This window comes from Euleptes europaea, chromosome 1 (genome assembly GCF_029931775.1).
Source record: "Euleptes europaea isolate rEulEur1 chromosome 1, rEulEur1.hap1, whole genome shotgun sequence".
In the NCBI taxonomy this organism is placed as follows: domain Eukaryota; kingdom Metazoa; phylum Chordata; class Lepidosauria; order Squamata; family Sphaerodactylidae; genus Euleptes; species Euleptes europaea.
In genome coordinates this window covers 156,137,543-156,714,258 of record NC_079312.1, presented here as the reverse complement: position 1 = coordinate 156,714,258, position 576,716 = coordinate 156,137,543, and the positions used below count along the sequence as shown (strand labels likewise).

At 44.8% G+C, this 576,716-nt stretch overlaps 4 protein-coding genes, 2 non-coding genes and 1 pseudogene across 6 annotated transcripts; 4 read left to right on the top strand and 3 right to left on the bottom strand.

Annotated features, from left to right (window-relative positions):
• Positions 1-184,803: 184,803 nt before the first annotated feature.
• Positions 184,804-184,875, bottom strand: TRNAT-CGU (transfer RNA threonine (anticodon CGU)). The gene has a single exon. It is a non-coding gene; the product is annotated as a tRNA-Thr (tRNA).
• Positions 184,876-184,994: 119 nt separating this feature from the next.
• TRNAT-CGU (transfer RNA threonine (anticodon CGU)) lies at positions 184,995-185,065 on the top strand. Its single transcript has one exon. It is a non-coding gene; the product is annotated as a tRNA-Thr (tRNA).
• An 18,711-nt stretch (positions 185,066-203,776) lies between these two features.
• LOC130477057 (BUD13 homolog) lies at positions 203,777-205,321 on the top strand (annotated as a pseudogene).
• An 8,950-nt stretch (positions 205,322-214,271) lies between these two features.
• On the bottom strand, positions 214,272-485,456 carry RAB11FIP4 (RAB11 family interacting protein 4). Its single transcript, XM_056858462.1, has 15 exons — positions 485,301-485,456; positions 384,075-384,162; positions 361,909-361,997; positions 241,593-241,816; positions 236,270-236,461; positions 234,840-234,974; positions 230,151-230,186; positions 228,559-228,658; positions 228,151-228,254; positions 226,555-226,695; positions 224,805-224,886; positions 222,781-222,918; positions 220,765-220,923; positions 218,340-218,483; positions 214,272-214,610 (listed from the first exon to the last, which is right to left on the bottom strand). The coding sequence occupies exons 1-15, from the start codon at positions 485,454-485,456 to the stop codon at positions 214,494-214,496; spliced, it is 1,905 nt and encodes a 634-aa protein (XP_056714440.1). The 3' UTR covers positions 214,272-214,493.
• A 20,083-nt stretch (positions 485,457-505,539) lies between these two features.
• SCPEP1 (serine carboxypeptidase 1) lies at positions 505,540-521,708 on the bottom strand. The gene is made up of 12 exons (XM_056861902.1): positions 521,564-521,708; positions 519,303-519,392; positions 518,420-518,575; positions 517,257-517,331; positions 515,746-515,818; positions 513,938-513,975; positions 513,570-513,698; positions 512,779-512,863; positions 511,213-511,326; positions 510,590-510,727; positions 506,052-506,215; positions 505,540-505,663 (listed from the first exon to the last, which is right to left on the bottom strand). Exons 1-12 carry the CDS (start codon positions 521,636-521,638, stop codon positions 505,598-505,600), a joined length of 1,203 nt encoding a protein of 400 aa, XP_056717880.1. The 5' UTR covers positions 521,639-521,708; the 3' UTR covers positions 505,540-505,597.
• Positions 521,709-531,443: 9,735 nt separating this feature from the next.
• COIL (coilin) lies at positions 531,444-542,725 on the top strand. Its single transcript, XM_056863985.1, has 7 exons — positions 531,444-531,703; positions 533,897-535,022; positions 535,827-535,913; positions 537,271-537,318; positions 539,307-539,376; positions 541,120-541,208; positions 542,612-542,725. The coding sequence occupies exons 1-7, from the start codon at positions 531,444-531,446 to the stop codon at positions 542,699-542,701; spliced, it is 1,770 nt and encodes a 589-aa protein (XP_056719963.1). The 3' UTR covers positions 542,702-542,725.
• Positions 542,726-555,685: 12,960 nt separating this feature from the next.
• On the top strand, positions 555,686-575,863 carry LOC130488588 (E3 ubiquitin/ISG15 ligase TRIM25-like). The gene is made up of 9 exons (XM_056862220.1): positions 555,686-556,300; positions 559,144-559,239; positions 561,317-561,550; positions 562,753-562,909; positions 563,513-563,605; positions 565,656-565,718; positions 572,699-572,725; positions 573,819-573,926; positions 575,334-575,863. The coding sequence occupies exons 1-9, from the start codon at positions 555,686-555,688 to the stop codon at positions 575,861-575,863; spliced, it is 1,923 nt and encodes a 640-aa protein (XP_056718198.1).
• The last annotated feature ends 853 nt before the right edge of the window (positions 575,864-576,716 follow it).

Sequence of the window (576,716 nt, the reverse complement as noted above, 5' to 3'; positions counted from 1 at the left end):
CAGGGGAACTGATCTCTATTGGCTGGAGATCAGTTATAATAGCAGGAGATCTCCAGCTAGTACTTGGAGGTTGGTAACCCTATGTACAGAGCAGTACAAGCAAGGCCTGAGCCTCTGCCTGAGCGAGCTGTTCCTTCTTTCCCAGGAATCTTGAGTGGACGGAGAGGTTGATTTTGTTTAAAAAGTGAGGCAGGTAAGGCATCCCTGACCCTTCCTCACAGAGAGGGGTAGGGATGTGTTGAATAGAGGCTAAGAGAAAGTGTTCCTTGGGTGCTTCTGGACATTTTTTCTGCACATTCTTTCTAGAATACTGGAAGCAAGGGGGAGCCACTAAGGACACTGCTAGACAAATAGTTTTGCACATTTTTAGTGTACTGAATCAGTGCATTAAATACCACTTAGTGGTGCTGGACTCAAAGATTCATCACTGTAGTATCAGCACTTAGGGTTGTCAGGTCTGGGTTGGGAAACACCTGGGGATTTTGGGAGTCTGAGGAAGGCAGGGTTTGGGGAGGGGAGGGACTTCAGTGAGGTACAATGCCAAAGAATCCACTGTCCAAAGCAGCCATTGCTCCAGGTGAACTGATCTCTGTCGCCTGGAGATCAGTTGTAATAGCAGGAGATCTCCAGCCACCACCAGGAGGTTGGCAACCCTACTGGTGACCTAGCAACCAAATTCACTGTAGGACCTCCAAATCCCCATACTAGCTAACTATCTCCTTTGGATGCACTTTATTCAGCTCCATGGACCCCAAGGCGACCAAGGCTTCCAGAATTTTGTCCCCCTAATCCCTGCCTCACCCTGACCTGGATGGCCCAGGCTAGCCTCTCATCAGATCTCAGATCTCATCAGATCTCATGGTCAGCCCTGGTTAGTATTTGGATGGGAGACCACCAAGGAATACCAGGGTTGCTGTGCAGAGGAAGGCACTGGCAAACCACCTCTGTTAATCTCTTGCCATGAAAACCCCAAAAAGGGGTCGCCGTAAGTCAGCTGCAACTTGACTGCACTTTACACACACACACACAGTCCCTGCCTCAGCAGCCCTGTGTGTCATCTGCATTGATCTCACAATCCAGGTGGGCTTGCTTCAGTCCCACAGGAATTTGCTCAGTTACAATACCAAGTGGAATTACAGGCATCACAGGCATCAGGAGCATGGATTCAGTGTATTGATTCCCTGTAACACCCTTTGTTTGGCAGCACATTTAGAATTGTCCCCCATTTTTTGAAAGACTGGGACTTCATGTGTTTGTGTTAAGTGCCGTCAAGTCGCTTCCAACTCATGGTGACCCTATGAATCAATGTCCTCCAAAATGTCCTATCTTTGACAGCCTTGCTCAGATCTTGCAAATTGAGGGCTGTGGCTTCCTTTATTGACTTCATAATAGATAATATTTTGCAGGTGATTATCCCCAAAGCAGGAAAGAGCTGTTTGTATCTAAGTTTTTTTTTATAGCCATGCAATCCAGTGGACAGTTTTGACACGGGACCTGGAGAAGTAGATTACCACCATTCATGAAATTAGGAATGGCTTTGGCCTAAAAACTTGCTCTGTAGTTCACTTGATTGTAAAATGGGAGTTGTGGTGTCCTAGTTCACAGAGGTGTTGTGGAGGGAAAACAATATAAAATGCAATATAAAAACCAATATAAAATACATTGTGGGCGAAGAACATGTTAAGGTGAAGGGGGCGGTGAATATTAAGCACACAGAGTAAGAACACGTTGTATGTGAGTACTCCCAACCCAATATATCCTTCACTTGTGTTAGAAACAATACACTCAGCAGACAACCTCAGAATAAAAATAAATGAAAAACAAATGCTAAAAGTGCTCTTAAAAAAAAAAACCCTATTAGTCTCCACCCTGCTAATCTAGGCCAGCTAGCTGAATCAGTACAATTCGCAGATCAGAAACAGTAGGAGTCAGTGCAACTGGCCAAATAGTACAAATCAGAAACAGTGGCCTGTAAACCACCATCCAAGAGGTACCTTTTCACTGTATTTGTAAACTAGGCCATCTTTCATGGTAAATTTTGATGCTCACTCAAACCTCTTTTGAAAAATGCGACTTTAAAAATACCTTTTCACTGTCCCGACGCAAAAGGAGAAGTTTCACTCCCCCCACTTGCCTGCTCCTTTGTTCCTGTTTGCATAATCTATTAGCATATGCATAGCTAACGCGTCTCTGTTGTTTTGCATGGTTCCTTGAGGGCGATTTTTCACGGAAAACACCAAAGTTTGTGTTAAAGGGGCTCTTAAGTAATGCAAAGCAGGTATGTGCCGGCTTCACAGTCAGTTCCAGAATGACAGTTCAGCCTGCAAAATTAAAAAAAAAATGCGGGGCCATTCAGCCTGGAAAGCGCTGCTAATTACCATGCAAAAATGGCCTATGAGTTACATCTCAGCCCGCTCTGTGACCCTGCAAGGGATCCCAAGGTGTTTATCCCAGGTGAGACCTGCAGCTGCTTGGAGCAGCAAGATCTTGGACCAGCCCCACCCTCTGGAGCTATGCACCTTGGAGAGTTTAGGAGTATCACGTCTTGTTCTCACGTCTTTGCAGAACAGCACCTTGTATTTTACACTCTGTGCATTTGTCATTCTTAACTCTTTATTTTTTAAAATTTATCCTGACACTCTTAGAAGGTTATAAGATGGTTTGCCCTGACCTGGGTAGCCCAGGCTAGCCTGATCTCATCAGATCTCAGAAGCTAAGCAGGGTCGGCCCTGGAAAGTATTTGGATGGGAGACCTCCAAGGAATACCAGGGGAGTAGTATGCAGAGGCAGGCAATGGCAAACCACCTCTGAACATCTCTTTCCTTGAAAACCTCACAGGGGTTGCCATAAGACAGATGTGACTTGATGGCAAAAAAAGTAAGTGTGCCTAGGATTGGCATACCAGTCACAATGCAGGATGTTACACTATGGGTCAAAATTAAGAAGTCCAGCAGTTCAGGCAAATTTTATAAGAACTGGGTAACGTAGAATGTATTATTATATCATAGAGTTAACAGTATTTTATGTAGCTTTTATGAAAACTAAGTATGAATATATGTATTAGTATGAATTATATATATATATTTCATTCAAGTCATGTACCAAAGCTGTTATTGTAGTTTAAACAGGATAAGAGCATACATTTTTCTATGTAGAAACACATTGCAGGTGGCCACATTGGTTCAAAGGAGATTTCTGAAAACAAAAGCTATGTAATGCCTTTTGTTATGACCAGCCAACATGATGGGAAGCTGTGTGTACAGCCTTTCCTGTTCTGCTACAGAACTCTTAATCCGGCTGGGTTTTGTAAAGGGGAGAGGAGGAAAAAAAGATGTTTCAGGCCATGATTTCAAGACCTGGTCTTGCAAGCATCCTGTGTGAGATGCTGAGCAGGAATGCAGATTTGAAATGGTACTGGTGTCAGGTTGCATCCTTGGCCTTCTGGAAAGAAGAAGCAAAAAAAAAAAAAAATTGAAAGCATCCCACTGAAAATCCAAAACTCAGCAGTTGATCAAGTATCTTTCCGATTCAAAAGGCTGCATACTGTTTTATGTCATTTGGATTGGTCTTGATAACAGGTACGCTGTGCCTTTTTCTTTGGGGGGTTTCTATAAGCGGAACTTCATGTGACTGGTTTGCATACTGCAAAAGGGCTGCAGGAAATGCATGGTAAATATCCCTGGGGACACATCCACATGGATTATTACAATGTTTGAATGCAGTACTTTACTTTAGTGGCGATCCTTGCTATTCCAGTGACACAGTTTCAAAACTGTTCACTCCTACAATCCTGTTGCAACATCTGGGGACAACTTCACCTGCCCCAGTTGCCAATATGAATCTGTTCTTGGGGACAATTGGGGCATATCAAGTGTGGCACTTTTGTAATGTGGGAACTTCGGCCAGGAGAAGAAAGTTGTTGTTGGTGGAAAGTGCTGCCAAGTTGGAGCTGATTTATGGTCATCCCATAGGGTTTTCAAGGCAAGAGGTGAACAGAAGTGGTTTGCCATTGCCGCCTGTCTCTGTATAGCAGCCTTGAACTTCCTTGGATCCTTCTTCGCTTCCAAGATCTAACAAGATCAGGCTAATCTGGGCCATCCAGATCAGGATAGAAGAAAATTAGGGGCTTGTAAATTTCTCCTATATACCCTATTAAAAATCTGTGGAATACTGCTTGGCAGATTTCACATGTAGATTTAAGTAACTGAGTGCAGCCAGACATTTATTTACCAGAGCAATCAATTCCCAATTATCTATTCTTATTAGAGGAAGAAACCCTGGTGATAAACTGTCAGGGAATGCCATTTTGAAAAGCAGGATAAATAATTCTAATTTGTAGCATGCTGGGCTAATTAATAGTGTTTTTTTTAAGTTGGATATTATGTAAATTGAAAGTAAAGTTGTTTTTTTGCAACTCATGCATGATGAAACAGTGTGGCGATTACATTTTTCACCATTAAAGTTTAATTCAACTTCCAAAATTGATGCCCCAGTCTCTAAATCAAAGTGAATGCCACTGAGCAATAGCTGCTTGGCTTTTAGGTCACATAATAATTCCAAATTATAGGCTGTGCTGGGAAATTGTCACTCTGGTCAGCCAGAGTATTGCAGAGCTTGCCCTGGAACTAACCAAGAAGAAGAGACAGAGGGTCGGCTAACCGAACCTGCATTTTTTCTGATATGTTACAAACTAATATGTCCAATGAATTTCTGCTAGCTGTCTGGAATTTGCTGTGGGTGGATCTTAGCAGCTTTCGCGCTGGCAAATCAGGGAAGAAGGGCCCCTTTTGACATTCAGGAAATGCTGTGCCTGGGATTGTCAGACCCATATGAAGAAAAGCCTAATCTAGCGGGGTGTAGTGGTTAAGAGCAGTGATTTGGAATGGTGGAGTCTGATCTGGAGAACCGGGTTTGATTCCCCACTCCTCCACATGAGTGGTGGACGCTAATCTGGTGAACTGGATTTGTTTCCCCACTCCTACACACGAAGCCAGCTGGGTGACCTTGGGCAAGTCACAGGGTGTCTGTTGTGGGGAGTCACAGGGTGTCTGTTGTGGGGAGGGGAAGGGAAGGTGTTTGTAAGCCGGTTTGACTCCTCCTCCTCCTCCTCCTTCTTCTTTTGGGATTTTAGTCCACCCTTCCTTCTGGAAGCTCAAGACGGCGATCATGGCCCTCTCCTCCTCCGTTTAAGAACATAAGAAAGGCCATGATGCTGGATCAGACCAAGGTCCATCAAGTCCAGCAGTCTGTTCACAGATTGACCAACCAGGTGCCTCTAGGAAGCCCACAAACAAGATGACTGCAGCAGCATGGTCCTGCCTGTGTTCCAAAGCACAGGCAGGAGAAATTGAAAATATTAGCCAGGTCTTTCTCAGGTGTGGTTATTATGAGGGCATTCGTCAGAAGTTGATTGATCCCCTTATTAATTCAATGGAGTTCGGCTAGGAGGAAGAGGTTATGAAATTTCTTTTATGGGAGGGGGGCTCTTTTTGCCTTTCTCAAGTAGCTAAATTCTGCTACACGGTAATTAAGATCAGTGTGAAAAAGATTAATAACATTAATAACAACTGCCTAATTTTAACTGATAAATTATTGTTTTTAATTTTTTAATCTTTGGATATTTCCTATTAAAAAGAGATTATTTTATTTACTTACAGGTTTGTAATTTGGTTAATGTGTTCTGGCTAATGCCATAAAAACAAATTCATTTATTCATTCATTCAAGCACCTAATAAAATAGGCATGCTCCTCTGATCCTGGAGAAAATAGGTATGCATCATGTAGGGTTGCCAACTGCCAGGTACTAGCTGGAGATCTCCTGCTATTACAACTGATATCCAGTTCACCTGGAGAAAATGGCCGCTTTGCCAATAGGACTCTGTGGCATTGAAGTCCCTCCCCTCCCCAAACCCCACCCTCCTCAGGCTCTGCCCCCAAAATCTCCTGCCGGTGGCAAAGAGGGACCTGGTAACCCTAGCATCATGATTAAAAAGGTAAAGGTCCCCTGTGCAAGCACCGGGTCATTCCTGACCCATGGGGCGACGTCACATCCCGACGTTTTCTAGGCAGACTTTGTTTTGCAGGGTGGTTTGCCAGTGCCCTCCCCAGTCATCTTCCCTTTACCCCCAGCGAGCTGGGTACTCATTTTACCGACCTCGGAAGGATGGGAGGCTGAGTCAACCTTGAGCCGGCTACCTGAAACCAACTTCCGCTGGGATCAAACAAAGGTCGTGAGCAGAGCTTCGACTGCAGTACTGCAGCTTTACCACTCTGCGCCACGGGGCTCCTAGCATGATTAGTATCCATTTTTACTAGTAGCCATGAATAGCCCTCTCCTACATGAACATGTCCACTCCCCTCTTAAAGCCTTCCAAGTTGGCAGCCATCCCCACATCCTGGGGCAGGGAGTTCCACAAATTAACTATGCGTCATGTGAAGAAATACTTCCTTTTACCTGTTTTGAATCTCTCACCCTCCAGCTTCAGCAGATGACCCCATGTTCTAGTATTATGAGAAAGGGAGAAAAGCTTCTCCCTGTCCACTGTCTCCATACCATGCATAATTTTATAGACCTCTATCATGTCTCCCCTTAACCGCCTTCTTTCCAAGCTAAACAGCCCTAAGCGTTTTAACCACTCCTCATAGGGCCATTGCTCTAGTCCCCTGATCTTTTTGGTTGCTCTTTTCTGCATCCTCTCAAGCTCTGCAATATCCTTTTTTAGGTGTGGTGACCAGAACTGTACACAGTATTCCAAGTGTGGTCTCACCATAGATTTGTACAAGGGCAATAAGATAGCAACAGTTTTATTTTCTGTTCCTTGTCTAATTATGGCCAGCGTGGAATTTGATCATCACAACAACTCTGTGAGGTAGGTTAGGCTGAGAGAGAATAACTGACATCCGGTTCCCCACCCTCCAAAATGAATAACTGTTATACTATATTGGTCTCTCAAGCACTTCAGGAATGTCTAAAGTGTCAAAATTGGCAAATGTCTCCAGATGTGCGAGCAGCAAAACAAGTTGCTTATATACTTGGAGAAAAAAAGCATGGGACAGAGCTTCCTATTTATTCTCCAGGAGAAGAGATTGCTTTCTCCTGACTTTTCCCAGAATTCTTTGGTCGGTTAAGGTATCATCCCCCAAAACTATCCACCAGCCATATGGAATAATAATGCTGGTCTATCTTGCAGAGCTTTTGTAAGGATTACAAGATAATGTATGTGAAGTACTTTGAACGCTAAAAGTGCTAGGTAAATACTAAATATATTTTTGTTTCCCCACAAATTCCTCACACATTTCATTGCTGAGTATTCTTTAAATTAATTTCAAGTTTTATTTTAGGATGAAATCCATTCACAATTTAGGGAATTCCCTGTAGAATACCCTGAAGAATCTTGGCTAGTTTTAGCAAAACCCTTTTAGCTTTCCTCAGGATTGCTTAGAGATGTTCTGTCTCCAAATTCACTTTGAATTCTGTTTCATCCTCCTGGACAGGCTTGGGAAAATACTAGAGATTTGGGGGCAGTAAGGGCGGAGTTTGGGGAGATTAGGGAGTTCAGTGGGAATGCAGTGCCATAGAGTCCACCATCAAAAACTGCCATTTTCGCCATGGAAACTGATCTCTGTAGCCTGGTGATCAGTTGTAATTTTGGGAAAACTGGCAGAACTGGTTCTCAGGCCAAGTAGGGTTGCCAACTGCCAGGTAGTAGCAGGAGAACTCCTGCTAATTCAACTGATCTCCAGCCGATAGAGATCAGATCACCTGGAGAAAAATGGCCGCTTTGGCAACTGGACGCTATGGCATTGAAGTCCCTCCCCAAACCCCGCCCTCCTCAGGCTTCGCCCCAAAAATCTCCCGCCGATGGCAAAGAGGGACCTGGCAACCCTAAGGCCAAGGTACAAGGAAGATGGCAGTGCAGTAGGGTGGCCAACCTCCAGGTAGTAGCTGGAGATCCCCTGCTATTACAAGTGATCTGCCGATAGAGATCAGTTCACCTGGAGAAAATGGCCACTCTGGTAATTGGACTCTATGGCATTGAAGTCTTTCCCCTCCCCAAACCCTGCCCTCCTCAGGCTCCACCCCAAAAACCTCCCACCGGTGGTGAAGAGGGACCTGGCAACCCTACAGTGCAGAGGTGTGACAGGTTCCCAGCCATCAGCAGCTATGGTTGCCAATCTGTGGAAGGATCATGGAGGTGAAGACAGGTATCATAGAATTATAGAGTTGGAAAGGACCACCAGGGTCATCTAGTCCAACCCCCTGCTCAATGAAGGAAGGTAGGTAGTAGGGCTGTCAATTCGGTTTGGCCCGAACTGAAAATCAGCCGAATTTCCCCTGATTCGGTGGTTTTTAGTTCGGGAGGAACCGAACTCAAAACTGGCGGGCAACCGGGGGGGCCAAATTCAGTGAGTTCGGGAGTTCGCGAATAAATTCGGCAAATTCGGCCGTCAGTAAGCAGCATAACCGTCAGTAAGCAGCATTCTCCTCCCCCGGCCAATCGGTGGCCAAGCTGGGTCTTCTTCTGGCCAATCAGTCAGGATTGAGTACTGGAGGAATCAGCTGATGTGCGGCCCGGCCAGGGAGAGAGAGAGAGAGAGAGCGAAATCCTCGTGTGTGTGGGGATGCTTGTGCACATTTGCTCCTTTCTGTGGCTGCAGGGGGCGTATTTTTTGGGGTACAGACACAAAACTTTCACTGGAGCTTCAGATGAAGCTTCTTAAGGTACCCCCCAAGTTTTGTAAACATTGGGTCAGGGGGTCCCGAGATATGGGCTCCCCCCTTTTTCTTTCCATGGCTGCAGGGGGCACATTTTTGGGGGTACAAATCCCAAACTTTGAGCGGAGTTTCAGACCAGTGTTCTTAAGATACCCCCCAAGTTTTGTAAATATTGGGTCAGGGGGTCTCGAGATATGGGCTCTCCCCCTTTTCCCTCCCCCCCCTTTTCCATTTATGTGGCTGCAGGGGGCGCTTTTTTGGGGATATAGCCCCCAAACTTTTAGCATAGCTTCAGTCAATTATTCTTAAGATACTACCCAAGTTTTGTAAAGATGGGTTCAGTGGGGGCAGAAATATCGCCTCCCCCCTTTTCTCTTTCCATGGCTGCAGGGGGCGCATTTTTGGGGGTGCAGATCCCAAACTTTGAGCAGAGTTTCAGACCAGTGTTCTTAAGATACCCCCCCAAGTTTTGTGAACATTGGGTCAGGGGGTCCCGAGATATGGGCTCCCCCCTTTTTCTTTCCATGGCTGCAGGGAGCGCATTTTTGGGGGTACAGATCCCAAACTTTGAGCGGAGTTTCAGACCAGTGTTCTTAAGATACCCCCCAAGTTTTGTAAACATTGGGTTAGGGGGTCTCGAGATATGGGCTCTCCCCCTTTTCCCTCCCCCCCTTTTCCATTTATGTGGCTGCAGGGGGCGCTTTTTTGGGGATATAGCCTCCAAACTTTTAGCATAGCTTCAGTCAATTATTCTTAAGATACTACCCAAGTTTTGTAAAGATGGGTTCAGTGGGGGCAGAAATATCGCCTCCCCCCTTTTCTCTTTCCATGGCTGCAGGGGGCGCATTTTTGGGGGTGCAGAGCGGAGTTTCAGACCAGTGTTCTTAAGATACCCCCCAAGTTTTGTGAACATTGGGTCAGGGGGTCCCGAGATATGGGCTTTCCCCTTTTTCCTATTGGGATGAATGGATCAGATCCTGTGCATCTTCTCCAGAGCAAAACGTTCCGTGCCTAATTGGAATCATCTTGGATTACAAGTCCTCTCTTCAGCCCCTCTTGATGGAACAGAAGACAGCCACAGTAAGACCCCTTTGGGGGCTTTAATCTATAATTTTTCTCCTGTGTATGTGTGTGTGTGTGTGGGGGAAAGCAGAGTCTGTGTGTGTGTGGGGAGGGAGCAGTTTCTGTGGGTGGGGGGGAAGCCAAAGGGGGCTTTCGTCGGTCCTGTCTGGGGTGTGTGTTCCCTCTCGAGTCTCTCGCTCCCTGGTTTGAGGGGGGAGGTTTCAGTTGTGTGTTGCAAAGGTGTTGTTTAACAAGGTTGTGTTTGCAGTTGTTTTGCTAATTTCTCAGCTGTTGTCGGGGCTGGGAGCTTTGTGCGTGGGCGGCAAGCTCTGCTGAGAGATGCACATTAAGGGTGGGGGGGACCCATTTCAGGGCCCATATCTCAGCCCCCCCTGACCCAATCTTTACAAAACTTGGGGAGTCTTTCAATAAACGTCCTTTGAAGCTCTGCCAAATGTTTCGGACCTCTAACCCCAAAAATGCCCCCCCCAGAGCCGCGGAAAGGCGCGATTGTGTTTTTAATGGCTTTATTCGGCCGAATTTTTTTCCGAACTTTGAATTCCAGCCGAATTGAACAGATCCGAAGTGGGGGAGTTCGGACTTCGGCACGTACCGAACCCACAAGGGCCAAATTCGGCCGAATCCGAACTGTACCGAATTTTTTTTTTGACAGCCCTAGTAGGTAGACAAAAATTATTTGTATGGCCAAAGGCCATTATAATATAACAACTCCCCAAGCAGTGATAAACAAAACAACAACCAAAGCAAAATCAAACTGAAACAACAATAAAAGCAAAATCAAACAGTGATGTTAACATTTCCAGGGCCAAAACAATATAAGTTGCAGCATGTGAAATGTTAAGCAAAAATTTCTCACAAAGGTGGGTAGGAACAGTGCTGAGTGATGCCATTCTGGCTGCATAACTGGAAGTGATGTCACTACATTGCGCAATGCTCTAGATTTTTTTTTAACTCTATAGTAAATACCATAGAGATTAGGGCAATTCCTAGAGTGTCACTCCTGGGTTTCTAGCCAGAAGTGATGTCTCCCAATCCCATTTGCCCTCCCACCCCCCACCGCCCGCTGCTCTACTGAACACCAGCAGAAAAGACGCAATGGGTGACAAATACTCTGTTTCATATGGAATTTCAGAGGCAAAAAGCCCTAGTTCCATCCATATCTGTGATAGGGAAAAACACGGTGACATGAGCAATCCCAGCAGGGGAACTGGGAACACCAACCAGGGGTTTCCTTGCTGGCACCAAGCATTTGGCAATCCTATCAACAGCACAGGAAGTGATAGGCATCACTTCCCAGGCATGTGCCACTGCTGGTCAGGAGAATTTGGCTTAGCTTTCTCCAGGAAGTGATGGATGTGTCTTGCTTGGGACAGTAAAGTTCCTTGAACTAGTCTTGCTGCTTGGTTAATAATAATAAGAAGAAGAAGAAGAAGAAGAAGCAACAACCTAAGTGCAGTAGACTTTGAAACATAAATTTATGTCCTTTCAAATCCCATTAGCCATGATAGCTGAATGGAACTGCCATGTTCAGAGGAAGTATACCTGAATACCAAATGCTGGAGGCAAAACATAGGTGAAGCGATTTCCTTCCATTCTTGTTTGGAAGCTTCTGAGAAGCATCTGGCTGGCCCTGTTGAAAACAAAATGCAGGAGTCAATGAATCTTTGGTCCAATTCTAAGCCAAGATATAACCAGATGTTCTCCTGAGAGACACATTATAACAAAACAAATCAGTAAATGACTCTGTAAGATAATGTGGGGGGGGGGGTGATTTGATTTACTAACAAGTCAAAGTTTATAGGACCAGGTTCACAATGCTGTTGATTACAGACTTGATCATCAGTCTTCATTTTTAAATTGATAATTGTCTTGTTGCTTTTCTCTGACCAGAGAGGGGAGTCAACTTCCCTGGAGTTTCCTGTGAGCCTCAATTATGTGCCTTGAATTCCAGCACGACTGTTTCCCTGGCTGCCGGGACTTATCTGTGTAGCTGCAAAGATTGTGCAATGGAGAGAAATCAGCTAGTTAAATTTCTTCAGGGACAGCTGAGCACATATCTGTGAGGGTCTCTGTCTTTGTGTCTCTGCTTTCCATCACCTGCTGTGTTATCAGTGAACTCGTAAAAGCAGTTCACACCTTCTGGTCTCAGGCGCCAGGCCTGATGGCCCATGTATCTTCCCCCCCCCGCTGTTCTTCCTGCCAGTACTCCCTCAGGCCGATGCGGCCTTGGAAGTGTGATAGCCGCACCAGACTTCCTGGGATCCGTCTGATGTTTTGTATTATGCCAAGCTTGTAACTTCCCATAACAATAAGTGTGAACCCCAGTGCCCCAGTGCCCTGGAGTCAATATATTCTGTAAACCCGTATAGCCCCTCACTTGCAACTTTCTACCTGTGCCTGTCTCATCTCCTGAAGGCTTCAATAAATTGATTGTTTCTGTATCAACGTCTGAGCAACTGATTTGGAGAAGCAAACTCAGAGAGGGGGATCTCTCACATTAAGTTGCAAGTCCTTGCCTCCCGGACTGCAGCTGTACCGCTTTGGACAGAATGTCAGCCGACGAGGACACCACCCCTAACCCCGATGCCCCCAAGGAACCGGACGAGCCGGAGAAGCCGGACCCTAAAGAGGAGGGAGCCAAGCCAAAGAAACCGAAGGGTCGCGCCCCCGACCAAGATCGGGACGGACGTCCCCGGGGGCTTACTTATTGGCTGGACTCTCCCAAGGGCTGGTCGCTCTCGCGGACCGCGGCGAAGGATCGCCGGTTGGCCTTCCCCAGCACGGGACTCGAAGGAGACCCGGCCCGCAAAGAGGCCCTCATGGAGGAAGAACGAAAGCAATGGCAGGAAGACCGCCGGGCTATGCAGGAGCAGATGGAGATCATGCAACGCGTAATGGGTGAGATGGCCACGACCCTAGATGCGCTGAAATTGCAACCTCCAGCCGGTGCTCCCCCAGACGGGGCCCCGGTAGTTCCGCCCGCAACCCCTGCCCCCCCGGCCCGTCGGGACCTGAAAGTCACGTATGACGGGTCGGGAGACCAGTTGACCTTTTTTATGGTCCAAGTAGACATTTTTATGCGGGAACAAGGCCGAACCTTCGTTTCTGAGGAGTCCCGGGTGCAGTACGTGGCTTCCTTACTGCAAGGGGAGGCGGCTGCCTGGATGGTGTTGCAGTATGAACTCCGCTCGCCGGTGCTGCGAACCCTGGACGAGTTCATGGTAGCACTCCGAAACCGTTTTGAGGACCCGACTCTAGGTGAGCGGGCTAAGGCCTCCCTGATGCAACTGCGCCAAGGGACTAAGTCGGTGGCGCAGTATGCAAGTGAGTTCCAGTCACTGGCTAGCCGAATTCTGGACTGGAGTGAGGCTACCTTGGTACAATGTTTCAGGGAGGGTCTCAACCCAGATCTCCAACATTGGGCCTTCATGCAAGGGAACCCCCCGGATGTGGAAGGTTGGGTTCGCCATGCTGCGGACATCGAGAATCGCAAACAACTCCTGAACTTGTCCAAGCAACGGATTGGGCGAGACCCCAGGCCCCGGGGTGACCGTGGCCGGGAACTCCGGCAAGGGGGTGGCGGGGTCCTCTCGGCCGCGGAACGCCGCAAGCGGTTCGAAGCCGGCGTCTGCCTGATCTGCGGGGGAAAGGGTCACTTTGCATCGCAATGCCCCTCTCGCTCAGGCCGTCCGACCCCTCCCCGCCAAACCCAGGCCGAGCCGACGAAACCGGCCGCCGACAGCCAGCCTCGCCGCAGAAGTGGACCACTGGGCCGGCGCTCCGGCGCACCCTCCGCTCTCCACGCGCGCCCCCAGGATGGGGCATCCGACTCTACGGTCCCATCGGGGTCCCGGATTACAAATACCGTCTTTGATTCGGACGGCTCCCCGGAAGCCACCACCCCGTCCCCCTCTTCCAGCGAGGAGGAAGAGTGGGAACAGCCGGCAAAAAACGCCGTCGGTCTGCTGTAGAGGGGGCTCCGCAGCAGACCGTCCCCATCGTTGTGCAAGGAGCTCCACCGATGGTAAGCGCTCAAGAAGACAATGTATTTGTGCGTGTTCATCTGTCCCTACCCAAAGGGGGTCCCCCATTAGAGGTCCCCGCGTTGGTCGACTCGGGGTGTGCCCGCACCATGATAAATGAGGAAACTGCCAAGAAGTTGGGTGTTCGGCGCAAGCGGCTTCCGGGACCCCTCCGTTTTTCCCAAATGGACGGGAGTGACTTTAAACGGGGCCCTGTGACCCACAGAACTGCAGCCGTGATTATGTCCGTGGGGGAACATTGGGAACGGTTGTATTTCACCATCGCCCCTATTGTAACCCCTGTGGTATTAGGGATGAACTGGTTAAGAGGGCACAATCCCTCCATTGATTGGGTTAAACGGGTGCTTTCCTTCCCCGAAAACCCCTGTGGGTTGCATGACAAGGAACGGGTACTCGGAACTCCAGCCGCCGCACTGGTAGGGTCCCCCGCCCCAATCTCTCCTCAATTACCCTCTGAGTACTCGCAATTTACTGATGTTTTTGATGTTAGAGAGTGCGACGAACTGCCTCCCCACAGAGAAACGGACTGTGCCATCGAGATTGTAGGGGAAGGCAAACTGTCTAAGGGAAAGGTTTACCCCATGAGCCCTAGTGAAAAGACAGTGTTGCGAGACTATCTGGATGTCAATCTGGCGAGGGGCTTCATACGCCCCTCCAAGGCTCCTTATTCAGCCCCAGCTTTCTTTGTAAAGAAGAAGACGGGAGATTTAAGACTGTGTATTGACTTTCGCAGACTGAACGCAGTCACCCAGTCTAATGCTTACCCCCTCCCTCTTATTCCTGACCTTCTAGCACAATTAAAGGAGGGCCGAATCTTCACCAAACTGGACTTGGTAGAGGCCTACCACCGCATTCGCATCAAAGAAGGAGACGAACCCAAAACGGCCTTTTCCAGTTGTTTTGGGATGTTTGAGTACCTGGTCATGCCGTTCGGACTTTCGGGGGCTCCGAGTGTCTTTATGCAATTAATTAATGAGGTTTTGCATGATTTGCTGTTTCGGGGGGTGGTGGTATTTCTCGATGACATCCTCATTTATTCTGAAACCATGGAAGACCATGTGCGCTTAGTGCGAGAGGTGCTCCAGCGGCTGCGGGAGCACAAACTGTATGCTAAGGTGTCCAAATGTGAATTCCACCAACCCTCCATTACATTTCTGGGGTATGTGATCTCCCACCAGGGGTTGGAAATGGACCCCGCCAAGGTCCAGGCAGTGCAGGACTGGGAACCCCCCACTACCCGCCGCCAACTTCAGCAGTTTTTGGGGTTTGCCAATTTTTACCGGAACTTCATTCCTAACTTTGCCCAAGTTGCGCTTCCCCTCACTGCCCTGTTGCGTACCAAGGACAAGGGGGCTAGCGCCGCGCTTCCCTCAGCCCGTTTGCAATGGTCCCCCCAGTGCCAGCGAGCTTTTGAACGTTTGAAGCTACTTTTTTCATCCGAACCCGTTTTGGCTCACCCAGATTGCACCAAGCCTTTTGTGGTGCAAGTGGATGCCTCGGATGTAGCCATGGGCGGGGCCCTATTGCAGAGGGATGAGGGGGGACGGTTGAGACCATGCGCCTACTTCTCCAAGAAGTTTTCCCAGTCTGAAATCAACTGGGCTATTTGGGAGAAGGAGGCAGCAGCGGTCAAACATGCCCTTACCATATGGCGACACTTCTTGGAAGGGGCCGAACTGCCATTCGAAGTGTGTACCGATCACAAGAATCTTGAGGCCCTCAAGGGGGCTAGAAAACTCAATGCCAAACAGGTTCGGTGGGCCCAATTTTTCGCTAAGTTCCGGTTCACTCTCAGACATGTCCCTGGCAAAGAAAATGCCCTAGCCGACGCTTTGTCACGACTTCCCCAGTATCGCAACGATTTCGATCGCCCAGTCGACTCCCTGTTCACTCCCGAGCAGCGAGGGGAAGTTCCTAGCTTAGCCGTCACCACCCGGTCCCAAGCCCGACCACCGGAGACCCCCCCTACACTCAAAGGCATTCCGGAAGCCTTCCAACAGCGACTCCGGGACGCCTCCTTGCAGGAGGAGGAGCATCATCTCCTCCCCACTGGCCTGGAACGTACCAACACTTGGTGGGTGCAAGGGGGGAAACTGTACGTCCCCTCCTCTCTTCGCAAGGAAGTATTGGGACTTGTACATGGTGCCAGGCTAGCGGGTCATTTTGGTTTCATAAAAACGCTTCACCTGGTTCGAAGACAATTCTGGTGGCCCGGTATGAGATCTGATGTAGAGTTGTATGTGCGCAGCTGCCCCACCTGCGCCACAGCCAAGAAACGGATGGGAAAACCCCCAGGGCTTCTCAAACCGCTTGAGAGCCCCTCCCGTCCCTGGGAAGTCATCGCCATGGATTTTATCACCGACCTACCTCCGAGTCGGGGAAAAACGGTTCTTTGGGTTATCACAGACCTCTTTTCCAAACAGGTTCACTTCGTTCCATGTGCAGGCCTTCCTTCAGCCCAGGGCTTAGCTAAACTGTTCATCACACACGTCCTCAGGCTACACTCGATCCCGAGGAAGGTCCTCTCCGACCGGGGGGTCCAGTTTGTTGCCAAATTCTGGCGGGCCTTCCTAAAGTTAATGGGAGTGGAAGAGCAGGGCCTTTCTTCCGCCTATCACCCCCAAACGGATGGTCAAACGGAACGAGTAAATGCGGTGGTAGAATGTTATTTGCGTTGCTATGTAAATTTCCACCAGGACGACTGGGTCGACCTGCTGCCATTTGCCGAATATGCGTATAACAATGCGCCTCATTCCTCTACCGGCTTTAGTCCCTTCCAAGTTATATACGGGACGGATTTCGGCCCTTTCGGTTCTGCCCCCGTCTCGCCAGAGCTCCAGTCTACCCCTGACCTTCAGGAGTGGATTCAGGTGGTTAAATCCACCTGGCCATGGTTGCTCAAAAATCTGGAAAGGGCAAAAAGCAAGTACAAGGAACAAGCAGACAAACACCGGTCTCCGGGATGGGAACTCAAGGTGGGGGAGCAAGTCTATCTGTCCACCAAAAACCTCCGCTCTCTTCGCCCCTGCAAAAAACTGAGCGACCGTTATGTGGGACCTTTCCCCATTACCAGAGTAATCAACGAGGTTACTGTGGAACTGGACCTCCCGAAAACCCTGAAAGGAGTCCATCCAGTCTTTCATATAAGCCTCCTCAAACCCTATGTGGCAGCCCCCCAGTTCCACCCCCCTCCCGCACACGAGATTCCTACCGTAGTAGGAGGGGACACCCATTTGGAAATATCCAAGGTTTTAGACTCCAAATGGAAGAAAGGGAAACTGTTTTACTTTGTTCGCTGGAAAAACCTTGGCTCCGCTCATGACGAATGGGTGGCCGCACCCCACATGGCGGCTCCTCGCTTCGTCCGGGAATTCCACCTCGCTTATCCCGATAAGCCTCGTCCTCTCGGGGACCCCGGGGGGGGGCCTTAAGGGGGGCAGAATGTGAGGGTCTCTGTCTTTGTGTCTCTGCTTTCCATCACCTGCTGTGTTATCAGTGAACTCGTAAAAGCAGTTCACACCTTCTGGTCTCAGGCGCCAGGCCTGATGGCCCATGTATCTTCCCCCCCCCCGCTGTTCTTCCTGCCAGTACTCCCTCAGGCCGATGCGGCCTTGGAAGTGTGATAGCCGCACCAGACTTCCTGGGATCCGTCTGATGTTTTGTATTATGCCAAGCTTGTAACTTCCCATAACAATAAGTGTGAACCCCAGTGCCCCAGTGCCCTGGAGTCAATATATTCTGTAAACCCGTATAGCCCCTCACTTGCAACTTTCTACCTGTGCCTGTCTCATCTCCTGAAGGCTTCAATAAATTGATTGTTTCTGTATCAACGTCTGAGCAACTGATTTGGAGAAGCAAACTCAGAGAGGGGGATCTCTCACAATATCGATTACAATGTTAGAAAGGCCATTTCCTTTAGCCGAATCTAGTTCTTTAACAAGCTTTGCCCTGAGCTGCAAATGATCATCCTGTACCCTGACAGGAAAGTGGTCTTCAGAGGGCTGCTTCACATTTATAGACTCTCTATCTGGACATAACTTGGAGGAAACTGGAGGAACTCTGGAGGAAACTGTCCAAATCCCAGGTGTTAATCGCCATGTTCAAAAACCCTGTGCCCACAGCACATGTAAATGGCCAATGGCTCACATTGCCCACATTGTTGTCGTCAATGATCATTTCTCAATAAGTGAGACATGCGTGTGTATGATTATGGCAAAAATGCTGTATGCATAAGATTCACACCCTTTCAGACTCGTGTTTAAGAACTTTAACTAGTGAGGCATACCCGAGTGGAGAGGGTTTTTTTGTTTCTTTTTAAACAGGGATGAAAAAGGTTTTTTGTTCACACATCCACATCTGAGGACTGGTTTAGACACAGTGCCATCTAGGATTGCACTATTAGGATACCTCACAGTGGAGGGTGAAGGTGGAGGGTGACAGATTCAAAACAGATAAAAGGAAGTATTTTTTCACACAACGCATAGTTAAATTGTGGAACTCCCTGCCCCAGGATGTGGTGATGGCTGCCAACTTGGAAGGTTTTAAGAGGGGAGTGGACTTATTCATGGAGGAAAGGGGTATTCATGGCTATTTGTTAAAATGGATACTAGTCATGCTGCATACCTATTCTCTCCAGGATCAGAGGAGCATGCCTATTAGGTGCTGTGGAACACAGGCAGGATAATGCTGCTGCAGTCGTCTTGTTTGTGGGCTTCCTAGAGGCACCTGGTTGGCCCCTGTGTGAACACACTGCTGGACTTGATGGGCCTTGGTCTGATACAGCAGGGCCTTTCTTATGTTCTTATGACAACCTGTGGGAAAGACTTCAGTCCTGCTAATGTGATGGAGAGAGATTGCCAGTCTGTGTTATGATAACCTTGTGTGCAGATACTATGTAGACTGGCAGCTAATATAAGGTAAGTGGTTTTAAAATGTTTGTGTTCCCTGTTGTAACATCGGCATGAGTTTTCCTGCAGCCACTTATGGGGGTTGCAGAATATATGAAGTAGTCTTCCATTGACCTTTCAATCAACCATTGTGAGAGGTGTTGTTCACCTTTTAAAGCTATTTTGATGACTAGCATGCCAAGAAGCTCAGCCCATTTGTTTTTCTTTGCCTTTGGGCACTTGAATGACAGTCGGGTTTCAATTCCACCATAGAGCTAGTCCTTTTCCATAAAGTAGCTCGAGTGACTCACTTCCTGTAAGTCTGTGGGAAGCGAATGCTGGACTGGCTCAGCAGAAAAACAATATACAGAGATGTGCTGACTCAGAGTGAGGCCTACCCAGATCCATTTCCCATGCTTTTTATTTAACAGTGTGCATGATTTCAACTGGTACGTTCTTCAAGAATATGACACACCTAGTTAAGAATTCATAAAAGCTGTGTTGTGCAATGAGACATTTGCAAGGAGAGTGAGAAGTGTGATTGCAGTTGGCAAGCAGGATTTCATCAAGGGCGTGGTGTTCCTTTCAGCCAAGAACATCTGAGCGATCATCTTCACATCCTGCAGAATTAAGCACATAGTCCCACTTCATGCACATTGTTTTTTCAAGTCAAGCCCAGAGACCACAGAAGTTGTAAAAAACCAAAAACAGTCATGCAGTCCAACCCAGTGTATATTTATTTGAAAATAAAGCCTGCTGGCCCTGACCTGGATGGCCCAGGATGGCCCAATTTCATCAGATCTTGGATGCTAAGCAGGGTCAGCCCTGGTTAGTACTTGGATGGGAGACCACAAAGGACTACCATGGTCGCTACACAGAGGCAGGCAATGGCAAACCACCTCTGCTAGTCTCTTGCCTTGAAACCCCTCCAGGGTTGCTATAAGTCTGCTTTGACTTGAAGCCACTACCAGGTCCCTCTGAATTCCATGGGACTTTACTTCCAATGATGTGTGCAGACGTTTGCCAGCTTGTGAGGTAAGCAGTTGGGAACCAGGGTGCTCTAGTGCAGGGGTGGGGAATGTCAGGCCTGGGGGGCGTGGAACCATTTGCTCTGGCCCTTTGTGAGTCCTGGCAGATCTCTAGCTCAGAAGGATTTAAGACTGGCGATCCGCCCCCTCCCGTGGACAGGAATAGCCTCTATTCAAGGTGGATGTGAGTTTGTTTTGCCGAGAAAAGGAACCTTCCCCCCCCCTTGCAGAAGAGTCGTTAGCTATGGAGCTGCTAGGGCTGCCCAGAAACTGTATTAACCCTTTCCCACCTGGGCTGTGGAGAAACATGTTTCCTCTGTACTACAAGAGGGCTGCAGGCGGAAGTGGCAGCAATGGAGGGGTTAAAGGGGGCAGGCCCAGAATGCACAGGAGAGGGGAGTTCTTAGCCAGTGTGCCCTCATTTCATCCCTGCAGGCGGAGGTAGCAGGAGCCGGTTGTAGAATCCGGCCCTGACCATGTGGAGCAGGAGCAACTCCGGCGTGTGGCTGGACGGCTACGCCCTGCTGGTGCAACAGACAATCCTGTGCCACCAGGTGGGTGAGTGCACCACCGGCTGGATGCCTGCCTGCTTGCCCACGCCAGGGGGGGTCATCTGGGGCAGCTGCCTGCTTGGGGCTTGATAGGCTGATTTTTAAGTTGATAATTTTGTATGGCCCATGAATGATGTTATAAATATCCAAATGGCCCTTGGCAGAAACAAGGTTCCGTGCCCCTGCTCTAGTGTGTCAGACTAGCACCAGCTTCAAAACCCCACAGTCATGAAGCTTATCGAGTGCTTTTGTGCCTGTCACATTCTCCTAACTGACCTCACAGGGCTGTTGTCAGGATAAAATGCAGGAAAGGCAATCGTGTATGCTACCTTGAGTTCCTTGGTCAAAAGGGTAGGATATAATTGTGATAGACAGATAATGCTGCTTTTTTCAGTACCAACGCTTCATTGATTCAGGAGTCTGAACCACATTATATTGCTGATACTAGGAGGATACATTTTGACCTGGGTCCTTCTGGAGAGTTTTGCAATTAATGATATAATTCCTGGTTTGCCACAGGATAATTCAAGAGTGTTCTGCTGTTCTTAAGACACAATAGACAACTGGAATCAAGAGCCCCAAGAGGGATATTTGTTTCATAGGCAATCACTTATTGGCACTTTTCCATATTTAACCTCCCCCTTACATCCCCCCCCATTATTCCTTGTAAGAAAGCCTTGAATGGCTGACAAGGTTAAATTAATTAGGGAAGAGTAAAGAACAATGATAGCCAGATCACAGTATTTTAAAAGATGGAGTATTTTGCAGCTGGAGCCCCTTTTTAATGGAGCGATGCAAGTTTCAAATATTCACTGGCAGTTCTAATGAAACCTCCAATTCCATTCACTTTAGCAGTGGGAAGTGTTAGGAACTCTAAGTTTAGGCCTGGTTAGGGTTGCCAACCTCCAGGAGATGGGTGGATATCTCCCGCTATTACAACTGATTTCCAGGCGATAGAGATCAGTTCTCCCGGAGACAAAGTTGCCAGGTCCCTTAGCTCCACCAGCAGGAACTTTTTTAGCTCCAACAGCAGGAAAAATGTGGCTGGGGCGCGCGATGCACCTACATCACTTCCGGGTTCACCCAGAAGCAACATGGACGCTCTAGCAATCTCCACCGAAACTCTATGGTTTTCTTAGGGCGCTTTCACTCATGCCGAATAATGCATTTTCAATCAACTTTCAATGCACTTGACAGCTGGATTTTACTGTGTGAAATGGCAAAATCCACTTGCAAATGATTGTTAAAGTGCATTGAAAGTGGACTGAAAGTGCATTATTCAGTATGTGCGAAAGTGCCCATAGAGTTTTGGTGCAGGTTGCTAGACTGTTCGCATCACTTCTGGTTAAACCAGGAAGTGACGTGGGTGTGGTGTGTGGGTGCGCATCCACGCATTGCCCACCGACCCTCAGCTGGTTGGTGGGCAGTGGGGTGGATTGGTGGGATTTTGCCCACCACCACTGGGCGCTTGGCAACCCTACCTGGAGAAAATGGCCTCTTTGGAAGATGGTTCTATAGCATTATACCCAACTGAAGTCCATTCCCTCCCCAAACCCCCCCTCCTCAGGCTCCACCCCCCCCCCAATTTCCAGGTATTTCCCAAGACGGAGCTGGCAACCTTAAGCCTGGTTCTTAATTTGCAAATTCTCTTTAATCCTGATGTCAGAGGAGGGATGATGGGAAGAAATATAGGATTTATGTTAATTTTCTCTGCCAAATTTGCCACAAGACAAGGCTGAAAGGCTAACCTTGCGTTTCAAGTCAGGTTGTTGAAGTGAATTCTTAGAGCCCTGGAAAACTGAGAACAGGCTTCCTTGTTGGGAAAAAATGTACCCTACTATGTGGAAGATTTAATATCTCCTTTACCTCCAGTATAAATTAGCTCTGGGCACCCCAGGTGCAGCCAAAGAAAATGTGATTTGGCACTGATGTGTTGGGAATGACATCTCTTTTTTGCTGGGGGTGAAGCACAATGGACAGATAAATCCATCACTTAGGATCTTGTTTATCAAGCCTTTGAGGAGAGCAAAAGTACATTTTGCCTTTGTTGGGGAATGTACAGATTTTTAGACTGTATCTGTGCAAGCTCTTTACTAGAAATAGGTTTGAGCTTCTTTAATGACTACAGGAACTGCAGTGATACCATCTAGGAATTCATTAGGATAATGTATGTGTAAAGTGCCATCAAGTTGCAGCTGATTTATGGCGACCCCAGCAATAGGGTTGCCAACTGGCTCCCCTCCCCAAACCCCGCCCTCCTCAGGCTCTGAGCCAAAAACCTCCTGCCGGTGGCGAAGAGGGACCTGGCAGTCCTACCCAGCAAGGGGCTTTCAAAGTAAGTGAGAAGCAGAGGTGGTTTGCCATTGCCTTCCTCTGCAGAGTATTTTTTGGAGGTCTCCCTTCCAAGTATTGACCCTGCTCAGCTTCCAAGATCTGGCGAGATAGGCCTATACCATGCCGCCTTCCCTTCCTCATTAGGATAGTAGACACTGGGAATTGGCCATGTGAACAATATAATTAAAGTAAAAAATTACTAAAAGGTAATTAATGACATCATGTTAAACACAATATAGTATTTTTACTGCTTCACATTAACTCATTAAGTGTAATCAGATTTAAAAAAAATACTTTCCCAAAAACATGTACGAAGTGTCAATAAATAAATTAATATACGTATTTATTTTTTATGAGATATAATTATCAGGCATGTAACAACACTGTCCTCCTCCCCACACACACATATGAAGGAAGGTGAGAAAAGGAAACACAACTGAGACTTTCTGAAAATGTGATTGAGCCCTTTTAGGATTGTATTTTATATCTTGCTTTTCCCTACCGAAAGGAGTCTCAAAACAGCTTACACATTCCATTCCCTCCGCCCCATAACAGGCACCTTGTGAGGTAGGTGAGGCTGAGAGAGTTCTAAGTAGGGTTGCCAGGTCCCTCTTCAGAACTGGCGAGAGGTTTTTGGGGTAGAGTCTGAGGAGGGCAGGGTCTGGGGAGGGGAGGGACTTCGATGCCATGGAGTCCAATTGCCAGAGTGGCCATTTTCTCCAGGTGAACTGATCTCTTATCGGCTGGAGAGCAGTTGTAATAGCAGGAGATCTCCAGCTAGTACCTGGAGGTTGGCTACCTGAAACCAACTTCCGTCAGGATTGAACTCAGGTCGTGAGCAGAGCTTGGACCGCAGTACTGCAGCTTACCACTCTGCACCACGGGGCTCTTTCTACAGTGACATGATGACAATTCCGGTTTTCCCTGAAAGTGACATCATGCTGCACACACACCCAGCACCCCAATGTCCCCACCCCCAAGCTCCCATTGGTTGCCAGGCTGTGCCTAGTTTTGGGTAATCTGTCAGTAGCCCTGTGTGGCTTCTTCATCCCAGAGTATTGGATGCTGGTCCTTTCTTACACTTTCCAAATGAGGAAGACCGGCATATCGTTTCAATGTTGTTTTTCAGGTGCCGTATTTCCCTTTTGAAAGTCTGATGGATTCCAAGCCCTCAGAATGAAATTCAAGAGCAATTTGACCTTTGCATTTCCTGTTTTTGGCTTGCTCAAGTATGGGCCCTGTCTGAAATTTACTGAAAGTAGTGAAAAATGCTCCCATTGGGCTTTGTAAGATTTGGGCCAGACCTTATATAATTTGAGAATGGATGTAAATTAAATTGAAGCATAGATTGTTTACATATGTATGTATGGTACTTATTTTGAAAACTTCTTGGAGCATAAATTCACATACACCATTGCAAAGTTTCCTCGGCCTCAGATCTTGTGCATGCAGTGTGCTGATTCAGAGATTTGGATGTGCTCCTATATCCCCAATGACCTCGTGTTTGTGTGGACACTATGCAGTTCAATGCAAGGAGCTTTTTTTTTTTTTTTTTAAACTGAAAGGGATTTTCATGCATTTTGGTCTTCCTCCAATGACATGACCTGATCCGAAAGAGGGAGCTCGAAAGAAGGAAAGGAGCACTTTCAATTAGAGTAATTCATTGGGCCTAAGCATATATCTATGCAAAACTTCAGTTCAGTTGTTTGTTGATGTGTTTGATATTGCTAGACATTCACTTCTGTAAAAGGATTGGATAGCTAAACCCTGAACAGTCTTGGGTACCTGTGCCAGATTTTTTTCCCTTTTCAGTCCATACTAAAAAATTTTTAATTTATGCGCATTTACACTTGAACCCCCTCCCCTGTTATATTGCCATTACAAACAACTGCCATGGTGTTTATGATCACATTATAACACCTTTATTTTCATATTTATACCAGCTTTATCCCTACGGTTGCCAGGTCACTTAGATTGGCGGGCAATTGCCCACCAATCCAGTGCCCAGCTTGACAGTGGGGATCGTGTGCATGTGTAGCCACTTTGATGCAACTGCATCACTTCTGGTTTACACCTGGAAGCGCCGCATCGCACTGGGCCTTTTATAGGGTATCCAACCTCCAGGTAATAGCAGAAGATCTCCTGCTATTACAACTGATCTCCAGCCGATAGAGATCAGTTCACCTGGAGAAAATGGCTGCTTTGGCCATTGGACTCTATGGCATTTAAGTCCCTCCCCTCCCAAACCCCGCCCTCCTCAGGCTCCGCCCCAAAAATCTCCTGTTGATAGTGAAGAGGGACCTGGGAACCCTAGCCTTTTACCACTCAAACTCCCAGTTTGAGTGATAAAAGGTCCATTGCAATGTGGCGCTTTTGGGTGTAAACCGGAAGTGACGCGATAGCGTCAACGCAGCTGCGTGCACGCGATACCTGCCTCAGCTCCGCCCCAAAAACCTCCTGCTGGAGCTGAGGGGGAACCTTGCAACCCTATTTATCCCCAGTGGGAATTCAAAGCAGCTTACAACCTTGCTCCTCCTTCCACTCTTTTATTCTCATAACCACCACCAAATGAGGTAGATTAGATCTGAAAGAGTGTAGTTGGCCAAAGTTCACCAGGTGAGCTTGCATGGGGTTTGAACTTGAGCCTTTCGGATCCTAGTTTAAACCTCTAATCCCTAAATCACACTGGCTGTTATACTAATCTGTTTCATAAAATCCATGCGCGACATGAGTCTGAACTGGGTTTCTTGAACCAGGCAGAATGAAATGCATTTATTCACATGAAGTATGTTGAAAACTTTTCATTCGGGGTCATCGTTTTTGCTGCTATCAAGTCACAGCTGATTTATGGCGACCCCATGGGGTTTTTAGGCAAGAGATGTTCAGAGGTGGTTTGCCATTGCCTGCCTCTGCATAGTGACCCTGGACTTCCTTGGTGGTCTCCCATCCAAATACTAACCAGGGCCAACCCTGGTTAGATTCCAAGATCTGATGGGATCGGGCTAGCCTGGGCTACCTGTGACTTATTTGCAATATAGTTTGCTTTATTTATTTGTTTTTTTGTTTTTTGGGGGGAAATTCTATCACTCCTTTCTACTTAAAAACCTCCATGGCAGCACATGCTTACACGGTATCACAGAAAGAAATGCACGAATAGCTGTGGTGTTGCCAAAGCAGCCATTTTCTCCAGGTGAACTGATCTCTGTGGGCTGGAGATCAGTTGTAATAGCAGGAGATCTTCTGCTATTACCTGGAGGTTGGCAAGCCTATTTGGGCCAGTGTTTTAGGCTGCCCGAGTCTACTCCAGGACCAGGTGTGGGCAGGAACAGGGGAAAGGGAAGTTGTACTCACTGTGGTCCCAGACAGGGAAAGAACTGGACTTATTCAGCTGAGCTCCTGGTTGAAACCATGCTGCCTCCTTATTTTGATGCCCAACTTTAAGAACACAACACTCCCCCCCCCAATTTTATCCCTACCACAACTTTGTCAGGTAGGCTAGGTTGAGAGAAACTGGGGCCTTGGACCTGGATCTCTGACACTGATTCTGTCCAGAGTGTTCTTGTAGAACAAAAGAGAAACATTCCTTCCTTTTTCCTTTCTTATAAAGTAGACGTACCCTGCCTCCCAATCCCCCCAGTCACATTTTTGCTGTTCGTCAGAAAAAGATATGCTGAAAGGGGTCCATCTTATTTAAACTCCTCACAACAAGTCATTCACTCCTGAAGTGGTTTTCTTTGGAACTCGAGGATGGTTTTAATACCCTTAACCTGGAAGCACTTCATTTGTCAATGAAGTGTGCACATATATGCACATAGAATAAAGAAGTGTCTTTGTAGAGTAAGAAACTGAGGACATTTTAGACAAGAGTCTGAGTGCTCCTGAAGGACTTGCTAATTCTATGTTGTCATCTGCCAGTAATTCATGCTATGTTCTTAGTCTGAGCCTGAAAAACACTGAGTCTTCCCTTTGAAATGAGCTGGGTGGCCAGTCCTTTGGCGTGAAGGGGAGGGCTCATGTGCTGTGCGCTTAATGGCCACACTCTCAGGGCTTTAGAAGATACCTGTCAACTAGGCACATTGACAAGGGCAGTGGGTGCTGTTCAGATTGAACTGCTTTCCTTCTTTTGAGCAGCCTGTGTGCTAAGGGAACTTCAACATGCTATTTATATAATTGCACAGAAGTTAAAAATAAAGGGCTATGACCCACCTCCCCATTCAAAGGGAATATATTGATGTTGGAGCAGAGATCTGTGGAAATACTGCTTTGTATGATGGCAGGTCAATTTTAAAAAAAAATCTTGACTTCCGGTGGTGTTGCTGGGGTGAGTGCTACGTTTGCCCAGGAGCTCCTGGGTGAAATCCAAGTTTGCGTTAATTTTGGGGAGTTTTATACACCCCAACCCGACCCTTGCAAGTGGGTTGGATAGCAGGAAATCCCTGCAGCCCTTTTTGCAGTTTGACCTCCTAAATACTCCGAGGGAGCTTTAATAAGTCCCCCGGAGTTTTGGATGCCGGTCCTGCCTGGGAACTTGAGGGAAAGAAATTGCCAGAACGCAACTTCGGCATAAGACTCTACCCTCCACCACCTTATAACCAACACAAGGACTACTTTAAGATAAGAACCTCACTTCTAGATGCCCAAGTGAGTACACAAGAATTCCTCGTTTTTTACTGGCATTACCGAATAACCGGGGGGGGGGGGGGTAAATGAAGATATTCCCAGTACCCTTACTCCTCCCTTAATTGAATCGGATAAGTTTGACTTACAAAATCCACCAAGATTGGAGACAGGAGCCTTATCAAGTTGATCAGCTTAAATCAAAACAAAGAGTTAGAAGGACGCGTATGAGATGGACTAAAATCTCTACCAATGAGAAATAACCTAGAGGGAAGGGGAGGGAGAATTACTCTCTGAGTTCCCGGTGAAAAAGGACTTCCTGCCACGTTTGCATAGCAAGGGATTTCTAGGACCGGAAGACCCTCTATACCACCCTCTCTATCATCTGATTCACAACAACAGGAAGCAAGCCGTAGGACCGGATACACGTCGCACTCGAGCAACATAGAAATAATTCCTGAAGGAAACAACCATCAAGAAGAGGCGGTAGAAGGTCCGCGGTGAAAGCAATTTCCGGAATACTTCCTGGTTTGATCCGACCTAGAGCGTCCGGCAGAACTCGCTGGTATTCCAAATCTTTAACAAGCTGTTTTACAGTGAAATCTGGACCTTTTTGATTCGGAAAAATTGCTAAGCTGATCATTGACTCATTCTTTATCAACTACAAGTCAGAGGGCCCTGTCTGATGACATGTATTTTACCAGCCTTATTTCAATGTAAATGTCTGGACCTCGCCCCCAATCTGGCTCGCTACATAGCCCTGCCTACACCAAACTAAAAGACATTGCCCAAACCTTAACTATGGAGAAGAAATTACAAGATATGTTAGCCAAACAAACAGAAGCAACAACTAAGCAATTCGAACAGATGTCAACACAGATGGCACAGCTGACTTCTATGATGACAAACCTTGGACAAGCATCTCAAGCTATCAACCAGAAATTGGATGTGGTTACAGAAGACCTCAAAGAGGTAAAGACTCAAATGAATACTATGAAGACGGATATGCAAACAATGGACATATCAATTAAGAAAGTGATGGAAGAACACAAGGATACAAAGAAAAAATTAGTAAGCCAAGAAAAACAGATTGAAACAATACAAACTAATCAGGCAGCAGCCAAAGACCAGATAGCCATGATGGAGATGAGAGTAAGAGAGACTAACCTTCGTCTGCGCAATCTACCAGACATGATGGGAGATAACAAAAAAACTGTAGTCCCAAATCTGGCTTACTTATTTCAAATAGAAGAACAAGTGTTGAGCCAAGCCATTAACAGAGTTTATAGAATACCACTACCTGCCAGATTGAAAAGATCTAAACCAAGAGATCTCATGATTGTTTTTTATGATATAAGGATCAAGGATAGGATCATGAAGATCCATTATGACAACCCGGTATATCATACACAGGTTGGGAGAAGGCTAATAAGATTAAATATTTGGGAATCTGGATCTCTGCAAAGAATAAAGAATTGATAACCAATAACTATCTTAAATTATGGGACAAAATAAAAACTGACATGATCATTTGGTCAAATAAAAAATTGTCACTTTTGGGACGTATATCAACAGTCCAAATGAATATTTTACCAAGGATGCTTTTCTTATTCCAAAATTTGCCTATAATATCACATGTTAAATACTTTGATACTTGGAGGAAAGACGTATTAAATTTCATCTGGCAAGGGAAAAAGCCGAGGATTGCTTATAAACATTTGGTGGACTCTAAAGTTAGAGGAGGTTTAGCACTACCTAACTTTCAACTTTATGCTGAAGCGGCCGCTTTAGTATGGCTAAAGGACTGGATGAACTTATCCAATTCGCGTTTGTTAGATCTTGAAGGTTTTAACAATATAAGTGGATGGCATGGCTATTTGTGGTATGGTAAAATTAAGATACAAGCATCATTTCATAACCATATAATCAGGTCCTCCTTATTTCATATTTGGATGAGATATAAACATATTCTTGAACCAGTAACACCGATGTGGATATCACCTCAAGAAATGTTGACATTACGCCCACTTAGATTGGACAAATTTATCACCTACCAAGAGTTAATTAACTGGGAAGGAAAGAAAAGCTCACTAAAAGACTTTCAGTTACTTAAAGACGATTTACAATGGCTTCAATATCATCAAATTAAATCAGTATTTACACAAGATATGAAGAATGGATTCTCTAAAGAAAAATCGCCTTTCCACAGGATGCTATTAGATAATAACACTCAACTGATTTCTAAAATGTATAATCTTCTTTTAACAATTTATTGTGAGCAGGAAATAATCAAACCAACAATGATTAATTGGGCTCAAACTGTGGGACATGATATTGCCCTAAACAAATGGGAAAGACTATGGGCGAAAGACCTGAAAGGAATAAATGTGCAGTCAATTCGAGAAAATATCTATAAAATGATGTATAGATGGCATTTAACGCCTAAGAAGATTGCAAAGATCTACAAAGTGACATCCCCTAAATGTTGGAAATGTAATAAAGAAGTTGGTTCTTTTTATCATATGTGGTGGACTTGTGACAAAGCTAAGGATTTTTGGGATCTGATTTATAATGAATTAAGACTAATAGTACAAAAAAATATACCCAAAACACCAGAAATGACGCTATTAAGTATGATACCTGATGATTTGTTAAAACAAAGGACTTTTTTGATTTATGCGACTACAGCTGCAAGACTGCTTTATGCAGCAAAATGGAAAGGGGCAGACACTCCTGGGAAAAAAGACTGGATTATGAAAATGTTTGAACTGGTGGAAATGGCAAAACTTACAGCTATTTTAAATCAAAAAGACAATGTTCAATTTATGGGGGAATGGGAGGCTTGGATGAAATATTGTGAATATGAATTAGGACTGGGGAAAATGGAAGAGTACCTTTTAATCTGATCTAGATGACATTGCTAACATAAAGAAATGTAATCAATTATATTGATAGTATAATGTGTTTGAAACTTAATTGAGATATAAGAATAATTAAGATCAGACCATATCACGATGGGATAGAATACTTTATTAAGAGGCGGACGGAGGTGATGGGGAAGTCAATAAATTTTCCTTTATTTTTTATTTTTATTTAGCACTTAAATAATTATAACAACATTACCTTTGATTTAGTTTTTGATATTATGTATATTGTTGTTTGTTAACATGGAAAATTTATATTATAAAAACCAATAAAAATTTCAAAAAATTTTTTAAAAAAAAAAATCTTGGTGAAACTTTACTTTTAATTTTTTTTAATGGGTCTCACATATACATTTTAATGTGGTCAATCCCCCTTTAGACATTTCAAGACTGTTACACAGGGACAGACTGGCCCTTTAACCTACTGGGAGAGTTTCCAGTGGCATGCAGTTCCGGAGGCCTGCTGGCAGCCAGGAGCAATCTGTGTTGTGTCCCAGTGGTGCTGGGGTTACTGAGGGGGGTGGGGGTTGCTTGGCTCGGCTCTGACCTGGCCAGCAATTACATTTTGCCATTGGCGGGGTCAACACTGAGCGCCCCCTGCCATACCCCCAGCACCACTGGACACACAACTCAGCTTGCTCCAGGGCCACTTCAGTGCCCACCCCGTCCGATGCCATTTGGTCACACAGAGTGAGTCAAGCAGCGATCTGCATTTCTGGGTGCCCTGATGGCTCTTGAAGGTATCATATGTTGAATGTGAAAATTCATTAGCTGGACAGTGAACAGTATTCATATCCATCACTTGTAATCCTTCCACCACCACTTTGTCCCTTAAATCTAAATTGAGATGGTAAGTGCTTCAAGAGATGGGCCATTATGTGCTGTTTCACAGAGCACCATGTGCCACTGATGCTGCTTTAAAAATCAATCCTCTGGAATTGTACCAGAGTGATTATATGACTGCTTTCCTACATAGTCAATTTTAACCGGTATTCAGTGTCCTTAGTTTCCACAGAATGCCTCACTTTGGCCATGTGATTCATCTCACTATCTCTCTTCTGAAGAGGCATTATTCACCAGTTCCATAAAGACACAGTTGAAAACGAAGGCTGTGCTCTTAACCACAGTTACTTGGAAGTTCTACCTCAATTTTGTATCCAATTTCACAACAAGCCTGTGGGGTTGTGAAGCTAAGAGACAGTATGGCAGTGGAAGACAGCAGGATTGCTCTGAGGCTAGACACTGAGGGCTGGTTCACATGGTACAAAGTCTATCTGGTGGACATATGGCCACCACTTTGGTCCAGATGTCTCCCTGGAATTCTGTGATGGGCTCTCAGTTCCCAGGTATGTGTGAGATCAATCTGGAGTGGAATCATGATTTGTGGAGAAGTGGCTTCAGCCTCTTCTCCCATGCTGTTTTTCCTATGGACCTATCCTCCATGAATCTGACTGATCCCCTTTTAGAATGATGGCCACAGGCATAGATAGCTTTAAAAGGGGATTAGACAGATAGGTCCATTAGAGGCTACTAGCTATAGTGTCTTTACCCTAGATCCAGCTGGGGTCCTATTGAATGTCTGCCCATTTTCCAAGGACATTTCCCCTCTCTGAATTTCTTGTTCAGAAGTTTCTCTCCCTAACCCTCAAGCTGCTGTTTATACCTCAGTAACAGAGCCCTGTGGTGCAGAGTGGTAAGCTGCAGTACTGCAGTCCAAGCTCTGCTCATGACCTGAGTTCAATCCCGACAGAAGTCAGTTTCAGGTAACCGGCTCAAGGTCGACTCAGCCTTCCATCCTTCCGAGGTCGGTAAAATGAGTACCCAGCTTGCTGGGGTACAGGGGAGATGACTGGGGAAGGCAATGGCAAACCACTCTGTAAACATAGTCTGCCTAGTAGGGTCAGGAATGACCCGGTGCTTGCACAGGGGACTACCTTTACCTTTAACATGAAAAAGCAATGTTGGGATGTTGTACAAGATTATGTTCAGGAAGCTATAACCAATGCTTCACCTCATTCAGTTTTTCCCTTTAAGTTGCTGTCATGCTCAGTCTCCAAACTGCTTTTGGAATCTGAGGGAGTTTAAAGAGTAATTGGTGGGAGTCTTGTGGGAGGTAGCAACTTCACAATAGGAAATGGGAAAACAGACGTGTGCGGGGAATGTGTCCCTATGCCCCTTAGGATCCCGGTCTTCAAATCCAGCATGCAGGGTATTTTATTAGTGCAGGGGTCCCCAACATGGCACCCATGGGTGTCATGGCGCCCACTGACACCTTTCCTGATGCCCACAAAGTGTTTTTAGAAAATGGACAGGGCTAGATGGGGCTTTTGCCTAGCAGAACGTTTCATGGGCCATCAAAGATCTGATTGGCCACACAGATTTTTTTAAAGTTGCTTCAGCTAGTAGTGCCTCCACAGACCAAGGATCTTTACTGCATGACAGTAGGGAGCTGCGAGTGTACAAGAAAATATTGTCAAACCATTTGTTCATTTTAAAAGACATTTTGTTAAACGGATATTTAGCCTGAAATTTTGAAGAATGACTATTGCAGTTCATGCATGACTTCATTCCCTGACATTTTGTGGTTGGCTCTGCCTTCTGAGGCAGCCATTTTGTAGTTGCGCTGCCACCCTGGGTCACAATTCCAAAAGTGCATGCGGGCTCAATAAGACTGGGGATAGGCTTGCAATTTGCCCATTGGGGGGGAGCAGGAGGACATCTCCCACACCAGCTCTGTTGTCCACCGGTGATACAGTGACTGGCAGGAGGAAAAGGAATTAACAATTGCTGTCAGGCGCTGATGTTATGTCACTTCTAGGGAAACCCAAGAGCCCTGTGGCACAGAGTGGTAAGCTGCAGTACTGCAGTCCAAGCTCTGCTCATGTCGTGAGTTTGATCCCAATGGAAATTGGTTTCAGGTTGCCGGCTCAAGGTTGGCTCAGCCTTCCAACCTTCCAAGGTCGGTAAAATGAGTACCCGGCTTGCTGGAGGTAAAGGGAAGATGACTGGGGAAGGCACTGGCAAACCACCCTGTAAACAAAGTCTGCCTAGTAAACGTCAGGATGTGACGTCACCCCATGGGTCAGTAATGACACAGTGCTTGCACAGGGGACCTTTACCTTTAGGGAAACCCTGGAAATGACATCATGGCACTTTAGGAATCCCCAGAAACTCTATGGCAAAAGATAATGCCATCTCCTGCCGAAGTGATGTAATGCTTTCTCCCAGTGAAATCACCCCATGTCCCTGCCCACTCCTCCACACCGATTCCCAACAGTAAGCAACCCTAGTTGGGGGACCTCTGTGTAAGTGAATAAATGCTGATATGTTTCGCACTGTGCTAATTGCAGTTCTACCCTGCCTCAGTTGGAGCCATTTAGCAAATGAATAACACACAATTTCCTGTTCTAAGAAGAATGCGAATGTATAAAACAGTAATTAAAATTGTGTGTTTGTGGTTGGGGAAAAATATGTAATTTCACTGCCTGGGAATTTACTACAATAACTGCTTCACTGTGGATCATGTTTAGTTTCTAAGGAAAATAATCATGTTTAGCCACTCTCTGACAAAGTGCTTATCTCCATCCACAGTGGAGTGGACCTATTGATTTTACATGAATAAGCAACGCTGGTTAATTTCAGCAAGAGAAGTTCCGGGTAGATTGCCCCTGCAGAATGCATCAGTTGATTCTTAGCCTGATCAGGGCCCAAACGGACATACAGTTGGAAAGATACATTATCACTTTAAAGCAATTAACTGCTGCTAGAGAACAGAACTCTTTAAAAATTCGAAAGTATTTATATTTCAAGAATTTGTCCTAGAGAGATGAAAAAGTCTCTGTGAATAAACCCTTTGACCAATATGGTTGCAATTGGGCAGAGTCTGACTTTTAATAGCTTTCTTATTGAGAGATGAAGAAGAATAAGAATAAGAGTTGGTTTTTATATGCCGACTTTCTCTACCACTTAAGGAAGAATCAAACCAGCTTACAATCACCTTCCCTTCCCCTCCCCACAACAGACACCCTGTGAGGTAGGTGAGGCTGAGAGAGTGTGACTAGCCCAAGGTCACCCAGCTGGCTTCGTGTGTAGGAGTGGGGAAACAAATCCAGTTCACTAGATTAGCCTCTGCCACTCATGTGGAGGATCGGGGAATCAAACCCGGTTCTCCAGATCAGAGTCCACCCCTCCAAACCATTGCTCTTAACCACTACACCACGCTGGAATAGATGGTCCAGCTTGGCACCAGTTGGAACAACTGGAGGGCTGGTATAGGAGGGCTGTGAAAATGTACTGTACTTAGAGCCAGCTTTGGGAATATCAGTGCGACCATGGTGCCGGGGGTGGGGGCAGCCTTCAGCCTGTCCCATTTTAGTAACCCAAAATAGCTCTGGGGAGTGTTATTTGCCCCATTGGGGCTACTTATGCACTGAATGCTTGCACTGCAGACCCCTTCAGGCAAATAATGCCCCCTGGGGCTATTTAGGATCAGGAAATAGTGCAGGGGTCCCAACCCAAACTGGATCCCTGCAATACTTAAGAACTGAGTTCCCATAGGGAACTTGCAGCTAGTATCCTACTGCAAGCCCCCACAACAATGACACATGTGCAGAAATGCATTTTTCTTTGGAGGTATGGACTGAACAAAACCTTCACCTTGATTTTTTTTAAAAGCATTTCTCTTTCTTGGCAGAAAACAGGCAAGAGGAGGGAAGTCAGTTGTTCTCCACCCTCACTCAGCAAGTCTTTAGAGATGCAAATGGTAGGCCTGGCCAGATACAATGGGATGGTCAAGGTCCCACCTCCACACACACACCCCATCTAGAAAGGTGACATCTAGTAGGGAACAGAATTTGGGAGAATGAAAACCCTAGAGTATTCTTTTTCTACAGACTTCAGGAAAAGCTTCTTTGGCCTGACCTCCTCTGGCCGGAAGGGGTGGGGAAACAGAGATGTTAAAACTCCTTGGTATGAGGAGGAGGGTCTCTTGTGCTGATTCCATCAAGACAGATGGAGCTCTTATCTAGAGTCAGCTGAAGGCAGCCATTGCTATGTAGGGTTGCCAACCTCCAGAGATCAGTTCCCCTGGAGAAAATGGCTGCTTTGGCAATTGGACTCTATGGGATTGAAGACCCTCCCTTCCCCAAACCCTGCTCTCCTCAGGCTCTGCCCCAAAAACTTCTCGCTGGTGGTGAAAAGGGACCTGGCAACCCTATTGCTATGAGCCAGGACTGCAGGCCTAAACAGAGGCTCCAAGGTAATATCAATGCTTTATAACCACTGTAACATTTAAGTTAAAGAGTGTGCAGATAGAGGGACAGAGGAATTATGTGTTTACACTTTTATTTTGGATCTCTTGCTCAATGTGTTGCTCAAACTGATCCCTTGCTCAATCTAGGAATATTCTTTCTAATAAACAATTAATAACTTTTAATTCTATGGCTGCTCACCTATTCACCCTTGCATGCCCTGCAGAAATTAAACACGTTTAGCAGGGCACAGGTGTCATCTGAGAGTGTATTCTACAGGGCAGGGGCCACAACTGAGAAGGCTTTTCCCCTAGTGAAAGCTAACCAAGTCATCCTGTGGCCAGGAACCTGCAAGATGCCCCTAGATGATTACCAAAGGGAGCGTGGCGGGGGGCGGGGGTTGTAACGGGAGAGGTGGTCCTGTAAGTATGAGGGACCCGGACCATTAAGGATTTTAAAAGTTAACATCAACACCTTGAATTGAATCCGGAGACTAATTGGTAGCCACTTGCCTATGTAGAGCGAATTACAGTAGTCCAATCTGGAGGAGACGGTTGCATAGATCAATGTGGCAAGGTCCAACCTGGACAAATGAGGCAGGCCTGGTGTTTGTGAAAAAACAGTGACCCTGTTACCATGGACACTTGTTTATCCAATGATAGTGCAGAATCCAACTACATCCCTTCCATAAACTGCTTCATCAGGCTGAGGCTTGTTGTCAGAGCACATGCAGAAGTCCTCTGGATTAATCCCTGGCACCTCCAATAAAAAGATCCCAGGAAAGTCATTTCTCTTCTGGAGAGAGCTGCTGCCAGTCACTGTAGACTGAGCCAGATGAGCCAATTGTCTCACTTGATAGAAGGCAGCTTCATATATGTTTGTGACGTAAGGCTTATGTTCTTTACTATGGAAGTTCTGGGCATGATCTAACATGACTTTTGTAGTTTGATGTTTATTTGTTAATTTATTTCTGAAACAATTGAAGGGATGAGATGGTTATGCTCAGCCTTTGCCAGATTTTTGTTCGGGCTCCAGCTGAATCATTTTCCTTAATTGTTAACGAGTCGAAAGTGAATGCCATTTTACTGTAGGGGTAACTGTGAAGCATAATATTTTCATTTTCCATGTGTATGTTTAGAGGGTGTAGGGAGGGGTGAGACTTCAATTACAAGGTTTTTATGTGTAATCAAAGCAGACAGTTGGGTAATTAAACCTATTAAAACTGATAGGGCACCAGGCCTAGATAAATTACATCCCAGCGCTCAGGCAGGACGGCCTCAGGCAATGATGTTGGGTGGGAAGGGAAAGCCTGTAACTTGATTCAAAGTGAAGCTAACGGAGCTAAGAGCCAAACTACTTGATCAGATATAAATATCACATAATACAGCCCTCCTAGGATTGTACCACTTCAGCATGTGGGTAAGTGGGTTGCACATTTGAATATTTCCATATGAAAACCACACCTTTTGGACAAAGGCTATGTTAAGAACCCTCCATCTGAAAAGGCTCTCTGGGTGCGGAAAATCAGACCCCGAAGTTGACACAGAAAGAATAATTTAGGAGAACTATAACATTCAATCAATATGTATATATGTGGCTGTCTGTAACATTTTAAAAAATTTATTCATGTAACCCTGGGTGTTGTGGGTTATACATTTTGTATGATTTTAATCTGAACATTGTTAAGGTCTGTGACTAAAACATTAATAAATTGAGATATGAGATATATAGTTCCTCTATTCCAGTGTCGGCAAACTCATTGGTCAAGAGAGCCAAATATCAACAGTACAACCATTGAGATTTCTTTTGAGAGCCAAATTTCTTAAACTTAAACTATATAGGTAGGTACACTGTTTATTAACTTAATAAACTTTAATTAAAGTTTTAAGTCTTAATTAAACAATAGGTACACTGAATAAAACTTGATATCATACTTAATAATGATCTTATTTATTGATAAAAATTAAATTGTAAGTAAGGTATCCATAAAATTAAATCATGACAATGACTGACAAACACTTAATGTGAACAATGGCCTTGCATCTCCTTGGAAAGTTTGGGTAAATCAGGTTTGTATGTTGTTGTTTTTAATTTTAGGCATGATTCCAGGTTCTCATCAATAAGACGACTTCTCAATTTACTCTTGATAAGGTTCATGCTTGAAAAAGATTGTTTGCATGAATATGTAGAACCGAAAAGGGAAAGAACAGCAAACGCTAGTAGAGGAAGGGAAGGGGGAGAAATGGAGAAAGGAAGGAAGGAACTGAGAAAGGAAAGAGAAGGAAGGAACTGGGGAAGAAAGGATGAAAGGGAGGAAGGATGGAAGGAAGAGTGGGGGAGGGACAGAAAGAAAGGAAGGAACTGGGAAAGGAAAGAGAAGGAAGGAACTGGGGAAGAAAGGATGGAAGGATGGAAGGAAGGAAGAGTGGGGGAGGGACAGAAAGAAAGGAAGGAACTGGGAAAGGAAAGAGAAGGAAGGAACTGGGGAAGAAAGGATGAAAGGGAGGAAGGATGGAAGGAAGGAAGAGTGGGGGGAGGGACAGAGAGAAAGAAAGAGGAAGGGGGAAAGGAAAGAGAAGAGAAGGAAGGAACTGGGGAAGAAAGGATGAAAGGGAGGAAGGAAGAGTGGGGGGAGGGACAGAGAGAAAGAAAGAGGAAGGAAGGGGGAAGGAAAGAGAAGGAAGGAACTGGGGAAGAAAGGATGAAAGCGAGGAAGGATGGAAGGAAGGAAGGAAGAGTGGGGAGGGACAGAGAGAAAGAAAGAGGAAGGAAGGGGGAAAGGAAAGAGAAGTAAGGAACTGAGGAAGAAAGGATGAAAGGGAGGAAGGATGGAAGGAAGGAAGGAAGAGTGGGGGAGGGACAGAAAGGAAGGAAGGAACTGGGGAAGAAAGGCAGCCTGGAGTTGGACTTTTGGGAGCTCCTGAGGGGGACGAGGAGGAGGAAGGCGGCAAGGAGGAGAGTTTACCCCTTCCAAGTGGGCCGGTGATTAAGGTGCGAAATCCGCCCCCCGCCCTGGAAGTTCCCCCGCAAGATCCAGGCCGGGCAAGACGCGGCCTGCGCGGGGGGCGGGAAGGCGATGCGCCGGACCGGCTCCAAACTCTCAGTCTGAGGCATGGGGAGGGCGAAGCGAGCTCGGTCCTGGCCCAGGAAGCATCGTCACCTTCCCCGCCTGGGGCCAGGTGGAGCCAACAGGAGGAGGAGGTGGGGGGGTGAGAGGTCGCTCCGCTCCGGTCGCCCATAGAGACAGAGGAGGGAAGGTGGCGGCGGCTGAAACGAGGACCGGACAGCCACGCCTCACTCCTCACAGCGGAGAGAAGGAAGGGAGGAGGGAGGGAGGGAGGAGCCCCCTCTCTGCCAAACCAAGGCGCGCAGCCGGGCGGGAAGAAAAGACGGGGGGGGTGGCAGCTGAGGGGCTCTTGTCGTTCTCCGGCCGCCACCGCCATGGTGGGAGGTGGGGACGGCGCTGGGGCGAGAAGGAGGAAGGGCCACTCCTTCCTCTCTCGGAGACCCTCCCGCTGCTTCGGCCGGCCTAGGGCGCTGCTTCCGCACATGGGAAGAGCCGCACTCAGGGGCCCAAAGAGCCACTTGTGGCTCGGGAGCCGCGCTTTTGCGACCCCTGCGCTATTCTATTTGCACTATGATGGCCAAACTAACCAATATGCTCAGAGGAAGAATGATCAATGAATTTCAAAAGAGTTGGATGTGCTACGCTGAATATGCAAATCTGAAGTTATAATCAAGACAACAGTAACAATATATGTTGGTGTACATAGCAGAGTAAATGATTCTCAGGGGAAAAATAGTAAAATTGTGTCAAGTCAATATAAATATAGCAGAAATCTCAGATAGATATTATAACTTTAAATATATAACTAATCTAGTTATTATTACCATAGTGTGCTTTTTTCCCCTTGTGTGTGTGTGTGTGTGTGTGTGTGTGTGTGTGTGTGTGTGTGTGTGTGTGTGTGTGTGTGTGGGTTACTATTGTTGTTAATAATTATAGCTAGCCCATCCATACAACCACTTGTGAGTGTGGAGTGTTTGGTGTGTGTGTTTTTCAGTAATCCTTGTAATGATTACAATAGTGATCACTCCCCTATTCATGACAATACAACTCTCCTATTCATGTCAATTGGGTTAATAATTTGTGATCTATATAAGTGTTCCACATCTGGATTTACTGCATGCCAAAATGGACTTAGGGAGAGGGCAAACTCATGTTTATTTAAAAAATGAAGAGACAAAGTTTTCATTGCACATGCACTGTTGGAGGATTCTGAAGACAAGCACAGGTGCACTGAGAAGGAACACAACTGGGAGTGTGGTAATACTAAGGTCAGCCTCAATACACATGGAGGGGGAGAGGAAAGATATAAAGGCCCATAATAATTGTACTCAACCAAACTTGGGAACTACGTTGTCATTTTATGCAGAGATTCACCCTTCTAAGTCCACTGACTAGGGATGCCAGCCTCCAGGTGGGACCTGGGTATCCCCTGGTATTACAGCTCATCTCCAGAGATCAGTTCCCAGGGAGAAAATGGATGCTGTGGATGGACTCTGTGGCATTGTGCCCCACTGAGGTCCCTGTCCTCCCCGAGCTCTATTCCCAAATCTCCAGGAATTTCCCAACCTGGATCTGGCAACCCTACCTCCCTTCCCCCGCAGGTGCCAGAGGGGACTTGGCAACCCTACCACTGATTCTGCATAGGAGTGCACTTGTGCGCTGACCTGACTAGGCTATTACAAGGGAAGGACCTGCAAGGACAGATGGGAGGAAGTGAAATTCCATTTCTCCCTTCCCACTCTTGCAGCCGGCTACAATTACCCCCTTGCCAATGGCTCTGATTCTACCATTCCAGGGAATGGTAGCTTAAATGCTACTGTTATTTTAAAGTTGTATAAATATTTTTATTTAATGTGCAGGGTTGCCAGGTCCCTCTTCGCCAACAGCGGGAGGTTTTGGGGGCGGAGCCTGAGGAGGGCAGGGTTTGGGGAGGGGAGGGACTTCAATGCTGTAGAGTCCAATCGCCAAAGCAGCCATTTTCTCCAGGGGAGCTGATCTCTATCGGTGTCAGGAGCAAGCCATGAGAATGGTATGCGGTAGTGCGATTGTGCTGCTCCCAGGTGCTGTTGTGCTGTTCTGTCCAAGGTCAATCTGTGCCTTGTGTTTAGTCTTCCTAAATTCCCATACTGTTGCCAAGTGCTCCTTCCTGCCTCTGGGAGGGGGGTTGCCTAGGTTAACAGTTATCTCCTGTTGCTTTTCCATATATGCTCTGCACCTTGCCTTTTCCCGTTACTAGTGTCCTTCTGAATATGGCTTCTGAAACCTGTCGATGATAACTAATAAAACTGATTTCGTGGATTTGCCGTCTGCTGGAATCTGTTTATGGTTTGCCGCAGGGCTAGAGCTCACAATTGGCTGGAGATCAGTTGTAATAGCAGGTGATCTCCAGCTAGTACCTGGAGGTTGGCAACCCTAAATAATGTGCCTTATTTTTACTGTGCATAATATTGTTGATGTATTTTTGTTGTGATCTGTCCTGAGCCCACTTGGTGGGGGAGGGCAGAATATAAAGAAAATATGATTATCTGCCTCAGCTTGGCTCTAGCTTCCTCCCTACCTGATCCTTAAGTGTCCAGCTGGCCTCAACCAGGGCCAGGGCTTTTTCGACACTGGCCCCTGTCTGATGGAATAGCCCCTCTAGGGAGACCAAGGCCCTGCAGGACCTTAGGGATTTCCACAGGGCCTGCAAGACAGAGCTATTACACCAGGCCTATAGTTGAGGCCAGTTATGGGTTTTTCCATCAAGGCTGGCTTCCCTACCCTGCACATCCTCCCCCATTTCCTGAATTGTTCACCTTTGGGGGTTGTGGAATACAGCAGGCTCTGCTGCACCGCTGCGGCCATATATCACGCTAGCTGCACCTTATTAGAATATACTATTGCTGGTGATTGTCCGGGCTGGGGTTTTAGCCATTGCTTTAACTGTTTTATTATGTTTTGTGATATAATTATATTATGTGAGTGGCCCTGAGCCCAGTCTTGGCTGGGGATGGAGATTATAAATTTAAAATAAAAATAAATGCTGGCTCCAACTCATCTCCCTTCCCCCATCAGCTCTCCCTCCTGATGGCCACTGCTGCCACCCAAATTCTGGGTTATTTTGAGGGAGTTATCCCAAAGTTAGTTTTTTAAAAGTAAGGTTTTCTTACTTTGATCTGAAATCAGAGCGGTAGCTGGGCCCTGTTGCGCAGGCTGACCTCTCCATACAGCGGCCAGTCCTTGGTTATTATATGATGATATAACCTGAAGAGTTTGCAGATTCTAAAGAAAAGGGAAAGGACAATGGCATAGACAAATGTGGAGGGCATGCCTCTTCATTCTGAACGTGTGCAGAGGGATCTATATATTGTGGGAACAGATACGGAAAACACCAAAAGAAAAATGATGGCCTGGAAGTGTGAGTAAGATGGGAAAGTGAGTGTTGGTTTGACAGATGGATAAATCTGGAAACCTGCAGCTAACCATTCACAAGCACTGTACATTTTTGTGAAAGAGCGTACGATTACAGACATTTTAAAAAAACTTTTGCTTAGCATACAAAAATCAAAATAAAATGCAATGTTTAAAGTTAAAATAAATAAACGGTTCCAGCACCTACCTGGAGCCTGGATTGCAGATCCGGGCAGGGGGGAAGTTCAAAAGGGCAACCGGGGGTTTAGGGTGTGGGTGCCTTGAGCAAGTGGCAGGCAGCAGACTATAAAGCACGAGGCAAGGAACCCCACAAATCTGGAGGGCTCAGCCAATCAGCTGAGCCCCGGTAATTCAAAAGGACCAATAGCTGAAGCCTTCTGCTGTTGGAGGGAAGGGGCAGAGGAGTTTGGAGACTGAGTGAAGTTTTCACTCAGGTCCACTCCCTGCAGATAAAAAGGGGACTGGAGCGTCGGAACCTTCAGAGCGCCGCTGGACGTCGCACCCACCCTCCACTCCCAAGGGTTTGTTTCCATTTATATACGTCACAACTCAGGCAGACAGACAGGCATTTGGGCTGGATATGTAAGGGAATTGGCAGCCTGCAAATACGCATTTGGAAGGATCCCCTTAATAGATCTGTAAAGGGCATTGTGTAGAATTAAAACCTATCCGGGTAATGGACAACACAATGCCACTTGTCAGAGCATCACCTAGCGGTTTTCACCCTGGTGTCTTAAACTCTGCCTGACATACGGGGACATCAGTGGGATCACTGATAGCAGGAGCCACATATCAAGCCACATTGGGGTTGGCTGATGTTAATATCCAGCCAATGACTTCACAGTTGGGGTTGTGGCCGATCTATATTCCAATTTCCTAAAATAATATACTACAGTTCAAATGTTGTGTTCTAAATTTTCTATGTTTATAAGTAAAGCTATTTCAAGTTAATTCCGGGTCTGTGTTCCTTTACAACTTCCCATACCATTACCCTGGATCTGCAATGATTCATTTACTTTATAACAAAAAAGAGCAGAACATATAAAATGCTTTTTTTGCAGGTCCTCACTTATTTCTATGGTTTCACCAACATTGAGAGTATTTTAGAAATGTAAAAAGAGGATCCTGCCACAAGGAGCACATAGTTTATGGGTCAAACTAGAAGTGACATCAGGACATCTTTGAGCCAATCTTCTGCAAGCTTGTTTTAAGGAGCCCAGATCAGGTTTGAAACTGTAGGGCAGATGAAAGAACCCTTTCCCTTCCCATACTCTTCCCCCCAATCTCAGTCAGGCATCTCAAGGTATTTGAACAGTAAGGGACACAGACACTATCTGGCTACAAGGCAAATAGCCTCTTTAACAGGCAGGGGGAGGCAGCTGAAATCTGTGGGATCCAGCTATTCCCATATGATTTCTTACTGGAACCTTACAAATGCCCACCTTGCAGGATGGCTGAATCCTCCTAGAACACACTCATTGCTGCCACAGACACTTTGTCAAAGTAGAATAATAGAATCATAGAGTTGGAAGGGACCACCAGGGTCATCTAGTCCAACCCCCTGCACAATGCAGGAAATTCACAACTACCTCTACCCCCAGTGATCCTCACTACATGCCCAGAAGATGGCCAAGATGCCCTCCCTCTCATCATCTGCTTAAGGTCATAGAAGCAGCATTGCTGACAGATGGCCATCTAACCTCTTCTCAAAAACGTCCAGGGAAGGCGAGCTTACCACCTCCCAAGGAAGCCTGTTCCACTGAGGAACAGCTCTAACTGTTAGAAAATTCTTCCTAATGTCTAGTGGACAAGTAACCACCTTGTCACTTTCACTCCTGTTGCAATGGAACGAATCCCAAATTTTGGCTGCCTGTTCAGTAAGATGTCCTTTCCTCCTTTGCGCTGTCATGAGGGTCAGGTGCTTAAAAGGGAAAACACAAGTAAACTCCACTGGCCTTGTGTGAACCTCAGCAGTTCTTTGGATCCTAGCCACTATTGCAAAACCACTTGGAGCACGTTGAAGAAATCACATGGGGCTGGAGAAATGCCGGCTCATAGCTGGTGCACATGGCGGCCTGTTTTCCTTCTTTTCGTACTGCGTTAACGGGAAGTTGGCAGACTGTGCCAAGAATGGGTATGTAAAATGGCACGTTTCCCTGGGCACTGAATGAGTTGGATTACTTCTATACTCCCAGAAGGGCACAACCACTTTGGGGATAAGGGGGAAATGGTCTCTCCAAGCAGGATGTGGTATTTCGGAAGAGAAGATAAAATACATCCCAGTATCAAGTCTCTACTGATCTCTGATAGTATTACTGTATATTTCTGATATAATAGTATTTTAAGAAAGCAGATTGGTACCCAAAGAAATGAAGAGAAGCAGCCAAGGGACAGATATTCGGCACCATCTCTGGGAAACACTGAGACTTCTGACTCTGTGGGCTCCAGGCTGTGGCCAGCAAGTATTTTTAGATCCCTATCAATCATAGGTGACTGCTCTTGCTCATGTCCAGGATGGTCATGGTGAAAACACGTGGATGTTTATGACCCTGGCTGACTTGGCATAGGATTTGTACTCTCATTGGGGGCCAAGTGCTGATGGTCCGTCTATAAAGAGTGAGATGTGAGTGTATAAACAGACTGCTGATTGTCAACTAGTGTATTTCTTGAGCTGTAGAAAAGGGCAAGAGTCCAGTAGCACCTTAAAGACTAACAAAAATATTTTCTGGTAGGGTATGAGCTTTCGTGAGCCACAGCTCACTTCTTCAGATACAGCTAGAATGTGAATCCATCTGTCTTTAAGTAGAGGAGAGTGAATTCAGACAAGCATTAGTATGTAAATGTTAACAGTATGTAAATGTGAATAGCAGGCGTGATGGGATTAGGTGTGGTATGCAGAAGAGTCTGTGATGTCCAGGGGAGAGATGGGTGTGGAGAAATCAGCATTGGTAATGAGCCATGAATGCAAGGTCTTTATTCAGCCCAGGTAAATGCATTGACTTTAGTTTGAATTTTCTTGAGATGGTTATTCTGGGTTTTTTGTTTCTCTAGAGACAGCCGTGCGAGGGTTTTACAAGCAATGGTTCTGCCTTTCCTTAACTTTTATTGAAAAATCATTTCAATATCACTATGTAACTGTACAAAGTTTCTATGTCATTGATCCTCTCAACCCCCTGTTATCTTGGTCATTATTTTTATTTATTTACTTGCTTACATAATTTACATCCCACCTTTCTCCCCAGTGAGGACCCAGTGTGGCTTACTTCATTCTCCTCTCCTCCATTTTGTCCTCACAACAACCCTTTGAGGTTGATCAGGCTGAAAGTATGTAACTGGCCCAAAATCAGCCAGAAAGGTTTCATGGCAGAATGTGGGGTTCAAACTAGGGTCTCCCAGATCCTAGTCTGACACTTTAACCACTACACAATGCTGGCTATTGTTTATAGCCGAAGTCAAGGCAGTGACTTATGGGATATCCCCTGAGTCTGTGACTGGTGGGAGCTATTATACCACTTACCCAATGAGCGATGGGGTTGCCCCAACATCAGGAAGTTGTACTGATGCAGTAACTCAGAACAGTTGCACTGTGGAAAGTCTTGTACAAGTCAGATGTGGGTGTGGAGGGGGTGCTGGGGCAATATTAATGCCTGATTCAGGCATGCAGGAGAATGAGGTGGCAAAGGCCTGTGTTGGTAAAATGGATTATACGCACGCACGCACGCACGCACACACACTAACAAGAATATTCTAAAGATTCTAAATATATATATATATATATATATATATAGAATCTTTAGAATATTCTTGGATATTCTTGGATATTGTATATTCTATATATATATAGTTATATATATTTATATAGTTATATATATATAGTTATACATATATAGTTATATATATATATAGTTATATATAGTTATATAGTTAGATAGATAGTTATAGTTATATATAGTTAGTTGTATAGTGATAGATAGATAGATAGATAGATAGATAGATAGATAGATAGATAGATAGATAGATAGATAGATAGATAGATAGATAGATAGATGGATGGATGGATGGATGGATGGATGGATGGATGGATGGATGGATGGATGGATAGATGGATGGATGGATGGATGGATGGATGGATGGATAGTTTATTTGCGGTCCTTGGCCAGATAAAACAAGATACATGGACAAAAATGGTCTTACCGACAAATTATGCTGTTCTTTTATTTACTGGGAATGCGTAACATAGGGGAGCATTCCAAAATGTAATTCTGCACAATTAGGGTCTTCGGCCATTGGCTGGCAACTAGTGTGAGAGGGAAGGGTCAGGGTTAATGTTGCCAGCTCCAGGTTGGAGATTTTTGGGGTGGAGTCTGTGGAGGACAGGTTTGGAGAGAGGAGGGACTTCAATATAGTATAAAGCCATAGAATTCACCTTCCAAAGTGGCCGTTTTCTCCAGGTGAACTGATCTCTGATCAACCGTAATTCCAAGAGATCTCCAGGCCTTACCTGGAGTTTGGCAAGCTCAGTTCAAGTCCCCCCCCCCTCGGCCGCCTTTCAGTGGATAAAAAAACACAGTTCCCTTTGGGCCTCATTTAATCTATCTGCACAGTGGGTCCCCCGCTGTAAGGAAAATATCTGAAAAATGCACCACAGGAGAAATCTGCTTCTTGTTTCTCTATGGTCCCCCTTTCTCCTCAATTTCGAGGCACATTCCCCATAGCCTTTTTTTTTTTCCTGGAGCCTCTACGCAGCTGCAAATCCTGTAGTACATTACCTCCCTTTGCAGCTCACTCGCATGCCAGTGCTAGCTGCGGAACTCCTGCTGACTTTTTGCTGACACACCAGAAATATATATGTTAGGAGACTTTCACTATTATTATCACATTATAGCTCTTTCTGGCTCTCTTGCAGAGTGGTAAACAATAGCTGTGTTTGTTGGAGGTCATGAATCCATAAATACACACCTCTGCGTGTGGTCTTTGCCAATAACTCTGAGTTTGCATTCTTAAAAAGGGGGGAGAAATAAAGTGAGTAAATGCAAAATCCAAGGAATACGATGACAATATTTAACACTCTGACCTGTTGATATCCTACTTACTTCCATCTCCAAGAGACGCTGATCAGAATTTTATCCTTGACTGTATTAGAAAGCTTTCATGGAACTCGTTTAGGATATTTCGAAGAACTGGGCCGAGTTTTATATAGTGTTTTGCCTCCATTGAAGATTTCATGTGGAAAAGCTTACACTGGAATGCAAAATCCACATGCGTTTTTCAGGAAAGGTCTTGAAGCTGGAGACTGAATTTGTGCCAACTCCCATTCCTGGATCTTCCCTGAAAAAATCCACACATGAAATACATTCCCCCCCCCCCTTCTGACACAGATTTTAATACTTTCCAAGTAGATTCTTCAACATACTTTCTTGTGTGGAGGGAAAATATTAAGCAACAAAAAAGGGGGTGGGGGAACTCTACCAGAAAAGTACAGGGAACCTCAAAGTTTGAGCTGGAAACTATAAAATCTATTACAAAATAAATGTATTTATTATATGGTGTACACAATAAGTTTGTGAAAAATACAGGGCCTGGAATACAGGTTACACATAAAAACATTAGTATAAACAAAGATCTCAAATCAAGTTGATGATACACTCATTATAAACGACTCATAATAAATAACCAATGTGGTCCTGTATTGATCATTTATAATAAGTGTATCATCAACTTTGTTGGAGATCTTTGTAACAGTTTATACTGATGTGTAGCCTGTATTCCAGGCCGTGTTTGTCACAAACTTATTGTGTACAACATATAATCAGGCCATCCTGCAAGCAAGCCAACTAGAGAGATGGTCTCATGATGCAGCTATCAAAAAGGCAGGAATAAGACTCTCGGAATTGCTTTCTGTGCATCAATTACATAACTTACAAGGCACCAAATCTAACCAGTCCCAAGGGACTTACACTTACTTGTCCTTGCAGGGTGCCAGCACAATAGATTACATCCTGGTATCATCTTCCCTTCTGTCCACTGTCTGTTATTTTGGAGTAGGTGATAGGTCACACAGCGATCACTGCCCACTCAGGGAGCAGATATACGGAAAGGTTTAAAGTTAGGCTAACATTCCAGGGCAGGGGTGGGGAACCTTTTTCCTGCCAAGGGCCATTCGCACATTTATAACATCTTTCGGGGGCCATACCAGGTGTAGATCTCCCGGTGGGGGGGGGGGGAGAGGCTAGGGTTGCCAGGTCTCCAGCCACCACCTGGAGGTTGGCAACCCCAGGGGAGGCCACCCAGAGAAGGCCTGCAGGGCGCCTCCACTCCCCCCTCCCAGGTGGGAGGGCAGCCAGCGGTGGGCCCCAGAAAACGAGGCGCCAGGGGGGCGCAGCCCACAGTCGATTGGCAAGGGGGGAAGGAAAACAGAGAAAGAGGAAAAGGGAGGGAGGGAGAAAGAGGGAGAAAGAAATGGAGAGAGGGGGAGAAAGAAAGAAAAGGACAGAGGGAAAGAAAAAAAAAGGACGGAGGGAGACAAAGAAAGAGACAGAAAAAGAGGAAGAGAGGGAGAAAAAGGAGAAAGAGTGACAGAAAAAGAGGAAGAGAGAAAAGCCTCCCACACACACACACACACCCGCGCATGCCGGCCTGCGCGACTGGGCCCCAGCCACCCCACCTCCCCCGCCCCCACACACACACCCGGCGGCACACGGAGCACCAAGCAACCGGGCCCCAGTCTTCGTGCACTCCCCCCCCCCAGAGTCCATAAAAGCCCTCCCCAAGCCCAATTGGTTCTGCATGCATGCTCTGCCGCCTCTCCCCCCCCCCCCCCCGTGCTCCTCAACAGCCGACAGGCAGCGAGAGGGGCTTACAATGTGCCGCAGCGTTCCTGCAAGCCGCAGCTGTAGGGGGCAGCCTTGGGGGAAGAGTCCCTCCCCCTCCCCTCTCGCCGACCAACAACCAACAGTCAGTGAGAGGAGGTCCAAAGGGCGCTACAAGGGCGCTGTAAGCCGTGGCCCCAGGAACACCCTCAGGGAGGGCCACCCTGCGCCCCGCCTCCGCGGCAGGGTTCCCGGAGCTCCCGAGGGCCACAAAAAATGTCCTCGGGGGCTGCATACGGCCCCCGGGCCTGAGGTTCCCCACCCCTGTTCCAGGGGCACACTCTTGATGGGATGCTTCAGGAAGAAAGGAGAATTAGATGGTCTTCACAACCTGAACCTTGTGTACCCCATATAATAAATATACTTATCTTGTTATAGATTTTATAGTTTCCAGCTCAACCTTTGAGGCTCCCTGAGGGAAAATATTATACATAGAAACTGGATCTTTAGGTGAAGACAGACAGAAAATTTAAGAGCTGTCATGGCAGGTCCTTTATGTGTTGTGCAAGCCCAGCTTTGCTGTAATACAACTGGTGTTGCATGCACACAGTACTGCAGGTCGGGTTGTTCTTTCCCTTGACTATCATGTAGGATGTCTGCTTTAAAAATAATAAAGCTGAAGCTGTACATTTATTTCATATTTTACCTGCTATTCCCCCCACGCCCCATCATGCCATTTTAGAAGGCTGCTGCAAAATGGCTCTGAGTATTTGGGAGGAGAAGGTATCAACTTTCTGTGATTCTTTCTGCTGTTTCTTTTCAGTAGTTCTGTAGTAGAACATTCTGTAGTTCAAACTGTTGGTGCTGCAAACGTCCAGAATTAGTTTTTTCTCTCCAAAACTTGACAGGAGAGAATAAGATCCCTTCATAATTAACGAGATAGTGAGAGTGCTTTCATGCCAGCCCTAGTGCTCTAAAAATGTGATGTCTGTCTTCAGCCTTTCTTTCTTATTTCCTTTCAAAGATACTCTGCCCAATCCAAATACCTGTACATTGATTCTAAAGGGCGATTCTAATGCTAGCTAGATTCTACATTGGTGTTAATGGCCATTTGCTAACGCAGCAGTAAAAATGGAACCTCTGGGTTCACAGGCAGCATACCTTTGGCTAGCAGATGCCAAGGACCACGAACCAAAGATGCTCCATCACACTTACAGCGCATTTCTGACTGGAATGCCTGCACTGGGCTTAGGAAGCAACGCAGTGGCGTTGCCTCCTAAGGAGGTTTCGAAACCTTCGCCCGGCGCAAAAAAACATTGCAACCCTATGAGGGTTGCACGGGAGATACAGCACCTAAAAAGTGGCATATCTCGAGGGGGGGGAAGGGGGTGTTCCCGAGCTGAAATGGCTCAGGAGGCCGCCTAACTGCAGCCCCACCCCCTGGCCAGCGCCGTAACACCATGGGAACGCCTTCCTGGATGCCGTTATGCCCCGGGAACACCTCCCGGGATGCCGTAACGCCCTGGGAATGCATCCCAGGTCGCTGCTGCGGCCTTTGCCGGTGTCCGGATGCTGGTGGCAGGCTCCGCCGGTGTTTGGGCCTGGTGCTGCTGCACCAGCGGCCGGAGACCAATGTCCAGCCCAGCACACCGGCGCTGGGGCCACAAATACCGGTGTGCGCCTCCAGACGCTGGCGCTGTGGGCCCTTGCACCAGCGTGGGTTTTTGCCAGCTTCCAAAGGCCTTTGGGCGTGGCTGCCGGCACAGCTCAGGAATGGGTGTTAGGGTTGCCAGGTCCCCCCTGGTTACTGGCAAGCAGGCTTTCCAGCTCCAGGTTTGGGAACTCCTGGAAAACTGGGGGTAGAACCTGGGGAGGACAGAGACCTTAGTGGGGTACAATGCTTTCCAAGCATCCATTTTCTTCAGGGGACCTGATCTCTGTAGTCTGGAGATGAGCTATAATTCTGGGGGATCCCCAGGTCCCACCTGGAGGCTGGCATCCCTAATCGCACTATGCCATATGGCTACATTGTTCTACTAACCCTATTCCTCTGGGGAGTATGCAAAGAAGGCAAGAAGGCAATAGTATCCTATGCCCCCAAGCATCTGGTCACCAAAGGCATATGAATGCCTGTCTAAATGGACTTTTGGTAGAGCCAGCAAGGCAATTCTTAAATTTTTAGAACTTACGGATGTGGTTGATGCTCCACATAATACAGGAAACAACATTTTTATTGTGAAATACAGTTTCTAGATATCAGTGTAATTAATTGGGTTGGCAAATGTTATCCTATTATTTTGAACATATGTGGTACTAATAATGTCCATCATCATTGGCTGAGCCCCATCTTCATGATCAGCAATTAGATTTTTCTAATAAAGGGAACTGCTTTGAGATGATAATGGAAGCTGTTGGACCAGGACTCCCATTCGTCCGTCCGTCCGCCCGTCCATCCATCCATTCACTTCATGTATAGTCTGCCCAAGGTGCATTAACCAGTTCAAAACAATGCAATAAAGGCAGTATGATGCAAACGACGAACAATACAGATAAGGACAATATTATATAAACAACAAGCACGGCAATGAAACCATATTGCAAGGTTAAGAACAACACACAGTACAGAATATACCATGAACCACGCCATGAACCGCCAAAAATTTCACAGACATTACTACAGCTCTGTCCCCTCTACAGAAATATGCCCTTTCAAATGTCTTGGGAGTCACCCCACTGACAGATGCTGGTCATTCACATCCTTCTGTTGCCACTAGGGCTGAAAAGGGAGGAGTCAGACGGTGCCTGGGAGGCTGGGCTGGATTTGGCCCTGGGTAAGGTTGCCAGCCCCGGGTTAGGAAATACCTGGAGTAGGGATGCCAGGTGCCTGGTGGTGGCGGGCAAACCCCCAGCAATCCATCCCCTTCCCGCTGACCAGCTGAGGGTCGGCAGGCAAACATGCATGCATGCATACACACTGCGGCACGTCACTTCCGGTTTACAACCGGAAGTGACGCATCACGAGGGGCTTTATACCACTCAAACTCCCAGCGCACGCATGTTGGCGCGGCTACGCACACAATCCTCTCAGCTCTGCCCCAAAAGCCTCCCGCCAGAGGAGAGGAGAGCCTGGCAGCCCTAACCTGGAGATTTTTGGGGTGGAGCCTGAGGAGGGCGAGCTTTGGGGAGGGGAGGGACTTCAATGCCATAGAATCCAATTGCCAAAGGGGCCGTTTTCTCCAGATGAACTGAACTCTATCAGCTGGAAATCAGTTGTCATAGCGGGAGATCTCCAGCCACCACCTGGAGGTTGGCAAGCCTAGCCCTGGGGCTGCCAGTGCTCACCTCTGTCATAGAGAAGCAGCATCCAAAGTCTTCCTATCTGGTGTTTCCTGCACTGAAAAGTGATTCTGAGGACATTTCTGGGAGATTGATGGCACTAAGAGTTACACCTTCAGCGGCCTTAGAAGGGTGTAACACTGTTCAGGATGGCACTGCAAATAATAATAATGCTAACATTTGAAATGCAAAACAGGCGCTGGAAGAGGTTTCGGCACCTCTTGTGGCAGAAGCTTTGTGGGTTTGCTCTTACACTGGGCCTATGGAGAAGGTTTAGTGGCGGCTGTAATATCTCACTTTTGGGCTTTTTTTAAAAAAAAAATTGGTTGCTGCTGCCCTCTCTGTTATTCTAATGCAATTTCTAGCATCTCATGTATTTTCACTGCTGGCTCTAATAACAACAACTCCGTCTTGAGAGCCAAGCTAAACAAACTGGGCTCGAGAAGTTCATAACCAAACACTTTTCTCCCGTCCCTGAACTAGAGGCTTCTTAACCCACTTAAGTTTTGCTTCAGTCGAAAAGGCTGCTGGCTTCTTAAGCGCAATCCAAACAGATTCGCAGAGGGCAGGGTTTCCACAGGCTGATGCCGGAATGGCTACGAATGAAAAAGAATTCTGTTTTGTTTGGTGTTGGTTTCTTAATGCTTGCTTGCCACTGCAGCTATTGTCAGGAGCCTAGGAGGAGATATGGCTGGAAAGAGCTGTTCCAAATGAGAACTGGGAGATGCGGGTTCAGAGCCCCAGCCAGCCATGGCGCTCATTGTGTGACCTTGGGCTGGTCCCTGTTTCTCAGCTTAACCTACCTTGCAAGGTCGTTGTGTGACTACAGTGGAGGAGGTGATGACCCTGCGCTGTTTGGAGGAAGGACAGAACAAAAAAAGTAAGCACAGTACAGAAGTCCAGCTTAATTTTACCATAATGCAAAGACAGTTATAAATTACCTTCTTGACTTCAAACTTATAACTTGAGTTTGGCTCTAGCAAATGGTCTTTTTTTCACTTTCTCATTCCTTTTGCATTACATTTGCTCAAAGTCTAGCAAACACAACATTCCCCCCACACCACACTACTTTTCTGTTCAGACCTTTCTAGATAACCTGAAATAGTCACTGTAGCTGCTGAAGTGGCATAAACCTTGGTCTCCTCTATCTCATCATTGTATAAGGGAAGAAGGCAAGGGAGATTTCTTACCGGGCTGCTGAAAGGAAAAGGTGAAATATCCCCTGGGATCCAGCTGCTCTTCCAAAGGGATCTATGCCATGCTCTTTCGTTGTGAGTAAACAAAGCTGTTCCTACTCTCCCCATGTCCGAGATCTCCAAGATTTGGCAAGATGGGAGCCCAAGAATATTGTCTTTTTGACTGCCTCCAGTCTTCCTCCAGGTCCTCCTAACTTGGAACCACTGGCCTCAGGGAAAGTTTGGTTTCAAGCCAGGTTGTGAAGGAATAAGCTTAGCTCTCCACCAGACGCCTGAACTCTGCCCGAGCTGGGCAAAGAGGAATTACAAAGATCTGGAACAGAGAATGGAGAAACACATGGCTTGGCCATCTCAGAATTTCCCTTCACAATTGGGGGGAGATACTGTATTTCCACATTGGTTAGGCAGGATCTTGCATTTTCCATAATTTATGTGTGTGTGTGTATGTGTAAACATGCTGCCTTCTTCCACCGTACGTAATATTCATCCCTCTATTCCATACTGGTGCTTACCATGCAGAAGCTTCTAAACACCACTGCATCTGTGAGATAATACAGTTCAGCATGTGCTGGGCTTAGGGTTTATCACCCTCCACACAGGCTGCCATATCAGCAACCCCATGGCTCTGGGCTGCAAGTAGAGACAAGAACAATCCCTATGAGAAAAACAGGAAATATCGCCAAGTCTGATGGTTCCAGTGAGACAGAGGTGTGCCCGAACAGGAGCTGTCTGGGTTGTTTTCAACAACTCATCTCCCTCATTTTCTGGGATGAAGCACTAATGCCTGAGCCAAATTTCAGCTGGTTAATAATCCTTACAGTTGAAATGCGGGTTTTTGGTGCAGCCATGTTCGATCACCTGCTGCTGTTCCTTGGCTGTTTCCATGTTGGATTGTATATGGTTTTATTTTAAACCAGCAAATAATTCTCTCCACCCACAGTATGAGAAGTGTTATGTGGCATAACTGAATAGGAAAACTTTGGACATAGTAAATCTTCATTAGGGTGGCAAGAAAAGGAAGCTGTATGTATAGCCATATATTCCAAATAACTATATGTATAAAGTGAAAGCTATAGTCATTTCAGATGGAGAATGGTTTACTTTTAGTACATGGAGCTGCTGAGTACATGGTTTCCAGCTTCATTTCATCACAGGAAGCAGATCCATTGAAATGAATGAAGGACCACTTGAGGCAGGGAAGTTCTAAGACCACAGAAATCACAGAGAGGATAGCCATGTGGGGAGAAGTAAATGGTTATTCATGAGGAACAATCTGGTATTATCCCTAACCCTTTTCCCTAACTCCATCTAAAATAACTGAAAACTAAAACTGCAGTTCTGAGGGTCAAAACAGACATTAGACACAAAACTGATGGTGTTGCATGCTAGTAAAGTCCGTCGCAAATAAAATGCTACGTCATTGTTCTGTGGGTCTCTTCACTCCTGTCTGCCAATGATAGAGGTGGTCAGGGAGACAAACAGTATTATTTTGATTAGACATTGTGAGGAAGGCAGAGGTTGAGTTCAGGAATCGTGCAAAACCATGGTTTAATTAAGCTAACTTTGGGCAAAAACGCATGGTCGCTTTAGCCTCCATTATTCCCTGTTTCAGCCAGAATCGAATGCATGCATTTCGCCGAACGTGCGTTCGATCCTGGCTAAATCAGGGAATAAAGGAGGCTAAAGAGACCATGCGTTGTCGCCCTAAAGCGACCATGCGTTTTTGCCCTATGTTAAGTGTCTGTCCAAATGCAGTCTGCACTATTAACTGTAGTTATTTAGGGTCCATAGGACCAGGATTTGAAACCATGGTTTGAAGTTGGTTTTATTAACTAGTTATTCTTAAGTATGATTTCACCTGCTGTCTGAATGCAGACATCCCGGCTCACTCTTTCATGACACCCTCTCAGATGACGATCAAATAACATGAGACATCCAGCAAACAATGCAATAGAACTAGGATCATAAAAATTAGAAACAATGCAAAAAAAAAGTATCAAATAAGGTATGTAAAAAATGCAAAATGCAAAAAAAAAAGGATTACAAAAGTAGAAACAAAGCAGTAAGGGATATATATATATATATATATATATATATATATATATATATATATATATATATATATATATATATATTTATTTATTTATTTATTTATCTCCCTCCTCCCTCAAAATCATCATAGCTGCCTTGTTATAAATATATTGAGATTGTCCACCTTTATCCTGTGATTACCACTGGGACTTTGTATGAAATAGATCTTACAGCCTTGCATTTGGAATTATGGTTGGGGGCTAATTGTTGCTGTTGAGCAAATGTATGTGTAGTTCTTACATTACTTCCCAAGAGCCTACAGAAGCTGGGCCAATGAAACATATCACCATACCAGCTTTGTGTCTTTATTCACTGGATCATCACTGGCAACAGGTGGGATGGCCAACTTGTTCAGCAGAGAAAGTAACTTCAGATGTACATCAGGAGTCTGCTGGGTTACAGCTGATGTCAGGTAGATGTTAGAGGTGGGTGCCCATTGCATCTCTGGTTCAGTCACAGCAGGGGCCTGATTACCTTTCAGTCAGGAAGCACACCCCAAAACAGCGACTTGCATAGAAATGCCAGGAGGTAAGCAGCTGAGGAGGCGAGCAGGCCGTTCTTACTCGTTCACAGTCTAAAAAGTAAAGTATGAGTGAAGGGAAGATGACTGGGGAAGGCACTGGCAAACCACCCCGTAAACAAAGTCTGCCTAGTAAACGTCGGGATGTGACATCACCCTATGGGTCAGGAATGACCCAGTGCTTGCACAGGGGACCTTTACCTTTATGAGTGAAGGGTGCCTCTGATTTCCATTCAAGAAAAAATATGCCTCAGCTGTCAGGATTTTGGGGAATGCAGGGTTAACCATAACTTGCAGGTTCTTTTATAAACTCCACCGTGTTGTTGCTTCTACATCTTTCTCCAGGACTGGATGTGCTCTTTAAGTATACCCAACTTCTACAAACATCCTGAGCTAGTCCTTGGCAGCTAGTGGCCACTGTAGGGCCAATGCCGGATGCAGCATTTGAACAAACCACAGGTGTGAGGAGTCAGTGTGACATTCTGCTTCCAGGTCTCCTTTTTTTAAAAAAGGGACTATATACTTCTGCCCTGACCTGGATGGGCCCAGGATAGGCTGATCTCATCAGATCTCAGAAGCTAAGCAGGGTCGGCCCTGGTTAGTATGTGGGCTGTCACTCAGATAAAGAAACGTTAATCAATTAATAGTATAAACTTTAATCATATAATTGATTGATTAAATCTCTTTATGGATGAAACAATACTGCTGAAGGGGAAGAAAAAGCAAACTTGTTTTACAAATGTGTGCACGTGTGTCACATAAACTTGTACCATCTTAGCATTCCTTTGGGTATTTGAAAGCATAGGGAAAATCATCTTCTGAGATGTTTCCCACCACTCAGTTTTTTGTTGCTTGCTGTAATAAAATAATAAACTTTTTTAAAAATTGCTGCCTGATTAATTGGGGATGCCTTTTTAAGCAATCTGAAATTGTGATTAAGTAACTTACAGTGTAGATCAGGGGTGGGGAAACTCAGGCCCGGGGGCCGTATGCGGCCCCCGAGGACATTTTTTGTGGCCCTCGGGAGCTCCGGGAACCCTGCCGCGGAGGTGGGGCGCAGGGTGGCCCTCTGCGAGGGTGTTCCTGGGGCCACGGCTTACAGCGCCCTTGTAGCGCCCTTTGGACCTCCTCTCACTGACTGTTGGTTGTTGGTCGGCGAGAGGGGAGGGGGAGGGATTCTTCTCCCAAGGCTGCCCCCTACAGCTGCCGCGTGCAGGAACGCTGCGGCACATTGTAAGCCCCTCTCGCTGCCTGTCGACTGTTGAGCAGCGGGGGGAGGGAGAGGCTGGCGGCTCCCGGCGGCAGAGAATGCATACAGAACCAATTGGGCTTGGGGAGGGCTTTTATGGACTCTGGGGGGGGAGTGCACGAAGACTGGGGCCCGGTTGCTTGGTGCTTCGTGCGCCGCCGGATGTGTGTGTGTGGGCGGGGGAGGTGGGGTGGCTGGGGCCCGGTCACGCAGGCCGGCATGCGCGGGTGTGTGTGGGGGAGGCTTTTTTCTCTTCCTCTTTTTCTGTCACTCTTTCTCCTTTCTCTCCCTCTCTTCCTCCCTCTTTTTCTATCTCTTTCTTTGTCATCTCCGTCCTTTTTTTTCTTTCCCTCTGTCCTTTTCTTTCTTTCTCCCCCTCTCTCCATTTCTTTCTCTCTTTCTCTCTCTTTCTCCCTCCCTCCTCCTCTTTCTCTGTTTTCCTTCCTCCCTTGCCAATCGACTGTGGGCCCCCCTGGCGCCTCGTTTTCTGGGGCCCACTGCTGGCTGCCCTCCCACCTGGGAGGGGGGAGTGGGGGGGCCCTGCAGGCCTTCTCTGGGTGGCCTCCCCTGGGGTTGCCAACCTCCAGGTGGTGGCTGGAGACCTGGCAACCCTAGCCTCTCCCCCCCCCACCGGGAGATCTACACCTGGTATGGCCCCCGAAAGATGTTATAAATGTGCGAATTGTCCTTGCCAGGTAAAAGGTTCCCCACCCCTGGTGTAGATCTATGCAGAGTTAGTCCAGTCTAAACCCACTGATTTCAATTTGTGCATGCTAAAAAGGGGTCGCCATAAGTCGGCTACGACTTGAAGGCACTTCACACACACACAAAACAGCTGGGGGGGGTGCTAAAGCGCCCTCTCCCTGCATACTCTGGCTGCAAATAGAAAAGAACCAGTGTGCATCTGGGAGGCACAAAACTCCCATTGTACATGTGATGCAAAGTGCTTGTGCTGTTCCCCAACAAACACAAGACTTTGTAATATGTAGATGGAGCCTAACTGTACTTAGGATGGCACACTGTGTGTGTATAGCGTATGGACAAAAGCTATTTGGTTCCAATTCTGTAGTGCATTTCTTGGTGTCTCTCCCCCCCCCCTTTCTGCACCTCTGTCTTTTATTTGCAGCCTTTGGTCTTTTATGCATGGTTTCAGTCGCGGTCACCCCTCTGACGACTTCAGGTCTTTGTGTTGATTATGCATGCCGTTTCTGACTGCCAGAGGTCGTCTCACTCTCCCCTTGCATTTCCCTGAGTTCTGCCCTCGTTTTCAAATTCAAGATAAAACAGGTCTCTGAAAATGCAGGCAAAATGTGGGGAAAGGCAGGGGAGAGCAAGGCGAACTCTAACGGCCGGAAACAGCATGCATAATCAACACAAAGACCTGAAGTCATCCAAGGGGTGACGGTGAGTGAAACAGCCATGCATAAAAGACCTTTAACTCTTAAAAGAAACTTTCATAAATAATGGAGTATTTGTGGAAGCTGGAGACTGTCCCACAGTCACACTCCAAAGTCCTGTGTCGTCCATCTACATTTCTGGTTTTGGATCCTCTCACTGCCTGTATGTAACCCCCAATGTGTGATTTTTCCTTTCTGGGACAACAACAACAGCAAGTATGAAAAAAGCAGATAAAAAAAAAATCAGTGTTATAGGAAGGTAGGACAAGTCCTATAGATAAGAGGATATGTTTATTGAGAAGGCATTTTGCACTGATTGTTTTGAGACAAGTTTAAAGACTAAAATTCACACTAACACAAATGGTTTGATCCCAGTAGACAGACATTGCTCTGAAGCACAGATTGTTCAGACAATTGCATTGCAGTCACTCTCAGGAGAAGGAGTAACATGTCTTTGTTAAAGTGTCAGCTAATTCAGTGTTTAACACTACTTACCACTGGGGAATGTATCTTTGTGGGGAAAATACCATGTTCAATCTGCTGAAAAGAGATGGAACAAACACCACTGGTGTTCTATAGCAGTTTTCAGCAGCTTTGTAAATATGTTTATGGTGTGCACATTAACAACATTCATTTCCAGCAAACCAACTGCCATGCATCTAAAAGTTTTAACTGCTAATTGATTTTTACAATGTGTTTTAAAGGGTGTCACTAACATACAGAGCTTATCCTGCAGTGTGAGAGATGAAAGAGATATTTAAAAATTCTGCTTTGTTTTCACCTGTTGCTATGGGGTTTCCCCCCCCCAGGGTTGCCAACTCCAGATTGGGAAATTCCTGGAGATTTGGGTGTAGAGCCTGGGGAGGGAGAGGTTTGGGGAGGGACCTCAGGAGGGCATAGAGTCCACCCTCCAAAGCAGCCATTTTCTTCAGGGAAACAGATCTCTGTTGTACGATGATCAGTGGTAATTCCTGGAGGTCTCCAGACGCCACCTGGAGGTTGGCAACTCCACATTTCCTTCATGCATTTCCTTTTTCTGGAGATCTCCCAGTATTACGATTGATCTCCAGACGGCAGAGATCAGTTCACCTGGAGCAATGGCTGCTTTGGAGGGTGGACTCTATGGCATTGCACGCTGCTGAGGTCCCTCCCCAAACCCCATCCTCTTCAGACTCCAACCCCAAAATCTCCAGGAATTTCCTAACTTGGAGTTGGCAACCCTATCTTCAGGAGCACAATACGTGCAATCTGATAACGTGAATTGGGGGACGTGGATTTTCCATATAGCTGGACCATCAGTTCTGGTTCATGTGAATACAAGCTGTCTCCACATCAAAAATCCACAGATTGCCCAATTCACACATTATAGGATTGCATATTATCGGGTGCATTGTAGGGTCCCGCATGCCGCTGAAACTAGCAACCAGCAGGCTCCCGCAACATGTGAACAAAACACTACCATGACTTTTTCAGAAGGCTACAATTGTAGGGGAGGAAGAAGTAACTGCAACTTATCATATCTATCCCTTTAAAACCAGGCTGGACATTAAATCCATAGACTGAACACTGGCTCTTTAACAGGTGGAGTGTGTTGTGTTTTGCTTCTTCTTCTTTCTTTTTTTGGACAAGGCTGAAAATAAACCTTAAGCAACGATATAAACAAACACTCCTAAAACCAAAACCTGGAAGACAAGGCTGCATTGTGCTTCCTGCAGCAATGACACTTGTCACTCACGCAGAGATTTCTCTTTTGGAAAAATGTGACTCCTGAGTGGGTGCCAAGGTCCGGAAGTGGTCTGCAAAGTGTTCTTCATGCAAGCCAGGTGTGCCGGAGGGCGCATTTCACTCACACACCCAAGAATTTCAATATTTTCAAGCATTTCAGAGAAGAAGGAGAGAGAAAATGCAGGTCGCTTTTCCTTTTTTGAACTTAACCCTTTTCTTCGTTCGCTTTGGTTAGGAGAATGTCTTTTCCTTCTCACCTTCCCCTTCCTGGCAGGCAATGGGAAACCAGCCAAATCCTGACACCGTCCGATGCAGCGCACAATACGGCAGCTGCCAATAAACACATTCTCCATTCTCAAAGCTCCACAGATACCTTCTCATGATGACAGACCAACGAGTGTGATTTTATTACCACATAAAATGTTGAAATCAGATGCACCTTTGAAAATAAAAAGTCATGGGCATGGTCCATCTTCTCACGCATGCCACTGTTTGTAAAGAAGGGAAGAGATCCCTGCAGGGCTTGATGGAGCCCTTTACCCTCCCTCCTATCTTCTTTAATCTCTCACTTGGGCATGTGCACTTAACAACATGTTCTTAAGCCTACAAACCTCAAGGGTCGTTTATGCATGGGTACTTTCACTCATGTTCGCCCCTGGTCTGTCTCAGTTGTTCCTTGGAGTTATGCATGAGCTTTCCGTCCATTAGAAATGGCCTCGCAGCCACCCCTCACAAATCCCAGGACTTCCTGTTCCTCTATTAACCCGATTCTTTGATCTCTCCTGAGATCATCCTGGGTGAACTAATCTTAAAAAAAAACCTCTGGCTCAACGCATTTGTATATGTGATGGTTCAGTGGAAGATCTCCCCCATTATGTTCTGGCCTGTCCTTTATATATTGAGCCCCAGAACAAGGTTTTGGCAAACATTCTTTCAGCATCACAATGATCATCTGATGCTGACAGATTAATCTATTTGTTATCAAATATGGACCCTTATATTTCCCAAAAAATGGCACTGTTTGACCTGGCAGCCAAGAAAACCAGGGCGAAGCAAATCACGAAAGGTGATAAAGCTGGATAGAGCTGAATGGGCGTATTTTAATTTATTAATTTTCATATTCTTTTAATGATTCTGGTTTTGTATATTTTAACTTGTTGTTATATTGTTTTAGATTGTAATGGCCAATGGCCTTATACAATAAACTTGATCTGAACTAATGCATAAGGCAAAGCGCAGGACACAAAAGCTTCGGGGAGTGACGTTTCTCTCACAGAAGCACTACAGTACAGTCAATTACAAAGCAGCGTGTCAAGGGGCGGGGATTCAAATGCGTCCTGCTTCCTTGGAGTTCTTTCTGAGCAGAAGAAAGGATTTAAAAAACGAGGCTTGTGTTTCTTCCCCTCTCCCACTCCCCGTTTCTTTTAGAGAACTCCGTTTTTTAAAATGCTTTTTTCCACGGCACTTGGGTTTCCGCTGGCGGGGACGGGACTTTTCTCTGACAGTAAGCACTACAGCCAGTGACAAAGCAGCATTTCAAGGGGCGGGGACTCCAGTGTTTCTTGATTTGAGCTTGGAGACTGCTGGTGCATAGATTCGCAACAGGGAAGTGTGGGTCCAGCGAGCAACGAACCTCAGGTAAAACTCCCATGCATAAACAACCAAGGTCGGGCTGGAGCTCTCCTGGAATTACAACATCTCCAGACTACGGAGATCAGTTTCCCTGCAGGAAATGGCAGCTTTAGAGGGTGGCTCTATGGCATCACATCCCCACTAAGCTCCCTCCCCAAGACTTGCCCTTCCCAGGCACTGTGTTCAAATCTCGAGTAATTTCCTAAGCCTGTGTTGGCAACCCCATGTGTTCTCCTTTAGCCAGGGTACCTGAACCTGGCCTCCCATATCTATATCCAGTGGTTTTGCTCTCTCTATGATTACACACTCAGACCTCCCATAGATGATAATGTACAAGACTCCCACAGTATGTAACCATTATGGCTTTGAATGGTGGTGCTCACGTTCTTAGTTGAAATCTAGGAGGAAAGGGGGAGGGAGGAAAAGCCTCCCTTAAGACCAGTAGGGACTTTAGCGCACATTCAGCTGTGCATATTGAAAATTGATCATACTTAACATTTTCAAAGGCAACATTACAATTTGGTCCAGTTTTTGTGACATACTGAACACCCAAATGCTTCCCTGTTGATGCTTTAAAGATCCACAGCATTCTAGGGTGTGTGTTTTAAAAAACAACAACAACAAGAACAACAGTAAATTAGTCAGTGTTCAAAGAAATTATTTTCTATTCCCCCCCCCCCCCCGAGAGTACATTTCAGTTCTGGAGCATTCACAATTGTGTACACCATTCATATGAACGCATAAAGAATTTAATGATGAAGGGATTAATTCTGGCAACTGAACTCTTAATTATATCACAGTCCTTGTCATGCTGGGGATATGTCAAGCATGATGCGTAAACAGCCAGCTTCTTCAATGGGTTGGGTGTCAGTCATCTTGGCCACTACAGACTGAGTTAAAATTAATGGCGCTGCTGTTGGCAAGTGAACAAGATCTCCATTCAGAGCTCTCCTATTATAAAATTTGAGGGCAGCATCATCTCCAAGTGACACAGGCCATGAACACTGCCAGCTGCATTTGACAGATGAGCCTTGCAAAATGGAGTCTTTGAGAGAGCTGCATCACTAACTTTTTCAATTTGAAAGGAAAACTGAAAGTGGCTTCTAACATGAGGCCTGTTATTCTCCATTTACCCCCCAAACCATTTCTTGATCTTACCAAAACTGAGTCAAAGGATACAGCTGCACTTGAAGTAGGGTTGCCGCTAGGGTTGCCAGGTCCCTCTTCGCCACCGGTGGGAGATTTTTGGGGTGGAGCCTGAGGAGGGCGGGGTTTGGGGAGGAGAGGGACTTAAGTGCCATAGAGTTCAATTGCCAAAGCAGCCATTTTTCTCCAAGTGATCTGACCTCTATTGGCTGGAGATCAGTTGAATTAGCAGGAGATCTCCTGCTACTACCTGGCAGTTGGCAACCCTAGTTGCCGCAGGTGGCCATGAAGTGCCTGGTTGTCTTATATAGTCCAATGATAGACAACAAGGAGGAGGTTAAAAGCAACAGTTCTTTATTTAGCTAAACACAGACCTGGGGTGAAATAACCAAAGATAAGATGCAGGGTTATTCACCGGAGAACAAAGGAAGCTCAGTATCATTTATGCATTCGGATGGGGCAGGCCCAATCTGCTGAGAAGTAGATTGATACACAAAAGCGATACACAAAAGCACCAATACACATTAGGTGTCCACTCCACATTAATTAGCATATTGCCCAAAGGCGTCTCTAAGCAAGTGCTAGGTCTTTTGATTTTAGTAACCAGAAACCACATTCCTAAGGATGAACGTAATTCAAAGACACTGTTTTCTCTACTGGTGAAAGGCCGTACCAGGCAAGCAATGTAATCTGTTGGCCTCTTATAGTTGTGGATTCCAACGTTCCCAAAGCTTCCATGTGTGTGCTTATGAATGCATAGTGTTCTATACCAGCCCTTATATCTGGGCATTACAGCCAGGGGGTGGGGGTGGGATTTGAGGATGGAGCCTGGGGAGGACAGGTACCTCAGTGGGGTAAAATGCTATACAGTCCACCCTCCAAAGCATCCATTTTCTCCAGGGAACTGATTTCTGTAGTCTGGAGATGAGGGGTAATTCTGGGGGATCCCCAGGTCCCATCTAGAGGCTGGCATCCCTAGTTGGAAGAAAGGTTTTCACTTCTGGTCTACATCCTCCCAACTATTGCACTGTAGTCATTCACAACTGAATTTCCTCATGTGGAACAAGAAAATCCTGTGAAGAATGATTGCTATAGCATAACATCAAATTATGCACCCTGTTTGAAATCTCTAGTTCCTACTTGGAAGGTATATTTATATGAGCATTCTGAAATAATTCAATTCCATTATTTTAAATTTTGGTTTTATGTTTTTTATGTAATCTATTTTATGTATTTTATTAATATTATAAGCTGCCTTGATCTCCATAAGAAAGAAAGGCAGCTAATAAATATTTCAAACAAATAAATAAATAAAATAAAACAATCAACAAAGTGTTTTTCCCCCTATGAAATTTGTGTGTGGAGACATTCAATCTGCCATCTTCCTTTTTTCTTTCTGCCCCAGTGAGGGGATTATCCAGAGAGGTTCTGACAATACTGACGGACAAAGGATTGACGCCTTGTTTCCCACAACCCTTTTGTTTCTCTTGGTAATCTAAGAGAAGGAGGAAAAATGGGCACCTAAGCTAAGGGCTCCACATGACCTTGACCCCAATATATATAGAGGTTGCCATTTTCTCATCTTTTCCCCCAAAAGACCAAAGGTCTTCCCAAAAGACTGAAGGTTCTGCTACCAGTTCCACCTGGCACCACTTTATCTACTCAGTTATGTCTGGCGTTGTACACAGAATGCAAACAAGAGGCCTGAAACATCATCGGTTTATATATCTTTAATTCTTCTCCCCCTACTCTCTTTGGAATATCCAGACTAATGAAGAGTTCTGGAGAATTTGAGAGCCTGCATGCTAGTTGTCTTAATAAACAATACATTATGGCTTCCGATGTTATGTTCTCTCCCCCTGCCCCAGGGTAATATGGTGTCTCATTAGGGATTGCTGGGTACCCAAGGTTGGGTAGAATAATATATAATATATATATGTCTGGATTAAAATTATTAAAAACGTTAAAATAGCACAATGGCATTTCCTGAGGTTGATGTCTCTAACCACATGCCAGATGCATTTTGGCCTATTTGGCCTTCATCAGTGGTCAATTAAAACCCATGTAACACCTGCACACATTTACAAAAATATATACATATAAAACAGTTTAAATCAAACCAGGCATGTATATAGGTTGTATACTATATTACCAATTACTCAAATATCTGGTAAAATTGACTCTAGTTGTAATACTGGTTTACATATGTCTCCCTTATATGATGTGTGCAGTTATCAACCTAGTAAAGCAATCATTAGGGATGCCATTCTCCAGGAGGGACCTGGGGATCCCCTGGTATTACAGCTCATCTCCAGAATACAGAGATCAGTTCCCCGGGAGAAAATGGATGATTTGAAGTGTGGACTCTAAGGCATTGTACCCCCACTGTAGTAAAATGGATAGTAAAGAGTTAACTAGAACCTGATTATGGGATGGACTTCATCCCCTGGACTGTTCTTTTTTCTTGTGTTCAGTTCTTTGTTAGTCTGATTTGTAGTTACAATAAAAGAAGTTGGGTTACATTCTGCAATTAATGTGAGTACATAGATTTACTTCATTATCACAGAGAGATCACAAAACCCACTGAGGTCCCTGTCCTCCCCAGGCTCCACCTCCAAATCTCCAGAAGTTTCCCAACCTGGATCTGGCAACCGTACCCCCACTCCCCTCTGATGGCCCAGGGGGACCTGGCAACCCTATGTCTCATTTACCTAAGATTTAGTGTCTCACCATTGATGGGTGACATGGTTCATGCTGCGGAGATGTGGGGATGTACAGCATGATATCACATCACAGGTAAGCGGAGCTACATGCTAGAGGGGAAAGGGGGTATTTGACACTGGAAACGAGTAGTTTGACCATCAGTTAATGTCAAGAAAGAAGACGTTTTTCACCTTGATCTAGGAAGGCTTGCTACAACAGAGGTTGAAAACCTTGTTCTTGGAACAATAAATGTCAAATACTGCTGCAACTAAAAGTATGGTTGCTATTTAGCTTCTGTCTTGTGCCAACAGAAAGGTAACCTGAGGCAAAGGGAGGGGAAGGCTCCCTTTACTTTTAATTATTATGTAGAAGAGGAAATTTCAAAAGGCTTCGCTTGTATGTGGAGGGAGGGAAGGGTGGGAAAGCAAAATGCAGTGGAACTCCTTCATCTACTCTGCAGCCATTATATAATTTCATTTTTTAAGAACTTTAATCGGCTTTGATAACTTGTGACGATGTGTCAGGCCTGCTTTCCACAGCTCTAAGCAGACTGTCAGACTGTGACTGTTTTAGTTTCGATTCCAACAGGTGCCTCTCGAGGTCAAACTTGCTAACTGCTGAATTCCTGTTCCAGTTCTATCTCCCGTGGGAATGGCTCCTCAGTAAAGGGAGGCACGCCTTGACCTGTTGTGACTAATACTTTCCCTTATAGGCCAACCCTGTGCTCCCAATTGCCATTCGTGCCAATGTACCTGTAAGCTCTGCATACCTGTATGTTTTTCCAATAAATCAGCTCTCTTTTGGACTCTGCCTGTGGATGCTGTTTCTGGTAACAAACATACAGGTATGCAGAGCTTACAGGTACATTGGCACAAATGGCAATTGAGAGCACAGGGTAGGCCTATAAGGGAAAGTATTAGTCACAACAGGTCAAGGCGCCCCCCCCTCTACTGAGGAGCCGTTCCCACGGGAGATAACACTGGAACAGGAATTCAGCAGTTAGCAAGTTTGACCTTGAGAGGCACCTGGTGGAATCGAAACTAAAACAGTCACAGTCTGACAGGCTGCTTAGAGCTGTGGAAAGCAGGCCTGACATCCGGCCCTCCTTTAGGCCCCCTCCCCACTGTTCTCCACCGGTCCATTTGGAGGGGCAGGCTTGTCAGGGTAGGCAGTATGGAACCGGCTGACCAAACGGGGTGCAGACACGTCACGTGCACGTACCCATTCATTGTGGGCGGGACCGAAATGTTTCCAACGGACTAGGTAGTGGAGAGACCCATGACGGACGCGAGAGTCCAAGATCTTTGCAACCTCAAAATGTTCCTCCCCCCCAACCATCACTGGTACATCAGGAAGTGGTTCAGGATGCCACTTGGGGGAAGGCACGTGTGGCTTCAGCAAACTGACATGAAAGACAGGATGGATTCTCCTGAGCGAATTTGGGAGTGAAAGTTCCACAGTGACTGGGTTGATGATACGAGCAATGGGGAATGGACCCACTACTTGGCACTGAGTTTGTTACACGGGCGGTTGGACCGTAGATTCTTGGTGGACAAATAAACCATGTCTCCCACTGTGTAGTCCTTGCCTGGTGAGCGATGCTTATCAGCTTGATCTTTGTATTTACGTTTAGCTCTCTCTAGATTATGCACCAGCCAAGGCCAGGTTGTCTGAATCGTGTGCACCCAGTCAGCAACACTTTCTCCCCCCTCCATCCTGGAGACATCGTTATGGCTTATGGGACCAAAGTCTTGCCCATAAACGGCCCCAAAGGGGCTAAATCCAGTTGACTGATGCACAGCATTATTGTACGCATATTCAGCAAAGGGTAACAATTCAGCCCAATCATCCTGATGATAGTTAACATTACAGCGCAAGTAGCATTCCAACACAGTATTCACTCGTTCGGTTTGGCCATCGGTTTGGGGATGGAAAGGACTTGAGAGACCTTGTTCCCCCCCCCCACTAATTTTAAGAAAGCTTTCCAAAATTTAGCCACATAGTTACTTCCGCGGTCGCTTATCACCTTGCGTGGAAAGGAATGTAGACGGAAGACATGTGATACAAAGAGGCGGGCCAGTTTCGGGGCGGATGGGATACCTGTGCAAGGGACGAGATGCACCTGTTTAGAGAACAGGTCTGTGATTACCCAAAGTACAGTTTTTCCCTCGCTGAGGGGGAGGTCAGTCAAAAAATCCATAGCAATCACCTCCCAAGGTCTAGTGGGGGTCTCTAACGGCTGCAACAATCCAGGAGGTTTCCCTTGGGCCCTTTTGACTGTAGCGCAGACTGGGCAACTGCGAATGAAGGAATCCACGTCAGTTTGCATGCCCGCCCACCAAAACTGCCTCCGTAACAAGTGCAATGTTTTTAGAAATCCAAAGTGTCCCGCGGTCTTGGCTCCATGGACCAGCTGTAGGACTTCTTTTCGGAGCTCTTTAGGCACAAACAGCTTAGAGTCTTTGTACCATAAGCCTCTACGTTCAGTTAGAGCGGAGGGGAGGGTCTGCTCAGAGAGTTCGGCTTGGCAAGCAGAATGAAGTGAGGCTAAAAAAGAGTCTGTGAGATCCAATTCATCTGGCGGTGTGGGCTCTGTGGTGGAGGAAGGGGATGTCCCTGAGGGGGGTTGGACGGCTGGATTGTCAGAGTGACTGGGTGCCAACGGAGCTGGCGAAGGAGGCGAGGAGGGTGGCGCGGTCGGGCTGACCGGTGTGGTTGGGCTTGAAGTGCCCCCCCTTGTGGGGGTTGCAGTGGGAGCCAGGCTTGCGCTCGGGTTTGGACTGTTAGAGTGGGCAGCAAACCCCTTTGAGCAGGAGTGAACAGGGACTCTGTGGGGCGTTCAACCTTGGTTGGATATTGGGGAAGTCTGGATAGAGCATCAGCCAGGACATTTTGTTTCCCCAGCACATGTTTCAATACGAAACAGAACTGAGCAAAGAAGTCCGCCCAGCGAACTTGTTTTGCGGACAGTTTCCGGGCCCCCGTGAGCGCCTCCAGGTTCTTGTGATCGCTCCACACTTCAAAAGGAACTTTAGACCCCTCTAAAAACTGTCTCCACACCGTAAGGGCATGGTGGATGGCAGCCGCTTCCTTTTCCCAGATTGGCTAGTTGAGCTGAGATTGTGCGAACTTCTTAGAGAAGTAAGTGCATGGATGCAGAAGACCATCCCTCCCCTGCTGTAAAAGTGCCCCCCCATTGCCACGTCTGAGGCGTCAACCTGAACTATAAACATTTGATCAGGATCGGGATGTTTTAACACTGGTTCAGAGGTAAACAGCCGTTTGAGAGTATCAAAGGCTGTTTGGCACTGAGGGGTCCAGTTGATTTTGGCTGAGGGCAACGTGGCAGCAGTGCCTTTCCCCTTAGTCTTAAGGAGATCCGTGATGGGGTGTGCGATTTGAGCGAAGTTGGGGACGAACCCCCTGTAGAAGTTAGCGAATCCAAGAAATTGCTGAACCTGCTTACGGGTGGAGGGTGGTTCCCAATCGGTTACCGACTGCATCTTGTCAGGATCCATGGTAGGTCCGTGGTGCAAAATTATATAGCCCAGGAAGGTTAACTGTTTTTGGTGAAATTCACATTTAGACACCTTAGCATAGAGCTGATTGTCTGAGGCGTTGCAATACTTCTCTCACCAAGGCAACGTCCATAGTTTTGGAGTAAATAAGAATATCATCCAAATAAACTACCACGCCCCTATACAACAAGTCATGTAGGATCTCATTAATGAATTGCATGAAGACCCCCGGGGCCCCTTTTAATCCAAAAGGCATCACTAAGAATTCATACATGCCAAAGCAACTGGAAAAGGCAGTGGGAGGCACATCGCTATCTCGAATCCTGATTCTGTAGTAGGCTTCTACCAAGTCATGTTTTGTAAAAATGCGTCCTTCCTTTAATTGTCCCAAGAGATCCAAGATCAGGGGCATGGGATAGGCATTGGATTGGGTGACTGTATTGAGTTTTCGAAAGTCGATGCATAAGCGCAAGTCACCCGTCTTTTTGCGCACAAAGAAGGCAGGGGCTGAAGAAGGGGCAGTAGATGGCCGGATGAAACCCCTCGCTAAATTCTTGTCCAAGAATTCACGTAACACGGTACGTTCGGTAGAGCTCATGGGGTAAATCTTACTTTTGGCCAGTTTTTCATTTCTCACCACTTCAATAGCACAGTCTGTCTGGGGGTGGGGGGCAGTACATCACATTCCTGTACATCAAAAACGTCCGAAAAGTCTTGATATTCAACAGGTAGAGGGAAGGACGAGGGGGGGTCTGAGACTAAAGCCGAGGCCAACAGAGGTGCAACAGCTACCTCGAGACAGTGTTGATCGCAATTAGGATTGGAGAATTTTATAGTTCCAACCCCCGAGTCAATACAATGGCTGTGCCCTTTGAGCCAGTTAATTCCCAATACCACGTCGTATCTGATAGGGGCTATGGTAAAGTCAATTTGTTCCCAGTGGTGGCCGACGCCCATTGCCAACCCGCGAGTGCGACGATCCACTGGACCCCCTTTAAAGTCGCTGCCATCCATCTGGGCGAACTGGATGGGAGCAGGCAGGGGCACTGACTTGGCTTTGAGCGCCTTGAAAGTGGTTTAGTTGATCAGGGAGCGGGCACACCCAGAGTCTATGAGTGCTTTAACTTGTAACTTGGGGGACCCTTTATGGCGCTGTAACACTACGTCCACGTACACCGTCTCTTCGACCTCACTCACCTTCACCGGAGCGTTGGGTTTTGCAGGAATAGCTACGAGGTTCCGTGGTGTCGCTCCACTCACCGCAGACCCTGCCCATTTTTTGACAGATCCAGAGGAGATTCGAGATTCAAAGCAGGGGCGTCCCAGTCCCTGTCTTCATCCGAAGACGGCGAGTTGTCCCCAAGTGGGGCACTTGTAATCCGGGACCCCGATGGGTTCGCTGGTGCAGGTTCGTGGGGCGCATCTCCGACGTGGAGAGCTGATGGCACGGTCCGTCCAGGAGCAGTGCTACGGTTGGCCGCGGTGCCTCTGCGCTGAGGTCACCCCCGATTCCGGGGTGGTCCTTCCTGCCGAGAAGGGACCAACCGGTCCGGCCGAAGCGGGCAGGCGGCTGCGAAATGGCCTATGGTTCTGCAAACGAGACAAGCTCCCCTCTGAAACCGAGACGTGCGGTCTTGCGAGGGTAGAGCCAGTCTCCGCGGTGTAGGCGCTGCGGCTTTGGTCAGGGGCTTTTGGTTGCCCCCCTCCCTGGCTTGGCGGCGGGCCAGCAAAATGAATTGGCGACGACTCTCCACTTCTTCGGCTAATAAAATCCATTCTTCAAGAGTGTCTGGGTGTCGTTGCATATAAGCCCAGTTTAATATCTCAGGATGTAAGGCTTCCCGGTAATAATGTATTCAGGTAGCCTCGGTTCAGTCTACTATTTTACTGGCGAGCCTTTGGAATTCATCTGCGAATTCCCGCACTGGCGTAGAGCCTTGTCGAAGTTGCAGGAGGGCTGCCTTGGCCTTTTCTCCCAGGAAAGGGTCCTCAAAGCGGCGCCGTAATGCTCACATGAACTCGTTGAGTGAGCGTATGGATCAAGCCCAAGTATCAAACTGGAGGACCATCCAGTCGGCGGCTTTTCCCGTCAATAGGGAGGCAGCGAAGCGTACCCGGCTATCTTCGGTGGGGAAGTGCTGTCCCTGTTCCCGCATATAACTGTCCACCTGATGTAGGAAACAGGGTAGGGCTTCAACTGAGCCATCGTAGGTCACTCTCAACCGAGGTTGTTTCCACTGTATGGGAAGGGGAACTGGCGGTTGCCCTGGAAGCGACAAAACTGGTGCTCCTGGAGCCGGTAAAACTGGCGCTTCGGGGCTGGCAAAACCGGTGCTCCAGGGGAATCTGCGGTCGTGGAGCCGGCAGAGTCGGGTGAGTCGGCACCGGTTGGACTGGGGTGGTTAGAGCTTGTTGTAAACGTTCATTTTCCAGAAGTAATTGTTCCATTTGGTCCTGCAGACGGGCCACACAATCATTCAAGTCCCAGTTTTGGCCCCGCAAGAGACGCATTTCGTCCCCAGCTCCCCCCGTGTGTCGGGACTGGCTGACCCGGAGATCAGTAGCCCAGTGGGGTTCCTCACCATACAGGTCTTCCTCATCTGAGAAGTCCGGTTCAGGGAAGCGACCTGCACGCCGACGTGAGCGCTGCGCATCGCAAGATGGACCAAAACTCGGGGGAAATGAGGGAATAAATCCAAATTCGGTGCTGTCTTTGGGATGCACGTCTGTGAGCGCATGGGCTCGAGCGGCTGCCAAACGTTGCTCCTCTTCTTGCGCAGCCCGCGCCTGAGCCGCCGCCGCATCCGCAGCCCACAACTGCTCCTTGGCTCGCTGTCGATCTGCGAGCACTTGGTTGGCCTCGAGCTTGCCGGCAATCGCCGTAGATCCAATAACGGTTGATCCAATAACAGTTGAACCCGAACTGCCAGAGCAGCAGCGTCTGCTCCAAACTCAGGGGTTAAAAGTTTCGTGAGGTCAGCCACCGTGGCTGTGGTCGAGGTCAGTCCCACAAACAGTAAGGCTGTTCGGGTCGCTACATCCCGTGCTTCCTTCAAGCACAAGTTGGGATCAGGAGCGGTTGGGACCGGAGTCTCCTCCGTCCGTGATCCCGCCATGGATCGGGGGCAGATCGGGGCCGCTGCCAGTTCCTGTTGCTTCTCACGTATAGTTAACCCCACTAGCAAACGGGTCAAAGTTGCTAAATCCTCTTGCGCCAGACGAACTTCCTCCACCAAGCCGTCCAGTATGCGGAGTTCGTGCTGGGTGGAGGGGGGAGAAAGTGTTGCTGACTGGGTGCACACGATTCAGACAACCTGGCCTTGGCTGGTGCGTAATCTAGAGCGAGCTAAACGTAAATACAAAGATCAAGCTGATAAGCATCGCTCACCAGGCAAGGACTACACAGTGGGAGACATGGTTTATTTGTCCACCAAGAATCTACGGTCCAACCGCCCGTGTAACAAACTCAGTGCCAAGTACGTGGGTCCATTCCCCATTGCTCGTATCATCAACCCAGTCACTGTGGAACTTTCACTCCCAAATTCGCTCAGGAGAATCCATTCTGTCTTTCATGTCAGTTTGCTGAAGCCACACGTGCCTTCCCCCAAGTGGCATCCTGAACCACTTCCTGATGTACCAGTGATGGTTGGGGGGGAGGAGCATTTTGAGGTTGCAAAGATCTTGGACTCTCGCGTCCGTCATGGGTCTCTCCACTACCTAGTCCGTTGGAAACATTTCGGTCCCGCCCACAATGAATGGGTACGTGCACGTGACGTGTCTGCACCCCGTTTGGTCCGCCGGTTCCATACTGCCTACCCTGACAAGCCTGCGCCTCCAAATGGACCGGTGGAGAACGGTGGGGAGGGGGCCTAAAGAAGGGCCAGATGTCAGGCCTGCTTTCCACAGCTCTAAGCAGCCTGTCAGACTGTGACTGTTTTAGTTTCGATTCCACCAGGTGCCTCTCAAGGTCAAACTTGCTAACTGCTGAATTCCTGTTCCAGTGTTATCTCCCCCCCCCTCAGTAGAGGGGGGGGCGCCTTGACCTGTTGTGACTAATACTTTCCCTTATAGGCCTACCCTGTGCTCCCAATTGCCATTCGTGCCAATGTACCTGTAAGCTAATCAGCTCTCTTTTGGACTCTTTGTCTGTGGATGCTGTTTCTGGGATTACCACGGGGACAAGTGCTTACACGATGGGGCAAATGAGTAATTATTAAAGTTGAAGGCGCCCCCCTGCCTGTATTGCATTTGTAGTCTTGTGTCAACAATGCAAAAGACACGCTGGCCTTCATAATCCTAACCTTGTTTGTTTTCATCACCCCCTTTCCTCTTCAACCTCCCCCTCTCCTCTCCACAACATTTGTGGAACCAGAGACGTACCAGTGAACTAGGATTGCCAACCTCCAGGTGGTGTCTGGAGATCTCCCAATATTACAACGGATCTCCAGGCGACATAGATCAGTTCACCTGGAGAAAATGGCCGCTTTGGCAACTGGAGTCTATGGCATTGATGTCCCTCCCCTCTCCAAACCCCACCCTCCTCAGGCTCCACCCCCCAAAATCTCCAGGTATTCCCCAACCCAGAGCTGGCAACCCTACAGTGAACATACATATGAAGTTGTTTCACACCACACTCTACGTTGTCTAACCTGGCTCCAGTTCTTCAAAGGATCAGGCACAGAATGTCCTTTCCCAGCAACTACTAACCAGGGCATGGTCTACTCAGCAGCAAAATGAAGTGGTAAAATTGTGAGGTGGTAAAATTGGCTGTTCCACTTCAGACTGCAGGTGAGGATGGTCACACTTTTAATGGTACCAATCTATATGCCAATAAAGGCTTGTGTTGTGTTAACGGTACCAAAGTTTTAAAAACTATCTGAAAATTAGGGAGAAAGGTTCTAACCTAACCTTTTTCATGCAATCCTAGTTTTCTACTTACAGAAAATTATAAGTCAAAGGATCCTTGGGGGGGGGGACCATAATTCTTCACCTGCATGGTCAAGTGGTATGGTCCATTCTATCACCACGACACTCTGCCACCTCATTCTGTTGCATGTCCAAACATGGCCTGGTCTACACCTATGTGCAAATTAGGTGGTAGAATTCTGAAATGGTAGAATGGGCGCTACCAATTCAAACTGCAAGTGGGAGAATTCACATTTCTAATCCTTGTCATGTAAAAATTCCTTCAAATTAAAAAAAACCTGTCAGGGAGAAAAAATTATAGCATAACCTTTCATTTGCTGTGTCAGTTCCCTGTTCATAGGGAATTATTAATGTCAGGGAGCTCTTTGGGGGTGGGGGGAGCAAACGCCTGCAGTGGTAGTCAGTCCTACCATATAACCCTAACACTCTGCCCTTCATAACTACTGCATTCTGCTTCACACCTAAACCACCCCTGAAATCCTCCAGCAGGCAACAACACCCGGGATTGTACTTGGGGCCCAACCTGAGTCCTGCTGCATAACTTCCACTGTGCCACAATCCTTCACAAATCTGACAATCATGGATGGAAGGCACGTGATGCTATTAGACCGCTTGCTATCTTTGCCTATAAATAGCTAAATGCAACAAATCCTCCGGTCCCAGTGAGTAATTCTCACATCCTCCCCTTGCCTTGCTGAGTCACAGTAGTTCTGTGCTGCATTACTTACATGGTCATTGGTCTCAAAGGAAATTTTAACACATCCAGCCCAACGTCTGGGATTGGCTGATGTTGAAAAGCTGTTCCACTGGCATTTCCCTTTCTCTGCAGCACATTTTGCCAACCCATAAAAAGGCTCTGCTAATCCAGACTTGAAAATAGGTTGAGGAAATAGCTGGTTGACATAAGTAGCAGCTAAAATGTAAAGGGGTGGGCTTTTGAGGGAGTGTCAGATAAAGAAGAGACCCTACACCGATACTTGGAATGCTCAGACCCCTGCTAAGGCAGCGTGTCAGCCGTTTGCTATCTTTTGCAGCTGTGTGCAGCTGTCGCCTGGAGATCAGCTGTAATAGCGGAAGATCTCCAGGTGCCACATGGAGGTTGGCAATGCTAGTCTCACACCTACTCTGGATTAAGTGAATCCATGCTGATTTTTCTCATTAAGTTGCTCTTTAAGGTGAAAGAGCAGGCCAAACTTTTTGTCATCAGCTGGTAAAGCTACAACTTGCCAGAAGAGTAAGAGAAACCATTTTAACAACAGAAAGATGTGGTAGAATGTTCAGTCTTTTAGACTTTTGGTGGACGCAGCCCAACTGCATGAATTCCTCCTTGCTTCAGGAATTCTTCCCCTTCTTCCTCAAGCTAACTCCAGCTTGAAACATGCTTATAAGGGGGACAACTTTATTGTGGTCATAATTCCAAAATGCACTGTTCGTTGTGGCTGCATAGCTCGGTCTGTTTACTCCAAAGCAATCCTACCAGGTCAATTGTACTGATTTAGAGGAAATGGGTGGCACTTGAGACCAGAAAATCCCAGTCAGTTGACACCATTTACACCGTTATGACTTATGGTGTGCCCTGAGAGAAAGAAAAACGTGTGTTACATATTCCTACTTTAGTTAAGTATAGAGTTCCCTGCCATGTCCTGGATGGCCCAGGCTAGCCTGATCTCATCAGATCTCAGAAGCTAAGTAGGGTCAACCCTGTTTAGTACCTGAATGGGATACAACCGAGGAATACTAGGGTTATTATGCAGAGGAAGGCAGTGGCAAACCACCTTGGTTAGTGTCTTGCTTTAAAAACCCTACTGGGTTGCCATAAGTGGGCTGTGACTTCACACACACACACAACCACACACAAACACACACACACACACGGAATTACCTTAGCAAAAGAAAATCAAATACTATCCTTAACATACTTTTGAAAATGCCCGGTTCCTTCTGCTCCCCTTTCCATGCCTGATTGCATCTTCCAGTTCTGAGTTGCTTACTTATGTTTTGGAGCAGCCAGATCTGTTTTGATTTTTAAATGATTTTAAAATGAAGTGATGAAACCCTGAATCAGTAAAGAGAGTGGGAGGAAGGAAGGATTAACCAACTGGGATTTCATCCATCTCCCAAGGAAAAAAACCACCAGTTTAAATTGCTAATAAAATTAAGTTCTCCTAAATAGCCCTATTTCCTCTGTCGTGTAACTTTTTTCTGTAAACCTTATAAAGAGTCCCATTGAAAGAATCAGCAGTCTCTGCTGTGGAATTTGGGTACTTCCTGTCATTGGATACATTAAAATCATGTGGCATCGTAAACATTTTTTCCCATTCTGTTGGATGAATTATGCCGAAATATCATCAAAGGGAATGATACAGCTCGGATGCCCTGCTGATCAAATCGAGGAATGGGTTTCCACGGCCTTGCTTGGGTTTCACCATCAGCAGTATCATTGTGCTCAAATTATACAGCAGGAGGTACATCATTCCAGTGACCATTTTTTGGTTAAATGCTTCAAGCCATCTACTTTGTTTCTTTAATTCCCAGTGGGTCGCCGTGTTAGTCTGTCTGCAGTAGTAGAAAAGGGCAAGAGTCTAGTAGCACCTTAAAGACTAACAAAAAAATTTTCTGGTAGGGTATGAGCTTTCGTGAGCCACAGCTCCCTGCTTCAGATACAGCTAGAATGTCTTTGTTTCTTTAAGTAATTCACTAGTAATTGAGAAAGTTATTATTTTTCAGCACCCACTCCTTTCCAGTAAGATAAAAGGACAACAGGCTTCTGAAGGTGCTGAGTGTTGCTTCACATGTTACATGTTGAAGAAACACACATTTGAAACAAACAAACCCTATAATTATGCATATGCCGAACAAATGCATAGCTGCAAATGCATGTGCTGTACAAGCCTACAAGATCTAGGACTGGCCAGGGCTCCCTGATGAGGTTACTTTTAGCAGAAGAAGAGTTGTTTTTTATATGCCGACTTTCTCTACCACTTAAGGAAGAATCAGACTGGCTTACAATCACCTTCCCTTCCCCTCCTCACAACAGACACCCTGTGAGGTAGGTGGGGGCTGAGAGAGCTCTAAGAGAGTTGTGCCTAACCCAAGGTCACCCAGCTGGCTTCATGTGTAGGAGTGGGGAAACCAAACCCAGTTCTCCAGATTAGTCCACCGCTCCAAACCATCACTCTTAAGCACTACACCACGATGGCTCTTGAGAAAGATTGCTACTTCTTCATGTTGTGCGAGTTGCCTGCACCTCTAACAAGAGTTGAGCCTGTGAGAGGGTGCTTGCGCAGCCAGTGTTATGGTTGCTGCATGGATTCCATGGCAGTGCCATTATGTTCCTTCACCTTTGAGATTCTTGAACAGGTCCCTGGTTTCTCATACCCCAGCATTCACAAGAGCATGACCCCACTCTTGGAAGACATTGTAAGAAGGCCTCAGATGTTGAGCATCCCAGATCATAAACTATTAAAAACATAAACATAAACTATTAAAAACAGACACTGAACACTGAGGCTGCCTAATACTGAATCAGACTATTGATCTGTCAAGGTCAGACTGACAGCAGCTCTCCAGTCAATATTGGCAGTGGCGTTCCAGTGTCTCAGACTGTCTTTCACATCTCTTGCTATTTGATCCTTTAACTAGAAATGGTGCCAGGGATTGAACTGAGGACCTTCTGTATGCAAAGCAGAAGGGAAAGGACCATGGCTCAGAGGTGGAGCATCTGCTTGGCATGCAGAAGGTCCCAGGTTCAATCCCCAGCATCTCCACTTAAAGGGACTAGGCAAGCAGGTGATGTGAAAGACCTTTGCCTGAGACCCTGGAGAGCCGCTGATGGTCTGAGTAGACAATACTGACTTGGATGGACCAAAGGTCTTATTCAGTATAAGGTAACTTCATGTGTGTTCATGTGCTCTACCACTGAGCCATGGCCCCTTCCCAAGGTAACTTGCCTCTACCTTTTGCTAGCAGAGAATGCTTGCTCAAACAAAAATGATTAAATCGGCAGCTATCTTAACAAATGCATATATACCCACATTTCACAGAATGTTCCAAACCCTGGGGCCGAGCCCTGCGTCTTTAATTTTGCACTTTGGTGAGCAAAGGTTTGTGCATCCCACAGACATGCTTATACAGAGTGCTCTGTTAATGCTGAAAACCCCAGTGTTGTAAATTATTCCTTATTATAGGGTAAAATTCTCATATAGCCATGGTAATGCGTTTTGACTGGTCTTGTGCAAATAATGGTTGAAGTATAACTAGCAAGTACCTGCTGAAATGCATTTGCTTTTTTCATGCACATTTTAAACATGTTGTTCTGAGGGAGTTGCTTTTAATTAAGTGTTTTATGGGTTTCTTACCTTTTATATTTATTTTGTAGTTCATGGCGACATTATCAAGCCAAGATATTACTGCTGCTACTGCTTTTAAAATTATTATTGTTGACATATTAATTATTTGTATAGCACCTTTATGCTTCAGTCTAGTGATTTTTGTAACAGGGGCACAAGTTGTAACATGCATGCAGGTTCAGGACCGAATCCAGCCCTACTTGTTTGACATGGCTGCCATCTTTGGTCCTTTATGCATGAGTACTTGGACTCACGTTCGCCCCTGGACTGACTTGGTTGTTCCTTGGAGTTTTGCATGAGTTTTCCATCCCTCAGCGATGACCTCTCGCCTAGTCCTCACAAATCCCAGGTCTTCCTGTTGCTGTTAAATCCCAATTTTTCACTCTCTCCTGAGATCAGCCCAGGTCCTCCTCTCCATGCATAAGCCAAAGCACGGGACAGGGGAGTCAGGGTTGTGTGACTTTAAAAAAACAAACAGCAATCACTACAGCCAATTACAAAGCAGCGTTTCAAGGGGTGGGGACTCAAAATCTTCCTGATTTTTTGTCTCTCAGATGGAGTTCTTTCTGTGAAGATTTGTCACCAAAAAAGGGTTTTAAAATGACGTTTGGGTTTCCCTCCCCCTCATGCCGTTCCTTTAAAAGAGCTCCTTTTTGTGAAATGCTTTTTAACATGGCACTTGGGTTTCTGCGGAGGGGCGGGGAGAGGGGAACTGGATGGTTTTCTCACAGTAAGCATTACAGCCATTACTGAGTAGCATTTTCAAGGGGTGGAGACTCACGTTTCTGGACTTGAGCAGGTGATTGTGCTGGTGCATAGCATTTTTAGCATTCGCAACAGAAACATCTGGGATGAGCAAGCATCAAGACCCAGGTAAAACTCCCATGCATAAACGACCTTTGTGCCTGGGGCTTCAGAAAAAGAAACAGGACCAGTAATTTCCGCCCAACCCACAGAAATTTCTGCAACACTCTCTCCAAACATTTTATCATCTCTGAATTATTAGCATCCAAAACATAACTTGAATAAGGACCACAGTGGGTTTTAAAAAAAAAATTAGAAGCTTTAAGTCCCTTATAATGAACACCTGATGAATAACTTCCTGAAGTTGCCATGAATGCTTTTGCAGTGCCATGCTAAGAAGAGTTACACCCTTCCAAGTCCACTGAAGCCAACAGGTTTAGAAGAGTGTAATACCAAGACCACGGTCACACAGCCCGGATAACCTACAAGAACCAATGAACTCTGACCGTGAAAGCCTTCGACAATATAATGTCTGATTCTTCATTACATCTGAAGAAGTGGGTGCCGGTCCACCAATGCTTTAATAAAACTCTTTAAAGTATCACAAAGCACCTTATTATTCTTTGAGCAGATGTTATTCTTTGCAAGGAGATTTGATAAAATATTTTGATTTGGGATGGACATTTTTGGATATTGTACCATTATTCTCTTTCTTCTCCTAGATTTTCCTATCTACCAAAGAAGATCCAATAAATGAATGATTACGACAGCATGATAGCCAAATGATATGTGTTTTGTGCTACTTTCTGCAGTAGCTCAGAAAGTCACCTGTACTAAGGTTTTATTAAAACGGGGCCAACTGCGATGAATTCATTGACTAATCTGTGAAAAGGCAAGTAATGAATCAACTATTTCTGTATTTATTTACTTCATTTTTAGTCCGTCTTTTTTTTTTTTTTTTTTACTGAGACTGATGGTAGATCACACAATTAAAAACAATGCAAATAAGGAGAATATAATAGAAACACCAAACAGTGCTATGAAACTGGATTTCAGAGTTAGGAACAGTACACACCAAACCGTATAGAAGTATACAAACAACTGCCTAAAATTTCACAGACGTTACTGATTCTTTATTCCCTTTACAGACACTCAAGAGTTCTTTTATCAGTTGACAGGCCCACACTAAGCATACCATTGGACAAGCAAACCCAATATGTGCACAATCATTATTGTTATCATCTCTTACTGCTTGTTATGCTTTAGCACAGGGGTGGGGAACCTTTTTTCTGCCAAGGGCCATTTGGATATTTATAACATCATTCGCGGGCCATACGAAATTATCAACTTAAAAATTTGCCTGCTATATTTGGTCAAACATTAGCTAAGAGGCATGACCGTTGACGGCTCTGAGTGTCTGCCACATAGTTTCTCCACGGCCCGGGTGGGAAAGGGTTAACACAGTTTCTTGGGCGGTCCTAGCAGCTCCATAGCTTACGACTCTTCTGCAAGGGGGGGGGGAAGGTTCCTTTTCTCAGCAAAACAAACTCACATCCGCCTTGAATAGAGGCTATTCCTGTTTCCAGGAGGGGGCAGATCGCCAGTCTTAGATCCTTCTGAGCTAGAGATCTGTCAGGACCCACGAAGGGCCAGACCAAATGATTTCGCGGGCCTTATACGGCCCCGGGCCTGACATTCCCCACCCCTGCTTTAGCACAACGAGAGGGCAGAAGCCCAGGGAAAACAGTTGCTCTAGAATATCCTACCAGAATTATCTGGCACCTTTACCTTAGATGATCTGGAAGAATAGAGAAGACTATACAGATATGTGCCCTGGTCCAGGAGATTATTATTGGAGAAGAAACCCTCTGCTGCATCTCCTGCAAAAGCCACTTTGTACATTTAAATGAAGCAACTGTTCAGTTTCCATGAGCAAAGGAATGCATATGGAGCGCATGACCTTCTGTGGAAATGAATGTGCAGATGAAGGCACGTGCAGAAGTGGGATGTATGTGCATACGAGCTGGAACAAAGTGATCAAGGCAAAGGAATGAATTAATCACAAGGCATGTGGTACGTGAGCTCGTGTACATTCAAATGTGCAGCTCAAAAATATACAGAACACACTACGGTCGTCTTCCAGAGGGGTAGCTGGATTAGTCGGCTGCTACCAACATGACAAATGTCTGACAGTACCTTAAAGACTAACAAAGCGGCCTCCAGCTTTCATGAGCCAGAACCTCTGTTTCCAGTTGCAAGATGGAGGGGGTGAGAGATATGTGCCAGACTTACCATTCACTGTAGGCAATCTCCAGTTGAGAAATAAATACCAAAGTCTGAGTTACAGGCCGTGAGAGAAACTCTAGACTCCAGAGTTTAAAGCAATGGATTTAGAAAAGATATAACAAGAATTCCTTCTAGTCTTAACAACAATGATTTATTGTCGAAAGGAAGCCGAGGAGAATCATTCCCAAGTTTTTTAAAAAAATATCCCAGCGCACAATCATTTCCTTCTGAAACAAACAGATCATCACCACCCTCATGATACTTTAGAACAAGGGGATAAAAATGGCATCATGAAGAGAAGGTGGGGGATCACAAAATGTTTTTAGCCATGGCAGGCCTTTCCTGTTTTGAGCACTAAAAATATTCCGATGTAATAGCTTTTTGGTCTGCAGCCCGCTCGATGGGTGAGGTAATGTTCTCTCCTCTGCGTTAAATACAACAATCCAACAGAGATAACGCTAATCACATCCACACACATTGCCAAGAAAAACAGGCAGCCCCTTCCTTCTCACCTCCGTACCAAGAGAAGACGTTTCCAGCCCGTCGGTGGGGAAACCGTTGGGTGAGAACGTTTGGTAAATAGGCTCAACCAAATCCTGATGCTGGGAGTTCCTCTGGTATGTTCCTAAAAGGCTGTGGATGACAGGCAGGCTCATAACAAGAGTCTGCAAGGCATAGGAGATCCCAAGCAGAAAGTAAGGTGGAATGTATATCCTTCACTTATTACTGTGCCCCAGAGACTTAAAGGGTATGACGTCTTCTATTCCTTTTCCGGCACTGCATCTCTCTCTCTGGCCCTCCTGTTCACTTGTTGATTTGCCCAATGTCAAATTTCAGACTGTAAGTTCCTTGGGGAGAATTCCTGAATAAGAACTTCTGAACATGGATGGTTATACCGACATAAGAAGAGCCCTGTGGGACCCAATCATTGGACTAACGGTCCATCCATCCCAGCAGCTGGTTTCTAACAGTGGCAAGGCATACACTTTGTACTGAGTTGGGTCACTGGTCTGTCAAGGTCAGTATTGTCTACTGTCTCTGGCTGTAGTTTCCTGGGGTCTCATGTACTGCATACCCCTTTGAAGTGAAGATGCCTTCTGCAAGCAATGGAGATATCCCACTGCTGAGACCCCTCCTATTGCCAAAGGACACTGAGAAGTCCACAAGCCAGGTAAGAAGGCAAAAGCTTTCCCCTTCTGTTTTTCCCGCCAGCAACTGCATCCAGGCATACTATCACTTGATGTGGAGACTGAAATCTGTGCACAGTTGTTAATTGCAATTAGTTAGTAGTAAATGCAATTGGTTTATAGAAGCTGAAGTCACATTTATCCCCCATGAATTTTGTACGTCTTCTTTTAAAGCATCTATACCAGGGGGTCTCGCATCTTGAGGCAATGAGCTCTATGAATTAATTTTACGCTGTGCGCAGAAACTGTAGTCCAGAGTATTTTCTGATGGCTGATCTGAATTTCCTGCCAGTCATTTTCACCGGATGACCACAAGTTATAGTATTGAGAAGCAGGGGGCATTCCCTATTATCCCCTTTCTCCATACCATTCATAATTTTACAAACTGCTTATCAAGTTCCCTCCCATAAGTCCTCCTTTTTTGAAATTAATAATTTAGGCTTGAATCCTGTGAATGCATTCCACATGCGCTTTGCTCCAGATGCAACACAGCTCATTTCCTTCGCCACTAAGACTTCTGTTTGCACAAGGATCCTTGAAGACCATTGATCATGCACAAGGGAACATACTGGTGGCATAGGAAGACCGCTGCACTTCCAACAGAACAAAGCATATGAGGCACAGGGTCCTAGGGTCCAAGCCATAATCTTTTCTTGGGAAAAGGTGTTTCAACCCTTATTTATTTTTTTATTCATTTTATTATTTACATTTCTATCCCATCCTCATTCCCAGCAAGCCGGGCTCAGGGTGGCTCACAGCACAATATAAAACATCAATTTAAAAACTATATTAAAACATACCTTAAAATCCATACCACTTATTTTAAAACAAGATGGCATTTAGGAAAGGTGATCCAACCTCTTGATTGTTGAATCATAGGGATTAACCATAGAGTTTTACCCAAATGCCAGAGCATCCTCAGTGATACGCTGACGTTACTTCCAGTCACACAGCAAATGACATCAGTATGATGGGACATTGGTAGGGTTGCCAACCTCCAGGTACTAACTGGAGATCTCCTGCTATTACAACTGATATCCAGCTGATAGAAATCAGTTAACCTGGAGAAAAATGACCATTTTGGCAATTGAACTCTATGGCATTGAAGTCCCTCCCCTCCCCAAACCCCACCCTCCTCAGGCTCCGCCCCAAAAACCTCTCACCAGTGGCAAAGAGGGACCTGGCAACCCTAGACACTGGCTGTTATCCCCCCCACACCATTTTCCTGTTATTTTTCTCCTGCTTCCCAGCACAGCTACAGCAGGAAGGGTCTCCCCCCAGCAGGAACTTGGGAAGGCTATTATAATGGCATTATGATACTAGTTTTGTTCCCATTTTCAAGCCCCTTCTAAATTAAGATGTTTGTTCCTTACTTATGTCTCCAAGACCCAAAGAAGCGGATTTCTCCCCTCCGCCATTATATCCTCACAACATAGGGTTGCCAGCCTCCTGGTAGTAACTGGAGATCTCCTGCTATTACAACTGATCTCCAGCTGATAGAGATCAGTTCGCCTGGAGAAAATGGCAGCTTTGGCCATTGGACTCTATGGCATTGAAGTCCCTCCCCTCCTCAAACCCCGCCCTCCTCAGTCTCCACCCCAGAAATCTGCCAGTGGTGAAGAGGGACATGGCAATCCTATCACAACAACACCCCTGTGAAGTAGGTTAGGCTGAAAGAGAGTGACTGGCCCAAGGTCATCCAGCAAGCTTCCACTGCAGAGTACAGTCTCCCTGACCACTGCACAATACCTGGCCACAGGTTGCTGTTTCCTCTGGAACATGGTACCACAGGCTCAAAGAGGAGGGCACACAATTGGGAGGTAAGTGAGCCAACTCTGCAAGAAGAGCTCATTGCTGGCATTCAACACAAGGGCCTTGTAAAACATGGAGCCATCACAGTGAACATGGCAGCACATTTCTCTTGCCTTAGGCTATTTAATACCATTGCTGTTTGCACAGAGAAAGCACAAATAATTACAGAGTTGTTGTGGGATCAAAACACCTCCTTCCTACAACAAGGGAGTTTGCAAAAGTTCCTGTCTCTCAGCCTACCCTACCTCACAGGGCTGTTATGAGAAAAAAGTGGGATCATCTCATGTATGTAACTCATGGAGGTACAGTGGGTTACAAGTGCAATGAACAAGCAAGCAAGCAAATAAATAAATCACATTTATTGAAAATAAAAGAACAATTATTTTAGGCTCTCTGTTATTCCAAACCATTTGGGACTTGGCAAATGCCAGAGATAATTCCTTGTCAGTTAGGGGTTCATATGAACCTTCTTCCTTAAATAATAGCTTCAGAGTTCCTGTTCTGGGTGCCTGGCCTTTAGAGGTTAGGCAGGTAGTGCTGATTCAGGATAGGGTCTTCTCTGTGATGGCACCCTATCTTTGGAATGCCCTCCCCAGAGAAACTCATCTGTCACATCTAATGTCAACTCGGAAGAAAATTAATCTTATTCACTCAGGCTTGTGGTTTTGAGGTCTAATTTGCTGCTATGTTGCTTTTTCGTTATAATATCCGGGGTGGGTTTTAATGTTGTTTTAATTGTGCTTTCTTGCAGTTGGAAGCCCTCTTAGAAGCCATTATGGAAGTATGCAAACAGATGCCGGGTTTTGCATATGTGTCTCTAGCAGGATGGGGAAGCACTGTAGGCAGGGTCCCCAGTCTGATGCAGCAGCAGTCAGGGCTACCTGTGTACAGCTTCTTCAGGTAACAAGCAACAGTGCCAATTGGCTGAGCAGTGAGAGCAGGCGGGGCTGCATTTAGCCCCTCTTGCATTCCCCCTCCCCCAAACCACTTTGTGGCTTATCTGACAGTAGGGTTACCAACCTCCAGGTACGAGCTGGAGATCTCCTGCTGTTACAGCTGGTCTCCAGCCAATAGAGATCAGTTCATCTGGATAAAATGGCAATTGAAGTCCCTCCCCTCCCCAAACCCCACCCTCCTCAGGCTCCACCCCCAAAACCTCCCACCGGTGGCGCAGAGGGACCTGGCAACCCTATCTGACAGGGCTATTTTTGCATGGGCACTGGGACTAGGGCCCATGGAAATAGGGTCCTTTTGGCTGAACTGCAGGTCTTCTGAAGTAGGCTGTCCAACAGCTTGTGCATGCCGTACAGCAGTGTTTACCAACCTGTGGATCTTGACCCAAAGGTGCTCCACAAAGCCTGCGATAACGGGTCCTGGGTGTTTCATGTTTCAATTATTTGTGCACGCTCTGTTTTTTGAAGGGGGTCACCATGCTAAGCACATTTGGACTTGTGGGTTACCATATCAAAAAGGTTGGGAACCACTGCCCCAGAAGGCCCAGGGAAAGACTGCAAAAAAGCTCTGTTGTAGGTGTTTTGTTTCAAAAACCCTTGACATCCTAGGATTTTTTAGCCAACAGCTTCATTTCTGGGGTTGCCAGCCACCAGGGGGTGGCTGGAGATCTCCTGGGATTACAACTGATCTTCCCATGACAGGGATCAGTTCACCTGGAAAAAAATGGCTGCTTTGGAAGGTGGACTCAATGGCATTATACTTCACTGAAGTCCCTCCCCTCCCCAAACCCCGCCCTCCTCAGGCTCCACCCCAAAAATCTCTTGGTATTTACCAACCCGGAGCTGGCAACCCTATTCACTTCTGATGCTCTTCCTAGTTCATATTGTGTTTGATTATTTATTTATTTATTTAGACTATTTCTATGCTGCCTCCTTGGAGTCCTGCTCTTTAGAGTCCTCTTTCTAGGACAGAACAAAACTTGGCAATGTGGAGGGAGGTAGCTTGGGATATTTTTTCTTTATTCAGAAGTAAAAATTAGCGACCCCTGAAGCCACCCACCTCTATTATCAGTCATTCGCAGGGTTGCCAACCTCCAGATACTAGCTGGAGATCTGATATTACAACTGATCTCCAGCCGATAGAGATCAGTTCCCCTGGAGAAAATGGCTGCTTTGGCAATTGGACTCTATAGCATTGAAGTCCCCTCTCCTCCCCAAACCCCTCCCTCCTCAGGCCTCGCCCCCAAAATCTCCATGTATTTCCCAACCTGGAGCTGGCATCCCTAGTTGTTCTCCAGGGATGGAATCACATCCATATTTGACTGCATTCCTTGATCTACGCATGGGCTCAGCCAAAGCTAGTAGGGTAATTCAGGAACTTGGAAGCGCTTGGTTAATATTGTTGCATCCATGTGCTCATTGGAACTCAGCGCAGAACCTGAAAACTGCATTCTTTCATGGGAGGGGAATTAAAGTCTAACATGCGTGAAGCAGCACATAGAAAAGACGACCCCATGCAGTATGGTCTCCATTGCATGTAGGTGAGTTGTCATAGTCTGCATCAGCTCCCAGATCGTTAATGAAGAAGTGCTTCATGGGAATTCAACCCTGTGGACCAATAAAAAAGTAGAAGTGATTAGATTCCATACGAAGTCTAAGAAAAGCATGCTTTTCAAGATTTGCTGGTACATTAAAATTACAGAACCAGGTCTGGAAATTAGATATTATGAATATCTTGTAAGCATGGTTGGGCAAAATACCATGAGCACCACCATGTGAATGTAGAAATGGCACCAGATACAGAATTCAGCTTTTTTTTAAAAAGAACTCAGGTTTCCAGCCCTTGAGGCTGAAGAGTTGTTGGAAATATTGGAACAGTGCTGATGAAACCTCAGAAGTCGGAGGGATGAGCTGAACATGAATTCCAGTGGGTAAAAGAGTGGCTTCAGAACTCTGAATAGCTCTTTACGCTTCCCCGTGACTAGTAGAAGCCAAATAAAATTACATAAAATCAATGCATATATGCAAATTGGTTTCACTTTTGTGTGACAAGCATAGGTGACAAATTCAGTTGTTCTTGGCACCTTTGCAGAATTTCCAGAGAGTTCTTATCCTCCCCCCCCCCAGGGCAGAGTATACACAGCTCAGGGGGAAACATCCTATTATAAAATCTCAAATCCTCAGCTTAGGGGTTATGAAAGCTAGGTGTAAACTGGACAATAGCTTTGTGACACACAAGGGCCTCTGAAACACAACCATGGATGAATGGAAGCAGGTCAGAGCTACTCTGTGGAGGATTCTCCTAATCAAATGGGGGCAGCCACCTTTCCTATGTGCATCAGAGCCTATAGGTATAGGATTATTAATTGCTTAACATTGTACTCGGCAAAGTGAGGTCATAAAGCCACCCACATCATACTCTTAAAGCATCTGTGAAAACCTCTATTAAAATCCAACAATGACAAGCAAAACAAGGCTGCAGGATCTGCAGAACTGTATGTATGGCAGGTCTTTAAAAAAACACCCAAGGGGTACAACTTCCTAAAAATACGATGCATGCTTCCCAAACTTTGAGAGAATGTTCCAGTCCTTTTCAGTGTCATGTGCTGATCAGTGGCTAGGAAAATAAGTTAAAGGATAAGACAGATCCATTATTTAAAGAGAAACTATTTCTTGGTTCTTTGCTCATAAAATGAGTATAGCTTCCTGTTGATTTTGCAATTAACATGACAGACATAAAGGTTATCAGTCTGAACACCAAGTCAATTGTTACTTTTCCAAGCATAGGCAGGCTGTTCAGCTTTTTTTTAAAGCACCCCATTTATTCTTTGCCATGAAATAAAATAATTGGAACATTTGAAAACAGTTGGCTCCGGGGATTTCGCTGGGTGACTACACAGGTGCTAGCCAATCAGCACCTGCACAGCAAATCTACAAGCTGATTCCACCCCCCCCCCCCACACACACACAAAAAGCTGGATCCCAGATAGGAAAGGTACTGAATATGGGGAGAACACTTCCAAAATGCTCCATAGTTACATCTGTCTTTACCTTAAAATGTTACAGGAACAACGGAAAGAAAAGGATTTGTGCAAAAGCCCAACAACAACAATAATTTTAAAAGGCAAGAATGCAGCCTGGGATGGATTGCAATTCTTCTTTAATAGTCGCCCCTTTGACTTTTGGGGGGCCACCCAGTGCAATTTTTAGTTTTCCTTAAAACAAATACTCACTTTTGAAAGCCTCCATCTGCCGGCAGTCACAGCTGAACATTGCAAGAACAATAAGGATTTTTAGGGGCATTATGACTGGGTTAGTAAAACACAGCTGCCCCTGAAAGTCCCTCATTTTTCTTGCTGCCTCTTGGTCCTCTCCAGCGTATCCCTAAGAAGCTAAAAGGGTTGAACAGTTTTGCTAAGATGGTGATGAGGATGCACATTTTGTATTAACAGTCACTTTCCCAGGCTGCCTTCAGGATTCAGCAACAAGATGCGACAGAAAACGCTGTCAGAGCTCAAGATGCCATTTATTTTGCCTTCCTTCTAGACCCGATTCAATGCATGTGCCACTGAGACGTGTCCCTTCGAGTGGGCAAAAGGATAGAAATGTCACTAGGCACATTTTTTACTTATAGCAGCCTTAACAAAAAGAACTGTGGCTTCCAAGAATACAACTGCTCTAAATTGAATGGAGAAACCTCTAGCTGAGAAAGTGGGCATGGTGGTTGCTTATTGATTAAATTAATTAGGACAGTTTGGGAACAGTTTTGAACTATGATTTAATTCAAAGGTGGTTTGGTTGTGAACTTCTCTTGACCCAAAGAACGCTAATCAAAGATATTTGCTAATAATTGGTCTGAATTGCTCTCTCACCCAACTCATGTATATAATTTTAATGTGTAACCTAGTTAATGCTGACTCATGAACTCTAAACCAGGATAAAAGGTAAAGAGAAAGTGAGCATTCTCTTTCTCTGGAACATAACAAATTACGAGGTCGTGGGCTGTTGTTTTTAACATCAGATGCATGATTAACTCACTAAATACTTTCAAACCCTCTCCCTGCTTAGCCAAGACCTTGTCCTAATAGCACATTTGACAGATCTTACATTTTACACAATTTACAGTTGCATTCACATGAATTAAAGTAAGCCGCATATTGGAAATATGCAGCTTGAGATATATTTTACTAATGATGTGGGATCTAAATATTTTAAATCTATGCATAGATGCAAATGTATACATTCTGAAATTTGGGGGTTGGGCTAGTTTACACTATGTATGGTATACCTATACGATGAGGTATCTGTCCATCACTTCTTTTTTCTTCCCTATCCTTCTTCCAAGGAGTTCTGGGAAGCACACCTGATTCTTTCTTTACATCACCCCAGTGAGTTGGGCTAGGTCAAAAAGGAGTAAGTGTCCAGAGTCATCCACTTATTTCATTTATACCCCAATGGGTATAAATTGTTCTCTCCATTTTATCCTCACAACAACCTTGCAAGGTAGGTTCGGCTGGTAGTATGTGACTAGACCAAAGTCACCCAGCACTCTTCCCTGGCAGAGTGGGGATTCAAACCTGTGTTTCTAGTCTGACACTCGAACTGCTACACCACACAGCAGCAAACTTCAGCAAAATGACAGGTTTGAGCCTGTCTAATTGCTACACCATGCTGACTCTAAAAAAGGAAGAAATTATCATAGTACTATCCAGAAGGACTTCTCATTGCTAAAGTGTTAAAAACCCCTCCCTCCCTGCTTAGCATCAGCAATAGCCGATCATTTTGGGTCACAATGCTGCAATTCCGGTTGTCTGCTCTTGAGGTGGGAAGCACTGTATGGGTGGTCTTCTCTGCAAAATGGCTCAGATGGGAGATTGCCCAGAGTTCTATGTAAGCAGCCCTGAGCTTCTTGGAAGAATAACAACAACAAAAAAGACAGTGTAACAACAATATGATTTATGGTTTTAAGAAGCAGTAAAAAAAAAAAAAGGTAACACTTTGGTATTTCAAGCCATGCGTTCATGGCAAAATAACCACTGGATCCATACTTCACAAGAGCAGATCTGCTTTTCCCGGGGCAGGAGGGGGGGGGGAGAACACGAATGGATGAAGTAGCCCTAAGAGACTGGCCTTTAGAAAGGCAACATTTCAGTCAGAGCAGCGGGAGATCCCTTCTGCAGGCAGCACTGACAGCTGCTCTGTGAATTAAAAAGAGAGAGAGAAGATCAATACCTATCTAATGAGTGTGAAGTGGTTTTTTAGGACAAAATGACATGATGGGCAGAGTTTATTTTCAGATGTTAAATAACTGGTTGAGTTTTTTATGTCTAGGGGAAGAATGCTTCTTGTTAAGAGCTACTGGCTTTAAAGTAGCTACAGTTAGCTCAGGACTCAGATCTTTCTGGGGCCTTTTGCAATTGAGTTGGGTGATTGTCAGTGAGGGCACCCAGTCGGACCCAGGATGAATGAGCTCCGTGATCATTCCCCCCCCCCTTTCCGATCCCATGGGAAAAGGGACGGAGACTGGGAACTGTAACACCTCCACTTCAAAGCCTTCCCGTTGTAAACCAGAGATCGACTTTCCTAGTGTCATTCATAACACCTTGTGGAAGCTTCAAAGAAACTTGATGTTTTTGCATTTCAAAGTCTACTTGTAATTAATCCTTTGTATGTTCTATATATGCAGTGTCTTGTCTTTGCATTGCCATTCTGTCGTTGGATTTTTCAAGGATACTGATCTCGTATGCTTCTCTGAAATAAACTTTAAACTCTCTGTAACGTCTGGAGTGAAGTTTATGCTACTGGAATGCTACGAGGTGCTGAAACCCTGACAGTGATGCAACGATGGGCATAGTTGTGACATGAATGTCCTCTCATTACTTTTTTCACTACTGCAGTTCTTGGCGTGAAGTGGTTTTTAATAGCCTCCCTCCAGCTCCCATCCCACTCAGTATAAAATGCAGATTGGCCCAGGGAGCTGCAGTGCTCAAAATAAAGGAGCAGTTTTGGATGCACACCTGATTGTGTAGTGCATGCTCGATGGCTACCTCTCCACAAGAAGGGAACAGCCCAATTCCTGATTTTTTGTTTTTTTAAAATAATTTTTTTATTTATTTTCATTATTATATTGTAACAATCCAACATGTCAACAACTGTATGATATCCTTTAACATTTTAAAAATTTGACCATTAATATCGTTGTTGATAGTGCTTAATAATAAAACTAACTATTGACCTCCCCGACATCCTCTTCCATCTACTAATAAATTGTTTGCTCTTTTGCATATCATTGCTAATCCCAGTATTATAATATACAACAGTTTTTTATCACTTCAGTCTTCATCAGAAAATCACCAAAAGATATAATAAAGAGTTATAAAAAAAGGATTAAATCAACGTATAACCTTTAAACATTTCCAGTTGAAATTCATTTTCACCGTAGTTCTTCCACGCCTCCCATTCCCCCCAAAACTGCACATTTTCTTTCTGATTTATCAGAGCTAAGTTTTGCCATTTCCGTCAATTCCAGCATTTTTTGTATCCAATCTTTTTTACTTGGTATTTCTGCCATCTTCTATTTAGCTGCATATATCAATCTTGCCGCAGTGGTGGCATATATCAGAAATGTTCTTTGAGTAAAGATATTGTCCGGTACCATACTCAATAACATCATCTCAGGTGTCTTAGATACATTACATTGCAAAATCAACCTTATTTCATTATATATCATGTCCCAAAAATGTTTAGTTTTTCACATGTCCACCACATATGATGAAATGAACCTATTTCTTTATTACATTTCCAGCATTTTGGAGACATTGAATTATAAGACATTGCCAGTTTTTTTGGTGTTAAATACCATCGATACATCATTTTATAAATGTTCTCTCTTAATGATTGTGAAAGTATGGATTTTATATCTTGTGACCAAAGTTTTTCCCATTTATGTAACATTATATTATGTCCCAACATCTGTGCCTAACTAGTCATAGGGGGCTTTATTCAATCTTGTTCACAATAAAGTTCTAACAAAAGTTTATACATCTTAGATATCAAGTGATCATTTGTATCCAATAAGAGTTTCTGGAAAGTTGATTTATTTTTAGAAAATCCTGTCTTCATATCTTGGAGAAAAACAGAATTTATTTGGTGATATTGAAAACAGGTTAATAGGTCTTTAACTTCATACGTTTTTAATAAACATCTTGTACCGTCCCACTTTAGAAGGTCATGATAAGTAAGGAATTGGGCTGGTCTTAATGGACGTAGTGTTAACATTTCTTGTGATGAAATCCAAAGCGGAGTTTTTACTTCCAATAAGTGTTTGTATCTGATCTATATTCTATAAAGAGATGACTTAATTTTATGTTGCTGAAATGATGTGTGGGTTTTAATTTTGTTGTACCATAAATATCCATGCCAACCACTTCTATTGTCAAAACCCTCCAAGTCCAGTAATCGAGTATTAGTTAAATTCATCCAGTCTCTCAACCATACTAAAGCAGCCGCTTCAGCATATATTTTAAAATTAGGAAGTGCAAAACCTCCCCTATCCTTAGAGTCCACCAAGTACTTATAAGCAATTCTTGGTTTTTTCCCTTGCCAGGTGAACTTTAGTATGTCTCTCTTCCGAGTATTGAAATATTTTACTTGGGATATTATAGGAAGATTTTGAAACAAAAATAGCAATCTCGGTAATATATTCATTTGTGTTGTAGAAATACAGCCAAGCAAAGAGAGATTCTTATTTGTCCGTATCAACATATCTTTCTTTACAGTTTCCCATAATTTGATGTAATTATTAGTTAACAGATCCATATTTTTTGCAGAGATCCACATTCCCAAGTATTTCACTGTAAGGTCTGGGTCCACCTGTCGAATCCCAAACAAGAGAACATCCAAACAGAGTTGTCTAAGAAGCCATTTATTTGGAAAGCATAAGGTGAAAGCAGCAACTTACAGGAAAGAGGGGCGAGGACTCAAGTGGGGAAACGAAGGGAAGGTTGAATACATATACATCAGAAAGGCACCGTTAGCAAGTAGGCTGACTCTGGTTCCCAGAGTCTCTGTAGAGATTACAGCTATCGGCCGGGGTGCAGACCGTCATAACATAAGCAAAGCTACTTGTCCTTGACTCCACATTCACTTTGTTTGTTTTTTCCCCACCCTGTTTTATCTATAAAGTTTTATTCTATTTCAGAAAGATTTTTAAATAATGTTTGCGTTTTTTCTTGGTTAATCTTAAATCCTGAAACAACTCCATAAAACTCCAATATTTCCTTCAACTTCTGTGCAGATTGATTGGGGTCATCTAAAATCAACAAGAGGTCATCAGCAAATGTTCTCAATTTAAATTCATGTTTGTTTATTTTCAAGCCATGTATGTCCCCTGATTCACGTATTTTACAGCACAAGGTTTCCAGGACCAAGATAAAAAGTAAAGGAGAAAGTGGACATCCCTGTCTAGTCCCTTTTTGTATACTACAAGTTTCTGACATTGATTCATTAACCAATATTTTTGCCTGTTGATTAGTATAAATAGCATCTATACCTCTTCTAAATTTTTCTCCAAAGTTCATTTCTTTCAAGACTTTTTTCATGAAGTCCCAAGATACCATATCAAAAGCTTTCTCAGCATCCAGGAAAACAAAAGCTGCTTTGTGTTGAATATTATGTTCATAGTACTCTAGAGCATCTAGTAGTACCCTAAGATTATCCTTTATTTGCCTTCCTGGAACAAAACCTGCTTGGTCTTCATGAACCAATTCTTTAATTAATTTCTTGATTCTTGACAACATGGAGGCATATATTTTGTAGTCTACATTTAACAATGAAATGGGCCTATAGTTGGTTACTCTTTCTGGGTCCCTTCCAGTCTTGTGAATTAACGAAATAAAGGCATGTGTCCATGTTTCAGGGCATAAGCTCGTGTCTAGTATTGTATGGCAAACCATTAAAAATGGATTCAGCAGTTGTAATTTAAATGTTCTATAAAATGATGCAGTAATTCCATCTGGTCCAGGGGTTTTATCTGTCTTTTGTTTAGAAAAAGCTTCTTCTAGTTCCTCTAAAGAAATTGGCTCATCAATTGATTCTCGCTGAGCAAGTGATAATTTTTTTATGTTTATGGAATGTAAAAAATTTTCCATCTTCTTGTTCGAAATATTGTCTTTTCGATATAATTTAGTATAGAAAGAAACAAATTCTTTCTGTATATCAGTTGTAGTGAAGACCGGTCCTTTTGAAGTTTGCAATTTAGCAATGATTCTTTTTTGAAAGGAGTCTCTCAGTTGACTTGCCAGAAATTTACCTGGTCGATTTGCGTGTTCAAAATGTCTTTGTTTTGCATATTTCAGATTTCTATTCATTTCTTCCGAGACCACCATATTTAACTGATGTTTGAGAGCATTTATTTTCCATAAAATAGTAGTTCTTTGATATTCTTGTAATTCTAAAGTCATTTCTTGTTCTAGTTTTTGTAAATCCCAAAGTATATTGCTGGTCAACTGTAGCTGCTGTTTCTTCCATGCTGTGTTTTTCTGGATCATGAATCCCCTTATTACTGCTTTAAATGCATCCCCTTATTACTGCTTTAAATGCATCCCAAATTGTTGGGATGTCCAAACATGCCCATTCATGTTTATTTCAAAGAAATCTTTAATTAAAGTTAATAGCTCCGCCTGTATTTTCTCATCTTTCAAAAGTTTGTCATTTAGTCTCCATCTGAATGCTTGTCTGTTGTTCCATTCGAAAGAAACCGGGTTATGATCTGAAAAAGTTCTTGGCACAATGTGTATTTTACGCAGTTGTGTAAAAACTGATTTACTTGCCCAAATCATATCTATTCTGGAGTGTGAGTCATGTCTTGCTGAATAAAAGGTATATTCTTTAGCCGTTGTGTTCATAATTCTCCAGATGTCTTGTATTTCCAGTTCCTCAGTCATTTGAAAAAATTTTTTTTGGAAGGCTTCCTTCTTTATCATCCTTAGCTCGAGTTTTCTTATCCATAGCTGGAGAAATAACTCCATTGAAATCTCCCATCAATAGGATCTGTTCTTGGGCATATTGAAGTAAAACATCATGTAATTGCTCGTAAAACTTGGCCTTTCCTTCATTTGGTGCATAGATCCCAGCTACTAATATTTTTGACCCATTATCTTTATTCTAATTATCACAATACAGCCTTCCTCATATTTGTAGACCAATTCAGGAGCCAGATTAGGTTGTGCATATATAACCACTCCCTTAGATTTATTTTGTACTGATGAAATGAACACTTCACCCAGCAATTTCCTTTCCAAATATTTTCTGTCTTTTTTTGAGATATGAGTTTCTTGTAGACAAATTAATGTATATTTTTGTTTTTGCAAGAATTTAAAAATCCTTTCTCTTTTTACTTTTTCATTCAGTCCATTAACATTCCATGAAATTGCCTTAGCCATGATAGTTGCTTTATTAAAATAAGATTTTAGGATGTAAATCCTCTAGTTGCTCCCTGGGATGGGAGATCTTCTTCATGTTCAAGTTCCTGCCCTTCAGAAGGAACCTCTGTTAGTTCTTTTCTGTATTTTCTCAAGAATTTTTCAACATCTGTTGGTGATGTAATAGTGGTCCTGATCCCTTTATAAGTAAAGGTTAATTCTTGTGGTAAAATCCAGCGATACGTTATTCCATTTCTCCTCAACATCGCAGTAAAATCCTTGAAGGTGCTTCTTTTTGACATCAAATGTGGGGGGTATCTTTAAGAATTATTAATCGAGTTTCCCCTACCGACATTGGGTTGTCATAATGAAGTTGCATTATAGCATCCTTCATTCTCATATCGTAGAAAGTGATCATGATGTCTCTAGGCTTAGATTTCTTCAGTCTTGCTGGTAAAGGGATCCTGTAAATTTTGTTAATTGCATGGTCCAAGTCCTTCTCATCTATGCTGGTTAGTTCAGCTAATGTCTTTATAATGGTTTCTTTAGTATCACCTAGTTCCTCAGGCAGGTTGCGTAGACGTAAATTAGTCTCTCTTACTTTCAGGTCCATCATAGCCAGCTGATCCTTTACAGAATCTTCCTGAGTATGCAATGTATCTATATGTCTTTCATGGCTTTCTACCTTCTTCCTGACATCTTTCTGATCGTCTGTTACTTATTTGAGTGATGCATCCATTGTCTTCATGTCAGCTTTAATTGTACTGTCTTGTGATTTCACATCTTTAAGCTCTTCTGTAACTGCATCCATTTTTTGGTTCATAGACTGAGCAAAAGTGTTCAGCATGGTAGTCATTTGTTCCATTTGTTTTGAAAACTGTTCTTGTTGTTTAGACAACTGTCATATTGCTTTACATTTATTTCATTTTGTTTGGCAAACAGTTCTTGGATTTTCTTATCCATATTTACATCCTGTGGGGGTTCTTTATGTTTAGATAATGCAGGAGATACACTATGCAAAGATCCAGCCCTTGGGCGGGATGTAGACATTTACAACTGGCTTTGTTTCAAACAGTTTTGGCTAATCAGAAAGCTCCAATTTATATAGTGTGGGTAGTATAGTTCATGTTACTATGCAATTTCGCTGGAGTATGCAAACTTAAATTCTCCAAATTAGGCTAAAATAAGCTTTTTTAAAACTGGAGTACTACAGAGTATTTCAGACGCTCTGGGTTGGCAGTCAAACAGGAAACAGGAAGTTTACCGGAAGTTATACAGTCGCGGACCGTCCGTCGCCTCCTCTCTGTGATCTTGGAATATAGGAACCTTTTAGCTGCAACACCAAGGAGGCGTACCTCCAGCCCTGCGAACCATCTGTCTTATCCGTCTCTCTGCTCTTGGTGTTTGATGATTGGTCGTCTCACCTCCCAGACAATGTTGTCCCAGAACTCTTCTGGTACTCCAAAGTAAATCTTTTCCTGTAGACGTGGCTAGCGGGCTTTCACAGACCGGAAAGGCATCGTGACCAAGGGGTAGGAGGGATTTGATTCTCCTTTCCCCTCAAACGTCACTCCTTTTAATTGGACGCTGCCACGTCATTCAAAAAGTCCAGTGTTTAGTCTACCCACAGATCCACTTGATAAGGGCTTTGTCGTCTTATCTGATATCTTTCATTACAAAGACGATTACTTATAAGATGGGGAGAAAAGCATGGATTTTTCAAGCAATTTTATCAATTGGTCCAAGCATCTAATCGAGGTAAGATCAAAAGAGTCCTTTTCACTTACTTAGATTTCGGAGGATGAGGTGTCTGTTCAATTGATACAGTTCATTTGTTGGTGATATGTAGAGGAGGTCCAAGCCTGGTGCCAAAGAAGCACTTTGGCCAGCGGGACAGCATCCCTCAGAGAATATGGGAGTCACACCGCTTTCTTCAGGCTGCAGGGGTATTCCTGCTCCCGGTCCACTGTTTAGGACCAGGTAGGAGTGCTTTTTGGCACTCCAATTTAAGCGTTTCTTGGATTTCCTCAGGAGAGAACTCCGAGGAACGTAGTGCTGGGACGAGCTCTCTACCGGAAGTCGACTGATTTGTATGTTAATTTGTTTTATAAATATGAACATTGAAATGTTCTCACGGTTTAAAGGCATTGCTGTACAGGAGTTTGTCCTGCCATCATCTTGGGACAAATCCATCCCTGATCCCGGATAGTCCACCCTGGCCTTTTATGCACGGGTTTCCGTGGCGATCACACCCACACACACCCCAACTACATTGGGGCTTTGTTTTCATTAGGTGCATCTTTTCCAACCTTTAGAAGTCCATCCAGGTCACAGCCAATTCTTATTTACATAACAGAATTATAATTCTTGCTGATTGATTTCCATTCTCTTGCTGATTGATTTCCATTCTCTGTTCCAATAATTCCTAACTCTGAAAAGGCCTTTAAAAAAAACCAAATACTTATACCTTGAACTGTTGTTTTCAATTAGTTCATCTTTTCTGGCCCTTAGCTGCCCTGAGCTCAGCCTTGGTTGGGAGAAAGGGCAAGATACAAGTTCAAAAATAAATAAACAAACAAATGTCTGTGATAGGAGTTTGAGGGGGCCGCAGTGCATCTCTTTGCACTTGCATTGAGGCCTTTTATGCATGGCTATTTCCCTCATGGTCACCCCTTGACAACGTCGGGTCTTTGTTGTGATTATGCATGGCTGTTTCCGACTGTCAGAGGTCACCTCGCTCTCCCCCTGCGCTTTCCCCGTGTTTTGCCCACATTTCCAAATTCATGATAAAACAGGCCCCTGAAAACCCGAGCAAAATGTGGGGAAACGCCAGGGGGAGAGCATGGTGACCTCTGATGGTTGGAAACAGCATGCATAATCACAACAAAGACCCAAAGTCGTTGGAGGGGTGACCACGAGGGAAACATTCATGCATAAAAGACCTGAGTCTCAGATGCCATTCTGGTGCATCAGTCTTCAGAACCACCCTGTGAGATAGCTTGTACACATAAAGACTTATACCCTGGACCACCCAGTGAGCTTTTATGGCTGAGGCTGGGATTCTTGGATCCAACTGCAACCCATTATATGTAGATCACATCAGTTACTATTGAAATGTTACAATCAACACAAGGCTGGTCCCATGATAACATAACCACTCCCAGGCAATATACTGGAAGGCTAATTCTAACTTGACCTTTTTAATACCTTAGGATGGTGTGCAGTGAGCTACACACATGCATTTAAGTTATTATTTAAGCCTCTGCTTTTCTCAGCAAAGTACACCAAAATAGCAATCCAATTCTTGTAAAACGGCAATTTAAGTATGTACTCATGTGAAGGACAGAAGGAAGTTTTTGTACTTAATCCCAGAGGAGTAGTACCCTTGTTAGTTTATTGCGGCGAAAACAAACAGGGGTCTTATGGCCCCTGAGAGACAAATATATTTGTATTCCAGTATAAGCTTTCCTGAACTAGAGCCCATTTCCTTAGATGGAATAAAATGGGCTGGATACTACCAGCTCTTTTGCTAGTGCAAAGGGTGCCTTTTAAGCTCACATAAGGCCATGCGGGGGTTTCTGAAACCCCCGCATGTGTGTGTGTTAAGTGCCGTCAAGTCACTTCCGACTCATGGCGACCCTATGAATGAAAGTCCTCCAAAATGTCCTATCTTTGACAGCTTTGCTCAGATCTTGCAAATTGAAGGCTGTGGCTTCCTTTATTGAGTCAATCCATCTCTTGTTGGGTCTTCCTCTTTTCCTACTGCCCTCAACTTTTCCTAGCATGACTGTCTTTTCCAGTGACTCTGAAACCTACATAAGTGAAAAACGTTTCACGGAACAGGGCTGCGTTAAAGAGGATCAAGCGAGATTACCCCTCTTGCTTTTTCAGGATCCTATCAGGATATCCGATCCTTTATGGTGCTGTAAGACTCCTTCTTGGGTTGTTGTTGTTGTTACACTACAAAATATCAAGCAAACAGCAACATCAGCTGCTTTCCTGCAACATATACTAACCAATGAGTAAATCAGCAACAGAGTAAATCGGTGTGTGTCTTTCTTTGTGCGTGACAGAGACTTCATGCAAGATCTGCTCAGAATTCATGCATATATTCCGAGAGGCACTGGAAAAGCAGGCATTCCAAAATCCATTAGTTATGGTATTTATCCTCTGGAAGAACATACTATCTTTCATGAATAGGGCCTTGTTTCAGATTTGTTCTTGCAGGGGGGAAGGATCGGGCTGATCATCATCTAAAAATTATACTGTACATCCCGAAGAAAACCTTAAATCAGCACCAAGTCTAAATAAGAGCATAACTTCAAGGCCAAGCTTGAGCTTCCTTCGGCCACACCTTGGGGAGCCACTAGAGAGAAAAGCAGTTGTGCCAGATGTGTAGCAAGAGGAATGGAACCCAGTGCCCAAGACTTCCGCTGAATCGTATTTGCAGGAGACGGATCTCTGCAGTATTTGCCAGGCAAAACCGATGTGCACTTTTTTGCTTCATGCACAGCAAAACAATAGCTCATAGTAGCAGAGTGGACAAAGCAAGATTATCAGCTGACCAGGAGAAAAAACTGCCTGGTGGACTTTTGAACTTCTGGCCTGAAGTATCTTGTGCAAAAACCAGAGTATGGCCTGACTGCAAGAATGTTTGAGTACAAGAAGGATCACTTTTAATTGGAAGCCATCCTTAAATGATAGTCCACGCATCCAAATGTGTGTGCCAGGTGGTTGAACTCTGTTCCACCGACTGAGGCCGACTGAGATGGTTGCCTCAGGAAGTGGGCTTTGGGGACTGGAGCCCTCCCATCCCACCGGCTTTTGCCAACTTCTCATGCTGCCTGCCAGTCTTCTCCACCCCTCTATGTAGAGTTGCCAGATCCCTCTTCGCCAATGGCAGGTTTTTGGGGCGGAGCCTGAGGAAGGCGTGGTTTGGGAAGGGGAGGGACTTCAGTGCCATAGAGTCCAATTGCCAAAGCAGCCATTTTCTCCAGGTGAACTGATCTCTATCAGCTGGACATCAGTTGTAATAGGAGATCTCCTATTAGTACCTGGAGGTTGGAAACCCTAACTCTATGGCATTTGGGGGGGTTAACCCCCCCATATATGTTATTGTTAATTTCAGATTTTCCTACAAACATGGGGAGTCCCCCAAGTTTGAAGAAAAATCTGTTTAGCGTCAATGTGACCCTGATCCTCATATTTAGGTATCTGCAGGGGGTCACATGTCACTTTTAGATCTATAGATGGCAGTGAATATACTCACAAGTATCATGATTAATCCAGAACTAGAAGAGATTGTCAACCTAGGCTCAATGGGGCTTGCTTCATTAACCAAATAAAAACAGATGCTGAACTGTAAACACCCTCCAAAACAACTGTTTTCTCCAAAGGAAGTCATCTCTGTAGTCTAGAGCAGTGTTCCCCAGCCCCCGGGCCGCGGACCGGTGCCGGTCCGTGGATCAATCGGCACCGGGCCGCCCGAGGAACTTCAAATCATTTCACTGTGGCGGGCGGCCGAGGCGCAGAGCATTGCGCCCTCCCAAGCCCGCCCATTGTGTGACAATAGCGAATGAATAGCGAATGAAAACCTCACGCCATTGGCCGAGGAGGCGCCATGGGAGGACTGAGGACTCGAGGTCGGAGACGCAGGGACTGAAGAGAAGCTGCCGTGAGGTAAGTGCACGGAGGGGGGGGACTCATCACTATCAAACGGAAAGAGGAGTAGCAGTGGTTTTATTAGAATGCCCTCTCATTCACCCAGGCCTATTGCACTTATTTAGGTCAACAACTCCTGGGTCGAATGTGTTTGTGCGGGTTCAGGCATAAGTGCACGGAGGGGGGGCGGGGGTGCTCTACTATTGAGGAGACTCAGCACTATGGCACGATGATCTCTGTATTGAAAGGGGGAATGCTGGGGCATCTCTGCATTGAAAGGGGCGCGATGATCTCTGTATTGAAAGGGGGAATGCTGGCATCTCTGCATTGAAAGGGGGGAACGCTGGCATCTCTGTATTGAAAGGGGCACGCTGGCATCTCTGTATTGAAAGGGGAACACTGGCATCTCTGTATTGAAAGGGGGCACAGTCATCTTTTGTGATTTATATAAATTAAATTAAATTAAAATTATTAAATCAAAACAAGCGGGCCACGGAAAAATTATCAAACATTTACCGGTCCGCGGCAATAAAAAGGTTGGGGAGCACTGGTCTAGAGAGCTGTTGTCTTTCTGGGAGATCTCCAGGCCCCACCTGGAGGTTGGCAACCATGCATTACTCCAGTATTAGCAGGACATCACATTTGATCACACGCTTTGAGTTTATCTCCATCTCCATATTTGTAAGATCTCAAGTTTTCTGTCTGGCTTTAAAAAATAACAAACTCCCCTTTTGACCTTTATGGTGCTGAAAAAAAGCTTTAAATATATAAATTCAGAAAGCAAGGAGTATGGCAAAGAAGCTCACAATTTGAAGGTTATTTTCTAATTTTATAGCAGGCTCCCTTGGTGAACCACTTGGTTGCCACAGCTGTTGATGTTGCTGAACATTTTCAATCAAGACATTGAGCACTTAGATTTTTTTAAAAAGTGTGTGTGTGATGGAAGGTGCTCAGAATTTTTAAAATAAAACCCTGCTATTTTGTGGTTTGTTTTTGCAGGATTTGGGGTTTTATCAACAGAATGTTTTAGCAGCTAAAAAAAAAAAGAATTCCTCTTGTAAATTTTGATTGTGGGATAAGTCAGCATTTTAAATGAGTTTGGATAGCAAAAAAATTTGCCATTAACTGGGAATTCTTGCTAATCAGTTTTCAGTAACTATAAACATTTTAAAGGTTGTGGTGGTTTTAAAGAGAATGTATTTTCTTGCCAAAGGGTTTTAGAATTAAATATAGCTGTCTTTTTAAAAATCCTTTGAAGCAAATCTAAACTTTAAATTATAATTGTTTCACTGAAGATATTCATTTATGTCCAGCAATGGCAAAGTTAGAAAGCCCAGTTTCAGGGAGAATACTTTAGAAATTTTGGGGGTTTGAGTTTATTAGACCCGGACATTTCCGGGGAAAAAACCCAAATGTCAAATACTTAATTCGTAGGGTTGCCAACTGCCAGGTAGTAGCAGGAGATCTCCTGCTAATTCAACGGATCTCCAGCCGATAGAGATCAGATCACCTGGAGAAAAATGGCCGCTTTGGCAATTGAACTCTATGGCATTGAAGCCACTCCCCTCCCCAAACCCCTCCCTCTTCAGGCTCTGCCCCCAAAATCTCCCACCGGTTGAGAAGAGGGGCCTGGCAACCCTATTAATTCGGCTTTTCCTAGATATTTTGAAACATGTGGATTAATAAACCTGAACCCGAAAAATACAGCGCAGAGATGAAGGCCGGGCTCAAAGCAAGCCCAGCCTTCAGTTCTGCATCCCACCGCAGTTGAACTCCATGTGGAGTTAAGCTGCAGCAGTGAAGGACTGAAGGTGGAGCTGGCTGGGAGGTCCTAGCCACCCCTGCCCCCAGTTTGCTTCAGCGCAGCAGCAGAGGCTCCACCTGGAGATCTGCTGCCTCACCAAAGCATACTGCAGGTAAGTAAGGGAGGGGCGGGGTGGAGGCTAAAAAAAGAAGGCAGTGGGGCCATAGCAGCCCTGAATAATGCTGAATAAATTCAGCATTATTCAGGGTCCGTTTCTTCAGCTGCCATTTATTGCCCCCATTTTTTTGCCAGTAACCCCCCACCCTGGAAAAATACCAAAAATACTAAAAAAATACCGAAAAGGTATTTTTTAGGGTTTTTTTAATTTGGCGTATCAGTATGCACACCCCTACACCTCACACCTGTGAATCCCTTTTGCTCTGAAAAATCAGACACCCCCACATCTAATTTTATACAATAGTGGTGAACCAGTGGTTAAACACACAGAACTCCTGCTGCCATCATGTTTGGTTTGATCCTTACAAAGCCCTGCCTTTAAAGTCCTGCGTATTCAACAGATTTGTTTATTAAATTTATTTATTTAAAAATTTCTTCATGGCTCAAGATGGCTCTATTTCAAAATCCTGCAGCCCCAGCAGAGATGTAAAAAGCTCTATAAAATGAATGGCCTTTGAAGAATTTGAACTCTACATTCAGCTGTGGCCCCTTTCTTTAAACACAGTCCCAAATAGGGTTGCCAGCTCTGGGTTGGGAAATACCTGGAGATTTTGGGGGTGGAGTCTGAGAAGGACAGGGTTTGGGGAGGGGAGAGACTTCACTGGGGTATAATGCCATAAACCCCACCTTCCAAAGTGGACACTTTCTCCAGATGAACTGATCTCTGTCACCTGGGGATCAGTTGTAACAGAGGGAGATCTCCAACCACCACCCTGGAGGCTGGCACCCCTAGACCCAAAGCACAAAATACACTTCAAAAGACTGCTGTGGGATCTGACCAAAGGTCCATCTAGCCCAGCCTCCTGTTTTTTCCGGGGCTAACCTACCGGAAAACCTTCAAGCAAGGCAGGGAGGCCAAAATCTCACCCAGCCTGGAGGTTGAGAGATAGAATAGAAATTTTTAAAATGAATAAGAGAGAAATAAATACAGGTCTAATCTAGCTAACCTCCATGAATTTGTCTACCATCTTGACTAGTGGTCATTCTTAAAAGGAGTCTTTCACAAGTTTATTACATGTTGTGTAAAAAAAGTACTGCCTTTTGTCTGCCCGGAATCTAGTGCCATCAACTTCATGGAACTCCCCTGAGTTCTACTACTATAAGAGAGGAAGAAACGGTTCTCACTGCCCGCTGTCTTCTCTGTTATGTCTCTTTCCTCACTTTAGGTTTCTTTTCGAAACAGCTGTAAAAAGTGTGAAAAGAAAGTGGATTGCCATATGGGATTTAATCTACTTTTTAAAAAAATCTTATCCTTTATTGTTTCTATTTTGTTCTAGATTAAGGATTTTGGGTTGTCAACAGGCAGGGGAAAAAATGTCCTGCCCCTTTAACAGAGGCTTAATGTGTACAAAAGAGCTGCTGAAGCTTTTTATGGCATGGGGGTGAATAACCTGGTATTTAACATCCTATTAAACCTGTTTAATGGACATGATATATTTTTTTCTCCAGGCAGTTGGCTGTGCCAGGATTTTATTCCTATGGGTATGGGTATTCGGCTTATTTTGGGTTTCCCGAAAAAAAATAGGTCCAATAAACTGAAACCCAAAAAATACCCAAAAGAAAACATGCACACCCCTAACTTTAGGTATCTAGATACTGAGGTGCCATTTAGCAATCAGAACTAATGCTTGCAACAAGGTCCTGTCTTCTTAACTTGTTTGAATGCTGCCTGCCAGATTTTCAACAACAGAAGTGAATCACAGGTATGAGTCATTTCCTCTGAATTCAGAAGTGAATGGATTAAAAAATGTGAAGTGGCGGTACTTAGACGGTTGCTGCCAAAGAACTGCTCAGATAGCTCTGTACGTAAAGAATTCAAGACATTGGGAGATCTGGAACCAGGTTGGCACAGCAGTTTTTAAAGGTAAACTGCAGGTACAGAAGGAGGGGATGCAATTTAGGGATAGAATGGGATGCAATTTAGGGATAGAATGGGATATATATTTTTCTGTTCCAGGATTCATGAACACTTGAAAAGGTTCATTCAACCAGTGAACTCCTAAGTGGAGGTTTTACAACCCTTTGTTTTCCACGTCATAACCCTGGTTCAAATAGAGGCTCCTCATGGCTGCAGTTTACTTTTCAAAATGCTGGGCAGATGCATTCATGACTCTAATTGTATTTCATCCAGTTTGGCCCCTTGTTACTTCAGATGCAGGGGGTACCACCCTGGAGTATTAAACAAAGTGCACACTCATCTATCCTAGTTTGCAACTTCTGGCTCTTTCTCTTCCAGACCTTAGTTCCTGTGTGTGACTGGGGTTGCCAAATCTGGGTTTAGAATGGAACCTGGGGAGGGCCGGGTTTGGGAAGGGGAGGGACCTCAGTATGGTGTAACGTCATAGACCTCACCCTCCAAAGCAGCTATACTTCTGGGAGATCTAGAGGTTGGTGGCCCTACACATGTGTTAGAGCCTCCTTCTCATTGCTTATGGGGGCTATCTTCCGCCTCCTAGGTGATATTACCCAGTTTGGATTCTTTGCCTCAGACAAAGGCCTGCAGAAGCCCAGAAAGGAGGGTGGTCAACCCCATGGTGAGGGTGCCCTACCTCTCATTTACCACTACTCAGAGCAGCTGTGGGAGAAAAAAATTAAGTGGGGCAGAGACATGGGGGGGGACAGCCATCAGCTGTTGTTCCAGTGAGTCACCACCCCTGAAAGTCTCCTGGGGGATGCCAGCCCTGTTCAAGCTGACGCCTTGGCCTAGGTATGGTGGACCACTGGCCGGCATCCCTGGGAGCTTTAGGGGCGGGGCAATGGTCAGAAATGACACGGTATGACACGAGTTGTCACATTTGCCCCAAAACCTGGACATGACACAAGTGCATTGGACAATGCTCTGACCATCCCCCAAAACTGAGTTTTCAGGAACAGCCAGAGCATTGACAGATGCACTTACATGACATCCGGGTTTTCAGATGAATGTGACGTCAAGCATCAAATCATGTCATTTCTGCCCCCAGACCTTTCTCCCGCTGGTATGGGGAGAAAGGTTTTCAGGGCAGGCCCACCAGCGGGAGTCCTCCCACCATCAGCGGGCAAATGGTAACCCTGTCCAGGGCCCTTCAATAGGCTCTGCCTAGTACAGTGCCTTAAATGAATCCTCAAATCTGTTAACATATTAGGAATACTTAGTCACAAAGCAAGAATTTGATTTTCCTTCTTCCCTTTGTGCCAGCAGCCTGGTGCCACTTGAAACCCCCTTTTGCACCCAGCACCATCTAATTGCCTAAGAGCCCCTTCCAGATGTTCACTTTTGGCACTCCAGGGCTGTGAAACAGGAGCTTGTACTACCTGGCGAGCCTTTCGGTTTGTTCCTTCAAAAATCTGAGGTTTGATCTGTGAAGTTGTACATGGAAATACATGCACTGCTCCATTCATACAACCAAATGGTAGCTGCATGCCTGGCTCATGATTGGTGCAACAGAATGTCTGAAAAAGGCTTTAGTCTGTAGCACATCCTACTTTCTACTGTACTGCAGACTTTGGGCTTTGCCACCATACAATGAAACAATATATTTTCTCTTTCCTCATTCCCCTTTTATTCTGTATTTATTGAGCATCCATCCAGATGTAGAGCTTTTGAGAACCCATAAGCTTGCACATTGTTTTGTGATGTGTACAATTTTGTGATGTTTTGGGTGGGCCTTATCAATGTGACTTCGTCCTTCTCTTAATCTGGCAGACAGACTTTCTAACACGCATCTCTATAGAATACTATATCCCTCCACATGTACATAAATTCATCTTCTACATAGGGTCGCCAACCTCCAGATATTAGCTGGAGATCTGCTATTACAACTGATCTCCAGCCGACAGAGATCAGTTCACCTGGAGAAAATGGCCACTTTGGCAATAGGACTCTATGGCATTGAGGTCCCTCCCTTCCCCAAACCACGCCCACCTCAGGCTCTTCCCCTAAAACAGTGGTTCTCAACCTTTTTCGAGTCACGACCCCCTTTTACAATTGCCAAGTAACCTGCGACCCTCGTCACATTTGCATAAATTTGCATAAATGACATTTTCAATAGGATAAAGAAAACACTTTTTTTTTTGGCAGTCCAGGGTATCCATATATATAATTACTTTAAATTTTAAAGTTTAAAACAAACAAGCAAACGGTACTACCACCTGTTGCGCAGCGGCTGTGACTGTGTGGCACGGCAACCTTTCCTGGCACGGAGGAAAGAGTGCCACTGAGCATGCACTGCGTTCCTTGTCCTCCCCTCTCTCCCCAAAAACTCTTCCAAGCAGGCCGGGGCTCTCGCGAGGAAACCCCCTCTCTTGTGACTGGGACACTGCTTGTGCACAGAACTGCAGTTATCCCTCAAAGCGGAGCTCCATGTAATCACCTCACGAGAGCGAAGGGCCAGGAAAGAGCCAAGGGCCGCTTATCCCGCTCGGACTTTTCGTGCCTTTTTCTCCCCTCCACCAGTCACCGCTCCTTCTGCGCCTCACCGAACCTGCACTCTCGAGGGGGAAATCCCGAACTGTGCATGCACCTCTACTCTCTCCCCCTTGGCCTTGCCAGAGCGGAACTGATGACTCAGGGCAGAAAAGCGAAGCCACACTACAGACATGCGCACTTGGATTCCAGGCTGACGCTCCCGCCCCACCCGAGCGCGGCTAAAAGTAAAAACAACGTGGCTGTAGCGGCCTCAAGGGGGACCGCCCACTTCTCCTCCAAGACCTGAACTGGCCGAGCCAGGGGAGCTTCCTCGGCCTCCCACACATCCTGCCGCATCATCCGCCCGGTGCAGGTGCGACCGCGCCCAGGACTGGCCCGCCCGCCTCTCAGCTGGGCAGCGGGGCTACAGCTGGTGTGCAGCGGCATGCCGCCGCGTCTCTGCAGCCCGGCTCCTTCTGGCTGTCGGTCAGCCAGTTCCTCACCTCTCTGCTTGGGGTCTTCCCTGCCCTCGCGGACGGATCAGGGTTACAGGGCGTCTGGGTTAGTCCTGGACAGCCTGGGATGGGGGCTGTCCCAGGACAGTGGCGGCGACCCCCCAGAAAACACTTCGTGACCCCCTTGGGGGTCCCGACCCCCAGGTTGAGAACCACTGCCCTAAAACCTTGCACTGGCAGCAAAGAGGGACCTGGCAACCCTACTTCTACATCATTTACATTCAGTTGCTACATTGTTTTTTTTGTCTCAGCTGGCTTTGGTGCCATGTGTCGTCTTTGCACCTACTGCACCATGACCTACTTAACTTCGTAACACCTCCTCTTTTCCACCTTAAGACAATTACAACCTGCAGACTCTTCATCACACCTAGTACCATTTTTTTCCTTCCCTTCTTTTTATGCCTATCATCCAGCTTGAAGAAGAGCTCTTTGAGTACTCAGAACATTTTAGTTGGCCCTAATAAAGTTATCAGACCTATGGCTGAGGGCAGCGACAGTATTTTCTAGATGTGGTCTCCTTTCCCCTCCCTCTTCCCTTTTCCTCCCCTTCCCTGTTCCCTACCTGCTCCTTATGCCCTTCCTCCCTTTGATTTGTTCCAATTTTGATTAGTAATCTGAGGACCATCTCCCTCCCTGTGGTATGAGATTAGTAGTGTTGTTGCCACAGAAATGTCTCTCCCTGCTGGGAACAACTTTGGTGTCTGAATTGTCTATTGAGTAAAAATTTCAGCTCTGTTTTTTATCATATTGTATTATGTATTTTATGGTATTGTATTTTAATTATGATGTCAGCTGCCCTGAGCCCAGCATTGCCAGGGGAGGAAGGGATATAAATAAAAGTTTTTAAAATTATTATTATATTATTGTCATGCAACTGTTGCTACGGAACAGCTAGACTGTTTTTTTTTTTCTTCAATTTTATACTAATGCCACTTAGCATATATATGGCCTACGCTACAATAAATTTGTTAAGATGCAACTAAGACACTCTCTTTTTGGCTGCAATAGGCTAATATCCAGTTATTATATATTAAGCCAGCACTGGGTAGTGCTTTGTATGTTGGACTAGGATCTGGGAGACCCAGCTTTAAATCCCCATGCTGCCATGGAAGCTTGCTAGGCACCCTTAGGCCAGTCACTCTCTCTCAGCCTAACCTGCCCCACAGGATTGTTGTGAGTATAAAATTGGCAAAAGGAGAATGCTGTAAGCTGTTTTGGGGAGAAAAGCAGGGTATAAATAGCCAAGACGCAACCCTGTGCGGTAGGTTAGTCAGAGAAAGTGTGATGGGCTCGAGGTTTCTCACTGAGATTAAGACCGATGGGAATTTGAACTCAGGTCTTCCAGAGTCTTGACTGCTAGTCTAACCACTACACTACACTGACTACCCCTGTGATACCAGCATACCTGTATTTTCATGGGCTCCTCTCCTTTGTAGCCTACAGCCATTTGTTTTCTGTTGTGTCCTGCTCTCTGGCTATTGTTTGTGTCCCTCCCCCTTGCCTGGGATTGTTGTATGTGTTCCTCTTCCTCTTGTTTATCTTTTTGCTTAGCCAACAATACCCTGCTGTGGATCCCTACATTTGTGTCACTTCTACTGGATTTGCACTGAAAGTAGTAAACAATTTCATTTATGCAGTTCTAACATATTTACAGGCAGCAGTTTAAATTAAAATGATCAAGGCAGCAAAAGATTTTTCCTTCCTGCTTTTGTTCCACTAAGATTAGATCTCCTTGTTTTATCATGGATTCCTTGACACTGTGTTTTCCATGTGCATAGAGCTTCATTTTTAATTTAATGTTGTCATAAGTGTCTCTGAAGTCAGAACCATTCTGTGTTGGAGAAGAGTAATCTTGAGTCTAGTTGCGAATGTGTTGCATGAAAATTACACTGCTGTAGCACAACCCATTGTAATGTGCAGCTGAGCTCTGTACAACAATGTGTACATTTCCGGATTCTAGTTTTATTTTTTGTTCACAGGCTCTTGTCATTTTGCCTGTGAGATTGTCATGAATCTTTCTGCTTCTGTTTGCTTTGGACCAGACCGGTGTTATTTTCCTGTGAGTGAACCCTGCAGAGTTTGCAACTGGCACAAATTCCACTCCTTGAACAGGTGGGCCGTTGTCCGTTTTCAATACATCTGGAATTCCAAATGTAGAGAATATTTTGTCCCCATAGGGGATGACTGATTTAGCAGATGTGGATTTCACAGTCTTCACTTCAGGGGATCAGGAGAACTCGTCCAAAGTCAGTCAGCAGGTCTTAATGGAAAAGTCCACAAGAGTCTAGGCATACTTCTTACCTTGCTGATTTGGCGACTACACTTAGTTTGAGCGGCTCCATGTTTTATGTGATATAGTAGCAAAGAAAGACAGGGATCCCTTGCCCAGATCTTCTGCAATGCTGCTATTTATTCTGTGGATTGCCAAACAATGAGCCTGGATTCCAGCTACACATGGCATTGGCATTCTTTCAGAAGCGTCTACTTGGACTACAAACATTTGTTCACAATCAGGGTGTTTTAAAAGAGGTTCGGAGGTAAACAAACGTTTAAGGCTGTCAAAAGCAGTCTGACATTGGGGGTTCCAATACAGGATACATCATTTCAAATACATAGTTACATCATTTGATACATCATTTCAAATACATAGTTGTACAGACTATTCAACCATGTATTTGAAATGATGTATCCTGTATTGGAACCCTATTACCTGAATTCTACGTAGTTGTGTCTTCATCCTTATGAGAGATGGAAATGAATTTTGAATGTTCATATGTGCATATATTGAAAACTCTAATTGAATGGAACTGAAGAAGAAAACAGAAACGATCGTCTTCCTAGCAACTTCTACATGAAGAAATCTTTCTTGCCTTTATTCCATAGTATTCTTGAACTTTTGTACCTTTTGTACTATAGAAATAGTATTTTTGAATAATTGTACCTTCTGGACTATTGAAATAGTTTTGTATATAGTGCTGTTAGTCCTTTATGTTGTTTATGTGTTGCACTCAATACACCTTGTCTTAGTTCTAGCATTGTCAGTAGTTATTGCCAGTTTTTCCTTCACTACCTGGCAGTTGGCAACCCTAATCCACAAGCAATGGTATTTCACTGTCTTCCATGTCAGTCATTGTTTGAAGTTGCTGCCTGGCCTGTTCTGTGTGTGTGCATCTGTTATTTTGGCATAATTTCCAAAACCTAATCTTCTTTGCTACTCAGTTTGTGGCTTCTTTGATACAACTGGAACTTTGGCTTCTTTGCAACCCTCCCTCTTTAGATTGCATACTTCAGCAAAATGGTTCTTTTGCTTTCATCAAAATGGCGGTCTTTGCCTTCTGTAGACCATGCCATTTTACTGGAAGGGACATTAATGCACGTGTGTGCTGTATGCATGTGAATCGCTCCCCTCCCCACCCCACTACAAGCAAGCTCCTGCCAGCATGTAGGGACCTGCCAACACTAGGGTACAGCCTGGGGAGGGTGGGGTTTGGGGAGGGGAGGAACCTCATCAGAGTATAATACCATACAGTGGCCCCTCCAAAGCAGCCATTTTCTCCAGGGGAACTGCTCTTGGACGTCTGGAGAGCAGTTGCAATAGCGGGAGATCTCCAGGCCCCATCTGGAGGGCTCTCAGTGTGCACAGTTGTAGCATCTGAAAAGTTATTCTGTGATATGGGATTTTAAATGTCTTTGTCAGTGTTGTTTTAGTCTAGTGTGGTATCTATTTGTCCATTCATCTCATTTTTTTATCATGCCTTTCCTTAAAGAAACCCAGAGTAGTGTACATAATTCTGCCCACCTCCATTTTACCTATTTGTCTGTTCTCAGTGGTCATCTGTTGTCTCTGTCCCTTGTTGCTTTCATTGCCTAAATTTTTATACTTTCAACTCAGCATTTATTTCAGAGTTTAAAAAAAACACAGTGAAGTATGTTAAGGTTGTTTGGATTAACTCATCTCTGTCTCCACATCTGGGAGTGTCAAATGGATCATAAAATCTTCTGCATAATTCAAGAGCCAAGCTCTCTTCCTGTTATTATCAGTAAAACCAGGGATCTGAAATAAGATTAGTAGTCTTCATGTCTATTCCTCTACTCACTTTGCATGTTGTACAGGAACAAGTTTTCAGCAGACATTTTAGATTTGGATAAGTGACATTTCCAGCCTATAGATCTTCTATTGCATAAAGTAAGGCAGTCTTATTCTTCATAGGCTTCATCAGGTGCCTGGATGGTATCGAACTTTGGGAAAGGGGATTATGGGAAAAACTAAAAAAGTATGGCATTGAATCTCGCCTCCTTTATCTAATACAACAGCTTTATAGCTGTCCAACTACCAGGGTCAGGTGTGGGGAGTTGGGCCAGTTATCTGGGGTACTTTCCCTAGACAAAGATGTTAAACAGGGATGTATTCTTGTACCCCTACTGTTTAATTTATATATTAATGATTTCAGACCTTGCCTTTTGAGGAATTATTTCCATCTTCCGTATCTATCCAGTTGCAAAATCCCAATTTTTTATATGCAGATGCTTCAGTGTTGATGTCTAGATCTGTTGTGGGGCTCCATAAATTGATTAAACATTTTGAGGACTACTGTAATCGTGAAGGTCTCTGTATTAATGTAGCAAAATCTAAGGTTCTGGTATTTAGTAAAAGGAAAAGAGGGGAAATATTCAGATGGCCTATAGCAGGCCAATTTATGAAACAGGTTACTCAATTTTAATATTTAGGAATCCATTTCAATGCATCCCTCACATGGAAATCACATTTAGACCTAGTGGGGAATACTGCCTTGAAAGTCAGGAGGACAATTGTAAAATACTTTTATACAGATGGAGGCAAATTTGTCCCCTCAGCCTTAAAGGTATATAATGCCAAGGTCTCAAATCAGTTTTTGTGTGGTGTGGAAATTTGGATTGATGCTGTCTCTGAGGATGGACTACATTCAGTATAACTTTTTCCAACGCTTACTGGCTACACCTAGATGTGTCTCGGGCACAGCACTGACAGCTGAATTGGGAGGTCTCCAGCTACCACCTGGAGGTCGGCAGCCCTACAAATGCCCCATGACGCCTCACATTCTTCATCTTGCCCAACCTAGATGTTGGCAGCCCTACAAATGCCCCATGACACCTCAAATTCTTCATCTTGCCCAAAACAGAATATTGCAAAATAGAACCCGTATATTTCTTCCTATCTCCCATGGGGCATAAGTTTCCCAGTGCAGAGGTAGTTGGACATATTACTGTAGGGTTAAGATGCATGGAAGTGAGATATGAAACTTGTATGAGGAAGGGAAGAACAGGAAGCATGAGTTACTGGTGCTCTTTCTTCTGCTGCATTTCAATGCACTCCGTCACTCTTCTACAGATGGGAGCACAGGAAAAGTGTGATAGACTGTAGCTAGAGCAAGATACTGCAACTAGAAGGTAGCAGATGCAGCTTGTAAAGTTCACTGGATTTCAGGGGCCTGGGCCACTAATGGGGGTCTGCTCTGCATAGAGACGTCAAGACTCCTGCTTTGGGGGGATACTTCCTGCTCGGCAGCCCTGGGCCCCTGCCACTGCTGCATGCAGTGGTGAGAGCAAAATGGTGTCATGCCAACAACACGCCAGGACTTCTGGCACGAATCCAGAAGTGACATAACCATTTAAGTGAATCTAGAGTGTTGCCCTGATATAGTGGCATCATTTCCAGGATAATGACAAAAGTGATACTGTAGTGTTGTCGCAATGCCAATTACATTCTGCCCACCCATCCAAACTCTCCTGTTGGGTGCCAGTGCTTGGCTGGCAACCTGCCTGTGCCTCTGCTTACAGTGTCCCGAATCGTTCCTAATCTTTCTGTTAATTTTAAATTCAAACAAATCATTACAAGTCACCCTTTACCTTTTTGTTAAAGCACACAAGTCCAATTGATTTCAATGCCATTTATTTCCAAGTAAGCATGCTTAGGATTGAAGCCTAGAATTCACTGAAACACAGAGAATAGAAGTGACAATTTCTTAAATCTTTAATAGTGGCCTGGTCTGCAGAAATTAGCAAAAACAATATCAATGTAAAAAAAACTTTTCATTTCTAGGGAACTCAAACATTTGCTCACTATTTTGTGATATTTGGTTGATCCTAACAAAAAGGCATTACACTACTGATTTTTTTTTGGAGGGGGGGATTTTCTATGGACCAATATGACTACCTAGAATCTTGGACATTAGGTGATCATGGTAAATGTTCTCCAAGTTATGCAGGATATCCTTATCCCCTATGCGTTTCAGAGAATGTTTAATCAAGTGGTAGGGAATGGCTGTGAGTCTTTCCCACAGAAACCGTATCTCCCTTTCCTAGTGGAGTGCCAATTCCATGGAAAAGATCCACATGAACATACATAATATAAAAAAAGCTATGCTGGATCAGGCCAAGGCCCATCAAGTCCAGCAGTCTGTTCACACAGTGGCCAACCAGGTGCCTCTAGGAAGCCCACAAACAAGACGACTGCAGCAGCACTTACGTTTACCATAAGAGTCCAGCATCCTGTCTCACACAGTGGACTTTCCCTGATGTTGCCTCCTGGCACTAGTATTCAGAGGCTTACTGCTTCTGAATGTGTGGAGGTTCTCTTTAGCTTTGTCTATGTGGTTGGTTCATGTAAATACAGCCCCAACCTCAGAGGATCACATTAATGATAAGTAACTCTCAGGTATCTGGGAGAATGGTTTAAAGAGCAGTAACCTCTCTGCTGTGAGAAGTTGGGCCCACTAATTTCTGCAGATCAAGTGGCTGGAAAAAGAAACAGAAAAGTCGAGTGGGGTGTTTATTCCTCTGATCTTCCAGCTATACTTTATAGAGAAAAGGACTGCCCCAATTACCACTGCCATGACCTTGCCTCCACTAGCGCAGCTGAGGTTTGTTCCATGATTGCCTTTCTTAGTGGTTTTTTACAGCCCTGGGATTAACTAGCCTCCCAACTGTGCTTCTGCAAGCCTCTGACATTTTGCAACTTAGGGGTGGTTGTCATAAGTGGTAGGACACTTTATTTTACTGCTTGATTAATTCCCTGAAAGTCTAGACAGTTCATTTAAATTTAGCACTGGGGCTGTCTGGGTCGTAAGTGGAATAAGCAAATACAAACTAATATTTCCAGAGCACTAGCAAATGCAAGTCAATATGAAATCATTAACGTGAGGAACACCACCAATGAGTTGTCAAAATGTCTGCTTGCAATAAAGGACAAACAATTTGGGCTTATGAGCCAAAAGAAGCTCCATTCATTAAGCTGCACAATAAAAGCCTCAAGATTAAAATGATATCTGACTGGATATTACACAAAAGGTGAATAGACTGAAAAATGTAGGAATCCGTTTTCCATTGTAGATAAGAATACACATGACAGCTTTTAAACTGTGTACATCTTTTAACTACAAGCTGGCAGTATTGTTTCCCTAAGCAGTAAATACCCGAGAAAGCTTCACTCCAAAGACAAAAATCAAGGAAAGAAGTAGGAATATAAGGACATAAAGGGTGATAGCCCTGAAGAAGATACATTTATTGAATTGGATTCCACGTAGGGTTGCCAGGTTCCCCTGACCACTGGTGGAGGATGTGGGGTAGAGTACCAGATCCAGGTTGGGAAACTCCTGAAGATTTGGGGATGGAGCCTGGGGAGGACAGGGGCTTCAGTGGGGTACAATGCCACAGAGCCCGCCCTCCAAAGCATCCCCAGGTCCCACCTGGAGGCTGGCAGCCATGGAACATTTCCACTCAAAAAAGACTTCTTACATAAGCAGAAACACAAGAAAGTTAACACAAGTAGTCCTTGAACTAAGTTAAGTTGACTGTATCCCGTCTTGCATTTCTACCTGTGCAAGACATAGCACAAGGTATATTTCGGGAACTCTCCCCTGCAGTAAAGACCCTCCAAGCTGCCTTGAGCTATGGGAAAGCAGTAGGGTTGCCAACCTCCAGGTACTAGCTGGAGATCTGCTATTACAACTGATCTCCAGCCGATACAGATCAATTCCCCCGGAGAAAATGGCCGCTTTGGCAATTGGACTCTATGACATTGAAATCACTCCCCTCCCCAAACCCCACCCTCCTCAGGCTCCACCTGTGAGCACTTGTCCTGTGGTAGTCCCACAAACAGCATCCAGAGACAAAGAGTCCAAAAGAGAGCTGATTTAATGGAAAACACACAGGTATTGCAGAGCTTACAGGTACATTGGCACGAATAGCAATTGAGAGCACGGGGTAGGCCTATAAGGGAAAGTATTAGTCACAACAGGTCAAGGCGGCCTCCCTTCTACTGAGGAGTCGTTCCCACGGGAAATAGCACTGGAACAGGAATGCAGCAGAGTCTTTGTACCATACGCCTCTACGTTCAGTTAGAGCGGACGGAAAGGTTTGCTTAGAGAGTTCGGCTTGGTACGCGGAACGAAGTGAGGTTAAAAAAGAGTCTGTGAGATCTGGCGGTATGGGCTCCGTGGTGGAAGGAGGGAATGTCCCTGGGGGGTGTTGGACGGCTGGACTGTCCGAGTGACTGGGTGCCGACGGAGCTGGCGAAGGAGGCGAGGGGGGTGGTGCGGTCGGGCTGACCAGTGTGGTTGGGCTTGAAGTGTCCCCCACTTGTGGGGGTTGCGGTGGGAGCCGGGTTTGAGCTCGGGTTTGGACTGCTAAAGTGGGCAGCAAACCCCTTTGGGCAGGAGTGAACAGGGACTCCGTGGGGCGTTCAACCTTGGTTGGATATTGGGGAAGTCTGGATAGAGCATCAGCCAGGACATTTTGCTTCTGCGGCACATGTTTCAATACGAAATGGAACTGAGCAAAGAAGTCTGCCCAGCGAACATGTTTCGCGGACAGTTTCCGGGACCCCGTGAGTGCTTCCAGGTTTTTGTGATCGCTCCACATTTCAAAAGGGACTTTAGACCCCTCCAAAAATTGTCTCCACACCATAAGGGCATGGTGGACGGCAGCCGCTTCCTTTTCCCAGATTGGCCAGTTGAGCTGAGATTGCGCAAAGTTTTTAGAGAAATAAGCGCATGGATGCAGAAGACCATCCCTTCCCCCCTGTAAAAGTGCCCCCCCATTGCCACGTCTGAGGCGTCAACCTGAACTATAAACATTTGATTGGGATCGGGATGCTTCAACACTGGTTCAGAGGTAAACTGTCGTTTGAGAGTATCAAAGGCGGTTTGGCACTGGGGGGTCCAGTCGATTTTGGCTGAGGGCAACGTGGTGGCGGTGCCCTTCCCCTTAGTCTTAAGGAGATCTGTGATGGGGAGTGCGATTTGAGCGAAGTTGGGAACGAACCCCCTGTAGAAGTTAGCAAACCCAAGAAATTGCTGAACCTGCTTGCGGGTGGAGGGTGGTTCCCAATCGACTGCACCTTTTCAGGATCCATGGTAAGTCCATGATGTGAAATTATATAGCCCAGGAAGGTTAATTGTTTTTGGTGAAATTCACATTTAGACACCTTAGCATAGAGCTGATTGTCTCTGAGGCGTTGCAATACTTCTCTCACCAAGGCAACGTGTTTGTCCATAGTTTTGGAGTAAATAAGAATATCATCCAAATAAACTACCATTAATGAATTGCATGAAGACCCCTGGGGCCCCTTTTAATCCAAAAGGCATCACTAAGAATTCATACATGCCAAAGCAACTGGAAAAGGCAGTGAGAGGCACGTCGCTCTCTCGAATCCTGATTCTGTAGTAGGCTTCTACCAAGTCAAGTTTTGAAAAAATGCGCCCTTTCTTTAATTGTCCCAAGAGATCCGAGATTAGAGGGATGGGATAGGCATTGGATTGGGTGACTGCATTGAGTTTCCGAAAGTCAATGCATAAGCGCAAGTCACCCATCTTTTTGCGCACAAAGAAGGCAGGGGCCGAAGAAGGGGCGGTAGACGGTTGAATGAAACCCCTTGCTAAATTCTTGTCCAAGAATTCATGTAACACGGTACATTCGGTAGCGCTCATGGGGTAAATCTTACTTTTGGGCAGTTTTTCATTTCCCACCACTTCAATAGCACAGTCTGTCTGGCGGTGGGGGGGCAGTACATCACATTCCTGTACATCAAAAACGTCCGAAAAGTCTCGATATTCAACAGGTAGAGGAAAGGACGAGGGGGGGTCTGAGGCTAAAGCCGAGGCCGACGGAGGTGCAACAGCTACCTCGAGACGGTGTTGATCGCAATTAGGATCGGAGAATTTTATAGTTCCAACCCCCCAGTCAATACAAGGGCTGTGCCCTTTGAGCCAGTTGATTCCCAATACCACGTCGTATCTGATAGGGGCTATGGTAAAGTCAATTTGTTCCCAGTGGTGGCCGATGCCCATTGCCAACCCGCTAGTGCGACGATCCACTGGGCCCCCTTTAAAATCACTGCCATCCATCAGGGCGAACTGGATGGGAGCAAGTAGGGGCACTGACTTGGCTTTGAGCGCCTTGAAAGTGGTTACGTTGATCAGGGAGCAGGCACACCCAGAGTCTATAAGTGCTTTAACTGGTAACTGGGAGCCCCCTTTATGGCGTTGTAACACTACGTCAACATATACAGTCTCTTCGACCTCACTCACCTTCACCCGAGCGTTGGGTTTTGCAGGAATAGCTGCGAGGGTCCGCGGTGTCACTCCACTCACCGCAGACCCTGCCCATTTTTTGACAGATCCAGAGGAGATTCAAGATTCAAAGCCGGGGGTTCCCAGCCTATGTCCTAATCCAAAGATGGCGAGTTGTCCCCCAGTGGGGCATTTATAATCCGGAACCCCGATGGGTTCATTGGTGCAGGGTCAAGGGGCGCTTCTCTGACGTGGAGAGCTGATGACGCGGTCCGTCCAGGAGCAGAGCTACGGTTGGCCGCGGTGCCTCTACACTGAGGTCGCCCTTGATTCCGGGGCGGTCCATCTTGCCGCGAAGGGACCGACCGGTCCGGTCGAAGCAGGCAGGCGGCAGCAAAGTGGCCCATGCTTCCGCAAACGAGACAGGCTCCTCTTTGGAACCGGGATTCATGGTCCTGCGCGGGCCGCGTTGGTCTCTGCGGGGTGGGGGCTGCAACTTTAGAAGGAGATTTTTGATGACTACTCCCCTCTCTGGTCCGATGTCGGACCAGAGATATAAATTGACGGCGGCCTTCCACTTCCTCTGCCAGTAAAATCCAATCTTCCAGGGTGTCGGGGTCCCGTTGCATGTACGCCCAGTTCAAAATGTCAGGGTGTAGAGCTTCTCGGAAGTAATGTATTCGGGTGGCTTCAGGCCAATCCACGATTTTACTGGCAAGTCGTTGGAACTCATCTGCGAATTCCCGAACAGGAGTAGAGCCTTGCCGGAGTTGCAGGAGTTTGGCTTTGGCCCTTTCTCCCAAGAAGGGATCCTCGAACCGCCTCCGCAGGGCAAACATGAAATTGTTGAGAGAGCGAATGGATCAGGCCCGAGTGTCAACTGGAGGACCATCCAATCAGCCGCTTTCCCTGTCAGCAGAGAGGCAACGAATCGAACACGACTGTCTTCAGTGGGGAAGAACTGTCATTGTTCCCTCATGTAACTGTCTACATGATGTAGGAAACATGGGTAGAGTTTCGATCGAGCCGTCGTAAGTGGTTTTCAACCGAGGTTGCTTCCATTGCACAGGCGGGAGAGCAGGCGGTTGCCCTGGAGGCGGCAGGAAAGGCGCTCCAGGAGCTGGCAACACAGGTGCCCCGGGAGCCGGTAAACCTGGAGCGCCTGGGGCCGGCACCACCGGCTGAGCTGGTTGGCCCGGTTGGGCTGGTGCTGGTTAGCCCGGCAGAACTGGCGCTGGTTGACCTGGCAGGGCTGGGGCTGGCTGGCCCGGCAGGGCTGGGGCTGGCTGGCCCGGCAGGGCTGGGGCTGGCTGGCCCGGCAGGGCTGGCGCGGGTTGAGCCGGGGTAGCTAGAGCTTGTTGCAAACGGTCGTTTTCACGAAACAATCGTTCCATTTGATCCTGTAGAAGGGCCACACGGTCATTTAAGTCCCGATTTTGGTCCTTCAAGAGGCGCAATTCATCCCCAGCTCCCCCCGTGCGTCGGGACTGACTGACCCGAAGATCAGAAGCCCAGTGAGATCTGTCACCGTACAGGTCTTCCTCGTCAGAGTAGTCCGATCCTGGCAGGCGTTCCGCAAGGCGCCGTGCGCGTTGTGTGGTGCGAGACGGGGCAAAGGCCGGGGAAAATGTGGACCCAAACGAGAATCCAATTCCTACAGTGTCTTTAGGACGTACGTCCGCAGCCGCTTGTGCACGTTCGGCGGCCACTCGTTGCTCCTTCTCCCATTCGGCCTGAGCCTTGGCCGCCGCCGCGTCCGCTGCTCGCAACTGTTCCTCAGCCTTCTTTTGATCGGCAACTGCCTGGGCAGTTTCGAGCTTCAAGGTGGCATTTGTGGTGATGATCGGGAGGGCTTCTTGCTCTAGAAGAGCAAGGAGTGGGGCAGAGTCCCCATCAAGCAGAGGTTGCACTTGCACGGCTAGTGCGGCCGCACCATCCCCGAACATCGGGGTCAACAGTTGTGTCAGATCGGCCACCGTGGTTGTGGTTGGGGGCAGTTCCACGAATAATAACGCCGTTTGGACAGCAACCTGTCGTGCCTCCGCTTGACACCTGGCAGGATCAGGTACTAGCGACAGCGGAGATCCCCCCACCGGTGTTCCCGCCATGACCCAAGGCGAGTCGGGGCAGATGGGGCCGCTGTCGAGGTCTGTTGAGTCTCTTGCAAAGTCAATCTCGCCAACAAGCGAGTTAAGGTTGCTAAGTCCTCCTGTGCGGCACGCACTTCGTCCAATAGTCCGTCCAGGACCAAAAGTTCGTGATAGGCGTCCCGATCCAAGTCCTCGGACGACCAAGGCTTCGCATCGGCAAGGGAGCGCCACTGAACCCGAATAAGTTCCACTAGGCGGTTGATTTCCGCATCAGTTCGTACAGCTTCGAGGAGCACATCGCGCAGCAGAGTAGGGTCATCAGGGCAGGCCAACGTTCCCAAAAACAGGGCCCAGTGGTCCAAGTCCTCCAGGATTCCACACAGGACACTCGAAGCTAAGATGCAGACGAACCCTCCAGTGCTCCAGCCACAGGCAATTCACTCGGAGAGCACGTCCCCTGCTCCAATCCGAGGCCCCGGCGAACCCTCCAGGGCTTCAGCCAGGCAGGGAAAAACAGAGAAGGGATTCGTGCCAAAATGTGAGCACTTGTCCCGTGGTAGTCCCACAAACAGCACCCAGAGACAAAGAGTCCAAAAGAGAGCTGATTTAATGGAAAACACACAGGTATTGCAGAGCTTACAGGTACATTGGCACGAAAGGCAATTGAAAGTATTAGTCACAACAGGTCAAGGCGGCCCCCCTTCTACTGAGGAGTCGTTCCCACGGGAGATAGCACTGGAACAGGAATGCAGCAGCTAGCAGTTTGGCCTTGAGAGGCACCTGGTAGAATAGAAACTAACACGGTCAGAGTCTGACAGGCTGCTTGGAGCTGTGAAAAGCAGGCCTGACATTACCCCGAAAACCTCCTGCCGGTGGCGAAGACCTGGCAACCCTGGAAAGGAGTGCTATAAATATTTTAATTAGTAAATAGCCTTTTCTCTTCTGATTTTTGTACACATCAACACTGATCTGAAATCACACAAAAAATATCAGAATGGTGGATCTTGACGCGGAAGCCAGTGGATTGGCAGTCTGTCCAGGATAACACCATCGGAAAGTCCTCTGCTACTTAGAAAAGTGTAGTTTATTTTACAGTGCAAAGATATAATACAGATACTTCTTACACACTCTCCGCTCATGCCATCCCACACAGAGCTTCAGTTTCACTCCATTATATACACCTGGTGGTCACAGCCACCAATCACAGCAGATGCTTAGTCATTCTGACTTGCTAATGCATTGCATCAGCCTACTGGTCATAACTGGATCAGGCCAGCTCCCTCTAGCTCTCCAGGGACTTTCCAGGCTGATTGCATCATTACTAGATCCATCTGATCTAACCTGCACCTGTCAAACTAATCTGACAGCCTTGTAATCTTTGCAGATCTAACCTGTTGGGCATCTTTAGATCTTGTACAGGGCCCAAACATTACTTCTCTGGGCCTAATACAACTTTATAATGCAAGTCTCTGCACATTCACATGATCCCATCTCATTCATACAACTTCATGAGTCACGTAAGAAACATTTTTCTATTGTTATGTTCACAGGCTTGCAGCCTTCCTGTTCTCCGGTAAAATGTACTGATTTATCTCTCCCCCTCCAAGTTGGGCCTGTTATTGGAAATATAATTGGGGAGGGGGTGTCCAGTTTTAGTCCCACCTGCCTTTATTTTTGGTTTTTCAGTCTATTTTGGAAATCCCACACAAAAATCCCTTCCTTATCTCCACAGCTTTATCCTATACAGCTGTTACTAGAAGATTGTAGGGGGAAATTCCACCAGAGAAATTTGTTACCTTGTTGTCTATGAAGCAATCTGAGTGCCATACAAGAAAATGCCAAGTATTCTTATAAGTCGAGAAAGCCCGGCATGTGACAGGGTGTAATAAACAGATCTTGTGTCAGTTGTCCTTATTTGTGTCAAGTCACATTTCAATTGCCAGAATTTATGGCTGGAACTTCTTTTAACTTTACACCTTCTCAGCACAGTTATTCCCTTACTCTAAGTGATTGTGCGTGGGGGTGGGAATATAAGGCACCAAAAGGAAAATCCTTGTGATAGCCCTATATGCTGGCCTTTGCTTTTGTTTTATTAATTTCTTTCATTGGAATTTATATGGATTTAATTTGTTTCTATTTCTTTAACTGAAAATTAAAAAGGTAAAGGTCCCCTGTGCAAGCACCAGGTCATTCCTGACCCATGGGGTGACGTCACATCCTGACGTTTTCTAGGCAGACTTTGTTTACAGGGTGGTTTGCCAGTGCCTTCCCCAGTCATCTTCCCTTTACCCCCAGCAAGCTGGGTCCACATTTTACCGACCTCAGAAGGATGAGTCAACCTTGAGCCAGCTACCTGAAACCGACTTCTGTTGGGATCGAACTCAGGTTGTGAGCAGATCTTGGACTGCAGTACTGCAGCTTACCACTCTGCCCCACGGAGCTCCTTGCAGAGCAAATAGCTCCAGTAAAATTAAGGCCATGAAGCTGGGGCTACCTCTCCTTTACTTCAGATCTGGGCTCTGAAAATTACATTATACAAAAACATGGCGCTGAGAATACAAATATCAAACCAAAGAATAAATAGTGGTGAGGGCCTATTTGCTAATCACGTTGCCAAAATAGCAGTCTTTAGATCCATAATACTAACAAAGAAAAACCTACTAGTAGTACTAAATACTAATACTAACAACAACAACTTTTTATGATATACACAAAGAAATGGGCTGGATAATAATAACATTCTTCCAGAAGGACTCTTGAGAAATGTGAGCTCTTGTATTTGTTGGACAAATACTCATCTAAATTGTAAGTTAAAATGTGCTTATTATAATTAGACCAGGACCACACATCTAACATGGAAGATTGTGGCACCAGGGTTGCCAGCTCCGGGTTGCAAAATTCCTGGAGATTTGGAGGTGGGGCCCGGGGAGGGCTGGGTTTGGGGAGAGGAGGAGAGACCTCAGTGTAGTATAATGCCATAGTCTACCCTGCAAAGCAGGCATTTTCTCCAGGAGAGCTGATTTCTATAGTCTGGAGATAGGGTTGCCAGGTCCCTCTTTGCCACCGGCGGGAGATTTTTAGGGCGGAGCCTGAGGAGGGCGGGGTTTGGGGAGGGGAGGGACTTCAATGCCATAGAGTTCAATTGCCAAAGCGGCCATTTTTCTCCAGGTGATCTGATCTCTATCGGCTGGAGATCAGTTGAATTAGCAGGAGATCTCCTGCTACTACCTGGCAGTTGGCAACCCTATCTGGAGATCAGCTGTAATTCCGCTGTAATTCTGGGAGATCGCCAGGCCCCACCTGGAGGCTGGAAACTCTGTGGTATTCCCAAAGGTTACGTGGTGCATAGGATACTGTGCATGGACATGATAGAAAGATAGCAGGCTTTTGGGACCCTGCAGGCCTATGATAGATTGCATACAAGTAACCTAGCATGCAGACCAGAGAGCTGGCAGCACTACCACATAGAGTTTGCCAGGTCCCTCTTTGCCAGCGGCGGGAAGTTTTCGGGGCGGAGCCTGAGGAAGGCAGGGTTTGGGGAGGGGAGGGGCTTCAATGCCACAGAGTCCAATGGCCAAAGTGGCCATTTTCTCCAGGGGAACTGATCTCTATCGGCTGGAGATTCAGCTGTAACAGGAAGAGATCTACAGCTAGTACCTGGAGGTTGGTAACCCTACTACCACATGGCATATAAAAGGGTGGCAAAGAATTGCGGCATCCCTGACTGGAATAATGGGCTGGATTGCCAGAGCAAAGCCCAGAGGGGTGTCTGTGCCTGTAGTTTTTCCATAGCTGATACAAGATTTAAGTCTGCAGCCACCCTTAAATCACCACTGAGTGCTCTTTACAGCTTCGCTAATGAAACGAATGCTTGGGCAAACGCTGCAAAGTAAACAAACTATCTTCTCAGTGAGAAATCCACATGATCCATTTGGTTGGGCCAATTTGGACCGGTAGCAACGGGAGGACAGCCACTTGTAACATCAACAAACCATGAGATTTCAATTAATTTCTGGCATGTACAACTCAATGTTTAATGGCCAACCCTGCCTGGTATGTGGATGGTGGTGGTGGTGGTGGTGGTGGTGGTGGTGGTGGTGGCGGCAAAGGGAGATTCGATTATAAGGATTAAAGAAGAAGATTGTGTTGGTCTGGAAAGACGCGTCCTCTGATACAAATGGCCGTTGTGAACAAAAATAATTAATTGATTGAGGTTCCTGCTCAACCTCCATTGCAATCACATGTTCTTTATTGCCAATGTTAATGAAAGGGCACAATTTATTCATGGAGGGAAAAATAAAGAGAGAAAAGAGGAGAGATCACGCTGCCAAAAAAAAAAAAAGATTGCTCACTCGAGCCGAACATATTTCCTCATTTCCACATTGCTAATATGATAAACAGCCTCTTTAAAGCAGAACAACCGTATGGCCACGTTCTCTCTGCATCGTGTTGTGCGTATTCCTGGGTCTGTTGTTTGTGCAAGACTGATCTGTACCATAAAAACGTCTACCAGCATGTCTCCTGTCAGGTTATCAGCATAGCTGACATTGCTGCAATTCTCATAAAGTCTTGGGTGAGACTGCACAGTCATCGTTCTTGGGGTCTCTGGGACATACGGAATTGGCAGTACTCACCATCCCACATAATTGGTTTTAGATATAGCACCCAATTGCACGGAAACAAAAAGCACTGCCGTTTTGCAGGAGCCTGTGCTAAGTTTCTAGTCTTCATTACTGCAAAGATATGCTGAGTAATGGGGTGGAAAAACAACAAGGGCAGGCTGTTTCTTCATGCCTTCCTTGACGGCTTCCCAGAAGCATCTGACTGGCAGTGGCCACCATGAAAAACAGGAATCTTAGCCAGATGGACCTTTGGTCTGATTAACCAGTTTCTTTCGATGTTCCTGTGTAACACCAAAAGACTGAAATATTGTATATACTTATTAAACTCGGTGGGACATACTTCTGAATAAACATGCTTTTAGTACATCTGCAAGTGCATTTTCAGCACAGCACTATGCTTCATCAGGTATAAAACACTTCTGGGTTGTTTCCTTATTGCTGTTTCAATGAAGAGCAAACTACTCTACAGGTTTTCCTCTAGTGTTTGACTCCATGTTGAGAAGCAAGCACTGGTTGTTCTCAGATTCCCCTTCAGTGCGTAAAGGGACACAGTAATTTAGATATCCAACTATTTCTGTCCAGGAGCATAGAGAAAAAGGACTCTGGGACTAATCTTATGTTGTCCTTTTATCACTGGATTTCAGGGGTGGAAATCCCAGTGCAAGGAAGCCTCAAGCTACTGCCAGCTAAATGCCCAGTTGGGCTACAGTGTGTGGTGGTTCTCCCAAAGACAAATTGCTTGGCTAAATATAAACGTGGCAATGGCAAGACATAAGAACATAACAAAAGCCCTGCTGGATCAGACCAAGGCCCATCAAGTCCAACAGTCTGTTCATGCAGTGGCCAACCAGGTGCCTCCAGGAAGCCCACAAACAAGACGACTGCAGCAGCACCATCCTGCTTGTGTTTCACAGCACCTAATATAATAGGCATGCTCCTCTGACACTGGCGAGAATAGGTATGCCTCATTACTAATATTCATTTTGACTAGTAGCCATGGATAGCCCTTTCCTCCATGAACATGTCCGTTCCCCTCTTAAAGCCTTCCAAGTTGGCAGCCATCATCACATCCTGAGTTCCACAATTTAACTATGCTTTGTGTGAAGAGGTACTTTCTTTTATCTGTTTTGAATCTCTCACCCTCCAGCTTCAGCAGATGACCCCGCGTCCTGGTATTATGAGAGAGGGAGAAAAGCTTCTCCTTGTCCATTCTTACCATACCAACCAGGTGTGCAAAACAAGTGTGCAAACATTTCTATAAGGTGCAGCAAGCTAAGACAGACTGGCAGGATACTATTAGTAGGATACTATTAGTAGGTTGCCCCACTGATCACGTCTTAACCCGTAAAGATTAGCACAGATGACATAGATGGGCACCCAACTTTCTGTTCTGCAGATTGGGAAGGGTAATGAGCAGGTGTCGTGTTCTGCCTTGTGGTCCAGTCAAGTGCCAGTTTATATGTTCAAATGCATCGAATGGAAGATCTTTTCCTAGACCACATCATTTCATGGTACAGGCATGGAATTCTATGTTTGAATACATCTCCATGTAAAACTTCTTGCATATATTAAAAAGGGTTTTTCAGGGAGAAGGATGGAGCCTTCTTTCTAATGTTCTGTTTTCCCATGCAAAAGGGGGCTTTTTTTGTGGAGGAACATCAGACATGCAACCTTCCCCCTATCAGCCTCTGAGTGGTTGAGTCAACTTGCATTTGCCTGATGTGAATTACTGTATTTCCTCAAATGTAAGACCAGATTTCCCCCAGATATGCTACCCCCCCTCCCCCAAAAAAGAGAGGAGAATCATCATTTGTATACAATTTATAGTTATGTCCAATAATAAAAATCTTCGGGAATCTAACTCTTTGAAGGGGGGATTGTCGAATCATAGAATTGGAAGGGGCCATACAGGCCATCTAGTTCAACCCCCTGCTCAATGCAGGATCAGCCTACAGCATCCCTGACAAGTGTTTGTCCAGCCGCTGATTGAAGACAGCCGGCGAAGGGGAGCTCACTATCTCCCTAGGTAGCTGATTCCACTGTTTAACTACTCTCAGGTCATTTTTTCACGGAGGTTTGGCACGGTTTGCCTTTGTTTTGCCCCACGGCAAATTTTTGATTTTTCATGAACGCTTCGATTTTTAACAGAAAAACCGCGTCAACTCCGCGTCTTCTGAAACCTGTGTTGGTCCGTTCTTTGTGGTTGCTACGCGGTTTTTTTGCTCCATGAAAAACGTTCCTGGGTTCGAAACAATTGTCCCCGCCCATGTCGGCTAATTTCTCCTCCCCTGTGAATGGCGATTGGCTGAGAGAGTTTTAAGCCCAGGGGACAGCCTCCCTCCAAGGCAGGACAGATCTCCCTCCTGCAAATCCAAGCCAAAACTCCCGTCACCCTTCTGAAGAGGGGCAGCCAGTCTGCTCTAGGTCTCCCTCCTGCCGGTGCGATCCTGTGTGTGTGTTGGGAGGGGGCATCCTGAGAGCGGCAAATCCAAGCCAAAACCCCCGTCACCCTTCTGAAGAAGGGCAGCCAGTCTGCTCTGGGTCTCCCTTCTGTATCTGGATGGAAGTTCCTGGCAATGGATGGCCAGAGCTCTACGGGGTGTGGGGGGGGCACAATGATGACCTTCTGTCAAAGTCTGGGAAAGGGGGGGCGTGAGCAAGTACGGGGGGGGGGGGGAAACGGGGAGCATGGTAAATAGAAAAGTTATATAAGGAAACCGGAGGGACTGGTGCTTTTTTTGGCAGGGGCTGTGTCCACAGAGGTGAACTGCACTGGGTAATCTGCTGGGCGGAGTGGGGGCGGAGTTGGGGGCGGGCATAAACCATGAGCTTTTCAGAAGGGGACAGACCAAACCGTTGCTTGCTTTGTTCCCATGAAAAACCAAAACTACTTCTGGATTGACGGGGATATGAAAACATGAATTTAAATCGCGCCCATGAAAAATAAATTTAAATCGCGCCCATGAAAAATAAATTTAAATCGCGCCCATGAAAAATAAATTTAAATCGCTTTTTTTTTTTGCTCCACGGCAAGAGAGCATCAAAATCTTCCATGAAAAGTGGGCCACAGTGTAAAAAAAAAAATTCCTAATAGCCAGACAGTACCTTTCTGCCTGTAATTTAAACCCATTATTGTGAGTTCTATCCTTTGCTGCCAACAGGAACAGCTCTCTGCCCTCCTGTAAGTGACAGCCCTCCAAATACTTAAAGAGAGCAATCATGTGCCTCCTCAACCTCCTCTTCTCCAGACAGAACATTCCCAAGTCCCTCAGCCTTTCCTCATAGGGTTTGGTCTCCAGGCCCCTGATCATCTTCGTCACTCTTTTCTGCACCCACTCCATTCTGTCTACATGTTTTTCGAAGTGAGGCCTCCAGAACTGCACACAGTACTCCATGTGGGGCCTGACCAATGCAGTTCACAGTGGGACTATGACATCTTGTGTTTTGGAAGTTATGCCTCTGTTGATACACCCCAAGATTGCATTAGCCTTTTTTGCTGCTGTATCACACTGGTTGCTCATGTTTAGCATACCCCAATATCTTGTTCACACACACTGCTACCCAGAAGTGTATCCCCCATCCAGTATGCGTGTTTTGCATTTTTGTTATCCAGTTGTAGAACTTTGCATTTGTCTTTGTTGAAGTGCATCTTCACATCCACCCACTTTTCCAGTGTGTTCGGATTTCATTCAATTCTATCTCTGTCTTCTGGGGTGTTTGCTGCTCCTCCCAATTTGGTGTCAACTGCAAATTGAATTAGTAGACCCTCCGCCTCCTCATTTAGATCATTCATAAAAAATATTGATAAGTATTGGGCCCAGAACTTAGCCCTGTGACACCCCACTGGACCCCTCCATTCAGATGAAATGCCATTGACAACTATTCTTTCAGTGCAGTTCTCTGACTAGTTCCCTATCCACCTATCCTAGAGGCCAGACCACAGTCCTCCACTTTACCCATCAGAACATCATGGGGAACCCTGTCAAACGCTTTACTGAAATCCAGGTAAACAACTAGGGTTGCCAACCTCCAGGTAGCGGCTGGAGATCTCCTGCTATTACAATTGATCTCCTGCCGATAGAGATCAGTTCACCTGGAGAAAATGGCTCCTTTGGCAATTGGACTCTATGGCATTGAAGTCCCTCCCTTCCCCAAACCCTGCCCTCCTCAGGCTCCGCCCCAAAAATCTCCTGCCAATGGCGAAGAGGGACCTGGCAACCCTATAAACAACATCAACTGCATTCCCACGATCCGGTAAGCTCATCACTCAATCAAAGAAGAAACAAGGTTGGTCTGGGGACAAATATGTGCTGACTTCCCTGAATCACCAAGTTGTCCTTCATATGCTCACAGATTGTTCCCTTTAAAATCTGCTCCAGTATCTTCCCTGGGCCAGAGGTCAGACTGACTGGCCTGTAGTTTCTTGGGTCATCCCTCCTCCCTTTTTTGAAAATTGGGACAACATTTGCCCTCCTCCAATGTTGTGGCACATCTACCATCCTCCAAAAGGTCTGGAAGATGATGGACGAAGGCTCTGCAAGCTCTCTAGAAAGTTGAGTACTCTTGGGTGCATACCATCTGGCCCGGGGGATGTATACTCATCCAATACAGCCAGGTGCTTCTCACCAATCTCTCTGTACATGTCAACTGGCAGCCCGAATGCTGTGCCTTGCCTGCTACCATCTCTACACAAGCCTGTTCTCTTCTTCAGGGGGGAAAAACTGAGGCAAAATAGGCATCGAGCCTTTCTGCTTTCTCTCTGTGCTATCTCAGAATCAGGGGTGGGCATTCAGCTAAAGCCGAACCAGGGGAAAAAAACCCAAAATACCTTTTTGGTATCTGGGGTGGGGGGTACTGGCAAAGAAATGGCGGCAATAAAAGGGAACTGAAAAAGTGGATCCTGAATAGTGCGGAACTGGGATTGTTGTTGTTTTTGTTCTGACAGATTCTATGAGGATTCCACCAGACCTGACTCATGCTTTTTTCATTTTTTAAAGAATAACATTTTGATCAGAGTGATTATACAGGAGGCCAAACATGTCAGTCAGCTGCAGTATGTCACCTATCAAAATCACAAGAATGATGTACAAACCAAGTCAGCTTCTTGCAAATAATATGGAAATTGGATCCTCCAGCTCATTTTCTATTCTCCAGGTTGCCCTGGTGGTTGAAATTGTTCCTTGACCGTGCACACTTTCAGAGAAGGCAACAGAACGGGCCAAGTCAGACTAGATGATGCTGGGAGATAAATGAGCGGTTGTCCTGCGGGCAGCAGGAGGGATGTACAACGTGAGATGCAGTGCTGTGCTAGCAACACCATTCTAAAGTAATATCCTTTCTGGCACGAATATGGCTAGCAGAACAACTCGGCTCTGTTCTACTGCTGCTGGGTTGGTCCTCAGCACTGCATGGGTAGAAGACTGCTTGGAAAACATACAGAAGTTGCTTGGAGCTCTCTGGAGAAAAAAAACGCCTGCCTGTGTTGCCCAAGAGGTGCTCGGACGATAAGGGGGGTGGGGGTAGGGTTGCCAGGTCCCTCTTCTCAACCGGCGGGAGATTTTGGGGGCAAAGCCTGAGGAGGGTGGGGTTTGGGGAGGGGAGGGACTTCAATGCCATAGAGTTCAATTGCCAAAGCAGCCATTTTTCTCCAGGTGATCTGATCTCTATTGGCTGGAGATCAGCTGAATTAGCAGGAGATCTCCTGCTACTACCTGGCAGTTGGCAACCCTAGTTGGGGGCCTTATACGGAGCGCTAATTTTTTTGTACATGTTCAAAACTCTGCAGAATTTCAGAATTCAGATTCAATTGTTTAAATTTAAAGCTCAGCAGACCAGCACACTCGTTTTGCAATTTGGCTTTGAGGGATTCCTTTGAAATATTCACCGCGTGCTCCTCAGGAGGAATGCTCAGAATCCTGCTGAATTCTACTCGATCGGGTTTATTCTCTGGAAAGTATTTTAGGAGTGTCCTGCATATTACTGACGTTAAGACAAATAATAATGTAGCTTCCATCTGCTTGCCAATGTCAGCATTTGTACATGTTGCTCTTTCTAGCCCTGCCCCCAAGCACAGAGGCATCTTTAACTGGGAGAATACACATTGCTTTTGATCGCAGAACATTCAGATGAGGATCATTTGCTTGAAAATGGGACCGTAACCCACCAACCCACCCGTCTTTTGCTCACCTTGCTTTACTTGATTCCGCAGACTGATTTTACTGACCCTTTTAACATTCTCGGCCGGGGGGGTGGGGTGGGGGGTGTCAAATGGTTGCCTTCAGGGGAAGGATGTGAATGCTGAGCTGTCGTCTCTAGGGTTGCCAGGTCTCTCTTTGCCAGCAGTGGGAGGTTTTGGGGGTGGAGCCTGAGGAGATCAGGGTTTGGGGAGAGACTTCAATGCCATGGAGTCCAATTGCCAAAGCGGGCGTTTTCTCCAGGTGAACTGATCTCTATCAGCTGGAGATCAGTTGTAATAACAGGAGATCCCCAGCTAGCACCTGGAGGTTGGCAACCCTAGTCGTCTCTGACACAGAAGTGGCATGGGGAGAGACTGCAGGGGAGGGCACACGAATAAGTGAAAGGAGGTGGGCTCAGGGCCAAACCAGACAGGATGGTATCCTCTTGGCTGCCCTGAGGCGCATGAGGCAAGTGATTTAAAAATGCTGCCAGGGCCCGATCTTGATTGGGCCTGCACAGTGTTGCCAGATTATACCTGGCAACTGGAGGGAAGGTTAAAGGGCAGGGGGGGACATGGGGGTCTGCAACATCAGCTATGCCGCTATTTCACTTCCAGGGAAAACCCAGAAGTGACATAGGGTAGCATTAGGAATCGCCAGAAACTCTAGGATAAAACAATGGTAAAACTATAGAGTAGCAGTCTCCAAGGTTTTTTGAGCCTGCAGGCACATTTGAAATCCTGACAGAGTGTTGTGGGTGCAGCAATAAAATGGCTGCCACAAAATGATTGCCTCCGCTTAACTTCAGCAGATCTTTGTGCTGTGCTGGTAGCTGCTGCCAAAGCAACACTGTAAAAAATCTACACAGTCAATCAAATCTCCAACAGTCAATCAGCAGCCATGCTGGGCAAAAACCCTACCTGGCCCCTACCTACTTTCTAAAAACACTCGGTGGGCACCAGAAAAAGTGCTGGCAGGCGCCATGGCACCCATCGGCACTACGTTAAGAACCCCTGCCATAGAGTTTCTGGCAATTCCTAGCTCTACCTTATATCTCCTCCAGGTTTTCCCCAGAAGTGATGCAGTGGTGCAGACTATGTCACCTTTTTCAATTTTCTCCCACGGCCACTTTGAGCAGCGGCAGGCAGCCCTAGCCCCACAGGATGGCACTCTCGCTTCCCCCTGCTTTTTCCAAGGGCTGAAACAGTTGCGGGGTGTGTGCAGGGCCATTTTGGCACTTGAAAATGCACAGGGAGGCACAACAAGAGTGCCGCACTCTGGGGCCTGATTGGGCCCTCGCTAGGGTTGCCAACCTCCAGGTGGCAACAAAAATCAGGCAGCACCCAGGCTCCTTTTTTCTATCTAAACACTTATATTAAACACACAATCATTTCCTATATATACCATATACAAAAGTGAAGGTGGAGTAGTTCAAACCAACATATATGCTCTATAACCCATACTCAACATATACATACAAGTAATACATTCATAAATTGCGTAAACATGCTGGAAATAACCGGCTAGTAACAACAGCCCTGAAGTAACAAGCGGGTGCAAAGTTCAACAGAACAAGTCACAGGTCTGCAACACGGATCCGTTCCAGAAAAGGACGGACACAGATTCTAGATATTCTCCTGCGTTTCAGGCTCCACCAGCAAAATCACGTATTTTCCAACCTGGAGCTGGCAACCCTAGCCCTCGCAGTATAATTAAATCACTTTAAAATGGCAGTGCTGGCCCATGGCTGCCCCGGTGATGCTGTCAAATCTAGTTTGGTCCTCAGACTGCATTCACACCCCACCTTGAAAAGCTGTGTGTTGCAGGACTGAGGTTGCAGTCCTATGCAGAGTAGCTCTCGTCATAACCCCTTGAAACCCATGGAGTCACTCTGCATAGGATTTTCCTGACAGTTAAGTACCTCTCATTTTAACGTTGGCTATTTTTACATGGTAATTAGCAGTGCGTTCCAGGCTGAATTGTCCCACTTTTTAAAAAAAAATTTGCACGCTGACCCTTCGTTCCGGAAGTGACTGCGAAGCCAATACCTGCTTCGCATTACTAAAGAGGCCATTTAACGTGACCTTTGGTGTTTGCCACAAAGAATCTCCCTCAAGGAACCATGCAAAACAACAGAGGCGAGTTAGCTATGCATATGCTAATGACTATGCAAACAGGAACAAAGGAGCAGGCGAGTGGGGGGAGTGGAACTTTTCCTTTTGCGTCGGAACTGTGAAAAGTCATTTTTAAAGTTGCATTTTTAAAAAGAGCTTTGAGCGAGCATCAAAATTGACCATGCAAAAATGGCCTTTGCTTCCTAAAACTGCTCCCTCTTCACGTTCAGCCGCACCTGATTTTGCCTGAAGCAATGCCAGTTAAGTCCACGTGACCGACAACAGCCACAGAAGCTCCTGTTTTACTGCAATGTTTGGCTTCTGTTTTATGTTAAATGGGAACATCCTGCATAACACACTAATAAATTTCACATGATAATGCTCCCAGCAAAACTTTCTGAAATGATACATACTTAACAAAACAAAAAAAATAGACAACATCGCAATACTAATACAAATACCCTCCAAAGAAGTCTTTAACAAGTTCTGAAAGTCATTTGCCATATTGTTGGGATTGCTGAGATTTTAATAAGGATGTAAATGAAACAGCTGCTCTAATAGATGTAAAAGTAAATAGAAAAGATCCTTTCTGTAGCGAAATCCCATCAGAGAAGCTTGTTAATGCAAATGGGAGGAGCTCAGCAGTAGACTATTGAAAATTATTTGATGCCTTAGTCCCATGAGCCATTGCATCACAAGAGGTGTATAACAGAGCATGCAAAGACAGTTGTGTCAGCACATCACACCACCACTTGCGGCACTGCATTGGTGAAATCAATGGCCTAATGTAGTGGCTTCCTACCACACCTGTGTGGGCAGCAACCACTTTTCCAACCTAGATCCCCTTTAGCCAAGACCAGGCAAGCAATCTTCAGCCCCTTGGGATGCATGCCAGCATTTACTCATTCGTTTGTTTGTTTATTTGTGGGGGTCATAGAATAATCGAATAGAATAATCGAATCATAGACCATACAGGCCATCTAGTCCAACCCCCTGCTCAATGCAGGACCAGCCTAAAGCATCCCTGACAAGTGTTTGTCCGGCCTTTGCTTAAAGACTGCCAGTGAGTGGGAGCTCACCACCTCCCTAGGTAGCTGATTTCACTGTTGAACAACTCTTACTGTAAAAAACTTTCACCTAATATCCAGCCGACAGCTCTCTGCCTGCAATTTAAACCCATTATTGCGGGCCCTATCCTCTGCTGCCAACAGGAACAGCTCCCTGCCCTCCTCTTAGTGACAGCCCTTCAAATACTTAGAGAGAGCAATCATGTCCCCACCCAACCTCCTCTTCTCCAGACTAAACATTTCCAAGTCCCTTAGCCTAGGGTTTTTACTCCTAAAATGACACTCAAAGGGTGGCTCATGACATGCAGTTAAAGCATTACAAAATTCTAGAACAGGTTCATTTTTTAATCTAAGGTCATTTATGCATGGGAGTTTTACCCAAGGTTTGTTGCTGGCTAGACCCACACTTTCCAGTTGGGAATCTCTGCACCATCAGTCTCCAAACTCAAATCAAGTCCCGCCTCTTTAAATGCTGCTTTGTAATTGGCTTATTTTGTAGTGCTCACTGTGAGAGAAGATTCCCCCCCAAACCCAATTGCCATATAAAAAAGCATTTTAAGAACAAAAAAACAAAAAATGGAGCAATCTGAAAAGGGGGGAGGGGATAAATCCAACCCTCGGCTTTAAAAAGCCTTTTTTTTTGCTCAGAAAGAGCTCTGAGAAAGCAGGAAGTAGTTGAATCCCTGCCTCTTTACACGCTGCTTGGTGATTGGCTGTGAGAGAAAGTCATCTTCTGTTTCCCCTGCTTTGCCTTCTGCACAGAGTTTTAAGCTGGGCTGAACTCAGGGGAGAGGGAAGAGTCGGGTTAACAGAGTGGGAAGACCCGGACATTGCGACAGCTGGCAGCGAGGTCATTTCTAATGGATGGAAAACTCGTGCAGAACTCCAAGGCACAACCGAGTCAGACAGGGGGCAAACATGAGTCCAAGTACCCATGCATAAATGACCAAAATGATCTAAAGCAGCAACTAGCATTAGAATACAAGCAATCATAAGAAAAAGCACAGGCCAAAAGGCGGCAGTCACAACAGCAGCAGTCAGCTATAGCATGTCCAAAGAATAAAAATATCAATGGCCCTCCAAATCATTTTCATAGCATCTCCAGAAGGCCAAAATGGAAAGAGGCTTGATGGACCTCTTGGGGCAGGGAATTACACTGTCTGAGGGCCATGACTGAAAAGGCTCTGTCCTGTGTACCTGCCAAGCTCATCTGTGTTAATGCAAAGCAGGGCATTAGATCACTTAGATCACTGAGGCCTCACTCGTTTTTGGAATTACACTGTCAGAAGCAATCACCTGGAGATAGGGGTTGCCAGCCTCCAGGTGGGGTCTGGAGATCTCCTGGAACTACAACTGAACTGGAATTACACCTGAACTGAACTGAGATTAATTCCCTTGGAGAAAATGGCTGCGGGTGGAATCTATGGCATTATTACCCTGCTGAGCTCCTTCCTCTCTCCAGGCTCAGTGCCTTAAAATCTCCAGGAATTTTCCAATCCAGAGTTGGAAACCCTACCCAGAGGGAAGCTCATATACATTTCCAGACTGTGGAAGCTCAGGAAAAGACCTCTGGAGACGGGGATCTTAGCATGTGCCATTATACAGGACAGAAAGGAGAAGCACAATGGTGGACAGAATTACATACAGCTCACCTAAATGAGGTCGCCATGAGTCGGAAACGACTTGACGGCACTTAACACACACACACCTAAATGCCATCCTAAAGACCCAGTAAGTGGACAGCATGGGGTGTTGTACTCTGCAGGTATGGTATAACAAACACATCTGGAATGCAAAAATCTTGTAACTTTTGTCACTGATTAACCTAATTCTCTATTTGCATTAATAACATCACATCATCCTTTCTCAACCAGGTATAATAATTTGTCTTTCTCTCCTTTGTGACCCATATTCAACGTGTCACAAAAACCTAGTTGGTGACTGGCTGTGTGTGTGTGTGTGTGTGAGAGAGAGAGAGAGAGAGAGAGAGAAGTGCCATCAAGTCTCTTCTGACTCATGGCGACCCTATGAATGAAAGTCCTCCAAAATGTCCTATCTTTGACAGCCTTGCTCAGATCTTGCAAATTGAAGGCTGTGGCTTCCTTTATTGAGTCAGTCCATCTCTTGTTGGGTCTTCCTCTTTTCCTGCTGCTATGTACTTGTAATGAATTTTAATACTCCTTTCCCCCATAAAGCAGGAGATGACAATATCTAAAAAGACACACAGTGAAAGAGAGCTAAACTCTCCCACACTTTACCAGCCCAAGAAGACTTGTGTCCGGTTCTTTTCTCCTGGCCAGGATTGTTCTATTTATTTATTTACCACATTTATACCCCACCTTTCTGCTCTTATCAGGGCCACCAAGGCAGCTAGCAAATAAAAGCATATCTAATAAAAGCATGGCAACCCTAACGAGATATTACCATTATTAACATTAGCTGGGTTGGGGTTCAGAAATGCAAGTATTTCTTCATGGAAACAGATGAGGACTTTTCACAAGGACCAAAAACAGATCACACCTTGACAAGAAATTATGAACTGGAAGACTTTAACTAAAAATCTCCCAGGGTTGTGGTGAGGGTTAAATGGAGAAGGAGGGCACCGTGGGCTCTTTGAGGAAAGGTGAGGTACAAATGTACCAAACAAACGAATAAGCTTCCCACCATGACTTCCCACCCCCTTCCGCATCCTGCACAAATCCCTCCTCCTTATCCTGAAAAATCTTCACTGTCTTGTCAGAAACTCCCCACACATTCAAAACCAGCATATTGGGAAGGGCCACCAGGCTTTTCTCTGACCTGCCAGTGTTGTTTGTGCCTGAAGACTTTTTTTTTAATTAATAAATGTAAGGCAGCTCTTAAACATTCGAATCCCCACTTGGCAGTCAGGCTCGGTGATACATTCCAGAAATAGTTTTACCACAAGATCAGATGTTTATGTCGACTGGCCTTAAGAATGCCTTTTTGCCTAGAATATGTTTCTGGAGAACTGGGCCAATGCGGAACTGAAAGCAAAAGGAGCCAGTTTGAAAGCAAAGGTCACACGAGATATAACAACTGATTGAAAGGGAACGGGTGACAAAATGGACTGCAATGACTGAATTTCCAGTCTCTTGCAAGTGACTGTTTAATAAATGCCCTGGCCATAATAAAAAGCTCGTCCCTAATCTTAAAACAATTCAGCTTGATTCTATTGCCCACAGTGTGCTCACAAATCTCCCTCATGAATCATAGCTGTGTCAGTCACTTCTGAGTGAGGGATATCTTGCTTTTTTTTTATCCCACCCTTCCTCCAAGGAGTTTCCTCCATCGTCTCCTCACAACTCTTTCCTGTGACACATAGAGTTGCCAACCTCCAGGTGGTGGTTGAAGATCTCCTGAAATGACAACTGACCTCCAGGCTAAAGTAGGGTTGCCATCCTCCAGGTATTAGCTGGAGATCTCCTTTTATTACAACTGCTCTCCAGCCAATAGAGATCAATTCACCTGGAGAAAATGGCCACTATGGTAATTGGACTCTATGGCATTTAAGTCCCTCCCATTTCCAAACCCCACCCTCCTCAGACTCCCCCCCCCCCCGCACAAATCTTCAGGTATTTCCCAACCCTGAGCTGGCAACCCTAACTGTGTATGATCCATGCTTTCTGCCAGATTGGACTAGGGTAATAGTACAAAATAGTATTCCCAACCACTTCGTTAGACCATAGTGCAATGCATTCAAAATGGCTTCCCCTCGCTCCACAGTCATCCTGCCTCCTTCATGAAGCTTCTTTATGTTAAGCTAGACCATTGGTCTATTAAGATCAGTTGTCTGCTCAGACTGGCAGCAGCTCTCTGTGGTCTCAGAGGTCTTTTGCATTACCTACTACCAGATCTTTTTAATGGGAGATGCCAAAGATTGAAGCTGGGACCCTCTGCATGACAAGCAGATGCTCTGTCACTGAGCTAGGGCCCACCCATGGAGTATTTGGACTGAAGTATCTGGATTCCATCCTTCTTAGGCTAAAGGCAAAAAGAACTCAAGGACACACACACATTTGGGTATTCAGATTTAATTATCCTGCAATAACTAGTACTGTTCTCAGATGTTGCTCTCATAATCCCTCACACAAAAGAAAAATCACACTGTGCACTGAAAAGGTGGGAGGGAAAAATATCCCCCTTACTTCTTTTTAAATGCCGTGATCATTCATACCAAAGAATGATTAACATGCTTGTTTGTTTTTTAAAAATATAACTAAAGATATATAAAGGGGTCGATACCCTTAATCTGTTGAAATCTAAATACTTCAGTTTAAATGGACACTAGACAATGTATTGGGGTCTCTCTTCCCTCAAATCTCAGTCCATCAGTGCTCTTTTTGAAGAAAATTCCTCGTAGTGTACAATATTATTCCAGATGTTCCAGCACAAGGCAGACCCATCACTATTTTGTAACAATGCAGAGGCCTTTGCAGCTTCTGGAATTTATTCCTTTAATTATTGCCCTGGCATACTTGCATTTAACCCTATACTTCACATTGAATTTAATATCGCCAGCTTCTGGTCTTGTAGTTTCTCTGAGTTTGAATTCTGGATTCAAAGAAAATCTGTTTCTGTTCCAGAGGTAGTTAAAATTAATGTTGAAATGTAGCACCTACACATTTTTTTCTTCACTGTGCAACTTTCATATTGGGCCCTCTTGAATTTTTACGACGCTTTTTCAAACTCTGCTGTTACTTAACTATGCAGCAGGAAGCAAACTAAATTGCCAGCGGAAGCAGACAACCCAACTTCACAGAGAGTCCACAGATTCAGTTGAAGTTTTTCTAACAGTACATTTATTATAACTCAACAGCCACATCTTTTCATTTTGTTAATATCTGTTGGATTCCTGGGGACTAATTCTCACTTTATTTTTTGTAGTTGGACATACCCTCAAACATTTCACTGATGAAAAGAGAGGCATTCTTGTGTCTTTATAACACTCCTGTTCTCACAATAAAGGACCTCTGTCCGAGTGCCCTGCCCTACTTCGCCGGACATTGCTGGAACCCATCTCGGTCTACCGCATGCTGTATTCATTTACTTGGCAGCCACCAGCCCTGTCCTGGCTTCTGAAGCCAGGTCTGGTAGTCAACTGACCAGAACCTCGGGGATTTATAAACCAGTGAACATGTTCTCCTGAACTGTAACTTTTACACCATACCCCGTTCTAAGTTTATTTAGCCCCTCATACTGAGAATGGGACCCGTCGGGGAAAGAGAAAAGATAGAAAAGCTCCTACAACGGGATAATCCCTCAATCACCTCTCAAGTAGCAAACATTTGTACGGCTGCAATGAAAATTCGTTGCCACAAAGTAGTCTCTTAGTCCAAATGGCAGATGTAACTGGGATGTTATTTTTTTATTATTATTATTTTAAGTGACTTAAGACTCGGACTGTAAACCTTTGTCAGTAAAACCATTTTAGTCCATGTATATTGTTTTATCTGGCCAGGGGCCGCAAATAAACTATCTATCTAACTGACCAGAACCGTTTCCTTTTTATGATATTTTAAACATTTGATTTTCAATTTGTAACCTATTTTTGGTGCTCTGGAAGCTGTAGTCTAAGGACATTTGCTAGGGAGACAATCTCACTTAATCCAGCGGGACTTACTGCTGTTTGAGCCAGCTCAGGACTGTGCTGCATGCCTTTTCAAATTTAATGGAACATTTATTTTATTTGTATCCCAGCAGAGCTGGGCTCAGGGCACCTAACAGTACAATAGTCTAAACTGGTTTAACCTAGTCTAAAGTAATATACAAAGTTAAAAACATATAATTAAAACCATAGAAACCTAGTTTAAACTAATATGCTATATATACACTATCAGTCTATACACACACATTCAACCTCCCCAAAGATTGGACTGTATTTCCGGTAGAAAAACTGCAATGTAAATCAAACGCATTCAGCAACATTTATTCTCTAGACAGGCATTTGTGTGTGCATGTAATGAAACTAGAAATGTTTTAAAAGCAACCTCAGAAAACAAAATAATGACAGAGATTTATAAGAGATAGGTAAGTCCCTGGTAAACAGGGATAATTGGAGGGTATGCAAGGGCATCCATATTTAAGTGCACCTATCCATCAAGTTTGAAATGCGCACATGTTCTAGACATGTGTGTCCCTTAAAAACTGGAAGGAAAGCTGCTTCCCTCTTCAGCACTGAAAAATTGCCTGCACAGGGAAAATGAACAGAAGGATGATAAATAGAAGAATAGAAGGATGCTAAATAGAACCGACTGAAGAGGGGCTGTGGCTCAGTGGTAGAGCATCTGCTTGGCATGCAGAAGGTCCCAGGTTCAATCCCTGGCATCTCCAGTTAAAGGGACTAGGTGATGTGAAAGATCTCTGCCTGAGACCCTGGAGAGCTGCTGCCGGTCTGAGTAGACAATACTAACTTTGATGGACCAAGGCAGCTTCATGTGAACATGTGAGAGAATCAGATCACACAGTGGGAAACATTTGAGGTGTCCTTCAAGATGACAACTGTAATATACGAAAACGTGGTGGTGCATTGAAGGCTTCCATCCACTGTCATTGGAGAATTGTGACTGGGCAATTCAAAGCGAGTCGCAAGCAAGAAAGGGGGGGGACTATAAAGTAATTAAAATAATCAAGAAGCAGAGGAAGGTGAGGCCAAATTTAAGGGAATTGGAATTAACTGGTTAATTCCGTTTCCTGCAGGCTTCTGGCTTGCCTGTAACGCTATCCAACTTCATGAAAACCGGCATCCAAAGTTCCTTGTTCTGCATTTGCTGGGACTCAGGCAGGGCTAGAGTCCCTTCTCTTCGCCTTGGGAGCCATTGGCAATACCAGTGGAGGGGGGTGCCTTGCCTTTGTGATTTGCAATAAGCCACAAGACACTGAGTTGAACTTGGCAAAGTGGGAGTCACAATCTTTGGAGGCACTTCAGCAAAAGCAAACAAAGCCGGCCTCAGAGTCCCCGAAAAACAAACACTCAACAAAGATGTTGGGAACATGTGCAGAAGAATATGCAAAGTTGTGTTTTATGCCGGGAATGTCTTTGTTGTGTCATTTGCATTATTCCGAGTTATTTATTGTAGTACTTTTATGCATGGTCTATTTCTGCAGGATCAGCTGCTCTCTAACTGCACAGTATTTACAGTCAAATTCTCAAAACACTATTCACAGGGGCTTCCCCCCCAAAAAAAGAAATTCCAGGAGTACTTTGTGATCAATTATGCATCCCTAGAAAAAATGCAGAGCTTCTGAACCACGCCTGAATCCCTCCCCCCTGAAATCGGTCATTTGTGACCATTGTAGTCTTACACTCTCATACAAAAAATAAAAGGTTTTCATGCCTATAAGAGAATGAGTATAGGGGGGGCAGCAAATCAGCCCAGCTCTGTTCCATCCTGCGGAGAACTGAAACTGACCACACCCATGTGAAATTGGCCAAATGAGCAGCCGCATAAGTTGTTTGTAATTATTTCAGTGTTCTCTTAACTGTTCGATCTGAAACTGACCCACACCCGCTGTGAAACTGACCAAATAAGCAGCCTCCTGGTATTCTCACTAGTGCTCTCGCAAATGGCTTTGAGAGGAGGGGTTGGATGAGGGGGACAGACATGTGGTAGACGTGAGAATGGGCATGGGGAGGAAAACCTAAAGTGACAAGTATGCACAGGACCAGCTTTCAATTTGGGATTGAGGCAGATTTTAAACTCGGGATAAAACAGCATCCTGAAGAACAAGGCAGCTTCTGAAGGTTGGAAAATACATGCATAATTAAAATGAAGCCCCAAAGTAGGCAGGGGGTGACCACAATGGGAACAACCCATGCATAAAAGGCTGTAAACTCTTTCAGGAAAGTGGGGTAAAAGTCTTCTAGATAGAAGTCAGCATAAGGACTAGATTCAGAAGTTTGCAATCTTCCTCTTTGCTCCTATAACTTTCCAGATCATGAACTGAGATCAAACATTAAACTCCATTGGGAGGGCTGGCATTCTAGACATGCTCAGACTCTCTTGTTTAGTTAATCTTTAGACCTGGAGAAAAACCAATTCCAATCATACAGGAGGTTCACAGTACAATCCTAAAACCATTTTTCTGAGAGCAAGGCCCGCTGAATTGTCCTGAGCAGGATTCTGAGTAGACCTGCTTAGGACTGCTCTCTCTCAAGCTGAGAGACTGTCATTTCTTTCTAAAATACATCCTAAGACCTAGTACTACTGAGCCTTGGGTACTCAAAAGTTAAACTGAACAGAATGCTCACTTGTATTACAACTGCCAAGATTCCGCTTTCTCTTCCACATCAACAACGACCTGCCATTCATGCATATATCGCCAGACAGGCTAAAAGGTGACTTCAGTGTTTTGTATGAGAGCAAGCGTGTTATAGCGGTTAAGAGTGACGGACTCTAAACTTGAGAACAGGGTTCGATTCCTCAGTCCTCCACAAGAAGCCTGCTGGGTGACCTTGGGCCAGTCACAGTTCTCTCAGAACTCTCTCAGCCCACACAGAGGCAGACAATGACAAACTGCCTACAAACATCTCTTGCCTTGAAAACCTACAGGGTTGCCATAAGTCAGCTGTGACTTGATGGCATTTTCCACCAAGAAGCCACTACGAAGGGGACTGATTTTGACTACTGCGAAGCCAGAATCAACAGTAATCAGGTAGGAAATGAAGAAATGCATTACTTGTGGGTTTTTTTCAGAATCGGTGTCATTGTGCATTTGTCTACCTTACTAACTCAAGTTATATTTTCTGAAAATATCTTTTTTCCAGTTGCTTCCTGAAAACAAAACAAACATCCAGTAAATGTCTTCAAGATTTTAATTTTATTTGCAAATTCTTGTTCTAGAATTTGTTATATCCCCATAGTTACTTGTGGAGAGATGAATCCTGTATTTGTACTCCTAATAAGAATGCCTGAGTCTCTATGTAACTTGTCATGTGACTGTAATAATATTCTCATACATGCACTTATATATTCAAACATAAAACGTTATTTTAAAGTCCATAAAATTATTCCTAATAAAATGATGGTAATTCTGAGATACTGAAGAGTTTTTATGTCTTTCTCCAATGTATTGATGGACATTCAGTTATCACTCTTCCCTCCTCCTTACTGCTCAAGTGAGCTCTTATTACGCTGATTGTTTTGTTTCAAGTCTTATCACAGATAAGATATGGCCCGCTTTTCTGCATCCAGTGACCAAGAGCTGACAAATATTTACCAGACCTTTGAGAAGGCTGGAAATGTCACCCTGCTGGTAGGTCTGTTGACAGCCGCTGTGGGCCCCCAGACAAAGGCTCCCTCTGCACCCCAACCCAACCCAACCCAATCCAAATGTCATATGAAAAGACTTGCTATTGGCATGAAGAGGCCAATACTTAATTCTGTACCTAGAGCAGGGGTGGGAAACGTCAGGCCCGGGGGCCGTATAAGGCCCGCGAAATCATTTGGTCTGGCCCTTCATGGGTCCTGGCAGATCTCTAGCTCAGAAGGATCTAAGACTGGCGATCCGCCCCCTCCTGCGGACAGGAATAGCCTCTATTCAAGGCAGATGTGAGTTTGTTTTGGCAAGAAAAGGAACCTTTTCCCCCCTTGCAGAAGAGTTGTTAGCTATGGAGCTGCTAGGACCACCCAAGAAACTGTGTTAACCCTTTCCCACCCGGGCCGTGGAGAAACGTATTCCCTCTGTACTACAAGAGGGCTGGGGGGCGGAAGTGGTGAATGGCCCGCGAATAATGTTACAAATATCCAAATGGCCCTTGGCGGAAAAAAGTTTTCCCACCCCTGACCTAGAGAGTTTCTCCATTCCACCACTCACATTTCATACCCCATTCTTCCTCCAAGAAAATCTGAGTGATGGATATGCCGCCCCCCCCCCCACCCATTTTGTCCTTATAACTGCCTATGAGGTTAGGCTGAGAGAGTGTGATTGGCCCAAGGTCGCAAACCCAAAAAAGTTCCACTGAATGTAGTGGCCCCTTGCCAAACCCCCAGGGTTACCAAGGCCCTCCAAATTATGTTTCCCCCCTCTAGGTGCCCCTCCCTTTCAGTCCAATAAACTCTTCAGTGCTTGAGTGTGGGGGAGACAAAAACTGACGGTGACAAAATTGTCTCCTCAGTAGCCATCTGATGTGGCAGCTGCTGCCAGTCCTGACCGCGGACAACGATAGTACACTCCTCTTGATCAGTGCCAAAAAGAGGCACCCAAGTTTGGAAAATTAAAGTTAAATTAAAATTTAAAAAGTAAAGTTCGTTGGTGAACAGTAAAGGCATACCTGTTTGGTAACTTCAGACAGAGCACATGCCTTTTTATGTACTTTTAGCAGAAAGTCATCAATGGCCAATGTTAGCAAGGGCAATGAATGAAAAACCACCTCAGCAATCCTAGCTTTGTTGGGCCATCCTTAAGCCAATCCTTAGGAGAATTTAGAATGGTCTAAGTCAGGGGTGTCAAACTCAATTGTTACAAGGGCAGGATATGACATAAATGTCACTTGATCGGGCCGGGCCCTGCCTCGCCAACCCAGATAAAGAATGGGGGAGGGCTGACTTTGCTGGCTCACAGGCCAGATAAGAGCTCTCAAGGAGCGGATGTGGCCCGCGAGCCTTATGTTTGAAATCCCTGGTCTAAGTGATGACAGGTAGTGGTGGGGTGCTGTACTAGAGGCAAAGGCATGTTAAATGCACTCCTCATTGGTTTGCTTACCACTAGGGTGGCCAGCCTCCAGGTACTAGCTGGAGATTTCCGGCTATTACAACTGATCTCCAGCAGATAGAGATCACTTCACCTGGAGAAAATGGCCGCTTTGGCAATTGGACTCTATGACATTGAAGTCCCTCCCTTCCCCAAACCCCACCCTCCTCAGGCTCTGCCCCAAAAACCTCCCGCTAGTGGTGAAGAGGGACCTGGCAACCCTACTTACTACACAGACATTTAGCTCACTTGTGAGTTTTCTTTCTGTGTAGATGTACACCCTTTTGGAGAGGCCGCTGCTCTTCCTCCCACTGAATCACCACAGCCACTCCTCATCCCAAAACATCACCAGATCAGGAGCTGCATTGATGGCCCCTAGGACAGAACACCTTTCCCTTCCCTTGTGCAAAAAGAAAGTCAGCAATCCTGAGCATTCCTGAGTACACATACACAGATCCAATGTGGTATAGCGGCTGGGGTCCACACTAGGGTCTGGGAGACCCAGGTTTCAATCTCCACTCTGCCATGGAAGCTTGCTGGGTGACCTTGGGCCAGTCACTCTCTCACGGCTTAACCTACCTCACAGGGTTGTTGTGAGGATAAAATCAAGGAGGAGAGAATGTTGTGAGCTGCTTTGGGTTCCTATTGGTGAGAAAAACAGGGTGTTAAAACAGCTAAATAACCAACTAGGAAAATTTACTGTGTTCAGTGGCTAAACACCTAACTAGAAAAGGTATTGCTGCGGTTATGGGAATAATTGATGATGGTCCCAATCCTATTAATGTCGGTCATGAAATATTGCTTTCGACAAGATATTGTAATGATTAACTTTATTTACCAGGATTAACTTTAGCCAGTGTGGTATAGTGATTAAGAGCGTTGGACTAGTATCTGGAAGACACAGGTTTGAATCTCCACTCATGGCATGGAAGCTCGCAGAGTGACCTTAGGTCAGTCTTCCAGCCAAACCCATCTCACAGGGTTGTGGTGAGGATAAAATGGAGGAGAGGAAAATGATGTAAGCCACTTTGGGTCCCCATTGAGGAGAAAGGCGAGGTTTAAATGAATTAAATAGATAAAATAGCTAAATTGGGGTTCAGAAATACATGTATTTCTTAATGGACTCCTGCTAAGGAAGACTTCAGCTCAGCACCTTTCATAATCAGAACCATTTCTGTACTATTTTCAGGCATATACTGACCCCCTAACTACTGTGAACAGATGGGTTGACACTGCTGCAGAATACTGTCCGTTGGTCCAGTCTTTGCTAAAGTTGCATCCACCCACTGTTTGGATACTGAACAATCATTCCAATCTTGGATACTGAACAATCATGTCCACACAAGGTAATCCAGTTGCGAATGATTGCTGTAGTGGGAACATTAGCACACTACCCAATGGCGTGAGGATGCAGCCTGATGGATGCTTCCTGATCTGTGTAGCAGAACAAATGCTCACAGAGAAGCAACAGAACACATGGTTTTCCTATATCAAGATTGTATCCCTGCAGGAAAAATGTCACATAAGGTTAGCCTCATTATTCACTCTGATCCCACTAGGAGTCATACGTGAACAGATTTATCAATCCTTGGCTGGATGAAGAACCGTGCATGCATCCTGGAACTGCAAGTGTTATTCCGTCCCCAATCCATCTACCAAGGCTGTGTGTGCCTGGTTCTGGCAGCCTGGCACAGCTTCAATTAGCTGTTGGTGAGAGGGAGGTCAGATGATAACCCCTTTTCCCACCTGAAAGGTAATTGAAGATGTGATACCTGGTGTCTGTGAGCTTACACACTTGGATCACAGTGATAAAAATCACAGCGCCATGAAAGTTGTTTCCTCAAATCATATCAGACCATTTTGACAAGGGATGCCCCAAGTTACAAGTGACTTGTGGAATTTCTCAGTAAATCATTCACCTGCAGATCATTACATTGGCTAGAGTTGGCTCCATTGGCTAGAATCTTGCATCCATCTGTCTTTTTTGTTGAGGGAGGGGTTATGAAATCTTAGCGATGTTATAGAATTAATCGTGGTTTCAGTTGGGTGGTGGAAAGCGCCATCAAGTTCAGCCGACGCGGTAACCTGTAGGTTTTCAAGGTAAGAGACATTCAAAGGTGGTTTGCCAGTGCCTGCCTGTGTGTAGCAACCATGAGCTTCCTCTGTGGTCTCCCATCCAAGGATTAACTTGGGCCAACCCTGCTTAGCTTCCAGAGTCTGATGAGATCAGGGCAGCCTGGGCCAGCCAGGTCAGGTGGTCTTGATTACTGTTGCTAAAACACGCACAGCAAAAGCTTAGAAGACTGGCAGTACCATCCTAGGCAAAGTTACACCGTTCTGACAGTGCATTCCTGAAAATCGGCGTGCGGGGATGGTGGGGAAGAGGCGCTGCTTCGCCACCTCCTGAAGCCGTTCCCCACACGCTGAAACACACAAAAAAGCCTTTTCGAGGCTTTTTGTATGTAATGGGGCCTTTTTGCCCCATAGAGAAAAGCCTTCTGCCAGCGTACCCGGGGCAAACAGGGAGAGGAAGCTGCCTAATGGCAGCTCCTCCCCCCGGCCCGCCCTGGGAATGCCTCCCAGGATGCCGGGATGTCTCCTGGGACGCCAGCGCAGCTTTCTACGCCAGTGGGACACCAGCAGAAGGCCCTGTTGGAGTCCCAGGGCAGCGCTGCCATGGCAGCGACCGCCAACCTCCGTCCAAGCCTTCCTGCCAGTGTTGGAACCATTAACGCCAGCATAAGTAGCCCGGATGCCGACGAGGAGCCCCTGGACGCTGGCACAGCACCTTCCTGGCCTCCTGAGGGCTTTCGCCCTCAGAAGTCAGGAATGCGCTGTAAGCCCATCAACCTCAATGGATTTAGAAGGGTATAACTCTGCTTAGGATGGTACTGTAAGACACCAGTTTTAATTAAGGACTGGTACAAGAAATTGTGGTCTGTGGCACTGCTGACCAAATAAACTTATGAAAAAAGGGAAGCAGATGAACCTCTATCAAACACATTTGTGAAAAATTGGTTTTTATTTATTGATCACCTGAATTTGCGTTTTTCTGAATTCTGTACTGTCTTACGTATATTCTTCGCTTATATAGTTTTTTTTATGAATCACATAAGTAACAAATACTGAAGGAAAAAGGGTGCTCGGCATTACAAAAATTTCTTCCATATTATTTTTAAAATAATTTTAAAATTTAAATAATTTTAAAATTTGTTGATTGTTCAGGTGAGAGCCATTAGCACATCCTGTTGTTGTGCAAGAAGCTTTCTCACTTTAGAAATAAAACAACTGAAACTCGCAAGAACGTCCAACAGATGTGGCTGGTTTTGGTGAATGGCCTTCAACACAAGGCCAGAACAAGCCGCTACTGTGGGCTAGCTGCATAAAGCCTCTGCAGTGGGGAGAATTGAAGAACCATGAGCTCAGCTACCCCTTGAGATTTGGTTCCTGATCTATCTGAAGGACTCCTGGGTGAGTCACAATGCATCCTTATCTCACCCCAAAGAATCCACTGATGTAGGAGGGAGATTGGGGCTGGCTGGAGATAGGAAAAACCCACAGCTTAATTCTGGAATCTGCTTGATGTGTGGTGTAATGGGCAAGGCGGAACAAAGCCCGCTGGGCCTTGGGGAGGGGGGATGGTGGAATAGGCTGGTTGGAGCCACTTAGCTTGCTCAAGAAGGACTAAGTCACAATGTAGGGTGGGGGAAATAGCTGTCCATGTATCACCTCTTGTCTAACCCCCCAGCATCGAATTCTACCAGCCACTCCTTCCAAGACGAACCATACTGACCATGCTCCACGGGCTGCCATGTGACCCAAATATCACCTTGTAATTGCCAGTATGGTCCTTGGCTAGACCTATCTTGTCAGATCTTGGCTGCTAAGCAGGGTCAGCCCTGGTTAAAGGTCCCAGGCTCAATCCCCGGCATCTCCAGTTAAAGGGACTAGGCAAGTAGGTGATGTGAAAGACCTCTGCCTGAGCCCCTGGAGAGCCGCTGCAGGTCTGAGTAGACAATACTGAGTTTAAAATATTGTCGAAGGCTTTCACGGTAAGAGTTCATTGGTTTTTGTAGGTTATCCGGGCTGTGTAACTGTGGTCTTGGTATTTTCTTTCCTGACGTTTCGCCCACAGCTGTGGCAGGCATCTTCAGAGGAGTAACACTGAAGGACAGTGTCTCTCAGTGTCAAGTGTGTCTCTCAGTGTCAAGTGTGTATATATTACTCTTCCTACACACTTGACACTGAGAGACACTGTCCTTCAGTGTTACTCCTCTGAAGATGCTTCCACAGCTGGGGGTGAAACGTCAGGAAAGAAAATACCAAGACCACGGTTACACAGCCCGGATAACCTACAAGAACCAATACTGACTTTGATGGACTGAAGGTCTGATCCATAGGGTTGCCAACCACCAGGTAGTATGTAGGAACAAGGCACCTCTATGCTAGTACCTAGGTTTGGACATTAGCATAGATGCGAAAAGATTAAACAAAGTGCAAAACTTTATAATGCTACACAATTACACAAACCACAACTGGTCATACAAACAGATACAACACGAATAACATCAACATGTGCACCACCAAAAAGCAGTCCAAAACCAACATATATAGTCCAAAAGGTATACAATCCTTCAAAAGGTAAGTATTCAGCAGTCCTTTGAAAGGTAAGTGTTCACAGTCAACAGTGGTCCCACAGAGGTTTCCACGAAGTGAAGATACAGACCAATGGGGAAACCTCCGGGGGACCACCAGGTAGTAGCAGGAGATCTCCTGCTATTTCAAATGATCTTCAGCTGATAGAGATCAATTCACCTGGAGAAAATGTCCGCTTTGCCAATTGGACTCTATGGCATTAAAGTCCCTCCCCTCCCCAAACTCCACCCTCCTCAGTCTCCACCCCAAAAACCTCCCGCCGGTTGTGAAGTGGGACCTGGCAACCCTACTGATCCAGTATAAGGCAACTTCATGGTTAGTGCTTGGGTGGGAGACCACGGAGGAAGTCCAGGGTTGCTATGCAGAGGCAGGTGCTGGAAAACCACTTCTGTTTAACTCTTGCCTTGAAAACCCTATGGGGTTGCCGTAACTCTCAGCTGCAACTCGATGGGACTTTCCACCACCAAATGCCAGTAGAAGTTAATGGAACATTAAAGAGGGAGATCATGAAGTTCGTATTTTCTTCATTTCCTTTATTTCTGCACTTTTTTTTAAAAAAGTGAAGGATGCCATCTTCAGAAGGTATCCTGCCCACACTCAAACTCTGTCCTTGCATAGATTTAAAAAAAAAAACCCTGCAATGCTATTCTTCATGCTTTGTGCTCCTTTAAAAATACACTGTTCTGCTCATAGATGAGGCGTTTTGAAAGTACTCAGAAGCAGGTGGCCTGAAATGCCAGCATTATACATAAAAAACCAGACTCCCAGACTTCAGTCACAAGGGCTAAGCTTCCGTGCATTTGAACACCTGCAGAGTGTCTATCCTGCACTGCGTCTTGGGTCAGGTATTTGAAAACTCTTCCACATGCACATGGCTGCGTGAAAGTAGCAACGCTGGGCCTGAAGCATCAGGCCCCACTTCCCTGGGGTAATTTGCACACGGTCCATAACATCTTTTCTAGTCAACACAAGTGACCCAATTGCAGTACCTGTGGATGAAGATGCATTGGATCAGGTTTTTGCCCTTGGGGCTGCCTTACTTCTAAGGAGTTACCTGAATGGATGCTGGATAACAACAGCTTGATAACGAAGAGACACGTGGTGATGCACCTTCTGGGGCCTTCAATATACTATTAAGGGCAGAAGACCAAGCCAGGCTGGGCTGTTTACCGTTCAGTTGGCACATCCCTACTGAATAAACCCTAACCAGCTTCCTTCACTTCGCTGCAATTTAAGAATTAGGGACAAAAGCAGCTGCCAGGTCAAAGGCTGCAACTTCCAGCATGCTTCAGCTCATGTACTACTGCTTTTAGAAATCAAGCCCTGGTGATAAATCCTGGAATTTTCAGCAGCACTGACCATCATGGATAGCCCCATATTTTTAGAACTGGCTTCTTCATAGGACCCTGTAGATCTAGGCCACAGTTCAGAGAGCTCCCCACCCTTGCAGTGCAGAAGAACTTAGGCAAAGCTAATGGGATTGTCGCCCTCGAATAGCACACCACGCTGCATCAAACTGCTTTTGAAATCCTGCCCTCACTTTTAAATATCCTGCCTATGGACAAATCTTGTGTGTCTCAAAAGCTGCATCCTAGACTTTAAGAAAATACTCTCACCTTTAAAAGAATCCTGTGTGATTCAAAAGCCTGCATCTTGTATGTCAAAACAAGGTGGTCCTAATAAAGCTACTGTCTCTTGAGGGCTCCCTGTTTGACAAGGAAAATGCAATTGCTGCATATAAACTAGTGTTGCATGGACATTTCTTGGAGCAAATATGTAAAGTTTGCGAGCAACATACCTTAGAGACACCCTTGTATACAAATCTAGGCACCACAACCCAATTCCTATTTACCACTTAAGTGTGATGGTGCTTTACTACCATGTTTATCTCATGCACCTGGGTATTTTTCTTTTGCTGTAATAAATATGTGAAGGTGCATGTTTCCGAACACTGGGGTCACGTAGAATTGCCAGCCTCCAGGTGGTGGCTGGAAATCTCCTGGAATTACAACTGGTCTCCAGGTTACAGAAATCAGTTCCCCTGGAGAAAATGACTGCTTTGGAGAGTGGACTGTATGGCATTATACACCACCGAGGTCCCTTCTCTCCTCAAACCCAACCTTCCTCAGGCTCCACCCCTAAAATCTCCAGGAATTTCCCATTCCAGAGCTGGCAACCCTTGATGCACATATACTGCGGATTCATGATCAGCTACTGCTCCCCACCATGTCTCCACTGTGTGTTGGGAGATTCCACATCTCCGTTGCACCTTTGGCTACCGAAAAACATTGGTTTAAAACCAGTTCAGCTACAGCGCACACTCTTGCTATATCGAGTGTGAAACTGGGCCCACTGCTGTGTGTTTACAGAATTCCCTTGGCACCCTCACCCCACAGCTATTTTACTGACTACTCAAAGCATTCTTGTTTGTCCAAACATTTGTAGGCCATAGAGATATATATTTATACATCACACCCTCCACCTATAATAGTATAGGCTATCTTTTAAATGTATTCCGCGCAGTGAACTTTCTGCTGGCAGCTACTTACATGTTGCAAGCAATGGAAGTACACCAAAGAAAACTACGTTCTATGTAAGGATATTAGTTATCCCGAGGAACCTGAGCAAAGACACATTGCATGGAGAATCCTAAGCAAGCTACACATGAAGCCCAGAGCATTCTCTGACAGGGGGTAGGAAAAGCAATGGCATATGAATTCACAACCAAACAGAAATTGTGTGGCTCTCCTAAAGTTTTTGACCCGAGTCAAAAACATCCACCAGTGTTCGGCAGGAATCTTTTGTGAAGCCGATTAAAGAAAAGGATGGCCAGGCTAGGAGTTCAAGAGGAGCTGACAGCTTGGAGCACAAATCTTTCTCTTGAGTGTGCGTGTCATATCTTTGGCATAACGAAAGAAGAGACACCCTTGCCTTGTGAGGAGCTGTGATTTAGGGAAACCAAAGAGAAACACTGAAGATGCAGAACACCCCCTTTGAAACAAGAAGCGGTTGGCAAAATATCGCCTTCTGTGTTCCATTTATACTTGCATATGACTTGGCCCTCGGAGAGTCTCCCCAACCTCATATTTCTTTAGGAGTCATAACACTGTAATTTAATTACAGATAAATGTCCCGTTCTAGGGGAGAAGTGAGCATGGAGTTTTTCGGCTCACTGTGGCTTCACTTCAAATGAAGGAACTGAGCCCAACACATATTCATTTGTACACAGATCACCTCCTTCCACTGAATTCAGCGCTGGCATGTGTGCACAGGAATTCAGAGCCACAGGCTCTGGACCGACACTCTGTCTTGCAATCTGATATACATTTTACGCTGGATTTCAGTGGAGATTTGTACACCAGTCACTGTTTGCTAGATGAAGCCCATATTTTGTAGAGCAACCAAAAATCAATATTTCGTTCCTATTTTTGAGCATTCAAACCCCTTTACAAATATTATCTCATTTCAGCCCTGTAAGGTAGGCCAGTCATCTCATCTCCACAACGCAGGCTGGGGCAAGGGGGCTACAGCCAAGTGGCTTGCCCAAGGCTGGCTAGCGAACTCATAGCACGGCCACTACAGGAGCTTACAGGGCTGCAAAGAAGTAGGGGGCTCTCAAAGAGACACATTTCCCCTTCTGTAACTACAGTAGGGCACAACCGGAGTCCTAATGAAATAAATGGGGGGAGGGAGCTGCTTATAGATTTAAACAGGATTTATAACAGACCCTTTGGAGCATTTGGATAGAAGGGCCACCAATTAATCTCTCCCCTTTCATTGGCTTCCTGCTTGCACATCTGTTTCACGTATGTGCTAAGTAACACAACTAATCAGAAAAAGAGAGAGCAAGGGAAACAAATTTTTAAAAGTTAAAAATTTCCCCCCAAAAAAGGCTATCCAAGTTTGTTTGTTTTTTAACAGCACAAGGATAGTAATTCTTCAAATAAGTACATGCAAGGAGAAGACCTGAGAACTATAAGAGGAAACTGTATTTCACTTATGTAGTAACGTACAATGTCTAGGCTGTAATAGGGTGCTTCGTTTAGAACTAGTTTGATTCATTATGCTGCAAAAACCAAAGGAATATATCATTTGGAATTTGGCTTCTGTTGAAATTAATTATATTTAGGATTTGGGGATAGGATATAAAAGTCTGTCCCACTTTTGGCAGGAATATGTGTAGGACTGGAATACTTAATAGTTTTCTGTGCCACTGCCTCCTCCAGGAATTGGGCAATAATATATTGCAGCCAGCAAAGCAATTTAAAAAAATTAGCAGCCCAGGCCTATGCTTGCTTATGCAGCGTTCCCACTGAGTTTAGTGTGTCGTCCTTGCATGCTGTGTACTTATTGCCTGGGAGCTGGCCCCACTTACTAGGGAGCCCGTCCCATTGAACAAAGTGGGAATTTCTAAGTAAACATGTACAGATCCGGCTATCAGATAACTCTGAACAAATTGGCACTGTTTGGGCATTATGCACATATATATTCCCCCTCCCCCCCAAAAAAAGCTTGAGATTTTTGCAATCAAAAAAGCAATGCTTACAATAGTATCATGTTTATAATTCCGTTAGTGGAGATTCTTTTAAAAACATTAGCAGAGAATCTAAGGTCTTTAGAAACAGTAACTGGCACATATCTGGTTGACTTGGCTTTTGAATCACTTGACATAAATTTGGTACAAGAATGTTACATTCCAGACTGTGGATCCAGAACTAACACCCTTATCCTAAACTGATGAAGCACTTGAAATAAATTCCTCCAGTTGCAATGGCTCCATCTCCTAAAGATGTGTACTTAGAATCACAACAGTGGACTGTTAATTCAATATGACAAGTTGATTAGGACAGCATGTCTGCTTGGCCTAAGCTCTGCTGTATATAAAAATGCAGGGACCTTTGGAGCATTAAAAAGTTCAATATCTCCAACTCTTTGCTGGCTTTAAAAGCCTTTGCAAGATAGTAAATATATACATCGACTGACACCTCCCTGTCAAAAGTAATCCCTTCGAAACTGTGTGGGACTAATAACAAAAATGATATTTATCTCAAGATAAATGATGAAGACATTTTTCAAAGAATAATGATTTCTTAATCGATGGCAGAGCATAAGGTGTTTGTGGAACATATCAAATCATGTCTAACTTGTGAATGGACCCAAATGTGATCAGCTGTGTAATCTGACAGCAAAATTCAAAGGAACAGCTCCATGGATCAGAGATATAAGGGTTTTATTCCATGGAGAGAGTTTTGTTAGGTTTCTTAGATCTAGATCCTGAGAACACTTTCCTACAAATAAGCCCCATGGAAAAAATGGGGACTTCTGAGTAGACCTCCTTAGGATTGCTCTCTTAAAAAGAAACCTTCTGCAAAATAATACTTCTGACTAAAAGTACTGGCTTTTGCTTTGGAAAACCTATGAGCAAAACTATAAGCTATAATGTGTTTGAGTGTTGGGAGCTCTGAAACAAGCACACTACAAAAGTCTGTATTCGTTATCGCAAACATAATTAATGGGATCTCTTAATGGGTTTTTTTTTCCTTAGAGCTTCACATTCTGAGAGAAAAGGTTTTTTTTAAAGGTTGTACTTTTTGGAAGTCAGTCTAATTGAACCAAAAGACTTATTTCTGAGCTTGGGTTGGATTGCACTATATGCAGGTATTATTTCTTCTCTTCTACATAATTTGTACTTCTACAATTCATTTTAAAGTGAAAGGCTTTCCAGATCACGTGCAGAAATGCATATAAGCCAAAGAATGACTGGCATAATGAATATGGAATTTTGGGGGGGGGGGGAGTTGCTTTCATAGCACTAAATATGATAAACGGCAACATTTTTAAAATTTACATTGTAATTACGTGGAGGCAGTCGTTTACTGTATTCATCCTGCAACGTACAGTCCGATGAACACACCCCTATGGAAATTCCAGAGCAGTCGCTGTCTTAGTCCACAGCAACAAAATGAAATGAGTCCAGAGGCACCTTAAAGACTAACAAAATTTATTAGAGCTCCAAGAGTCAAAGTACACTTCATCAGATGCATGAATTGTACCCCCGTTATACCAGTGGATTTATATTAACACCCCCTCCGCCTTTCTGTTGTTAATATAAATGCATTGGCCTAATGAATATACACTTCATACATCTGATGAAGTGCACTCCAATTCACAAAAGTTTATACTGGAATAAATGCTTTTAAATCCTAAAAAGAGTTACACCCATCTAAGTCCATTGACTTCAAGGGTGTTACTCTGTTTAGGATTGCACTGTAAAGTGCCAGTGGACTCCTGTGATATTTTACTGAGATGAAACAATGTGATGTTCAGTGTTATAGGTAAAACAAAGGCCTGATTTTGTTGGTAAAGGAGTGCAAATTTTATTTTTTAAAAATAAATAAATAAAAAGAATAATACATTTGTACAAAATACTGATCCCTATTTTTTTTCCCAGATTAAAGATGCTTTTAAAAAAGGCAGACATCGCGCTGGTATCATAAACATTAGACTACGGCCTTGAAACAGATCGCCTTTATGGTAGCATGACTTGCAGATTTGGAAGACGTGCTAAACAGACATGGGGAAAAGAGGGAGAAATCTGTTGTACCAGCAAAAGAAACTTTACATTTGACAGTGAATAAATATTGAGCTGACTGCATAAAAGAATGTTTTTAATGGTATGTATAAGGGCACTAATGAAACTGGTTTCTGTCTTAAGCTTTAAATTAAATATTTCATATATATATATATATGAATATAACATCAGAAAACTTGGCATATGTTGTTATATTTGTTATATTTTAGTTGTATTTTGATTGATTGTGCAGTGCCTGTGACTATAGCAATTTATTCAGTTCGGGTGAGATCCAGCTCAGATTAAATGCTGGTAGGTCCGAGGGATTTTTATGGGCTGAGCATGTGCATAAGTCTCCCACTGAAATCTGTTCAGCTTCAAACCCTGCCCCTGGTCTGTACAAACACCACATTCTTGGAAGCTGTAGCAGAAGACAAGGGGACCCCCTAGTTTTCAGACCTGTCACGTGCCAAGGGGGGGGGGAGCGGCTCAGTCACTCAAGGGATTCACCCTCTTCCCCCTCCTAGTAGCAGCTCTCTTTGATTGCCCACGCTCTCCGTTGGCATCTGCTGTGAACAGAGTCCCTTCCTTCCATGCAGGGTGGTGCCTGGCGGCATCGCAAAGTTAGCAGCCGGGGACTGGGACTTTGTAGGCCAGTTGAAGGCAGAAACTTCTCATCTCGCCCGCAAAGACCCAGCTCCAGACTCCCATATTATCAGCCGCCCGGTCGGATGGAGGATGCTTCCCAGGATTTGAAAGCAGTTATTTCTTTTAGGCCATTCATGCATGGGAGGCTTTGCCTTGGAGTCGCCCCTCTCTAGATGCACATTTCCCCCCTCCAAATACTCAGAAGTCTGCTTATTTTTGAGTTTTGAGAATTTGGAGGGAGAAAATGTGCATCTAGAGAGGGGCAACTCCAAGGCAAAACCTCCCATGCATAAATGGCCTTAATATATATACAGAAAGAATTAAGGCAACCCATTCCAGATTGGTCTTCTCTGGGGTTCTGAGAAATTGTTTAAAACTTCAACAGCGAATTGAGGCAAGTAACAAACGACCGGTTAATTATTATTTCCTTTGAAGCCCAGCGCATGTTGTGAAGGAGTTTCCCCCAGTTTAGGAAACATGCTTTTAAAAATGAGAGAGTGTCAATTTCAGGGAGGGGGCGTTTTCTTTTTCTTTTTCGGCTTCTGAAAGGATTGACGTCGGAGTCACTCTGCAGCAGGTTAAGCCTCCGGTAGAAGGGAGCGCCCTGACACAGGCGGCCCTGGATGGCCATTCCTGCACGGGAGGTTTCGCCTTGGATTTGCCCCCCTCTGGATGCGGATTTTTCCCATCCAGATTCTCAAAACTCTGCATGGGGCTTATTGTTGAGTTTTGAGGATGTGTGTGCATCTCAATGTGCATGCAGAGAGCGGCAAATCCAAGGCAAACCCTCCCGTGCAGAAATGGCCAGGTGTCTGCGCAGACCCGTATCGACTGGCCTCCCGAAGGTGTCCACAGGTCATCTCAAGCCCAGCGCGACAGTTTAAAGGGACTCGTCCGGAGACAACGAAGCTTCATGAAATAGACACGCGGGAGGTGAAACTGACCACAGCCTTTCAACGGAGCAAAAGAAAAGTTTTAACACCCCAGCACACACGCGTGCGTAGTCGATCTCCCCCCCCCCTTGGCGCCGGCCACTCCCCACTTCGCTTACCTTGTGTCAATGGAAAGAGCTGCTCCTGGGCTGCAATTGCTTGGCCTTTCTTGTCCCTTACCAGATCGTCTTGAAGTGGAGGGGGGAAATGGGGGGGGGAGAGGTAGGGAGGAGGCCCACCCCTCCGCAAAAAAAAGAAAAAGAAAACCAGAGCCCGATTCGTTAAAAGACATACTGCCGGATCTTCCAGGCTTGGGGGGTGGGGGTGGCGGAGGGACAGGGTCCGGTTCAAATGCGGGGGGCGGAATTCCCGTGGCGTCCAGAAAAGGGAGGGGGAGACCCCCCCCTCCTCGCCAGGAGACACCGGCGCGAGGATCCGTGCGGAGCGGCGCTTCTCCCCCCCCCCCCTCCGAGGTCACCGAGCCGCGTGTCCAAGTTGGAAGCGAAGTATCCCTGCAAAGTTTCCTCCGCGCGAAGGACGCGGCCCCACGTGGGAGGGGGCCCTGCCCGGGCCCAAGGCTGCAGCCGCCCCGGCCAGCGGCGAAGGCAGGAGCCGAAGGGGCTGCGTCCCTTCCCTGCCCTGCCCTGCGCTCGCCCGCCCGCCGCTTCTCCTGCCTGTTTAAGGCAGCGCCCAGGTCCCCACCCACTGAAGGGAGATGGTGCAATTTCGCTTGGCAGGCGAGCGAACAGGGGCAGAGCCCGCCGGCCCGCCAGGCGCCGCAGCTGCCTCCCCCAGCGCCGCTCCGAAGGGAAGCGCTGCGTCCAGGCGGAACCTACGGGGTCGGTGGCCTGGGGATGCCCTGCACCCCCCCCCCGGCCAAAATCCGGACCCCGCCGTCTTGGTTGCAGCATCTGCCCCCACCCCCGCGCCCTCCCCCCACACACACCCTTTCCCCCCTTCGCTGCCATTTGAGCATTCAGATCAGACTTATTTCCCCCCCCCCCTCTCTCGGTTGCAACCAAGGAGAGAGACCGACCTCTAGTGGTTAAAGGCCATTTATGCCCGGGAGGTTTGGCCTCGGATTTGCCGCTCTCTAGATGCACATTTTTTCCCCATCCAAATTCTCAAAACTCAAAAGTAAGCCCCCCGTGCACAGTTTTGAAAATTCAAATGGGGAAAATGTGCATCTAAGGAGCGGCAGATCCAGGGCAAAACCTCCTATGCATAAATGGCCAACAATGCAAAGTTCTATCATTTCTATAAAGAGATAGTCATGGTACCCCCCCTCCTCTCCCACTTAAAAACGAGGCTGGCACGATGGCTTCGTACTCAGCGGTGTTTGTTTCTTTAAGTGCTTTTTAAGCTTCTTGGCGTGCAAACATATATCTCGCCGGCCCTCTAATAAAGGACTCCAGATCCTGAATCTCCTATAAATAGGCGGGGTGGGGGAGAGGGGGACGGATGGAACTAAAATGTAAGGAGTCCTGATAGGAACACAGGACTTTTTGGATACAGCAAAATGCACGGAGTGAATCGGTTTACTCTACCCCACCAGGTGAGCTGTTCACACAACCAGTTTGTGTGTGTGTGTGTGTGTGTGTGTTAAGTGCTCTCAAGTTGCTTCCGACCCATGGCGACCCTATGAATCAAAGTCCTCCGAAATGTCCTGTCTTTGACAGCCATGCTCAGATCTGGCAAACTGAGGGCCGTGGCTTCCTTTATTGAGTCCATCCATATCTTGTTGGGTCTTCCTCTTTTCCTGCTGCCCTCAACTTTTCCTATCATGATGGTCTTCTCCAGGGACTCTTGTCTTCTCATAATGTGACCAAAGTATGATAGCCTCAGTTTAGTCGTTTTAACTTCTAGGGTCAGTTCAGGCTTGATTTGATCTATAACCAGTTTAGGAATCCCAAATTCCCCCTTTTACCCAACAGATGTGAACATTAAGGCTAACAATAAATGGTGGTGACAACTGCCATTTGCCCCCACCCCCCATAGGAACCTGAGCAAGTGAGGAAAGTTGAATGCATTGGTTGGAAACAGTAGGTTGCTTCTGTGCATTTAAAGTTTGCGTGTTGCTGTTTAAAGATTCAGGAGTCCAAACGCAAAGGTTACGGCCGAATACACAGAGCAAAAGCATGAAAGACAGGCAATGCCATCCTAAGCAAAGTTACACCCCATGTATCCACATTCACTTCAATAGCCTTAGAAGGCTGTGACTCCACTTAGGACTGCGCTGCCAGTACATTAACTCTTCTTCTTTTGAATGAGTGCCAACAAACTTTTTAAAATATTTAAATATTTATATCTTGTGGCTCAAGGCAGCTCACATCACAGTTATAACACTACCATTTAAAACCAGTAGAATAAAACCCCACATTCCCACGCCCCCCCAAAAAAAAGATGAAGAAGAAAAGTTGGTTTTTATATGCCGACTTCCTCTGCCGCTTAAAGAAGAATCAGACCGTTTACAATCACCTTCCCTTCCCCACAACAGACACCCTGTGAGGTAGGTGGGGCTGAGAGAGCTCTAACAGAGCTGTGACTATCTCAGGGTCACCCAGTTCGCTTCATGTGTAGGAGTGGGGAAATAAATCCAGTTCACCAGATTAGCCTCCACTGCTCATGTGGAGGAGTGGGGAATCAAACCCGGTTCTCCAGATTAAAGTCCACCACTCCAAAACCACTACACCACGCTGGCTGATGCTTGTGGTTTATACACCACTGAAAGCCCGGGCAAATAAAACAGCCTTGCTGAGCCTAAGAAAGGAGAGAGCTGGCAAGCCAAATGCAACTCTTTACCACTAATTTTTGAAAAGCAGGGCAGTGGGGCCTGTGAGCATCCCCAGGCTGTTAATCTGCTTGCTCTACTCCATCCAAGACTAGTCAAATCCAGTTCTTCTAAAAAACAGTTTGGAATGCATTTTTTAAAAACAAGTTAGTCCACTTTAACAAACTATTGTTTTTCGAATCCTATTGTCGGAAACTGAGGGAAGCATGTAACTCCTATGTACATCAGTGGACCAGACATTCAGGATTTGGGGGCAGCGCCAATCAGATTAAAGAACCCAGTTAAAATCTGTGCTTAACTGAACCGATTGATAAATGCTTTCACCCTTAATTAAAATGTCCATATAAACACATTACAGTTTGATTGCCGAGCCTTGCAGAGACAGTAGTGTTTTAAATGACCTGAGTATGCATGCGTTCATTTTGATTTGTAGTCCCAAAGTCTCATCCCAAGGGCTCAAAGTGGGTGACAAGTGTCAAACATAGATGGGAGAAAGCTAGAAAAGCCAGTCTGTCTGTATGGGGATGGTAAGACAGTCAGTTGCCCCTTTGCCACATATTAACCTTTTGCTCACATCAGCTGTTATGGGTGAGGGTAAAACCCACAGATATCAGTTGGCTTTTGGAGCATCTAAAAAAGAGATACTTAATCAGTGTCTCAGAAGCCCCCTGTGGCTCTTCTGGGCACTTCTGATTGCAGGTGAGCTTATGGATCCAGGCATGTGTCCATCCTCAGGCCAGGAGCTGATCTGTGGTGCAGCTTAGCCCAAATCTTGGTATCAGTGCTTGTGAATGTTAAGTAAAAATGTTAGTCACAAGTACCTCTGAGCATGGCAGATTTTTCAAGAGGGATATCATTCTCGGCACACAACAAACTATGAGCTGTTTGAAAAGTGTGGGTTGTGTCCCACCATACAACAGCAGAAGTATTGCTTGATTCAATTTCATTTGAACAAGAGTTACCATAAGATCAAGAGCTGATTTTTCATTTCCAATCAGTGTTGCTGTGTACAAAAATCAAAAGGTTATTTGATGCGGTCACTGAGGTCCAATTTGATTGAAGAAAATCATTAGCCCTGGGCATGTGTGCTTATGTGCTAAACTATACCTTGGGCTAGACAGGATATGCCCAATTTGACTTAGTGCAAGGGGTGCTGGCAATGGCTTTTCTGTTCCACTGTACAAGAGCCCCTGTCCACTGGGAACTGTTCCAGGGATCCAACTCAGCCCTTATTATTAAGATCCCGCCTGTCTGTTTTACTGCATGTATATTCCCCAGCAGAAGGAGACAATCTACATGCAATTTGCATGTTTTTCCTTGTATGCAAGTCATCATATCTAGGTATGAAATCCATCATGTTTAAATTCTATGTGAAGGGGTGTTTCATCAGAGTTTCTAAGGGTTGGCTCACACATGTACGTCATTCTTGTAGTGACTGTACCATCTACAGCATATGACCTGACACCCCCCATTCACTCATGCAGGACATCCCTGAATGATGAACACACATTTGTGTGAACTGGTTTTAAGATGTGTATTGGGGTTGTTGTTTGGCTAAAGAATGGCAAGGCTAGAGAGTGTGGTTCAACAGTCCCACCCCACCATGGTCTGCCCATGGCACCCTTTATATGTCATAGCTGTTATAAGATGGTTCCTTTCCTTTGTGTGTGTGTGTAAAGTGCCGTAAAGTCATGGCCAACTTACAGCAACCCCTGGTGGGGCTTTCAAGGCGAATGATGAAGCAGAGGTGGTTTGCCATTGCCTGCCTCTGCAGAGTCTTCCTCGGAGGTCTCCCTTCCAAGTACCGACCCAGCTTAGCTTCTGAGATCTGACGAGATCGGGCTACACTATACCACTTTACATCCTGGTTCCTTTCTTAGATCTGTTCAATTGCCCAGCATCTTTGGAACTGAGTGAACTAAACTCCTGACACATAGGGCTGTGGCAGGATAAAACTGATATGTGAGCTCCTTGAAGAAAATAGAAATTAGGAAATCCTTCTTACTCAACCATTGGTTTTTTAAAAATAAATTGATAAATAAAGTATATTTTAAAAGATTCACAGTGCAATCCTAAAGAAAGTCTGTGAACTGCTTAGAATAGCATCTAAGGCCCAGGCTAGCATGACATAGAGAGACCCCAGAATGATTCAGAGATGCTCCTGGTACAGCTCAGAGAGACATCAGTATAGCAGCCTATTAACGCAATGCTGCCTTGAGTGAGAGAGGGAGTGGGCTTTCCTTTGGGGGGTCAGGTTCCTCTGCCAAGTGAGCTGTGGAGGGGGCTGGGTGAGGGAGGTGGCAGCCATGCTTCCTTCCTTGTGTGTTCCAGGAGTGTGTGTTTGCAGAAGAGGATTCAAACCCGCATGTGGGATGCTACCAGGAGTGTGATAATCACAGGGCTCCTTCCTACTGGACATTCCACAGTCCGGCAAACAACAGAGGGAGGTGCTGCTTTTCCCTTGCCTTGTTCTTGGGGAGGGAGCAGGGTGTCATCAGGGAGATGTGCCAGGGTGAGTTGATCGGCTGCTTCTGTACATGGCTGGTATGAGGGCGCAGTCAGCGTGCCACACCACACTTGCTGAGAGGAGGTGGTGTTGCTGGATGGTGTCGCTAAGGATTCTGGTACGGTTGCGATCCTTTCAGTTCCTTGCTGTTGGATCTTCTTCGACTTTTTTATTTACTGTGAAGCAACGGGATACCAACCAGCCGTGCACTGTGCCTATGTTGGCGATGGGCCAGTTCCCTGGGCTTTGCAAGCTTAGGACCCAGTCCTGTAGGACCTGGTTACATTTTGGGGTACCATCCTCTTTTAAGTACCATTTCTTCAACTGCGAAAGATCTGAGCATTTTCCAAGGAGCAGGACTTAAGTAGCTTGATTTGACAGCCTAGCCCAGGTTGCAAAGCAGGGCTGTTAGAAAAAGATTAAGAGGAAGGTACTTTTAAAAAAGAAGAACGGCATTACCCGAAGGGCGTTTCTCCTGTTCAAGCCCTACTGAAACTACTATGATCTTCATACAGATACTTCCCTTCTCTTGCCCGACACCTGCTCATTTCCATGGGGTGTGTGCAGAAGATCTCTCCAAAGGGAAGGCGTGCACCAACATCAGGATAAACCTGTTTAGAAGGATCTATACCTGCTGGAAGCTCAGCAAGCCACTGGAAGCTTGCAGACGGGAAACGTGTGATGATAACTCCTTTCTGGCTTGTCGGTGTATGAGCAGGGAAAGGGGGAATGACAGGGGGGAGCCATGGAAAAGCTTATTGAACATTCAGTTCAGATGTGATCACAACTGCAGCAAGTTGTGACACATCCTAACTGTCACACCTCTAAAAATAAATGTAAAAAAATATCATTCCTGCCAATTTGGCAGCCAGAAGGTGACTCTATGAAGAATGGGTTTGACAGTCAGGGGCAGCAGGGAACAATGGCTTAATCTGCTACTGAAAATAGCAGTTTGACTGGCATCGATGAGAACACACCTAAGTCCAAGAATCTGCAATGGCAGCTCTCATTAGATTACCTCCAAAAACTGGTTTACCTTGTAGGACTGGAGGTGATTCCCTAAACTCACTTTCAAGTGTGGATTCCTTTGCATGAGCCAAGAGTAAACTCGCAGCTGAAAGGAGTCAACAGTGAGGAAAAGCAAGCCCGGATAATTCAGGGGCTCTTTCCTTGCCTGTGGGATCCACAGTGTATATTAAACCACAAAGGAACCGACAATAAAAGAGGCATGTGGTCAAATCATACTGGAAATCCCTATTGGTGTAAATACATCAAAGGCACTGATTTGGGGCAAACTTGACAAAAGGTGTGAACAATTCAAACGACACATCAATAATGACTGTTAATATAAAATTGCCCAATTGTTTTAATGGTGAGCAGCAACATGTGTAGTACAGAATTTGGCATTTGCAAAGCTAGAACACATGGCTAGTTCAGTCGTGGAATCAAGACCGGAATCTTCTTGTTCTTTGGACATCTTCCAGAAAAGACCGATAATTCACTGACACACACACACCCCATAATTATCCTTGTAAATTTCTCCCCACAATGGACCCAAGACAACAACTGTTCTTGCAACTCCCTTAACTCAGATACTCTTGTCTACCATCAGTTATGAGCAGCAGCCAGAGTCAACCTATGTAATCACCAGCCTCCTAAATCTGATCATAAGAAATCCATAAGGTAAATCCATACTACATGCTATATTTGGAATGTAGTATGAAGTCAGCTCTGGTGGAGCAATACCATCGTTTTGGTGATGGTGCCACCACTTAGCAGGCAGTGTTGCATCTGTGCTGCCAAAGACTCATCCACCACCAGACTCTAGTGCATATGGGAACACTGCAGGGTTTGTTGGTGCTTCATAAAGGGGTGGGGCAAGGTCCAGTCTGCTCCAGCTGTGTCTAATTCCAGAGGAACTTCAATTGCACTGGAGCTACATTCTGCAATCAGAGATATTTTAAAAAACCCTGACCTCTTTCCCATCCCTCCCTGGAAAACAGCCCCTGCCATACCTGCTTGAAGGTAATTCCGACTGATTGCTGCAATGTGTTCTGCATGCAGGCCCATGGCCATAAACTTTGTAATGAGGAAGCCTAAGGGGACACAGTGAAGGGTAGGGTTGCCAACCTCCAGGTACTAGCTGGAGATCTCCTATTACAATTGATCTCCAGCCAATAGAGATCAGTTCACCTGGAGAAAATGGCTGCTTTGGCAACTGGACTCTATGGCACTGAAGTCCCTCCCCTCCCTAAACCCCTCCCTCCACCCCAAAACCTCCTGCCGGTTGCAAAGGGGGACCTGGCAACCCTAGTGAAGGAGAATCAATGCACACCAGCCAGCGAGAATCTAAATCCAGGGAGTCTAATATCATATTGTAATTGGACACCAATTGAAAGGAACATATCAAAATGTTCATCAATCATCTGCGTCCCTTTGCTCCATTGGACAGAATATTGGAAGGCTGACTTAAGTGCTGATGCTTACTAAGCAAGTGGATAGAATTACAGATAATGCAAGGAACGGGCCTGGAATATCCCTCGGTTGGATAGGGCTCTATAGGCCCTCTTAGGGCTATGTGGGTACTACTTACAGCTAGTGCAAAATGCTGCTTCCTTCCCATCAGAACACCCCCCCTCCAGATTTTTCCCCTTATGATGATCATAAGGGGGATATCTGGAAGGGGGATTCTGATTCCTTTGCAACTGTTAGCAGAACTGCGGGCTGCTGTGCTGTCAAGATAACTGAACGGCCATTTATGCATAGCTGTTTCCTCACAGTCACCCTGCTGACTACTTTGGGACTTTGCTTTGAGTATGCATGCATTTTCCAACTGCCAGAGGTCACCTCACTCTGCCTGTGCGTTTCCATGCACTTTCCCAATGTTTTCTGGATGCTGGCTAAACACGAATCCAGAAAATGCAGGCAAAATGTGCATAAACATACAAGGAGAGTGAGGCAACCTCTGACAGCCAGAAAATTCAGGCATAATCAAAGCAAAGCCTTGAAGTAGTCGGCGAGGTGACTGCGAGGAAAGAGCCATGCATAAATGGCAAATGTCTCCCAAAGCGTTGAAGAGGTGAAGGGGTCGGCAAACTCATTAGTCAAAAGAGCCAAATATCAACAGTACAACGATTGAGATTTCTTTTGAGAGCCAAATTTCTTAAACTTAAACTATATAGGTAGGTACAGTTTATTAACTTAATAAACTTTAATTAAAGTTTTAAGTCTTAATTAAACTATAGGTACACTGAATAAAACTTGATATCATACTTAATATTTTATTTAACATACTTATTTATTGATAAAAATTAAATTGTAAGTCCCTGCCATTTCCCCCTCCCCATCCGGAGTCCTCGTCTGGAGGCCTGGTCTACCGCCATAAAAGCCTATTGGTAGACCTGGCCTCCGGCTGAGTCCCATTGGGAGGCCAGGTCTACCCATTGGCTTTCTTGGCAGTAGACCTGGCCTCCGGAGGCCCATAGAAGCCAATTGGTAGACCTGGCCTCTGAAGGGGGACTTTTCCCCCTCCTCAGAGTCCAGGTCTACCGCCAAGAAAGCCAGTGGGTAGACATGGCCTCCCAATGGGACTCAGCCAGAGGCCAGGTCTACCAAAGGAAGCCCGCCCCGCCCAACAGCTGATAGGCGGGGGGGGGAGCAGGAACCGCCGAGCCGCCAGCCCAGCAATCGCATGGCTAGAAGGAAGGGGAGGCTTTAGCCTCCCAACCATTGAGGGCAAGGGAAAGGGGGACACGGCCATTCTCCACGGCAGGGGGGGGGAGAGACAGCGCGCCCGCTCGCCTGCTCTCTCGTGCTCTCTCTCTCTCTCAGGCGCGCCAGCTCCGCAGCTGGCTGCCGGCGCGAGCAGGCGCGAGAGCAGGGGCTCCGAACCAAGTTTGGAGAGCCGCACTCAATGGGCCAAAGAGCCGCATGCAGCTCGGGAGCCGCAGTTTGCAGACCCCTGGACTATGCAATGGTGTCAATCAGAACTAAATTCCCTCTTGCTTACCACAAGGTGGCAGAGTCTAACAGAACTGGATCCCAGTAAAAGATTGCCACCCACCCCCACAACCAAATGGCTTCAGTCTGGAATATGAAGTTACAGCTCTCTCTTTCTAGGCTGTGCCCGTTCCTGGTAATCGCTTGCAAGAACTGACAGGCAAAACCAGATGCAGTTGCAATTGACATACTGACCATAGCTGACATAATTCCATGTCCAAGCAACAATTTGCATGCAAAAATAAAGTTCAGCAGCATGAGCAGCTGCTGGGGGGCCCTTTTTCGCACGGTAATCCCACATCCTGGAGATTAACTAATCCTGCTCATGTTGTTCACACCAAGACTCGCTCAGTTGGGGATTTGGAATCTTTTTCCTGTACCTATTAGCTCTAGCCTCAAAAATAAAGCCATGAGCGTTAATGTATTTTGGTAATTTGAAAGCGTGACATTGTTAACTGCATGAGCAATGAAAGTGGGGGGTTAACAAGGCTGTAATGAAAAACATGCTTCGGTTTAGGAGGTGAGTCTTGCAGGCGTTTGCCAAAAGATTTGCATAACAGCTTGGGGTGCCTGTTAACATGTCCGCAGGACTAGCGGCACGAAGACAAGAGAATCCAGAGCTCTCATTTGCAAGCCTGGCAAAAGCTGCCTTCCATTCGCCCTCATCCTTATGTGAAGCGGCATGACCCTGATTTCACAGACAGGGGAACCCGTGAGTGATTCATTTTAAATAAATAACCATTTACTTCATTTATGCCCCACCTTTTTTCTCATTGTGGATCCAAAGCAGCTGACACCGTTCTCCTCTCCATTTTATCCTCACAACGCTGTTGAGGGCCAATCTGCTGAGGTGCCTAACAGGGGCCAAGGTTGCCAAATAGTAGTAGTAGTAGTAGAAGAAGAAGAAGAGTTGGTTTTTATATGCCAACTTTTTCTACCACTTAAGGAAAAATCAAACCAGCTTACAACCACCTTCCCTTCCCCTCCCCACAACAGACACCCTGTGAGGTAGGTGGGGCTGAAAGAACTCTAAGAGAGTTGTGACTAGCCCAAGGTCACCTTGTGGAGGAGTGGGGAAACACATCCAGTTCACCGGACTAGCCTCCGCCACTCATGTGGAGGAGTGGGGAATCAAACCCGGTTGTCCAGATCAGAGACCAACGCTCCAAACCACCGCTCTTAACCGCTACATCACGATGGCTCTTTTGAGCTTAATCTGCCACATGGAGGAATCCCCCCATAAGCCTTTGGCTCAATGAGTGAAAGGGAAACAGACTAAGAGGTGGGTGAGGGCTTCCTCCTCTGGTTTCCTTCCTCCAATAACCCCAACCCTGCTGTTGAAGCTACTGGAGAAAGTCAGAGATAAATTTGGCCAAGTGAGAGACCAAAGGGATCTCCTGTTCCCTTTGCTTTTGTCTACCTTCCTTCAGTAACTCCACCCCTCTTGCCTGGAACAAATTCTCACATGGAAGGGCAGAAGGAGGTTTCCACTTCTGATCTCGTCTTTCTTCACCTCATCCCAACTCCAATCCCTGCTTCCATTCCACAGACATTTCAGGTGGAAGAGATGAAAGGAACCATTCATTGGATTGGCTAAGAGATCACGGGGAGTGGGGGTCCATTCATTCTGGAGACTTAAAAGTGAGACAACTGAGGGCACTGAAACAAAATCTGAGGAGCAAAATCAGGGACTACACTTCTAGCAGTGAAGAAAAGACACCCTAAAAATAGTTCTGGGTGTTGGCACAAGGGTTATTATTATTTATTAACTTCATTTATAGCTCACCTTTCTCCCTGAGACTCAAGGCAGATTACAAAGTAAGAAAACAGTTGAACAGCAAAGTACTCTTAACAAACCAAGCAGTACCATGGGGCTGGGAAAAGATGGGATAATGCAATCTGGGGCAGGAAGCTTGAGCTGGCGTAGAACTTCTGTTTAGCCACATTTTCACACACATATTCCCACCATCCTGCAAATAATGTTTAGTAATTTACACCCATTCAGTCTTTCAGCCCTTAATTCCTATACTTTTTCTTTGCTATCACAGGGGGCTAGAAACTTGCCTTATAAAAATAAATGCCCTCATTCTCAGCATGTCAATGGATTTGCTTCGCAAAACAGCAAATTACTAGAGTAACCAGAGACTGCTCTTTACAGGACATGCTGGCAAACCCTGTCCATCTTACTGACTCGACTGGCTGCTAGAAACAGAACCGCCATCATTTGTCTCCCTGCGCTCCCTGCTCCAACAGTGCCAAGAGCTGGAAGGAGTGAAATAAGCTATTGATTTCTCTTTTGCATCACATAAGGCCCAGTGAACTTCTGGAATGCAACCTTCTTGATTTTGCATAAATGTGGGGAGGAAACAAGATATACATTCACAGCGGCAGCATCCAGCTCAGTTTGCATTCCAAAGGCCATCACAAAGCTTCTATTATAAGGCGATCCTGAGCCAGCCACCCCACTTGCACATCTCCCCACTGTCTTCACTAAGCGGCCCCACTGGCATTCCCCAGTTCCCCACTGCTACACTTCAGCTGCATTCAAGCAAAGGAGAAGGGGTTCTTTGTGGTTGACCTTGCCACCAGAGCTCTTGCTGGAGTGAATATTAGTCATAAGAACATAAGAACATAAGAAAAGCCCTGCTGGATCAGACCAAGGCCCATCAAGTCCAGCAGTCTGTTCACACAGTGGCCAACCAGGTGCCTCTAGGAAGAAGTCAGTTTTAGCCTGAAGTCACCCCTGCCTGACAAGCGGAACCTGTGAAATTCCCTCTTCTGAACAACATTTCAAGGCACTAATGTCAGAATTTTCCTTTAACCAACTAAGCAGTTTGCACTTGATCTGATCTTTCTACTTAAGAGCCAGGAAATTAGATAAGGAATGTGAGCTTTTTATGTCCCACTGACAGGGTGGATTTGATTTAAATCACTAGTCGATAAGACTTGATTTAAATCATGGTCTTCTAACTAAAGACTCAGTATTGATGGTATAATCTTAATATTTACAACCAGATGAAGGTTTCATTTTGAGAATAACTGTTCAGATTAATTTTACAGTTATATCAAAAAATACTGATTTGGTTATACTATTAGAAATACACAGGTAGATAATTATGACATTATTGCGAGGGCAACTATCTCCAGTTTCATTTGGGCCACCAAGCCTTGCATTTCTTTGTTACAGTGTTTGCATTTTGCATTCATGCCTGCCTTACCCATAGGTAGAGGAACTTCATTAAAATATTCCCAAACTGGGTCTCTTTTACGGCCTGCTGCCATTATATATTTTCTCCTCCAAGAAGAGAATAATATGATAAACCTCAGGCTATACACACAAAGATCTCAGGACTTGTATTCTGCTCAAACTGTTTCAGTTTCATTTTTACTGCCTGCCTCTCCCTCCTCACGCTTACCTCCTTGTGCAGATCTATTCCACTCCAAAATATCTTCTATTAATTGAACAACTTGAAACTTACGAGGTAAGGGGTTGATTCTGCGTACATACATTTCCAAAGGAACAATGGGACTAAAGTCTTTTTTCTCAACTCTCTAAATTTTGTAACATTTTCACTGTGAAGAAGAGGCATGTTATCTCTGCAGACACAAATTCAAAGTTTTGAAAACTGCAAAACCAAGCATCTGTGATAATATCTTCTAGATGGAAAAACTGCCAAAAACAATCTTACAGAAACCTCTAGAAGAGCATGACATTGTGAATGGATTAATGGAATTCATTTACCAAAAATCTAAACATTGCATGAATATATAGTCTCGTGCTACATAATTAAAAACTAATCCTTATTTCATGATGAATAACCTTTGGACTATAATGTATCTTAAATAGAAACATTTAAGAAATATTTAAATAATATTGAAACTATCTTTAGATAGATTTTTCCTCAAAAAGCATTTTTTTTAAAAAAAAATCTGATTTAAACTTTAAAATTTGATCTAAATTTTAAAATCCAATTCTTTTGATTTAAAAATAATAATTGGCCTTTTATGCATGGCTGTTTCCCTCAGGGTCATCCCTTCAACGACATTGGGTCTTTGTTCTGATTATGCATGCATTTTCCGACCATCAGAGGTAGCCTCGCTCTCCCCGTGTTTGCCTGCGTTTTCAAATCCAAGGTAAAACATGTCTCTGAAAATGCGGGCAAAATGCAAGGAAACGCAGGGGGAGAGCGAGGCAACCTCTGAGGATTGAAAACGGCATGCCTAATCAACACGAAGTTGTGGAAGGGGTGACCATGAGGGAAACAACCATGCACAAAGGCCATTTTTATCCACCCTGTCCACTAATTAAAAGGGAAGATGCTCACAGATGAAAGTTTATGCACAATTGTTTGGGAATAAGGCCTGCTAGATTTAGCAGAGATCACTGCTACGTAAGCATGCATAGGATCAGATGGACTTTGATGGGAGAGATTTACAATGGGACTTTGGCGTGTTTAACTATGGCAGGAATGTGCAACCAAATCGAAACCACCTTCTCTCCCCCTGCTCGGCTCCCACAGCTGCTGCCGTCTGCATTGCGAATGGGTGAAGACAGGTGATGGGATCAGCGCAAGCTCAAATTGCTGGCAAACTTGAGGAAAGGCCATGCTAGTTGGGAGCGCTCACTTTCTAAACAGTAGAACTGTAGCTTTAAGTGAGTAAGTGGGGAAATTAATTAGTTAAATGCAAATCAAAAAATTGCCCCCATTATTTGGTGGGGCTAACAGTAAGCTACAACTCTGGGATTTTGGACTCCTGGAAGCACCTGTCATTCCCCCCCCCCTCCAGGCAGCTGGCAACCCTCTTTGAGGAAATAAACAACCAAAAAAGGGGGAAAGAACTCAACCAGAAAAGTTCAGGGAACCTAAAGGTTGAGCTGAAAACTAACAATTCTTATAAAATAATATATTTATTAGGTGTACACAATAAAATGTATAAAAACCCTGGGCCTAGAACGCAGGCTACACATAAAACCAGCAGTGTAAACAGTTACAAAAAACAATCAAAACAGTCGATGATATACAATATATAAATGACCAATAGACCATACACATTTCAGCCTCTTGGGCCTTCCTCAGTGGTCAAATTATACAAAACATCATTATTAAAAAAGCACATGCGGAAAAGCACTTTACAAGGTATGACATCATAAATGTATAAACCTTATATCCTGTAAAGTAATAACACCCATCATAGGTCTTTCAGCATGGTAGTTTGCTCACACATGTATCTGGTGCAAAAAAATTTATGTCTCCGGATGTGTTGTAGCATCAATTAAGTGACAAGCAGAAATATATTGTATATCATCATTTATATATTGTATATCATTAACGTGTTGATTATTTTTTTGTAACTGATTATACTGGTGGTTTTATACGTAGCCTGTATTCCAGGCCCAGTGTTTTAATCCATTTTATTGTGTACACCTAATAAATATATCCCTCCGTGTGGGACCCTATCATAGAAGATTTAGGTAAACTAAGGACACTTTCACACATGCTGAATAATGCACTTTCAATCCAGGTTCAATGCACTTTGCAGTTGGATTTTACTGTGTGAAATGGCAAAATCCCCTTGCAAACTATCATTCAAACGATCGGATTGAAAGTGCATTATTCAGCTTGTGTAAAAGCGCCCTAAATCAATAGAACTAACAAAGGCCCCAGGACTAAGGACTCTTGAAGGGTCTGCTTACCAGGGACTTCTGCATCGAATTGTTTTAGTTCTCTTCCTCTCCCCCCCCATCTGTATTTTCCTTCTTGTTGACATTTACATAAGGGGTTTGCCTTTCAGGTGAAGCTAAAGCAGAATGCAGGTAAAATCAATTTCATAAAGTCTTAAACCACCAGTGGCAGGCCTTGGTCTTTATATCTGCCTGATCTGGGCTTCGATATGCTAGCATAATAGGGAATAAAACAGAGCTGCACTTACCTGTAACTACTGTTCACTGAGGTCTTCTGTGCAGACACACATGGGACTGCACCTCCGCACAGGCCTGATTTTTCAGCTAATATAATTTTTAACCACCAGGGGGAGCTCTCCGAGCGACACTGCAACACTGCCCCTCCCGTAGCGTCACATGTCCATGGGAGGAGTTTCCCCTTGCCCCCCAGTTCCTGACTGCCGCCGCAAGCCCCTCTGCCGATGCTATCACCAGTAAGAGAGCCTACAGCGGGGTCGGAGGGAGGGATGTGTGTCTGCACAGAAGACCTCAGTGAACAGTAGTTACAGGTAAATGCCACTCTGTTTTCATCTTCGGTCTTCAGTGCAGCCCCACATGGGATTGTAGCAAGCTTACCATCAAAAGAAAGGTGGGAGGCAATCTTACTGGAACAGCGTCTGCAGCACTGCCTTTCCCACATCTGCATCTGCTCTCGTCTGTAGATCCACAGCGTAATGTTTAACAAATGTCTCTTCTGTTGCCCAGGTAGCTGCTTTGCAGATATCCCGTAGGGCAGTGTTCCCCAAACCCCGGGCCGCGGACCGGTGCCGGTCCGTGGATCAATCGGCACCGGGCCGCCCGAGGAACTTCAAATCATTTCACTGTGGCGGGCGGCCGAGGCGCAGAGCATTGCGCCCTCCCAAGCCCGCCCATTGTGTGACAATAGCGAATGAATAGCGAATGAAAACCTCACGCCATTGGCCGAGGAGGAGGCGCCACGGGAGGACTGAGGACTCGAGGTCGGAGACGCGGGGACTGAAGAGAAGCTGCCGTGAGGTAAGTGCACAGAGGGGGGGGACTCAGCACTATCAAACGGAAAGAGGAGCAGCAGTGGTTTTATTAGAATGCCCTCTCATTCACCCAGGCCTATTGCCCTTATTTAGGTCAACAACTCCTGGGTCGAATGTGTTTGTGCGGGTTCAGGCATAAGTGCACGGAGGGGAGGGGAGGGGGTTCTCTGCTATTAAGGAGACTCAGCACTATGGCGCGATGATCTCTGTATTGAAAGGGGGAATGCTGGGGCATCTCTGTATTGAAAGGGGGAACGCTGGCATCTCTGCATTGAAAGGGGGGAACGCTGGCATCTCTGTATTGAAAGGGGAACGCTGGCATCTCTGTATTGAAAGGGGCACGCTGGCATCTCTGTATTGAAAGGGGCACGCTGGCATCTCTGTATTGAAAGGGGGCACAGTCATCTTTTGTGATTTATATATATATTTCACAGTTATTTTGATACACTTGTCATATATTTAAAACACTGATCACATTTTTGCGTTGATAGTTTTTTGATTTACATTCAGATTTAGGTGACATCTGGAGCTGAGTGGTTGCAAGCAGCAGTGGAGTGAAGAGAAAGAGAAGGTATCACTCTTCTAGCTCTTCTATCTGTTCACCGGTACTCGTGTGTACTGACGTGTTATTGTGTCTGCTTTAACCCACAAATTAGCAAAAATGAGTATGAAACAGACATTGTTAGAAAGTTTCCTTGGGAAGAAAAAAAGGCCCAGTGAACAGACAGAAGAAGAGCCTTCAACATCAAAGAAACATGCAACTTTTAACAGACAATACCATGAGTCCTATTTGAAATATGGATTTATCGGGACAGGTAATTCCCACGCACCAAAACCGCTCTGCATAGTTTGCGGCGAGAAGCTCTCTAATGAGGCAATGAAACCTTCAAAACAGCTTCGCCACTTGACCGCCAAGCACCCTGGCATAAAAGACAAGCCCCTGGAGTATTTTGAAAGAAAAAAACGGGAGCACAAAGCACAGAAGATATTTATGAGGGCCACCACATCAATAAAGGAGAATGCACTGAGAGCATCATATTTGGTGGCTAACCGCATTGCTAAGGCTAAAAAGCCATTTACTATTGGTGAAGAATTGATCTTGCCCTCCACTAAAGACATTTGCCGTGAACTTCTAGGAGAGGCTGCTGTGGAAAAGATAGCACATGTGCCTTTGTCAGCTAGCACTGTGACTAGGCGCATTGAGGAAATAGCCGAAGACATTGAGGCACAATTGTTGGAGAGGATTAATACATCACCGTGGTATGCACTCCAGTTGACGAATCTACAGATATCGACAACAAGGCACTACTACTTATTTATGTGCGATATATATATCAGGAGGATGTGCATGAGGATTTGTTATGTGCACTATCTTTGCCAACCAACACCACAGGAGCAGAACTGTTCAAGTCACTGGATGGTTATATATCAGAAAAACTGAAATGGTCCTTTTGTGTCAGCATATGCACAGACGGAGCTGCTGCCATGACCGGACGACTGTCTGGTTTAACTGCTCGGATTAAGGAGGTTGCACCTGAGAGTGAATCTACGCATTGTCTCATTCACAGGGAAATGCTGGCAAGCCGAAAAATGTCACCGGAATTTAACAGCGTATTGATGGATGTCGTTAAAGTTATTAACCACATCAAAGCACACGCACTTAACTCGCGCCTGTTTGAGCAGCTTTGTGAGGAGATGGACGCAGAGTACAGATGCCTTCTCTTATACACAGAAATAAGATGGTTATCCAGAGGAAAATCGCTAACCAGAGTATTTGAATTAAGAGAGCCATTGCAAAGATTTCTCTCAGAAAAGAAGTCACCGCTGGCAGCACATTTCAGTGACAAGGTATGGGTCGCAAAACTGGCTTACCTGTGTGACATATTCAGCCTGCTCAATGAACTCAATCTGGGCCTTCAGGGGAAAATGACAACTGTTTTCAAGTTGTCAGACAAAGTAGCTGCATTTAAAGCCAAACTGGAGTTGTGGGGATGGCGCGTGAACAGAGGCATTTTGGACATGTTTCAGACATTAGCAGGGATTGTAGGCGAGACTGAGCTTGAACATTCATTCTGCCAGTTGGTGCACGATCACCTGTCTTTGCTTTTAAAAGAGTTTGAGCGCTACTTCCCAACCACAAAAGACCCACGAACTGGTAAGGAATGGATCCGTGACCCATTTGCCAACAAATCAGGCGAATCTAGCATGTCTATGCAAGAAGAAGAACAACTGCTGGAGATTGCAAATGACGGTGGCCTTAAAACTACGTTCGAGATAACAACTCTGCTGGTGTTCTGGATTAAAGTCATGGCGGAATACCCTGAGATTGCCACCACAGCACTTAAATCCCTATTGCCATTTCCGACAACCTATCAGTGTGAAGCGGGGTTTTCTGCAGTGACAGCAACCAAAACAAAACAACGGAATAAACTGGACATAAGCAACACACTTCGGGTGTCATTGTCTCCTATTACCCCCAGATGGAACCGTCTCGTTGCAAAGAAACAAGCTCAGGGTTCTCATTGATTTGGCATTCTAGTGAGTTAAATAAAATAAATCACTTTATATTCATTTTTTGGTGTAGCTGTATTTTATTTTGAAGGCATGTTTAAATACAATTAAATTAAAATTATTAAATCAAAACAAGCGGGCCACGGAAAAATTATCAAACATTTACCGGTCCGCGGCGATAAAAAGGTTGGGGAGCACTGCCGTAGGGGAACCTTCCGTTGGAACACTGCCGAGGATCCCAATGCCTGAGTGGAGTGTGCCCTGATGCCCAGCGGACAGGTTTTACCCGCCGACCTGTACGTCTCTAGCACCACTGATACCACCCACCTGGCTATAGTCTGTGCTGAAGCTGCTCTCCCTTTCTTTTGTCCCCCAAAACAAATAAAAAGTGCCTTGTCCCTTCTAAATTGTTTGGTTCTTTCTAGGTAGTACAAAATTGTTCTCTTAGCATCGAGAGTGCAACGCTTTCTCTGCTTCCGAGGTAGGGTGTGGAAAAAACACCAGAAGGGATATGTCTTGAGCCAAATGAAATCTAGAGATCACCTTTGGCAAAAATTCCCAACTAGGATGTATGGTGATCTTATCCTGGAAGATCTTCATGAAAGGAGGGCCAATCCTGAGGGCGGCTAATTCGCCCACCCTCCTGGTTCACGTAATCACCACCAAGAATGCCACCTTCATGGATAGGTGGCTCAGGGAACAAGATACCATGGGTTCAAAGGGTGCTGAAAGTAATTTAGAAAGTACTAGTGATAGTGACCACTGGGAACTATCTTCATTCTTGGGGGATACATATTAAGAAGACCCTTTAAAAAACGTTTCACCGATGCATGGGAGAATAGTCTTACCCTCTACTCCTACATGTAAAGCTGAAATTGCAGCTAGATGTACCTTTACTGATGATATTGCTAGACCTCCCTTGGCCAATGATAACAGGTAGTCTAACACTCTTTCTACTCCACAAGTGAACAGGGAAATCTTTTGTACCTGTGCCCATTCCTCAAATCTTTTCCATTTCCTCTCATAGGATTTTCTGGTTGAGGGCTTCCGCGACTGCAGTAACACCTGGTTTACTGCGGCTGATAGGCCTATTGCCTGAGGTCCACCAGCCAGGCTTTAAGATGGTGAGAGATCTCGTGATGGCCCACACCGTCCCAGTCCAAAAGGTCTGGGTTCTGTGGACGCTCCCATTTGTTTGGGCCTGCTAAACTCTGGAGTAGGGAGAACCAGACTTGACGGGGCCAAAAGGGGGCCACCACTATGATCCATGAATTATCTGCCACTATCTTTCCCAGCACCCTGGTGGTTAGGGGAAATGGAGGGAACGCATAAAATAGCCCCCCTTGCCAAACCATCTGAAACGCATTGCCTGAGGATCCTGGGTCGTGCCCCACTATGGAACAGAAATGGCTCGCTTTTCAGTTTGCCCTGGTGGCAAAAAGATCTATGTCCGGGAAACCCGTGATTGAATATTGGCTCCAGGTATTGTGGGTGAATTGACCACTCGTGATTTGTGTGAAAATAACGACTGAGGTGGTCTGCTAGTACGTTTTGAACCCCAGCTATGTGAATGGCCCTGATCTGCATGTGGTAAGATAGTGCCAATTTCCAAGTAGCTTGAGCTTCCCTGCACAGGGGTAGGGATCCCATTCCCCCTTGCTTGTTGATATAGAATACCACAGATGTATTGTCTGTTTCAATCAGCACTTGCTTGCCTCGAAGCATACCTGCAAAGGAAGTTAAGGCAAACCTCACTGCACGTAACTCCAATACATTAATGTGTAATTTTCTAGCACTGTTGTCCCACAGTGCCTATACAGACCTGTCACCCATGTGCGCTCCCCAACCACTCCACGAGGCATCAGTGGTTACCATGTGGTGTGGGGACCAAATCCCAAACTGGATACCCGAGAACAGATTCTCATCCACCATCCACCAGTCTAGAGACCGTACTACTGATCTAGGAATAGATAAATGGTAGTACTGTGGGAGTAACCTCAGGTTATACCTCCTAATAAACCAATTCTGTAGGTCTCTCATGAACAGCCTGGCCATGATCACCATGGCTGTTGTAGAGGCCATAAAACCCAGGAGGCGTTGCACCGTCCGGGTTGACTGTCATCTAGATCTCTTGATGGCACAGATCAGGCCTTTTAGAGCTGCTGCTCTGTCTCCCAGTAGGAAGGCTCCAGCCTGTCTTGAATCTAAAATTGCACCTACATACTGTATTCTCTGGAGGGGCTGGAGCCTCGACTTTTCCCAATTTATCAGGAGACCCAGGTTGGTGCAAGCTTGGACAACTAGGTCCAACTGACTATTCAGAGCATCCGCTGAGTTAGCCACTATTAACCAGTCATCTAAATAGGGAAAAATACAGCAACCTTGTGTCCTCAGGTGTGCCATTACCATGGCCATGCACTTGGTAAATACTCTTGGTGCTGTGGCCAATCCAAACAGCAGGACCGTATACTGGTATGGGTCCCTTCCGTATCTGAACCTCAGATATTTCCTAAGGTCGGGGTGGATGGCTATATGGAAGTATGGATCCTTGAGGTCAACCACCCAAAACTAAGAACCTTCAGTTAACATTTCAATAACCCCAGGAAGAGAGACCATTTTGAATTTGGAAATTCTTGAACATATATTTCGTTCTCTTAGATCCAAAATGGGTCTGTGTCCCCCTTATCTATCATAAACATTCTGGAGTTGGTTACGATGAAAACTTGGTTAGGATGAAAACTTTTCATCCCAACCCTGGTTAGGATGAAAACTTTCAACTTTTTCAACTGCCCCTTTCCCCAAAAGATCCCTTAATGGAACTGCTAACTCGGGAAGGGGGTTGTCTTGAACTGCATCAACATTAGAACAACGTGGGACATGTTTATATTCTAAACGATAACCAGAGGTTACAATTTGGAGTACCCAGGAATCAGAACAGATTCTGGTCCACTGGGGATAAAAATGGGCCAGCCGACACTCAAAGGGCTTCTCCTACAGTCAGAATCTCTGGTTGTGGCCCTGCTCCTTCTGGTCCTGCTGGGGTGGAAGAGTGGATCTGGGTCTACCACCTCCCTACCCCCTTGCTGATGACAGGAGGGGTAGAACTGCTGCTGGTGGTGAAAAAACCTCTGTTGAGGATACTGTTGGAATGAAGTCTGGGGACACTGAAACTTGTTTCCCCTAAAGTATGATGTAGAATAGCCTTGTTGCTTGTAGGGCTGCTTACCTCTGCCTTGCCCATACGGCAGAACCCCGTAGGATCTAGCCATCTTCCTCTCCTCAGTCATGTTCTTCAAGAACTCTGTCATTGAGGTCGCAAAGAGATCTCTCCCTCGAATGGTAGGTCCTCTACTTGGGCTCTCGTGTGTATTGGCAGGGCGATGGTGCGAAGCCAGGCATGCCGGCGGAGGGTCACCCCTGCGGTCAGTGCTCTGACTGACACTTCAGCAGCGTGTCTTCCCGCGGAGATTTCCTGTTTGGAGAGCATGGCTGCTTCTGCTTGAATCGTTTGAATTGATGACCTGAACTCCTCTGGTATACTTTGGAGATGTGAGGCCACTTTCTCTCATAAAAACAACTGGTAGCCTGCCATTATGGTCTGGTAATTGGCCACCTTAAAATTGAGGGCTGCAGCCGTGTAGATGCGACGACCCAGAGAATCTAAGCGTCTACTCTCTTTGTCTGCGGGGGTTGAATGGCCCTCTGCTTGGCCTGCATCTCAGGGGCCACAATAGATGGGGGGGGGGGTGAATAGAAAGAAAATCTGCTGCCCCAGGCTTGATACTGTAGAGGCCCTCTAATTTCCTAGTCGAGGGAGGACCCGATGCTGGTTTCTTGCAAATTATATCCTTGAGCTCAGAAGGCCCTTCCAGGACTGGGAAGGCTGCTACAGTGGGAGTATCAGAGTGTAATCTGCTCAGTATCTTGTCCCTTGGTTTGTCTTGGGACATGTACACATCTAAATCCAAGGCTTCCGCCATACGAAGCATCCGTTCAGTGTGAAGCTTAATGTCCTCACTAGGCAATCTGGAACTAGGTTCCCCTCCTATGTCGTCTGGGGATGCCCCTGAACCGGTCTCGGAATCGAGGGTGGATGGTCTGTCCATATCCGGTTCCAACTCCGTACACTCTGTCATCTGGGTAAGATTGGGTATGGGACGCTAAAATTGTCCTGAAGCTTTTTTCAAACTGACGGATCCGACAAAACTCAATCCAATCCTGGATTTGAACCGGGTCGAGGGGTTGAACCTGAGCCATCGGTTCCACCGTTGGTTCCAGCATTATGGGCATTCCTGTCTCATCAGAGAAGAGAATATCTAGAACCAGTTTAGAGAATGAGTGAGAGGGTCAACTGGATTGCAAAGAGGGGGTTCGAGAGGGCATTATTCCCACTGGAGGGTCCCCTGCTGACTTTCTCTTAATGGATTTCCCCCAGTGTTTACTCTTGTCTCAGTGTTTCTTTGGCACCGGCTCTGAGTCATCTCCCTGCTTCTCCTTATGTTTGGGAGTGGCCTTGGGAAGTTGCATGCTGGAGGTTGAAGGTTCCCCCGGACCGAGGCCGAAGTCGCCTTGGCTGATCCGGTCAATTGGACCGACGTGATCTCAAGGCCCCTGGGTTCTGATGGGGTTGAATGTGCAGAGGACAGTCTGGGGAGCGTCTCATTATGGATCGGGGGCATAATCGCTTTTTTCCAGAGGGCTGCCTTAAGGCGCACTGCCCTATCCCCCCGTGCTTTTGAGGTAAAGTTCGCACATACCTTGCAAGCCTGCACGTTGTGCGATTCCCCCAAACACATCAAGCACAACTGATGTTCGTCAGTTTGAGTCATCTTAGTCGAGCACTTCTCGCACTTCTTAAATAGGGCCTTGGTAGCCATAAAGTCGGGATCTTTGAATGACTCCCAACTCTCGTCAAAATCCAGATTCACTTGCGAGGGAATATAGGCTAGGTCAGTTTCTTGCCTCAGCCTTGCAATATCCAAACCTTTTGTTCGATCTTTTAGTTAAGCACGCGCTAGAAAAACAACCAGATGCGGCGGCGGCAAAAAAGGAACTGGGCGGCAGGGGGAGACTCCTCCCATGGACATGTGACACTACAGGAGGGGCAGCATCGCAGCATTGGGAGGAGAGCTCCCCCTGGTGATTAAAAATTATATTAGCTGAAAATCAGGCCGGTGGCAGGCCTGTGCAGAGGCGTAGTCCCATGTGGGGCTGCACTGAAGACCGAAGATGAACCAATATTTTGTGTTCCCAAATTTGATTTTAAAATATGTCGGCCCCCCCACCAAGCAGGATTCTTGTATGTTTAACAGACAGATGGAGAGAAACAACAAGTTGAATTTCACCACTGCCACATAGTACCAGTACTACACAGTCCTCTGCTTAATTTCTGTTTGCCATGCAGGTGTTCAAACCTCAGGAGCTCTGATCCACAAAAGCCAAGGAACTATGCGAAAAAGATCTTATTAATGATAGCCAATTTCACAAAGAGGGCAAGTCTTTGTACTTTCACCACCTCGCTCTACTTCCCTATGAACATAAGAAGTTGCCAGTCTCTCATGGTCAGTACCGTCTACTCCGATTGGCGGTGGCTCTTCAGGGTTATGCACAGCGCCTACGACTAACCGATCCTTTTAGCTACAGGTTTTGCATTGGATATGAGTAGAAGGCGGATGAGCAGAGGCGTGAAGGGAATCAAGTGTTACCAACACCTGCCATCTACTTGAACACAAACTGACCACTGCAGCTATCGGAGGTTTGATAGAAAGTTCAGTGGGATGTAGACTGTGGCCATTAAGCACAATGCAGCAAAAACCTGGAAATGAAGGAAGGAAGCAAACATACTGACACAGTCGCCAACTTTCCCATCCTTTGCTGTGCTTTTAAAACTACCTGGTGCCCAAACATGAACAGGCATTGGTGAGAGCCAGTGTAGGGCAGTGGTTAGAGTATCTGAGTGGGATGTGGATCACCCAAATTCAAATCCCCTCTCTGCTATGAAAGCTTGTGGGTGATCTTCCACTAGTTATTAGCTCCCAGCCTTAAAGGCATGTAATTTATTTAGCAAATCGTCCAGGGAATCTGGCTGAAAGGAGACTGCAGACTAAACCAGGGTGTATAGGCCTTATTATCTGTTTGCTATAGATAGTATGCTGATGTCACTGCATTATTTTCTATTGATGTAATACAATTTTATTTATTTATTACATTTCTACCCCGCTCTCCCCAATCCGAAGGTAGGGTTCAGAGTGGCTTACACAGTCTAAAACACAATAAAACAATAAGCCATTAAAATAGTTTAAAATACAATGTAAAATAGCCCGATAATGCCCAATAATAATTTTCTGCAATGTAGCTGCATTCTGCATCACCTCTAAGGCTCGTTCAGATTTCTGTAATCCTAGTGGATTCCATTGCTTATTAAATGTCTCATCCTATTGATTGCAGTGATTTACACTGTACAATTTGCTTTGAGTTTCACTGACAAAGGTGGACTATAAATACAACAAGCACAGAAAAATAAGTGCACGTTACATCTGCAAGCCCCTGTACTGTCTCAGCTCCCTTACCATTTCGTTCTTTTGCATAGGTAGATTAGTTCCAACAGCAGCATCTACAAGCAAGTATCTAGCCCCTCTCCCCCATTCATCACGAGCGGGAAAAAAAACCCGCTTCTGGTCCGGTTCTGTCGGTTGCCCCGAACCCCCAACCAGCCAGATAAAGGCCATGTATGCATGGGTTTTGTTTTTTTTTTTGCCTTGGAGTTGCTGCTCTGAAGTTGCACATTTCCCCCATCCGAATCCTCAAAATTCAAAAATAAGCCCCCCCCCCGCCCCGAGCTCTGGGAATTCAGATGGGGAAAATGCGCATCTAGTGAGCGGCAAATCCAAGGCAACAACCAACCCCCCCCCCCCGGTGTATAAATGGCCTTCCATACTGCCGCCCAAGTTCCGCATCTGCGCGAGCTGCAAGCGGGGCAATCCCACCCCGGATCCCACGGGATCGGGCTGCCCTTTCTTGGCCCTCCTCCCCCCCCCCGCTTCCTTGCAAGCAGCCCTTCGTCCGCCCCGCCCCCCCCCCCCCGCACAAGCGTGAAGCCAGAAACCGCAGCCAAGGGAGATGCGGTGTCTTTGGCCCGGGCAGCGATGCAAATCCCGACGCGGTGCAAATGCGGGCGGGTTCCAGGTGGGGACGGCCGCCGTCTCTCCTCCGTCCTGCGCTGCAAATGCCCACTCGGTGCAAACGCCCCGACCCTCTTCGGTGGGCCCTTTCCCCGTCCTGGGAGCCGCTCGGTGCAAAAGCCGTCCGGCTCCCCCCGCCGCCGCCGCCGCCTCCCGCGCCACGGAGCCGCTTCCCGGGGGCAGAGGCGAGCTGCAGCGCCCCGGGGGTCTGGCCCGGGGAACATCCCTCCGTGGGTGGATCCCCGCAGTACCGACAGCCCCAATTCCCCGGCAACCCCCAACGCGGACGAGCACCTCCTTGTGGAGGAGCCGGGTACGGGCAGCAGGCAGGCAGGCAGCCCCCTCCCCTCCCCTCCCTTAGGAGCCCTGTTTTGTAAGCCATCCGGCGAAGGCAGCGGAGCCTCCGCAAGAACCCCAAAAAAAGCGGCTGGCGGAAGGGACGAGTCCCCTTCCAGCCCCCTCCTCCGGGAAGCCGAGAGACGCCGAGGTCCAGTTTGAGGCACGGACGGGGTTCGAACCCGCGATCTTCGGTTTACGAGACCGACGCCTTACCACTTGGCCACCGCGCCTGACGGGCTAGCAGCAAGCCCGAGCAGCCAGTGGAAGGCGCCCGGAACCCGAGCAGCCAGTGGAAGGCGCCCGGAACCTGCCTTCCACTGGCTGCTCGGGCTTGCTACTAGCCCGTCAGGCGCGGTGGCCAAGTGGTAAGGCGTCGGTCTCGTAAACCGAAGATCGCGGGTTCGAACCCCGCCAGGCGCAGGCGCGCCCCGGACGGACGGACGGCCGCTCGCTCGCTCGTTCCCGGGCTGCTGCTCCGGCCCCGGCGGTTCCAAAGTGGGCGGCGCGCGCTAGCATGAAACGGGGGCGGGGGGGGGCCCCGGCTCGCTCCCTCCCTCCCTCCTTCCCGCCTGCCTCCCCGTGCAGAATCCAGCGCCTTCCCGGACCCGCTTCGGAAGGCACTGGGGACAAGCGGGAGGTGGGCAGCGACGCCCGCCTCTGCAGGGGAGGTTTTGCCTTGGGTTCGCCCCTCTCTGCAGGCACACCTCTCCCACCCGCATTCTCAAAACTCAGCAATAAGCCCCCCCTCCCCCCGTGCAGAGTTCTGAGGATTCAGATGGGGGAAGTGTGCCTCTAGGGAGGGGCAAATCCAAGGCAAAACCTCCCTGGCATGAATGGCCATCTGAATTCTCAAAACTCTGCATGGGGGTGGGTGGGTGGGGGGCTTCTTGTTGAGTTTTGAGAATCCGGCTGGGGGAAATGTGCCTCTAGGGAGCGGCAAAATCCAAGGCAAAACCTCCCATGATTCGAATCGAAGGCGAATGGAGGAGCGTTTCCGGACGGCGGCAGGAAGGAAAGCCGTGGCAAGAGCGGCCGTGTTGTCAACCCCACCGCCGGTTAGATGCGCCTTTTCCCCATCCAAATTCTTAAAACTCACAAATAAGCCCCAATGTAGAGTTTTGAGAATTCGGGTGGGGGGAAATATGCATCTATAGAGAGGCAAATTCAAGGGGAAACCTTCCATGCATAAATGGCCAACAAAAAGCCCCCCATGCAGTTTTGAGAATTTGGGTGGGGAAAAGGTGCATCTAAAGCAGGGGTGGGGAACCTTTTTTCTGCCAAGGGCCATTTGGATATTTATAACATCATTCGCGGGCCACACAAAATTATCAACTTAAAAATTAGCCTGCCGTATTTGGGCAAACATTTTGCCAAGAGGTACGACCGGAGACGGCTCCGAGTGTCTGCCATGTAGAGCGACTCGCTTTTGAGCTCTGCCGTCCCCAGCTGGGCCCAAGAGATTGAGGCAGGGCAGCATCCTTCTGAGCTAGAGATCTGCCAGGACCCATGAAGGGCCAGGCCAAATGATTTTGCGGGCCTTATACGGCCCCCGGGCCTGACGTTCCCCACCCCTGATCTAAAGAGTGGCAAATCCAAGGCCCTAGTTTACAATTTCCACCCTGCACTTTTGCACTCTCAAAGCTCAACGGCAGTTGGGTTTGTTTGGCCCTCCTCTACTCGGCATATTTGGGGGAAAGTTGAATTTTGTCCCGCAAACAGTCACCCTGTGTTAATATTTAACCTGGACTCTAATTATTGTAGTAGAGGCAACCCCCTCTTTTTTTTTTTTTTTTTGCTTATTTGCTCATCTTAGAGGATGAACGCCTCTGAGCATCTGCAGAGTGCCCTCTCCACTGAAATGAATTAATTCATGGGGTCAGAAAGGTCTGAGTACCTCTCTGTTGGGGATAGGAAACAACTTCGATTTTTAAGAGGGCCTCAGAGCGTGCAGGGCCTCTGCAAAATCTACTCTCTTTCAGAAAGCTGCTTTTAAAAAGTCTGTAGGAAGCGGTCAGAATGCCTTTGAATATGCCACAATAATACTTAGCAAACCCATAGCACTTTCAGCATTCAAGGGCATATATAATCTTTATGACTGCCCTGTAAGGTAGGCCTGTGTGGAGGTTGATGTTGTTGATGCACAGTCCCTCGCTTAGGGTCATGTGAACATGGAAACACTGAAAGCACCAGACACACATTCCCCCCCCTCCCACACACACACACATGAATGTCTTTCTTTTCTGGCAGTTGGCCTTAAAAAGCCGTGGTAGCAACTTTACTTTGCAATAGTTAAGCCTCTTTTACTTTGCAATAGTTAAGCCTCAGAAGAATATGTTGCAGGAGCAAAAAATAAACAAAAAGTAAGAGTAGCCTGGTGGTTCTCAAACTTTTTGAAGGTGGCCCCCTTCTAAACTAATTCTACTATTTGGGATCTCCTTGCAATTACCTATAATAAAATTCAGGAATCTCACATTTTATTTCTCTTGTTTACAAAGAACAGTACAGAGCAAGTGTCTTATTTCATAGGCACTTTTCACATTATGAAGGGGGGCAAAACCCAGACTTACTACCACACCTCCTAGAGCTTTCCCTGTTCCGCTGTCCCCTTCCTGGCCTTGCAGCAGGCTTGCTAGAGAGCCTGGACCCGGTTTGGCAAGCAACTGTGGTAGCACTTCAGAGGCTAAGCAGCAAAACTGGTTCACACAGACATTTCGCCATTTCAATAATCATTTGTTGCTGAGGAATGTTCTTTTATCATTTGTGGCCCTCATAAGTCCTTGGATGGGAGACCACCAAGGAAGATCGGGGTTGCTATGCCAAGGCAGGCAGTGGCGAATCGCCTCTGAACATCTCTTGCCTTGAAAACCCTTTGCGGTGGCCACACGTTGCTGCAAGTTGATGGCACTTTCCACCACCATTGTCTGCTTGGACTGGCAGTGGCATCGTAGGGTCTCAGGTTTTGTGCATCACCTACAAACAGATGTTAATTGGAGATGCCAGGCATTGACCCTGCAACAAGTACAGGATCTACAAGGGAGCCATGCATGTGATACTCTATTATTCCATGCACGTGATACTCATACCGTATGCTCTTTGCATAATCAACCCGGGATACAAACACATGCTTCATTTCCCTGGTGGCTTACTTTGCAGCTACTGCATCTTTTCAAAACAATGTTAACATTTGTTCTGTTTTTATGAGGGTATGTTATTAGTTGTCTAGTGACCTTCCATTTTCTGAATCATTCTGCTGTTGAAAGACTAGCTAAAATTACACCATCTGATATATCAGTGTGATCCAATAAAAATAAGGGAACCCACTTATTTTTAAACTGACCCTGGTTTTTGTTTTTAAGAACAAACTGGTACATTAAAAGAGTTAAGCATTCCAACCATCCCAGAAACAACATCATCTGCTATACTTCTGTGTATCAGGCTCTCTCTCTCTGTGTGTGTGTGTGTGTGTGTGTGTGCTGTCAGGTCACAGCTGATTTATGGCGACCCTGTAGGGTTTTCAAGGCAAGGCACGTTCAGAGGTGGTTTGCCACTGCCTTCCTCCACGTGGGATGAGAGAGTTCCGAGAGAACTGTGACTGGCCCAAGGTCACCCAGCAGGCTTCATGTGGACGAACGGGGAATTGAACTCTGTTCTCCACAAATTAGAGTCCACCGCTCTTAACTACGACTCTACGCTGGCTCTCAGAATCAGGCTTCTGTAAAGAAAAACTGGCAGCCATTTAGAGCCAGCCTTTTGTAGTGGTTAATTAGAGTGTCTGATTAGATTCTGGGACCCTAGGTTCAAATTCCTACTCTGCCATGGAAGCTTGCTGGGTGACCTGGCCATCTGTCAGCAATGCTGATTCTGTGACCTTAGGCAGATGATGAGAGGGAGGGCATCTTAGCCATCTTCTGGTCACTGGGGGTGTGGGGGGGGGGAGGTAGTTGTGAATTTCCTGCATTGTCCAGGGGGTTGGACTTGATGACCCTGGTGATCCCTTCTAACTCTATGATTCTATGACCTTGGGCTAATCGCTCTCTGTCTCAGCCTAACCTATGTCACCCTCACAGGGTTGTTATGTGGATAAAATGGCGGAGAGGAGAATGGTACAAGCAGCCTTGGGTCCCATCTGGGGAGGAAAGCGAGTTATCAATTAAACAAACAAATAAGTGTGCCTGCAAAACTTGTTTCTGATGACATCAGTATATGAACCAGGGTACAACCATTTGACTTCACATCTTGGGCAGGTCCTGATGGATGCTTTTACTACCATTTTCTGGTTTTGATACACCTTTTGCTGCTTTACACACAACCAATCAGACTATTGAAACAAATGGCTCATGGCTATTTAATGTACTGTTCTTATAGAGAAATATACCCTGAGACTGCAGAACCTTTTGGAAAGCCAGATAAATTGATTGATTTTCCCACTAGGAGCTTTCTGCTTACCAGGGACAATCCAGTGCTGTGCAAATCACATTTTGCTAGCATGAGCTAATCCATCTAACAGCTTCTCATACCAAATAAAGTATAAAGGCTTGGAGAGGGATTGTGGCTCAGAAACAGAGCCTCTGCTTTCCATGCGGAGGAGGGTCCTGGGTTAATTCCCCAGCATCTCAAGTTACAAGGTTCAGATAGGAGGTGATGAAACTGACCTGATCTAAGGATGTGGAGACCTGCTGTAAGTCAGGGTAGACCAGATCAACTTTGAAGGACCAGGCTTTGGCTCAATGTTAGGCAGCTTCCTGTGGGTTCATGAGTTATTGTCTTTTTTATTTATTTTTATTTTCTTTACGTTTTTTATACTCCACCTTTCTTACAGGGTCTCAAGGCAGATTACACAAAGTGAGTCAGTACAGTCAACAAAATGGGACATTCAATAACTAATGCATTAGGAGATGAGAAGTCTGGAACCGCCAGGAAGAAACAGAAGCATAAGTATTAACATGGCACATTAAGCAGTACAGAAATTACATAATAGGATCCTACTTACAATACACTGGATAGACCGCAAGTCCCAAGTAAGTTTGTGAAACCATTTTGTACTGTGCAGCCTATTACCTGCGCAGAAAACCCCTTCTGAATATTTCAGTTTTGCATAGTTTGAAAAAGGCCAGGAGAGTGGGAGCTTTCCTGACCTCCTCGGGCAGGCCATAACACAAGGCAGGAGCCACAATGGAGAAAACACGTGTACTGGTTGCTGGTTTTGCCCATTTGCAGGTTGGCAGCTGCAGAAAGCCCTGCTGACTAGAGTGGAGTGGTTGTGGCGGAGCATAGGGAGAGAGGCGGTCCCGTAAATCAGAGGGACCAAGACCCTGAAGGGCTTCATATGTGACAGCCAACACCTTAAACTGAGCGCGGTAACAAACGGCCAACTAATGGAAGGTCTGTCTGCAGAATGGGAGTAATATGCATGTTCCGTTTAGCTCCCACAAATAATCAAGCTGCGGCATTCTGGACCAGTTGGACTTTCTGAGTTGTTTTTGAGGGAAGATATTGTCACTCAACATGTTTGTTTGTTTATACACGCAGAGAGAGTTTGTGCTGCATATTTCCCCCCCCTCCCCCCGCCCATGGCTTGCTAAAATCGGAAAAGTTCTGATATTCGGGGCTCCCCTTTCCTTCTTTTTTTTTTATTGTTCCACTTCTTTCTTTGGTGTTTTAATATTCAATATAGATGTTAGAATGCCCCCTAGTGGACAAAAGTCTTAAATAGGCATTTGAAGCAGCTGTTCACTTTGAAACAGTGAAGTGCTGGGCCTTTATCCCTTTTGACCTGGATATTTCCAGGAAAGCATACATACGATTGCAGAGCTCTGGTTGAATTTACTAACATATATTTTAACAGCTGGTGTCCTGAAAGGCATTGTAGAAGACGGTGAGCAAACCATTGTGAAATCTCCCACCAACGGTACAACGCCACTGAACTCTGGGGCTGGATCAGGAGTGCCCAGCTGCCTTGGCTCTGTGCCTCAGCAACGTAGCCCAACGGCACTGGCTGCAAAGGTTCAGGGCTGCCGCTCATGTAGCTCCCCACCGTGAGCAGTCCAACGCAGGAGCCGGGCCCGTTTCACATCTCCCACCCGGAGCAGTACAGGATGACTGCAGTGGGAATTTGGGCTGGTTGAGGAGTCCAGGCTTTCCAGGACAGTCTAATCCTCCCCCTCCGTTCAGGATATTATAAGCTACTAAAGGACTCTGTTTCTGCGAGCAGAAAAGGCATTGACTCAGAAGGATGGGATTCCATTTAGGATTGCACCCTGAAGAGAGTTTTTCCTTCAAAACTAAATAGCCCCCCTGCCAGTATTATTTTACTTTACAACATACTAGTCTAGTGGGGGGGGGGGGCAGTGGATTAAGCCTGTTTTCCCTCTGCCCTCCTCCCTTCAAAAGACACTCAACTGATCACTGGCTCCTGGAGAGCAGCAAGTATGCTCCGTGCTAATAGAGTGGATTATGAGGGGTCTTTTTTTTTAAGCACAAATTAATATTTTCTGGACTGGGAGGGAAGGTGGCATAGTATAGGCCGATCTCAGAAGCTAAGCAGGGTGGGGGACCACCAAGGGAGAATCTGCAGAGGAAGGCAATGGCAAACCACCTCTGCTTTTCACTCACCTTGGAAGCCCCTAGCCAGGATCACCATAACTCGATTACGACTTCACAGCACTTACGTACCTCATGCTTTCAGAATGGCTGTGCAGTTACAGTCCTACATTTTCTCTGGCTGGCTATGGAGTTTAATAGCTTTATTGCCCCTTCGTTAGAGCAACTTGAAACCTGCTGCTTTGGAATCTACTCTGATCATAACAGGACCTTAACCCCATTTCCTGAAGCATATCCCCTCCCCTCAACCCTTAATTAAAAAAAATATCCAGCCAAAAGGAGAGTTTTGATAAACCCGAAGGCTTGCTCACTGTTATATTTCATGGGTTTGTTGTAATAAAAGGTATTGCATTGATTGTGAGGTCTGGGTTTTAAAAAAAAATTACTTCTGAACTGACAGGGATGTATCTTCCCATTTTCTGCTCCTGCTGATAGAAGACCGTTTTGTGTTATTAGGAGGACCCATCATTCAGATTTGTTATATGCGACTGTGTTATGATTTGCTTCTGAAGACAATTTGTGCTTCGTGTTGACCCAGGTAAGCCAGTACTTCACTATTTACATTGTAGTGATCAAATGCAAGAGGGTGAGGGTGATTGGTCAGTCAGAGAACTTCTGAATACGATGCAGAACAAGAAATGTGAGCAGGTGGAGATTTTCTAGCCTTTGCATGGAAACCTGGACCATTCAAAATGTTCTTCTCTGCATACCAGATACGGGAACCCTGTACACTGCCCAGATTTTTCTGGTTAGATACTGAAATACCCCAGACATTCTGCAGAGGAAGGGTTAATCACAGCAGTGGACATTGCTGAAAAAGAAAAGGCAAGAACCCTAATGGATGCTGTTTGAAGAAATTTGGGTTCTCGTTTCTTATATATCTCCCACCTTTCTTCCAGGAGGGAAATTTAAGTCTGTAGTGCAGTCAGGTAATTTTAGACTATGGACGTAGTCAGAGGATTCTGCCCCCTTCAGCATGGTCAGATAGTCTGAGAACTACAATTCCTAGAATGCAGTGGGGAGGGGAATAATAAAGATGAAGATGAGCTGGGCAGAACTCACTTTTCCTTACCTTTAGCCTGCAGTTGTCACTCCCCTATTAAATCAGGGTAGTTGGGGCCCTGGATTTTCATCTGAAGTCTAGCCCTCACGGCACCACTGTTATAGGGTGGCACAAACAGAATTACCATGAGGTCTCCATGGCATTGAACAGACCCTGAGTTGCTTATCTTATCATGTGCCCTCTGTGTGCTGCAGAACTTTGTCAACAAACGGTTCCATTCATTCACAGTTCAAATAGTGAATAGGGTAAACTAAATTGCAACTGAGAGCTTAATATTAATTTCAGTCCTTAGACAATGGTGCTGGGGCTATTTCAGAAACAGTTGCCAACTTTGGGTTGAGAAATTCCTGCAGGGTATCAAGCCAGGGATTCCACCCTCCAAAGCAGCCATTTTCTCCATCAAAACTGATCTCCATACTGTGGAGATGAGTTGCAATTCCGGGAGATCGCCAGGCTCCATCTGGAGGTTGGCAATCCTAATTTCAGGTTAGGAAACAGTGCAGAGGGGAAAGTTTAAGCCTGTTCCCTGTGACACAGACCCTATCAAAACTGGAACCCTGAACACTTAAGAAACAACAACCCTGCGTTGCTGGTTTCTTCTTTTCTGGTGTCTCCAGCATCTGTCCTTAAGTCCTGAGCTGCCACAGCTTTCCATCCCCACATAATGAACCCTAAGTGAACCACAACTTCTCCAGCAGAAGCAGCCATGCTAATCTATTTCAATGGGCTCAAGCACATTTAACCCTGCATTGTACTATGGCCTCAGTATCCTGCTTACTACAGCATGGAAAAGGCAGGTGGTGGAAGGACAGATGGGAAAACAGCAAGGTTGCCAACCTCCAGGTGGTTGAAGTAACATACAGCACTGGCTCATAAATAATAATATCGAACAACTAACAAGTTCTTTTCATGATGACAGTCACTTTTACTCAAAATTTAGTATACTAAAAAACAAGGATGAAATGAAAAGCCACTAAACCGGTTACATCACCGGAATAAATCAACAGAAAGAAACGAGTACATATATCCAGTACAATCAACTGAAAAGGAAAGTCCAATTCCTCTCGTTCTTGTAATCCACAACTCCTGATAAGATTCAAGGAGAATTCACGTGCTGATCAGTTCATCAAAGAAACATCTTCTAAGCTGATGTTCAGTGTAACAAAATAAATGGTAGTGGCAAGGTAATGCTGGACGTCCAAATCCGACGGTTTCAAAAAATCAGAAAAGTACCATAGAAAGTCAGTGACAAAACGACACTTCCGGATACGTGTTCGTTTCGCTCATAAGCTTCATCAGTTGTTATAATTTTATAGGGTCAAAGACCTCTGAAAAAATATATATAAATAGATAAACGTCTCACAGTCATTAGTGCTCATACAATCAGATTAAATTTATAACATAATATTAATACTACAATTCATTCCTCATATGCTTACCCTGCAGACCAGCAGACCAAGCGCGTGTCTCACCTCAGTTGAGGGCTGGTAAGTGCTCCTTACAGCCAAAACACTTAAATCCCAAACGGTGCACCTGCAGCTGAACTCTATTAGTGAGCCTCTCAAAGAAAGCTAGATAGCTCAAATTCATTGTTCAATCCAGCTGGGGAAAGTGTTTTAAAGAGATAGATGTACCTAGATTCCTGTTGATGTAGAATTTTAATCACATCATCCCGACAGTAATGTTTAGGTTTAAATTGCCATATGGCAAAAAACAGAATATCGTCCTCCGTATGTCCCTTCTCTAAATAGTGGTAGGTGAGGGGTGCCTCCAAAACCTTCGAGCGTATTCTCGTTCTGTGCTCACTGATCCGTATCCTAAGGGGGCGTATCGTTGAGCCAACGTACATTTTTAAACACGGGCAAATTATGGCTTAAATAAGATTTTTTGAGGAACAGTTTGTGAAGCTTTGCAATGTATATTTGAAGTTGGAGCTAGACGCGCTCACCTCTTTAATGGGTAGACAGAAACGACAGCATGCGCATGCTCCACGTTTGTAATGTCCCCGGATGTTAACTCCCTGGGTACTGGATACCCGATCAGTTTTAATTAAAAAATTGCGAAGGGACTTAGTTTTTTTAAGTCCAAAGGTGGGCATTTCAGAGCAACCAGGAACATTGAACAAAACATGCCAATGCCGGCGAACAATGCGCTGGATTTCATACGTCAAATGGTTAAACTCCAAAGAAGCACAAATACCCATCCGTTTCCGTTTCTCAACTGTAGAAGCCTGCGGATTTAAGACAGATTGCCTGTCCCTTTGTTGGACTTTGACTAATGCTGTGTCCAAGACAGACTGTTGATAACCCCTGAGGCGAAAATTATGGCATAGTTCCATGGCTGCCGCCTTGAAATCAGGGGCAAAGGTAGCATTCCTTTTTATCCTGAGAAGCTGACTAAATGGAAGATTCCGTTTTAAATGCAACGGATGATTGGAGGAAAAATGTAAACCCGCTCCCACATCAGTGGGTTTATGGAATGGTTTCACCGCAAGAATGTTCCGTGGGGTCCTAAAGACCACCACATCGAGGAAGGAAATCTCCCGCTCGTCCATGTGTCCTGTAAACTTCAAAAAGGGGCTCAGGGAGTTAAGACATTCAAGAACTAGGTCATAAGATGAATCAGAATCAATGATGCAGAATAAATCATCAATAAAACGAAAATATTTGATAACATGATTTTTAAACAACTGATGTCTGGTAAGTAATTTGGATTCAAAGGAGATCATAAAGGTGTTGGCCACCGAGGGGGCGCAGGCTGCGCCCATAGCCACTCCCTGCACCTGCAGGTAGAATTGATCTTTATACCTAAAAAAATTATTTTCAAAAATAATATCCAATAAATTTAATAAAAAATGTGTAGGAATAGTCTTATCCTCCCTTGACTCAAATAATTCCTCAATAATGCCACGAGCCTCTTCCAACGGAATATTAGTATATAAAGAAGCCACATCAAATGTGGCAAGAGCCGCATTCTCAGATATTGATACACCTTCCACCTTCTTAATGAAATCACATGTGTCCTTAATGTAGGAATCTGTCATTTTACTGAAAGGTTGCAGAAAATAATCAATGAATTTTGATAGGGGTTCAACAATGCTGCCAATAGCCGAAATAATAGGACGTCCAGGAGGGCAAACGAGGGACTTATGAATCTTAGGTAAGGAATAGAAGATAGGTACCCTCGGATATTTGACCATAAGATAATCCGCAGTGGGTTTTTGTATGCAATTTAATGCCAACCCCTCATAAACCACCGTTTTGACAATGTTCATGACTTTCAAAGTAGGATCAGATGGTAAAGGTTTATAAAAACGTGAATCACTCAGCTGTCTTAAGTTTTCAACTATTGTTTGTTCAGCATATGTAACAATTTATTAGTAACCTCCAGGTGGTGGCTGGAGATCTCCCACTATTACAACTGATCTCCAGGCGAAAGAAATCAGTTTCCCTGGAGAAAATGGTCACTTTGGCAATTAAGACTATGGCATTGAAGGCTCTCCCCTTCCCAAACCCCGCCCTCCTCAGACTCCATCCCCAGAATCGCCAGGTATTTCCCAACCAGGAGCTGGCAACCCTAGAAAATAGACAGAAGAAGTCACGACTATCTGTCTTTCACTTCGAGGGGGAATTAAAATGGAGGAGTAATCACTTGGCACCTAATTTAACTCTCCCTGGTAGCTGAGGAGGCTATCATGGAGTTGGCATAAATTAGAAGAGCCATTTGTGGTAACAAAGGAGTCCATTGTGTTGTGTGTCTGGTTGTGGTTAGCAGACAAGAGGAACTCTGAGCATCTGGCCAAAAAGCTTTAAAACAAAAGCATCACATGGTCTTTCCTTTCCCCTTAGGCTCTAAACTAGCTTTGCTATTATCCATCATGTTGGATTTAACTGTAAGGGTGACACACATTAGTTTTTTTTTTATCCCTTTGGAAGCCATCAATGGGAAAACATCCAACCTGGTTCCACGTGTTTTGTTTTGTTTTGTGTGTGGCAATTTTTTTTATCTTTGGCTTTGAATGATACTTCTTTTTAACTGTATATTCTGGATTTTGTATTTCTGTATCTTTGATTATCTCTGTATTACCGAGCTTAGTAAGTTTGTTTTGCTCATGACCTCTTGGTCCATGAGCATAAAGGACAGAAATAAAGGAAATAAAGAAAAAGACTCAGAAAAGGCACCTCTTGAGTTTGTCACCTGAACAATATCAAGTAAACACTGTCCCCAAACACATCACGCTTCTAGGTTCTTTTCTGTTTCAGGAAAGAAAAGTGTGATAGATGGGAGTTTTTAAAAATCTTTCACTGAGTTTCCATATTAAAAATACCTTTGCGAAATACTAACAAGAATTTGCAGATCCTAGCCTCTGTTTGCGAGTTCTGGATTACTACGGAATGTAAAAAGTGTTTCATAGTCCTTGAAAACTGGCTTTTCATTTCCCTGGTAACTTGTGGGAACATCTGAAAAATGTGAACAGGTCAGTTGACGAAGATGTCCGGCACACAACTATAAAATAAGAGAACCATTTAGCTGCTGTCTTAATTTCCTCTTCCTAACCTTTTAGTACTGTACATACAAACCTAATCATGGTCCAAAAGGTCAAGCTACTTTACAGGGAGGAAAACATTCTACAGGGATGCTGGATGGAGTAATTACCCTTATCTTTGCCAATGAGCATCAGAGCAATAACTCCACACAGACCTATTGTTGCTGTTCGTTCTAGCATATTAAGGGGAACTACTGATTGGTGGTTTCATTCGGCAGAAGGATTTATACTTTTCAATAATGCTTCAGGGTCAAGTCCAGTTTATTTCCTCTGGAAAATATAGAATCTGAACCAAGAAATCTTGCAGCTGAGGGCCTAACTATAGAATGCACTACTCCTGGATCCTGTCAAGCGTATGTATGCTTGGAATTACCATAGGGTTGCCAGGTCCCTCTTTGCCATTGGTGGGAGATTTTGGGGGCAGAGCCTGAGGAGGGTGGGGTTTGGGGAGGGGAGGGACTTCAATGCCATAGAGTCCAATTGGCAAAGCGGCCATTTTCTCCAGGTGAACTGATCTCTACCGGCTGGAGATCAGTTGTAAAAGCAGGAGATCTCCAGCTAGTACCTGGCAGTTGGCAACCCTAAATTACCAGCTGAAACTTAGATTCTCAGGTGCTTAGGGGATAATTAGGATTGGGACCACAGTGCACAGGGCTTCAGCCTTTCACCTGGCTCCCCCCTCCAACCTAAAACAGCACAGTGGAGCCCATATTTGCTCTGTTGAAAAACTGAGGAGTCAAAAATGGGCTACATGTAAATTTTCCTAATGGGACAAATAGCCACAATGGAAAGGGAAAAGCAAGGGGGAGGACTTAACCCCTCCTCTCCTTGTGCACTGTGGTCTTAATTATCCTCTATGCACTTGAGCATCTAAGTTTCAACTGGTAGCTCCAAGCATACATACACTTGACCGGACCCAGGGGCAGTGCATTCTATGCTTCTGCCCTCAGCTTTGCCTTGCTGACATTGGGATCTGGGGCATGGCCCTTCCATGACTGCACTCTTTTCTCCAGGGTCAGGGACAGAAAGTGGCGCTGGGGAGGAGGTGTCACGAAGGCACTCCTTGGTGTGTGGGATGCCACAGGGTGCAATCCTCTCCCCCATGTTGTTTAACATCTATATGCACCCTCTTGCCCAGCTTGTCAGGAGATTCGGGCTGGGTTGTCATCAGCATACCCAGCTTTACCTGTTGATGGACAGCCATCCGGACTCCGCCTCAGACACACTGGCCAGGTGCTTGGATGCTGCAACTGGATGGGTGAGGAAAAGCCAGTTGAAACTGAATCCATCGAAGACAGAGGTCCTTTGGCTCAGCTGGGGCAGCTCAGGGGTGGGGTGCCGGCTCCCGGCTCTTGATGGTGTACAGTTAACACGTCCACTGTCAAGACTCTGGGTGTGATCCTTGATGCCTCCTTATTGATGGAGATCAGGTCACAGCCATGGTCAAGGCAGCCTTTTTTTAATCTCTGCTGGGCCAGGCAGCTGGTCCCTTACCTCTCCTGACTTATGATCCATGCGATGGTCATCTCTAGGCTGGATTACCGTAACTCGCTCTACGTAGGGCTGCCCTTGGGACTGATCCAGAGACTCCAGCTAGTGCAGAACGCTGCAGTAAGGCTCCTTACAAGGACTCTGCTACAAAAGCATATAACTCCAGTGCTGAGACAACCGCCTCTCCTGGTATGCCTCCCAGAGAGCTTTACACTCAATGAACAACAATCTACTGGTTGTTCCACCAGGCCGGGGCCAGGGATTGACTCCCTAGTAGTATCAGGGCCTTGTGGGACCTTAATGAGTTCAACAGGGCCTGCAAAACCAAACTGCTCCATCAGGCTTATAACTGAGGGCAGCCGCTAGTTTTTTCTTATATTGTTGCTGGCCTCCCCATTCCCCCCCCCTTCTTTATGGTGGGTTACACTGCCTGGCCAGGTCTCCAATGGCTGCTATTCCCGACTAATGAATGCCATATTGTTTTTATTACTGAGGTGGTAGTTTTAATCTGTGTTTTATGGTTTTAAATGTTGTGACCTGCTCTGAGCCCGGCTTGCTGGGAATGAGGGTGGGCTATAAGCGTGAGAAAATAAAATAGTCCAACTCAGCCCCCGCTCTACACACTTGTTCAACTGGCCATTCCCAGTGCATACCTAATTGGTAGGATCCCAGGATGGACCCAGCACTGGGTCACTTAGCAATCAAGGAGCAGTGTTGGTAGACCCAGGCTCCTCCATTCTCTCACCTACGGGATTAGGATTGCCCTTTCTTGACAGGGAAATAAATGGTGGGGAAAACATCACCACCTAAATGTATATGCAGCTAAAAACACAAGCAAGGTCAGTTAAAAGTGTTAGCTGCAGCATTTGAGCTGAAAAGTGCGCTGCTGGTTTGTATACTGGTTGGTTAGCATAGTTTTATTATGTATATTTATTATTAATCCAGCATTTTATTAACCTCATATCCTGGAAATGTTTGTAATAGCCTATGGCTAAATGCAAATAAAGCTACTACTGTATTTTAAAAATCATGTTGCCCTAGAACACTTCAGTCCACATACTAAAGCTTGACAAATTTTCATCCACAAAAACCAAGCGAGAATTTTGGGTCTGAGTGATTAAATGTTTGATGAAACCCCTTTTGCTTACCTTTTTAATGCAACACTCACTTCCTGTTCAGTTGCTGCTTTCTCTGATGTTCGCCTTTGAAACCATTCAAAAAAGGAGAGGCAGTCCTAGCCTCTCAAGGATCACATGGGCCACATGTCGATGTCATGTCATGGTGCAACTACTCAGATTTGGCAATATGCTGACATCATAAAGTCAAATCAGAAAGGGGATGAACAAGCATCACCCTTGTTCTAAGATTGCTGATGATGCCACATAGCCAAATGTATCGCATGCTGTAACGATGTCAGGGCAAGTGCAGTGGTTCCTGTTCTCATTGTATCAGGTCATTATTTTCACCCAGAGTAAAAATATTCCTTCTGTATTCACTTGGCCCCACAGTACACCTTTTCCATTAACTACCACAGGGTTATAATAGCTGTTGCATTTTCTAAGCAATGCATGTTGCTTGTACATAGCATGTAAAGATGATGCAACATAATTTGTTAAACCCATTGCCCAAAGGTTTTCACTTAACGTACTGTTCTAATTCCAGAAGGAAACTATTGGAATTCTATTATCTTGTGAATTAAATTTCAAATGCTCATTGTGGAGCTTTTGTGGAATTTATCATTATTCCCTTGCAGCTGAAAATTTGCACTGTGAGCCTGGACTCACATAAAGGAAACCTGGAAAGATACAAAGCAGCAATTTCTGTTGCATTCAGAAAAAAAGGCATCTTGTTTGCCTATAGAGTTCCCCTTTTAAGTTGCTAAAAATTGAAGCCTCAATATTCACCATGTATTTGAAGAAAATGTGTGGTCTCTTGAGAAAGCTGGGGAAAATGTGCCCATTGGTTGACCTTAGATTATTTTCATGGCTCTCATTCTGGGGGGGGGAAAAACCTTCTGCGCATCCAAATAATAGCTATCCACTATTTCACTGTATTAAGTTGACCCAGTCTACTGAAAACCTCTGTAGATATGCCCAGCTAAGATGCAATACACAAATCAATAGAGCTTCTGAAGAAGAGATCCCAATGGAGGTGTGTGTGGGGGGGTCCTATTCTGCTGAATGTGAACACGACGAAGAGGAGGAAGAGTTGTTGGTTTTGATATGCCGACTTTCTCTACCACTTAAGGAAGAATTAAACTGGCTTACAATCACCTTCTCTTCTCCTCCTCACAAGACACCCTGTGAGGTAGGTGGGGCTGAGAGAGTGTGACTAGCCCAAGGTCACCCAGCTGGCTTCATGTGCAGGAGTGGGGAAACAAATCCAGTTCACCAGATTAGCCTCCGCCGCTCATTTGGAGGAGTGGGGAATCAAACCCAGTTGAGATGGGAATTATGGGGCATGGGGAGGGTTGTTGTTTTTTAAACCTCTTTCCCCATGCCGTTTCCGCATCCCCCATTGCCTTGTCTGATGTTTGTCCCATTAGGGAAACATATGGGTAATGTATAAAGAGGAAAGCCAACCTTTTTCTTTTTGCACAATGGAAGGGGATTTACCTTATGAAAACGGCATGAGGGAAAGGCTTAACCTCCTTCTGCTGGTGCTGCAGTCCCAATACCCCCCACCCACTGGTGGTCTGAACAGAAATTCAAAGGGGCATATCAGCTGAAGTGGCTGATAGCTCTAACTGATCAGCAAACAAGACCAAAGTGAGAAGATCTGGGTAATATTTTGCATGGCACTTTTGAAGAATAGCCTTTGATATGCATTCAGGTCACATCCAACCCCTCAGGCTTCCTGCGTTTCTCACCGCCAGCACAGATGGTAGCAATTGTAACATGCCCGGGCTATGCAGGCTGTGGACAAGACCCGTGAAGGTCATAGGGTTGTCAACCCCCAGATGAGGCCTGGAGAGCTCCTAGAATTACAACTGATCTTCAAACTACAGAGATCAGTTCCCCTGGAGATAATGGCAGCTTTGGAGCACGGACTCTGTAGCATCGTACCCCACTGACATCCTTCCCTATATTCCGCCCCCTCCAGGCTCCACCCCCAAATCGCCAGGAATTCCCAACCATAGTCATAGCAGACCCCTTTAATACTAAAAAAACACTAACTCTTTCTCTCCACTATTATTCCTGTCCCTGCAAAAGGGATGTGGGTGATGAAAGATCTACACCTAGCCTGACAACTGAGGTAGGTTAGGCTAAGAGTTAGAGGTTACCCAGAAATCTTTCATGACAGTGTGAGGATTTGAACCTGATCGCTCAGATCCTAGTTTGATGCACTAACCACTACCCTGAGCAGGCTTTATTTCAAACATCCTTCCAAATCAGGCCAGCATGACTCCCATATTGTAGATTGGAGTTGTGGCTGAAAGAATCAGCCAGGAACAGGAAGCTGATATGGGGCAGAGTCCACCAATTCCTTTGAATGGAAGCAGCACCTGATCCCTTCTTAAGGGGTATAACGTTCATTAGCGGGGCGGGTAAGCTTTCCATTTAATTCATTCCAGACTCTAAAAATAGACCAAACAGAAATAAATCATCATCAATAATGACAAGCAAACCAGAAAGGATTACAGCTTCTTTTTTTGTGTGTGCGAAAGAAACACTGCTTTTACAAAAAAAAAAAAAAAGACAGGGAGATTCACGCCTTCCATTCAACACAACAGTTCTGAAATAAGACAGCTCAACTAGTTACTTTGTCAATTGCTAAATACTCAGGACAAGAATTAGTGCTTCTAGGAGAAAAAAAGAAAAGAAAAAAAAGGAGGAAAAAAGGAGACAATTCTGTACAAAAATGAATTTTGTTTTTACATTCTATTGAGGCACGTGAAATACAAACCCAGTTCTATTTCATATGTACATATTTACAATTGATAGGGGTGAAAACAGAACCAAGGAGGAAGAACAAAAAACCCAATAAAATGGCTGTCAAAAATATATAAAATCTGTGACAAGTAGTTGATCAAATATGAAAAAGAATTCTGTACACTCATGTCAGGCAAGTCAAAAGGCACAATACTAGAACCTATAATCATGCAAAACAATTAAAAATAAACAATCCTTTCTCATAAGTACAATCTGTGCAATAAAGCAAAACGAATGGCTCCCACAATAAAGATTTACAGTAATTCTCAGTATAGATCAGTACTGAAACATACTGGAGTGCAATGTACGCCATGTTTAGCTGGGCGTTTATTCATATGGGTTGAAGCTGCTCTTTTCTGTCCTGCTAGCCTCAGGGGGAAGTGTTGATTACACATGTTGGGGTGACTAATGGATAAAGCCAAGATTGCACTGAACATGATATAGTTTCAGTCTGGAGACCATCTAGTCCAGGGATGGGGAACCTTTTTTCTGCCAAGGGCCACTTGCATATTTATAACATTGGTTGGGGGCCATACTGGGCGTAGATCTCCCGGCGGCGGCAGTGGGGAGAGGCTAGGGTTGCCAGGTCCTCTTCACCACTGGCGGGAGGTTTTTGGGGTGGAGCCTGAGGAGCGCAGGGTTTGGATAGGAAGACTGCATAGCCATAGAGCCCAATGGCCAAAGCGGCCCTTCTCTCCAGGGGAACTGATCTCTATTGGCTGGAGATCAGTTGTAATAGCAGAAGATCTCCAGCCACCACCTGGAGGTTGGCAACCCTATGAGAGGCTATGCAGAGAAGGTTTGGAGGGTGCCTCTGCTCCCCTCCCCCGGTCCTCCCCCTCCTCCCAGGTGGGAGGGCAGCCAGCGGCAGGCCTGGGCAACCGAGGCGCTGGGGGGGGGGGCGCAGCTTGCGGTTGATCTGCAGGAAAGGGAAGGGAAGAAAGAAAAAGCGAGAGCGAAAAACGGAGAAAGGAAGGAAAGAGGGAGGGGGAGGGAAAGAGGGAGGGGGAGGGAAAGAGGGAGAGAGAGAAAGAAAGAAAAGGACGGAGGAAGACGGCGGGTCCTTCTCTGGCGGAGGAGCCGCCTGGCCGGCCTGGGCCTGTGAGCGCCCCGAGGAGGAGGAGGAGGAGGGCGAAGTCGGCGGCGGAGAGGGGCCTGAGGAGCAGGCCGATGGCGGAGGCGGCCTAGACCCGCCTGAGGGGTGCGAGGAGGAAGGCGGCGAGGAGCTGCTGCTGGAGCCCGGAGGAGGGAATCAGGGGGAGCCTTGCGGCCTTCCTGCACGGGCCGCGCGGCCCGGCGGCTTCCTGCGCGCGCAACCCCGCGGCGACTTCCGCCGAAGAGTCCGCGGGCTGCCCCAAATGATGCCGCGGGCCTTAAACGGCCGGGCCGGAAGTTCCCCGCCCCTGGTTTAGTCCAACCCCCTGCTTAATTAAGGGTCGGCCTAGAGCGTCCCGGAAGCTGCTGCCGCCGCCACTTGCGCTTCCTGCCGGCCGGCGGAGATGGCGGCGGCTCCGGGCTTGTCCGAGGCCGAGTATCTGAGGCGGCGCTACTTGGAGCCGGCCGACGAGGCCGATGCGGGGCCCAGGAAGCTGCCGGGGGCCGGGATGCGTCTAGTGGATGATGATGTGAGCTGGAAAAGCATTTCTAATGTGCAAGGAAAGGAGGAAGAGGTGGGCGAAGGAGACTTGCCCGTGGTGGCTGAGTTTACTGATGAGCGGCCAGAAGAAGTAAAGGGGATGGAGGAATTCCGTACCGGCAATAAGGGGAAGCTCTCGGGAGATCACAGCGAAGAGCCACAAAGCTCTGATCTTTCTGGGGCTGCAAAGCTGCGAAGCCCAAGAGAGCAAAGCGTTTGCCAGAAGCATCCCCACCCAGAAGAGGCCGCCACAACTCGCCAGATCGGCTCCTTTCTGTGACGGGCAAAAGCAATCGCAGAGCTGCAAGCGGGGACCAAGAAGGCGGCTTTCCAGATCAGCCCTTAGCCCATCAGAGGCAAAAGGTGACCTCTGATTTATCCCCACCCAGGAGGAAAAGACAGGCCAGAGGCTCTTGTTCTCTGGCCACTAAAAAGACCCAGCGACACTATTCTGAATCCGAGCCGGATTCTGCTCCCCCAGGGATGAGCGCCGGGGCCTCCTCCGATTCTGATCTTTCTCCACCAGGGACCATTTGCAGAACACGGCTACAGGATTCTCCTTCGGATCTTTCTCCTCCCAGGAGGAATCTGTGCAAGTCCTCAGACTCCGATTTGTCTCCTCCCCGCAGAAGGCAAGATGTTGGGCAGAAGGGCCGCAGGTCACAAAGCCCACCTGGCCTCTCGCCACCGCTGCGGGCCAAAAACTCCAAAGGGAGGGGCGATGGTGACCACAATCCTCAGATGCTGTTGGGCGGCAAAGCAGGCTTGGTGTCGGCTGACCTACTAAGGAGGGAGCAAAAGGAGTTCAGGAAGCAGGACAGGAGCAGCAGACATCTGGAAGATGAGTCACGGCACGCAGCCACCGTTTTCCGGGACAAGTCAGGCTGTAAGAGGGACCTGAAGCAGGAGTGGCAGGAGCAGCAGAAGGCAGCTCATTGAGCAGTCTGAGCGGGATGAGCAGTATGCCAAGTGGAGCAAGGGGCTCGCCCAGAGCAGGCAGCAGCAGCAGAATGTGGAGGATGCCATGAAGGAAATGCAGAAGCCGCTGGCTCGGTACATCGATGACCAGGACTTGGACCAGATGCTGCGGGATCAGGAGCGAGAAGGGGACCCCATGGCCAACTTCATAAAGAAGAGAAAGAGTGAGGAGGGGAAAGACCAGAAAGAAAAGCCAAGGTACAATGGACCAGCCCCGCCCCTCAACCGATTTAACATCTGGCCTGGGTATCACTGGGACAGCGTTGACAGGTCGAACGGCTTTGAGCTGAAGCGCTTTGCCTGAATTGCCAGTAAGAAGGCAGTGCAGGAGTTGGCATATAAATGGAGTGTGGAAGACATGCGAATGGTCACTCTGAGACACGAGAGAGCCTCCTGCCGTCCTTGGCAGTGCTCCATCCTTAACAACTAGGATGAAGGGCATTCAACTCACAGGACCCTTTAGGGTGCTTTCAGATGGCAACAGAAGCAGCTGCGTCTGGGCAGCCAAAGCCGAGTGAGACTGTTGACATTCCTGCGCAAGAAGGAATACAGACCAGAGCTCTCTTTTGCGAGAAAGTCAAGGGAACAGCCACTGCCACCTGTGCTTGATTCCCAGAAAGGCCAATTCCTGTTGGGTTTGGGCTTTTAATTTCAGAGCCCTGAAAGTGCAGCAGCCAGGCGTCAGGCATGTGCCAATGCTCAGGCTCTTTTAAAAGTTTACTGTGTTTGGGAACAGAGGCAAGACAGAGGACTCCTGTTCAGCAGCGGGGCCTTCCTTCTGGGCCTCAACAGGGAAACCCTGGGCTGTGCTGCCATGGCTCATGGAACAAGCCGGAAAACACTGGCTAGTCTGTGGGCTTTGCAGCCAGGCCTTGTGTTTCCTGCCTTGCAGGACTAGGCTGAACTTGTGCAGTGTAGAGGCCAGAGTGGCCCTCGCTCTGCCCGGCTGTGCCTGGCCATATTGCTGAGCAGACTGGCTTCTCGTGGCGTTGGCATTAGGCAGTACTTTCTCTATCAGCTGAGGCAGCTGGCTAGGAGATTAATAGGTGGAGGTAAAAGACTTAGGACCCCCCCCCCCCATGCCACTGTTGATACTCTTTCCAAGCACAGAGAATTTTTGTACCAGGACTTTTCCTACAAAGTAAGATTCTTCAGGGCGGGGGCTGTTCACTGTTAATGTTTCTGAAACTCTTTGTAAACTGGATGTATAGTTTGTAAAAAAAAGAAAGAAAAGAAAACACCCAGCATTTATATTAAAAAAAATAACAGTTTCAGTCTGCAGAATGGAAAAATGTCACAGATCTTTCCTCCCCTCCTAGTGCTCCCTATTGTGATAAGATATGTGTAAGCACCGACTGCTTGAATAGGACTGTTCCATAGTGCACATGTGTTTATCCACCCGCCGATCACTCAAATCTTCACTAGCATGGAGAAGTTAGCAAGAACACTGGATGGATTTTCCAACATCTGAAGTGGCAAAACTTGAATGCCAACACACCTACAAAAGGGGTCTCTTCCCCCACAACACAAGTTGACCTCCAGTTTCCCATCAAAGCCAGAAAGGAAGTGTGGGGGGGATCAACATAACATTTTTTTAATTGTGTAATTTGAAATGCAACATTCACATTTAAAATTCACATATATCAAAATGTGTAGGTTTGTATATACATCTGAAATATATAGTAAAATAACGTTTTGTTCTAGCTCAAGCCTGTGTTGCTGTAGCTCAATGGCTAGGGGGATAAGCATGGGCTTGTTTTACCACACAAGTGCTTGATTAGCTGAGTGTCACTCCCTGAGTCTGGACAGCTTTAATAGTACATAAGGATGCTAACTCGATATCCTGGATTTCATCACATTCCAAAGTATTCTTAGCTTTGGAAATTTCTATCTAACACACCCTATTTGATCCATAACTTCAAGTCAACATCATGAATTTCCATCAAACTTCCAACAGGGTGAATGTGTCTCAGAACCAAGTAGAGACTCCTACAAGTTTTCCAATTGCTACTATAATATCAGTGGCAACGATTCACAGATGCTGTTCTTTTCACAGTTTGAGCTCCAGGGCTTTTAAGGTCAATGGTGTTGGGTTGGGGTGGGTGGGGCGGGAGAGTAACAAGTGGTTGAGAAATGCAAAAAGAGTATTTTCAAGCGGCTAGCAGGTTTAAATAAATAAGACATAAAGCCACCCATTCATATTAAAGCAAATGACCTACTCTGGCCAGCACTTATTAGTACAATACCTAGCCCATTCTATTTGGCACTGGGCATTAATGGTCCTGGCCCAAGCCAGGTAAGAAAGAGTCATGCAATGCTACATCGACAGATTTTCATCTCAGCAAACACACTAAGATTTTGGCAATGTAATGAAGAATTTTTACATTGGGGAGGGGGATTGGCAAGTTCTCTCCCTCCTTTCACTTTTTGTAACAGAAAAAGAGATGAGAAAGGCCTGAGGAGTCAAACTCAAGGCCAGCTCCTGGAATCCTATCTAAAGGCTCCTTGCAAGAAAACTGTCCATCCTCATCTGCAGTAACAGATCTCCTGATAAGGAATTAGAACAAACCTTAAGAGAGTACCCATCTAGTCTTGTTTCCTGAATCCAATCTGTCCATAATTAAACCAATTGTTGTCAATCTTACTCTTAAAAGGTTGCAAATGAAGAAGGTTCCATGATCCCCTTGGCCACCTCTTCTAATCTTACAATGGAAAATTCATGCTCAATCCTAATGTTTTGGGCTGAGGTTTGAGCCCATTATTTCTTACAGTGCCTGGAAAGGCACAGGACTCATAAGCTAAAGGCTATCCTTTATGTATTTCATAAGTATATATCTCATTTCAATCTTCCCCAGGATAAAACACATTCATCACCTTCTGTCTTTAAAAAAATGTTTCCAGATAAGTAAATCCCAAACTTTTTCAGCAAGTTCCCCCTCAAATGGGATTTTTTATTTTATTTTGAAGTTTAGGCTTCTATCCCTTTCTCCATGTTGTTTTAAACACTGCATGGCACCTACATGCTCATCTGATGACCTGGCAACAAGCCCTCTACTACCAGCTGGCCCAAAGCCACTGTATGGAAATTATTTTTCTTTGGGAAACCATTTCTAATTCAGTGGTCAAACTGCAGGTCCAAAGATAACCATAGGTTATTGGAATGTAAAAGCTGTGGCGCCAATAAAAAATGAATATGTCTACCGACTCCTTTATAGCTGCACAATGGCACTGTGATGGCTATCATAGAAGACAGGAAGAAGAAGAGGGATTGGTTTTTATATGCCGACTTTCTCTACCACTTAAGGGAGACTCAAACCGGCTTACAATCACCCTCCCTTCCCCACAACAGACACCCTGTGAGGTGGGTGAGGCTGAGAGACTGTGACTGGCCCAAGGTCACCCAGCTGGCTTCATGTGTAGGAGTGGGCAAACAAATCCAGTTCACCAGATTAGCCTCCGGCTGCTCATGTGGAGGAGTGGAGAATCAAACCCAGTTCTCCAGATCAGAATCCACCGCTCCAAACCACTGCTCTTAACCATTACACCACGCTGGCTCTTCAAGTAATGGAACTGGCCACTGGCAGAACTACCCACAACAGCATAATTTACATCAAAAGCTACAAAGACATTGGCACGTTACTCATAAAAGGCTCATTTAAAGACTGCATCTATTGTTCTTGGGTTTAAGATCTCAGTAAGTCATCATCCACTTCCTTGTAGTGAATAAAATACTGGTACCCTAACTAGAACCATCTTCGACACAGACAATCTGAACTATCTATTACAATGCTTCCAACATGTGGCTTTCCTAATGTCTCTTCAGAGCTACGTCCGTGTTCCTCAAGTCCGTACAAGTTACTCTCAAGTTTTACATCTCCCTCTCACTGCTCCATCTCCTGCCCCCAATAAAGGCAAACAGTTTCTCTCCTGCCCATCAACATCTCGCTCTGTCTTCTCAAATGTCAACATTCCCAGTTCTTTCAGCTTTTCAAATAAGATACACCATTAAAATATGCATCAAACCAAACTTTCAACCAAACTCTCCCACTGACACATGACAATCATCACTCATAGACCAAAATGTCTAATCATACAAAATGTTGGAATGCCCATCCCACCATTCCCTCAAAGACAGTTAGGTTATGGGTATTGATAGACTATATTAGTTACACAAAGGAGAGCCAAGGTGAGCGCATGCTACTGTTATTGATGCATGAACATTTGCTTAGTAAGGGAAGGTGGTTCAAGGACTGTGTAAAAGTCACTCCTCATTTGTTCAGTGGGATGGATAATGTGTGATGCATACTTTTCATTCTTCCCAAGAACATTGAAAGGTATTGAGTAGTGTTTCCAATCCATGCCTGAGATTTTGCAAACGTCCTTAACATGCACTAGAAGTGTTGACTTAATCAGTGTCAAATGCAATGGTAATTTTTGGACAACTTTGACAGTTCATAGTAGTAGATAGCATTAATGCATCATGGTTTGCATTTGTTACTCTTATCTTCGGTATTCATCCCACAGGCTTGCTGTTATTTTATTAACATTACTAAAACACATACATCATCTCCTTTTTGATGATGCAATGACTCTAGTCCAAGTGCTTCTTATTTCTCATCTAATGCATGTTAAATATTCTGACTGGTCTCCCATCTTTCTTATCCTCTTTCGGTCCTCAGTTCTGCCTGTTGCCTTATTTCTGTAGCTATTTGTTCTGATCATGTATCACCTTCCTGTTTTTCCTCTCTGTTTGCAACCTTACTTTCCATATTCATTTCTTACTGTTCAGGGTCTTTATGATCTTGCTCCTTTCTCTTTCTCCCCTTTGATTTATCTTCGTGTGCTCCTTCTTTGGGTTGGATCCAGACTAAATTTCCCACTCATGCCAGGCATTTCTGTCAGTGCAACAGAATATTCCTGACTCCCCACAATCCACTGCAGCCCACTTATCTCCCCAAAAAGCTGGTCCTGGGGGGCAGGGGGCCCTCAGGAACCGTTTGAGAGGGAAATCAGGGGACTGAAGCAGGAATAGGAAATTACTCTATTCTTTCCATTGGTAGAAAATTTAGTTTGAATCCAACCCTTCATGCTCTGTTCTTCAATTTAATCTTTTGGTCTGGCCTCCTGTTTTCTTGGTGCTGACTTGTTTTTGATGCTCTAGCATCTCCCTATGCCTAGAACTCTAAAATACCTCTTCCCTTTTCTCTTTCTTTTATACTTAAAAATATGCTGCAGTTTTTGATTCAGAACCTGAAATAAGAGTCCTATTTGATCAGACCAATGATCCACCTAGGTTGGCACTGTTTCCTACAGCGACCAGATGCTTCAGAAGGCCCACAGAGGTAAATAACCTCTGATCATGAAGGTTCCACTGTGCTATCATGGCTAACAGCAAATGATAGACTTAGGTTTTATGCGTTGGCTAATACCCTAAATCCAGGTTTTTGTAGCTTTTCTTTCTCTTTCCGACTCACCCACAGTTCTCTTTTAGACTATGAATCTGCAAGGCAGGAAATTATCTCTCTAAATTAGACAGTGCCTAACAATGTTAGCATTTTGACAATCAACTATAATAATGATAATATCTAGACCTTTTCCTGACCCCCATCCCCAATTAGTTCTGGGATCAATTCAACAATAAATACATACAAGCGGATGATGTGCCAAGTGGTAACATAGCTATCACCAGAACTAAAGATATAGAAAGTAGTTCTAACAGCTCTGGCTAAATATATATATAGAGTCATTTAGCGGTACAAGAAACAGGGATTCTGTGTCATCTTAAAAAAATTGTGAGAATTTAACCACTCCCCTATGCCTCAGATCAGGTTTGGAAAAGTGGTAAAGATACTGGTAGGATGCAACACAGGCTGGGTCTAAACAAACAACAGGAGGGATGGTAAAACTGTTACTGGACTGTACAATTTCAAAGCACTCACTAGTTGGTATGTTTGAATACTGCTTCACAGGGTGAGATTATTAAACATGCACTAAACTAGCAAGTCCATGACTGAAGGCTAAGCCAGAACCTCTTTGCCAACTATTCTTTGTTATGTACAACCATTTTAAAAAAAGAGCATCCAGTTATGCCTGCACATGTGCACACCACAGACACTTGCCAACATCTACCTGTAAGTGCTACATTCCAGAAACAGTTTTATCACTGTAGTACTGTTGCTGTAGAGCTCACCAGATGGTTTCCTGCACAACATAATAATTTACCACCTGATAAATGGCCATTTTATCTTTGATTAGGAAACGTTTATGGAACAGGTTTCTCCTGTACTGTAGCCGCATGCCCATGTTTGCAACACACTGCAGAATGGGGAAAAGCACCCAACGGCTACAAGCAGTGGAAGAGAAGGGCAAGTGGATAATGCGCAGGAGAAACCACTCCTTCAGAATATTTCTTTGAAATGGTCCACAGCTGGAAAACATACACTGGCTTAGGAGGTAGAACCCCACAAGCAGCAACATGCACATACACAACAAGTTTCTGTTTGTTTGAACTTCCACAACCACTAAGGCATCAACCACTATGTACAACCCTTGTACAATAGAACTAGCATGACAGCAAGCACCATCCTGAACTAAAATGTATCTAGAAGTAGCTTTTATGTAAAGAATTTTAACTGGTGATTTAAATCCATTGAAACCACCATCTTTTTTTAAAAAAAAACCTTATTCTGGCCAACTTGATAGACAAATTATGTACCTCTTTACTAGCTGCCCCACTGAGCATCTTTTCTTCTTTGCTCTTAAGCAACTCATGATGTTGTTTTCCAGCTCATTGCACTGGAAGGCTTTGCTAAGGGTGTGCTCAACTGCAGGAGCTGTACATTAATGAAGAAATAGTAAATAGGCTTGGGGTGTTGCATTAAGGAAGAAAAGGCTACTCCAGGGCTGATTTCCAGGAATACACCTGAAAGGTAGCTAAGGATGGTGGCCAGGAGCTGATCAAGGCACCAAAGCCCTAGTACATAATCTCTACAAATTGTCCAAAGGTTCAGCCTGGATCTTGAGCCTTCTATGAAGACAGACAACACAAGAAGTAAGAATAACCATAAGATTTCATATGTGCTCAGTAACAACTATGTACATATAGAATGTCTATAGCCAGATAGCACAATTCTAACTACTTATGTATTTTAAGAAAGGAAGCTTTCTCAGGGAGATTCACCTCTTTCCCAAATAAACAGAGGGTAGCATGCTTGTGACAAGACAGCCTAGAGCAGAAAAAGTGGGTTCATCTGAAAGTGAAGTTATAGATTACAGAATAATTCTACAAGGATTCTCACAGAACCATCTTTGCATGCTTAGAAATCAGGGGAAATGGGAACACGTCTGCAAAATGCATTTGCTGGAATGGTACTGTATCCAATATGTTGGTAGGTGTAAAAGATAGAACATTTTTTATGCCATTTTAGTAAGCTGAATAAGAGATCAAAAGGATTAATACCAACATATTTAATGTTTTGATTTATTTTTGGTAGCTACAGTTCCTAGCTTTAGGATTAATGATACAATTAACTTAGCGTGTGTTTAAAAACAAGGTATGTTTTAACTTGGAACTGTAGCCACGATCAGTTAGGTTGGAAAAAAATACAGTACTTGTTCACAGAGACCTTAAGATTTATGGCTGCATTACACATTATGCATTTTCTACATGTGAAACACTTTGGTGTAGAGAATAGCATGAACCCCACATGCAGATCATTTATCATGTTTAATGATCATACATCCACACACATATGTGCAAATAGTCATACAAAAGTTTCACGGCAGATTGCATGCTATTTCCTATACAAAAGTACTTTCCATGCAGGAAAATGAGGCATGCGTGGAATGGCCTTTACAAGGTCTTCCTTAATTGAAAAAAAGACAAAAATTGCTTTCCGCAGCCATCAACGCAGTAAGCCCCTTTCCCCTAAGAGTTTTCCTAGAGTGTGTCTGGGTAATGGGCGAAGGGAGCTCTCAGTGAATGGGGTTAAAAACAAAACAAAATGGGCCATGTTATAAGACAGCGGAAGGAAGGAGGAAAGAAAGGAGGAAAGAAAGGAGGAAAGAAAGAAAGAAAGAAAGAAAGAAAGAAAGAAAGAAAGAAAGAAAGAAAGAAAGAAAGAAAGAAAGAAAGAAAGAAAGAAAGAAAGAAAGAAAGCTGGTTCTCTTAGAAGGCACAGTCAACATCAGACTTCTCAGTAACTATCAATGACTACAAGTTGGCGCAGGTGAACACTCCAGATTTTTCTAAAGCAATCAGCTCCTGACCAACTATTCAATGGTACATGTGCCCTGTGAATCACATACCAAAATCCAAACCCTGAGCTCTTGTGAATACATTTTGCAATGTGTGAACACATATTTCCCTTACTTCCAGAGAGAGGAATTTTAATTCTGCTTGCAAAAGACACAGTGACCGACCACCTGAAAGCTTCTGACCACTTGGTAAGTCAAGGGACAGGTGCAGGAGTGCCCCTTTTACTTAATTAAAAATTGTGCCTTAAAAGGCTTTGTGCCTTAACGGCTTTGTCCCATACGCAAAAAGTCAGGGGAAATACTGACAGGCAGTGATGTAAAAAAGGCTTCATCGGCCAATTTGTGTTTGTTAAGAAGGCAGAAGAGAGCCTCTACAATGGAGACCTTTCTGCCCTGAGAGCACAGCCAAGTGCTCTACATCCACTCCACATTTCAAATGGAGTGCTGAAGCTTGTCAGCACAGTGGAAAGTCTCCCGTAGGCAAGGACAGCCTGCAACGGGTCGCCTGACACAATTGAGAGCCTGATCTCTGGAAGGACCTCTTTTGCGGCCAGGGAGAAACATGAAGCCAAGCATACGGAGAACAGATTTTTCAGCTGCAAGGCCCAGGAGAACATCCACTCATGCATACTTGCACACACAATATGTGTACCACAGACTGCCGACCATTCTAAAGGATAACCAGCTCTGTTTGGTATGAAAAGTACTTTCTGTTGAAGGGGAGGGGGTGTGGGAAGATGAAAAAAAGATTGGGGAAAAAACTCTGAAATAACTCTTTCCCCTTCTGTTGGAAAGAGCAGACAGTGCTTTCCTTCTTGTAAACTTCAGCAGCACAACTCCAGCAAACAACAACAACAACCCTAAAACACAATGTAGTGAGCACCAGAGAGTTAAACCTGGATATGTACCACATCTGAGGGACGAGGTGGGACCAAAAGAGAAAACTCAGCATTTTGATTTGGGATGAGGAAGAGGATTGGCACTTAAAAGTTTTCCATTGTCTTTTATCCTTGCAGCTAGAGGTAGTGTCATTTCTGTCCAGTATCTAAAGCAGTGCAAAATCCAGTTACGCAGTTATGTCAATTCAATCCTGTAACAGTATCGCCCCCCCCCCCTTGGTAGTGAAAGTGCATGAGAAACAGACCAAGCCAAATTAGGATTCACAGACCAAGTGGACCAAACCTCATATAAACACGCCCTGTGTATCCACAGAAATTATATAATATATATATGATATATATATATATATATTTATAGATTCATTTACAATAGTAGAGTGATGTTTGGATCCAGCGGCATTTTAAGAGGTACAAGTCTCTGCTTGTTGCCTTTCTGGTCCCAAGCCTTCAGTTTTTTATTTCCAAGATGGATGGGTTATGGTCCAGAATGGCTAGGATGATCTTGTCCATGTATTGGCGTAATCGGTAGTTTATCTCCTCCTGTTCTTTAAGGGCTTCCATGAGCTGAAAGAAGAAAAAGCAGCCATGACACATTTGTTGCAAGGTGACGTAACTGCTCCACAAACAGGTCCAGGTGGCAAAGGAGAGGTGCCTTTACCTCCCCTACTCCCAACTTGTCCACATAACTGAGGGTATCACTTTGGGCAGAGCCAGGGGCAGTGCCAGACCTCCTCTTCTAAACACTCTCCAAGCTCCCATCCCCCCACATTTGGAGTCCATTTACTTGATCCTGTTAAACTAATGGAAGCTCTTCAGGAAGCTGCTAGATGGTGCTACACCCCCGGCTTGAAGACATCCATCAGCTGGGGATGCGCTGCTTGGATTTCCTGCTCTGAGCTAGGGACTGTAATAGATGGCCTATAAGGCCCTACCAACTCTTGTGTCATGGGTGCCGCTAATGCCAATAAAGGCTTCGTATTCATCATGGGTGGTGGGTAGGTTGCATCTCAACCACATTGCTCTCTCAACTGCATCTGTGTCGTCAAGCAAAGATTGTAAAGAGAGACCCAAGAGATGGGGAATATTTCCTGCCTCCTAGTTATTAAAAATCACGCCAGCACCCATCTGTACCGCTCAGGCTTCAGTTCTATTTCTTGGTCATTCTGTGATGTAATGGAAAGTTGAGAATTGGCTATATTTAAAAAAACGAATAGGAGGAGAATTACTGTTAATCTAATCTAAAGGGTTAGATCCAGCAATCCATCACTGGAACATGCTGATTGTCATTCTAGATCATTCTAGATTTCCCCTTGCAATAGCAGTTACTTCCAACCCAGGGAAAGTTGATTCCTAGGTTCGCAAAAAATATTTTTCCACAGCTAATTACCTTAGTCTGAAATATATCCATGGCATAAATATATCCTTTAAACCTTGTTGAAAGTTTAATTCTGGGTGTAATCTGAAATGGAATTCTGCTTTTAAAACTAAGGGTACACTTGGATTATGCGTCACCACACATTTCAGTCAGGGCTGCGAACAGGATTTTTACAACATCTAGGTTCTGAAAGCTTAACCAATCATGCAAAATAAGCACATTTGCACATTAACTAGGAACAAGCGTTCTAATCTGGGTCAGAGTTTTTAATTCCAGAATAAAAAATGACAGCCAAGGCCACCTTTGCTGGGGTTGGGGTAGAAATACGCTGAATGAATGTTCTGTAATATGGTAAAGCCACAGTGATCACACAGGCTGCCTAAAGGTGTGGAGGCATCTTAAGTGTCAGCCACACTCTGCCTGACATAGTGGGATTATGAAATCTTTGAGCACTTGAAAGCCCAGCAGTGCTGAAGATGATAAACTTGGGGGAGTGGGAAGAGGATGCCTGCGAGAGTCCGGCATGACATCTGCATAAAGAAGCTCAACAGGATCAAGGAAGGAGCCAGGAGAGAAAGTCATTCCTAATGCAAGGATGTAGTCGCTTTCAAAGGAGGGCACAACTTCATAAAACTTGAAACACCACAAGGTACTGAAATCCAGTATTTATTAGTAAACTAAACAAATCTAAACCTACTCATTTGCCACCCACCTCTTTCCATGTCATATTGCATTGTACCTTTAGAGACTTTGGATGTTCATAAGCCTTAGAAACCTTCTGAATCTTCTGCTCTGGTTCCCTGTCCCCATGCAATAGCTCCTTTCTATAAGCTCCCTAAATATTAAATTACATTCTCACTTGAGTAACACAACTGAAACATAGTTCCTCTCAAAGCTTCTAATTTGTTTTTAGGCACAATACTTCTAAGAGATGCAGGCTCCCCCCAAAGCCTCTGCATGACACAAACATGCCGTAAAATAGCTCAGTGCTAGAGTATAGGGATGGGGATAGATTAAGCAGGGGCCCACCTGCCCATTTCCAGTGGGTCACTTTGCGCCTGCTAAAAGTCTTAAGATCAGTGCAGAGGTGGACGGGGGGGGGGGGGGCGCTAAAAGAGCCCTGGAAAGGGCCTTGCTCCCTCCCATATAGGGACAGGAAGAAAACTGGGTGGCAGCTCATGGGCTGCTGGGGCGGCTGGGTCACTCACTTGCTGTGACAGCCTCTCCCTTGGGTAGCCAGTTGGCTGGCTGGCCTCAGATGCAGCTCATAGGTGGTGGCAGCAGCCAGCTCACTCACTAGCCGCGATGGCTGCCCTGTGGGGTAGCTTGGACAGCCTTCACATGGGCTGGGGGCTGCCGACTCACTGCAGTGGTGCTTCTCACCCACTTGGCATGTGGCGAGGGCTCCTCTGTGGTCCGGAGGGAGGGGGTCCTGGTGGCCTTAATGGCCAATGCACCCTTGCTTCAGTGAATTGTGAGGTTCCTGATTAAAAAAAAATTAAGCAGGCCTCCTGAGGTCACCTCTCCCTCCACAAAACTTAGAAAAATCAATCCAGCACATTCGAGCACAGGAATGTATGAAAGCAAGAACAGAGGGAAGATTGGCTGCAGGGGCACGGCTTTGAACTACAGCCACAAGTAAGGCTGCGTTCAGTCTAACCAGGACTGGGGGGAAGCAGACAAGGGAAATCTGTGAACCCTGAACTTAATATGACCATTGGGCCATCTAGGACAGTACTGTCTGTGGCGACTGGCACCTCAGGCAGAGGGCTTTCCTAGCCTTGTGATTGGAACTCTTTTATAACTGGACAGGCCAAGGGTTTGAACTGGTGGCCCTAAGCCCCACCACCAAACAGTGATCTTCCTCCCAGTAAGAGGAGGAGGAAATGGTGGAGTGGCACTCCCTCAATATGCCCCGTGCTTTATGACTGTCTTTTTAAAGGGGTTGTCATCAGCCACAAGAACTGTGCTCGAGCATCAATATATGAATGTTGAATGAAGAGTGTGTAGAGCCCAAGGATATGACTTCTCAGGCCATGGATAGAGCAGGGGCCCAAGCCAACACCTTTCCTGGCATCCACAATTGTTTTTGAAAGTGGGTGGGGCTTTTGTAAAAGAAGAGTTTCTGATTGGCTGGGCAGATGTTTAAAAAATTGCTTCAGCAGCAGCTGCCACCACACCACAAGATGACTGAAAGTAAGCTGTTTGTATGCATGGAAATACTTTGAAACAATATATTCATTTTAAAAGGTATGCGGTTAAACACAGCTTTTGCCTGAGATATTGAAGAGTTACTATCAGAGTCATGCATAACCTGATTCCCTGACATCTTGAGACTGGCTCTGCCTCCAGTAGCAGCCATTTTGTGGTTGCCTCCACTTTCCCATCTCAGAATTCCAAAGGTGCCAGCAGACTCAAAAAGGTTTGGGACCCCTGATCTAGAGGCTTTCTCATTCAACACAAAGTGGGGATGGCTCCCAATCCACAGTTTTACCACGTGCACCTCTCCATCAGTTCCAAAGCGGATTACAGACTACACCATCTATTTTCCCTTCCCTCCACCCCACTGGAATGCAAGAAGCTTGGAGAAAAGAGGAAGCAGGACAACACGGTTCCCAAATATCCTAGGCTGGACATAAAGAGATGCAAAAAGAGATCATAGGAATTGCAGCCAACTCTGGTGTTTAGGAAGCCTTGCATTTTGGCCACAATGAATCAAGTGTTCAAATCTTAGATTCCCCCAAAGCAGCCTTGTCAGGGTTAAAACTGGATTTCACACAGATTTACACATTTTTACAGTTGTTCGATTGCTACAGGTTTTGCAGGCAGTCTACAAAGAAATGGTATTCTGTTTTTGCTTGGCTTTATTGCATGCTCCCAAGTCGTTAGCTGGAAGGGATGGCAGTTAAGTATCTCACCTCGTCTCTGGACGCGGAGTCAATTTCAGCAGCCAGTGACTGGGCTTTTGTCTGTGTTGAAAAGAGATTCTTGGCCTCATAAAGACTAAGACTAAGGATCTGCCCGTTAAGATCATCATTCTGGTCTCGAAGTTTCTGATTTTCCTGTTAAGAGGGGAAGGAGATGAGAAAGGAGATCATTTTACATTATAATAAACAGGGACCAATTCAGTCAACATTCTTGGGGTCTTTCAAGGTATCATCATCAATAGATTTTTTTTTTTTTTTTTTGCTAATCCTATACAGAGGCCTAGCCTGATTCTATGATAACTACACAAATATGTAGTCCTTATGCAACACATTGAAGTTACTCCTTCTGGGGAAAAAAGCCATTCCACACTCCATCCTTGACCACTTGCAGTCACTGCCACCTGCTGAGCAACTGACCATATAAAGAGTCCCCATATAAAAGAGTCTTGTCTGCCAACATTGTGAGAGGCACAGGAGCAGCAGCAGAGAAAGGAAGTAACTCTTTCCTTAACTAGAGTTTCTGCCACCACATGCCCAGGGGACGAAATTCTGCCCACTCCTTTTTCCTAGAAAGTGGAAAAAATGTGGTGCAGTGGATCTGTCGGTTGCACCTCTTCTTAACTTCGAAACTGAAGGGAAACGATAGGTAAAGGAAGCCATATCAATTTCATATCATCCCCTCATCAAAAGAAGTGGAGCCAGGGGTTGTTTTTACCATCGAGCTGCAGTGACCCTTGGTGGGGTTTTCAAGGCAAGAGATGATCAGAGGTGGTTTGCCATTGCCTGCTTCTGCATAGCAACCCGGACTTCCTCGGCGGTCTCCCATCCAAGTACTATACCAGGGCTGACCCAGCTTAGTTTCTGACGAGACTGGGCTAGTCTGGATTATCCAGGTCACAGTGAAGTCAGAATGAATACTATTATTATTTATAAAAAGTGAACTTGAAATAGTTTCCCCTCAACTTCCAAGGCTTTACTGCAGCTCCCAGGCAAAAATAAGATATGATCTACTAGCCCATTGTCATCTTCAGCACATCTATATAAAAGAACTTGCCCTAGTTTTTAGATCAGTTTCTCCATATCACAGAAATGTAGAAGGGCAAGAGAGAAAGGTGGGACTGCATATCACTGAGCCCACTGTTAGCCACGCCCCTAAAATCTGGTGCCAGCAATATTAAAAATACTGCCATGTTAGTTCACACCTGAAAAGTACTATGCCATGATTGTGCCAGAAACTCCTCAAATTACTACAAATGAGGACTTTTCAGAACTGAAAGAACACTTAGGCAAAAAGAATGCAAAAGCTAGGGAGAAATATTATCTGGATTCTCAGGAATAAATGAATGAGCAAACAGTAAAAGTATCAGAGAGAAAAAGGCTAGTCTGAAAGCCTCCTAAATTAATCAACTCAAAGCACCTCCTACTTCAATGAGGTGAGGAAAGCCAGGATTGGCTCTTTGTTTTGGGGAAACAGCAGGAAACACAATCAAGGGCACCATGTTAGGTATCTCTGGCTTAGGCCTTGACAACTGTTGAGTGGTACCATGGTTGCCAAGTAGTTAAGACATTTGAGTTCAGTCCCGAGGGTTATGGATCCACGCTTCATCTGTATACCACATGGGGTGATCACATCTAATCCACTAATTTACTGGCCTGCACCACCTGTCCTGGAGCTGAGAACATTACTAAGACCATGAAATGTGGGAACCTTTCTTGGAAGGTGCAAAGAGGAAGACTTTTCTTTTGCTGTCTATATCACACCACAGGATTTACGCCAGCATCCACCACTTTCAATAGCCAATTAGATACATTTTTTTCAGATTTGTCCCATTCACACTCAAAAGTACTAGTCAGCTATATAATATTGTTGTATCATGCGACTCTGAGGGTAATTCATGAGGTTGGCTTCCTGCTGTCACCTTAGGTTCAGGAGAACTAGAAGTTTCATGGTGTGAACCAGTAGCATATAATTTCCATGACTGAATGTAGCAATCATGTGTACCAATGTAAACATGATCTTCAAATTCAAACCTTATAGCCTGCATAAGATCTTGGGTATGTGTACCCAAGCCCCCAGCTGGTCATGTGGATGCCACAGTCAGCTGTGTGTCTGGCAACTATAACTTGTGCTGATAGCAAAAGTTACATAGTTGAAAGCACCAGATGTAGCCTATTGTCAAAGTGTATTCACCGCTCTTGTAACAGTGCTTATGTATGCCCATCTGGGCATTAAGTTCTCCAGCAGGCACTACTTGAAAGCCTTTTAGCATGTCAAACAAGATGAAAGCCCCCCCCCCCCACACACACACACACTGGAGCAGATCAAAACCTCTGGGGAAGTTACAGATCTCTTGACCTTCCCTACCACAGAGCTCTGTGACCATATCTTCCCATCCCAGTCCCAACCACACCTCACCTGCTTTAAGCGTTTAATTTCATGCTCCATTTCCACTTCTCTTGCCTTTGCATTGAATTCACTCAAGCTAGAGGAAGAGCTTCTCCCGCGACCAGGCCGCTCACACTCAAGTTTATATAACTGCAGGTGCTCCAACTCCTTTCGCAGATCTTCAATAAGCTGTACAAAACCAAAGGGGAAAAAATCAGGTCAAAGGGGGCTTGCCTATCACTCGCCCTCCCCACCAGCTCTCCTTGCTACTGTCCCCAAATTTAGCCTGGCAAGAGAATGGGGTGACAACAGCTGAGAGGACTGGCAGCAGTGGAGGACTCATGCAGAAAGCTGATGGGCTCTTGAGGAGCATGCCAGGAAGTAGGGCAAACGGAGTTCTCAGAGCTACTAGACGTGTAAACTTTGAACCAGCGGCCTTCACATCCAGATGGTCTCCCTGCTGCTAGTTCCCCTTGGCAAAGGTAAGTTGGCAAGGAGGAACTGGTGACCGGGATACTTAATGGAGCTGAACTGAACTCCCCCCCCCCCAAAGCTTCCAGAGTTCAGAATTTCAATCTAGAAACAGCTCAGAAGGAACCCGTGAGAAATTTGACCCCCTCATTGTGAGATTCTATTTATTTTATTAGACTATTATCTCGCCCTTTTCCCACCAAGGTGGGGCTCAGGGCTCACAACACACACACACCATCATCTAAAATATGCAGTATAGTAACATAAAACTCCTACAATGCCATACATTAAAATCCACATAAATATATATGAATTAAAAAGGTAAGGGTCCCCTGTGCAAGCACCGGGTCATTCCTGACCCACGGGGTGACGTCACATACCGACGTTTTCTACGCAGACTTTGTTTACAGGGTGGTTTGCCAGTGCCTTCCCCAGTCATCTACACTTTACCCCCAGCAAGCTGGGTACTCATTTTACCGACCTCAGAAGGATGGAAGGCTGAGTCAACCTTGAGCCGGCTACCTGAAACAACTTCCGTTGGGATCGAACTCAGGCTGTGAGCAGAGATTTTGACTGCAGTACTGCAGCTTACCACTCTGCGCCACGGGGCTCCTGATATATGAATTACAACTCTGTAAAAACTAATCTAAACCAATCAAAAGATGGGGCCATGTAATTAGTTTGATATACAAATAACAGCACTTAGGCCAGTAATCAAACAGGTGTCTAATAGTCACTATATTTTACATCATATATTTTTATATCATATATACAAAATATCTCTAGTCCTGAAGCTCCACTAAAACTAAATCATTAAAATGTGCTTCTCTATCACATAAACAATGTAAACATCAAGCAATGTCCAAAATACTTAATGTATACTTATATATTGGCATCAAAAGTAAGGTTGTCAGATGATGCAAATAATGCTGTTCCCAACTTAGATGAGTCCAATTCTGATAGAGCAAGCCTTGAAAAGTACAGTTCTCTTTGTAGCTTGAAAGTTGGTGATACCACACTATAATGAAGCAGTTAATTATACTGACTCTTCATCTTCTTCAAAAGACTGGACAGATATAAACATCATTCGTCTGTGCTGAAGTCTCCAACCCATAACAATAATTCAAGTGCAGAAGATTTTCAGTGGTCGAGGGATCGAACAGAAATCAGCAAGATATATCAGTGTTAAAAATAATGATGGAGCAGCTGGTACATTTTTAACAATTTTTACGGGAGACCAGACAAAAACAGATAGAAATAGATGGAAATAAGGGAAGGTTCAGGATTGGCCAGCTGTTGCATGGAAATCAACACTTTTTGCTGTTACTGGTCTCTTTGTTAAAATCCCCTGTACCCCTAGATTTCTAGGAACATAGTTTGAAAGCTACTGCTTTAGTATTTTAGTAATACAAAGTCAACTGCAGCCAGCTAGCAGATGTTCCAAGGTAATAACCCCTTTGAAGCAGGAGTTAATTTTGAGCTTTTAACCCGAGCATTTTCTTTTACTACTATGCAAAGTGTTAATTTCATGGGGAAACAAAAGAGGTGACCTGTGCCACAAGCATCATTACACACCTCCTGAGTTGCCTCCCTCTCCTTGTTGAATTCAAGCCTGTTCCTTCGGAGTTTGTCCATCATTCTTTTATACAAATCCATCTCGTCTTTGAGCCGAAGACTGGTGTCTTCTAATCTGTCAGACATTCGCTGCCTTTCCTGAGCACAATGATAAAGAGTATTACAAGCTGTCTTCAGTCCATGCCCTCCTGGAACTGTGCCACTTCATAGGGGCATGCTGGAGAACTGGCATATCTGAATGCTCCCCCAGAATTTAAAAAAATAAATAAATACCCAGCTCCTTGCACAGAGAAAACTAATGGAAAAGGCTGGCCTAGAGCCCTCCCCATAGGCATGCTACTTACACTGGATCATGGCAAGTTTGCAGCAGAGTGAGCACCGAAACATACTATTTCATTACGTGTGTGTGTGTGTGTGTGTGTGTGTGTGTGTGTGTGTGTGTGTAAAGTGCTGTCAAGTCACAGCCAACTTATGGCAACCCAGTAGGGTTTTCAAGGTAAGAGACTAACAGAGGTGGTTTGCCATCGCCTTTCTCTGCATAAAGACCCTGGTATTCCTTGGTGGTCTCCCATCCAAATACTAAGCAGAGCCGACCCTGCTTAGCTTCTGAGATCTGATGAGATGAGGCTAACCTGTGCTATCCAGGTGAGGGCATTCCATTATGTAGTGGAAACGAAACCATAAGCATGGTCATTTCCTGCAACATGCATAGAGATAAAATGCCCCCCCCCCCCCACCAAGCAACTGCTCATCTTAAGGACCCTGTGGGAATCAGTTGTGCTGGAGTACCGTTCCCTTCTTCCACCCTAAACCAGGATATTCTTGTGTGTGAAAGAGTCTGTTCATCCCAATAAAGCCTGCATAAGCAACAGCATCCTCATCAACTTCAGGATAGGTTTAGAGTGACCCCCCAGTACCAAAGAAGATAGGGTATTCTGCCCAAAGGGGAACACCTGTGAAGATGCATCAGAACAGGAACAGAGCCTGATTTTATGTATATTTACTCGACAAGTCCAGCAGAATTCATTTAAACTTGCTTTCACAGGGGGACTTGGATTACTCAAGTCCTGCGCAAAAGGCTGAAGTATCTGTGACCTAACTAATGTTCTGTGCCTCCAGAAGCAGTGTCTGAATAAACAGAACAGTGGTCACCTGTGATCCCTCCTCTCAGGCTTCCAGTCCATGTGCTGGCCCATGACAGCTAGCAGGGGATGCATAAGTGCCACTGGGTAAAGACACAACAGTAGCTCTAAGCCCGGTAGTACTTCCTTGAGGTACAGTCTTCCTTGGGGCCAAAGAGCCTTCAAGCTTCTCACTCTGGTCCCCTGATGACGACAACTCAGAGAATATTCTGTGTCAAAGCACAATATGTGAGCACTGTATGAAGCTCTGCCTGGTGCTGTAGTGGTTAAAAGCGGCAGACTCTAATCTGGAGAACCAGGTTTGATTCCCTGCTCTTCTACACGAAGTCAGCTGGGTGCCCTTGGGCTAGTCACAATTCTCTCAAGGTGCCTGATGTGGGGAAGGGAACGGAAAGCGATTATAAGCCACTTTGAGACTCCTTAAAAAGGCAGAGAGAAAGCGGGGTATAAAAACCAACTCTTCTTCCCCTTTGGGATTTTGTTTTCGGAGTGGTCGTGGTTCTGGCTCTGTCCCTCCTTTTCTTCAACCACATGACCATAGCCTGAGCAAGAGTTTTTTTTTACTCCCCACCCCGACTGAAGACTGTATGCTTTAAAAGCTCTTTCTTCCCCAACCTTTAAAAGTCTCATACGTCCAATAAAGGGTACTACCTCCCCTTTTCTCTGCTTCCTATTGTGTGGAATGCACACAGTCAAATTTAACACTAAGATTTTCAAATGGGACGTGCATTGCTTGCACCTGCATTTCAATCGCAATCATGCATATCTGAATGCTTGAAGTGATCTTCAAACCACTCAAACTCATCTGAACTGAGCAAGGCCCATTAATATCTAAGTGGGAAGGAAAGTGACATAGGGCAAGAATCCAGGGGTTCTGGTTACCTCGTCCAGCTTCTCAGTTTGTGATTTCAGTCGTAAGACTGTAGTGGTCAGTTCATAATTTTCTTCTTCAAGCTGTTGAACCCTGAAGTTGAAGGAGAATAGTGAAATGATTGTACAGTAAAAACTACAGTGGTACAGGCATTACAGGAAAATTAAGCATCATCTAGAGGGGAGACATTTTTCAAAGACATTTCATACATTGAATCAGGGTAGGGGTTTAAAAATCAGTTCCTTCCTTCAAGGCAGCAAGACCCTCAAGATCCAATTCTCATTATGAGTTTACTGAAACAGTTTGTGACCAGAGCAACTTTGCCCTTTGATGGTCCTTATCTATGACCAATTTAGTACTGCATTACTTTAAGACAAGAGCTCAAGGCTCTCTGTCACTCACTTGTTAGAACTGGAGCCATAACCAGGGCTGCGTATATTTTGCTATTCTAGAACACTGGAAAAGAAGGTGGTATTGCCAGTATGATGTCATGATGAGTGCCAGACTAGGTTCAAATCCCTACTAAACGATGAAGCTCAAGAGGTGACCTTGAGCCTGCCACGTTCTCTCTACCTAACCTTCCTTACAGGGCCATTTGTGAGAGTGAAAAACAGGAGGGGAGAAACTGCACACAACAACTCTGAGCTCCTTGGAGGAATGGTAGGATTTTTAAAATGAATGTACTGGATGCAGAGTTCAGCTTCCAGAGATCCTCAGTTTTCTTTGTTTCTTTTTCTTTCTTTTTTTAAAACAAAGCAAGTTTTTAGCCCTTCCAGTTACAAAGATATGCTTGGAAGGAGGTTGGCAATCTTGGTGAACTCTCACAGACTTGATCAAACAGAGCACTTCCACCCAGAGAATGACTTGCTTCCTCCCTTTCCCACAGAAGCCCCAAATGTTTCCCAAAGCAAGGTTTCAGGGGATTAGGGGACCCCTCCCCTACATATACAAGCAGCATTACACGACATTTTGAGAGGAGAGAGGTGAGAAAGTTATGTGCCATGGGTGGAAATCCTTCTGTCCATGGAAACACTCCAGTGGATTCAAGTCAATAGCCAGAAGTGATGATGGCAGAATAAGAGACGCAATGCTTTAGGCAGGGTTTTAGTGCACTGTGTAGCCCATTCCACAGTTAAAAAGTATGCAACAAATATACAAATTTGCTAAAGTTGCATAATTCAGAGACATTGCAGAATTCAACTTTTCTTGGCAAAGAGTCTGGCTTGCCCAGGTGTAGATTTTTTAAAATACAGAATTCCATGCAGCCCTGGCCACAATACCAGCTATGACAGACTTATTTCTATACTTACATTTTCACACATTCACATAGTTGCATTCCATGTAAACAATGAGGTGTATCCAATGAGCCATGGATGCAAGGATCACAGATCTTTCCCATCCCCCCCCCCCCCCCCGCACACACAGCAGGTTGTTTTTGGACTCATGGGACCCAGGTGGAATAGCAGCCACATGCACTGGGAGGCTGTAGTGGAGAATGAGATATAGCCAATGACCATTACCATGATAATGGCAGAAGTTTATGGAGCTATGGTAAGAAACAAAGCCAATGCTGTATTTGTATTGTAATTGCAAGGGACCACATGATACCTTCTGTACATAATCAAGGGCACAAGCATGTAGCTGGACTAATGCATGTGATATAGGCCTTAGCTACTTGTAGTAAATAAATTTTTAAAAAACTGTAGCATCTGAGACAGCAACATAGTGGCTGAAGAAAGCCAGTATCTGTTTAAACAATACCTTGTGTTGAGCAGCTCAATTTCAGTGCTCTTTTCCTTTTCATATTTGCTGTATACTTCTCTGTGCCTCTTTATCTCTTCTTCCAGAGTCTGTTCAGCAGACGCCTCTTGGTCTTTCAACAGTTCTTCTAATTCATGGACTCTAGCAAAGTGATTTCACGTTTACCCAACAGCTCAACATGTCTGCTTGCAAGTTACACACTTCTGCATTCCATTCCTTTTAGAATCTACTGGATTTGGCAACTGCCAATCAAAAGGTAATTAAAGTGGCTTGTTCCTGGACTATATGGCCTCTGAGACGCCATGTCCATTTGCAGAAATCTCAAGAAACATAGTTTATTGTAAATTCTGCAGTTAGTAACACATCCCTATGTCTTATTTATATCAAGAAAGGAAGTAAAACTGGATTCCGTGGCACGCAAGGTAGCTTGTTTCTCACTAAGCCCTCTGCACAATTTTAAGAGGTGCTCATATGACCCCCACCCAGTTCCACAAAGATAAAGGGATTTTTAAAAATCCTAATACATAATATAGATTGAATTTCTTGGAAGAAATTAGACTGCTCATAAAAAATAGTGGGCCCAGGTAGACTCTACTCCCACTTACAACTTCTCTTGACCACCTCCATTTAACATATGCACACTTTATAAACTCACAGCCCATTCCTCACCTTTTGGCGGCAGGGGACGGCGTGGCTGAGGTGCTGCCTCCAAACCCATTTCCTGGCCACCGAAAGGCTTTGAAAAGCCTTCCACCAGCTTTTAAAATTTTAAATGGGCCATTTTGCCCCACTGAGAACAGCGAGGCTGCACCTGCAAAAAAGTTCTTCCCGCAGGCGTGCCAGGCTGAAAAGGGACAGGAAGCTGCCTACTGGCAGCTCCGCCCCCCAACACGCCCCAGGAATGCCACCACGGGCCTTTGCACTGGTGGGATGTCAGTGAAAGGCTCAGCCAGTGTCCCTGGGCAGCGCTGACATGTCAGCACCAGGAGGACAGCGTCTGGGCCTCCCCGCCGGCAACCTCCAAAGGACTTTTGTCCTTGGAGATCAGGAATGGGCTGCCCTGCTAGTTCCGCTCTTGTCTAAACCCCAAAGGCTACATCTAGTGAGCTTTGGAGATCAAGCTTTCAAGCAGCCAGAGAAACTGTTGCCCCAACACAGCAAGTTCACACCTGGGGGAAACAAGGGTTGGCCTCCCACCCTGCCTCTGATTTCTTTCCCCCACTCTCCAATTCCTTTCTATTCTTTCAACTCTCATACCTGCATGGCCTTTAAGGCAGAGCTCTTTCTTTCTTGTGATAAAGCCCACCAGTGCTTAGACACATAGTTGCTGGGGAAACCTTTTGTTCCGTTAAATCAGCAGAGAGTTTAATGTATGCTAGGCTGTAAGTGTCATTCCAGAGGAACTAATTTTCAACACATCATTTTCTTCCTTCTCTCCAAAGCCACAGCTCAAACAACCGTTTGAGGACTGTTTTCTGGCTTCCAAAGCTGACAGTCAAGAACGGTATCAGGGGTGTCTTAGTTCTCTGAGGTTTCTCATTACACTCTGCCTGTGGAGATGACAGAAAGGCAACAGTAGGCAGCATGCTCAGTTACCTGTGAACTAGGTGTGTGTTCTCCTGTTTCAATTTGCTCTTCAGGTCACCATTCGTCATGCTATCATTTTCCAATTCTGTCACTTTTTTCTCTAAATAAGTCACCTGCAAAAAAAAAAAAAAAGAAGATGCAAGTTTCCTCTCTACAGGGGCTGTGAAATATTACGAACAGGGAAAAGGTCATAGGCACCAGCCCTGACCAGCTTATTAACCCCAAGATTGTGTAAAAAACTGCATTCTTTCTTAACCCCAAGCTTAAATTGCTCACTGAGCAGGTTCTGTCCAAGCATACAATCAGATTACACTGGAGACAGCCTCACCCAAACAAAGAGGTACAGAAGTATCTTTGGTGTATCAGCATATCCCCAGACCTTTTCTTCATTGTGATATAAGAATGGCCTGGCCTCACCTTTTCCGTGATATCATTATCGCACGAATCTATGCTATCTCTGAATAAGTCCTCTGTACTGCCGTTGCTGCTGCTGAAGTTACTGTTATGGAAGAGCTGTCTGTCAGGAAGACAAGAAGAAAGCTAGTTGACCCTTTGAAAGGCTTGTGAGTAAGGAACGCACATATGAAGCTGCCTTATACCAAATCAGATCATTGGTCTATCAATGTCAGTATTGTCAACTCTGACTAGCAGCAGCTCTCCAGGATCTCAGGTGGAGGTCTTTTACATATCCTACAGCCTGATCCTTTTAACTGCAGATGCCGGAGATTGAGCCTGAGGCCTTCTGCATGCAAAGCAGAGGCTCTTCCATTGAGCCACAGCCCCTCCCAAAGACTTCCTGTATGAATGAAAGAAGGGAGGCTTCCTGTATGAAGTGGGAGTGGGGCTTCCCTCACAGAAAAGTTACATGTAAAACTAAATTACAAATGCAAATATCACTATTTGCTGCATTAAGCTAGACTTTATTTTTGCTGCTCTTTAGTACTACATTTTAAGGGATAATAAAGCCATGACCACCAGCTCCCAAGCATGTATGGCTCTTCCCCCTCATTCTTTCACGAACAAGGAAGCTTCTGCACAACTGTGAATTTCCACAGATGTTGGAGCATCTCTCTACGTAATACTGAACAGAAAAAGTGGAACAGATGAGACTTTAGCCATGCTTCGTGGCAATATATCATTCATGCCTATCATGAAGGCGTGTGCTCCCAATATCTTCCTTCAGTGAGTTTTCTTTAATGAACATCTACCAGAGATCCTCCTTTCCATTATTTTGCACCCATCATTTGAGGAAAATACTACCAAAAAGGCAGGCTGAGGGCTGAAGCAGCAAAGCCAAAGTCTGTTCCGTTTTTGCTTTAGAAAAGAAAGGCAGAGATGGCAATGGAACAATCACCCTAACGCTCATGAGAAAGAATCCAAAGTCCAAGAAGACGAAGAGTTGGTTTTTATATGCTGACTTTCTCTACCACTTAAGGGAGACTCAAACCTGCTTACAACCACCTTCCCTTCCCCTCCCCACAACAGACACCCTGTGAGGTGGATGGGGCTGAGAGAGCTGTGACTAGCCCAAGGTCACCCAGCTGGCTTCGTGTGTAGGAGTGGGGAAACAAATCCAGTTCACCAGATTAGCCTCCACCGCTCATGTGGAGGAGTGGGGAATCAAACCTGGTTCTCCGGATCAGACTCCACCGCTCCAAACCACCGTTCTTAACCACTACACCAAGGGCACAAGTGCAGTCCTGGGTCCTAACTTGTCAGCTTTTACCTCAGCTGTGAACAAAAAGCAACAAAGGAAACAAGTGGGAATTTCTTTCCAAAAGGTGGAGCAAGTAATAAGCCCACTGGGTATGGTCCAGGTGCAGTGGGAATCATCCTGGAGCGACAGAGATTTCCTCAGCTAGATGGATTTCCTTCTGGCACCATTCAGATACCACTCAAGCCCCATTCAAATCCTTCTTTTGCATTCAATACATGTTTTGAAGGGCAGACAACTGTGTGAATGCACTGTTATTTAAGGCAGTCTCACATGCAGCAGTAATATTTCTTACCTTCCAAAAGCCGTGCTAGATATTTTTCTGTTTGGGCTAGAAAAAAAGAAAAGAAAATTATGCGATGAGACCTGCAGTTGCTTTTGTACAGCTGTGTAAATAGAACAGAACCTCAAAACCCATTCAGGAGCAGTAACAATGAACCTGTATTACTTAAAAAAGGAAGAGAGTGATTGCTGCTGCAACAATCAGCAAAAAGCAATACTGGAAAATGAAAGGGCATTTCCCTCCAAATAAGATAATGACAATCTTTATGGGAGATCTGTACTCTGGTGCTTATAACAAAACAAAATATAATCTTCCATATTTTTATTCTGTCCTTCCTCCTAAGAGTTAACACAGCATAATGGTAGTCATTTCTCCATTTTATCCCCACAACAACCTGTAAGGTCGGAGGTGGTGGTAGAGACACTGTCTGTGATTGACCCAAGGTTATCCAGAGAGTTTCCTAGAGCTGGGAAGGGTTCAGTCCTGGTCTCCCCGGTCCTAGTAAGACATGCTCACTATTACAGCACAGTGAATACCAATATTATTATTCTTACTATTATTAATGTGTAGATTTCTTGAGAAAGCGACATTGAAATGCTGACTATCAGACTGCTTTGTGTTTGTTCTGGTAATGTCTGGTAATGTGTAATCAAGTAGAAAGCAAATAAAAACAAAAATAGAAAACTACAAAAAATGTGAAAAGACTGTAAGGCGAATAACCACCAAAAGGCTCCAGAAAGCCTGGATCACAGTCTTGGAGCAGAGGGAATCAGAGATGGGAAAGCTAGGCCTTTTATGCATGGGTGGTTTTTGCTGTATATGTTGCTCTCTCAATGCACAGTATTTGAACTCAAATTCTCAACTAATTATGCACAGGGCTTTTTTACCAGGAAGAAATTCCTGGCATACTTGAGGTTACATTTAGGCATCACCAGAGAAAATGCAGAGCTTCAGAACTAATGGTGTAGGTGCTGTTCCCCTCCCACTTCAAATACTGCTTTGTGATTGGCTGCAGTTTATTTTTTTAATACATCACCAGCCTCTGCACCAGCCACACGGAGGGATTCTTTCATTTTAACTGAACCGAGTAGCCACAATTCACTGCAAACCCTCCCCCACTTCCTGACTTTTTCCAGCCACTTTCTATTTGAATTCCTCCCCTGCCCCTTTGACCAAGTGCTTCCCTTCTTGCCTGCATACATGTGCATCTATGTGTGCGTAGGTTCCCTGTGTGTCTCCATATCAGCTGGGCAAGCCATTTTCTCACACTTGTCCATCCGGCCAAGGTCTAAAACTGACACACTCTTGGTGAAACTGGCCAAACAAGTAGCCACATAGGTAGTTTGTGATTATTCCAGCATTCTCTTTAGTAGCAAACTTTTTGATCAGGCAGAGGTATGAAACTGACACACTCGCTGTGACTGACCAAATAAAGCAGGCACATAGTATTCCAGCTTGGAGGGGAGGAGTTGGATGGGAGGGAAAGACAAGTGGGAGGGGGAAGCGAGAATGGGCGTAGGGAGAAAACCCCTAATTGATAAATATGCACAGGACCAGCTTTCTATTTGGGATCGAGGTAGACATTAAACTCAGGCTAAAACAGCATCCAGAAAACACAGGAAAAATGTGAGGGGAGACAGAAGCGACTTCTAAAGGTCGTAAAATACATGCATAATGAAAACAAAGCCCTGAAGTACTCGGGGCTTGGCCATGAAAATAATCCATGCACAAAAGGCCATAGACTGAATTTTGTCTTTCTAATACCTTAGTCACAAGACTCCTTCATTTAAATGAATGGGATTTACTTCACTGAAACTGCAGCTATGATTGGGGTATGAAAGTAAGTATGATTGGGGCATGGGAGTATTTGCAATGGTTCAGTCACAGGTGGTTGGAACTGGAAAAAAGGCTGCAGAGAGAGACAGATAATGAGGATAAAGGGATTTAGAACAGTGATTCTTTTATGTGACCATAAAGCTTTTTGGGGGGAACAATCTACACATCTTGGAAAATTTCAGGCACCCCTTCCCTCCCCACTTGCAATGGCTTCTGATAGCAAGCAAAAAGAGTAGTTTTATTCTGCACTCCCACCTTCAGGATAAAAATCAGAGAGCCTAGATTTATTTATTTCTCCCCCCGCACAGGTCCTTCAAAAATCCATGGTACATAGCAAATAGGAATCAAACCCAAGAAACTGGTTATTTGCCAATAGGCACAAGGGTCTCATTGAATGTATGTCAGGAAATCTCTTATCATACATATATATATATATACATATCAGTGAAGTTGCCTTCACAGAAAGGTAGAAAGAACCATCTTGAGCATCAGAATAGAATTCAGAGGTGGGATTTATAAGGACAGCATGACTGAGGTGGGGATGGCCAGCGTGCCCAAGGAAGCAACAGCCCAGTTACAGATCTCTCACAAAAATAGAAATCACTGGTATTAGACCAAGTTTGGGATGCTGTGTGGCAGTGCCAGGAATCTGAGGAAGGTCACTGACTCCTGCCTGTTGGATCAGATCTGTGGGCTGTAAAAAGGAGTCATAAGTTTGTGCTTGACTGTAAAAAGCAGTGAGTGGTCCTTTTCCAGAGCCCAAAACATTCTCACCAAGAGACTGTACAGTCAGACCAATTCTATGCATTCTGGGAAGCAATTCCCAGTACATTCTGTGGAGTATGATCCAGGGTTGCAAGGCCATAGCCTGCAACCCCCGGGGAGCAATTGGGAATGGGGCTTGGCATGCCAGTGTTGTGCCTGCACACCTATGTCACAGCCGGTTTAAACTGGAAGTGACATAGGGGAATGCTCTAGCTAGCATAAAGATTTGCCATAGAGTTTTTGTGGAATGCTAGAGTACTTCCAGTTTAAACTGGAAGTGACATAGGCAAACCAGGCCTCCCCTCCCAATCCCTCCCACTGGTGCCCGAGGCACGGTGGGCATCAAAGGGAATTACTAGGAGTGACACCCCTAAGTTGACTCCTAACTATTTATATATAGAATTGCAACTTTACCACTGTCTATTCCGACTGGTGTGGGTCCCTAAGATCTCAGGCCACAGTCCTTTCCCATCTCAGCTATCAACAATGTTTTTATCAACAGGCACAAGGGCTGGAAGAGCCCTGTAGCGCAGAGTGGTAAGCTGCAGTACTACAGTCCAAGCTCTGCTCATGACCTGAGTTCGATCCCGACAGAAGTCGGTTTCAGGTAGCCCGCTCAAAGTTGACTCAGCCTTCCATCCTTCTGAGGTTGGTAAAATGAATACCCAGCTTGCTGGGGGTAAACAAAGTCTGCCTAGTAAACATCGGGATGTGATGTAACCCCATCGGTCAGGAATGACCCGGTGCTTGCGCAGGGGACCTTTACCTTTTTACAAGGGCTGGACCTGTAACTTCCAGCATGCCAACAATACGCTCTCTAAGAATGATTGGCTATGGCATACGCCTTTACAAATTTAAAAAACTGCCATTAAAAAAACAAACAAAAAAGAATGTGTTATGTACTTTTGTCCTGATGGTGGAACCTGAGCTCACAACTCTGTTTCACAAGAGCCTTAAAGCCACGGCTTTCTAATATGGGCCTCAAAACTACAGCATCTCCTACATTTGCATTTTGGGGGCGGTATTTGGGGTATTATCTCCATACGAAGAAAGCCCTGATGGTCTAGGGCTGCAGGAGAAGAACTAACAAATGGTGTCCTTCCCACTTAAAGACAAGAAAGTTAACCCTGTACTAAAATCCTCTGGCAGTGTGTTATGCATACAATAAGAATTTAAAGTCTCATACAAAAATGGCAAATGAATGGCATTTAGTTTTGTTTTTATATTAATGTCCCCTAATTTGTTTCAGGGCTCATTTTCTCAATGTCTCCCATGGACCATTTCTGCCCATACAAACCTGGCCTGGCTTGGACTTGGATCCACTGGATCTTTTCCATAGGTGGAAGAAATTCCACCCATGGAGCATGACTTTACTGCTGGGGCTCCAGAACTGGGTGGGGTGCTACAAAATGTCTGTATATGTATACTTGGGGGTGCAATTTTCATTGGATTAATCCTTAGTTACACTAACTAAACATTCAATTGGTTAAATTTAAACTGGTATGGTTGTCAGCAAAGGGAACGCTGGCTAATTTTTGAACCTTTCTGATTCACTTTTTAAACTTCTAATAAAGGCATTTTACGCTTCCTTCATAAATAGGGTTGCCAGGTAACTGCTGGTGGCGGGCAAACCCCTGGTAATGTGCCCCTCTGCCCGCCAACCAGCTGAGGGCTGGCAGGCAATCGTGCATGCGCGCGCTGACGCGGCACTTCCAGTTTACAACCGGAAGTGCCGCCTTGCGAGGAGCCTTAGACCACTCAAACTTAGTTTGAGTGGTCTAAGGCTACTTGAGAGGTGGCGCGCATGCACAAAAGATCTGCAAAGAAACCTCCCGCCGAAGGTGAGTGGGGACCTGGCAACCCTATTCATAAAGGCATCCACATTGAGGTTTCAGTAACATTCACACTAATTAAAATCGGTCGACTGATTGACGGAACCAAAAAGGGTTTAATCCAAATGCAGTGAGAATAGAAGTTACCTCTGGTCTTTTATTTTTTTTAGTAATGATGAATCAGGAGGCTGGATACTTCCCCTTTCCTGATGCCTGTAGCACAGGCCCCTCTTTTAAAAGGCACCACTGAGGCGTCAGTGTTTCTTACCTGTTTGCTTTCAGGTTTTTCAGCCTGGCCTCCAAGTCATTAAGCAGGTTGATTTTCTTGCAGCACTGAGTGCAATAGACATCCAGCAGCTCACTACTGTAGATGTGCCTCATTTTTCTTGGGGTTTGACCGGCACTGTGGGCAGAAAGGGAAGAGACTGTTACCACAAATGCCTGCTGTGTTTCAAAATCAGAGCTTGCCATTCTGAAATGGAGATTCCTGTGCTCCTTCTGTTTACAAGACTGGCAGCCAGGCTAGTCTCAGGATCACTGGGAATACATGGATCAATTAAGTAGACTAAGACATCATCTTCATTGCTTAGACTAAGAGCACTTTCACACAAGCTGAATAATGCACTTTCAATCCACTTTCAGTACACTTTAATGATAGTTTGCAAGTGCATTTTGCCAGTTCACTCAGTAAAATTCAGAGGCAAAGTGGATTGAAAGTGGATTGAAAGTGAAATATTCGTCATGCGTGACAGTGCCCTAAGGCTGGCGAGTCTCGATTTGGCTTTAGTACATATGACCTTTGTTCACTAAAGGGAGTGTCATCCTCTACAGTCAACTACAACATTTCCAGCAAGGCTATCTCCAGGATAATTGTGCTTTTAGAAGGAGAACCTTCCAACAATACATCTCCTGTTAGATCTCCTGTTCCCTTGATCATGAGGTGCCCTGAATGTCTGAGAGGCTAACACAGAGACAGTCTAGTCTACACACATTCCAATAAACTGGTGTACAAGATCACCCTTCCTCCATCACCATCCTATCTGTACATGATCAGAGGCTGGTGGAAGCTAAAATTAGGAAGAACAGCCCCTGGTTAGTAACTATGATTCCAGGGCACAGTTTTACATTTTGTGGAGGTTAAACAGAGCCAGGGCTAAATCTTGAGAGGGCAGGATGTCTTCTGTAGTCTTTATTAGGTTGGATCTCACTCATAGCACAGTCCTGAGCAGAGTTACACCTCTCTAAGTCCAGTGACTTCAGTGGACTTAGAAGGATGTAACTCTGTTTAGGATTGCACTGTTCAACTCCTCTAGTTTTAATGGAATGTGCTTATCACCATTTTATCCTGGAAGATGTGCTTATGGCAACAATAGCATCATCCTTAACTCTGGTATACAGGCATGCTATTTTTTAAAAACAGCAAACATGGAAAGGACATGCATTGTGTGCCAGTCTGGGGGGTTCTTTTTTAATGTTACAATTTGGACAACATGATGTGCCACATTCCCATAATTCATCTTATTGTTGGGAAAGGTGGCTGCAAAGCTTTTGCCAAAAGTGATGCAGGAAAAAAAAAGATGGATTTATACTAATGACAGAACAAGCCATTCCAAAACATATTGAAGTAAACTTTGTAAGCATTTTCCTCCTAGACTCCAAGAAAAAGAAAAGAACGTTAACATAATGCAAGTAAGGAACCTGGAAGAAACAGACGAGCCGAGATCTGAATAAGCGTTTGTTCTGCTTTCATCATCAGGGCAGGGGCTGCTGGGAGTGAAGTCCACATCATCTCCTTCTCCATAATCTTCAAACTGCTCTTCGTTACTAATCAAGGAAGCAGTGGAATAGGTTGAAACGTCAGATGCTGCAGAAGGGTTGAGAGGACTTAACCTACGGGAAAGGAGCATCACAACATTTACCAGGAAGTACTTCTAACAGGACCTCTGACACTTGAAGGCCAAAAAGTTGACTCCATCACCCCCGCTTTGATGAACCAAGGACAAGTAGAGATTTAAATAGCCAGCTGAATCGTTTGGCTCCAGCAATACACCACTATACCCCCTCCCCCGTTCATTGTCCACATCTGATTATTCCTCCTCCAGGGTGACCGAGTCTCTGTCTTTCCCTCTCTTAGTCTGTCTTGTCAGCTTGCTGATAGTGTGACTACACTGAGTGGGTCTACATACTTGGCGGTCATGTCAAGACGTAGTCTTCTTGCTTTAAAAAACACAAGACAGCAGGCAACACTGTTTCGATCCATTTCATTCTGATTTCAGGCCTGGCTATGGGACTGAAATGGCCGTGGTCACCTTGGTGAATGACCCGCGCTGGGAGATATATTTATTTATTTGTCATTTCAAATTTATAACCTGCCCTCATTCCCAGTCCAACTGGGTTTAGGGCGGATAACCACCTTTAAAACCACATCAAAATGTAAAATACAAATGTAAAATACAGCAATCATACTAACAATAAAAAAATGGCATTCCAGTAAAACAGTGGTAGCCACCATGGCACCAAATAAGCAGAGTACACCCCCACATATAAAGAGTAGGGGGAGGGATGGGAGGCCAGCAACGATGGACAAACTTGCGGCTGCCCTCAGTTGTAGGCCTGGTGAAATATTTCCATTTTACAGGCTCTGAGGAACTCCTTAAGGTCTCACAGGGCCCTGATGTCACACGGGAGACTATTCCACCAGGCCGGGGCCTGACTATTCCACCAGGCTGAAAAAGCCCTGGCCCCTTGTCGAGGACAGACACACATTCTTCAGGCCGGGGACCACCAGTAGATTGCTATTTGTGGAGCGTAAAGCTCTCTAGGGGGCATACTAGGAGAGGCAGTCCCATAGGTACAATAGTCCCAGACCATGTAAGGAGATCATCTGTGAGGGCGACCAGAGGTGTCTCCATCCCATGGCCAGGGTGGGAAGCCTGACTGGAATGGGTCCAAGGCCGATGTGTTATCCAGAAATCCCTAAAGCTGCTCAGTAACCACTCTCTCAACTACCTTACCCAGGTACGAAAGATCTTGCCACTGTTGTGCATGCCCTGTTAACATCTAAATTTGATTACTGCAATGTGCAGTAGACTGTTCAGAAGCTGCAGTTTGTATAAAATGCTGAGGCCAAAATGTTGACAGGAGTAGGTCGTAGGGACCATTACACTCCAGTCTTGTTCCAATTTGCTTCTGGGGCCAATTAAAGGTGCTGGTATTGACCTTGAAAGCTCTATATGGCTTGAAGCCAAGGACTACTTTTCTCCATATGAACCTACCTTACCACTCTGATCATCTTCGGAGGCCCTTATTCAGGTGCTTTCAGCATCTGAGGCTAGATGGGTGGCAATGTGAGAAAAGGACTTTTCAGTTGTGGCACCAAAACTTTGGCACTCGCTCACCAGGGAGATTCATCTGTCTCCCTCTATCCTTGTCTTCCACAAGTGGGTGAAGACTTTTTTGTTTAGTTTGGTGTACCTCCAGTAACTGGCATTGGCTCTCCTCTCTTGTTGTGTTATGTGTCTTTATACATTTTATAGTCACTTTATTTTAAATATGGTTTTTAGGCTGAAATGTTTTGATGCTTGCTGCCTTGGAGACCCTACTTGGGTGGATAGGCACTAAAGAAAAGTTATAAATAAATAGATAAATGGATAGCTAATTACAGTGAATAGGGTTACTTACAGTGCATTCCTAAAGAGAGTTACTCCAGTCTAAGCCCATTTCAATGGGCTTAGGCTGGAGTAACTCTCCTTAGGAATGCACTGTTAGTTTTTGTGAAAAACAGGATAAGGATCTAGGAGAAACAACTGAAGAGGAGACAGGGAAAGGAAAGAAATCAACACCTTGTGAAACACTGACAGAAAATTACTACAAGATTATAACATGGTGGTATTTAATATCATGGAGATTTTAAAAATACATATGCCATCATTAATCCATGTTGTTGGAGATGTGGTGGTACTAAAGCTGATCTAAAGCTGACAAAGATCCAATTTAAGAATTTAACTATGCAGCAGGAGACTGAGTTATTATTCATTTTGATAAATTGCAGCAAAGGTGCCGATAGCAAGAGGGGGTGCCAACAGTCAAAGAATGGAAATCATTTGAATGCATTGTTCTGCTTGAAGTTAAAGTACTGTTCAAGATTTATTGGGGGATAAGTGTCTTTAAAGTTCGAATAGGATGGGGAAATTTTTCCAGCACTGGAATAGAAAGGATGCTTTTTGCTTGGATATAATGATTGGGTGAACAGAGGCTCAGAGCAGTTAAGCAAAGGGAGCATATTTCACTGGAAAGACCTTAGGCATTTAACATACAGCTAATTTTTAAAAGATATATTTTGTATTTTGAGATAGCTTGCCAACAAATAATCAACCGATTAAATGTGTAGTACTTTGAGTTATTGTTTTGTTGTATGAATTAAGAAGTACGACTTATTGTGTTATTGTGAATTGCTAATAAAAGTAAAAATTAAAATATGACTTATAGTGTGCATATGAAATGTACAATAGGAATAACCACAGTAAATGTTCATAAAATGCACCCATTTTTTACTGATTTGTATTCATACATAATAATAGACTTTCTGAATATTCATCATTTCCTACAGAAATCTCTTAACCCCACCCCATCCCCATCAGAAACCTTTTAACCATTTACCACCTCATGGCCTGTGTCACTTTTACTAGCACTGGCTCCTGAGGCTCACACAAGCCAGGTTTTGCAAGCTCTGACACAAACAGACCCTGAAATGTATTATTTATCCCAATACAGTTTAAGCCAGTCCCGTTGAAACATGCAACCAAAACTGGGCAAGAAATAATTATTGTCAGAAGTCAGAAGTCTAGCTATCGAGCCAATCCCTCTCTGACTCTTCCTACACACTTGACACTGAGAGACACTGTCCTTCAGTGTTACTTCTCTGAAGATGCCGGCCACAGCTGCAGGCGAAACGTCAGGAAAGAAAATTCCAAGACCACGGTTACACAGCCCGGATAACCTACAAGAACCAATGAACTCTGACCATGAAAGCCTTCGACAATATCTAGCTATCGAGGTTGCGATAACTGGAGTAAAATCCAGAATGAAGGCTATTTATTGGTAAAGATATGTAAAATTCTGAAAATGTTGACGCCATGGGACAACGATGACTTTTCCCCTTTGTTTTGGAAAAATGGAATTTTTTTAGGAAAACTGAAATATGTCTTACTTTGCTATCAAATCTAAACTTATTTTACAATATTAAATGCATCATTTATAACTTTGTTAACATATACAACATTATTTGGCATATTTATGTAATTTGAAAATAGAAAATGGAGACATTTATAAAAGAAAAATTGCAAGTATAGCTAATACTTGAGAAAGAGTAGCAAACGGAAGCATCTTAAGCTACGATATCATATGTATCTTAATTTTTACCATTTGAAAGGTAAGGGGACAAATAAAAGTTGAAAATAGAAAATAAATTCAGTAATAAAAAAAGAATGTGTATTATTAGACAAATCTTTTTACACAGTTCCAATAGTGTCATCAGCATATTTGGATATTAAGTTAAACTTTGTAATATTGACAAGAATGAACTTTTGAGAAAGGCCTCAGACTTTTCATGCTGTATTTTTAAGTATGAAAAAAAATCTTGCCTCAAGAAGCATTTCACTCATTCTAAAACAGAAAATATTTCATAGTTTTTCTTCAGTGCTCCAAAAGTTCTCAAGTTTTCCATCAAAAAATTGAAAAATCTCCTTGAGAAAAAAACTGGTTTCCCCCCAGGCTTCCCATCTCTAGTAACAATTATATTTGCTCCACAGGCAATTGTGCAGGAATGGGTCAGGTTGCAACTCTATTCTAGCATCACTGTGGCTGCCATTAGGCCCCATGTAAAGAATGCCGGGAGAGCGAAGGAAGCATGGTATAGCCCAATCTCATCAGATTTGGAAGCTAAGCAGATTGGCGCTTGAAAGGGAGACCACCAAGGAAGGCTCTGTAGAGGAAGGCAATGGCAAACCACCTCTATTCATCATTTGCTTTGAAAGCCTCTTGCTGGGGTCGCTATAAGTTGGTTGTGACTTGATGGCACTTTACATACACACACAAATAGGGTTGCCGGGTCCACCCTGGCAACTGGTGGGGGAAGGGGGGGTCTCACCAGGCTTAAAATGAGGCCTAGGCACAATGATGTCACTTTTGGAAGTGACATCATCATGATGCTGACGGTGGGGGAGACGATCTAGTATTTGGGCAAAAACTCTATAGTAGAAGCCATTTTTATCATAGAGTTTTGCCTAAATACCAGAGTGTCTCCCTTGACTTAGTTGGGGCCTAGGCCTCATTTTAAGCCTCATTTCAAGCCTGCTGGCCACCTGGACAGCACTGGGGGGAGGGGGCCCAAAGCCGGGGATCCCCCACCCCCAGCGGGGGTCTGGCAACTCTACACACAAAGCCTGTTGGATGCAATCCACATCCGCCTCAGATACACAAAAGTTACACCAGGCCTGCTCAAATCATCATGTTGAACATTTCTGTTCCCTGTATCTTAAAGACATAAGGAAGGAAAAAGCTCTAACACATACACACACACACACACACACACACACACAGGTAACTCATCATTAGTCTGACATATGGAACTTGCAGAACTCCAAAGCAGCAGGACCTTTGGCAGCAGCAGTCGGAAAAACAAGGCTGCAAACAGCCTGATGTCAAGTTCCCTCTCTAGTTCCCCGTAACATTTAGCAACTGAAATCCATGACATGTCATTGTATCAGTGTTTCCAAGTTGGGAAATTCCAACCCTAACAGACCCCAATGATGTAGAGCAGAAGTGAGAAAACGGGTGCTGCAATGACATTAAAGGTTTTCATTAGTATACATTGTTTGGGATAGAAGGACTAAGTTGCTGTTTTGAGTTGTGGCGCTGCATTTTTGGGCACATCTGCCTGACCATTCAGTCTGGCATTTTGAAAATGAGAACAGGAAAAAGAAATCTCTAAAACAACCCTAATGTGGAGCTTTTTACTCACTTGTCTCCTGGCAGGAAGAGGCCACCCAATACACCATCCTTTTCCTCGCTCCTACATACATCTGAAGCCTCGGAGCTGTGGGCACTCCCAATGGCACTGTCCATATCAGACTCATGATGGACCTCCTGCTGGGCGAGGGTCATGTTGTCTTCATCAGGAAAGAGATCCGATTCACCGTACACGCCTTCGCTGTCCAAATAGCTACTGTCTTGGATTTCAGTACCCTGATGAAGAGAAATCAGAGAACATTTACAATTGGAGCAGCATAGGAGCCCTTCATGAGAGCCAGCTTGGTGCAGTGGTTAAGAGCGGTTGACTCTAATCTGGAGAACCTGGTTCAATTCCCCATTCCTCCCCATGAAGCCTGCTGGGGGACCTTGGGCCCGTCACAGCTCTCTCAGAACTCTCTCAGCCCACGTGGAGGCAGGCAATAGCAAACCACCTCTGAACATCTCTTATCTTGAAAATCATACAGGGTCGGCATAAGTCAGCTATGACTTGATGGCACACACACACACATAGGAGTCCTTTAAGGTGATGGGGGGGCATATATCTAAGGACACAATCACTTTCTTGTTTAAAATGGCAAAATAGGTTGTCTTTCAGTAGGTTTCGATGGACTGAATTGATCTGAGGAATGTTCTGATGCACAAAAACATACTTTGCTGAGCCCCATTTGGGATTTCAAGACTGGGGTTACAGTGGGATAAAAGCCGCTTTCTAATATTGGAAAGTATACACTAAGTGATGACTCCCATTCCAAGGAACTGAACCTACCTAGCATTGAATAGAAATACGGAGATGCTGGAGTTCCAAGTAAAGGAATATATAAACAGGAATGGAAGTCATGGGCCATCAGCATGTGTTCAATTGTGCCAAGCTGAACAGGTCAGTTCACAGTTTCACTTTCTACATGCCCTGGGAAGCACAAAGTCCCCTTTTGACCTAGGGATTTTTCTTTTGCAACTTCACTCTGATAAAACAAATGACTGTATTCCAAGTTTCAAAATGTACTTTTAAAACTACATGAAATGCAATTTCTTATCTATACCCCCCAGTACAGTAGGATTAACAAAATGAATAGTGGGAGTTTGGCATCAGAAATGCTAAAGAAAGCAAAACAGGATGGAGGGAGGGAGAGAGAGAGGGGAAGAAAAGAGAAAGAAAGAGAAATAATTTGTATTCTGGCATTAAGCTCTTATTTAAAGCTTTCCATCCTAATCTTAATGCTGTAGCATTCCATGTATTTAAGGGAAACTATTACGCAAACCTGCAATTGACTTCTCTTTCAGATGCACTAACTTGACAACTTTGAATGACAGGCTGCAGACTTTAAACTTAATGGAGCTCCGCACTATTGCTCCAGCCAGTAAAGTCCTAGCATCGGTGGAAGGGGGGGGGGGTCTTATAAGAATCTTACAAAGCAAACTGTTCCTCCTGTGCTATCAATAGATTATTAGATAAGCAAAAGTGTGTAAAGCCTGAGCTCCTGAGCAGAATTCTTTGTTCAGTTTTAGGCTCCTCTGCAAGTTCAGGATCAATTTTGCAATCATGGCAAGACCTAAGCTTCCATGCAGGCCAGATAAGATAAATAAGTGCAAGCTAGTAATAAATTGGGAGCCAACATGGTACAGTGGTTAAGAGTGGCGGACTCTGATCTGGAGAACTGAGTTCGATTCCTCACTCCTACACATGAAGCCTGCTGGGTGACCTTGGACCAGAACAGTTCTCTCAGAACTCTCTCAGCCCATGTGGAGGCAGGCAATGGCAAACCACCTCTGAATGTCTCTTGCCTTGAAAACCCTACAGGGTCACCATAAATCACGTGACCTGAGGGCACTTCACACATACACACACAGTGTAATAAATCAGCTGACAGCAAACACAATTTAGAAGCAAATTAGGCAGACATTTAGACCCACTTGTTAACCTTAAAATATTGCCAAATGAAGTATCTTGATGATGTTGTACTCACACACACAAAATATGTACGACATGCACAAATATAAGTTGTCAAAAACAGCCAATTTTATTTACTTTACCAGTAATTAAAGTAAAAGGGCAATGATGGGATGAAGACCAACATCTGACTGAAGAGTTCACAATGCATGGATTTTCAAGAACAGGTAAGCATACAAATATTTCAGGTTTATCAGGTTCAATAAAGTTAGCCCGGAAATAAAACATACAACGGAAGGCAAGCCCTTTTAATATGAGGTTGCAAACAGCCAACTAACTCAGCCTGGAGAGAAGAAGAACCGAGACCAAAACATGGCAGACAAGAGGAAGGATTTTCCTTGAATCAGGTTAGTTGATTCATTCCCCTCCTGCCTTTCTTTCAGGTACTGAAATTAAGCAGGTTAATTCTGCTGTAATAGGTACTCATATTACTCTACCATATGGAAACATATTCATGAGCATCTTAGAGCACTTTGCAAGTCATTCAGGATATTTTTATTATCTGGACCCATGGGAACTCCAGAGAGATTTCATCATGACTTCCACCCCACCATCAACCTGGACTAGTCCACACAACAGGTTCACTTTCTGGACATATCTGTGGAAGAACATAATGGATATATAAGCTTTATTTTGCATTGGAAATCTACACTTATCTCAACACACCTTGCTAACATCCAGAACAAACTACATGATCCAGTGTCTACAACCATGCCTTATAATACAACTGCATTTTTCCAGTTTCTTAGACAGGGAGCCACACTTTATTGTTTATACTGTGGCTTGTAATTATAAACCACCTTGAGCAGGACTCTGAAGAGCTAGTGTACAAACATTCTAAATAAATAAAATATTTATCCTAGCATTCTTGAAACATCACACCTCTTTTTGCTCCCACCCAAGTTACCTCACACGCATCCCATTCCATTAATTCCACTTTACCATCCCACCCCTCGTTTCCCCTCCCACCACCTCAGACAATCTACCTCCTACTTAGCACTCTGGATACTTACTCATCACCCTCTCCATCCTCCCACAGTACAATGCTTCACTGACATGGTTGCTCAGCTGACTTGAAATTCTGAAAGCTGTTTTTGATTGCCTTAGCAACCCTTTAGAAAGCCAAGGTATTTGCCTCACATATTATTACGAGGGACGTCTTAGAACCTGGTGTCCTCTCCCAAGCGTAGCCGTTCCACTCAGCACCTGAGGCTTCAGTGCGGCACTAAACCATAGACAGAGTCTTGTTGTCCAATGTGAGGAGGATGACTCGACATTCTGAACAGTTGCCCTGCCAACCCAAAATGGCATCCAAGTTCTCACAAGATGGTCTTCTAAGATTATGGAAGCAATCCCGGTTGCCTTGGCAACATACCATTTCTAGATTTTCTCCCTATTATTTTGAGGTAAAATTTCCTTCATACCATGGGAGTCCCCCTCCCCAATATGTAGAACCTTGCCTCCTCTTCAAACCAAGTCCCATTGCATTGCTTTTACAACTTCTACAGACTCAGGGTTTGTAATCTGATGGAAATGCTGAGAGATTTGAATGGAAAAGTAAAGGCACCTTAAATACTTTGAGACTGAAAAAAGAAAATGCAAAGAAAAAATAAGAAAAAGGATACAATTCAAAGAACTTGTCATCACAAACACTGGGTATTGCCTGGCTATTTCCTTTTCAAACAACAAAACTGCTTTTGACCCTCACCCACCCCAATTCTTGCTATTTCATAAAGATAGATAACAGGTTCAGACAAACTGTAGGGGCAAAACTAATCAAGAAAAAGACATCTTTGTATTCAACAGAAGGTTTCTGGAAGCAAGATGCATTCTTAAACATAAAGCAGAAACCACAGTGAACTACAGAAATTGTGTGCAGATTATGCCCAATCTTATTTATATACTTCATTTATACCCTACCTTTCTCCCCAATGGAAACCCAAAGTGGCTTGCATTATTCTCCTCTCCTTCATTTTATACTCGCATTAACTCAGACAGGTAAGTTAGGCTGAGAATGTGTGACTGGCCCAGGGTCAGCAAGCTCTCATGGCATAGTGGGGATTCAAACTTGAGCCTCCCAGATCCTAGTTCACTCAAGAAAAGCACTTCAAGACCCAGGAAATCCAAATGACCTGACCTCAGATACAACCAATGCCCTAGCCACCATGGCCTCTCTAATAAATGCTGTTGATGCAACCCTGCTGGACTTAAGATCAGTAAGCATGAAACTAGGCAAGATGCTGGAAGATCCATAAATTGCTGGAAGATCTACAAACAGAGCAGCAACAGTGGGGGTTATCGCACTTGTATTCCCAGCAATGTATTAAGAGTTTGAAAACTTTATAAAAAATACTGTTCCCACTTTCTATGTATTCCCACTAATGTATTAAGAGTTTGAAAACGTTATAAAAAATACTGTTCACACTTTGTTTGGCCCCTTTAGCTGTGAAGACGTTTTCCAACTATATAAGTTGTGGTATCCAAAAACCCTTTTAAAGCGATGTTTTTGATAACATTTTCAAACTCTTAATTTATAGCTGGGAATACAAAGTGCGGTAACCCCCAGTGGCAGGAGAGGGGGGATTCAGGTTGAGGCCAAGGCATCGGAAAAGAGTATTGAACTCTTCTAGACCATTTTCCAAACCATAAATCCCACTCAAAGACTACAATTTGCCCCAGCGGAGAAACATACAGGTTGCCTATATAGTGCCAGGTTTCCCACGATGGGACAAATACTAACCCAGGGAACCAATTAAGATGGCAGAAATGGCATTCAATGGATTAAAGCCCTCTCCTCTTTCTTCATGGCTCTGATTCATCTCTCCCCGCCCATGGATATCCATTCACAGATCACGCAGCATCTCATCTAGTTTGACCCCAAGCAATGAAAATGGGATGGTGGTATACAGGAACCCTGCCCATCTTAAAAGTACAAGGAGTGCTGTAAATGAAGCTGCAATATAAATGGACCAAGCTGGAAAGGAACAAAACTGCATCCTCCGACTGCTCTGGAAGAACTGAACTCTACAAACAGCAGATCGCATCGAAGGAACTAAGCTGCCTCGAGATCCTTGTAGAACAACATGAGGTGGATGGCTCAGCATTCAGAGTGGTTGCCTAGCCAACCAAAAATGGCATCCAAGTTCCCACAAGATGTGACGAACCCATTTCCTGCCTTCTTCAACAACTTATTAGTTGCCAGCTTCATAGGGTGTGATGTTACCATGCTCCCAGATTTCTGATTACTCACATGCTTCAACCCACCCCAACAGATCCAGCTGTTGTTGCATAGAAGGTGGGCCATGCTCAGCTTTAAAGGCTTGGTTGTCAGTTGCCAGCAACTGGCTCACTAGAGCTGAGCAGAACATTAGTATATGGCATGCTCAGTTACTCATCCAAATCAAATTCCCCAAGACTTCATTATTTAAATGCCCCCCGCCCACTAGTTACAAAAACAAACCTTAAATTTTTAAAGCAAAGAGGCACCGTCCAAACCCCATGAAGATTCTGTGCAAAGATGAGGCTACATAATGGCCCCAGACAATTCAGGAGGACTGCCAATTTTCATGTTAGCAGATCATGGCATCCTTTATAGAAAATTAAATGAAGGCACAAGAACTTAAGCAGAGCCTTGCTGGGTCAGGCCAGGAGTTCATCCAGACCAACATCCTGTCACACAGTGGCCAGCCAGCTGCCCTGGAGGACCAACAACAGGGTCAAAGAAGCCAAGGCCTTACTCTGATGGTGTCTCCCAGCACTGGTATTCAGAGGTTTATTGGCCCCACACGTTCTTCTACCAATATATTTTAGCAGGCTTGATATAAAACATTCCTTAGCAAAGCTTTCGCAGCAGGTATCTCATTGATACTTAAAAAACATGTGCACACACAAAGCAGGCAGTCAGTCCATGTGATAAAATCTTGTTTTGAGGCCCTGAGGTAGCAGTCTATTTATTTTGCTAATAACCATTTCAATCCAATACTCTAAAGTAGACCTGTCAGCAATTACATGCAGCAACCTCTCCAGCATGCCTATTAAAACTTCATAACCCCCATCCTCCTGGGAAGCTAATAAGATTTCAGATTCAAAGTGGATATTTTGAGGTCAAAGCATGGAACGTACTGTATGCCTAACCTCATTAGCGCTATTCCTATTTTGTAGCAATACAACTGAAGGCCATAACTGAAGGCCACAATCCAACAAAGTTAAGTCCACTTAAGCCCACTGGTTTCAACTGACTTTAGCATGATTGGAGCCTACACTTTAGTTATCATTCCAATCTACTAAACGAACCCCCCTGCTTTCAAGAAAAAAGAAATTTGCTCCCTGTAACCTGGCATGTGTCTCAGGCCGCAAACTCTAGCAGACACTAGCAAACACTCTCTATACCACGAGAGCAGAATGCCAAGAGGGAGGAGCTGCCCTTTGCTAGATGTTGCTGCTGCCATAGGAGGCGGTGTTGCAGCTGCCAGTTGAACAGACAGCAGGAGTTAAGAGGAGCAGATTCAGGATCAGGAGGTCCTTGAAAAGGGATGACTTTGGCCTGGCTCCTCAGTCCAAGTTATTCATTGTTCAGGCTTAGGCTGTTTGTCTACATATATATACACCGGAACTTACTGCCTACCTGCTTCCCAAATCTACCATCGCTTCTCCCACCCCACCTTTATCTACAGTTGATCAGTCTCTCAAATTAAGCTTTTTTAAAAAAACTGCCATGCGTGTAAAAATGCATTTTGTCACATCTAAGAGCCAAAACCAATATCATTTTCTTTATTTCAAAGCAAGCACATTGTATTTGGTCAGGAAAGCTACACTCCAGGAAGAGGGTTGGTTAACCCTTCCCTTTGTACCATTAAGTACTCACAGCCACACACCCCAGTAGTTCTTATAGCAGCTTGAGGGATTTAGATCAGGGAAACAGCATAGGTTAAATGGTTAAACTTTCTTCCTCTGACACTGCTTTCCTGATAAAATTAGTAAAACCACTAGGGCTGCCCACTTTTGAACTACTACCTCTAGCTGGCTTTTTAATATCAGTTCACTCTGCAAGCCATCATTAAATGATGTTATTTAACTTTATGCCATAAAAGGCTTCTGTTCTGGCCAATGCCATAAAATTAATTAATTCATTCATTCATTCATTCATAAAAAACTTCAGCTTCCCATTTCCACTAATTAAGACTCTATTATAAGCAAGTGGACTTTATTCTCCCAGGCCTGTTGGCAACCTTAAGTTCCACACAGGCTATGAAGAAAAAGATCACAGATCTACGGTAGAACATCCCCTTGGATCCTGAGAAACGCTGCTTGAAATCCCAAGGGCATAGTGATGTTAAAGATTTTTATACAGCTAAATTAGCCAGGGCACCAAATTCTAACGGATTATACAACAGCTCTTCCTAGATGGTATTTATAGCACTTTCTGTTGTTACTGTTTCTCAAGATTCTCTTAAGTGCAAGATCCTGTATATTCGTTTACAAATCATGAGGGGGCAACATTGCAACACAGAAGGGTAGGATATTGGCTATAAAAATGTGACCAGTGAACGGAGAGTTCTCTAGCTCTCCCCAAATGGAGGGGGGGGGCGATTGAGGTGCTGCACAGAGATGTGCTGGGACAGTAGACAAAGGTCTAAATACTTTTGAGCTCACCAGGGGAATAGAGTCTCTTGTTCCAGTTTTTAGTAGCCTCTTGAATTCGGAGGAAAATACTTTCACAACTAATCAGAGATGTTGGAGGAAGTGGAGGTAGGAATAGCTCCTGAAAATGCTCAGAAGTACTTTTTTTAAAAAAGCCAGATTTGCTTTGCACAAAAATCACTGAAAGCTAAGGTAGCAGGTTCATCATCAGTTCCAGGATAGCCAGCGTGTTGAGCTTCCTCCACTAATTTGAATAAAAGATAAAGACATTGCTGAGAGCCCAGAGACCATTCTTGCACAACCAGATAGGGTGGCAATCTGTGCTTGACTGAAGGGCACTTGGAGACTTTCTCAGGTAAAATGACAAGGGTGGGGCAAAGAAATGGCCCTGGCAGCAAGCAAGGGCCGAGTGGGAAACCAAAATGTAGGTCACAATTAATATATCTTGGAGGAATAGAAACAAGGTATGGGGAGAGGAAAATCAGACACTGTTACCTCTCAATACAATTTTGACAGTCAATGAACATTTTTTTAGGAAGGCATTTGTTAAGATTGGTTCTTGTAGGTTATCCGGGCTGTGTAACCGTGGTCTTGGAATTTTCTTTCCTGACGTTTCGCCAGCAACTGTGGCAGGCATCTTCAGAGTAGTAACACTGAAGGACAGTGTCTCTCAGTGTCAAGGGTGTAGAAAGAGTAATATATAGTCAGAAAGGGGTTGGGTTTGAGCTGAGTATTGTCCTGCAAAAGTATTGTCCTGTAAGTATCAAGATAATGTGCTAATGAGGGTATGGTATGTTAATATGGAACCATTGTATCCTGAAGTGATCTGTTAATGTGTGTAATCCAAAACTAATCTGTATGGCTATTGTTGAATGTTGTCTTTGTCTGGAGGTGTTTCAGGGCAGGAAGCCAAGCCTTATTCATTCTTAAACTCTCCTCTTTTCTGTTAAAGTTGTGCTGATGTTTGTGAATTTCAATGGCTTCTCTGTGCAATCTGACAAAATAGTTGGTAGAATTGTCCAGTCTTTCAGTGTCTTGGAATAAGACCCTGTGTCCTGTTTGTGTCAGTCCATGTTCAGCCACTGCTGATTTCTCAGGTTGGCCAAGTCTGCAGTATCTTTCATGTTCTTTTATCCTTGTTTGTATGCTGCGTTTTGTGGTCCCGATGTAAACTTCTCCACAGCTGCAAGGTATACGATATACTCCTGCAGAGGTGAGGGGGTCTCTTTTGTCTTTTGCTGATCGTAGCATTTGTTGTATTTTCTTGGTGGGTTTAAACACTGTTTGTAGGTTATGTTTTTTCAAAAGTTTCTCCATCCTATCAGTGACTCCTTTAATAAATGGCAAGAATACCTTTCCTATGGGAGACTGTTTTTCTTGAGTTTTCTGATTTTTGTTTGGTTCAATGGCCCTTCTGATTTCATTCTTGGAGTAGCCGTTTGCTAGCAGTGCGTGATTTAGATGGTTAGTTTCTTCCTTGAGAAACTGTGGTTCACAGATCCGTCTTGCACGGTCCATTAATGTTTTGATTATTCCTCTTTTCTGTCGGGGGTGGTGGTTGGAGTTTTTGTGTAAGTAGCGATCTGTGTGAGTTGGTTTCCGGTAGACCTTGTGACCTAACTGAAGGTTTGATTTACGGATGACAAGGGTATCAAGAAATGGGAGTTTACCCTCAATTTCCTTTTCCATGGTAAACTGAATGTTTGGATGGATATTATTAAGATGGTTTAGAAAGTCCATTAATTTTTCTTCACCATGGCTCCAAATGGTAAATGTATCATCTACGAACCTGAACCAGACTGTAGGTTTGTAAGGTGCTGATTCTAATGCTGTCTTTTCAAAATATTCCATGTAAAAGTTTGCTATTACTGGACTGAGTGGACTTCCCATAGCTACTCCATCAATCTGTTCATAAAATTCTTGATCCCATAGGAAATAACTTGTTGTCAAACAATGGTGAAATAAGGCTGTTATATCTTCTGGAAAAATCTGGTTAATCAATGAGATTGTGTCTTTAACTGGAACCTTGGTAAAGAGGGATACAACATCAAAACTGATTAATATATCCTTTGGATTGAGTCTTAACGGACTGATTTTGTTGATGAAGTGAGTTGAATCTTTGATGTAAGAAGTGGTTTTTCCAATGTGGTCCTGTAGGAGGGTGGTCAAATATTTAGCTAATTCGTATGTTGGGGAACCAATGGCACTCACGATGGGTCGGAGTGGAACGGAATCCTTATGAATTTTAGGTAGTCCATATAATCGTGGTGGTTGTGCTTCAGTCTTGCATAGTTTTCTGTGTGTGTCGGGATGAAGAGTGGAATTCTTGATCAGAATGCTAGTTTTCCTGGTAATTTTGCAAGTTGGATCTCGTTTTAGTTTTTTGTATGTGGCAGGGTCCAGAAGTTCCTCAATCTTCTTTTTGTATTCTTCTGTTTTCATGATCACTGTGGCATTGCCTTTGTCAGCTGGTAGAATAATGATTTCTGGATCTGCATTGAGGGTCTTGATGGCGTTTCTCTCCTTGCGTGTTATATTGCTGGTAGGGGGCTTTGCTTTTCGTAGAATTCTTGCTGTCTCTCCTCTTATTTCCTCAGCATCTTCTTCAGGTAGATTACGAATGGCAGATTCTACATTTGCAATGATGTCTTCCACTGGAATTTGGGTGGGAGTGACTGCAAAGTTTCCTCCCTTAGCTAAGATGGAAGTTTCTTCAGGTGAGAGTTGTCGGTCTGTCAGATTGAAGATAATCCGTTTGTTGTCAAGTTTTGGACTGTTCTGTCTTCTTTCCTGTAATTTGTTAAACTTTTGCTTCTGTCTGGAAGTATGGCTGGTTAACCCCTGTTCCATTTTTCTGTAGGTGAGATTATCAATCTTGTCCCAATCATGGCTTCTCATTTTGTGGCTAGTATTGATATGTAAGGAAAACAACTCCTTGTCTGTGGCAGCAAGTTCTCTGCGGGTAGTGTGAATTCTCTCTCGTAAGAGAGCCCGTTCTAGATGGTCATAAATGCGGTTAGCTCGTGAAGTTTTAAAGATTCTTTTACTTGTGAGAAAAGATGGAATGGTTCCAGTGTCTCTGCATCGTAGTAGAAAAGTTAAAGAACAAAGTAGATGTGCTTTCTTGTTCCGAAGTGTTTCCAATCTCCGGGTCTGTTGAAATATTTCCTCCCCGCAGAGGCGTTCAAAATATTGTCGAAGGCTTTCACGGTCAGAGTTCATTGGTTCTTGTAGGTTATCCGGGCTGTGTAACCGTGGTCTTGGAATTTTCTTTCCTGACGTTTCGCCAGCAACTGTGGCAGGCATCTTCAGAGTAGTAACACTGAAGGACAGTGTCTCTCAGTGTCAAGGGTGTAGAAAGAGTAATATATAGTCAGAAAGGGGTTGGGTTTGAGCTGAGTATTGTCCTGCAAAAGTATTGTCCTGTAAGTATCAAGATAATGTGCTAATGAGGGTATGGTATGTTAATATGGAACCATTGTATCCTGAAGTGATCTGTTAATGTGTGTAATCCAAAACTAATCTGTATGGCTATCTGTATGGTAAACATTCAGTTTACCATGGAAAAGGAAATTGAGGGTAAACTCCCATTTCTTGATACCCTTGTCATCCGTAAATCAAACCTTCAGTTAGGTCACAAGGTCTACCGGAAACCAACTCACACAGATCGCTACTTACACAAAAACTCCAACCACCACCCCCGACAGAAAAGAGGAATAATCAAAACATTAATGGACCGTGCAAGACGGATCTGTGAACCACAGTTTCTCAAGGAAGAAACTAACCATCTAAATCACGCACTGCTAGCAAACGGCTACTCCAAGAATGAAATCAGAAGGGCCATTGAACCAAACAAAAATCAGAAAACTCAAGAAAAACAGTCTCCCATAGGAAAGGTATTCTTGCCATTTATTAAAGGAGTCACTGATAGGATGGAGAAACTTTTGAAAAAACATAACCTACAAACAGTGTTTAAACCCACCAAGAAAATACAACAAATGCTACGATCAGCAAAAGACAAAAGAGACCCCCTCACCTCTGCAGGAGTATATCGTATACCTTGCAGCTGTGGAGAAGTTTACATCGGGACCACAAAACGCAGCATACAAACAAGGATAAAAGAACATGAAAGATACTGCAGACTTGGCCAACCTGAGAAATCAGCAGTGGCTGAACATGGACTGACACAAACAGGACACAGGGTCTTATTCCAAGACACTGAAAGACTGGACAATTCTACCAACTATTTTGTCAGATTGCACAGAGAAGCCATTGAAATTCACAAACATCAGCACAACTTTAACAGAAAAGAGGAGAGTTTAAGAATGAATAAGGCTTGGCTTCCTGCCCTGAAACACCTCCAGACAAAGACAACATTCAACAATAGCCATACAGATTAGTTTTGGATTACACACATTAACAGATCACTTCAGGATACAATGGTTCCATATTAACATACCATACCCTCATTAGCACATTATCTTGATACTTACAGGACAATACTTTTGCAGGACAATACTCAGCTCAAACCCAACCCCTTTCTGACTATATATTACTCTTTCTACACCCTTGACACTGAGAGACACTGTCCTTCTGTGTTACTACTCTGAAGATGCCTGCCACAGTTGCTGGCGAAACGTCAGGAAAGAAAATTCCAAGACCACGGTTACACAGCCCGGATAACCTACAAGAACCAATGAACTCTGACCGTGAAAGCCTTCGACAACATTTGTTAAGAGTTTGAATGGGCTTTTCGTCTTTCCTCCTATTGTGTTTTAGCTATTGTGTTTTAATTGAGGGTATTTTTAGGATAACTTTAGATTCTACTGTAAACTGCCTTGAGCGGCTAGAAGAATTGACTTTTTTTATATAAATAATTGAATATCGAAAAAGGATACAACAGAAGTAGGTAAGGTTTCAAAAAGAGATGCAGCTCCTGTTTAGAGAGGCTGAAGCCCAAGCAGAGACTGGCAGCCAACAACTAACACTGGTCAGCTGCAAGGATCCTGGTATTTATAACTGAGCCAATCTGGTAGGAGTCTATTAGAAGCTCATCTGTGCACTTGGATCTTGGAGATATCAGTCTCTTGCTCGGATTAGAAAAGCTCAGGCCCTTTATGCTTCAAATCTCATGCAAGCTAACAACGCTTTGTCTCATCCCCAGAAAAAGACATCTCAGATTCTAGTCCTACTATCTCCTTGTAGGGAAACGTCAACATAGGATAATTACTTATATATTGGCAGTTTGGTTGCTTGGTTTGTTTTACAACAGTATGCCAAAAGCATATCACGTGGACTTTTTTTTTTTAAAGGTTCTATATTTAAAAGTTGCATCTCTAACTCTTGAGCTGCAGCTTGCAAAAACTAAAACCCTAAAAAACCAAGAAAAATTAAAAGAGGAAGATAAAGTCAACCTAAAACATGGTATAAAAACAGTAGGTGCAGAATGTTTTTGAAAATAAATATACCTTAAATTGGTAACAAAAAGACAGACATGGAAGGTGCCGACAACAGCTACTTTGGTAAGAAGTTTCAAAAAGAAGACCCCCCCACAAATAAAGAAAAGCCCTGCTATGCCATGCCTTCATGGCTTCTATAGCTGTAAAAATTAAGTACAAAGCAGAATTTCATTTGAGAAGCTTCAAGTGCTAGGAAACATTATTGGATAAGGTAATCTTGGGCCCCACATATTTTTATTATTAATTTCATTTATACCCACCTTCTCTCCAATAGGGATCCATGTTGTTAAGGGAATAAAACTCAGGTCTGGCTAAGAACCGCCCATCAGTGCTGGTTGTATAAATTCCTTTTACATCTAAGCCAGAGTAACGTTAATGGGAGTAACGTTAATGGCATAAAATAAGTTTTGCAAGTATGATTTAAGTTAATTAAAATATGTGGTTGATAGGAGCAACAGTTGTGTGAAGATAGCCTCCAAATGAGAAAACATTAAAAGTATTTCTTGTTATGGGGTTTTGTAGCTAGTTTTGCTTTTCAGATGAAGGCTGCACTCCTGAGGGAAGGGTGAAGCTCCTTAGTAGCCGGCATGACCTTGCGCCGGTGTAAGTGTCCATTTAACCCGGGATAAGGGGCACGTATGCTGTCACGGGTGGCATCCACGCCGGCGCCAGGACACGATGCAGCAGCTCATGGTGTCTTGGGAGGCATTCCCGGGAGTGGAGCTGCCTTTAGGCAGCCTCCTAACCCCTTTCGCCCCAGGAATGCCCCCTTTTAGTGGTATAGCCCCATTGATTACAATGGGTTTTTGGGGGGGGGTAAGTTTTATTTTTCTTTAATTTTTGTATTGTAGCTGGGAATCCTCTGTGGCTGCAGAGTGGCTGTGCTGCTCCCGGCCGCCGTCTACCTACCCCCCCCCCTTTGGATTGCGCTTCCCATGTTAAACTTTCCCCTACCCACACTGAACCTTGTTAATCCATATGCAATGTAAGCAATTATAAATGATTACTTACACACACACACACTATTCTATTTTATTTTGGGAGAAGTTGGTTTGTTAAGGTCTGTGACCACAACATGAATAAATCTGAATCTACACACACACTCCTTCCTCCACCTGAAAAAAATGCCATTAGCAGGCGAGCAGCAATCTGAAATCACATGCTGGTCACCTGTCACCGCACAGCACTTGGAAAAAGCCACAGCTCTAGTTGCTTTCAATTTTGTTTACTGTTCTGATTTGGGGAGGGGGGAAATGGCAAGGGCATAATCTTTTGCTTATATAAAAGAAAAGACAGACTATGCCAGCCTTGCAAGCAGGAGTTCAGGAAGTGGTGCTGTTCTTTTCTGAGCCCCCACCTTGCACCAGTTCTTAAGTTGGACAGTTACCTGCAACTCCTCTCTGTAGAAGTCCTCTCTGCAAAGACACATGAAGCTGTGTAACTTCACACTACTGGAGCCATCTAACTCAATGTTGCCTACTCTAGTTAGTAGCTGACCTCCAGGGCATTAGGCCGAGATGCCTATCTAAGCCTTTAACCTGGGATACCAGCGACTGACCCTGGGACCTTGTAATACAATAAATGTGCTCAACTATAGAGCTGCCCCCAGGTGGGAGTTGGTGGACAGCCCCAAAGCACCAAAGGTTTGTGTATGCTAAGTGCCATCAAGTTGCTTCTGACTCATGTGGAAGTTCTCTTTTACCCCCTCTTGCGCCTGGATATATATATAGAACCAAGATTTAAGAACAGTCAAAAAAATCAGGGTGAAAAAGACAGCCCTGCAAATGTGTTTGCTGCACCCAAGAAATGATAGAATGTCTTTACACCCAACAACATGTAAGTTTTGTACGATCTTTACACCCAACAAGGTAAGTGAACAACACAAGATACTGTAACCACCCCCAGTGAGGAAGTTAACACTATTCAAGTCCAGGTGGGAGAGAAAAAAAAGTTATTTGGGAGCTACATGACTATAAAAGATGAAGTCCACATTCCAATTGAAAATAAACTCTGTGCTCCTTGCAGGCAGAAGGCAGAAAAAAAGGGGGAAGGAGAAGCACAGAAAAAAAGGGGGAAGGAGAAGCACAGAAAAAAAGGGGTGCCTTGTACTCCTGTTAGGAAGTTCAAATAGAAACCAGCTGGGGGGGGGGAGCCAAAACAAAACTGGCCAGGAACTGCTGGAATGTTTGCCCTTGCCCTACCCGTCACTTTAATAGGCAGTAATAGAAAGGCCAGACCTTTTAACATGCAGGGTCCTGTCGCACGGGCTGCTGCGTACTGAATAGCATTTGCTGTGCATTTATTTAAAATGTCCCCAAGGAGGCTCCAGCACAAAACTAAGTTGGAACCACTATGAAAACAGCGAACAGAGAGCAGGGTAAGTAGCTAGGCTTTTTCAGAATGGCACAATGGTAGTGTCACGGAAACATTATCATAATTTATTCATATTTTCATGAGCCAATAGGAGTACGTTCTAAGGAAGAGGGACAGTTAGGAAAGGACAGCTAGACTGGGTGAGGAAGAGTTGGGTAGCAACAGACTTAAGCGTTAAGGTTTTCATTAGATTTCTTCAGGCTGACGGGCTGTTGAGACAGGGGTGGGGTTACTGTGCTTTCAACTGGGGATAGCCAAGGGAAACTTGAGTCTTTGTAAGGGTTTGAAGTGCTTAAGTTTAAATGCTTAAGTTATAAATGTATATTGCTTTATAACAGACATGTACTTTTTGAGTGTCTCTCTCGGTGTGTGCGCATGCTTAACTCACCCCATGGTTACACTAGAAGTTTGCACATTTACAGAGCAAAGCCTACTTCTACTCTCATTAAAGTCCTCCTGACCACCCCAAGGAAGCGGAATTAACTGGAAGGCTACCCCAGCATGGGGTCAAAGTGAGGTATAGGTTTTCAGGGACCTTCTCCATTATGTCACAAACAGCAACACCAAAACAAGGGTGTGCAACATTGGAAAAAGGAATCAAAGTTATTAACATGGGGGGGGGGGGCGTTGGGAGAATATCCTAACGACAGTAGGGCTGTTCAAGTATTTCTCTGAATTCTTAAAATATTGGGGGGGGGAGAACAGCTTCTTTTAAGAACATAAGAAAAGCCCTGCTGGATCAGACCAAGGCCCATCAAGTCCAGCAATCTGCTCACACAGTGGCCAACCAGGTGCTTACACCTGGTTGTAACAAAACCAAAATGTTGCCATCTCTGCCACAAAATGTAGAAATACGAGAAACGTTCTGATCATTTTGCAGTGTAATATGGGGAACTGCTGCCGAATTGCATGGACTGGAATAGTAGATTGTATAGCCCTGATGTTCTCAACTTGGTGCCTCAGTGACCCCAGTGGAAGAGTTATGTTCTGTAAAATGGATGAGTGGACATCATTGGATGAGTGGACAGTTATGGCTTATCACATCCAAACAATGACGCACACTAAAATTACACTGCAATCCTATAACGAGTTAGTCCAGTCTAAACTAATTAGAATAAACAGACACAGACCACTGTGAGTTTGCATAGCACCGCCAGTATGTTAACAATTTTCAGTGCCTTGGGTACACTTTAAATTGTTGATGTTGAAATTAAATGTGCTAGATCACATCATACTCTATTTAGGACACTGGAAAATATTTTCCAATACCCACATCACTGGAGGTGGGTAGTGGCAACGATTCTCTTGGCATTCTGCATTATTCCATGTGGAACAAAAGCCTCCTGAATTCAATCCAATAGGTCTCTCTCGACTCCGTCCCCAAAGATCCATGTTATGATACAGCGACCACAGCATGCATCATCTAGCTCATTTCTAATTTATCATGCAGGAAATGCAGAAGAATCTATGCCAGCTCTTCCCTCCCTGCCTTTCCCTTGTGAAATGCAACAATGGAACAAGCTAATTTAAATGGGGCAGCTTCTGCTAGGTCTGGGAATCAAAGTGTAAGACTCTGTCTTAATACAAGTTGCCTTGTTTCTACCGTAACCTACACATTGACTAAGACAATCTAGATTCTAAAGTCTAAGTGAGAAAGGCGGGTTGCCAATAACCAGTAAAACCCCCCCCCACACACACACACACACACACACACACTTCTGGTCACTGAACTGTTGGTTATGGCAAGTAAAATCAAACCTAGTTAACATAGAACCTCGAGATGACATGATGTCACAGCTGGCAAAACAGTGCGAAATGCTTCTCAAATGCAACCTTCCAAAGTCCTGAGAGGCACATAATACATATAGTGTTTTTTCACTGTAGCTCTTTGTTAAACTAACACTGAAATGTGTGGATAATTTTCATAAGGCGTTAAATTCTCTAAAGGAGTTATGGAAAGTAGATGCTCTCCTGTTAACGGATATAAATTGTTGTATATGTGATGGAAGATGTTCATAATTTCTGCCTCTTTTCTATGGCAAGTGCTGATGCCTTATACTTTGGCATACAAAATTATTCAGTGAATATCTTATTAGCCTTATGAGAATCTGGGTCACAAAAACATAGCTGTTCTATTTTAAAAGCTCGACCCCCACCCAGTCTGTTACGACAAATTCAATGCAAAATTAAAATTGGCTGTTCAAAAATGACATTTTTGATTGGCCAAAGGACATTGATACAAGCCTTTCAATGTGGGTTTTGAGATCTGGATTAATAATACCTGACACTACCCTTAGAGAAAGAGCCTTGGTATACTTACTGTGAAGGCTTCTTCTGCTCTGAGGTAAGAAGGGCGTCTTGAGTCTGGGTTATTTTCCTTTGATAGCTGGGAAGGCAGGAACCAAAATCTTGTAGGCGTTCCTGTCTCTCGGGGGAAATGACCCCCTCCTATCGGAAAGCCTCAGTATTTGAAAAGCTTAAACTGTGCATATATAGAACCTGTAATGTTAACTAAGAACTAGTCCCCAACAGAAAAAAGAGGGGAAACTTGTAACAGGAATAACCACGTGAGGTTAACATGAAAACTTCACTCAAGACACCCTCCCTTTGTTCTTCATTCCCTTCTTGACTGTTTTTTTATATATATATATGTCTCTTGCAGGTACCAGGGAGGGGAAGACGCCCTTCTTACCTCAGAGCAGAAGAAGCCTTCACAGTAAGTATACCAAGGCTCTTTCTCGCTCTGAGGAAGGGCGTCTTCAATCTGGGACGTACCAGAGCTGTTGCTGAATAGGGTGGGAAACTAGGTATCCTGCACCACCTGAAGTACCCCTGGCCAAAGGCGGCCGTTTCCCTAGAGAACGAGTCAACCCTGTAGTGCCTAGTGAACGTAGATAGGGATGACTAAGTAGCAGCGTTGCATATTTGTTCCACCGAGACCATGCAGTTAAACGCCACAGTGGTGGCTGCACTCCTGACCGAATGCGCAGTGATGTTGGACGGAATACCTATTCCGGAGGCCTTATAGGTGAGGGAAATACAAGCCTTTATGGTACTGCTGATGGCCGCTCAGGTCACAGCTCTGCCCTTGTTAGGAGCTGTTAACATAATGAAGAGGGACTCGGATGGTCTGATATATTGGGTGCGCCTGATGTAAATCCGCAAGGCCCTTTTTACATCTAAGGAGTGCCACTCCTTCTCCTTTTGGTTGGAAGGATTAGGAAAAAAGGTAGGGAGAATTATCTCCTGCTCAAGGTGAAAAAGAGTGTGTACCTTTGGAATGAATGAGGAGTCGGTACGAAGGATCACCCGGTTCTTGCGGAAGACACATAGTTCTGGCCTGATGGAAAGTACCCCGAGTTCCGATACCCTTCTGGCTGAGGTGACCACTGTAAGAAACAAAGCTTTCATGCGGAGCTACTTAAGATCTACCATTCTGAGCGGCTCGAACGGTGACTTGGTCAAAGCTTGCAGGACGATGCGTAAGTTCCAGGAGGGAAACCTATGTACCACTGCTGGTGAAGTGGACTTGACTCCCTGAAGGAAGGCGCTGATATGAGGGTGTTTGGCCAGAGGGTGTCCGGAGTCCGGGTGGCAAATTGGCCCTTGGAGAAGGAGGTCATGCCTGGTAGGGAGTCACCAGGGAGGACGAATGGACATCTGCTGTAAGGCTGGGTACCACGGCTGTCGTGGCCAGTCCGGAGCCACCATTAGCACCGTGGCCTGGAGGCTCCGGATGCGCCTGAAAACTCTGGAGATGAGTGGTAGAGGCGGAAAAGTGTATAGAAGGCCATGGAGACAATAGGGCATATGTCCCCTCCGCTCTGGCTTGGCGGTACCTGGAGTAGAACCTCCGGAGTTGGGTGTTGGATGGAGTCACGAATAGGTCTACTAGAGGCATGCCAAACCTGCTGATGATCTGATCAAAGACCTCCAGATGCATGGACCACTCGGCCTCGTCGAGGTGTTGCCTGCTGAGCCCGTCGGCCTGAATGTTTTGAGTGCCCTGAATGTGCTCGGCTGATATTGAGGACAGGTGGATTTCTGCTCACTCGAGTATCCTAGAGGCCTGCTTGTGGAGTCTGGATGACCTGGAACCCCCCTGCTTGTTGACATGCGCCTTCACGGCAATGTTGTCTGTCCTGATGAGAAGGTGTGCTCTTGTTAGCTGCGGGCCGAAGTGTAGGAGGGCATTCAGGATAGCTATGATCTCCAGGAAGTTGATGCTCTTCCCCTGTTCATTGGGTCCCCATGAACCCTGCGCTGGCTGGTTCTGGAAAGTGGCCCCCCACCCCGAAAGACTGGCATCCGTGAACAACTGGATGGGTGTGTCGTGAATGTACTGCAGTCCCCGAGATAGGTTGGTTGGGATGGTCCACCATGTCAGTCCGGCTCGGGCAGAAGTCGAGAGCATCAGGGATTTGTTCCTTTTGCACGCAATACCCTTCTGGTATGATTGAAAGAACCATTGTAATGGCCTTGCGTGAAATTGAGCCCATGGAACCGACGGAATGCACGATATCATGTGCCCTTGGAGTCTGGCCAAAGTCATGAGACATGGTGCCGAGGTTGACGCTACCGTCTTGGCCAGTGTGTGTTGGAAGTTTAGACTACTCATAGCAAGTAATCTATGTGATAGCCAGGTGACAGCTGGCATCACATGACTGCTCAGTGACTTGGCAGTAAATCTGGGTCGAACTGGTCTGTGCAGGTTAAGTCCTGGCAACTAAGCAGCTTACTGGTGATTGGCTGCTGGACAGAGCCAGATGTGTATATATTCTGTACAGTACTTGTATAGGTGTGGAGCTGTGGAATGGAGATGCTAAGCGGAGCACTTTGTCACTGTAAATAAAAGAGCACTGGTTTATACGTGCTGAGTCTGCTGTTTTCACTCGCTATTGGGCTGGATAGAACTTTTAACACACACCAATAGTGTGGAGATGGACGACACCTTCTCCGTGGTGAATATGAGAGAGCTGGTTGTGGTGTCGATGACTACCCCTAGATGGGTCAGCCTCTGCGATGGGATCAGTTGACCCAATTGATCAAGAAGCCGTGTTCCTGTAGGATATTGATAACGATGTTTGTGTGAGCCAGACTGAGTTCTCGTGTTGGTGAGCATATGAGGATGTCGTCCGGGTACAGATGTACCTGGACGCCTTTGCTTGCAGGCCTCGACCATGAGGGTCACCAGGATCTTTGTGATCCTTGGCGCGTACATTAGGCCAAAAGGTAGAGGCCGAAACTAACAGTGCTCGTCCTGGCAGGTGAACCTGAGGAACTTCCGGTGACTGGGGTGGATTGGCACGTGAAGATAGGCCTCAGTAAGGTCCACCGAAGTCAGGAACGCTTTTGGTGTTAAGGCCTCTGAAATGGACTTCAGGGTCTCCATCCTGAATCTTTTGTAGATGACAAATTTGTTCACCCACTTGAGGTTCAGGGTGGCTCTCCAGTCTCCGTTTTTCTTTGGGACCGTGAAAAACACAGAGTACACCCCCGAGCAGCGCTCTGAGCACTCGACGGGTTCGATGGCTTGGATATTGATCAGGTGCTGGATGGCATTTTGTGTGCGAAGTAGTTTCTCTCTGCCAAGAGGCTGCGCCTTGGAGATGAACCTGGGAGGGGGAGGGCGGTGAAACTCGATCAGGTATCCCTGAGCAATGATGGTGGACACCCAGTGATCTGCGTGGGATGACTGCCACGCTGCCGCAAACCGGGTGAGGTGGCCCCCCACTGGTCCGAGAGCGGCGTCATTGTTTGGCCTGTTGTGAGCCGTATCCGGCTCTGTCCGAGGGCTGGATGAAGCAGGGAGACCTGGAAAAGCTGCCTCCCCTTTGAAAGGAACCCTTAAAGGAGTTCCAGGAGCCCCTTCTTTGATCACCTCGAAACCTGTGTAGGGTATGGGAGGAACGAAAGGGACGTGAGAAGGTTTTATGGTCTCGCTTGTAGCTTTTGGGTAGGGCCTTTTTCTTATCCCTCGTCTCAACCAAGATGGGGTCGAGTTGGTCGCCAAAGAGCATTGTACCCTGGTTCGGAAACCCCATGAGTTCCACTTTGGAATGGTGGTCGACCTGCCATGGCCATAGCCAAAGGGCTCTCTGTGTTGCAAGTTGAGTGGTGATGACTCTGGCGGAAAATGAAAGGCTGTCCAAGGAAGAGTCAGCCAAGAAGGTGACCGCTTTAAGGACCCTAGACACTCCCTCAAGAGCTTTTTTATTTCCCTCAGGAATAAGCTGCAGCAGCTTGCGTGCCCATACAATAGCTGCCCTGGACACTAGGGCAGAAGTGACAGAAGCACTGATAGATAGGGCGGAGGCTTCATGAGCCCGCTTGAGGGAGATCTCTGCTTTCCTGTCAAGTGGATCTCTGATGGAGCCCATACCATCTCTAGCCACTATGTAATTGGAGTGCAAAGCACATACCGGTGCTTCCACTACTGGGGGCTGGAGCAATTGGACCGAGGCAGGTGCCAATTCATAGAATTTTTTGACTATGGCTGGCACCTGTTTGCCAGCTAAAGGTTTTTCCCATTTAGAAGTAATGACAGAAGTAAAATAGTCTGGGACTGGGATAGCCCGGGAGGGATTAGTGTGTCTGTGGGAAAATTCCTTAGATCCTCTGAGCTTGTCAGCAGCTTGAGGATCTTGCGCCTCAGAGAGGTCCAAAGCCTCCAGGATCTTAGTTAAGAGGGAGGGGAAATCCTCCTGAGGAAAAAGCCTGACCTGCTTCTCCTCCGACTTGGGAGAGTCCTCCTCGGGGAAGAAATCAATGTCTTCCCCACCCTCATTCTCAGAAGAATCTGGGGAGGACTGAGATTGCATGAACACAGATCCCTGGGACTGACGAGAGGATTTGCTAAGGGTAGCATTCTCTCCCACGGTAACAGATCTTCTGTGATGTGAACTTGATCTTTCTAAAGGATCTTGGTAAGCGTCTGAGTCTCGAATGGAGGGGGAAGGAGCCGCCTGAGCCGCCTGTAATCCCTCTACAAAAACACTTCTAATCAGAATATTGTCGAAGGCTTTCACGGTCAGAGTTCATTGGTTCTTGTGGGTTATCCGGGCTGTGTAACCGTGGTCTTGGTATTTTATTTCCTGACGTTTCGCCAGCAGCTGTGGCAGGCATCTTCAGAGGAGTAACACTGAAGGACAGTGTCTCTCAGTGTCAAGTGTGTAGGAAGAGTAATATATAGTCAGAAAGGGGTTGGGTTGAGCTGAATCACTGTCTTGCAAAAAGCATCAAAGGTAATGTGCTAATCATTGTCCTGTAAGTATCAAGATAATGTGCTAATGAGGGTGTGGTATGTTAATATGGAACCATTGTATCCTGAAGTGATCTGTTAATGTGTGAAATCCAAAACTAATCTGCATGGCTATTGTTGACTGTAGTCTTTGTTAGTCTGGAGGTTTTCAGGACAGGAAGCCAAGCCTTATTCATTCTTCTAATCAGCTCTGTGAGCTTAGCTCTTAAAGACGCCATACCTCCTTGATCTGATTGCCCAGCGAGCGATTGTACATTACCATCCGAAGATATCTGCAGCTGCGACATCAAAGATCTGCTAGGAGCCTCGCTGCCACTTGGAGGGACGTGGCCAGCAGCCGCGGCGGTCAAAAAGGATTCCGTCGCCTCTTTTGGGTCGACGGAGCTCGCGGCAATCTCCGTGTTTTTGGGCGACCGGCTAGCAGCCGTGCCCAGCTTTACTCTTCACCACGGATGTGGTGGCGGGCATGGTCGGCGGTCGGCTAGCAGCCGCGCCTATCTCCTTCCTCGTCCCTGGTGTGGGACGCCTGGTCTTCTTTTCCCCTTTGTCCTTCGGATCCTGTGGTCTCTTCCTTTTAGAAGTTTTAGAGGGGGTGGAAGAGTCCTCGCGGCTTTGAGCCGCCATGATAAGGAGGCCTGGGTCTAAATCAGTGGACGAGATGTATTCGTCCTCGTTAGAGGCCGCCATTTTATTCTGGTGGGGAAAAACAATCCCCCAACCCGGGACACAAAACACAAAACTAATGAAGGAACAAGTAGGGAGAGAGCAAAAAAAGGGGGGGAAGGAGAAACTTAGATCGCCCCCCAACTCAACCTAGTCTAGGTCAATCTAAATATAAGTTGTCTAATTAGAGTAGCGGCAATCGCCGCAAGCCTGCTGCCCTGACAAAGGCAGGAAACAAAACTGAGGCTTTCCGATAGGAGGGGGTCATTTCCCCCGAGAGACAGGAAGGCCTACAAGATTTTAGTTCCTGCCTTCCCTAGCAATCAAAGGAAAATAGCCCAGACTGAAGACACCCTTCTTCCTCAGAGCGAGAAGGAAACCTTAACATTCCATAGAGAAAGACACTCGAAGGACCTCTATATTCTAACACCAACAAGCCTGTGCCTTTGTCCTCATTTCACTGAAAGCTCTTCTTCTAGGTTGCATTCATTCATTGAACAATAGCCTGTCCTGCAATGGCCCCTGAACTAAGATGCAATACCCAACTGATCATTAGCAGGTCTTTACTGAAATACAGAAAATACAACCCCTCATGTATCTCATATTCATACATTTACACGGATGCTCACTAGAATGCATTTGCCTCTCTATTCAGAAATGTCATTTCTAGAGACCCAGGGAAAGAAGCAGAAGCCCAAAGAACTCTAGGATAGAAGAAGAAGAGTTGGTTTTTATACCCTGCTTTTCTCTACCTTTAAGGAGTCTCAAACTGGCTTACAATCACGTTCCTCTCCCCACAACAGACACCCTGTGCAGTAGGTGGGGCTGAGAGAGCTCTAAGAGAGCTGTAACTAGCTCAAGGTCACCCAGCTGGTTTCATTTGGAAGAGTGAGGAATCAAACCGGTTTGCCAGATTAGAGTGCACCAAACCATGCTGACTTTCTTGCTGGGTACCTAACAGCTTCTTTCAAAGGGCATCCCCAGCACCCATTCATAAGGAATAGTCTTTCACCAGGGGCAGATTACCAGAAAACAGAGAACGGCCTTTGTAAATAGGGACACTGGAACACTTTATCTGTTAGAAACAGCCTTTTCAATCAGACTTAGATTGCAGTGCAATACACGCTTAATAAGTCCTTGTGAAAATTTCCAAATCAACTTGGATGGTATTGGGCTTCATATTCTCAAGATATAGCAAAGCAGCACAACAGCCATTCTCATCTTGAGGCAGAGAAATTAATGTGAAGACTGAATAACTTCATAAGGACTCTGTTTGAAAGCAGTGATTATGACAGTGAAATCAGACTTGTAAATTACAATGAGTATTTGGAACACCATTCAGATACAGCCTTACCGTAGGAACAAAGTTGAATCCTGCTTTAACCCTGCCCCCAACAGCCTGGCATATCTGCAGATCTGGAGATTAATCCTTACGCTTTCAGGAAAAAGGGAGCACATCTAAATTATATATTTATACCCTTCTTTTCTGCCCAATGGGGACACAGCATCTTTCTCTCCTCCTCCATTTTATCCTCCCAACAACAACCCTGTGAGGTGGGTTATTTTGGGAAATGGTGATTGGCCCAAAGTAATCCAACATACTACCATGGCAGAGTGAGGATTTAGACCTGGGTGGGCCAGATACTAGTCTGACACTCTTTACTATCCCCACCAGCACCCCCCCCCCATGCTGTTAACCTTTTTACGAAAAAGCATCATCAACAAAGAGCAGGCCTCTTCAAAATACCATATTTTCCCCTGTAAGGTCTCAGCTCCATCTAGCTCAGCCTGTGCATCCCCCAGCTGCCAAGTGCTAACAATGGGAGTGAGCACTGACACAAGCTTCCTTTGTTTGCCCTGGATTCTCTGACTGGTCTTGGTGCTTCATCTTTCAGTCTCAGCATCTCCCAGCAGGAAGCAGAACAAATATTTTCTAAACGGTACCTCAGGTGAGCACAGAGTTTTTGCAGTTGTTTTCCCCCATACCATACTGTGCTGGACTTCTCTTCTGATCCCTCAAGTTCTACCCACAAATCCAATACAAGGACACAAACTATTTTGCTAACTTATAGTTTTTAGAAAAAGGAAGTTAAGTGCAAACTTCAAGGGCAACATTGCAACTGTCAGAGGACATCTGCTTAAATGATGCTATCTGCACTTATTGTGCCTTTTTCTCACTGCACCTAGTTTTTAAAGTGTTCTTAAAATTTATATATATACGTTCCATCTTTTTAAAGTCTTTTATATTGTTTCAGCTGAGGTTTATTGCTGTATAATTTTTTTACTGGTCTGACTAACTGTATAAATAAATGTGACAACTGGCAGAGGAAGGAAGGGCAAACGCCAGAAATACATGTCCATACCCAACCACACTATTTAGTTTTCTTAGGAAGACAGCGTTGAGGTGATTAGCATGACAAACTAAGGATAGGGAGATTTGGGTTTGGATCCGAACCCCACCATGAAGCTAGGACCAATGCCACTGTCTCAGCCTAACCTCCATCACAAAGTTGTTGTGAAGATGAAGTGGAGGAGAGAGAATCGTGTAAGCTAGCCCATGTTCCTTGGAGAGAGGGCGGGGTAAAATATACTAGATAGAGACTTCCCCCTCCCATTGCAGACCCCCAGTTTGCTCCCTGACCACCTCTACCCCCCGATCAAAATTTCAAGTGGCTCAGTGGGCTACAACAGGATGGGGGGAATCAGAAGAAGTCACTGCTGACCCCTAAGAAAACTTAAGTGCCCTTAAGCCTTTGAAAGTGTGTAGTTGGAAACTGGCCACAGGCACTCTTGAAACCTGATTGTGTATGATCTCAGACACCAGGAAGGTAAGCACCCCTCTTTCTTCAACACCTAAACTGCATCCCCAGTTTATCTTCTGTGGATCAAAAAAAAAACAGCACCCACACTCGAACATGTGCTTCCACCTACGCTAAACCTGTTGATTCTTTCTCAGCAAGTGTGCAGCAAAAGTAACCTTAGTAACAGCACTGAAGTGTACAAGACAACCATCACCACGGCACAAAACCATCTTGCCACTAGGGCAAAATCTACCCAATCCTAAAAATATCTACAGTGCCAGAACAGGCCTGATCTTACCAGCAGACACGCTCAGATAGTATCAGTGCTTGCAACAGAGAGCAAAAATTGGTGACAGAATTAACTTCAACATAAAAAATATTCTCAGAAAAGTTGGGAGGTGGGACAGCCAGCAGTTTCAGGATGGTGTAGGGGTGAGATAGGTGAAGGGACTGTAGTGGTATAGATGGGACAAGACAGAGCAATTCTAACAGGAGTAAGAAGGGATAATCAGTTGGCACAATTGTGGCTTGGATGGGCAGGCCCAGTTAGGCTCAACCAAGAACATGATTCAGCCAGATATGCAAGGAACAGCCACCACATTCTGACATTTCAGGATTTTGTACACATAACTGTCTGCCAGTTGCTATCAGAACCACCAGCTCTGATGTCTGAGACACACAAAGTTATTCCTTTTGTACCAGCTCTCTGTTGATGGAACTCCACGGCCAGGATGTTGCAAGATGGAAGCAAGTAGAAGGCCCTGCGACTTTGATAGGTTGTTGACTGGGTTGCCAACAGCCTGGAGAAAAAGTGTCTTGTCCCTTTAACAGGTGCCATTACCGATCTCTATGCCCTGAAGAAGTTTCACCTGCCCATTTTGACACACTAATGGAATCCTAAGGAGAGTTATCCCAATCTAAGCTCACTGAAATGAATGGGTTTAGACCGGAGTAACTCTCCATAGGATTGCACGATAAGTCTCTATTAAAGCGATTGTACTTTTTTTCTACAGGTTGTTGGCAACCCTTGTAAGGAGTCTGGATGACCAGGGCTCCTTATATGAATTACACAAAGATGCCCAAGGATGCCCTGGTTAACACTAGAGTTAGCCATACTCAAACACCATCATATTAAGCACGCCATTAATTTCAGTTCAGTCAGTTCCAGGTTGATTTTTCTTAGTGTGATTAGGTGTTATTTGAAAGCTCCAACAGATATTATGTGCAGGTTAAGACAGCAGAACACCACCCTCCTCAGTCAGTTATAATTTTTCCCAGAACATGATAAACTATGATACCACCTTGCCTCTGTGACGTAGTAGGGCCAATGACCATCACCATGTAGAACAGAAATATTAAAAAAGAACATTCTGTGATGGCTTCAATATATCTGTAAGTCTGTCTGCATCCACTCTAGTGGTATTGTAAGAGCATTACATATTAGAGCACAGTATTCTTAAACGCAAAACAGGGAGATAACAAACATGCTTTAAATAAACAAATAAATAAGATCATACATGCAAGGTTTGTCAGGAATGGTGCCAGGCTCGTCTGGTGTAAAGCTGCCACAATACAGCTCTTTTTCTTGGAGGGCACAAGACAAAAGGTGTATTGTGCAACTACATTTTTTAAAGGATCATTTGAAACGAACCATGCTGAAGAGCCTCTTTCACACACACAAAGTTGGGGCTAGGTGAAACCAAGCAAGGGGAGACGTACAGGTTTTGCCTGGATTTAAAACTACTCTAAAGTATTTGCTTCAAAGGTTTGGCACAAGCCCTGAGGCAAAATGCTGCCTCTAACTAGCAATTTGCTGGAGCTTTTCTTTCGCCCCTAGAGATGCCTCAAGGTTGAAGAGCTGGCTACAGAGTTGCATCACATGTGCCTGTAGGAAGGAATATGGCAGATAACAAACCGTTGTTCGCGTACTGTAAGCGCTTTATTTGTGGTAGGGCCAAAAGGCTATTACAAAAGAATATAGCTATAGGAAGCCTGAATATGTGACAAGGGGGGGGGGGGAAGCCACGTGTGACAGACAGGAAGCCATCCTACCCCTGAAGGGGAAAACGGACACTCAGCTGAGCCCGTGGGAGTGCTCCTCCACCCTCCGATCACCTTTCACAAGGGGGAGGAAAGGCTGGAAGGAAGCACAGCAAGAGATAGGTCCGGTCTGCCTCATGGAGAGGGCGGTGGTAGCTTGGTTCTGCCCTCAGTAAAAGAACAGACAGAAGGGCAGCTGTGCCTGGTCGCGTGGCAGAGTAGTTGGGAGAGAACAGAGTACCTGATTGTTAGGTCAGTCTCTGGGGATGAGCAGACCTTGCACCATTTAGTCTGACTCTTGGGAAAGGGCAGGCGGTAAGAAGAAAGAAGAAGGAAGGAGGAGGAGAAGAGTTGGTTTTTTCATGCCGACTTTCTCTACCACTTAAGGAAGTATCAAACCAGCTTACAATCCCCGTCTCCTCCCCACAACAGACGCCCTGTGAGGTAGGTGGGGCTGAGAGAGCTTTAAGAGAGCTGTGACTATGTGGGATGTGTAAGATTTTAATTAATTTAATTCTAGCATATTAGAAAAATGTTATTTTTCTATTATATTTGTAAGCTGTGGTTATTTATATAAGTCAGTAGAAAATAGTCCTGTCTAACTTAAACTGAACAAAGCAGGTGATCTTTCGTATCTGGTACAGGATATCACCAAATAACAGATGAGATCATATACATGTGACCACAAAATGAGATCAGAGTTAGGGTGGATTTGAGAGGAGGAGATATTCAAATCCTCTTAGAACAAAGAACTCTGGAAAAGTATAAATATGAGAACTAGGCGGAGTCTGTTAGGAGACTTTCACTTTTGAACCCGAAAAGGGCTGAAATGTCTTCCTCTTTGGCCTGGCAAAATAAAAAAAGCTTTTTTCTCCCTTTGCTTCTTAAACCTGGCGTCGTCTCTACTAGACCAAGGTCACCCAGCAGGCTTCGTGTGTGGGAGTGGGGAAACAAATCCAGTTCACCCAATTAGCCTCCGCCACTCATGTGGAGGAGTGGGGAATCAAACCCGGTTTTCCAGGTTAGACCCCACCACTCCAAACCACCGCTCTTAACCACTACACCGCGCTGGTAACCTATGTAGTCGAAACCTATGTAGGTGAAAGGATCCAACCCAGCGGCTAGTCGGTGAATGCCTATTTGTACCTGAAAGCATTAAAGAGAATTCAAACCACACTCTGAAGCCATAACTAGCTTAATTTTTTTGTGCCTCAGCCAGGTTTCTCTTGGACAATCTTGAAACCTTGAGCTGCTGATCTGTTCTTCAAAACCAACCTGTAAATAAACCTTGTTATGTTACAAATCTCTGTGTTCACTTGCTTGCCATAAAACTTATCTCATGGCAGTGAACCCAAAGCCTTTACACTTGCTGCCCTGTGAGAAAAAAGGTTTACAGTTTGAAAGAAACCTGGCTCCCCAAAATCATACAAAGCTGCTTGGGTCCCTTCAGCTGGTTGAAATGGCCTGTCACAGCATGTCACAGAGACTGAGTGGTGTAATGGACAGAGTATTAGGCTTTGTACCGGGGAGACTGGGGTTCCAAACTTCACTTAGCCACACAAAAATTATAAAAACTCATTGGGTGGTCTTGGACAAGCCATTGTCTCTCAGCCTAACACATCTGACAGGGCAACCGAAAAGACTATGTAGATACCACCATGGTTACCAACTTTTAAACTGATCCCTTTAAGCAGTTCCTCTAGTATCAGGTTGACCTACAAGCAACAATCAGGTGATGTTGTTTAACTTCATGCGGTGAAAAAGCTTCAACTGCTCAGTTCCACTCATTAAATTTCTGTTAAAGGGATAGGACATTTTTTTCCTGACCTGTTGGCAATTTCAGACACCACTGAAGGGGATGCCCCTTTGAGGTTCCTGGAGTAAAAGGAGTATACAACTGTGGGTATAGACAGAAATTCATAGTTCAATCCAATCACTACTGGGGTAAAACCCACTGCCCTGCAACAATACTGGAGATATTTAAACTTCCCCATGGCAAATTCCCATGTCTGTACCCTCCGGGTACTTGGTAAACTGAGCCTTACCTCACTCATTACATCCTTAAAATTCCAAGCACTTGCGTAGGTACAGCTAACAAGAAGTATTTTGCCGGACAACATGTGACCAATGCGACCGATCAGACTATACTAATCACATGGAGAGTTAAATTGCTGCAATGTAGTTAGAGCCCATTCCTGAAGGGGGGCAAAGCTCCTTAGGAGCCAGCATGACCCCACACTGGCATAGGTGCCACTTCATCACAGAATAAGGTGGCACCTATGCTGACGCGGGGGCAAACACGCCAGCATCCAGGCGCCGCCGTCCCCTGCCGCCAGCGCAGCCACACCAGCAGGGCTTTTCTGGAAGGGAAAGCCCGCGCTGGCACAGGGGACCATTCCCGGGGGTGGAGCTGCCTTTAGGCAACTTCCACAGCTCTTTTGCCCTGGAAACACCTCCCTGAGTGGCAACGGGGGTGCGCCACCTTTTCCGGTGGTGCAGCATCACTGCTCTCTATAGGGCATTTCCCCCTTATATTAATTTTAGACATTTCTAAAAGGCTTCTTTTTGCCTCCGTGGTGGCTGAGAAGCCTCGGAGGAGGTGGTGAGGCTGTGTCACTCGTGGCCGCCACAGATTCACCACCCCCCTTCAGGAATGGGCTCTTAGTAGTTTCTATCCTAAGGGCAGAAAATGCAGGATAATGTTTTTGCTAGTTTCCATAGCAGTTTCTATTCTAGGGGCAGAGACACTGACGGGATAACATTTTTGCTAGTTTCCGCTGAAAGGGGCTATTACACTGGGTGGCTACTTCACACAAAACACAAACATTTGCTAGTTTCCACTGAAAGAGGATATATTACTTTGGGTGGCTACTTCACACAAACACATCTTTTTTTTGTACTGTCAAGTCACAGCTGACTTATGGCGACCTGTAGGGTTTTCAAGGTGGTTTGCCATTGCTTGCCTCCGCATCATGCCCCAGTATTCTGTGGAGGTCTCCCATCCAAATACTTACCAGGGCCAACCCTGCTTAGCTTCTGAGATCTGATAAGATCAGGCTAGCCTGGAGCTTTCTAAGTCAGGGCAGATGTATCATATCTGGTACAAAATAAAGGATGGCCAACATTCCTAATGCTTGCAATTAGACAATTGGCAAAACATTATTGCCAGATTGCATCTACTGAGAATTTAACACTTACTCTTTATTAGTTCTGTTCCATAATATGAACACAGGATCAACCCCTCCAGTTCTAGACACTGCAATTTAATTCCTTGGTGTTAGGATTTTGAACACGAGCTGGTTCATACAAAGATCACTCAAGTACTAAATAATTCATGACTTGCAGCCTGATATAAATATATAATCCAATGCAAAGCACAGAATTTGGGGTAATGCAAGAAGATATGAAAGTCCTGTATGGAGTTTGAACTGTGCCAGCTCTTTCATACAAGCTGCATTTAAATACTGTATGCATGAATTAATCCCAAGACTGTATCATATACTGCAACTGTACCTATTTACACCATTCTTTTCTCCCTCTGTATATTGGCACCTAATGACTAGTGAAGGTGAAACTAATCTTGGAGTTAAGCCTGCTAACTATTTGTGTCACATGAGAACTGGGGTTTACATTTTATTTTACAGAAGTTTGCAGTTTTGAAATTGCATCTAATTAACAAAAAATGCTAATAGAGGGACTAGTCAACATGCAGAGTAGTAGCCATGTTCATCTGTTGCAGTAAAGATAAAAGAATCATGTGGCACCTTAAAGCTTGCCAAATTTACTGTGCCAAAAGCCTTTGTGGGGTTGAAGGGACCATTCTAGCAACCATTTCATAATCCTGTCTACAGAAACAACGTATGCTCAGTCATGCGACCAATCCCCATATTCATTTACTGGCAAAGAAGAACACCTATTTTGGAAGAAACATCTTTGGGGGAAAATACATCCTTGCAGACTTTACAGACGCCTGATTAAAAATTATTTTCCTTTCTAAATTTACCCAAACAGTTTTATTGGTTTTAAAACCACTGAACTACTTATCTTTAGGAAGGTACTAAATCTCTGGAACAGACCCCTCTCCCCCAATTTTCCATAAAGGATTATCATATAAATATTTATTTCTAAGATTCAAAAGAGCCTTAAAATGCAACACAATTAGACTACTCGCAAGTCCTCAAGGCATGGAGTCTATCACCCAATTTGCACCTCATTCACATACCGTACTTAAAGTTCATGCTTGCAGGCGTTTTTCACATCATACCACAAAAATATATGAAAATATATAAGAAAAAATGGCTTCAAACCGGGGTAGGGGGGACCCATCCCAATTGCAAGGAAGTGCTAATTTGAACAAACCTAAAAATACAAAAAAAAAGAGGATTTCCGCTAAATAGAAAACAGTACACTGACTCATACAGAAATTGCTTCCCCTAACCTCTGAAACACCAGATATATAACCTGACTGACCGTTCCAGCAGTAATATTAAAGATGGACTTTGTTCCAACTGATAGTGTTTTACGATTATTAGAACACCTTCATGGCAAAGCTGTCAAAGCAGTCCAGGCTTTTAACTTTAGAGGACACTTTTGGGCCTGAGGATGTGTTTTGGAATTACAGACTGACAGTCACTGCCCGATTTAGGTGGTGATCATCTGCAAATCTGGCCCAGGAGCTGCATCACAGAGGTGTGTGTGTGTGTGTGTTAAGTGCCGTCAAGTCGCTTCCGACTCATGGCGATCCTATGAATGAAAGTCCTCCAAAATGTCCTTTCTTTGGGGGTTACCGCATTATGTATTCCCAGCGATGTATTAAGAGTTTGGAAATGTTGTAAAAAACATCACTTTAAAAGGGTTTTTGGATACCACGACTTATAAATGGTTGGAAGATGTCTTCACAGCTAAAGGGGCCAAACAAAGTGCGAACAGTATTTTTTATAACGTTTTCAAACTCTTAATACATCGCTGGGAATACATAGAAAGTGTGAACAGTATTTTTTATAACATTTTCAAACTCTTAATACATCGCTGGGAATACAAGTACGGTAACAGCCTTTGACAGCCTTGCTCAGATCTTGCAAATTGAGGGCTGTGGCTTCCTTTATTGAGTCCATCCATCTCTTGTTGGGTCTTCCTCTTTTCCTGCTGCCCTCAACTTTTCCTAGCATGACTGTCTTTTCCAGTTACTCTTGTCGTCTCATGATGTGACCAAAATACGATAGCCTCAGTTTAGTCATTTTAGCTTCTAGGGTCAGCTCAGGCTTGATTTAATCTATAACCCACTGATTTGTTTTTTTGGCAGTCCACGGTATCCGAACACTCTCCTCCAACACCACAATTCAAAGGAATCTATTGTCTTCCTATCAGCTTTGTTCAATGTCCAGCTTTCACATCCATACATAGTACCGTAATAGGGAATACGACAGAGGTAGCCTCAATGTAATCCTTACATTGGCCTATGCATTACAGAAAGTCTCCAAAATATCCACAAATTCACAAGAAATCTGCCTGTGCAATTTTTAAAAATTAACAACCAGAACTTGAGCCTTGTTCTATTTTAACTAGAAAGTTGGCACCAGCACCAAACAATAACTGACAGCCACTACATGATATACTTGCTGGATCTTTCTGAAAACTACAAGCTCCAGTACCCTTTCAGCAGCCTTCCCCCAGTTTGTCATAAGAAACAAAATTGTTAGGACATGGATAGATATTACTGTATGATGATTCCTTATGTTCCCCACTTAACATTTCTAACAACAAATGGGCAGGACTTTGGAGATTACCCCACACAGTTATAGCAACCTGCATGGCAAGCTGTTCATGACAGAGACGGTTTCCCGTTGGTTTCTGGGCTTAATTCAAGGTCTCTTTACCTTTAAAGAAATATACACAGTTTGTAATATCACCCTCTGTGGATTTTGGGGTCAACAAGGGAAAGCTTCCTGCTGGAAGCCACAGTATCAAATATTCAGTTAGCAGGTACTCTAGACAGAGTTTGTTTCTGCTGTTGTGGTCTGGAAGGTGGAACTGGGCATCATCTTTCCAGGTCTTCCTCCAGGAGTTTGATATCTTTTAATGTTGCTCACCCAAGGTTTAAAAGTTAATTTTTTATCCAGGTGAATCATTTTATGTTTCTTGCCACAGCTAACCACCCTAAAGACTCCTATAAGACTGCTCATATAAATTAACTAAAACAACTACAAATACAGTAATCACAGTTTCCTTATAAATTTTCCATACTTTATGATAGCTAAGAAATAAAAGAAAGACAGCTAGCAATACTAGGGTAGGCTGTGCCCCACACATTGAACAACTATGTGTTTTGGCACATGAATTTCAAGTGCACCTCAGAGGAAGTTCAGGAAATGAAACTATAAAAAGTCTGTGTTGTAGATACGTTTTAGCACTCTTCCTTCTTTCTGTTCCCTTTGCCTACCACATTGGGGCCCAAGACTCTCATGACATTTTTTGGTATGGGCAGATGAACCTAAGGTTGGAGAGCTTCCCATGTCTTAGGGTGGTTTCCCATGTAACTTCTCTAGTGTAATAATAATCACCACAAAGAAGTTCTGCCACATGAATTTCATGTGGTATCTTTTTAAAAATGTGCTGTCCTGCGATATGCGATGGTGTCTGGTACATCAGGGAGAACACTAATTTTTAAAAAGAGTCTTATTTGATGCAATAATGTTAATAATAGATGCTGTTACGACAAATGGGAACGTTCCCCATGCTAACCACGTCTCCAGCTCTTCCCTCACAGGAGCTGCTGAACAAAACAAGGGGAAGGGAGAAAAGTGGAATCTGCAGACTTATTCATTGTATACATACTAAAGCACTTTAGTGTGTGCGCGCAGGTTTTCAGAGATAACTTGTCAGAAATCTTTGCATATGTGCAGAGCCAACTAAAGTTCAAGCACTTAAGAGTTAAAATGTCTACCTGACAAAGGGAGCTCAGACCCTGAAAATCTTGTTGGTTTCTAAGGTGCCCCTAGACTCAAATCTAGCTGTTCTCCCTGACATAAAACACTGAAACTTCTCAAGCTATCACATTATGCTAAAATTCAGCACTGATAATACAATAATACAATCAGGGCCCACAAATTTTGGCATTACCCCCAAGCAGCCAACCCTACCCCTTCTCCCCTGATTTGGAAGAAGGATGCCAAGTTTCAGAGGTACTAGGAAGAACCAAGAAACCTTGCTGCTTCCAAGTCCTTCCAAAAGCCAGTAAGCAGTTGGGGAGCTGACCTTACATTTTTCATTGCACACTTGGTACAAATGCAGTTGCCATGTTAAAAACACATGCTTGCGGCAGCACTCGCAGAGGGACTTTTGCCACATTACCAACTACAAACAGGCAGAAAATTGGAATATCTAAGCAAACTTGGTTGTATACACGCAGTCAAAAAGTCAAACCATTTCCAAAATGTTTCAGCACGCTGCAAAATGACTTTCCATGGCTTATAACCGCAAAATGAATGCACAAAGAGGATTTGTTTTGGTTTATTTGTGTATACATGAAGTGTGTGTGTGTAAAGTGCTGTCAAGTCGCAGCCGACTTATGGCGACCCCTTTTTGGGTTTTCATGGCAAGAGACTAACAGAGGTGGTTTGCCAGTGCCTTCCTCTGCACAGCAACCCTGGTATTCCCTTGGTGGTCTCCCATCCAAATACTAACCAGGGCTGACCCTGCTTAGCTTCTGAGATCTGACGAGATCAGGCTAGCCTGGGCCATCCAGGTCAGGGCATACATGAAGTATTCAGCGATAAAAGCCATATTCTTTAATCTACACTGGAAAATTAGTGCACATAACATCAAGTTTGATTACTGGCTCCTGTAAGAGGAAAGAGTTTCATTTTTTAAAAAATCAATACAAATTCAGCACGTACACTTCAGCTCATGCAATGGAGATCACCGGTGATCTCTTCTGGCCAGACTAGACAGGAGGAAGCAGCCCTGTCTGTTTAATACTGCATCAACTCCTGTCTGTTTAATACTGCATCAACTCCTGTCTGTTTAATACTGCATCAACTCCCTGGCTGCTTATGAGGAGTGTAGGGAAGGACAAACAGTGGTCAGTGCCTGGACAGGAAAAAAGTTTGAATAATACACAAATTGGCAGTGAATCATGACAAATGATCTATGTCAACATTCCTGGGGCCTGCACTGTTACACAGAAAACTGACAGGAGGAAAGAGAAGTCAGTTCCACCAATCAAGCCAGCAGCTGATTGCAGTATGAATGAACTGGTACTTTAACATTACAGCACATTCCAGTTGCTGTTTGAAGAAGCAAAGTTTTATTTTGGCCTAGCACCAGCCTTTAAAACAAACAGAAGTATTTAAACCAGAAGAGATTACGGCTGGTCAGGAAATAAGATCCTTCTCTGAGCCTTGACAAACAGCAAGTTAAGAACTGGAAGTTATATTTTGAATATGTAGCAAAATAGTTAATATGTAGAAAGCAAACATGTGAAAAGTTGTTATCGATGCATAAGAATACAAGATATCTTTATGATAAACCAGAAGTATAGATACATTTTAATTATTTTAAAATAGTACGCTGATTATATATTGATACATACAGCTATAGTTATAAGGTATCCTATTGAGTAATAAGAATTATAAGGCATTATTAATATTTAGAAATACTGATTGACAGGCTCAGAATTGAGTATTAATATACAAATGCAAAATTATATTAAATAAGTTCAGTAATACATAGACTGTACGAAGACTTTAGAATAAATGTTTAAATTTGTGAGTAATCAAAGAACCATCTGTATGTGTAGAATTAAAGAATAACGTTAAATCATATAGTATGAATTAGCTCTGTCTCTATTTGGTATCTGAGGAGTATCTTGTAAGAAGTATTGTAAGAGGAGTGTAAGTTGTATGTGCGGCGTATTTGTAATTGTGTTGTATTTGTTTGTTTTTTAAATAAAATAAAATAAAATAAAATATATTTTTAAAAAGTGATAGCTCAATCAATTCCTTGTGTATGCAAGGGTCACAAGGATTCAAAATGCATGGAGATAAGCTCTATGCAACCCCAAACCATAAATATTCTTTTTACCAACTTATATTGCATTTACGACCTCTTGTAGATGCCTTGTTGCCTATACTTATGAAGCACGTATGGGGGTGGACAGCAGCATATCTCTAAACATTTGGGAACATATGCTGCACATATGCCAATAATTTGTTGTGGGCTACTGCTTCATTGCTTATGTCTGCTACTAAGATCCCATCCAGATTTCTGGTTTACCATGTGTGACATTAATGCAGAGGGTCTCTGACTTTGATACTACCCCAGGGTCACCTTCCTCCTTTTCCCTGGGATAGCCTATAGGACTTCAATGGGGATAGAGTAGACTTTACTCTGTAAACTGGCAAACTTCTGGCCTAATTTTAATTTTTTATTTTATTTTATTTGATGTCTACCCCGCACCTTTCCCGGCAAAGGGTCAGGGCAGCTTCCAACAACCAATACATACAATATAAAACAATGCATACATTTAAAATCATAGTTCCTGAGCTAAATATGATAAAATTTATGATTTAAAATTTACAGATTAATTGGCGCCCCATGCTACGTAGCCACCTCATATGGGTGGACTATCTTCTGTCTAAGGATGGTAGCAGGTAAATGGGGGACAACCAACCTATGCAAGCTCACAGGCCCAAAAAGGTACACAGGAAAGTGAGAAAAGGAAAGATAAGGAGGGGGAAGGGGAAAGGAAAAGGGAAGTGGAAGTGGAAGGGATGAAGACGGGGGAAGGACCGAACTAAGGGAAGACAGGGGTGTGTGTGTGGGGGGGAAGGCCAGCAGATCTACATAACTGTTGCTGACCTCAACCATACGGCTGGCAGACCAACTATAAGCATGGACCAAGTTAAGCCTATATACACAACTGCTCAAAAAGTAAAGGGTTTGTAGACAAAGCAGTTATAACTTAAACATTTAAACTTGAGATGTGGTCTAAAACAATTGCAAGGTCCAATAAATATCCTTAACCCTAATCCTGCAACAACTAATCTCTTCCCCTCAGTCTAACTGGTTTTTTCCAACTGTTATTTTCTAACAAACTCCAACCCTATTGGTTCACAATGCTGTGAATAAATTACAATAATACTTGCATGACACCATTTTTTTTTGTCGTCAAGTCACAGCTGATGTACGGCGACCCCTTAGGGTTTTCAAGGTAACAGACATTTTGGAGGTGGTTTGCCATTGCTTGCCTCCATGTCACAACCCTGGTATTTCTTCGAGGTCTCCCATCTAAATACTGATCAGGGCCGACCCTGTTTAAGCTTCTGAGATCTGACGAGATGAGGCTAGCCTGGGGCTATCCAGATTAGGGCACAGCACACCATAGTTAAGCATTAAATTGGAATACAAAACCACTAACTGGGACTGGCTGCAAACCATATTATAAACCTGCATTTCAAGTGGGCTTTGCAAGCCATGGCTTCCTTTCACCATGGTTCAGCATTACATTTGAACCAAGAGAACCATGGTGATGGCAGTTTCATCACTTCTCCATTCTCTTTTCTTGCAAGACGACAAACGGATCTCACTGTTGCCTCCCTATATATAAGCCACAAGACTCAAATGACTCTGCATCAAAAGGGGCTAGACACTTACTTTAAAAAAAAAAAGCTGGGAAATCAGAGAACATGATACACAGATTGGTAAAATTATATTAAATTGTCAGATTTTTTCAAAAATAAAAGCGCTGGTAGTGTGGGAGGAGGCTGCTGGGGAACTGGGTCAGGAAACTACAGGGAAATTTGTCCTGTGGAAGCCCATTACCGTGGCATCCGCACCACGGGGGTGGGGGGTGGGGAGAGGAAGAAGAATTGGTTTTAATATGCCGACTTTCTCTACCTTTTAAGGAGTCTCAAACTGGCTTACAATCTCCTTCCCTTCCTCTCCCCACAACAGTTACTGTGAAGTAGGTGAGGCTGAGAGAATTCGACTAGCCCAAGGTCAAGCCCAAGGTCACCCAGCTGGCTTCATGCGTAGGAGTGGGGAAACCAACCTGGTTCACCAGACTAGAGTGCGCTGCTTATATGAGGAATTATTTTTTATATGCCAACTTCCTCTACCGCTTAAGGGAGACTCAAACCGGCTTACAATCACCTTCCCTTCCCCTCCCCACAACAGACACCTTGTGAGGTAGGTGAGGCTGAGAGAATTCGGACTAGCCCAAGGTCACCCAGCTGGCTTCGTGTGTAGGAGTGGGGAATCAAACCTGGTTCTCCAGATTAGAGTCCACTGCTCGTAACCACTACACCACTCTGGCTACACAAGTCTGTCCCCATGTGGAAAACACCTAGTTTGCTTAAAGTTACCTTGGGAGTTTGTGGCAGAAGCAAGAGTTCAACAGAAGACTATACAAATCACAGCTCGTTCTCTTTAACTAGTACACCAGCTCTGTACATGAATAGACTGATCTCTTCCATGTTCACATACGAAACATGGGATTTGACTTTCACCATCAAAAGAAGTATGTCGGTGAGGGGAGCAGACCCCATCAGACATGCATGGAACCAAACACTTTCTTACATCCCAGAGATCACAGGAAGATGTCGGAGAGGCCGAAGGATTTAACTCCCTTCACCGAATGCCCCTTTCAATATTAACATCAGATTTCTACCCCTTGTTTTATTCATGAATGGAATATACTTCCAATTAAAAAAACATAGTGGTTGCTGTTACCGTATATACTCATGCATAAGCCGAGTTTTTCAGCCCAAAAAAAAAGCTGAAAAAGCCGGCCTCGGCTTATACACGGGTCAATACGGTAGAAGGGGGAAGGAGGGAGGAGGGAGGGGGGAACTTACCGCCGCCGCCGAGCCCCCGCCATTTTCTCCCGCCAGGAGGGGTCTTGGGCAGCCTCTCTGCAGCCACAGAGAGACTGCCCTGGCCCCCCTGGCCCCCGCCGCCATTTTCTCCCGCCAGGAGGGGCCCTGGGCAGCCTCTCTGCAGTCGCAGGGAAGCTGCCCTGGCCCCCCCGGCCCCCGCCGCCATTTTCCCCTGCCGGGAGGGGCCCTGGGCAGCCTCTCTGCAGCCGCAGGAAGGCTGCCCCGGCCCTCCCCGGCCCCCGCCGCATTTTCCCTGCCGGGAGGGGCCATGGGAGGCCCATGCCCGTCGCGCCGCTACCGCCCACGCGCCTGGGTGCCTTCCTCCGGCCGGCAGCGGCCTGGAGGGGCCTCCTGCCGGCCCAGGAAGGACGCGCCGCCGCCGCTTCGCCGCCTCTCCAGGTAAGTAGTGGGTTCAGGGGCTTTTCCCCCTCCCCCCCTTGGATGGCACTGGGGTCGGGGTGGGTCGGGAGGGCCTGGGAGGCGGCGGGAGGGCGACCTGGGGCAGGGGCCCTGCGCTCTAAAATGGCGGCCATTTTAGAGTACAGCATTGCGGGTAAAGGAAATTTCTTATTGCCCCTCGGCTTATACGCGGGTCAATAAGAAATTCCCTTTTCTGGCCTCTAATTTGGGGGGTCGGCTTCTACTCGGATCAGCTTATACCCGAGTATATACGGTACATTTCATTTGACTCTTACTTTTTTCCAGAGAAACTGCACTGTTCATAATCTTTTGTGATAAATCTTGAAATAGCTATCATGCAAATATACAAATATCCAAGGACCACAAAAAGATTTGCTGCAACTACAAAACTATGTGAAACTCAAGTTGACCTCATAGGTCTGACCTAGTGTTAACAATTAACTTGACTGAATAAACAAGTTACTAGTTTATGTAATGGCTCTTGAAACTTTTTGCAGAATCTGAGCATTCTTTGAAATGGGCAACTAACACTGAATACAGGGCTACTTGTGCTCGACAAGGGCTACTTGTTCATGCACATATGAACATGACAGAACAAATGTATAACCTGACCCTAAGAGCACTTGATAAGTTGCACATTAATAGAACTGTGGAATGCAAAAGTAACAAGTACAGAACAGGAGGACAGCAACTTTGTATAATTAAAGAGCCAAAATATGTCTAAGTTCAGAGGAAAAGATCAACCAAGTGCCAATCTAAGAAAGCCCACTGACATACCTGAAAATATACAACATTACTGATGACTGACATGTCGATTAATAACCCATAAAGTTTCTGCAGCCCAAACACTAGGAATTGTGATCCCTTCATTAGGAATTAGTACACACGAGGTGTCACAATAAATAGTCAATGTACACAGCAGCACCCTGCATGGTCGTTTTAGAGAACTGCCACAAATCTGAGCATGGCTTGCACTTGGACCTCTGGCAACTCCCCACCTTTATCCTTTCCCTTTCTGTAAAGCATCTCAGTGAAACCCTTGAGTCCCATAAAAATCTTTGCCTGCCATTCCCTTTACATACTGGTTATTCTAGCATCCCGCTATACCTTATCTTACATATTTTCTTTTCTTTTTAAAGAGCCATATTATTATTACTTAAATGAAACTACTCATTCGACCCAATGGCCTTGAGCATTATCACACTAATAAAGTTAAAAACAATGCTAATAGCCCGTTCCTGACTCATTTATTCATATTATTATAAATTTCTCTAATTTTTGTTGGGGGGGGGGACTTTGCAAGTGGCCCTGTATTCAGTGCCTGCTAGGAACACTCTCAGTTTCTCTCCAATAGGTACATTTGCCCTCCCTTGAAAAAGCGGCAAAACCCACAATTCTTTTATATCCGAGTGAAGCACACATTCGGAAAGGCAATACTCCAATGTATCAATTCACTCCAATTGACACAAACATAATTTATTTGAGTAAGGAAGCTTCTTACAGTGACCAGCCATTACCTGAGCAGGTATCGCGCTTAATGTGGCTAACACAAATGCTCTTCTAGATCATGGAACAGTTCAATATTTTAAATATTCAGGAGAGGCCCTTGGATATGACAAACCTCAATAAAAGGGGGAACAAAATCCATGTGCTCTATCACAAGAGCTCAGGAAATCCAGTTTGTACAAACGACTCAAAAAAGAACCATATTTCGTTCTGTACTGAGCCACAGATTGCATACTCCTGCTCTAGGGGTAGCTAGCACTTTCATGTCTCACTGGGATTTCTAAAAGCATCTGGTTGGCCAGTGGTAGAAATGCAATGCTGAGCTATCTAGACCTCAGTCCGACCAAGAAGATGGCAGTGCAATCCTATGCAGAGTTACTCCAACCTAAGCCCACTGAATCAAGAGCCAATGTGGTGTAGTAGTTAGAATGTTGGTCTAGAATCTGGAAGACCAGGGTTCAAAATCCCAGAGGGGCTGTGGCTCAGTGGTAGAGCATCTGCTTGGCATGTAGAAGGTCCCAAATTCAATCCCTGGCATCTCCAGTTAAAGCAACCAGGCAAGTAAGGTGATGTGAAAGACTTCTACCTGAGACCTTGGAGAGATAATTCTGGTCTGAGTAGACAATACTGACTTTGATGGACCAAGGGTCTGATTCAGAAGGCAGCTTCATGTGTTCATGTGACTTCCATGAACTCAAGTGGGCTGCTAGCATACTCTCTGGCTAACCTACTTCTGAGTATGAAACTCTCAAAGCATGTCAGTTGACATGACCCACAGCAGACACAAGAGCTGTGTCATGGGTGACCAATATAGTTACCATCAAACTATGATCAGAGAGAGAGCAAACTGGAATTGTTTTCTTCAGACCACAAATATGAACAGCAGCAAAAGCAAGTCACTTATGCCTATTGACCTTCCCAAAAGGAAAGCCTTCCACAATCCTTCAGTATAACCAGGTTAGCTCTACCTTTGCAAGAAAAGAAAAACAAAATTCATAGCCTCTCATGAAATTGGATATTTCTATCAAAAGGTGGGGAAAAGAGTAATGCCGGGAGGAAACAAAGCTTTCATTCTACTTCTAGGTCTGCAATGTTCATTTGCATTAGTAGCTCAACAAGAAGGTGAGCCACAGACCAAGGTGAGGTTCCCACTGCAATCCTATAGTTTCTTCAATCTAAGCACACTGAGATCAACAAGCCTAGACTGAACTCACTTTGTATAGGACTGCATTATCAAGTCTTACAACTACCAATTCAGGAGGAGCCCAAGAACATGAGAGCACAAGTGAAAAGGCTTTGTTCAGCTACACCGGTGAATTTTAAACCTTTTACTTTCAATAAACCCATTTTGCATCATCTGGTTTGCTGAGGATCTCTGGCACAATGCAGAGAAACCTGGAGACATGGAAGGCGAGTACTCTAAGGGTGAACCTGTGCTTCAAATGCTGGCCAGTTTTGTTGGGTCTCACCATATGAAAAGAGAGTGATTCTCTGTACACACCCCACAGCCTCAACTCCAACTGCTCACTGCCCACCGCCTGCAGTTGTTCCAGGTGACTCTAGTCATGTCTGATTCAGATCTAGGCATCTAGCTAGCTTTCCTACATCAGATCATTAATCTCCTGACAAGAGGTATTTTTTTATTTGTTTGGGGTATAGTGCACAAGTAAAAGTATTACTAGAGAATCTTGCCTCCATTTTATCAAAACACAATTATTTATCCTTTTAACACCAAACTCTCTTAAGAAAATATGCTAATATGCTAATCATTCATTGATTCTATAGAGAGAATTCAAGGAGAGCAATTATTTGAGCCTATTATTTCTTACCAAAAGTAAGCAGGTTACAGGCAAGGAGGATCTACAAAGAAGATGCCCTAGATCAATTCAGTTTCCAATACTGATAGGTTTTCAAAATCTTCTGCCAACAATAGCTAATATTCCCACCAGACAGGGCACACATTCTTGGCTAACTGTCTGATAATGTCAAACACTATAGCACATTATCTATATTCATATATTTTCTTAAAATATATAAAAGCTGTGTTAGTGCATTCTTGCTAACTTTAGTCATAACAACGAATATAAAAAATAAGAATTACAGGTTTTTCATATATATTATCTGTAAGATCCCAGCCAATACACCACTACCGTATTTTTCGCTCCATAACACGCACTTTTTTCCTCCTCAAAAGTGAGGGGAAATGTCTGTGGTGTTATGGAGCGAATGTGCGCATAGAGCCGGCTGGGCGTGCTGGAACGACGCGAGCCAGCTCTGTGTGCCCCTTTCCAGCGCGCCCAGCCGGCTCTGTGCGCCCTGGCGCTGGCTGGGCACGCTGGAACAGTGAGCCGGCTTTCCCCGCCCCGATGGCCAGCTGGGGGGGGGCATGTTATGGTCAGGTGCGTGCTATGGAGCGAAAAATACAGTCTATCTTGAACTGTGTGTGTGTGTTAAGTGCTGTCAAGTCACTTCTGACTCATGGTGACCCTATTAATTAATGACCCTAATAATTAATTAATCTAGTCCTATTCTTAACAGTCTTACTCAGGTCTTGCAGCCTGAGGGCTGTGGCTTCCTTTATAGAGTCAATCCATCTCATGCTGGGTCTTCCTCTTTTCCTGCAGCCTTCAACTTTTCCTAGCATGATTGTCTTTTCCAGTGAGTCTTGTCTTTTCAGAATGTGACCAAAGTACAATGGCTTCAGTTTAGTCATTTTAACTTCTAGGGACAGTTCAGACTTGGTTTGATGTAAAACCCACTTATTTGTCTTTTTGGTGGTCCACAGTATCCACACTTGCCTCCACCACCACATTTCAATCTACTTTCTTCCTGTCAGCTTTCTTCGCTGTATTATCACCATTCTCAACCACTTCTCACACCTGGGCCCCAAAATATTTTATTTATTGGTATTAATTATACTATTTCTAATCTACTAGAGGCCATATTGGTCTGTTAATTATTTATTTACTCCTCTCCAAGCCTGTTCTGGGTCTCTAGACTCCCTATTTGAAATGTTTAGCTGAGACACCAGGTCAGCAGTGCTTCTAGCCCACAGAGGCATCCTCCCCTATATTCTTGTCCATAACCTAGCCACTGTTCTGTGTAATCTATTTACTACTGATCTTTCTATTGAGAAACCCTAGAAGCTTCCAAGGAAGCTCTCTAAACACAAGGAATTCCTTTAAACACAGGTGTACATCAAGCAAATCTACGCCATGCCAGCGTTACCACTAGGAAAGCAAAGCTAACTTTTAAAAAGACAGCCATTTCCCCAGAGGATTGCTGTATTTCCTGACTGCCAGCTGCTCAGTTCTGAGTGCCAGTAAAATCTGCAGCGTAACAGAGATCTACTGACCATACCTAGCAAACAGAACCACCCACTAGCCCAATTCATTACAACAGGCCTTTCTATGGACCAGTTTTCCCATCACCTAGGAGTACTCTCAATGTCAGAGAACCAGCATGGTGTAGTGGTTAAGAGCAGTGGACTCTATAATCTGGAGAACCCGGTTTGATTCCCCACTCCTCCACATGAGCGGCAGACTCCAATCTGGTGAACCGGCTTGGTTTCCCCACTCCTCCACATGAAGCCAGCTGGCTGACCTTGGTCTAGTCACAGTTCTCTCTGAACTCTCTCTGCCACACCTACCTCAGATGGTGTCTGTTGCGGGAAGGGAAGGTGATTGTAAGCCACTTTGAGATTCCTTAAAGGTAGAGAAAAGCAGGGTATAAAAACCAACACTTCTTGTGTTTGTGTGTGTGTAGAATGCCGTCAAATCGCAGCCGACTCATGGCGACCCCATAGGGTTTTCAAGGCAAGAGACATTCAGAGGTTGATTGCCATTGCCTGCCTCTGCATGGGCTGAGAAAGAGTTCTGAGAGAACTGTGACTGGCCCAAGGTCACCCAGCAGTCTTCATGTGGAGGAGTGGGGAATCGAACCTGGTTCTCCAGATTAGAGTCCATCGCTCTTAACCACTACACCACGCTGACCTTCTCAGTGTGAAATAGGTCATCATTTTTAGATTAGCCCCAAGCAAACACTACTGGGTAAGACTCTCAAAGTCTCTATTACCAGGGGAAACCTCAACTGGCTGCATGTAGTTCCAGAGAAATTTCAGATACCAGCCCTGCTTTCTCACAAATACTTATGCAACTGTAAAAACACAGGCCTACTTGTCCAGCCATGTGTAACTAGTATATTTCTATTTTCAATAGTACAACGGATGCCTGTGAATGAGCATATCAAGTCCACAGTTCCACGGCTTGTATGGTCTGCTTCAGTGGAGCCTATTTGCCAGCCGGATACCATCCACTGACCTGCAATGTTCCCAAACCACGGAAGTCAAAGATTTCTCTATTAAAAGGGCCACAACCCCTTTTAATGGGCTATGAAGTCATCTAAACCTTACAAAAGGCTGACGGGATATCATGACTAGACAGTGCAGGTTGGAGACCCAGGTTCACAACTCTGCCAGGCCAGGAAGCCTCACCCAGCGATGTCGAAGAACTTTATATGCTGCACTACCAATTAAATGGATCTCAAGATGGCTAGATCATAGCCACTTGGTTTAACTCACCCCACACAGGTGTTGTGAGAAAGAGAGGCAGGCATTTAGAAAAATATTTTGTTTAAACTATATAACCGACTAGTCATGAAACTTAACTGTGGATTAATATTTAGAAAATTTTCTATACTGCCTCTCGAGAGAACTTGCTTGAAGTGGCTTATATAGTAAAAAACAAACAACCACTATAAAAATCTTTTAATAATTAAAGAGCCAGCCAGTACATAAAGACAGCATAAAACAGTCCAAGCAAAGTCTCATAGAGCAGTTCTCAGGTTAGGATGCTGCCGCTATCTCTGGAAACAGCTACAGTTTCTTCTCAAAGGGTAAACATTAATCATTTGACTTTTGAGATAAACTACCACTTCTATCACTGAGTGGGCAGCAGAGTATTACCAACAATCTCAGCAAATGCAAAGCGTGACAGTGGTTTTGATTTCTCAGAAGAAAAAAATCCCCTATCCCCCTGGCTTCCCTCAAGCCATGGTGCCCTAGTGCTTCATCCTTGGTTCCATCTGATATGGCACAAAAATGCCTATAAACCGCATGTAGATTCCACCAAATCGGGTAGAAAGAATTCTATGTGGTTGAGAGCACTTTCTCCAGTTTTAAGAACAATCAAGTTACACCCCGCTTTAAATTTCTTCCCCAGGTCAACTTTCAAGCCACAACCTACTGAGGCACTTAGTATTTTAGGCTGGTTTCACACTTCGGGCTTCCTGTTTTCTTTCTCCTGAAATGAAGGAGAATGGAGAACATGATGTGGCAGCCTGCTGGCTCCTCACCCAGCGTTGCCTGGACCCCTTCTCGAAGACTCCTTACAAAAGAACTCACACACTGCAAGAACAAACCTGGGAAGGTCACGGATCAGGCGCCTTTCTTGCGTCCCTGTCGCCCACCCACGCTGTCTCTTCATCCCAGTCTTACAAACTAAGATCTGTTCGAGTTTGTGCGCTAATACTGCAGTAGGTTGAAAGCGGCAGCAGCCTATTCCCCCCACCCCGGTTATCTGAGCAGAAAAAAACCTGATCGGTCCTAACAAAGAGAGTTATGCCATTTATGTATGGGAGGTTTTGCCTCGGATTTGCCACTCTCTAGATGCACATTTTCCCCATCCAAATTCTCAAAACTCAAAAATAAGCCCCCATGCAGAGTTTTGAGAAATCGGATTGGGAAGATGTGCATCTAGAGAGCAGCAAATCCGAGGCAAAACCTCCCATGCATAAATGGCCTTAGAATTTTGCTTTGTTAGCATCAAAAACACCGCAGAGATCTCGAGATAAAAAAGAGGGGGGGGGATAGAGAGTGCTATCATTCCATCAGTCGCCCACTCCTCCCCCAGTGAAGAAGTGGAACGAGCGGAGAAGGGGGGGGCAATAATTAGCCTGTTCACGGGAAGAATGAATGAGAAACCGAAGAGGCAGGTAGTTTAAAGCCACCGCTCCTGCGACAGCGGGAACCGGCCAGCCCAAGCACGACCGTGGTTTCCAAAAGAGGGCAACCGCTCAGCCGGGCGAGGAGAGTTTTCAACCCCACACAGATCCGGAGTTTTCAGCCCCCAAACTTCCACATGACCTAGGTTTTACTCTGCTACTAGGAAAGACCCGCTGACCGCCTCCCATTTCTTCCTTCTAGGATCCTTCCTCTTCCCCATTCATTGCATCCTTCTTTCTTGGACTCCGCCATCGCTTCCCTACCTGACTCAGCAGTGAAACGATGTCTCGATCCCCCCTCCTCAACAGCCTGGAAGAAAAGGAGCCTCCGCCGTGGCTCCAGAGACCAAGAAAAGCCTCCCTCACCCCGAGCTCACCGGCAAACCCTCCTCCCTACCTTGGGCAACAGTTGGCAATCGCGCGAAAGCCACGCCCCCTCAGTCTGTTGCTAAGCTCCGAGGGTTGCTTCCATTGTAACCGTTCTGTGACTTCACAATGGCGGGGTGTGCGAAGATTCCAAAAGGGGGCGGAGCCAAGAGGCGAGAGGTAATAACTTCTAAGGCCACTTGTGCATGGGAGGTTTTGCCTTGGATTTGCCGACCTCTAGATGCACATTTTCCCCGTCTGAATTCTCTAAACTCTGCATGGGGGCTTATTTTGGAGTTTTGAGAATTCGGATGGGGAAAATGTGCATCATTCTAGAGAGTGGCAAATCCAAGGCAAAACCTCCCGTGCACAAGTGGCCTGAAGCGGTCAAGGCAGCCGGGTTGCTGTTTTTTTTAACCCAGAGGCGAAGGGGAGAAGCTACAGGAAAACTCCCGGGGTGGGATTTTTACACATGGCTCTTTGTTAAAGGGCAGCGCGAAGCTGTGTCTCCTGCAGTGCAGTCGGGACCTAAACAGGTTCACTCATACATTGAATGCTCCCAGTTCAATAGAAGTTGCTGCAGAGTAAATGAATGTATGATTAAAGCCTTCGCCTGTAATCCTGAACACTTTTTTTTAACCTCAAGTCACAGCTGATTTATGGCAACCTCCTAGGGTTTTCGAGGCAAGAGAGGGAACAAAGGTGGTTTGCTATTGCCTGACTCTGCATGGCAACCCCAGACTTCCTTGGTGGTCTCCCATCCAAATACTATAACCAGGGCTTCTGAGGTCTGGTGAGATTGGACTAGCCTGGGCAAAACACACAGGCAGAACAATCCTCATGGGGGGTGGGGGGTGGCCTTAGGAGGTGGCGTGATCCCTGGGCAGGCGTTAGTGCCACTTGCACTGGCTAAACTAGTGCTAATGCCGGCGCGGGGCCACTGATGCTGGTGAACTGCACAGCAGTGCCACGCATGGGCACCAGTACAGTCTCCATGGCAGTGCTTCCCAGCGCAAGGGCTCGCATTGGCACCAAAAGGGGTGTCTCTTGGAGGTGGGGCTGACTTTAGTCAACTCCCTTTCGCCCCAGGAATGCCCCTTTTTTCTGGCACGAACTTGCACCTGCAAAAAGGGAGGCGCAGCCCCATGGAACTGTATGCAGTTTCACGGGGTTTTCAGTAAAATAACATTTTTGGCTTGCTGCATCCGGCAGCAAACCGATCAGGAGGAGGCCCACCTGCACCATTCCCGAGCATGCCTCTACTACTCCCCCTTAGGATTGCACTGTTACTTGGGAGTGAAACCCATTGGCTGAATAAGATTGACTTCTGCATAAACATATTTAGGATGGCCCTGTTACATCTTGACTGCATCTGGGAATTACAGGTAATGCCATTCATGGGTTTGAGTTAATCTGCAGTCAAATGACCTGGATGGCCCGGCTAGCCTGATCTCATCAAATCTCAGAAGCTAAGCAGGATTGACTCTGGCAGGTATTTGGATGGAAGACCTCTACAGAATACCAGGGGCATGACATGGAGAGACAGGCAATGGCAAACCACATCTGAACATATCTTGCCTTGAAAGCCCTATGGGGTCACCATAAGTCAGATGTGACTTGACGTGACTCTGAAGTGAGTTGTGACTCACGAAAGCTCATACCCTGCCAGAAATTTTGTTAGTCTTTGTTATTACAGGACTTGAATCTAGCTATTCTACTGCGTACCAACACAATTATCCTCTGAAACCACAACAAATCTGTTAGCTACAACATGACTCCCCCTCCCGAATTATGCAGTGTATACTGCATAAACATCTCTAAAGACTAGGTGAGTTTTGGTGTAGTGGAAGAGATCCACCATAAACAGCTGCCAACTGCTAAATTTATGTATTGCAAGACTGAATGCATTTTTTTTTAGCTGTCTTGCTCTTTTCTACTATCCATGATTGGAAGCAACGTTGCACCAGAGACAGCAAGAAATTTCTTTTTTGGTTAGCATCTTCTAGATAGAAGAAGGGGTAGTAGCAGTAATAGTTGGTTTTTATACCCTGATTTTCTCTACCTTTCAGGAGTCTCAAACCGGCTTACAATCACCATCCCTTCCTCTCCCCACAACAGTCACCTTGTGAAGTAGGTGAGGCTGTGAGAGTTCGGAGAGAGCTGTGACTAGCCCAAGGTCAACCAGCAGGCTTCATGTAGAAAAGTGGGGAAACCAACCCAGTTCACCAGATTAGAGTCCGCCACTCGTGTGGAGGAGTGGGGAATCAAACCCAGTTCTCCAGATTATAGAGTCCACCGTTCTTAACCACTGCACCATGCTGGCTCTCTAGGGGGACAAAGGGCTGTGTGTGTAGGAAAGGTCCTGGAATGTTTTTCAGAGTTGTTCATTGAAACAGAAGACCAGCATCAAACAAAACCTGTACTTCCAGTATTCAGTTGAAAACTGCCGTTGTCTATTTATGGGTGCAGAGCAGCATCTCTCCCTCTCTCTTTGCTGATACCCTTTGTATTGCAAAACAGGGTGCAGATCACTTCTGTTTATACGGGGAATAATCAAGATGACTGCATTAGAATGCAGTCAACCTATTAGCATTCCTTGAACTAAGCTACTGATTCCTTCTAACCCGTCAGTGTATTTCTGACAACTGCTCTGGAAGCTAAGTGACAATGGGCAGCAGCCACTGGGTGATCTTGAAAGCCGGTTCTGTCCCCTTCCCCTGAGGCAGATTGTCCCTGACCCCATTGGAAGAAATAGAGAGAGTTCAGTTTTCATGTTAGCCAGGTGGGCACAAGAAGGGATCACCCTTTAAACGGACCCTCTGGAGTATCTTCCTGGACCCCTAGCCCACAGTTGATAAATATTGTCCTAGATGGATGCCTCGTATTAAGGCCAACCCTGAATGATATGTGATATGAAAAAAAAAATTGTACGTGTGCTACAAATTCATGCAGAAAAGGAGCTTGGGATATGTAAGTGAATGCAGTACTAGTCCTGAATCTTGATGGAGTTTTATTCTTCATGCTCCTTCCTTCCTTCCTTCCTTCCTTCCTTCCTTCCTTCCTTCCTTCCTTCCTTCCTTCCTTCCTTCCTTCCTTCCTTCCTTCCTACCTACCTACCTACCTACCTACCTACCGAATCATTCTGTTTGAAGCTGAGAGAAGCCCAGAGGAAAAGGAGCCTTCTGCCATAGCTCCAAAATTGCTTCCCTCTGATCTAAGCAATTCTTCCGCGCTGTCTGTGTTTCCCAAGCTGTCCCCTTACTATCCCTGATAAGTACAATTCCTCTTATAGGCAACATCAGTTTCTTGAACTGCGACTTGACATCTTAAATTAGAAGAACTGCCCTTCACCACAGTGATCCTTCTTTTGCCTTGGTGAACAGTTATCTGATTAAAAAACAAAACTAGAATAACACGGAAGAGGAGGGGGCCCATCAGAATTTGACATGCCTGGACTTGTGAGAATAGGATGAAAGGAAATATCCCATCACGAATACACAGCAAAGCAATCTTCTCTTTCTCGTACTTTGACGCATTCTCTGTAGGAGACAAAGAAAAGCAGATACCCTGGGAGAAGTGGAACTGCTCTAAGAAGAGGTGGGCATCTCATTTGAAACTGCACATTGGGAAGTAACTGAAGCCAAAAAAAAGAGAGAGAGAGAGGAAAATTTACAGCCATGATTCCATGCACGCTTATGTGAAATAAGTTCCACTGAAGTAATGCTACTTTCTTCCAGGGACATGGTTAGAACTTACAAGTTGTGAAGGCAAGGCTGAACTGGGATAGAAGGAAGGGCACTGAATTTTCAAAACAGATTAACTGGTAGACACCCAAATACTGGGAGAGCTGCTAGATTATTATGCTTCTGCTTTCAGAGGTTGCTGTCAGTAACTTCCTTTTCTTAGTAACGTCCGGCTTTCTATTGTGCAAACTAGTACTTAGTTATTGTGCAAACATACGTTGATGAGTTGTGCGCAAAAACAAAGAAATGGGAATGAGGCTATGAAAAATAAACTAATTTTTGAAAAGCATTTGTTTCCCCACTGCAGTCATCTTGTGGTGATGAGCGGGTTTGAAAAGCAGTTCTCCACTGGTTTTACTTGCTCATGGAGCAAACTGCCCTGAGCCTGGTTTCGGCCAGGGAGGGTGGGTTAGAAATATAATAAATAAATAAATAAAATAAGTGTCACAAACATTGGCAGATGCTGAGCTGTAGCAGACAGATATAGTGTACTTTATTCAGAAGTTGTCAGTCTCAGACGTGGAACACTCGAGTCAGCTTTTGAAAAACTGTGACCATACACAATTTGAAGACATCAGTGCTGAAAAGGATTGTAGTTTGTTTTTACATTGTACAACCTTTATTATTTTTACCAATATTATTTTTACCAATAGGGTCGTGAAATTGTTAAGCGGGGAGAACCCTCAGGTTACAACTCAGGTTGCCAAATTTTGTGCTGTCTCTATGAAGCTTCTGCTAGAATGATGTTATTGGTACTTATTGCACTTTTTTCTACTCCACTTTTATGTAAAGTGTTCGTAAAAATTATATAAATACGTCTCTCTTTTTTTTAGCGCTTTTTTATATTGTTCATACGAGGTTTACTGTTGTATAGTTTTTACTGGTCTGATTGACCATACCAATAAATAAATAAAAATAAAATACCAATACGCATTTGAAAACACTGTTATTCCCTGCTTTTTCTTTAGCAGCAGAAGGATGCCCACACCTGCACATGCAACGACCATAGTGTTGCACTGAGTTTCCATCTTTATTTCCTTTCTTACTTCTGGTTGGATAGCAGAAAGGAAGCTGCATGAGCAACCACATTTGTGCTGCACACTTTCCAAGGTGTCGTGCTATTAGTAGCTGATCATGTTGACTCCTGAATGGCATGCTGGTGTTCAGGCCAGAAGGCAAATAGGCAGCCACTGGAAGATCAGACCGGAGGCCAAATATCCCACTCGCGGTAGCTGCCTACCTCGATGCCACATTGTTGAGAATGAGAGATGTAGAAAATGGGCAGGGAGGCAAAAGGAGAGGAAAAAATGAGTGGGATGGAAGGAGAGCCAGCGTGGTGTAATGGTTAAGACCGGTAGTTTGGAGCGGTGAATTCTGATCTGGAGAACCAGGCCCGTTGACGCACTAGCAAATAACACCGCAACAGAAACGCACTCACCACAGCAGATTCCAAAACGATTTAAAAATTCTGTACCCACCTATTGCCCTTTCCCGGATTTTTTCTCAAAAAGCGCCCCCGCCATCACAGCAGAGCCCTCGTCCCGAGAAATGCGCATGCGCGGCACACTCCGCGCGGATATTAGGAAAAAAATGTGATTGGCCAGTTTTCGGCTTGAGGGATTGTGGGATGGCAGCGAGGGGAGAAATAAAGTGGATTTTCAGATCGCACTCCAGGCTTCGGGTGGGAAAAATGGCTTTTTAAATTTACATCGCCGTATATGCGATTTCTGTTAGCGCGGAGAAATCGTGCGCTGAGGCCGCTTCCAACATCCTTCGCGTGACATGAGGTGCGGACATGCAGGGAAAACGCGCGTGAGAAGGCGGCGCAAATGGTGAGTGCGGACACGGCCCAGGTTTGATTCCCCACTCCTCCACATGAGCGGTGGAGGCTAATCAGGTTGGTTTCCCCTCTTCTCCACATGAAGCCAGCTGGGTGACCTTGGGCTAGTCACAGCTCTGATAGAGCTCTCTCAGCCCCACCTACCTCACAGGGTGTCTGTTGTGAGGAGGGGAAGGGAAGGTGATTGTAAGCCGGTTTGAGCCTCCCTTAAGTGGTAGAGAAAGTCGGCATATAAAAACCAACTCTTCTTCTTCTAAAAAGGAGAGCTTTCTCCACAGCAATGCCTATGGCACTTGTGGTGTTTGCCAAGTTTGTTTCCAGAAGCTACTGCATGACTGGAAGAATATGAGAGTTAGGTCAGGGAAACCCAGACCCAATTTGTGAAAAAGATGTCATGTCTAGCAATTTTTAAATTGGTAAACAGCAGCTATGGGAGTGGGAGAGGTGGATCAGGGCTGTGGAACAGAGAGGTAACCTTTTCCCCATGGCCATTTATGCAGGGCTGTTTCCCTGCAATCACCCCAGCCAACTGCTTTGGGGCATTCTTTTGATTTTGCATGCCTTCCCCAAATGCCAGAGGTTGCCTCACTCTCCCAGTGCATTTCCACTCATTTTGCCTGCGTTTTCCAGATTCTGACTAAAACAGCATTCAGAAAACATGGGCAAAATGTGTGGAAACGTGCAGGGAGAGTGAGGCAACATCTGACAGTCGGGAAAGGCATGCATAATCAAAAGGAAGCCCTTAAGCAGTTGGTGGGGTGACCGCGAGGGAAACAGCCCTGCATAAATAGCCCATGTGTGTGTAAAGTGCTGTCAAGTTGCAGCTGACTTATGGCAATGCAGTAAGGGTTTTAAGGCAAGAGACTAACAAAGGTGGTTTGCCATTGCCTTCCTCTGCACAGCGACCCTGGTGTTCCTTGGTAGTCTCCAGTCCATGTACTAAACATGGCTGACCCTGCTTAGCTTCTGAGATTTGACGAGATTGGACTAGCCTGGGCCATCCAGTTCAGGGCCCTTTTCTCCATACAATTTTTCAAATGCCTCCACTCTACTACCGTTTTCACTTTTTGGGAAAACAAACAGTGTCACTCTAATGTCAGAAATAGGAAACTGGGGAAAGGGTTAAATCCCACTGCTCAGGCACCGAACTGGGAACCCCACACAACTATTTACCAATAAATAAACACTTGGGAATCTCTCATGATTCTAATCCAGAAAAATGAGGTTTAAATGAAAAAAGAGACTATTAAAGATTAGATTCTCTGGATGCTGATATGAGCCCCAAGGTCACACACAAAAAAAGTCATCATGGATCTGAATGTTGTTCAAGCTTGAATTACTGAGCAATTTAGGCCTGGCCTAAAAACATGCCACAGAATGAGGTGGTGCAATTCTGATGTGGTAGAATGGGCTGAACATCTTCAAGATTGCAGGAGGGAAGATTTATGTTTTAAATGCTTTCCCAAATAAAAGCTTCCAACAAATAACTGTCCTAGAACTCCAGGACAAAAGGTTCTAGCCTAGACGTTTTCATGCTGTACAAGTTTTCCTCTTATGGGGGAATATTAATTTTGGGAAAGTTTGAAAAACGTAATCCCTCCCTTGCAGTCTGCAGTGGTGCAGTCCATCCTGCAGCCTCATTACCACTTCACTCAGTGGCTTGTGTTGACTAGGCCATGATTCAAACAACCTGGTTCCATTTCCTCCCACTTGATGATTGGACAAAACTGAACATTTCCTGTGCAGTAGTGTTAAACAGCAAATTCATCAGAACGCTGTGTCTTTCAGGGCTTGTAAGCTACGACTGTGGGAGAAATTTCATTTATGAAACTAAATGACTCATAAATAAGGCAATCCGCAAGGTGCATTTTTCAGAACTCCCCCCGAGGCTTAACTGTGAAATGGCTTCATTCATTCTCGAACATCCAGCATTACGCTAAGACCTGCCAGTCTTAAAATACTTTAGACATTTTCAAGTGATTACAAGGATAAAGCTCAATTTCCCAATAACTTGCACTATATGCAAAAATATACAAGTAATAAATGATGAATAAGACACAGCTGCACTGAAAACATGTTTTATTATTGAGAGGGGCTCAGGAGCTATATATTAATGTTTAATACATGGACCGAATGCACTGGTACTGGGACAGCCTCATTTATTACAAGGCAATAATTAAGAATTTATAGATGCCTTGTTGATAGAATTTAGCAAAGTTACTGCAAAAATGTGACTCCCAATCAGTCACACCCTGCAGAGTGATGGTGTTATGTGAATTTGATTAGGTCATGATCATCCCAAGTTGTAGTTCCCGTTGGCTTCTAATAATGCTCACCCTGTCCCCTCCCCTTCATCTTCATTAAGTACTATTATGAAATTTTTCACAATGACAGAAACACAAGTAAACATCTCTCCTACTCCCATGAAGAGATTGTATGGTGTGTAGTGGACAGAGCACTGCATTTAGCTCAGAAGTCCACCATATAAATCATAAGCGCATGCAGTGACCTTCCCCTGCATCGTTTTCCTAATGGGAAACAGACCCATGGGGGTGTTATTTAACCCACTGAGGGGGTGCGTGTGCACTGAATACTACAAGGAGTTCAGAACACATCAGGGATTCTTGTAGCTGTCCCACAGCACCAAGAATGTGTCTGAAAGAATATACGTCCTAGCTCTGGCTTGGTAAATGCCTGGAGATTTGGGGGTGTTTCTTGGGGAGGGCAGGTTTGGGGAGGAGAAGGAGCTCAGTGACACCATACAGGGCTGTTTTGGGTATCAGGGCCACACTAGATGTGATGGCGTCCACAGGAAGGACCCATGGATGCCGCCGCCATTTTAAATTGATCTCCAAATGCCGCAAGGGCCCAAGCCTGATCAGGCCCATGATGGGGCAGGCTGAGGAGCTCTTGTCCCCCTCTCCCCCCCCCCACGCACACCTTCTCAAGTGCTGAAACAGTCTCAAAGAAGTGTGTATGTGTGGCCACTTCAGCCCTTGAAAAGGCCTAAGGGGGGGGGGGAACCAAAAGCACCTTAGCCAGCTGCACTGCAGGCCCTGCGGCATTTTAAAATTGTTTTAAAATGGCATTGTTGTCCACAGGCCAGACTTATAGTTGCCATCACGTCAAGTTTGGCCCATAGTGCACCCTCTGAAGCTCCTGTAGTCTTTACAGAGATATCAACTTTGAAGAGCTGGGAAAAAGGAAACAAATTTGAGAGTCCTTGACCTTGGGGCCAAGCCTGAAACACCCAGTCCTCTCAAAAGTCTGGTAATAACGTGAACCAAGTAGAATTTCCAAGCGCGTAAATGCCTCGTCTGTTCACATTTTGTTTCACAGAAAATCTGTGCGCATGCACGGGGGGAGGGCTGTTTATTTTCACATGGCTTTAATGTCAAGCATTTTTGTATGGCGCAGTGAGTCATAACCGGTGTTTAGGAACACACACAAACACAAATGCTATAGTCTTCTCACAGCATGTGAAATAGGTATAATCAGTATAGAGCAGCAAAATGCTTGACGCCCAAAAATATTTTCTTGCACTGCTATGATAGTGACTCTAGTGCACTGGTTCCCAACTGGGGGTCCACGAGAACTAAATTAAGGTCCGCGAAACAAAGTTATAAACCCATAATAAATTAATATTTTCAATTAAAAGTTCTCTATTATAAATATATATATATGTTCAAATATTATTCTAAGTTTAATGTTTAACTAACAGTTACGATTAAAGTTTATTTTCAAATTCTCGGAATTTTTATTTTGCACCTTGGGGTCCCTGCACCGAACAAAAAAGTCCTAGTGGTCCCTGGTCAAAAAAAGGTTGGGAACCACTGCTCTAGTGCATCCCATTTTCTTTGTAACCATTATTCAAAACATGTGGCGTGTCAGTTATGGTTGCCAGGTCTCTGGCTTCAAGACTGGATTATAGGGCTCATTCTCCACCCCCCTTTTTTTGCCTTCAAGTGGCAGCTGACTTATGGCGACCCCTAGTGGGGTTTTCAAAGCAAGAGACGTTCAGAGGTGGTTTGCCATTGCCTGCCTCCACATCTTGACCCTGGTATTCCTTGGAGGTCTCCCATCCAAATACTTGCCTGGGCCAACCCTGCTTAGCTTCCAAGATCTGGTCTTACCTGGTCAGGACCAGTTTTCATACAGATCAAAACCTCAGGGCTGTTTGGTAGCTCACAGAATTGTAGGCTTCTTTTAACACTTCTGCTTGTGCCTGCAAGTGGAGATTGAAGATGGGGAGCAAGAAAATGGCTCTAATACCATTTTAATACTCTAATACTTTAATACTCTCTAATACTAAGAAAGAGAGAGAGAGAGAGAGAGAGAGTCCATCTTCTTAGAACCACTCACTAAGGCTGAGATTTAGCTTTGGGAGCAATCTAAGGGCAAAACAAAAAGTTACACGTAGTCCTGTCATTTCCCCCTTGCTGTTTTGTTTACAGAATATAGCTGCTGGGCCTTTGATTTTAAGTGGGACACCATCTGGAGTGAGAGGTCAAGGAGGTATTAACCCTGTCACTTCACCCTGCTTTGGAGCCAAAAATTGCCACTTTCAAGCTGTTTTTACCTCGGCTTGGAAAGATTTACAGGTTTTCAGTTGGAAAAGGAGATGAGGTCAAATGCCTGCTGACCCTCAGCATGGTCTTCCCCTTAAAATTGTACATATAATATGCAGTTTCTCAGTAAGACTATGCTTTAACTTACAAGCTCTGCCCCATCTCTGGAGGTATGTTGGTGTGCAACTAGGGTTGCCAATCTCCAGGTGGGGTCTGGAGATTTCCCGGAATTATAACTGATCTCCAGACAACAGATTTCAGTTCCCCTGGAGAAAATGGCTGCTTTGGAGGGTAGTCCCTATGACATTATATCCCCCTGAGGCCTCCCCCTCCCCAAACTCTACCCTCCCCAGTCTCCACCCCAAATCTCCAGGAATTTCCCAAGCTGGGATTGGCTGTCCTAGGTGCACCAGCAGCCCTTGCAACTGGAGATATTATGAAGTCTTCAGTTTGAACAGACTTGCTATAAATGCCAGGCACATATGTGGTAAATAGTATCCATTGCTGGGCTCTGAGGATCCATATTATCAAGATTACTATTTATGTTGTTTCAGAAATAAAACAGAACAAGGGTGTATGTGTATGAGGGGAGATAGCTCCATGCAGAGCATTTGCTTTGCAAGCAGAATGTCCTAGGCTGTTCCCAGTATTTCCATTTTAAAGCAGATCAGGTAACGATCAGCTGATGTGAAAGAGGTCTTCAGCTCCCAGCTGGAGGTTGGTCTCCTCCCAGTGTTATTTGGAAGCAAAACAATGTACTCCTTTGGCATGCAAAGTTAACAAGTGGGCCCATTCATAACAATAGTCATTCAGAATGTACATGAGAACATAAGAAAGGCCCTGCTGGATCAGACCGAGGCCCATCAAGTCCAGCAGTCTGTTCATACAGTGGCCAACCAGGTGCCTCTAGGAAGCCACAAACAAGACGACTGCAGCAGCATCCTGCCTGTGTTCTACCACGCCCAAAATAATAGGCAGGCTCCTCTGATACTAGAGAGAATAGTTATGCAGCATGACTAGTATCCATTCTAACTAATAGCCATGAATACCCCTCTCCTCCATGAATATGTAGAACTGCTGAGTTGGCTAGAGTCACAAGAATCCTTGAAGGAGCATCACATGTGGATTCACTGAAATGACTGGGGTGTGTGTGTGCCCTGTCCTCCCTAAACAGCATCTAATTTAGGAGGGGGGTTCTATCTTTTGCTACTCACAATGAGAGTGGATCCTACTCCTATCCAACCACTCCATTGACCAAGCTTTGAAACCACCCTCCAGCTTAAGGAGCCTTCCTCCAATTTAAGTTGCTCCTCCTATGGAAAAAACCACTTAAGCTAAAGGAAGGCTTCCTTTGTGGAAGGCTGGATCCCTGTCACAATCTCCTGCAGAGTACAAGGAAACTTTATCAGGTATCACAACAATACAAACGTTTCTCCTCCTCTGTACTTGACTGTCCCCTTTGTGAGTTGCCACAGAGAGTTGCCACATTGGCTGTTGCAGCACGGGAAGAAGGGTTTTGTGAAAGAGCTCAAGCAGGCATCCTGTCCTCAGAAAGAAGAGTAGAGCTGTTCATCTCTGGCCACGCTTGCCATTTAATAGCAGCAAAGCCCTGGGCAGCTTGAAAACATCAACACAACACCATACAAGTAGGGTTGTCTGGTCCAGGTTGGGAAATACCTGGACATTTTTGGGGTGGAGCCTGAGGAGGGTGGGGTTTGGGGAGGGGAGGGACTTTAACTGGGTATAATGCCATAGAATCCACCTTCCAAAGTGGCCATTTTCACCAGGTGAACTGATATCTGTCGGCTGGAGATCAGTTGTAATCCCAGGAGATCTGGATTTGCAGTATCAAAAGGTCTCAGGTTCTCTCTGGGTCAAACAGCAGCTTTCAATTTTCAACAACCAAAGTTTTTCATGCGTACACTGAACATCACTGGCTGTTTGTGCATGGGGGCTGCGGAAACACACACTCCTGCCCTGGCAGCAGCAGCAGCAAGTAGTGTGGGAGCAGGCAGAAATGGCATCCACACACTCTGTCCCTGTTCTATATAGACATTTTGGCGCCCCTCCCACAACCCAGCTATCCCCCCTTTCCCCCTCCCAACTGAGTTAATCTGTAAAGCTACAGGAAGACTCAGCTGGGACAAGAGAAAAGCTTTTTAAAAGGCCAATGTGGGGTTTACTGCCACCATTTTGAAGGCAGAGCTTAGCTTTCTGGGCCCTCTCCATATTGGCTGTGGATAGGCCACGTGTATACTCTGCTTGTCGCCACCCCACAGTTCCTCCTCTGAATTGGATCAAAGGAGGATTTCCTTTGATCTGATTTAAAGGGGAAAGCCTCAGGCATGACATCACATGGAAGCTCCCATTCAGACTGAGGTCTTCCTGAATTTGTTCACCTCTCACAATCTCTGGGTGTTTGTCCCTAATAAGCACAGATTAAAAAACCCCAGAAACCTGGAGTTTATAAAGCCCTCCATTTTTTCTAGTGTTCTGTTTTTATTAGCACACTAAAAGTTTGTATGGATCGAAAGTGCTAACATCACTTCAACCTAGACAAACACCACCTTGAGTGACCCTTGAGACTCATCTCTTGAAATGGATACCTGTCAGTTTTAACAAAGAGGCAGGTACAAAAAAAAACAAAAACAAAAAACGTGCCATGTGCTCTCAAGCCAGAGCAATCAATAACAACAGCAATTGGCTTTATTTGCTAGGAGCTGCCAACCTCTAGACAACAAGACTTCACTCAAGGGGCTCCCGTCAACAGTTGCCCTTCAGATAGCACAAAGAACTCACAATGCTCAAAGCTCAGGTGCGTATATCTGGCCACCAGGCTCCCACCCTCAAATCGATTTCACTACAGAAGTAGGTTCTCCAGATCTCCTTTTGCTTCCATGTCTGTTACTTAAGCAAGTTAAACAAAATTCAAGACCAATAGCATCTTAAAAACGAACAAAGCTCGCTTTGTCAATATCTGATGGAATGATGGTTGACTTGCGAAAGCTGGACAATTTTGTTGGTCTCCAAAGTGCTATTTGCCCTGACCTGGATATCCCAAGCTAACCTGATCTCATCAGATCTCAGAAGCTAAGCAGGGTTGACCCTGGCAAATAGGAGATGGGCGACCTCCAAAGAATACCAGGGTCGTGACACGGAGACAGACAATGACAAACCACATCTGAATGTCTCTTGCCTTGAAAACCCCACCAGGGGTCACCATAAGTCATGATGATGAGAGGGAGGGCATCTTGGCCATCTTCTGGTCACTAGGGGTGTGGAGGGGGGAGGTAGTTGTGAATTTCCTGCATTGTGCAGGGGGTTGGACTTGATGGCCCTGGTGGTCCCTTCCAACTCTATGATTCTATGATTCTAAGTCAGATGCGACTTGATGGCAAAAAAAGAGAGGTGCTATTGGACTCCCAATTTTGTTCTGCAACTACAGACTAACATAGCTACCCACTTGAAACTATCTTAAATAAGTTAAGGGGGAGTATGTGATCAGTTATTTGTAAATATATCTGAAAGAATTAGTAGTTTAAATGTTAATAAAAAACATTTTAAGAATAAGAATGGTTTTACTATGCAGCACAAAAACATTATGGAATTTCCTCTTCAGAATTTTTCAAGAAAGAGTGGACAGGGATGGTTTGGATAAAGGGCATATCTTTATCTTAATCTACTGAGTCTAAAGAGATGATAATAAAAGAACTGAGTGTACAGTGATGGAGCTGCCAGTATACACACACACACACACTTCTCCCCCTCCTGTTTTCTTGTAGAATAGAATTTTCAGGTTTTTGAAGCCCTGCTTTTCAAAGGTTGTTTGATCAGGCACAATAGTGGGAGAGATGAAAAAACTGAGTGCTTATGCCATGGGCAACTACGGGGAAGGGCTCAGCTTCTATGCCCTCTTGCTGGTCCTCCAGAGTAACTGGCTGACCACTGTTTGAGACAGGATGCTGGAGTAGATGGAATAAGAACTGTCTCCAGTTTGAGCCACTTCCATTTCTGATGAAGCCCCTAAGAAATGATCACAAGGGATTGGTTGTAGGGTATAAAAATACCCTTTATTAGTTATTTGATTCTCGAAGAGAACCAGAGAAGGCATCATGCATGGTGACAAGCTCAGGGCTGTGTGGGTGTTTTGTTTTTGTGTTTTTTTGTTGTTTTTGTGTGTGTGAGAGAGAGAGGGGGGGGGCAACCTAAAGCTCAGAAGGTCATCTTAATGTTCCAGTGGCTTCTTTGCCTCTCTCTTTCTCAACGTGTATATGGAATGAGTCATGCCACAACTTAGCCTATGAAAACCAAGACTTCCATGATGCTTTTTTAAGGTGCCCTTTGAACTGCGCCACCCTAGGCAGCTACCAATGGTTGAATCAGTGCCGGCATCCTAAAATTATCCCTGACCTCTAATTATGAATGAAAGGGCGGGAATACACAGTGTGTATTTTCTTATTCTAGATCGTGTGGATAAAAGGGGGAAAGCTCAGAACTTCTGTGTGTTTTGGTTATTCATTTTCTCTGAATATTGCTGGGTTGATGAAGATATTATATATAAAGATTTATGCATGGCCTGTTGTGAAATGCAAAATTGTCACCCGCATATTCCAGCTACTCACTGGTCCCTCCAGGACACTGAATAACGTCCTTCAATATACCATTCTATTCTCTTTTACTTAACTGTACATAGTATTTATGGGTTACATGTAATTCAAGTCTGTTAAATTATTCTGTACATTAGAATCTTATTTCTTTTGGACATTCCCTCAGAGAAGCAATAAAATATACAATAAATTCTATAGAAGGCTAGGATGAAGATTGGAAGCTAAATAGAAAATACATTATCTTTTGGGGAGGTGGATTAAATTATCTTTACAAATGATCCATCTCAAGGTACAAGAACTGTAAAGTTTCAACCACTTGGGAGCATGTGTGATCAATGATATTATTTGATATCTACATTATTTAGGCAATAAATTAAGGCAGAACATATTGATGCAATTTTTCATGACTGGCAGGGGGATGACACTTCTGTTTTATCATTCTAACTTTTATATTCATATGTTCCTTACTTAATTTTAAGACTGATGCAGAGGGCTGGGAGTTTAAGCAGCACTTTTTGTTGTTTGAAATTGGAGAATTATATTTGCATAGTACAACTACCTCTTGAAAGAATAAATGAAGGTATATGAGAAAGATGTAGTAGAGTTTTCCAGGGTAGGAACATATGAAAGGAGTGTGTAAAAGTGAGGTAGGAAATTTAGAAGTAAATAAAATATAGGCCACTTCCACATCAAGACATTTTACCTTGTGTTTTCCATATTTTATTCTCAGCATGCAAGGCCTTACGGACCTTAGGGTCTCCATAATATGAAGGTGAGCCACAGCTGTTACTTCATTAGACAGAATTAAAAGGGCAGCTGAGATACCGTGATGTGATAAGACCACCCTGAGGAGCCCATCACAGAAGGCTGATTTTTGCAAAATGATCCTCCTTTTGCACAAAATAGAGGGTTGGATCCTGACTAGTAGTAGAAGAAGAGTTAGTTTTTACACCCCACTTTTTTCTTCCTTTAAGGAGTCTTCAAGCAGTTTACAATCGCCTTCCCTCCTCCTCCCCACAACAGCCACCTTGTGAGATAGGTGGGGCTGAAAGAGATCTGAGAGAACTGTGACTAGCCCAAGGTCACACAGCAGGCTTCATGTGGCGGCGTGGGGAATCAAACCCGGTTCTCTAGCGTTCCCACTGCCACAAGGACTTCACTCATGGAATACAATCTCACCCCCAGGAAGTTCCAAAGTCCTGTTCCTGGGGCACAGGGGACCACCAGTAACAGGATTTCAGGGGGAATTTCAAGATCCCACAGGATGGGGGAGGCAGAAAAATTGCACTCCATGAGCAGAAGTCCTTGGAAATGCTAGTCCAGGGGTCCCCAACTCAGTGCCTGTGAGTGCCATGACACCTGCCAACACTTTTCCTGGAGCCCGTTAAGTGCTTTTGGAAAGCCATATGCGGCTTTGGCCCAGCAAGGCTTCTGTGTGGCCATTGGAGAATTGATTGCTTGTGCAGTTTTTTAAAAACATTGCTTTGGCAGCAGCTGCCACCACAGCACAAGGATCTTCAGTGTGTGAGCGGGTATGGCTGGAAAAGTTATTAATTGGTGAAAATTCCATGATCTCGAAACAAGCGGCCAAATTTTGTGCTTGTGTGGTAAAAGCCCAAAGCAAGAAAGGGGTTGGCTTAATTAGTATTTTATCTGTATTTTATATGTTTTGTTAGCAATTCTTGAAATGCAAAGTTTTAGGTTTTTGGAAATGTAGCATAGAAATGCAATATTATATTTTTCTGGCCTATAACTGAAACAAATTATTATAATATTATTATTATATTTTGTGGCTGGCTTCGCCTCCTGCAATAGCCATTTTGTGGATGCACTCACCATGCTGTGTCAGAATTCCAGAGGTGCCCGCAGGTTCAAAAAGCTTCAGGACCCCTGTAGTCAGAAACCAAGCCACAGTATGAATTTTCCTTTAACATTCTTGGAAGAAGGGACTCCATCACTTCTTCGTTGCTTGCCACTTTGAAGAACTTTAAAACGACATGTGCCTAATTTGACATGGATACCCTTCTGTCTTTATAAGAGGCAGTTTTGTTTGTTTGTTTTTAACTGGGGTATCAATAACCAAATGTAGGTGATCTGCACCTAAATTTTTCAGGTCTAGTTCCTGTGCTGTTTACTGTGTAATTTTGCATTAGCATGGTGGTATAAATTCAGAAAGGAATGGTTACCTTCCCCATTTTAACTGCATGGAAGCTCATAAATGGTACAAGCCACTTTCTCAGGCTGCAAGCAGAAAGTATCATCCACTGGAGTGACCCAAAAGAAGCACCAGCACCTGATACTAATGCAATGCAAACTGATATTTAAACATAGAGTTGCCAACCTCCTGGTACTAGCTGAAGGTCTCCGGCTATTACAACTGATCCCCAGCCAACAGAGATCAGCTCCCATGGAGAAAATGGCTGTTTTGACAATTGAACTCTATGGCATTGAAGTCCCTCCCCTCCCCAAACCTCGCCCTCCTCAGGCTCTGCCCCGAAAACCTCCTGCCAATGGTGAAAAGGGACTTGGCAACCCTATATTAAACCTCACAGATGTATTCTTTAATCCACCGCTTTTGACACAGCTTATTGAACCTGCTGTAACACTAAAACTCACCTCCAAGATTGAGCCATTTTGAATTTTTACACTTTTGCTATTTATCTTTGAAACATACCAGCACTCAGCTTGTGAGTGATAATTATCCATCAAGTTGCCTGCTGGCATCCCTTAACGTGCAGCGAGTCAATTTCTTATAACTATAGTGTGGTGATATAGGGACAACTCAGTACTTCCCATGACATGTCACCTGGCCATACTTTCATCTCCCTTTTGTTTCCATAGAAGGGAAGATTTGACAAAGCATTCTGGGATTCTAAGCAAGCTACAGATGCAAGGTGAGAAAGGGAGAGAGAAACCAAATTAGGAGGAAGGGATATTATCTGCGACTGGAGTATTACCTCGCCCCAACACAAAAGGAGAAGAGATGAAAGGAACTTCTCTTTGTTAGAAGCTAATAGGAAAGAGGGCAGTGCCTCTAGTGAACTCCTGTAAAAGAAAAACTTACTGTAGTGAAGAGTTCTGTAGCAATCTCCTGTTTCCTACCTGGAGAACAATGGAGGGGATAGAACATCAACTTTCTGGTCTGTTTTAGCCCTGCCTCCTCACTTGACCCCAAATAGGTAGTTATATTAAGGTCTGTGTACACATGTATCTTTAAAGGAGCTAGTAAAGGGGAGGAGGCATGGGAGCAAAGAATACTTGGTGGGGGGGAAGGGGCTGCAGGCCATCTAGCCCAGAGATCCCCAAATCTGGAGCTGCTCATCTGTAGGCAGATAAGCTGAAGGGTGGTAAACTGAAGACAGGGAGGGGAAGGGTCTGTCTTCTTCATCAGTGCACCCCCAGCCTCTTCTTTCTGTGTAAAAAGGACTACATCATGTTTTAACATACATGACTCTGCTGCCATCCTATCGGAGTTGACCCTTCAGATAACCACCTGAAAGTGACTCCATGATCGACTTTCATTCAGAGAGACTGATATAGTCCAGGGTTTTCAAAACTGTCAATCAAATTAAATGTTACATTGCCCCCTTTGTTCTAAAGAACATTTACTTTTGGAAATACAGCTGCTGGGCTTGCTTTTTCAAGGAGAGGTGAACACATTTACTGCACATTTCTTACAGGGGGAGCCATCCCAAGTGTTCCCCCCCCCCATATTTTTATAATCATAGCTATCTGTGCCCTGATATAGGAGAGCTTTTATTCTTGCCAGGTTGAATTCTATACCATCTCAAATAATGCATGGTCACTAGATGAAGGTGCCCTACTTGGAGAGGTTATGCTTATGTGCATCTGGGAAAACAGATACTCTGGAACATTATTTATTGGAATGCCATTTCTTCTCAGATTTGAGAGATCTGTGGATTATTCCATCCCTGTGTGGGATATTAGGGCGTATCAGAAGGAGAAAAATTAGGGAGACTTTTGGCTGAGGTGGATTTGGAGGTTACTCTGGCTGTTGTGATTTTTTTTCGTAAGTCATAGCTAATAGAAAATAATTGTAAGTTGTTTTAGGCTTGTTTATGCAGATTATAATGCGGCACTACTCAAAATTTATAGGTTAAATGAGTAGTATTCTTTAAGTAAGTATAATCATAGCTACTAATCAGTTGAATTAATCAGCTGCCATCACAATGGCATAAAGACAGTCCATAGGATTGGTCCATCAACTAACATGCACTTGGTTTGTTGTTGGTTTAATAGTTTTAATACAATATGTTTTAACCTATGTATTTATACTAGTGTATTTGTCGTTGGAAGCCACACTGAGCCCAGCAATATTATCATCATCATCTTTATTATCTTCAATAACAATAATAAGCTAAACAGTTTTACATTAATATTATTAAAGACCCCCTCCCCAAATAAGAATTTTTATCTATGTCATATTTCTACTGTGACATTCAACCTAGAAATATTTTTCAAGTGGTGAAAACAATGAGTTTACCAATATTATTTAACTGAGGTTACTGATCCGAGACAAATGCACTGCCATTTATATTTGTTTTGCAGCATGTAATTTATCATATTATGTGCAATTGCGATTAAACTGCAAAAACGTTAAGCAGTCCCCCCCACTTAAGGTTTCCTACAGCACAACTCCTATCTCCATCTGTTGCCATTATTTTTGAAAAGTGTCAAGCCCAAGCAGGGCTGTGATTATTAATCAACACTGTAGGCAATCTCCCTGTAATCCAAGGGAAATTGAAGAAACTGATTTGCCAAAGGCTCTGTGATATTCACTACACAGCCTGCAGCAAACACCATGCTGATGGAGAGTGCTGTTGAACTGATGTAAATATGGAACCGCTACTGTAATTATGTCGTAGTCTAAGGGACTATTCACATGAACCATTGGTCTGGAAAGCATGGCAGTTCTTATCCTATTGATGGTCCTTGAGCTAATCTACATTGATGTAACAGATGGAAGGACCTAACTCATGCAATTTACTGCTACTGTGACAGAGAAGATGTGAAAGGCTTAACTTAACACAACAGATTTTTTTTCTTATTACAAGCAGTCCTAATTGTCCTTTGGTGCATGCTCACACAGAAGAATGGAAAAGGTGAGCTAATGGTACATGAATACAGATGGATGCAGTTTCCCTGAATCTAGCAGCTATCCTATGTTGATTCCTATACTTTTGGTAAGTAAAGTGAGTGATAATACCACATGAACACATGACACTGTGTGTGTAAAATGCTGTCTCGTTGCAGCCGACTTATGGCGACCTCAGCAAGGGGCTTTCAAGACAAGTGAAAAACAGAGGTGGTTTGCCATTGCCTCCTCTGCAGAGTCTTCATTGAGCTGTTTGGGAAAGAGTGTAGGGAGGGGGTCTAGATTCCATTTTTTTAACAAGAAAAGCTGTTGCCATGTTCGGCTAGAATTGAAGCCACTGTATTTTCATATAGTATTTTTAAGGGGAATCACAGACACTGTGTCTTGATTTGGTAGAGATCGAATCGACTCCTCCCCCGACCGATCTCCCAGTTTTATTAAGTAACAAAGACAATGAGTACCAAAATCAATGATTAATCAAGATAATGAGACATTCCATTCTTACACCAGAGGTTCAAGAAAACATCCTGTCTGGTAAACAGGAGGATTAGGATTAGCTTGGCAAGCAATAATCATTTACAGTATTACCTGAGCTACATGATCAGTATTCAAGAGGGGACTGAACAGTCCAAAGACTGAGACCCAGAGTTTGTCGTGAAACAATGCCTTTAGGATGACCTGGGTGTGCCCATCTGCCATCACATTGTCACGAGACCCTCTACAGTATTTTGAATCCTCTATCCTTAATTCAGACCTATCATCTGAGCTGATCTCAGTTTTGCAATAGCCCTTTGTTTTTCATTCTTCCAAAACATCAGTGGAGTTCAATTCTACACATCAGCTGCCATAAACCCAAATTGCTTTTGAGATGAGCCAACTGTCTGCATTTAATTGGCAAGGAGTGTGATTTAATGTCTTTGCATTTTATTGGTCTCTCTAGGCTCCTAATGCCCTAAGTATCACTGTAGAGTGCTTTTGTTCTTTTACATTGATAAAATTAGGGCAGCTCTCAAGTTAGCGGAAATAGAAGCTACAAAATTTTTCCAAAACTTGACAAGACTGATTTTTAAAGATCAGGATGAGACACTGTAATAGACATACAGAGTATCATATGAACAACTTGGGGAGGGGATTCTTTTGAGTTTTCTCTTAATAGTCTTGATTCTGGAGCCCTCCCTAGGCTAGATGATAGTTTCAGAGGGTAGCCATGCTGGTCTGCAATCAAACAGATGTGCATCCAGTAGCACCTTAGAGACCAACAAGAGTTTCAGGGTGTAAGCATTTGAGAGTCACAGCTCGTTTTGTCAGATACAAGTCTGTACCTTCTTAATGTCCCTGGCCCTCTCTGGTTATTTTAGTACCGAAACTGGATAATACAGTCAGGTTTTGAGTTGACTACAGGCGGTTAAACAAGATAACAGTACCTGATGCATATCCAATGCTGAGGGTAAATGAGTTGGTGGAAACTACAGGAGCTGCCCCACTACATCTCTACCCTAGACTTGTCCAAAGGGTATCGGCAGGTGGCTATGGACCCTACGGACCAACCCAAAACAGCATTTGTAAACAAGGAGGGACTCTTTGAGTTCACAGTCCTATCTTTTGGGCTTAGGAACGCCCCTGCCTCTTTCCAGCATCTTATTGACAAAATGTTGGCTGGGTTGAAAGACTTTGCCCTGGCATATATTGATGATATTGCCATTTTCAGTCAGACGTGGACTGAGCACCTCCAACATCTGGCAATGGTCTTCCAGCGGATTAAAGAGGCTAGTTTGACAGTGAAAGCGTCTACATGTCAGACAGCAATGGGGCAAGTGAAATACCTTGGGCTTGTACTTGGAGGTGGTGTCATCAAACCAGATTGGAGCAAGGTACAGGTAATACAAGAATGGCCTAGACCCACAACAAAAAAGAAAGTCAGAGCCTTCCTTGGGGTTGTATGGTATTATAGAAGGTTCATAACTGAGTACAGTACTATTGCTGCTCCATCGTGTGAATGCACCAAAAAGTCCTATCCGGACACAGTAGTCTGGACCCTAGAGTGTCAGACGGCATTTGAACACTTTAAAGCCTCTCTGACAATAGAACCAGTACTGAGGGCACCTGACTTTATGCAACCCTTTACCCTATTCACCAATGCTTCCAATATAGGAATTGGGGCAATGCTGAGTCAGAGGGGGAGGATGGTCAGTTACACCCCATCTTTTACCTTAGCCGAAAGCTGGTGGAAAGGGAACAATGGTTTACAGGGAAGAAAGTTTACACTATGTTAAATAGCGCAAACAGTAAACTAATATGGAGGAGTCTGCAACTCCAGGAATACAACTTTGATATTGTGTATATCAGAGGTAAGAAGAATGTGGTAGCTGATGCCCTCTCCAGAAAGATAACTTTCCCTTTAGCAACGATCTCAAAGGGTGGGACATGTGACGAACAAAGTTAATCTTTGAGGAAAAACTCAGAGAAACAAACTAGCAGGTGGTTTGAGGGTGGGCTCCATGGAATTATATCCTGTTGAGGTGCTTCCCTTTCCCTTCCCAAGCTTTCTGAAGAAGTGAGCTGCGGGTCACGAAAGCTCTTTACCCTGCCAGAAATTATGTGAGTCCTTAAGGTGCTACTGGACTCTTGCTCATTTCTACTGCCAAAGGGAGGTGATTGCCTCCATAGTGCAGTACAGCCTGACCTTCTCTTCACCCCATTCCTTGCAAGACAATAGGCTCCATGGGCCCGCAGCCAGGAGCTGTTTCTGGGCTCAGAAGCTTGCAGTCACTAGAATGATGGCTGAATCCTTTGTAGGATTACAAAAACCATCAACTCCTTCCCCAATCTGCATAGCCACAGTCATAACAATTAGCACTAGGCTAATTTCACTTTACATAACAACGGCTGCCAGGGTTACCAAGAAATGCATGTACTACCCATGCAAAAAAAAAACAAACCCAAAAGTTACTTACAGTTCAGTCTTACCCAAAGTTATTCCAGTTTAAATCCGGTGATTTCATGTGAGACTGAGTTTTTCAACAGTCTTACTAATAAGTACCAAGAGCCATTCACAGCGCAGTCCTAAAGAGTAGTACACTTCTAAGCCCATTGCTTTCAATGGATTTAGAAGGGGACAACTCTGCCTAGGATTGTACTATTACAGTTCATTCCTGAGCCTGGGGGCCAAACGGGCTTAGGAGGCAAACAGCCCCCTACATCGGCGTCCATGCCACTTGCGCCATGCAAAGTGGCACGGATGCCGGCGTAGTGCCACTTGCGGTGGTGCCCCAAGACTGACACGGCAGCATGGCCCATGGATGCCAGCTTGGCCTTCCGCTGGCGTCCTGCTGGTGCAAGTGTTCAGAATGTATGAATGTATTATTTTAATGTCTGGAGCTTTTATGTGTGGTTAATATCTACATAATTTGGTCACTGTACTTGTTTAGATTTATGCTTTTAACTTATACATTTTGAGCCCATACATTTATAAAGTCTTAACCTTTTTGTCTCAGATCACAGACCTCTTGGATTAGGACTGAGGGAAAAGGGCAAACCCACCTCCCTGTCCTTCACCGTACCATTGTTAATGTGGGCAGAGGCTGCCCCAGAAAAGCACATTAATTAGCCAATTGACGGATCTTTTTAGCAGGTCTCTGGGGTAGGATATATGCCAAATAAATCACTGGTGATTTTTTTTAAAAACATTGACAATAATTCCAGTTTAGCATTCAAAAAATAATGTTTGTTGAAAAGAAGTACACAAAAATTACTGAGGTCAATGGTACTCCAGCACCCTAAACAGGTGCTATGCTATTAGGGTTGAATTGAAAGTCCCTTTTATTGTGATAGTGACATAATAACAGGCTTCCTCAGGAGGTGGTAAGCTCTCCTTCCCTGGAGGTTTTTAAGAAGAGGTTAGATGGCCATCTGTCAGCAATGCTGATTCTATAACCTTAAGCAGATGATGACAGGGAACGCAGCTTGGTCATCTTCTGGGCATGTAGTGGGGGTCACCGGGGGTGTGGGGGGAGGGTAGTTGTAAATTTCCTGCATTGTGCAGGGGGTTGGACTAGATGACCCTGGTGGTACCTTCCAACTCTATGATTCTAATATTAAAAACACAGTGTTTACAATTATTATTAGAACACCACATATATTATAATAATAAGTATGTAAGTAGCAGCCCCGTGGCGCAGAGTGGTAAACTGCAGTACTGCAGTCCAAGCTCTGCTCAAGACCTGAGTTCAATCCCAACAGAAGTTGGTTTCAGGTAGCTGGCTCAAGGTTGACTCAGCCTTCCATCCTTCTGAGGTTGGTCAAATGAGTACCCAGCTTGCTGGGCATAAAGGGAAGATGACTTGGGAAGGCACTGGCAAACCATCCCATAAACAGAAGTCTGCCTAGTAAACGTCGGGATGTGATGTCACCCCAGGACAGGAATGCTTGCACAGGGGACCTTTACCTTTAAGTATTCAAGCCTCATATTCCCAAACAAGCAGCATGTTCCAGAGACTAACTAGATTATAGAGGTTTTACGGTGGACTGTATTCTTATGACCCCTTCAGCTCTAAGCTAACAAGCTGCAAAGGACATTAGAAGATGGAATCACAGAGGCATGGAATCTGCCTCCCCTCAACGAATTGACAAGTTATTTCTGCATTGCTGGCCCTGTAAGAGGCAAGTGAACAAGACACAGCATGAATTATACACATTGCCTACCTGGATAATGTTAATATATGTTAAACTATTCCTTCCTTAAGCAGGCAAACGTGACTGACTTGTTGACATGAGGCAAAGGAGGAGCTGATCTTCATTACTGCACTTTAAAGACCAGATTTAATGAGCAGTATTGATTGGGGGAAAGCACTTAATGACAGCAAATGTTCAATAACAAAGGAAAGAAAGAATCAAAGTGCCAGAATCTCTTTCAAAAATGTTCAAAAGTGTTTCAATTTGGAACTGCAATTATCTCTGTTGGAGGAATGTTGAACTGGTTGGGGGGTTTTCAAGAGAAAGATGACATTTCTAATGCTCTGTCCCTTCTTGCTTTCATCAGAAATTAAGTGCCATTTTTTGACTATCTGGGAATTTACTGTTTGGGTCCTCCCTCTTTGCCTCCACAGCTTAGTGAACATTTGAAAGGATTTTTCAAATTTGTGGTTTGCCTTCTTCAGAAGCTGAGCAGGCTCCTTTCAGAACAGATATGCAGAGAAGCAGAATCTAACAGTGCAAACCTAAGAACACTTTCCTGGGAACACGTTATTTCCCCAGTCAATAAAATGGGACCTGCCTCTGAATAGACCTGCTTCGGACTGCTTCCTCAGACACTGACCTATAGGATTATGTCAGCCTCAGGACAGTGCTTTAGGTTACTAGTTCTATTCATGTACACATACACATACCTTTATTGGCATAATTACAATGCTTTAGACATACTAGTTCTATTCCTTGTGGGTTAACTGAGTCTTGTCTCTGGTTCCCATAGGGTGTTGATACTTCCACTGCAGGCCCCATTTTGTTGCCTGCCTATCATGGGACCTCTCTGAGGATGCCAGATGCGAACAAGAGACAGACACAGGGAGCAACCCTGAGCAGGTCTACTCAGAGGTAGGTCCCATTTTATTCAATAGGGTCCCATTTTATAAGTTGAGGCTAGCAATTCTATAATTTGATGATGCAAAAATATATTAGTTTATCTGCCACACTTAAGAGTGCGGTCCTAAGCAGAGTTATACCCTTCTAAATCTAATGACATCACCAGAGGGTATAATTTGGTCTTTCCCCCCCTCCAGCCTGGTAACCAAGACCAAGACCAGCTCGTCTCTGCTAGTCACACAAGGTCCAGAAAACAAGTCCTGCATGGCAGAACTCCAAACTCCCCTTTCTAGCTCCCCATGTCTCATGAGAAACATGAGCATCTTCTCCTGCCATCTAACTCTGGGGACACTGCACACACAACCCCTCATGGATGGGTTCTGGCTTTAGACCTGCCATAAGAGAATACATCTAGTTGAATGGAAAAGCTTCCACTAAGTATCATTTACATTGCTTGTGTTCTGCTTATTACCTAATTTGCAAGATTTGTGTCTAAGTGATTTATTAATTTTAGTAAAATACAGTGATCTTTGTCTTTTTTTTTGCATTGCCCTTGTGCCTCTTTTTCTTTCTCACTTTCTTCCTGCTTAGATGTGTTCAGTAGAGATCAAATCTAGTTGAATTTGAAGTTGCCATCTTTCTCTATGTCCCCTTCAGAATTCCACCCAGATACCACCCCCCAAGATTGTACCTGTGCATACATAAACTAAGATCCCTGGAACCAGGACCTACGAACTGTGTATGTGTGAACACTTGTGCATATAAACTCTGGTCTACTGGCCATTAACAATATATAAACACACCATGTCTAGTCATCACGACTAGAAGAAGAAGAAGAGTTGGTTTTTATATGCCGATTTTCTCTTATCTTTAAAGGAGAATCAAACCAGCTTACAACCTTCCCTTCCCCTCCCCACAACAGACACCTTGTGAGGTAAATGGGGCTGATAGAGCTCTAAGAGTTCCTTGTCCATCTACATCCTTTTTTGGGAATCATCAACATTTGTCAACTCATTGTTTAGTCACAACAGTCGCCTCCAAACCACCTGCAGGTAGCTGTTTTAGCCTAGCAAGTCTGACTCAGAAGACAGTTTCTTTTGTAAATATATTTACCACCTAGCCACTCCATAGCCATCAGAAAACTCTTAGCTGCACTCTGATTTACCTACATTTACCCAAAAGGAAGACTTTTTCCCCTGGTGTGCCATAAAGGAAAAGAGAGAGCCATCATACCTTTACATGCACATTACAAGTGTGTTCAACAATAAAAAAGCTTTTGTGCATAATATTTTAGGGGAGTTGTTTTACATTCAGGGATGTCTTAATTTGGGTAGATACAATACAATTTCTTAAGGCGATCTTGCAGTAAAAGCTATCACAGTCTGCATATTTTAATTCACAGGCCTTGTTTCCTAGTTTATATGAATGCATGTATGAATGGGACCCAAATGTTCACAACAGATTGTGTTAAGCTACCCATAAACAGTGAGCCATCTATAGCAATTCACAGGTGCCACATCGAGGTCCTGGCACCAAATGGCTTTTCAATTTGAGCTTAAATTTGGCTGCACTGCAAATAGTTCCAAGCAAAAGAACCAACTGCAGATTATGGGACTGAGAACAGAGGAAAAACTAAAGGTATATGGAGTAAAAGAGACTTCAGGTGTCTGCTTGGGAGCCCCAGCAAGAAAAAGAGAAGGTAAGTGCTTCTGTGAAGCCAAATTTAGCCTAAGGACACCTATTGGGTTGGCTCTAGACTAAATTTTCTGTTCACCCAAGGCCCTTGTGTCAGTGGAACTGAATGTTCCTGCCTCCTGTTGCAGTCCACTGATCTCCCCCAAATGCTGCTTCTGTGGGACAGGGGACCCTCAGGAACAGCACCAGAGGCCAACCAGGGCTCTGCAGCAGGAAGAGGGAATTGGAAAGAACCCCACCCCTTTTGTTAGTGGAAAATTTCATCTGGATCCAACCCAATTGTCTAGCACGAGAAACTCTGCTTGTTGTATAATAGGCATAGCTCAACATTTTGCGTATTGTCTGCTGAACAGTTCCTTTGCAAGTCTTCCCCAAAGCATAATAAGCTTCACTTCTTCTCTTTGCTGCTGCCAATTAATGCTCTACTGTCTCCATTCTCAGACTTGTAGCAACTCCATACATGAGTTTGGTTGACCCCAAGCGCTCTGATTCAGCTCATCTGATGTATCAGCATTGACTACATTTCTATTCAGCACACACAGTCGTCCTCTTCTCCATTTTATCCTCACAGTCACTTTGTGAGGGAAGTTACACTGAGAGAGAGTGACAGCCCCAAGGTCACCCAGGCACAGAGGAGATTTGAACACAGGTCTTCCCAGTCCTATACAAATGTTTTGATCGCTACATCTCTCTGGTTCAGGTCCACAAACAATTGTTTGTCTTAACAAACATGAAAGCCATGCTGGATCAGACCAAAGGGCCATCAAATCCAGCATTCTATTCACACAGTGGCCAACCTCTAGGAAGCCCTCACGCAGGATGACTGCAACACCACCACCCCATGCTCCCCAACAGTTGATAAAGAGGCATATTGCCTCTGGTACTGGAGGGGATAAGAGCCCCGTGGTGCAGAGTGGTAAACTGCAGTACTGCAGTCAAAAGCTCTGCTCACAACCTGAGTTTGATCCCGACGGGAGTCGGTTTCAGGTAGCCGGCTCAAGGTTGACTCAGCCTTCCATCCTTCCGAGGTTGGTAAAATGAGGACCCGGCTTGCTGGGGGTAAAGGGAAGATGACTGGGGAAGGCACTGGCAAACCACCCCGCAAACAAAGTCTGCCTAGGAAACGTCAGGATGTGATGTTACCCCATGGGTCAGGAATGACCCGGTGCTTGCATAGGGGACTACCTTTACTGGAGAGGATAGGTATCATCATGACTAGAAGAAGAAGAAGAGTTGGTTTTTATATGCTGATTTTCTCTTACCTTTAAAGGAGAATCAAACCAGCTTACAATCACCTTCCCTTCCCCTCCCCACAACAGACACCCTGTGAGGTAGGTGGGGCTGAGAGAGCTCTAACAGAGCTGTGACTAGCCCAAAGTCACGCAGCTGGCTTCATGTGGAAGAGTAGGGAAACAAATGTAGTTCACCAGATTAGCCTCCGCTGCTCATGTGGAGGAGTGGGGAATCAAACCTGGCTCTCCAGATCAAAGTCCACTGCTCCAAACTGCCACTCTTAACCACTACACCACGCTGGCTCTCTAGTAACCACTGATTGCCTCATCCTCGGCTCACCTCTTAAAGGCTTCCAAGTTGGCAGCCATCATCACTGTGGCAGTGAGTTCCACAATTTAACCAATTTGATCATTCTAATTATTGATATGCAGAAAAAAGAAAGCAAGATAAGAAAAAATTATTTTAAGGACCTGCCCCAATTACTTAATGCAATTCAATAAATTATTTATTTACTTCATTTATACTTTGCTTTGTCCCCAAAAGGAGCCGAAAATGATTTACATTGTTGTCCTCTCCTTCATTTTATCCTCACAACCCTGTGAGGTAGGTGAGGCTGAGAGTTTGTGACTGGCACAAGGTCACCCAGCAAGTTTCCATGGCAAATCAATACCTATAGTGTTGATCATAGGGATGCAAACATGCTTTACAGTAAATGTAGTATTTCCTCTCCTGCAGCCATCCCACTTTATATATACACACACATAGGGTGAAAACGCATGGTCGCTTTATCCTCCTTTAATCCCTGTTTTAACCAGGATCGAACACACATTAAGCGAAACGCATGCGTCTGATCCTGGTTGAATCCTGGCTGAAACAGGGATTAAAGGAGGATAAAGTTACCATGCGTTTTCACCTACACACACACACACACACACATATATGAGTGTATATATAATACATATATATATGTATAAATGTGTGTGTGTGTATATATATGTGTGCGTGTGTGTGTGTGTATAAAGCTTGACATATAACTAATTGGCTCTTGAAAGTTCCTGAAAGGTTATAATTGGGTAGCCAGTGTTCCGTTATAATTCAGCTGGCAGAACAAAATTGCAGAGAACCAGTTATGCAAGCATTTGTGCGTACCCATTTACAACTTGACATGGATTTGGGAACTTAAATCCATCAAAGTCAATCTGAGAAAAGGTTCTTTGACGCATTTTGAATCTCAGAACTCTGCATGGTTTGAAAACACTGCATTTTCAGAGTCAGTTAGCTGTATTTCAAGCATTATATATACCAGTGGTGGTCTAGTAAGACGGCTACAGAAATAGGAGAGGCAATTGTTAGGGTTGCCAGGTCCCTCTTCGCAACTGGTGGGAGATTTTGGGGGCGGAGCCTGAGGAGGGTGGGATTTGGGGAGGGGAGGGACTTCAGTGCGATAGAGTCCAATTGCCACAGTGGCCATTTTCTCCAGGTGAACTGATCTCTATCGGCTGGAGATCAGTTGTAATAGCAGGAGATCTCCAGCTAGTACCTAGAGGTTGGCAACCCTAGCAACTGTTCCTCCTTTTTCATCCTCAACTGCATCACATTTTGGATCCTTCTAGCCAACACAAGAACCAGCATGGTGTTCTTGGGGTTATAGTGTCACACTAGGATCTGGGAGACCCAGGTTCAAATCCCCATTCTGCTATGGAAGCTTGTTGGGTGACCTTAGGCCAGTCACACATTTTCTGCCTTAATCTAATTGTTGTGAGAATAAAAATGCAGGAGGGAATGATGTAAGCCACTTTGGGTCCTCAATGGGCAGAAAGGTAAAGCATAAATGATGAAAATACTAAATAATAAAAATAACATTTTGCACTTCTGAGTGGTTGTTCCCATGATAGTGATTTATGATGATGAATCCTGACCAATACAGTGCATTGTGCAATATCCCCAGATAATTTACACAGCCACATGAATGGGGCCAAGCATTGCAGATGAATATGTTCTGATTGTACTCATAAGTGGTTTTAGGGATTTAACTGTTTTGTCAGCAGTCAGTGCATGCACACATGTGAACTAAAAAGCCTTAATCATTGTGTTGTATTAACACATTTGCACATTTGCATTAACAATCATAATAACAAAGAAAAATCTCCCAAACCCTTGCCTCAATCCACAAATTATGGTAGACAGGTCTGGGAGGGGCACATTATGTCCCATGACATGACAACATTTGGAGACAGGACATTGGTTCTGGAATATGGTGAGGCTGGGGCCAGGTGATGTTCAGGTAATGCTGGGAGGAAACCATTCTTCCCTAAACTCTGACCCTGGATGGAAGGTCAAAATGTGCAACAGCAACCCTTAGCAGTTATGCAACACTTCAATATTGCTCATGAAAAAATTGTGAAAAAAACAATCAAAAAGAAAAAAGGAATATGATAAGTAACGCATAGGAAAGCCATGAGTTAGGAAGAATGTCATCTAGATATAGGGTTTCCAACCTCCAGGTGGGTCCTGTAGATCTCCCACTATTACTACTGATCTCCAAACAACAGAGATCAGTTCCTCTCACAAAAATGGCTGCTTTGGGATTAGACTCTGTGGCATTGCACCCTGCTGAGGTCCCTCCCTCCCCAACCCCCATCCTCCCCATGCTCCGCCCCCAGAATCGCCAGGTATTTCCCCAGCCAGATCTGGCAACCCTATCTAGATAGTAACAAATATACTTGGGAGAAACAGCTATGAGCCAGACAGCACTTTAGTCCACGCGTTGCAGTGCGGTCCCGAGATGTGCCTTAAAAGTCTCCCACCGGAGGAGAGGTAGGACCTGGCAACCCTTGGTTCTTGTGAGAATTAAGTGGAGAAGGGAGGCAATGATGTGAAAAGCTGCTTTGAATTCCTAATCAGGAAGGAAAGCAGGGTATCAACATCTGAAAAAAAAATGAGATAAGAACATAAAGTGGGCTTCACCCAACAGATGTAGTATGTGCACCATCCCCAATACCACTCTTCAAGAGGCAAGGACAGAAGAAATAGAGCAGACGCATGTATTATGACTGTAGGCCTATAGCTACATAAAACAGAGTGTATTCTATCTACATCCATGATGAATATTTTTTTAAGCAGAATGATGGAGAAAGTTGAATAACAACACATGAACACATGAAGCTGCCTTATACTGAATCAGACCCCTTGGTCCATCAAAGTCAGTATTGTCTACTCAGACCGGCAGCGGCTCTCCAGGGTCTCAGGCAGGGGTCTTTCACATCACCTATCTGCCTAGTCCCTTTAACTGGAGATGTTGGGGATTGAAACTGGGACCTTCTGCATGCCAAGCAGATGCTGTACCACTGAGCCACAGCCCTTCCCAGTACACCCTTATGCAGTTATTTCAGTCTAAGACCACTGAAATCAACTGTTTTAAACAGGAGTAGCTCTGCACAGGATCACACAATAATTCACATCAACAGTGCTATACTTTTGGGGTAAGAATGGATGATTGTGCATAGAACAATGGATCCTAATACTGAATAGGACTCATATGGGCAAGTGGTCCTGTAGTAAACCTGTACTTGGAAGAGTATACTCTACATGAAAATAAACATCCCACTTCACAGCAATCATGCAAATGTGCATATAGTCCTGATTCTCTATAAGGTGTAGAAATTGTTTAAAATTCCTGGGAGTCGTTTTGCATTTGAAATTCTCAGCAAGGGACAATGACATGGAAGACGGTGAAACTGGAGATACTGGGGATAAAAGAGTGCTAGATATAAAAGGAACTGCACCCATAGGACAAAGAAACTGAAGGTACGATGCAGCTATCCCTTTAGTTTCCTCAACAGATATTATCCCTAAGCCACAAGGACTAGAAATGTTTTTAAAAATCTATGCCAGAAAAGCAAGATTTCCTAATTAAATTTCTGACGCCATATTCCATGCAAGTACATGGTCACAATTCAACACTACATATGACTCTCTTGTATGAAGCCATCAGAGAGGAGGAATAGGTGGGTAAACAACACCCTGGCTTTATTGCAAAATACTGGATAAATGCTCATCTCTTTCTCGAAACATCAGCCCAGAAAGCATTATATAAAGATCCCAGGCTGCTGGCACCAAGGATATTGCATCAGTCTATGATGATCTACGGAAAACTACCGTACCGGCTCCATGCATGAAGCATCTGACGTGCATGAATCACCTTTGGCAGCCAACAGCCCAATGAAACAAACTGAACTCTCATAGGGAGTAGTAGAAACACATCTCTGAGTTTGTAAAAGAACAGCAAAATTTCAGCTGAACAGCAGAGATTATTGGAAATATTTATGACAAGAAGATCCTGGGGGGTCAATTGTTAGCAGCTTTCCTCTTCCTTTACAAACCTCTGATTGATTTAAGTGCCCTTAACCTGGGAGACAAGCAGGAACCACCCCAGCTGTGATCCAGATGTTGGAAGCTGGATAGCATTGATGTTGTGACTTGCCATTGGAGGGATGAAATGAGTTCCATAATAACAAGCAAAAGCAGAGGGAAGAAGAGTTGGTTTTCATACCCTGCTTTTCTCTACGCCATAGAGTCTCAAAGTGCCTTACAATCACATCCCCTTCCCCTGCCCAAAACAGGCACCTTGTGAGGTAGGACTGAGAGAGTGTGGAGAGAACTGTGACTGGCCGAAGGTCACCTAGCTGGTTTCATGCTAGAGTGGGGAATCAAACCCAGTTCTCCATATTAGAGTCCACCGACCTCCACTCTTTACCACTACACCATGCTGGCTGGAATGGAAAAGGAAGTTTGAACAGCCTGATTTAAATCACAGTGGGTTGCCGTGTTAGTCTGTTTGCAGTAGTCAAAAAGGGCAAGAGTCCAGGAGCACCTTAAAGACTAACAAAAATATTTTCTGGTAGGGTATGAGCTTTCATGAGCCACAGCTCACTTCTTCATTCTAGCTGTATCTAGAATTAGAATTAGAATGAAAATTTGAATGATTTAAACGATAATTTGAATATTATAAGGGGGTAGAAATATGTAATTTCTTGCTGAGGTTTTCCCCCTCCCCTTTCTTTTTTCCTGTATCCCTATGTAATATTATAAACCAATAAAATATTTTGGGGGAAAAAGGTGCTACTGGACTCTTGCCGTTTTTGACAGCCTGATTTAAGGTGGTGTGAAGGAAAGGGAGGATGGCAGCAGATAGGAAGAGGTGTCAGGAAGGATGCAATAAAGAAGTCTTAATTTGTGGGTTACAGGTTATACATTGAACATCTAGTTCCAGGGCTGAGTTGACCTAAAACAGTACGTATAGTATATAGTGCCCTCAACCAAACAAATTTTATTGATTAGATTAGAATCAATAAAATCATTCCTGTCCTAAATTCTTATTTCTTCTAATTCTTCTCAAGCCGTCTGCAATGGATGAATGCGAGACCTCCAAACTTTCAGATTATGGCTCGATGTAAGTAAGACCTGATCATAAATATAAAGAGTGCTTGAAAACACTACCAGGATTGTTGTATGGTTTATTCAAATAATGTATGTGACATTTTTGGAACACTCTACAGCACTGTACAATGCAACACAGAGAAGTGTGCTTCCTGAGAAGCATGGGTGGAATCCTACGGATTTGTTCCACTAACAGTGGCACCTTCCTCTGCTGCAAGAGACTCTAGAGCCGGCACCTTGTGACAGAATATGCAAGTCTGTTCATATTAGCTATGACAGGTGGCTTTAGATTCAGGGGATCTGTCAAGCTAAGCTGATGTAATAACCTGGAAAGCCCTTAGAAGGCCTGAGACTGAGTTATGAGTTGCACCTGTAGGGTGACTCAGCCTGAAGGTAATGAGTTGCACCTGGAGGGTGACTCAGCCTGTAACACTAATTGCTGCCTGGAGATGGCATCTGTATATAAGTATTTGACTTCATGAGTCTATGTCGGGAGATAGTGGTAGAAGAGTTTGTGTATAGCACTGTGAATAAACAACTGCATTTTCTACAAGCTCTACTGGTAATGGTGGTTATTCCTGGGCGTTGGCACAATCCGCCAGCTCCCGCAACAGTTAGTGGAACAAATCCATAGGATCTAACCCAAAGATCCACTGGGTTGGATCATATGGGAAATTTCTGCTAGTGAGGGAGGGAGCATTTCCCCCTCCCCTTGCAGACATCTAACTTCTACCTCATGATGTTCTAGGGCTGGGGGGGGGGTTCCTTCCCTCAGGAGCAACATTTGGGGGATCATTTTGGGCTACACTAGGGGAGGGGTCAGGAAATCCTGTTCCACAGATGGCAAGCCCTGCCATCAGTGATTTACCATGGGATTCAAGCCTTTTTCTTCTAAGGAATCCAAGTCCGCAGGATTTTGCCATCCTATGACATGTTAATTATCCTTACCCTTATCAATCACGCACCAGTTACACAGCACACCATTACTCTGTGAAGTGGATACCTCGAGAATACATTTTCCAATGTGACCCTTGTTAAGCAAAATAGGTCATAGAGGCTGGGTTGGGATGGCTAATGAGGACTGTATGCAGAGATGTGACGAGAAGGCTGCCCACAGTTTCAAAGGTGCATAATAGCGTGTCCCCATCTGACTCCTCGTGCTGTAGACATGATGGCTACTCGGAGCTTTTCCATTAGAAGGAACGTGGATGTTGGCCAGAGATGAAATTGACGGAGCAGAACAGGCATCAAAATTTTGCAGAATGTCACCAGCTCCTCCAAAGGGAGAAAAAAAAAACCCAAACACGCAGAACCTTTCTTTGCTGTATTTCATTTCGCACAGCACAAATTGCTTTTTCCACTGAAAATGAAGTAAAAGTATGAAAAAAATACACTGTTGGGTGTGGACATGGACTACTCAGGGAAGTTTCACACTTTCTGTACCAAATGTAACATCTGTGCATGCAATGCTGCTACGCCAACCTTTCGCACAGTTAAAATACAGGGAAGTTCCATATGGTTTTAAGGGCATGCATACAGTTTAAATATGCTTTTACTGTGGGAAACAGTAGGGTGAATACAGCAACTTGGAATTTTCTCTGCTCAGGTTATAAGCAAGTAACTGGCCATTTATGCATGGCTGTTTCCTTGCAGTAACCCCACCAATGAAAAAAGGCATCAGAGCTAGAAAGGCCACAAGGACAGCTGATGTGTTCTAGACCTGGATGCTCAAGTTTTAAGAAGTGTGTCAAGCACCCAAGGAAAAAAATTGCAGAGACCTCAAAGAGCAGCAGCGGATGAGGAAATATGAAGGATCTCTTCCTTGAGGAAGTAAATCCTACTCAGGGGTATGCTAGGGTTCCCAACACTAGATTGGGAAATGCCAGGAAATTTGGGTAATGGTTCTTGAGGAGGTCAGAATTTGGGAAAGATATGGTGCAACTTGCAGATGCCACTCTATGTTGCCTAGAAATCCCCAGAGCGTGACTATGTAGAGGTCATTTTTTCTCCTGTTCCTCAGTTCTTCTATGGTTGGGAAATTGGGACTGAGGGTGGGTAATTACCCATCCTGGGCAGGTAAACTGGAAGCCTAGGGTATGCCCACACTGGCCTCAGATGAATTGGATACACAGGGTTAGTCAAATTGCTTGGTGTATAACTATGCCCACTTAAATTCCATTGACTTCAATCAACTCTTAAGCATTTATAACCAACACCAGTCTTGCTTGGATCCTGCATCCTGCTTCTGTCTGTGCCTCTCTTCGTCCAGTGTGGAGGCCATTCTCGGCTGTACTGCCCTCTTCTCTGGCTCCTGGTGATTTTGGCTCATTGAAAAATGCTGATCCAACAAGAATGGAAGCTCCTAGCACCAGATGAATGAACAAACGGTGCCACGGCATGCCACCTCCACAATGGAAAAGGGTACAATAAAATGGAAGCAAGGCTTGGGGTCCAAGCCAGTTTTGTATTATGCAAGCACCAATTCTGCTGGAAAATTATAGATACAGAACAAGCTCGACATTGCAGAATTAAATGTGATGATGCAAAACCAGAAGCCATAGCCAAGACTAACCCAGTGGCCTCCCACCACTCAAACTGCATGAGGATAATATAATCACTTTATAAAGAAGAGAAATGTTAACTCTCAACACCAAGAAGCAATGCTGCAGTTTCCTTCTTGGGAATGTTCCCCCATCCCCCATTCCCCTTCCTCTGACAGATTCCCTGACTTCATTAGAATCACTGGCTGTTGCCATCCTAAGCATAATTACTTATAAAAGGACTGTGCTCTAGATTTGCAATGTTCCACCTGGGCCAACTGACTTGGTAGATTACCCTTTTGTATTTGTGTTTTTTAAAATAAATTATGAGGAAAAAGTTTAAAAAATGAAAAAGAGGAAGAGAAATTCCAGGGCTAAAAGAAGTCAGACTCTCTGGTCTAAACACCTCCCCCCCCAAAGTGCAAGGTCCATCTGTGATTCCTCTGTGGCGACAGAAAAAAAACAAACTATGTGAGGCTTAGAAGCACTTCTGAGAGCCAGCATGGTATTGTGGTTAAGAGCTGTGGTTTGGAGCGGTGGACTCTGATCTGGAGAACCATGTTTGATTTTTGCTCTCCTCCATGTGAACGGCGGATGCTAATCTGGTGAACTGGATTTGTTTCCCACTCCTACACATGAAGCCAGCTGGGTGACCATGGGCTAGTCACACTCTCTCAGCCCTACCTACCTCACAGGGTGTCTGTTGTGGGGAAAGGAAGGTGATTGTAAGATGGTTTGATTCTCCTTTAAGTGGTAGAGAAAGTCGGCAGATATAAACCAACTCTTTTTCTTCCTCCTCCTCCTCCTCCTTTTATTTCAAGGGAGAGCCTTAGATTACATTAAGCCTTATGCAAAAATAGAGTAGGCTTCCATCCAGCTTCTCTTTCAAATTAGTATGGTAGATTAGCATACGCAACTGGCCCAGTAAGGGATGGGGTCCCCCTTGTCCGAGGCGACAAGCCCAAGTCGTCTTAGTAGCACACTGAAAGTCGGGCCAACAAGCTCCGCAGCAGTGGGGATGACTGATTTGGAATTGACATCCAATAATGTTGCCAGTGGTTGCAAGCGCACAGAGACTGTTCTTAAGAGACATTGGCGGCGGTCCCAAACTGATTTACTTCAATAAGGCTACCTCAGAGCAAATGGTTGCCTGCTGTCACTCAGGTTCCACACTATGTGCAATGGGCTGCCGGGGGAACACAGACTATTTTCTTCATCGTTTTGACCCAAAGAAGATTTATCTCAAACTGCTCAGCTGACATCAAATTAAAAGACAAAACAAAACAAGCAGTAAAGGCAGCTTTGCTTTTCCCCTTTGAAAGCCCATGCTCTGCCCAGATCAGCAGATTGATCACTTTCTTCCCTGCGTACAGAGGCCCGATAGCTCGCCACATTGGTTGTTTTCTCCTAATTAAAACAGCACTGCCAAGTAATTAGCTGGGTTTGTCAATGGCCCCTTTGCTGCACAGACATTGCTGAATGTAGGGTATTAGAAGAACATAAAGGCCAATGAATGATCCTCTCCTTCTCCCCCTCCCCTGCGGCAGCTGCAGTAAGATTAGCAGCAGCCACCCTCCAACTGAGATAGGGAAGAAAAGGCTGGGAACTGCCACCAAGTTTGGCAGCTCGACATGGAGGATGGGGCGGAGGCATGACTCAAATCTTGATCAGCTGGAACTGAAGGAAGAATGAAGAGTTAAGAGGAAGACAAGACAGAAGAAATAAAGATGGCTTTGTGGGAGCTGGACAATCTCCTTTGCTGGAGATTTTAAGTACACTTGCTCACCAGGAGAGCAAGGTGGGAAGGAGGTGAACTTTGACTTCCACCCCTGCTCTCTGACTGAGGACTGGAGCTGTCTTCAAACATACAAGAATAGTAGGATGGAGCTCAGTTCTTGGCTGATGTTTTTTGGAACAGTCAAAAACCACCTCCCCCTTTCAACGACTGAAAGTCCAGATGCCACAACCTCACAATCTGGTTTTCGCTAAGGCAGGGGTCCTCAACCTTGTTGAGCTTGTGGTGGGCTTGTCTGGATTCTGAGAAAGGGTAGGGGGTGCCACCACAATTAGCATGCCACAGATGGAAGGATCAAACAAAATGGCTGCCATGGAGAGCAATTACAAAATACTGGAAGAAAGCCAACCATCATCCTATCATGGGAGTAGCTATTGTCCTTGCAAGGCATTCCCTGCCTACCCAAAGGTGATGCTTCCTGGGGACTTCTGAAGCACTTCCTGTGTCATCGCTATATCATGATATTTCTGGTCCTGCAAAATTCAGGAGGATATTTTTCCCCCCCAAGGAGGTCTGGTCTGTTTAGGGCAGCAATGTCAACTGGTAAATTTCATTGCAAATAGGGATTTCGGTCTAAGTCTCTTGGTCCTAGTTTAGCACTCTAACGATTACACTACACTTCCAAGCGTTAACTCACAAGTGTTTCCAATCTGAAAACTGCTTCCTATGAGAGAAGATTAAATTGGTCCTGTATCAGAGTGCCTCAGCGGGGCAATATATGCAGGCATTAACCAAGAGTTCTTGACAGGTAGGGAGAAATCACGGGGAAGCCTCTTAGAATTATTTCTCAACAACATCTCACAAATGGGTTTTGTAACACAGGCAGCCCCAACGGAATGTAGCTATAGCTAGAATCAATATTTTATGAAAAGACAGTTGATTTACTTGTCTGACATAACAATCATTGAAATCCAAGGGAACATTTTTGAAAATGTTAATTTGCCGAGTGGGAACCCAGGCACCAAAGGAAAGTCTGCAATGACTGCTGCGTGCAAAAAAATTTGAGGTAAAGTTTTGGTGGGTACACAAGCCTTGCTGATTATTTAAGTTCCATCCGTCTTATTTTGGAGTTAATATTTCTATGATGATTCACAATCCATATGGCACTTTTAATCAGCAAGGTGGTTATTTATCTCATTCAGCCTTGTGAGATATCCTCTTTTCACAGGTGGAGAAGCTAAAACTGATAGTAATTTACTTAAAGGCACATTATGGTAATATTGGAGGTAGGATTTGAATTCAGCCCTTCCTGATCTAATTCCCGTGGCTCTGGATAACTGATAATATAATCTTATGCTGAATTAGTTTTAGATTGGAGTAATTTTGCATAAGGTTCTACTGTGAGACTCTCATCTCCTCTTTAAGATTTTCTGCTACAAGTTTCTTAAATGGTTTTCCTGTACATCATCATCATTCCTTTATTGGCATAAAAACATAATACACAAAGGGTACAAAAGGAATGGAGATATTAAAACGTGCCCTTTATGGCATAGTTAAAAGACAGTTAAACCGAATAGCACTGTTTGTTGATACTGCCATCTAATTAACAGTTTGGCGGGCTTTTAAAACAAACAAACTGTGCCACTGTCTCCAATATATGGGGCGAACGATTGTTCAATAAATAGAAAACGTTAAAAGAATCTGAGACTTTCTGTCTATTAACCAACAGGGGGCTTAAAAGTTCGTTGCGACATTCTGTGTAGAAACTACAATAAAATAAGACATGAGCAACCGTTTCAATACAATTGTTGCCACAAGGGCAAAGCCTGTCAGGTAGAGGAATTTTCTGAAATCTGCCTTCTAGTAGCGCAGATGGCAAAACATTAAATCTGGCCAGAGAAATGGTTCTACGTTGAGAAGGGTCACACAGGTGAGATAAGTATGGGGAGGGCTGATAAACCTCAAAAGGTACCCCTACATTTGATGGGGAGCATGCTTTATTAGCAGCGCCGTTTAAGTCTTGAAGTCCTATATCTATGCATTTTATCCTTTGAAAAGCTTCTGCCTCAGTAAGCATAAGCAGAAAGTCAAGGTTAAAGCCAATAGATTTCATTTTGCTCTCAATATGTTGAAGCCACATAGAAGCACGTGACTCCATGAGCACATAGTAGATAAGGGAAGAGGGTTCTGCCTTAAAATGGAGGCGTAACCAGAATTTTACAGTCATGAGCCACTTTTCAAAAATTCTCCTCCCCTCCCCTTGTCATAAGGCTAATCGTTTGTCATAACAATGGAGAAGGCCTTTGATATCAAATGGGCCAGCTGCTCTGAGACCACTGACAAAGCCTTGGCTCACAGGGGCAGATTAGCTGTTATAGCCACTGGGTGGTGGTGGATGGCAGATATGAGGGGATACAGTGGGGAAATGGTGCTGCTGTGCAGGGCATCTTCTGCTTCTAGGAACTTCTTGATGTTTTGGAGAGCCATTGCCAGTCAGAGAATTTGGCCAATAAATAGTCTGATTTAGAACAGGCTTCAAGTCAATTGTAGAACATACTGAATTTTGTATTCTTTAACTGACGTAGCTTCCGTTGGTGTCTTATTTTCTACACATCTGTTCTTAGTGCTTGTGATGAAGTACCGTACATCAGGATTCTTAATCCTTCTTCCTCCTCCCCTTTCTTTTACACATTCACACAAAAAGATTCCCTCTGGGCTGATTTCTTTCATCTTTGAAGACGGACTAATTGGCCACTTAAAATGGACAAAGGACATCATGTGCATAAGGAAAAGTAGGTCATTGGCTCTCAGTTCAAGCACTCCTTGATTAATATGTGTGATGTCATCTCTCTGTTAAAGTGCAGTGGGATGAAATTCAGTCGAATGCACTGAGCCTGTGGGTCAAAGAGCAACATAAATGTCTCCGGCAACACGGCTGAAGAGAAACAATCACTAAATATTATGGGCAGTTCAAATCACAAAAACTCACGGACAATGTAATCCTGTTCAATAAGCAAGTTTTGACATGTCAAAAAATTCTGATGGCAGCTTGTTACTTGAGATCTGAATACTGCAAAATCATTTGGTCTCCAAATATATGCCATGTTTCAGTATTCAGAAGTACCATTGTTTTTACGCTACTCTCCTATCTAATCATGGGTAACGGCAGTCATAAGTAGTTGCTGACCACATATTTATTAAACCAAGCATTCCTCCATAGCTGAAGGATAATCGTTTGGACATAACAGCCACACATCACTGAGTGGCAGGATGGATGACCTCATGGCTAGTGGCTTCTTTTCATTAGGAAATAACCTAACAGTGCAATCCTAAAAACAGAATTACACGCTTTTAAGCCCATTGAAGTCGATGGGCTTAGAAGGGTATAACTGTTTAAAACTGCATCATAATTTGACTAATGATGGTTCTATTAGTTGACATAAAAGCTGCAGAGAACGGCAAACCAAGTTATGTGAATAGGGCAATGGCTTTTTTAAACATACAGGGGTGGATTCAACCATCCTCCAAGAAGCCTACCTCCAGCCTAAGGAGCCTTCCTCCAGCTGAAGTGGCTCTTCCTCCAATGGAACAGCCACTTAATTTGGAGGAAATCTCCATAGATTGGAGGAAGGCTTCAAACTTTGAGCCGAAAGGAAAGGTGGGTTATAAATATTTTAAATAAATAAACTTTGCTCGATGGAGTGGTAGAATAGGGGTAAAATCTACCCCCCTGTCTGAGAATTTCGCTTCAGACAGTGGATTTTTCAGATTTCTGCTTCCTGGGAAGACTTGCACCTCCCATCAATTTAAGCAAGGTCCAAAACGGCCAGCAGGCTGGGGGCGGGACCTACCCAAACAGCATCCTGTGACATCAAAACATCACTTTTGGCTGAATAACCAGAGGTGAGGTGGGAGGGGAGAAACAGACATTTATGCACTTAGAAAAGTATATATGATAGGGGAATTTGTGATTGTACTTGCTGATTCCATTCCCTTGTCTCACCTACCGCATGTTTGAAGTTCACACAAAATGGGGTGGATATTGTGTTGTCCCTTGAACAGGTACCACCTTAAATTTATGGACGCAACACGGTGGAAAGACCAGCAGGCCATGATCTCAATTCTCTGTACACACAGAACATCTGCATAGGGAGGCTATGCTTACAGAGCTATGGGATATTTGTTCCGTAAGTTTTATAAAGAAATCTAGTCAAACGAACAGAACATGTGCTTCAGTGGCTTTATGCAACACTTGCCCAAACACATTCCCTCCCTCAGTGAGTGACAAAAGAACAACTATCCACCAGAGCAGCCTTTCACCACCTGTAATCCTGCAAGCAAGCAAACAAACACCCATGCAGTAATACTATCTCCATGCAGAGAATTCCCTTTGGATCTGTCTGTGGGCCCAGAAACATCACATCTAGGCATGTCTTTTGGCTTTTGACAACACACTTTTTTTTTTGCAGTCCCAGACAGACAGAAAAAACAGGAAGGCATACCCTGCTGGGAGACACATGGCTGCATTCAGCTATATGTCCAAAGTTGTGCCGGCTACTATATATTCATGTGATGCCAAAATTAATCTTGCTGGGTGATGGAAACTTTGCCCAAAAAGATGCATGCCCTCCCTAGTGCTCACAAGTACACTTATTTCCTCCAGGATCTCTCTGTTTGACATTAACCTGCACTAGGCAAAGAATGTTTCCCCTGCCTCATTTTATTCCACGCCTGATTTCCATATCTCGGTCTAAACCGAGGTCACATGGGCCATATAAATCATTTAATTGTTAATTGAAATTTCATGGTGTGATCTCACAGCGGCACCTCAGATGCTGCCCTATTTTTTCTTCTCCACTTTTTCATGATATCCTCGGTCTACTCAGATTGGAAAGTCTTCTCCGTCTTACTTGCTGGAAACCTTCCATTGTGCAAACCCAGAAATTGTACAGAGCTGTACTTTTCTCTAGATTTCTTAAAATGGAAGGAGATAATTGTCACATTTCTAGCTTTGTTCTCCCATGTAAATGTCATGGAACTGCATGGTTTTTCTATTCAGCGTTTTCAATCACATTTCACACTAACCTTGCTGTTAACACCTGACTTTATATTGTTTTTTTAAATGTCTTCTCTTTCTCCTCCATCCCCCAACCCTTCCTCAAAAAGGGGTAATGGATCACTCTCCATCTTAAAATGTATTTTACTCAGAAGTAAATGCAGTGGGACTCTCATAGTAACTGTATTTAGGATTTCTCCCTTTCTTTAACTTTTAGAAAAAGAGGAGACACACAACAGAGGTTTATAAAATTATGCATGGTGTAGAGAAAGTGGATATAGAACACTCCCCGCCCCTTTGCCATAATACTAGAACTTGGCACGCCCAGTGAAGTTGATGGCAATAGGTACACGGCTGAAAAAAGGAACACCACTTCGCTCAACAAATAATTAAATTGTGAAATTCACGGCCAATGGATGTAGTAATGGCAACAAGCACAGATGCTTGAAAAGACACATTCACGGAAGAGAGGTCCATCAATGGCTACTAGCCCTGGTGACTGAAGGGAGCCTCCATAGTTAAAGGCAGCAATCTGCAGTACTGTGAGGGTCTCTGTCTATGTGTCTCTGCTTCCCATCACCTGCTTATCGCTGAACTCGTAAAAGCAGTTCACACTTTCTGGTCTCAGGCGCCAGGCCTGATTGCCCAAGTATCTCCCCCCCTGCTGTTCTTCCTGTCAGTACTCCCTCAGGCCGATGCGGCCTTGGAAGTGTGATAGCTTCACCAGACTTCCTGGGACTCGTCTGATGTTTTGTATTATGCCAAGCTTGTAACTTCCCATAACAATAAGTGTGAACCCCAGTGCCCCAGGGCCCTGGTGTCAATATATTCTGTAAACCCGATTAGCCCCTCACTTGCAACTTGCTATCTGTGCCTGTCTCATCTCCTGATGTCTTCAATAAATCCTTTGTTTCTTTATCAACGTCTGAACATTTGATTTGGAGAAGTAAACTCAGAGAGAGGGGATCTCTCACATTAAGTTGCAAGTCTTTGCCTCTCGGACTGCTGCTGTACCTTTTGGGACAGAATGCCAGGCGACGAGGAAAACACCCCCACTACCCCTGACGCACCGGACGAGCCGGTGGTACCGGAGAAACCGGACCCCAAGGAGGAGGGTGCCAAGCCAAAGAAGCCTAGGGATCCCATTCCCGACCAAGGCCGGGACGGACGTCCCCGAGGACTTTTTAACAACTGGCTGGACTCCCCCAAGGGTTGGTCTCTCTCACGAACCGCGGCGAAGGATCGCCGTCTGGCCTTCCCCAGCACGGGACTCGAAGGGGACCCGGCGCGCAAGGAGGCCCTGATGGAGGAGGAACGCAGGCAGTGGCAGGAGGATCGCCAAGCCATGCAGGAGCAGATGGAGACCATGCAACGGGTGATGGGTGAGATGGCGGCGGCCCTGGACGCGCTGAAAGTGCAACCGCCCGCCGGTAACCCCCCGGACGGAGCACCGGCAGCCCCTCCTGCGCCTCCTAGCCTCCCGTCCCGTCGGGACCTGAAAGTCACGTACGACGGTTCCGGGGACCAGTTGACCTTTTTCATGGTCCAAGTGGACATTTTTATGCGGGAACAGGGCCGGACCTTCACTTCTGAGGAGTCCCGAGTGCAGTACGTGGCGTCCTTACTGCAAGGGGAGGCGGCCGCCTGGATGGTGTTACAGTATGAGCTTCGCTCACCGGTGCTGCGAACTCTCGACGAGTTTATGGTAGCGCTCCGCAACCGCTTTGAGGACCCGACTCTAGGTGAGCGGGCTAAAGCCTCCCTGATGCAACTGCGCCAAGGGACCAAGTCAGTGGCGCAGTATGCAAGTGAGTTCCAGTCAATGGCCAGCCGAATCCTAGACTGGAGTGAGGCCACTTTGGTACAGTGTTTCAGAGAGGGTCTCAACCCAGACCTCCAACATTGGGCCTTCATGCAAGGGAACCCCCCGGACGTGGAAGGTTGGGTTCGTCACGCTGCCGACATAGAGAATCGCAAACAACTCCTGACCTTGTCCAAACAGCGCGTTGGACGAGACCCGAGGCCCCGAAGCGACCGGGGCCGAGACTTCCGACCGGGGGGCAGCGGGGGCCTCTCGGCCGCTGAACGCCGCAAGCGGTTTGAGACCGGTGTCTGCCTGACCTGCGGAGGTAAGGGACACTTTGCATCGCAATGCCCCTCTCGGGCAGACCGCCCCAACCCCCCGCGCCAAGCCCCGACCGGACCGCAGAAGGCGGCTGCCGAAGACCAGTCCCGCCGCAGGAGCGGACTACCAGGCCGACGCTCCGGCGCACCCTCCGCTCTCCAAGCGCGCCCCCAGGACGGGGCCTCCACCTCTACTGGCCCGACGGGGTCTCGGATTACAAATACCACTTTTGATTCGGACGGGTCCCCGACAGCCACCACTCCTTCTCCCTCTTCCAGCGAGGAGGAGGAGTGGGAACAACCGGCAAAAAACGCCGTCGGTCTGCTGTAAAGGGGGCTCCGCAGCAGACCGCCCCTGTCGTTGTGCAAGGAGCTCCACCGATGGTAAGCGCCCAAGAGGACAATGTGTATGTGCGTGTTCACCTGTCCCTGCCAAAAGGGGGTCCCAGTTTAGAATTCCCCGCCTTAGTTGACTCGGGGTGTGCCCGCACCATGATTAGCGAGGAAACTGCCAAGAAGCTGGGGGTCCGGCGCAAACGGCTTCCGGGACCTCTTCGCTTTTCCCAAATGGACGGGAGTGACTTTAAAAGGGGGCCAGTTACCCACAGAACGGCAGCCGTGATCATGGCCGTGGGAGAACATTGGGAACGCTTGTATTTTACCATTGCCCCTATTGTAACCCCAGTGGTGTTAGGGATGAACTGGCTACGGGGACATAACCCCTCCATCGACTGGGTTAAACGGGTGCTCTCGTTTCCTGACAGCCCCTGTGGGTTACACGATAAGGAACGGGTGGCCCGGACTTCGGCCGCCGCGATTGTAGGGTTCCCCCCCCCAGCCACCGTTCCTCCTCAACTGCCCACCGAATACTCGCAGTTTGTGGACGTCTTTGATGTTAGAGAATGTGACGAGTTACCCCCCCACAGAGAAACGGACTGTGCCATTGAAATAGTGGGGGAAGGCAAACTGTCTAAGGGGAAGGTCTACCCCATGAGCCCTAGTGAAAAGGCGGTGTTACGGGACTATCTGGATGCCAACTTGGCGAGAGGTTTCATACGCCCCTCCAAGGCTCCTTATTCGGCCCCGGCCTTCTTTGTGAAGAAAAAGACGGGAGATTTAAGACTGTGTATTGACTTTCGTAGGCTGAACGCCGTTACCCAGTCTAACGCTTACCCTCTCCCTCTTATTCCCGACCTTCTAGCACAATTAAAGGAGGGCCGAATCTTCACCAAACTGGACTTAGTGGAAGCATACCACCGCATTCGTATTAAAGAAGGGGACGAGTCCAAAACAGCCTTTTCCAGCTGCTTTGGAATGTTTGAGTACCTTGTCATGCCGTTCGGACTTTCGGGGGCTCCCAGTGTGTTTATGCAATTAATTAATGAGGTTTTGCATGATTTGCTGTTTCGGGGGGTGGTGGTATTTCTCGATGACATTCTCATTTACTCCGAAACCATGGAAGAACATGTGCGCCTTGTGCGAGCAGTGCTCCAGCGGCTGCGGGAGCACAAATTATATGCTAAGGTGTCCAAGTGTGAATTCCACCAACCCTCCATTACTTTTCTTGGGTATGTGATTTCCCATCAAGGGTTAGAAATGGACCCCGCAAAGGTCCAGGCGGTGCGGGATTGGGAACCCCCCACTACTCGCCGCCAGCTCCAGCAGTTTTTGGGGTTCGCCAACTTTTATCGGAACTTCATTCCTAACTTTGCCCAGGTTGCGCTTCCCCTCACTGCCTTGTTGCGTACGAAAGACAAGGGGGCTAGCGCCTCGTTGCCCTCGGCCCGTCTGCAATGGTCCCCCCAGTGCCAGCAAGCTTTCGATTGTTTAAAACTGCTTTTTTCATCCGAACCCGTTTTGGCTCACCCAGATTGCACCAAGCCTTTCGTGGTGCAAGTAGATGCCTCGGATGTGGCCATGGGCGGGGCCCTTTTGCAGAGGGATGAAGGGGGGCAGTTGAGGCCGTGCGCCTACTTCTCCAAAAAGTTTTCCCAGTCCGAAATCAACTGGGCCATTTGGGAGAAGGAGGCGGCGGTGGTCAAGCATGCCCTCACCATATGGAGACACTTTTTGGAAGGTGCCGAACTACCGTTTGAAGTATGTACCGACCACAAGAATCTCGAAGCTCTCAAGGGGGCTAGAAAGCTCAACGCCAAACAAATTCGGTGGGCCCAATTTTTTGCTAAATTCCGGTTCACTCTCAAGCATGTCCCTGGGAAGGAAAATGCTCTGGCCGACGCTTTGTCACGACTTCCCCAGTATCGCAACGATTTCGATCGCCCTGTTGATTCCCTGTTCACCCCCGAGCAGCGTGGGGAGGTCCCAAGCTTAGCCGTCACTACCCGGTCCCAAGCCCATCGACCGGAGGCCCCCCCTACGCTCAAGGGTGTTCCGGAAGCCTTCCAACAGCGACTCCGGGACGCCTCCTTACAGGAGGAGGAGCATCATCTTCTCCCCCCTGGCCTGGAACGAACCAACGCTTGGTGGGTGCAGGGGGGAAAACTCTATGTCCCATCTTCCCTTCGCAAAGAGGTTTTGGGACTTGTACATGGTGCCAGGTTGGCGGGTCATTTTGGTTTCATAAAAACGCTCCACCTGGTACGGAGGCAATTCTGGTGGCCCGGTATGAGAGCTGACGTGGAGCTGTATGTGCGCAGCTGCCCCACTTGCGCCACAGCCAAGAAACGGATGGGAAAACCCCCAGGGCTCCTCAAACCGCTCGAGAACCCCTCCCGTCCCTGGGAAGTCATAGCCATGGATTTTATCACCGACCTACCTCCCAGCCGGGGAAAAACGGTTCTTTGGGTAATCACGGACCTTTTTTCCAAACAGGTCCATTTCGTTCCATGTGCGGGCCTTCCCTCAGCCCAGGGCTTGGCTAAACTATTTGTCACGCATGTCCTCCGGCTACACTCGATCCCGAGGAAGGTCCTCTCCGACCGGGGGGTCCAGTTTGTTGCCAAATTCTGGCGAGCCTTCCTAAAACTCATGGGGGTGGAGGAGCAGGGCCTGTCTTCCGCCTATCACCCCCAAACGGATGGTCAAACAGAACGAGTAAACGCGGTGGTAGAATGTTATTTGCGTTGCTATGTGAATTTCCACCAGGACAACTGGGTCGACCTGTTGCCATTCGCCGAATATGCGTACAATAATGCGCCTCATTCCTCTACTGGCTTTAGTCCCTTCCAAGTGATATACGGGACGGAATTCGGTCCTTTCGGTTCCGCCCCCGTCACGCCAGAACTCCAAGCCACCCCTGATCTTCAGGAGTGGGTTCAGGTAGTTAAATCCACCTGGCCGTGGCTGCTCAAGAATCTTGAGAAGGCAAAAGGCAAGTACAAGGAACAGGCAGACAAACACCGGTCTCCGGGGTGGGAACTTAAGGTGGGGGAGCAAGTCTATCTGTCCACCAAAAACCTCCGCTCTCTTCGCCCCTGCAAAAAACTGAGCGACCGTTATGTAGGACCTTTCCCCATTACCAGAGTGATCAACGAGGTTACGGTGGAACTGAAACTCCCGAAGACCCTCAGGGGGGTCCATCCCGTCTTTCATATAAGTCTCCTCAAACCTTATGTAGCGGCACCTCAGTTCCACCCCCCTCCCGAACCTGAAATTCCTACTGTGGTAGGAGGGGATACCCATCTGGAAATCTCCAAGGTTTTAGACTCCAAATGGAAGAAAGGAAAACTGTTTTACTTTGTTCGTTGGAAAACCCTTGGGTCCGCTCATGATGAATGGGTGGCCGCACCCCACATGGCGGCCCCTCGCCTAGTCCGAGACTTCCACCTCGCTTATCCCGATAAGCCTCGTCCTCTCGAGGACCCCGGAGGGGGGCCTTAAGGGGGGCAGAATGTGAGGGTCTCTGTCTATGTGTCTCTGCTTCCCATCACCTGCTTATCGCTGAACTCGTAAAAGCAGTTCACACTTTCTGGTCTCAGGCGCCAGGCCTGATTGCCCAAGTATCTCCCCCCCTGCTGTTCTTCCTGTCAGTACTCCCTCAGGCCGATGCGGCCTTGGAAGTGTGATAGCTTCACCAGACTTCCTGGGACTCGTCTGATGTTTTGTATTATGCCAAGCTTGTAACTTCCCATAACAATAAGTGTGAACCCCAGTGCCCCAGGGCCCTGGTGTCAATATATTCTGTAAACCCGATTAGCCCCTCACTTGCAACTTGCTATCTGTGCCTGTCTCATCTCCTGATGTCTTCAATAAATCCTTTGTTTCTTTATCAACGTCTGAACATTTGATTTGGAGAAGTAAACTCAGAGAGAGGGGATCTCTCACAAGTACGGTGCTAGGAGACAACATCTGAGGGAGGCCCTGGCCTCTGTGCCCTGTTTCTTTGGCCCTCTAAGGCTACTGGTTGGCCATTGTGTGAAACAGGTTGCTGAACTAGATAGGCCACTGGTCTGATCCAGCAGGGCTCTTCTTCTGCACCTTTGCTCAAAAGAGCAAGCCTACTAGAAGGAACAGATATGTATGGGGAGGAAGACAGCCAGTGTGGTGTAGTGGTTAAAGTTTTGGATTAGGATCTGGGAAACCCAGATTCAAATCCCCATCCTGGATGGAAAATGGAAGAGGAGCTTGTTCAGGATTGCCTCAATGTACATATGGTTCCTCTTTGAGTTTCATGGGGTGGAGGAAGGAGATGTGGCAAACTGGGAAGCCACTGAGATGGAGACTATATTTCTATTTATCTATCAAGAAAAGAGAAAATAAGCATTGAGAGCAGGATACATTTGTCTTTGTAATGTGTTCTTTGCAAAAACTTGAAGCATTACTAGATAGAATGGCACAACTTAAAAATGGTTTCAGGCCCTTCGGTTTATGAAAATATTCTTGGACACGTGTCCAATACATATTGAAATCTCAAAAGACCAAAGGGATGGAAGGGATAGTTCATGCCCTGCATAGATCTTACATCCCAATAACTAACAAAAGCAGAATAAATGATACAAATTGTCTTAATCTGCATAGATCAGGGGTGTCAAGCATAAGGTCCGGGGGATGGATCCAGCCTCTTGAGAGCTCTTATCTGGGCCACGAGCCAGCTGAGGCAGCCAACCCTCCGCCCGCTCCCGATCTGGGCTGGCGAGCCTGCTACAGGCTCCCCAGCTGGGGCACCCCCCCATTCCTGAGGTGTCAATTATCAAACACTATTTAATAATAGAAAATACTGTCAGAGTGTTATTGTTTTAAGCATGTTCGTAAAGTAGAAATAAATATCATTAAATATCATTAATTGGCTTTGCCTGTGTCTTCTATAAAGTTTGTATCTCCGGTACTTAGTATTACATTTTATGGTACACATGGCCCAGCCTGACCAAGTGACATTTATGTCATATCCGGTCCTTGTAACAAATGAGTTTGACACCCCCGCATAGATTATACAGGTGTCAGAATTCAACCGTTCTTGCAAAACTGTGAATCCATGCCAGGAAAGCAGGCACAGGGCTTCAGATCTGAAGCAAATCTCTACTCAGGAAGATGTCTGATTCAAAGTAGGCGATTATTAAGAAAATCAAAGGGGGAAAACCCAGTATGGATAACATTTCCATAAACACCCCCCCCCAAATACTGATATTTGCAAGACTTACATCTGGCTTTATACCTCCCCATTTTCATTTGTGCTGATTACCTTTTTTATTAAAAATAAAGAAAAGAGATTTCAAAGCAATAAAAAGTGTGCAGAAAGAACTATTAATTGGGATACCAGTAGCACTTCCCAGGAATGCTACAAAAACAACACAGTGCTACTTTCTGTAGTTGAAAGCTATCTGTGCTTTCACTCAATTTCATCCCCCTTCTAAAACACACAGCACTTTGGATTGCTCCTAATTTGGTGCATCTATGAAGAAGTGGTCTATGATGTCATTGCATTTGCAAACATACACCCTTCCTACTTCGTTGGAATTAAAGGGAATCTAAAATAACTTCAAAGAAGTATGGTCAGAAGTAATGGTTCGTGAAAGAGCTTCATATCAATTCCACTCCAAGAAGAACAAAGTATTTTTTTATTCTTACTCAACCTCCAAGTGAATTTTCCTCCATTCATACTATCATAAAATCTATATAGTATTGAGCCTTGATAGAACACACAAAATCCTAACAAGTGTTCAGTTTTCCATCTATACAACATTTGTAATAGTTGAAAATATGTTAAACCTTTTCTGAAGACCCAGTTTCAATCATACTGGAACTTGATGGGAAGAATTATATTGTGGTACGGTAGAGATAGTACCTGGATGGGAGACCTCCAAGGAAGTCCCAGATTGGTATGCAGAGGCAGGCAAGGGGAAACCACCTCTTTGTCTCTTGCCTTGAAATCCCTATGGTGTTGCCATAAGTGGGCTGTGATGACAGCCCTTTCCATCAAGCTAGGGGAAGAATAGTTACTTGGATCTATGTTACAACAGGAGAGAAAACCCAAAGAAATGAAAATTTAGTACCATTGGTACAGGATAAGGCACTCTGAAAAAATGGTTGATATCTGGGGAATTAGTACTGCAGTCAAAAGCTATGCTCACAACCTGAGTTTGATCCCCATGGGAGTCAGTTTCAGGTAGCCGGCTCAAGGTTGACTCAGCCTTCCATCCTCCTGAGGTCAGTAAAATGATTACCCAGCTTGCTGGGGGTAAAGGGAAGATACTGGCAAAAGGGAAAACACTGGCAAACCAGCCCACAAACATAGTCTGCCTAGTAAACGTCGGGATATGACGTCACCCCATGGGTCAGGAATGACCCGGTGCTCGCACAGGGGACCTTTACCTTTAGTACATTGTTACTGAACATCTGAAGCTGCCTTATGGTCAAACCATTGATCTGGTACTCTGGAATCTATGGCAGGGAAAAGTCTTTCCTAACACTTATGGCTGAGATCCTTTTGAGGGAGATGCTGGAAATTGAACCTGGGATCTTCTGTATGCTCTGCCACTGAGCCAGGGCCCCTTCCTGATGATTATGACAATTATTTCCATTTAGAAAGCACAAGTGGGGAGCATCACACCTACCCTAAGTTTCAGATTCCACAGGACTGCACCCATTGTTCACAGATTTTCAGCTATATCTCCAGAACCATGGATATTTAAACAAAATTAATGCTGAAGCTCTGAAGAATCTGTTTCATTATATCAGATTCTGAACATGAACCACAGAACAGAAATAAGTTATTGCATTTGCAAACATACACCACAAAGTTCAATCCGCATGGTCGGAGAAGCAAGAAAAGAATATTAATAAAGAAAAAAAAATATGCTAGTAAAATAAGCTAAACCCCACTTCAGAATCTTAAACAAAGCCAGCATCTACTTCACTGGAAGTAGACGCAATTTTATCAAACAAAAGAATGATTTGAGGAAGAAATTATCCAAGCCTTTGTTACAAGTCACATGAATTATTTTCTTTAAATTAGTATTGAATTTAAACGGAAAGGTTTTTTTTAAATTCAAGTGCTTTATGTACTATAATATACATACTATAAAGAAAAAGACATGGGTTCTTAATGCATAGCTGTAGACATTAAACATATAATTCAGCTGACTGTCAGGTGAACACAGGCAATTTCCATTTAAATTTGTCTGGGCTAGGTGGCACATTACTCTTTTGCCATGCTGGATAATTGTCCACTGGAGATGCTCAGGGAAAACAGTGAAGATGAATTGCCAAAAGCACCATATTTAGTAGAGACAACAGCAGAGTCAGGAAAGGAAATTTGTGGTCTGTCTGTTGGGATTGCAATATCTGATGGAACTGTTTCATCGTTTTAAACAGGATTATACCCATAAACCATAGACAGAATATGAATTTATCACACAGATTACTAGAATAATCACATCTGACATCAAAGAGAATGCTCTAAAGCCACAATTTCCAAAGTATGGAGAAGTTTTCTCTCTAGGGAAATGTGGAATTTCTGGAGGCGGCCCAGTTTCTCTGACTCTACCCAAGCAGTAAGGATTCACTGCCAGTTCCTTGCTTCTCAGTAATAGGAATCAACTGTCCATTTCTCCTTCCCCCAATATTATTTTGATGTAAAATCAGGTTATGGGCACTGTTAAATTTACTTCCTCCCTTTTTCTCCCTAGAGTGTTTGTCATGCCTTTGGCCATTCCAGGTCTGCTGTGTAGCACAACCTAGGGTTGCCAGGTCACCCTGGCCACTGGTGGGGGATGAGGGGATGGGTTGCCAGATCCAGGTTGGGAAACTAATGGAGATTTGGGGGTGGAGACTGGAGATGAGAGGGAGCTCAGTAGGGTACAATGCCCCAGAGTCCACCCTCCAAAGTATCCATTTTATCCAGGGGAACTGATCTCTCTAGTCTGGAGATGAGCTGTAATTCCAGGGGGTCCCCATATCCCACCTGGAGGCTGGCATGCCTACAATCCAATTTGTACAAACCTGAGAAGGAGGAAAATTCATGGTGTTCCCCTCCCATAAGTCAAAATTCCTGGTGGTGGCAGCTATAAGTCTCATCCCTGCAGCCTGAAGAGATAGCAAGGGGAGGTTAAAGGGCAGGGTTGCCGGGCAACTAGCCATGGCCTGGCAACCGGTAGATCTGGGGATGCAGTTACTTACCACGGGGGGGGGGAGGGAGGATCGGTTTTGCCCAAAAGCGTTGCACTAAAAGTCACGTCATCATGAGATGGTGGCAATCACTGCCCCCACCTTTAGCTAGCCTGTTTCCACCTGCCAACCAGCTAAGCATCAGCAGACAGCAGCCAAACTTGCTGGGAGTTTGCCCACCATTAGTGGTCATCTGGCAAGCTTATTAAAGGGTAACAGGAGAGGCCCTACCCCTCAACCACAACAATCTCTCCAAGAGATGGTGCTGTGTGCTAGGCTACATCCTGGGGTTGCCAATTCCACTCAACTAATGGTGCAGCTACATCGAATGTTGCCTGCTTTTTGGCCAGAGTGGCTGCTCTTAAGAAAAAAGAACTCAACGCCTACCTCTGGCAATTTTTAGTCAGTTCGCTCCGCCCCCAGTTTATTTTAGTTAGGATTTTTACTTATTGGGCTGACGCCTAATTTTTAGCATTGTTAACTTAACTGTATTATCCTTATCATGTTTACTATGTATTATGCTTCCTATCCTCCCTCGTCTTCTCCTCCCTTCCTTTCCTCCTCCCTTGGTCAAAGGCTGCAGTCATAGACCTAATAATAAATTAATTCCAGTGTGGGAACTTCCTGGAGATTTGGGGACAGAGCCCGGGGAGGGTGGAAGCTGCCATTTCCCCCATGGGAACTGATATCCGTAGTCTAGAGATCAGTTGTAATTCTGTAAAACCTCTGTGCCTCACCTGGAGGCTGGCAAACCTCAAAGCAAGTTATTACATACCCTCATCCTTTTTACTTATGCTGAACTCTTCCTGTTAAGTGTAGCACATTGTTCAATATTTCTTTATCCATTACTTACCTGCAAATGATGGTAACAAAAAATCACACAAAGGAAACACACCATTGACAACAGCGTTGGAAATTTGGTAGAACCAAAACACAAACTATAGTTAAAAGAAATTAAAATGCCCATCCCTACATCTCCCTGTCTCAAAGTCTGAGAAGCCCTGCCCTAGGGATCAACCCAATTCAGTTATCCCTTAATGGAAAGCAATTTAGCTTGGGTTCTCTCCCCGCCCCCAGGAACTTTATCCCAAGACCCCCCCAAATGGTGCTCCCATGTAGAGCAGGACACTTTTTTGAGATTTATTTATATAAACAAACCAATAAACGTCAGACAAAAAATCCCATGGCCCACCTGCTCCTATTTCGCTGCCCATAACAGGGGAAATGGACTTCAGCTAAAGTTACACAACCTCTTCAGGTCTCTCTGAACGTCACACCAAATATTAATTTATTACCCTCATTTCTATTCTGCACTCTCAACTTCTGTTCTCAAAACAGTTAAAATACAAACACTTTAAAAATTATACAAAATATTAATACGTAGCAAGTTAGGGTGGTTCCAAGTTTACCTGAATATAAACATGGGTTTACATAAATACAAATTACATAAAATTTAATAAAACTTAACTTAAAAAAACTGAGTGCTAACAGCCATCACAACTGTTAGTCATCCCAGTACTTTGGCGATTGACTGATTGATTTACAGTGCCATCCTAAGTGGAGTTACACCATTCTTAGTCCACTGAACTCAATTGAACTCAAAGGACTCAGGATAGCATACGTCATTCTCCCCGTCTCCATTTGATCCTAATAATAACCCAGTGAGGTGGGTTAGGCTGAGATTAGCCCAGGGTCACCCTAAGCTACAAGGCAGAGTGGGGATTTGAATCTGGTTCTCCCAGGTCCTAGTCCAACACTGATTATTATACCGTGATAGCTGGCTGGTGGTCATTGGCCAGAACAGAGGAAGGTGGTAGCATGTTTATTTTGGACTGACCAATCAGATAAAGAACTTTTAGCATGTTTTCCCTTTTCTTCCCACATGAGAGTCAGTGTGGTGTAGTGGCCAGAGTGTGAGACTAGGACTAGGAAGACCCAGGTTCAAATCCTCTCTCTGCTGTGGAAGCTTGCTGTATCACCTGGGGCCAGTCACATACTCTCAGCCTCACTTACCTCCCAGTGTGAGTGGTTGTGAGGATAAAATGGAGGAGAAGAGAATTATGTAAGCCACTTCAGGTCCCCATTAGGGAGAAAGATGGGGCATAATTGAAGTAAATAAATAAATAAATAAGAGGATTACAGTGCAATTCTAAAGCTGTTACATTCTTTTAAGCCCATGGGCATCAATGGATTTAAAAGAGTGTAACTCTACTTAGCATTCCACGACCCACCCCAAATTCAGGGAATGGCTTGAATGTATTCCTGTTTTGGCCAGAGCCTCACAGCATTCCCCAGCCTGTGGCCATAGCCTTAACTTTGCATGAGATTATGACTCCCATTTTAGAGAATAAGGTGAACATACAGGATAAGGCACTTCCATTAAAACTGGAAGGGATGGAATTCATTTCTCCCAATATCAGACCCAACCACACTTGCATATTTCCCACAGATCTCACTGGGTTGTTCAGATCTATCTTTGGATGCTCTGATGGTAACTACATCAGACCTAATATCAAACAGACTGCAAGTGCTTTGTAGGAACTGCAAGCATCAAAGGGGCCTTTTTCATCTTTCACCACCATGCAAAAGCCAAGTCCAGATGTGCCCCATGGGATGTTTGAATGAGCATCCACAAAACATGAAAAGAAACTACTGGTTGATGAGACATCTGGGGCACTCCCTCCCACTGCCAACAACATGTATAAAATGTATAAAACGTTATTTTTCTAGGTCTCTGTGACTGATAAAGCAATATTCTGAATTTTAAAAACTCACACATGAAAAAAGATTTCACAGAATTAGTCTTTTCTATTGCATATATTTACTTATACAACTGCCCTTCTCCGTTACAGAAATATTTTATTTGACACCTTGCAATTTTTTGTCAAGGACAAACATGGCAGCATTGACATTGCTAATAAGTGCTTGTTTTTAAAAGAGCCAGAAAGCATGAGGTTCATTTGGACCTTACATACATGTCAATTAGCCCAGGACTGAGTTTTGACAGCATTAAGACCCTTGGGGCAGTGACGACGTGACCCTATAGGTAGGGTTGCCAGCTCTGGGTTGGGAAATACCTGGAGATTTTGGGGGTGGAGTCTGGCGAGGGCAGGGTATGGGGAGGAACCTCAGTGTGGTATAATGCCATACAGTCCACCCTCCAAGGCAGCCATTTTCTCCAGGGGAACTGATCTCTATCAACTGGAGATTAGTTGTAACACTGGGTTATCTCCTGGCCCCATCAAGAGGCTGGCAACCCTACCCATGGTAACTGCAGTTTTGGGTCAGCCAAGCCAATATCCAGACACTGTGGGATGCTGAGCAGCCCCTGAATCAATCACAATCACAGTTTTGAGAATTAAAGGCAAGCCAGGATGAGCTAAGTGCTCACCTGGCAACTGAGGTTGAATTCCATATGACCTTTGAGGTTATAAAACAAAGTCAGCCTAATCTTACTGAAACCCACAATTACCACAGGTTCAAAGGCCAAGATCAGCTATCTTCGGGGAGACAGTAAGCACTGTAATAGTGGTGCTGGCTACATTTTTGTTGGGTTCCTTGGACATAGAGCTTCCAAGGGCTCCTCTGTCACACCTCCCATCCTTTCTCCAATCTTGGCCACATTTCATCTGCAATCAAGGCTCCATTTTCTGCCCATCTCCTTTTGCAGCTATGCTACAGTATGTGGAATGTAATTTGTAGGCTCCTCAAAAGTTGCCACGCCTAAAAAGGATCATGAAAGATTCAGGCCTCTACTCCCTTTAACGGTGCTCCCTCTGATCTTGCAGGAGTTTCCAGGTTGTCTCCCATTTCGTGACTGGAGGGATACCTGGAGGAGGCAGAAGAGCTCATTTATCTTGTGATCACTTCCTACATTGTCAACCAGGTACATCTTCTATTGGGAGCTGGGCAACCACTCCAGTCTCTCCATTAGACTATACAACCAAAAACTGACTTCAAGGACCTATTCCCCCAAGGATTAGATTAGGCCTCTTAACCCCTTTCACAGGAATTTAGTGGCTAAAGATTCTAATGTGGGAGAGTAAACAATTCAATTAAGAAACAATTATAGGAATAATCCCACCAAAATTAAGCCCTTTTAACTCCCAGGGAAGGAGGAAAGGCAGCATGGTATAGCTTGATCTCATCAGATCTCGGAAACTAAGCAGGGTAGGTACTTGGAAGGGAGACCTTCAAGGAAGACTCTGCCAAGGAAGGCAATGGCAAACCACCTCTGCTTCTCACTTGCCTTGAAAGCCCCCCCCCCCCATTGCTGGGGTTGCCATAAGTCAGCTGCAATGTGACAGCACTTTACACAAACACAGAACTCTCAGGGATAAAGAGTTACACCCTTCTGCATTGATTGACTCCAGTGAATTTACAAGGGTATAACTCGTTTTAGGACGGCACTGTAAGGTGCTTAATTTTCTCCTACACAAAGCAATATGTTTCCAATCAGTGACCCCAATCAAAGGCAAATGAAAGTATGCTTTTAAGCCACGATCCAACACAAACCGAAGTGCATTCAAATTTACCAAAATCACTAAACATGTTTATAATCTGTGTTGGACTAAATATGCATTGATCTCTGAACTGGATTATGGCCAACACGTGCATCAGTCCTGCTCTGGCTATCATCATGAAGGATATTACATATTCGAATTTACAGTAGGCTCATGTTATCTTTCCACAGCATATCAGTGCCATACAAGTTCTATGATTGGGGTATAGATGAAAGTGTACCAATTAAACTCTGTATTGACCTTATTTGGGGAGTAAGGGCTGAAATTTAGTACTGGTATACAGTATTGCCAACCCTTCACCTTTCACAATTTCTGGAAAGCAAATGGAGTTGATGTCGTAAACAGATCAAACGGCTTAACTACATTAGGTGCTTTCCAAAAGAAGATACTTCAGAACACTAGAAAGGATGCCACAGATCGTTCAGTTCAACTTTGTGTCCTAAGCAGGATATCCTCTCCCATGCCTAAGAAATTTTGGCCTTGGGTCTAACTTTGAATTTTAAACCTTCACGCAAGGGAGACTCTGTGCAGTCTCCCTTGGCAACATATTCTATTGCTGAACAGTATATTGGTACGCTGGAAGGGAAATCAAGTATAATTGCAATTAAAAATATATGCCGAGTTAATTGCTTATGAGGATGCTTTGTGGATAAAGGAAGGAAGTGGGGAGCTTTTGTCTTTATATGTGATACATAAATGCCACACATCTGGAAGTATAACCAAATCCAAAGCAGAACACCCAATTAAAAAGGGGAGAAGGAAAAAAAAGTAAAACACATGAATTACATATTGTAATGCCTGAAATCATTATATACTATGGGAAATGTATTGGAAATGTATGCTTTTGTGTTCAGTCTGCATACTTGCTCTTATGGAAATGCTAGGCCTAAAGTATAAGAGCTGGTTTGAAACACTATGCATTCATGTGCACACACACACGAGGGTTTTGGGAAGGTGGCACCCGGGAGTCATGAGTCAGTAAATCAGGCGCTCTGTGTCTGGTACAGCCTTCCACCAATACACGGCCCAGAATTACCTACTGCTTAAGGAATGTTAAGTGCCGGTTCCCCGCCCCAGATCATGTAGCCACCTAAATGCCCGCCTCAACCCCCACTGATAGGCCTATGCTAATCCAAAGGTGTCCATCATTGGATCTTTGTATGTCTATGCTCTGTATTACGTATATTGTAACACCCCTGACCAAAGGTTATAAATGTTGTGGCAATCCTTTGTTCTGTGTGTGAACTGTCCTGCTTGCTTTGGGGGCAATCACACCCGACTGCATTTATTTTGGCCACAATAAACAGATCGTTAATCTTCCAACCTCCAACTGTATTATTTATCATTGGCTACTAAGTAATACGGGAGCACTTCAATATCACGTTTTTAATCCAATCAGAAGAACTCAGGGTGGAATTGATGGGGAAATCCTTATAATACCACTGCAAAATGAATAAACACCTCCCAGCAGGAAATAGGAACTCATTCCATGAGACATCCTTTCCTGCATGTAGCAAGAGTAGGGTTGCCAGGTCCCTCTTCGCAACTGGTGGGAGATTTTTGGGGCGGAGCCTCAGAAGGGCGGGATTTGGGGAGGAACTTCAGTGCCATAGAGTCCAATTGCCAAAGCAGCCATTTTCTTCAGGTGAACTTATCTCTGTTGGCTGGAGATCAGTTTTAATAGTACCTGGAGGTTGGCAACCCTAAGCAAGAGTGTTAACGTAGAACTTTAAAAAATCAATTTCCTCCAACATCTTTAACAGCCTTTAATGCAGATTATCTCTCACACATCATCCATCCTTTAGTCTTTCTTCTCTACCTAGTACACTTTCCATAAGTAGATTTTTGTACCAATTAGAAGCAAAGGCACAAATAGACATCAATTGAGTTTCATTCAAAACAAAAGACTCTAGATGGCTTCTGCATCAAACTAAATACAAACAGTTGATAGCAGTGAAATTTGGGGGTTCAATTAGACCAGGGTGGGGAACGTCAGGCCCGGGGGGTGTTTAAGGCCCGCAAAATCATTTGGTCTGGCCCTTTGTGGGTCCTGGCAGATCTCTATCTCAGAAGGATCTACGACTGGTGATCCGCCCCCTCCCGTGGACAGGGATAGCCTCTATTCAAGGCGGATGTCAGTTTGTTTTGTCAGAAAAGGAACCTTTTTCCCCCCTTGCAGAAGAGTCGTTAGCTATGGAGCTGCTAGGACCCAAGAAACTGTATTAACCCTTTCCCACCCAGGCTGTGGAGAAACGTATTCCCTCTGTACTAGAAGAGGGCTGGGGGCGAAGTGGCGACATTGGAGGGGTTAAAGGAGGCAGGGCCAGAATGTGTGGGGGAGTTCTTAGCCATTGCATCCTCATTTCACCCCTGCAGGCGGAGGTAGCAGGAGCCGGCTGTAGTATCCGGCCCCGACCATGTGCAACAGGAGCAACTCTGGCGTGTGGCTGGACAGCTACACCCGGCTGGTGCAACAGACCACCCTGTGCCACCAGGTGGGCGAGTGCGCCACCGGTTGGATGCCTGACTGCTTGCCGGGGAGGTCATCTGGGGCAGCTGCCTGCTTGGGGCTTGGTCGGCTAATTTTTAAGTTGATAATTTTTTATGGCCCGCGAATGATGTTATAAATATCCAAATGTCCCTTGGCAGAAAAAAGGTTCCCCACCCCTGAATTAGACAAAGCTAGCCACTAACAGCCTGCAGATGGAATGTGGCAATTCAAATTTATGCCTAGATACCATAGCTTCATTGTACATTGCCACACAACCCATATGTAACCAGCCAATACAACTGTGTTGGTCATAAGGGTCAGCTGTGCTGCAGAGCATCAGCAATATGGAGTTAATCTATAGATCTGATGGTGTTTATTTACTTAGAAACTTTATATGCCGCCTCTCCAGAGACCTGCTTAAGGCAGTTCACAAAGTAAAATAAAATAAAAACATAAAAGAGTGCAAAAACTAACAACTATTAAGACAGGAGGAGTAAAAACAGCATGGAACAACATTCAACAGCCTAAAATGATATTCACAAAACAGCTGTCGGGTTAAAAGGAGACCATAAAACCAAGCACAATATGAAAAACCCCTGAATACATATGTATGAAATATGAGATACATCAATCCAAAAATGAACTCTCAATATATGTATGCAAGTAACAAGACTAAAAAATACCTGCCTTTAATTATGGCACACAGTCAAGAAAAAAAAACATATTGTGACAATCTTCTTCGTCTGTGTCAAATTAGACATGCAGACATATTAAGTACAGAGCCAAGTTAGGCCTGCACATTATAAAAAAAGTAATAAAAATCCTTTCATGAAGTAGTTGTTAAGCATAAATTGAATCATAAAGTCAGACCTGCTCTCCTGCTTGGTCTCCAGTTCAATGGGATTATGGAACAAGTATGAAGTCAGGCCTGGATTAGATATAGGAGGTTTGAAGGCACTTTTGTTGTTGTTGTTGCTTGATTAATATCCTTCGTTGGAATTATATACAGAAAGCTCTGAGGTTGAGTTTTTTAAAAATTAATAATTTATTTGAATAGTATAGTACATAAAGCATGAATTCAGCATATGTTATACAGGTATACAACAAACTACGCTTGTAAATTCTGCTACAGGTACTAAGTACTATGTTAACCAATGTGTGTGTGTGTTAACTGCCATCAAGTTGCTTCCGACTCATGGCAAACCTATGCATTAACATCCTCCAAAACATCCTATCATTAACAGCCTTGCTCAGGTCTTGCATACTGAGGTCTGTGGCTTCCTTTAACATCTATAAATTTTATATCAATAAACTGAAACTAAATAAAACCATTTATGCTCTTTGAGGTATTCCTTAAATTGTAACTATAACATTTAGAATCACCTTCTGTTTATTAAGTATATAATCAAACTGAAAGTTTAACAAATCACGATATCATTTCTCATGCAACATAAACATATAATTAGGATTTTCCATTCCCCTTATTTGGGATTAGGTTTATTACTTTATTGTGTGCAAGCCTGACTTGGCTCTGCATTTTACTATGTAATGGCTGTAATGTCTGATTCCTGTGGGTCTGTGTTTCTAATTTTGATATGTATTCAAGTTTTTAAATTGTGTTTGGAGACATATCTATTTTTGCTTTTCTGCACTCTAAGCCCCTAAACTGCTCGGTGCATGGAAAGAGAGCCACCATCCTCTATGTCTTGGTCTGGGTGTCAGCAGAAGATGGCAAATGAGGCTGTCCAGAAAGACTAAAAATAAATAAATAGGAGGACTAAAAAAAATAGGAGGAAGGAAGAGCGAAAGAAGAGCATGACTTGAGATCCCAGTGGGGACCCCACTAATTGCTCCTGAAAATATTTTCTAAACAGCAGATCAGCCGCTGGGTTAGGCTACACCTCAGAAGCCATCCCAATTTATTTGTCATATTTCACCCAACAACAACAAAAATATTCTGCTGTTCGTGCTGTGTGTTTAATCACTTGGCAGGCATGTGGAAAATGCCCTAGACTGGGCTAGCACCATTTAATTTCTACCTCGCAAAGGAGACAGCTTGGCAGTTAAGACAGAGAAAGCCAGAGCCAGAAAACAAGCAGGAGGCGACAAATAAACAGCCAGCAGCAATCAGCACCTGTTCTGCATGACAATCCTAATGAACAGCGTGCTCCCCTATTTTATAAACCAGTGCAGCCTTCTTTGGCATGCCCAAAGTTCAGATCAGTCTAGGCATGGATACGAGATACACACAGATTATAAAAGGCTCTCCGGATAAAGGGTAACATGGTATACACGTGGTGAACCTACATGAGCTCCTACACAGACATGGAGCCCCTGGGGTTATAGGCTTCCACATTAATGTTATTCGAGGGAGGGGAGTTGCATAGACTTAGGCTGCTTCTACACAGGGAATTTTCCCCACGTGGGCTGAGGGGAATAAAGTGCTGAGATAATTCCATGTCCAATAGGGGCTCCCCTCTTTGCATGAGAAAAAAACAAATCAAAGCCTCATTTTCTCTGACACTACAGAGTGGCTGCAGGTGGAATGTCTGTTTTCAACATGGTACAGGACATTTTCCCTGTAATTTAGCATTAGCATCCTGTAATTTAGCATAGCATTACAGCATGGCTCAGTATGGGAAGGGAAAGAAAAGGGAGTTCCTAGCCTGCCAGGGTGGGGGGACCCTCCAAAATCACCACCACATTTGTGCAGGGGCAATAGAAAATAGGGGGGGGGGAATAGGGGCAGCAGCAGTAACAAAGCAAGAATGGTTTGATGCTCCATTCAGAACCTCGTTTTGGTACTTTCTTACCCCTCTTGCTACTGCTGAAGATGCAGGGATGCACTGTATAGATCTGCTTCCTCCACTGCAATGAACAAGGACATCCTTGTTGCAGCGGGAGCCCCACACTTGTATCAGAGTTCCAAATTTACGATAAACTGATGGATTGGAGTGAATGGCTTTAGAAAGTATCCATGGTTCAGCCTGGCTTTACACATGCTAGATTAGACTGCACTTGTTCAGACTGTAGTTTCAAAAATTGCACAAGAAGGGGGGGGAACCCTGCTTGCAAACATAAAATTAGCAATGCAAAGATTCTAGCCTAGTTCTCTGCCTGCTGTGATGATTTGCTAGTTGCAAGGATTTCTTTTTTTAAAGACTGGGGATCATTTTAAAAAATTGTGATTACCATAGTTTTTTTTTTAAAATGGGGGAAACGCTCAGGGTGCTGGTGTTGACCTTTAAAGCCTCACATGGCTTGAAGCCAGCATACTTTAAAGACTACCTACTCCCATATGAACCTAGCTGACCACTCTGGTCATCTTCAGAGGCCCTGGTTTAAGTGCCACCTCCATCTGTGGCTAGATGAGGGACATCTGGGAAAAGGCAATCTTGATTGTGGCACCAAAACTTTGGAATTCCCTCCCCAGGGAGATTTGTCTATCTCCCTCTATAAGTGTCTTCTGCTAGTAGGTGATGACTTTTTTTGTTTGGTTTGGTATTCCCTCACTTAGCCCTGCTCCCTCTTTGTGTGTCCGCAGGACTATGTGTCTGTATGTTTTATTTAACTGTTTTAAATATTTTGTCTATTTTTTTTGCATTTTAAATTCTGTTTTAATGTTTGAAATATTTGTTGCCTTGCAGACCCTGAGTTGAATGGAAAGGCAGCACAGAAATGTTTTTCAATAAATAAAATAAAATAAATTACGGGGAATAATGAGGTAAAAAAGGTAAAGGTCCCCTGTGCAAGCACCGGGTCATTCCTGACCCATGGGGTGACGTCACATCCCAACGTTTACTAGGCAGACTTTGTTTTACAGGGTGGTTTGCCAGTACCTTCCCCAGACATCTTCCCTTTACCCCAGCGAGCTGGGTACTCATTTTACCAACCTCGGAAGGATGGAAGGCTGAGTCAACCTTGAGCCAGCTACCTGAAACCAACTTCTGTTGGGATCGAACTCAGGTCATGAGCAGAGCTTAGACTGCAGGACTGCAGCTTACCACTCTGCGCCATGGGGCTCAATAATAATAATAATAATAATAATCTTGGTAAGAGGGAGAGCCCATTTAAAAAATGAGATAAAATTGCTGAAGTAGGCCCAAGTAGTTGTGATAAGCTGGCAGGCAAGGTGGGTGGGTGAAGACACCAGGCACCAAAGGACAATCTCCATCCTTTGCTAACCTGCTGTTCCAAATGAAGAACCACAGGCTTTATCTGCCAGCAGCAGGAGGGGGCTGTTTCTTCCTTGCTCTCTGGCTCTAGAGGTTCTGCTCCCAGAGGATTCTGCTCATGCTATGAGCAACTAGGAGTCAGGAACTGTGGCCCAGCTCCCCAGGGCTCTGGTTCAGGCAAGGCCCATATGGTAGTGGGGAGACAGGTCAGATCCCCTACATTACAAACATCTGATCATTCTGTTCCAAACAGAGTATTCTGGAAGAGTCCTCAGATTATTTTGGGGAAAGCCTGAGAACTGTTTTCAATGACAATGTTTCTCCAGCTTTCAAAAATGGTTCTTATTGTTGGGGGAGGGGGGCAGGATTCTACAGCAGATATAGCAAGTTTGGAACAGGAGAACATGGAAGATGTCCAAGAGGGATGAAGTCTCTGAATCACCAACCTTCTCTGGCCAAGAAAGTAGATTGTAGGGAGACCTGACAAGATAGTCTCTTTGCATCAGGACAGGTGACAGGATGCTCCTCCAAAGGTTAAGCATGCTCACTGATGTGGAACTGAGGAGAGCTGTTTTTGCTACCACCTCCATCTCTCCTTCTCTGCCTTTGCATTGTTTTGTCTTTCCTTCAACCTCATGGAACTCAGGCCTGACAATGTGTCAGAACAATCATTCAAGCTCTGCACTTATAGTGCAGGGTGCAAACTGCCATGGGATTTCTTGTACGGATGACAGGAGCATTAGGTAGTTTTAATGGGGAGTCCTTTGTGGAAGCAAATTTACCACTGCTTAGCATACACATAGCCAAGGATTGGGCTCAGGGAGAACACATTCTTCTAGTTTACAGCTGAAAACTGATTTGCATTGTACTGAATGGCTGACCTTCATTTCAGTATGAATTAACCTCATGGACTTCAGATAGGATTGCTAACTCTGGCTTGGGAAATTCATGGAGATTTAGGGGTGGTACCTGTTGGACAGCAGAGTTTGAGGAGGGAAGAGAGCTCAGCGAAGATGGGATACCATGGTCTGCTCTCTGAAGCTGTCATTTCCTCCAGGAAAACTGTTCTCTGTCGTTTGGTGTTCAGTTGTGCTTTTGGGAGAACTCCAGGCCCCACCTTCAGCTTGGTAACATTATTTTAGAGTTGGGCTGTGTGCACCACTGATTGGCTGGTCCTTGTTTCAATCAAGAAGCCACCTCTCCATTTCTATTGGAACCAATTCAGCATTTTAATAAGCAGTGAAAAGGGGGTTTAAAGGGGGAAATAAAATGCTGAACAAACAGTAGAGCAGATAAGTACAGTAGATACTTGGATAACAGAAAGAAGGCAGCCTGCTTGAAGAATAAGGGTGTGCATTTGATCCATAGGCTGTGTGTTCATCAGTTGAGGAGCGAAGCTGAGGGAAAGCAGAGCTCAGCCCACAGGGATAAATTCCACCCTCACTCCTCTTTGAAGGTACATAGGTATTTACTCTTAGTTTTGCTCTTTAACAATACATTAGAATCAACAATATACTAGCTCCCATTACAAGGCACACCCATTATTTCTATAAACCCTGAATCCTCAAGGATGCCCAAATTAACACACTACCTCTCTTTTGTTCTTTGGTGTGTGTGGGTGGTGGTGTAGAATCATAATCCTGATATTGACAGATTTAGCAGCTGCTCATCAAAACAGAGGCATCAAAAAGTAAGGGAGCATGAGGTGCCTCTTTTTGTCTCACACTGACCTCCTGTGGCCATTTCTCAGTATCACATTCATAAACCTAGGGAGACTTTCCGATCAACAGAGGGACTATTCACAAAAGAGAGAAAAGCTTGTAGAACTGGGTCTCAAAGCTCATGATGAGCTGGCTGTGTACCATATGCAGGATTCAACTGTTGGCACATTGCAAAGTGCCATTGGCTAGGAGCCGTGGCTCAGTGGTAGAGCACCTGCTTTGCATGCAGAAAGTCCCAGGTCCAATCCCTGGCATCGCCAGAAAGACCTCTCCCTGAAACCCTAGAAAGCCACTGCCAGCCAGAGAAGTAGGGTTGCCAACCTCCAGGTGGGACCAGGAGATATCCTAGAATTTCAACTAATCTTCAGATGCCAGAGATCCATTCTCCCTGGAGAAAATGGCTGCTTTGGAGGGTGGACTCTAGCATTATGCCCTGTTGAGGTCCCTCCTCCCCAGAGTCCACCCCTAAATCTCGAGTAATTTCCCAACCCAAAGTTGGCACCCTTCAGAGTAGGCAGTACCAGCCTTGAGAGATGAATGGTCTGACTCAGTATAATATGTGTTCATTGACAGCAAAGTGCCAAAATCTGAATCCTGCATGCAATGCATGAGCTGCAGAGTAACATGTTGAAGTTTTTCAGTCAATGTATGGAGAGGCTGTGAGTACAGGGCTATTGAACCTAATCACAAACCTAAAATGATAGCTGCAGAATTATAATACATGCAGCATAATACATGCAAGCATTAGGATATAATATATAATACATGCAAGCATTAGGATAAAGTGCTAGAGGTACTCATGAAGCTGCCATATACCGAATCAAACCAATGGTCCAGCAACATCAGTATTGTCTACTCAGTCTGGCAGTGGCTCTCTAGGGTCTCAGGTGGAGATCTTTCACATTACCTACAACCTGGTCCTTTTAATTGGAGAAACTAAGGACTGAATCTAGGACCTTCTGCATGCCAATCAGATGTTCCGCCACTGAGCTACAAACCCCTTGATGCAGTAGAGGTAGAGCACAGAAATGTACCTGAGAGACCCAGCAGCCAATCAGAGCTGTGCTCTGGATCAGCCAACATGAGCTGTGTACTGGACGTTAAGATCTGATAGAGGAAGGTTAAGCTAGCCGTAAGAAGTTAGATAGTGAAGACTAAGTCAAGAATAGGGTTGCCACTTACCTCCCAGTGATGCTGCCTGTCCCCTGCCCTCACTCACTGGAGCAGTGGGGGAGGGAAGCTGCATGTGGAAGTCGCTTCCTATTTCAAGACAGGAAGTGACATCATGATACTCTAGGAATTTCAAAACCTCTAGGGTAAAACAGGAGATTTTGAATATCCTAGAGTACCATGATGTCAGTTCCTGTTTCAAAATAGGAAGTTGCTTCCAAGAAGTCTCTGCCCCTCCATGCTCTCAGGTTTTGCCAGCAAAAAACTGGCATGCCTAGTCATGAGTTAGGTTTTGAGGTCAAGAGAGAAGAGTTAGTCTAATAAGAATGTGAATTAAAAATCTGATGAGATGTCACATCTTTGGTTTTCTTGCCTGAGTGTACTGATGTATTACAGTAGGTCAGCAGGGGTTTGCTGGGCCTCGTTTGTAAATTAGATGAAGCACAGTGCTGTGTTAATATGTTATAAATCTGACTGTTTTCTTGAATCGTGTATTGTGTAAAGCAACATTCCACAATTCCTGGTTAATATTTACCTCAGTTGTGTATTCCCCTTTGCCTTATGATGCATTTAATAAGGGGTTACATCAAGTTGCTGCAAGTTGCCCCACCATTATCCAAGGGTTAATTATCCTCCTATGAATTCTCTATTTTGTACTTGAGTACTTTTCAATTCTGAGCCATGAGCCAGGTACTAAGTTTGTTCTGACCGCAGTGCTTTCTCCGACTCAAGATGGTTTTTGCAACTGATAATCAGCTAAAATTTAGGGGTTTTCTGAAGGGTCCAAAATACAACATATCTCCATGCTATAATCTTATAACTTATTCAAAGAACTATGACTGTATGTGCAGAGCCTCTTCTAACAACTAGAATCAGTTCACACACTGTGACTACCATGAAATTGACATGTGGTCATGCACCTTTGTCCTAGGGCATGCATATTTCTAAAGTATGTTGGAAGATGAAGCAAATATGCATGCATACTATTGCATACACAGAGATTTCCGCGAGTGAAGGGTTACAATATTTAGCTGATTTGACCATAGCAAATGTATGTACCAACATATAAATGTACTTCCAGATCACATGATACTTCTTCAACACAACTCTGGGTGCATACCTGCCAAAGGTCAGGCCAATGTATGCCTAATATGACTGAGTGGAGGCCATCCAACTGTATGAACTGGCTCTTATTTCTACCAGATTCACATCACTTGACTGTAGAATTGGTTTCAGAATTAAACCTCTCAACAGTGTCCACGATGGAGGTGATAAGAGGCAGTGACTGTTAACCTCTAAGCGAGGTGGGTACTAGCCATTTGACCATGCAGTCTAGCCCTCCTTTTACCAAAAAAGCTGCAGAAGATTTTTCAAGGGGAGGAAAAAACCTGTTGAAAAGGTCAGCAGGAATAGACAATACAATGGTAGCCAATTTATGGCTGCCAGCCTACATGTGGAGCCTGAAGATCTCCCAGAATTACAACTGGTCTCTAGACTAGACAGATCAATTCACCAGGAAAAACTGACTGCTTTGAAGTGTGGACTCTATCGCACTATATCTACTGAGGTCCCTTCCCAGGCTTCATCCCCAAATCTCCTGGAATTTCCTAACCTGGGGTTGGCAACACTCCACATGTTTGACATCTTTTGTTCATCTTTTTTGCCACCACTAGATAGAGCTGGAGCAACACTGAAATACAGTCATCAGCAGGCACACAGATAGGAGAGTGCATTCATTCCAGTGCTAAGGCTAGCCAAATGTGAAGCTGAATGGCAAGCAGTCTATTTTGAGTAAAGCTCCAAAATTATTGCCTCGTAAAATGCCTCAGTACTGCCACTATTAAGCTACAAATATTTTAATAGGCCTCCCAAATCAGTATCTACATTCCTGAAGCATTATCACCAGGAAGAAGCAGCAGGACAGTCAGAGAGAACCAGCAAAGCTCAGATGGAGAAAAGATATTGCATAATATAACCCCTGAAGGACCACCTTTCCTGATATGAACCCATGCTGCAAATGTCCCACTCACAACAGGGTCTCCTAGCAGTTCCCTGCCTCCATTCTCGAGGTCAGGATCTTGATGGCTCAGGCCTTTTCTCTTGCTGCCCACTGCTTGTGAAACTGCCTCCCAGAAGAGACAAGGCAACCCTACCATCGGGGCTTTTCAGCACGACAGAACTATTTAAAAGAGCTAATGAGGCAAGCATGAACAGGCTCTGGCTTATTTGTTTTAACTGTCTGGTCTAATCATTTTAACGTTTTAACGTTTTTATTCTTTATTATTATTTTTGTATTGGTGGGTGTTACCCACTTTGGATCCTGTGTGAGGAAAAAGGTAGGGTATATAAATACTGTAAACAAACAAACAAATTGACATAGCATAACCTTACCCCCTAGTAAGCTCAACCTCACTTCCAAGAGGGTTTTGCCATTCAGACCACAGAGGACAGAGAGAGGGTGATACTAAAAACAGCAGCAGGAGGGGTGATTGCAGCAGCTCCCACAGGACTGGGGAGAAGATGCTGAAGAACATCGACATTTGTGCTTAGACGTTTGCTACTACTGATGTTGAGCCAGAAATTATGGCAGTTCGACATCACCTAGGATAAGGAAACCCCACCCACAGAGAGACAGAAAGCATTCAGCTGCAGAGCATACAGTTTGCAGCTACATCTCCACAGCCACTGCTGCAGACCCAGTAAGTTCCCAGTGTCAATGGTAGAGCTGGCCAGAGGACTTTATCCATCACTGTCCTCACAGCACCACCAACAGCCACCACCGCAGGGAGTTCTGAGAACTGGGAGGGCTGATGCCATTTGCCCAAACTAACAAGCGCCGAAGGCAAGAAAACCTGAAGGTCTAGAGTGCATTCCCTGAGGAACATCTGCTCCCCCTCCCCAGTTCCTAACATTTGAAGTTGATGAGGAGCAGAACCAAGAGCTGCAGCACTTGGAAATCAGCCTGGCTTCATTCGAAACAATTGGCAGCACTTATTCCACAGAAAGATTGCTTGAAGAAGGGGCTCACCTCTCTTTGCCTCAGAAATTCTCTCAGAGCAGCAAAGTATCAAGACCCAGACAATATCATCCCCAACACCCATTTACTTCAAACGGTTCAGTGAATACACTGTCCATATATGAACTGATTTTACTATTGGAAATTACTTTGAGAACCATTATGATTGAAAAGCAGTGTATGAATAAAGCGAATAAATAAAAGAAGACTTCACCCAAGTCCCAGGGAGTGTCTAGCCCTGATTAGTTACCTCAGTGGTACGATCAAGAGGCTTCACATGGTTGCTCTATGTATGTATGGAGCTCACTCTCTGGATGGTAGCTATTATAGAAAGTCTCCATAGGAACTGTCACAACTTTAAAACATCTTTTTTGCCTCACTATCTCCTCTGTCACAATATGTAACTCTAGTACCAACTCTTCCAAAAAGTAAGATACACAATAACATCCCCATTTTAAAAAGGCTGCAATGAATAACTCCATTTATAACCAGGAAATAATATGATGAACAGAGGGAGTTCAGCAACAACAAGTAACTATCCTGATTTCAAGTATGGAGCAGCATCTGTCTCTCTGACGCACAAGTAGGAAAATGGAGAGAAGAAAACGTCTTCCAAACCAAGGGAGTTTCAGCACAGAGCCTCTGGTCATAATTTTAAAGTGCATTCATAGCCCATACAACAATTGTAAAAATTTCACCTTGACATTTCTGGGCTCCACTGCTGTGCAACCACTCAAAAGTGGGACTCCCCTCCCACCTTATTTGTAGCTATATATGAATATAACATTTATCGCCTGTAGATCCAGATTACACCAAACATTCCTGGTCTTTGAAATGCCCTCATCTGGCTCTGTCAGAACTTCTGCCTGCTTCTCATGGCTGCTGTATGCTTTCTCTGTAAACTGCAGCCATGTGCCACTATGAGCAATAAAAGGCCTCATGCAACACGGGGAAAGTCACTGTAATACTCGACTCCCACAGAACAGCACAAAGAAGAGAGTAAAGCATCAGCTCTTGTTACCTGGTAGTAGTAATCCACATACTCTGTCTCATAGTGCCGAGGCCCGAGGCTTTCAACAGATAACGCATCCTTCAGTAACTCTTCACAGCCTGAAAACAGGAAGAAGGAACAGATGTTCAGAAGAGCCTCAGAAGAATAATTTAGACTGAAATGCTTGTGCAGGTCACAGCAAAAGGCAAAGACATACTTGGGATAGTGTCCTTATTTTCAGTATCAACATCCGCATTGAGCCTACGAACACAAAACTGTGCACATCACACCCCTAAAGCCCCCTCTGTATAACCATGAGATGGTGGTGGCTACAAGCATGGATGGCTTTGAAAGGGAATGAGGTAGATTCAAGGAGGATACCTATGAAACACACCTTTACCCCCGATGGGGAGCAACAGTGTCTTACATTGTTCTCCTCTTCTCCGTTTTATCCTCACAACAACCCTGTGAGGATGGTTAGGCTCAGACTGGCTCAAAGTCCCATAATAAGCCTCCATGACAGAGTGGAGATTCAAACCTGAGTCTCCCAGATCATAGTCTGGTACTCAAACCACTACACCACACTGACTCTATGATGAAACTCAACATCCAGAGGCAGAATACATCACCTGTGTTCAGAAGGAACATAAGGGGAAGGCCTTAGATTCCATGCCCTGTTTGCTGACCCTCCAGAGCAACTAGTTGGCCACTGTGGGAAACAGACTGCTGGACTAGATGGACCACTGATCTGATCTAGCAGGTCTCTTCTTATGCGCTTACGTTAATTGGGAACCCTGGTAAAGCTCTCTCCATGCTGTGGGGAACTCTGCTTTGCCAGGGTTCCCAGTTCTGTGGAGACATCTGTATATACTTGTGCTTGATGCAGTCATTCAATTGACTGTGTGGAGGAAGTGAGGGCAGTAGAAGCAATCTCATCACCCCTTACACATGTTCATCTAGTCATTGCTTGCTTCAGATATTGTATTCTTTTTCAGTGCAGTGGTGGTGCATTGTTTAAGCTCAGTCCATTGAGTGCCTATGTGGCTTACTGGACACAGAGAGGTAAATGTCATTTCACGTACAACACTACAAATAACACTATTGTTCTTAACTGATATGTTTTTTTAACTTCTATTGTATAGACATTCAAATGTATTTATTCTGTTTAAGAGAAAAGGACATGCTTTAAAATCAAAGAAACCATGACAAGGTGTTCTTTGAAACTCTAAAAACATTGGGAACCACTGGATTAAGTGTTGTGGAAGATAATTATTACATTTCAGTTGGACCTGTTATTGGTCTCCCTCTTCTTGGACTTAAATTAAATTCCCAGCATTTATCTGGAGGCAGAGGTGTTGCATCTTTGTGAGAATGTATTTAGCAGCACTTAATAATGGAGTGTGTAGGTGAAGGAGGCTAAACAATGTCCCTCGCTCAACTTTATTCATTTGCAACATTTGTATGCTGCTTTTCTCTCCAAAGTGGCTTGTGGGAAAATATTGAGATACAATCGCCCAAATAAAACAGCAAAACAACAAAACTAACATCTCACTGCTCTCTAGTGCTTTATTTATTTTACTTTCAGTCCAGTTCTAATTACAGAGGTAAGCTGGGTTGGAAGAAAAATCTTAAAAGCAAAGGAGCTCAATAAGGTTAAGTCAGGCGAGGGGTATTTTACAGCACCTTTTGTGTACATGCTTCATTTTTGTTTAAAAAAAATAGACTTTCCAATTTAGATATGAACAAATATGTGTGGATCCCCTAAACAGTGCAGCTACCTGTAGTTTGTCTCTTAGAAGATGAGGTTTAAAAAGAAATAATCAATGCCTTGGGTTTAATTCCAAGCATCCAAGCTATATATAGCCATTTAATAAAGCTGCCCAATTTCTTTTTTTAAAATTATTTTTTATTATTCTTTCATAAATGTGAAAAAACAAAACATAACATAAATTCCCAATTCCTGACTTCCCCCACAACAAAAACCAATTACTCCACAGTGAAGTGCAGCAAGGGCAATAAGAGGCCAGGTTATTTTAAAACTGGCTGATGACTCTCTTGCTGTCTCAAATGTGAGATTCTTCACAGTGAAACTGATGAAACTGGGAAGGCTGCAATTATCTTGTGGTACTTCTCTTTTTAGCTTATCTCAAAGGGATGGGATATATTTTTGGCTTCAGCACCCTACCCTGCTATTCCCAGCTGCAAGGCAGGTAAAGCCAGAGAAGCAAACCATACCAAGTTATGAAGATTATTCACTCTGAGTGTTGGGAAGGGGGAGAGTAGCTACCTTAGGGGAAGAATGATAGGCAAAGTGTGCGGGCTGCATAGGCAGAAGAAAATCCCTTGATTAACGACAGAAGTTTTGACAGAGTAATAACACTGGATGTAGGGAGCCTGGAAATGTGGTATTAGCCCCTCGTTGCTGTTCATGGGCAAAAGGTAATGGCTAAGAGGGAACCAAGGAAGCAGATGTCAGATGCATTGTGATCCATTACCATCCAGGCAATGACAGGGACACCTCTCCTAATGCAAAATACTGGTTGCAAGGAAGGAAGAGAGGAAGCCTCCTGATAAAGGCATTAATTATTTTAACAGCTTCACACAAGCAAAGAATATATAAATGGCGAGGGGCTGGGAACTGAGATCCACTGCCAAAGTTTTCTAATGTGCAAAAATATCTAGGCAGAGGCAGCTTTGGAGGTTGTGGTTTGGTGGGATTACCACTTCCCTCCAACAAGGGAACATTCCCTTTACCACATAAAATATTGATCAAGCAATCAATGCTTCATCTCCAACAGATTAGTGATGTGTTATTTTTTTAAGAAAAAGGAGAGGTAAGAAAATGGAATGTATTTTGTAAATCACACCATCTGACCTAGGAACCCCCCCCCCCCGCCAATTGGTAGGGTTGCCAGCTCCAGGTTGGGAAATACCTGGAGATTTTGGGGGTAGATCATAAGGAAGGCAGGGTTTAGGGAAGGGAGGGGCTTCAATGGGGTATAATGCCATAGCATCCACCTGCCAAAGTGGCCATTTTCTCCAGGTAAACTGATCTCTGTCGCCTGCAGATCAGTTGTCACAGCGAGAGATCTCCAGCTACTACCTGGTTTCACAACAATATGAGCACGAGGGCTCGCAATATAAATTCACTAGAAATAGTTTACTACAGCGTAAAAATAAGATACAACAATACATCCAATACCTCAAAAACAATAGTGAAAGGTAAAGAACAAAAAATAAAGTCCTTTATTTCAGTTGGGTTAAATTCACCTCACAACATGAGATATACAATGTTCTTCAATAACACAAAGTACTTCAAGATGACACCTCTAGTTTGGTGGTCGTTTCGCATAAGCAAAGCTTCTTCAGTTGTTCTTCGTTTAAGTATAGGGCTCAAACGCCTCGCTAGGGCACAAACGCCTCTGTAGAGATACATAAAAGGCACTCAAAACTATCACATTTAATACATTAATATAATTATTGTAATTAGTAGGGTATGCTTACCACAATCAAAAACAAAGATCACAATGGATTTCTTGCTATGATAACCTGTGCTTCATAGGGCCAATGGCCTCTGAAAATGTTATAAGAGTGCACTTAATATCAAAATTAAATAAGGACATCATAAAGGAATCTGTGAGCTAACATGAAAACATCTTACCACAATTCCAAATGGGATGGACCCTGCCGGGTTCTCTTGCCCTCAAAAGAGGTTGAAAAATCGAACTTCCGGCAAGATGGCTGATCTGATCGCAACTTCTCTCAAGAGCTCTTGAGAGAACCAGGAGGCGCTTTGGATACGAGTCACTTTCAGTGACTTGACCTCGTTCCTAAAAGGTGGAACGTGGAGCAGGCAATTCCTGCTGCCGACCAGTGCGGTTTGACTCCCAAACTCTCCCCCGGGAACGAAACCCGGGGGGGGGTTGGATGCTGTCCCGCTCGGCTGAGGGAGGACCATCGTTGTGAGCGCCTCTAATGGAATCGGGACCAGATCTCCTCTACCTAATACCAGCTATTGAAATATTTTAATCATCAGAAACCCCAACATCCGAGACCTGTAAGTGCCAAGAACTTCTTTTGTTTGCTTTTTTTTTAAAAAAAAGAGAGACGGAGGAGTTTCTTTAAACTAGCTGTACACCCGCACCCCCCCTTCCCAAGACCATGATATAACTTGGTAATAAACAAGAAAAATCACCAACCGGACTGAGGATTATAAATCTTTCTTGCGGGTAGACATAACAACTAAGGAACTGAGTGACATTGCACGCAGCAACTGAAGACTCTGAGTCAGAAGGGGGAGGGAAGTTTTATTTCCGATTTGAAATACTTCCGCTTTTGAGCCTTCCTGCCACGTTTCATTGTGAGAACGAGGAGACTCAGTGAGAAATACCAGATGTCCCTACAGACCCAACTAGAAGACTCTTGAAACTCGATGGTGGGTGTTACATCAATACTGCCCGCCTATGCAACTAATTCTACAGGGAACCATGGATTACAAAAGAGTAGAGGAACTTTTGATGCAGCAAACTGAAACACTTAACAAGCAAATTCAACATCAAACACAGCATATGACTCAACTACTCGACCAGAAACTTGACAATATTATGAATGAGATTAAGTCAATTAAAGAACAAGTGAAGGTATTAAAAATAGACATGAATAAGATGGAACTTACTATAACAAAAGTGGAGGAGGAACAAAAGGAAATTTACAAGGAAACCAAAGATAACGAGAAACAAATTGGAAACCTACAAATACAAGGTGAGATTCTGAAGGACCAGATGGCACTTTTGGATATGAAATCGAGATAATCAAATCTACAAATACGCAATCTCACGGAAAAATATGGGGATACCAGAGAGACTATGATAAAGTCACTTGCTGACATTTTCCATTTAAGTGATCAAAAATTAAACTATGCAATAGATAAAATATACAGAGCTCCCCTGTCACCAAAAATACAGAAATCAACACCCAGAGAGATTGTGATTGCCTTTTTTGATCTCAAAATGAGAATCATGCAAATCCAGTATGATAGTCCTCTTTTGGTAGATGGATTACCATTAATAATGCTAAAAGATATACCTCGCCACTTGGTTGCAAAGAGAAATGCTTACAAAGACTTCACAACGATACTGAGGAAAAATGGAATAAAGTATGCCTGGTTAATACCACAAGGACTTACGTTCATCTATAAACAGAGAAGATGTGCGGTCAATTCACCAGTTGAGGCTGAAAGATTTTTATTCAGCCACAAAGAACTGACAGATCCAACTCAAGGCAGAGACCAAGAAGAAATGCGACGGGATGAAGACTCAACTGGGCAAGATGTAGCAACTGGACACCATCGACTTCAAGAGATTATACCAAGAAAGCAAGAAAAGAACAACAGAAACCCCCGACAGAAGAAGTCTTTTAAAAAGAAGGGATGAAGGGTTGGAGGGTATTAAAATAATGGGAATAAGGGGAGGTGTAGGGAAATAATTATTTTTTTTTAAATTTACATGATAATGTTAAGTATGTGTAGTTCTAGTTTTTGGAATAATTTATACCCTATTAGCATTTTTAATTATTTTCAATGTTACTTAATCATATCAGATAGGGTTACAAAGTTATGGTGTATGCATGGATATAAGAAAGAAATAGATAAATAAAAATAAATATATAATGTTTTAGAAGGATAGACAAAGAGTAACACAAAGAAGTGACCGGATTAAGAATGGGTTAGAGGAAGTTGGGGGGGGGGGGAGTTCAAATTGTTATATGTATTTTACTATGAGGATATCCATTCAGCATTGTACTGTTATTGTTTATATATGGAAAAATAAGCTAGATGATATAGCGAATGGGATTATTGTATCAACTTTATGGAAAAAGCAATAAAAAAATTTATTAAAAAAAAAGAGGTTGAAAAATCAAATGTCTCCCCAAAAAAGTTATACAGGTCATGATGATAGAAACAGCTGATGTGTGTTGATGAAGAAGAGTGGCTTAAAGGAAACACACCAGATCAAATTCATTATTCAGCCCAGCAGGGGTCATGGTTTTAAATAAAAAAATCATTTTCATTTCTTGTCTGTGCAGGATTTTGTTTATATCGTCTCTATGGTAAGGCTTCTGTTTGTGTTTCCATAGGACAAAACAACGTATCTTCAGAATGTCCCTTTTCTATGAAGTGTCCCGTGAGAGGGGCGTCCATGGTGCGCGTGCGTATGCGCGTTCTGTGTTCCCCGATGCGAAGTTTTAATTGTCTGGAGGTGGACCCAATATACCAGAGCGAGCACGGGCACAAAACTTCATACACAATATTTTTAGAAAGACAACTGCTAAAAATTTTTAGCTGATATTTGAATTTGAAAGCAGTGGAGCTAATTTCCTTAACAGGCAGGCTAAACCTACAAACTGCGCATGCGCCACTGCTGTGATGCCCAATAGTATTAACCCGATGTTTGCTTCCTAAAGAATCAGTCTTAACTAAAAAGTTTTTTAAGGATTGTGATTTTCTGAGTCCAAATAAAGGTGGTAATTGGCAACCAGGAACATCTCGTAAAATGTGCCAATGGCGAAGCACTATCTTTTTAATTTCACTAGTTAGATGATTGTATTGTAGAGAAGAAAAGATTCTAGGAGTTTGTTGCAGCAAATTCTGTCCCATTCAGACATTCTATGGTTGCTTCTGGCATGGCCATCTAGTGATGAAAACTCTAATACTGAGGAGCAGAAAGAGGTGTGCCAGAGACTCTCAGAGCATGCAAGGTGTCCTCTTAGAACATCTCAGGATATCCTGGGTCTCTCTAAGAAGCCATCTTGCATTTTCTAATCAGGATTCACTTGGCCAAACAGGTAGCATTTTAGTCTGCTGGCATAACATGTGAGGCTCTAGTCTAGAGACTGACTTACATTCCCTGAAGGCAGCCAGTGCAATCCAAGGGGAATGATTTCATTATTCACAGGCTGTAAGGGTTTGGAGCATATGAAGGGGCTTCCTAGAGTGGCCAGCCTTGCACGTTCTGCACCAGACAGATACATGCCTGGACTGAATAATGGACCTTTCCCCTGCTTCCCAATCCATTCTGGAGTTTTTGAGGTCAATGCAACGAGTCCCAATAAATAAGGTTATGAATGAATGAATGAATGAATGAATGAATGAATGTTTGACAGCAATGAGTCCTGATCATCCCTATTGGGCTGCTGTTGTTCTCCTCTGGGGGGGTCTGATGGAGGCATGGCAGGATGAGGGCAAAGGAGAGAAAGAACCCTACCCACCCTCAGATTGCTCCCTTAAAGCAATCTGAGTGGAGTATCTACAAATTAGGAAAATTTGTAGACCTCTGCCTGAGACCCTAGAGAGCCGCTGCCGGTCTGAGTGGACAATACTGACTTTGATGAACCAAGGGTCTGATTCAGTAGAAGGCAGCTTCATGTGTTCATGTGAAAATGGAACAGGGGAAGATAAGTCCTTCTTCTCTTCGCACCATGGACCAAATCTATATTCAGAGGAGCCTGCACAGCCGGTTTTTAGTCTTGCAACACATCTGGAGTTCCAACCGCATGCAGTTGGGGTCTTAGACATTCAGTTAAATAATAGTTTTCCAACTGGTCAAATCATTAAAGAAAAGTCACAGTGGACCCGCAGCGGACTACTGATAATTACAGAATTTATTTCACTATTGGCTACCTAAAAAAAAAAAATAGAAAGAAAGAAAGAAAGAAAGAAAGAAAGAAAGAAAGAAAGAAAGAAAGAAAGAAAGAAAGAAAGAAAGAAAGAAAGAAAGAAGAAAGCCAGCTTGCCTGAGTGTTAGCCACTAAGACATGGTGGGTTCCCCCCACCCCCCGGTAAGCAACAGCTCTTTGTTTTTACACATCAATAGTCAAATTTTAATTTTTTTCCCAGGGTTCCTCTGTGGCCTTGTTGCAGGGGCAATTTAATTTTCTTTAGATGTTAATAACAAAAGCTCATTAGGCATCACGCTGTCTCATGTCATTGTGCCTCAGGAGAGTCTTTAACACAGAAATATGCAACTCACGGTGCCAAGCTCACAGCAAGAGACAGACAGGGTTTGTTGTTAAATGCAAGCGATCAGGGCAATGGCGAACAAGTGAGTAGCATGCAATCATGTACACAAACTGGAGTAAAGAAGGGAATGTGTCGTGCAATTCATCACAGCCACGTATCTCCAGCCACAGCACACTAAACACAACCTAGTGGCAGCAACAAAGCAGTTGCTTTATCCAAAGTAAAGAATACTGGGTGCATCCAGATCACCAGTTTATGATGTGGGAAACGTGGGGCGGTTTGCTCACTTCTTCATTGTATTTATTAACTTCCGTGAACCTGAATGTGGTACCTTGGGCACCATGGTCCCCACTGACATGTTTTCTGGTGCCCACTTCATTCTTCCCCGAAACAAAATGCCAATCCTGGTTTTTCCTCTGCCTTATTGTGATAGGAATTGGTTCAGAAGGAACATGGCTCAGTTGTGCAGTGTCTGCTTCACATGCAGAAGGTTCCAGGTTCAATCGTTGCCGTCTCCAGTTAACAGGATCAGGATGTCACTGATGTGAAAAACCTCAGCCTGAGACTCTGCAAAGCCACTGCCAGTTACAGTAGACAACACCGACCTTAATAGACCAATGGTCAGCCATTTTATATGGTAGATATAAGAGAATTCCTCAGGGACAGGTGTTGTCCATGCATGGTTGGGGTACCTGAACACCTAATTCATGTGTTACTGCACTGTTTTACTTGAGGCCCAGGAATGTTTATATCAGACCTTTGTTGTCGAGCGCTCAGAATTTCTCAGACCAGCAGTTGGTGGTGTATCTTTTATCAGACAGAAATTCTTTTATTATTCAACAAGTAGCCAGATATCTGCTAGCTCTATCAAGGATATGTGAACTGCTTGTACACGCTCCTAGATAATTAACAATGTTATTTTAATGCCTCTATAGACTATTTGGTTTTTGTAATCTTGTTTTATAACTATGTCGTGGTAAATGCCTAATAAAGGTGATGATGATGATGATGATGACCAATGGTCTGGTTCTGTATAAGCCTGCTTTGTGTGTTCATGTGTGTTCAATAACCCAGGAGACATCACCTTTGTATCTGCAGTGAGCACCCATTTGGGGCAGCTTAGCTTGCAACTTCTCAACATTTTTGACTGGCCCCAGACCCCATGGTAGCCATTTTGTGGTTTGCCACACCATCTTGGCTGCCGTTTTACGATGGCACCCACTACCTGGTTTCAGACTTTAAAAGTGTCCACAAACTCAACAACGTTGGGACTCCTGATTTATAAACACACACTCATTCTCTCTCTCTCTCTCTCTCTCTCTCTCTCTCACACACACACACACACACACACACACACACTTTGTGGATTTGTCCAAGGCAAAATAAAACCACAGAATACAATAAAACTGTATAAAAAAGCAAAGTGGCACCAAATAGCATAGAAAAGCATTATAGCAATTCTAACGATTTCGTTTAACCACACTGATATCCTCTGATTCATCTATTATAGAACACAAGGAAGCATACACAGAGTTTCCATTAAGTCTTCCATCCAGGCATGGACCAGACCCAGATGTGCTTAACACAATCAAAGATGGCTGAATCACATTCCCTCAAACTGTACCAAGTTAAACTAAAATGAGCAAAAGCTAAAACCAGCAGCAAAAGTGCAAAAAAATTTAAAACTCGTATGCTAAATATAATTTAAGACGAATGTGTGCCAAGGAGCCGTAAATCAGAAGAGAGTGGCGTGTTTGGTAACATTCTGCAGTTGCTGTTGCTCCACCCCTAGTTACTGACTTGTCCTGTTGCTATGGAATGAAGATGTTAGTTCTACTGAGCCTTCCATGCACTGCTACAGCATATTGTTACTACCGTTTGGTCCTTGCTTTACTGATATAGGTGGCCAGTTAGGAGATTAAATCAAGTCCCTGTTGCATATAATGTAAATTCTCTAAATAGGCTCTTTTCTCAAACGGATTTTCATGTTTTTCCTCCCTAATGTTGCCTCCTTTGTGCATATGTGTGCATCTCTGTGAAAGGGGAAAAAAACATGGGGGAAATTTCCCAAAACAAAGATTGTGTGTATAATCACCAGCTGATTCCCTCATCACATAGCACACCAATACACATAACTTAAGAGTGCACACACCAACTCAAAAACGAAAAACAAAAAATACCTCACAAAAATTGCCACTTAAACTTTTTTGCAAAATCTGTAAACTATAGATAGATACTCTGGAAAAAAAGCTAGGAAACTACAGCTTAAAAGGAACAGAATCCCCACTCACTGTTACCACTACAGATGCAGAAGACCACCCACCCACATGGGAACTAACCCTCACATGTTGGTAAAGAGCTCAGTCTTTACCACACATGAGAATGAGTCACAGAAAAAAATTATACCATATTTCAAATTAAACCATATTTTTACTATTACAGATGAACACTGGTAAAAAAACCCACAACCCTACCATGTGGCAAGCTGGTTACCCATGTTGGCTCCGTGTGTGGGGGAAAGCCTCACAAAGAAGAATAAATCCTCACAACCATCATCACATAGGATTATACAACAATGTTATTGTTATAGACTGATTAAATTGTTGGCACTTCAGAGTTTTTGTTTGTTTGTATGTTTGTTTGGTAAATGCTAGCATGGAGGGGTAAAGCTGGCATGCCCTGACCTGGATGGCCCAGTCTCATCCGATCTCAGAAGCTAAGCAGGGTTAGTCCCAGTTAGTACTTGGTGAGAGACCACCAAGGAAGCCCGTTGCTATGCAGAGGCAGGCAATGGCAAACCATTTCTGCATGTCTCTTGCCTTGAAAACCTCATGGGGTCACTATACGTTGGCTACAACTTGTTTCCACCACCAAAAGCTAGCATGTGTGACGAACAAGGGTTTAAGCTTCAGCCGAAGCTGAGAGACCAGGAGTGGGCGGAACCAAAAAGCTGACACTCTGAGCTCTGAGAGACAGAAAAGATTCAGAGCTTGGTAACTGGCGTGAGAGGAAGCTGTGAACAACGCTGTGAACCTAAAGGTTCGGTGTAGCCAAAGCTAGTGGAACACACAACCGATGGAGTGACAGGATTGAGACTGGGTGGAAAAGGGCCCTTTCTCAGGTCATAAAGGGGAATTAGTCTTTGGGACAGAGCTGTTCCAGTTGCAGGGTGGTGTAGAGGATTACTGCCACTGGTGTGGCATAGTTCAGTGAGAACTGGAAGAGGGATTCTGATAAATCTCCACACTTCTGTATGTTCTCTGGGAATAGAGATTGAAAGTTCCTTCCTGATAGCCAGGCTGGGGACAGAGTCTGTGAAACTAGGGCTGTTGATTCGGTTCGGCCCAAACTGAAAAACAGCCGAATTTCTCTCAATTCGGCAGTTTTTCGGTTCGGACGAACCGAACTCAAAAAGGGGGGGACCGGGGAGCCGAATTGGCCGAGTTCGGGGTGTTCCCGAATAAATTTGGCCGATTCGGGCCCTTTCCCCCACCCCATGCGCCTTCAGGGAGCTTCCCTGGAGACGCGCAGGGTGCCCTTTAAAGGGCACCCCACGCCTCTCCAGGAAAGCCCCCTGAAGGGGGGCGGGGTGCCCTTTAAACAGATTTGCTCCTCCCGGCCGGGAGGTGCAGATCCGTTTAAAGGGCACCCCGCGCCTCTCCAGGAAAGCCCCCTGGAGGCGCGCGGCGAGTCCCCGCCCCCCAGCTCTGCCGGGACTCATGGCAAGGCTGGAAGGGGGGGTCTGGAAGGGTCTGGGGGTCTGGGGGGGTCTGGTCTTGCCAGGCCCCCGCCAGCCCTGCCTGGAGTCCCGGCAGGGCTGGGGGGGAGGCTTTAAATAGATCTGTGCCTCCCGGCCGGGAGGCACGGATGTATTTAAAGCCCCGCCCCCCAGCCCTGCCGGGACGCCCGGCAAGGCTGGAAGGGGGGGTCTGGAAGGGTCTGGGGGGGTCTGGTCTTGCCAGCCCCCCGCCAGCCCTGCCGGGAGTCCCGGCAGGGCTGGGGGGGAGGCTTTAAATAGATCTGTGCCTCCCGGCCGGGAGGCACACATCTATTTAAAGCCCCCCCCAGCCCTGCCGGGACTCCCGGCAAGGTTGGAAGGGGGGATCTGGAGAGGTCTGGGGGGTCTGGGGGATCAGGTCTTGCCAGCCCCCCGCCAGCCCTGCCGGGAGTCCCAGCAGGGCTGGGGGGGGGAGGCTTTAAATAGATCTGTGCCTTCCGGCCGGGAGGCACAGATCTATTTAAAGGGTCCGTCGCGCACCTCCAGGGAAGCTCCCTGGAGGCGCGCGGCGGGTCTTCAAACATATGTGTGCCTCCCAGCCGGGAGGCACAGATCTATTTAAAGCCCCCCCCCCAGCCCTGCCGGGACCCCCGGCAGGGCTGGAAGGGGGGGTTTAGGGGGGTTGGGGGGTCTGGTCTTGCCAGCCTTTCGCCAGCCCTGCCGCTGGGTTTTTTTAAAAATAGATCTGCGCCTCCCAGCCGGGAGGCGCAGATCTGTTTGAAGACCCGCCGCGTGCCTCCAGGGAGCTTCCCTGGAGGCGCGCGGCGGGCCCTTTAAATAGATCTGCGCCTCATAGCTGGGAGGCGCAGATCTGTTTAAAGGGCCCCCCGCGGGCCTTCAGGGAATTCCCCTGAAGGTGCGCGGGGGGGCCGAATTTTTCCCCGAACTCCTGATCCCCCCGAATTTCCGGGGATCCGAAGTGGGGGAGTTCGGACTTCGGCACGGCCCGAATAAAAACGGGCCAAATTCAGCCAAATCCAAACTATACCGAATTTTTTTTTTCAACAGCCCTATGTGAAACTGAATCTGTGTGATTTCTGAGGAACCAAACTAAGCTTGTAACCTAAGAACGGAAGAAACTTAACTTGAGAAACATCTACGCTAAAGACATCTTGTGTAACATCTACTCTAAATCTAAACTACGCTCTCTCTCTCTGAAGTGAATCTTGTATATTGTATCTTGTACATTGTATCTTGTACAATATGGTTTTGTGCTTTCCCTCCAATTCAGCCTTGCCTCAAAATCCATCTTGTGAATACCATTTAATAAATTTCCCTGTTTACTTTGTTAATTTTAAGAAACTTCTTGTGTCCTGCTTTCTCTCTGAGGTAAAATCTGGTGGGGACTGGAGAAGGAGAAAAATAATCTCCACATAACACCCTTTGGCAAAATAACAAGAAGTGAGGCAATCCCTCTTTCTCTCCCTCAGCACCAAATACTGATTACTGGGAGCTGGGAGATAATAAAAAGGAGAGGGGTCGCCATAGAATGGTACAGAAGTTAAGACTATCAGGCTTGGAATAAGGAGACCTGGCTTCTAATCTCCAGTTAGCCAGTCCTTTTCTCTCAGCCTAACTTACCTCCCCAACTGGCTGTGAGGATAAAACGGAGGCAGAGAGAACCATGAATTATTCCGTGGAGAAGTGCTGAGATGAAAATGTGGTGCATTCAAGGCACTCTGGACAGGATCCTGGCTTGATGCTCTTAAGGCTGCACCCTGCAACCCCAGCCCAGTTTGCATATCATTAAATGTCTTGATACAACAGGAGACAGGAAAGTCACAGCTTCCCCCACCTATTCTGTCTGGCCATGTCGCCCTCCCCTCTCTCCCTTTGTGTGCGTGCGTACACCTGTCGTCCTGCTCACAGCAACCATTTATTTACTATGTTTATACCCCACATTTCTCCCCAATGGGGACCCAAAGCAGACTACATCGTTCTCCTCTCCTCCATTTGGAGGGAGGAGCGCAAATGACAAAACCAGGAACCGAACCGGCAGAAGCCACAGCTGCCGCATCTCCATACTGCGCCAGGGGACTGAAAGGCATCTGTCCAGTGTTCAGATTTCCAGAGTAATGACTCTAGATTAGCCTCATCCCATCCTATTAGTTTAGCAGGATCTGCCAAAAAAATGCTATTTTTAGGGCACCTCTGTCTTTGCAGCTCTTTGTGGCGAATTTGCTCGAGCCAGTTTTCATTCCCTTATTGTTGTTTGTGTGTTATGCCCTTTCTCCAAGGAATCCAGGATGGTGTACATGGTGTTCCTGCACAGTCTCCCATCCAGGTACTGTTATTGCTTTAGAGAGAGAACAACATCCAGGGCCTGCCAACCACTGGCGGAGGCAGAGAAGCTGCTGTTTACCCATGACCATCAAGTCCTTGGCTGCTTTTATTTTACAGGCACTCTAGGAGGTTCACACGGAGAGCCTAATATGAATGGGTGAATGTATTAAACCCAGGCTGCCTCAGACACACATACGTATGTTTTCCTAATACAGACATACGCTTGGCAGCCAGCCTAGAAAATACCAATGTGTGAAATTAATGCATCACCATTAGACAAGGTAGAAGGATGTTGACTTTACCTTACTCTGTCAGGAGAAACACAAAAGCATAGTGATACTAATATCAGCTCGGGACGGGGGGGAGGGAATTTACTTGTTCATGCATGCAGAAATGCCAGTGTGGATTCTTCAAGATGTGCATTAACATGTCTTCAAGGCTTCTCTGTGACCTTAAGAAAATCCAGGCAGAGACTCTATGGATGGTTTCTGGCCAGGGGTTGCTTTCAGATGCTTTTGGCATTGAGCGGTCCGATGACTGCTGCAATTTCACTCTCCAGCAAACAGCTGAAGTGAAAGCCAATTATGCAGCTGATTGAAACTATTTTGTTTAGGTGTTTAATTGTATAAGACCTTGCTGTGTCAAATCGAGGGTGAGAAAAGAAATAGAGGCCACCTCCATTATTAATTTGTTATTAGGGCAGGCAGAATAGTTCAAACACAAGCGGTTTTGGGCTTGCTATTTATTTATTTATTAAAATTTGTAGCCTGCCCTCATTCCCGGCCAGGCCAGGCTCATGGCAGGTAACAACCTCTAAAATACATAACAACCTCTAAAATACATAAAACCATAAAACATCAATAAACAGCAATAGATAGGGTTGCCAACTGCCAGGTAGTAGAAGGAGATCTCCTGCTAATTCAACTGATCTCCAGCCGATAGAGATCAGATCACCTGGAGAAAAATGGCCGCTTTGGCCATTGAACTCTATGGCATTGAAGTCCCTCCCTTTCCCAAACCCCGCCCTCCTCAGGCTCCGCCCCCAAAATCTCTCGCTGGTTGAGAAGAGGGACCTGGCAACCCTAGCAATAGACATTGATAAAACATCATATAAAAAACCCCAGATGCCACCATATAACTGGATTTCAGCAGGTCAACCCCCACAGATGCCAAGAATGGGGGGGAAGGATGGGGAGGCCAGCAACAATGGATAAACCCGTGGCTGCCCTCAATTATAGGCCTGGCAGAATAGTTCTGTTTTACAGGCCCTGCAGAACTCCTTAAAATCCCACAGGGCCCTGATGTCACTAGGAAGACTATTCCACCAGGCCAGGACCAGGGCGGGAAAAGCCCTGGCCCTTGTTGAGGACAGCCACACGCTATTCAGGCTGGGGACCACCAGCGTATTACTACAAGTAGAGTGTAGGACTCTTTGGGGGGGGCATACCAGGAGAGGCAGTCCCGTAGGTGCGATGTAGGTATTTGCCTGCCATGTCCTTTGTTCAATGTCACTCATATGATATTTGCTAAAAGATACGGTGCAAATGAAACAAACACACTCATCAAAGAACCAGGATTGGCTGCTGTTCCCCATCAAGGGTAAACCTGGGTTTGCTCCCATTTATTATATGGAATGGTCTTTAAAATATGATATTCAGGTTGGACTGCTGAGATTTCAGTCAGCAAACTGCCCACCAAAGGAATCAGACTTCTGTAACTGAAGGCTCATCCATATGATTGGCCTGTGGTTGTGGGAAAACACACACTGAACTTAACCCAACCAAACTGAATGGCAAATAACTGGTCATACACAGGGTCCATTAGGAACTTCCAGTATTTTGAAGATAGGTGGGATTTGGGTGCTGTTCCTATCAAAAACAGTTAAAAATTACAAGCCTTTCTGTTCCATGTTATCTGTCTGAATCAGTCAAACAAGAAACGTGTTTTGTAACTGTTACACTTTCTCAGGCCCCAGCTTTCCAGTAACTTTATCACTGTAATACTGAGAAGGCTGGAGAAAAGGAAAACAAGGAAACAACCAAGTCAATGCATAACACTGAAATAAACCTGTTTCTTAATTGTTCTAATCAAACCTACCATGTAGTATCCTCAAGCCTATAATCCCCCTCATAATAGGCCAAGTGAATGCTGAGTGGCACCCTGTGTATAGGTAGGGTTGCCAGCCTCCAGGTACTAGATGGAGATCTCCTGCTATTACAACTGATCTGCTGATAGAGATCAGTTCACCTGGAGAAAATGGCCGCTTTGGCAATTGGGCTCTATGGCATTGAAGTCCCTCCCCTCCCCAAACCCCACCCTCCTCAGGCTCCATCCCAAAAACCTCCCACCAGTGGCGAAGAAGGACCTGGGATCCCTACATACAGGCATTGCCCTCATTGAGGATTAAAAGACTAAGCAATCCCAAAAGCCTCAGTCAGGCTGCTGGGTCAGCCACCTTGGTGTCAAATCCTAGATATTTGCATGGTCCCTTTAAAAATCAGGTTTTTTTGTCACACAAAACAGGCCTTTCTTACAGAAAAATGGGGTGTTCCTCCATCACAATTAAAACCACCCAAGGTGGTATCCAAGTTCCAAAGAATTCTTCCTCAGACTGGAAGACTTAAAAAAAATAGGGAAAGAAAGATTTCGCTCTTTTCCAGGGTCAGGGAGGAAGACGTACTTGTATTCATTCTGTAACATGTGTAAAACAGAAATGTTTATGAGGGCATTTTTATATTGGAATATGGCTGTGGCATACTGGAATGATTCAGAAGGACACTTTTATAAAGGCAGTTGGTTTGCAGCCAGTTGCACTGTTGAGTGTATGTGCTACCTTTCTCTTAATGTTTTTCCTTTTGCTTTTGTGATCCATTTTCTGCATTATTTAAGGTATGTCATGTCTTAGACTGTTTTTTGTTTAACAGTGTCTTCTAATTTTGTAAATCTAGTTTTATTGCACTGTTTATTGGATTGCAGTTTTTATATGTTGTAATCTACATTTTGCAATTCTCCTTGAGAAATAATACATACATAAATAAAAGGTTTATCTGAATGATAATCCAGTTGTGATTTGTGCCGGAGCTGAGACCACTAATCAAGTACAGTTTGACTAGGGGTACCACTTCAAAAAAAACAGAAGAAGAAGAAAGAAGGAGGAGGAGGAGGCGAAGGAGAATCCTTTTGAGCCTCTCCTCTCTCATGTTGTTTCTGTGCTTAGGAAAGCTCCTCAAGCTAAAGTTCAAAGCAGCAGGCTGCTGTTCAAAGACCACTGGATTGGGCAACACATCTATAAAAGTTCCAACCGAAAGTCCCAAAACATTTGTTTCCCCTGCTACGCACAAAAAAATTATTTCCCTAGGAAGTTCAACTCTTGGTCACTTTAATTTAATGATTAAGAAATATGGAAAAGTTTTAAACCTTAAATTTAATTTAATGAGGTTCCAACTGCCAACAAGAATCCAATTACTTATATATAATATATAGACACACATAACAAACAATTTATTACAGACTTTCATGCCACCATTGGATGCTGATTACTGCGCATATGGCCAGCACAGAACATAACGGCTTCATATTTTTCATTTCTTTCCATCTCAATAGATTGCTTTTTGCTTGATGCCTGATGCTATTTTCTTGATGCCTGGCAATATAATATGTGTTGGGGAGGGGTATGAGAAATAGCATTTTTAATACTAGAAGTTGGCCATACTGTTTCCCCCCAACTTTAATAAGGTTATCAGCTTGAAAGACAAATGCATCTAATAGCTGAAGACCAACATTTCATTAAAAATAGATATGGCAAATCCAGTATAATTTATCTGGGATTAAGCTCCAATACTGCAGTTCTGCAGTCCAAGTTCGTTTCACGACCTGAGTTCGATCCCCAACGGAAGTCGGTTTCAGGTAGCTGGCTCAAGGTTGACTCAGCCTTCCATCCTTCCGAGGTCGATGAAATGAGTACCCAGCTTTCTGGGGGTAAAGGGAAGATGACTGGGGAAGGCACTGGCAAACCACCCCGTAAACCAAGTCTGCCTAGGAAACGTCGGGATGTGATGTCACCCCATGGGTCAGGAATGACCCGGTGCTTGCACAGGGGACCTTTACCTTTAAGCTCCAGTAATGGGTGCATATTGCCCAAGGATCAACATAGGCAGTGTTCCAGTGCCACCACTCTTCTTCTACCCATCACTATGTCTGGCTTGTTTTAAAAAAACCTTGTCACACTTTTGCCACATGCAAAATATTGGCAGCCTGTGTTATGCAATGAACTACATCGTGTTCATGAGGTTTTACACAATTTGTGAGACCTTGTTGAGGTTTCTGGAAACATGATGCAGAATTCACCCATGTTTAGTTCCTAAAAAAGAACAGTAGCAGGATTCAGTTGTTCTGGGGAAATTGTTCTCCATTGTATGGTGAATGAGCTGTGAGTTCTCAGCAGTAATGCCAAGGCAGTCTGCACATGCTCAGTGGTGCATTCTTCTTTTTGTTGCAGTTTCCCATGTTCCACATTTTTGTGCATGTATAAAAACAGTTTTCAAGATAGAACCTGTTTTAAAGCCTGTTAATCAAGGAGAGAATCTGCTTCATGGCTGTAAATCCAGTTCAACCACATTCAGAAAGAGTATAAGGAAATAGTATTTGACAACCATTCTGATTAAGTATTCAATAATTATTTGAAATTGTTTCTAATTTGCTACTAAGTGGAATTATTTGGGCATCACAACATTTTACATTTTATCATAAGAATATGGTACTCATCATCAGCCTTTATTGCTCATTGACAGAGTCTTAAGTATTTACATTGTACAAGGGAGACAGTTTTACCATAAGAATAAGGGCATTCTATAAATGTCAGAAAGAGTACAACATGGGTCAAAGAGCTAGTTTCTGGATACTGTTGAAACTCAGGTGTTTTCCACACATGGAAAGGCTTTCCTGTTGCTGCAGCAACAGCTGATATAGTGCATCAGAAACAGAGCTTCCACATGGCAGGTCTCCCCACATTTCCCCAAGCCCTCTGCAGCACCAGAGGGCTTTTTCAGGATCTTTTTAAAACAGCAACTGAGTGGCTGGGCCTGGACAGCGTGGCCTGAAGAAGGGAAGGAGCGGACCAGAATGAAGACTGTGCTTCTCAGGTCCGCTCCAGTCCCCACCTCCCAGACAGACCTAGGCCACCAGTCATTGGCTGGCTCACCGGGAAGGCTGTGGGGCCATCGCCCCAAATGCTCCCTGCCACTGTGGCAAGGCATCCACCCACCACCATGGCCAAAGGTAGAGCAGCCTTTCCCTGCCTAGCCCTCAACCTGCAGCAACAAAGTGGCCCCAATTGAGTCTGTGGCTGTCATTTGACATACTGTTATAACATCATAACTATCTACCATGTTCTCTGAATTCCCAGCATTTATTTTAAAACAAAACTAAGTCTCTAGTCCCTTTTGTTGCAGAGATATGTCTGTCCCTTTATATCTTTACAACAAAAGGGGCTAAAGACTTACTTCTTTAAAAATATAAAAGCTGGGAATTCAGAGAGCCTGATAGGCAGATACGTTGGTGGCCGATTTTTTTTAAAAAGCCCTTCAGTGGTAATGGGGAAATAGTGGCCACAGGGGAACGGGGCAGGGAAAATAGTGATGAAGTGGATGGGACAAGGAATATCTGGACTTTTACATCTACATGGGTGACACTCCCCCCACCCCTTCGCTGCAATATTTCCCCAAACATCACAGCAAACCAGGTTTGGGAAACACTGCAGGAAAGACAGGGAAAACCCAAGAGGTACACAGAAACATCACGATACTGAGGGGAAGTGGGGAAAATCCCCCACTTCCCAAGAGTGTCCAAGTCAGGGAAAGACCTTCTAGTCTTACTAAAATGAATGAGATACCTTGCAGAATGAAGTATTGCTTATTGGGAAATGCTAGCCCAAAATATTTTATTTTAGTTCTACACAGTTGTCTTCCACAGAATGAAAGATACAGGAAAATATGGACAGCTAATTAATGGAGACAATAGAATACATGAAAGCTTGGAGCTATTATAAAAAGACAAGTTGATTCAAACAGTATCACGGAACCTTTTCTTAGAACTCTCACATTGTTCTGTAGAATACTTAGCACAGCATACAATAAACTGTCGAGTAGAATTAGTTTTAGTTCTGCTTTCCTAGATCCAAGCTACAGTTTTCCATTGGAAAATACCATTCACTGTTAGTTTGTTCTCTTCACGCTGTGGTTCCTTCTACAGTTAGAAGAAGAAGAGGTGGTTTTTATATGCCGACTTTCTCTACCACTTAAGGAAGGATCAAACCGGCTTACAATCACCTTCCCTTCCCCTCCCCACAACAGACACCCTGTGAGGTAGGGGAGGCTGAGAGAGCTCTAACAGAGCTGTAACTTGCCCAAGGTCACCCAGCTGGCTTCATGTGGAGGAGTGGGGAAACCAATCCAGTTCACCAGATTAGCCTCCGCCACTCATGTGGAGGAGCGGGGAATGAAACCCGGTTCTCCAGATCAGATTCCACCCCTCCAAACCACCGCTCTTAACCACTACATCACACTGGCTTTAGTGAATGTATTTTGTTAATGCAGCCCCATGGTTTTTTGTAGATTGTAGGTTTAGCACTTGTAAATAGTTTGTGGCTGTACATTTTTTTAAAAGTTCTGTGGAAGAGGGAATTTCAGCAGGTGCAACTTTTCTCACTCCTGAAGGAATCTGTCAAACTTTCCTCTTCTATGCGTGTGCATTAGGCTACTCTAGGCCTTATGCATGCACATTTCATGATCATGAAAACGGTCAGGCATAAAAGGGTTAAAAATTGATGAGGATACAGATTCTTGGGCAGGAAAAGCTTAAAGATATAATGAACATAGATACTGAGATGCTTGTTCACATAAGCACAACTTGTGAAGGAGTATGTCAAAAGCAAGGCAGATGCTCAAATGGATTTTTGGCTTAGGGTTCAGAAACAATGGAGGTGCACTATTCAACCCACATTTTGTGAGGAATTATATATACACATATTTTGCAGCAGCTGCTGTACATACCACACACTGCTGGAGCTAAATAATGGCATGATCCACTAAATGGAAAGCATCTACCACATTCTCTACACAGGTCTAGTGTTCATAGTTCTCCATCTAATCCTCACAACAACTCTGTGAATCAGGTTGGGTTGAGAAAGGGTGTGACTGTTCCATAGTCACCCACTGAAGCTTCAGTGCTAACTGGGGAGCTGAGTCCAGGTCTCCCAGAAACTAGTCTGACACTACCATATTGGCTCTCAGGCCCACAGGTAGCCTCTCCCTTGGAAATCAATCAGTCACAAAGTTGCTTTTAACATTGGTGGTGGGGAATGCTGTTAAGTAACAGCCAACTTATGGCAACTCCACAGGGTTTTCAAGGCAAGAGATGAACAGAGAGAGTTTCCCTCTGCCTCCCTATGTGTAGCAACCCTGGACTTCCTTGGTGGTCTCCCATCCAAGTATTAACCAGGGCTGACCTTGCTTAGCTTTTGAGATCTGACGAGATCGGATTAGCCTAATGTTTAAGAGGCCAAGAATATTACACAATTTAACACTAAGGGTAGATCCGCAGGGGTGCTTCCTGATCTGGCCCCAGATTAGAAGTACCAGCAACAGTGCCCCCCTCCCCCATGAAGACTCCAAGTTTCATAGAGCTTCAGTGTCTCTTTTTCAAATGTGGGCTGCACCACCCACACTAATCCCCTGCCTCCGGCTATTGTGAAGAGCAGACTACAAAGGGTGGACTATTCTTAGCCTGCTATGGTCATTTGGGGTCTGAATGACCATACCCAGTACAGACCAAGTCATTCAGGAAGCATTACTCCAGGGCTTCCCAAAAATTTTAAACATCAAAGAAGCGTACTTATTCTGGAATAAAACTGGAGCCATACTTCTCTTTACACATACTCTCTCTTGTATATACATTTTTTCTCAGTTGGCCCTCAGAACAATGAGCAGGGATTTGCCTGCCAACCTCCCTCTCATGACCACGAGGGAAAATATTGGAAGTTTCATGTCAACTGCTATGAGCTTCCTAAAGGAAGAAATTATAACACAAATTAAAATTGCAATAACAAATAAAAATGCTTACCTTTAATAGCAAACACTCCATGACAGAAATCCTTGAAACTGATCTTGCCCAGATCATTTGGATCCAAGTATTTGGCAAATTTTTCCACCTTAAAAAAGAAAATTTAAAATATTAGCAGGCTGAAACATCTTTTCCCCATGAAAACCTGCCATTTTTTCCATCAAGAATTTAAACATTACAGAAATGGGTAATCTGGGCCATATGGCATAACAGATCTTAAATATGCTTTAACCTCTATCTCATTTTCACTGGAGAACAGTTTAAAAGGGAAGATGGAGCAGAAATTCAAATGGTTTAATCCAACAAGTATTCAGCGGATATCGAGGATAACATCATGAGGGCTGAGAGCTGTACCAATGCTATAGCTGACATGAACAGGGTATGAGATTTGCAAGAGGTCTTCCCCAAGAAGTACGGTAGCAGATTATTTTTGTAGCCCTTCAGCCACTACAGTTGACCTTCAGTTTGATCCACCCTGATCCTGAGCCTTTAAACTTTCCTGGGTCTTTTTGGTAACCTGTTTGTGGTCTGTATAAATTGCAAAGGTGTTGCTTCTGGGTAGCATTCTATGTAAAAGGAGTGGCAGCTGAGATATAAAACAATATTAGAAGCTGTAAACGTTTCCTGCCTAGATTGCTATTTTTTATTTATCAAGTGTCTGGAGATAATCATTTGCAGTGCAAAGGTACAGATGAGCTATTGATTTTTAAGTTATGTTCCCCACTCTCAACACAACAGCTCTCATACGTGCCTGAGGCCTGTTCCACACATTATGGACTAAGATTACACATGGAATTTTATATGCAGTGCACATCAACATGTGTGGTTTGATATGTCTGTTCCACCAGGCATACGTGCAGCAGGGAATCACAATGGCCAGTATGTATACAGTACAATACATACGTGTCACAGCTGCAGATGTGATAAGGTAATGCTGCAGGTAAATGTCTTTATAATTGGTGCTCACTCTTAATCTGCAAGTGGCTTTAGTATATATATGGAAAGGGGGGGAAGAGATAGAATAGCATGGTAGAAACTGGAGTTAGTCTGAATATGAAGAGTAGGGGACCTTCCCACATTACATTTGTGCCATAGGAAACACTCAAGTAACATGAAAAGCCCTAGACCACGTAACAGGAACCCTGCTGAGGTTCTTCCCAACACCAGAATGGCCTCAGGTGCCCAGTGAGGTAAGGTTATCTGTGGAAGGAGCTGAAGTACAGTATCTTTCCATGTGGTCTGAGCCATGACCCAACAAGCACTGGAAGGAGAATGTGCTCTACTGGCTCCTATGTATTTGGGTGTGTACCATCAAGTCACTGCTGATTTATGGCAACCCCATAGGGTTTTCAAGGCAAGAGACATTCAGAGGTGGTTTGCCATTGCCTGCCTCCACATGGGCTGAGAGAGTTCTGAAAGAACTGTGACTGGCCCAAGGTCACCCAGAAGGCTTCATGTAGAGGTGTGGGGAATCGAACCTGGTTCTCCAGAGTCTGCCGCTCTTAACCACTACACCACACTGGCTCCTACAGTGCAAATCTAACAGTGAGGAGAGACCCTAGCAGTGCAATCTTCCTAATCTTCTAAACTCATTGACTTCAATGACTTGGAAGGGTATAACAGTTTAGGTTTGTATGATAACTGACCTAAAAGGAGAATTTCAGCAATACAGACCTTTATATTGCTATTGCAGAGAACCACAGCCTTCATACAGAGGTTCTCTTTTGTGTGGAAATCCCTCTCTGCAGTAAGTATGTCATATTAGAGCAGGGTTGTCATTAAAAAGATTTGCAAGTTTTAATTCTGGACAGTGGGGCAGTGCATGTTCGTAAAGGTCCACTGTATACATTATGGGTCAGATACACTGGTTGATTTCCACAAAAAGATTGTTGCTAAGTTCCTCCTTCCAGTGCAAATTCATCCCTCATGGTGTTCCTAGGGGTCCCCTGCCCCCCAGGAGCAGCATTTATGGGACAGCTTTGAGCTGCAGCAAGGTGAAGGAGGCGAGAAAGTCCTATTCTGCGGATGGAAATCCACTTCACTGGATCCAGTTCTATGCATTGGGGTATTTTATTCTGCTCTTCAGTGATAGGGAAAAAGCAAGGAAAAATTGACTAGGCTGGAATGGAAGCAGGTTTCTGAATGTAAAAATGAGTGCATAAGCATTTCCACACAGAGAAAGGCAAGAAACCAAGCTGAAAATGCAGGCAGACTGAATCCTGACATGACCTAGATTCCCTGTTTTCTGGTTTCTTAAATGCAGCCACACACACACAATTCCTAAATGTGCCTCAGATAAAGTTGTGGGGGTGCCTTTGCATTTTTATTTGCATGCAACTTGGATTCGTAAAAAAAAAAAAAGACTGTTCTCGTTGATGTTGAAATATGGAAAATATGATACTGAGCACAAAGGAAGACTATCTAATTATAAGGTTTTTTAATAAAATGGAATTGCCTTGCTAGATCACAAGAATGGCCCATCTCCAGCTGTAGCTGGAAAGGAGGGATGTCACGACAGTTTAAAGAATTATGAAGATGGGAGGGGCTGTGGCTCAGTGGCAGAGCATCTGCTTGGCATACAGAAAATCCCAGGTTCAGTCCCCAGCATCTCCAAGTAACAGTACCAGGTAGTAGGTTGAAAGATGTCTGCCTAAGATCTGGGAGAGCCACTGCCAATCTGAGTAGACAATAACTGACCTTAACAGACCAATGGACTGATTCAGTATAAGGCAGATTCATGTGTTCATGTGGTATCACTTCATATTTCGACTTGACCTCTCTATTGGTACATTGATGAATAATTTCTTTTTCTTTGGCAAATACCTACCTCTCGAACAAAGTACATTTATGATGCCATAAGCTAAATTTATTGGGGGTGGGGGTGGGACAGCACAATGCTCAGAGGAAAGATGGGACTACAAAATTAGGTTCCACTTTCACATTTTAGAAGCTATTCTTTAGTAACTGTAATGAACACACACAGCTATATTTAAAATTGACAAAAATGTTAGGCTCTGGTTACTTCAAAATAAGATTGGGGGCAAGGATGAGAGGCAGTCTAAGAAAGTTGTAGTGCCATCTTAAACAGAATTAATCCCTTCTAAATCAATCAGCTTCAATGTAACTCAGTTTATGACAGATGTAATTCAATTTAGCGTATAACCTAGGGTGTAACTCAGTTTAGGATGTCATAGTTTGTCCCGTAGCACAAGTGGCCTTATGGTCCTGGTTATGAATCACTGCTCTACTCCAAGGCCAAGACATCACTATCACTTCAGGACCATGGATAGCAAATTGCCCAAGTTTTTAACCTTTAATCCACTACCACCCACCAAGTACACATCATCATCAGTGAATGTTCTCCAAGCCACAAATACAAAATCTGGACACATAAAAACAGCACCCGAGACAAGGCAACTTTATATAGGTATGTTTACGATGTACGACACATTGGTATCAGGCATGCATTCCATGAGACACTTGTACCTAATGGCTATCAGCCAACTCCTTAATGTTACATCTGATTCCTATTTGCTTTGTGTATCTTTTTAAAAGGGCCTGGGGGAAAATATAGGATCTGGGATTGTATCCTAAAGGCGGGGTGAGACAACTGTTCTCTTCCGGCTGTCAGAAACCACTCCAAGTAGGGGTATGTGTAGAAGAAGAAAAGTTGGTTTTTATATGCCAGCTTTCCCTACCACTTAAGGAAGAATCAAAACGGCTTACAATCACCTTCCCTTCACCTCCCCACAACACACACCCTGTGAGGTAGGTGAGGCTCAGAGAGCTCTAAGAGAGCTGTGACTAGCCCAAAGTCACCCAGCTGGCTTCATGTGTAGGAGTGGGGAAACCAACCAGGTTACCAGATTAGCATCCGCTGCTCATGTGGGGTGGGGAATCAAACGTGACACATTGAGCACATTTTCCCACTGTGGGGGTATATGACAACAACGCCTGCTAATTGAGAGTTCTTATGTCACGCACAATGCGGTGTGCCGCGCCCGACTGTGAAAAGCGATTTAGTGGCACGCAGTAAGAGGAAAAGTCTGTACATTTTCCTGTTCTCCCTGTTGGGACACCTGCCATTAAAACTCAAGCCATCAAGGCTTCCGCTACAAATCCACAGAATACCCCATCATCAATGATTAGGACTTAAAAGGAGAAGAAAGTGTTTTGGGGGAAATTAACATTCATAAAGGAACATTTGCAACTACACTACGGGGCTGATTGAGGAAGCAGGTGGAGGAGATCATGGGAGCTGGGAAACACCCACGTGAAGTGGAGGAAGTATCGCAGCCACCTGTAAGTAAGCAGTCTAAAATAACTGACTACTTTGCTTCTGGCAGTCCCACAATATTTAACATTCCGGTTAGCAACCGTTTTACTATCCTGGATGACAACAACCTTGCTAGAGAGTTGGGAGATAAGGAAGAAACGCTAATTAATTTTGATCAAGACGCTAGTGAGGATGATACTGGTACTGTTCTGAATAAGCTCGCTGAGCTGACAGAACAAACAGTGCAGCATATTTTTGATTCTCTAAAAGGAATAAACTCTCACCTCGAAAAATTAACCCAAGCAGTCTTAACCCTAATGAATACGGAGCAGGAGAACTTGACTCCACTGAGAGTTTCTCCACATTCCTTGCACGGTGGGCTTTCTCTGTTGGACCTCCCGGATTCAAACGACAAGAGTATGAGATGTGCAAGATAATCAAACAAAAGCATGGCTCAGAATCTGTGTTTACAGCCTAACAAAGTTTGCTTGACGGTGTGCAGTTATAGAGGATGTATGCCAGCATGGAATTATAAACACTTGGCAATTAATCATCTGAGGAATTTACTTCCGAGAAATATTTGCCCAATTGACCTTATCTCAACGGAACCCCTTAACAGTGCACATCAGACACAGAGAATTATACTAACCTTTAGTAGCCAAAGAATCCCCTCACTGTTGCTTACACAGAGACGCAGATTGGAACGCAAAGGAGTTTTCCCAGTACAAGTTTTTAACAACACTGTAATATCCTCCCTGTTTCCAACTGATTTTACAAAGAACTGTCCTGATAAAAAGCCTACTGGGGAATTTTCAGAGGTCGCAATTCGCAATGATCTCATTGATCTGACTGATGAACCTAGCACCTCTGAGCCGCAGCATAGCACCTCAGGCTGCCATTTGTTTGAAAACTCATTGGAGGAGGATCTCTTTAAAGTTTTCCCAACTCTCATTACTGAGGAACAACTAGCAATTACAAACAGGTTGGAGGATCTTCGGAACAAACTGCTGGCTGTTAGTCATCGAAAACAGGCACTATCGCACTCCTTGGTCTCTTGCCAAATGCCCATACTTACTCCACCTACAAATGAAATCACAGCTTCAAATCCTCTTTCTGCTGAGACTCACCCCTTGGACTCCTGCCAAGTGTCTACACCTACTTCTGCTGTAAATGTAACCACTGCATTAAAGACCCTCCCTGCTGAGATTCACTCCAATCAAGAAGGCATTCTTACTTCCCAGCATCCAAAGCACGTGCAAGGAGCTCCATGCATTATGCCTGGAGAACCAGAGGTTGACAAACAATCCACACTCATTAATGGCTGTGTCCATCTGGATACCTTGGGACAATTGGAAATGATAACCCCAGACTGAATAGAAAAGACACCTTTCCACTGCTCTAATTCTAAAAGCCAAGTATATTCACTGTTATCTTGGAATGTCATGGGATGGCTTAGTAAGACAAGGGATGGTAATACACTGAATTACATATCCAAATTTGATATAATACTTATGCAAGTGACATGGTGCCAGGAGGCCCCTTGGTTGAATGGATATAAAGTCTTTGCTCTAGCAGCTGAGGACGCCACTCGTGGCAGAGCAAGGGGAGGGCTTGTAATTATGATTGCTACAGCATTAAAGGTCAAGGTCACAGAGCTTCCCACCTTTGCTCACTTGGCTATGGCTGTGGTCATGGAATATGGGCAAATTACCTGCTTAATTATTAATGTGTATCTGCCCCCACCAAAGACCAAAATGCAAACAGAAAAGAATTTACTAGGATTAGAGTCATATATCTGCCAGCTTACGTCAGCTTACCTCTGCCTTTGTTATTGTAGGTAGTGACTTTAACTCTAGGCTAGGTTTGGATGATATTAGTTTGTTCACTAGTTACAAATTTTATCCTGCAGATGATGGTAATTCAGTTTTACCATACCCCAGACAATCAAAGGATTGTAAAGCCAATTATGCTGGGTTTCTTATGGCCCAGATTGCACGGCACACTAATCTAGTCATATTAAATGGGTCTTACCCAAATGATCACCCTGCAGAATTCACTTTTTGGTCAGGTCAGAGGATGAGTGTTATTGATTACATTATGGTTTCTGAAAATTTTGTTCAATATGTGGAGTCATTTGAGGTGTCCTGTTATAATGATAGTGACCATTTACCCCTCAATATGACTTTTGAGATTCCTACTTTTAACCCACGCATTGAAATGCAATACAATGAGGTACTAGAAACACAGGCAACTACTGCTTGGGTTAGGTGGAGCCCACGTCTAGATAAGATCATGTCTGAATTTTTTGGTTCTGGTGCCCTAGATGAAATTTTACAGGGGTTCTTAGCAGCAGAAAATATGGATAGTTGTCTGGGGCAATATGAACAAATGCTTAGAACCATTCAATTAACCATGTGTGGCACTAACACCAATCTTAAGAGAGTTTCATCTGAATACTCCAAATCTTGGTTTGATAGCGAATGTAGGAGTCTTAAAAGAGCTCTCAGTGCATCCTATGTTAGTTATAGGTGTAACCCAGATGCAGTCTCGTCGGAAGATCTGAAAAACTTAAAATCACAGTATAAACTACTCATTAAACATAAGAAGAGGACGGTTACAGTTTTGGCCTGGGAGCAGATTAGACAGGCAGCTAACCTTAAAAATTCTACCTTATTTTGGCGATTGGTCTCAGGTTGTCCAAGAAGGGCCCCTTTGTCATATGATTATTTTATTTTGCCAGATAGGTGGGAAAACTATTTTAAGGCCCTTTATGCTAATAATGAGTGGAATGATCATCATACTGAGGGTATTCGAAACCTTCCAAGCTGGCCAGCAGTGGAGTCCTCAGAGGTGAGGAACCTTATTGAATCCCTAAAGCTGGGGAAGGCACCGGGCATTGATCTGATCCCCTTAGACCTATTGAAAAGGAACATGGAATGGTGGGTCCCGGTATTGACATCTCTATTTACTGCAATTGACAGAACTGGCAGAATACCAAGCGACTGGGGGGTAGCAATTATTGTCCCCATTTATAAAAAGGGTAATAGGGACGATCCCTCCAACTATAGACCAATTAGCTTGCTCAGTACTATAAGCAAACTCTACGCTAGGTACCTTCAATGGAAATACAGGGATTGGTTGGAACAAGAGAATTACTTGGTACAAGAACAGATGGGCTTCAGAGAAGGCTGCTGTACTGTAGATCACTTGGACCATCTTATTGCCAAATATTCTGCTAAGTCTGTCACCTCCTTGTATGCAGCTTTCATCGATTTAAAATCAGCTTTTGACTCAATCCCTAGAGCTATTCTTTGGGGGAAACTAGAGGCTTCAACAATAGACAGGCGTCTTCTGTTTTTAATTCGAGTTTTATATGAAAAGACCACAATACGGGTAAGATGTAACCCCCAAGGACATCTCACTGATCCTATTGAAACAGGGAAGGGGGTCAAACAGGGCTGCATATTGGCACCACTTCTGTTTAACTTTTACATCAATGATCTGGTATCATGCCTAAATAAGTCAGAGTTGCATCCCCCAAAACTGGTGGGTAGACACATCCCACTGTTATTGTATGCGGATGACGCCGTTCTTCTTTCCAGAACACCTATTGGGCTTAGAAGGGCCTTGCGCTCAATTGCACTCTATTGTGCTGACAACCAACTTGAGGTTAACTACTCCAAGACAAAGGTGATGGTTTTTGCAAAAAAGCCAAAACTCCACTCTTGGTGGTTGAACGGGGTCAAAATAGAGCAAGTGCACTGCTATCAATACTTGGGGGTGGTCTTTCAGGCATCAGGTTCAAAAACGTCTCACATAACTTATGCTGCCTCAAATGCCCAAAAAAGTGCTGCAGCTATACAAAAGTTTTTCTGGACGAAAGGGGGACGCTCAGTTATGGCAGCTGTTAAGCTATTTAAGGCGCCACTTATGACCATGGCAAATTACTCCAAGATGGAGAAGATTCAATCTAAATTTTTGAGAGCTGTTTTACAAGTCCCCTCCAGTGTCTCTAATCCTGCAGTCCGAATAGAGACTGGGGAGGTTACGATTGAAGCAAGGATATGGATAGCCGCAATTTCTTATTGGCTTAAAATAGCACTCTGTCCTAAAGGACTCGTTAATCTGATCCTGTACGACACTTTTACCTCTCCCTGGTTGAGGAGTTTGAAGAAAAAATTAGGCTTCTATGGTCTCTCTCAAGAACTACTTTTATCTATGGAGTATTTGCAGGCCAGGGTCTTGATAAGGCAAAGAATACGAGACGTAGAAAGACAGCATGATCTGAATAGACTTAAAAATGTCTGTTACAATCGAAATACCCTTACTAATGTGACCCTGATGCCATATCTTGTTCATCTGGAAAATCCTGATTATAGGAGGGCCTTTACCTTGTTGCGCTGCAATGCTTTCCCTTCAGCTATAATGGAAGGTAGATACAAGAAGATCCCCTATGGTGAAAGTGTATGCCCTTGTTCTGATGGGAGCATAGAGACCCTTGAACATGTCATTTATGACTGCAAAATTTATAATAATATAAGAGAAGAAATTTCCCTTGTAATAGCTGACCACTCAGGAAGCACTAGAGCGACTTGTCTTTCTAACTTGCTCTCAGTTAAAGACACCGAGCTAACTTTTAAAATGGCCAAATTTGGATGGCGAATTATGAAGGCTAGACGAGCATCGGTCGAACCCAACGAATGAGTTTTAACTGTGTTCTAGTTATGCTTATGTTTTTAATAGTTCCCCTACGAATGTTTGATTATATATGTATTGATGTATATAGCTACTATTTTTATTATGTAAAGGTTTTTTTATTGTTGGTCTGGGACCATATTAAACATTTCGATTTGGTTCTCTGGATTAGAGTCCACCGCTCCAAATCACTGCTCTTAACCATTACACCATGTGTGTGTGTGTTAAGTGCCATCGAGTCGCTTCCGACTTATGGCAACCCTATGAATTAATGACCTCCAAAGCATCCTATCATTAACAACTTTGCTCAGGTCTTGCAAACTGAGGGTCGTGGCTTCCATTATTGAGTCAATCCATTTCATGTTGGGTCTTCCTCTTTTACACAGGGTGATGGGTCTGATTAACATTTCCAAATGCCCCCTTTGCCCCCACCCCAAAACTGCAATGCCCCCTAGATTTTTAGATCACAAGTGGCCTTATGGTCCTAGTTATGAATCACCGCTCTACTCCAAGGCCAAGCCATCACTATCCACTCCTCCCACCATGAGCCCCCATTTCTGCTCATCTTATGCAAAGTTCCCAGTTCTACCACAAACTGCCCCCTACATAGATGGAAGTCTCTCTGGGCTTCAGATCTATGTTCTCACTGCCAAGCCTATACATGCATTCAATAATATTTTGATTGGTCTTCATAAAAGTTACTACATGGCTTTTTGTTGTGGTTTTTTTTTTACTCCAGGGCAACTGTGTGAAGCAGGATGCTTGACGAGATGAACCACTGGTCTGATCCAGCAAGGCTCTTCTTAGGTTCTTAACTGAGAAATTAATGTTCCTTTGAATCAAGGGAAAGCTCTTACTAGGCAGGTGTAGAAAACTCTGTAGTTATCTTGTTGAAACTGTGGTTATGCTGCCAAACATCTTTCTCCTAAGGACCAGTAGAATAGTTATGTCCACAGAAGCTGTGGGCAGGGGAAACACCATTAAATCGTTAGTGGGCCTGGCACAAAAGCAACAGTTTTCTGGAACAAGCTAAAACAAAAGAAATACTATTTTTTAAAATCTGAAAGAATAAATGGAAATAAAGGTTCTGGTTTCTAGTGTTCAGTCCACTTATTTCAGAGTTACATAGACAGTTCTGCTATAACAAAAGCAGTAAATCTCCAATGTGCAGGAGACAGCAGTAAATTGAGTAGGGAAACAGCACATCGCTCCCAGTTCCATGCTCAAGTTAGTTTTATTCATGCCTGGAGGGAAGCCCAAGCTGGTTGACTGATCTCTCTTCCTCTGCAGATCTTCATTTTCATCTGCTCCCATCTGTGATGCTATTTTACATCAGCCTGCGCACACATCATCAGCAAACATAAAACAGAATGGGCCAGCTCTGTGGATTGCACTGCCACCGTCACCGAGAGGCAGGGGATGTGCACAGACTAAATCCCCCAGCAGGTGTGAACAGCAGGGATCAAGACTTGCTCGCAAGGCTGCCATTTGGTTAGTCCTCATACTGCTGCCTGTTGCTGCTGCCTGTTGTTGGAGAGAGCATCAAGCAAACATGCCCTGAGGGAAAGTTTCATTTGAGAGTCGTTTTGAATTAAAAAAAGAAAACAGCTTCTCCTACCTGATGGGGAGGTGAGAGTTGGCACCAGCAGGAAAGAGCTATTCTCGCACCTGCTTCGAAGAAGATGCCTTCTGATTCACCACCCTATTTGCATAAAACGAGAAGGTGCTACCTACACACAGGGATAACAGTGAGTAGATAAATTGACTTGTCTTGCATTCATTCTAAACATTTCAAGTTGCCCTATACTTTCAGACTGTTGGTCATGTAGCTGCCCTAAACTCAAGGAGGAAGAGCAGGATGAATGGAACATTGATATTACATTACGATTTAAGAACTTTTCCCCCTCCTGAGACTTCTATCAGTTTAGCAGAGATGGGGGATGGGATTAGACTAAATTTACAGCTGATGCCCCAAAACTGATTTGCCATAGTCAAGATCCCTGTATATATGTTCCATCAAGTTGCAACCAACATATGGCGATCCCAGCAAAGGGCTTTGAAGGCAAGTGAGAAACAGAGGAAGGTTGACAGTGCCTTCCTCTGCAGAGTTTTCCTTGGTGGTCTCTCATCCAGGTAATGGCCCTGCTTACCTTCCAAGATCTGATGAGATTTGGCTATACCATGCCACCTTCCCTCCCCAAGACCCCTCTACATACAACATATTAGCATACAGGGCCAATGTGTATAGAGGAAGAATGGGAGCAAGCATTCTGCCCCTACGCACAACCAAGTTTGCTGGCTTTCCCCAATCTTATTATCCGAAGCTGTACTCATTGTGCTCGTTCCGGTTTCTTTTTGGTCACAAGGATGGAGTACAAATGTGCAAGCCCAGGGCCCACGTTCAAATGCATGTAGGATATTAGTTGATGCCGGGCTAAATAAATTGTTCTGGATCTACATAACACCAATCTGTTGTGTGTTCGGTGCTCCGATATGAGTTGCTTTGGCAACATATAAAAAGTTCTGGCAACAAGGTCACTTCCCTTGGAGAGCCAGCGTGGGGTAGTGGTTAAGAGCAGTGGAGTCTGATCTGGAGAACTTGGTTTGATTCCCCACTCCTCCACATGAGCGGCGGAGGCTAATCTGGTGAAATGGATTTGTTTCCCCACTCCTGCACACGAAGCCAGCTGGGTGACCTTGGGCAAGTTACAGCTTTGTTAGAGCTCTCTCAGCCCCACCTGCCTCACGGGGTGTCTGTTGTGGGGAGGGGAAGGGAAGGTGATTGTAAGCCGGTTTGAGTCTCCTTTAAGTGGTAGAGAAAGTCGGCATATAAAAAACAATTCTTCTTCTTCTCCTCATGCCTGCGTCAATGGCCCTGATTAAGTTGCAGGAAGCAGCCATGCAAGCAGAGTGGCTCAGGTGATTGGTGCTTTTACATGATACCAGCACAACATTGGGGGAAAGGGGGCTGGTGTCAGCACCTCCACCCCACTGATAAATGGATTGCAACTGACAGGCCCAGTCAAGGAAGATGCCAGTTGAATCCCAGTTAGTAGCTTGGAACCAGTTACCACACAGCCCTACTATCTATTCTATGCCACTTCTGTTAATGATAATTTCTCTCTGCTCTGGAAGAGAATCACAGCTCCCTTCCCCTTCCCGCTTGGTAGAGCAGGCCAACAGAAATTAATCAGCCTTGCTGTGATAGCAAAAGGCTATCGAGGCAACCACTATTATTTACAGTCCTGTAAAAGGTTAAGGGCTTGTTGCTTGGCTAATCAGCATGCATGACATGGAACTCCTTTTGTTCCCAAAGACATAATCTACTTGAACACACTGGAATGCTATAAAATAAAAAAGCAGCTGCCAGCCAGTGATCAGACTTACTCAAGGCAGAAGGAAAAGGAATGGGTAAAGCAGAATCATCACATATATTTAAGTGCTGAAAGATTTCCCTATCTTTCCTTGCATTTGGGGGGGGGGGTCCTCAGGAAGAGGCTACAGCTCTGAGGCAGAGACAATGCTTTGCACACAAAATGTGTGTGTGAACTGCTGTCAAGTCACAGCTGACTTATAGCAACCCAGTAGGGTTTTCAAGGCAAGAGACTTAACAGAGGTGGTTTGCTATTGCCTGCCTCTGCATAACAACCCCAGGATTCCTTGGTGGCCTCTCATCCAAGTACTAACCAGGCCAACCCTGCTTAGCAGCTGAGATGTGATGAGATCAGGCTAGCCTGGGCCATCCTGGTCAGGGCTGCACACAGAATATCCCAGGTTAAATCCCTGGCATCAGACAAGGATAATGAGCACCCTTTATACAAAACTGTAAAGAGACAGAAAACATGGAGGGGGAAAGTAAGTGGCAATGCCACGCAGAGCTTGGCTTTTGACTTGCACTGATTCACTTGAAAGTATGTAAAGGTCCTAGGCATGTACAGGTTTGTGTGTGTAGGGTTTCCCCCTTTCAATCTGATTCTTCTCCAAAGATAGTTTCAAAGGGTAGCAATGTTGTGGGATGTGTAAGATTTTAATTAATTTAATTCTAGTATATTAGAAAAATGTTATTTTTCTATTATATTTGTAAGCTGTGGTTATTTATATAAGTCAGTAGAAAATAGTCCTGTCTAACTTAAACTGAACAAAGCAGGTGATTTTTCGTATCTGGAACAGGATATCACCAAATAACAGATGAGATCATATGCATGTGACCACAAAGATGAGATCAGAGTTAGGGTGGATTTGAGAGGAGGAGATATTCAAATCCTCTTAGAACAAAGAACTCTGGAGAAGTATAAATATGAGGACTTGGCGGAGTCTGTTAGGAGACTTTCACTTTTGAACCCAAAAAGGGCTGAAATGTCTTCCTCTTTTGCCTGGCAAAATAAAAAAAGCTTTTTTCTCCCCTTGCTTCTTAAACCTGGCGTCGTCTCTACTTTGTGATAATAAATCTGGTCACAGAGGAGAGTGTATTTACATCCAACAATGTTGGTCTGCAGTAGAACAGCTAGATATTAGTGCAGTAGCACATAGTAACCAACAAGATTTTCAGAGTATGAGCTTTCAAAAGTCAAAGCTCTAGGAATCTGATGACGGGAGCTTTGAGTCTTGAAAGCTCATACCCTTGTTGGTCTCTAAGGTGCTGGTGGACTTGTGTCTAGCTGTTCTTCTCCGAAGGGCCATCTATTTCCCCACATGCCCATAAGACAATACTGTAATGCAGGAAGAGACATGGCTCAGTGGTGAAGCATCTGCTTTGCATGCAGAAGTCCCAAGTTCATTACCTAGCATCTCCAATTAAAAGGACAGAGTGATGTGAAAGACCTCAACCGGAGACCCTGGAGCCAATCAGAGAAGACCAAACTAACCTTTACCCACCAATAGCCTGACTCAGTCTTTATGTATTCACGAAAGTCCCTGCCAGAGCAACATACATCACCTAGGCTGTTGAGTTAGGAAGCAGATGCACAGCATAATGGCATCAGCAAATGGTAGTTTTGGATGGGCTAGACTGAAACTGAGGACATCGCAATATATCTAAAAGACATGTGGTCATTTGGGGCACAGAAGTTCATAGGCTACTGATGAGGATTTGTGGGAAATGGAATTCATGGCACTGACATTCTTGTTAGGGATGAGTTTCTATTCCATTTCACTTAAGTGGCTCTTACCTGCAATCTATGGTGCCTGGCTTCCAGTTTGAAAGTACCTAAAACTAAATTTCAGAATAAGTTCATCCACAATTATTCAAATACTGTACAAAATCATCACATCAGGATTTCCCCCCCCCCGCACATGAGTGGGTTCCCATTAGGGAGAAAAGCAAGGTTTAAATGAAGTAAATACATAAATAAAGTGTGGTTGCTGCCTTCAGGCGTTTTGTGCCAAGTACAGGTTTAAACCCAGGTCTCCCCAGCCTTTTTCTGATATTATAACCCTATACACTGCAGTGGCTTTCGGAGTGATGCAGAATCACTCATCAGAGGAGGAGGACATGCACAGAAAGGAAAATTCATTAAGATCTGCAGCTGTGCCTGGAAACAAAAACAATATGTTTGAGTTACTCTCAGTTCAATTCCACCCCCCTCTCCAGCTGAGCCTACACTTTGCTTCTTTGCATCATTCTGCATATTGCTGCAATCTTCAGACTAACCTTAAAGGTATATTTATGAGACTCAACTGTGTGGCCAGGTCTTAAAATAGCCTTTTCCCCATTAAAGCAGAGAGTGGTGGATTTTGTTAACAAGCACAACTAGGGCAGGGGCTCCCATTGATTTTGTGTAGATACAAAGCATGGGAGGAGGCGGTTGCCCAATTCAAAGCCAGTGTTGAAAATCCTTCACTGCCTTGCGGGACCAGTTAAAGAAAAAGATTACATCAAAGAGCATTGGGGAGTCAGAGGTGGTATTCCCCTTGTTGCCTGGAGATCCAGGAGATTAAAACCACGATTTTAGAAAGCAAATGAAAGGAAACATACAGCAAGGGCACCTATGTGAATGGCTACAGGAAGGGTTTAGTATTTAACATTTGCATAATGCATTCCTGGTTCAGAAGACTTCAAACATATTACATTCTTGCAGTCCTTAAAACAGCCTTTTGAAAAAGCCCTGTTTTATTTCTGTTTATTTAACCATTTATACCTTGCCTTTCTCCCCAACGGGAACCCAATCAGAAAGAAATAGAAAGATAAAAAGTAATACTTTTATATTTAACAAGTAAATTGTGGAACTCGCTGCCAGGGCACATAAATGGTGGCCATGACTCCAAGCATAAATGGCTTGAAAAGGGGGTTAGACAAATTCATGGAGAAGAGGTCCATCACTGGCTACTAGCCATAGTGACTAAAGGGAAATTCCATATTCAGAAGCAGTAAACAACTGAATACCTGTGCTAGGAGGCAGCATCAGGAGGTGATCTTGGCCTCTATGTCCTATTTGTGATCCTACTAGTTGGCTGCTGTGAGAAACAGGATGCTGGACTAGATGGACCACTGGTGTGATTCAGTGATTCACTGGTGGCTCTTTTTATGTTCTTATGGCTTTATGAAGAGCTAAAGGATAGGAGGAAATACAGAGCTTAGCTCCACCAATTTTGAAGGTAGAGGTCAACTAAACTCCTCCACCCACAGCTACCCCACACCTCCTCCTTTGAGTGAGATCAAAGGAGGTTTTTCCTTTGATCTGGCTCACAGGAAGCCCAAGTATTATGCTGGGAAAGAACAGGATGTTGTGTGATCACGTCACAAAACAGTGGAGACATTCTGCTGTCCACACAGGGAAAAATCCCCATGTGGAAGTTGCCTTGGTAAAGTCCCAACTGTCTTCCCATTGTGACTGGGGGGTGGGGGGGGCTAACTGTTCTCCTTTTGTGTCAGTTTTAAAAAAATCATGACTGAGTCACTATCCCATTCTGTAGGCATCTATAAGCCATGTCATATATTAAGGGCTTAACATTTAGCAGACCTGAGAAAGTCACACAAATTTTGCTTCTAAAGGTCAAAGTTTCCCATGGGCACTTCTGAGACTATTTTAAGACAGGATTGCACACATCTGGTTTGTTTGCATACAGCTGAATTTTTCTTTGTGGCATGAAATCCAATATACCAAACTCTCCTGAATGCAATATAAAAAGGCTCACACATGATTTATAACAGACACTGAACAACAATGCCTTCTTACATTTAACTCAAGTGTAGAGATTGCAGAATATAGTAAGCTTATATTCTAATTGTCAGACCAGCCAAATCTTTGGATACTTAAATCCGGTGACTGGAATTGTGATCCGGCAAGACAAATTTTTCTAAAATAAAAAAAAACTACATGGGTTTAAAAAACAACCCGAAAATAATAAAAGGAGGGCTTTAAAAAAAAAACAGAAAGAAAGAAAGAAAGAAAGAAAGAAAGAAAGAAAGAAAGAAAGAAAGAAAGAAAGAAAGAAAGAAAGAAAGAAAGAAAGAATCATACACTAAGTCTCAGTCCCTTTTAGAATAGACCAAAAGTGTCTGGTCACTACAGAGAGCACTGTTGACTCCAGTCAAGCTGCTCTATTAAGTTTTTAATTAGAAGACTGGAGCAGTTTTCATGGCATTCTCTACAGAGGCTGTGCGACACACAAAGCCAAGAAAGGTTACTGCTGGTTGACACAGGCTTTCCATTTTTAACAGGTGTGCACCTTGTGGAAACTGAACAGCTGGAGATTTTCTTGGCCCTGAAGTGCAGTCAAACAGAAGCCAGCCAGCCTGATGTGACAGAAATGTTAGTCTTTCCCTGGGGAGAAAGCTGGCAATCCTCACCCCAAATATTCTCACCTTTGAATTTTTCACCAGCGGCTCTCTGATCAGAGAGTCCACTAATTCCAAAGGTGGCCGGCTGTGTTAGTTTGCTGCAACAAACAAAGAGAAGAGCCTTGCAGTATTGTAAAGACCAGCATACTTTTGGGGGCAGAAGCTGCCATGGCCTAGAGCCCACTTCAGTTGATGCACCTGCTGGAATGGGCTCTTATCCACAAAAGCTTGTGCCGCTATAAATCTGTTGGTCTTTAAGATGCCAAAAGATCCTAGTTTTCATTGTCAGTATAAGAGCTGGTAACTTTGGATTTTAAGCTTAAGTATTATCTTTCTCTTAGTGGCTTAGCAATAGGCCTTGGCCACAAAATAGCTCAGGGGCCCCCAAACATTTTGAGCCTGTGGGCACATTTGGAATTCTGACACCACATGATGGGCACAGAAACAAAATGGCTGCCACAAAATGGTTGCTTCAGGAGGCGGAGCCAGACACAAAATGATTGCCGCAGCTTAACATAAGTAACACAGCGCAGATCTTTGTGCTTTGGTGGCAGCTGCTGCTAAAGCAACATTTTAAAGCACCTGCACAGCCAATCAAATCTCCAATAGTCAATCAGAAGCCCTGCTGGTCAAATGTCCATCCTGGCCCAGCTCACTTCCTAAAAACACTTGGCCGGCACCAGAAAAGGTATCACTGGGCACCATGGCGTCCCCTGGGGACCCCTGATCTAGCTCATGCTTAAACCTGTTGTGCTGGATTATGGCCACAAGAAAGCTATTTGCATGCAGCACTTGCCTCCTTATTACAGACCTTTCAAGAATTCTGCTTAATGGGTAGGGTTGCCAGGTCCCTCTTCTCCTCCGGTGGGAGGGTTTTGTGTTTAAGCGCGCGCGCCAACACACGTGCGGCACTTCCAGTTTAGAACTGGAAGTGCCGCCTAGCAAAGGGCCTTTACCTCTTAGTTTGAGTGGTAAAGCGGCCCTTTACCACTCAAACTAAGAGGTAAAGGCCCCTCGTGAGGCGGAACGTCTGGTTCTAAACCGGAAGTGCGACGTGCGTGTACGTTTGCCCACCAACCCTCAGGTGGTTGGCGGGCAGAGGGGGCAATTGCCAGGGGTTTGCCCGCCACCAGTGGGCACCTGGCAACCCTATTAATAGGATTCAGGCTTGGATTTTGAACAGAAATAATTTTAGAACAGGAGGAGAGCTCTGTAGCATCTCTGAACATCCATTTACTAAGTATTTGTCAATAATTAGGAAGCTAGTGTAGCAAAATGGTTAGACTGTTTCCAACAATAAGTCAATTTCATCTTCTTGACTTGGAGCGCAATTTCCTCCTTGACTCAGAGCGCAATCCTAACAGGGGAGTTCTTACCCCGGCCCCAGGGACAGCCACGCTACCTCCTGAGGGGCTTTCTACCAAGCGCAGCAAGTTGAAAGTGCCTCTTCCAAAAAACTTCCAAAAAGTGCCTTTTTGCAGGCGTAACTCGGCCCCTACAAAAGGGGTTGTAACGGATAAGGGGTTAACCAGCAGCAAGAGCTGACAGACCAAGAGTGGGCAGAGGCAGAGAGCTGACACTCTGAGCTCAGAGGGACAGAAAGCATTCAGAGCTGGGTGAAGGGACGGAGAAGAAGCGAGATTGTGCTCTGTGAATCTGAGGGGTTCTGTTAAAGCCGAAGCTATTGACACACACAACCTGTGGCAGTGACAGGAGTGAGAACTGGGTTCTCAAGTCACAAGGGGAATTAGTCTCTGAGGTAGAGCTATTCTAGTAGCAGGAAGGTGTGGAGGATTACAGCCACTAAGGTGGGGTGGTCAGAGAGAGCTAGGCTGGGGACAGAGTTTTGAGAGTCTGCGTCTGAATAATAGTTCTGAGGGATAGAACTAAGCTACTGTATATACTCAGGTATAAGCCGACCCGAGTATAAGCCGACCCCCCACATTTGAGGCCAGAAAAGGGAATTTCTTATTGACCCGCGTATAAGCCGAGGGTCAATAAGAAATTCCCTTTACTGGTAATGCTGCGCTCTAAAATGGCGGCCGCCATTTTAGAGCGCAGGGATGGTCTTGCCCCTGCCCCAGGTCGCCCTCCCACCGGCCTCCCGGGCCCTCCCAACCCACCCCGACCCCAGTGCCATCCAAGGGGGGGAGGGGGAAGAGCCCCTGAACCCCCTACTCACCGGGAGAGGCGCTCTAAAACGGCGGCCGCCATTTTAGAGCGGAAGGAAGAGGCCCAGAGAAGGCCCGCTGGAGGCCTGCGGATCAGTTGTAGAGTGGGAGGACCAGCCCTGGTGAGGTGGGCGAGGTGGGGGGGAAGAAACTGCCGCTGCCGCCACACAGCAGAAGGCGCGGTGTGGTGGGGGTGGGCTGGGGGGAATTAGCTGGCCGGGGGGAGAGCCCTGGGGGGTGGGGGGAGCGCGCTGGGGGGGGGTGGGGGGAACCAGCTGGTCGGCTGGAGCGCGCTGGAGCGTGCTGGGGGGGTGGGGTGGGGAATCAGCTGGAGCGCGCTGGGGGGGTGGGGGGGAATCAGCTGGAGCGCGCTGGGGGGGTGGGGAATCAGCTGGAGCGCGCTGGGGGGGTGGGGGGGTAATCAGCTGGAGCGCGCTGGGGGGGTGGGGGGAATCAGCTGGAGCGCGCTGGGGGGTGGGGTGGGGAATCAGCTGGAGCGCGCTGGGGGGGGTGGGGGGGAATCAGCTGGAGCGCGCTGGGGGTGGGGAATCAGCTGGAGCGCGCTGGGGGGGAATCAGCTGGAGCGCGCTGGGGGTGGGGAATCAGCTGGAGCGCGCTGGGGGGTGGGGTGGGGAATCAGCTGGAGCGCGCTGGGGGGGAATCAGCTGGAGCGCGCTGGGGGTGGGGAATCAGCTGGAGCGCGCTGGGGGGTGGGGTGGGGAATCAGCTGGAGCGCGCTGGGGGGGGGTGGGGGGGAATCAGCTGGAGCGTGCTGGGGGTGGGGAATCAGCTGGAGCGCGCTGGGGGGTGGGGTGGGGAATCAGCTGGAGCGCGCTGGGGGGGTGGGGAATCAGCTGGAGCACGCTGGGGGGGTTGGGGGGGAATCAGCTGGAGCGCGCTGGGGGGTGGGGGGGAATCAGCTGGAGCGCGCTGGGGGTGGGGAATCAGCTGGAGCGCGCTGGGGGGTGGGGTGGGGAATCAGCTGGAGCGCGCTGGGGGGGTGGGGAATCAGCTGGAGCACGCTGGGGGTGGGGAATCAGCTGGAGCGCGCTGGGGGGTGGGGTGGGGAATCAGCTGGAGCGCGCTGGGGGGGGTGGGGGGGAATCAGCTGGAGCGCGCTGGGGGTGGGGAATCAGCTGGAGCGCGCTGGGGGGTGGGGTGGGGAATCAGCTGGAGCGCGCTGGGGGGGTGGGGAATCAGCTGGAGCACGCTGGGGGGGTTGGGGGGGAATCAGCTGGAGCGCGCTGGGGGGGGAATCACCTGGAGCGCTGGAGCGCTCTGGGGGGGTGGGGGGGAACGCGCTGGGGGGTGGGGGGAATCAGCTGTCCGGGGGGAGCGCGCTGGGGGTCAGTGGGGGGGAATCAGCTGGCCGGCAGGAGCGCGATTCAGGCGGCTCCGAAGGAGAAACCGCCCAATTACCGTATTGACCCGTGTATAAGCCGAATTGGGATTTTTCAGCCTTTTTTGGGGGCTGAAAAACTCGGCTTATACACGAGTATATACGGTAAGCTTGAAACGGAATCTGAGTAAGCTTGAAACTGAGAACTGAAGGAACTTGAGTGAAGAAAACATCTAAGCTATTTCTCTGAAGTAATCTTGTGTATATAAATCTGACTTGAGTTTTCCCTCCAAATTTCTGCCTTTTCTTGAAAACCAATCTCTGTGAGTTCTGTTTAATAAACTTCCCCATTTTGTCTGTTTAAGCTGAAAAGCCTCTTGTCTCCTATTTCTCACTGAGGTAAATACGGGTGTGGGACTGGAGAAGAAGGAAAATAATCTCCTCACAAATATACTCAGGCCAATGCTTTTTCCCTCAGCATATACGGCCGGGCTGAGTGAGTGGGATATTGAAGTGGTTGAAAGGGGGGTGCGTCATAGGTGTGTTCCCAGGCAGAAATGACGTTAATTAATGCTTGTTCCCTTTCCTCTTTTTAAAACTAAAAATTTCCGTTTATTTATAAGATGCTTATAAATTAAATCTGATAAGAAAGCTTTTAATGAAGAAATCTTGTTCCCGCTATGCATGTGTATTCGGGGTGAGGAGCAGAACTTGAGGTACCTCTGGGGGCGGTAAGGAGTTGAGAGATACCTTCTAGACTAATTAATCTATGATCCTGAATGGTGAAATACACAAAATGGTTACATAACCCAGAAGGCTATATTTGGATACAAAAACAAGCTTCTCCTTATATCCATTAGTGGCCCTTTTCATTAGGCTACACTGCAATTCCTATTCTAGTCTGATAAGCTTGTCAAGAACCTTGGGCTCCTCTGACTACAGTTTGATAAACCTCTGGTTGGACCAAGGGTTATTTAGTCTTCTTGAAGCTCAAGCCCGACAGCCAGTCAAAGATAAAGGCCCTCTATTCTGTTCTTCCATTAGAGCTGAGATCTCATAAAATGCACCAACGAATTATAGACCAAAATGTTATTTTCAAGTAAGCACAGTCGAAGTCATTAAGAGAGCGTCTGGATTGATGGGTCCTGTAAGCACTACCTTAATTCATGCACCCAACGCATGGAGACTGCAGCTGATGGGCTGAACACCCTCATATGGAAACAGCTTCTACCTGCAGCACAGCAGGCATGAGATCAGTGGCTAGTACCCGTCTAATGCAAGTAAGTTCCAGTTGTGCAGTCAGCTGGCAGACTCATCTTCCTCCTAACAACTGGAGATTGACTGGCCACCCACTTTCTTCTTCCAGGGGGAATCCCGGCAGAGAACTAAATACCATGGAAACCAAAAAGAGAGCTAAAAATAAATTCTGAACCATCTGCTGGGGCAACACCTCTCAGTGAAGATAGCAGGTGACTATTGCGACTTTTTAGAAAAATCGCTGATTCATCACTGATTTACCCGAAAGTAGGTTTAACACATTTCCTTTGTGCTAACAGGGGGGTGGGGGAGAGACAGAAACAGCAAGATAGGTTTTGAGAGGGCAAGATCTGCTTTGCACACACAAATTGCTTTTCTGCATTTGGCAGAAAGCTCATTTGCTAGTTCAGCAGCAGCAAATTCCAGTTCCAACCACCCACCAGTGGGATCGTAGGTACAAGCAAGGGAGGAAGCCATTTAGACAGCATTTCTTGCCCCTCCCCCATGTTTCAAACCGAATTGAATTATTTCTCAGGATCACCTGTATCTCTGCCCAAATGACAAGTTCTATACACAGAGCATCTGGTGTTAAAAATACATTAAATGGCCCTCCATGCGAAGCACCACATACTGCTGCTGTCTCTCAGCCAAACCTACCTCTCAACACTGAAGGAAATTATGTTTATTTTAAAGGTAAGGTAAAGGTGCCCTGTGCAAGCACCAGGTCATTCCTGACCCATGGGGTGATGTCACATCCCGACGTTTACTAGGCAGACTTTGTTTGTGGGGTGGTTTGCCAGTGCCCTCCCCAGTCATCTTCCCTTTACCCTCAGCAAGCTGGGTCCTCATTTTACCGACCTTGGAAGGATGGAAGGCTGAGTCAACCTTGAGCCGGCTACCTGAAACCAACTTCCGTCGGGATCGAACTCAGGTCGTGATCAGAGCTTGGCTTGCAGTACTGCAGCTTACCACTCTGCACCACGGGGCTCTGTGTTTGTTTTACTTCATTTATACCCAGCCTTTCTTCCTTGATGAAGACCCAAAGCATCTTAAGTAATTCTTTTCTCCTCCATTTTATTCTCATAACAACCAAGTGAGAGGGAGGGAGGTTAGGCTGAGAGGATGTGACTGGCCCAGGTTCACCCAGCAAGCTTCCACGGCAAAGTAGGGATTCAAACCTGGGTCTATCAAATCCTAGTCCAGCACTCTAACCACTACACCATACTAGCTAAACTGGGAGTGCCCTCCTATATGCTGTCTTGTAGCCTTTGGAAGGACAGAGTACAAATGAGACAGATAAAAAAGCAGATAGAAGAAGAAGATTGGTTCTTGTAGGTTATCCGGGCTGTGTGACCGTGGTCTTGGTATTTTATTTCCTGACGTTTTGCCAGCAGCTGTGGCAGGCATCTTCAGACGAGTAACACTGAAGGACAGTGTCTCTCAGTGTCAAATGTGTAGGAAGAGTAATATATAGTCAGAAAGGGGTTGGGTTTGAGCTGAATCATTGTCCTGCAAAAAGTATCAAAGGTAATGTGCTAATCATTGTCCTGTAAGTATCAAGATAATGTGCTAATGAGGGTGTGGTATGTTAATATGGAACCATTGTATCCTGAAGTGATCTGTTAATGTGTGAAATCCAAAGCTAATCTGCATGGCTATTGTGGACTGTAGCCTTTGTTAGTCTGGAGGTTTTCAGGACAGGAAGCCAAGCCTTATTCATTCTTAAACTCTCTTCTTTTCTGTTAAAGTTGTGCTGATGTTTATGAATTTCAATGGCTTCTCTGTGCAATCTGACAAAATAGTTGGTAGAATTGTCCAGTCTTTCAGTGTCTTGGAATAAGACCCTGTGTCCTGTTTGTGTCAGTCCATGTTCAGCCACTGCTGATTTCTCAGGTTGGCCAAGTCTGTAATATCTTTCATGTTCTTTTATCCTTGTTTGTATGCTGCATTTTGTGGTCCTGATGTAAACTTGTCCACAACTGCAAGGTATACGATATACTCCTGCAGAGGTGAGGGGGTCTCTTTTGTCTTTTGCTGATTGTAGCATCTGTTGTATTTTCTTGGTGGGTTTAAACACTGTTTGTAGGTTATGTTTTTTCAAAAGTTTTTCCAAGAAGTTTCTCCAAGAAGAAGAGTTGGTTTTTAGATGTCGACTTTCGCTACCACTTAAGGAAGTATCAAACTAGCTTCGCTTCCCCACAACAGACACCCTGTGAGGTAGGTGGGGCTGAGAGAGCTCTAAAAGAGCTCTAAAAGAGCTGTGACTAGCCCAAGCTGACTTCATGTGTAGGAGTGGGGAAACCAACCCAGTTCACCAGATTAGCATCAGCTGCTCATGTGCAGGGGTGGGGAATCAAACCTGGTTCTCCAGATTAGAGTCCACTGCTCCAAACTACCACTTTTAACCACTACTCCACGCTGGCTCTCCAGATAGTGTTGGGCAGTCATATAAATCTCTGTGCTTTGCACATACAGAGGTATCCAATATTGTGTGCAAACCAGCCCATCTCCTGGGAAGAGAGGAAGATCTCTATTACTAGGGTTGCCAACCTCCAGGTCCTAGCTGGAGATCTCCTGCTATAACAACCGGTCTCCAGCCAATGGAGATCACCTGGAGAAAATGGCCGCTTTGGCAATTGGACACTATGGCATTGAAGACCCTCCCCTCCCCAAACCATGCCCACCCCAGGCTCCGCCCCAAAAACCTCCTGCTGGTGGCAAAGAGGGACCTGGCAACCCAACTAAAGGCATTTCTTTAGTTATTACCCAACTAAAGGCATTTCCCATATGGTCCCCCCCAAAGAAAAAATATCAGTGAGTTTACCAGTTTATGCAAAACTGTCCACAAATTAGTTTGCAGATTAAACTCAATCCCCACGCCCAACTGCAGACAGAACAAAATTATTCATGGGGGTGAATCTGTGAAAGCATGGAGCTATTGTGCAGGTGAACACAGGTGTCTTTGGCTCCTTGGCCACATTTTATATTTTAGTGCCCACCTGAACCACCCGCTTTTTACACGGGGCCTTATAAATTCCAACTACACTCCTCTTTGGGGGTTTATCAGAGTTGCTTCACTGCCACCCCCCTTATAATTCCTGTTATTACGAGGTTGCTTAGGAAGGTGGACTCCGGATACAAGTGATGACACTCTAGATCCAGAGTCATCCCAGCCCCATCCAATGTGTGTGTAAAGTGCCATCAAGTCGCAGCAACTCAGTAAGGTTTTCAAGGCATGAGACCAACAGAGGAGGTTTGCCATTGCCTTCCTCTGCATAGCGACCCTGATATTCCTTGGTGGTCTCTCATCCAAGTTCTAGCCAAGCACCACATTGTATTGGAAACCGACGGATCGGCAAACGTATCTACATGCGTCCAGCCACCACCCCAACCATATCAGACAATCCATTGTCTATAGCCAAGCCCTATGCTATAGTCGCATCTGCTCCAATCCTTCAGACAGAGATACACACTTGAGAGACCTACAGCAAACATTTTTGCAACTACAATATCCTGCTGATATGGTGAGAAAGATGATTGAGAAGGCCAGAATGATACCCAGGCACAACATACTACAAGATAAGCCCAGAGAGAATGACAACAGAACACCTCTGGTTGTCACTTATAGCTCCCAACCAAAACCAGTCCAACGTGTTATTAAGGACCTACAACCAATGCTGGATTGTGACACTTCCCTCGCTGAAGCACTGGGGGGGTGTCCCTTTCTTGCTTACAGACAGCCGGCTAACCTAAAACATCTTCTCACCCATGATGATAAACTACTTAACAGGAACATGGACTCTGGCACCAAGGCCTGCAACAAACCAAGGTGCCAACTTTGCCCTCATATAGATTCTAGGAACATCATCTCTGGACCCACCAATGTCAGCCATACTATCTCAGGTTCATACTCCTGCTCATCTTCTAATGTGATTTATGCCATCACATGCCAGCAATGCCCTTCCACAATCTACATTGGACAAACAGGTCAGTCTCTTAGACAAAGATTAAATGGACATAAGTCTGACATCAGAAACCACAATATTCAAAAACCAGTGGGAGAACATTTCAACCTTCCAGGACATTCTGTTGCAGATTTAAGAGTAGCAGTTCTCTTACAAAGGAATTTCAAAGGGAGATTAGAAAGAGAAACTGCTGAATTACAGTTGATATTCAAACTAAAGTCAATGCATTTACCTGGGCTGAATAAAGACCTTGCATTCATGGCTCATTACCAATGCTGATTTCTCCACATCCATCTCTCCCCTGGACATCACAGGCTCTTCTGCATACCACACCTGATCCCATCACGCCTGCTATTCACATTTACATACTGTTAACATTTACATACTAATGCTTGTCTGAATTCACTCTCCTCTACTTAAAGACAGATGGATTCACATTCTAGCTGTATCTGAAGAAGTGAGCTGTGGCTCACGAAAGCTCATACCCTACCAGAAAATATTTTTGTTAGTCTTTAAGGTGCTACTAGACTCTTGCCCTTTTCTACTACTGCATACAGACTACGGTAACATGGCTACCCACTGAGAAAAAAAAATGTAATTATTACTTTTCTTTTCTAGCTCCGCATTGGTGAAAGCTGCTAATCCTGTTGTCCCAAAACAAGATTAAAAATTAGCATCCACCTACATAACTACATATAAAACATGATGGGCAGCGTCTCCCCCAGCCAGGGAATTTTGGATTTTCTCCCTGGGGAGGAAAAACCTTCCTTTTTCCAAGCACACAGGCAGAGGCACAATTTTGCTTTGGAAATCCTAGTCAATCAGGCCTCGGGTCTGGAGTTGCATGTCTCTGTCTGACAAATAGAGCAGCAGCAGACAAACTTTGAACCTGGCCAGCGAGCCACAATTTGTTGCTGAACACAAATGGAAAAGTAAACAGGAAAAGGAATGGCTACCTATCAAAGAGACAAGGAGCTTTCTTAAGAATTGCCACTCAGCTGGATATTCATCAGATGGTTAACTCACCAGGGGGTAGGAAGGATATTGAATTTGAAGAGATAACAAGTGTGAGATAATGCACAAAGCACAGCTGCTCCTGCCTGAGATGCAACTAATTAGCATGCTTTCTTGGCAAGCTTGGAGCCCGTTTTAATTTAAAGATAATTGGTGCATCAAACATGTGTCCAAAAAGAGGGAGTGTTTCCACATCACACTATGGATACAGACCGAGATCACGTTTTATCACCACCACCAAAAACAAAAGCAAGGTCTCAAATTGAAAACTGGGTGCATTGTGGGTATCCAAACTGAGAAACACCTTAGCTCATACAATAAATAAATGAAACATATATGCATACAGTAAATACACCATGCACTGGTTAAGGCGTTTCTTATTTTGCATTCCCAAAACACAATTTGAGACCGCTACTATTCTTGAACCTTGTTTCTTGTGGTGACAGAGGTTTGCCCTCCTTCTTTCTTACCACTGGCACCCCCATCTCAAGCCATATTTTCCAGTTGGTAACGTTGGCAAGTGTTGTGACTTCCAGAAGCCTGCCAGTCCTCAGCCAAAATGTTAGTGTGGTGCTGTGGTTGGAGCACTGAACCAGGACCTGGGGGTCCCTGCTTTAGATCCTTACTCTGCCATGAAACTGATAAGGTCGCCCTGGGCCATTCTCTCTCCCTCTCTCTTAGCCTAAACCTACCTCACAGGGCTGTTGTGAGGACAAAAAGGAAGGAGGGGAGAAAAGCATGTATGCAGCCCTGAGCATCTTGAGAAAAGGATGGGGTTTAAAAAGTACTAAATAAATAAACAAAATGTGGAATAATTTTATGCTCATCAACACTTCAAGATGAATCAGCCATTGATCATGAGGACTAGGCACTTTGAATATGACAGATCATGCATACTTCTTGTCACCTGAAGTCACACACACACACATATCTTGCTTTCCACAAAAAAAGATACCAAGAGGAACAAAACAAAGAAATCCTTTCTTGCAAAGAAAAAAAATCTGATCCTCAGACAAATCCTTAGAAAGACTGTGTGTGTGTGTGTGTGTGTGTGTGTGTGTGTGTGTGCGCGTGATAACAGTTTCTTCCATAGCAGCCATCACACAGAAGCACATTATTAAATGAGCAATCTTCCACTTAGCTGAAGAGGGAGAAGCTTGATTAGCCTTTCCAAGCCTGCAGCGTGGTGATTTTATCTTTCCTCCCAAGGGCATACAAAAGGAAGAAGACAGTAAACATCACCAGTTTTGACATGGATAATTACAAGACAGGAAAAGTATCTGACACCTGAGTGACAGCTGTTGACAACAGTGACTTTGAGAAAAAGGAAGGAAGAGTGTGCTGTGTTAGCCTGGCTTGAGACCCTGTTCTTCCTCACCCTGAATCACTCCACTCCGCCTTATTGGTGCCCCTGAACAACCTCTGTTTCACACAGAAACACATGAAGTTGCATGATACTGAATTAGACTGATGGTCTATCAAGGTCAATATTGTCAGTTCTGACTGGTCTTGACTCTCCAGGGTCTAGGGCAGAGGCCTTCCCATTCCTGTACCTACTGCTACATTCATTCTGCTTCCAGATTAAAATCTCTGCACGTGAAACATGATGGGCAGCATCTTCCCCAGCCAGGGGAGTTTTGCAGCATTTCAGAGACTAATCCAGTTGATTCTTTTGATGTTTTTTGCTGCGTAGGCATAATGTAATTCTATGTGCTAGAAACCAACAGGCTTAGACTGGAAGAAAAGGGCATAGGCTGCATTCTAAGTAAGCCCCCACTCTGGAATGTACCAAGAGTCTTAAACAGCTAAACAGTCCAGGTCTAAAGATGAAGTAAAATATGGTAAAATTCTGGTAACGGGAGGATCTGAGAGAGCCAGGTTCAAATCCACACTCTTGACAGGAAGCTTGCTGGATGACCTTGGAACAGTCATACTCTCTCAGCCTAAGCTACCTCATAAAGGGCTGTTGAGAGATAAAAAAGGAGGAAGGGAAATGGTTTTTGCTATTCCAAGGTTCTTGGAAGAAGGGCAGGATAAAAATTAAATAAAGTGTGAGGAAGTCACATTTGAATATTGCCCCTTTAGGGCTGCAGGCCTGGAGAAAATGTGTGGTGTAGTGGTTAGACTGTCAGACTAGGGTCTGGGTGGGAGACCTAGATTCAAATCCTGACTCTGTCATGGAAACTTATTGGGGGACCTTGGGCCAATCACATGCTCTCAGCTTTACTTACCTCATATGGTTGCTGTGAGGACAGAATAGAGGAGAGGAGAACTATGTATGCCATTTTGGGTCCCCTTTGGAGAGAAATGTGGGGTATAAATGAAGTAAATCAATAATAAATGAATAAAAGTTAATCAAGGCTTACTATGATACCATTTACCAGGTGATATTATTTATTTCCATGAAAAGCTTCAGGTGCCAATTTCCACACAGTAGAGGACAGAACCTTTTTCTCCAGGACTGCTGGCAACTACATCTTCCATGTACAAACTCTCAGCCAAATAATTAATTAGTCCACCAGGTGGGGAGATTTTTTTTAAATCTTAGCCTTTCACATGTTATGAAACTTGGGAAAATACCCCCCCTGCAGTCAGACATGGTACAGCCCATTCCACCAGCCCAGCAGTCTGACCCCTCAGCATCAAATAATTTTGTTGCATATCTAGATCAAGAAAGAGATTAAACTGGTAGATCTACCAATTGTAGACCTACCAAAAACAAATTCACTTCATTTGGCATATCTGTTGTTGTTAATCCAGCAGAAAACAAGATAATCACAGCATCACTTACATCCCCAGTGTTAAATTGTCTCCCAAGAACCAGTGCTAATAATTTATACCCATCACTTTTCCTACTGGTAATTCACGCAAGCATTGAGGCAGCGGAGGCTAGAGGTGCCTTTGCCGCCCATGGACCTTCCATCTTATGAGGCATGGCAGGAAGCATCTGGGATCTCCTCAGCTGTGAGAGTGTAAATTGATCACGAGGCGAATGATCCCTAGATTAGGGTTATAACTCCCATAAAACATGTTCGTGTTGGAGGCAGGTGTAAGGGAGTGGAACGGAGATTTGTACTAGCTTCACAGTTCTTGATGGCAAAGTACCTTCAAGAGGCCTGTGTAATGTGCTACAACTCACCTCACTGTTTTTGAAGGGAAATCATTAAGACACTGGTAGGTAACTGATAATTCTAAAAGGCAGTGGGTGCCCCAGAAGCAAAGTCCCAGCTAAATGGTTGTTATCCCTTCAGATGGTTATAATAAAGTCAGGCACAGTGTAATAACAATGTGTAAGGGCTACTCCTCATCCCTTGTAACCAAGGCACTGTCACTGTTTGAAGTCAAACCAGTAGGGAAGGAAACCATTCAAGACTGATCCCTGGACTGGCAGCCATCTTGTGGGGGAAAGTGGACTGTCCCTAGTCAACTGAGAGGTGAAGTGGCTGCTGTAATCAAGCCAGGAAGAAATAGAAATCAGCCAAGTCAAGACAGTGAAGTTTGGCTTAGCTGCTAGTAAGGCATCCAGAAAGACCACTAAGGTCACCAACGTAGGTTTTATTTTTTTATTTTTATTTTAAACTGGCTTTTCTTCTATTCCTTCAAGAACAGCCCAACTCAAATAAGTTCAGCAAATGAAGCTTTTCTCATCCATTTATTTAGGTGCCAAGAAACATTCCACATGCTAGCTTTTCCACAGATCAAGCAGGTTGGTAGCTAACATAACCCCTGGGTGTAGAGGCCTCCAGTGCAGTTCTACACATCAGTCTAAACCAATTTCATGAAACTAGATTTGTGTAATTCTGCCTAGGATTGTGATTTAGTCAGATGGTATTGCTTTACTCTGTTCTGGTTAGATCTCACCTAGAGTACTGTGTTCAGTTTTGGGTACCACAATTCAAGAAGACAAGCTGGAACGTGTCTAGAGAAGGGAAATGAAGATGGTGAGGGGCTTGGAGACCAAGTCCTATGAGGAAAGATTGAAGGAGCTCACTATGTTTAGTCTGGAGAGGAGACGACTGAGAGGTGATATGATAACCATCTTCAAGTACTTGAAGGGCTGTCATATAGAGGATGGTGTGTTGTTTTCTGTTGCCCCAGAAGGTTGGACCAGAACCAATGGGTTGAAATTAAATCACAAAAGTTTGCAGCTAACCAGTTAGAGCGATTCCTCAATGGAACAGGCTTCCTCAAGAGGTGGTGGGCTCTCCTTCTTTGGAGGTTTTTAAACAGAGGCTAGATGGCCATCTGTCAGGGCAGGAAGGGCTGCATTAAGTGTTTGGTTCTTGTGGCCCTTTCTTACACGCCTAAGGTAACGCTGATCGCCAGTTTGGGGTCAAGAAGCAATTTTCCTCCAGGTCAGTTTGGAAAAAAACTCCCCAGGATCCCTGGCCAATCTTCTGGGCATGGAATAGGGGCCACTGGGGGTGGGGGGGTGGGAGGTAGTTGTTAATTTCCTGCATTGTGCAGGGGGTTGGACTAGATGACGTTGGTGGTCCCTTCCATCTCTATGATTCTATGATTCTAACTATTGATTGAGAGGGTCAGGAATAGGCATCCCAGTGGGCTGAAAGGCAGAGCTAGTCCGAGATCCTCTGGTCTAAGAAGCTAATATCAAAGTCTCCATTTGCAGTTGTGCCAGTCAAGTCAACAACTGCAATTACTTCCCACATCTTGCATGAGCTTCCCTGGATTTCGGACACAGGTTGAATCCACATGCTCTTGGATACTGCACTCTTGGGATACTTCGGCCATTTATGCATGGTAGCTTTAACCTCCTTTATTCCCTGTTTCAGCCAGTATCAAAGTAACCTGGGTTGGGAGAAACTGTATGCATTGGCTGGAATGATCAGGGACAAAGCTGTGCGCTAATGGAGGTATGAATACAGAAAAGCATCTCCCAAGTTCCCACCCCTTTAAATGCTGCTCTGTAATTGGCTTACCTCACGAGAGAAGATCTCCTTCCCCCCAGACCCAACTGCTGCATAAAAAAGCATTTTAAGAACAAAAAAACAAAAAACTAAGCAATCTGAAAGGGGGGGGAGAAATCCAAGCCTCGTTTTAAAACAGACTTTTTTTTGCTCAGAAAGAGCTCCGAGGTAGCAGGAAGCACTTGAATCCCTGCCTCTTTACACACTGCTTCGTGATTGGCTGTGAGAGAAGCCAATCTTCTGTGCTTCCCCTGTTTGGCTATCTGCATGCTTCCTTGAAGAGGGTGGGGTGAAGCTCAACCCGAGAAAGTTGTACGGTCGCTCAGTGATTCCAGAATGAGCCAGGATCCACGGTTTAATTCGGGCAAGAAGAGGAATGGGAAAAGCCGGGTTCGTTTTGCGTTGAAGCGTTGAGCTTCCAAGGAATGAGGTAATGTGCATACCCAAAAATGTGATCCTGGCTGAAACAGGGAATAAAGGAGGCTTAAGCGACCATGCATAAAACACCATCTCCTCCAAGGGCAAAAACGCACGGTCACTTACTGCAGTTTCTGCGCAGTTTCCTCCCTGTTTATTCCCAATTTCACCCAGGATCAAATCCTCGCAAACGAACGGCGCTTGATTTGCTGCTGGCTGAGCGATATGTCGACTCAAAACGAACCCAGTTTTGCAATCAAGGAGCCAAACCTTTATCCCTGGCTCGTCTTAATTGCTTAATTTCCTTGAGGTAGAGGATCTGGAGATAGAATGGCTCTCATTGGTTGAGCTGCCCAGATCTTGAAAAGGCAGGGCAGATAGACCTATCCAGTGATGGCAGTAGAGTCTGAATCGACCAATCACCAGGGGGAGGGGGCGTTGCTGATCTTGAAAAGGCAGGGCATATAGACCTATCCAGTGATGGCAGTAGAGTCTGAATCAACCAATCACCAGGGGGAGGGGGCGTTGCTGAACGACCAGGAAGCATGTCTCTCTCACATTTTCTGTTTTCACGGAGGGATCAGCACATAGTTTCAGCACAGATCAACAAAGGTAATGTGTACAGATTCTCCCCCAGCCCGGGTTCATTTAATCCTGGCTGGAACGGGGAGGAAACTGGGCAGAAACTGGAGTAAATGGCCGTGCGTTTTTGCCCCAAGTCTCCTGTCTGGACAAGAAAATCCAGGAGGTTAATTGTTACAATATCCAGCACTGTGTGGATACAGCCAGTCAGGGCCTGATACAGCAGGCAAAAACTTCTTCTCATACTGCAGAATAAGCTAGGCACACCTCGGGCATCAATAAACTTCTCATGAATCCAAGACTCGAATTTAAATGGCACCCACAGATTATTCCCAGGGTGTGTGTACTCTGCACTGAATAAAATAAAATTCTGCATTCTGGCAATGCAAATGCTCTGCTAAGACTCAGTCATGCAAACTGAACAATTTATTTTGCATCATTTATTCCAGTTTTGCAAGACGTAGTGGGCAGCGTAGAGCTATGTGGGTCAGTGAACCCCTAGCCCCCAACCAAAGACAATCTTACACAGCAGTCTCTGGCTTCTGAACTTCTGACGGGCATTGTCCACATGCTTTCCTGCATATTACCATGGCTTTGGTGTTGCTCTTTGAAAGAGGAGATTCTGTGTTTATGGGGCCAGGGCAAATGTAGGGTTTCCAATCTCCCAGGGGTGGGGGGGAAGGTGCTGGAGATCTCCTGCTATTACAACTGATCTCCACACAACAGAGATCAGTTCCCCTGGAGAAAATGGCTACTGCTTTGGAGGATGGACTGTATGCCATTGTACCCTGCTGAGGTCCCTCTCCTCCCCAAACGCTGCCCTCTCCAGGCTCCACTCCCCAAATCTCCAGGTATTTCCCTACCCAGAGCAGGCAACCCTAGACAGATGTGCTGTTGGGGGCCCTGCTACTACAAGGGCCCACACATGAGTGTAGAAAGCTGGGGGAATCTGATGTCATGCAATCCTGGACCAAGAATTTGGATGTGCAGTGAGTTCAGTGGAAAAAAACCAAGTTTGTCTTTACATTACTAATGAACCATCCCTCATTCTGCATACAGAGTTACAAGGGGGTGCAGCAGCACCTTTCTTTAAAAACATTCCTTCCCCCTAGCATAGTTTAGAGGCCAACTATTCACTGTTTCCTATGAAAAATGCCAACTTGCTAGCAGCATGTAATCTACCGCCGTGTGTTTACACGCTCACTTGGGAAAGCAGATGTCGTGGAGGTCTTGTCACACTGCAGAGAGTGTTGGCAAGATTAACATAGTTCTCCCAATTCGTGCACCTGGGTCCCAATAAATCAAACAATTCAGAACAAAAAAGAAACTATAACATTCTTGTCCAAAGTGCAGGTTTGCGAACAATTTTAATGTACTCTTCACACATAGGGCTGCTAACTTTAATTTTTTTTACTGACTTTGCTCCCTCTTCTTTAACTGCAGTCTTGCAGGCAGACATTTATCGGATAGAGCTACACACAGAAAGTGTACATGTGGAGAACACAAAGAAGGCGGAGCACAGTGTTGCTGCTTATTTGTTTTTCCTTAAATTAGGACGGGCCGTGGCTCAGTCACAGAGCGCCTGGTGCGCATTCAGAAGATCCCAGGTTCAATCCATGGCATTATTATTATCATTACCAAGTATTATTATTTTAATTTATACTCCACCTTTCTCATTGGGACACAAGGAGGATTACAAATAGGATGAAATAAAATCTTTTCAATCAGTAAACACATTACATAATATGATCCCATCAATCAATCAATCAATCAGTAAGCAGATTACAAGATACGATAACATTTGACTCTAGCAGCAAAGATTCCTAGTAAAACAAAATAATGCAGCCAGGCTGGGATTGCAGAAGATGGTGAAGAAAAGTAGAACAGCGCAAGCAAACGTACCTGCTTAAGGCAAGAAGACAGAGTAGGAAAAACTACTTCTCCCACCCCACTGCTGGTTGTGATGGTGTCCGTGTCAGATAGCAGTACCCCAAGAGGCCAGCTTGAGTCACTTGATAATGAAGCGGCCTCAGCAGTTCAGTGTACAGCTCAGCTTAAATCCAGAGGTGGTTTGCAAGTGAAGGGAATATGATGCTCAGGGCCAAAGTCACCACACACAGTGATTTGACCGGACACTTGTTGGCCTTTTATAACATGTCTGGGTGCTGAGAGAGACCTGACTAAAAATACCAACCAAGTATCCATTCCTATGGCACTTATGACCAGTCTTTTATAAATCTGAAAAAGCAGAATTTACAAACCCACACAGACAAAGCATCTTTATTATTTGTCAGAATGGCCCAGAGGTTCTAAAATGCTAAATGTCACATCTTCTAATGGTAACAAGAGAAAGAATTCACCTGAACAAGAAAACATTTACTTTATGGGAAGGGGAAGTGGGTGGGTAATAAAAGGGGGACGAATACTGTTATCAACAGTGTAATACTGCTATGATTGCTTGGATTGTTTTAATGAAGAGATATAGGATGGGGTTTTTTTGTTCATTTGTTTGCTTTTTGCAAGGGATGAGAGAAGGAAACTGTATGACTTGCTAACAAGAAGGTGAGAGCTTTTGGACTACAAATTGGCAAACAAAGTCAGATTTTACTACTGGACAACTGAATCAGCTAGCTGCTTCTGAGTATGGAAAAACTCCAGCTCTGGAAATAATTTTATTCTCAGTGGTGGTGGTGGTGGAAAGTGCTGTCAAGTCACAGCTGACTTATGGTGACCCCTTGGGTTTTCAAGGCAAGGGATGTTTGGAGGTGGTTTCTTCAGACCCTACTCTAAAAATGGAGAGCGAAATAAGAGCTTAAAGATACAACTCAGATTTTCTCACACCCAGTGGATCAGCTATAATTTCCTGAAACAGATCATTACCTTATGAAAATGCAACAGCAGATCCTAGTAAGTTAAAAAGGAAGCCCCACACAGTTTTTTTATCCTGATGTTAAGCTGAGCATCCCAACCACTCAATCCGCCAACGTTTGCCAGAGCTGACTCTCAACTTGTTAATGATTAAAGAGACTGCAGTAGCACTCAGAATTCATAATGCAAAGCAAACACTGAGTTACATAATGCCATAAAGCGTCTTTGCCTACCACAGAAGAAAGTGGGTGCGTATAATGAATTTTAAAAGATGCCATTTGTGAGTTTCAAAACTAGAATTCATTTCTGCATGGCCTCAGATTCATCTTCAGACAGATGCCATGCAGAATTTGTCACGTGCACAAGATCTGTGACAGATTTATTTTTGAAGCAAAGGACGGCTGTGCTGCTACGGATGTCAACCATGTTTGGTTATAATCAGCACAATTTTGACAGATGCCTGGACAATTTCTTCTCCGAAATGATATCAACATAATGTGAAAAGCCACAGCAGGGCCACAATGGGGGCAATATATGAATCTGAACCACCTTGGGGAGACAACTGGAATATTATCTGATGCTCTATGCATGTGCACATTGAATGACAGAAGAGTTAGTGTGGTGTAGCACAACAGTTCTCAAACAGGGGTCAGTGAGGTACTCTGGGGGGCATGGAACAGATGTTGAGGGAAGAGCCTCTAGCTCTCCTGCCACAGTAGACTACACCAGCATGGCATAGTGGTTAAGAGCAGAGGACTCTAATCCGGAGAACTAGGTTTGATTCCCCACTCCTGCACATGAAGCCTGCTGGGTGACCTTGGCCTACTCACAGTTCTCTCAGAACTCTCTCAGCCCTACCTACCTCACAAGGTGTCTGCTGTGGGGAGAGGAAGGGAAGGAGATTGTAAGCCGGTTTGAGACTCTTTAAAGGTAGAGAAAAGCAGGGTATAAAAACCAACTCTTCTTCTTCTTTTACAATACCTTTATTCTCTCAACCAAACGAGTGGAGGAGGAATAGACACCTCTTTTTAGCATACCATGCCCTGGAGCTGTTTGCCCAGCCTTGTATACTAAGAAAAAGCCAGTCCTCCAGAAGGGGAACCACAAAATGCCTCCTTGAGCTGGGCAAACAGATGCTTACAGTTCTGCTCCCACTCCTCTCTCCCGGCTGGATGAATGAGTGGCTCCTCCCCTCAGTCTGGAGTCCAGAATTTCTGGAACATGCCTAACTCTGACCTTACACAGCATGGGCCCGCACCTCACCCCTTCAGATGCCAGCCCAATACTGGACTTTGGTAAGCCAAAGACGGTGCAGCTGTCAAGAAGACTGAAGTTTCAGAAATGTAAATAATGCTGCAGGACACCCCCTCCCAGGTTTCAAAACACCTGACTTGGCAGTAAGAAGACCCACTGAACCCAATGAGACTGAATTACACCTACAATTGGGTGCAACCTACTATATTAAGCTTTATAGATATTTTGCTCTTCCTTCCACCTCTCAAAGGGTCTTTAACCTAAGTTTCCTTCCACTTGAAAGTCCCACCTAGAATCATAGAGTTGGAAGGGACCACCAGGGTCATCTAGTCCACCCCCCTGCACAATTCAGGAAATTCACAACTACCTCCCCCCCACACCCCCAGTGACCCCTACTCCATGCCGAGAAGATGGCAACAAAAACTATTAGTCAGCCTCTTCCTGCTGTCCTGCCATCCAACAACCATACCCATCACTACCTACCAAAGCTCTAAGGCAGCATTTAAGAGAGGGATAATTCCCAGCTGGTACAAATATCTGTGGCTGGAGAAGACTGGGAAGAGTAAGTTACAGGGTAAAATAGACTCTAGCCAGCGTTTAGCTTCTGTCTAAAGAGCCATTCTCCTGTGTAGATAACTTCAGAAAGTTAAAGCTCATGGCTTGGGTAGGGAGGTAACTGGAAGGGGGAACAGGTGAATAGAGGGATGAACACACACAGGGAGACACATGCATGCATGCATGTACGTGCACACAGAAACTCATATACAGGCATTATGGAAGTATACCACTGAATGGCCATTGAATGTTTTCAGGCATTCCACATGGATGCTTGCGAAAATGCAACTACCTTTGGGTGGAGCACCAAGGGAGGTTGCCCGTCACTAGTCTTTGTGGTACTCAGCTTTTCTTGTCATTGAATTAAACTAGAAGGCAATCTAGGTTCTATTTAATTGCTTTAATATGCAGTAACCACAGCCAGGTTAAAAGCCAAAACAACAGGAATTAATTGAAGTGGAGGAATAGCAAGGGAGGTTCAGGAAAAGAAACCTGTTGAGGAGTCTGTCAGTTTCTATGGCTGGCCCAGGCAAAACCTCCACATTCAGAAACAGTTAACCCCAGTGCTAAGATGCAACATCAGGGGAAGGCCTTGCCCTGTATGCCTTATTTGTTGTGCCCAATGGTTGGCCACTGTGTGAAACAAGATGCTGGACTAGATATGCAACTGGTCTGAACCAGGGGCCCCTTTCTATCTTCTCTTCCCAAATAGATCACTTGACTGTCAAGTCTGAAGCACATCAGTACAACTCCCAGTAACCAATTATAGAAAATGCAGGCCATAAAAACAGACAACTAGTTAACGGTTGAGAGAAACCTGAGAGAGAGACCTGCCTTTTTTCTTTCCAGTAATCAAAGGGTTTGGCCCTCTCTGTTATATTATTTTCTCACCAGTGGCATTAACATATGGGAATAACAAAAAGGTAGAGACAATTTTGCTCTTTCACATAATTATTATCCATCGCCTCATCTGAAAGACATTTCTATGAGAGTCCCTGCTGTTGGTGACACCATTATCCTGCTCCTCTTTGACAGGGACACATTAAAGAGGCAGGGCTTCTTTTGATTACAATCAAACATTGGAATCCCTGTTCTCATTGTAGCAAAAATCACATCTGAAGCTTTTTAGTACAATTCTTTGCAAGTTGTTACTGATTTAATTAATGCACAAATTTTTATGTTTCTTTTCCTATGGAGTTAAACACACAAGGCCAAAATGCATTTGAAGCCCAAATGTGGGAAGATAACGTCTTTTGTGGAGATTCAGGGAAAGAGGGCTATGAGTTGCTAAGTTTGACACACAGGTGTCAAAAACAGTTCCTGGGAAGCAGATGGCAAAGGTGGAGTAAGGCTAAGGCAGCCTATAGCTACCAAGAGTAATTCTACTGGCAGTGCATACAGTTATATCTAAGAAATCAGGAGTCACAGGGCATATTTCCCCACTATAATATCTGACTTCCTCTTCCTTTCAGAATGCCACAGACACACATACTAATCAGTTAATCAAACACTGAATCAGTTGGCTGCCTCCCCCACCCCCATTTTTTCAAGAACAGCATATATATGCATGCAAGTTTTTAAAAGTTGAAAAAATGCTCTGAAAAGGGAGGGAGTAGTTTTGTGACATCGCAAGGAGCCAGCCAATCAATACCACACAGAGCTTGCTTTGGCAGAAAACAAGGAGAATGGGTTTTCTCTGTAATTTAATTGGTCCTTAAAACAACACTGTATATGTAACCCTTTTAGCCTCAAAGGTGCCAGATTAATGGTCACAGAATTGTGGAAGCCCCATTCAAAAACCAGAACATTACTTAAACAAGTGGCTTTTATTGAAAGATGGGGAAACAATGGATTCAGAATTGGGAGTTCTAAGAAAGGGGTAAATAATAAATTATGTCACACAATCCCAAACCTAGGGTAAAAAGAAAAGAAAGTCTCTTTAGTCTCTGGGCCCTGACTCACAAATTGATTCTGGAGCTCACAGATAAAGACCTTAGGCCACCAGTGAAATACTCATCATAGAAGAATGCTTCCTGACACCAACATAATCTGTTAACATAATGGTGGTACAAAGTGGTCTCAAGTTGCAGCCAACTTATGGCAACCCTGAAGAATTTTCAAGGCAAGAGACAAACAGACATTGTTTGCCACTGTCTGCCTCTGCATAGCAACCCTGGACTTCCTAGATGGCCTCCCATCCAAGTACTAACCAGGGCTGATCCTGCTTAGCATCCAAGATCTGATGAGATCAGGCAAGCCAGGGCCATCCAGGTAAGGGCAGTTAATATAATAGAGGCTGCATAGTTTCAACCCATACTGGCAAGGCACTACTCTTATAATAGAGGACGTAAGCAGTTCCATCCCTAGTGCAAGATCATTAGTGGTTTCCATACCCACCATTCTTCAGCTTGGTTCCTCATTAGAGGTTCATGCTAACCAAATAACTAGTTTAACCTTGGCTTGATGCAACAAAGTTTCACAAGCACTAAGCAAGGTTAGATGTGGCACATTTCCTCTCAAACTTCATGATCTACAAAATCCCACCTTTTTCAGAGGAAGCTTAAAAGTAAAGGGCACAAGGACACCGAGTGAGAGTAAATGGTGCGTACTCTAACTTCAGAAAAATCTGCAAAGGAGCATAGACTATAATTCTCACTCAGAGTTGTCTAATAGTAGCCTAAGAGCCCAATAAGAAGAAACATGACATTCTCAGACCTGTTCTGTCACTAATGTGAGAAAATGAAAACAAAATCAAACAAGATTAATCTGTAATTCATACAGCTTTAATTAGACAAGCAGTGATTCTCAGAGGATTTGTGACTCACCAGAGAAGCTTATGCAGAAGCTCTGGAAATCCCTGAGCCTGGGATCATAAGCCCAGACAACAAAGTATAGTGGGAAAGGCATGAACTAATTAACTCCCAAGAATCTGAATTTCCATTTTAAAAAGCAAGTTTCTAGCTGTCATAGTTCCTGAGAAACCCCTGAAAATGAAGACAGGTGTTTTTGCTGGAGGACTGGGTAAAGATTCTCAGTATGTTAAAGCCATACAGATGTTTGAGATCATGAAGTGGAGGCAGGCAATGGCAAATCACCTCTGAATGTCTCTTGCCTTGAAAACCCTACGGGGGTTGCCATAAGTCAGCTGTGACTTAACGGCAAAAAAACCTCAAACAATCTAAAACATTGCTAAGGCCCTGATATAAAAACAGGACAGAGGAGATGGGGAAATGAAGCAGAGCCAACAGAGTGAGAAGAAGAAAGAGTGGTGAAAACAGTGGTGGGGAAACGGGGTGTGAGGAAAAGGTAGGGGTGAGGTAAAAAGGAGCAAGAAAGGTGGGGACTGGACCCAGGACAGGTAAATGGAAGAACCCCAGATGGGAAAAGGGGCAGATGAGCAGAACGGTTGAGTGGGAGAAAAGAGCAAGCAGGTAGGAAGGCACGAAGTGATAGAGCTAGATGGGAGGAATGAGATTTCCCCTCCCCTGTGGGTCTTCTCAGTCCCCCTCTTCTAATTCTTTAATTTTGAGGCTGTTTGGGTTCTGGGGAATTAATACACTATGGAATGAAGAGAAGATGAAAGAAAAAGGAGGCTTTTCCTGCCAACAATGAAAAGCACCTTTGGTTCATTAACTTGTAAGACATCATACGTCCTCCAGTATCTCAAAAAAGGCTCCTTCACTGAGTTTTGGAAATAGGCAACTTTAAGTTCAATGAACCAAATTGTATGTCTTTAAATCAGATGTCAGACCTAATTACCACAGCTCTCTGCCTTGCATAATTGCAGGGTTTGCAGTATTCTTCACTATATCCGTTCAAAGGCTATAGACAGTCAAGCTTCTCTTTCGGAGCTCAAAAACATATATCCAATTTAGCACAACTTCGGCAGCGTAAGCCCCAAGGTGGCTGTAGCATGACCACATCTTCACGCTCTTGAGTTGCATTAAGTTATGTCAACTCTGCAACCTAGAGCTCCATGATGGGAAAGTTATGTTTTTTAAAAATGTTGTTGGAAGATTCTTGATTTGGAGATTGCAGCCATTAAGCAGCCTTGCTTTCTGCTGGCAGTTGGTGTCTGCATCAGCGTCTGCCCAAGCCCGCACCCACCCCCGTGCCTGTTTCCAAGAAGCACTGAGGAGATGGCTTGTGTTGTCTGGTGCCGGGTGACCCATTTAACAGAGATTTCACATGCCTCCACAGGAATTACAGTTTTTCTTTATGCAAAGCTCTGATGTGCTAGGTAGAAAATATTCATCACACGTAAAGGGGATAACGGCTCTTTAAAAAAAAAAAATCTGTAAGAACCGCAATCACATGTAGTTGAGAATACTAGGAGTTGGGATAACCGCTTATAACTGTGATTCTCAATGTGAGTCAGGCATCTCACAGGGAAAAAAGCAGCTTTTCCTAAAGGGAGCCCTCCCCTGTCACCTCCCCGATTCCTTTTTGGTGCATTTGAATTGATTCAACAAGTGAAGGCTGCATCCTCGCAAGCAGCAAGCGAAGTGATAAGCTGTGCCTGACCTGTAATACTACAGATGCAGCATCAGAGATGCCCTTAGGGAATAGACCATTGGCCCATCCCGTTTCACACAGAAGCCAACCAGACGCCCTGCAAAGGCTAGAAGCAGGGAACAGAGGCCAAAGACTCCCCATCATGGCCACTGAGCAACTGGCATTCAGAGGTATCCTGTCTTTGAACACAGACATCCCATTTGGCCACCAAGGGCTCTAGCTATTGTTGGACCTCTCCTCCATGAGTTTGTCTCATCCCCTTTTAAAGCCATCTAAGCTGGTGGCCACAGACCACATCCTGTAGTGCAATTTCCACAAGTTAATTATTGTGTGAAGAAGTACCCTTTTTTGGTCTGCCTTTAATCTACTGCCCATCCAATTCTAGTATTATTAGCCTCCAAGTAGAAGCTCACATGATCTTTAGAGCCCTTCCGTACACAAATAGTCCTAAACACAGAAAAACTAGGTGTAAGAGAGAAGGCTAAGCAGAAACGCTTTTTCCCGGCATGCTGCTTTTCTGTACATGGAACTTTTTTTTTTTGTAAGGAGAATCATTCTGTCATGTTAACTTCCACCCGTGATACCAAGCAGTATAGTCCAGTCACAGCTGTAGCACAACTGTTAACAATTAAGCCAAAAACATCTATCCATTGCTCCATCCCTGTATAACAATGGCATAGTTGACTATATGGTACCCCGCATTTGATTTTGGTGATGCTGGCCCAGGTGCCATGTATCTACTCCCTATTTCCCTATCAATTTTATGTTATGAAAGATTTGCCTATGGGCAACCCCATGGGATGATTAACATAATAATTGGGGAAGGCATACTGTGATCCTTCTCGCTTGACAAAGTCACAACTCAAAGTGGTTTTCATCAGTCTACTCAGGGTATGATTGGTGGAAGAGGTGATGCAATGAACCAGCACCTAAAGGCTTCACTTCCCGAGCAGACATCTGGTTAATGCATTAATATCAAGTGAAATACCATGTGCAGTGTCTGTTCAAAAACATGAACAGTAAATATGGCATGTACACTGAAAAGAAACACGGTGAAATGAGCTACCCTCTTCCAGCCCCAAGGGAACAGTATGCCAGTGTGGGTGAGTGAGGAAAGGGGTTACAAAGGAGAGAGGAAAACAATGGAGAGGTAAGGAGGGGGTAAATTAGAATGGGATAGTCTGGTGGCCAGGGAGCTTTGTTCTTATTTTCCTCTAGGGAATGCAAGGAGCTCACGGGGGGGGGGGGGACGACACACCAAATCACACATGGAATCACACCAGATCTAGAGTGATGTGCTGTGTGCAGAAGCACAGCATTTTCTTTCTCAGAGGAGAACTGGAAGGGCATTGCACATGCAGAGCTCAGGATTGCGCAGAAAAGTCTGACCTCATGTGGTTAATTCCATCCTCTCAGTGCCCAACTTTTTAGAATAAATAACACTGAAGATCAAACATCCTAGGGAATTTTATTCTCTACTCAGGAAGACCTTATCCCTCCTGTTCAACACACATGAAGCTTTGCCTTACAGAGTCAGATCACTGGTCTATCAAGGTTGGCATTTTCTGCTGCTACTGGAAGCAGCTCTCCAGAGTTTCAGGTCTTCACCTTTTACTTGATCCTTTCAACTAGCAATACTGGGGATTGAACCTAATAGTTTCTGCGTGTAAAGCAGATGAACTACAACTCCACCATGGACCCCTGTTACAAAACAAACAAACACCCAAACAGAACAATACATTTTACTTATGAATTTACTTAATTCATACTCCTCCTTTCTCCCCGTTGGGGACACAATGCAGCGTATATTGTTCTCCTCTCAACAACCCTGTGAGGTAGGCTAGGCTGAGATGGTGTGGCTGGCCCAAGGTCACCCAGCATGCTTCCATGGCAGAGTGGGGATTTCAACCTAGGTTTCCTAGATCTTAGCCCAACACTCTAACCACTAGAGAGCCAGCGTGGTGCAGTGGTTAAGAGCAGTGGTTTGGAGCAGTGGAGTCTGATCTGGAGAACCGTGTTTGATTCCCTGATCCTCCACATGAGTGGTGGAGGCTAATCTGGTGAACTGGATTTGTTTCCCTGCTCCTACACACAAAGCCAGCTGGGTGACCTTGGGCAAGTCACAGCTCTCTCAGCCCTACCTACTTCACAGGGTGTCTGTTGTGGGGAGGGGAAGGGAAGGTGACTGTAAGCCAGTTTGAGTCTCCCTTAAGTGGTAGAGAAAGTCGGCATATAAAAACCAACTCTTTGTCTTCTTCTATACCACACTGGTTCTTTGTGGGACTGTTTGCACCCTGTTCATTGTTTTTTTTTGTTGTTGTTTTTTTTAAGGCAAACAGCTATGAAGTACCAACTTAAGGAAGTGCTCCTTGGACATCAACTTTTATGCAGAAGGGATCTCTCTAACAAAGTGGAGAAAACAGCAGCGTTTTCCAACCATGTCAGCGGTAATTTGTTGTAAGCTTTATTGTATCAGCTCAGTCAAGCAGTGCTTCCATTGGAACTGTTAAATTAATCATTCATGTTTATTTCCATTCCAAATGACTGCCACAGCCAAGTTCTCCTCTGTCCTGACAGAAACTCATTTGCTGCCCAATTACTACATTAAGGGTGATGGAAAATACTAGGCCAGCTAGGCTAAATCAGGTACCAGCAGTCACCTCCTTGTGACAAACGGTTTCAAGTATCAGGAAATTGGAGGCCAAATAAATGAAATGTAGGGCCTTGAGAACTGGAGCAAATCTCCAAAATTCAGATGTCCTTTTCAGACATTGAGACAAAGAAAAACTAGCCCCAGACATTCAGTGGCTTGGGAATACATGTCAGCAACTGAAGGCCATGAGTACTTCTTTGGGAAAACAGGCAAATCTTGGTACTTCTATCCATACCTGCTGGACCATCTTGATAGCCCTCTGGAAGCAGAACTGAGACTCTCTCTCCAGATCTTTTCCCTCCCCTTTCAGTCCTTGATACTGCAGGGCCAGGAGACCCTGCTGGTGTGTAACGCTAACAGCTGAACAACAGGTTGGGATTAGACTCTCATTTTTTACAAAACACCTACAAAGCATGGGCAGAGACCTACATCCATGCAGCTGCTACTGTCCCCTATCCCTGACAAGAGAGGGATTTGGGGAGCTAGTCCCTGGTCACTGCAGCATCAATGGAACTGAAAATCTCAGTTCTGCTTCCACAGGGCTATCAAGATGGTCCAGCAGGTGTGGATAGAAGTACCAAGATTTTCCTGTTTTCCCAAAGAAGTACTCATGGCCTTCAGTTGCTGACATGTATTCCCAAGCCACTATAAGAGTCCCTATTGTACCCTCCAGCATTAGAAAGATAAGTGTCCTTATGTAGGAGTGATTTGGAGGATGGGAACACCAACTATCATACTTGTTCCCTGATGCAACATCGTTAGTTGTGGCCCTACGCAGGCAGAGGGATCTTTTTTTTTTGCTCAAGCCGATATGCTGCTGTATGCTGCTGTATGCTGATCTCTCCAGAGCTTTCTGTTCTGTTAAGAAAGTCACGATTGGGAAGTACCAGCTGTGGCTTTGTGATGCAAAGAGCAAAACGACAGGATAAAGAACGGGCAGGAGGAAACAGCAGAACCTCACAAGCATGAAGCAAAATCCCAGTACCAGGCATTGACAACTGGTAGAGGGTCTCTATGCTGGGCTGGGGTCAGCATGCCCCCAGGTGGGGCAGCTGCCAAGGGCCCAGTGTTTCTGGCAGGACCCGCTGCCACAGAGCCCTTCAACCACATGCTGCCAGGGAAGGATGGCACTCGTGGAGGACACAGTGGTGGTGTTCCTATCTGCACACACCACCCAGCACCATCAGGGAAAAGACATACGAGTCAGTAGGAAGGCTCACAAACAGGCTGGGGAAGGAAGGCATGCGGGGGTCCTGGCGAGGGTCAGAGGAAGAGGAGGAGCCCTGGGCACTCTGCCTGGGCCCCTCAAGACCTGGAACCAGCCCTGTCTCTCTATGCTCATTGTTCCAAAGCATAATAAAGAAGGTTCATCTTCCAATAAAACGATCTGGATCTGACTGACTTTTTAAAATATGTTAATTTGGTTTTTTTGTTTTTTAAAAAAAAGCAATCCTCCATACCCTCTTCAAAACAGAGAGGGCTGGGGTTGATTCGTTTTCAGTATGTAGCAATGCAGATATGTGGAGCAATTAATTCATTCAGTACCATTTCCAGATCCATATTCTCCACCTGACCTTCCAAGATAGCATTAGCAGGATCATCTTAGGGTCATGTTGGATCATGTATCATGTAATTTCTCTCTTTTTTAATTTAAAGTAAGCTTTTACCCCATATGGATGCAAAGATATTAAAAGGGGGTGGGGGTGGGAAAACACTCTCAAAAGTCAGAGGGAAGCGCAGTAAGATTTCCAGCACCTTGCATAGCTCATTACCTCCACCAAATGACTAGGAAAAGGTCACATTGTACAAATTTAGCAAATACAAGAAAGCAGTATGATTTGCATCATTTACTTTGGTCACAGATTCCACCTTCTCCCGGAACGCAATTTGAGTGCACCTTTAAAGCACAACTACCTTGGTTATTCTTCCCCTTTCCACTCAGTTTGGTGCTGATCCACACAAGCCTAAAACACACCCCAGCTGCAATTTGCCTCTCTTTGTGCAACACATCCACAAGTCCCTTGTGGTGTTTCACCCAGCCCAGTCAGAGAGCAATGATTCCCCGACCCGGTGCCCGGGCACAGCAGTGGGCTGCAAGAAGAGCTGGATACTTAAGCTCTTCCCACCCTTTGGAAGACTCTTTTTTTCTTACATTAGCAATTAGTGGGTATCCACTACCTGGGAGTCCAACTGGGACACAAATCTGACCAGAAGAAAAGCTAAGCCACAGAGTTATCCTCAGCCTCAGTTTTTGCCTCATCCCTTCAGGATGTGGACACCACCATGCTAAAGCACCAAGCTAAAGCAGAATCCTAAAAAAAAAAAAAAAAAACTTTCTACACTTATTGCTTTAATAAATATGGGTAAATCTATGCATATATAAAGGATTTGTCCTTTTGGATTAACAGGAAACAAACAGCTGCGCCTTCTTCACAATGGCTCCCTCCAGATATTATGAGCCACCATTTGACCCTTCAGTGTCCCATGGATCATTTCCTTCACCTTGAAGGAATGTTACAAGCACTTGTAGAAACTCAGGCAGTGGATGATTGAGACGTTTACCCTACACAGCTGTCAAAATCCCATCTCAGAGCCTCTTTTCACTCTTGCCTTCTCCGTAAATAACTCAGTGTCCCTCTTCCGTGCATTAAAAAATAACTACACTAGGGAAGTGAGGTACCTAGAGCTACTTTGGTCCTCCATGGGCCCAGGCTGTTGACCTTGCCTTGCATGCTATTGGACCTCGTACAAACTAGAAACTGGGCCTGCACAGCAGAACCAGACAACCTGGCCTAAATTCCAGGTGGAATATTATTCAGCACCATCCCTGTTATGTAAGCAGTTCTATGAAGTCAGAATCTTTACCAGACTTAGGTTTTGGTAGGTGGATTGGCACCTACTGGGTCCATCTTTGTAAGGGAATGCCTTCTTAGTTTAAAACATTTATATCCTGCCTTATCTCTTCAGACTCAAGATGGCTAACAGTGCAGCATCAGGTTGGAAGGAGACAACAACCATAACAGTGCAATTAATGAGATTTAAACAATTCACAGATTGAAGACACACAGAATTTAAAAAGGGAGGGCTCCAATGGTCATTTGTAGATCTATAAGAGGGGTACACTACCGCATGAGCCACAGAAGGCACTAGACAGAACAGCAGAAAATCCACTAACAAATCTCCCCGCTGCTTTTTAAACTTTAAGTACCAGACACACAGGGCCTTAGCCTGGACCAAGGAGACAGCACAAGGGAGAAAGGGGAAAAGTCCCTCCTCCATTCATCACCTTTGGCGTCCCAGTTGCCTCCCACCCTGGAAGGAAAACACAAAGGCATGTATGGTATCTGAATTCTCCCCATCCCTACAGGGTGAATAGCAATAGGGTACAGGGAGATTCAGAACATGAAAACAGTGGTGGGGGGAGCTTTCTTTGGCACAAGAAGTAGGTGAAAGCTTTTTGACCTCCACTTATGAGATATGGCAGGTACCATGGGACTCACTTCAACAAAAAGGCAAGCTAGGTGAGGTTGCAGTGAAGAGGGGAATTGGGAGAGATCAGCCCTGCTCCTTTTTGTGCTAGTAAAATATATGGTAGGATCCAACCCTATATTTATGAAGTTTACATACAGGTTATGATGACACAGGGTAAAAATCAAGGTATCATAAATGAAACAGGATAAAACTACTGCTCAGTTTCAATTGCCTCCCTCTGGAAGCTGATACGTTTTCCTTTAAATGGGGCAGGATAATAAGCTTTCCTGGCAGTACGAAATCTAACAATGCTGACAAAAGGCTACATTACATGAATGCTTGATCTGTGGCCCTATTGTAAATACTCCCATGTTAGCAAATGGGCTTGCCAATCTCCAGGACTGGTCATGGCAACCCAAACAGATCAGTGCAACCGCTGTTCCAAGGCACTCACCTAGCCCCAAAGCCACGGGGAGGGCTCCCGCGCCCCGCCAGTGAAACTGACATGCATACGCAAGACAGGCAGATGAAGACCGAGGCAAGGTCAACCTCTCCAGTGAGCCAGAGGGACTCCATTTCCTGTGCATCTTTGTTCCAGCAGAAGCCATATCAGGGAAGATGCCCAGGCATGTAGCCTGCACCAACACACACACACACCCTTGCATCATCGGATGCTGGTTAAGCAAAGCCATTCAGAGACATTGAGATAACGATCCCCGGACGTTAGCAAGATCGCGCCTATTGTTTTAGATCGTTAAAGCCAATCAGCGAGACTCCTGGTTTCTCCTGGGGTTGCACAAGTCACTGTGTTTAGAATAGGTTTCCAAATCACCCTCTCCCCACTCAGGTAGCCGACCATTAGTTCTTTTGTCACCTTTTGTCACACTGGGAACCACCTGGATAATCCAATCACCTTCCCCCCCACCCCAGAAAACAGTATAACTGAGCAGCTGAAAGTCCAGACGATCCTTTAGGCCTTCCCCTCCATACTGCCTGGCACTCTGCCAGAGAGGGCATTCATGCTTGAACACACCGGGGGTTCCCCCTGTCCCCTTTTTATCCCCCATAACCTACGGAACTCAGAATGGACAACCCCTCTACAAGAAAGGTGAAGTATACCCCCTCATCTGCCTGCCATATGGCAAAAGTCTCTTCCTACCACCTTTTATTCCTAGGCTCTTTTGAATGTATGTTTGTGTTGCACCATTGAATGCTAGAACTACATAAACTCTTTTAATTTGGCCTCTGTCATTATTCTAAGGTCACAGAAATGGGTGCTGGTATACATAGGTTGAATCCTGCTTTAGCTAATTTCCCCATTTAAAGAGCATTTCGGGTAACACCCAACTGCTCCAACACTAACAATATGGTACTACTATACATCACTGTAAAGCCATATGAAACACCCAGTTCAGTTAATTTATCTATTTATTTATAACAATATTTCTAGTCTCATCAAGGCTCCAGGTGGATTACATAAAACAGAACTACATAGCTGTCTTCTTTTATTTTCGAGTTTGCAAAGTGGTTCAGTCTTAATTTATTGTGTCTGCTTTCTTACAGATAATAAACCAAGGTTGAGAACTAGTCACTTGCCTAAGTTTGTGGCAAAAATGAAATGGAACCTGACCTCCTATACTGAAGTTCAGCTTACAGTTTTCATCTACAGTTATTATTGACCCATTTCTTCCCTGTACATGTTCCCCAAGTGAATTCTTCTCCATTGTAGAGATCATCTAAATGTCATATGGCTTAATTAGGCAAAACAGACAATGAGCTATTTGATGTGCAAACAATGAAACCAACAATGTTTTCCAACAGGCAACTCACAAGTCTGCTAATAAGCATGCAAACATATTAACTGAACTGTTTGCATAAACATAACAACAACAGAAAGATAAAAATAATCTATCTTCAAAATGCCATATGGATTTTACTGGGAATTATTACCAATCATTATAATTGTTACCACCAACCCTCTTGGGACTGGAAAACAGGCTTGAAACAAAAAATGGAGGTCCATTGCATCTATCTGATATAAACTGCTAGAAGCCTAATAAATAACCATGTTGCCTACCGATATCTGTAAGCTGTCACTTTTTATTAAGAAGTATTTATTAATAATAATGGCTATAAATATGGTTGCCACCTTTTTTCCAGTGGGACTCCTGTGCCTTTGATTTTTGGCAGGTAGAAGCAAAGGAGGAGACACTTTTCCTATTGTTTCATCTCCATGGTGGAAGATGCTTCAATTACTAACTTTCTGCCTGCCAAGCCACTGTTAAAATTATAATAGCCCCGTTAAGAAAGAAAAATGGCTATCTTAACAAGATTTTTTAAAAAACTTTTCTCACACGTGCTAGCCAAGTGTTGTTTCCTTTGATTATTATAATGAGAGAATTCAAGATTGGCTGAACATACATCATGAATCTAATTTGTTTGACTGTTTCTGATGTGAGATCCTGTGATTTTAAGTTATGTCGCAGCGGAAAAGCTGCACCTGCAAGCTGAAACTCTGCACATCTGTTAAAGCAACAACAGCCCCAACTGCGTGCTTTGGACTGGCTACTTTTGGGATATTGTGGCAGACACACAAAACAATAGCCACAAAAGGACATTATGACTTGATGTGTGAGGGTTCAAAGTCCCTTGTTTAAAAACATCCCTTGATATAGACTATTGCTGGCTGGGTCTTAAAGACTGTCCACAAACTATGCAAAGAAACCAAACCAAGCTACCTGCTTGGTTTGCTGCTAAACTCAGCAAATCTCTTGATACAGCAATCCAGGGTAAAAAAATAGTACTTAAGCCTCAGGGTGCACTCTACTCACTCCTATTTAATGTGACCAAAAATACCAAAGAACATATCATTTAGCAGCTGGTTATTGGACATCATCTTTTCTGCCTGTGCTGTGAAAAAGGCAAATTCCATGCTGGCCATAATTAGTTGAGGAATAGAGAATAAACCTGCTGCTATCTTACTGCCCTTGTACAAATCTATGGTGAGACCACACTTGGAATACCGTGTACAGTTCTGGTCACCACACCTTAAAAAGGATATTGCAGGGCTTGAGAAGGTGTAGAAAAGAGCAACGAAAATTATCAGGGGACTAGAGCAACTGCCCTATGAGGAACAGTTAAACCGCTTAGGGCTGTTTAGCTTGGAAAGAAGGTGGTTAAGGGGTGACATGATAGAGGTCTATAAAATTATGCATGGTGTGGAGAGTGGACAGAGAGAAGCTTTTCTCTCTCTCTCTCATAATACTAGAATGCAGGATCATCTGCTGAAGCGGGAGGGTGAGAGATTCAAAACCGATAAAAGGAAGTATTTTTTCACACAAAGCATAGTTAAACTGTGGAACTCCCTGCCCCAGGATGTGGTGATGGCTGCCAACTTGGAAGGCTTTAAGAGGGAAGTGGACATGTTCATGGAGGTGAGGGCTATTCATGGATACTAGTAAAAATGGATACTAGTCATGATGCATACCCAGGATCAATTGAGAATGCTTATTATATTAGGTTGCTTTGGAACACAGGCAGGATGCTGCTGCTGCAGTCATCTTGTTTGTGGGTTTCCTAGAGGCACCTGGTTGGCCGCTTTGCAAATGGACTGCTGGACTTAATGGACCTTGTTCTGATCCAGCATGGCCCTTCTTATGTTCTTATGACTTCCTTTCATTTCATTACAAATATGGTCTTCCGCCATTCCACCAGGAAGGATTTGTGCCAAGATTATTTAAAACCAAAGCACTCACTGACTAAGGCTGGAGGCCAAGGATAGTTTTTCCAGAGAACTGAAAATGACTTGACAGGCATCTTAGGGCGAAAACGCATGGTTGCTTTAGCCTCCTTTATTCCCTGTTTCAGCCAGGATTTAGCCAGGATCAAACGCACGTTCGGCGAAAACGCATGCGTTCGATCCTGGCTGAATCCTGGCTGAAACAGGGAATAAAGGAGGCTAAAGAGACCATGCGTTTTCGCCCATAGTCCATGACACATACGGAAATCCCACCAAGGTCTCCTTCACAGGGTTTCCCAGTAGTGCATTAAACACCTGAGACTCAAGGCAGATTACAAAATATGTAGAACAATTCATTCCAACAGCAAAGTTCTGTATTAAGCAACGAAATGAAGTGGAGCTAGGACTGAGAGGCAGGGCCTCTCCAGGGCATCGGCAGGCAGAGAACAGGCCTTCCCAGCATTTGTTCTCTGAGGTCCTTAAAGGGGCAGTGCTGGGGACTAAACCTGCAACCTTTTGCATGCTAACCATGTGGTCTCCCATGGAGTCACAGCCCCTATCTCCATCAGTTCAGTAAACTCTCTCTTAGTATGTTGAAAGCTGGCATCATCCAGCTGCAAAGGAAAAGAGGTCCCCAGTTCCAATCTTGCTTGCATCCATCGTTAATTCCCTAGTTCAGGGGTCGGCAAACTCATTACTCAAAAGAGCCAAATATCAACAGTACAATGATTGAGATTTCTTTTGAGAGCCAAATTTCTTAAACTTAAACTATATAGGTAGGTACACTGTTTATTAACTTAATAAACTTTAATTAAAGTTTTAAGTCTTAATTAAACTATAGGTACACTGAATAAAACTTGATATCATACTTAATAATGATCTTATTTATTGATAAAAATTAAATTGTAAGTCCCTGCCATTTCCCCCTCCCCGTCCGGAGACCTCGTCTGGAGGCCTGGTCTACCGCCATAAAAGCCTATTGGTAGACCTGGCCTCCGGCTGAGTCCCATTGGGAGGCCAGGTCTACCCATTGGCTTTCTTGGCAGTAGACCTGGCCTCCGGAGGCCCATAGAAGCCAATTGGTGGACCTGGCCTCTGAAGGGGGACTTTTCCCCCTCCTCGGAGTCCAGGTCTACCGCTAAGAAAGCCAGTGGGTAGACATGGCCTCTGAGGAGGGAAAAAAGTAAGTAAGGTATCCATAAAATTAAATCATGACAATGACTGACAAACACTTAATGTGAACAATGTGAGCAAACTTCTAGATTACCAGACACAGTAAACTCATGAGAACATAAGAAAGGCTGTGCTGGATCAAACCAAGGCCCTTCAAGTCCAGCAGTCTGTTCCCACAGTGGCCAACCAGGTGCCTCCAGGTAGCCCACAAATAAGACCACTGCAGCATCATTGTCCTGCCTGCGTTCCATAGCACCTGATATAATAGGCCTGCTCCTCTGATCCTAGAGAGAATAGGCATGCATCATGACTAGTATCCATTTTGATTAGTAGCCATGTATAGCCCTCTCCTCCGTGAACAGGTCCACTCCCCTCTTAAAGCCCTCCAAGTTGGCAGCCATCACCACCTCCTGGGGCAGGGTGTCCCACCATTTAACCACGCGTTGTGTGAAGAAATACTTCCTTTTATCAGTTTTGAATCTCCCACCCTCCAGCTTCAGCAGACGACCCCGAGTTGTAGCATTACGTGTGTCCCGGGTCGAGGGCCCCACCCCGCGCCCTGGGGCTTTCCCGCCACCCTCCACTTACCAAACAAGCCCCTGCGCTGGCTCCAAAGTGTGCCTCTTCCCGGCTTACAGGGACCCGCAGGCTCAGAAGACGACGGGGGAACTGAGTCGGCGCCGCAGAAGATGATGTGCCGCAGCCCAGCGCCGCTGCCGGGGACGCGCCGCCAAAGGAAGCCCGCCCCGCCCAACAGCTGATAGGCGGGCGGGCCCGGGCCAGGAACCGCCCAGCCGCCCGCCCAGCAATCGTGTGGCTAGAGGGGAGGCTTTAGCCTCCCAACCATTGAGGGCAAGGGAAAGGGGGACCCGGTCATTCTTTACGGCGGGGGGGGGGGGAGACAGCGTGCCCGCTCGCCTGCTCTCTTGCGCTTGCGCCAGCTCTGCAGCCCAGCTGCCGGTGCGAGTGGGCGCGAGAGCAGGGGCTCCGAACCAAGTTCGGAGAGCTGCACTCAAGGGGCCAAAGAACCACGTACGGCTCTCGAGCCACAGTTTGCTGACCCCTACCCTAGTTGGCTTAAGACCTCAGTCTCTAATTTACAATATGGAAATAATACTGCTCACTTATCTTGCTGGGTTGTTGTACATATTATAAGAGAATGTACAGAGTGCTTAGTAGACTCTAAAGCACTATACCTTGCTGGGTTGCAAGCCCTAATAGAACCAGGTTATTGTTATTGTTGTTTGCCCTGCCTTTTGTAAGGACCTGCTGCTACTACATATGAACATAGAACAAGGGTGCTATGCCTCTTGTCTCTCTTGAATGCGTGCTAACAGGAGTAGCAGCAGGACATCCAGGCGGGGTCACTCAGTGATTGAGAGGATCCATCTATGGTCAAACCCATGGATTATTCTTCATGGGTGTTAGCTGAATTGCTCCGTCAATATGGGGAAATTAGCTGAGCAATCGGTAACTGTGTATTTATATAGCGGGGTCGCACTCAGCTATACCAGAATCCGTTTAATGAGACCTTGAATAAAGACAGACACAGGATTCCGAATTAAATAGTGTTTATGTCTTTCTCATTCAAATCAATGATGCACACACACATACAGAGAAGCCTAAGAATATTCAAAGAGAGTAGTACAAGCACAGATGCCAACGTGGCAGGAGGTCGTTGGTGGGGGTATATTTACCTTCCAGACAAGGTGTTGTCCAAGCTCCTGCAGACTAAGACAGATTGAAAGTTAAAGTCGAGATGGGGGCAGGGGTTCCCGTAGACTTGACCAGCAAGGCGGGAGGGAGCGAGGTAAGGCTGCGCAAAACCAAACCAACAGAGTAACGGCAAAGGTGCCAGGAAAGACCTAAGGTGACATAATGGGCTGGGGGCACCCCAGATATACTGTTTTTCTGGGGGAGGGGGAGAGGGGTTTCACCCCTCCTACGTTCCCAGGTGACAAAAGGTGACAAAAGGATTAAGCTGTGGCTACCGGGGTGGGGTAGTGAGAATTTGGAAATCTATTCTGATTCCGATGACTTTTGCAACCCGTGAGGAACTGGAAATTCTCTGCTGACCAAATTAGAATTTTGGAACAAAGGGTGCGATCTATGCAAACGTCCTGGGATCGCTGCTGCATAGCAGGAGGAACGACTCATCTTGATATCAGGATCGCTGTTGACGGCCCATTAAGTAGTGGATATTGCAAGAGGAGGGGGGTGTTTGACACTGACTACGTGACTGTCTGCTTTCTACGACATGGCTGCGACTGGAACAGAGGTTGTACAGGAACATGACTTCTCTCAGGTTCACCAGAGGCTGCCCCTGCATCTGCTTCCTAGCTGCTAGCTGCACGGCGCTCACAGGAGCGGCCGAGTCCGTTACAACGGAGCGCGCAGCGACCATCCCATATCGTTTGGGGCGGGCGCACAGCCAGCACAGTAGTCGAGTGCCTGCATAGCGGGCTGCAAGGTCCAGTCCGGGAGGTTTGGGCAGGCCCGTATGCTATCATGGGGGTATGGCTCCCAGTGCTTTGCTGCCTACAGTCCTTCCTCAATGCTGGTGAGATCTGGCTCTGGGGCCAGCCCAAGATTTTTTGGCACCCCTCAAAATCTGGGAAACAGGCTATTGACTAAGATTGCCTATGGTTGAGCTGGCCCTCTCTGGCTCCTCTCACTTCCTGAGATGCAAGTGTGACAATTTCCTGTCATGGGCTTGCAGCTCAACAGTTCCCACGCTGCTGCCACCTGGGAGTTAGAGGGTGAACCTTAGCTCTGAAAAAAGGAGAACACCACTGCTCTGCCACATTCAGATAACTGTGATTACCAAACAAGCAAAGTAAAGGAAGACTACCAAAGGAAAGGGAAGTGAAAGTACTACTCCTTCCCAAGCTTTCTTGAATGTCACTGATGGAGACTGAAGTGAAAGAAACAACAGCATATGCGGCTAGATGAATATGGTAACAATAAAAAAAATCCAAGCAATGGCTACAGTGAACAATAACTTATAACATGTGCTCAAACATACAAAAAATACCATGTAAAAATGATAGTATATAAGTACCACAAAAACTCTACCTCATGGGCAGATGGAAAAACAAAATAAAGACCAATTGCAGGTCAACAGTGTATTTAATGATAAATTATACAGACATGTTTTCAATGCCACACTTAGTAGAATACACTCCAGTATAGGTACAGGTACAGATTTATTGTATATAGCCAAAGGCCATTACAATCAAGTAGACACAATCAAATCAGGTTTAACAAGAAAACAGTTAAAATCAAGTACAAAAATAAATTTAAATCAAATACAAATATTGTTCGGTTTAACTGCAATGCTGGCTCGAATTTTCCTGGCTGCGAGGACAAAAAGAGACATATTGTAAATAACAGTAGGTTAGTATCAGACAGGAGAAAAGAAAGCTTCTCCTGGTCACTAAAACAGCTAATCTTGGATAAAAAGGAGACAAGAAATTTAGATCTGGGTGCATGGTACAAAGAACAATGCAACACGTAATGGGGGAGGTCCTCGAGTTCTGAGAATCCGCAAATACATAAGCAAGAGGCCATCGGGATTTGGGCATAGCGTCCGGCTAACATGGCTGTTGGCATGGTCTGAAATCTTTTTGACGTAAAAGTGGCTCTGAGCTTGAATGCAGAAATATTGGATAGATAGGGGGCTCTTTGCCCTGACCTGGATGGCCCAGGCTAGCCTGATCTCGTCAGATCTCAGAAGCTAAGCAGGGTCAGCCCTGGTTAGTATTTGGATGGGAGACCACCAAGGAATACCAGGGTTGCTGGGCAGAGGAAGGCACCGGCAAACCACCTCTATTAGTCTCTTGCCATGAAAACCCCAAAAAGGAGTCACCATAAGTCGGCTGCGACTTGACGGCACTTTACACACACAGGGGGCTCTTTCATGGCTCCTATTAAACTGTTTAAACCAGGGCGAAAATTTAGTATAGTTGAACAGTCAAATACTGGTAATGTAGATATCAAAGTCCACATAGTGAGAATAAATACTATAGAGATACTAAATGTAGAAAAAGCCACAACAAGGTAGAGCATGGTTAATATTCAATAGTAGAAAGCAACATCACTATATTGTCGAAGGCTTTCACGGTCAGAGTTCATTGGTTCTTGTAGGTTATCCGGGCTGTGTAACCGTGGTCTTGGAATTTTCTTTCCTGACGTTTCGCCAGCAACTGTGGCAGGCATCTTCAGAGTAGTAACACTGAAGGACAGTGTCTCTCAGTGTCAAGGGTGTAGAAAGAGTAATATATAGTCAGAAAGGGGTTGGGTTTGAGCTGAGTATTGTCCTGCAAAAGTATTGTCCTGTAAGTATCAAGATAATGTGCTAATGAGGATATGGTATGTTAATATGGAACCATTGTATCCTGAACAGTTCTACCAACTGGACAGTTCTACCAACTATTTTGTCAGATTGCACAGAGAAGCCATTGAAATTCACAAACATCAGCACAACTTTAACAGAAAAGAGGAGAGTTTAAGAATGAATAAGGCTTGGCTTCCTGCCCTGAAAAACCTCCAGACAAAGACAACATTCAACAATAGCCATACAGATTAGTTTTGGATTACACACATTAACAGATCACTTCAGGATACAATGGTTCCATATTAACATACCATATCCTCATTAGCACATTATCTTGATACTTACAGGACAATACTTTTGCAGGACAATACTCAGCTCAAACCCAACCCCTTTCTGACTATATATTACTCTTTCTACACCCTTGACACTGAGAGACACTGTCCTTCAGTGTTACTACTCTGAAGATGCCTGCCACAGTTGCTGGCGAAACGTCAGGAAAGAAAATTCCAAGACCACGGTTACACAGCCCGGATAACCTACAAGAACCAACAACATCACTATAGTCACGTAAATGTGTGTGTGTTAAATGCCGTCAAGTCGCTTCCGACTCATGGCGACCCTATGAATGAAAGTCCTCCAAAATGTCCTATCTTTGACAGCCTTGCTCAGATCTTGCAAATTGAAGGCTGTGGCTTCCTTTATTGAGTCAGTCCATCTCTTGTTGGGTCTTCCTCTTTTCCTATCATGACGGTCTTTTCCAGTGACTCTTGTCGTCTCATGACGTGACCAAAATACGATAGCCTCAGTTTAGTCATTTTAGCTTCTAGGGTCAGTTCAGGCCTGATTTGATCTATAACCCACTGATTTGTTTTTTTGGCAGTCCACGGAATCCGTAACACTCTCCTCCAACACCACATTTCAAAGGAATCTATTTTCTTCCTATCAGCTTTCTTCACTGTCCAGCTTTCACACCCATACATAGTAACAGGGAATATGATGGCATGAATTAATCTAGTCTTGGTGGCCAGAGTCACATCCTTACACTTCAAAATCTTTTCTAGCTCCTTCATGGCTGCCCTTCCCAGTCTCAATCTCCTTCTAATTTCTTGGCTGCAGTCTCCCTTTTGGTTGATGGTGGAGTCAAGGAATAGAAAGTCTTGAACAATTTCAATTTCCTCATTGTCAACCTTAAAGTTGTGTAATTCTCCTGTAGTCATTACTTTTGTTTTCTTGATGTTCAGCTGTAGTCCTGCTTTGGCACTTTCTCTTTTAACTTTCAGCAGTAGTTGTTTCAAATCTTCACTATTTTCTGCCAGTAATGTAGTGTCATCAGCATATCTCAAATTATTAATGTTCCTCCCTCCAATTTTTACTCCACCTTCATCTAAATCTAATCCAGCTTTCCTAATTATATGTTCTGCATATAGATTGAAGAGATAGGGAGATAAAATACATCCTTGTCTGACACCTTTGCCAATTGGAAACCATTCCGTTTCTCCATATTCTGTTCTAACTGTGCCCTCTTGTCCAGAGTACAGGTTGCACATCAAAACGATCAGATATAGTGGCACACCCATTTCCTTTAAAACCAGCCATAGCTTTTCATGATCCACACAGTCAAAAGCTTTGCTGTAATCTATGAAACACAAGCTGATTTTCTTCTGAAATTCTCTCGTACGCTCCAGTAACCAGCGTATATTTGTAATATGATCGCTAGTGCCTCTTCCTTTTCTGAAACCAGCTTGAACATCAGGCATTTCTCGTTCCATATATGGTAACAGCCTTATCTGCTCCTGGTGATTTGTTTCTCCCATGTAAATAGGTGGGTATAATCCCAGTAGTAACGTCGGGGAAAAGGGATGGGATGTCTAGATCATTCCACCGTTTCATATAAGAATTTCATTAGCCTTTTACTGACATAATGTTGCAATAGTAGGGAGATATATGTAGCTACAATCTTCCCAACAGATATCCAATAGGTAATGATGTGCGTCACTGATGGAGACTGGTCAAAGACCACAGGAAAGGGAAGAAGAAACACTTGACCCTGAACCAGAGAGGAATTAATCCAAAAGACCTGCAGTAATTGCTATCATTGCTAAAGGCTGCTGCAATTAAGTTACTCGTTACTTCAGGATTTTTTTTTTTAAGTAAAGCTCAAGCATTTCAGTCATGAGATGGGGGACCACCACTGCTAGTTTTGTCCAAGAGACAGCACTTAATTATTTTTCTATTCAAAATATAATTGAGATGAATGGGGCTATGCTTCCTATTTATAGTCACACTGCTCTTGTAAAAATCATACATTATAAGGCCAGCAATTGTATCTAATATGTCTTGTTATCATTCATCTCTTTAACCATTCCCTCTTTCCTTCACTTAACTGAGTCAACTACGCTTTCCCTTCATGCATTAAAAAAACCTAACAGCAACGGGTACTGATGCAGCAACAGCTGAAAGCTATCCAGTCCGCAAAGCATCCTATATTTTTCACACAGCACTGCTCATTAAAAAGCAAAAGTTCCCAGGAGCTCACTTCCAACATGATGCTCAATGAAGCTTAAGTAGTGTCCTCACCCCCAAATGTATGAACTGCAGCATATGTAGGGAAAGACTAGGAGCACCGATGCACACACATGCCATTCAGGAACTGCAAACTTGAGGGATTCCTAGCCTGGGATCCAGATCCAGGTTAGTTTTGTAACCGTTTACAATCAGTTTCATAAGCTACTAATTTACTGGACACCACAATTAAAAGAAACCACAAGCAAATGCATTTCTTTCCTCCATGTCTCTGCTACATATTAGATGCTGCTAGCTGACCTGATGGTTCTTTTAGAGTCAATATATGGGACACAATTAAAAAAAAAATACAGTGTAAGCAGCGATGGCCATTAGCTATTAGCCATGACAGATAACTGGAATTTCAATATTCAGAAGCAGCAGGCTGCTTGCTGAATGCCAGTTGCTAGAGGGGACAAACAAGAGTCAGAGGCTTTGTGCCCCTGGCTTATAGGCATTTCCAGGAAGAAACTGGTTGGCCATTGTGAGAAACAGGATGCCAGACTTGATGTACCATTGGTCTGAACCAGCAAGGCTCTTCTGTTAAGTTAGGGTTGCCAACCTCTAGTCTGTAGCTGGAGATCTCCTGCTATTGCAACTGATCTCCAGGAGACAGAGATCAGTTCACCTGGAGAAAATGGCCACTTTGGAAGGTGGACTTTATGGCATTATACCCACGGAAGTCCCTCCACTTCCCAAACCTGTTGGATGTAAATATACACTCTCCTCTGTGACCAGATTTATTATCACAAAGTAGAGACGACGCCAGGTTTAAGAAGCAAAGGGAGAAAAAAGCTTTTTTTATTTTGCCAGGCAAAAGAGGAAGACATTTCAGCCCTTTTCGGGTTCAAAAGTGAAAGTCTCCTAACAGACTCCGCCTAGTCCTCATATTTATACTTCTTCAGAGTTCTTTGTTTTAAGAGGATTTGAATATCTCCTCCTCTCAAATCCACCCTAACTCTGATCTCATTTTTGTGGTCACATGTATATGATCTCATCTGTTATTTGGTGATATCCTGTACCAGATACGAAAAATCACCTGCTTTGTTCAGTTTAAGTTAGACAGGACTATTTTCTACTGACTTATATAAATAACCACAGCTTACAAATATAATAGAAAAATAACATTTTTCCAATATGCTAGAATTAAATTAATTAAAATCTTACACATCCCACAAACCCCACCCTCCTCAGGCTCCACCCCCAAAAATCTCCAGGTGTTTCCCAGCCCTAAATACTGTGTGGGCTTTGCAGAACTCCCTCCCTAGCAAAACCAAACTGGGTTCAATGCTGCTTATATTCAGAAGGCAAGTTGAAATCTACCTATTGAGAAAAACTGATATGATTTCCGGCCCCTCCCCAATAATTCTGATTTTACACTTTTATCAGTGAGACAGGTTTTTAATTTCTTTCTTTTTGAACTGTTACAATTCTAAACACAGGCAGCCCTACTTGAAGAGAAGGTGAGGCAGCCATATAAGAATCATGAATTAATTCTTATTTCTCCAAATATGGGAAAGGGATTTTATTTTTATCCTCCTTTTTACACTAAAACGTTGGCTGCCAACTGCTGATCCGCTGTGCAAAGCTGACAAGGCAACCTCAAGATCAAATAAACCTCCACTGGCAGCCGCTATCTTCCCAGAAACGTTAATTGTACAATGCTGCACATTTCATTGTAGCTCATCTACATAATTCCTCTTTCCAGAGCTTAATGATCTCAGAGCGAGAGAAGGAAATCCACAGGCATGAGAAATCTGTATATCCCCAGGATCCACAGCAACATTTCAGAAAGCCTCAGAGGCATGTCACGGCAAAGAATACAGATTGGAACAGCTTGATAATGAATGTTTAAATCAGGCGTAAAAGAAAGGAACCAACCTAGAAAACAGCTGAGCAGTTATACAAAGAGACATGTTTAAGTACCCCAATTTCAAGCTCAGTCTTCAATACAATACAAAATGGAAGGCTGCATTCGACCTGAAGGATGAGGTTGTTTTTGCCAATACAAACACATACAAAGAACATGGTAACGACAGGAAGGTAGATGCCTGAGAAAGATGTATAAAGGGCAACATGAAAAAAAAGGGGGACCTGAATAAACAGGTCCCACCCTTGTGGACTTACCGGGCAGGATACAGGGGAAGGAGAGATGGTCCCTCGGGTTGGGCTGCCGCCGTCTCGCGAGGCCATGCTTGCCTCACGGTTTCTCCCAGTCCCTTCCCAAGGCGGGTGGGGTGTCCTGACGTCACCCCTCCCTGTGCCTACTTAAGCCGGCGCAGCCCAGCTGCCATCCTCTTTGCAGCGGGACAGCGAGGTTACCCACCCACCCTCCCTGTGTTCTGGTTATGTGGTTTGTTTTCTTTGTCACAGTTTGTTTGGGCGGGTTTTTTCCATGGGGTCTGATCCAAGAAGGGAAGATGTGCTTTTCCTTCCCGTTTATGGGGACCCCCATAAGGGGTCTTGGGATGGAGTACAACAACAATGCCCAGCTAAGGGGCCTGCAGTGGGTGCTCCAATCCCAGGTGGCACTGGCTCCACACAGAGATGCCCGTCCTAGTGGGGCCTCATAAGTGCTACTCCGGTGCTGTGCCCACTGGTGGTTGGGCTGTTTATCGATGCTTTCGATACGTGTATCGAGTTACAGGGTGGTGACTCGATATCTTGGATCCGCCCCCATGTTTTCCGCCAATGCTCCATTCTGTTGTGATCAATAAAAACTGTGGCCATTTACACCCAAAGAGCATGTGTATGTGTGTTTACTTAATGTTACTTCTCCTTCCCTTGGAGCCGCTTGCCCGTGGGTCCACAAGATCCTGCTTTTCAGTTGCAATTGTGCAAGCAATTTTCAAGATCATGGCTAATTTTTAGCTTTACAGATAACCCACTTTCGACGCTTGGGTTTTTGATAAGCATGTTATATAGCAGTTTCAGGTCATCAGTGCACAATTCATGTAAAGTTATCTGGCAGGAAACCCACTGAAAAGAAAGTGAATTCTGCAGGAACATTGCTATGCTCAAAACCTACAGCGGCACATAGGGTTGTCAGCTGTGGGTTGGGAAATACCTGGAGATTTTGGGGGGTGTAGCCTGGGGACAGTGGGGTTTGGGGAGGAGAGGGAACTCAGCAGGGTATAATGCCATAGAGTCCATCCTCCAAAGCAGTCATTTTCTTTAGGGGAACTGATCTTGGTCGTGTGGAGATCAACTGTAGCCAGAGATCTCCAGGTGCCTCCTGGAGGGTGGCAACCCTAGCAGCACATCTGTCTACTGTATCCTCAAAACAAGAAGATCCACGTCCGCTCTGGGTCAGCCATTTGGAATTATTTGCCTCATTCAACATATTAAAGTGCTATCAAAAATGCAGCCAAAACAACCATGCCAACAGGCCTGGAGAAAAGTATCCTGTGCCTTTCATAGAAGCTTAATGTGTGGAAATGGTAGCTGAACATTTTCATAGCATAACATCCTGGTAAACCTCCATGAAAGAGACCAGATATTTTTCTCAAGGCAGTTGGCATCCCTAACAAAAACTATCAAAACCACAACAAATTCATGAGTCTTAAAGGTACAACAAGACTCACAGGGTATTAAAAATGTAGGTTACTTCTACATGACCTAGAAAGCTGACATTTAGTACGCACATGGCCCAGGATACCACAGTGATTCAAAGAGTCTGAAAGGGTGACATTTGTATACTTAGCCCATTAGATGAGGGTATATAAAAACCAGATAGTTTACCCACTACATGTCTGGGACCAACTCAGTCACATGGGGAGGGAGAAACTGCCAAAAAAAGGACCCCTCAGTACTCTTGAAGCAGCTTTGAGATCCCTAGACAATACTGGTCTTTCGACAGAATTCATGATGAGATAATATGACTACCAGTGGTAAACTCCCCCCCCCCATTTTTAAGCACATGAAAGCACAAAGTTTGCATGAATACCAGTAAATTAGAGTCCAGCAACCCTACCTTGGCTCATTCATAATCTTTAAGAATCCCAATGGACCACTTGCAGAATTCAATTTTGTTTTCTCCTTGGTCAAAAACTAGGAGAAGCAATCTGCCATCGGCAAAGGAACTCAAATGTCAGAGTAGAGGTGACTTTCTCCAAAGAGTCTGGTAAATATAACACATTTGGCGGGGTCAGAAGAGCGACAGTTCTGTGGACATTGAACAACCTCATGTTATCATGCCACCTCTGGGCTCTAAATGTTTTTGGTTTCATTTCTCAGCAGTTGCAAAATACATCTTAGAGGTTGATCCCAAGGTCTCTGGCATGATGCAACTTCCCAACAGGTGGAACCATGGCAAAACAGAAATTTGAAGTTTTTGCACATGAGAACATACATGGAAATCTTAACCAGGATGCTCAGCCCTCCTCAGCTCGATCACACAATAAACTGAACATGCAATATGGGCCCACACATGGAGACCTGAATATTCCTTCCACTTTTTTTTTAACAGTCATGCATTATGTCATACATTCCACCCGCCTGCATTTAACCTTGACAGTAGCACTGCACCTAACACCATAAGGCAAGACAGTCACATTTTAAACAAACAAATAGCTCCTCCTATACATGTGCCTGGATAATAACTGTCCCTATTTCATCTTTGAGGGACATGTGGGAAATGTCTTCAAAAACTTTAGACGGTAAGTAGTCTTGTAATACTTTAATGTCTACTCTTCAGTCTTTAAAACAGTAGTGATGTAGTGGTTAGACTGCTGGACTAGGGTCTGGGAGACCCACGTTCGAATCCCCACTCTGCCATGGAAGGTCACTGGGCGATCTTGAGCCACTCACACATTCTCAGCCTAACATACCTCACAAAGAGGTTGTGAGGATAAAATGGAGAGAACATTGTAAGCCACTTCAGGTCCTTATTGGGGAGACAGGCAGGGTGTAAATGAATTAAAAAAATAAATAAAATGTCACAACATCTTGCAGCGCTTTTCCTGCACTACCCCAACACAGCTACTGCCCCAAGCCTGGAATTTTAAAAATATTGTTAGCAATGCAGTAGACTTCTTCAGGTTTCTCCCTGAGCTCTCTAGAAGCCAAGGGGTGTGTGTCCGTATGCATATAATGCACCTGTGGGTAAATGCATACACATGATGCCAAGTGCCAGTTCACTGCTTTCCTTCTGATCCTTCCCAATGCAACCCAGGTAGCAAACGCTGATGTTTTGTAATAAGTACAACCACTGCAAGATTCAATTTTTATTTATTATAACCTTTATATACTACACTGGGCAATTTGCAGATGTGAATTTGGGTGCGTCATTTGTTTACAAGGATGGGAGTGAAGGCTACTTCCAACCAGGGCTAAGCTAGCAATATAGCAATCCTATTCCTATTACAGTGGCCACCTGCTATAACTGCAGGCATCTCCAAACAGGAGCAGGAACATATGCAGATGGGTAGCCAACGTCACTTCCTAGGACTTCCATTACTCCATTTTGATTGCTGCAGGAACCCGAGGTAGATCCAGCCAGCTTTTTCACTCAATCTTGCTCAGTTCCCATTGTTATTACACCCTCTGTCTCTCATGGTTTTTGTCTATGCAGATGGCATGAACCCCAGCATAGCTTTTTGGCGTAATCAAATTGGACCCCTCCCTTTCTTACTATATCTACTCGGCTTTTTGCCCTGGGGGTCCCACAGAAAAGCTGACTGAATCCAACCCCACGAGCACTCTCTCCATGTCATCTGGCTCTGTGAATTTCAGAAAATGACAGTGGAATCTGCCTGATGCCTATTTATACATTAATGCCCCACTTTTCTCCACAATGAGACCCAAAGCAGCTGACACATTCTGCTTCTCCATTTTACCCTCACAACAACCCTATGAGCTAGGTTGGGCAGAGGGTGTGTGACTGGCCCAAGGTCACCCAGAGAGCTTCCATGGCACAGGGTAGATTCATACCTGGGTCCCCCAGATCCTATTCCAACGCTAGCACAAATTGCCTTTTAAAATTCACTTCTTAAATTATTGCTGCTTTACTTCACTGTTCCATTTTTTAATTTAAAAAGATGTATACACTTACTGGTTAAAAACCGGAATGAAAGAGGGGGAGAACCCCTAAAAGTATTTGACCAGTTTGTAGCAGCGCTAGGCACATATAGCTTAAAGAATATATATATTCATGCAACGTATGTTAATTAAAGTTAAAACTCCTGCCAGGAGACTGGCAAGTAAGAAAACATGCTTTAGCTTAACTGCTAGCTGGAAATTGGATGAGAGTAAGATGTTTCCGCCCTGACCTGGATGGCCCAGGCTAGCCTGATCTCGTCAGATCTCAGAAGCTAAGCAAGGTCAGCCCCGGTTAGTATTTGGATGGGAGACCACCAAGGAAGACCAGGGTTGCTGTGCAGAGGAAGGCACTGGCAAACCACCTCTGTTCGTCTCTTGCCATGAAAACCCCAAAAGGGGTGGCCATAAGTCAGCTGTGACTTGATGGCACTTTACACACACGCACACACACACACACACACACACACACACACGATGTTTCTAGGCAGCCGCCAAAAACCTTCGCTAAAATGTAAACATAGATAGCAAAGGAATAAAGTGGTCCTTTTGAAAACTGCTGCCTTTACAAGGTGCCTTAAGCATCCTTTCTGTAACTTTCTCACCATATTATACTTAAATGGCTTGGCATTGAAAATCTGATTATGTATCTATGCATATCTGTATCAGAAAATCTTGCCCAGGACCAAATAAAGAAACCTTTGTAGGTGTGAAGGATAAATGTCGTTATGGGATAATTTTTTAGAAGGATAAAGTTTGTTATGGGATGGTGTCAGACCTTTGAGAAGATGTAATGTAAAGATTGTGATGTATAACCACAAATTAAGGGTTTCCATGAAAAAAGGTTTGCCAGGCTAGTGCCTAATTGTGTGGGGCGCTCTGGCGCGACCCTGCCCATTAAGAGTGAGGACCCAGCCATACCCCCAGCAGAGTGACCCAAAGATGACATACAACCAGCTTGGGGGAATGGCACAATTTTATTGTTTGCAGCAGCAAGGCATTGGCATGGCATGGAAGCGTTATCCTACCATCGGCCTGCCACCATTGCCATGCTGGGCAACTTTTGAGATGGCAGTTCCTGGGACACAAAAGGGCGGCAGCCAGCTATGTGGTCCCCTGCCACTTGGAAGGAGGCCATTAGACAGCACATGGCAAGGCATGCCCCCCTGACAACCCCGTGCTGTGGTTGTTCCTGGCAGCCCTCAATCTTGGCATGTCCCCTTCCGGCCTCTCCCAAAATCCCTTCTTGGGATCCTCCATGTTGGGGAAGGGCACGCAGGCCAGCTTTCCCCCAAAACTGGATCCGGCCCCCATGCCAAACTGTCACAAGAGCCGGACGGAGCCCCAAGGCCCCGGCCGACTCCTGCCAATGCCTAGCACGACAACCAAGTCTGTATACCATGGTAGATGTCGTGCAACCAAATGTCCCTGCCCCAAGTAGATAGGTGGACCCCATCTGGACGAAACAAGGCTCCGCTCTGATGCGTAATGTCCGGGTGACATATCACTTGACCTCCCAGAGTGACGACCTCCTTCCCATGGGCTGGCATGACCTTCTGCCTGGCACCATCCACAGCTCCTCTCCAGGCCTGCCTCTCCCACAGGTCTGGCCATATCCACACAGGCAACTCTGACAGCCCCAACTGGGCACGGCCGTCCCGACAGCTTAGCGCTGTAACCATGACCACAGGTTGTGCCAGATGTCAGAAGCTGGAGGTCCATCCAGGCCATGGCCGCCTTACTGGTATGCCATATTACTGGACCCCGTTGTCAGCCAGCTCCTCCACCTAGGCCCTTGGGTCCTCTCACTCCACTGTATGACCAGAGCGTCTGGGGGTCCATGAAGCTTTGACCCCTGTCAAAGCATAGGTGCCAAGGCATGTACGCCCAAATATGAGAAGTCCAGTCAACCAGCTGATGCCGCACATTCCCCGTTCAAGGGCACAATACTGTGCCTGCAAATCAACTCACTTTCTCTGAGGGGCTGCAAATCCAGCACTTAAATTATGCCTTCCTGTGGCCTTAGCCAGATAAAACAAGATACATGGACAAAAATGGTCTTACCGATAAAGGTTTACAGTCCGAGTCTTAAGTCACTTAAAAAAATAAAAGTAATAAAATAAATAACATCCTAGTTACATCTGCCATTTGGACTAAGAGACTACTCTGTGGCAACGAATTTTCATTGCAGCCGTACAAAATTTTGCTACCTGAGAGGTGATTGAGGGAATACCTCCTTGTAGGAGCTTTTCTATCTTTTCTCTTCCCCTGTTGGGTCTCATTCTCAGTATGAGGAGCTCAATAAACTTAGAACGGGGTATAGTATAAAAGTTACAGTTCAGGAGAACATGTTCAGTGGTTTCTAAATCCCTGGATTTGCAGGGGCCTAGTCTCTCTGCCCTGGGTATCTTCTTGAATTTCCCCTCTAGCATAGCAGAGGGTAAGGCTGCGCACCTAGCCAAGGTAAAAGCCCTCCTATATTTGTTTATCTCTAAGTAACGGAGATAGGCTGAATGTATTTTCTAGTAAAATACAACATCTAGAAACCTAGTTACCTTTCACAGTATTGACCGCTTCAAGTTAATTGACAAACCAGTATACATTTTCTTATGTTTGGTTGTGATAAATGGTTAAAATCTTTTAGGTGACCAGTACATTGAACTGAGCATATACACACATGTACAATCAACATAAAAGTCCAGCAGAATAAGTGTGTGTATGTGTATAAAAAGAGAGAGAGAGAGAGAGAATATGCTGTGCTGAGCCAGGCTCTCAAGCCTGACTGAATAAACCAGCTTTAACAGCATCTATAGTCCTCGGAGCACTCATCGGAAGCATTAAAATAATCAATGATCAGAAGCCTGACTGAGCTCTGGCTACAAATTTCGGAAACCGGTGACCAGGTTCATCAGAGCGATGAGGCTGCATTTTATTCTCATTTCCCTCAGTCTAGGACCACTGCTAGATGTGATCACTGCCTCACAGAATCAGTGACCCTTTTATAGCTTCCTCATTACTCTAACATCCGCAGTCTTTTAGAGCCGTCCCCGCCACCCCTTGCCTGACTAATTCCTTTTTGGATCTGCCTGTCCACTCAATGAATGCACCAAGTTACACAGAAACTTCTTGGACTCTAGTCTGGTGAACTGGGTTAGTTTCCCCACTGCTACAAATGAAGCCAGCTGGGTGCCCTTGGACTAATCACAGCTTTTAGATCTCTCCCAGCCCCACCTACCTCACAGGGCGACTGTTGTGGGGAAGGGAAGCGAAGGCGATTGAAAGCCGGTTTGAGTCTCCCTTATGTGGTAGAGAAAGTCGGCATATAAAAAACAACTCTTCTTCTTCCTCCTCTTGGAAACCTAGAGACGAAGGTTCACTGGAGACACTAGGCCTCAAGACTACTTAACAGAAAACAACTACAACCCTATCCTGGGGTGGGGGGGACTCCCCCCCCCCATTCTATGCATACACTATTATTTATTTATTTGTTGGGACTTTTACGCCGCACTTTCGTGACCAAGTCAGGCTCAGAGAGGCTCACAACAGTTTCATATTTTATCTGGTCCTAATAAAAAATATTACACCATTGTTGTTCATGTACAGAAGGTCATTGTCTTTCCTGTTCACATCCACTCTACTTTGCTAATTCATTGGCAGCTGGATGTAGATTTTGTATCCTTCAGACTGGATTTTGTTTTCAGCCATGCTCTGCAATGTCACAGGCTCTCTGGCCCCTTTGCAGTAACCTTTACACACAAACCCATTGCTGCCACCCTCATGGGCTCTGGCTATGATGCCACAATAAATGCAGGTGCCTCGAGACTCCTCACCAGCTGTGGTCCCAAGTCTTCATCGAAGCCAGGGGTTCCCAACGTGGTGCCCATGGGTGCCATGGCACCTGCTGACACTTTTTCTGATGCCCACCAAGTGTTTTTAGAACGTTGGAGTGGCTTTTGCCCAGGAAGGTTTGTGACTGACCATTGCAGATTTTATTGGCTTTACAGATTACTAGGGAAAGGGATTAAAGCTACTTGACACAATCTAGAATAGTGGCCTCACACTGAAAAGAGATTCCGGGGCTTTCTAATAGATATCTTGGGGGGGGGTCATTTTCTTGTCCTTTTATACTGAAAATCATAAAAATGTGCAGATGTTTATTTAAAATACCTCCGACTCTCACCAAGATTGCTTCCAGTGAAATCCTGGGCAGGGTTTCACCAGTTTAAACCCATTGGTTTCAACTGATTTAGACTAGAGTAATTTGCACTCTTAAGAGATGTAGAGACACCAGAAACCCTGTACACACACCCTCATTTTCAATCTAAAGTATAGCTGTAACCACACACAAGAGGAAGCTCTGTATTAACATTTGCAATTGTTAGTGAGACAGAGCTATTAGTGTGCACTTTATTTTTTCCAAAGGATAATTTGTGATACAGACGTGTAAGGTAGGAGAGAATGCCAGTTGTAGAAATGTTATGTACCTCATTTATACCACACCTTTTCCCCCAGTAGGAACCCAAAGCAGCTTACATCATTCTCCTCTCCTCCAGTTTACCCTCACAACAACCCTGAAAGGTAGGTTCGGCTGAAAGTGTGCAACTGGCCCACGGTCACCCAGCAAGTTTCCAGGGCAGAGCGGGGATTCAAACCTGGGTTTCCCAGATCCAAGTCAAATACTCTAGTTGATGAATAACATCAACTAAATCATCTTGGCCAAACCTGCCAAGGTGCTGAGGATGCAACAAAGGTCTTGCATACCATCACTCATATCATCTCCTATAGATTATTCTTTTCTGCTTGATCCCTTGAAGATATGAATGTCACTTACCACTATTTATTACACTGGTATCTTGCTCCTCCTCCAAGGAGCTCCAGACAGGTAACCTGATTTCCCCATCTCCATTCCTGTGAGAAAGGTTGGGCCAATCACCCCCTATAACGTAAGGCCACCCAGAGAAATGGCTTAGTGGACACTTGAACCCAGTGTTCAGTACTCCATCCACTGCAGTATTCTGGCTTTGAATTAACATTGTTTCCAGAGTATTCAGATTTCAGTTACAATTCTTATCATTCAATTATTTCATATAATTAAAACAGTATGATATTGTGTGCTGTCCATTATACATGTTATCTGTTACACATCCTCCAAATTTCATTTGTAACATAACTGAACTAAAACAGTCATATCGCCTGTGAAATCATCTGAAAACCCACTGCTTGAATCAAAAGAGCACCCCTTCCAAGATGGCGGATGGAGCAGCAGCGCAGTCCTGATGCTCCTCCACAATAATTATTTTAACCTTGTTTTAACTTTGATACTTAAGGGTTTTTTTTAGTTTTTCTGGCTGCTTTTGTAAACCTGCTTGAACTGCACTTGGATATACAGAACTTTCCTATCTCTGAGACGTTAAATGCCAAAGGTTGGCTGACTACAAGCTCAACTTAATTACTTGCAACCTACGTTTGAGCGGCTGCAGACACGCCATGCCATTCCTAGAGATAAGTAAATACCTTGGTATGCCCTGCTGTTTAAACTTCAAGCTGATAGTTTGTTAGAAAAAGTCCCTAACAGCTAATGACAGTGGATAACAGCTGCTAGCTGTTATATTAACTCTTTTGGATAATGGGCACTAAGAAATGGAGACGTTCCGCCACGGAGGAGGGGGACCTAAATAAAGCAGGCAAACAGCTGAGGATAGATAACTTCTTACAAAGTGGTGAACAAGACAACACTGCAGCCCCTATCCCTCTACTTAATCTATTTGAAGCACTGGAACATAAACAACCCTTACATGTGGAAGCAGACTCCGTGCACTTAGAGACAGGGCTTCATTCGGAGAAGGAAATACCCTCCGTAAATTCAAGCAAACTTCCAAGCCCAGAGAAAGAACACATTGAACTAGCACTGCTGGCAAAACAAACCCTGCTTATAAAGGAGACCTTGGTGAACCTTTTCATTAAGTTTGATCAAATAAATATCAAATTGGAGGATTTAAAATCAGCAGTGGGCTCTTTAAATGAGAAGTTGCAGGTAACTGAAAGCAATATGAGAATTGGGAACCTAAGCCCTGACAATAAAATCCCTAAAGGGAAACATTATACAATATTGACAGCACCCCCTGGAGAGATGAAAAGGAGCAACATATGCCCCCCGACTGTTAAACTCTTCTTACCAGATCAACAGCCTCAAAGTAAATTATTCTTTACAAGAAAAAAAGGTGGGTTTACTGGTAGGAGATTTGAGGATTAATTACCGCAGATGGGGACATAGAAAAGCAGTCATGCTCTCCCTGAGCCAATTATTACAGTGCGGGATCCAAGAGGTGGATCTAGAAAACCTATTCTGGCTGCCTTCTGTGAACTACCATAAAAGGCTAATTATAACGTTCCAGCAGAGCAGAATCCCCTCACGCCTAATGGATAAGAAGGATCTATTAAAGAGATACGCCATCTATCCCACTAGGGTATTTGAAGATCTGCAATGTTGCCCTCTCTGGCATTACAAGCCACATTCTAGAAATCAAACCCCCTGAATAGTGGCGGTACTCCTCAGGGAGAGGAAAATAAATGTGTACCATGAAAAGACCTAGTTGGGGGGAAAGATGGGGATAAACACAAATCAACCCCGCATCTTTCAAAGCATGAAAGAGAGATAGGAACGGCTTCAGACCCCAAGTCAGGATATCTTAACGATTTACTCACTTTATCAGCCACTTAGCCCCAAGAAAAGGCTTCTCTGAAGGACCTTGAGACAACCCCACCCCTTATTGAGATGGACTCATTCTCCTCCATGCCTCCCCTAGAATCTTCTTGCCAGGAGAATACATCGCCTTTAACATCTACATCTCCCCCATCAAGATCGTTAAGGACATCTGAAAATAACACAGGCATTGAGACCCAGGATCAAGGCTTAGATGGGCCCTTGAAGCCAAAGACGCCCAATAAGTTAGTACACAACGTGCCCAACCCTGTAAACCTAACTTTGGAACAGATCAACTTGAGCAAGATATGATTGTGATTTGAATATTTTATTTGAGATCTATAATAACAAAGATCTCTTTGAACCACCTGCCCAGAAATCCTGGGCGCAGGAATTACAAGAGGAACTTCTCACCTAGCTCTCACACCCATGTTATATTACATCACACTCTGAGGAAGGAAATAGCTGGCAGCAGGAGATTATTAAAAGGGACATAAACTAGTCAAGCACAGTATCACCCGGAAAAGAAGCAACGCCGGAGGAACCTACCACCGAAAAAGAAGTAAAGATGGAGAATAAAGGAGCCCCCACCCCCACCCCGGAAGAGTTTATCACAACTCTTTGACAGCATGACTGGAAGAGCCTATAGAGCAGCCACCAGGAGGAGTGCTAATTCTCTCCTGGAACATCGCAGGCCGGTCATCTAAGAAAACAGATCCAACTTTTATGGAATTCATATTTCGGTTTGACATCGTCATGCCTCAAGAGACCTGGTCCTTAATAATCACCATTAATGGACGGTTTTAAAACTTTTGATCTCCCTGCCATGGAAATGCAATTTACAACCTAACTGATAGTGCAGTTCTAAGAAGAGCCCTTTAAGCCCACATGTTTGTTTTATGAAGAACACTGTAGGTACCATCTCAAAATGAAACCTGTGTTAGTATTAAAAACTCTAGTACATTATACACCAGCAAAATGTCCATCATTATGACAAGTGGGGTTGTATTAATGCATGCTGTAATGCTGTTGTTATGCCAATAAAGGTTTGTGTATGTATAATGTATGTATGAAATTATCAATAAACAATAATGGCACACACTGAATCAAAAGAGACACAGAATTTAATACTTAGTTTTTAGCACTTGGGAGTGGGGACAGCTTTGAAACCCAATTGAAACCCAATTTGGAAATAATGAAGAACTAAGCTAGATATGAAGAGCCCTGTGGCGCAAAGTGGTAAGCTGCAGTACTGCAGCCCAAGATCTGCTCACAACCTGAGTTCGATCCCAAAGGAAGTTGGTTTCAGGTAGCCGGCTCAAGGTTGACTCAGCCTTCCATCCTTCCGAGGTCGGTAAAATGAGTACCCAGCTTGCTGGGGGTAAAAGGAAGATGACTGGAGAAGGCACTGGCAAACCACCCCGTAAACACAGTCTGTCTAGTAAATGTTGAGATGTGACGTCACCCCATGGGTCAGGAATGACACGGTGCTTGCACAGGGGACCTTCACCTTTAAGCTAGATATAACATGGAGTTTCATGTCTCTTTCTCCTGAAAACAACAACATGAAAAGCAACCTTGAAAACAGAAAGGCTAGCAGGAGGAGGAAAGGGCGTCTTAACTCTTTCCTTTCCCAACAGTCAAAAATGACACACACACTCAGTTGGTTTCCCAACCCCGAGGCTAAAAATTTGGGGTCCTGTATGTTTCCCTACACAAGGAGGAAAGCCACTTCAAGAGAATGAAATGGTTAAGCAGCCTCTCCCCACCTGTTCTTCCTCTGCTCAGACTCAGAAGGCTAATTTGGACTAACAAATGTGCAAAAAAATAATAACAGAAGAGACATAGCGCTCTGCCTCCCATCTAGTTTAGTCCAGTTTCAATACATATTGGGAGTCTGATCTGTCAATCAGATTAATGCTTTCATCTTTACCTTTAACACATGTCTGCCCACAGCATATGAAGACAACCAATATTGGCACAGAGGAAGTTTTAACTACTGGAAATAATCCTGGTGATTTAATCATTCAGGCTGTGGTAGACGCTAGGCTGGAATGACTGGCTCAGGTGTCCTGCCAACTGAGACCCAGTGGGTGAGAGCATCAGCATCTACAGACTACTTTGCACAGTCACAGTGGATGTGATCATGGGGCCCTCTACTCTGGACCCCCCTTGACAGCTGATAAGTAAGGTAAAGTGTGCCATCACAACTGATTCATGGTGACCCCACATAGGGTTGACAGCTCTGGGTTTGGAAATACCTGGATTTTTTTGGGAGTGGAGCCTGAGGAGGGTGGGGTTTAGAGAGGGGAGGGACTTCTATGGGGTATAATGCCACAGAGTCCACCTTTTAAAGCAGCAATTTCACCAGGTGAACTGAACTCTATCACCTGGAGATCAGTTGTAACAGCGAGAGATCTAGAGCTACCACCTGGAGTATGGCAACCCTACCCATGAAGTTCCACCTCATGAGGTTTTCAAGGCAAGAGATGGAGCAGAGGTGCTTTCCTCTGCCTAGCAGCCCTAGTGGTCTCCCACCCAAGTACTGACTGTGGTCAACCTTTCTCAACTTCAATGAGGTCAGGCTAGTCTGGGCTATTAGGGCTGCTACCTGACGGTAGATACAGAAATGAAAACATGAACCTCCTTTCCCAAGGAGCTTGCAACTAGAACAGATCTAAACCCAGGAGCAAGTTTCTCACTGGGATATTAACTAGTTCAAGACTTTATTCTGATAAAGAGAAAATAATATTTCTGCTATTAAATGTTGATGATCATATATCTCACAGAATGACACTGTGTACCTTGGCAGCAAAGAAAATAAGGGCCAAGACTGTCTCATCGAGAGAAGTTATGTAAAACTGATTTTGTCTGTGGTTGTGTTTGTATTTTATCAAAATTAATGATTTTAAGGTCGCTTATATTATTGTAATTCCAATTTTATAGCTTGATTTTATTATGCATATTTATGTTATAATGTGCCACATTTGTTGATGGTGTTTTGTAATGGCCTATGGCCCTATACTAGTAAATTCATTCATTCATGGAACAGATCTAAACACAATGGATGGTGTAACTTTACATACAGGCAGAATGAATACACGAACCGTTGTTAAATTAAATTGGTGGCTTGCCTCTCTGGTACCTCAGGCGGTTATAGTTGGTGTACCAACTATGTAAAATTTGCCTGCTCTTGTGCCTTTAACAGCAGCTTGAGCTGCTGGAACTGGAAGGTAAAGTTTTGCATGGAGATGAGTTTATATAACACATGAAGATCAAACTGATGTTGAAGAAACAAGAGCAAGGGCCTGTTTAAAAAGTGGGCAACCGTCATTGCAATAGCTATAAAAGAACAAAGATTCAAAGCCACATTAAAACATTCCAAAATCAACATAAAATATGAAATCAGCAAAACCCAAGCAAAGCAAACAGCATCCTCCCCAACCCAGGAGCCTTCTGGGAAGCAGATGGTCTTAAGTGACCTTCTGAAGGCTTGAAGAGATCTGGCAGACCTCCCTAGGGAGCAGGTTGCCAGGTTGCACTGCAGAAAATGAGCAGTTCTCTTTACAAGCATTGGTCAAATGGGGAAAGAGCGCTATAGCTGCTCCAATCTATTCCTCTCATGATCCTTCCAGCTGCCCTTTTCCCTATACCTGCAGCAGCAATAGCCATCTCCGCCCTGTTGTCTCAGATAAAGCGCAGATGAAAAGGAACAGGGAGGAATTGATGGGAGCAGCCCCGATTACTTCATTAGTGCACTTGAAAGATAAACCTTTACTGTCCAGATTGCAACTCGGCAAACTTACAGGGGAGATATTTCCATAACGCTTTCCTCTTTAAGGCTACCCATCTGACCTCCAACAGAAAAGGAAGCTGGAGCAGGGCTTTGCTGAGCGGCAGGGAAAAGAGTAATTTTTCTACCAGGAGATTATCAGAGTGAAGTCAGCCTGTAGTTGCTGTGCTGCTTTAAAGGCAGTTGCAGTGCAGTGCTTCACTTCCATTTGCTGAATAAGATCACTCCAAATCCAGAGCAAAGGAGGACTGGAATATAGTCTATGCTCACCCAGGGCTGGTCCTACCCACAACATTCTCAAAAGAGGTGATGTAAAGAACACCACTTCCTGGTGAACTCCAGATGACTGTCCCTTACCCCCTCCCATTTATGGGTACTGCTGCCAAAGGCACAGGATGTCTTCTTCCCTGTAGGATCACAGCCAGGATAGACAGGGCCCAGAACAACAGTAGCCACTACTACATTGGCTGGGGTGAGTCTCTCTCTCAAAGCCTACATTTTCTGCCCCAGCAGGTGAAGCTCTAAGCATCAGAGGACTACCATCAGAAGCCTGCCGCATGCAGAACGGAAGAGGTTTATTTAAATAAATGAACAAAAGCAGCCAGGTGGCAGCAGCCCTCTCGCCAACTCCAAATGAGCACAGTATGAGCCAGTGTGGTGTAGTGGTTAAGGGCAGCAGACTCTAATCTGGAGATCAGGGCTGGATTCTCCTCTCCTACACATGAAGCCTGCTGGGTGACCTTGGGCTAGTCACAGTTCTCTCCAAACTCTCTCAGCCCTACCTACCTCACAAGGTGTTTGTTGTGAGGAGGGGAAGGGAAGGTGATTTTAAGCCATTTTGAGAGTCCTTAAAGATAGAGAAAAATAGGCTATAAAAACCAACTCTTCTTCTGCATCCCAGGACCCATCCATTGGACCAACTATTGTCCATCATATAAGAGGCAGGAACATCTGAGCTGGGCGGAAAAGCTAGGGACCAACCTGCAATTTATTGAATTCTTTCCTCTGCTTACTTAATCTGTTCTTTGTTTAGATGGTCTACGGTCATTTTTGTAAACCGCTGGGGAGAAAAGCCAGGTTAAAGCACCCAGAAATTAACTATAAATCCGTCACAATTCCTATGCTTCCCTTCTCTCCTCAGGCAACGAGGCAGACACTCCATGCAGAACAAGCATTTCTCCCGCAAGCCAGGCCTACGGCAGCAGCTCTTCCTATGTGCACTGGTCACCTTCCTTTTCCCTGGAATGCTATTTCCTCCTAGGCAGGGTGTTTGTAACAGGCGTAGCGATACCCAGGATGAAGGATCTTTCTGTCTGTCTGTCAGGCTGCTATCTCGGTTTCGTTATTGCCTCTGTCTCTGTGCTGTATTGTCTGCCCCCCAAGGTCGCATACCTAGGCCTGGGAACTCAGCTCCTGGGAAACTGTATTCATGCGTGTAATCTCCCGCCTTTCCTGCCTTATAATATCTCCCAGCTAGTGAGCCTCTCATAGCTGTCATTTTATTCGTTTGCACTGTATGCCTATTTGATCAGTAAAAGCCATCTGTTTGGACTCTATATGACTTTGTGGTGATTTCTGGTTCTGTGGGCCAAGGGCTGACATTATGACAGCTATCTCTCATCTTCACCGTTCTCCTAGCCAGGCTGGAGCCCAGGGGGGTTCGCCTGCCACTTGGATGGGAGCTGTGCAGCTCTCCAGGTGATCTACTACCCTGGAGCCCTTCTCAGAGGACCCTACTCTGTTACAAGACTTAATCGCTGAACTTTTCCGGACGACCCGAGAGGTTTGCCGCTTGAGGGGACTGGTACAGGCGCAGTGGCAATCTCTTACAGGACGTCTCTGGATGTTAACATCGGAGGATACTGATGCTCGTTTAGATCTTCAGGACTTGGATCAATTACTGGACGATGCCCGATTGGCGACTGAGGATTTACAAATATTAACTGGACTTTTGGATAATCTTATTTCTCGACAAACTCTTTCTACCATGGCGGGAGCCCCGCCGGAGGGTTTTTCCCTGATCCCGGATGCGGCCAGCTGCCAGGCTGAGGCCAAGCGAGTCGCTATTAGCACCGCTCTTCTCCTTGTGGAATGTACAAAGGACACCCCGGTAGCCACCTTGGCTCAAGTTTTGACCCCGACGTTTGGAGCCGAGGCATCCGCACTGGCGGTTCGAGTACAACCTCTGCTGGGCGGGGAACCTGACCCCATACTCTTGCTCCTCGAGACAGAACTTTTGCCGCGCATTACGGCAGAGGCTGCCCTAAGACTTGAGAACGCCAAAGTTCTTGCGGATCAGCAAGCCGCCGAAGCGGCTAGGGTCGCAAGAGAGAGAGAGGCGGCGGAAGCAGCCAGGGCGGCTGCAGCAAGGATTAGGAATCAGGCGAACGTGGACACGCGCCCCAAGGACTATGTACTGGGACTATCAGGTCTAACTTTTTCCCCGGCGTTTGTCCAGTCGCGTGCGACCCAACGCGCACGCCGTTTGGCTGACCAACGTCGAGACTCAGATGAGTCTGAAGACGAGGATTTATATGGGGATAGCTCTCAATGGGCCACGAGCTTCCGAACCAGTAAGCCTCATCTTACTGGTGGCCCAAGTGAGGAGGTTCATCTTTTACGAGCCCAGAATCGGGAGCTCTCCGACCGTGTTGATCAACTCCAGGAAGTAATGGAACTTATGCTTCAAGAGAACAGGCAATTACAACAAACCCTGATAGCTCAGAGACAGCCCGTTCCGATACCGGGTCAGGGGGTACCCGTACAACCACCCGCTAATGTGCCTGCTCCACCCTTACCTCCTGGAGCTCCTGTTGCTCCTCCGCCCGGACCACCCGTGCAACCACCTGCTAATGTGCCTGCTCCACCCTTGCCTCCTGGAGCTCCTGTTGCTCCTCCGCCCGGACCACCCGTGCAACCGGGTCAACCCGCGCCCGGCCCTTGGAAGCAACTCAAATTGAGGACTACGTATGACGGATCTCTTGAGACTTTGCCTTGTTTCTTGCATCAAGTGGACAGTTATATGCGAGAACAAGGTCAACTTTTCCCCACGGAAGATAGCCGGGTGCGGTACGTAGCTTCCCTCCTGACAGGCAAAGCGGCTGACTGGATGGTCCTCCAGTTTGACACCCGCTCTCGTGCGATTCGTTCCCTCAACAACTTCATGACTGCCCTGAGAAGGAGGTTTGAGGACCCCTTCCTGGGGGAAAGAGCAAAAACGGAACTCTTACAATTAAAACAAGGCTCTGCTACAGTTCGGGAATTTGCCGATGAATTTCAGCGACTGGCAAGTAAAATTGTAGGTTGGCCCGAGACCACCCTAATCCATCATTTCAGGGAAGCCTTGCATCCTGACATTCTGAACTGGTCTTACATGCGGGGCGATCCCGATACCCTCGAAGGCTGGATCCTATTAGCCGAGGAAGTGGAAAGCCGCCGCCGCTTTATTTCTCTCGTCCGTCAAAAGCACAAGGAGAAGGGCACCCAAAAGCCTCAACCCAAGGCACCACTGCTCGTCCCACGAAATCCCCCACGTCCGCTCCAGGAACGTGAAGCCCGATTTCAGAGGGGTGCCTGTCTTACATGCGGAGAAATGGGCCACTTTGCAGCCGTTTGCCCACGCCGCCAGGAATTATTTCGTCCCAGCACGACAACCCGCGCCCGAGGTCGTCCACCACGCAGAGGCACCGCGGCCACCCGCAGCGCAGCTCCGGGAAGGCCCACACCCTCTGCACTCCATGCCGGGGACCCAGCCTCCCTGCCTGCTTCCAACGACCCCGCCGGGTCTCGGATTACAAGTGCCCCATTGGGGGACAGCTTTCCCTCTTCGGATGAGGAAAACCCTTGGATTTCTCCAGCCTTAAACCTGGAATCTCCCCTCGACTTGTCAAAAAACGGCTCCGGTCTGTGGTGAATGGAGCATCTCCACAGACCTCTCAGGATCTTCCTATCAAACCGAATGCTCCTACCAAAATCAAAGAAGTGGACTCCACCGTCTACGTGGATGCAGTTTTACAACAACTTAACGGAGGTCCACAAATCCCCGTCAAAGCACTAATTGACTCCGGTTGCTGTCGCACTCTCATAAGCGAAGCCACGTTTGCTGCACTCAGAGCCGACTCAGAGGCTTTACCCGCCCCCGTCCAATTTGCTCAAATGGACGGGAGCCAATTCCAGGGGGGTCCAGTTGATCGCCGCACCATAGGGGTGGCAATGGGAATTGGTTCCCACTGGGAACAAATAGACTTCACTATAGCCCCTATCCGATTTGAAGTGGTCTTGGGAATTAACTGGATTAAAGGACATAGTCCCAGTATTGATTGGGAAACAAACACTATCTCTTTCGCTAGTCCCACCTGCGACCAGCATCGGCAAAACTTTGCTCTGCCATTTCCGCCCGTTCCAGCATTAACCTCTACTGCCCCAGTACCACCGGCTCTACCCGCTGTATACCGGGACTTTGAAGATGTCTTCGACCTTAGGGAATGTGATGCCTTACCCCCCCACCGGGCCTCAGACTGTGCGATTGAAGTAGTAAAGGACTGCACATTAACCAAAAGTAAGATTTACCCTATGAGCGCTTCCGAGCGCACTGTCCTCCGGGACTTTTTGGACAAAAACCTCGCCAGAGGGTTCATTCGCCCTTCGAATGCCCCAAACTCGGCCCCCGCGTTTTTCGTCCGGAAAAAAGAGGGCGACCTTCGCCTGTGCATTGACTTCAGAAAGCTCAATGCGGTTACCCAGACCAACGCCTATCCTATCCCATTAATATCGGATATTTTGGGACAATTACAGGAAGGCCGTGTGTTCTCTAAATTAGACTTGGTGGAAGCCTACTACCGAGTCCGTATCCGCGAAGGAGATGAACACCTCACTGCCTTCTCTAGCTGTTTCGGAATGTATGAATTCCTTGTAATGCCATTCGGATTAAAAGGGGCCCCGGGGGTCTTCATGCAACTCATCAATGAAATCCTACATGACCTTCTATATCGTGGGGTGGTGGTCTACTTAGATGACATTCTCATTTATTCGAAAACTGTGGACGAGCATGTAACTCTGGTCAGGGAAGTTCTACAACGCCTGCGTAACCATCAACTGTTCGCTAAACTAGCTAAGTGTGAATTTCACCAAAGCAAACTCACGTTTTTGGGATACATCATCTCCCACCAAGGTCTTCGCATGGACCCCGCCAAAGTCCAAGCCGTCCTCGATTGGACTCCCCCCACCAACCGTAAGCAAGTACAGCAATTTCTGGGATTTGCAAACTTCTATCGGGGATTCATCCCTAACTTCGCCCAAGTGGCTCTACCCATTACGGACCTGCTGAAAACTAAGGGAAAAGTAAGCTCGGCTGCCTTGCCCTCCGCAAAAATCCTATGGACTGAGCAATGCCAAGCCGCCTCTTCACTTCGGAGCCGGTGCTACGGCACCCAGACCCAAATCAAATGTTCATTGTGCAAGTCGATGCTTCCGATGTAGCCATGGGAGGGGCTCTCCTCCAGCAAGGACCGGACGGTCTTCTTCACCCTTGCGCTTACTTTTCAAAAAAATTTGCGCACGCTCAATTAAACTGGCCCATCTGGGAGAAAGAGGCCTCTGCAGTTCATCATGCACTGACTTTATGGCGGCAATTCTTGGAAGGGTCTAAAGTACCCTTTGAAGTTTGGACCGATCACAAAAATCTAGCTGCCCTCACGGGGTCCCATAAGCTATCGGCGAAACAACAACGGTGGGCGGAGTTCTTTGCTCAGTTCCGTTTCACCCTGAAGCACGTCCCTGGGAAGCAGAACGTTCTCGCGGATGCCCTCTCCCGTTTACCACAATATCCGGTAAAACTCGAAAGACCCACCAACTCTCTGTTCACCCCTATGCAACGTGGGGCCCTACCTATGCTGGCTGTGCAAACCCGATCCCAGCATCAGCACACCTTCCCTAACTCGCAAGCTCCGCCAGCCCAACCGGCTGCCCAGCCGCCACCGCAACAGACCGGAGTTCCCGCCCCTCCTACCCCTCCGACCGCTCAGCCGCCTGCAGTCTGCGCGCCGCCGCACGTAAGCACTAGCCCTATAACTGTTTCTCAGATCTCCATGACCGACGGGGGGGCTCCCTCCAAAATCCCCATCTCCGAATCCTTTTTAACTGTCCTTCGGGACCAGTGCCTTTTAGAACGTTCCGCTCATACCCTACCTCCTGGTGTTTTGGAACAAGGGGGGTCCTGGTACAAAGACTCAAAATTGTATGTACCCAAAGCTCTCCGGAAGGACGTTTTACATTTAGCTCATGGAGCCAAAACAGCTGGGCACTTTGGGTTTCTGAAGACCCTTCACTTATTGCGCAGACAGTTCTGGTGGGGGGGAATGCGTTCCGACATTGACTCCTTCATCCGCAGCTGTCCCGTTTGTGCCGCTGCGAAACGATCGCAGGGCAAACCCCCGGGACTGCTACAACCTCTTGAAACGCCCAGCAGACCTTGGGAAGTGATTGCTATGGACTTCATGACTGATCTCCCTCTCAGTGGGGGTAAAACTGTGTTGTGGGTTGTTACTGATTTGTTTTCTAAGCAAATACATTTGATTCCATGCGCAGGGATCCCCTCTGCTCAGAAACTGGCCCGCCTCTTCGTGACGCATATCTTTCGTTTACATTCGTTTCCGCGTAAAATAATTTGTGACCGCGGAAGTGGTTTCGTTTCTAAGTTTTGGAAAGCTTTCCTCAACTTGGTGGGGGTGGAACAGGGATTGTCTAGTGCATACCATCCTCAAACTGATGGTCAAACTGAACGTGTCAATGCTGTACTTGAATGTTATTTGCGTTGTTATGTTAACTACCACCAGGATAACTGGGTGGAACTGTTACCTTTAGCAGAATATGCCTACAATAATGCCATGCATCAATCCACAGGTTTTAGCCCGTTTTTTGCTGTGTATGGACAAGATTTCAGTCCCATCGCTCCTACAGATGATGTAGAGGGGGAGGGGAACCCCGACATTGCCTCCTGGGCACACGTCCTCCGTACCACTTGGCCCTGGCTCGTTAGCAACCTCGACCGGGCCAAACGTAAATACAAAGCGCAAGCTGACAAACATCGCTCCCCCGGGGGTGATCTGCAAGTGGGTGCTTTGGTTTACCTTTCCACCAAAAATCTCCGTTCCACCCAACCGTGCCATAAGCTCAGCGCCAAATTCATTGGCCCTTTCCCCATTACTCGGGTCATAAACCCTGTCACAGTGGAACTGGCTCTCCCCAAATCCTTGAGGCGTGTGCATCCTGTTTTCCACATAAGCCTCCTCAAACCCCATGTTGCTTCTCCACGGTGGCATCCAGACCCACCGCCTGCGCAACCCATCATGGTGGGGGGGGAAGAACACTTCGAAGTCTCCAAGATCCTTGACTCCCGTATTCACCATGGCAATCTGCAATATCTAGTTCGTTGGAAACATTTCCCCCCTGCCTATGACGAATGGGTGCGCGCACGGGATGTCTCCGCCCCCGACCTCGTCGACGCCTTTCACATTGCTTACCCGGACAGACCAGCCCCCTTACGAACTGGGAGGGGGCCTTGAGGGGAGCAGAATGTCAGGCTGCTATCTCGGTTTCGTTATTGCCTCTGTCTCTGTGCTGTATTGTCTGCCCCCCAAGGTCGCATACCTAGGCCTGGGAACTCAGCTCCTGGGAAACTGTATTCATGCGTGTAATCTCCCGCCTTTCCTGCCTTATAATATCTCCCAGCTAGTGAGCCTCTCATAGCTGTCATTTTATTCGTTTGCACTGTATGCCTATTTGATCAGTAAAAGCCATCTGTTTGGACTCTATATGACTTTGTGGTGATTTCTGGTTCTGTGGGCCAAGGGCTGACACTGTCTTGTAGTTTTCAGAAATGCTAACATTTTGCAATAATCACTAACCTACCTCACAGGAGAACTGTGAGGGTAAAAGGGGAGGAACTACGTATATTCCAGTGGGGTAGCTGTGTTAGTCTACTGTAGCAAAACAAAACAGAAGCCCAGGTTGTGTGTGTCAGAGCTCACTTCTTCACATACAATGGAGATAAAAAAATTTTTTTCTCATGATTACACAGAAAATTACAGAAGGGGAGGGGGAGAGAGGGAAGAGTTGAGCAAAGACAGGCCCGATATCATAAATCAGGTGTGATCCTCCTATGTCCTGGAAATGAACCGCTCAAAATAAACTAATTAAGGAAAAGGCAGATTGATGTGAGAGAGGATTGGCCAACATCAGTAAAAGGCTATGGTATGGGACAACATATCTATATAGGTTTTCTAAAAAGAGGGTCGTCTTTGGTTATTAGAAATAATGAGTGAGTAAACCCAATCCTCAATTTAAGTGTTTAACTTCTTGATGAGTTCTAATTCAGCATTTTCACACTGTATATTCCTTTTGAAGTTTTCTTCCATAGGACAATATCTTTCGGATCTGACACAGTAAGTCCAGGAAGATTAAAATGTTCTCCCACTTGTTTCGACTGCAATTTCTTATGTCAGATTTGTGTTAATTGGTTCTCTCACATAGGGACCAACACATTTCTCAAAACCACGCATGCCATTCTAAGCTCCTCAGAGGAAATGGGATAAAAATCTATCAGATAAGAAAAGACTGACAACCCCTTTTCTCCATAATGCTTTCAGAATCTACCTCACTACGGAGACTGTCTAATAAAAGCCAAGAGTCTGTCAGACATTTCTTTGTTCTTGTTATAATTAAAGGATATGGAATCTCCATCTCTCCTCCCCCATTATTCAATTCCTATATCTTCACCATGGCTTAGATCCTGCAGTAACTCTCTGCTGAAGGAAGGGATTTCTGTCAATTGTACTTGCCTCTTCACTCCCACTGCAGACAAATATGACCTGAGTAGTCAGAGGTCTGCTACAGCAGGGGAAATGATAAAATAACCCACCTTCATGAAGCTGAGTCAGCATCTTGGTCTATCAAAGTCTGTATTGTCTACTGTGAGTGGCAGCAGTTCAAGTAAAGGCCTTTTGCATCACCTGCTACCTACTATCAACTACTATCACCTATTCCAAGCCACAGAAATGGAGTCCATCAAAATCATAATAAAAATGTGCCAACAGTTATGAAAAACAAAACATTGGCCCACAGACAGGAAACAGTCAGTTTACATTCCAATTCTGAAAAAAGGAGACATCAAAGACTGCAGCAACTATCAGACCATCGCATTAATTTCTCACACGAGTAAAGTGATGCTCAAAATCTTACAAGAAAGACTGTTATCATATATGGAACGAGACATGCTTGGTGTTCAAATTGGATTCAGAAAAGGAAGGGGCACTAGAGATCATATTGTAAATTTATGGTGGTTACTGGAGCATATGAGAAAATTTCAGAAGAAAATCAGCTGGTGTTTCATAGATTACAACAAAGCTTTTGACTGTCTGGATCATGAAAAACTATGATTGGTTTTAAAAGTAATAGGTATACCACAATATCTGATTGTTTTGATGTGCACCCTATACTTTGGACAGGCTACTGTTAGGACAAAATACGGAGAAACAGAATGGTTTTCAATTGGCAAAGGTCAGACAAGGATGTATTTTATCTCTCTATCTGTTCACTCTATGCAGAACATATTATAAGGAACGACAGGTTAGATTTAGATGAAGACAGTGAAAATTGGTGGAAGGAAGATTAACAATTTGAGATATGCAGATGACACCACATTACTGGCAGAAAATAGCAAAGACTTGAAACGCCTACTTGTGAGGTTCTCCAGCCAACCTCGGCAATCCCAAAAAGTCACTCGCTCAGACAGACAGGTCTAAAGCAGGTAAACGTTTATTCAGGAGCCGCAGATACAGCATAAGCAATCCGCAGGTTCAAAGCTGCTAATGACAAACCAAACTACAAAGCACAGAGTCATCCCAGGTGCAAAACCAAGAGGCCTGGGAATTAGGAGATAACGGTGCCTGGTAGGAAGTAGGGAGTGAGCAAGCCATAATACTGAAGTTGCCTGCTAGAGACTCAAGGTCAGAGCAGGGGGGAGGAAAGGAGCGGGACAGCTTGAACAGTTCAGAGAAACAAAACCAAAGGATAAACACTTGAACAGAAATGGGCCTAACTCATGTCAAGAGCCTGCCTGGGCAGCATGACTCCTGACAGCTTGAACATCTCAGAGAAACAAAACCAATAGATACACTTGAACAGAAATAAGCATGACTCTTGGTATGACTCTTGACATTCTGCCCCCCTTAAGACCCCCCTCCCAGGTCCGAGACAGGTTGAGGCTTTTGGGGGTAGGCGTCATGAAATTGTCGTATCAGACTGGGGGCTGCTACATATGGGGCCGCCACCCATTCATCATGTGCTGGTCCCAGATGTTTCCAACGTACCAAATAGAACAACTTCCCTTTTTTCAGTTTGGAATCAAGGATTTTAGAAACTTCCAGATGCACCTCCCCTCCCACCACGGTTGGTACCTCAGGCTTAGGTTCTGGGTGGAATTGGGGAGCCGCTACATAGGGCTTGAGAAGACTGATATGAAACACCGGGTGGATTCCCCTGAGGGCTTTGGGAAGCGCTAGCTCTACAGCCACTTCGTTCATCACCCTTGTGATGGGATAGGGACCCACATACTTGTCACTGAGCTTTTTACATGGTCGTAGGGTCTGAAGGTTTTTGGTGGACAAGTAGACTTGATCCCTCACCTTAAAATCCCACCCCGGGGAACGATGTTTGTCTGCATGCTCTTTGTATTTGCGTTTAGCTCGCTCCAGATTTTTCTGGAGCCAAGGCCATGTGTTCTGAACCACCTGCACCCAATCTCCCACTTCACCTTTTATCCCCTCCTCCTGAAGTAGTTCTACGCTCACAAAGGGTCCGAAATCCTTGCCGTACACCACCTGGAAGGGACTGTACCCAGTAGACGAATGAGGAGCATTATTGTAAGCATATTCAGCAAATGGCAGTAAATCCACCCAATCATCCTGGTGATAGTTCACATAGCAGCGCAAATAACATTCCAACACAGAATTAATTCGTTCCGTCTGTCCATCTGTCTGAGGATGGTGTGCCTAAGACAAACCTTGTTCTACCCCTATTAATTTTAAAAAAGCTTTCCAGAACTTAGCCACGAATTGGGGGGCCCTGTCGGAGATTATCTTGGGTGGGAACGAGTGATGTTTCATCACGTGTGTAACGAACATGCGTGCCAGCTTCTGGATTGTCAGTAAGCCCGTACAAGGAACAAAATGCACTTGCTTAGAAAATAAGTCTGTCATCACCCACAACATCGTCTTCCCTTGGCTGGGGGGAAGATCCGTAATAAAGTCCATGGCAATAACCTCCCAGGGAACAGACGGGACTTCCAAGGGTTTGAGGAGTCCAGGGGGCTTCCCCATAAGTTTTTTAAAGGTTGCGCAGGTGGGGCAACTGCACACGAAAAGGTCCACATCAGCTCTCATGCCCGGCCACCAAAATTGACACCTCAACAAATGCAAAGATTTGACAAACCGAAAATGTCCTGCGGTTTTTGCCCCATGAGCCATCTCCACCACCTCCCTCTGAACAGTTTCCAGAACATACAGTTTCACCCCATGAAACCACAATTCCCCCCGGCGAGTGAGAGCTTGAGGAAGCTTTTGGCCCCCTTCTTCCTGGCACACAGCTTCGGCCACCCTCGCATGGAAAGCCTCCGGGAGTCCGTTTGCCGGGTCTGAATCCACTGCTCGGCTCTGAGCACGAGTGACCACGGCCAATCCTGGCACCTCCTCCCATTGTTCCGGGGTGAATAAGGAATCCACGGGGTGGTCGATTTGACTGTGGTATTGGGGGAGTCAGGACAACGCATCAGCCAGACAATTTTCTTTCCCTGGAACATGTTTCAGCACAAATCGAAACTTGGCAAAGAACTCTGCCCAATGAACCTGTTTGGCTGATAATTTTCTAGACCCTTTTAGCGCCTCCAAATTTTTGTGATCAGTCCAAACCTCAAAAGGAACGTCAACCCCTTCCAAAAAAATGTCTCCAGACCGTGAGGGCATGTTTCACGGCCGCTGCCTCCTTTTCCCAAATAGCCCAGTTTAGTTCAGCTTGAGAGAATTTCTTAGAAAAATATGCACACAGTTGCAATTGGCCACCCTCACCCATTTGTAAGAGTGCCCCTCCCATGGCAACATCTGAAGCGTCCACCTGAACAACGAAAGGTTTTTCACAGAGTGTTTCAACACTGGTTCAGATGTGAACAACCGTTTTAGCGTGTCAAATGCTTGTTGACATTCAGGAGTCCAAAGTAACCTAGCGGACGGCAGCGTGGCTGCAGACCCCTTTCCTTTCATTCACAGAAGAGAGGTGAGAGGCAAGGCTACTTGCGCAAAGTAATTAATAAAACTGCGGTAGAAATTAGCGAAACCGAGAAATTGCTGCAGTTGCTTGCGAGTAGTGGGGACTTCCCACTCCACCACAGCTCGAATCTTTTCTGGGTCCATAGCGACACTATATGCTGCGACACTATATATCCCAGAAATGTTATGGAAGACTGATGAAAGTCACATTTGGAAACCTTGGCATACAACTTGTGGGCACGCAATCAACTTAACACTTCCTTCACTAGAGCCACATGCTCGTCCATGGTTTTGGTGTATATTAAAATGTCGTCCAAATAAACAATCACTCCTTTGAACAATAAATCATGCAACACCTCATTAATCATTTGCATGAAGACACTCGGAGCCCCCGTCAATCCAAATGGCATTACTAAATATTCAAACATTCCAAAGTAACTAGATAAGGCAGTCTTATGTTCATCTCCTTCCCTGATCCTAATGCGATGGTACGCTTCCACTAAATCAAGCTTAGTAAAAATCCGACCTTCCTTCAACTGAGCGAGCAGATCTGGAATGAGAGGAAGGGGGTAGGCATTAGTCTGCGTGACCGCATTGAGTCTGCAGAAATCTATACAGAGTCGCAAATCACCAGTCTTTTTCTTCACAAAGAAAGCGGGTGCCGAGTGAGGCTCTGAGGACGGACGTATGAACCCCCTTGCCAAATTAGTGTCCAAATAGTCTCTTAACACCGCCTTTTCCTTAGGGCTAATGGGGTAGATTTTCCCTTTTGAGAGTTTGCCCTCCCCCACCACCTCAATTGCACAGTCAGTGGCTCGGTGGGGGGGCAAATAATCACACTCGTGCACATCAAATACATCTGCAAACTGTGCATAGACCTTGGGGAGTTGAGGTGGCGGAGCCTCTGCTGGTGGATGCTCTTGCAACGCGGCAGCTTGTTCTCTGAATGCAACCTCCCTCCTGTGTCGGTCACACTGAGCTTGCGAAAACGTAATAGTCCGTTCTTTCCAGTCTATGGTAGGACTATGACCACGTAGCCAGTTCATTCCCAACACTATGGGGTACTTAATAGTGGGGGCTATGGTAAAATGGAGTTGTTCCCAATGCTCCCCAACTCCCAAGGCGACCCGGGCTGTTCTATGCGTGACCGCCCCCCCCCCAAAGTCACTACCGTCCATCTGGGCAAACTGAATGGGTTCAGGCAACTCAACCCTCTTCACCCGTAATTCACTTGCAGTCTCTTCATTTATTAAAGTCCAAGCACAGCCTGAATCAACTAGCGCCAATACTCGTAACACGGGGGGGGGCCCTGGGTAACACAAGGGCGACCTTAATGAACACATTGTCCTCATGATCGCTTACCATCACCGGAGCTCCCTGCTCAAGGTCCGGAGTGGCCTGCTGTGGAGCTCCCTTTACAGCAGACCGACGGTGTTTTTTGCCGGTGGGGTCTACTCATCCCCCTCACTGGAGGAAGAGGAGTCTTGGTTTGTAATCCGGGGCTCCGATGAGCCGGTAGCTTTTGGCGGTTCTTGGGCGGGTTGAAGCTGAAGAGCTGTGGGTGTCCCTCGTCGTCCCGGCGGGGCACTTCTGCGGCGGGCCTGTCCCTCGGTGCGCACCTTCTCCAACTCCACAGCTGCTGGCTGGACTGGGGGCGGTTTTTCGGACCGGGATAGGCAACGAGTGGCAAAATGCCCCAATCCTCCACAAACGAGACAGGCACCACACTAGAAAAATTTACTCTGTTCCGCCGCTGACAGACCCCCTCCTTGCAAGGACCAAAAGTCTTTAGGGGTGCCTGGCCTATCTCCACGGGGCTTGGTCTCCTGCGCGGTACACTGCTTCGAGAGTTGCAACAGTTGCCTTCGGTTTTCAGTGTCGGCTACATGCCGCACCCATCCCTCCACGTCCAGTGGATTCCCTTGCATTAAAGCCCAGTGCTGCAATTCGGGATTGAGCCCCTCCCGAAAATACTGTACTCGGGTGACCTCGCTCCAGTCCAAAATTTTACTGGAGAGCAACTGAAACTCGCTAGCATAGTGCACCACCGACTTAGTCCCTTGGCGCAGCTGCAGAAGAGCCGTCTTGGCCAGTTCCCCCCGGTGCGGGTCTTCAAACCGGTTACGGAGGGCTATCATGAAGTCATCCAAACTTCTCAAAACTCAAGAGCGCAGTTCGTACTGTTGCACCATCCACGCCGCCGCTTCCCCCTGAAGCAGCGATGCAAAGTATTGAACCCGGCTTTCGTCTGGGGTGAAGGTTGTACCTTGTTCACGCATGAACACATCCACTTGGATCAGGAAATAAGACAAAAGGTCGCTCGACCCATCAAATGTCACCTTCAACTCACGTCGGGTTGGAGGCGCTGGACCCAGATGCCCCGGAGACGGCGGTGGTGGTGGCGGTGGTAGGGCCGGTTGGTTATCAGGAGCCGCCGGTTGGTTGCCGGGAGGCTGCTGAGGCTGCTGTTGCCGCAAGTCGTTCAACTCGTCCCACATTTCTTGCATCAAGGTTTGCATGGCATCCATCCTTTCCGCCATCTCCTGCTTCTCGAAGCGGAGTTGCTGGCGTTCCTCCTCCCACTCGCACCGCCAGACCGATTCCCTACGGGCCGGGTCTTCCTCAGACCCCTCAAGCATCCCAGAAATCGCTGGCCTCCAGGACCTACTGTCCACCCCCGACCCCATCCAAGGTTGGGGAGAATCCATCCAGGATCGAATATGAGAAATCTTGGGTACCGCACCCTTCCCGGTGCCGCTTGGTTTCTCGTCCACTGGCTTGTCCCCCTTTGAGCCAAGATCGGGCTCGGCCAGAGGCACCGTCTTGTCCTCCTCCTTCTTGTCGTCTCCATCCCCCGCCATAGCCACCCTCATGTTGGGTTGGGAGCGGAGAACGGGGCAAAAGGATTAGCAGCTTAACGTGAGGTTCTCCAGCCAACCTCGGCAATCCCAAAAAGTAACTCACTCAGACAGGCAGGTTTAAAGCAGGTAAACGTTTATTCAAGGAGCCGCAGATACAGCATAAGCAATCCGCAGGTTCAAAGCTGCTAATGACAAACCAAACTACAAAGCATAACTTTAAGCACAGATTCATCCCAGGTGCAAAACCAAGCGGCCTGGGAATTAGGAGATAATGGTGCCTGGTAGAAAGCAGGGAGTGAGCAAGCCATAATACTGAAGTTGCCTGCTAGAGACTCAAGGTCAGAGCAGGGTGGGGAGGAATGGAGCGGGGACAGCTTGAACAGTTCAGAGAAACAAAACCAAAGGATAAACACTTGAACAGAAATGGGCCTAACTCATGTCAAGAGCCTGCCTGGACAGCATGACTCCTGACAGCTTGAACATCTCAGAGAAACAAAACCAATAGATACACTTGAACAGCAAAACCAATAGATACACTTGAACAGAAATAAGCATGACTCTTGGCACTACTGTGACTACTGATGAAGGTTAAAACAGAAAGTGCCAAAGCAGGATTACAGCTGAACATCAAAAGTAATGACTACTGGGGAATTACACAACTTTAAGATTGACAATGAAGAAACTGAAATAGTTCAAGATTTTCTGTTCCTTGGCTCCATCATCAATCAAAAGAGAGACTGCAGCCAAGAAATCAGAAGGAGATTGAATATGGACAGGACAGGTAGAAAATATGAATTCATGCCAATAGTATTCCCCATTACTGTGTATGGGCGTGAAAGCTGGACAATGAGGAAAGCTGAGAGGAAGAAAGTTGATTCATTTGAAATGGGGTGTTGAAGAAGAGTTTTATGGATACTGTGGGCCGCCAAAAAGACTAATAAGTGGGTTCTAGATCAAATCAAGCCTGGACTCTTCCTAGAAGCTAAAATGACAAAACTGAGGCTGTCATACTTTGGTCACATTACGAGAAGACAAGAGTCACTGGAAAGGACAGTAATGCTAGGAAAAGTTGATGGCAGCAGGAAAAGAGGAAGATCCAATATGAGATGGAACTAAGGAAGCCATGGCCCTTAGTTTGCAAGACCTGAGCAAAGCTATTAATGATAGGACATTTTGGAGGATGTTAATTCAAAGGTTCGGCATTAATCAGGAGTGACTTGACGATACTTAACACACACACCCTACCAGGTGCTTTTAACTAGAGATGCCAGGGATTGAACCTGGGCAAATATAACTATCTAGTATCTGCTCTTTCTCCAGGGAATTCAGGGAGGCAAATACAGGGAGACTTAAGCTAATTTCCCCTTGGATATAAATGCAATTAACCCAGTAGAAAATAAATACATTTGCCTCACATGAGGAAACATGAGCCATTTGGAAGTAGACATGGAGCCACATGAGCCATGAGGAAAGGTGGGATATAAATATTTAAACAGATTCAGCAGCAACTTTGTTGTGCTTATGGAATTGCAGAGAAATATAACCCACGCACCCTCCCCCCATAAAATTATCCAATATAGAACATGTGAAAAGGCCAAAAGGACTCCCTGATTTAAAGCAAATGTTCAAAACAATCAAAAACAGAACCTATATTATTTAAGATATTTACAAAACTAAACCTGAAAATTATCAGAACAAATCACTAAATGCAAAAGTTTCAAAGAGTAATAATAAAAAAAACTCCACTAACTCTACATCCAATATTAATTAGCAATTGAAAGAGAGCTTACAGAATATATCACACATTGTCAGGCCTGCTCTCTGCGTTTAGGGATAGTTTTGGTTTCTCACAGATGCTCTGCTTTGCTCAAGGACTGTTTTCCTAACGATCGCATTCCTCTTAGGCTTTGAAGCTTGTGGAAGCCTGGCCCGTTGGACTGAGGGGTTACCATGCCAACCTGTGCTATCATGATATGACCTATTCCCCCATATATTCCGTTGTATGTCCCTTTTGCTCCATTCCTGCCTTTTTTTACTTTCGCAAGCTCTGAATACCTGTATGATCTCCATTAAAGTCAACTCTTCTTTGACTACCTGTCTGCGAGTGTTGCTTGTGGGAGTGCATCGGGAACAAGTGCTTACACACATGTTAAAACATGGACAACAGTGGCAGAGATGGGCCTTGAATAGGTTTACCAGCTCCAGGTTGGGAAACACCCGGAGATTTAAAGAGTGAAACCATAGGAGGCTGGGGTTGGTGAGGGGCTTCAATGAGATATAATGCCACAGAATCCACCCTCCAAAGCAGCCGTTTTATCCAGGCAAACTGACCTCTGTCACCTGGAGGTCAGTTGTAATCCTAGGAGATCTCCAACCACCACCTGGAAGTTGGCAACTCTAGCCTTGAGCCACATCCACCTTGGTGTTGCCCAAATCTCTCACTGTTCATAAGCTACATCTCTGTCCCTCCCCAGACATATTTAGCTCACACTACCAGCAGTGTCATCTTCACATCAGCTGTTTCCACTTAATATAGACAGTCCACACACACACACACACACACAAATTCACATGGGAAATAATCTAATCTTACTTGAGGCTACTGCCTGACACCTTGCTGCCTTGAATCCTTCTCTGATTCCACATAACCTTTGTGGGTTTTCTGCATCTTAAGACCTACACTCCCACTCAGCCTGATGTCCACCCCAGAAATCCCGCAACCTTCTTGAACAGTTATGAAACAAAGCTAAGAACAAGGCAACAGAGAGGTAAGAAACATATTAAGCAGAGCAGTGATTTGTTTTGCACTGGTTCCAGACACTGATAACAGTAGTAGCAGGATTGTTTTCCACTGGACAAAGGTTTTCTCCTCTTCTTCCAGGGAAACTGGTCCAGCATTACACAAAGAGGCATTTCCCCCCTACAGTGGAGCTTGCCTGAGACATTTGGTTGACCAAGCAGCCATGTCGTATCATCTCAGAGGCACAACCAAGGATTTATTCACACAACACGTAATTAAATTGTGGAACTCCCTGCCCCAGGATGTGGTGATGGCTGCCAACTTGGAAGGCTTTAAGAGGGGAGTGGACATGTTCATAGAGGAGAGTCAAAATGGCTCAAGTCATTGAGCCTAGACATGGCTACTAGTCAAAATGAATACTAGTCACGATGCATTCCTATTCTCTGCAGAATCAGAGGAGCATGCCCATTATATTGGGTGCTGTGAAACACAGGCCAGATGCTGCTGCAGTTGTCATGTTTGTGGGCTTCCTAGAGGCCCCTGGTTGGCCCCTGTGTGAACAGACTGCTGGACCTGGTTTGCAAGCAGTGTCCCAGCATCCACCATAAGATTGCAGGGGATTATGGGCCACCCTGCTTCTCTCTAGAAACGTCTTATCCTCAGAGGCTACTTAGATTGGACAGGCAGTTGTGCCAGTGCAACATACCAAAACCAAACAGGGCACCAAAACCCAGTCATATGGAACTCTCCTGTGTGGCAGTTATTTAGAGACAGAGATTTCAACAGGTATAGCCTTTTTTTTGTTAACAACTATTTTATTTCGATGTGTGGATTCACTACAATCTTGCTAGGCTACTTGGAATTCCTTGGCAGTTTCAACATTAATTTGTTGCCTTTTTCCATTTTATAAAGACTAGAACTTGACCTCTTTTGAAGGTGGCTGCTTCCTTTTTGGAGCTTAAAAGCATCCCCAGGAAAGTGCAGCAGGTATACTCACCCCTGGGGCCTGCACTAGGGTCGGCTGGTTCAGCTTTTAAGGAGCTCTTTTACTTTGAAGAGTTGCATACCTAGGAAACTGGTCTAAGTCAGGCTTTTTCATCATGTTGCAGCAGGAGCAGGAAGAAGCAGCAATTCCAGGTGGAATTCTTTCCTCTCTGTACTTCTTAAATGCACACAGTCTTAGGAAGCATTCTTCCACAGTCCACCATTAGGTGCCCAGGGCTGACAATCAGGAGGCAGTTCTGCACCATCCAGGCCTCCGCATATGCCTTCAAGGCCCTCTGCCCCCAGACCATGGCTGCATTTTTCTAAGCAGCCCCATGTAACATTAGAGTTGATTTTTGTGTGGTGCATCTTGCACAGGAGATCATAGGTTCAGGATGCAAAGTCCTCCTGACATCAGCTCAGCATCAAAAGCAAACACATCCGGAGCTTTGCCTCAGCACAACAACCCACGACTGCATCAGCATAGCTATATGTTGACAAGGTCTTGAAGAATAACTAGACCCAGCCCTCATGCCCCTCTTATGGTTGTCCAAAGCTGGAATCTTAGTGGAAGCTTTTTTCAGCCTTTGCATAACCATTTGAATAGTTAATGGCAACTGGGGACAGCACTTGTGCAGCTGCCGACTGAGCAAGGCTTTGCGTAGAATGACTTGACTGAGGGCTCTTCTATCTTTAAATAGAGATGCGGACATTTGGGCAGAAGCAAAGTTCCCAGTGCTGCTGGCATCTAGTCAGAAGTGGATGAACACGATCAGGAGGGGAGCAGGAGATGAAGGAAGTACACAGTACCAGCAGGAGGAGGAGGAGGAGTAGGAGAGTTGGTTTTTATATGCCGATTTTCTCTACCTTTTAAGGAGAATCAAACTGGCTTACAATCTCCTTCCTCTCCCCACAACAGACACTTTGTGAGGTAGGTGAGGCTGAAAGAGTTGAGAGAGAACTGTGACTAGTTCAAGGTCACCCAGCTAGCTTTGTGTGTAGGAGTGGGGAAACCAACCTGGTTCTCCAGATTAGAGTCCACTCCTCTTAACCACTACACCACGCAGGCTGTCTTCAACAGGACTAGGAATACACCTTTGCATTGATGCAATCTCAGTCTTCCAAGACTCACAGCGCAGAAGCTCCAGACCACTCCCAGGACACAGACTGGCCTGGACTGGTACACTTAAGTGACACCAAAGCAGCTCCTTGTAAGAACCCATAAGATGAGATCTACGTCACCAGGCTCTCTGGAGTTGGCATCAATGAGCAGCACTGGCAGGGGCACCTGTCAGGACTCACTGTTGGTCGATCTAGGCATACCAACTACACCCCATTTACTCACCTAGAGGGTTTCCAACAGGCCCAGAGGAAAACGTCCTGCCCCTTTAGTATAGGCTTAATGGGTGGGAATGGGCACCTAAAGCATTTCCCCTCGCCTGGTAAATTTACATCCTATTATTAAGCCTCTAAGTCCACCAGCCAGCCTGGCAAACTCTAAAACAGGCAAATGGGACATTTTCCTATACTTGGGAATATAGGTGGCAGGAAGTTTTAAATTTAAACCACACATCAATTTTGCATTCCGATGTAAAACTTCTCATACAGGTTTTCTTCAAAGGGGAAAATAAAAAAAAACATCTAGCAGGAATGGTCTTCCCCATCTCTCTTTTTTGGGTACATAATTAAATTGAGTTCTTGCCCTGTTAAACAATTATTACTGTTTTAAATGGATTTTGGATTTTACTGCTTTTTGTGCTTTATTTGTGAACCATCCAGAGCACTTTTTAAAAGTGGGAAAGTCATGTATAAAAGGCCTAAAATTAGCAATAAAGCAGTCAGAAATTCTCCTCTCTAAATGTTAAATAAATGGGCAACCTGGCTTCACATTAAACCCAATTCTACATTTTACTTATGTGTACTGTGACATTCAGGAACTCAGGAAACCTTCGATGCAAGTAGGGTTGCCAACTGCCCTGGAGGAAGCTTCCTTACACTGAATCAGAACCTTGGTCCATCAAAGTCAGTACTGTCTACTCAGACTGGTAGTAGCTCTTGAGGGTTTCATGCAGAGGTCTTTCACATTATCTGCTACTTGATCCTTAACTGAAGATACCAAGGACTGACTCTGGGACCTTCAGCATAGATCAGCATGTTCTACTGCTGATACACAGACCTTTTCCATTAATAGAGGCTTTATGGGATGTTATTTATCAGGTGATGCTATTTCCCTCCATACCATGAAAAAGCTTAAGCTGCCTATTTCCATACCATTAAGTCCCGATTAGAGGGACAGGGGAATTCTGTCCAGGCCTATTGGTAACCCTATATGCAAATTTGGTGCTGTTTGTATTCTGCACAACCAGAGCTTCCTCAGAGGAAGCATTTTTTTTTTTTAAGCAAGCAAGCTAAAGCCACCAATCTTGAAAACTGCTTAAGGCAATACAACTGCGTTGGAAGCAGCTATCACTGAAGGAGTCAAATAGAAAAGAGGCAAACAAAAAAGCCAAAGCATCCAAACCAGTTTTGGTGCCTAGCAAGTCCATTTAACTCCAAAATAAGGTGTCCTTGAAATCACTTATATTCTAGGGCCACTCACCTTAGCTAACTACATCAGGAAAGCAGATCTCAAGTTGTATCTTATCATTATTGACTTCATTTATAGCCTGCCTTTCTCACTGAGACTCAGGGCAGATTACAAAATATGAAAAACAATTCAAACCAACAGCAAAGATCTCTAATTTTTTTAAAAAGCAGACCAGCCCCTACCACTGATTTCAGATTAAGCTAAGAAGAGCCTCACTGGATCAGACCACTGAACCATCTAGTCCACCATCCTGTTTCACACAGTGACCAAACAGTTGCCAAAAAAGGTTAACCAGCAAGGCCAGACATTGCTTCCTAGTACTGGTATTCAGAGTACGGGAGTTCACTTTAGTCACCATGGCTACTAACCATTGAATGTGTCTCATCCCCTTTTACTGCCATCCAAGCTAGTAGTTATTACTATAGTTCACCTGATATAGTGAATGCATGTACACAAGCATATACATGCATACACTGTTTCTAAAGAAAAGCCAACACTCATTCACTTTGCAAATGAAACTAGAGATCAGTACCTAGATAAACGTGTGGTTAAAATCACATGCACATGCATTGAATTCAGCATACAAATTACTGAACATATGTATAAAGAAAAATCAAGTGTATACTGTACACAGAAGCCCTGTTCACAAGTTACAGAGAACACACAGACAACGTGCATGTACATGCTTAACCTATTCGTAAAAATGCCAATGACTGTTCACTTTACAAATGAAATTAGGAACCAGTACCTGGATAAACGTGAGGTTTCGATTACAATCTCAGCTGAACGTGTGTTGAATGTAGCATCAGAATTACTCAACTCATGTACAAAGGAAAAATCAAGTGTACATTATACAAGAATTGTACCTGCATTCACTGTTACTTGTGAACAGGACTTATGTCCTTTAGCACTGAATTCCACTAAAGTCCCTATGGCTTTGGCCTTGCTTTCGCACACATTCATTTTACAGTGAAGTAACACTACAGACCTTGATGGTGCTCCACACGAGCAGCAGAAGGAAGTCAACAAGAGCAAACACTGTGAAATTGATTGAGTGCACCAAAGTCTTAAGCTAAAGCAACAAGGGCCGCAATTCAAAGTTCCTCCTTGCCTGAGGGCTGCTTGAGAGGAGAATTCTATTTACATTAAATAATATAAAAATAGATTGTACCAGAGCTTTGCCCTAAACTTCTTCAGGAGAGATGGAGCTCGCTTTATTACCGCTGCACTAAAACTTTACTCAACCAAAGTGCTTGCCATCATGAGATATGGGATGCAAACCATCCAGGCTGAAAATCTCAAACCCCTAGAATTAGTGCAATCGAAATTTTTAAGGGCACTATTTAACACCCCAAAAGGAACATCAAATGCGATATTGAGACAGGAGGCGGGACTCGGCACGATAAAAACGGAAATGTGGCGACACACGCTTTTTTACTGGTTGAAAATACATCTTTATCCTTCTGGTTTAATTCATGCCCTCCTTGCTGCCAATCCTTTTTCACAATGGGTCCAAAGAGCAACAGAAAGATTAAGAACTATAGGGCTGGATCCAGAACAACTTTTAGAAGTAGGATTAAAAAGAGCTAAATGTGTGGTCCACCAACGCCTTATTGATATCGAATTACAAACAGAGCATGCCATCTTACCCCCTTTTTACAACCACCTGAATCCTGGTTCAGGTTTGGCTCCAGCTTCATATTTGGCCAATATTTCCAACCCAAACCATAGATGGGCCCTATCAAGGACAATATTTGATGCCTTTCCCTCCTCGCGACTATATGGCAGATTCCACCATACTCCCCGCTCCATGAGACTCTGTCCCTGTTCAAGCGACTCAATAGAGACAGTTTCTCATGTATTATTTCATTGTGATTGGTATGTTTCAGAGAGAAAGTAGTTAATTGAACCATTTACACACCGTTTTAACCAAACCGGAAGTTTTATATACCAATCTGAAGGTTTTTTAGTAAGATATTTCTTGGAGGATAAAAACGTGGAGATTTCACGTTCAGTAGCAAAAATTTTGTTCATCGCATTTACTAAATGTAAGGCAATCATAAATGATCTGGGTCCCTCACTGACTGCTAGTCATTCAGACCTTTGATGTACAAAAATTTATGTAAGGACTCTAACTGTCCTATAGAATGTCAGTTGTAAATGATCAGGTTATTAGTTGTGGATTTTATATATTCCGTTTAAACTTTAATGTCTTTCTGCATTTGTACATATTCTGTCTGGTCGCTGACCATTTTAATAAACGGACTGACTATTTACATTAAATAATATAAAAATAGATTGAACCAGAGCTTTGCCCTATGGATATTGACATTCTTGGCAAAATCACCCAATGAAACCAGTAAATTGTTAGTGAAATTAGGCAATAAAAAACAGCAGGTAAAAGTTGTGTGTTAGTAGCCTGGAGAAAATAAGAATGTTTGGCCCACTAGGAGAGATGATAAGGGATGGTGGCTGAATCCAGAAGCAACTAGAAGATCAGCCCAAGACCCAAAACATGGAACAAAGATTAATAAAAAAAGGGGAAAGTCTCACGGCTCATTGAAACCACAGTGATATCAATTACCAACAGCTGTGAGAATTGTCATCAATGGCAATAATTGCTTTAAAGTACAGTGCACATCAACTGCTCACCCAAGGCCAGCCAGTCATGTGCTGCTACCATGTACAGAATTCAAGGCCATAAATCCACCTATTAGGTCATCTAGTGGCCTGATAGGAACCCCACAACAGCAGTCTGTGATTCAGGCTAGACCTGTTCTCCATAGATCTGTTCTCTTCTGTGCTACATCACTCTATGCTTCCATGGGGTTTAGTACTACAGGTTTGGTATTAAGACATGTCCCTATTCTCTTTTCTACAGACTTGTATTCCACTGTGTCTCTCTAGCACAGCAGTGGGGGGGGGGGAGGGTGCACTAGAATTTCTAAGAGCATAATTTGCATCAAGGTAAGGAAGATAGCCCAGGCTAGCCCGATCTCATCAGACCTTGGCTTCTAAGCAGGATCAGCACTGGTTATTATTTGGATGGGAGACCACCAGGAAATACCAGGGTTGCAACACAGAGGCAGGCAATGGCAAACCACCTCTGTTAGTCTCCTGCCTTGAAAACCCTATGAGGGGAGGGGGTCACCATAAGTCGGTTGCAACTTGAAGGCACAAAGAAAAAAGGGTGGCTGTGTGGGTGCCTATCTATTGATAAGCGTCTGTCAGTGCTTATTTTCTAAAAAGGGGGCCACCGTGGTTAAAGCCGGGTATGACACCCTTTTTGCCACATCTCAATTTTCTGTTGACTTCAGTGGGTGGTGGGGGGAGGCATTTTGCACATGCTCAAAGGCACCCTAGTCTACCAAACCTCGCGGCCTCAAACGTTTTCCAGAGCTAAGCCCCCATGTCTGGTCGGCTTGGCACTCGGCTCTGGGACCTGTCATTTCTGGCAGAATTCTGGACCGTGTGCTCAACGGGGGAGGGGGGAGAGGCCGCCCCCCATGATGCTCTCATAGGATTCACGCAGGGAAGAACAGCACTTATGAAACAGCTGGGTCCTTTGCCGGTAGACCGCAGGTGGACAGAGCCTCTTGCCCCGGCCCCGATCCTGCCCTCCTCGCCCGGGCGCTCGCTCCTCTGGCCCCCTTACCTCCTCCTCTTGGCCAAACTGCAGCCCCAGGGCCACGAAGTGCTCCACCCGGATGAAGCCGTCCGCGTCCTCGTCGCACACATCGAAAACCTCCTTGAGCTTCCGCAGGAACAGCATCAGACTCGGCGGCGGCTCCCCGAGGCCACCGGGCTCCATGGCGGCCTTCGGGGGCTTAGCTGCAGGCGGCCGGCGAGAGGCTCCCCCGCAGCGCCGCAGGAGCCCTGGGCGCCAGCAGCTCGTGCCGCTGCCCTCCGCCCGAGCAGACCGCCAATGACATCAGCGGAGGGAGGCAGGGAGGGAGGAAACAATGGAGGAGGGAGGGACGGAAGGATGCACATCAAAGGAAACCGCGGCGCTGGGTACCACTCCGTGCCGGAGGGGAACGCCCCCGCGCTCTCCGCCCAGAAGGGTCGCGTGGGTAGTAGCCCCCCGCACACGATTTGGCGAATCGACCAGGCTCGAGCTTCACGACAGCTAACGCAGATTAGAAGTCTGTATGCATGAGCGGAATGGGGGAGGGGTCGCTTTTGGGACACATGCAATGCCCCTCCTCGACACCCTTTGACCACCCCGTTGTACCCACAAGCGGGCTGGGCAGGGGCAAGTGGCAGGTGCTTCCGCTCTTTCAATACCGGGTTGATTGTTATTCGAGTGCATATTTAGTAGCGAGGAGAATGGAATCCTGATGAATTGGGCAATGCTAGGATCCTGGAGAGGCAGTATATAAGATAGATAGATAGATAGATAGATAGATAGATAGATAGATAGATAGATAGATAGATATGTAAAGGTGGCATTGGCGTGGGGAGAGCAACTGAATTACTATTCTTTTATTGCCAGAATTGTGAGTACAACAGGATTGCTAAAAGCTTATTATGTAGTAACTGAACTGTGCCATATGATTTTATGCCACCCCTGGGCAAGTTTAATTAAATTCAGCTTCATCGGCTTTTATCCCTAGGACCTGTATCAAGTGCAAGGAATGAGCTTCACCCAGAACGCAGAAAGTGGAATATTAAGGCTATGATGCTATATAAATTTGGTAGGGGGCAGGCCTCATTTAATTCAGTGGCATTTACTTCTGATTAAACATGCATAGGATTTGGGCTGTACTGCAAAAATTTGTCAGGCACTGTTGTCTCCTGCTAAGGAGTACAGTGCAATCCTGAACACATTTCCTCAGAAGGGAGCCCATTAAGCTAGTAAGTGTGTTTGTTTTATTTAGTACATTTTTTATCTTGCCCTACTACCAATGAGCTCAGGGTGGCATTAGGGTTGCCAGCTGGCCTGAAGAAAAATCTCTTATTCCTTTAATAGTTAATTAGATAGTATTTATCAGATGTGAGATTTACTCCCATTCCATGAATGGTTTTTACTGCCTTTTTTCCACACATGAAGCTTATGTTAAAGGGACAGGACATTTTTTTTCAAGGCCTGTTGATAGCCTTAGACACTAGAAAGCATTTTCTGCTCCTCTATTTTATCCTCACAACAACAACCCTGTAAGATAGTTCAGGGTGAAAAAGTGCCTGAATGGGATGGATGAGAGCCAATAAACTGAACCTCAATCCAGAGAAGACTGAGGTGCTATTGGTCAATGGAGAAGCTACTCAGGAGCAGCAGCCAGCCTGTTTTGGAGGGGGTTGCATTTCCCTGGAGCAGGGTCATAGCTTGGGGGTGCTACTGGCTGCTAGCCTGTGGTTGGAGGCTTAGGTCTTCTCCTTGGCATATCAGCTCTGTCTGCTTTGGCATCTACAGATGTTCCTCCAAAAGTATGATCTGATCTACATGGGTTTGCCTTTGAAAACAGTTTGGAAACTTCAGTTGGTCCAAAATGTGGGGGCCAGGCTACTGTCAGGGATTGGTTACAGGGATCCTGTCACCCCTCTGCTGAAAAGTCTGCCCTGGTTTCCCATCTGTTTTCTGGCACAATTCAAAGTGTTGGGAAGCTTTTTTCTGCCAAGGGCCATTTGGATATTTAGAACATCATTCACAGGCCATACAAAATTATCAACTTAAAAAGTAGCCTGCTATATTTGGTCAAACATTTAGCCAAGAGGCACAACCGGAGACTGCCACATAGAGCGACTCGCTTTTGAGCTCTGCTGTCCCCAGCTGGGCCCAAGAGATTCAGGCAGGGCAGCATCCTTCTGAGCTAGAGATCTGCCAGGACCCATGAAGGGCCAGGCCAAATGATTTCGCGGGCCTTATACGGCCCCCGGGCCTGACGTTCCCCACCCCTGGCCTTAAACAGCTTGAGCCAGGGGACCTGAAGGGCCGTCTCCCATGCAATCCAGCCTGTCAGATCTGCCTCTCAAGCCCTATTGTCTATACCTGTCAGGCCTTACTCCCTCCTGCAGGAGTAAAAGCTCTTGACATGAGTTAGGTCAGTTTCTGGCTACATGTCAAGTCTTGGTTGTCATGCCTGTAAGCGTCTGTGTACAGTTTCGCTCGTCCTGTTTTCCACAGCTGTGCTGATGTTTAGTCTACCTTCCTGGGAACTGCTTATTGTGGGGCTGCTTGGCCATGTTTACTTTCACAGCCTGTATTGCTTTTAAACATGTAGCCTGCCTATGTTTTCTCATTACTAGCCTCACCTGCCTCTACAGTCAGTCCTTTAATCTGTCTTTTTGCTCCTAATAAAGTGTTACTGCTTCAGGAATACCTCTCTGGATGAGTTTGCTTATCGGATGCTAGGGACAGACACCTGATCCTGACAATACCCTTGTCTTCAGAGGTGAGGGAGGTGGCAACTACAGACAGGGCATTTTTTGTGGTGGCACCTAGCCTTTGGAACACCCTCCCTCAGAGGTTCACCTGGTCCCTACTTTACTTTCTTTTAAGTACCAGGCCAAAACACCAGGCTTTTAATTAGGGGTGTTTATCTTATCAGTTTGTGATGGTTTGCTTCTGTTTTATGGATAATTTTATGCTGTTTGTGTCCAATGGCTTGTTTTTAATGGCTTCTTTAATGGCTCTTTTTACACTGTTTTAATTAAAAGCCACCTCAAGCAGGACTGTGGTGGCAGAGAAATATCCTAAATAAATAACATGACTGGTCCATGGTCACCAAATAAACTTCATGGCAGAATTGGGATCTGAACCCGGATTTCCCAAATCCCAATCCAACCAATACACCAGCAGCAGCTTCTAACCTTAATTTCTTAAAACCACTTCCTACTTGTTCTGGAGTATAATGAACAATCATTGCTTCTCTGCACATAATAGCAATTTTTTTCAATGTACCAGTATTTTTTTAAAAAACTGTTCAGTAATACTTAGACTGAACAAAAAGTAGGGTTGCCAGCTGGCAGGATGGAGGGGATGCCCTTTCCCTTGACCAGAGGCTTAACGTGTAGAAATAGGCTACTGAAGCTTTTCAAGGCATGGAGGCAAACAGCATCACCTAATAAATGACATCCCATTAAACATCTGTTGTGTAGTAGTTAAGGTGTCAGACTAGGATCTGGGAAACCCAGGTTTGAATCCCCACTTTTCCATGGACGCTTGCTGGGTGACCTTGGGCCAGTCACATACTCTCAGCATCAACCCCGGCAAGTATTTGCAGGTGAGGCCTCCAAGGAATACCAGGCAAACCACCTCTGAATGCTTTTTGCCTTGAAACCCCTACAGGGTTGCCGTAAGTCAGCTGTGACTTGATGGCCAGAAAAAAGGAACCGGATATTTTTCTCCAGGCCAGCTGGCCACCCTAGCTCATTTGTTTTCTTTACAAATTCATCCAAGCTAGTCACATTATTAATAGAGTTAAGAGTGGCCGCATTCCATTTAACACGCTGAAGGCAGGACTCATCTGGGGTCATGTCTATGTAATGTTGTTTTAGTCAAAGCTGGTTGGTTAATATTGAGAGGTGGAGAACCAATGGGAAGTGATCACCATCAAGAAAGGGGAGAGACCTCAAAAACTCGCAGATTTCTCAGTAAGTTTTTTGAGATCACTATGTAATCAATGGTGCTTCTTTTATCCCCTGCCCAAAAGGTAAACTCAGCAGGATAGTCAGTTATAACCCTACCATTTAGGATAGCTAGGTCCAATTTAAGCACAGTCTGTGCAGGCCACCTTAGCTAAAAGATAGGGACTTAAAGAACCTGAAAGAAAGCTTAACCGAATCTGACTGTTTCAAGTTTGGGTCCAGAATTGTAAAAGTTAACATTTTTAATATTTAATATCCAAACTTGATTTTGAGAGATGCATTTAAAAAAAAATGATTTTACATTTCGCACATAAACCCAAAAGCAATACTGGTAAGTAGTAAGTTGCCAAATCTCTTGCACTCTGTTGAGAGAATACCTTTTCACCCTTCCAATTGTTTGCTTTGTAATCAAAATGAAATTACGTAAATCCAGCTCTGTGCCACCTGCCGCCCAGTGATCAGGAGATATATATACACAAGGGCCGTGACCAAATCTCAAATGTCCAGGAGAACCCTTTGAAGAGAGTTGCTTGCTTCCCTTAGCCCTCCAGTCATGTAAATCTTGAGTAGAGCTTTTGAAACGAGCTCTGCTGGGAGAACTGAGTAATATTCAGGTACTTGAGGGTTTGGAGTTGATCCAGGATTTCTACAGCTTGTTGGGGAGGGGGGTGCTTGTTAATGAACCTGAGTGGCTGTGGCTGTTACAGCCGTTTTACATCTCTTGGGACTTTTATGAGTGGTGTTTTGAAGAGCATTGCAGGGCTTGGAGTTTCCAAGGCTTGTACACTATAGATGTGAATGTTAACACTTGGGGTTGGCATCAAAGCACATTTCATTAATTTATTGATTTCAGCAGCAAAATGATTCCCATTTCCCTTTTGCAAAGCTGAAAATCTTAGATTGGAAGGGGAGGGCGGTCTGAGTTCCACTTCTCTAACAAGTTACTTTCCCCAGAATTAACCAAACAGTGTGCTGTTTTTACTGCTGCTGGCTTTAAGAGTTTCAAATTTAATGTGGCCAGGGAGCTGTTCCTGTTGGCAGCAGAGGATAGGACTTGCAATAATGGGTATAAATTACAGGTGGAAAGGAACCAGCTGGACATAGGAATATTTTTTTTACAGTATGAGTAGTTCAGCAGTGGAATTGGCTGCCTAGGGAGGTGGTGAGCTCCCCCCTCACTGGCAGTCTTCAAACAGCAGGTGGATGAACACTTGCTAGGGATGCTTTATGCTGATCTTGCATTGAGCAGAGGGTTGGACTAGATGGCCTGTATGGCCCTTTCCAACTCTTTGATTCTATTATTCTTCCTGTAGGAGTGATGCTTCCACATTTTTGTAAACCATCATGTATGCCTTTTAAAAGGCAGAATTATCAGATATAAATTTTAAAATAAATAAAATGCTCTTTGAAGACACACCTCATTAGCTTTCAATATAATCTGGATTCAGTCTGTTACTGGGCTTTTGCCTGAAAGCAGATGGCATTCTTCAGATGTCAGTGCAGTGGGAATGAAGGAGACTGAAAAGAGGAACAGGTGCTTTTTTAATTATAAAAACTTAGAAAAGGTCAAGGAAGAAACTTGAACAAATGTTTAGTACCTTACAATCAAGAAGCAAGAAAATTCATTTCATTGATTTTGTAAATGGCATAAATAACATTCATAATATCTGTAACATCAGATAGATATAACACATTTTTAAAAGGTAAATGTTTTTTTTAAACCCAGTGTTTTATTAGAACTTTCTGTGACATATTTATTTGCTTCATTTATACCCCACCATTCACCCCAATGGAGACCCAAGGTGGCTTACATAATTCTCTTCTCCATTTTATCCTCAGGACAACCCTGTCAAGTAGATTAGACTGAGTGTGCACGACTGGCCCAAGGTCACCCAGCAAGCTTCCATATGAAAGTGACATAAAGGAGCTAGCTGTTATGTGTCATCTGCAGTTGGGAGAAACAGGGATTAAACATAGTTTTCCAAGGCACACCTGCCCATTCAAATGAGCAATGTCTTACAGTGCAATCCTAATCAGAGTCAATGGGTGTAAATGCTTCAGATTACACAGCCGGAAGCTTTTGCTACAATGGGTTTGTATGCTGCCTACTGTGCTCCATAGCACTATACATTTGTCACCTGCAGTGAGTCTTAAGTGACAGAAGATTCTTCCATAAAACATCTGAAAACTCTCTGTGGCCTGATGTAAGTATAGGTCAGTGGAAGCAGTGCTGGTCTTGTATCTTAGATTCTTCATTTCAGGTGGTCGAACTGAATCATGAGCTCAAATGGCAGTTTAGTGGAAGGCAGCAGTTCTGACATCATCAGCCTCTACCATCAAGAGTTATTTATTCATTTTCAGAAAAAGTTCTGCATCCCCTTCCACTGGAAACATCATTAATTAAAACTACAGATGTTAGTCCAACAATGCATTAATCCAAACAATATTTTTTAAACCACAATACTAAGGGTGCAGCCCTATGCAGTTACCCAAGAGCACCATTGGGAACTTACTTCTGAGTAGACATACGCAGGGTTGCAATGTAAGCCTCCATAAAAAAGCAAAGATCCATCCCTAAGAACAAATAGGAAACCTCCCAATGCCCACCCCTTCAAGATTCAGAAACACAGCCCTAAATACTGTCCTATTGCAACCACAAAAACAGAAAGATCAGCACCAAATGCTTGTAGAGAAAGAACCGCCATCTGGAGCTTCCTAAATCTTTCCTAGGAGGTCATTTCATTTATTTCATTTATACCCTGCCTTTTCCCCCAATGGGAACCCGAAGCAGCTTACATAATTATCATCTCTTCCATTTAATCCTCACAACAACCCTGTGAGGTATCTTAGGAAGAGTGTGCGACTAGCCCAAGTTCAACTGGCAAGCTTCCATAGCCAAGCAGGGATTCAAAACTGGGTCTCCCAGATTTTACTCTAGCACTCTAACCACTACACTGCAGTCACTCCCACCACCACTGGTGTCTCATCTGAGAAACTGATACGGGGTAGCAACTACTGAGGGTGCTGTAGATCTCATCACAGTTAGCTGTATCTCTCATCTCTGCGCTGCTGTCTCTGAACCCCACGTGGGTCTCAGAGGCAGCAGATGGCGCAGAGCTGAACACTGGGCTCAGCGGGGCCACCTCTGAGACCCACGTGGAGTTTGAAAGTAAGGTGGAATTTTTCAGGTTCGGGTTTAATAGATCTAGAAAATTTTGAATTTTCAAAAAAAAAAAAAAAACCAACCCTGAAAAAACCTGAACTTTAAAAATCCCGAAAAAATGGTGCACACTCCTATTGACTTCATCTAAACCCTGCCCTTCTCCCCAGTCGGCACCTAAAGTGCTTTACATAATTCTCCTCCATTTTATCTTCACAACCGCCCTGTGAAGCACGATCACTATGGCCAGACATGTTAGTCTGTCTGTAGCAGTAGGAAAGAGCAAGAGTCCAGTAGAATCTTAAAGACTAACAACATTTCTGGCAGGGTATGAGGTTTCGTGGGTGTCAGGCCCCAGCAAGTCGATGCGTTCCTGGCAATAACTTTCCTCCAGACGATACAGCGAGTAAAAAGTTTATTTCAGAAGAACAGCCATTTCAGCAGGTCAAAAGACTTAAGGCTAGCATACAGGTATGGGGAAATATTGAAACATATATAGGGTGGATACAATGGGGTTGGTTGGATTATTGGAAACAAAGACACAATACCGAAGCAAACTACCGGTAAAGACTTGAGCAAAAGTATTCAGAGTAAAATGCGTGCGTTAAGTGGCTGATCTTCCCGGGCTCCCAGTATTGTTCTGCGGGACTTGGTATCGGATCAGCCATTACCGGGGCGGGTCTACATTGAGCTGCAGATCTTGGGCAGGAGACCAGGTGCAAACGGGGAGGGACAGAGTGCAAAAGGATTCCATTTTGTCAGTGGGGGAAACCATCTTGTTTCTATCCGGGGCCGGCGGAGAGCCTGTCTGACAGTGGGTCACAGCTCACTTCTTCAGGGTTAAAATTCCCCTCAAGATTTTTTTTATTTTTAAGATTTCAGATTTTTCTGCAAACCTGGAGGATTTTTTCAGGCTTGTAGAAAGAAGTGCCTTGCCTGTTCATGGCTCAATTCTCTGGATTTAAGTATCCACACATTTGACTGTGTCAAATGGTCAAGAATTAGATATATTGATGCACCACCCAAAGTTGATCAGAGTAGCACAAGCACTAGGGGAGAGGTGTTTAATCCTCCCCCACTTTGAACCATTTCCCTGCTCTAAATTGCCCCTCCCCAAAGCTATTATTCCCTCAGTGGGTAGAACCAGGTACAGGTAATTGGATCTCCTGCATAATATATAGTTTTGTTTTAATAATTATATAAAGCTTTGGTATGGACATTTTCTCCAGTTCTAGCAGTCACTAAGAAGCAATCTTTTATCCCTTTGTGGGATGGGGATTGATGAGAGCATGCCAATTTGAGGAAAGGGTCTACCACCCAGGATAATAAGCAGTGATTGGTGTGTCAGTTGTAGCTGCAGGGCTGACTCTGTAAAGGTAAAAAAAAAAAGGTGGATGTGAATTAACTCTCCAGAACAGCTGGATAACAAGAAGTTGGGTGCAGCATTAGTCATGACCAGAAATACCCTCAGCTTGGATCACATACTTTCTGAAGCACAGCAGAAGTAATTTCTCTGCTGCTGAAATATCACTTTGGATGGGCTTGCCATTTTAGTTTGTTAAAGGTTAGTCACCGAGAAGGAGAAATATCACCAGGAGGCCATCAGGTACCTGCAGCATTTGTAGGATTTCCATCAGGGCCAGATGTTTTTCCATCAATGTCATCTCTACTTATTTAGTAAGTGTGAAGCCAGTGTCGCAATGCTTGTGCAGAAATCACATTAGCTGAAGGCTGGTGACCTTATCATTTGTAATTCTGGTTGCTTTCCAACAGCCAGTGGCAACATCTTTAATATATTTGCAGGCAGCATTCACTCCATGTATCATTCTCAACAGAGAGATGAACAATAGAAGCATAATTTTGCATGTGTTTCTAGTTGCAGTCCTTTCCCAGACCAATAACATTAACCTTTTGCTCCAATAAATTTTAATTAAAGGCAGGGGAGTTCTGTTGACGTATCCGTGTATACAGGATGACATCTTTGTTTTACTGGCTCACTCCAAGCCTTCAGTGGCTTGCTCCGAATAATGCTGCTGTACCAAGATACTGCAATGGCCCAGCCCCAAAGGCTGCATCATCCTGTTATGTGCCAAAGCCAGAACTGGGGGCAGGAGACCCAGAGAGTCAGGGACAAGGAACACGAGCTATAGGGTTGCCATTCCAAATTGGGAAATTCCTGGAGATTTGGAGACATAGCCTGGGGAGGGCAGGGTTTGGGGAGGAACCTCGGTGTGGTTTAATGTCATAGAGTCCAATCTCCAAAGCAGCCATTTTGTCCAGGGGAATGGATCTCAGTCATCTGGAGATCAGTTTTCATTCCAGGCGATCTTCAGGTGCCACCAGGAGATTGGCAACCTTGCAAGCTGAGTACCAGGTGGTATACCATAGTGAGGAGGCTGAAAGGAAAAAGAAGTATGGGACTAGCAAAACAAGAGCCGGAAGCCTGAGAAAGCAGCGGACCAAGGAAGTGTCAGAGTAGTGCTAGGAAAGCCCACGGGTTTGTTCTGAAAGGAAATGATCTGGAGGAATCTGGATAAGAAAAGGCAGCCACCAGGTGGAGCTGGAGAGAAAGAGGAAAACTGGGAGACAATGGTTAGAGGTGGCAAGGAGAGTAGCACACGAGCCAAAGGCTGCAGAGGTAAAGACTCACATATTGATCTGAAATAATTGATCAATGCTAGTTCTAAAGCTATAGAGTAGGGACTAACTAACTAACTGAAAGAAGAATTCAGTAATGGGTTCCGCTTGCCTTGAAGCTGGAAAATCACCTGCCCAGATTTTCAAAACAAGGTTAGGCAAATACCTAACAAGGATGCTTTAGGACAGGGCTGGGGAATGTCCGGCTCGGGGGCTGTATGCGGCCCCCAAGGACATTTTCAGTGGCCCTTGGGAGCTCCAGGGCCCAGCCGCGGAGGCGCAGCACTGCTCGGCCCTCCCCGAGGGTGTTCCTGGGGCTGCGGCGCCCTTTGGACCTCCTCTCGTAGACTGTTGGTCGGCCAGAGGAGGGGGGAGGGACGCTTCCCCCAAGGCTGCCCCCTACAGTCGCGGCATGCAGGAACACCGCGGCACACTGTAAGCCCCTCTCACTGCTTGTCAAGTGGCGGGGGGGGGGAGAGGCTGGTGGCTCCCAGCAGCGGAACATGCACGCGGGAGCCGATTGGGCTTGGAGGGCCTTTTGTGGACTCAAGGTGGAGGGTGGGAGGGCGTGGAGGCTGGGACCCGGTCGTGCAGGGCTGCATGTGCTGCCATGTGTGTGTGTGTGTGTGTGTTGGGGGAGGCGGGGAGCCTGGGGCCCGGTTGCGTGGGGCCGGCGTGTGCGGGTGTATGTGTGGGGAGGGGAAAGCTTTTCTCTCTTCCTCTCTGTCACTCTTTCTCCTTTCTCCCCCTCTCTCCCTCATCTCTTTCTTTGTCTGGGAGGGGGGGAGCGGGGGTGCCCTCCAGGATTTCTCTGTGTGGCCTCCCCTGTGGTTGCCAACCTCCAGGTGGTGGCTGGAGACCTGGCAACTCTACCCTCTCCCCCCCCCCACCGGGAGATCTACACCTGGTTATGGCCCCTGAATGATGTTATAAATGAGCAAATGGCCCTTGGCAGGAAAAAGGTCCCCCACCCCTGCTTTAGGAGAAGTTGGACTATGAAGGATCCTTTCTTACTCAGGGCGGTTCTACCTTGTCTGGTACAAAATATTTCAAGAATGGGACAGAATGAAGAGGATAGAAAGAGATTTCATGTTCAGTTCTTTTGTGGACTCCTATTTCTGTAAGGGCCACTAGCAAAGAAAGCTTGATTTGAAGAGCAGAGATCCACCAGATCCCACCATTCAAGATTTTAAATATAGCTGCTCATGCCTCTCCTGGTGTGGAAATTCTCCCTTTGGACATTTCACTTGCAGCATTAAAAGCAGCCACTGTGGTAGTACTCACATTAGAAGTCTCTCGTGGTAGTACTGAGTTCTGGTTCTCATCGCTTGGGGCCTCGATGCCCCTCAGCCTGGCCTTTCTGCTTTACCTCACTCTTACCTTGCTGCAGGGGTGGGGAACCCTTTTTCCGCCAAGGGTCATTTGGATATTTATAACATCATTCGTGGGCCATACAAAATTATCAACTTTAAAACTAGCCAACCAAGCCCCAGGCAGGCAGCGGCCCCAGATGACCCCCCCCCCAGCACAGGCAAGTAGGCAGACATCCAACTGGTGGTGCACTCACCCACCTGGTGGTACAGGATGGTCTGTTGCACCAGCCAGGCATAGCAGTCCAGCCACACGCCGGAGTTTCTCCTGCTCCGCATGGTTGGGGCTGGATTCTACAGCCAGCTTCTGCTACCTCCACCTGCAAGGGTGAAATGAGGACACACTGGCTAAGAACTCCCCCCCCCCCGCGCATTCTGGCCCTGCCCCCTTTAACCCCTCCATTGTCACCACTTCCGCCCCCAGCCCTCTTGTAGTACAGAGGGAATACGTTTCTCCATGGCCCGGGAGGGAAAGGGTTAACACAGTTTCTTGGGTGGTCCTAGCAGCTCCATAGCTAACGACTCTTCTGCAAGGGGGGTGGGGAAGGTTCCTTTTCTCAGCAAAACAAACTCACATCCGCCCTGAATGGAGCCTATTCCTGTCCGTGGGAGGGAGCAGATCGCCAGTGTTAGATCTTTCTGAGCTAGAGATCTGCCAGGACCCACAAAGGGCCAGACCAAATGATTTCGCGGGCTTTAAACGGCCCCCGGGCCTGACGTTCCCCACCCCTGCCTTACTGTATCCTGTTTGCTCCCATCTTCACTTTGTCTTAAAGCAACATATCAGAGAGCTTATTTGGCTTGGACTCACAAACGTGGGTTTGAATTTCCGCTTGCCATGAAACTCAGTGGATGTTGATCTTGGGACCAGCCTTATCTTACCCTAGCTTACCTCACAAGCTTCTCATGTGTATAATAGGGGGTTGCTTCTGTATGTGCCACCTTCAGATTCTTGGAGAAAGGATGGGGTATAAAAGTGGTAAATGAATCCCAGGCCTCCAGCTGATTTACCATTTTCATAGCTAAGAAGACAAAAATTACTCCAGCACCCAAAATATAAGTGGGAATTTTGTCACCTTTGTATATCCCTGCTTCATACTAGAAAACCAAAAGAACTGGAAGGGGCACAGCAACAAGGCCTGACCTGCAGGCCAGCAATCCTTCGTAGTAATGAATCCAGCCATGCACCCATAGTATACTGTGAACAAACCCTCCAGGATGATGTACGCATGCTATTTGTGGGAGGGGCTATGGCTCAGTAGCAGAGCATCTACTAGGTGTGCTAATAAACAATTGGCTAGTTGGTGATGTGAAAGACCTCTGCTTGAAACTCAGAAGAACCACTGCCAAAGGTCTGATTCAGCATATGGCAACTTCATGTATCCACTTTTCCCCATTATGGAGATAATCCATATGTAGCATTCAAACCATGTGCATTGTAAAGGAATGCATGAATATTCTTGCTTGTTACGGTATACACTTTTCTCTCCCAACATCCTCCTAAAACAGCCTATTAGCCTCTGTCCTGATCCAAAGCCCCCCATTAACTTACAGTATTACGTTCCCATTGGAGATCTGTCGGGGGAGGATCAAAATGGTGTCCTGAGCAGATATCTCAGTGTGCCACTCCAGTTTACATTATTTTGCAGTTTTAAGACAAATATTTTACTCTGAATGCTGAGTTTTGATAAGGCACAGCTGGCACATGCTCTAAACTCGAAGCTGTAAAGAAAGAATTGCAGCCTTCCACATTGCAAGGATATAGAAGTTCCCAGCCTCCATTTTATTGCTACTCTTCAGAAGGACCATGGCACCTGATAAAAAACTGGTTCAAACAAGTTTAAAGAAGTGTCATTAGTCAGACTTAGAAATTCAAGACCATACAAAGATTTCCAAGCAGCTGAAGACTGATGAGCTGTTTATTTCTAAGAGGAGCAAAAATGTAAGTACGGTAACTAAGGGAAAGTTTCTCCTATAGCTACTGTTGATAGCTGTGCCTCCCTAAGAGAATCTCCCACACTACAATCTCTGATTACAAGTTTGCTCAGGATATAAATATTGAAAAGCTGCCCAAGAATGAGAATGTAAGTTCACTTTCTAATTCCTCAACAGACAATCACAAAGATTCCAATCAACAACAACAACAAAAAAATGCAAGATAACCCTTTAGGTTTTCTGGGAGATCAATGTTTATTAACAGCTCCCACTGTAATCTCAATTTTCAAGCAGCTGACAAAAATTATTAAACAGACTTCCTTAAGGACTCCCTTGACACCTCTCAGAATTTAAGTAAGCAGTTGATAATTTATGAGAGGAATACTGGGAATGAGTGTGACAATTGCAACATATAACTGGTAACAAACATCCAATTAAATCTGAAGAAAAGGGAAATACATACATGAACTTTACAAGTTAACTAAGTTATGCTGCAAGTCACCCGTGTAAGGATAAATCAAGGGCAATTGGAGTCTTGGAAAAAGCTATTATCTTTTCTTTGAGTAAATTACTGTGCATTCACCCCCATTCTATCGACTTATCTACTGTTAACTGGCTCCCAAGTTCTCAAGCTTTTAAGAGAGTGTTATTGACATTTAAACATGCTACAGTTCCAGCTATGCTTAAAATGAAATCTTTTCTCTCTACCTACCAAATTTTACCTGTAAGGGCTTTTAGAGATTCAGCTGTCGACCTTTGATTCCAGTCACTATATATTAGCACCCAGAGGATCTCTGTCAAGGGATCCTGCTAAAACATCTTCTGCAAAATATGAACATATAGTACCATCTGTTCAAATGACAGATACGCTGGGTACAACTCTTTCCTCTACGGACAAGATTACAGTTGGACAAAAACCTTTGAGTAATTGTAGGAGGAGGAACCCCGTGGCACAGAGTGGTAAGCTGCAGTACTGCAGTCCAAGCTCTGCTCACGGCCTGAGTTCGATCTCAATGGAAGTTGGTTTCAGGTAGCTGGCTCAAGGTTGACTCAGTCTTCCATCCTTCCGAGGTCGGTAAAATGAGTACCCAGCTTGCTGGGGGTAAAGGAAAGATGACTGGATAAGGCACTGGCAAACCACCCCGTAAACAAAGTCTGCCTAGGAAACGTCAGGATGTGACGTCACCCCATGGGTCAGGAATGACCCAGTGCTTGCACAGGGGACTTTAACCTTTTTAATTGTTGGAGACCCTTGCATGTTACAGCAGGTGGCCAATTGGGTTATTTTTCCCTTGTACTCCTCAATAAAAATTGTGAGGGTATCACCCAAAGGCCGACTATGCTTAAGAAATCTCTAGATACCACTTTTATTTTGATGGAACCATTGATTGACCTGTCATCTCCCAAGGAGGATAACTGGACCAAGCCAGATTGTGATGACCATTTCCGTAGAATTTCAGAGACATTTTACATCTGATGGAAATGCAGGAACTAGTGCTCCACTTTCTGAATCCCAAAATTCAAAGAGTGTGAAAGCAAGTCTCAACCTAACCAAGTACATCCTAAAAAACAGCTTGAGATTTCACATGAGGAGTTTAATCACATGGAAGAGATTGATGATGAGGAGCCCCAGAGAAGAAAAAAGAACAGATGCGCTCTGCTGGTAGAAAAGCTTGAGTATAAGATCATGAAGGAACTGCAGAAATTGCAGTATCGAACAGTATCTCCAGAGGTTTCCAGCACAATGAACTTTGAAAATCTTTGCTAAATGCCAGCCCTAAAGATAACATGTATGAATGGAGATCTTTTATCCTTAGTGCCACAGGTTCTATATATGAAGGTTGTCTTTTTCCTGGATATCGTGGTTCCATCTGATCATCCGTTTAAACCACCAAAGGTTACTTTCCGTACCAGGATTGATCACTGCAAAAGTCCCTCATTCTCATCTTGAAAGGTCTCCCCTTGAGGAAATGGACAATGATTAGGATAACTGGAAATCATATAAATGTGATGCATTGGAATTAATGGTACAGAAAAAGATATAACTCAGTTCAGGTAGTTCCAATCAGTATTGCTTCTTTTTTCTTTTGCCTTTTAAATGAAAGTTCTTAAAATAGCTAATAACACTTTTGTTGACATAATTACTGGATGAAATGCTGGTTTTATGAACCTAAGCATAATCACAAGAGAAATAAAATAACAAAACAGAAAGATGGTGGAATTTTGAGTAGCTTGTGAAATTTGATTTAAAACTTGGAACAATTAATTGAGCTGTGTTTAATTTGTAAAACTCTTGTTTATTTTGCCACATGTATTCCACGCCTTTCCTTAATAGATTCTTTACTTCTTGTTGGCTTCCCGAACACATAGGGTTACTCATGAGAATCTGTGATGTTGCTGAACCGTAAGTATCTTCCCTTTGGGGCCTGTTTTGTCTTGTACAATATCCCTTGGGTGCCCACACACCATGTTTTTTAGACTGTGATTGCTTCTGATGCTGTAATTGGTACTGGTCAAGTAGAGAACTGAGAATGTGACTTTCTTAAATGGCATTTTAATTACATCTACCACTTTTCCATATTAGTTAACACTGCTAGTATTACTGTAATATATGCTTGTTTCTGTTTATTTCTAGCTTTTTGTTTACCATGTTAGGAAGAAATATCTTTTCTTAAATAAAGTAAAAAAAAAAAAACCACTTCTGAGATCTGCCAATACATTCCCATGGTATTTCAAGGTCCTATTATGCCACCAAGTGGCTCAACAATTCATTGCAACCTTACAAATGTCCAAAGGAATAACAGCTCTGCCATTTACCCAGGGCAATAATTCATAGTAAAATCTATCTGCATTCTTTTTTATCGCTGGGTTTTAATAAAAAGAAGTCTAGGGATTTACATATTATATGTTGGGCAAGATGCTCAAGGAAACAGCATCAGATCCTCTAGCCCCACTGCTTGAAAAAGGAGAGAGCAGCACCTGATTTAAATTCAAGTTCCAGGTTCAGCCCTTGATATCTCCACTAAAGGAGATACAACAGCCACTGTGGTGTAGTGGTTGGAGTGTTGGATTAGGATCTGGGGAGATGCAGATATGAATCTCCATTCTGTCATGGAAGCATGCTGGGAGACTTTGGGCCAGTCTCAGCCTAACCGACTTCACAGGATTGGCGTCAGGATAAAACGGAGGAGAGAAGGAAGATGTAAGCCACTTTGGTCCCCATTAGGGGAGAAAGGCAGGGTATAAATGAAGTAAACACATAAAACAAATCTTGGGTAATAGGGTCCCAGCCAGATCTCCTCAAGGGGAAGGGGCCATGGCTCAGTGGTAGAGCATCTGCTTGGAGTGCAGAAGGTCCCAGTTCAATCCCCAGCATCTCCAGTTAAAGGGACTAGGCAGGTAGGTGACGTATCCTCTACCTGAGACCCTGGAGAGCCGCTGCCGGTCTAAGTAGACAACACTGACTTTGATGGACCAAGGATCTGATTCAGTATAAGGCAGCTTCATGCGTTCATCCTCTCTGACTTGTAAAAATGTGTAATAGCACACAGGGACAGAACTGTGCCAAAGCCACTCATTTGAGGTGATGAACAGCCATATCCGGTTCAGTGCTCATGCCTTTTACTTTCCCATCAGAAATCAGCATGTGTCATTTTCAGGTTTCAATTTGCAGACAGGCGAAGATGGTAAATTCCACTAGTGCGTGTGGAAAATATCAGATCATTTAAATGCTGTTTTATTATGGTCTTTTTTTGTATTTGTGAATGGTTGCTCAATGCCTGGTGAGGAACCTTATTTTGACAGGTAATCTATACAGATCAATGAAAGAACTGAGCCCTTGCTGCTGTACGGCACAGGGGGAATTTGGTGGGGTCTGGTACTTCCTGACACAATTCTGTGCAGAAAATGAAGTGCTAAAAAAGGGACTTCTTAGGATGAAAACACATGATCGCTTTAGCCTCCTTTATTCCCTGTTTCAGCCAGGATTCAGCCAGGATCGAACGCACGTTTGGCAAACGCCGAGGAGGCTAAAGCGACCATGCGTTTTCACCCTTAGTAGTACATTATTGTCAGCCACCTTGAACCAAGAGGAAAGGTGGGATATAAATGCTTTTATAATACATTTGTTTCCCTCCCAAATGACCTAATAATAGAAGAGGTACAGACAATGGGAACAGGCTATAAGGAATTGTAACCAGAGCTGTGCATATACTACCCCCGCCCAGGTACGATCAATCCAAATTCTGAGCTAATGACAGCTGAACACTGCAGCTTATGTAAATAAAGTTGATATTTGAATCACCTGCTTTTGCTAATCTTTAGGGAAGGAAACAAGCTCTGCAGGCACTAAAGCCCCACCCTGAAATCTGATTCAGTCATCCCTCCACCTCTTGTTCAAGCATATCTTCACAGCCATGAAGACTAAAAACTTGCCAATTCAGAAAATATGCAAATGCAGATTCCTCAGGAAGCTGAATTACTCGGTACCCTTTTCCATACTTTTCCTGTGCTCCCACTAATTAAAAAAAATACACACAGACACCAAGAAATATGTAGTATAGTGGCTGCATCGTAGGATAGAGTAACCAAAGGGAAGCCAAAAGCAATACTAAATGGATCCCCACTGTGCTTAGGAAGATGGGTTGGAGCCCATCCCAAGGTTAAGTAGCTTGCATCTCTTTACCAGGCCACTAGAGAAAGACAAGCTCTTAGAAACAAATGGACAGCTGTGAGTTACCATATATGTTGAACACACAAGTGGAAGAACGGATTATACATTTCTGAAATAAAGATGAATTACAATCCTAAACATGGCTTTAAGCCTATGTTTTACAAGTAACATAATCAGGGCTACTAATGGATCATGCAAACACAGTTTAAGTCTCTATAGTTCTCTCCCCCTCCTCCAGTCATTAGAAATACATTAATTAAACAATGTATAAAGCTGAAATTGAGTTTCACTGCCAACACAGAACCTATTTAAGCAAGATTGGGGCTTTTATGGCAAAGCTTAATTGTTCACAAGTAATGGTGCAATTTGAACCTGGAAATGTTGTTTGGGCAACAGAATGAAGGGGAAATGAACTGCTGATATCACTGACGAAGACCGTTTGCCTGTTCCTTGCACAATCCAGCCTGACAATTCCCCTTTATCTTTGTTTGTTTCACTTTGCAGGATTATGGGATTCTCTGTTCTTTAGTAAGAGATTCACATACATCTCAGATTTTCCACTCCAGAAAGGGTATCTCTTTTTATTCATGAATGGTTTGTAAACAGTGAAAAAGAAACCTGGAGCACACATCAATAGCCCCAATGGCTGGCTGCCAAGTTCAATACTGCACAAGAAGGAATGTGGGCCCCAAAAGATGTTACCAGGGCTTGTACAACAGCCTGTTGGTTACTGCTTGTGTTGACTTCAGCCTCACTCCCTCCCCAGCCCTTTGGCCATCAGCATGACACAATAGCGAATGCGCAGAAACACACACAAGGCAGAGGGCCCTGAGACTTCAGTACAAGATGTTACCGCCTCCCTCTGAAAATTTAGGTGTCCGGTCTGTGAATGTTGGGCCTCTGAACTCTGGCTAAGCAGGCCAGAAGCCTGACCTGAGCTAGGCTCGTCTCGGCTCACCTCCCCTCTCTCTGCCTGGCAGTGACCTTGGCTCCCATGAGCTCATCGTCCAGAGCTCTCCACCAGCTTGTGTTTTGATTGTCGTCTACCTCCTCACTCCCCTGGGCTGGAGTGCCTTCCCCCCTTCCCGTTCCCATGGTTGCTTATCTCTGCAGCTGGAGAGTGCGCTAGCAAGGTTTTTAGGTTAGCTTGTTGCCTAGTTTACCCATTAGCAGCTTTGCCCCTGTGGCTACCTGGTCCTGAATGTACCTAGAAGAGTCCCAATAAAGATTCACTGCTTCTACTTGAACTGCCTGAAGAGTGACTTTATGGAGTACTAAGGGTGCACTGCTGAACCTGACATTATGCTGCTAATCAACTTCTACTCTCCATCCTCCTCTCACAACCAGGATAGGTTCGCTATGGCGGGGAATGGGGAGCCTCCTACCGGGTCCGACGAAACAAAGCCGTCCAATGGGCACAAAACTGAGGAACCGAAACCTGATCAGTCGGGAAGCCATCCTGATGAACGCCCGGTAGGGGAGCACTCTGATTCATTTTGGTACAGCTGAAGTCCTCTAGCAATGGGCTGCCGGTGTCTCTTCTCATCTCCCCACATTGCAGTCAGCCCACGTTGCCCTGCCTGAACTCCCAGCATTGAAGCTGGTTGATGCCAAGTCTGAGTGTATCTCAACAAGCACTAGGGCCACAAGACAAGAATGTGCCTTCTGAATGAGGGAGCTGAGGCTCAAAATATACCCCATTACGTGAAGCCTCAGTGGCTATTTTGATGGAGCAGGGGAGGAGCTGATAAGCCTTTGGATCTTCTAGCTGCTTTCCCACTCAACTTCTTACCCACCTCGGCTGCCTTTTGCCCTGCAGAAGATATGGGAGTGTTTTTACCTAAAGGGCAAAAGACCGTGGGGAGGGTAGCTTAAGCAGGGGGAAGAAAATGGAGGTAAAGGGGTTACGCAGCCCCTTCCTCCCCTTAAAACTGCAGCTGATTTTGTGCTTTTTAAAAAATTACCCAGAACCAGAGTGACACATACATTTGGTCCAAAGGCAAACTTATACATGGCTGGTAGCAGAGCCGTATCTTCAAACATAGCTGCAATCAATATCATCAGGCAAAGAAACTGAGTGCAGAGGAAGAGGAATGGTGAACCCCTGTCAGTGGGCTTACCCCTGAGGTTAACCCACCTCCCATAAAAAAGGGAGATGGAACAGGATCTGAAGAATGTGTTCCACTGTATGTGCCGTGTGAGCCTAAGCCCAAGGCCCTAAGTGAGACGTACTCCCTGGTAAACATGTTTGGGACAAGCTGTAAAAAGGACTGCTGAAAGAATTCTTTCTGAACGTGAAGCTGATCAAAAAGCAGTTAAAATTTCATGCAAGAACTAGCATGGCAGGAAGCTGCTCCTTCAGTGAACGGTTTATCACACTGAATGTCAGTGAGTGCAGTGCAGGAACAGGGCATCGCAGTAAAGAGCAGTATCTACCCCTCCTTGAAACGTCTTGCATAGAATCCAATGGCAGAGACAGACAGCGGCGCTGAATGACCCTTGTTCCTGCCACAGTTCAATGTGCAATTTTTAAAAAGCAGAGCGCGCCATCACAATTTTCAAGGAAGCCAAGCCAGCTGGCCCCGATTCTGTTAGTGATCTTGGCGAGTCACCATCCGAACCATTTTCAGTGCCATATCGCCTTGGTCTGCAGGTACCTGATGTGAGAAAAGCACATTACTTTTAATTGTTTATAAACTGAACTTCTGTTTTTAATTTATAGCACAAGCCATTCTGAACTTCCTTTTGAAGACTGGGCTATAAAGCTACAGACCAGGGGTCCCCGCTGTGGTACCACCTACATCTTTCCTGGCGCCTGCAAAGTATGTTCATTTAAAACAGTATGTTCATTTTAAAAGGCATCCTGTCAAACAGAGCTTCAGCTTGAAATATCGCAGAGTTACTATTAGAGTTAAAACTCTGACATTTTGTGGTTGGCTCTGCTTCCTGCAGCAGCCGTTTTGTGGTTGTACCCACCACCCTGTGTCAGAATTCCAAAGGTGCCTGAAGGCTCAAAAAGGTTGGGGACCCCTAAAACAGACTTACCATGTGCCCAGCCTTTAGAATCCAGTAGAAAGCTAAGTTATCATAGGACTTGAAGAAAGCTGCTGTCTCTTCAGTTTTGGGGCTGACATATAAAGCTTGCCATTTTTGGTCACTGAAATGCTTCAGGTTGGGCCATTTCAGTTTGCGGATCCATGCTTCTTGGCCTAAACATAGAAACCAAGAGAAGATGCTGATCTTAGCAAGATGGTGGACAATGAAGAGGCTGATGCCTATTTTCAAAGAATGCAAAGCCGGAATCAGAACCAGGTTTGCAGTTCAACCATACTGACCCTCCCCTGCCTTCCAAAAAGACAAATTAATCCACCTAATCTAGGTGATATTTTGACAGAAGCACAGATCAAATATCACCACAAATATCAGGTGGGTTTTACATCCCAGACAGAGAACCCTTCTGAAACAGAATTTCAGAAATTAAATTAGAATTTAATTCAAAATTTGGGCAAAGCAAATCCCTTTTTATTGTCGAAGGCTTTCACGGTCAGAGGTCATTGGTTCTTGTAGGTTATCCGGGCTGTGTAACCGTGGTCTTGGAATTTTCTTTCCTGACGTTTCGCCAGCAACTGTGGCAGGCATCTTCAGAGTAGTAACACTGAAGGACAGTGTCTCTCAGTGTCAAGGGTGTAGAAAGAGTAATATATAGTCAGAAAGGGGTTGGGTTTGAGCTGAGTATTGTCCTGCAAAAGTATTGTCCTGTAAGTATCAAGATAATGTGCTAATGAGGGTATGGTATGTTAATATGGAACCATTGTATCCTGAAGTGATCTGTTAATGTGTGTAATCCAAAACTAATCTGTATGGCTATTGTTGAATGTTGTCTTTGTCTGGAGGTGTTTCAGGGCAGGAAGCCAAGCCTTATTCATTCTTAAACTCTCCTCTTTTCTGTTAAAGTTGTGCTGATGTTTGTGAATTTCAATGGCTTCTCTGTGCAATCTGACAAAATAGTTGGTAGAATTGTCCAGTCTTTCAGTGTCTTGGAATAAGACCCTGACACAAACAGGACACAGGGTCTTATTCCAAGACACTGAAAGACTGGACAATTCTACCAACTATTTTGTCAGATTGCACAGAGAAGCCATTGAAATTCACAAACATCAGCACAACTTTAACAGAAAAGAGGAGAGTTTAAGAATGAATAAGGCTTGGCTTCCTGCCCTGAAACACCTCCAGACAAAGACAACATTCAACAATAGCCATACAGATTAGTTTTGGATTACACACATTAACAGATCACTTCAGGATACAATGGTTCCATATTAACATACCATACCCTCATTAGCACATTATCTTGATACTTACAGGACAATACTTTTGCAGGACAATACTCAGCTCAAACCCAACCCCTTTCTGACTATATATTACTCTTTCTACACCCTTGACACTGAGAGACACTGTCCTTCAGTGTTACTACTCTGAAGATGCCTGCCACAGTTGCTGGCGAAACGTCAGGAAAGAAAATTCCAAGACCACGGTTACACAGCCCGGATAACCTACAAGAACCAAATCCCTTTTTGGTTCTGTCAACTAAGAAAATCATTGATACAATGATATTGGCTTGATCTACACATGCAAAGGAATGAGATGTGAGAATCCTTAGGATGAACTTCAGACTGTTGGGAAGGACACCACACGTGTGCACAGACGTACACAAACCTCCCTGAAAGCCTGAGATAACTGGGGGAAGAGGCTTTAGCTCAGTTCATTCCCTTGGCATTACTTTTTTTTTTTTTTTGGTTCTGAGTTTTTTATATGCAGGAGAGTACTCAAAAAGTAGGATTCCCACCTACAGTGATGCAGTCCCCTCTGCCCCCTTATTTGCTGCTTAGGCACATAGGACCATTAACAATAGTGGTCAGATGTCAAATATCTCCACAAGTCACCTACAAAAACATCAGCTGCTACTGTCAATTGTCATATGCAGTCAGCTGTGGGCTGCTGATGATTATCGTCTAGAGCAGGGGTCCCCAGTGTGGTGCCCGTGGGTGCCATGGTGCCCAACAAGTTTTTAGGAAGTGGGTGGGGCCAGGTAGGGCTTTTGCCCAGCAAGGCTTCTGATTGGCCGTGCAGAGTTTTTAAAGTATTGCTTTGGCAGCAGCTGCCACCAAAGCTCAAGGATCTACAATATGTTACTGAAGTTAACCTGTGACAATCATTTTGGGGCTGACTCCACCTCTTGTGGCAGCCATTTCGTTGCAGCGCCCACCATGCCATGTCAGAATTCTAAATCTGCCCACAGGCTCAAAAAGGTTAGGGGCCCCTTACCTAGAGATTTACAGGGCTACTGTAGGTCAAGCACTAAATATGTTGCAAGTCAGCTTTCCAATGTAGCCTGTCAAATCGAATTTCAGTGTTTGACATGAACTGGGAATTTTGTCAAACGTCGTTCATCAAATAATCAAAGAGAATTGGGGGGGGGGGATTGAATTCTGCTTGAATCCAGAAAGTTGGCCAAGCAACAGGCTTCAGTGTCATCACAAATGGGACAAATGGCAACTACACCAAACTTTTAGGCTTTTTAAAAAAATGGTAAAAGCAGGTATCCTAGCAAGCATTAAATAGTGAAAGTAATGTTTCTAGAGCCATTTAAAACCTCCCAAAAAGTATAGCTCAATATTAAGTGTAAAGAAAAATCAGAGCCAGATAGGAGTGAAAAAGAAAACCAGTTAACTAATAAATGGCATTGCCCCCTTCCTGCCCCTTGATCATGCATTTTTTTGTGGGTTAGTCAGTCAAAGAAAAAACTTTGTATCAGAGGCACTGGAACATCCAAGAGACAGACTGAATGTTGACAGAATGCAAAGTTAGTGTGTGAAACTTGGAAAGGTGAAAAAGATGAAAAAGGCAAGGCGTGAACTCATTCCAACTGGCAACAGAATGAGGAATCCCAAAGGTATTAAAAAGGTAGGCTGCAATTGCCCAAGGACTCTTATTACATAATTAGTGAGTCATTTAAATGTAGGAGCAAGAATCTCAAAGCAACTGATGTGCACACATGGACTGAACAGAGAGCAAGCACGTAGATTTATGGTGCAGTTTCTCATCTCCACCCTGCCTTTTCTAATAATTGTTAGTATCGTCTATGGAGTCACCTTTGAAATTATATTTTAATTGGTTGTGGTGCATTCACCTCTGCAGCTGCCATTTATTTGCATCTTAAGTACACCCAGTAGTCTCGTTCCAAATCAGGCCTCCATGAAATGTTACCTTAGGGGTGCTGAACACCGATATGAGCATTTGAATATAAGCTAATTTTATGTGATGTACAAGTATGAGTCTCAGTCTGAGATAAGATGACCCAGCTGTAACCTTAAAAGTTGTGGCGCCATCCTGCCAGTACAATTTGTTTTTCACAGCTGTAAACCAATCTATGCCCTCAGCACATTGGACTACGAGAAAAATGGCTCCCAAAACCAGATTAGCAATGTCTGTTATGAACAGAACATCAGCAAACTGTAGGAAGCTGTTTGAACGGCTTCTCAATATTGTATAAGGTATGTTAAATTCCAAGTTAACTTCCATTCCATAACATTCCAAGTTTTCCTCTACCCACATTTGTCCCTCAAGACTCCTTCACTTGGTTCACTGCCTATTCTGCACATTTATTCTGGCTGTCCTCCTCTGGGCTTCCAGTCTCTTTGCTTCCTTACTCACGTGATCTCAGCTTTCCTTCCCTGAAGCTTGGGTAATCCTAGCACATGACTAACATTTGCTTTTCCTGACAGACACGGAATGGTGAATATTCAGTTGCTGATTGTACTATCTCCTGAGTCATTGGAATTTCCCCTGACCACTAGAACGTTTGTGAACATTCTGTGCCATAACATCTGCTCCATCAAATTCACAGCCACATATTCAATCCAATAAAGATAAGGTGTTTTTAATTCACAGTTACTGCAAGGAATAATAAGTCTGTGGGATGTAGAATGAGAACAGGTGCCAAGCACACAGAGAAGGATTGTGAGATGCATGGTGGTAAACAGCATAGTTTAAATAATTTATTGAACTGGGTTGACACAGCTAGCATTAAAGGGTATTAGATGAAACAAATCCTACTTTTCAAAAGGATTAATAGGCTGCATCAAATATGGCACAGCAATGGTATTTCCAGGAAAATATTCTCTCCTTGCACCACATCTGCCACTGTTAGTGTCAAACAAGGATCTGGGAGAACAAGGTTCGAATCCCCACTCTACAATGGCAGCTTGCTGGGTGACCCTGGACCATTGTCACACAGTCTCAGCCTAATCTACCTCACAGGGTAGTTAAGATAAACTAGAGGACAGGAGAACAATGTAAGCCACTTTGGGTCTCCACTGGGGGAACAGGTGGAGTATAAATGAAGTAAATAAGTAATCTCTGCATAAATGTTTGTGGCAAAGGCGTGCATGCATAAAGAAAGCCAGAGAATTAGTAATAGGAGGAGCCAGTATCACCAACAGAATTGATTTCAAAAGAGCAACACAGTTGGGTCATTTGTTCCCTGCCTTTGCAGTCCCGTCCTCAGCAGGAAACATCCTTACCTATGGTGGAAACAATGAGATCCAGTTGCCCATTATAAACAGTAACATTGACATTGGCTTCCAGCAGGTCATCTACAATGTCTATTGCGTGTTTCATGAAGTCTTCAGCCATGTGTGTGAAAACGTCTTGTGCCTGGCCTGGTGGTTTAGAGCAACAAGAAAAAATGGACTACAGGAAAGACAATGGAGACTTTATAACCGTCAGGAGCATAAGCAGAAGAACTGATAGGTACATTTTAAAGAAAATACAAGTAAGGTGCTTCCAAAACATCTTTGCTGCTCTGCAATTTCACATCAAGCTTGCCCAAACTCTGAAATAATTTGAAAACCAAAGCTATGAACTCAGGATGTCACTGAAGTCCCAGGCCAGAGTTCCAACTCTTTGTTTTACTCCTTTAATGAACAGAAGGATAAGGGCTATTGAGAATGTAATGCTCATGCTAAAGATAGCTCTGTACACTTTCTAAAGGTACCGTTCCAAGAGCTTGCCACTAAGATCCAGAGCTAGCATCATATTTCCCAAGGAGCAAGAAGGCTCTGGAGGGAGACTAGAAGCGTTCCTCAACAGGTCATACTACGTTACTAGTTAATCGTTAGTGATTGTACAGAAAATAGTACAATACCTCCCCATTTGACATGGTCTGGAATTATTTTCAGCTTCTTTCTGATCGGTCCATTCATCAAATCACTCAACTTGTCTTTATTTTGATATTGTACATGACGCTGGAAGAGTTTTACTTAAAAAAAAAAGACGTTTATTGGAGACGGGGAAAAAGGTTGGAGCAGGTATTTAAGGACATGACACACCCGACTATCACATCTCCCCAACAAATGCCCCCCCAACCTTGCTTCCATTTTAGGCAGCAATCCCAAGGTTGGAAAGCCCGTATTGGCCACAGGGTGTCTGGCTTCAACACAACGTCAGCATTTTTAATAAGTTGTAAACTTGGTTCCACATTTAAACCAAGCTTAGAAGAGCACAACACTCAATGGAAAACTAATTTATCCAGGGATATGAAGCCCACACACAGCATCCTCTGCCCACTTTGGGAGCTACAACATAGATAAAATGTAAACACGCTACGAACTATTACTCAACAGGGCTTCCATGGAGCTTTCACCAACCCTCCCCCAAAAGACACACGCACAACCCCTCATTAATACAACCAGATGGAAAGTTCTGAAGCAGACACAGAGCTGGGGAACTTGGCTAGCAAACAGCTGCAAAGAGGCAGGGAGGATCCCTTCTTCAAAGCCACTTCTGCCCACTTCTGCCCACCTGCATACACTACATCATGAAGAACTAGTGTTGCCAAGTCTGGGTTGGGAAATTCCTGGAGGTTTGGGAGGGGGGCAGCCTAGGAACGATGGGGTATAATAATGCCACAGAGTCCACCCTCCAAAGCAGCCATTTGCTCCAGGGAAACTAATCTCTGTAGTCTGAGATCAGCTGAAATTCTGGGAGATCTCCAGGCCCTATCTAGAGGCTGGCAGCCCTATGAAGGGGGAATTCCCAGTAATTTATCTCCCTGCAATTCCTTGTAAACACCCCCCCTCCCATATTTTGTTATTAAATTTCCTTCCTGGCAAAAAAACCCCCCACATTAGTACACAGCCATTCTCAACACAAATATTACCAGATCTGATAAGTGACATACAGGCCTTACCTATTCTACCAATTTATACTAGTCATACCCAGCTTAATTAGCATGGCTTCCCCAATGAAAGGAGGATTGTGGCTCAGTGGCAGAGCAACTGCTTGGCATGCAGAAAGTCCAGGTTTCATCCTCAGCACTTCCAATGAAGATCAGGTAGCAGGTGATGCAAAAGTCCTCTGCCTGAAACCCTGCACAGCATCTGCCCTTGATAGACAAGTGCTTTGACTCAGTACAAGGCAGGATTCATGTGAATCCTGGGAAATGTAGTTTTGGGAGGGTGCTAAATATTATTTCACAGTTCCTTAGTCTTCCTCACTCAACTATAATTTCTACAGTTTGTTAAGTCTCTCACTCAACAACAATTCCCAGAGCCCTCTGAGGAGAAAAAATGATGGTTAAGCTCATTTAAAGTCTGTGGCAGGCTGACAAACCCTTAGAAGCCTCGGGTTTTTTTTTCAACTAGCCCTTCACACTGCAATAGGTTGCTGGCTGCGAAAAAACACCTTCCCACAGAACTCCTTCTCAACTTACAGAAGGGAACCAATTCACTTGTGGTGGTTGTAAGGGACGAAGATTCTGGAGTAAGAATGTTATAGAAATTCACACCATTCGTGTTCTAGGAAAGAAGAGAGAATTTAGCAAGGAGATCTCACCAAGGAAAGCACAGCAGCACTTTGTTTTGTTTCGTTTTTTAGGACCTGTTCACCATCTCCCACCACCATAACCCTTCCAAAAGCAATTCTGTAAGAACACTCGAGACCTTTAACACTGAGGATTCTCAGCATTCTCACACTCTTTTCCAATTTACAAATGGAATTCAGTGGCAAAGGGATCCAACAAATGCCAGAAGCCACTCTCAGTTCTTCAGTCTACTGAGTTGGAATGGTTTTTTAAGCCTTAGACCCAAGCCTGCACCCAGTCTAAAGAAGGGTAATAACCAACTGCTTGGCTTGCATGAGATGTATATATTGTTAATGCAGAACTGAAGATCACCTTTCTAGAACATGCCTTTAATACAAGGCAGGACCCTTCCATGTACTAAAATGGAAGCCACAGAGCAAAATAACTTGCATTATCCACACTGTTGGTGACCACTAGCAGAATATTCGACGTGCTGCAGTTAGGGAGCAGCAGTTTAATAAACTGCCACTTTGTATCCATCAAAGGTGGGTTTAAAAATGTAAATAAAGCCATTTGTATGGATTAAGCTAGTGAGCCAAGCCACATAATATAGCAGCAGTTTCCATGCAGGTTGAGGGAGACCACACACAGGTGACAGCAGGAGTGCTATACATTTAATAATAATAAAACAACCACCTTACCTCTTCTATGATATCCTCCGCCTTGCTCCAAAGCAATGTTGCTGATTTGTATTCCTTTTTATTCATAGCATTCAGGATCTTTTTGGCAGCACCGGTCACTTCCTTTAAACCTTTATCATCGAGGTAAGACTGCAATGTGAAAAGCAAACACCACCTGGTGAGCCACTGGCATGCATTTCCTAATCGCCAGGGGCGAGCAAGAGGAGATGGTTTGCAAGCTTCCCAGAAGGATCCAGCAGGCTGCCTTTGGAAAACAAAGACTGTGCTAGATGGGCTTTTCACCTGAAGCAGCATGACAATTTTTTTTTTAATGAAGAATGGTAATGCAGAAATAAAATAAAAAAAAGTAGTGTTGAGTAAATACTTACAGTGCTATAAAGGTAAGGCCCCCAGGACAGCACAGAATCTAAGTATAAAGAAATAAGGGTCTTTTAAAAGCTTTTGTGATGCAGCATCTTCCCTGCACAGCAACTAACTTCCATGAAGTTTCCTACAACTAAGCACAATCCACCAAGCAAGTTTAAAATACACCATAAAAAGGGTGCTAAAATGGCACCTCAGGCACAAATGGCTCTCTGGGCTGCCAGTTCCTAGGTTGCTTCATGCTAGACTTGTCAGGAGAACTCTCTCCACAAGAAAAAGATGGCAGGAGAAGAGGGTCCACATAGTTCTCAGAGAGGAATTTGTTCTTCCCTCCATGGCTTGAGGAGGGGGTGGGAGGAGGACAAAGCAGAGAAAAATGAAGACAAAAGAAGCAGCAGAGCTGAGAGGAGGTGTGAAAAAGTGTGCAGAGGAAGAGACAGGCTGGAAAGGTTAGAAGACTCTCTCTCAGATCTGAAATTGCTCTAGGAGAAAGGCAAGTGAAAAAGGTGAGCAACTTTGCTCAAACACTGCACTCCCTGTCGAATCAGGAAGCAAACTGGGCTGGGGCGACTCCCAACCAAAAGACAGGAAGTTGTTAAAGTTGGTCTTGCCTCCCTGAGCAATTGGTGGGAATCACCCATATGAAGATGCCTTCCTCCTCAGAGTGAGAAAGCAGGGTTCCTACTTCTCCCTCCTTCTTAACCAATGTTTTAATTGCTGTATTTTATTTCATGTATTTTAACTCTGTTTTTAATTGTTTTAATGATATGTGGATTTTAATGGTTTTAAAATATGATGTTATGTATGATTTCAATTGTTCGCTCCCTGAGCAGCCTTTGTGAGGGCAGAAAGGCAGGATACAAATTTTGCAAAGACCGTATTTTTCGCTCCATAGGACGCACCTTTCAATAAGACGCACCTAGTTTTTAAAGGAGGAAAAAGAAGAAATTTTTTTTTTAAAGACCCGCTGGGTCTTTAAAAATTTTTTTTTCTTCTTCTTCTTCTTCCTCCTCCTTTTTTCTTCTCTTTCCCCACCCCCCCCCCTTCCCAGGAGTCCCAGGAAGGGGGGCGGTGGTGGTTTAAACTGCTCTTCGCTGCCGGCCCAGGCAGCGCAGAGCAGTTTAACCTCCGCACACACACACCCCGCGCTTCCCGCCCAACAGCTGAGAGGTTCTTATGGCCAGGGCTGGGTGGAGGGATTTCTGCACTCCACTTCCAGTTTCCTAGTCCTGCTCTGTGGAGCGTGCGCACAGCAGGGCTAGGAGGAAGGCTCCCGCCTCCCTTTCCAAGCTACAAGCCCGATTGGGACCAGTGAGGCTTGCAGGGTGGAAAGGGAGGCTGAAGCCTTCAAAGCCCCGCTGTGTGCACGCTCTGAGAGATCAGAGCGTGCTCTGAGAGATCAGAGCGTGCGCACAGTGGGGCTTGAGGGAAGGCTCCCGCCTCCCTTTCCATGCTGCAAGCCCGATTGGGACCAGTCAGGCTTGCAGCGTGGAAAGGGAGGCTGAAGCCTTCAAAGCCCCGCTGTGTGGTTCCGGACCCTTGAGAGCTCTTATCCAGCCCACAAGCCAGCCAAGGCAGCCACCACCACCCCACTCTCGATCTGGGCTGGTAAGGCCTGGCCTGACCAAGTGACATTTATGTCATATCCAGGCCTCGAAACAACTGAGCTCGACACCCCTGTTTTAGAGTACTCAGTTGGAACACAAGATACTTTAAACTGAATATTGAAATTAGCTGAATCTTTTTGAAACAAGAGCAAGAGAGATTAAGGTGGATGATGGGCAAAACATTCACAAGACTCCTGTTGACATACCTAGAGGAGAAATCCAGGAATCGCCGAGGGCTACCCCAAGAAAACGGCACTTGATCTTCTCAGCTTGAATTGCCTTTCAAAACAAACCCAAGAAGAGAGTTCATGGGAAGTAAGTCTTATTTTTAGCCAGCCCATGGTCACAGTGATTTACCCAGAGCAAAAGAGAACAGCAGTTGCTTTTTTAAAAAATGAACCAAAGAGCCATCATGGTAAACAGAAATCAAATGCGTAACATTTTAAAGGGTGGCAAAGATACTTGGATAGCATCTTCACTGCACTCAAGTGTACATTATACCGAGACCATAAATAAATAGGTATGTAGGTTCTGCTCTGGTTCCCAAATGAACCAAGGAAAATCAAGATTCTCACCTGATGGATGACTCAGTTGCAGCTGGGCAGGGAGACTTATTGCCTACAGCCCATGAGATCAACAGTGCCCCTCTCCAACCCAACTGCCAGAGCAAGATCTTGCTGTTGTTGTTTTTTGGCAAAATGAATCCCAGTTCAGTGAAAAAGCTCATGCTTTGCAGGCAGAAGTCCCAAAGTCAATCCCCAGGTCAAGGATCCCAGGAGCAGTGCTTGGAATGACCTGGAGGATGCTTGGAAAGATGCACCAGCTTGAGTAAGTTAAAGCGTGTCCAGAGGAGCATGTTGGAGTGTGTCCAGAGGAGAGCGACCAGAATGGTCAAAGGTCTGGAATCCATGCCCTATGAGGAGAGACTTAAGGAGCTGGGTTTGTTTAGTCTGGAGAAGAGAAGGTTAAGGGGTGACATGACAGCCATGTTTAAATATTTGAAGGGATGCCATGTTAATGAGGGAACTAGCTTGTTCTCTGTTGCTCCAGAGACTAGATATGGAGTAATGGATTTAAACTAAGAGAAAAGCGATTCCACCTAAACATTAGGAAGAACTTTCTGATGGTGAGGGCAGTTCAACGGGTGTGTGTGGAGTCCCCGTCTTTGGAGGTCTTTAAGCAGAGGCTGGATGGCCATCTGTCGGGAGCGCTTTGATTGTGGGATCATGCATGGCAGGGGGTTGGACTGGATGGCCCTTGTGGTCTTTTCCAACCTTGTGTGATTTTGATTTGAGTAGACAGAATTGGCTACATGGACAGTGGATCTGCCTTGATGCAAGTTATTCATATGCATAAATGTATGAGTGTCTCTTTAAAACAAGAAGGAGAGACATCTGTCTGGCACAGACAGGGAGAGGCAATCACTTGCCAACTCAGCATTCAAGTTCCAACAGCAGGCACACTAGCTGCAGAGCAAGGTTCTGCTTCTTGGTGAAGAAGCCCCACCGACAACGCCAAACACAATGTGTTGGAACCTATTGCACCTCTCAACCAAGAACTGTCTGGTGAAAGACGCTTCTTGTGCTGAAGGAAGCATGTAGACTTAACTGAGCCAAGAAGCAGGATCCTGCCCCAATGTCTGCCTGTGAACGTACAGATGAGTGACAAGTTACCAAGCAAGAGCCCATTCTCTTTAACAGGCAAGGCTTTCTTTTACCTTATGAAGCTCCAAAGCAATGGCAGCCGCCATTTTCCCACCATAAGATTCTGAAAATATGTAGAAGGGGATTGTCTGCAAGGGAAGCCACATAAAGGCTATGAGCAATGTGCATTTTATTCATTCTCCACTACCCACCAATTAAACCTTCATCCGTTTCTTCCGCCCACCAGCAAAACAAAAAAACCAACCACATCAGAATCTAATTCCTCTGAGGCTTAGCAGTAAAATGGGGGAGGGGGGAGAGAACCATTTATTCTGAGGGAATAAATGCCCCCAAACAAGACCCCATCGTACACATTATGCTCCTGAACATTTTTCTTAAGATAGACTGAAATGCTGGATGTAGTGCAATTAATGTCAAGAAGCAAACATCTAACAGAGTGCTGTGCGTTCCTCAGTCCCTTTCCCAGTAACACTCAGAGATTTTTAGACTTTTAAGCACCTTTCAGAACCATCACTAGAAGCGTAACAACACACACAAGTGCTATGTCTGTGGGGATTCTTGGGGACAGAATGGCATTCCACCTCACTTCCCGCTGCTTGCAGGGGACAGGGTTGCCAGCTCAGGGTGGGGAAATACCTAGAGATTTGGGGGGTGGAGCCTGAGGAAGATGGGGTTTGGGGAGGAGAGGGGCTTCAATGGGGTATGATGCCATACAGTCCACCTTCCAAAGCAACCATTTTCTCCAGGTGAACTGATCTCTGTAGCCTGGAGATCAGTTGTAATCCCAGAGGCTCTCCTGTCACCAACTGGAGGTTGGCAACCCTATTGCAGGGGTGGGAAAAGCACAAGGACTTCTATATTTTACCTTACTAAACATGAAAAAAGACTTGGGTGGGGGGAGTAGTGTTTGAAGCAGCCAGAACACAGAGTCCCACTCTCAGAATGCAAAGTTCACTGCTACCGTAGATGCACGGGTTGAGACTTCTGTGGCAACCCAGCAAAACTACCCATAACCCAGTGCCCTGTCTATCACATATGGATGGTCCCAGGCAGGCATGGTTAAAAGGTGCATGACACAGCATCCATCCTGGGCCTGGATGGGAGACATTCTAAGAACTGCCTTGAGTTCCACAAGAGATGAGAGCTCTAAATGCAGCAAAGATCATTAAGCAGTTCTTTATTTGGTAAGGAAAAGGGAGCAAACGGTTATACTTGCCTGGAATTCTGTCCTCAAACTGAAGAATTTTCTAAGAACAACCATCATATCCGACGTGACTGTACACAGATCTGTAGAATACGCACTGCTGTCGTTCACATAGCTGTAGCCGGTGCCGACGGGGTTATCAATGAACAGCACGCTTCCTGCCTGCAACTGTGCCACCAAAAGAAAGCAGGATTAGCCCCATTGGCAACACATAGAGCACCTTTAAGCTTAAGAGATTCCTCAGCAATAGAACAAAACATGGCTATGCATTGAGGCCGGATTCTTGCAGCAAACAGATTGAAACCCTCTGAAGTTCCTATGAACTGCTTCAAAAAATAATTTTGCTGGTTCGTAAATAGGACTATCCCCAGAAGCTTTCCATGTGTATCGTTTCAGTTTTCAGAGGAGATTTTAAAAGATGCAAATGCTGTTTATACATATTTGGTGTTGGTACAGTTTGACTTTCAAGGTTACATTCCCTGGAAATGTAATACACCATCACTGACATTTAACAGGAACAGAAAATTTAAAAATGTAACATGAAGAATGGTAAGAAAAGCTTCACCATAACATTCCTGAGCTCCTGTGAAAGACAAAGGAATGGGGCCAGTTAAAAGGTGGCACGTTTGGTGGTCCATGAGCACCAGTGGGAAAAAAGTGGGGAAGATATCCAAAAGCATTATATGGACAAAAAGAAACAAATGAGAACAATTTTTACAATAGTGTATCGCCGATGACTAACGTTTAAAAAATGATAATCTGGAAGAGCTTTCAGCTTAAATAGCATACAGCATGCTCCCCCTCCCCTTCCTGGTTAATCACAAGAACAATGATGGTTAACCACCAAGAAACAGGGAAAAAGCTGAACGTTCGAGTGATAAGCCATGACACATACCCAAGTTGTCCTTCGTGGTTTTAGATCAGCATCTAAAGGGCCAATCTCTTCAAAGTTTCCATATCCGCAGCCAGAAGCCCCAGGGCCTCCCTATGAAACCAGGCAGATGAGAAAATAGAAGGAGAGAATTGGAAATCCTGTATAGTTTTTGTCTCCACAAAGAGTGTGCACTTGTTTGCCACTATTCTTCTCTTGAAAAGCATTCTGGGGTCTTACACAGCAAGTCCATGGTAGAAAGGGGATCTGATCTCCTGAGAAATCCCCAAAACCTACTTGGGGCTACCCTTGGAAGAGTGTTCAGAAACTGCAGCTAGTGCAGAATGCTGTGGCTAGACTGCTGGTCAGGGCCAGCTATCAGGAGCATATGATCCTGATACTACTTTACGATGATGATACTGCTAATTTAGTCTACAGGCCTTGAGCAGTGTCACACTAGACACAACAAAAAATAATTTAAATAATCAACCAGTTACTGTGCCTGAGGTCCTCTAAATTTAATTACATGTGCAAAAATTTTGACTATAGCCAATGTAATTCCTAAATCCACTCCTGCCAAAAGTTTCATAACCCCGCATTATCACAGAAAAGAGAAGCGATCCACAAATCCCTAATACTCCAAAAGGTACCACATTCCAATAAGCAATGCTCCAAAGTTTCTATCCAGAAGCACAGTCACAAAGCCTATCAGAGTATGAGGTCCTTTGCATTTGACGCTGCATTTCTTGAGAAGGGATAGATTTTAATCTTGTAAGTATAATGCTCTCCAGTATTGAGGAGCAGTTAAAAAAATCTGAATATGGTAAGGCAGCCTTTGGGTAAGACAATCCTGAGTATAAAGGGGAGCATACCCTACGGGCTCTCTTTGCGGTGCTGATAAAATCCTAGATATACAGACATTTTGTCGAAGGCTTTCACGGTCAGAGTTCATTGGTTCTTGTAGGTTATCTGGACTGTGTGACCGTGGTCTTGGTATTTTCTTTCCTGATGTTTCGCCAGCAGCTGTGGCAGGAATCTTCAGAGGAGTAACACTGAAGGACAATGCCACAGCTGCTGGCGAAACGTCAGGAAAGAAAATACAAAGACCACGTTCACACAGCCCGGATAACCTACAAGAACCAATACAGACATTTATTCACCACAAAGCGCACTGCTGATCTTCTTGATATTTCCAACTCACTACTGCTACAACCTAATAGTTCAGCCTCCATTAATTTCCTCCATGGGGTAGCATAGGATTTTAATAAATAAAGACACCCATTAGCTTTTGTAGCAAATAAAATTTTCGGCCAAAGCCCGTAGGCCCTTACTCATGCCTGTGCTTCCAGAGATTGTAAGCCTAATTCCACCCTTAAAGAGGCATTAGCCACACCACTTGGCATATTGGTGATATTCCACAAAAATAATGACAATGATCCTGATACTACAGCAATTATATTGGCTACCGATCTGTCCCTGAGCCCAATTCAAGATTGTAGTTTTGTCCTTTAAAGCCCTACATGGCTTGGGACCAGGGCATCTGAAGGATCATCTTCTCCTGGAAGTTCAAGGGACAGTTCATGCTAGTTCCCAACTTTTCAACTAGCTCCCTCCTGTTGTGCCTTTAACAGCTTAGTTTGTAATAATCAGCAAGGAATGGCCTTTCATTTTATGCTGCTAAGAGCTTCATCAGCCAATTGAGGCACTTTAAGCCATTGTTAGAAGGTAATTCAGCTAGGGCCAGCTGAAAAACTGACAACCTCAATGTGCCAATTTTTCAGTCACTTTTATGTGTGCCTTGCTCTCGCTTCTCACCATGTCTCCTCTACCGGCATCATTTTGATTGTAAGCACTTTGGGGCAAAGAGCCATCTATTTCTTTTGTCATTGTTGCTCATGACTTCTTTAAAGTGCCATCTCATTCATGGAGTTATTTTCCTGCAATGATTACAGGAAAGAACAGGTGGATAGAATACTAAACCCTGCAGAATGATATACCGGGACTGGACTCGTCATTCTTTTCCCCAACTTTGTTATGTTCTTAACTAAAATAAACAATATCGTATTTGGATCCAGGGCATAAGTGGCACAAAGGTCAAACCCAGGACATATTTACAGCACTTTCCTTTGCAGCTTGCACAAATTTTAGGATTGAGGCAGGAACAAAGTGAATAAACACAACATTTTACTTTTTAAGAAGATCAGCACCGGTGGCTACCACTCTAGACAGCTGCAAAATGAAGACTGCATCATTCTTTTACAAATCACTTCCTGTACCAAACTTACTTGAAGCCATAGGATAAGAGGAAGCTCTGTGAAATTCTTGGCAGGGTTGTCTGCATAGTACAGCCACCAGAACATGCTTGCATTGCTTCTGACAGGGACATACCCCCATGCCTGCTTTGGTTCTTTGGGTTCCTTTAGGAATAAACCTAAAAGGAAAAACAATAATAATTAGTGTAGAGAACCAATAATTTGGCCACAAATGTACGTGCTCTTGAGGAATACCCAAACAGGGGAGAAGGAAACTGCTCTCTCCTCCATAAATGGCACCCCAGCATTGACCTCATTCTACTTCAAGGACGCTTCATTAGGCTCAAAGCTCAAGATGCCTCCGGCACTGCCTAGTGAGCTTCACAGCATAGTGAGGATATAGTTGCCACCCACACCCCCACACACACCAAAGGCAAACAGTTTATGCCTTGAATATCTTCATAACAGGCAGTAATTGAACAAGCACAATGCTTCCCATCCAATGTTGCCAATCTCCAGGTGGGACCTGGAGATCTCCTGAAATTATAACTTGTCTCCAGACTGCAGAGATCAGCTCCCCTGGAGAAAATGGCTGTTTTGGAGGGTGGACTCTATGGGATTCCCCCCTCACCAAATCCCACCCCCCATGCTCCACCCCCAAATCTCCAGGAATTTCCCAAGCCAGTGGTGGCAACCCTATCCCAGAAAAGAAACATTTATTGCGGCATTGCGCCAATAAAAATTAAGAACATAACAGCAATATTACAGCGGAAGGCAACCCTATCCCCTGCACTATATTGTATTGCTTACCCTTCTGTTAGCACCACCCGTAGGTTATGCTAAGGTTCAGGTTTTGATGCTTTGTCCCAAGTCAAAAGGACAGACACAAAAACTAGTTAAATGAAAAGATTTATTGTGCACAATAAGAGTCAGGCCAGCAAAAACAAAAGATGCTAATGACCATGAGTGATGAGCATAAGCCAGAGACCATCTTATATACCCTTTTTGCAGTGTTTACTGACATCAAGTATGACATGCAATGCTCAGGTTTATAACATATAACAGTTGCCTAATGAAATGATAAAATATTAGTACAATAATAAGTGTAGCTAATTAATTGCATCTAAGGGAGTCTTTTGAAATACAGACCCATGTTTGAAATGCATAGATTGACATCAGTTTTGATGATAAACATTTTGTGTATCTTCTGAGTGCATTCTGAACTTATCCTTGTGATGTTCCCAAACAACGGACATCAGATATCTCTGTTGGCGCTTCAAGTTTTCTATCTGTGCATAATATACTGTTCTTTACACAAGCTCCTGTTGGCCTTTTCTCAATGAGCCTTCCCTGTCAGCGTTCCTTTCCCACAACATTTCTTCCCAGTAGGGCAGAGTGTAATCATGGCATGGGTTAGTACAAAATCTAATACAGAAAATGATTAATTTAAAATCTAATATGGCATGTCCCCTATCACTTCTTCCCACAGACAGAAAAGAAAGGCTGACAATGGGACAGGATGGGAGAAATGACCAAGACGTTAAAGAGTCAGCAGAGAATCAGAACAGTGTAGTGATTCGAGTGTTGCACTGGAATAGGGCAAAGGAGACCCAGATTCAAATCTCCACTTGCCATGAAAACTTACTGGGTGACCTTGGGCCACTTACTCTCCCCTCAACCTACCTCACAGGGTTGTTGTGGATATAAAATGGGGAAGGGAAGGACCATGAATGCCACCCTGAACTCCTCGGAAGAAAGATGGAATTAAAATGCACTGAAATATAAAAAAGTCTCCAGGTTACATTCTGGAAATACAAGCTATGAGCAGTGGCATGTGTGGAAACAATTCCTATGCAAGAGCCTTCCTGCTTTATGGAGCTTCCAAATGCACTCTCCTGTTGGTGGATTGTGAAAGATGTAGGAAACGGCTCTCCAGAAACTTATGCCACAGCAGTCTGCCGAAATCAGCCTCACACCTACAGATGGGTGGGGAAGGAGTTACTCCCTAATCACATTATCACCTTTTCCCCCACCTGGCCTTTAACAGCTGCTTGGTGCTGTGTAATACTAAGTTTCTACCAAGAGGTAAATTATCCCTGTTAAATTTTAACATACTGTGCAATATATTGTAAAACTCCTGACATTACCATTTTTTTTAATCTTACTTTTACAGTGTAAAAATGAGTTATAAACACATGAACCAGATTTTGCAAATACTCAAGAGATTTCACACAGAAATATTCCTTTCTCTGTTCAGTCTAGTTCCATATTCAAATTATTTGGTTGGGGGGGGGGGAGACAGAAGCAGCTCCCTTCCTGTAATTAAAAAGGAAGGACTCCTTCCCTCTATCTAAAACCCAAAAATAAATACATACATAACCAACAAAAAAGAGAAAACTACATACACTCCCACCCCAAACACATTCCTATTTTCTTTTAATAAAGACTCTGGTCTGCATTTACTTGTCAGCAAACAGACTCCCCCTACACACAAATCACAACTGTTTTTTGAAATCCCAATTATATTGTTTTAAAAGGGCAGCTTTGTAAGCATTGTGAATACACATTTTTGGCAAATTGGGCCTAGGGTTGCCAAACATGTAGAAACGGGCAGCCAATCACATTACCTGGTAATTAACATCCTATTAAGCCTCTGTTAAAGGGGCAAGGTAGTTTTTTCTCCAGGCCTGTTGCCAACCCTAATTCTTCCAAAGATATGATCCTTGCAAAGTATCCTTTCCTTTCCTTTTATCCCTTAGAAGCGCCTTGATCAATTGATCTTGAGCAGCATATATCTAGTGTTGGAGGGATATAAGGACTGAAACAAATCTTGCCACTGACAATGTAGCCTTGGGGTCCCTATCACTTAGTAAAAAAGGCATTATGTCAGTCACAGAGGCATTGGATTTGTATATTAAAAGGGGGAAAATATAGTGCGATCGAAGTTCCTCGTAAAAGCGGCATTCCAAAAGGGCATGGGCTAATGTGTCAATAGAGCCAGAAGAGCAAGGGCAGATCCTGTCAGAGTATGGTATATTCAGAATTCTGCCCTGCATTACCATGGAAGGATTAGCATTCAATAATATGTATAGGCAGGCAGACCACGTGGAGGGGGTATTCTGAAGAACTGGGATGAACAGACGCGACGAGCACGAAAAGTAGTGCTGTTATAATCGAGCTCTTTAATGCACTTTTTAATTTTGGCAAAAGCTTCAGTTTTCCCAAGATCTGATAACATATCCTGCGAGAAGCCCAACAACGCTTGTCTTGCAAAGTATCAGCACAGATAACTAAACTAAAAATGATCAGACATTCTTAGTTTCCTGCCAATATATAATCCTTTATGGCTCAGAACTCACTGGGTTTTCTTGTGACTTAATGAATCCAATATTGCACCCCCGCAACTTGAGCTTCTCTGGAGCGAGTGGGTGCTTCCCTCTTGCGTTGCTATAAATTACAAAGGCAGTTACTGTTTCACCAGTTACTAAAGTTGTCCCTGGATCTAAGTCTAACCACAATATGACAGAAGCATCATTCAGCCACCTTGCTAGAATCAAACAGTAGCCTCTAGCTTCAACACTGATATGCAAATCATAGGAGTGAAGCTAGTTTTAGGTCCATTGATTTTAATAGGACCTGCCCCTATACAAAGTGGCTTATACATAAATTTCATTCATTTGAGTTGAATCTGTTTTTCAGCCAGAATGCGCTGGACTTCAGCTTGATATCCAGAATGAAAAAGCTTCTACAGAGGGTAGCGCTCTGCTCCTGAACAGCTCACTCCGCAGGTACATCGGCTGCAAATTAAACACAGAAGTAGGCAGTGTCTCTGAAGTTTAAAAAAATGTGCCAGAGGAAACTGTGGCCAGTACAGAGCTGCTTGAGCAGCAACAATGGGGCAGGTGGCACCTACTGAAATTTCATCTTTCCTACACAGCTAGTAAAGCAGGTGGCTTGGGCCATTTATGAAAGGCATAAAATTAGAAAATCCACAGCCAAGATAGGAGTTACTACATACTATGGGATACTTCCCAATTATGTGTTGTTTTTTTCAAATGACTTTGTAACTTAACAAAAAGAAATCTTGCTAAAACATAGACAGATAAGGGCCAAGCATGCTACAAGATGCTACATGAGCCCTGACCTGGATGGCCCAGGCTAGCCTGATCTTATCAGATCTCAGAATCTCAGCAGGGTCAGCATTTGGATGGGAGACCACCAAGCAAGTCCAGGGCGGCTATGCAGACAGGCAACGGCAAACCACCTTTGTTAGTCTCTAGCCCTGAAAACTCTATGGGGTTGCCATAAGTTGGCTGCAACTTGGCAGCACTTTCCACCACTTGCTACAAGAGACACAGAAGATGGCAGTTGGTGAGAGAGTCCGATAAAAGGTGTCGCGGGTCAGTGTGTTTCAGTGCCTATGCTCTTAGAATCGACCCCTTCCTGAGAAGGAGTATGTTATCTTATTTAGATAGACACCTAATAAGCAGGACTCAACTGCTTCTTACCAAAGTAAGCTTTCTCTTGAAGTGCGTCAATAAATTATGAAAAGGGACATAAATGTATGTACAATTTATTTTACATGTGGTATATACATGTAGATGGTTACAAAGTCTTAAAATGTTACACAAGTTCAGACATTATGAGTCTTGAACATGTTCATGTTGCAAGCAATCTTTAACAATCTCTATGCCTCTACCGTATATGAAAGTATCAAACCTTAAAACAGTAATAATATTTCATTCAGAATATAAGTTAAGGAAATCTTATAAAAATGGTTAGTTCAGTACATAAAATCTGATTTAGTTAAAAGTATCTTAATTCAAAGTATCTAGAATATCATAATACAAGTAGACATACTTTACCCAATCATGTCAGTTGTGAACCTCCCCAATACAGCAGGGCTTAGAGAGATTTGAAAGTTCCGACTCCATTTTAAGGATGAAGAGACCTTTTAAGGTCTTCTATGTGTTATTTTAGTCTTTAAGTATCTTCGGTGTATGCAAAGGTTAGACAAACATCTAAGTGTTCTCAGCCTATGAAAAGTCTCTGATTTATGCTGAGATCAGGGAGGTCTGTGTGTGTGTGCAAAGCTAAAGTAAAAGCTATGCAAAGCTGAAGTCAGTCGGCTATCTGTGGCTATGTGAAAGCTTAAAGCTGTGTAAATGTTAAAGAGCTCTGTGTAAGAACTGAGTTCAGAAGCCTCTCTGGTTGTTAGAGAGATTTCTGACTCCATGCAAAGAACAAGAAACTCCAAGTATCCCCAGCTCATAAAAGAACTGGAGAGTCCATGTCTGTAAGGACTGAAATGCCTATGCAAAGGCTAGATAGATCTTAGTGAACACTTCTCAATACATGGCAGCATTAAGAAGTGCCTCCACACAAAGGATGGAGAGATCTAAGCTCTTAGAATCCACACAAAGGTTGATGGTTTCTAAGAGTCTCCATCTTACTTAGAAGATGGAGAAGTTTGTAGGTATTCAGCCCAGACACCTGGTCCTAGCAAGGGCTGGTTATCTGAAAAGAATCCCCCATTTAGAGAGATCTCCAGTCTCACAGGAAGATTTGTGGATGTTAAAGTAATCAATGGGTATCTAGCAAAGGGAACTTTTTAGGCCAGAAAGTCCTAACCCATATGGAAGGTCTCATCCCATGCAAGGGATGGAGAGATCCATGCAGGCCAGTGGGTACTAACCTGTCAGAGCTCTCTCTTTTGGCCAGAAGAGCCTCTCCTTTTATATGTTTTTGGAGACCCGGTTTCTCCGGATTTGTTTATTTTGCCTACAACTACAGCCCCCTTTCCGGATTCTGCAGTTAGCACTATTGTGTGGATTCCACATGGACACCATGTTAGGAGATCCTCTTCCTGGTCCGTATAAGGAAATCCTATTCCTGGTCACCTGTTGATCATAGCCTCACAGCCTGTTCATGGCCGTATTTTACATTTTATGCTGTATCTTGCTTGTGTCGTATCCTGCTTAATCAGGCAGGCTACTGTTTGGAATCCAGGAGTAGTTCACCAAGTGCTCTTGCCTGTATTTTAAACAGGGTCAAATGGTCAGACATGTCTAGGCTTGCCAGGTTCCTACAGTAAGGATTGTCAGGTTCTTACTGTAAGGATTGTAACAGAGGAAATCTTACACAAAGCCTAGTATTTTAAAGAAGAAATCATTTCTGTCGCTATTACAAACAACTTATACACTAAATGATTTAGGCCCAACATTCTTAACTGAGTATTCTGTTATTGCATTTAAACTCCAAATAGTGAAAGTCTGCAAGATACATGTGCTTCTATGGTCTCATAAATGCCAGAGCCCATACCAAAGGGAAGGAAAGAGAGTGATGGGGGAAACTGGCCTACTGAAGCCCTTTGATACTTTAAAGAACCCCACAGGAGGAGAGTTAGGTACAAGGAAGGAGCTTCCAAATCATTTATGCCCCTTCCTCCCTGCAATTTTTCACAGGTCCCCAGCCTGTAATAACACTCAGCATTCATAAAGCCCTTTACAGATGATATTTCATAGCCTTTTTAACAGCCCCATAAAGTAAACCAGTCAACTTCCCTTATATTGAAGAGTAAGGAACACTGGTTTAAGCATAGCAGAGATTTAAACCAGGGATTCCCCAGGCTAGTACTCAGGCACTGCTCCACTCAGTCCTGCACCGCAAATTCAGGACCCCAGTCCTTTTTGCATGTGGTCACCCAAAAGTGATCGGAAGAAGGCAAAACCGACATGTGCAGCGATTTTGATTCGCTGCCCCAGTTTCAAATGGGACCAGTCATTTTCTCACCCACAGCTCGCCACAGTGGCACTAGCAACGATCCACATGGGAACCGTCAGAGGTCATTTACGCATGGGAGGTTTTCCCTTGGATTTGCCCCTCTCTAGAGGCACATTTTCCCCATCCTGATCCTCCCCATCCTAATCCTCAGAACTCTGCATGGGGGGCTTATTTTTGAGTTCTGAGAATTCGGATGGGGAAAATGTGCCTCTAGAGAGGGGCAAATCCAAGGCAAAACCTCCCAGGCATAAATGGCCAGAGACAGTTTTGCCAGGGAAGCCGAACCAGCAGGAAGGACACAAAAAAAAGCAAACTGCTTCCCCCTCGCCGGAGAAAGTGAAACTTATTATCACATACTTGAATGTATAAGATCCAAGCGACACGACCCGTTCTAGGCTTTTCGTAAAATACTTTCTTTGCAGACCTGCTCCTTCTCCCGGAATCGTTCGTGTCCGCGGAGACCTACCTGAACTGAAAGCCGCTAGAGAAAGCAGCAGCACCACGACCGCCGGGCGCTGTTCCGGCACCATCTCTGCAAACAGCTAGGGAATTCACGGTCGAAATCATATGACTCCGGCTTCTAGTCAGCTGCTTTTCAAAGAGGGAAGCGGCGAGCCGGGGTCATGGCCGGGTGATCGTCTGCCGCCTGGCGGCGCCCTCCTTCTGCCTTGGCCCTCGCAAGTGCAACCGGAGCGGTTCTCGCGGCGGCTCCCCCAAGGCGCGAGAGGCGTGACTCTTGTGCATCGCCGTTCCTGCGCGGGAGGTTTCGCCCTGGGTTTGCCGCTCTCGAGATGCACGTTTTCCTCATCCAAATTCTCAAAACTCTGCATGGGGGCTTAGTGCTGAGTGCTGAGAGTTTGGATAGGGGAAATGTGCACCTAGAGAGCGGCAAATCCAAGGCAAAACCTCCCAGGCATGAATGGCCCATGGGAAATCAACATTTCGCACTGCGAGCTGGAGGGGTGACATAAAACAGAAGTCCCCGGGGCACCTTAAAAACTACCAGCGTTTATTCCGAGCTAACTTCTGCGGGTGCATACTGGAAGCAAATCGTTTTGCAGCTTTTTATAAGGGTAATGGCCAGAAAGGGGGGGGAGGAGTTGGGGATAGAAGGAGGCTTGAGGTGAACCTATCATACATCTTCCAGGTATGATTCTCAGCGTAAGAGACTTGTACCACGGCTGGATGCCAGCAGTGCTGTCCAAAAGGCGGCGGCTGATTTATTTCAGGCCTTAGGAGAAGACAAGTTGGCAAAGTTTTTTTTGGGGGGGGGAAAGAGAATTTAACAACTGTGCTCAGGGCAGTGGGATGTTTTTTTTTTTTTTTTTTTGCTCATACGTACCATGCTGTAATGTTGGTTGGCTCCCTGCACAGTTGGATGGATGAAGCTGATGTTGCAAAATGGGCTCTCAGCTTGGATCCCTAGCCTAATTTATGCAGCAGAATAAAATGAGGAAAAGGGCTGGACCACTTCAGATTGCAGGTGGGGAAATCACTTTCTCCATCTCAAGATCAAGAGGTCACAGTCTATCCCTTTGCACATCCTGCCTGCTTACACTGAATAATTGATGTCTGGAAATTCTGAAAAAATGTAATCCTGCACCTATTGTTTGAAGTGATACCACAGTGAGCCTAGAACAGACTTTAGAATGAAGTGTCTGGATCCAAAGTGCTTTAAGTTACCGCGGCCAGTCTTTTTCAACAGTAAATGGCCCTTATCCCTGATATTATTCTTAGATTTTTATCCCCACCCTTCCTCCAAGTTACTTGTAGTCCCCTCTCTGCATTGTTTTAAGGTATGTCTCACCACAGACAGTTCTCCTTAGGCTTTTTCCTAATTTCTATAATCCTAGTCCTAATCTTAGCCCTGTTGCATTATTACTAGATGTTTTATGCGGTCTGATTGAATTTTTAAAAATATATTTTGTGATCCTACTTGATTATCAATGAGAAAGGCAGGTTATAAGTGTAATATATAAAATAAATAAACATACCCGATGAGGTAGGTTAGGTTTAATAACATTATGAAATGCACAGGAGCAGACCAGGTCCATTTCCCCATCATGCGTTAACCTTGCCCCCCAATACACACAATGCCAAGCCCCTTCTCCTCAGAGCCTGAGAGAAAGAGGTGGCTCAGTGTTTCTCTCTGGGGTTCATGGCTAAGTGAAGATTTGAGTCTAGCCTCCCCCCCCCCTCCACAGTTTGACACTCAAAGCCGGGGTCCCCAACCTCTTTGAGCCTGTGAGCTGAGCACCTTTAGAGTTCTGACAGAGGGCAATGGGTGCAGATATAAAAGGGCTGCCACAGGAGGTGAAGCCAACCACAAAACGGCAGGGAAAGAGGTTATACATGACTCTAATTGTGACATTTCAGGCCGAAACCCCCTTAAACAGGATGCCTTTCAATCTGCACTGCCAATCGGAAGCCCCACTTGGTCCAGACCACTTTCTAAAAACAGTTGGCAAGTGCCAGGAATGGTGTCAGCATACACCAATGGTGCCCACGGCTGTCACTGTGGGGATCCCTGCTGTAACCACTACACGGCACTGGCTATCAAACGGTGCCATTTTCCTTTCTCGTGAGATTGTTATGACTTGAAGGCATAAATTTAATTCTGCCGCTCTGCTAGGAGTACACGAAAAGACAGCCCTTTCAGCAGTGTGATGGAATTGTTACGTGAATAATTCCAGAGCAGCCAAGCCCTGGATGGCCCAGGCTAGCCCAATCTTGTCAGATGTCAGAAACAGAGCAGGGTTGAGCTCTGGTTGGTGTTTGGATCGAAGACCACGAAATAATTCCAGGGTCTCTATGCAGAGGCGGGCAATGGCAAACCACCTCTTGCCTTGAAAATCCCAAGGGATTACCATAAAGTGGCTACGATTTGACGGGGGGGGGGCGGGAGGTTGTCAATCTTGCTAGGCATCGATTCATGACAGCCTAAACATCCCAGCGACCATTAACGTCATGGTAGGTTCAACCATTGCTTTGTTCTGTCGCGTCTCGCTCGCCACAACAATTCGGCGCCGAAAGGGGGCGCCGGCGGCAAAGTCAATTCCTTTTTCTAGCGAGCGCCCTTTCATTGACTTTTGTCCCGCGCAGCGCTCCGTAGCCGTTGATCTTTTCCAACATGGCGGCGTCCTCTGCCGGCGGCCAGGGCTCGGTGCGGGTCCGGCTGCATTTTGACTATCCGCCCCCGGGAAGCCCGACTTGCGGGGTGTGCTGGTTGCTTTTGGAGCCGAGTCAAGTGCGCCTTGTTACCGACTTGAGCAGCCTCATCCGGGATAAGTTTGGCTTCAGCCGCCGCGCCAAACTCGGCCTTTTCCTCGACGGGGCTCTCCTGCCGCCCACTGAAAGCGCGCGGCTCGTGCGGGATAACGACTCTCTCAGGTCGGGACGTTGTGGAAGAAAAGGGGCGGGGCGGCCAAACCCTGAGGAAGGGGGAGGGGGCGTTGTGGGCAGCGGGGAGACCCTGGTAGGTTTGCACCCGTGGACTTTGTAATACTATTAACCGTTAGCATCTGTATAGCGCTTTGAGCAATAAAATCCCAAAATTAAAAGTTATGTTGTATTTAAAAACAAAATAATGTGACAGCTTGCACACGTGTTAGTTGGCCTTAATATTTATGTATTATTTATAGTCTGATTCCCCCCACCCCTCCGACTCAAGGTGGCTACTTTTTTTTTAAGCATTCAAGTTGTCACAGTGATCCTTAAACAAATCTGTATGGCAGAAGACGAGTGGGGAAGGCACTGGCAAACCACCCCGTAAACAAAGTCGGCCTAGGAAACGTCAGGATGTGACGTCACCCCATGGGTCAGGAATGACCCATGCTTGCACAGGGGACCTTTACCTTTTATGGCAGGCCTGTATCACTTTTCCTGTTGTAGATAGAAAGAGGGATCAAGGTTGAGAGATGGTGACTTGATAAGTTAAGATTGTCAAAAGAGTGGTGGTGGTGGGGAGTCTGTACTTGTGCCTTTTGTTATGAATAACAGACATTTGCGCAATGCTTTCAGAGTTATACCTGTTTTACCTGCTTATTGGCATATACTTCTATGGCGGGCTGCTATTTCCTCCCATCGTAGTGGTGGAGTGGCTGCAGTTGAAAGAAGGTGGTTTGCCTGAATGCTGGATTTGAGGCTGAGGTGAAATTTAGACCAGTAAGCTCTTTGGATTGTAGTTATTCTCTTTACTGTTATGTCAAAGCATGTCTTTAGGAACTGAAGTGAACTTGTTATAAAGTTGGCAATGTTTCAGTGGGCCCTGGTAGCTGTGCCTTTAACAGTTACTTCATATGCAGTCTTTAGGAAGCATTGATATTTATTAGGGTTGCCACATGCCTGGGCCAAACAAAAGTCCTCACCCTTCAATAGAGGCTCAGTGGAATGTTATTTACCAGGTGAAGTTATTTATTTCCATGCCATGAAAAGCTTCAGATGCCCATTTATACACACTAAGCCTCTATTCAAGGGACAGGTCATTTCCCCCCATGCCTGTAGCATTCCTGTTTATCTCCATGCAGTGAAATAGTCACTTATTTATTTAACATAGTTCTGTCGTGTAGCTCAAAGCAGTTGCTGCTATTTAAATACCAAGCAGGTGTTAAAGGTGCAAGAGCAGGGTTGGACATTTTCTCCTGATAATAAGGTGGTGCTACTTTGTGGCATACCAGGGGTGTGATGCGGAGGCAGGCAATGGCAAGCCACCTCTGAACGTCTCTTGCTTTGAAAATCCTATGGCGTCACCATAAGTCAGTTGTGACTTGATGGCAAAAAAAGAAACAATTTTGTGGCTGAAGTGATGTTTGAGCCATAGAGGGGGCGTTGTGTCCAGACATCATTGGATATTGTGCTTATTATTGTGCTAGTGCGCAATTCACAGCTGAATTTTCTAGTGTGGATGAGACAGTCTTAGAGGTAAAAGGTTGCTATAGTTCAGTATCTATAGATGTGTGGATGGGGCTTAGGATAATCTCTCAGATATATTGCTAGATATGATTGCTTCACACTCTCCATCCAGCAGATTTAATCAGAGAATTAGGTTTTAGTATGCTAAAGTTCTTCCCCCAAAATGTCTGATATATCCACATTTTCTGAAAATTGTTTTAGTGTACCAGCCAGGACCTTTCTGGCTCATGCTGTTTGCAGTCTTATAAAAATTGCAATCTGTATGTAGAGTTAGGGTTTTTTTATTCACTGAAACCGATGGATTTGTGTATGCCTAACTCTGTGCATGATCAGGATGTTACTTGGCAGTGAGCACCAATGTACTTGGTGCAACATATTCCAAGTATTCATACATAGCATTGGGATGTGTTGTATGCATACTCACTTGGGAGTTAGCCACACTGAATGTAGTTGCACATAAACATACATAAAATTGGTTTGCGAGCTGTCTACATTGCAGTAACTCTTAATTCTTAAAACATTTGGACCAACAAGAAGGCAGTTCTGCTAATCAATAGGATTTGCTTGCACATGGTAGAATGGATTAAAGATTCAAGTGATGTGATGGTTTTACTTTTTAGAGTGATATATGTAAATGATACTCCAATAGTTTCTTGTGTGTTTTCTTGACAGAGTTAAATTGGAAGAGATTATTGGAGGAAATAGCTATGATGAAACTACCAATGGTTTCACAATCCCTTCGAAAAAAGAGAGAAAGCGACAGAGACCAAAGCTGGAGGCAGAGAAGTCTAATAGTGAAGATGAAGAGCACAGAAAAAAGAAGAAGAAGAGGAACGTTGAGAACTTTTCTAGCCAGGAAGACAGTAGTACAAATAATCAGGGTCCTAAAAAATGTAAGAAAAAGAGAAAGAATGTGATGGAAAGAGATACTGTGGCAGACAGTAAAAATGATGACAGTACTTTCCATTCCAGAAAGCTTAAAAATCGAAACAACCAGGAGAAAAAGCAAGAGGCAGGGAACAAGGACAAGAAGCAAAAAGCAAGGACACTTGAAGCAAAGAACACTTCACAAAAGACACTTCTAGCGATGAAAAATACAGTTGCAAAACCTGGCACAAAGAAAGGTGGAACCTCAAGTGAATCTGTTACTTCATCTGACAGCAACAACAGTGTTGTACACACCAAACAAATTCTATCACATAAGGTGACAACACAGCACACACAGAAATCACAGTGCGAGGATTCTCATGCGAAACCCATTTCTGCTTGTAAACTTGCTGCTAAGCCTAAAGATGGAAATTCTCCTAAACTAGCAAAAAGTAAAGAGGCTGAAGGTCAGTCCTCTAGTTCAGATTCTGATTCCAGTTCAGGGGAAGAGGAAGAGCAGCAGAGCAGTAATCTGAAAAGTAAAATACCCAGTAGCAAGCAAGAAACTGTATCAGGCCTGACTTCAAAGCCCAAACTAGAAACTTCCTCCTCACAGTCTGATAGTTCCGAATCTGAGACTTGTACCGCCAAGAGCCCCAAGACAAATACAGTGTTGGGTCAGCCTGTGAGAGGAAATAATGTCAAAAAACTCCCAGCTGCTACTTGTGGACTCATTGCAAGCCCCAGTGATGCTGGAAGGGGACGTGGGAGAATTGAACCGTTGTGGAGAGGACCTAGAGTTCGTGGTTGTCGTGGGATGGCCAGGGGCAGAGGGAGGGGAGAAAGTCCTTTCTTCTTCAATTACAATGGCGAATACCAGAAACAACAACAGTTGAATGAAGCAGCAACCAACACTTCAGTTATTATCCAGGTGAGTCTGATGGTAAGCACTGCTTGCTTTCATCGATGCCCAATATGTTTGGTGATTTAACATTATTAAATAATCATAGATCACAAAATTAAAAGCAAATAAGGCATATGGAGCATGCAACTACAAATGTAATATTATCTTCCATTAGGTACTCTGCTTACCCGCCCCCCCCCCCGTCGCCTTGCTGGATCAGACCATATTCCAGGGGTCCCCAGCGTGGTGCCTGAGGGTGCCATGGCGCACACTAACACCTTTTTTGGTTCCTACCAAGTGTTTTTAGGAAGTGGGTGGGGCCTGGTAGAGCTTTTATCCAGCAAGGCTTCTGATTGACTATTGGGGATTTGATTGGCTGTGCAGATGTTTTTAAATGTTGTTTTGGCAGCAGCTGCCAATACAGCACAAGGATTTACACTGAGTTACTGAAGTTACCGGTAACTTGTGGCAATCATTTTGTGGCTGGTTCTGCCTCCTGTAGCAGCCATTTTGTTGCTGCGCCTTCCATGCCATGTCGCAATTCCAAATGTGCCTGCAGGCTCAAAAAGGTTGGGAACCGCTGCCATAGTCCACTTAATGGGGTATTATGATCCAAAAGTAGCCATATAGATGCCTCTGGATGCTGCTAAAGAGATCTTGATGGTGGCCTTCAACCCCAAACATTTGCCCTACCACCTGGAAATCAAAGTTATAGTGCTTCTGAATGTGGAAGATCTCTCCGTCTAGTGACATTTTCTATCTACCATCTCTTTTCATTAATGTTTTTATCGGGATTAATTTATAATTATGTCTTTAATAATTGTTTTACAGAATCCATTGGAGGTTCCAAAGAAGGACTATAGTACACTACCTCTGTTAGCTGCTCCACCACAAGTAGGAGAGAAAATTGCCTTTAAGGTATAAAATCTTGAATTGGTATTTATAGCATCTGTCAGCTGTTGACTGCAGCAGGGTGTAGAACACAATTTACTAGAATTAACCTACTTAGGTGGGTTGTGTTACTATATTTTGTTGTGAGTATACATTCACATACAGACATTCTTGTATTATTAGCTTAGTTCTGTCATGCTTTCGCCAAACCTACCAGTGCAGAGATTTGACTCAGGATGCCAGACATTAAACCTGGGATCTTATATGGAAAGTCCCTTCCCTGCCCACATCTGCTGGGACTTGTCTTCATTCCCATCCCTTTCAGAATTCATTTGGGGAGCCGTGAGAGAGAAAAAGAGACAGAGAGATGTTTTCAGTGAATTTTTCAGAATAATTCACTGATAATTAGTGAAGACAAATTGATCATGCTAAGTCCCAGGAACTTAAACCAATATAAACCAATACCACTATTCAAATATGAGTCTGTTTTATATAGTTTCATTAATGGTTAACTCCATTACATATATAATCTTTTATACAGGTAGTATAACATAAATACATAAGCTTGACAAGGTTTTGCAATTTTTCCCTGTTTCACTTTTGCTTCCTCAGAAGTCTGTTGCTTTAAATTTCACAGGAGAATCTTATCTCCTGACTGATTCTTATTCCTGTTCTCTATGTAAAACAAAGTTTATAACATAAGTTTTCTTATCCTATATTTATTATACAAACAAAATAATATTACTATATTTACCCAAGGAAATATTGAATTAGGAGCCCCGTGGTGCAGAGTGGTAAGCTGCAGTACTGTAGTCCTAAGCTCTGCTCATGACCTGAGTTCGATCCCAACGGAAGTTGGTTTCAGGTAGCCGGCTCAAGGTTGACTCAGCCCTCCGTCCTTCCGAGGTCAGTAAAATGAGTACCCAGCTTGCTGGGGGTAAAGGGAAGATGACTGGGGAAGGCACTGGTAAACAAAGTCTGCCTAGGAAACGTTGGGATGTGACGTCACCCCATGGGTCAGGAATGACCCGGTGCTTGCACAGGGGACCTTTACCTTTTTAAATATTGAGTTAAATCTGATAGATTTAGAGAACATGCTTATGTATTTATGTTATAATATCTGTATAAAAGCTTAGATATGTAATGGAGTTAACTATTAATGAAAGTATATAAAATAGACTAATATTTGTATACTGGTATTGGTTTCTATTGGTTTATGTTATATTAGTAATGTCCCAGGAACTAGGTCCACGCCTGGTTACTGATCCCAGTAAAAAGTGTTTTGGTGGAACAGAGTGAACATAAGAGCTTAGCGGGATAATGTAATTTGCTGAGACCAAAGCATGACTGACATTGTAAGATTTTGTTTTTTTTCTTTTAACAGCTTTTAGAACTAACTGAAAATTACAGTCCTCAAGTATCCGATTACAAGGTATTGCTGTTCACTTTAAGATCTTTTTTGATATTTTATGTATATTTTTAGAACTACAATAATGATAATGCTAAAATGACTATATATGAGCCAAGAGGGTCCTAGTTCCAATTTCAGTTGAACCATGAATGCACTGGGTGAGACATTATTTGTCTCTCACACACCCCTCAAAATCTATATGCAGGTAATAAGGCTTGTTTACCTTTTAGGGTTGTGGAAAGGTTTTGGAGGTAATGTAAGCTACGAGCTTTGTGTACTTGGGGAAGAGCCATATATTGAAAAAGTCTGGTTCAGTCTCTTCCTCAAATAACATGGCAATAAGGTAAGACTGAGAATCTGTCAGATCTCAGTCAAATGCAGCTTGAAGTTGATTAGCCGATTATGCAACATTCTAAGATAGACTAACTTCAGGGTCTGTCATATTGATACATTTTCTGAACTGGTATGCAGTGGTGCTGACCCATCATCAACAGTTATGTGTTGTTAGTCTTTTCCTTTAGCACTCTTAAATTACTAAGAATTTTAGTTTCTACCAATACCATTAGCTACCAGTATTGCCAAACAAGCATCTTAACTAAATCCTTGACTCTAGCCAGCAATGCACCTTTTGATTGCTTGTAAGCTTGACACGTTGACCAGATATCTTAATGCTGAAGACAGGAGTGCTTTCATAACTTAGTTGCTGAGTGAAGAATATTTTCAATTTGGGGATCAAATATGACAGTGTGTCGTCTGGGGCATAGGTATATAGCTGACAAATATTTTCTGTGCTGGGATAGATACGTTTCTCTTTCTCTTTTTATTTTTGAAAAGTGTACTGATAGTTTTTCTCTTGGTTTGCTTCACCTTTCCCTTGGCTAATTGCTCACAAGTAAGACAAAAACAGAACAAAATGAATTTGAACCAAGTTGTGCTAACAAGTCTTTGTGTGTGTTTATGTTACACATTGTTCCAATATAAAGGCATCACTACACATTCTTGGGCAACATCTGCATAGTTTTATACTCCTGGGCTACAACCTATCACTACAGAGTCTCTGCTTTTGTAAGCGTTAGTAATACGGGCCCTTGAAGCTGCAAGTGTAGTGTCAAAGGTGACCCTTTTGGGAAGATCTGACAACTCAGCTTAGGTCAACTATGCATAGGTAACTGCCCAGTTAAAAGTGGTAGCCAGCCTTTTGTCCATCTGAAAAGGGGGAGGATCCTTTGATTGGATTATTCTCCTAAAAAAAAAAAAAAAGTGTTGAAGCAAAGTGTCCTTTTAATTAAAAAAAAATAACAATAAAAATGGTAGGATAAGGAACAAGTATGCTTAAGTCAAAGCAGTCTCTTCAGCATCATTTCAGGCTGTCTGTCTCACTCTGAAAAACAATCTTCTAAGCAAGAGTTATTTTGGCTTTTGAATTGGCAAAACAATTTCAAGCAGCAAGGTCAGTTCTCACAAAAGCGCATCCTGAATTCCTGACCCTAAACATTACATAGATATCTGTTCCTCAGAAATGCAGGCACAGTTCACCAGGCTGAATCAAGCTTAAGGCTGAAATGAGTCTGTCAGAGGTCAATCTGGAAATCTTTTGAGGCCTTAAAAGGCTGTCACAGCAGTGTTTTATTTCCCCCCCACGATGTACTCTGTGGCACCATTGGTAGAAGTGTTTATTCAAACTTAATTTTAATCTAGATATGTATTATCTGTTTATCTCTGACCTTGTGATCATCAGTATTATGCCAATAAAGGTTATCTGATTCTGTATAAGTGTTTAAGCCTGTTCTTTGCTTTAGATGACCTCTGTTGTTGAGAAAACCTGGTTCTACTATCTGCCTTCTATTCCCTGTTAATGCTGTGGGGGGATGAAATATTTGAAACTTATTTGGATATATGTTGATTTGATGTATGATATATTCATATTATCCACCCAGCATTTTGTTCTCATATATAAATTGCTCTTGAACAGTACAACTTTTTTTATCTCTCCCTCTTCTTTTGTAAAGGAAGCAAAAATCATCAATTGGAACCCCACGAACAAGCAAATAGAACTTGAAATTCTTTCTTGTTCAGCAGGTAAATGTTGTATAGTTGAGCATGAATGTTTGCTGTTCTTAAGAGCAGCTGCATGCTGTCCCCTGTAAAGTTGTTTCTATTTCTCACTAGTTCTTATATTCTGGTTTTAATTGCAAACTAATTACTGGAATTTTATTCCTAGTAACTCTCAGTAACATGAATAACGGCTGTCATCTGATTAAAGAAATCTTAATCAGTAACTATTTGAGCTTGTTATAACTGTTTTCTTGAGGCTACACCCCACTCCACAGGATTTTCTGTCACATTTTCCTGCCTACCACATTACACTAGGATTTTTTTAAAAGGCATGAGGTGATATGACTCTGGGCCTAGTTATAAACCCACCCAGGTCTGGATTTATAACAGAGGGATAGTGAGGTAAACGTAAAGGAATAAAGTGATCTGGTTTTTTTAAAGTGAACAAGAACAAATTTTATTTAGAAAGAAGGAAAACACACAACTGAGGCAAACACTAACAACCTACCAGGAAATGTGCGATGTCAAGGAAAACCTCTCAGGCAGGTAACATATGCAGGCAGCGCTCTGCTGTAACTTAGTTGCAACCCTAGACCAAACAAACCCTGCTGGAATACTGTGCAGCTTGTACTCTCCCCTGATAGGGGAGTGTCAGGATCAGGCGTCTGTCCCTAGCATCCCATAAGTAAACTCATCCAGGCAGGTAGTCCTGAAGCAGTAATACTTTATTAGGAGCAATAGACAGATAAAAGAACTGACTGCTTGCACGCAGGTGAGGCTAGTAATGGTGAAACATTGACAGATTACATGTTTAAAAGCATTACAGGCTACGATGGTAAACACGGCTAAGCATCCCCGAGATAAGCTATTCCCAGGACAGGCAGACTGAACATCAGCGCAGCTGTGGGAGAAAGGAAGAGTGAAACTGTAGACAGAGTTTACAGGCATGGGAACGAAGGACTTGGTGTGTAGCCAGAAGTTGGCCTGCTCATGTCAAGAGCCTTTACCCCTGCTAGCAGCAAAGGCCTGACAGGGAGCTTATATCTGATGCCTCTGCATCTCTTTAATTTATACTTATGTTAAACTAGACCTTTGACAACCCTTCTCTTACAACTGACAAACTCTGACTAGACCTCCAACTCTTGGATCTTAACTGCTTCCCGGCAGCCTGCTATTGGCAATTTCAGAGAACTGCTCTCATTGGCTCTTGTGTTGCTGGCATACATTTCTGTGCTTTCTGCCTGTCACGTTTGAAATTAAAAGGAATTCTTCTGGTTTCAGACCTAATGTTTATTCGAATGCAGAAATAGTGTTTGAATATAAACATTAGGTCTGAAACAAGAATTCTTCTTTTTTTTTAGATAACGCATATGGGTTGCAGTAGGCAGCGTCTTGAATGTTTTCTTTCCTGCTTGAGAGAGAAAGGGAAAATGCTTCTTTAGTTCTTAAGTATTTCTATAAAATATTTTTAAACTCCTTTCCTTATGGCGTGGATCCAAGGCATATATGCACAAGACATAAACAAGGCACTGTTTTAGGACAATGCTAAAGGGCTAGCATTACAATAATCCTGGTAATTTATTGTTCTTGTTTAGTGTTAGTATTTTTCATATATCAAATCTGTTAATATGAATTCAGTCTGTTACCTACCTAATTGGGGAATATTTTTACTTAAAGGGGTTTTAAAATAAAGATTGTAGCCCAGATTATGAGTACCTTTTGTGCAATGTTATAACAGTAATTTTAAAAAATGTTTTGTGTGTTCAGTGGCAAAAGAGCCTGGAAAGTTTGATCTGGTTTACCAGTCTCCAGATGGAACAGTAACTATAGAGCGTGCAGTCTCTCAGGATGAAAAGGTACAGTATCCATTTATTTTGACAGTCCTTCTGGATCATCCTTGGAAAATCCTTCTGACAACTTTTCGTACTTAGGTCTGTAGGGAATGGTCCCATGCCACCACAAGGGCAGCACCTGTGGCAAAGGGTACTTGTTTTTCAGTGTGCTGCAGGGAGGATGCTGGGTGTGGATGGGGAAGACACTACAGACCTTTCATTCTCTGCAGTGCTGCTTTGCACAGACTGTGTGTATGCTGATGCCCTGTGGGTGTACTTCATGTATGAGTGCTGTGCCCACAGTGGGATTGGATACTACCCAATTAATTTTTTTACAATTGGCACCTGATACAAACTGTGGGTCTGTAACACTAGTAAATGAGTGCTGCATTACGTTTTGGAGCCTATGTTGTAAATTACAGGACAGAGGTTTATGCATATATATTAGACCCCACCCCCCAGTACAATTAAAACCTGATGTTTTCTCATTTTGGCTTTATCAGCCCATTCCTGAGGGGGGCATTTCCGCAGGGGCTGGGAGCGGCGCACTCACACCTCCTCCTCAGAGGCTTTCCGGCCGCCTGGAGGTTAAAAAGGTATTGAAAAAGAAAAAATATAGAGAGAGTTGAAATAAGAGATGAAGTTAGAATAAAACAGAAATATTTGACATAAGTGTATAATGTTAGTAACAAAAACCTTGGAATTAAGAATTGGAAGCAACTAGAGGATGTATTAATTAGTATTAGCATTGCTAAGCATACATGTTAGGCTAATTGTGATATTTGTGATCACTAATTGTGATACTATTTAAAAATGTTAATTGATTGCCCTGGAAGAAGCCCAATTTGTAAACGAATGGACATGTGCATGTGTATGTGTAAAAAAAATGTTAATAAAAAAGGAAGACACCCCATTGAGAACAGGGAGGCTAAGACACCAGAAAAGGTGTCCTTGCTACACTGCTGTGCGAGGGGGCGTTCCCGGGTGAATGGCATTAGGAAGCTTCCCCCCCCTTCTGGGAAATCCCTGCCGGCATGGCTGCGCTGACAATGGGGGCTGGCGGCTTCTTGACGCCAGCATGTTTGTCCCGCACCGGCTTAGGTGCTACCTTATTCCATTAAAAGGTGGCACCTATGCCAGCATAGCATCCTAAAGAGCTTCACCCCCCCTTCAGGAATGGGCAGTAAATGTACTTAACAGGCTACTGTTTTGCCTTCCTTTTGTTCTTAATCTGCACAGTATCTCTGATTCACCCTGAAAGCATTTGTATTATGCATTGGCCTTGTTTACTGAATGCTTTCTTGGAGACATTCATGTTTTGATAAATGTTTTTGCACCACAAGTATTAAACGTTCAGTACTGGTGAAATTTCATGTACTTATTTTGAGGTGTCTGTTTTTGTCTCCCCCCCCCCCCCCCCGCCCCAGATAACTGAACGTTGGGATGCTCTGATTGAGCCAAGACTGATCATTGATCCTCCTAACAGTGAATCGACTGCTGAAAATGGAAATCCCTAGGATGTAAACATGCTTGTCCTGTGTGTAAATAAGTCTGAACTGCTTTCCTTTTGGTTCTGAGCCCAGCATATATAATTGATGTTTTTTAATAAATGATTTCTAAAATTATATTGTGACTATCTATTTAACAGCTTTTCTCTTTTTTACTGTGGCTTTGTAAGAGCCTAAAAGGTGGTTTACTGTATAGACACAAGTAGAATTACACATTGAAATGTACCACTTAAGCGGGAAGCAGATTATTTCCCTAGAATATTATTTGGTTGGCGGTTTGGCCATATTATTACTATTATTATTATTCATTCATTCTCTGTGACTCTCTTGTTACACACTTTCATCTGGGCTTCTCTGAGTTTTGCACAGATTGTTCTCATGCTCTTTTCTTACCACATACGTAGCTGTTTTAAGTCATTTCTGCTTGTTTGCAAACCAGTATTTGAGGCTGAAAACCAACCAGTGTTTGCAATTGTAGTTTTCAGAGCAAGGAGAAACCATAGTTTAGTACTTTGGATGTAATGGCAAACCATGGTTAGATGCCTAAAATGGAGTAACTAAATAGATCACTGCAGTCAAGGGAAAGAGGGGAGAGTTCCTAAGCCCAGAGCTTTCCCAGCTTCCTTCACATAGGACCAAATCATAGTTTAGTGTGTTATGTTTGAACTCATCTCCTTACAGCTGCTTAATGATAGTCTAATGAGAAGCCACTTGTCTTGCAAATATCATTAAATAAATCACAGCCCCCTGATCCAGGGTGATGCATGTGCACTCAGATTTTTCTGAGGTTTCCCAAATTGCTCTTCAAACCTGCCCATGTTCAAAAATCAACTAGGTGAGATGGCACAAGAATGTTTAAAATGTGGAAACAGGCTGTACCGGCACTATTACCATTTGAAAAATTCTTACAAGAAATCATCAAGCTTTCTAAGAAAAAGGCAATTTTGTGGTTTTACGGAGTACCTTTAGAAGGGAAAAGTTCATTCAGATGCATAACTCCTCTCCGGGAAAGTGTCTTTTTCATATATATTTTCCTCTTTGTCATATCTTCTAAAGGATCATGAATTATCCTGATCTTTCCACTTACTGGGTAATTCAAGCTCAAATCCTGAGAAAGTTGCAGTCCACTGGATTAATAAAACAGTTAAATAAAAATCAAAATAGTTTTCAACTATAAAAACTTCCTTTCTGACATGCCGAATTTTTATTTGCAAAGGTTGTTTACAAGGCAGAGTATTACAAATGTGGCTCTCCCTTTGTCAAACCCCGTGATATCCCAGGTAAGGATAGGAAGCGGGAACTCCGGAAGACCCCCAAGAGAGGGTGCGCCGTAGCCACTAGGTTGAGGGAAAGGCAGGACTGGTTCCCCAAGGGCACCTAAATGGTGGGCAGGCAGGCCAAAAGACTGCCAAAGTTTGCCTCCTTGGGGTTGAGGCTGCTTCAGGAGTAAAGCCATGCTCAAGTGTAGGCCAAGACAGCAGAGCTGGGGAGGGAGCATGGCAGGAGGAAAGGGAATAAAAGGTCAGAGCAGGAGGAAGGGAGGAAAAAGCCAGCTGGACAGGGAGCTGGACAGTTGGCAAGGCTTTGGAAGTCAGAAGGGACCAGGTCTTCCCATGAGCCAGAGAGGCAGCATTCCTGCCAGAAGAACAGCAGGTTACTTTCTTAGGACCTATCTACCTTGATGCCTAACCCTGTAGGAAGGATGCAGTGGCTGTTAAAAAAACCGCAAGTAAGGAATTGTGGGAGCAAAACCAGAGCCTTCACATGTGAACCTGGGGCTCCTGTTATTACATACAAACAGTGCAATAAGCCAAAGCCTTAAGGGTCCTCCTGATGTCTGCCTTTTATTGGCAAGGCTGGGAAATGATGGAGCAGTGGGGTGGGGAAGCAGCCCCTGAGCTTGACACCCCACACACAATCGGATGGGGAACAGCCTATTCTACCCACCACCACATGCCTGGTTTACCGGATTGAAAATGAGGTGGTAGAATGGAATGTGCTGCTTTGGACTGAGGGTGATGGTTGTTCCTTTGGAGGATGGACTCTGCTATTATATGCTGCTGAGGTCCCTCCTTTCCCCAAGTTCTGCCCTCTCCAGGCTCCACCCCCAAAATCTCCAAACCTACAGTTGACAACCCTGCATCCACGGAAGCACCCACTTCGTGCTCCCACTTCATCGTCCTGTATGTCTCATCTACACCGACTCCCGATTTGCTTCCAGGCTCAATTCATGGTGTTGGTATTGACCTTTAAAGTACTGCATGACTTGGGGCCAGAAGATCGGCTTATTCCATAAGTCATGGTGCTGAAACTTTGGAATTCACTCTCCGGGGTAATTTGGTCTATGGTCTTCTGCCAGTCAGTGAAGATTTATTTTGTTTCGATTGGCATAATGTGAGGGTCTGTATGCCTGGCCTTGGGTAGGCCTTTGCCTTGTATGCTTCCCCCCCCCCCCCCGGACTCGTAAAAGCAGTCCAGGTCTCTTGACTTTCCTTGGTTCAGGCGCAGCGTCTGACGGGCCCCAGGTTGGAATGTCTCTCCCTCTTCCCACGTCCCTCCCTTGCTCTCACTGACTCCCTTCCACCACTGTGGCCTTGGTGGGTAGATAGTACTAACAAGCTCTGAGTTCTTTTGATGTTTTGTACCATGCACAATTATCTCGTAGATTCCCATAATACACGTTTGACATCTGCTTCCCTGTAGGGGTTATAATTCTGTCTTTGTGAATCTGGATTCACTTGCAACTTTACCAGTGTAAGGCCTGTACTTCTCTGAAGCTTCCAATAAAGTTTCTTGTTTCTGCATGACCGTCTGAGCAAGTGATTTTATGGAGTTTGCACAGGGAGGTTGGGAACCCTCACATTAAGTTGCAAGTCCTTGCCTCGTTGACCTGCTCCTGTACCGTTCCTGGACAGCTATGGCAGGCAACGGGGATGACAATGGCAAGCCGGACGACGGCGACAAGAAGGACAACGCTGTACCCAAAAAGCCTGACCTACCCCCTTCGGAAGGGAAGTCGACTGGGAAGACGCCCAGTGGAACTGACTCAGGGTCAGGTTTGGGTGCAAAGTCCAAGCAAACTCGCTTGGAGAGCTGGCTGGAATCTCCCCGGCATTGGTCGCTCTCGAAGAGCGACGCACAGTCAAGACGGACTGTGGTTCACGGGTTGGGGTTCGAGGACGATCCCGCCCGAAAGGAAGCCCTGCTACTTCACCAGATGGAGGAGGAGCGGCAACGCTGGCAGACAGAGCGCCAGGATTTACTGGACCGGATGGATACCATGCAAGCAGTGATGCTGGACATGGCCCAAGCCATGGGCGAACTGAGGGTTCAGACTCCACCCGTGGCTCCGCCGGACGGAGGACAACAGCCACCCGTGGCCCCCACACCTCCCATCCGTCCCGCTCCACTGGCCCGCCGAGATTTGAAAATCACGTATGACGGGTCGAGTGACCAGCTGACGTTTTTTATGGTGCAAGTGGACATTTTTATGCGTGAACAGGCCCGGACTTTTACCTCGGAAGACTCCCGGGTCCAATACATGGCGTCCCTCCTACAAGGTGAGGCGGCCGCCTGGATGGTACAGCAGTATGAGCTCCGCTCCCCGGTCTTGCGAAGTCTCGATGACTTCATGGTCGCCCTTCGACACCGTTTCGAGGACCCACATTTGGGTGAGCGAGCAAAAACTGCCTTACAACAACTGCGCCAAGGGACTAAATCTGTCACGCAGTATGCAAGCGAATTTCAGTCGCTCTCGAGTCGAATTTTGGATTGGAGTGAGGCTACCAGGGTGCAGTGTTTCCGCGAAGGTTTGAACCCGGAATTGCAACACTGGGCTTTGATGCAAGGTAACCCTCCTGATGTGGAAGGGCGGGTCCGTCACGCCGCGGACATCGAAAACCATAAGCAACTGTTGCTCCTGTCCCGACAACGCACCGGACGGGAGACCAAGACCCGTGGAGACAGGCCCGGTGGTCCGAAGGACTCTCGTCCCCCCTCGGGGGGAGGACCCTCCGTGACCGAACGCCGTAAACGCTTTGAGAGTGGGGTCTGTCTCGTTTGCGGGGGGAAAGGACACTTTGCTTCTCAATGCCCTTCACGACCCGGACGTCCGGGACCGTCTCGTCCGGCAACGGCCGAACCTGAGAAGCCCCCTCCCAAGGGGCCGCCGGAGCGGCACATCAAGCCGACGGAGCACACCCTCGGCCTTGCACGCACGCGCCGCGGTCGAAGCCTCGGCCTCTCCCGGCCCATCGGGGCCATGGATTACAAATGAAGCCTTTGACTCATCGGAGTCACGGATTACAAATACCACAGCTGCTTCCTCCAGTGAGGAGGAAGACTGGGAACTGCCAGCAAAAAACGCCGTCGGTCTGCTGTAAAGGGGGCTCCTCAGCAGACCGCCCCGAACGTTGTGCAAGGAGCTCCATTGATGGTAAGCGCTCAGGAAGACAATGTGTATGTAAAAGTCAATCTCTCGCTGCCCAAAGGGGGACCCACATTAGAATTTACGGCCCTAGTTGACTCGGGTTGTGCCCGCACCCTGATAAGCGAAGAGACTGCCCGACAATTGCGCGTTAAGCGAAAGCGGCTACCTGAACCCATCCGTTTTGCCCAGATGGATGGCAGTGACTTTAAAAAAGGACCTGTGACTCACCGCACTGCCGCGGTCGTCATGGCTATAGGGGAGCATTGGGAACGGCTTTATTTTACCATTGCCCCCATCACCGCGCCCGTTGTGTTAGGGATGAATTGGTTGCTGGGGCACAATCCCTCCATAGACTGGGTTGAGCGGACTCTCACCTTCCCCCGCAACCCGTGTGAACTTCATGATAAAGACCGAGTCCTGCACACTCCTGCAGCCACCCTCGTAGGGGCCCCTTCTATCGGGCTTCCACTGCCCCAGCTTCCCAAAGAGTATTCCCAGTTTGCCGATGTGTTAGACATGCGGGAATGCGACGAACTACCCCCCCACCGGGAAACGGACTGTGCTATCGAGATAGTGGGGGACGGCAAATTGTCCAAGGGGAAGGTCTATCCCATGAGTCCTAATGAAAAGGCGGTGTTGCGAGACTATTTGGACACCAATTTGGCACGGGGCTTTATCCGCCCGTCTAAGGCTCCATACTCAGCTCCCGCCTTCTTTGTCAAGAAAAAGACGGGGGACTTAAGACTGTGTATTGATTTTCGTAGACTGAATGCTGTCACTCAGTCTAATGCATACCCCCTCTCTCTCATTCCAGACCTTCTCGCACAATTGAAAGAGGGCCGAATCATCACCAAATTGGATTTGGTGGAGGCTTACCACCGAGTCCGCATACGAGAAGGGGACGAACCAAAGACTGCCTTCTCCAGTTGTTTTGGAATGTTTGAGTATTTAGTGACGCTGTTCGGACTTTCGGGGGCTCCGAGTGTGTTCATGCAATTAATTAATGAAGTGCTTCATGATTTGTTGGTCCGCGGGGTGGTGGTCTTCTTGGACGATATCCTCATTTATACGAAAACCATGGAGGAGCACGTACAACTGGTACGCGAGGTGCTGCAGCGGCTGCGCGAGCACAAACTGTTTGCTAAGGTTTCTTCATCCCTAATTTTGCCCAGGTAGCGCTCCCTCTCACTTCGCTCCTGCGCACAAAAGGGAAAGGGGCGGGAGCCGCCTTGCCCTCTGCTCGGTTGCAATGGACTTCGGACTGCCAGCAGGCTTTCGATACTCTCAAGCTGCTTTTCTCGTCCGAACCCGTTCTTGCGCACCCTGATTGTGAAAAAACCTTTCGTGGTCCAGGTCGATGCCTCTGACGTAGCCATGGGGGGGGGGGGCTCTCTTGCAACGGGACGAGAACAGTCAGCTGAAACCTTGTGCCTATTTTTCTAAAAAATTCTCCCAATCCGAAATCAACTGGGCCATTTGGGAGAAAGAAGCCGCTGCTGTTAAACATGCCCTCACCATTTGGAGGCATTTTCTGGAAGGGGCAGAGATCCCTTTTGAGTTTTGCAGCGATCACAAGAATCTAGAGGCTTTAAAGGGGGCTAGAAAGCTCACCGCGAAACAGATTCGTTGGGCACAGTTTTTTGCCAAATTCCGCTTTGTCCTGAAACATGTGCCAGGGAAGGACAATGCGTTAGCGGATGCTCTTTCCAGGCTCCCCCAGTACCGCAATGACTTTGATCGGCCGGTGGATTCCCTGTTTACCCCTGAACAGAGAGGGGAAGTCTCGGGACTCGCAGTAACCACCCGATCCCAGTCCCACCGCCAGGATGTTCCTCCCCTCAAGGGAATCCCGGAGGCCTTCCAACAGCGACTCCGGGACGCTTCTCTGAGGGAGGCGGATCAGCAGGTTCTCCCCGCACATCTCGACCAACAGGGCTCCTTGTGGTTGCAGGGGGGTAAGCTTTATGTCCCCGAGGTACTCCGAAAAGAGGTGCTGTGACTGGTTCACGAGGCCAAACTTGCGGGGCATTTTGGGTTTGTAAAGACTTTGCATTTATTGCGGCGTCAATTTTGGTGGCCAGGTATGAGGGCCGATGTGGAGTTGTACGTGCGCAGCTGCCCCATTTGCACCACGGCCAAAAAACGGATGGGAAAGCCTCCCGGACTCTTAAAGCCTCTGGAAACCCCGACCATGCCCTGGGAAGTGATCGCCATGGATTTCATCACGGATTTGCCCCCAAGTCGGGGGAAAACTGTACTGTGGGTGATAACAGACTTATTCTCCAAACAGGTTCATTTTGTTCCTTGTGCGGGACTACCATCGGCCCAGAAGTTGGCTAAACTGTTTATTAATCACGTGGTGAAGCATCATTCGATTCCGAGGAAGGTCCTCTCCGACAGAGGGGCTCAGTTCGTAGCCAAATTCTGGAGGGCCTTTCTAAAAGTCATGGGGGTGGAAGAACAAGGACTCTCTTCAGCCTACCACCCCCAGACCGATGGTCAGACCGAACGTGTCAATGCTGTAGTAGAATGCTATCTAAGGTGTTATGTCAATTACCACCAGGACGATTGGGTAGACCTACTGCCTTTTGCTGAATATGCCTACAATAACGCCCCCCATTCCTCCACAGGTTTCAGTCCTTTTCACGTGGTTTATGGAAAGGACTTTGGACCCTTTGGTTCTCCTAACATCACTCCTGAGCTTGAGGGGGTGCAGGAGGTTCAGGATTGGATACAAGTAGTGCAGACCACTTGGCCCTGGCTGCAAAAGAACCTGGAGAGGGCCAAGCGCAAGTACAAAGACCAGGCCGATAAACATCAGTCTCCGGGGTGGGAACTCAAGGTGGGAGGGCAGGTTTACCTTTCCACCAAGAACCTACGGTCACTTCGGCCTTGCAAAAAGCTTAGTGACAAGTATGTAGGTCCTTTCCCCATCACCCGGGTGATCAATGACGTCACGGTAGAATTGGAACTCCCCAAGTCTCTTCGCGGGGTGCATCCGGTGTTCCATATCAGCCTACTTAAGCCGTACGTCGCTGCCCCTCAGTTCCACCCCCTCCCTAAGTCTGAAGTTCCTACAGTTGTGGGAGGGGAATCGCATCTTGAAGTTTCTAAAGTGTTGGACTCTAAACTGAAAAAGGGAAAGCTGTTCTATTTGATCCGCTGGAAGCACCTGGGGTCCGCCCAGGATGAGTGGGTGGCCGCTCCCCATGTGGCGGCTCCCCGTCTGGTTCGAGAGTTTCACTCTGCCTATCCTGACAAGCCTCGTCCGCCCGGACTCGGGGGAGGGGGGCCTTAAGGGGGGCAGAATGTGAGGGTCTGTATGCCTGGCCTTGGGTAGGCCTTTGCCTTGTATGCTTCCCCCCCCCCTGAACTCGTAAAAGCAGTCCAGGTCTCTTGACTTTCCTTGGTTCAGGCGCAGCGTCTGATGGGCCCCAGGTTGGAATGTCTCTCCCTCTTCCCACGTCCCTCCCTTGCTCTCACTGACTCCCTTCCACCACTGTGGCCTTGGTGGGTAGATAGTACTAACAAGCTCTGAGTTCTTTTGATGTTTTGTACCATGCACAATTATCTCGTAGATTCCCATAATACACGTTTGACATCTGCTTCCCTGTAGGGGTTATAATTCTGTCTTTGTGAATCTGGATTCACTTGCAACTTTACCAGTGTAAGGCCTGTACTTCTCTGAAGCTTCCAATAAAGTTTCTTGTTTCTGCATGACCGTCTGAGCAAGTGATTTTATGGAGTTTGCACAGGGAGGTTGGGAACCCTCACACATATCCGGGGTAGCTTTTATCAGCTCTCCTCCCTGGTTGACTTTTGTTTGTACAGGATTGCTACTTTCTGGCATACTTTTGAAGTTCCGCTGCAAGAAGACACTCTACTTGTGGCTGTTGAGGTAAAGAAATGGCAGAATACAAGTATAATGTAATGATGCACCCATATAACATAATCATATGATTTTGAAAGTATTTATTGGCTGATGGTTGTTGACAGTAAAACAGCATAAAATGAACTTGTAAGATATAGCATTTTTTAATGGAGAACCTGACAGGCTTCTACCAACCTTTTTGAATTCAAACAAACTGGAATCAGTTTTAGTTGATTTGAAGATGGGAATATTTTGACAGGTCAGCAAATTGTACTTTATTTGTTCTAATCAGCTCTAACGTCCAAGCATGTCACAATACCACTCTGAACAATAAATCTGAGATTGGTTTAGAAATCAGACTGCATAATGCAGAACTGTATTAACAGAAGAAAAACTATTTTAAAATGTTAATTAAAACAGTAATCTGGACACTCTACTGTTTAGCATCCAGACCTATCTTCTCCATGTCTACACAAAGGAGATTACAGCATTTCTGTCATTAAACCAACATTAGAAGAAGAGTTGGTTTTTATATGCAGACTTTCTCTACCTTTTAAGGAGAATCAAACCGGCTTATGATGATCTTCCCTTCCTCTCCCCATAACAGACACCTTGGCCTTTTATGCAGGGACGTTTCCCCACGGTCACCCGTCACACCAGTGACTGCTTCGGGGCTTCCTTCTGATTATGCATGCCTTATCTCCCTGTGTACTTTGCCTGCATTTTCCAGATTCTGGCTAAACCAGCACCTGAAAAACACACCCCTGCATAAAAGGCCCCTGTGAGGTAGGTGGGGCTGAGAGTTCAGAGAGAACTGTGACTAGCCCAAGATCACCCAGCTGGCTTCATGTGTAGGAGTGGGGAAACCAACTTGGTTCTCCAGATTAGAGTCCACCGCTCCTAACCACTACACCACTTTACATAAAGAAGACAACAAAAATAGTCATCAAGTCATGATGTTCCAGAAACCAATAATTTCCAGTTCATTGAGCATTGTATCTAAGTCTGTTTCTTGTAGGCTATTTGAGGGTTTTAGCCTGAAGCTGATGGAAGTATTTTATGTTTAAGTAAAATAGACTTCAGACTTTGCACTGAAACATAGGTGGTCTAAGTCTGCATCCTTAACATTTGGCAAAAATAGGTCTGATAAGGTGGTGCAGAATAGAATTTTGACTAACCCTACCTGCAGCTTCAATATCTTAAGTACAATTTCTAAGCCGCATGAATATGTCAATACTTGTTTGTGTCTAATTGGATAGGATAATTTTTCTTTTCTAGTTCTTCCCTAGTAACGCTGTGATGTCATTAAAACTATAAAATTGTATGAGCTCAGTTGAACTTCCCTGTCTTCGAGTTGCTACTTAGACTAGGTGAATTTCTCAGCACACGCTTTTAATAAAGGATTACTTTAATGGCTCTGTTTTGTTTGGGGTCCATCAATGGCCAACCCTCGTTGGAACCTGCAATGAATTCCCTGTCAAACAAAGAGCTAAAACTGTGGAAGTGATAGCTGAATAGTTAATCTTTTTAAAAACAACACTTGTACTCTAACTTGATTTTTAATTTCTAACTTTGATTTTTAATTCCAGTTTCACAACAAAGTTTCATATTGTGGCTTGTTAACCTATTTTTAACAATATTAATTTAAATTTATTGTAGTTTTAAAACAAGAACAAAAATGTTCTGTCATTTGTTAATGTTCAGAGATTACTTGTATCGAAGTTCCATCTTTGTGTAAGCTTTTTCAAAATGGATGTGTTCAGTTAACAATCAATGTTTAAACAAGTTCATATTGAAGCTCTTAACCAATGTTTTTTGCATCTCAGTACTTGTGTAATTCTAAACCGTTTAATAAAACTTTTATTTAATGTAGTGGAACCTATGCATTTTTAAACATGGGCCTATTTTTGAATGGTGGTCAGGAAAATTGACAAAAGTCAGTCAGGTAAAGTCAGGGAAATAGAAAATTAAATTTTAGTGCCAACCCTGATGTAGCTTTTTGGTGTGCCACCTGTGGCTCTTCTGAGCACTGTTCCCCAGTGTGGCAACTGCTCCACATTTCAGAGAAGTGGGCAAGGGTGTTTTCCAGTGGGGCTTGTGGTTGGTAGGTGATTCCCATCTGGCAAAAACTGCTGCTAGATACATTGGAAGACGGATAAACTGTAAGCCTTCTTGAACTGCAGGCCTCAAGCCAGGGATGGAAGCAAAGTGTCCCATCCTCTCCAGTGCCCCCCAGCAGTCTCTGCAATCCCATGCCAGCACCTAGGTTGCTTTCAGCATAAGGAAGTTAAAATAAAACAACATTCAGCCTAATAAAGAGTTCTGGAAAACAGAAGTTTGCACACTGTTCTCTGCCCTAAGGTAGATGTGGAAGCCCTTCCCCTCAACTTAAGATAAAGGAGGTCAGGCTAAGTTCAACAGTAGTGGGAAGAGACAACCTTCAGAGGCACTCTGGAAATTAAAAAAAGGTGACAGTTAAACATTCGATATTAATAGTTGTATTTTATATTATCGCACGTATGTGCTTGGTGGGGTGGTGCACAAGGGCACTCAAGTGGCTCATTGCAACTGAATGAGGCTCTCTGTGAGCCACAGCATGCGTACCACTGGTCTAAGGCTACAGCCACATATTGCACAAAGCCCTGATTTGCAACTGGGTGGTCTCATCCACCCAGCAACAAACAATTGTGAACGACTGGATCGCTACAGCAAATCAGGTGGTAAATATAGACCAGACATAAGTAAAGCATCCAGAGGTCCGAACAACAGCCCTAAACACATTTTGACTTAGGGAGGAAGTTCCATCGAAATCACCGAAGAAGTGAGCTGTGGCTCATGAAAGCTCGCACCCTGCCAGAAATTGTGTTAGTTTTTTAGTGCCACTGGCAGCACTACTTTTCATGCTTACAGTGTTTGTCCATCCCAGCTTTTTGGAATACCACCACCACGCGGTTTGCCCGCTTATACTTATTATTTGACAACTCCTTGTCGCTCTAGAGCGTTCTGTTTAGCTAGAGTGAATGCTAGCCCCTCTATGGTTATGCAGGGCAGGATTTTGGACATACCATACCCAGACAGGACCTGTCCTTGCTCTTCTGGCTCTATCGATTCATGAGCTCATTCGTGCCCTCTTGGAATGCCGCTTTTATGAGGAACTTCAATCACATTATACCTCTCCCCTTTTAACATTGTTATAGCAAAATTTAAGAGCTGGATTTTAGAGTTCAAGACACAAAGACTTCAGACCACTTTTCTTGGGAAAAACAAGATTTATTTAGCAATTGCTAGTCCCAGCTTTACTCTTGTGAGTAATAAAAAGAAAAGCTCGGCCCTGAACAGAGGCGTGCAAGACCTTTTATAATCTTTGGTTAGTTCATTATACAGTCTCTAAAACACGTCACCTATACATTATACTACTGATTGGTTTTCAACTTTTCTGTGAACTTATTGGTTGATTAATATGTAATCCATTTGTTGATTGGCTTACTCATACAGACATTTCATTGGTGAATCATAAAACAGAAATTACTTGATTGGTCAGATCAACTTGTGTATAGAGTCCATTGTTTTAACACCTGACATTTCTATCTAGTTACAATTAATCTTTCTTCCCTTGACATTCCAGTCACTCTGACGTCTGGGTCTGTTTATTACAACCCTGACCAACCTTGGAAGAACAAGCAATATTGTATAGTTATCTTTTCTTGAATTCTCTTCTGTCTGTCTTTAACTTCTAAATATATCTTTCCAGAGGCCCTCTGATTTTGGAGTTTTAATAATAATATTTCTAAATTTTTAACTCTTACAGGTCTGCTGCTTCAACATATAAATCCAATGCCTCTGTGTCTGACATAATGCCTTTTTTACTAAGTGGCAGAGATCCCAAGGCTACATTGTCAGTGGCAAGATTTGTTTCTATCCTTATATCCCCCAAACATTAGATTTACGCTGCTCAAGATCAATGGATCAAGGAACTTTTAAGGGATACAGGAAAGGACTTAAAAGGAAAGGGAAGTGCCACTGGACTCTTGCTCTTTTCTACTGCTATCGACAGACTACCCAATCATGATCGAAATCCGCGGGACCGACTTTTGAGCAACGCAGTGTTTTAGGACAGGGCTCGCATTGCTTGCACCCAGGCAGACCTTGGGGGTTACCGCACTCTGTATTCCCAGCGATGTATTAAGAGTTTGAAAACGTTATAAAAAAATCCTGTTCGCACTTTGTCTGGCCCCTTCAGCTGTGAAGACGTCTCCCAACCATTTATTAGCCGTGGTAGCCAAACACCCTTTTAAAGCGATGTTTTTTATAACGTGAAACGACGCGGTCACAACTGGGGCGCTTGCATGCATTCGTCTTCTTCCTCCCTAGGTAAAGGGTGGGGGCACTCCCCGGGGACAGACCGGGGACCACGTCCAGGGAGGACCCGCTCCTCTCGCGCCAGCGCTGCCGCGAGAAACGAAAGCTGCGCGCAGCGGACGCCCCTTGGCGCGGGGCTCCCCATTGGCGCCGCGCCCCGAGGGGACGGGCTCCGGCCGAAGGGCGAGGCTCCGCTGGGCTTCCAGATTCGCTCTCCGCTGTTGGCGGCCGCCCCCGCCCGCCCCCCGCCCGCCCCGTGATTTCGAGGCAGAGGCTGGCGGCGGCGGGCTGGCGTCCAGTTTCGCTTTCCTCGCCTCGCCCGGTCGCCGTCGCCATGGCGGAGCTGCTGCGGGCGGCGTCCACCTCTTGCCTGGCCGGCTTGGAAGAGGAGCTGACTTGCTCCGTCTGCCTGTGCCTCTTCGAGAGCCCGGTGACGACGCCGTGCGGCCACAACTTCTGCCTGCCTTGCCTGGAGATGACCTGGGGGGACGGGGCGAGCAGCTTCAGCTGCCCCCAGTGCAGGAGCGCCTTCGACAGCCGGCCGGAGCTGAAGAAGAACACGGTGCTCTGCAAGGTGGTGGAGCAGCTCCAGGCCACCCAAGGGAGCAACGAGGAGGAGGAGGAGGTGGAGGGGAAGGGCTGGGGCGGGAGCAGGCCCCCCAGAGTGGCCTGCGACAGTTGCCTGGCGGCGGAGGCGGCCAAGACCTGCCTCACCTGCATGGCCTCCTTCTGCCAGGAGCACCTCAAGCCTCACCTGGACAGCCCAGCCTTCCAGGGCCACCACCTGTGCCCGCCCATGAAGGACCTGCAGCAGAGGAAATGCCCGGCCCATAACAAGCTGCTGGAGTTCTACTGCAAGGAACACACCGCCAGCATCTGCTGCATCTGCCTGGTCAAGCACAAGATGTGCACCGCCGTCCCTATGCAAGAGGCCAAGGGGGGCAAGGAGGTGAGCCAGGGGAGGCAGGGTGGCCCATGCCCTGCCCGAGAGGGAGATGATTTCTCTGGAGCTCTGAGGGACAGGAGAGCCGGCTGGCCTTCCCCCTCCCTCCAATCTCCTCTACCTGTCAGAGAATTGGGGAGAGGGATACAAGAAGAGGGGTGTTGATTCAGGCTGAGCTTTCTACCTGCTCAGCACTGCATCAGGCATATCTGGGGAGTTCTCTGCAGTTGCTGAGGAACTTTAGGGGAGGGGCTGTGGCTCAGTGGTAGAGCCTCTGATCAGCATGCAGAAGGTCCCAGGTTCAATCCCCAGCATCTCCAGTTAAAGAAACTAGGACAGGCAGGTGATGCGAAAGACCTCTGCCTGAGACCCTGGAGAGCCGCTGCCAGGCCGAGTAGACAATACTGACTTTGATGGACCAAGGGTCTGGTTCAGTGGAAGGCAGCTTCATGTGTTCGACTTAGTTGGGGAAGTGGCTGTAGTTTTTTGGATGGGTACCCCTGGGCTTACTGGAAGTAAGCTGGCTTACAGCGCTCTGCACCCACAAACAAAAGGTGTCTGACGAACGCCACCCATTGTGGCATAGTCTTTTGTGAGGTAGCACGAAGAAGCCCCTCCCCCCCAAAGGGAGTGCCAACTCAGCTTGTTGGGAGGCACAGTAGTACCAATCAGGTGATGAGAAAATAAGTTAATTTTGCGGTGATGTGAAGAAAGGAGTGGGTGGGCCAGTTGGGAAATACTAACAACCGTCACCCGATTATGGGCAAACATGGATGCATTTACATGGGGAAATATTGGGGTTTTTTTTTGCTGTCCAGTTGCAGCTGACTTATGGCGACCTCTCCCCCAAGGTTTTCAAGGCAAGAGTCCACAAGTGGTTTGCCATTGCCTTCCTCTGTGTAATAACCCTGGTATTCCTTGGTGAACTCATAGACAAATACTAACCAGGACTGACCCTGCTTAGCTTCTGAGATCTGACAAACTCAGACTAGCCTGAGCTATCCAGGTTGGGGTGTGGTGTGAGTAGAGACCTATTTTTAGATTAGCTGAGAAATGGGCAGAACTCTATTTCCGGGCAACAGGGAGGTTTCTCTTTCATTGTAGTGAAATTCCGCACACTGGTTATGGGATAGATCCCTCTTAAAGTTGTCCATGGTCATTTATGCATGGGTACTTGGACTCACATTTGGCCCCGTCTGACTTGGTTAATCCTTGGAGTTCTGCATGAATTTTTCATCCATTAGAAATGACCTCACTGCAAGCCCTCACAATGTCCAGGTCTTCCCATTCCTCTGTTAACCCGACTCTTCCCTCTCTCCTGAGCTCAGCCCGGCTAAAATCTCCGTACAGAAGGCAAAGCACTGGACACAGAAACATGTTTTCTCTCTCAGCCAATCACAAAACAGCGTGTAAAGAGGCAGGGATTCAAATGCTTCCTGGGAGCTCTTTCTGAGCAGAAGAAAGGCTTTTTGAAACTGAGGCTTGGATTTCTCCTTCCCCCTCTTTTCAGATTGCTCCAGTTTTTGTTTTTTTGTTCTTAAAATTCTTTTTTATGCGGCAGTTGGGTTTTTTTGGGGGGGATTTTCTCTCACAGTAAGCATTGCAAAGTAAGCCAATTACAAAGCAGCATTTAAAGAGGTGGGGCTTGATTTGAGTTTGGAGACTGCTGGTTCAAAGATTCCCAATAGGAAAGTGTAGGTCCAGCCAGCAATGAACCTCAGGTAAAAAATCCATGCAGAAATGACCCGTGCTTATTTTACACTGTCTCATGAAGATGCATCTTAGTACATTGAGCTCAGAAGCCCCTGTTAATCACAAAACAGACTTCTCAATATCCTGTTCAGATTTGAAAACGGTCCTTATGCCTTGCCATCTATCTTTGGGAGAGGAGTCCCTGCTGGGTGGCATCCACTACGTGAAGTTTAGCAAGTGCTTACTACATGGGTCCCCAACCAATTTCAGCCTGTGGACACGTTTGGAATTCTGACACAGGGTTGTGGTGCAACTATAAAATGGCTGCCACAGGAGGTAAACCAACCACAAAATGTCAGGGATTTTTCAATATTTCAGGCAGAAGACTTCAAACATGCCATTTGAAATATTTTCCATACAACAACTTAACTTCAGTGACATGTTGAAGAGACTTTGTTCTGGTGGCAGCTGCTTCTGAAGCAATTGTAAAAAAAAAAAAAAATCCGTATAGCCAATCAGAAGTCCTGTTGAGCAGAAGTCCCACCTGGACTCACCTGCTTTTCAAAACCACTCGGTGAGCACCAGGAAAGGAGATAGTGGACGCCATGGCGAGGACTCCTGGGTTACTAGAACCATAGCTTTCTTGGGTCATCTTTCATAACCTGGGGGAGCCCAGCTGGTAAACTAACTTCTTAGAGGCTGGTTGACGTACTCCTAGTTTCAAAGCCCTTTATACTATTGGAAGATCTCTGTTACTTTTTGGCTGGATCTGACTTGAGTTTTATAGGGCTCTATTGGCTGACACCGACAGATTTTATGCTATATGTCTGTATTGATTTTGTTGTACTCCTGGGTATTTGTTATCTGCTTGGAGTCCTTTTAGATGAGGAAGCAGGGAACACAGCTTACGAATGAACCTGGAAACTGAAACGTTACTAACCTTTTAAAGAAAAACAACAGTTTGCCGTTAAGTTGAATTTTTTAAAAAAAAGAGTGAGTCAGCTCTACTCTACAAGATTAAAACAGAGCATTTTCTCTGACCCGTGCACTTTCCAAAGAAAGAGTGGTTGAAGAAAGTGTCCCAAGGGGAATAGTGCCTTACTTGGAGCCTTCATGGTTTATCGTGTTCTAAAATGTAACCTTCTATTTTTTAATAGTCTCAGTTGAAGAACAGACTGACCGAACTCTATACTCTAAATGAGAAGGCTTCACAGTCCTTGGACCAAGTTCGGGTGCAGCAAAAACAAATCAGTGTAAGTTAACTTTATTTTTTTTTAATTACAGCTTGGTTTGGGGTGTGAGCAAATGTAGTGCAGATGGCTTGCTGTTGGTGGAAGAGAAAACCAAGCAGGCCTGTTACCTTAGTTTGGTGCCTATTAGTGTTTAAATACGATTTATTATTACGGCATTAGCCAGAAAAGATACAAACCTTGTCAATAAAACCGATTACCGTACATGATAAATAATCTCTTTGTGTTCTTAGTGTTTGTTTGTTTTTGGTGATCTGTTAGTAGTTGTAGAAAATGTATGGCTGAGGTTTAAGGTTAGTTAGGTTAAGGGGCTATGATGGCATTCATGCATTAAGTGCCCTGTTTTCCAATTCCATGGTTATTTATTTTAAACATTTCTTTGCAACCTTTTTACCCAAATAGGGTCCCCAAGGAGGTGAACATCAAACATTTCAAGACATTAAAATGATATTTAAAATAGAGTGTATGTAAAATATTTTAAACTATTTAATAAAAGCACATAAACACACACGCGCACATAGTGTGATGTAGTTGTTAGACTGTTTGACTAGAACGGCACAGGTGTGAATCCCAGTCGCCCCTTGAAGCTCCCTAGGTAATGTTAGGTCAGTCCTTATTCCAAACCTACGTCATGGGTTTGTTGTGAATGAAGATAGAATGTAAGATCCATGCCTGCTACTGCTAGCCCCCTGGAGGAAGGGCAGATAAAAATGCAATATATTATAGGTCTCATGGATAAGAGAATTCAGATGACTTTATTCACTAGTTACTTGAAGTGCCATATTGAATCTCTGGGAGTTTCGTACTTTTAGAGGACAAGCCTGTGCAGAGTTGCCCCAGTTTTAGCTGTCCTTTGCACATAGGATTGCACAGTTGTTAGCCGAACTGCTCTTTAAATGGGGAAATTAGTGAGCAAGTGGCAAATTACAATATTTTCATAGCGGTATCGCAACCTTTGTATACTGGAGCCGGTATTCTGTGACCTTTAGAATGACGACAGAGACAATGGAGTCCAAATTAAAAGAGTTAATGTTTTCAAGCATTCAGTGGTGCAACACAAACATACAGAGAATCTAAGAAATCAAAAGGTAGTAGAGTAAGGATGGATGCCAATGTGGCAGGAGATCGTTGGTGGGGAAATACTACACCTTTTCCAGTAGAGTTGTCCCAAGTTCCAGTAGACTAAGACAGCAGAAAATAAAGAGAGGGCAAGGGGTTCCCGTAGACTTGACCGACGAGGTGGGAGGAAGCGTGGTCAGGCTGCGCAAAACCCAAACCAACAGAGTAACGGCAAAGATACCAGGGAAAGACCTAAGGTAACATTATGGCAGTGGGCTACCCCAGATATACTGTTTCTCTGGGGGCAGGGTGATAGGATTACCCCTTTGAGGTTCCCAGGTGACAAAAGGTGACAAAAAGTTTAATGTTCGGCTACCGGGGTGTGGAGGTTGGAATTTGGAAATCTATTCTAATTCCAGTGGCTTGTGCAACCCGGGAGGAACCGGGAGATTCTCGCTGATGGGCTTAACGATCCTACAACAAAAGGTGCGATCATAATAACGTCCAGAAATCGCGATCTCACATAGCTGGAAGAACGAGTCATTGTTAACTTAATCATGTCTCTGAATGGCTTAGCTTAAGCAGTTCGATGTTGCAAGGGAGAAGAAATGCAGATGCAGGCTATGTACTTGTGCGCTTTCTCTGCTGGAGCTTGTGCTTGTGCGCTGGCTTCTGCTGGAACGGAGATGACCAGGAACATGGCGTCTCTCAGACTCTCTGGAGGTTGCTCTGGCCTCTGTCTCTCAGCTGCCGGCTGCTCGGAACACACAGGAGCGGTCGTGTCAGTTTCGTTGGCGCTCGGGCAAGCCTTCCCTGCGGCTGGAACAGGGGCACACACGTAGACTGTTTGCGGGTGCTATAACCAGTCCGGGAGATTGGCACTCGTGGGCTTACACAGTTTTTCTACTAGAATCAGCCCACACTGGGCTGTACCAGTTTAGACAGTGCAGCGCACTGTGTCCTTTGGCCTTGTTACCCACTTAACTGCCTGTGAACTGTTTCCTAATGTTTGTCTCTTCAGGAGATAGCTGCACGCAAAATGGATTTGTTGAGGGCAGAGTTCCAAGAAATGATAGCACTAATCAAAGAAGAAGAAAAAGCAGCAATGAGCAAGGTTGTAGCAGAGGAGAAAAGAGTTCAAGATAAGTTTGATTATGTCTACACCATCCTGGGCCGGAAGAAAAAGGAAATTCAGGGGGAGAGAGACCAGATTGAAATGGTCTTGACTGAAGATGATGACATTACATTTTTAAAGGTAAAAAGTGTTTTGTTCAACTTTTCTGCATACGCCTTTGCTAAGAGACTTAGAACTTTGATTCGTTAGATTTAATGTAGGTAGAATAGGAATGTCATGCAATTTCAACTATTTATAACAACTTCTATGTAGAGCAGTGTTTGTGTAGCTTTAACATGCCTGTATCTCAGTTTCTTATGTTTAGTTAGATTACTTTTAAATAAAATTTTAAACTAGAACACTTGAGTGATTATTGGCTGGGACAGCAAGGTTTTCACATTAGACCCGGGATGAATAAACTAATGTCTAGTTATCCCTTTGAGTCAGAATTCTGAACCCTGTAAGTGTTGAATGCCAGTGGGAACATTCACAAAGTGTGTAGCACTGTTACTTCGAGGTCTCTGTGTTGCTAGAATTCAACCAACCGAAGAGGTATCTTAAGCTTCCATGTGGTTGTTATTTTGGTAATACCTCCTCACAAGTGGGTTTCTTGAACCAGCACAAGATGCCTTACCAATCACCAGTAAAACAATATATTAAAAGCAGTTAGAAAATTCAAATGCCAATATAATGCTGAAGAAGGGTTTAAAATCCGGCCAGGAGCAGCTAGCTGAAAAGTCAGATTCCGTGATCAACCACAGGAAAGGAAGAAAGGAATTTATTTCCCACTTTGCAAAAGCCCATGCAGAATCAGGAGACTTTGCCAGGTGGAAAAAGATGGCAGAGAGATACCAGGTTGATTTTACTCAGGTGGACTCTTCCAACGAAACAGGGTACCACCACTAAAAATGTCCTCTGCCTGGTTACCACTCCCCCGAATGATAGAGGGTGGGACACCCAGAGAAGGGCCTGTGAATATAATCTCAACAGGGGGCAGGTTTGTGTGGGAAGAGGCAGTTGTTCAGATCCCACGTCGTTAAGTATTTTAAAGGTTAGAACTGGCACTAGGAACCAAACAGCCAGGCGTACATATTGGAAAGAAAATCCCAACAATGATTTGGTTGTGCCTCAACTTTCACTACACATGGGAACATGCAGCAGAATTTTTTTTTACTACTTCTGTAGTATTATACTTGTCCAAGCTTGAGAAGACCCTGCTGGGTGGTAAGTTGGTGATCTTTGTTGGCTCATTACATATAACGCATCCTTGTTACATTCAAGATAATTGGAATCCTTGCTGGATAGAGTGTGAACCTTCACACAATTTTTGGTTTTCATTTCAGAAGGCAGCTAAACTGCGGCAGTCCTCTATCAAAGATGTATTCATCCCCAGGATAGATTTGGATCAAAACTTGATACATACGGTTTATCAAAAAACCTTTGGCATTAAAGAAACTGTGAAGCAGCTTGTGGCTCAGTCCCAGGAGAAGAAAACAGAAGGTGCTTAATTTGATTTAAGCCTTTTTTAATGGCATATTCCTTATGTGTTACTGTATGTTGGACTGAAGATGCCAGTATGTTAAAGAAATATATAGAACGTGTTCAAGTTGTAGGGACTGACTGGCTTTGTTATCAGTTGTGGGGATGGTTGGTTGTTCTTAAGATCTGCTTAACAATTGCTTGGAATACCAGGAAACATAATCTTGCAAACTGATATGTAACAATCCATGATGTTATAGGTTTAGTGTGGAATCCTTAAAAGATTCTGACAAAGGTAAATGGTGCCTTTGAGCTAGAACTTATAACTTTATCATGGGTCCTTTCAGATTAGACTTGGATTTGTGGGTGAATAATCTGATCGAGTTGAGAATCTCAGCCTTATTCTTTTCATCTATAAAATGGGCATAGGAGTGGCACACAAATTGTCCTAGTAGTACACCTGGCTGTCCCTTCTCAACTGTCTGCAGATGCATTTTTTCCCATATGCCTAAATTTAAGTCCCATCAAAAACACACCCTGTTATAAGGGGTGTGTGTGGCCAGTGCAGAGTGAGTAATGAGCCTGATCTCAGTCTTAGCACTACGTGCATTAATTTCATTGCAGGAAACATACCCTGGAAACCCAAGCCGATAAGCTCAACTGTGCAACCTGGGAAAAACCCTTCCACACAACCAGCAAAAAAGAACACTCTGTCAAGTAAGGATATAATGCAAATATAATGCAAATATTAGCTACAGATGGACATCACTTTTTCGAAGGATTGAATATATTATGATAGAGGCGTTGTTTCCCGTGGTGTGGACACATTTCTTTTGTTGCACCAGAAGCAATGGTTAGATGAGTGTGTGCATCGCTGGCATTAGTGCCTCCACGGCTTTTTCAAAGTGTTGGTACTATTTTTAGCTGAAGAAGTAGGAAGACTGCAACTGGATATTCAAAGTTCTAAAAGATATTGGGTAACAGATTGAAATTAGTGTCTTACAAATTTTGATCATGAAAATGTTAAGGGTTGTATAAACTGAATACTGAAAAGGTAATATGTGTTTGTAGAAAGGAAAATTCTGTGGATAGATGCAGGCTTTCCTGTCTTTTAGTGAAATCCTTGCCTGAACATTTCCAGATTTCCTATGAAACTGGTTTTGCTTGTGGTTGGGAAGCTAGGAATCTTCAAAACAATATCTTTCCAGCTTGTGTATCTATCATTGTACAGGGCCAACTTTGCAGCATTCTACACATTGTACAGCATATCCATTCCATTTATTCTAGAAAGTCTATATAGCACATAGGCTTTTAGACAAAATATTACAATAATTAAAATAATAGAGAAGGAACATTCATCACTTTAGGAAAAATTATTAAATACATATTTTAAGGTAGAAAATTAAAACTACAGTTAAAATAGCCATAGAATCACAGGATATTTAACTTGGCACTGAGTTAATGGCAGTAGCTTGAATTTTTAGTGCAGTCAAGATACATTTGGCAACTGCTAGAGAGAAGTGAAATTCATTTCCAGACAGGAGATTGAGTAAATGATAATCCTTCAAACGGCCAAGAAAAGTTGCGAGAAGGGTGGTTATCAGGGAAGCGCTAATAAACTGCCATAGAATTTGCATGAGGGGAAAAAATGTAACAGGGTTTCGGCTACGGCAAGACCACAGAACCAAATCCTTTGGCCACATGGTATGTTAGAAAATCCCCCAAAGAGATCAGCAATAGGTAGTGCATTGAAATGGGCCAAGGAGAAGAGATGATGATAGGAGAGAACCGTGAGAAAATATAGATATTTATTGCTGACAAATGGTCTTGAAGGAGTAAAACCCAAATACAATGGAGAGCAAATTCATTTGGCATCTGATTTTATCATGAACACATGAAGCCACCTTATACTGAATCTGACCCTTGGTCCATCAAAGTCAGTATTGTCTACTCAGACCGGCAGCGGCTCTCCAGGGTCTCAGGCAGAGGTCTTTCACATCACCTGCTTGCCTAGTCCCTTTAACTGGAGATGCTGGGGATTGAACCTAGGGCCTTCTGCATGCCAAGCAGATGCTCTACCACTGAGCCACAGCCCCTCCCATGTAATCAGTTTTATTGACAAGGTCTGTATCTTTTCTGGCTAATGCTGTAATAATATTAAATCGAATCGATAGAAGAAGACTCCAATCTACTTGTTGTTTTTTATCAGAGTACAAGCTCTATCAAAGCCTAGCTCAGACAAGCCAGAGAGGGAAAACTAATCCTGCTGTTTTAGAATCCAGAAATTGGTACCATGGTCTTGCAAAGGGATCAGAATGTGCCCAAAGCAAAGGGGGGGGGTGTTTGAGAAAAGGTATACGAACAGTCTGAACTTTAAAGCCGCAAACCAAGCAGATGTGGCAAGCATACATACCTGGCAGGGGAGACACCTTGTACAGCATACCTTATGGATGGGTACATATGTGTATGCCTATGGCTGTTAGCTATGGTAGCGAAGTGGGAAGTCGCATATTCTGAAAGAGAATTATGGATGCTTTGCCTCAACCTATAGAACATGTCTTATGAGTTTGTGTGTTGATGGCAAATTGAATTCACATTTGTTATGCTAAGCATGAAGTAACTCTTGTCCCTTTGCTTCAAGGCTGCTAACTACTGTGTGCTTGTGAGTCATTGCACTGTACCTTGAATGGTCAGTTTTTTTTGGTGAATATTGCTTCATAAATTCTATGACTGGTTTTGTTTTGTTGGTCTTTCTTCCTTCCCAAAGATGCCTCAAAAGACTCTTCTAAGTCTTCGCAGGAGTCAAATGCAGAGGATGCTGCAAACACCAGTGAGTGCTGATCAGTGATAGTTTCATTTGCTTCATATGCAAAGCAGAAACAGAGAGATTTGGGGGGATTTAGGCCTGAAGGGTTTGATTGCTGAGCAGTTCCCCATGGAGAGAGAAAACAGCCTGTCCTTATGGTTCGTGTCTTAGAACAGTATATTCCAGACTCCACAGATTTGCTGCAGAAAGATTTAATTACTAAGGCTGTGTACCAGAGCCCAGATCTGAAGAAAAGGAGAGGTAGCCCCAGCTTCATGGCCTTAATTTTACTGGAGCTATTTGCACTGCAAGGAGCCCCATGGTGCAGAGTGGTAAGCTGCAGTACTGCAGTCCAAGCTCTGCTCACGACCTGAGTTCGATCCCGACGGAAGCTGGTTTCAGGTAGCCGGCTCAAGGTTGACTCAGCCTTCCATCCTTCCGAGGTTGGTAAAATGAGTACTCAGCTTGCTGGGGGTAAAGGGAAGATGACTGGGGAAGGCACTGGCAAACCACCCCGTAAACAAAGTCTGCCTTGTAAATGTCGGGATGTGACATCACCCCATGGGTCAGGAATGACCCGGTTCTTGCACAGGGGACCATTACCTTTTATTTGCTCTGTAGGCAACTTGGGCAGTTATTTCTCTTCCTTGGCTGCGTGACAAACAGTAGTCTGAATTTTGGATTTTTCTGTCTTTGGGCCATTGATTACTCTTGATGGGCTACTGGTCCTTCACAGCTCTGTGATTCGACATAGGAAGCTGTCTGATACTGAGTCAGACCACTGGTCCATCCAGTTCAGTGACAGTGGCTTTCCAGAGTCTCAGGCAGAACATGGTCTTTGCCCCCTACATTTGCTACTTTAAATAGTTTAGTTGGGATCAAACCCAGATTTTTTCACTCTTTGACAAACATTGAATGTCAACATCTTACAATCTGGTGACGGTCTTTATTTGAGCCTTAATTATAAAAAAAGTAACAACCCCCCCACCCCTGCTTTGCCAAGAACTCAGAAAACCTGCACCTCCATGAATCCCTAAATTCTTGGTTGGCTTCTAACAATGATATCCTTAAGACATCTGGTGGTGGTGGAAAGTGCCGACAAGTCATGGCTGACTCATTGTGACCCCATAGGGTTTTCAAGGCAAGAGATGTTCAGAGGTGGCTTGCCGTTGTCTGCCACCTAGTAGTCTTTTACTCTCCATCAATTATAGCCAATACCACATGGTCATAAACATGATTGTAGATGCTGAAAAGAGCAGCTGTTATGTTACCTGGCAAAAAGAAAAAAGTTATTCTGTGAGAACTGTTTTTAGAGCAGTGTGTTTCTCACAGTTACCCCAATTTGGGAATTCATAGACAAGATGAAAAGCAACTTCTGCTTCAAAATTCCATGAAGCAGCAATAGGCACTGTAATCTGACTCCTTTTAGAAAAGCAAATAGCTGTTGAACTACTAGCTGCATTAAGCTTTGAATATTGACCAATATTTGCCCAAAGATAAAAGTTTTAATTAAGTTCTTATCAGTAGAAAAGAGCAAGAGTCCAGTAGCAACTTAAAGACTAACAAAGTTGCTGGCAGGGCATGAGCTTTTGTGAGTCACAGCTCACGTCTTCAGATAAGTGGGATTCCTGTCTCATTACCAATGTTGATTTATCCATGCCTACCCCTTTTTTATCACACCTAATCCAATCATGCCTGCTAATATCATTTACATGCTTTTGACATTTACAATCTGTTGCCATTGGGTGTCCTAATTCACTCTTCTCTACTTAAGGATAGATGGACTCACATTCTAGCTGTATCTGAAGAAGTAAGCTGTGTCTCACGAAAGCTTATACCTTGCCAGAAATGTTGTTAGTCTTTAAGGTGCTACTGGACTCTTGCTCTTTTCTACTGCTACAGACAGACTTAACATGGCTACCCATCGTGATCTATGTTCTTATCCGACTGTCATCAGTCAGTCTCATTTCACTTTGTCCCACTTTGTCAATGTTAATTAGTTGGGGCAAGACAGCTGCGTATTGTGATGGCACTGTACAAATAGGTGTGTGCTGTTCTGGCTTGCAGGAGTTCAAAGGTGACTAGATGCAGTATTGGCTCCATCACTAAGTTACCAACAGGCCTTGGAAGGCAGGTTGCTGGGACACACCTTAGTTTGACTTTTTCTTAACAAACACTTCAGAAGTGAAGCACACTCCCTCTTGCTAGGATTGCCAGCAACCTGGAAGAAGAAAAAAGTCCTGCCCCTTTAACAGAGTTTTGTGTGTGCATAAGTGCCATCAAGTTGCTTCTGACCTATGGTGACCCTATGAATTAATGTCCTCCAAAATGTCCTATCGGCAACAGTCTCGCTCAGTCTGGCTTCCTTTCCATCTCATGTTAGGTCTTCCTCTTTTCCTGTTGCCTTCAACTTTTCCTAGCATTATTGTCTTTTCCAATGAGTCTTGACTTCTCATAATGTGACCAAAGTACGATGGCCTCAGTTTAGTCATTTTCGCTTCTTGGGAAAGTTCAGGCTTGATTTGATCTAGAACCTACTTGTCAGGTTACTCAGAGTTGGTTAACGTAGTTAGGCCTTAGGCGCTTGCTTTCCAAGTAAAACGACAACTTATTTCTCTTCAGATCCAAACAAACTACGTTCTTTAATATTTAACACCAGCTGATGAGAACAATAAAAAATGCAGAACTGGGTACAGAACTGTCTTTGTTCTTATTCTGTTAATTCAACTTACAGTCTTCTGAGGCCTTTTCTGCCAGTGTTCTGATGGGGGTGGGGGTGGGAAATCTTCTCTCCCCAGGACTTTGATGTAGCAGCTCCCTTTGTGGACTTTGCTGTAAGACTGGCTGGAGTTAGGCTGCTGGGCCCAGCTCTCTCCACAGCTATTCAGTCCTCCCTGGTCTACAGCTTTACCAGCTCTCGGGAGCCTTCCGCCTCCTGAGGGAATTCTCTGCTGCAGGTAACTTGATTTCAGCTCTGTCCCTCTTTTCTGAAGTCCTTCAGAGCTCTTCCTCTGTCTCCTCGTTTTGCTGACGAAGTTAGTTCTACTTATAGTTTGAAGGGGGATTGAAAATTTTAACTTGTGATTGGGCCCTTTAGCAAACTTTGATAGGAGCCAATAGGATTGCTACATTCTTCCTCCTGTCTGATTGGGTCTTCTCTAACCAGGCTAAGGGACCAATACAACAGCTCTATTTTCCCTACTTCTTCTCTAATTGGTTAGCTTTACAAACCCTGAATTTGCATGATTTTTCAGCCTTCTAATACACATAAAGATCTTAAATTCTTTCTCATACACTTTTCTATTTATAGTTATATATATATACTGGACCGTAAAACTCTCGCCTCTTGACCTTGTGGAGCGCTGTCCTTCACATTCAATCTGGACAAGTCATCAGTAATCACATTTTCTCTACCAGGGATGTGTTGGACATTAAAGTTCCTGTAACATGCTGGACCATCTTTGCAATTTGGCAGAAGTATTGCTCATGGTTTGCAACCAAGTGGTTCATGGCTCATGGACGTCTTTCTCGATCTTTCCTTTGATGATGGGGCTTTAGAATATTTACATATGCCACCTTGTTTTTCTCTCTTTTGATGTCTCTTCTCCACCTTTTGACATATGTCACATGACCTACAATATTCTTCTTCATCAGCAATGATGTTAGGCCAAAAAAATTAGCCATTAGTCTTTTTCTAGTTTTGTTTATACCCAAATGACCAGCACAAAGCACATCATGGGCTAGTTTCAGGAGCTGAGCCCTATACTTCTCAGGAACTATTAATTATTCCACTGGTTCACAGTTGGCTTTTTGGCTTCAAGGCCACCAAAACCAATACAACAGCCTATTTTTTGACACCCTCCTTTTCTTGCAAATCAGAGACAGTGCCTTGGTTTGTAGAGTTAGCTAACTCTCTTAACAATAGGAGGCTTGAGTCTGTCAAACCTCCTGCTGAAACTCCAGGCCTCCAGTTATGCAGGTTCCTTCAGTGCTGCGTGGACCCTCCTTCCCAAGCATCCTAGGGTCACTGCCCTGACTACTTTCCTCTTGGGCTGGGGGAAAGCCTCCAGGCCTTTCCTTCTGGATGGTGTTTGTTTGGGGAATTTTCTTCTCCCTTTGCAACTGGCAAAGAACATTAAGGTAGGGGCTTATTATATCCCCTCCAATAATAATGGGAACAAACAGATCCTGTGTCACTCCCAACTTCATATAACCCACAATACCCGTGCCATTCCACAGGCACTCTGGCCACTGATTTTCATAGGGGATTTGCTAATCCCTTTGATTTCTATCTGCCTATTTCAGGTATTATATCTTGTTCAGTCACAAATTCACGGTTGATTAAAGATACGTCAGCTCCAGTATCTACCATGCTAAGATAGGTTTGGGTTTTGACTTTCACTGGTTCTGTGAAAGTCAAAATCTCTGCTGCATTTGTTATCACTCCCCCACAGGTATGTACTTTTTTAACCTCTTCAGGGCTGTTTAACAGTAACAATGTTAGCAAATTTGTGTGCACAGAGTTCTCCTTTTGATTTTGACAGTTACTTTTGTAATGTCCCTTTTGACTACAACCACAACACACCACCTCCTTTTTAAGGAATTCAACCTTATGTGGAGAGGATACATTTTCCTGTTGGTTTATGTCTTTTTTTATGCATAAATTTTGGCATCTGTCCAGAGAGAGAACCCATTTTGTCCACCTCAAATTTATGAGATTTTAGTAGTTGCCCACCTCTATTAGCTACTAGTTGATCAGCAATTTCTACAGCTTTATCTAAGATCTCAGGAGATTTATCTTCGGTACTTCAATCTCCCTAGGTAACTGATAATAAGACTGATCTAAAGCCATTAAATCCACCATTTTCCCCCCAAAACTATTTACCTTTTCACTTTTAAGCCATTTGTTCAAAGCAACCTTTTAAGACGCTTCAAATTCTCTACAAAGGATTCCCCATGTTGGAACTGCAGTTTATTAAACTTTTGTACAATAAATTTTTAAAGATAGTGTAAGAAGTACATTCTTCTTCCGACATACAATTGTACAAATCAGACAACTTCCCTTGAATAAGACTGGGAATATATCTCATGAAGTCTTACACTCCCCGGTTCCTGGCTACTTTTTCAAAGGGAGTCAGGAAAGTATGAATCTCTTCTCCTGGCACAAAGCCTTTAAAGACTTTTAGGGTCACCTTGCAGGACTGCAGGAATGCCATCTTGTTCCTCTGGTTGGTGTACCTGGCCGCCCAGTGCACCATCAGACACTCTGTTGGGCCTGATGGAGGATGGGCCTTGCAGTTCCCTAGGCTGATTGTCCTGGGGGACTTCAGTGTCCATGCCGATGTGGTTTCTTCATCATCACAGGCTCCGAACCTAGTGTCTTCCATGGCGACGCTGGGATTCTCCCTGATTGTATCAGGTCCCACACATCAAGTGGTCCGCACACGAGGTGTGCTCTTTTGTATGGGGATATATGTGAATCTGATGTCTAGTGGGAGCGTGCCATGGTTAGACCACTTTGCTTTAAAGGCTTGGCTGGGTTTTCTGACCCCCTTCTGCTTAGGCGGCAAGCAGATTTATGCTCACCCATGAAGACTTATGGATCCAATTGGTTTACAGAATGCTCTGTGATCCAGTGCCCCCAGCGATTCCCTAGGTGCGCTGGTAGATGACTAGGTTTTTTTCCCATCTTTGCCAGGCTAAACAGCTGGTGCCCTACTTGTCCCATCCTGGCCTAGCTACAGTGATTCATGCAATGGTTACCTCCAGGCTAGACTACTGCAACTCGCTGTATGCAGGACTACCTTTAAGACTGCTCTGGAAACTCCAGCTTGACCAGAATGTGGTGGTGAGGGTCCTTGTAGGGACCCCTCGGAGGGCACATATCTAGCCAGTGTTCTGCCAGCTGCACTGGCTCCAAGTTGAATTTTGGATCAGGTTTAAGGTTTTGTTATTAATCTTCAAAGCCCTGAACAGTCTGGGACTATCATACGTGCTGGACCGCCTCTTCTGGTATACACTTCAATGTGGTCAATGGCCCAAGAAATATACAGCTGTCCTCAACTAAAGCCAGAAACTTTTCAGCTCTGGCCCCTGCCTGGTGGAACACTGTCAAGCGAGACCAGGGCCCTTCAGGGCCTGTCACAATTCTGCAGGGCCTATAAGATGGAGTTGTTCCACCAGGCCTACAGTTGAGGGCATCTATAGTTCTATCATCAGCTGCCCTCCCTGTACCACTTCTATCCCGGCTAACACTCGCTCCTGTCTGAAGATTCCAGCACTACTGATACGGAAGAGATTTTAGAGCGATCTGGAGTTAATTGCTTCGTTTTTATTGTTAGACATTGTATATTTGGATGTTGAATATTTGTTATATTGTATATTAATTGAATATTGTGGTGTCTGCTGCTGGATGTGAGCTGCCCTGAGCCCTGCTTTGGCAGGGAAAGAGCAGGATATAAATTTAATAAAATAAAAATGGTGATGCCTGCTGCTATACCTCACTGGCTCTCAAGCATAGGTATTTAAAGACCATTCCAAATGACTTGACTTGCTTGGCCAAAGCAAGAGTATGCCTCAAAGAGCCCTTTACTCCTGATGTGGGGTCATCATTGCTGTTATATAATGCCTGGGTTCAGCCCTACCTCATGTCGTGTAAAATGACGAGCGTCTCTGAGCTTCTGCAAGGTGCATTTCCTTGACACAGAGTCATGGCAGGCCACCCCCACAAATCAAGGGTTTAGGTCAAACTCCCTGACTGAGGTGGGCCATCACACATTACCTGTTAGAGATAACTAGTTTTTGCAACTGTGCAAAATCATCCTGCTGCTTAAAGTAGTAAAGTACTTATCAACCTCCTGATAACTGTTCCCGTGAGTAATCCTCACAATTAGCCTTTCCATCCTTAGTCATTAGCTGCTCTTTGCATGTTCTGAGAGAGCTGTTTTGAAAATGTTTTTCCATCTTCTTTCACAGTAACTAAATTTCCTCTTTTTATTTTTCAGAGCAGAGAAGGCGACCTGCTAAACGCAGTAAGTTCAGTCTTGCAAAAGCTCCTTTCCTGCAAATATATGATACATACTTCTTTAAATCAGAGAAACAGCTGAACCCAGTTTCTATATAAATGGGGTGGGAGGAAATTCCACTAATTTCAGCAGAATGTGTACAGGGTCAGGAGTCCAGTAGCACCTTAGAGACCAAGATGATTTGGGGGGCTATAAGCTTTTGAGAGTCAAAGCTCCCTTTATCAGGTACAAGCTTTGACTCTTGAAAGCTTATACCCTGAAAACCTTGTTGGTCTTAAAGGTGCTACTGGTCTCGAATCTAGTTCTTCTACTTCAGACTAGTACAGCTACCCTCGGAGACTGCAGGATTAATGGTCTAAACTAGCAGAACTGCTCACTCTGCAGTCTGTGCGAAAAGAATTAGATGTGGATGTAGGAATTTGGGATTCAGATCTCACATTTCTCAGCAGACTCATGTGTTGAGTCAATTTGTAAAATGAGAAGTGACCTACCTTGCAGGGTGGTTGTGAGGACAAGTACTCTGAAGCATTTGGAGCTTGTTTCCTGTGAACTTTTAGGGGTGGAGTTCATTTCTGGGAAAGATGTTGCACAATTTTAGTCTCTTTCCTCCCACCCCTTTGTAAATCTTGTAGCAGGATGAAGTGGAGACATTAACTTCCCACCCATTCCAAAGCCAATCATAGTTCATTAGGAAGCCAGCAGAGGGAGTGGGAGAGTCACACAGTGACTCTGTGGCTGTCTAAAGAGAAATGCCTGCTACTAGTAAGATATGCTACTTGCATGGATGGGGCTAAATAAGCCCATTTGCTTTGGGTTCTGAACAGGCCACGTAAATCCTCCTATAGTTTGTCCACCATCTGGTGAGCAGTCCTGAGCCACACTGACAAGGAAATATACCACGCTGAAATCTAGAAGGCTCACCTTGGACTAAACCTGGGTAGGATTTTCACTGCAAGATTCTTTTGTTGTAGTTTTATGTAAAACAGAAAATGAATTGCCTTGTTTGGTGTGCTGAATTAAGATTTGTGTGTGTCAGCCCATTAAAAGCACAACATTCCCTTGTGTGTGTCCCCCCTTTTTTTGGGTTCTATAACTGCAGCACCCAGTCCTTCCCAGAGAACACGAAGTTCCAGCAGGCCTCAACCTGGGACTCCAGTGGGAAGCCTGGAATCCTTTTTAACCAAATCAAGAGAGGAGCTCCTTGAATGTAAGTGACCAGAGTCTGTCTGTCCTAATTGCTGTTGGTGGCAAGCTGTCTCCCAGCATTTCTCCACATTCTAATGCAGCCATGAAACAGAATCCAGAATGCAGCTGAGCAGAGAAGAGCCACCTTGATTCTTACTGGCTGGTATCGCAAAGACAGAGATTTAGCTCTCTGTCCAGTAGCATCCCCTTTCTGCCACAGCAGGGAATGGCACTTATATATTCCGGTCAGGGAGAGTAAATCATTTTACTTGGGAAAGAAAGTTGCATTGGAGACAGAACCTGCTTGCCATCATCCAACAAGGAGACTTTAGGAGTGGACAAGTCAGTGTGTTTCCATGCACACACACATATCTTGTCCTGAATGCAACATTACTTAAAATAGGTAAAGGTCCCCTGTGCAAGCACCGGATCATTCCTGATCCTTGGGGTGACGTCACATCCCGATGTTTACTAGACAGACTATGTTTATGGGGTGGTTTGCCTGTGCCTTCCCGAGTCATCTACACTTTACCCCCAGCAAGCTGGGTACTCATTTTACCAACCTTGGAAGGATGGAAGGCTGAGTCAATCTTGAGCTGGCTACCTGAAACTGACTCCCGTCGGGATCGAACTCAGGTCGTGAGCAGAGCTTTTGGCTGCAGTACTGCAGCTTACCACCCTGTGCCACAGGGCTCTCAACATTACTTATCTCTTATTCCATGTCCAGGTTGGGGGGGGGGGTAGGAAGAAGGCCAGAACTGGAAATAAAGCCAGTGTGGAGTAGTGGTTAGCATGATGGGCCACTTGAGCATGTCCCCCACTTAGACACAAAGCTCACTGGAGTTGATCTTTCAGCCTAACTTCCCTCATAGGGCCTTTGGGGGTTTAAAGTCCAATGAAGTTGTGGCCAATTTATGGGAACCCCCATGGTCTCCGTTACAACTTTTTTTACTTTTTCATTGTTTACCACACAGAGAGCCTTGTGCTAATAAGTAAACTCATGTGTATGCATAATGGAAAGAGGAAGGAACACTGGAATTTACAGTAAAGAGAGAAGAGCAGTGGAATCCGCTGCTGTGTGTGAAAGGAGATGCTTTTTGGATTGTGAGGCCATGCTTTCATAGATGGGAGACTGTGGTCCCCCAAACTTGTCTCAGCACAGGTTGTCTTCAAACTCTCTTATTCAGGACTTATCTACTCCTGTATGCTAACCAAATGTTGTACTATGCTTTTAGTCTCATGCAATTAGCTTGGTTTGGCATAAGATCAATCAAGCAAGGAATCTAAGAAGTAAGTAGAAGTCAGTTACTTTCAAATAATCAGGAACAAGATTACAGTGTTCTCTCTCCGCTTCTGCAACACTTTTACTTGGTCTGTAAACATAAGTACGTGTTCATCTCATGTTTCCCATCTATTTCCCCCTCTATAGTTGCCACAAGATTCACTTTGGATTACCATTCAGCACATAACAAGGTGATTCTGACTGAGCAAAACACCAAAATGTCTGTGTCGGATGCCCCCCGGAATTACCCCCCGCACCCTCAACGCTTCATGTACTGCTCCCAAGTGCAAGCTTTCCAGTGTTTCAAGAGAGGGATCCATTACTGGGAGGTAGAGCTGGAGCGCAACAACTTCTGTGGTGTTGGGATCTGCTATGGGAGCATGGCGAGGCAGGGGGCCGAAAGCCGCCTTGGGCGCAACAGCAGCTCGTGGTGCATCGAATGGTTCAATGCCCGGATCTCTGCTTGGCACAACGATATTGAGAAGTGCCTGCCCAACACCAAAGTGAAGAAGATTGGGGTCCTGTTGAATTATGAGGGTGGCTTTGTGATTTTCTTTGGTGTCGGTGAGAAAATCAACGTCCTCTACAAATTCAAAGCACAGTTTACCGAAGCCCTCTATCCTGCGTTTTGGGTGTTCTCCAGCGGAACCACCATCTCGCTGTGTCAGTTGAACTGAGTGGTTCGACATATCAGTGCGTGCTGGCTCTGCTCATTGGCATGCTGAACCCATCTCCCGTTATATTATAATCTAGGCTCGCGTAAAGCTTTCTTGCTGTAATCGAAATGAAGTTTACCTGGTTTTGAGGCTCCCTCTGCATATGCTTTCTGGCAGATCCAGGGCTACTGAAAACCGAAAGCATAACCCATCAAGAGCCCCACTGAAGCAAGCCTCACTGAAATGTCCTTATCGAACACCTCATGTCCCTTTCAGTGATACTTGCCCATGGAGTTCTTGGTGGACTGTGCACTTTGTGCATATTTTATGTTAGACTCTGGAGGAAAGCAAAGGTGGGCCTGACTAAGCAGAACTTTTCTGTGCTTCTGATCTGGTGCCTTAGGACCCAGGACCTAGGAAGCAGAAGGTGGGGTGCTTTTTGTGCATGCCTTTGTTAGCTGTGCGGCCCACAAATTTTGCATCATCTTTGTTGGATAGGCAGGCAGGGGAGGGGAGGGGATGGACATACACAGACAAACCCTTCCAAACAGTAAACAAACAAAACTTTATTATGGCCTTGCCAGAAAAATACATACGGTTAGATCAACAGGCAAAGTTGATTCCAAACAGTATGTAGAATCTGTTTTGAGCTTTTTCAGTGACCTATAAAGGCTTTAGTTTTCATGAATGAGGACTACGGCATGGAGAATTTTGGAAGTGTTGCTGGGTTGAGGCAGGGCACTCTTTAAAAAATACTCCTTGAGTTCCAGAGCACCTCTTTACCAGCAGTGTTTTTAACAGTGGAACTTCCAGAATGCTCTGCGGGCCTCTTCCTCATGGTGCCCCTAAAGATGTGGAGAAGTTTGTGTCACAT

Excerpts from the sequence above, each read along its gene's own strand:
- LOC130488588 (XM_056862220.1), top strand. The coding sequence starts at position 555,686 with ATGGCGGAGCTGCTGCGGGCGGCGTCCACCTCTTGCCTGGCCGGCTTG. Across the intron at positions 559,240-561,316 it reads TGCAGCAAAAACAAATCAGT|GAGATAGCTGCACGCAAAAT; the intron begins GTAAGTTAACTT and ends TTGTCTCTTCAG. Across the intron at positions 562,910-563,512 it reads CCAGGAGAAGAAAACAGAAG|GAAACATACCCTGGAAACCC; the intron begins GTGCTTAATTTG and ends ATTTCATTGCAG.
- COIL (XM_056863985.1), top strand. The coding sequence starts at position 531,444 with ATGGCGGCGTCCTCTGCCGGCGGCCAGGGCTCGGTGCGGGTCCGGCTG. Across the intron at positions 535,914-537,270 it reads GAGAGAAAATTGCCTTTAAG|CTTTTAGAACTAACTGAAAA; the intron begins GTATAAAATCTT and ends TTCTTTTAACAG. Across the intron at positions 539,377-541,119 it reads AATTCTTTCTTGTTCAGCAG|TGGCAAAAGAGCCTGGAAAG; the intron begins GTAAATGTTGTA and ends TTGTGTGTTCAG.
- RAB11FIP4 (XM_056858462.1), bottom strand. The coding sequence starts at position 485,456 with ATGGAGCCCGGTGGCCTCGGGGAGCCGCCGCCGAGTCTGATGCTGTTC. Across the intron at positions 241,817-361,908 it reads ATGTGGATTACTACTACCAG|GGTACTGAAATCCAAGACAG; the intron begins GTAACAAGAGCT and ends TCTCTTCATCAG. Across the intron at positions 214,611-218,339 it reads ACTCCGCGTCCAGAGACGAG|CTCATGGAAGCCCTTAAAGA; the intron begins GTGAGATACTTA and ends TTCTTCTTTCAG.
- SCPEP1 (XM_056861902.1), bottom strand. The coding sequence starts at position 521,638 with ATGTTCTGGTGGCTGTACTATGCAGACAACCCTGCCAAGAATTTCACA. Across the intron at positions 511,327-512,778 it reads AAGTGAATTGGTTCCCTTCT|TAAAACTCTTCCAGCGTCAT; the intron begins GTAAGTTGAGAA and ends TTTTTTTTTAAG. Across the intron at positions 510,728-511,212 it reads AGACCATGTCAAATGGGGAG|GCCAGGCACAAGACGTTTTC; the intron begins GTATTGTACTAT and ends CTAAACCACCAG.